This window comes from Maylandia zebra, linkage group LG22 (assembly GCF_041146795.1).
Source record: "Maylandia zebra isolate NMK-2024a linkage group LG22, Mzebra_GT3a, whole genome shotgun sequence".
Taxonomy (NCBI): Eukaryota; Metazoa; Chordata; class Actinopteri; order Cichliformes; family Cichlidae; genus Maylandia; species Maylandia zebra.
Window position 1 is genome coordinate 11,405,918 of NC_135187.1, and position 507,916 is coordinate 11,913,833.

The 507,916-nt window shown below is 40.1% G+C and overlaps 14 protein-coding genes and 5 long non-coding RNA genes across 34 annotated transcripts; 14 read left to right on the forward strand and 5 right to left on the reverse strand.

The window, feature by feature from the left end:
- The first annotated feature begins 601 nt into the window (after positions 1-601).
- Positions 602-38,963, forward strand: crybg2 (crystallin beta-gamma domain containing 2). Its single transcript, XM_076879124.1, has 24 exons — positions 602-919; positions 7,467-7,572; positions 10,511-10,666; positions 11,299-13,919; positions 20,709-21,882; positions 22,206-22,961; positions 25,907-25,954; positions 27,747-27,865; positions 31,075-31,288; positions 32,120-32,259; positions 32,407-32,533; positions 32,620-32,655; positions 32,737-32,876; positions 33,012-33,138; positions 34,591-34,748; positions 34,876-35,002; positions 35,103-35,135; positions 35,597-35,709; positions 35,835-35,964; positions 36,110-36,249; positions 36,367-36,490; positions 37,077-37,235; positions 37,332-37,491; positions 37,844-38,963. The coding sequence occupies exons 1-24, from the start codon at positions 726-728 to the stop codon at positions 37,930-37,932; spliced, it is 7,191 nt and encodes a 2,396-aa protein (XP_076735239.1). The 5' UTR covers positions 602-725; the 3' UTR covers positions 37,933-38,963.
- Positions 38,964-40,188: 1,225 nt separating this feature from the next.
- On the forward strand, positions 40,189-50,227 carry anxa14 (annexin A14). Its single transcript, XM_024798253.2, has 13 exons — positions 40,189-40,391; positions 40,642-40,681; positions 41,241-41,337; positions 41,428-41,516; positions 42,044-42,157; positions 44,445-44,535; positions 44,654-44,733; positions 44,938-44,976; positions 45,158-45,248; positions 45,362-45,457; positions 45,556-45,611; positions 49,653-49,760; positions 49,887-50,227. Exons 2-13 carry the CDS (start codon positions 40,655-40,657, stop codon positions 49,944-49,946), a joined length of 948 nt encoding a protein of 315 aa, XP_024654021.2. The 5' UTR covers positions 40,189-40,391; positions 40,642-40,654; the 3' UTR covers positions 49,947-50,227.
- Positions 50,228-58,303: 8,076 nt separating this feature from the next.
- Positions 58,304-61,334, reverse strand: LOC143414800 (uncharacterized). Its single transcript, XM_076879696.1, has 3 exons — positions 61,172-61,334; positions 60,430-60,570; positions 58,304-58,936 (listed from the first exon to the last, which is right to left on the reverse strand). The coding sequence occupies exons 1-3, from the start codon at positions 61,328-61,330 to the stop codon at positions 58,775-58,777; spliced, it is 462 nt and encodes a 153-aa protein (XP_076735811.1). The 5' UTR covers positions 61,331-61,334; the 3' UTR covers positions 58,304-58,774.
- A 3,593-nt stretch (positions 61,335-64,927) lies between these two features.
- LOC101485996 (uncharacterized) lies at positions 64,928-68,506 on the reverse strand. Its single transcript, XR_191121.5, has 2 exons — positions 68,292-68,506; positions 64,928-66,598 (listed from the first exon to the last, which is right to left on the reverse strand). It is a non-coding gene; the product is annotated as an uncharacterized LOC101485996 (long non-coding RNA).
- Positions 68,507-76,005: 7,499 nt separating this feature from the next.
- zgc:114119 (Mediator of RNA polymerase II transcription subunit 30-like) lies at positions 76,006-81,324 on the forward strand. The gene is made up of 5 exons (XM_004548936.3): positions 76,006-76,191; positions 76,458-76,703; positions 78,913-79,071; positions 79,241-79,330; positions 80,362-81,324. The coding sequence occupies exons 2-5, from the start codon at positions 76,470-76,472 to the stop codon at positions 80,455-80,457; spliced, it is 579 nt and encodes a 192-aa protein (XP_004548993.1). The 5' UTR covers positions 76,006-76,191; positions 76,458-76,469; the 3' UTR covers positions 80,458-81,324.
- Positions 81,325-83,073: 1,749 nt separating this feature from the next.
- On the reverse strand, positions 83,074-167,631 carry ext1c (exostoses (multiple) 1c). Of its 3 annotated transcripts, none has more exons than XM_004548937.3 (12): positions 167,407-167,631; positions 155,068-156,459; positions 98,825-98,918; positions 94,467-94,574; positions 92,807-92,926; positions 90,274-90,406; positions 89,731-89,849; positions 87,861-87,956; positions 87,374-87,460; positions 87,096-87,256; positions 83,908-84,079; positions 83,074-83,804 (listed from the first exon to the last, which is right to left on the reverse strand). In XM_004548937.3, the coding sequence occupies exons 2-12, from the start codon at positions 156,012-156,014 to the stop codon at positions 83,619-83,621; spliced, it is 2,223 nt and encodes a 740-aa protein (XP_004548994.1). In that variant the 5' UTR covers positions 156,015-156,459; positions 167,407-167,631; the 3' UTR covers positions 83,074-83,618. The 3 variants fall into 3 exon arrangements, with proteins under 3 accessions (XP_004548994.1, XP_023011138.1, XP_012774099.1); XM_023155370.3 differs by lacking the exon at positions 167,407-167,631 and adding an exon at positions 166,413-167,330; XM_012918645.4 differs by lacking the exon at positions 167,407-167,631 and adding an exon at positions 166,409-167,330.
- Positions 134,053-136,193, forward strand: LOC143414478 (uncharacterized). The gene is made up of 3 exons (XR_013095094.1): positions 134,053-134,493; positions 134,919-135,003; positions 135,225-136,193. It is a non-coding gene; the product is annotated as an uncharacterized LOC143414478 (long non-coding RNA).
- A 1,269-nt stretch (positions 167,632-168,900) lies between the features above and the next one.
- On the forward strand, positions 168,901-171,999 carry LOC101486771 (putative thiopurine S-methyltransferase). 4 transcript variants are annotated; one of them, XM_076879358.1, is made up of 10 exons: positions 169,078-169,244; positions 169,473-169,515; positions 169,629-169,769; positions 170,040-170,132; positions 170,225-170,357; positions 170,633-170,685; positions 170,769-170,843; positions 171,305-171,390; positions 171,513-171,557; positions 171,726-171,999. In XM_076879358.1, exons 1-10 carry the CDS (start codon positions 169,196-169,198, stop codon positions 171,842-171,844), a joined length of 837 nt encoding a protein of 278 aa, XP_076735473.1. In that variant the 5' UTR covers positions 169,078-169,195; the 3' UTR covers positions 171,845-171,999. The 4 variants fall into 4 exon arrangements, with proteins under 4 accessions (XP_024654166.1, XP_076735473.1, XP_076735472.1 ...); XM_076879357.1 differs by having other exon boundaries at positions 169,079-169,244; positions 169,352-169,515; XM_024798398.2 differs by lacking the exons at positions 169,078-169,244; positions 169,473-169,515 and adding an exon at positions 168,901-169,059.
- A 5,034-nt stretch (positions 172,000-177,033) lies between these two features.
- Positions 177,034-194,101, forward strand: LOC105940878 (uncharacterized). Of its 2 annotated transcripts, XR_013095448.1 has the most exons (5): positions 177,034-177,355; positions 178,255-178,326; positions 185,493-185,547; positions 193,750-193,795; positions 193,963-194,101. It is a non-coding gene; the product is annotated as an uncharacterized LOC105940878 (long non-coding RNA). The 2 variants fall into 2 exon arrangements; XR_001167525.3 differs by lacking the exon at positions 178,255-178,326.
- On the reverse strand, positions 186,126-194,885 carry LOC106674475 (putative thiopurine S-methyltransferase). 3 transcript variants are annotated; one of them, XM_024798312.2, is made up of 9 exons: positions 194,794-194,885; positions 194,058-194,136; positions 187,715-187,807; positions 187,490-187,622; positions 187,162-187,214; positions 187,002-187,076; positions 186,757-186,842; positions 186,568-186,612; positions 186,126-186,401 (listed from the first exon to the last, which is right to left on the reverse strand). In XM_024798312.2, exons 2-9 carry the CDS (start codon positions 194,060-194,062, stop codon positions 186,286-186,288), a joined length of 606 nt encoding a protein of 201 aa, XP_024654080.2. In that variant the 5' UTR covers positions 194,063-194,136; positions 194,794-194,885; the 3' UTR covers positions 186,126-186,285. The 3 variants fall into 3 exon arrangements, with proteins under 3 accessions (XP_024654080.2, XP_024654078.2, XP_076735702.1); XM_024798310.2 differs by lacking the exons at positions 194,058-194,136; positions 194,794-194,885 and adding exons at positions 188,078-188,218; positions 189,042-189,120; XM_076879587.1 differs by lacking the exons at positions 194,058-194,136; positions 194,794-194,885 and adding exons at positions 188,078-188,218; positions 188,332-188,538.
- Positions 194,886-196,859: 1,974 nt separating this feature from the next.
- On the forward strand, positions 196,860-206,820 carry ppp1r36 (protein phosphatase 1 regulatory subunit 36). 2 transcript variants are annotated; one of them, XM_004548940.3, is made up of 11 exons: positions 196,860-197,003; positions 197,190-197,254; positions 197,353-197,433; positions 197,562-197,698; positions 199,246-199,315; positions 199,415-199,513; positions 199,660-199,785; positions 201,659-201,701; positions 202,313-202,530; positions 204,478-204,678; positions 206,322-206,820. In XM_004548940.3, the coding sequence occupies exons 1-11, from the start codon at positions 196,974-196,976 to the stop codon at positions 206,419-206,421; spliced, it is 1,170 nt and encodes a 389-aa protein (XP_004548997.3). In that variant the 5' UTR covers positions 196,860-196,973; the 3' UTR covers positions 206,422-206,820. The 2 variants fall into 2 exon arrangements, with proteins under 2 accessions (XP_004548997.3, XP_004548996.3); XM_004548939.5 differs by lacking the exon at positions 196,860-197,003 and having other exon boundaries at positions 197,015-197,254.
- Positions 206,821-209,358: 2,538 nt separating this feature from the next.
- Positions 209,359-252,251, forward strand: sdc2 (syndecan 2). The gene is made up of 5 exons (XM_004548941.5): positions 209,359-209,797; positions 243,043-243,157; positions 243,926-244,098; positions 246,066-246,186; positions 249,781-252,251. Exons 1-5 carry the CDS (start codon positions 209,738-209,740, stop codon positions 249,942-249,944), a joined length of 633 nt encoding a protein of 210 aa, XP_004548998.3. The 5' UTR covers positions 209,359-209,737; the 3' UTR covers positions 249,945-252,251.
- Positions 252,252-254,089: 1,838 nt separating this feature from the next.
- LOC143414563 (uncharacterized) lies at positions 254,090-323,678 on the forward strand. Of its 2 annotated transcripts, XR_013095196.1 has the most exons (5): positions 254,090-254,212; positions 300,031-300,119; positions 310,574-310,897; positions 311,043-311,170; positions 322,426-323,678. It is a non-coding gene; the product is annotated as an uncharacterized LOC143414563 (long non-coding RNA). The 2 variants fall into 2 exon arrangements; XR_013095195.1 differs by having other exon boundaries at positions 310,574-311,170.
- Positions 323,679-334,911: 11,233 nt separating this feature from the next.
- LOC101487821 (uncharacterized) lies at positions 334,912-339,362 on the forward strand. Its single transcript, XM_004548942.4, has 2 exons — positions 334,912-335,254; positions 337,214-339,362. The coding sequence occupies exon 2, from the start codon at positions 337,218-337,220 to the stop codon at positions 339,012-339,014; it is 1,797 nt and encodes a 598-aa protein (XP_004548999.1). The 5' UTR covers positions 334,912-335,254; positions 337,214-337,217; the 3' UTR covers positions 339,015-339,362.
- Positions 339,363-375,847: 36,485 nt separating this feature from the next.
- LOC143414604 (uncharacterized) lies at positions 375,848-376,482 on the forward strand. The gene is made up of 2 exons (XR_013095249.1): positions 375,848-376,217; positions 376,301-376,482. It is a non-coding gene; the product is annotated as an uncharacterized LOC143414604 (long non-coding RNA).
- Positions 376,483-406,257: 29,775 nt separating this feature from the next.
- LOC106675119 (uncharacterized) lies at positions 406,258-408,720 on the forward strand. The gene is made up of 3 exons (XM_024806489.2): positions 406,258-406,545; positions 406,734-406,796; positions 407,148-408,720. Exons 1-3 carry the CDS (start codon positions 406,444-406,446, stop codon positions 408,261-408,263), a joined length of 1,281 nt encoding a protein of 426 aa, XP_024662257.2. The 5' UTR covers positions 406,258-406,443; the 3' UTR covers positions 408,264-408,720.
- Positions 408,721-408,782: 62 nt separating this feature from the next.
- Positions 408,783-415,513, reverse strand: LOC106676713 (G2/M phase-specific E3 ubiquitin-protein ligase). 6 transcript variants are annotated; one of them, XM_076879559.1, is made up of 9 exons: positions 415,171-415,513; positions 414,920-414,982; positions 411,665-411,800; positions 411,347-411,442; positions 410,828-411,121; positions 410,311-410,534; positions 409,825-410,025; positions 409,521-409,710; positions 408,783-409,268 (listed from the first exon to the last, which is right to left on the reverse strand). In XM_076879559.1, exons 5-9 carry the CDS (start codon positions 411,015-411,017, stop codon positions 408,964-408,966), a joined length of 1,110 nt encoding a protein of 369 aa, XP_076735674.1. In that variant the 5' UTR covers positions 411,018-411,121; positions 411,347-411,442; positions 411,665-411,800; positions 414,920-414,982; positions 415,171-415,513; the 3' UTR covers positions 408,783-408,963. The 6 variants fall into 6 exon arrangements, with proteins under 6 accessions (XP_076735674.1, XP_076735677.1, XP_076735673.1 ...); XM_076879562.1 differs by lacking the exons at positions 414,920-414,982; positions 415,171-415,513 and adding exons at positions 412,380-412,440; positions 412,647-412,840; XM_076879558.1 differs by having other exon boundaries at positions 411,347-411,800.
- Positions 415,514-427,636: 12,123 nt separating this feature from the next.
- Positions 427,637-490,536, forward strand: angpt1 (angiopoietin 1). The gene is made up of 9 exons (XM_004548943.4): positions 427,637-428,468; positions 449,229-449,384; positions 450,045-450,166; positions 451,386-451,618; positions 458,506-458,633; positions 460,393-460,494; positions 468,298-468,464; positions 484,247-484,377; positions 488,614-490,536. The coding sequence occupies exons 1-9, from the start codon at positions 428,073-428,075 to the stop codon at positions 488,775-488,777; spliced, it is 1,599 nt and encodes a 532-aa protein (XP_004549000.1). The 5' UTR covers positions 427,637-428,072; the 3' UTR covers positions 488,778-490,536.
- Positions 490,537-503,655: 13,119 nt separating this feature from the next.
- Positions 503,656-506,699, forward strand: abrab (actin binding Rho activating protein b). The gene is made up of 2 exons (XM_076879478.1): positions 503,656-504,559; positions 505,017-506,699. The coding sequence occupies exons 1-2, from the start codon at positions 503,805-503,807 to the stop codon at positions 505,498-505,500; spliced, it is 1,239 nt and encodes a 412-aa protein (XP_076735593.1). The 5' UTR covers positions 503,656-503,804; the 3' UTR covers positions 505,501-506,699.
- Positions 506,700-507,916: the final 1,217 nt, after the last annotated feature.

A 507,916-nucleotide genomic window follows, 5' to 3' on the forward strand; every position in this document is an offset into this window, starting at 1 on the left:
GATGATTGACTTGCAAACTGCACACAGGCCAGGCGATGTCGTCCTAGAACCGTGGAGACTGCATACAAACAACGCATTGTAACGCATCAGTGTAAAGTAATACGTTTACGCGTGGATTTATCATTAGATAGATAGATAGATAGATAGATAGATAGATAGATAGATAGATAGATAGATTTATAAAAGCAGAAAGCTTTGACCATGTTAAGGCTCCCTTCATATCTGACTAAAGCATTAATTAATTAAATCGAGATTATTATTCTTCTTATTATTACATTAGCACCTAAAACATCTTTTTTATTTAAAAAAATGTAAAAATTTGGCCTTTATGGTCTTTACATATGCATATTAAGGCCCTTGACAGTGTATTTTTAATAAACCGTTGAATTTCTGTGGGTAATAATTGCTGAACTACGTAACACCAAAGACAGTAAAGCCAATAAAAACAAATTGCACTAATTTCCCGAAGTTGTTGCCATTGCAAAAATATGTTAACAAGACCGGTGATCATCTGCAGTGAGTGTCATTGTTTGTCTGAGCTGGGTGTTCCCCGGGGGGCGTGTCCCGCACCTGAGCTCTGCGTGCTGCACACAAAATGAGGCAGCCAGAGCAACAGCTGTCAGTAAGTCTTTTCTGCCCCTCGCCTGTTTTCATCGGCTTTGAATGATCAGTGGGGAAGAAGACCCGACTCACTCGGCCCTCTGACGTTACCCAGTAGACTAGAGATGGCGAAGAGGAGTTCAACCAGAAAGTCTCTGAAAAGTTTGTTCTCCAAGAGCGAAGCCAACTTGGACGAATCGGTGGAGAAGGATGTGCAGAAAAACGAAGGGGAGAAGAAGAAGTTCAAGTTGTTCAAATTCAAGACAAAGTCCAAGAAGGACTCTGAGAAGTCAGCTAATGACAGCCAGAAGGTGCTCAGGTATGCTTACCCAGTGCCGTGATGTTGACTCAGTGACCTGTTTTCATGCCTGCATTTGCTGTATTGCTCAAGGGGTAATAAGCAGCTTCTGACGCTTTAAAGAGCAGCAAAGCTTCAGATAAACTTTAGTTTTCAGCAAGTAGCCTGCGCCTGCTGTTTCCATTGGTAGCCTAAATGAAAAGTCCAAATTAAGCAATCCTCACTGCTGTGGAAAAAAAAAAGTTGAGATGTTTCTAGACTGTGAGCTTTTGGGCAAACATCCCAATAACTTTTGAAATGGGTAGTACACTTAAATATAATTATAGAGCCACAAGGGACTTTAGAGTTGGATAAAAGTAAGAGCATACTTAGCTTAGCACTGTCCCCTTCAGCAGAAACATGCTTTTTGCATATTTGTCCATAGTCTTATGATATGGCATGCTGGAAACTGATATCGAGCTTGCATGCAAAAAAAAAATAAATTCAGCAGCAAAACGTTTGCATGTGTCCTCAGTTTGTAACCTCCAATAATTCAAATCTGGTGCTTAACTAGGCCATTTCACAAGCCCCACCCCTTTTGAGGCAAAGTTCTGTTAGAAAAATCACCTTGAAGCTCAAATTCAATCTTCAGATGGAGTGTTTCATTTTACCATTATCTGATATAATGCAGAATTCAAACCAGACGAAAATAATCAAATGGAAAGGCGTCCAGTGTAAACCTAGGTTTTTTTTCTATATTGTTAGTTTAGACTTTTCTGTCAGGGCCTCCCTCACAGGCCCATTTTATGCTGTCTATTCATAAATTATAGCTGTGCATGAGACCCCAACGGTTTCAGGAGTTCCAAGTCATAAAAAACAGGATATGTTCATTTTATTCTCCAGGGTAAACATTGACTTAGTTGATCTGGTTGGTAGATTTCAACCTTACCTTGAGGTCTTAGGTGTTTCATAGTAGGTGGCAGGTAGCAGAATAAAATCTGTGAATGGTGATTTTGGTCACAAATGTTTGCAAGGCAATAAACAAGACATGCTTTAAAGCTGTAAGGATGTATAAGTCACCATTGGGTGTGCATATAGACACAGGTGGGGTGGAGGTTAAGCTACTAATCACAGGCCAGGACAATAGAATCATATTGTTCATGTGTTTGTAGATGAGCGCCAGTGACGGTTTGTGTTTGCACAGAGAAAAATAAACAGCGAGCTGACACTGTGACTGCCTTTGCACATGGAGGTTATGCAAGGGTAAAGTTTTTAAACGATGCATAAAAAAATCATGCATCATTCAAAAATAATAATAATAATAATAATGGATTGCATTTATACAGCGCTTTTCGGGGCCCTCAAAGCGCTTTACAATTCCACTATTCATTCACACACTGGTGGAGGCAAGCTACAGCTGCCCTGGGGCAGACTGACAGAAGCGAGGCTGCCATATCGCCAGTAGGCGGTAGGGTAAAGTGTCTTGCCCAAGGACAAAACGACCGAGACTGTCCGAGCCGGGGCTCGAACCGGCAACCTTCCGATTACAAGACAAACTGCCAACTCTTTGAGCCACGATTGCCCTGATAATCAATCAAATATTGCAGTAGTGTAAACATAAAGCAGAATGAAACATATATTCAGGTCAGTCTTGGTAGTCTTTTATCCACTGATTGTCTATACGAGCCACATCTAGAAATCATTTTATAAACTATTAAGTGCAGAATTACATTACATTGTTTTGCTGTGAATGAAAGGATTATTTTTTAATTGTTGACACTGTGGATGGTCAACCAAGATAGACTTGTTTCCAGATGTAGACTGAATCTGTTTTTGTTATTAGTTTGAGGATTTTGTTTTAATCCATGTTCCAGATTTTATCTATCAAGACTTGAGGATTTCATCATCTAAGAAATAAATCTTCATTTTATTGTTTGTTTTGACTCCCATCTCTTTTCATAAAGTTCAAGGGTGAGGTCAAAGTCACACTGGATGTGTTGGAAACCTTACCACCAGTGTATTACGTTGCAGGAAACTTGAAGTTCCAAACAAACCACACACACCCACTCTTTAGGTTGTCGCGCTCTTTTGTGGCTTTATGGATTAGTGGAAGTTCTGTAGACAAACCTGCCACTCCACATGCCTGTTGCATTGTCATGAAACTACAAATCAATTGGACACACAAGCTACACTATTGTATTTGGTGATGCATGCTGGTAACATTTATGTCTCAGCACAAGGGTGTTTAATACATCCAGCTGAGTTCACAATAAGTCACTGTATTGTTGAACCTGTTATGTCTGTTCCAGAAGAGTAAGCAAGGTAAAACTCAATGTGTGTTGAGTTAAGAATGCTGTATTTTGGCAGTGGGTTTTTTTTTCTTCTTCTTCTTCTTCTTCTTCTTCTTCTTCACACCACTGCATTAAATTGTATAACAAAGTGCTGAAAAATGGATCAGTCAGAGAAGGCCTTGTACTTCAAACCAAGGATATGCTTTGAGCAGTGCATTGCTACACAATGCTGTTTAAGTCATTCATACGTGCATATTTGTTCTATTCAGTCAGTTCTTGGTGATAAAGGGGCATTGATTCCACTTGACAAGGACAGTCTAGTTGATAACTTCAAATAATATTTCAGAGGTAAGATGTCAAGAATGGGAGGTTTTCTGCAGCTCTTATTGGAAACGTGTTTTCACAATGAGATCAAATTATTGCTAATTGTTGTGCATGATGAGTTTGGGCATTGTTTATTTATTTTGTCTTTTATGGTATTTCCTGTGACGGCGAGAGCTTTGCAGTTTGTCCAGAGAAGGTAACAACACACAGGCAGTAGCATAGAATGCTTTTGATAGAACATTGATAGTAGGACAACAGCAGCTTTTGAGGGATGTTATTTTTCCTGAGGATTCACAGGAAATGAAGTCTCTGCTGAGCCTTCTTTGCCAGCTCCCCTTTGTACACACCCCAGGACAGGTCCTTGTGATGTGAACTCCCAGGAAGTGGAAGTCCAACCCCAACACCATTGATGTAAAGTGGTTTAATGTCTGTTTTCTTTTTTTCTGAAATCCACAACAATCTCCTTGGTTTTGGTTGTGTTCAGTAGCAGGTTGTTGTCCCTGCACCAACCTGTCATCCACACCACTTTGTCCCTTTAGGCAGAATCACCCCTACTAGAAATGACATCACAGTGTTGTCGTCTGCAAATTTGACAATGGTGATACTGTGATGAGTGGGGGAGCACAGTCGTAGGTGTACAGTATGAAGAGCAGGGGACTCAAATGTGTCATGCGGGAAATCGAATCAAATGTGGGAGGGATGAAGGACATATGATCCAGACCAGTCTCTCAATGCACTTCAGCACCAGGGTGAGCACTACTGGCCGGTCATACAGGCAGGTTGCAGGTTGCATTTTTTTTTTTTTTTTTCTTCTTCCCTTTTTTGGTAAGGGGACTGTGATGGGTGGGACACCTCAAAGCGAGCAAAGAAGTGTTTCAGCTCCTCTGCTGCCGTTTCTAAAGAATCAACAGCCAAATTTAAAAAAACTCTCTCGCTATATGTTGGGTTTTTTGTTGTTGTTGTTGTTGTTGTTTTTTCCTTTCCCAGATTGAAAATTGTGATGGGTCATGTTGTTGGACTTCATCAGAGTTCTCAACACCTCCCATGCCAACAATTGTGAGAGTAAATGTTATCCAAAATTTGAGAACTGGTCTTCCAAATAACTGTCAACACTACACTTCTTTGGATCTTTATCAGTACACTTGCCACACAAACATGGATTTTATTTATTTATGTTTTTAAACTGTGGGATGTTTTCCTGCAGATGACAAAGAAACCGTTGTTAACGCTTTTATTGTGTCTGTATTCTAAAAAGTGCGTGATTGTGGTGATGAGCATCAAATGGTGATAGCTGTGTATTCTAAATCAGCGGTCCCCAACCTTTGTTGCGCCACGGACCGGTTTAAGCCCGACATTATTTTCACGGACCGGCCTTTAAGGTGTCGCGGATAAATACAACAAATTAAAACTAATACCGGTACCGAAAAAAAGATTTATTCATAACACACGTGAAAAGACCCAGGAAAACAGAGTTAATGATCAAAACGATAACAAAATAACGCTGAAAACCGATTAAAAACCCTGAAAACCATACATTTCACACCTGAGCCTCAACTCTCGCGGCCCGGTACCAAACGACTCACGGACCGGTCCGAGGCCCGGGGGTTGGGGACCGCTGTTCTAAATAACACAACAGTTAAACATGAAGGTGTTATACTTTAAAAGAGGTGCGTTAAAGTGGTGATGCCAACAGCTGGCAATAAGGCTCTCTTGAAATACTAGCAACATGTTTGTTTCGGTGTGGATTAATGAATAATCAAGTATTCATTTACAGTGTTTACCCACTACTAGGTGGTTTAATAAGAGCAGGTATTACTTTCTGATTTGACACTGCATGCACACAGAGCATTAGAATAAAGTTTCACATAGACAAGACCATGAACATTAAAAAAAAAACAAAAAAATAACATGAACTTCCAGATGTAGTTTTTACATAGTAAAAGGATCAAACTTATAAAGGCTCAGTAACCCAGGCACCGAAATAATGCATTGGCATTGTACATAATAATTAGGTCATCCAGGCGAAAGACGGACGAGCTCCTACCATGTTTATTCGTCCTCCATTCTGCATGTCGACAGTTCACAACAATCATTACAGGCAGTAGGACTTGGTCAGACTTTGAAGTTTGAACACAGTGATAACCTGATGGCTCAAGATGGAATCATTTCAGGGATTAAAGATTATGTTCACAATTTAATGAGAGTAAAATTGTGAAATATTCAACACTAAGGAATACAGGAAATGTAATTTGGCCAAAAAGTGGATTGCATTTTTGTTCTACAGGCTTGAAATATGTGGTGTAATGAAAAAGTGTAGTTTTCATAACCAGCTAGTATAGAAGAAGCCCTCATTCTCTTCACTCAAAAGTGACACGGTGAAGGACTAACGAGTATCTAGTACTAGCAGTATAAAAGTTATTTTTGTTTCTGAAATGTTAAAATTATGGGTCATCTAATGGAACTGTAGAGTAGTGGGTCATTGGTGACTACAGAGTAAAAAATGATACCCGTGTTTGTGTATGGGGTTAGCTTAGAAGACTGGGTAGGCAGGTAAATAACTATGATTTAAAGACTTCATGCTGAACTAAGCTGATCACCACCCATCTAACAATTTACCATATAGATGTGTTAAAAATGTGAAACTCTTCCTTTAAAGTAGTAACTATTTTTGTGTGTTTGCTTCAGGACTTTAGTAGGTCTGATTTTTATCTCTTAACACTCTCACATTGCACAGCACAGACAGAAAGTACAGGAAGCACTTTGAACTTCATCAAAGGAAGACCTTTATTTTTTTTTTTCCCTTTTTTTTTCCACAAGTCTAAGCTGTGGCATTTTCACACAGTGAAAGGCTTTGCACATTTTTGGGTGTCTTGTGTGTTGATATGTAAACAGCATTCACCCGGGGGCGAAGATATGACTCATCTTCTTGTTCTAGGACATCTGTTCTACCAGAAACTACTCCTGTGTCTCAGATACTGCAGTGGTTAGTTACTTGACTGATTCTTGGGTTGCCAACCACAGGGGGGAGAAAACAAAACAAAACAAAAAAAAACCCTTTGTGTGACTAAGGCAGCCTGAGCATATCAGCTTTTATCAGTAAAACTACAAAAAAGACTGAGCAGTTTTCACCTAACTCTACAGTACACATAAAGGCCAAATGCATATTCATGCATACTTGTGGCAAATAAGTGTGTTTGGATTAGAAGAGTTTCAACACAGTGATCTATAAATTGTGACAGCTCCACGTGTTTGCTTGTCATTTGGCTTCTTGTCTGAGCATCCGGTCGTGTAAAGCGGAAAAATCCTGCGCATAAAGAGACCTTTGTTGTGCTTGTTTAATGAAGTGACAGCTTGTGATTATTGATGGAGCTTCTCTGTTGACTTTGAAGCCTTTGTAGCGGTACATGAATTAGAGGCCGTGCTGATGACCGAACAAAGGCAGCACCTGTCGCTCCACTTGGTTGGTTGGTCCAATTGGTTAATAATTCAATTCAATTAAAAAAACAACCTTTTTTTCTTTACAGTTTTTTTTTTTTTTTTTTTTAAGGTGTCAGCGTACGTTTTTAAGTACGTCATCTATCCTAATGGCCTGATTTACCTTTGTTCGCAACATTGATCTCAGTTCTAAGAAGCACCAGCTCACTTTCTGTGTAGCCGGTTCTGTTCAGCATTCCATTAGCAGTGATTCACTGTTTCATTTTGTTAGGCAACAAAAATTCCACCCTCTGTATTGCACACACTGGATGGCAAACAATAAATCTGTCAATATATACATACACACAATAGTACATGAGTTACATAAACCTCCTCATAGTTTTGAGCATAGCCTATAATTTACTTTGTTACACTGTAAGTAGTACAAATTCTGTAATTGGGGTCAGTCAATCATGGATATTCTTTCAGCATATTTCCGATCCATTCACTTTTTAATTATTTTTTTTATTTTTATTTTTTTAAACTTTTGTACTCCTCAGAGCTGTTGCGAACAGTGAGACCGCAGACGACGAAGAGCCCGCTTCTGACAACAATGACCCAGCCAGCAAGCTGCCTCCTGTTTATGCCACCGCACCTAGGGTTAAGGTCAGTGAAGATGTCGTAACTAGTGAGCTCTTTTTCACATGCAGTTATTGGAAATTTTGTATATTCTATTTATTTTCTGGTAACTACACTGAGAAACTGTGTATTATGTTACATAAAGATAACATTGTAGTCAGCAATTTATAAAAAAACCCCAAAAACAACAAGTAGTAAACTATACCAGCTGTAGGAGGGGGAAGAAAACAAATACTTTGGGTTCATTAATATGTGGTGCTGATACAAACATCCCTGTGTGAAAGGTTTGTCAGGTGTGTGGGTTTTTTTTTTTTTGGTTTTTTTTTTTTTTGTTTTTTTGTTTTTTTTAAGTCTTGCATATTTAATTTCAAATCTCCAGTTTCATAATTAAAAAATAAATAATGAATATATTTATTTTAAAATACAGTAATGCTCTTCTTTTGTTTTATTGCTTCTCAGCTTTTGAACCCAAATATAAGCAGGAGATTCATTTTGATATTTCTCCCTAAACCTGCAGTGTCACGGCTCTGAATAAAGTAGGATAATGTTAGACAGCCACTATAGACGACGAGTGTTTTGTCAAACTTGGCAACTGAAAGCTCATGGCTGACTGCCCAACATGCAACAAGTTTAAAGTCACCACTCTGCCCTGCCCTCAGATGATCATCATTATGAAAAGTGTTACCAGTTTCCTCATAAGATGTTATCTGCACCTCATTTGTTTCCGGCAATTCTCTATCTCCACCTCCCTTTTTTTTTCATTTTAATTTATTGCTGTAAATGAGAAACTTTCACTATTATTTTTTTTTCCACATAGGAAACTGCACAAGGCTCTACAAGGCTGTAAATTACCCAGAACTAAAGACTGAGGGTAAAAGCAGGATGTTCACATGAAATGTGATAGAGCCGACTCAAACTACAGTTTCACTTTTATGTATCACACGCAAGTAATCCTAGATGATACGTTTCCTTTTTTGACACAAGTTTGTGAATAAAATCCAGTTGTTGCTGTATCTTTAAATCTTCCCCTCTCGGATTGCAGGACAAATCTAAAGTTTTTCTCTGAGCAGTCAGAAATCGGAAACTTGTCTCAACAAGAAGTTTCTTGGGACCAGATTTTTTTTTCTTTTCTTAAACATATATAATGCTACCTCATGAGCCCTTCTTCAATGCTGGTTCTATGCCAGCTGTGTTTTACTGCATAGCTCGGGGTCTTATTTTACAGAACGATGCTTCTCATAATGATTCAAATGTGCACTGTACATGTCAGTACAGTCTTGTTGATGGATTATTAAATTCTCAACTGAGTTATCCCTATAAAAGTGAGCCCTGCTTATGATCTAATCCCTGTATATGACTACTCACAATAGGGCATCAACTCTCTAGAGGCCCTCATGTTAATATAATGAAGAAGGAAAGCAAGTGGAATTTATCACCAGAAGAGGGTGCTAGAAGTTTGCTAAGCAGCGTTGTGGTGAAGATTAAGGCCTGGCAGCAGAGTAGGTTAACATTGCTGATGGATGGGAACATTTCTTTGACTGCAGAACATAATGCGCTTCATTATCAAATAAGTCTGAAAAAAGACTCTCGTTTCCCCACCAGGCGCTACACTGTTTGCCAGAAATGTCCAAAGGTTAAGATAGACTTATTCCATAAGTGTAGAATGCATAAACAGTATTATGAGCATGTTGGGAACTCTGACATGCAGTTGCTTATTCGTTATATACATTGTCTCCCTTGGTTTTTTTCATCTAATATAGAGGACTTGAAGCTTTTTTTTTTTTTTTTTTTTCTTTTTTTTTTTTAATTGTATTCATGGAGATATTTAGCTGAAAAAGAAACTCTTATTTCCTTTTTAATTTAATTATAAGTCGAGCTGAGATTTTTGGATTCGCACTGATTTGAAATAACAAAGAAAGATTTGTCCTACCTATAAATATTTCAGCCTTTTAAATCTTAATCTCCCTATAGATTGTAGAGTTTTGTTTTCTGTGGTTGTCCACATTTTTACGTAAAGTATTATTCTGATAACATAGCTTACTTAACATATGAGACTTCACATTTAGGAGAAACCACTGACTCGACTGAAACTTTATTTAAATCTCTATTTAGATGCTTTATTAGCTTCTCATACTTTCCAAACTCTCCCTCAAAGAAAGAATGCTAACAGGCACACCCAGTTTGGTATCTCACTGTTGTCTGATAGAAAGTAATGACTTCTACTTTCCTTTCTCACTCGTGATTGACAAAACATAACCACTAGAAGAGCATCACCACTTCTGACTCAATGTTTCCCTAGACAAGCCCGCAAAAAATATTATTAAAGTATTTTGATGCTCTACTTTTGAAAGTTTGACTTTTAACATAATAAATTAATAAATGGATTTATTTTTGCTTTGTTTGGCAGTGTTTTTTTTTTTTTTTTTTTTTTTTTTTTTTTTTTAATTATAGTTCTGTGAAATTATAGGATCCGATTTTTTTTTTTTTTTTTTTTTTTTTTTTTTTTTTTGGTTTTTGTTTTTTTTTTTCTCTTGCCCTCAGTTTCATTAATCATAATAGTTGAATCAGCAGTGCTGTTGCTGGTGATTTAGCTAACCATGTTCTACTAGTTTTTCATTCCTCTCAGGGTGGAGCAGCTTTTAGGAATGAAGTTAGGGTGTCAACTCACTTTCTTGTTTACAGTATAATTGAGTAATATCCTCATTCTTACCATTGGAATACACAGTCTAGGGATGGTTTCTAATTAACATGTAGCAAGGGATTATAATAGGTTTGGTATGTGTTTTCTTTGGTGAAAGGTAGTGTTTGAGCAAGGTATGTTGCTTTTAATGGCATAAAGCCATACAAGTCTCATGCATAGAGATTTGTAGTTACACCTCGTGTATTTTGTTAACAAATTCTTTCCTTTTGCATTAAAGAGCATTTTACACTCCATCCTTACTTCCTGTACTTTTGTCTTTCTAAGGCCAAAGCGTTAAGCTACTCAGAGATGGACCTACGTAAGCCTAAGAGGTTTGCAACCATTTCATTTGGTATTAGAAAGAAGAAGAAGAAAGATGAAGAGAATATGTCAAAGAGCACTTTTGGTCTTCCTACCCAAGGCATCGAGGAGCAGGAAGAGGTAACAGTGAATCAATATTGTAGGTTTTTGAAAAATTGAGTTTGTTTAAAATCACTAAGAGCAATTTTGAAGGAACATATCTGTCCTGATAATACTTTTTGTATTGCTATGTGCTAAATTTATTGGGTTTCTTTTTTCAGCTCGGTCTCATAGCAAATTGTGAAATGATCATATAATTGCACTCATATTCATGGGCATGAATTGTTGAATATGCTGTAAAAGAAGTAGCAGCTGTTGTATTTAAAGCCAAACCATGAACTTTTTCTAAACCAAACCCGGTAATTTCTAATTCCTAACTCCAACCAAGTAATTTGTTTTAATGCTAAAGTATTAAAACATAAAAACAGAATCAATCTGCCCATCTATTTGCTTACATTTATTCAACTCGGTGGGGTACACTCTGAACAGGTCGCTAATGCACAAATGTGAAAATCTATGTCTATAACTCAATCTTGGGTTGCTGGTGAGAGTAGTGAAATGCTGCATCACCTACCCCTCCAGCTTCATAATGTGAAACTTTAATAATGATTTTTGTTTACATGGGTACAAATCATTGCGTAAAAACACAGATCTCTCAGGTTAAAACTGTATTGGGTATTTCATCAGTTAAAGTATAACTAATCTTCTTCTAGACACCTGTGGAACGGGACCCAGGGAACAGAAAGAAGTTCAGTATGTCTCAACCAGAGCTTGACAGCGACAGTAAATTTGACATCCCTTCACCTCCCCCTGTAGCTGCAAATGAAACTGACTCGTACTTCACTCTTTCGGCACAGTCCCCGTCAGTCCCAGTTATCACTGTGAACACCCAACAAGAATCAAAGGGCCCTCTTACGAATGCCTCTGATCTTTCGGATGTGCAGAGGCAAACCCTGAGAGCTCCAATTGCTTCCATTCCTGAGCTGCAACTTGATGATACCGGCTCACTGGAGGAGAAAGAGAACATTCCAGTTCACGACAGCTCAAGCAGAAATGATGTCAAATCAGCTCTTCTGATAGCTACTTCAGAAACAGCTTCTGTTGTTCAAACCCAGGCTGAACATACTCTTCTAGCCAGCCAGCCACCAACTGTGCTTGACAGTTCAGCTTACGAAGCAGCAACTGTCGCCTCGGGCAATAATTCTTATGATTATATCCCCCAAGAAAATGAATCCACCAGTGGGACTTTACCACATCATCAGTCTGATGCCCCTGACACAGTTGACAGTACAATTTCAAATAGTGAGTCCTCCCTGACAAGTGTTGACAACAGTAACTACACCACTGTTACAGGGCCAAGTCCTGATCCTCAAAATGACAAGTTAGCTAGCAGTGCAGACTCTGCTGCCAACCATCATGAAATCTTCATTTCTCACACTGAGAGGTCTTTTCCTGAAAATGCCAAGAGTGTCAGCACAACCTCAGCTGTTAGCAGCGAAAGCAGCACTGCTCCCATCCATCAAGATAAAGTTTATGGAGCTCTGTACGAGTCACTTTTCCCCCAGAATTTTAACTCTGAGGTAATCTCTTCACTCCTAAGCCCATCATCTCATATCTGCACTGATAAAAGACTTCTTGACACCAAAACAGAATTTGTCATTGTCAAAACCCACGATGAAAGTCATGCAGAAACAAATACTCAGTACTCCCAAACATTAACTTCTCGTGATCTTGACTTGGCTGCTGGCAGAATGATTGATGCTCCTGATGGGTCGGCCTCCATCGGTGAAATAAAGGGAAGCTCTTTTGGTGAGAGCTCCAGAGTTTCTGCTTCTCAGATTCAAACAGTCCCAGAAAACCAAAACAGATATGTGCCTACCTCTCTCAGTGCAGCTTCCAAGTATTCTGACAGTGCTGGCATTTCTTACTCTGAGCTGACCCGCTCCCGTTCACAGTTGAAATCGGACAATAAAAGCCTTGTTACCGACAGTGTCTGGTCAGGCCCTTTGTGTCAGAACTCTGCCCCTCCCATATCCAACTATGAAACATCCCACGGGATAGATGCTCAGGTTACTGACTCCAAACGGAGAGTGATCCTAGTCAAAGAGTTAGTCACAGACGACACAAACGTTTATCCAGGCTGTAGCTCTTCGGTGCCTGATAAAATGAATCTGGTGAAGGATCTTGAGGTAGAATTTGAAACGACAGATGAGTTTTCTGCCCTTTCTGGACCAACGGTGCGAAATGACAGGCTCTTAAGTCCAGCATATCTAAGTGTTGGATCAGATGATGAAAGTACAAAGGAGATTTACTACAGTGCTGAGGAGGACAATGCAGAGGAGAGTGGGGACGAAGAGATGTTCACAATGGATGATAGAGAAGAGTCCATTGTGAGGCTAGGTGAGGAAATCGTACAGCACTCGGAGCCAATGGATAAAGGGATCAGCCAGAGAGATGAAGGAGATTTCAGGGTCGTGATTGTGAAAATGGAACAGAAAGAAGACAAAATGGACGATGAAGAAAAGCAAGAGGATTATAATGGCCAAACTGAAGTACAGCAACAACTTGACTGTCCGATTTCTGTTCTTCAAATGCATGAAATGGGAACATCTGAGAGTTGGGTGGAAGAACAATCAACTGCTGTATGGCCACAAATGAAAGAAGAAGAGGAGGAGGGTAGAAAGGAGGATTTACTAGCCACACCGGTTCAGCAGGTGAACACAATGATGGTATGTAGTTTTGCTCCTCCTCCCAGTGAGCAGCATGGGCAGGTGGAAGAGTCTGGGGGAAACTGGACTGTAGACTTGGAAACAGAAGACCACTCTAATGGAGAGAACCTGTTTCCAACAGAGGTGGAAGAAACTCTGCCTAACAAAGATTTCACTGATTTTGGTTTCAAGCATGCTACTTCCAGCCACACAAAGGAAGAGGATGTGATTGTACATATAATAACAGAGACAGAAGAGCAAGTTCCACTGATTGTGAATGCAGACAAGACCGGTGAAGGCAACAAAGACACAGAAAATAGCATGGGCATAACAAACAGCACATTAACAGATACTGCTGGGGCAGCAGAGGCTGTCATGGGCAATCTGACACACAGCACTCACCTGCAATCAGATGCCACAGAGATTGAACACAATAGGGTTCCACGGAGCACTGAGTGGGTGGATACAATTACTCAGAGCCCTGACAGAAACATTACCGTACCAGTGCCAGAACAGGTGGCAGTTGAGCTGTCAGCATCGAACGCAGACACACACCATCTTGATAGTGACACTGCAGAAGGTCTCTGCGAGCATCCAAAGGAAGCCCAGCCTGACCTGAATGAAGGGTAAGTGGAAAGTTCTGTAATGTAGAAAAAGCTCCTTGGACTCCAAGAGTGTTTTTAACTATAAAACTTAAAATAAATGCGCTAAACTCTTTTTGCCATTTCATGGTAAGAGTATTAAGGGAAAGTTGGTGAGAGAACAAGTGAGAGTTGTTTTACCTATTTGAGTGTCAAGTTTTCATTCTTGCTGCCTCTGTAGCTACTGTGCTGGAATGCACAGTGTGTAGCTTCAGGCACACGCCAGACTGTGTTATTTAAAACCATCTTTAGTGACTCTAAACTCACAGCTTCACATTTACACATTACCATGTACAGTAGTCATTCAATGAGGCATCTTAAATGTGTAAAGATTAAACACGTCCTGTGATAATCAGGAAAGCAGTTGATGAGCTGCCTTGTTTACCAACACAGATTTCTACATACCTGTGAATCATGAACACACCCTTGAGAAAGTTCCACGTTAAGTGATTTAGACTCAGCTCTGTAAATAAATGATATAGGCTGAGCAAATCCAATGAGCATGCGATAGATGTTGCCAGTCTACTCTAATTGTTACAGGATAACAAAATGTACCTTCATACAAACGTCTTGAGATGTAAGTAACAAGGGGTTGAAAGTTCAGTTCAAAACAAAACCTTAAAAAGCCCCCTCCATCAACATCATCCCATCCAATCAACCCTAGAGGCTCAGTCTATCAGTTTATGTTTGTGTCATTTCAGTGTGGAGGAGTAGTTGTAGTTAAGTTTTTGAATTATAAGCACAAAATGGATACAAATATACATCATTTCTCCCAAGTCCAAGCTAATTTTGTCATGCTGCTTGTTTAATCCATCCAGATGTATATAAATCTTATAAAGTTTGTATCTGGTGTGAAACTTGTATGAAATGCATACAAGAGTGGAAACAGATATAAGATCCCTAGAAAAATTGTATAAATGAAACTTGTATGTTTTGGATGCTTACTAAATATATATATATATATATATATATATATATATATATATATATATATATATATATATATATATATATATATATATATATGTATGTGTGTATATATATATATATGTGTATATGTGAAAGTGGCCACTTTCATAAGTGAATCATATAAGCCTTATATGATTCACTATATGAGGTAGGCCACATCTGATGCAAGTCTTTTTCTATTTGTTATCCATATGGACAGGAACACAACAAATCCTCATATTTGTAAAGTTTGTATTTTTTTTAAAGTTTGTTTAAAAAAGAAAACAGAATAACAAGTAATAAAATAATACGATAAATAATATGATAAGTAGAATTCAACAACCTGAGTACCAGTATGGATATAGAATGTAGGTATAAATATAAGTATAAAACGTTTAGCAGCACAGGGTGTGATGACCAGCATTGATAAAGTGACAGTGTCAGTAGTGATTAAGGTGCTACAATAGCAGTTCTTGTCCATTTATGCATTGAGAAGTCTCACAGCTTCTGGAATGAAGCCGTTTCTCAGTCTGGTGATTTTGCATTTGATGCTTCTCAGCCTCCTGCCTGAGGGGAGCGGGACAAAAGTGTGTGTGCTGGGTGAGCGGGGTCCTTCATGATACAGGTGGCCCTCTTCCTGCTTCTGGAGATGTAGGATGGTTGGAATATCCACATTGCATGCTTTGTGTTTTAAAATGTATACGTTATACTTTATTGATCCCCGTGGGGAAATTTCTCTCTGCATTTAACCCATTTATTCAGTGAAGCAGTGGGCAGCCACTGTCAAGTCCTGACACGTAGAGCACTTGCCCTCATATTGTCACATTTATGTAACACAACTGTGTTTGCCATCATGAGTACATTTTTTTTGTTTTGTTTTGTTTTGTCTGAAGCTGGCATTTGACCAGATGTCTTTATTTACTCGAACAAATAAAACTTTAAGTAGTGTTAAAAGGAAAAAATGGAAAGAATTTTGAGCTTGTGACCACACCTTGACCCTGTAACACACTGAATAAGTGAAACCTGCTCCGTTTGATGCATCAAGCTTAACAATGTTTTGAGCATGTTGGCTTGTGACGATAAAAGAGATGAGCAGCACAATTTTAAGAGTATAGCACAAGAAAATAGCATTACTTACTGGCATATCACAAGACTTTATCAAATACATTTTTGCTTTGCAACCTCTACATTATGAACATCTTTAAACTATCAGCAGGAATGGTGCGAGTCTTCAGATCATTTATGATCAGTGAAGCAGATAACAGGCAGTAACTTTTTGTTGCACATCATGTGGCAGAAAATCCCCAGTTTGTGTGTCCTGCCAGTTTGGTCCTCGCGGGACACAAATCCATTTTGGGACATCTGGTGTTTTAAATAAATAAAATTAATTAATTAAAAAAAATCAAACATTGCAGTACAAACAAGATTGCAGTAGAAAGTAGCTGTTACAGATCTACTACTACACCTAGTTCAGAAAGGGTAGCAACTTGCATCTACTGTGACTTGTGAGACGATGCTCAATTCAGTTTCATTTACACAGTGCCAAATCACTACAACAGTCGCTTAATGGCACTTTATATTGTAAGGCAGACCTTACAATAACACATACAGAGAAAAACCCAACAATCGAAGGAAGACAGGATAAAAGTCATGCTGTGGAACAGAGCCAGAATGCAATGCAGAAAGGTCTATTAACATACAGTGAGTGAGAAAGGTGACTGAAGAAGAAATACTCGATGCATCATAGGAATCCCCCAGCAACATACACCTATTGCAGCATAACTAAGGGAGGATTCCCTAACTATGTGCTTTATCAAAAAGGAAACTTGTTTCATGAAACTTTATTTTTGACGTACATTTAAAACCACAAGGTGGCACCGAAGAGGTGTTTTAGCTGTGAGTGGTAGGTAATCAATGAAAGATTGCTATTACTCAAACATTAAAAACAGGCTGTAGTTTGGCCTCGCAGGAAGGGTGGTAACGTACGTTTACTGTTAGTTTTGAAATGATTATTTTAAAAAGAAGCCCTAAGATTTGTGAAACACGAATCATAGAATGAGCTCTCCAAGCAATGGTGTCATATTTAGATTTTGCGTCTGTTTTTGACTTTGGTAAAGATCAGAATGCGTCTTGCGAAACTCCGTTTATGCTTGTTGAAGGTGAAGAGCTGCATGTATTAGCTGGGTAATTTAAAAGTTTTACAGACTGAAAAAGAACAAATGAGGATTAGTAAGAAGTACAGTAGTGCTCACCTTTTTGCATGGCAAGCCGACAAACATGTTGCGGCCTCTGGCACTTAAAATAACAACAGGTTTCTGATGAAGAGGTGTGCTGATGCGCAGTGAAAGATGAGCAAGGCATTTAGCCAGCCCCACCTGTCATGCATTCTTTCTGTGTATTGAAGTCGGGTGAGACGTGCATTTCCACTTGTGATGACTCTTAGGGACCTCCTATTTATGAAATGCAGTTTATCTATTGAAAAAAAAATTTTCTCTGTAAAAATACAGTTTTGATATCTGCTGTATTATTTTCCTACCTTTGTCCAAAACTGAGGGCCCATAGGACTGTTTCTGGTGAGAGTATAACCAAAGCCAGTCGAGCTACTTATGTCTTTAAACTAAACCATGACACTGGCCTTTCCCTTTTGTTTTCCTTCCACGTGTGACCATCTGACAGCTTAGTTGAGACATCCATAGAATGTCAAACTTGTGGAGAATTCACTTTGTTGTAAATGACCAGAACATACTCGCAAAACCACACCTTGACCTGACAGAAGTGATCTTTCCTCAGTTTAAATGAACATGTTAGATAAAGAGTCTTCAGCGATTTCATCTCAGGTGTGTGTGTGCCTTCCTATAACATACTATACTTATGCTGATATGCCAATCTGAAAACAGTTTTTAAATCTGCACAAGTGGAATAAATTTAGACAGTCTAGATTAAGTCAATAGATATTATCTTAAGTTCAAAGGCTAACACAAGCGTAAGTTTATCTTTAGTATCTTGCTTATCAGTTTTATCTTGAGGAGAATTTTAGTAGTTCAATCATTTAGACAGTCCAAGAACAGAAAACCAAAAACGCCTTCAGCATATGGAAGGCGTTACACCTCTGGTCCTTTGCAGCTTCTCATGTAAGCTGGCTGTAGGTTGGGTGTGTGTTTTTTATTATGCTAGATCGAGTTCATCTGTTTGCACAAGACTTAAACTGGCAATCATTCAAGGGCACCATTTATAGGCTTTTACTGCAGATGCACTGTCTCTCAGAGTAAAGTCGAGGCCTTTTGGGTGCAGATATTTGTCAGTTTCAGACTGCGATACTTTATACTTTATACTTTTTTAATTTTTAATTTATTTTTATTACTGAAAGAAGCTACATTCCTGTCAAGAGATCATAAGGTTTCCCAAGAAATTATACAGAGGGTAGTGATGTTCTTTGATATTTGGTGTATGATGAAATGTGGCTGATTGTTGCAGGCCCGCATGAAGAAGTTTAGGATCACTGCCAGACTCTTCAGCCACCTTTCTTGACACCTTTATAATTATCATCCTCTACACTCTTGTTTCTAAAGAAACCTTTATGTCCCCTTGACAGGAATCTCCGTGTTTATGCAAAACAATAGTTAAAAAGCATTCCTTTTTTTCCCATAAATCTTCCCGCTTGAAGGATTGAGGTTTGAGACTGACAAATGCTGCACCTAAAAGGTCCACAGCTAATGTGCAGCTCTCTTAAGCCCCCACAACAACATTTCAGTTGGGTTGAAGTCGGGACTTTAATTGGACTGTAACAACACCTTGGGATCACTGTCCTGTTGCACCATCTAATTTAAGCCAAGCTTTAAGCTGTCAAGACCGCAGGTCTGGCACTCCACAGTCCCTTCTGTGCATACTACTTGCCATTTCTCATGCCTTGCGTAAAGCTGCTGCTGCTACCTCTGCATAGGCTGCATGATTTTTTTTTTTTTTTTTTTTTTGCACTGTAAAATCCATTTGTTTACTTCCTGCCGATATTTCACATGATGTGATTAAAGTATTTTAAATTTCTGTATTCTTACTAGTTTAAAAAAATATGGGAAGAAAAAGAAATACATCTATAAAGTTACACAAATGACACCCCATCTATGTAGAAGTACACATGCGGTATCAGCTTCTTGGTACATGTTGATGAGCTCGGTGTGGTGACATTTGTGAGCCTTGCTCTAATGTTTTGGCTTAATTTTTGTGACTGGACCCGCATCAAACGAAAACAATTCCCAAAGCTTTTAAACTAAAACTGGATCAGCAGTATTTCCCAGCGTTGTCTTTCAGGGTTTCTAAAATTCTAGAATGCCTAAGTAGTGGGAATTCACCAAGTAAATTATTTTGGATATGTGTGCACACATAGATGCACACTTGAAACCTGCAACAGTATTGCAACATTTTAAAATCACCATTTAGTTTGACCTTTAAGACCATCTCCACCCCACATTGTAGAAGAGCAAATTGGTTGAGTAATTCACCGTATTGCTGTGACTGTATTCTTGTGACCTTTTAAATAATCATCCCTGCTATTGCAGTCATGCACTACTTTGTCTGAAACTGTAAAAAAGCAAAAAACAACATTTGCACATGAGAGTAAACACCATTTATAAATGAGCCTCTCCTCGTGGTCAAAGGTCAAATGAGTCACTAACAGAGGATCAAGTCAGATTTACTGCTCGACTTATGAAAGCTGTTTGATATTTAGTTTTGTTTCCTTGAACAACATTGATAATTGTTGTAGTTGTGCTTTTAGTCATAACTAGTATGCCCTGTTTGGATGGGTATAGCCATGGGATACAGACAACGGTAAAAATACATTCTTATAACTTTGATTTAAAAAAAACAAACAAAAAAAAAAAAACCTCTCACATCTCAAATCTAAGAGAAACAACCCTGTAATTGGAGAAATGCACAGTAAATGCATTTAGTCATTAAGGATTTCTTTTCCCACACTAACTGAATCTTAATTCTTGAGAAATTGGTAAGATCTGTTGCTTCGTGAAAGTATAATTAAGTATAAAATCTTTTCTTAAAGGGATACTCTTCAGTATTTGACCTTTTCACATGGATAATGTTTGGGAAGCTTAAAGAGTTTTAAATTAATTATTAAAAAAAAAAAAAGAGGGAAAACTGACCAAAGTTAAAGTAGCAGAGCCTGAGCTACAGTGCTTAACAAAGTTATGAGACCACCTGTCATAAAAACAAGTTAACACAAATATTTCAAAAATCTTTCAAAAACTTGTTTAAAACAAAAAATACAGAGAAGCATTTGAAACTAAATAACAAAATACATTTTTTATTGCAAAATTTCCTTAAAGATTTTATCATGAACATTGTGCGTTTTTAATGGTATGAAAAAGTTTATATTCTTCTAAACACGTCTTTGGCGTTTGAATTGTTCTCTGAATCAACGGCCTGTCTCAGTTCCTACACAGCGCTTTGTAGTACTTACATTTGAGTGTTCTTATCTAATGTTTATATTGAAATGTGGATAACTTTGCTGGCTCTAAAGAGGTTGTTGGTGCAGGGTATATTCTGTAAAGTATTCAGGTCAATACCTCAGCTGAATGCATTTTGCTTAGGGTCATTTATATAGTACTTTTTTTAGCAGATATAAAATGGGGAACCAAAATTTGTGACATGTTTTGCAAACTTGGACGTTGCATGCTAGTCAAGATAAGCGATATTGCTTTGTATAATTTGCATTGTTGGCATTGTGTGTCCACCACACCCTGAAGACTCTGCCTTGGAGCTCTTTGTATGCTGTGAAACGCTTACCACCTTATTTTCTTTCTGCTATTTGTGTAGATCTTTGACAGCTTCAAGGACCACCGCAGCAAGTTCAGAAAGTCAACAGACGGACGACTGCCAGGAATCGGCTGACAAAATGAATTCAGGCTACCGCAGCCTGAGTACCAAACTGTTAATAAAGACCTCGTCTCTCTCCAAAGAGGATGAAGCCAAACATCGTTTTCGTAAACTATCTCTCATTAATGAGGCTGATGCTGTTGATAATAGACAGGATGAAGTGGACTTTAGCAAAACGAGCACCTCGACTGAGTCAAATGAACCGGATCTTGACTCAGAGTATAAATGGAAAAATAGATTTGAGGGTGTAAGTCAGTATAAACCAAGTAAAACAGAGAATTACACTTTTTCTGACTCCCTGACTTACAATATATCAGACACCTCGTCCAGTAACTCCTCCTCTTCCTCGGCTCTGCCTGACACTACAGCATACACACGCTTCACTGACTCCTTCTCTTCCCCCTCCCTCCCCTCTCTGGAGGAACCTATTACCCTTGGCAACAGGTGGAGTGACAGGAATGAATTTTACCTGAGCCGTGAAAGCAACCCAGTCAAAGCACCAGCAGATGACTGGAGGAGGAGCTTAGTGGAGCAGGAGGAGCCTGGAGCAGCTGCAGGTGAAACACTGGGACGGAGAGAGGGAGGGTCAGAGAGTGTAAAGTCAGCCTGGGAGCCACAACAGCTCCCTGTATCCAGCCTTTCCTCAACACAACAAACCAGCTACAACAACAGTTTGGAGGAAGAGGACGGCGACTCATACCGATTTACTGGGGTGTTCACAGCCACACTTGTGGAGGCTGTCTCTGACCCTGTAGCTACTACTCTTTCTACTCCTCCTGCCTCCCCTGACGAAGACTCCACCAGCCAGTTTGACATGGAAATTCTGGTGGATACTTTAAAGAGCATGGGGCCTTCTCTGAGGCAGAAGAGTGTGAGCATACGCACCAATAATGCAGGCCTCGCCTCCTCTCTGCCACCCATTGTGGAGGATGCTCCAAGCCCAGTCTCTTCTGACGTGCCTGACTCCGTGAGCGGTCTCCAAACAAAGATGGAAGGAACAGGCGCTCCAGCCGAGTCCCTCAATGGACTGTATACTCTGCCTGCTGACCTGGGATTGAAGAGGACTTCCCCAAGAGACAGTCGTTCTCCATTGGAACTGATTAGGCAGAATCAGGTATCGTAGACTTAAAATTAATTTCATGAGCTAGAAAATCTTCATGCTGTTTCATTATTTACCTTTATTTATATTGTTTTTATGATTATGTTTTTGCTTATTGTAGAAGTCATGAAAATTGAAATGTTCTTTAAAGCTATAAGCAATTTATAATACACTCCTTATGTGTTTGTTCAGGAATTGTAGTATTTTTGAATGCAACTCATCAAATATGTCAGCACCAAAAATGAAATTGCATTCATTGCATTGTTTTGAAGACATAGATCTCATAGGTGAATGCTTCAGAGCTTAGCATAACTATGCATGTGTCATGTCACCTGCAGGATGGACACCCTGGAACAAGAGGTCTCAACTTTCCCTTTAGAGCATCAACTCTTAACAGTACTGTAATGAGAAAATCCTCTGACTCGTCTGAGGATTTAAAATCTCCAGTGCTTAATGGCAATGAAGTACCTCCATCTCCTACCACAAGCTCTCGCCTTGATCACAGTGTCCTCTTTGGTAACTACAAGCCGTCATCCACAGTTCAGACACAAGAAAACGGAAAAGCCCATCGGTCAGTGTTCTGCACCAGCTCCCTACCCGAAACTTTATCTTTAAAAGATCACACGACTGCGGGATTAAAGGGGATGGGTGACCATGGCGCTGGCACAGAGTCAGGTGGATCGCGCTTTGAGCGCCTCTCCTTTCTTATGAATTCCTCATCCTCCTCTCTGAGCGTAGCCGAAGACCTGAACACTCATGTGAGTCGGCCTGCATCTCTGGCCATCGGCTCCCCGCCTGCCAGCAACAGCCCCACTCGCCTCCTCAGCCCAACTGGCTCGATTGACCTCCACAGGCCATTCGCCAACACAGACACTCCTTTATCAATGTTTAGCCAGACCCCTCAGATGGCGATGGGTGTGGGTAGCGGGACAATGGGCACTTCCATCCTGCAGAGGAGCCTGAGTAGTGATGCCACTGTGGGGGTCCACAGTTCATTGTTCAGCGATGTTAATGGAAAGTCTCAGTTCCAGAGCCAAACAACTGAGCCTGACAGGAACTTACTTTCAAAATACAGAGCCTTCCCCGATGCCTATGTGAGTAATATTACATTTGTGAGAATGCTTTTGTTGATTTGACATTTAAAAATGTAACAATCCAGGCTAAGAAATGATCACATTAGACATGAAAACGTACAGTGTGACCTCTTTATTAAAAAATAACATATTCGATGACACGTTCGTTGAATATTTCTAAGTCTTCGAGTGCGGCTGCTCAAAGTATGCAAACAGTTGCATCAAGTGGGGGGTTGGGTGAGGTGTGAAAGGTTAACTATCCCTTTGATAACAGAATGAGTAAGAAAATCCTATGATTGTGTTTACTTACAGGCAGCTCTCATCCATTCTTCTCCCATTGTAAGAAATGACAAAACAGGTCAGCTCACAATAGGTGAGCTTAATGACTTATTATTGTGCACACAACAAATCCAGTTATCTGTGGCTTTTGTTGGCATTTGTATGCCAAACGTGCCATTTAAATAAGCTTCAAAATGGAATTTCTATAGAAAACCAGCAGTGATTAAAGGATGGGCCTGCTGGTGGTTCCAGTGTCATGCAGTGTTAAAACAATCCTTCAAAATGAAATAAATGTTCCTATTTATTATAAAAACATTCTATTTCTCAGTGAAGATCCCAAAGGTCACAGGATAAAGTGCATGTAGGTGAAGACTTTGGTTTATGTATATATGCCTACAGAGCTCATGCCTGAATGTTGGGACACACTCTCTTGTTCATTCTGCCACATCCTGTTTCCCACCCCCATCGAAACACAAAGCGCAGGATGGTTTTAAGCAGCTGCAGTTAGGAAGCACAACAATTCTATAAGCGATGGAAGAACATGAAGAGTGAAATGTCAGTGTAGGCCTGTGGCATTTGTAGCATCTAACACAAATATCGGCACAAAGTTTGTCCAATTAGAACTCTGAAGTGATCAAAGCTCGTGTAACACAATGTTTGATACTAATATTGACTTCTGATGTGCTTCCTGAGTTGTTGATGTGAGCCAAACTGTGGGGGAAAGATTATTTGTCTAAGACACGAGCATTACTTCAAAAGAGTTTTACACCCACTGATGTATTCTAGTTATTTCTCGTTATCACGTTCTCAAAGAATTAAGGAGATTTCATCCTGCGAACCCTTTTTTGATGTATATTTATAGTCATTTCAACTGCTTAAATAGCCGTGGTATTATTATTATTTTGTTTTTAAATGATCTCAGCTGGGTTCCCCACCCATCCCAGCTATCTGTCTGTTCCTGCAGAGACATGGCCACACCCTAGTTTTTTTTGTTTTTTTTTTTCTTCAAACTTGATATTTGATTAGATGAATTATGACAGGAACACATAAGGCGACACCTGTGTGAGAAGAAAAGATGACAGCCGTTATCCCTTCTCTTCCCCAGTTTCTTGTTTGCTGCAGTCGTCAGTTATTTCATTACACGGTCAAACGTTTTTGTTTTGTTTTTAAATATGTGATTTGCTGAAACTGCACATTCCATTTGTGGTAGCTCATTTTATTGGAGAGCAGATCTTGTACCCAGGCTGCAGGGAGGGAAAGGAACAGAAGGTAAAACGTGTCTGTGTGAGTTTGTTTCTGTAGGGCATCAAGAAGGCAGTAAACTCTGCAGTCTCCATCGGCGACGTAGCTTTCTGACTTTGAATGATTTGTGGCTTAAGGTTTATAGTGATGTTAACAAAAGAAACGTGTGCAGAGGGCATGCAGAAAAAAACCCATCTGTTATTTAAGCAGGTGCTGCACTGAATGTGCAGCATTTGGCCTTGCTACTAGCCTGAGGCACAATAACAGTTGGCCAACCTAATCGTAATTTACATTTCCATCTTTTTTTTTTCTTAATCAGGATTTTAATTGGTCCACTAGTTTAATGCCACAGCTGCACATGTCGTCTTTTTTAAGTAGGTTTTTGCAAGTGAAAGTTTTTAATCAGTGATTCTCAATTACTGCTAACTTAAAACTCCAAAACTCCAAATTAATTATGATATGCAGACAATGGTCACCTTTTAACGTACGATATCAGTATGAACTACTGGGTATAATTTATTGTGAAAATGCAAAGCTATTAATTTAAGGAAAATTCTCAAGGGTTCAGAAACTTGAAGAACAGAAAAAACCCAGTCACGTTTGAGTGGGATTACTACCTTCTGTGTTTGTTTTTGTTTGTTTTACTATTTTGTCTTTACATTTTTTGTTGTTTTGTTTTTTAAGTATGAATACATTTCATCCTTTTTTTTTATTTATTCATGTTTAAAATTTGTTTTTTATTATTATTATTATTATTATTATTATTATTATTACTATTACAACAAACATGTTTCTGAATTAAATTAGGTCAGGGACTCTTGAAACCTTAGCTTCAGCTGTTGCCACTCATTGGTCAGTAACATGATCTAGTTTGTAACCGGTTTCCTGCAGAGCTTCCAGACGAGCAGTGAAGTGATACCTCACCACACACCAGTATCACCGAAAACTCTAATTTGCTGTGGCTTCAACCACATTGCAGTCTGTCCTTTTTAAACATTCTAAAACCAATTCAGCTTTAAAAATAATTTATTTAATTACTTGTTGGGTGCACAGCACATTTATTTTTGTTTCCAGTGCAATGTCTTTCTTTGTCATGTGAGCTCATGCTGTAGTTCCAAGTCAGAAGTGTCAAAGGTTCAGTAGAGGAATGTATTCCTCTTTGTTAAAGCTGTCCTTGAATTGTCGTGAAGGATCTTAAGTCTTCTCACATCATCTTTCAGACTTCCTCAGAACCTGTTGAACAAGGTGACAGTACAGTAACACTGTTTGGATTGTGTGGCATGTTTAGAACCTGGGCGTAATAGCGTGTCTAAATCTTACATGCTCGTGGCTTACCAAGGCTGTTTTCTTTTCCCCCAAAGAGTACTTTAAAAAAAAAAAAAGTAAAAGAAAATAATGTCCTGTGATGTCCGTTTAATCCTTACAATTTTGCTATTTGTCCATAGCTTACCAAAGAGAAGGAACATGGAAAGCTTAATCCTCGTCCTGGAAAGGTGAGTTGGCCACACAAACCGCACTCTTCAGTGAGAGTTTTTTTCACCCACGTGCCTTTTTAGAAACGTGTATAAGCTGACAGCCACTTTTGCCACTAACTTGAACTAGAAAGTGGCTAAAAAGTAATGTCAGCTAGCATATTAAGATAAGAGATAAGATAGAACTTTATTAATCCCTCGGGTGGGTTCCTCTGGGAAATTCGACTTCCAAAAAGCACAGCAACGACCGAAGTTACAGTTAAAGAATTGAGAGATATATATATATATATACACACACACACACACACACACACACACACACACACACACACACACACACACACACACACACACACACACACACACACACACACACAAATACAGAGACAATATAAATAAAATATACGAAGGGGATAAATAGAATAAATAGGAATAAAAAATAAAAATACAAGTGAATTGCACATTTCAAGTATTGAGTCTATTGCACTGTTGACTATTTACAAAAAGTATTGCACAAGGTATTGTACAGTGAGGTGAAGAGGCACTACAGCTTAGTTGTTCCCCCCTCCTTTGTCCTCCTGTTTCCCCTCCAGAGAGGAGTTAAACAGTTTGATGGCGTGTGGGACAAAGGAGTTTTTAAGTCTGTTAGTTCTTGTCTTGGGGAGAAGCAACCTGTCACTGAACAGACTCTTCTGATTGTTTATGGCCGTGTGCAGAGGATGCCCAGCATTGTTCATAATGTCCATCAGTTTCTTTAATGTCCTTTTCTCTGCCACTGTCACCAGAGTGTCCAGCTTCATGCCGACCACAGAGCTAGCCTTCCTGATCAGTTTCTCCAGCCTGAAGTGTACTTAACCATTAAGTACACAACACCTTGCTAGTTTACCTGAGGGGGAATAAGTTGTTGTTACAAAACTGTTTTTCTTGGTAACGTAGGAGCCTACACATCATTTCATAACCATTCTGCAGTAGACGACGCGGACTGTCTGGTTAAACGATAGGATTGTTATCAGATGCTAATAAAAACCCTCCCAAACCTCTTCTGTGGAATTTCTGCCTTTGATTGGTAACTAAAGTGCATACCTACTACACTATTGCCTGTACCATTGTGGCCTTGTGTTAATTTCAGACCTGCTTGTGCTTGTTGCTGGAGAGCTCTTCGATTTTCTCACTGAGGTTACCCACAAATGATTCTTAATAATTGGGGAGGAGCTTCCATTTAGGTTTAGGTTCTCTCCCATGCTGTAGGGCCTTAAAGCTGGATGTCCCAAACATGTCTGTGCTTTAGACTTGGGCAGGTTTTTGTTATTCAATAAATTCCATATATACACCAATATATGCACATCTGTACCTCCATTTTCTCTTGTGATGTGCAAAATTTTATTCCACTTTTTAATGTTCTTGCATAGTTGCATTTCCTGATTATCAACAGAATCTAGAAGTTTGCAATCTCAATACCATATAGTCAGCTTTCTACTCTTTTAGTATTAAACGCCTAAAGGTTAAGGTTGAATATGAAACTGGAGATGATGCCATTCAACAGTGTTGGCTTTATTTTCCTTTGACAATATAAAGGACTCTTCTGCAGCACAGGATAAAGACTGCAGTAATTCTGTCTTTTCTACAGTTTCATCCCAGGTGCTTGCGTAGTATTAAATGACATCTACTGTAATGTTAACACTGATTATATACTCAACGTAATTCATAATTATTATTATTAATATCTGATTATATGACCTGCAGCCTTAAAACATCTGATTTTACAAGTGTACAGTCATAATTTATGCTAACATTTTGTCTTCCTTCCGGCTAGATGTATATTTTTGACCGACCGGGTATGTGCGGCCAAAGGATTGAGGTACACAGTGATGTCATTGATGCTACACCCTGGGAGCTGCAGGAAACCATCTCTATCAGGGTGATCAGAGGAGGGTAAGTGCTGGAAGCATTTATTTATTTATTTATTTCCCCCTTCTCCCATAAAACAAATCCATATGGATCCTCTTGCTGTCGGTAACAGATATTACTTGTTGTCTCGTTTGTATTTTTGATTGTATTTTAGGCATGCATGTATGTATTTAACTTTGTAAAAGGACAGGACTTTGGACTTTTCTTTTTTCTTTTTTTTTACATATTTATTTATTAGGTTTTAACTAGTTTTACATAATATACAGTGAACATAAAATAAAATAATGACAAAAGGCATAATAATAGAAACACAAATAAAGCAAGCCATAGCAAAGGGGGAGGGGAGGGCAGGCATACATTTAGAGTTGGATGTCTCGAGACCGGCCTTGGTCTCAAGACCACTTTTACATGGTCTTGGTCTCGACGGACTTTTGTTTTGGTCTTGTCTTGGTCTCGATACCCTCTGGTCTTTTTTTTTTTTTTTTTTTTTTTTTTTTTTGTGTCCCGTTTGGATCTTTAGCCATCAGAATTGTTGTCTTAAGGCCAAGAAAGATGCCAAGCGGATTTATTTTACCAAGTGGATCATCATGGCCTTGCCATATTGGTCCATTTGATTGACCTTTATTATAATTATGAATTTATTTTATTTTCAGTTGCTACAAACGGGACAGACATGACTGGGGGATAGGACAGGGAGAAAGAATGAAAGAAAGAGAGGGAGAGAAAGAAAACCAAAGGGGAGACGAGACGGTGAGAAGGGGGGGAAGAAAGAAAAAAACAAAACAAACAACAACAAAAAAAAACCCACCTGGGTCACCTGTATGGAGAAAAAAAACAGAAGAGAACGCAAACAACAAAGAGCAACATAATAAAAAGAAACAGCACCATCACAATAAACTAGTTAGCAGTAGATATCAGTAGATACTAAATAATAAACGATATTGTGCAGCACGCAAGATAGACAGCGCACAATGTGCTTTGAGGCAGCAGCCAAGAAAGCTGTAGTCCGCGTCTGTGAATACCCGTGTGTACACCTGTGTGGATCAGCATGCTTGCATTCCAAAGGTTTCTCCATGTAACGATCTGCTAGGGAGTGTGGGGGAGCCACAGCCCCGTCCTCCAGGGTATGAAGCAGGTATGTAGGAGATCAAAACTCCAGACATCCAGAGGCCCCCAGAACACAAGAGACCAAGGAAGACCAACAGAGGGGCAGCCGCGCCACTGTCCCAGTAAGAGCTGAGGAGAGTCCCAGATGAGGGCTCACTCTGCAGCCGCGGAGCAGAAGCCAGGGGGAGTTGCAGTGACGCGCCCGTGAGCTCCACCGGCAGCCAGCTGTGCCTGAGTGACCGAGCCCCAGGCCGAGAGGCCGGGGGCACCCCACCTCCGAAGTGGCCCGAGCGAGCCCCAGGCTCCAGGCCCCGATAAGCGGCCGCCAAGGAGTGAGCCAGTGTGTACCTGGACGCCCACCCCCAGACACAAAGAACCACCAACGCACCGACACCTGAGGGAGTCCGCCACTGGCAGGGGAAGTGGTGGTAGGGGGAGATAGGCCTCCAAACCCTCTGGTCTTGACTACAAGTCTAGCATACATATCAAATTAGCACTTTAACTTGGCCTAACAGATTTATTACCTTTTCCCAAAAGACTTTCACCTGTGGGCACTCCCACATGCAGTGAAACAAAGAACCCCTATCCACGCCACACTTAATACAGGTGTCTGGGACTTTGGACTTTTAAATGCTTTTATTTACCAAATGCAGAAAGTAGCGCTTTCTTACTACATACTCACTGCAGAGTTATGCATAAATATCTAAAAGAGAAAAAAATGGCATTAAGTGACACAAAGCTTTTCACAAGGAAATAAGTAAAGAAGTTTTTCATGATTTACTAAATTTTTCTTTTTCTTTTCTAACCAGAAACTGTTTAATCACCAGATTTTATAGCTGCAAAACCTTTTGTCAAGTGTACTACGTATATCTCACTTTAAGGAAATTGTATTTAAAATAGCTTCTAACCTTTGCTATATATATAATTTTGGTTTTGTCTTTTAAATGTCAAGTGTTTAGCAAGTCAGCGGTTTTTCCAAATAAAACTCTCTCCGGATGTGATCAGGTAGCATTATAAAAACAAGACTGCTATTGATGTGCTGTGGGCATGCAAATTCCTTCAATCGTTAACACACCCCAAACACAAGCTTAAACACACACCTGCCTCAGACATGGAATGTTTTGTCAAACACAGCCAGCTCTGTGAACCTGCAGTAACCCTGCTGGTGCTGCGCTGGCCTGTACTAACACTAGACTAATGCTTCCTCAGCTTCTTACAATGAGATGATTATACTGTCAGTTCACACACCATTTCCTGCGCCACTACCCAAACCACAGCTAATACTCTAATGTAAGAATGCAAAGTAAGTGGCATTTGTAGGCCATCAGCCTCTGACTTTAAAAAAAATCTGTCTTTTATAAAGAGATTACCTTTATCAAGCAGCTCAAGTGTTGGGATTTTATTGGTAGCATACTGCATATGGGTCCATTTTAAAGGTACTTGTACACTGCTTGCATGTTTCTACTATGGTGTCTTCTATTTTTACTCATATTTAGAGAGGAATATTCATTTATTAGGCTATATTTATTGATCACATTTCACATAATCCTTGTAACTGTAGCAGCGCTGGAGTTGCACAACATTTACCAGACCGTGGTAGAAAAACTGCCTGACATTCTTCATTATTAGCAGTGCGTTTGATTGCTTGTTCATGCAGAATTTCATCTATAAGAAAGAGAAAGTGTGTGTTGTTCTATTTAAAGAGAGGGCTGTAAAAGAAAAGCCAATCTTAAAAAGTAACAAAGTAGTAGGATTTCATTTAGCTTCTGATTCCCATAAAGTTTTGTGCCTTGGGTTTATTAAAAGCAAAATTGTAAAGTAGTGAATGACTAGTGTCAGGTTTTTAATGTCCCTGCCTCTAAAAGTCTTTTTGTTAGTAACAAAGCCGTATAGTTGGGTAAAATCAACACTGGCATTAATGAGAGTAATAACAAATACTATCTCTACATTAATAATGAGAAATACTCGTTGCTTTGACACATCAGAATGATGTTGCAACAGTAAATGTCTATGAAAAGTGCATAAACATATTATCAGGAGAAACAACGGTCATACGCAGCAGGCTGTAACCTTACACTGCCCTTTCTTTTCTTTTTCTTTTTTTCTTCTTCTTTTTAATCCTTTAGGTGGGTGCTTTATGAGAAACCCAACTTCAAAGGGGAGAAGATTGCTCTGGATGAGGGTGACATCGAGATTACTTACCCGTTCAGCCCTCCAGAAGAGCAGCAAGAGAATGAACAGAATGAGGGAGAAGAGCACAACGGAGACACAAATGATGAGCAAAAGGAGACCAAGCCAGCCACGAGGTTCCTCATCGGATCCATACGAAGAGCAGTGAGGGTAAGAAGAATTTTCTTTCCCTCTGTTGTCGCTGGTTGTTGCCACAAAGCCTGAATTAGGATTTGAAAGCTAACTGAGTGCAGTGGAACATTTTATTGCAGAATCATTATATCAGCATGAACGGCTGATTTCTTAAATGTTTTGTTTTCAATCTTGCGAGTGGCTGTTTGCTCCTTAGCTCAATGGCACCATCTAGTGTCAAAAATAAGTGTCAACACTTGACTGGGCCGACAAGTATGACAAGTCAGATACTACTACAAATGTACTTTGTTTTAAAGGATTGAAACATTGAAGCATGAAAATAAATATTTAATTATTTTCTACTATTTTATTAATCTGAGATATGTGGACTATTCACATCAAAAAGCCTGAGACACTTATCTATTGCATATATTTATTTTTGTTTTAACATGCCATACCTATATAATGTCACCTGCGTGGGTTGTCTCCCAGTACTTGACGGTGATTGGTTGGTAGAGGTGTCTGTCTGACATCAGCTCATTCTGTATTCAGAACAATAACAGTGTTGCTCTGTTAGTAAAGAGTATAACATTCTTTATCTTCAGATGGCATTGTGCTCCCATCCTTTTTCTCGCCCATACTCTTTGAAAATGCCTACAGACTGACATATTTGATTTTCCTCAGAAAACAAATCAAGTTAAAATATCTGACAATCCAGACCCAACTGGTGCGAAAGCTCCTTTAACAGAGGTTGGACAACTTTCTTGTCCATGCTGGAGGTGTAAAAATCTACTCATTATGATGTTTATCTGTAAGTCACGTGTTTCCCATGTGACAGCAGCGTTACAGCCTCCTTCTATCCTCCCTCAGGACTACAGCGTTCCAGAAATTAGCCTTTTCCCTGAAGAGGAAGCGGAGGGAAAGAAAGTCATCTTCCGAGATACTTCCGATGATGCCAGGATTTTTGGTTTCCCCATTAAGGCCAATTCCATCATTATTAACGCAGGGCTGTGAGTGATGTTGATCTATTCAAAATGCTTTGTAAAGCCAAAATTAATATGATACTGATCATTTGTCACTAGTGTTGCATTTCATCCAATTTGACAAATCAGATTGCTTTAATGTTTTTTACTGACATCTATTTTTCTGCTCTTCAGGTGGCTTGTGTTCGCACAGCCTTTCTTCCAGGGTGTACCACGAGTCCTGGAGGTTGGGGGGTACTCAAACCCAGCAGCCTGGGGGGTGGAACAGCCCTATGTGGGGTCATTACATCCACTCAAAATAGTAAGTGTCACTTCTAGAAGCACTTACAATCTGCCTTCTTTATCACTTGCACTTAATTTGGATTTCTTTTTCTTTTTAACTCAAAGGGTGAACCACAGGTGGAAAATCTGAATGATCCAAAGGTGAAGAAGGATGAATTTTCCTGTTCACAAACTGCTACTGAAACTATTACTGAAACTTAAAAGCTGACTTTTTGTCTCCAGATGGTGATTTATGAAAAGCCCTACTTTACTGGGAAATCGAGGACAATAACCACCAACATGAGAGACTTTATGACCAGAATAGAGAGGCAGCAAACAACCTTTATGTATAACGTGGGCTCTCTTAAAGTACTAGGAGGAATGTAAGTGGTATTCTTGCCTGTTTGTATTCGGTGATCCTTGAAAAGGCATTTTGCAAGTTTTAACAGCTGCAGATCACATCATTACTTTGTTTTTGTTTTGTTTTTTAAGCCATGTGCCTTTCTCTGTTTCTGTAGCTGGGTGGGCTACGAGAAGGAGGGTTTCCGAGGCCACCAGTACCTGCTGGAGGAAGGAGAGTATCATGACTGGAGGGTGTGGGGAGGCTGTGATGCTGAACTGCGCTCTGTTAGGGTCATTCGCGCAGTAAGTTACAATGACTTCATAAGAACTAATATTTGTTCATTCTTCTCATGTTTCGAAGTCTTTAAACGAAACCGCTGTGGCTCCCAGTAAGTGAAAGCTGCACATTAAATTGCAAGAGGGCCGTTTAACTTGAAATTGTTAATACGTGTCTCCGGTCTCGAGACCACGTAAAAGTGGTCTCGGTCTTGTCTTGGTCTCGCTGTCTCAGATCGACACAGTTGTCGGGAGATTTGGAGTCAACAGTATCCATGACACACAACGTAACGTTCGATAATGTGTCATGCTCTAAGAGCCGTGCTCAGAGAGTGCTTTGTAGTGAATCAGAAGAGTCGACTCCCATTGAGCGAGAGCCGGCTCCTCACTTAATTTCCTTTCGCTGCTCAGCTCTCACACAGTGGCTCAGCTATGCTCCAGTTCCTCCATATTGTGGCCAATCACATCATGTTAAAAACAGAGAGGGTGAGAGACGCGACAGTCAAGTGGAGTGTGCATCTGTCCTCTCAGTAAGTGAGTGAGACAGTAGACAGCGGTGAGGAGGGCTGTGCAAGTGCATTGCAAAAACACATAAATATGCCTGACACCTGTAAACGAAGCAGCATGTGGCTGCAGTTTAAAGACTTTTTTTTTTTTTTTTGTCTCGTCTCGACTTTGCCTTGGTCTTGACTAGGGCTGCTCGATTATGGCAAAAATGATAATCGCGATTATTTTCACTGAAATTGAGATCTCGATTATTTGATGATATTTATTTAACAATAACAATGTATTGAATAATGACTTTAAAGATTGTCAAAATTTAATATAAAATAGTGTGCAAATACTGATAACAGTGCAAATGTTTGCAATATAAAAAATGAATGAAAAATGTAAACATCTATGTTTAGTGAACTTTGCAGTGTTGCTCTGTGGTGCAGCTACGACACTGTAGCAAAGTTTACACACTGTGTCTACTTGATCCACGTCTGACTCCGCGAACCCATAATGTTTCCACACCACTGAAGTTTTCTTTACCTCTCTTTTCAACCAACGGCAGTCACTCTCCTCTCCAAATAACTTCTGCTTAGCTTTCCGAGCTTCCCTCGGGTCCTCTTAATTGTTGTGACGCGTGTTCGAAATGCAGAGAGGTGCGCTCGATTTGCCACACGGAGCAGCGCGAGAGTAAAGCACGAGGGAGGGGCTAATAATCGGCTCAGTCATTTTTAATGATCGTTGAAAGCCCAGATCGTAATCGTGATTAAAATTCGATTAATTGAGCAGCCCTAGTCTTGACTCGGTCTGTCTTGGTATAGTCTTGATCTTGGTTTAGGTGGTCTTGACTAAAAGTCTACAACAAACTCATAACAACAGGCTCCAGAGAAATGAAGCGACTCCGATATGATTTATATTATCAGTAACGTGATAAATATTAGAATGCAGACTATTAATTAGTTTGTTTGTTTTTTTTGTCTCTTGCAGGACTTGACAGACCCTGCCATGGTGATGTTTGAGCAGCTAGAGGAAGACCAAGATGGAGTGCAAGAGGAGAAGACCTTCGAGGTGACAGAGGCCATCCCTGACGTTGAGCTGTTTGGCTACAAAACCTCCACGCGTTCAATCGAAGTAATCAGTGGGGCGTAAGTGTGTAGAAGACACCAGTATTTTTTATTTTTTTTAATATATATATTTTTCCCCTCTTCTTACATTGTACCGACGAATTGACAGGTTTTACAATAATCAGGTATTTGTTTGTCTTCCTTACAGATGGATCGCTTACTCGCATGTGGACTTTTCTGGTCACCAGTACATTCTAGAGAAAGGCTTCTACAATAACTGTGCTGACTGGGGGTCTCAAGACACTCGTGTCTGCTCAGTTCAGCCCATCTTACTGGTGAGAATCACTGGGAGTCGTATCTTCAAACTGCTAAACTAAGAACTGTGCAGACATGTAATTCTTCTGTTTGTTTTGTTTTGTTTTGTCTTGTTATTAGGCTCCAAATGACAGTTCAAGGTCCAGGGATGAGGTAAGTACAGTCATGTGGAAAGAAAGCTTTCATGGGGAATTGAATTGAAGCAGTGTTGTAAAGAAGAGACTGTCTGAATTGCTCTAAGCTTGGGTTATGCAGGGTTTTTTTTGTTTTGTTTTGTTTTTTAGTTATTTTGCTCCACTGTTCAAAGGTCGACAGGCTTAGTGTAAACTTATAAACTGCAGTAGAGTTTGTTTTTCTTCACCTTTCTCTGTCCCCTGCCTGATAGCAGTCCCAAAACAATGTGCGAAGGTTACATTGAACTGTATTACTTGAATCCAGAGTTTCTTTTTGTTTGCTTAAAACCTTTTTCAAGGATGGAGCATATCTTAAAGCTAATAACTTGGTCAAAGTTAAGCACCTTGACATTTTCCCTGTTAACTTTGCTTCTGTCACAGTACAGATATAAATGTTCTCAGCTGGCATCTCACCTTGCTTTGCCTATTTCTTCTTGTCAGATAAAATTGTACTCTGAGCCAGACTTCCAGGGAGAGTGTTACATCTTTAACTGCAAACAGGAGGAAATGCCAGAAAAATTAGTTACCAAGTCATGCAGAGTGACGGGAAGAAGGTGAGTAAGCAGGAAGTAAAGTGAGTAAAAGTTAGAGTTGACATGATTTGGTGTGTGTGTATTTTTTATTTTTTCAAGTCAATAAGCAAAGCAATAAAGACACAATTTAACACTGTGTATTTCAGCTGGGTCGTCTATGAGAATGAACAGTTCTCTGGGAACTTGTATGTCTTATCTGAAGGAGACTACCCCAATCTAACCAGCATGGGCTGCCCCCCTGACTGTTCCATTCGTTCTGTTAAGATTGTGCCCTTGGTAAGAAATGCACTCACACAGGAAAATTTTGCTCTCGATTATAAGATACCTTTATTAGTCCCACGAGTGGGAGATTTCATGTTATGGGTGCCGACCTATTGCACACAATGGCAATGGCCTTACTAAATGCTCTTTCTTTCTCCAGTTGTTCTCAGTTCCTTCCATCTCTTTGTTCGGGCTTGAGTGTCTGGAGGGCAGAGAGATCACCACAGACACAGAGATCCTGAGTATGGTAGAAGAAGGCTTCAACAACCACATCCTGTCGCTCAGAGTCAACAGCGGCTGGTAACTTACATGCAATTAAATGGCTTCATCAGCTAATAGTGAACCAAAAATATCTTGCTGAGAACCTGGATACTGTTGTCATAAGTAATTCTTTGTGTCCACTTTCCTGCTTTGTAGCTGGGTGATATGTGAACACAGCAACTACAGGGGGCGCCAGTTCCTGCTGGAGCCAATTGAAATCACCAACTGGCCAAAGTTCAGCTCCCTTCACACTATTGGCTCAATGTACCCAGTCAGACAGGTTTGTTAACAAGTATTCTTTACAATGACTTTTTAACATGAGGTACACAATAAGAGAACCTCTGAAAGTTTGAATCTTTATTAATTATTAAAAGAAAATTATACGATTATTTTCTTCCTGCTTTTAATGGCATTAAATCATGTTTATAGACTTAAGCTCCTGTCGCCAGCACCAGTTCAGAGCCTTCATTTTACACAATAAGTGAAGATTGCATCGAAAAACCCTCATTAGGAGCCTTAAAAAACAAACAAAGCCTTTATTAGGAGCCTTAAAGAAGAATAATTTGATCCTAAAGGTGTTGATTTTGGTGTTCTAGGTCACTCATTAGTGTTATTAGTAAACCAGGCTGACATTTTTATAAATCTCAGATGTTAAAAGTATCCAATAGTTCCAAAACGGAGAGAATGGTGATTCTGTTGGTCCCTATATTTAAAAAGAAAAAAAATGGAAACTAATGTCCATCATTACAAGTGCAGCCAGTTCTGTTCACTTCAGCTAGTATTTATTTACAAATAACTTTGAGTTGTCTGGCCTGCCCACAGATTCTATAACAGTAATACATTGTGCTATTTTTTTCCTTCTACAGAAGCGCCACTTTTTCCGTATCAAGAACACAGAGCGAGGTCACTTCCTGTCCGTCCAGGGTGGCGTGGAGGAGTTGAAATCAGGACGAGTGGTGGTGACGCCTGAGGTGGAGCCACTGAGTGACATCTGGTTCTACCAGGATGGACTGATTAAAAACAAGGTAACAATGCTGGTGACATCTCCGAAAACCTCAACACAGTCATACATTTCAAATCTTGACAATTCTTTCCAACATAATACTTTGTGTATTCTGTAGTTGTCCCCAACCATGAGCCTTCAGGTGGTTGGCAACATAGAGCCAGCAGCAAAGGTGGTTCTGTGGACAGAAACCCGACAGCCCGTTCAAACCTGGACTGCCCTAATGAAAGGCCTCATCACTAGCAATACTTTCCCTGGCATGGTCCTGGATGTTAAAGGTATGAGAAGAAAATGTGGTAATTTAACCTTTAAACATTTGTTGCGTGTAAAGTTGTTAGTGCCTATTGTAGTTTTTACTGGCTTTCATTTTCTAAAATTATTAAATATTAAGTTATAATTGGTCATCACAAAATCTTATCTAATCTCAAATGATATTAACTTAATTTTCAGAAGTGTCCAAGTTTATTTTCCTGCATATTCCCTTTTTAAGTGTTCACTGGCAGGGATATTTTTTTTATGTATTAATGTAATAATAACAATTCCACAATGAAAATGAGTTTATTTAGTTACATTCCACTACAGCATGAATAATTAGTCAGATTTACATTGTGAAACTACTTTTTTCATCAGGTGGCAAAACTTACGACAAGGACCACGTGGTCATTATGCCCGAGAATGATGAGAGGCCCAGCCAGCAGTGGGAGATAGAGTTGCTGTAGCCATCAGCAGCACAGGAACCGAGCTTATCTTTGCCACTTTGTGATATTGTCTTGATATTTCAGTATCCACTCTTGTATCTGTTTCATGACTTACTGCATCTCAGGACATTCAATTCCTTCTAAAACCTATGAGCTAGTTTGAAATCAGTATCCAAAAGCAAGAATGCGTAGAAGCAATAGATGCCCTGCAAAAGCTGCCCAAGTTGTTTTCAAGGTTTTTTGTTAGTTTGCATTCATAGCATGAAATGTTTTTTTTGTTTTGTTTTTTTGTTTTTAATCATTTTCAAAATGTATTTTACCAAAGAAGAGTTTAAATAAGTGGCTTGATTTGTTTAGTTTTATTTGGAGCATGAGTCGAAAAGCAATGGCAAATACATGTTATTTGTTTGAGGATGTACAGTGAAAATTCCGTATATGGTTCACACTGTTCTGCGACTTTCATTTGACCTTCCAGCTGATCATTTGTCAACAATTTGATTATCCAGCCTGGGATTTCCATGTTTATCGGAATCTGGGTTTATGGGGGCTTTTTTTTTTTTTTTTTTTTTTTTTTTTTGTCTGTAGAAGAGGAACATCATCTCGTCCTACATTTGTTTACTATAAATCTAAGTTTGAAATTCAAATTGCTTTTGGGCATTTGATTTCCTGGAATGAAAACAAAATGGCCTTCTGGGGTTTATAGTGAAGCTGGATGGGTGAAGCCAAAAGGATGTTTAGTATTCAAGAAATGCGTGTTACGCTTTTAATTTTTTGTTTTTATATATGTAATATAAAAATCCTGTATGTGTTGTGGGAAATGTTGCACTTACGTATACATGCATGGTCCAGTGCAATGAACTGTGCAGTTTCTGTCGAGTTACCGTTTCTTGACATATTTTGATGTAAATCTTAATGTGTATGTTTCTGTGTTCCCTGCTTCAGCTGTATGTTAATATTTGATACTAAAGATGTAATTTCATGTTATGTAGGAGGGAAAGGTTTTAAAATATTAAATATTGAATAAAATGATTGTAGAAAAGATTACAAAATAAGGGTGTATTTTTATTTATTTATTTTTTTAATCCATTCATCTTTTTCTTTCTTGTTTTTCATCATAGTTTTTTAAACTACTCAGGACATTATCTGCTGTGCATTTTAGACCAACATCATCAGTGCTCATACTTTAGCTCTTTGAGAACACTCGAGTGAAGTCCAGTTCTTAATCCAAAGGGTTAATATGATGTTGGTGGACCGTTTCAGCTACAACAGCTTCAACTCTTTTGGGGAGGCTTTCTGCAAGGTTTAGCAGTGTCAAATAAGCTTTGGTGACCTCTACTATTTTCACCCCAATTCAGCTAGCATTTCAGCTGCTTTCAATAGTTGTGCACATGCTTGAATAAACAGTTTTCAATCTTTAAAAGACATTTAAAATTTCAGACTTCACTCACAAATTCGCCTAATTCACATATCACATGCGTTCAGTGGTTTCACTTAAGCCACGGGAAGTATCTAGGCCACCTGCACTATTATTTAAATGCTTCTATAAAAAATAAAATTTGAATTGTTTCTAATATTTCCATAGTAATGAGATGCATACAAATTGTCCCTTTAAATAGTGCTTTGTTTAGCAGAGTTTATCAAAGGGTACACAGTCTGCTCTAGATCAGCTTTGTTTGTAATAACCACATAGATCTGTTTATTTGCCTTCTGTAGACGAGAAACTGGTAGAAGCCAACCAGCACAGAGGATGGGACAGATCAAAACCTTGTGACATTTGTTCTTCTGTAATAAGTTTTCTGAAAAAATGCACAACACCCCCGCTCTCTATCACATCTATATCCTCCTATCGCTGGTATCATCAGATGTGTCTGTTGAAAAGCCTTTTTGTTCCGTCTAGCTGCACAGGCTTTGAATCTAAAAGACCACCTGGTCATACATAGGCACACCCTGAAACCAGAGTGTGCCCTCCATTTACTTTCAGAAATGGCCAGCATGTTGCCTCATTAGTTTGCTTATTAAATCTTTTTGCTTATCTTGGTATAAAGCTTTAACATGCCAAAGCTATAACTTACAATTTCTTCTTTGAATGTCATGAACTGTGTTTGGCCCAAAGCAACAGCGTGTCAATTATTTATTTTGGGGAAAGTCAGCCGTGAAGTACAAATGATGGTCAAATTCCACAGAAAATGTTGCCTGTAACCAAACCTGACTATCAAGATTCCTGCTTGACGCTCAAGTATAACTGGGTTGCCATAGTATTTGAGCAGGGAAACTGTGAACAGAGCTGTGAACATGCTGGGCACTGATTGGTCAGTATCTTTGACTGACACGCAAGTGGGTGTACGGGAAGCAGCTGTGGCGTACTGTGGGTGGGACTGAAATACAGGGCTTGTTGGCGGAGAGGTTGTACAAAAAAAAAAAAAAAAAAAACATACACTACCTCCACTCCTTGTCACAGCTGGCCTAGTATTCTGTTACAGGTAAGAAAAATAACAATTCCTTTTAAATAATTTGTTTAAGAAATAAGTGGCTAACGCTAATCAGCTCGGACTTGGCCTCCTCCTTCATATGTTACTGTCACGAATTCCTAGATTCTCAAAAGCTATGCTGTAGACTTTAAGTTTCATTGGAGAATCTCTATTAAACCTATTAAAATGAAGTCACATTATCTGTTTGTTCCGTGATGTGGGCTGTTAATGTCTTTGCCATTTCCGTTTTTGCTCACATTAGATACAAGCAAGCCATGGATTCTGAGTACTCTGACTCTTATGTAAGTAAACATTCCAAGAAGTACACCTCTGCCCCGTCTTCACTCTTCACTAAGATTTATTACTCTGCTCACTAAGACTCCACATTTGCAAATAGCCTTATCTGCAGTCATGTTCAGTCTGGTTATCTACATACCTTTTATTGCTGTCTATAAACAAGTGCTCTGAAGGTTGCTGCGCATTGTCACGTTTAGATTTTAAATATCAAGAAAGCCGAGTAATACAATTCAACCAATTTGTTTCATTATTGAAAATTACTTGTATTAATAGTTTGTGTTGAACCATCCCCCTCCACACACACACACACACACACACACACACACACACACACACACACACACACACACACACATGCGTGCACCTCCTCCTAGAAGTCTGACATACTTAGCATTCTTTAAATTCAAGCATGGCTGATCTGTATTGTTCTACATCTCCATACCTTCGTGGTATGCTCAGTATGAGGTTAGTTGTTACACATTTCACTTGATTCTTGCCACTCAGTTGTTTTATATATTGTATAGAGAGTGGATGCCACAATTATTGTCCCTTTTTATTAAATAGGATATGTACTGGGGGACCCTTGGAACAGTACGACCCTACTCCAATTTCTACCCTGACAGAGATGTGACGGAGATCGTGACAGCACTGGAAAACAAAGGCATTCATTGGCATATGTTGAAAATAAATTCCCACGATTTCTTTCCACCCTTTTCCTGGTAATTTATTGAATATCGTGTATCTTGCTCAGACACAGTGACGCTACTGAGAATACTAACCAATAGGAACAACGCCCAGAGGCAAGTAATTGCTCAGGTCTTTCAGGAGCTAACACATAAGGTGAGAAAATAGAAACAGTAACAACCTTTTCAAAGAGTTTCGAAATTAAAACTTTAATGGTTTTGTGGAAACCATGAAGTGTAAAGTTGTCTCCTACAATAAAATATATTAAGCAATGAAACTGAAGTTTCAGTTTGAGGTTTAGTAGTTATAAAAGTTTAGCCTTGCTCATCTGTAACTTTGAAGTGTTTGCTGATCAAATAATAAAAAAACGGTGACATTAAAGGTGTGAACACACCTTTGTTTAGCAACTTCAGAACTACTGTCACATGCCCAACTGTAGTGTCTTACAGGGAAAGAGTACACCATAGTGTGATAGTCAGGCAGGTTTTGTGTGAATCCACTTCCAATCCCAAGTGTACTCTGGGGGTTTATTCCATTAGTCAGAGGTTTTTTCTAGATATTTACTGTTTCTTTACTAAAATAACTTAACAAGAATTACAAAAAGAAAACCAGGAGTGAAACTCAAGTCAAGTCAAAATAAGAATTAATTCAGTGTTATTTTATTTATGCATGTGGTGAATTAGGATATAATAACTGCTCTGAAGAAAGCTTTATCTGGAGACCTGGAGCTTCTTTTGCTGGAACTGTTGATGCCCCCCGTGGAGTATGAAGCTTACCGTCTCCAGGAGGCCATGGCGGTGAGTGGTTGCTTTCATCTTTAGGATTTTGGAATAGATGTTATAACTAAGATAAGATAAGATAAGATAGAACTTTATTAATCCCTCGGGTGGGTTCCTCTGGGAAATTCGACTTCCAAAAAAAGCACAGCAACGACCAAAGTTACAGTTACAGAACTGATATATATATATATACACACACACACACACACACACACACACACACACACACACACACACACACACACACATATATAAATACAGAGACAAATATAAATAAAATATACAAAGGGGATAAATAGAATAAATAGGAATAAAAAATAAAAATACAAGTGAATTGCACATTTCAAGTATTGAGTCTATTGCACTGTTGACTATTTACAAAAAGTATTGCACAAGGTATTGTACAGTGAGGTGAAGAGGCACTACAGCTTAGTTGTTCCCCCCTCCTTTGTCCTCCTGTTTCCCCTCCCTCTCCCCTCCAGAGAGGAGTTAAACAGTCTGATGGCGTGTGGGACAAAGGAGTTTTTAAGTCTGTTAGTTCTTGTCTTGGGGAGAAGCAACCTGTCACTGAACAGACTCTTCTGGTTGTTTATGGCCGTGTGCAGAGGATGCCCAGCATTGTCCATAATGTCCATCAGTTTCTTTAATGTCCTTTTCTCTGCCACTGTCACCAGAGTGTCCAGCTTCATGCCGACCACAGAGCTAGCCCTCCTGATCAGTTTCTCCAGCCTGGATGAGTCCTTCTTTGCTGTGCTGCTCCCCCAGCACACCACAGCATAGAAAAGTACTCCAGCAACCACCGACTGGTAAAACATCCTCAGGAGCTTCCTGCAGATGTTAAAAGACCTCAGCCTCCTGAGGAAGTACAGTCGGCTTTGGGCTTTTTTATACAGGTGCTCTGTGTTGCATGACCAGTCCAGTTTATTGTCCACCCACAGCCCGAGGTACTTGTACTTGTTGACCACCTCCACCTCCTCCCCCTCTATCTGAACTGGCAGTGGACCTTCTCTGGACCTCCCGAAGTCCACAACCAGTTCCTTAGTCTTTGAGGTGTTGAGTTGCAGGTGGTTTGTGTGACTCCATGCGACAAAGTTCCTCACCAGACTTCTGTACTCCTCTTCCTGATCATCCCAGATACACCCCATGATGGCCGTGTCATCTGCAAACTTCTGAATGTGGCATAATTCAGAGTTGTAGCAGAAGTCAGAGGTGTACAGGGTGAAGAGAAGAGGGGACAGCACAGTTCCCTGTGGTGCTCCTGTGCTGCTGACCACTGTGTCAGACGTGATGTCCTTCAGCCTGACGTACTGTGGTCTGTCGGTGAGGTAGTCGGAGATCCAAGCCACCAGGCAGGGGTCCACCTCCATCCTGTTCAGTTTTTCCTGAAGCATACAGGGCCGGATGGTATTAAAGGCACTGGAAAAGTCAAGAAACAGGATCCTGACCGTGCCTTTTCCCCCATCCAGGTGTGAGTGGGCTCTGTGTAGGAGGTACAGGATGGCATCCTCCACTCCGACACCCACCTTGTATGCAAACTGTAGTGGGTCCTGGGCATGTTGTACCTGTGGTCGGAGGAGGTTGAGGAAGAGCCGCTCTAGAGTCTTCATAAGATGTGACGTCAGTGCCACCGGTCGGAAGTCATTCAGCTCATTGGGCCGGTTCTTTTTGGGGACCGGGACGATGCAGGATGTCTTCCATAGGGCGGGCACTCTCCCCAGTCGCAGACTGAGGTTGAAGACTCGTTGTAGCGGCTCCCCAAGTTCAGCAGCACACGCCTTAAGCATCCTAGGACACACCTTGTCTGGGCCTGCTGCCTTTCTGGGGCGAAGCTTCCTCAGTTGCCTCCTGACCTGATCCACTGTGACACTGGGAGATGTTTGGGAGGAGGGGAGGGGGGGAGATGTCTTGCTGCTGAGAGAGGGATTGGAGGAGGGGGGTGTCATGGTGTCAGGAAGGGGGGGAAGCGAGGGAGGCAGGAGAGTGGGGAGAGGACTCTGTAGTGAAGGTGAGGGTGAGGGTGGGGGGGTTGTGGGCTGGTCAAACCTGTTGAAGAAGTTGTTGAGTTCGTTTGCCTTCTCCACAGTCCCCCCCACTGTGCTTTTCTTGGTGTTGTGGCCTGTGATGGTTTTCACACCATTCCAGACCTCCCTCATATTGTTCCTCTCCAACTTCTGCTCCACCTTCCTCCTGTAGGTGTCCTTTGCTTCCCTCAGGCAGCGTTTCACCTCCCGCTGTGCTGCTTTCATCTCCTCCTTCACTTTGCTCCTGTTGTATATCAAGAAATGTGCATGGTATGTGTGTGCAGGGTTTGGGCACAGATGAAGAAACGCTTGCGGAAATTCTGAGCACAAGATCTGGAAAGCAGCTGCAAAGCATCAGTGCTGCATACAAAGAAAGTAAGTCAAAGATCTTTTATGATACTTTTTTTTTTTTAAATGACCAAAAAGATTGTTTATTTGAAATTAGATGTTTAAATCCTAATCCTTCTTTTTCTTTTTGCTCTTCCTGTTTTAGTGTATAAGAAGGATCTGGAAAAGGAAATCGAATCGGAAACCAGTAATGACTTTGAGAAGCTTCTTAAAGCTTTGCTACATGTAAATATTTATGTCATTGATCATCGCCTTTGATTGAATTATAACCAAAGAATTTGATCTACAATGAATGAAATCCTATGCTTAACTTTTGCCTGTGTATAACTTTCACTGGGAACACAAACAGTACAGCACATATTTGAAATTAAGTCCAGCTTTTGAAATTATAGTTCCTCTTGTTTTTTCTTTCACCCCCTCTCATAACAGAAAGGATGTGTCGCTGGTGTGGTTCAGACAGACATTGAGGTATTATTTACTTTTATGTACAAACATAACTAAAAGGCACTGGAGTAAAAAGTGCTCTTTTAATACGTTAAACCATATACATCTACTGACTACTTGATTCTGAAATAGTTGAAACAAAACTGTATATTTTTACTCCTTTAACCCTTAATGTGTTTCATCATTATTATGTCTGATCATTTAGACTCTCTCTGCATCCCTAAAAGGGAAGAAAGCTGAGGCAGGACAATGGATTGACATATTGACTTCTAGAGATGTAGAACATCTTGACAATGGTGGCTGTCCCTTTTTTTAAAAATTCATTAATCTTTCTGTGTTAAAAAGTGTTTTGATTTAGTTTTTAAATCCCAATATCTTCATCCCCCCCGACTTTGTGCATGATTAACAGTGTTGATGGGACTGGAGCTGGAGCTTGGGCAGACGGTGGATCAGATCATAGAGAAAAGGTTTTCAGGAGACTTTCGCTTGGGTCTGAAAGTTTTGGGTAAACACAGTTTGACATACTGTTTGAACATTTATTGTGCACTTCATACCATTATTAGGTGGAGACCCAACATTATCCTAATATTTGTCTTATCACAGTACAGTGCATTCAAAACCGTGATGCCTACCTTGCCACGAGACTTAAGACCATGAAGGTGAGACGATTTTGTGGTAATTTATCTATGATAGAAGTTTTGGGAGAAGATTTCAAAACTACTCAAAGAGGGATTCGGCCAAAATTCAAATACCAGAAGGCACTGATGGAAGAACTACATAATATGTAACAGTTGGCCATAAGGACATGTGGGGGTTATATCACACAGAACAAATGACATACTGTCTGATAGGTTTATCAAATGATTGAGTCCAGCTATGGATGTGGTGATGGATATATATATATATATATATATATATATATATATATATATATATATATATATATATATATATATATAAAAAAAACACCCAGCACGCCCCTGCGGGCGGTTTATCCTTCAAGCTCGGGTCCTCTACCAGAGGCCTGGGAGCTTGAGGGTCCTGCGCAGTATCTTAGCTGTTCCCAGGACTGCGCTCTTCTGGACAGAGATCTCCGATGTTGTTCCCGGGATCTGCTGGAGCCACTCGCCTAGCTTGGGAGTCACCGCACCTAGTGCTCCGATTACCACGGGGACCACCGTTACCTTCACCCTCCACATCCTCTCGAGCTCTTCTCTGAGCCCTTGGTATTTCTCCAGCTTCTCGTGTTCCTTCTTCCTGATATTGCTGTCATTCGGAACCGCTACATCGATCACTACGGCCGTCTTCTTCTGTTTATCTACCACCACTATGTCCGGTTGGTTAGCCACCACCATTTTGTCCGTCTGTATCTGGAAGTCCCACAGGATCTTAGCTCGGTCATTCTCCACCACCCTTGGGGGCATCTCCCATTTTGACCTCGGGACTTCCAGGTTATACTCGGCACAGATGTTCCTGTACACTATGCCGGCCACTTGGTTATGGCGTTCCATGTATGCCTTGCCTGCTAGCATCTTGCACCCTGCTGTTATGTGCTGGATTGTCTCTGGGGCATCTTTACACAGCCTGCACCTGGGGTCTTGCCTGGTGTGATAGACCCCAGCCTCTATGGATCTTGTGCTCAGAGCTTGTTCTTGTGCTGCCATGATTAGTGCCTCTGTGCTGTCTTTCAGTCCAGCTTTGTCCAGCCACTGGTAGGATTTCTGGATATCAGCCACCCCCTCTATCTGCCGGTGGTACATACCGTGCAGGGGCCTGTCCTTCCATGATGGTTCCTCTTCTCCCTCCTCTTTCTTGGGAGGGAGAAGAGGAACCATCATCATATATATATATATATATATATATATATATATATATATATATATATATATATATATATATATATATATATATATATCCATCTATTTAATTTGCATATTTACTTTAGCAGTTTAATATTTATTTTTGTGTCCAATACAAGATTTGATTATAGATATGATTGAAATTGAAATAAAACACAACTTTAAAAAATCCAGACTTTATTGAATCTTTCATATTTAGACTTTATCTAAATATGAAAATATTTGCTAGCAATTCTTTTCAACTAACTTCAGCCATACTTCTTCTTAACCTCACAATAAAAAAAATTTGAAAAAAACACAGAAATAAAAGAAACTGAAGAACTACGAGAGGTTATTACCAACTTACCAACTTGTGTCTGGTTGTTAAATCTCTTCAGAGTTCCTATTAGCAGTAGAAATAAAAGAGAAAGGGGAAGGTATGTAGTTCCTAGGTATTGTCTGGGTCCAAATAGCTACTGACGAGGTCCTCACCTGTTGCGAGGTGTGACGATTTTTCTTTAAAGATGTGCTCATAATCAGTGGGGAGTAACGAAATACATGTACCGCCGTTACATATTTAAAATACAAAATATGACTAACTGTATTCCATTACAGTTACCGTTTAAAAGGGTGGTATTGAGAATACTGTCTTTGTTGAAATAAAGTGATTACACAGAGGTCTTTTCCTATTTCATATGTTAGGCTATTCCCTCACTATTTTTGGTAATTCCACGCTGGTGGAAACCCAAACAAAACACGCATTAAGAGGCTCTAATGCCCGTGTCTCAGTCTCGCGGCCCATGTCACCTCTACTTGCGGCCCACAAAATGACGTGAAGAAATATTTTTTTTTAATTATTATTCAAAAACTTATTTAATATGAAGGCAATAGGCAGAGTGTTACAGGCATAGCCCTAAAGAATGTAGCCTCATGGGCAATGTAGTCCAGTTGTAAGTAAGCCATTAAGACTTGACTGTACACTATGTTCGTGTTTTTCTCCGAAGTTCTGTTGAAGCAGCGTTTGAACGCCTCTCTCTCTCTCTCGCTAGCAAAGTTGACCCAGACAACAAAGTAAAGCTAGTTTTCGGCTACAAGCCCGACACTGAATCCGACGTATTAGCCAGAGGTCCCTTTACTATGGTTCGAGCCGCGGACCTGTTTTATATACGAGTGGAATAGTTTTCTATACGAGATTGCTGCAAATAGTGCAGCCATACCTAACTGTTACTCATTTTAAAATTTAAAAATCTAGTTGGTTTTGGTATGGCGAGTGGCCTTCAGTAATAGTAATACATCACACAGCAATAGTACATTCATGTAGTTGTAAAAAGCATGATAATATATTAAGTAATCCAAAGTATTCTGAATACATTACACTTATTGAGTAACGGAATACGTTACAAAATACAGGGAGTGCAGAATTATTAGGCAAGTTGTATTTTTGAGGAATAATTTTATCATTGAACAACAACCATGTTCTCAATGAACCCAAAAAACATTAATATCAAAGCTGAATGTTTTTGGAAGTAGTTTTTAGTTTGCTTTTAGTTTCAGCTATTTTAGGGGGATATCTGTGTGTGCAGGTGACTATTACTGTGCATAATTATTAGGCAACTTAACAAAAAACAAATATATACCCATTTCAATTATTTATTTTTACCAGTGACACCAATATAACATTTCCACATTCACAAATATACATTTCTGACATTCAAAAACAAAACAAAAACAAATCAGCGACCAATATAGCCACCTTTCTTTGCAAGGACACTCAAAAGCCTGCCATCCATGGATTCTGTCAGTGTTTTGATCTGTTCACCATCAACATTGCGTGCAAGATATCTCACTATTTTTGACTTTTCTGAGCCTGTCAAGTCCTTCTTTTGACCCATTTTGCCAAAGGAAAGGACGTTGCCTAATAATTATGCACACCTGATATAGGGTGTTGATGTCATTAGACCACACCCCTTCTCATTACAGAGATGCACATCACCTAATATGCTTAATTGGTAGTAGGCTTTCGAGCCTATACAGCTTGGAGTAAGACAACATGCATGAAGAGGATGATGTGGACAAAATACTCATTTGCCTAATAATTCTGCACTCCCTGTACATTTTGGGGCATGTAATCTGTAATCTGTAGTGGAATACATTTTAAAAGTAACCTTCCAACACTGCTCATAATAGAAAAATCAGTTGATATGATGGTCAGTATAAGGAAAGGAAAGTTTCTATTATGAATGCCATATCCTGTGATCACTATTGAATATATTTGAACTTAATATAACCAAATATTTGCAAACGCAGTCTGCCCACAGTCATATTTGCATAAATTATTTCACCCTACTGGTACTTTTAGTACTTTACTATGCCGCACTGGCACTGGCTTGGTATATAGGAAGTCCTTGTCCACAAATGCACTTTTGTGACTCTGCAAAATGTGGCCGTCGTTCACAGATATTAAACAAGTTCAAAGATAATGTCAGAGAGTGAAAACACTGTAACTTCTGTCACCGCTAGGAAATACCCAAACCAACATGGGATCCCTAAAATCGACCGCAGCCATTTTAATATGTAGGATTTTATTTATTTATTTACTGTTTTTTTATATGTATATATTTTTTAATAATTTTGGGGCTATTTCTATTATTTTCTGTTGCTTAAGAAACTCATAATCACTGTAATTTTATAAAGTTTATTAGAAGAGGCAGAGACCATGTTTATTTGTAGTGTAGTGGTTTAATTTTGATGAGTGCACATGAAAAAACAAACTTCCTCTGTACAGATGGGTCAAAATGACAGACTATACATCTGGAGAGACTGTTGATGCACTGGTTACCAATATTCATTTCACTCTTACAGAAAGAAATAGTGCAGCGGATTATGGTGTCTCACAGTGAGGAAGATCTACTCTGTATCCGAGCTGCTTTCATTAAATTAACAGGCACTTCCCTCTACACTACACTGCAGGTTTGTCACACAGATAAAATTGTTCTAAATATAAATATTTATTATATAGTAAATATATCGATATTTCTATTTCAAATATTTGCATAAATATTTGTATTTTCTTGCTATTTCCTGTTTTTCCAACAGAACCACTTTAAAGGAGACTATCTAAAGGCACTGCTTGCTATATGTCGATCTGAAGATTAAATAAAGCCTACAAGTTTTAGCTGCATCTGCTACTCACTGATTTAGTAACTTCCTTCCCGTTGCTAGTACAAAAATAAGCTCTGTTTTATGCTAATCTTCATATTGCATTGAATCACTTACTTTAGGTATACCCATTTTAAATATTACTTATTGACTTGTACTTATAGGTGCAATCAAATGTAAGGAGAACAGGTTTTTGTTCATTTTAATTACATATATATATATATATATATAACATGATCAAAATATGGTGTGTGTAATAAAGCCTTTTATCACTTTCATTTGCTCTGAATTGTGTTACCTATTATATTTTTTCTTTCTTAAATCACAATCACTTTGTTTTGTTTTTTGTTGCACCGTCAGTTTAGCTCTATTCTACTGCATGGTTCTGTTCCCCTGTATATTTAAGAAATACAATGCAGAGCACATAAGATTAGGATAAGTCTACATATATTTTGTGTACAAAACAAAAAGGGGTCAGGATTTACCTTAGATGTTGTCCTTTGTTTCCGTGATTAGAGTGCATCTACAATTAATGTATGCAAGCTTCACAGACAATTAAACACAAGGCATGTAGAGCAAGAGTGGAAAAACAAGACAAAGCACAGAAGCTTTCACCTCCGATCCTCCATTTGCAGTGGTGGTAGTCACTGTTGTTGTGATGCTTTGGGTTAGAGTTGTAATGTTGTCCTGTGTGGCAGCTGTAGTGGCGTTGGCTGGGATAGTAGCTGTACTGTTGGTGTTTGGAGTGCCAGTGGTATTGGCAGTGGCAGCCTGTATAGGAAGTGTGGTAGCTGTAGTGGTGGTGGTGGCAGCCTGTTTGGTAGTTGTAGAAGTAGTGGTGGTGGCAGCCTGTGTGGTAGCTGTAGTGGTGGTGGTGGCAGCCTGTTTGGTAGTTGTAGCAGTAATGGTGGTGGCAGCCTGCGTGGTAGCTGTAGTTGTGTTGTCCAGGGTGGCAGCTGTAGTTATGTTGTCCAGGGTGGCAGCTGTAGTTGTATTGTCCAGGGTGGCAGCTGTAGTTATGTTGTCCAGGGTGGCAGCTGTAGTTATGTTGTCCAGGGTGGCAGCTGTAGTTATGTTGTCCAGGGTGGCAGCTGTAGTTGTGTTGTCCAGGGTAGCAGCTGTAGTTATGTTGTCCAGGGTGGCAGCTGTAGTTATGTTGTCCAGGGTGGCAGCTGTAGTTATGTTGTCCAGGGTGGCAGCTGTAGTTGTGTTGTCCAGGGTAGCAGCTGTAGTTATGTTGTCCAGGGTGGCAGCTGTAGTTATGTTGTCCAGGGTGGCAGCTGTAGTTGTGCTGTCCAGGGTAGCAGCTGTAGTTGTGCTGTCCAGGGTAGCAGCTGTAGTTGTGTTGTCCAGGGTAGCAGCTGTAGTTGTGCTGTCCAGGGTAGCAGCTGTAGTTGTGCTGTCCAGGGTAGCAGCTGTAGTTGTGCTGTCCAGGGTAGCAGCTGTAGTTATGTTGTCCAGGGTGGCAGCTGTAGTTGTGCTGTCCAGGGTAGCAGCTGTAGTTATGTTGTCCAGGGTGGCAGCTGTAGTTGTGCTGTCCAGGGTAGCAGCTGTAGTTATGTTGTCCAGGGTGGCAGCTGTAGTTGTGTTGTCCAGGGTGGCAGCTGTAGTTGTGTTGTCCAGGGTAGCAGCTGTAGTTGTGTTGTCCAGGGTAGCAGCTGTAGTTGTGCTGTCCAGGGTAGCAGCTGTAGTTGTGCTGTCCAGGGTAGCAGCTGTAGTTATGTTGTCCAGGGTAGCAGCTGTAGTTGTGCTGTCCAGGGTAGCAGCTGTAGTTGTGCTGTCCAGGGTAGCAGCTGTAGTTATGTTGTCCAGGGTAGCAGCTGTAGTTATGTTGTCCAGGGTGGCAGCTGTAGTTGTGCTGTCCAGGGTAGCAGCTGTAGTTATGTTGTCCAGGGTGGCAGCTGTAGTTGTGTTGTCCAGGGTGGCAGCTGTAGTTGTGTTGTCCAGGGTAGCAGCTTTAGTTATGTTGTCCAGGGTGGCAGCTGTAGTTGTGTTGTCCAGGGTGGCAGTCTCAGTTGTATTGCCTGGATCAGCAGTAGTGATTCTTGGAGTCTCAGAAGGAATAAAATAGAATATCATTTCAACAAATGTAATGACTAAAAGCACAACAGCAAAATTTCTGTGCCTATGCTGTCATCATAACCCATTATTTAGTCTGTTAATCGTATTCTATGGTATTTGGATGACCTAAACTCTCCTTGACCTATTATTTCTTTCCAGTAAGGAATTAATACATTAGATCAGAAATTAACGGTTTCTTTCTCCGAATGAAGTTAATCATTCCTCCAAAGTGTCTGCTACAGTTACCACAAACAGAAATTTCTTGAGTATTTACTAGTGGCAGGAAAAGATGACCAATATTAATCTATAATGATTAAACAAATGTAATTCTATTTTAAAAACTTCTTCACCTTTAGATATCCTCCTAACAATGTTTGGCAAGAACTTTTACATAAAAACTCCTCTAAATACTTTAATCCTTTTAGACATGTCAGCTCGATACACTCATGTTTGTGAAACATTTTGTATTCACACATTTTCTGCAATGTTTCCCCTAAATTATTGACTTTGACTTTTATTGACTTTTTATCATTATAAAACTCAATAAAACATTTTTTAAAAAACTTTAAAAATAGGTAATTACCTGTGCCAGCAAAACCAGTGTAAAAAAACCCAGACACAATAAATCCATAATGGAAAGAACCAAGGAGGCAGAGATGCACCAGAGATGTTACAGAAATTGTTCTATTGCACAAAAATCAGAGTATAATGTACTTTTGTGCTAAGTTTCGTTGAAACTTCTCCTTGTAACCTGTTCCTGAGTTCAGGGACACTGAGCTTTTATACAATAATATCACGTTTCAGGTGGGGTAGGTGTGACGTAGTGTGTGACCTGGATGACCAGCATCCAGGAAGTTGTCAGAGTGTTACTGAATGTTTGAGAGTGCATGCATGCATGCTTGTGTTTGTTCAAGGTATTTTCTCTAGTGCAATTTTAATAGAATTTGGATTAGTTATAAGCATAAGCAATCACAAGTGCCCAGAACGGATACTTTATTCGCTGTGCTGAAAACATTAGAAGGAAAAAAGAAATCCTTCAGCATCAAAATGATCAAACAGACAAGTGTCAGAAATTTTTCAGTGTATGGAAAGTATGAGTTCTTGTTACCCCTTTCAGCTAACCTTTACCTTGAATGCTTAAATTTCACAATAACACAAACTTTTTAACACAACTATCATAAAACACATTGACTGAGCCGCTTCAGTCAATGTGTTTTACTTGTGCTTTAATTTGTAACCTGTATTTTACTACCTTCCCTGTACTATTGTTGCTCCTTGTTAAGCATTGTCCAGTGTTGCTCTGTTTATCGTCAGTCACTGAATCTTACTTCCTCCTGTTAGATGACCTAGAACCCCAATGAGTAACAAAAACACAAAAATACTTGCCCTTAAGCAACGTTAGTGTAGGATAAAGATAACTTTCAGTCATTTAAGAATAGTAAGGCATATGCGGTTTCTCACTTGAGACAATAACAAACCTTTGACCCTGAAAAGGGGTTTTGAAAACAACGAAAAGCTGCTTCTTAGTTTTCAGCTGCTATTACTGATGGCACTGATAGAGTTTTCATTGACTAACCAACGCGTTTGGCTTGTGGCCTTGATGGACCCTGATGAAGGCCACAAGCCAAACGCGTTGGTTAGTCAATAAAGTTGTTCCCCTTTCATTTTAAGTTTTGCTGGAGTCCCTGCGTTGTGAGTTTATCATCCTCTCCATGCACCTTGGAAGTAGGTGAAGTTGTGCCAGAAATTTGACATTTACGCTTGTAAGACTCTATCTACAAATGATTATTATTTTAAAGTCAAGATTAACACCTGTTTCACTCACTGGCTTTTTTACAGCCTTAACAGCCTAACAAATAACCATCTTTGTAATGAAGTTACTTGGGCAGAAGAGGGCAATAGAGACTACTAAGTTGCAGATTTAAATTTAACTTCAAACATATCACAACTGTATGTGCATCACAGTTCATGCTATTTCATAAGATTAGTTAAAAATGTGGCAGCACGGTGGTTAGCACTGTTGCCTCACAGCACCAAGGTCCTGATTTTAATTCCACCATCAGGCCGGGGTCTTTCCGTGTGGAGTTTGCATGTTCTCCCAGTGTTTGCATGGGACAAAGACATGCAGTTAGTGGGGAAAACCCTAACTGGAAACCCTAAACTGCCCGTAGGTGTGAATGTGAGTGCGAATGGTTTTCTGTGTCTGTTTTTTATCCCTGTGACAGACTGGCGACCTGTTCGGGGTGTACCCTGCCTCTTGCCTTAAAACAGCTGGGATAGGCTCCAGTGCTCCCGCAACCCTGAAAAGGATAAACGGAAGAGAATGGATGAATGGATAGTTAAAAAATGTGAAAAGAAATCCCAATATCAATCTATTTGAGTGTTATTCTATTATTTTACTCTTTAGTAACTTCTTTTGTTTATCAGATATCTACTGAAGTGTTTTTCGCTTTTTATTTGATTTCTTTTGTTTGCATGTTTTTTTCCTGCTTTCGTGGACCTGATATCACATTGCATTGTCATTCCACAAAAGCATTAACGCCACTTTTGTGATTTATTCGCAACATCCTTCCCAATACAGCTGTCGACTCGTCAAGATATAATTTATTTTTCAGAAAAACAGAGTTAAAGGATAATGCACCTTCAAAATATGTAATCACTTAGCTGTTGCTGAGACTACTCCTAAAACATTTAAGAAGCTTGAACCTTTCTCTGTATTTTTTGGGGGGGCTTTATCTTACAGTAAAAAAGCACCTTTGTTGTGGTTGGTTGTGTTTTGGTTCTATATAAGTATTTTAGTTTGCTTCCACGTAAATGTCCAATCGTGACCACACTGTTGTGCAAGTAGAGCTTGTATTGAATGTAAGCAACGTGAACCTCTGCAACTTTTCTTCAAGTCTTTTTTTTGCATCATACATACAGCATCCTGTCTGACTACTTTTTTTAGGTCAACCGTGCCAAAAATTGACGGCGTCTTCATTAATCCCATGCAAACGTACACCTATCTGGAAAAACCCTGACATATTACAAAACAATAATATGATAAACTTTCCAGATTGGAGTTGTAAAGGAATCAAATACTTGGAACATATATTAGAAAGAACAGAATTTATTCCATTTGACAGACTAGTTACACAATATGGGATCAACAAGAAAAGATTTTTAGAATATCAACAAATTAAATCCATAGTAAAAAAGAAATTTAAACCGGGTCAAGTTGAACTACAAACACCATCAAGAGTGGTACAATTTCTTACTCTTAAAACCCCTGGGGGTGCTCCGTCTCGGGGCTAGGGTCCTGGTTGAGCCACCTGGGGGGCTCTTCAACTGGTGGGGGAGGCTGTTACATCTTGCAGGAGGTCTCCCCTGAGTCATTCTAACTACCAGAAATCTCGAAGCACAGGCTGAGGGGGCGGTGTGGCAGCAATTTTTCACACCAGCCTATTAATTAACGAAAGACCAAGTGACGCTGAAAAACTAGTTCATGCACTTATTACTTCCAGGCTGGACTACTGTAATTCATTATTATCAGGATGTCCAAAAAAACTTGCTGAAAAGCCTTCAGCTAATCCAAAATGCTGCAGCAAGAGTCCTGACAGGGACTAGAAAGAGAGAGCAGATTTCTCCTGTTTGGCTTCCCTTCATTGGCTTCCTGTTAAATCCAGAATTGAATTCAAAATCCTGCTCCTCACATACAAGGTCTTAAATAATCAGGCCCCATCTTATCTTAATGACCTTGTAGTACCATATCACCCCATTAGAGCACTTCGCTCTCGCTCTGCAGGCCTAGTTGTTGTTCCTAGAGTATTTAAACGTAGAATGGGAGGCAGAGCCTTCAGTTTTCAGGCCCCTCTTCTGTGGAACCAGCTTCCAGTTTGGATTCGAGAGACAGACACTATCTCTACTTTCATGATTAGGCTTAAAACTTTCCTTTTTGCTAAAGCATATAGTTAGGGCTGGACCAGGTGACCCTGAATCCTCCCTTAGTTATGCTGCAATAGACGTAGGCTGCCGGGGATTCCCATGATGCATTGAGTTTTGCCTTTCCAGTCACCTTTCTCACTCACTATGTGTTAATAGACCTCTCTGCATTGAATCATACCTGTTATTAACCTCTGTCTCTCTTCCACAGCATGTCTTTTATCCTGTCTTCCTTCTCTCACCCCAACCAGTCGCAGCAGATGGCCGCCCCTCCCTGAGCCTGGTTCTGCCGGAGGTTTCTTCCTGTTAAAAGGGAGTTTTTCCTTCCCACTGTCGCCAAAGTGCTTGCTCATAGGGGGTCATATGATTGTTGGGTTTTTCTCTGTATCTATGAACCACCTTGAGGCGACTTTTGTTGTGATTTGGCGCTATATGAATAAAATTGAATTGAACAGAATCCTCTCTCCAGGAAATCACTCTGCAGGTGGGGGAGATATAGGGGAGGCGGAGAACTCAGCCTGGGTGTCTATTGTCTTGTGTAGTCTGGAAGATGAGTGGATGACGGGGTGGGTGCAGTTTTCTCTGTGGTGGGGTCGGGTGGGCTGTCCCGGGCTCTGTGGGGCCAGGCGGCACTACTGAACAGGCAAGGCCCTGGGGTGCAGGTGTGCCACCAGGGTTCAGGGGAGGCATCCCCCCCTTTGTCCCCTTCTGGCTGCCTGTGCCTCAATTTCATCCCACAATTTAGACATTCACATTACTCACACTCTCATAGCACATACATATAGGACCTTGGGGGTGGGCACGCTACACAGCATCCAGAAGACCATTAGAGTGTACAACCTCACCCCTGGCGCCGTTGCCCACCTCTCAATTTTAAATACACATATACATTGAGGGCTATCAGGAGGGGCGATGCACTTACCTGCTGCTCTCTGGCAGGTAGCTCCATGCTCTCCTGGGTTTTAAATGCACCTTAGAACACACATGCATCAACACTACATATGAGCAGGCGGAGGGAGGTTTGGAGTCTTCACACACCCCCGTTCTCTGTTGCCTGTTGGGGCGTGGGGGCTGGGAGGAGGAGTTGGCCGTCCGATTGGGGTCTGGAATGTGGGCCTCCCTGCTGCTGCGGAGTCGGGGCGGTCTTCTTCTCTCCACCCCAGGGAAGAGGGTAACACTATCTGGGTCTGGGTGCAGGTTCCCCCTCCAGGGGCAAGGGTACCTAGACCTAGAGTACGCTTGGGGAGTGTGATTGTGTGTACAGTGTCTATTTATGTCTGTCTCCACGTTGGGTGAGTGCTGAGAAATGTGCAGGGGTTAGGGTTAGGTAGCACAATAATATTCAATATTTAGTATTTACTGTTATATTCACATAGATCATCGCGATGATGTTGTTTATTATATTGCTCTGTTGTTGTTTTTTTGCTTGTTTTCTCTTTTTTCTTTCTCAACAGGTGATCCAGGTGATTTATATATGTATTTTTTGTCTGTTTGTTTTGTTTGTTTTTTGTTTTTTTTGTTTTTTTTCCCCTTTATCACCGTTCCTCTTCCCTGCTGTTTTTCTTTCCCTCTTTCTTTCTCCCTTTTCTTTCCCCCAGTCATGTCTGTCCCGTGTGTAGCAAGCAAAAATAAAATAAAATAAACAATGAAAGCAAAGATGAATCAAATAGACCAATACGGCAAGGCCGGGATGGTCCATTTGGTAAAGTAAATCCGTTGGGCATCTTTCTTTGCCTTTAGACAATAATTCTGATGGCAAAAGAACCAAACAGGACAGGCGAAGAAACAAAAAAAGAAAAAGATCAACCGTGCCAACAAAAACCTGATTCCAGTGAAGCATACTCAACAATCATAATAGATATCTGGACTGATTTTTTTTCTTTTTTTGCAGTGGTGATTAGCACTGTTGCCTCCTGAGTTTGACTTCACCTTGTGACCAGGGTCTTGTGTTGAGTTTGTATGATCTCCCCGTGTTTGTGTGGGTTGTCTCCACGTATTCTGGCTTCCTCCCACAGTCCAAAGACATGCTGTTAGTGGGGTTAGGTTAACTGATGATTATAAGTTGCATATAGCTGTGAATGGTTGTCTGTCTCTCTATATTAGCCCTGCGAAAAAGTGATGACCTATCCAAGGTGTACCCTGCTTCTAGCCTTATTGTAGCTGGGATTGGCTCCAGCCCCCCTGCAACTCTGAAAAGGATACGTGGAAGAGAACTGATGGATGGATGGTTTTAAAAATTTGCAGTATAAAAAAAGAGCAGAAATTAATTGAATTATTGTTATTAAAACACATAATCACGCATCCATTAAAACGATGCTCTGTTTTATTACCATTTATGTTAGATAGTGTTTTATGTTGAATCTATTTCACACATTAATGCATAAAGATCAAATAATTATTGTAAATTGTGCAAATAATTATACTAATACAGACGGAAATCTTCAACAGACATCACTATATTATAACATGTCTACAGGTAAAATTTGACTTAACTTATACATCAAGTATCACACAAGAAAATAAACAGGTAATGGGTATAATAGTGTAAAGATGTGTAAGGGCATGTCACCTTTGAAATAAAACAACTGAAATGTGCCAAAATATGCTTTGAGGTGCTTTTAAAAATACAGACAATTCTCCTTTACATATCATTAGGCATTGCACTCTTTCCACTGTGGAAAGTGCTCTATAAATCACCTTATGACTTACACACATATCTTTTGAGATGCTATAGGTTAGCTCTTTCACTACCATCATCTACAACTAAATACAATCAACTCAGATTTCCTGTTTTATAAATAGCATTGTAGTCTAGTTTTGGCTCTGAGGCTCCAGATTGCTCACTACACCATGGCTGGAAAAGCAAAAGATCCCAACAGCAGAACCACAAAGGTGACGATGTGGCTCTCTCCACTCTGGGTGCCGCTGCCAGAGCCGCTGTTGCTGGTCTGATTGCGAGTAGTTTTAGTACTCAGTCCTGTTGATGCAGTGGTTGTCCCCATGACCTAAAGAGCAAACCAACAGAATTTATGACACTGCATTGTGCTGTATGATATTGTATACTTTACATGTAATAACTTTATGTTCAGGCCGAGATTTTAAAGCAATGCATTAACACTGAAAAAATGTAAAAGCAGGATAGTTTTTCCATCAAAAATAATCTTGGTTCACTGGTAAGATTTCCTCACGTACTTTATACATTTATTTATTTTAGTGTATACGTTTTTCATTTTTCTTTGAATTCAAAGAAATATGAAAAAACAAAGATTTCCATTTTATTTATTCATTTATTCTGTACTTTTATCTTTTTTGATCATTTCTTACAGCTGGTAATGTATTTCATCTACAAGTAAATACAATAAACTCTGATTTGCTGTGTGATAAATAACATTGTAGTCTAATTCTGCCTCTGAGACTCCAGATTCCCCTCTGCACTGTGGCTTAAAAAGCAAAAGATCCAAACAGCAGAGCCACAGAGGTGGCAATGCGACTCTATCCTCTCTTTGCATTCAATTGACTATGTGCACGAGAAAATGCTAACTTCCTGGTTTGAGACCGGATGTGGGGTGGTACATTTCCGGTAGCTTTACTTTGCGGTCAATCGCTACTGCGAAGATATACTCCAAAATCAAGTCCAAAACTTGAAAACGGAAAGATCGCGTTAAGTTACAAAGAGCAGAAGGTGGGAACACTCACCACCTTTGTGTCATAAAAAAATCTAATGATCAATTTTGACGTTTAAAGAGTTTAGATCGATCAGTTGTTTATCACTCAACACAAGCAGAACTGCATTACTGCAGCAGAAGACACATCGTCCACATTCAGAAGCACATCTCTGTATAGTGACTGGTCTTGTGATTTAAACAGGCAAATGTTCAGCATTCAAACTACAGCTGAACTATAGTCAAACCAGATGTTTCCCCGTTATGTCGATATCAGCTAGTCAAGTACACACCTACACAGCATGTTAACAAACCGTGAAAAAAAACCCACACAAAAAAATGAATGATTGCTGGTAAGGGTTTCTATACATTAGTATTTACGAAGGGTATGTTGTGACTTACCTTCAAAATTACAGTGGTCCCTCACTATAACACGTTTCACATTTCACCTATCGCTGGTTATTTTTATAACATAAGACCCGCGATAAACGAGGGACAGCTGTTTACTAATACTGAGAAATATGACATTTGAATCCCTTTTCTCGTTTGCTCTGAGGCGCAGGGAAAAAATATCGACAAGTCGATGAACATCATTTACAGATATATTGGGTAAATGCCCAAGACATCTATAGAAACGTAAATCGCCGCTTCATTCATTCATTTGCTTAACTTGTTTTGGACCGTAAACAGGGCGTGAATAGGACACCGGAAACAAAGCTCCCCACAGGAGTTTCCGCACCGGAAGTAGCATATGCTAACGTGCACATAGTCAATTAGTTTTCATTTATACAGTGGCAAATCACAGCAACAGTTGCCTCCAGGTGCTTTGTAGTCACCTTGGTTGACGATACCCCTGTGGCTGTGGTCGTCATGCTGGTGGAAGCCTGGGTGCCGCTGCCAGAGCCACTGTTGCTGCTAGTCTTACTGTCAGTAGTGGTAGTACTCAGACCTGTTGATGCAGTGGTTGTCCTCATGTCCTAAAGAGCAAAGCAACAAAATTTATGACACTCTGTTGTGCTGGATTTTACAGAGTATGATATTGTATGCTTTACATGTAATAACTTTACGTTCAGGCCGAGATTTTAAAGCAATGCATTAACACTGAAAAATACAGAAGCAGGATAGATATTCCATCAAAAACAATCTTGGTTCACTGGTAAGATTTCCTCAAGTATTTTTTTTTATTAATTTAATAATTTATACATTTTTTTGTTTTATATTTATTGTAGTGTGTGTTTGATCACATTACTTTCAATTCAAAGAAATATGAAAAACAAAGATTTCCTTTTTTTTTTTTTACTTTTATCTTTTTTGATTATTTCTTGCAGCTGGTAATGTATTTCATCTACAAGTAAATACAATAAACTCTGATTTGCTGTGTGATAAATAACACTGTAGTCTAGTTCTGTCTCTGAGACTTCAGATTGCCCACTGCACTATGGTTTAAAAAGCAAAAGGTCCAAACAGCAGAGCCACAGAGGTGGCAATGCGACTCTATCCTCTCTTTGCATTCAATTAGTTTTCATTTATACAGTGGCAAATCACAGCAACAGTTGCCTCGAGGTGCTTTGTAGTCACCTTGGTTGACGATACCCCTGCGGCTGTGGTCGTCGTGCTGGTGGAAGCCTGGGTGCCGCTGCCAGAGCCACTGTTGCTGTTAGTCTCACTGTCAGTTGTGGTAGTATTAGTAGCTGGGGATAAATTGTAGGTAGGATCGGGTCCTTTTGCTGCAGACATTAGTGGCGCATGCTAAAGAGCAAACCAACAGAATTTATGACACTGAATAATAAATTAATAAAACTGACACTACAAATGATATTGTATACTTTATATGTAATAATTGCCCATTAAGGAAGTGATTTCAATGCAATGCATTAACAGTGAAAAATATGAATCAGAATAGTTTTTCCATCAAAAATCATCTTGGCTCACTGGTTAGAATTCCCTGAATATTAATTAATTTATTTATTTAAGTGTGTTTGATCAACAAAGATTGCTGTTTGTTTCTTGTTTATTTTTTGTTACATTCATTCTTTTTTACTTTTAATTTCAAGTCTTACCTTGGAAAAGGGAAATCCCAGCAGAGTCAGGAAAGGCAGCGCCAGGAAAAAGTACTTCATATTGCTTGAAATATAATTTCCTCTTGAAAGCTAACAGCTTAAAATATCTTGTTAAAATGTGATTTGTTTCCCGTACTCAAGTCTTTGTTTTGTACAATATGTGCTCTCTTCCAAAGCTGGCCTTTTTATATTGCATTCACCTTGTTCACCTGTCAGCCTCCACCCAAGTGATGGACCACAAATGCAAAACTTTACACTGTGCCAAATGAAACCTAACCTATGGATGTGATACCTTCTCTCTAATGTCTTTCTTGTGTCTCAGGCTGCTGACTCGATGCTATTTTTATTCTTTTGTAGAACTCCAACCCTAAACTTACTCAACAGTTTCAAATAACATGTTATTTTACCTCATTTTCTTTCATCTTGTTTAATTAGGCAGTGTTGTAAAGTACAATGTTTCACTGAAGTTTTTGTCTGATGTGATCCTTTTTAAAGTAGCAACAGTACATCAACAGCTCCACAACTACATTTACTTTAACCTTTCAAAGTTCAAACAGCACGCTGATTTGTCAGGCTTACAGTTAGGCCCATAAATATTTGGACAGAGACAACTTCTTTTTCTAATTTCGTTCTGTACATTACCACAATGCATTTTAAATGAAACGACTCAGATGGAGGTAAAGTGCAGACTTTCAGCTTCAATTCAGTGGGTTCAACAAAAAGACTGCATAAAAATGTGAAGAACTAAAACATCTTTAACACAATCCTTTCATTTCACTAAATATTCACATTTCAGGAAAATAAAATGTTCATTTCTAATACTTTGCTGCTAATAACCGGCTGAAGTCTTGAACTCATGGACTTCACCAGATGCTGGCTTTCCTCCTTTTTAGACCTTGACTGCAGGAGCTTTCAGTTGCTGTTTGTTTGTGGGCCTTTCAGTTCAAAGTTTAGTCTTCCACAAGTGGCATGCATGCTCAGTTGGGTTAAGATCACGTGACTGACTTGGTCATTCAGGAATATTCCAATTTTTTGCTTTAATAATCTCCTGGGCTGCTTTGGCTGTATGTTTTGGGTCATTGTCCATCTACCAAATCAATTTGACTGCATTCAGCTGGATTTGAGCATGTCTCTTTTTTTAAATCTAGCCTTTATCTTCTTGAGGCTTATGAGTAGCTTGCACCTTGCAGTGAACTCTCTTTGTTTATTTTCATGCAGTCTTCTCTTTATGGCAGACTTTGATATTGATACACCTACCTCCTGGAGAGTGTTGTTCACTTGGTTGGTAGTTGTGAAGGTGTCAGGATCCTGGGTCTCTTCACCCAGCTTTTTTAGTTCTTTGTGATTTTTGTATTTTGTCGAGTACTCATGTGATTTATTCTATGGTTTCTAGTTTTGATCCCTTGCCCCTCATGTTTCTCTGTGCCCCTCTTTTCTGTGTAAAGTCTGTGTTTCTTGGTCTGTGTCTTCGCATGTTTTGAGTTTCTTGTGTTTTCTGTCACTCTGTATTGTGAATTATGTTCTCATGGTTGGTCTTTTGTTACTCCCTCGAGTCTAGTTTCTTGTGTTCCAGGATTTCCCTCTGTGTATTATTTATCATCTCTAGTCTTTTGGTTCTTCGCCTTATGGTTATGTCTCTGTGTTTCTTAGTTGCTTTGTCTCTACTATGTCAAGTTCATGCCTCAATGTTATACTTCCTGTTTTACTTTGAAGGTCTGTGTCTGATGTGAGTGTATCCTACTTTGCTTCCTTGTCTCTTCAGTTCTGATTTCCCCCAGCTGTGCTCTCCTTCTGTGTCTCATTCCCTTGTTATTCCCCAGTGTATTTAAGCCCTGTGTTTCTCTGTGTCAGTGTTGCGTCGTCACTCTAGCTGTGTGTTTCCTCGTGTGCCTTGTAGTGTAGTTTATAGATTCCCCAGTGAGGTTTAGTTTTGTATGCTTTTCCCCTGCAAGCGAATAAAGCTGAGTGTTTTGAGTTCATCCCTCGAGTCTGAGTGCCTGCATTTTGGGTCCAACTCCTGGCTGCCACACAGCACTTCCTGACAGAAGGGATTTCTCATTACCACTGAAGTGATTCTGCGATTATCCACCCGTTTTTTTCCGTGGACGTTCGGGTCTTTAGACTTTGTCACTCCTAATATTCACCAGTGCTTTCGGTTCGGTACGCATATGTATCGAATAATACAAAATGTTTTATTTATTTTATCAACTTTTCTTCTGACGATGCTGTCTATGTTGAGCGCTCAGTGGATCTGCGTTCGACTACTCTGCCTAGGCTGCACTGTCGAGTGCAGATCCACTGAGTGCAGCGCAAGCTAGCAAGACAGAAGCTAAGCTCATTGCAACATGGCAACTGCCTCTACGCTACCCAAAATTGAACCGCGTTTGGAACTATCTTGGTTTTCATGTGAAGCATGACCCTGATGGTAAGCGCGCCATGGACAAAAGTAAAACAGTATGTCGGATGTGCCACGCAATGCTCAATTGGTGGGAACTAGTGTGTTAGCGCAGTTAGCTTGTTAAGGTGTTGACGCCGTCCAGCCCCACGCATGGGGCGATCCGTGGTAACTCATTAATGGAGATTTGCCGCGTTGTGGCGTTAATGTCATTTTAACGAGATTAACGCTGACAGCACTAGTGGGAACACAACGAAGATGACTGCACATTCACACTGACATCATCCTAGTGCAAAGACAAGTGGAAGCAGACAAAAACAACAAGCACGCATGCTACAAACTTTTAGACAGCCGTTAACACATGATTCTCCTTATGGGGACCTGGTATGTTTAATATGCTGCTGAGAATATAGCCCAGAAGAAGCGTATAGTATAGCTTTTATTTTGGAAAGAGCCATTTCTCTGTAATAAACTCTCTTTTCCAAAGTGATTTCTAAATCAGATTTATTTTTTTTTTTATTATTTTGTTGTTTCAGCAACATTAAATTTAAAAACTGTACTTTTGAGTTAAAATATATATTTATAATAATATAATATATAATGACAAATTAAAAAGGCATGAACATTTTTTTTTGTATCGAAAAAATATCGAACCGTGATATATATATATATATATATATAAAAACACCACCCAGCACGCCCCTGCGGGCGGTTTATCCTTCAAGCTCGGGTCCTCTACCAGGTACTACTATATATAGCTTTGGATACTAATAGACAAAGGTTGGAAGTGGTTACATTTACAGAAAACCCCCAAACATACTATGACACAGACGTCCCAGAGGAAAAGTCTTCCTTAGAAAATTAACTTTAAATACCATGTCAAACGCAGACTGGATTTATTCTTTATTCCAGATCAAAGAGGAATTGTCCAACGAGGCAACAGATGTCATTAACCAGTTATAAACCAAGATATTTGCTTATGTATTCTCATCTTTTAAGCTTGCAGTTATACAAACACTTCACAACTTTTTCATCAGCAGAGCAGTACAAGGCATGCATCCTGTGTTGTGAGAGACCTACTCCTAGCCAACAATCTGGGAAAGGTTATAGAAACATGGAATGCAATACAATGAAGGGTATATGGTGAAGGAGAGGTGAAGGGTGCAAGGAATGAGTCATGGAGATGGGGTTGATGAGGACAAGATGATGAAACATGACTTGAGGGGGGAGGGAGCAGGTCAGACCAAGAGGTAATAGCATGAAAACAGGAAAGGTGGATGAAAGGGTACGGGGTGAAGGACAGGTTGTTTTAAGACATAAAGAAAATGGATCTTTATTGTTAAAATGGATAAATGGCAATTGCAGATATATCAAAAGCTGAATGGGAGGTTGAGATATTGATTGGCTTACAGACATAAAAATCTATACTTTATGCAAAATTTCAATATCATATCTTATATGAGTTATATGGTGCGACTAGAACTAGTATTAGCATAATTATATATACATATATATAAAACTGTAAATGGTATTATTATTTTTAATTTGCAAATACTCCACCAGAACATTTTGTGACTTGGTCTTGTTAGATTTTGGTTTGTTTTTGCTAGATGTTGATCTGTATAGTTTCTAGTTGAAGTAGTTAAATTTTTCCCCAAATAATATAATAATATACATGCATAAATACATGTTGGCATGAGAGAAACAAAGATGCTACTGTACAAACAGCATGAATTCAAATGTGATGTTGCCTAGCTTTTTTAGTGTTAAGCCAACATGCAAATGGAGCTGTGGGTGCACCACTGCCGTTTCCTTCAGCTAAAACAAACCCGAGGTTGGCTGAAGTGTTCAGTACAATTAACTCTTCAGCCTCCGCAAAAGATCACCATTTTACTTTATTTGCCAAAACACATTGGTTTCCTTTATTCCCTTTTAGTATTTATGAATGAAACATAGCATTAACATTTGAAGCACAGTGTCATACATAACTTATGGATATTTGTGTAAAAGCAGAGAAAGACTCAGTGCAAACAGAGCACATCACAGCCTTAAAGAAGCAGCCATTTAATACGAGGCTGTAATAATAATGTAATATGTTTCCACAGCATTTAAGGATTTAAATGCAGATTCTATACTTTCATACATTCATTCCAAAGCACAGCAGATCAGAATAGTGACAGCAAACACCAGCAGCTGACTGCAGAACCCAAACAAAGGAGCAGATCCTCCTTTTGTCGTTGTAGATGAGATTGTGGTAAAATTTTTGCTGGTAGTCCCTGTGGATTTCTGTGTGGTGGATGCTGGGGTTCCAGGGTTTTGAGTAGCCCCAGGGGACACGGAGGACCCCTGTGATGAAGTGACATTATCTGTAGAGTGGGAGGTGGTGTCAGATGGTATTCTTGTGGTTTTAGGAGTTTGGGCATGGGTGGTGTTTGTCGTGTAAGAAACAGTGGCGTTCCATTGAGGTGTGGTCGCTGCAGGCTGAGTGCTATTACTCGTAGTGCTGTTATTGGTCACTGCTGGAGTTGTGACATCTGTGGTGCCTTGGCCCTGTAAGAGAAAATAAAAGTTCACGGTGTAAAAGATATATCTAAATATTCATGTAGACTGTTGCAGAGCCATATGCTCATATCTATCCAGCAACAGTGTTTTAGCTATTTTAAATAAATTACAGACGTCAATGTCAGCAATTCATGTGGAACAAATTGCTACTGTAAAGCAGATCTAATTAAAAAATGACAAAGGAGATAACATGAGGCATTCTAATTTATATCATATATGTTGATAAACTGATTTGATATTGATATCATGTACTTATTCGCCTCTGTCAGTGCGTCCCAGGGTGGCTGTGGCTACAATGTAGCTTGCCATCACCAGTGTGTGAATGTGTGTGAATGGGTGGATGACTGGATGTGTAAAGCGCTTTGGGGTCCTTAGGGATTAGTAAAGCGCTATATAAATACAGGCCATTTACCATTTATTTGTAATACTTATCACTACTCTAAATTCAATTTCCATGTTCTTCTGTCTGCATTTCCACTCTGTGTCAAACTTCGTGGAATAAATAAAGCTTACAGATGTGTCTCTGTTTCAGTGGAAAATCCTCTGTACGCACAAGCATGCAAAAGTTCGGTACACATTGCTTCAACAGTACGCGAAGCATGAAAGCATTAACTGCACTTTGCATACCGCTGTGATAGGCAGGGCTGCAGGGCCTGATTGTCATGTACTCTGATGGCCTAAACCTGAGTCCTGCTTCTTTGTTCTGTCCACTTGTAGTTCAGACCTATGCTTTATGTAACATCTGATAAGTCATACTTAGTTTACTTAAATTTGAATGCTGACACAGAAGAAGAACGTATTATTGAGAACAAAAACAGGAGGACAAAGGAGGGGGGAACAACTAAGCTGTAGTGCCTCTTCACTTCACTGTGCAATACCTTTTGTGCAATATTTTTGTTAATAGTCAATGGTGCAATAGACCGCAATACTTGAAATGTGCAAGTATTCCTTGTATTTTTATTTTTATTCCTATTTATTCTATTTATCCCCTTCGTATATTTTATTTATATATGTCTCTGTATTTATATATGTGTGTGTATATGTATATATATATATATATATATATATATATATATATATATATATATATATATATATATATATACATATATATGTATATATAAAATATTCTGTAACTCTGTAACTTCTGTCGGTGCTGTGCTTTTGGAAACCGAATTTACCAGAGGAACCCACCTGAGGGATTAATAAAGTTTTATCTTATCTTATCTTAAAATTAAGTAAGTAAAGTATGGATATATTCAGTTTCACAGAATCCTAGAAATGAAGGAGCTGTTAATACAGTTCTTGTTCACTGATGCACTGATTCACACTAATTTCAATAATAATTTTAAATCACAATCTAAGAAAATGTCACTGTTTACACTTACAGTGCCTATGTGCTGAGAATGATGAGGTGATTCAATTCTACATCCTCAAACATGTACAAAACGAAATACAGTCAAAAGGTTTTGGTTTTATATCCTTTTGTTTTCTTCTCTTTCCCTGCATTTGCATTGACTTTTGATTTAATTTACCTCTGATTTGAATCCAACTACACTTAAGCTAGAAAAACAAATGATTGTGTTGCTTGCCATTAGTAAAAGCATGGTGACCTGAACTGGCTTCTTTTTCTTTTTTAAATAAATGCAACTTTGGTAAATTAAGTGAAAATGCCTCTTACCTCTATGCCCAAAAACATAAAGGTCAAACAGACACATAGGAGAACTGTCCCGGTTATCTTCATCTTGGTCGTCTTGGTAAATTCTCTTTGTACTTTATGGCTGGCTCACCTTTTATACCTGACAACTCCCAGTAGTACTGATGCTGATAACAGAGAAAAAAAAACCATGCCCTGTTATATACTCTGGTGCACTTTCATAATGCCCTATATGACAGGAAACTAAATGTGTTTCGTGTGTAAAAAAGAGTAACAATGTGAGGGAAAACTGCTTCCACTGCACTTTGTTAAAAGTAGAATCATATGCTTCTCCTAAAGCTAAGGTTAATATTTGTTTTTGGGTTTTTTTTATAACACGGTGACTGCTTCCTGATACAACTCTGAACCTGCTGAAATTATGCTGAAGGATGCGGAAACACATTGTTCTGACCCCCACTTTCTCAGTAGTGTCATATTACAGGAGATATTATGCTACCATGTGTCCATGTATTTTGTGAAAAGTTATGCTAATAGGTTGGGTGTTTTGGGTACAGTTTTGGCTATACTCACTGTGTAAAAAAAAAATTTTCATAAAAGAATAAACCTGTATCACAAAATTTGCAGGGCTTAGTTATGGTACAAAAAAGTTTGTTTTTTTTGTAGCAGTTGTATTTGTTTTATATTACTAAGGATGGATCACATGAGGACTTGTGTGAAGTTAGAAGGAAAAGGGCATCTTGAGACTTGCTAGAGACTGCTATTTGCCACTTCTTAAAATAACAGCTGGTTTTGTTGAATTTGACCTTGCATGTTCGGAAGTATTCTAACTAACAACACAGTTCTCGGTTCTCATCTCTTTTTATTCATATTACATTTCTAGATTTACAACCTTGGTCTTACATTTTTATGAAATCTGTCTCCTCTTTATATTTAACTTTCAGGCAAGGTCAGATAAGGCAGGAATAAACCCGAGGGTAAGTCAACAGAGAAAAACTGTGAAGCAACAAGGTCATTCAAGGGAAAATGAAAGTGGAAAGCTAACCAGCCCTCTGTAGTTATTTTGATAACACAAGAATTCTACTTTACAAACCTTCACATTTTGTATTGATTTTTTTAAAATGGTAAATTACTCACATTCGATTTCACCTTGTCTTGTTGAACTCTTGGAATAACTGATGCAAACAGAAAGGAATGTGAACCTGTGATATTTAATTTCTGATATAAGGTTTTACAAATATTTGAGGAACCCTATCAACTTCCAAAAAAAATCGAATGTGACCAAACCATTGTGAAAAAAAGAGAAGTACTGTTACTTTTCTGTTGTACTTGTTTTTGTACCCGTTTTCCATTGCAAAAACAACGTTCAGCTATGGTCAAAAGTTTACATACTTTCTTCACTGGCATATATGACATGATGATTTTAATTATTTCTTCGAATAGTTCTTTTTCAAGGGTGGAATCATTGCAACAGAATACAGTTTTAATTACTTAAAAAAAAACCAAGAATTAGATGCACAAGGTTGAATGCTGAGAGGAAAGGGTGCCATAATCGTTTGCATCTTGTCACATATTAACATGTATCAGGTTCTTCTCACAGGTAGATACGTGACTCTATCTGCAGAAATACGTTGTTGTTGTTTCTTAAATAGCCAGGTCATAATTTCTGGAAAAACAGACACTGGTGCTGAGGATTTCAAGTCTATTTTAATTCTATTTCTATTTTAATGTCCCGACACATGGCTATACACACCAAAACAAGCCAAACGGATGGCACTATAGTCCAAGTGGAAAAATCTGTCATTTTTTATTTGAGGTGTATTGTCCCTTTAAATTTTAAGACTGATTGCACAAATATTTAATATGTGAGTATGTAACAGGTGCATACTGGGTGTTTTATAGTTGATTAACGAAAGCATATGTATCCTGTGGGGGAAGTCGAATACAAACCTAAAACTACAAAACATTTTAAATAACAACACACATAACTTCATTTCTCTCCTACCACCGTATTATTACAACAATAGAGAGGAAGCAAACTTGTTCCTGTAACAAATGATTCTGGTAGGTATGAGATCACAAGTAGCCTTTTGTAGCACGTTATCAGCTGGTTTATCACAGCACTGCATATTTCCTGGTACAGGAAAGTTCCGATAACCAAATGTCCCAGGACACAATATAGCACAAACATCGCAAGTGACACTCTTACATGTTTCCATGTAGAATAGAGTGGGATTTTATTAATGTAGTACACATTTTCCATATGAATTTTAGCACCAAATATTTCTTATAGAATAGTTCATCGGCACAGTGGCTACAGATACAGCGTAGCATCGGAGGTTTGCAATGGACCAGTCAAAGTGCAGAGCTCAACCCAACTGAATTGCTGTTACAGGACCTTAAGAAAGCGGTGTATATATGAATGTCTGCAAACACCAATCGACTGAGGCAATACGGTAGAGAAAAATAGGCCAAAATTCCTTCACAACAATGTGAGAAACTAATAAGGTCATACAGAAAACAATTATTTCACTCCTGCTAAAGGTGGTTCTAGAAGCTATTGGCTCATGGGGTGTAATTCGCTTTTTAGAGAACTACATTGTCATTTGAAACCTTTTTTCCCACAGGATCAGATGTTTGAGCAATAAAAGACAAATCTGTAAATAAATACTGCTTACTAAATTTAAGATAAGATAAGATAAGATAAGATAGAACTTTATTAATCCCTCGGGTGGGTTCCTCTGGGAAATTCGACTTCCAAAAAAAGCACAGCAACGACCGAAGTTACAGTTACAGAATTGTTATATATATATATATACACACACACACACACACACACACACACACACACACACACACACACACACACACACATATATATATATATATATAAATTTCATACTGTCTACAAACTAAACAACACTGAACAATGGTGCAAAATGCAGCTGCTCACATTTTAACAAGAATTGGGAAATTTGAGCACATTAGCCCTGTTCTGAGATCTCTGCATTGGCTACCTTGTCAGGTTCGAGCAGATTTTAAGGTCCTGCTGCTCATCTACAAGGCTTTAAACGGACTGGCACCTTCATACCTCTCCGACCTTTTACATCTTTACGTTCCATCCCGTGCTCTCCGATCTCAGGACTCTGGCCTTCTAAAGGTTCCTAGAGCCAGAAAAAAGACAATTGGAGAGCGTGCTTTTTCTTTTCGTGCCCCGTTTCTGTGGAACACCCTCCCTCAAGATGTTAGGCAGGCATGCTCCGTGGAGGTTTTTAAAACTAAGCTGAAGACACATTTGTTCACCTTATCTTACAAGTCTTAATTCTATGGCTTTTAGTTTTTAAATTCTTACTGTTTTTAACTTGTATTGTGTCTTTTACGTGTATTGCTATGTATCGCTTTTTATTTATTTATTTATTTTATCTCTTTAGTTTTAAACAGTTATACAGCACTTTGTTTGAAAGCGCTTTATAAATAAAGTTATTATTATTATTATTATTAATGAAGGCTGCAGAGAGATATATAGAGTTAGTTAAATGTTAAAATCACGACGTTCATATCAACTGTGCAGTATTTACATGCTAATGTTTCTTTTAGCATGTTAGCATGCTAGTATTTGCTTTCAGAGGGCACTGTTACTAAAATTAGGATCTTAAGAGATTGAGGGGGAAAAAGGGAGCAATTTTTTCCATGAGCTGTATGACTGTGAAGATACACAGCTAAAAGTTAATGTTCTATTTCCACATTTTAAGAAACATGGTCTAAAATATAATCCGTTATGAATATGAACATGTAAAATGTCTTAATCCGAATGACTGAAAACACTATAGAGCTAAACAGCTAATGTAGCTTTAAAAAACTACTTTGCGTAAACTGGATTGTGTAAATTATAGGAAATCATCCTTTCAATTGTTCAAGGGGTTAAAATGATACTCAGGCAGACATGAGTGACTCAGAGGCAAATAATCTTTGTTCATAAGGCTCTGCCAATCAAAACTTTGATTGCTTTAGTGATTGTAGAAGTGTTAAAACTCTGAGGTTATTGGGGAAAAAGGTTATTTTTACAAGCTTGAATTGTACTCTTGACTGGAAAATATGACACGTAATTCCTCATAAACAAGCACCACCCATCTTTGAGGAGCACGATTAAACGGTGCCAAGATGAAGAACTACTTTAAGACCAAGAATGTCCAAGGGTGCTGATTGTCAAGGACTACTTGGCCTTACAAAGATTACAAAATTGTCTGATTAATCCGTGATAACATGGGTTAAGCGCCTTGAGGCAACTGTTGTTGTGTTTTGGCGCTATATAAATAACACTAAACTGAATTAAATGAGTTATCAAGTTGTGCACAGTAGGGCTGCCACGATTTGTCGACTAGTCACGATTACGTCGACTATCAAAATCGTCGACGACTGATTTAATAGTCGACGCGTCGTTTGAAGCTTTGTAAGATCCCAAAAGACCCAGGAATAAGTAGCAGGATTTAAGAGTGTAATAACGGACTGAAACAGAAGATGGCAGCACTGCATGTACAAGGATGCCAGCTGCCGTTAAACCCCGAAGAAGAAGAAGAAGAAGAAGCAGCTTTGTCCCAGAATTCATAGCGCGGCCCAGCTTAGTTTCCAACAATGGCGGTAGCTAGTTAGTTTTAATATTACTCTTATTATTCTTTCTGGGTCACAAAATAAACGTTTAACATATTTTCAGGCGAGAATGTAGCTGTGTAAACCTCAAATATCTGCTCAGTTTATCAGGACACCACATATTTTCAAAAGCGCTCCGACGTTTTCGGAGACATCTGTTACCCACTAGCTCGATAGCTAGCCGGGGGCTAGGTCACTAGCGCTGTGAGAACACCGGACTCCCGGCAAATTGTTTTCAAACCCACCGCCGTCTTTCACTACTCAGGTTAAATATATATGAGTCACTTAGATAAATTAAAAATGTTGTTGTTTGGCTTTTTTTTTCCAGTATTTTAGTTGTTCCTGAGTAAATCAGTTTGTCTGAGATTAAAGTTATAGTTTTTACACAGCTGAATAAACGTCAAGCAGACAGCTGATCATCAGAAGTGTGAGATGCTGGAGAATTTACTCCGGTGTCCTGTTATATTTTAGATAGCAAGGAGTTTATTAAACTCCACCGAGACAATACTGATGGTCAAACGGCAGATGGTCAAATAATTCACATTTAAAAAAAACGCCCAAGCAAACATATTGCACATATAATTTCATTAAAATTGAATTGAATAAACTATCATCTTGTCTTTATTTTTAGTTAGCACCTTAAAAGCTTAAAGCTGTAAGCTAATGATAGTTATATAAGAGTAGATGCTGCTGGTGCAATAAGCTGTAGTTTTACGTCCAGTGGATGATGATCTGATTAGTCGACTAATCGCATAAATAATCGGTGACTAGTCGACTATCAAAATAATCGTTTGTGGCAGCCCTAGTGCACAGACTTCCCAACTCAACTATATCTGATATTCTTAAAGCAAAAGAGCCACAGACTAAACGTGTGTATAATAATATGTCTATATTATTCAAAGATTCAGTCTTTTATTTAAATGACTCAGCTGAAGCCATCACTTTGAACAATGCATGTAATAAATTCCAAAACTGATGCTAAAAAAGTAGTATTTAAACAAGTGGTCTTGCTTTTTGAGCCCACTGTGCGTTAAAATGCATTTAACATTCATTGTTATCAGTACCTTGCGTACCTTATCTCTGCCTTGCGTGTTTAAGATCTCCATGCAAATTGCATTTCCTTAAGAACAAACAAAGTTCAAGTTGAAACGGTACATCAAACACAGATGGAAATGGTGACGTGACGTCAAAACAAAGAGAAACATACAGGCAAAATAAAGTTGCAAAGTAGAAGGAATCGTTTTTTCTGTATTTGTGTTGTTAATTGGATCTATTATCAGTCAATTTTAGTATAAAATACAAATATATAAACTACGTCTTTTTTTAATCTGAGCCTATATCAGGCCATTTTACTCATGTTTGTTCAAAGGGAATAAAGTCTAAACCAAGTCCTTGAAGGAAGCTGTACTTCCTTGAACTTGCTGTTGTTGTGCTAGGTTGACTGCGACCTTTGATCCTATATAAACCATGGATAAAGTCACGCAACCAGACTCATCAAATAAAGAAAGTAGGTCCACATGTGACTGACAAATCCAGTCCTTTCCTCAGTTTTATTGGTCTGACTTGACAGCAAAGCAAACACGTGTAATTCATTTATCCTTGAGTCAAACAAAATAGGTCTACTGCTTAAAAGTCTGACTTCCATCCATCCATCCATCCATCCATCAGCATAAGCAGAGAAGCCCAAACCTCCCTCTTCCTAGCCACCTCCTCCAGCTTGTCCGGGGGAACACCAAGGCGTTCCCAGGACAGCCGAGAGATATAATCTCTCCAGCATGCCTTGGGTCTGCCCCGGGGCCTCCTCCCAGTGGGAGATGCCTGGAATACCTCACCCCTTTGGAGCCCAGGAGGCATCCTTATCAGATGCCCGGAACACCTCAACTGGGTCCTTTTGATGTGAAGGAACTTCTCACCCTATCTCTAGGGGAGAGGCCAGCCACTCTTCGGAGGAACTACCCACAGCTCATGACCATAGGTGGGGGTAGGGATGCAGATCGACTGGTAAATTGAGAGCTGGGTCCTGGGTGAAGGACCAGACAAAGAAAGATACAGAAGACGCCTATGAGTAGAACATCAAGGGAACAGTTCACCCTGCCCGGGATAGGGTTACCGGGACCCTACCTTGGAGGCCGGAGCGGGGGCCGTGGAAGACTGATCCCCAGCCACCAAGACTTATCTATTTCCTTAAGTTATAAAATCCTTGTAGATATAACTATTCAAAAATAAATAAATACTTGAAACCATCATTGACACACCTTAAGTGTGAGTGAAAATTTGTAAACCACCAATTTGATTTACTGACTTCAGTTTCCATTAAATTAAAAAAAAGACTATTTTGATTAAGACATTAATTGATTGTTTTTTTTTTTACTGTAAATATACTTTAAAAAACAAACAAACATTGCAAACAGAAGAAAAAAACTAATAGGGGAAAAATATTAATGACTATCTGTATATACCACATAATTTACATGCTTGAAAAGGAGTAGGATGAAGTTTAAACTTCTTTACTAACACGCTGACTCTTTGCGGCTATAAAACAGTAATATACATAGGACATTTAAATCAATATGACCACACGTTCAATAAGGCTTTGCATATACCCTATTATAAATAGATGATCATTTTATAGCTGTCTTTCTAATAAGTAACTAGATGGCTATCATATAATATTGAAATTACATTATTGCTGTTTTTGAATGGGCAATTGTATTTACTGCATACTTAAATTTTCCCTTTTACATACATCCAGTGTATGGTCTTGTTACATTTTACATGCAAAATATGCATGTAATGTGTGCTTTAGAATTAAATTGAATTAATTTTAATATCATGCTTGAGTAATGTCAATCCAACACTAACATTTTCTATGATGAAATTAGTGGCATTTGATGAAAAGTGATGACTTTTAATGTGTTTTTCTCTCTATGTTTTTTACAGTTTTATATTTAATAGTGCGAATGAAAAACAAATGTATATTTTTACACTATAGTATATATAGTATATAGCTAAAATTGTTTTGTTCTTTTACAGCTGATGTTTACAGTACCTTCAGGTATATCCGCGTCTACTGTCGCCATCTAGCGGTGGGAGAATTAATCCCATTTTTATGCCCGGAAGTGATGCATTAACGTGCTGTGCTTTCTGAAAGAAATCAATGGAAGGGTGCCAGTGATCATGCTTTATTTAAAATAATAAATAACTAGGCCCTTTTTCGCAAAGGCTGCATCATCTGGGAAACATCTGTACAACATTCAGCCAAAAGACGGTTTGAACTTGGGTAAGTAGCTTTTTGCACAGCCCGTTGCTAACTAGTTAGCTTAATTTGCTTGAGCTAGCATGTTTAGCCAGTAAGTTAAGTTTCCCTCCCTCGTCTCCATTGAGAGTACATTTTTAAGGAGTTTCCTGCTTTCTTAAATATGATCTCGAAACGTCTGTAGTTTCTCTAATAAGCTTAAATTTGAGCATACATCCTTGCTGTGTTGAGAAAACGTATATTTACGCTAATAGAACATCACCTTTGTCTTGTACCATCGTACCCCGCAGATTTGTGTGGATATGGCAGCTTCTTTACCTCAGAAGCCAGGGATGGCAGGGATGCCCTCACAGCAGCAGCAGCAGCCTCCTCATCTGCCCCCCGGTGCTGCCCCAAGTGCAGGTCAGCAGCCCATGCCTCCTCAGGGAGCCCTTAGGGAGATCTCCCCGGTGTTCCTCTGCAGGATCGGACAGGAGACTGTACAAGATATTGTCACACGCACTATGGAGATCTTCCAGATTACACGAGCCACACAGGTAAGGGACACGAGGCTCATGCTTAGCAGCAGGAACTGTTTTCTTGTTGTTAGTGTCTGGGACTTGATATCAAAATAACGATATTGTCGCATACCTATATGTAATATGAGTATAACACACTTACCTATATTCTTGCCCACTCACATATTCAGCTTTGTTTATGGGTGTATCATTAGCAGACTAATATTTCTTACTGTTAGTTTCTCATTCATCTTCTCAGTTCAGCTGCTCTTCTGAGGGGTCACTACAGCCTCCATCTCTCTCTCTGACATCCTCTTCTGTCACACTAACCATCTTCATGTCCCCTTCACTACATTCATGAATCTTCTCCTTTTTTCCTCATTTCCTCTGGCCTAGCAGCTCCATTTTCAGCAATCTTTGTCGAGTATATCCATTATTCCTATCTGCACATTTTCCAGCCATCTTAGTCTTCCCTCTCTAGCACTCAATCTGAGCCATCCGTCTGATTACATTCCTAATGAAACTCTTAATCTTAACCTTGCAGTCTCGTGTCTCTTTCAGGTTGCACCTTCTGGTTAAATGTAGTCCGCCTGTATGCATCTTCCTCATTTCTTATATGTCACCCTGTGTTCTTCTGTCTTCTTGAAATATGATACGTCCTTATCAAATCTATTTCCATCACCCATATGTCTATTGCCTGCTCCTATCGCCAGTCTCTTACACTCTGACTGTGCTTACGGTCTTATCCAAATTACTCTGGTTTTTTTCTTCTAACTGACATCCAACGTGTAGTGAACAAATTCAACATCACCTATTTGATTCCCAGCTTCAATCCTGTATGACACACTCTTCGCTTCCACATTTGAGTATATCTATAATTTCTCAGGCATGGCTTTCTTCCCACCTGGTCTCATTCTCTCTATCATACCAGCCAGCTGTCTCCTTTTACCAGCCTTTGTCCCAGCTCTCACCTCTGCACTCCTGCCTGTTAAGTTCTCATATTGACTTAAAGTCCAAAACTACAACTGTAACGATCGTTTTTAATATTTATTTAATCTGAACGACTTTTGAAAACTCAATCAAGTGCAGCTTCAGGTTCCTCATACCATTTATAAATAACATTCGTTTTGTTTTTTAAATTAAGGATTACGTTTATTTAAGTTTATTTATTGTCTAATAGAAGAGAAAAAACAATGTCTTAGATTAAAAAAAGAAAAAAAGAAAAACAACAACTGCTCCAACTAACTAGCTATTGGCAACAATTAAAATAAAAAGTGGGTCATTGGAGTGTGAACACAAGGCTCTGTGAATGCCAATTTGGTGACCTCAATGACACTATCAGGGCACCAATTTGACCTCCCCCTGGTGGACTTAATGTACACTATGTAAAACTATTATTAGATCAAGCTTTTGGCCATAATCTCCAGAACTGTCCGTGCCCTCGTCTGTAAGTGTGTAATCCGGGCATCAGCCAATTAAAATCCACACTTCTCAGACAACAGCGCCTCTCACATTTGGGTCCTTACAGTACTGGTGAGCCCTTCCTTGGAACCTTTGTACATTTGGCATTTTAACAGAAAATTCAAATGACTGCAGGTTTACTGACTGATTAGTTCAATAATTACCTGCTGAGTCACCAGTCTGCAGTTTTAGATGGGCAGCACGGACGGTTACTCATATTTTACTGCTACCAAAAATTGCAGTTATTGTTATATTAGCATTATTTCTTTAGCTTAAGTGCAGCAAATTGCACCAGCAGCTCTGGTGTATGTGTGGCTGTTAACTGAGTGGGCGGTATTTATGTGGCTAAAGTGGTTCCACTGTTCCCTGTCAGTCTCAATTTGGCCCGTCTTCTTTTCTGGCATATCTGCTCGGCTTGCCTGTCAGCATCCCTCGTACCCATCCTCCCATCTCCATTTGATCCGTGTTACCAAATGCGCCTCTGTGTTTTTCAGTGTAGTGCTGACTTCTAAAGCTTGTTCTTGCCTATTAAGGTGACCCCCCCCCCCCCCCCCTTTTTTTTTTTTTAAACCCGTGCAGCTCAGAGAAGAGGAACACTATGGTTTTGTGTTGCCATTGCTATTACTTGGTTTTGAAAAATGATTGTCTACATGTCCAATGTACATGCAGTCATTTACATTGCCTGACACTGTCAGCATTTTTATTTGCATTACACTGCTGTATTTAGAAATAGAAGTGTAATTATTCCAAATGATTTCATGTTATCTATTGTGTGTTTTTGATTCAGCTTCCTAATGGGGTGACTCAGAGCCAGGCAACGTATCAGGACCGCTTTGGGAAGCTCCAGGAACACCTTCGGCAGCTCACTCTGCTCTTCAAAAAACTCCGACTGCTGTATGAACGCTGTGTGGAAATGACCTCTGACCTGAAGGAGGGACCAGCTGAGGTTAGAGAAGACCTTTGCTGACCCCCCCCAAAAAAAGAAAAACAAACAAACATTTTTTCAATTACTACTATATAACTACTGTAGAACTATGTTCTTTCTTTATGTCTGATTTGATAATGAGAAAAAAAAATGCAATTTTAATCGTGATTTACCTCGGCTGTGTGTTCAGCTTGTGCCGTACGCTGGAGAGGAGCTGGTTTCTGTCAGAGTGGAGCCCTGCAGTCCTGCTGTCATCCAGGAAAGAAACGAGGTCCTAGAGGTGGGTTTCTGTAATGTTCTTGTCACCTCGGGAAACCATCAGCAGTGACGGGGCCTTTTTTTGGGGGGGTTAAGTTAAAATAAAATAAATAAAAAAGCAGTACACACAGAATTTCAAGTCCAGGATTTAGAGACTTGTTGAAAACGTACGTGTTGGTGCCAGCAAAGTCAGTGTTACCTTTTGTTTTTAAATGGTGCATTATCCCAGTTTAAACATTTGATACGTTTTTTCTGCACTATTGTGAATTGTTATGGGTTCGTGAGATTTGCAAATAATTCTGTAATAATTAATAATAATTGGTCTTGAAATTGATAACTTCCCACTGCTAAAAGGGACATCTTTTAGTGCCTTGTTTTCTCTGACCAACAGCCAGGATATCTATTACCGTCACTTTATGACACAAAACAGGAAATCCTAAACGTGCAGAAAACATCATTAGCTACTAAGAAAGAAAAAGGGTTGGCAACAAACGTTATGCCAGTTCATTGACTTATTGCTGCAGCTTTTCTTGAAATGGATTCAACATATGAATCAATTAATTTCTCATATATTGTTTGGTGTTCCACAGTTTATTATATATTTTAATAATTGGGGACAGTGTTACTTAGCTATGCTGAAATGAGCAGAATAAAGTCCCTTTCAAATTCCTCTAGGTGGCAGTACTGACACAGGCTAAAGTAGCATCTGGATTTTAACTGAAAAACTCTGCATTATTTACTCATTCTGAATTAGGGTGTTGTTTTTTGTTAGAGCTAATATTTCAGTTGGGTTACAAAAATACCTTCAGGGAGCCAGTGGCAAAACACTGGAAAATTCTGCCTGAGGCTGAGAGGACTGTTGGCTTTAGCATCAGCACCAGTAGAAAAGTATTTTTCCTCCAGGTGTGAGGCAGTGTCAGCATCACTTGTTAATATGTGATTAGCTATTTCCTTCCCGGATTGCTTATATGTATAAGGTTGTAACAGGCAATGGTTAAAGTCCACGTGTTCTGCAGAGTTTAACTAATGGCCAAATGTCTTGTTGTTATACAGAAATTGCGCCAGAAGAACCAGGAGATGAAGGTTCTGATGGACCAGATGAGGAACCTTCTGTGGGACATCAATGCTATGCTGACACTTAGAAAATGATGGCTCTGAATGAGACTTGCGCACTTGTTTCTTAGCTCTGCACTCCTCTGCGGGTGAAGGAACTTTAAGACGGCAAAGACCAGGTGAAATAAGGGAACTTCTGTAGGATTTATGGGACCTTCCGCCTACTCTGAGCTGGCACTTCATCACTGAAACTCATAATTTACTTGCACCTTTTCATCTAAGAGCCCGTGTTGTTTGTTGTATTGGAGCCGATAAGAGGGAAATCATAAACAAGGCAGGAATAAGGTATCGAGTCAAAGCCAAAAACAGGATAAGCTGACACACATTCTAACAGTCATCCTCTTCTTTTGTATGAGGCAGCTGATAACCCAATTTTCATTTGGAAAGTGCTCTGCAACTGTTTTGTAACTACTTAAATAAGTTATAGACTTTTGTTCAAACTGATGAAATAATAAGTTGGAACCTGGATGGCCTCAGGTAACAAAAAGCACAGAAGAGAAAGAAGCCTAAACTGCCTATTCATGGTGTTCTGCCTCCAGGTGCTGACTTGACACCAGACAGACTTGAATTCATTGCAGGTAATTCTTCCACAAAGCACAGAAGCTGATCTGATATGTTTGTTTACAATAAGAACAATTGCCCATATTTGTGCTCTGTCAGTTGTAAAACACTGTGGGTTCAGAATTCCAATCGGCCCTTTGGCAGCTATGTATCTCAGGTGCTTTGTACATAAGTGTGTGCATGTGCTTAATGAGATTAGCTTCCTGAGTGCTACACATCACACCTGTTTGCCCTGAGGGTGTTGAGACTTGCTTACCTGTGAATTTATTTTTGTAAACTGTACTACAAATGGTTGGTGTACTGGGTATTTGTTTTTTAATAAACTTCTTTTTTTGAAACAAACGGTCTGAATATATATTTTAAAGTCCTGCTTCTAAATCCAGGACGGGCCCACTCAGACTGAAGTATTAGCTCCATAGTGTCAGTCTCAACCCTGAGGGTGGATGTAGGAATGCATGATCTCCCTCACAATTGAGATGATGTATAAGTACATCAAAGTACATCCACCTACTTGTAATGATGCACACTCTGACCTTAACCTTCTGTATTCGTCTTTCTTTACACAGCAGCAGCTCTTTTGTGTAGTTTGCCTACATTACAACAAAGAGCCAGTCATTCTCTTTCTCAGTCATGTCGGATGCTATCGAACCACACTTTCGATTCCTGTGATTGTGCTTAGTATAATACTCTTTAGTAATTTATTTTTTAAGGAAACTCATCCTGTCCCAAATGGGTTTTCTATATTTAATTTTACTTTACCTTTGTAGTGGAATTGTACCTGCCACAATACACATTTTCAGTGTATCCATCACACAGCAAATTTTGCTCGACCCCATTTGGCCTTCAAAACTGCCCTTATTCTTCATGGCATAGATTTAATAATGGGCTGGAAACATTCCTCAGATTTTGGCCCATTCATGATCTGAATCCCCCGTTCCACCTCATCACAAAGATGCTCTGGTGACTGTAGAGGCTATTTGAGTACAGTGAGGTCACTGTCATGTAAAATAAGCCTTTTTGAGATTATTTGAGCTTTGTGGATGGACATGGACAGCAGTAATATCCAGATGGACTGCCATGTTTAATTGATGCTCAGTTGGAGTTTTACCAGCAGCATCGGCCTGAACTGTTGATACAAGGCAGGATGGATCATGCTTTTTTTCAGTCTGGTAAGCTCATGTGAACTATAATAATAATAATAATAATAATAATGGATTGCATTTATATATCGCTTTTTGAGACCCTCATAAACTTAGTTCTTAGTTGACAAGAGTAGCGCCACGTGTTGTCTTCGGCTGCTGTAGCCAATCTGATTCAAGGTTTGATGTGTTGTGCATTCAGAGAAGCTCTTCTCGATATCTTGGTTGTAGAGAACGGCTGAGTTGGCTTTCTAGCAGCTCATTCTCCTCTGACATCAACAGGGTATTTTCACACACTGACCTGGCGCTCTCCGTTCTTCTAAAGATGGTTGTATGGGAAAATCCCAGTAAACCTTCAGTTTCTGGAGTTCTCAGACCAACCCGTCTGGCGCCAACAACCATCCCACGTTCAGAGTTACTTAACTCACCTTTTTTCCCAACTCTGATTTTCAGGTTGCCTCAAACACATTTACTTGCCTAAGTTCACCGAGTTTTACTAGGTTTGGCATCACCATCCAGCAATTAGTCTGTCTTTTGCTCTGCATGACAAACATTTATCTGCATATATTCAAAATAAATGCCAACTTGGACTGCAAATGATAAATCCACTGGAACAAAGATTTTGGCTGTTTTCCTACAGATTTCGCTTATTCATTTAAAGGTAGTATTCATAATGATTAGTTGATTTCTATTTTTTGTGTGTTTTTCAAGAAACTGCTTGACAGTGTGATCTTCAGCAGTGTAACCAGAACTACATGATTCTTTTTATACGTTTGTAGCATAACTGGATGAAAGACAGACATGCCACAGCAGCCTCCCTGATTTCCTATCTTTGTTGCTTGTACCTTAAATTACAAGATGAACTTTGCCTCTGCTGGAAACGTGGCCACACACTATGTGTTTGGCAATTATGGGACAAAATATGTGAACATTCTGCAGCACGAGTCCAGAGTTTGCATTTATAAATCACTTTATTGGTCTTACAGTTAGCATTTTAATGTGAAATGATCTGTTTCCTTGGCAACAGTAACATGGAGACAGATGTTGCCAGCTGGAGTGCATGGCACCGATACCAGTCCCTTGGGTGCTCCTGGCATGAGATAGTCATTCTCTCCTTGTTGCCACTGCAGTAGCACTGACATTTGAAGTGTTCACAAATGTTCCTTTTTTGACTATTTTAATTGTCCTTTCTCAGCGACAGGGCCAATCACAAGGACTATTTTAAGGCCCCAAATTTCTCAAGATTCATGGAGGTTGGAGAAGCATTTGAAGTACTTTTTATAGACTCCTTTCTCTTAAGCTCTTTATATAGTTCAGATCTCCTTGGGTCTTTCTTGATGATTGTCCATGTCACCAATGGACCTCGGTGCCTTTTTGTCCACTTCCCATGCATGAAAGACATGTCTTGAACTTTCTGTTACTTAGTAGCCATATTTGTCTGTCCAAAATGGCTCGAAACATGACTTCAACGCTCTCTAGTCTTTTTGTCCAGAAATGTTAGGCCCTCTCCAGGTCTTTGTACTTCTTGCGTAGGACGGACACTTGATCTTTGAAGAGAACGGGGTCCAGGCGAAACTGAGAATGCACCAGGGGCATGTAGCCAAACCAGTTGGCAAAGGAGTTGACGCACTCTTGCCTCTGGTTGAAGTGTTCAGGGTTGGCCCAAGGGACGCTCTTCGTACCCTGGGAGTAGAACAGGCACATGCTATTTAGCATCCAATCTTGTTCTAACAACCAAGTCAAGAGACTCCAGAGAGTATTACTTTGAAGACAATTCGGTACCTACCTGTGGACTGGGGAGCTCCTTGTACTGCTTCCTTTGAGCCACTTTGATCGGCGGCTGGTGAGTCACAGCAGAGACCAGGAAGTTCATAAGGATGTCCTCACAGTTGGAGGTGCGATCCACCAGAGTCCGCAGAGACTGAGGCAGGTAGTGAGTGAACAGGTAGTGGTAGTACCTGTGGGGAAGTTGAGAGTGTCACATAAACATACAATATTCATTGTATTCTTAAAGCCAGCAGGCAATGGTGCTTTATATAAAAGAGATATGTTTAAAAAACCCCATCTGACAAAGATATGCTGCCACTTCTTCCGCCAATGTGCTCTACCTGTCTCGCTTTCAGTAGCTCTAATGATAGTTTTAGCCTCTCATACCTACACTCATCATACTGTAAATTTCTTTAGACAAGGGCCTCATCTAACCTAAAATAAAAATGTAACATAACATGATTAACTGGAGGTCAAGCAACCATCTGTTAGCAGGCTCGGTGACCTCTACAGAGTAGATGGTGTGATGTATGCTGATAATATGTATCTAGGACAAGTTGATTTCTCCGCCGAGTGAGATTTAAGCTTTAAGGTGCCCAGCCGACTAAACTCCACTGATGCAATGCATATGTTCTTCAATATCAGTTTTAGGTGTATAGCGCTTTCAATTTACTTATCATTATATTTTCAGACTAAGCAACTGTCACTCTATTTTTTTAAAGAAGGTTTAATTGTGCTTCACAACCAAAATTGGCCACATTTATCTCTATGTAAGTTGCTGCCGTGGAGTCTCGGCGCGCCGTCAGATCAGTTTACTAATATGATATGCAGTAAAAATGAGATGAAGACTAAATTATCCATTCCCCCACTGAGCGAGTCGTGTTTTATAGGCTCACTATTCATTGGTATTTTTCTGTTTAAGCAGTAAAACGGGTTATTAAAGTTGGCACTGATGTGTCTATAGGCTTTAGAGATTCAAATTAGCACGACAAAAACGTGTTTTTATTAAGTCTGCTGACAATAATGACCACATTGTCTCAAAATGTCACAAGGTTTCAACACCTTTTAAAGTACCCTGTCTGTGGTGTAATTACATTCTCATTGTATAAGAACTCCCATCCCTCTCCCATAGCACATAATCGACTTCGTGCTTTTCGAATTAATCAAACTGCTTGAAGTAATCCCTGAGTAATTCACTCTTGCCTTCTTTTTTTCCCCCTCCCGCTCACACAAATACATAATTATTCTTGATGCCTTTTCTTTCTGTTTGATTGTCCCTTATTGCTCATCATGTTGATATTTGTGCCATTATGTTCGGAGCTGCTAGAGTTCAAGTTCTCCCTTGCTCTCAGTTTTTAATCTTTGAAGCAGTCTGTTTTGAGAAGTTAATGTCTGTTCTGTATTAGTTTGTCAAATGTTGCAGTTATTATAGACGAATATATCAAACACATTAAAAAGTCTCAGTACACCCTGGAAAAATGAACAAACTTTTAAATTTAGCCATTTGTAGGAGCTCCTGTTTTCCTGTAGCTGCTTATGGAGCTTACACAACAGTAAGAACTTCATTTTTAACCATTGCCTCCTACAAAGCTGACTCAGTTTGTTAACATTTCTGGGATGTATGGACTGAACAGCCCTCTTCAGGTCTTGCCATAACCTCTCAGTTGAGAACTCAGCAATTCCATAACAACGATCTTCTACCTTTTCAACCATTCTTTTGCTGACTATACTATGAGCTTGCATTTTAAGGTCATGGACTCCTGCCCTGATAGTCTCATTTACAAAAAAAAATAAATTGATAATTCTTAAATTCATTGTTTGAATTCAGCAATTGCACGGCACTCAATCCCAGAGGGAGCAAAACAGCCCCAAACCATGCTCCCATGAGATTTTGTTGTTTTCCTTCCTTTAAACATATGTTGTTGTCAAAATGCTTTAAGTTTTGTCTCATCTACTCACACAACCTTCAGGTTTGGTAAACTTGGGATCTGCTGTATTATTTTGTTCTCGAAAAGCATCGTGTCCTTAAATTAAGGCCATTCTATTGAATATCTATTTTCATATAGTGGAAATATGAACAAAGATTTCGTTATGTTGCAAAGATTTCTATGATGGTTTTGCTGTTACCCTTGAGTTTTTCTCCGACCTCTCAGGATTGCATCCTGGTGTGATCTTTTCAAAGACAACTGCAGTGCTAAGAGAATCGATGAACAGCATTATGGGTTGTTATAAAAGATGCTGCAGTAGAGCTAATACTAAAGGGAATAGGAAAAGAAGCACTGAAGCGCCTTCTCTTATCATTTAGGTAATTTGATTAGCTCTAACTATGGCTGCCACCTAATTGTTTCTAAGTCATTTAACTCAGTTAGGAACCTTTGTAGGCAAACCTCCCTTGCAACATTGATATGCCTTATTTATAGAGGACACGCCAACCCACAACCCAATCTCATCTCCTTAATTGAAGCACTTGACTCCAAGTAGGAGAAACTGTCGGCACAAATATGTCTGTGAAGGTTCTCAGTCATCCAGGTCATCGTAGTCAAAGGAGCTTGCAAAGAAAAGCGTCTGGACTTCTTTAAGTTACTTGAAGACGTTTCACCTCTCATCCGAACTGAAGAAGCTTCTCGGATGAGAGGTGAAACGTCTTCAAGTAACTTAAAGAAGTCCAGACGCTTTTCTTTGCAAGCTCCTTTGACTACGATGACCTGGATGACTGAGAACCTTCATAGACATATTGCCGTACATTTTGGGAGGAACACCCTTCAGAACTGAAGAAACTTCTCGGATGAGAGGTGAAACGTCTTCAAGTAACTTAAAGAAGTCCAGATGCTTTTCTTTGCAAGCTCCTTTGACTGTCGGCACAAAGTTTCACATACTTTTTCCAGCATGGATTGGAAAGATTACTCACATCTGTATACATGAAAGTGACATGTCTATAAAGGCGACTGAAGATCAGACCAATTAATGTAGAACTTACAACTCCAATAAAATGTTTTCCTGCTGTTATGTAATAGCAAATTCAAATAATTTTTTTACCACCGGATATGTGAGACAAACCAAGATTTTGCTGGGTGATTCAACTAAAGTGTCTTTTTTCTTCCTTTGAACCTTTAATTAAAAGACTAGTAACCACAAAGAAAGTTTTCAGTTATAAAAAATATGAAACAAATTATTATTCATTATTTTTTCCCTCCTGCGTTCATGCACCTGTGGTAGAAGGCGGCTCCAGTTAGGACAATAGAGTAGTCGTTGGTCCATTTGGAGGTGTAGCCCCAGGCCCGCTTCAGGGGATCCCAGAAGTGGCTTCTGGGAGGATAGCCTACAATCCGCTCAGGGAAGCTCCGCCACACCAAGAAGGCAAAGTTCACCTGCAAGTACAGAAAAGGAAGATTCAGGGTTTTTTTTGTTTAGAAATATTAATTTATTCATGTACAGTATGTGGGCGCTTCTGCTGTATGTATTGTGTGTTGTACATGTCCACACACCTCACTTGTCAGTAGGACCGTATCCTCATCCAGACTCAGCACTGCTTCCGTCTCTATGGCAACATGAGGTAGAAACCGACTGGTGGTCTGCGAGAAAAACAAAGTCACTAGTTTTAGCTCTGGTGCTGTAGCCCGTGGGATGGCTGGCTTGTGCTCTGAGAGATTATGAAATACACTAAATCATGTTGAGTGACTGAGATGGGTGAATCACTATAGGTTTTGCCTTGGGAGGAAGAAAAACGTCTGAAAAGACACACATGGAAGAAGGGTTGAGAAAGTAAATGCTGCACGGATCGGTGGACACGTCAGATAAACACGGATGGTAAGAAAGACCAAAAAAAGAGACATCAAGGCGAAAAATAGATTAGCAGATATAGACAGCGAGTGAGAGACGCATAAACAGACTGAGCAAGCGACAGTTTGTCATTCTGTCACTCAGACGTCACAGCAGGCTACAGCTTGAGTTGTGAGTGGCACTGGCCCTCACCTTCCTCCTGCCATCTGTCACAGTGAGGGGGACAGGCATAGGAGGCCATTTGCTCCGACTGGGTGGCGGTTTCTCGCTGTTCCACAGAATAATGATCTAAAACAGAAGAGAAGTGGAGCTCATGTAAAATGTCGACATATAGATGCATTAGATTGATTAGAAAAGTAGCTGTCATAAATCAGTCAGGGATTTCAGAGGTATGATCCCTCACCCATATGATATCCCATATCTCATATCCCATATGATAGTTTGCTCAATGATAAATTTTCATAGTCTACAGTTGCCTTAGGTACTCAAGTATCCAGACCACTTTAATTTTTGTACTCTTATTCACTTCATATCGGTGAAGTTTAATTTTTGGTGCTCTATGGGGTTTAAGTTTGGCCTTTAACTCAAGAACTACTAGAAACTTGTTCTAAAACCAAGTATGTATGCTTTGGTTTATTGTAATGCTGAGCAGGATTCCTGAGGGGTTTAATACAAATGAAAGTCAACACAGCCAGGCTTTCCCAGCTGATTTGACAAAACCTAAAACTCATTTGGAGATAACCAGTATCACAACAGTGGTTAACAACTTTCTCTTATTAAGTCGGGCTTTCTAGTTCAGGCTCTGTGCAATGTTCATATAAAAAGGTCATATAACTCTTCTTCAACACAAAATGATCCCTATTAGTGCCACATACACGACTAAATATCTACATAAAAATTGTAACAGTAAAATGCAATACTGTTGCAAAAAAGCAAGAGATTAAGGCTGCAAAAAACTGTTATTCTGGTACGTTAGCGCACACAGAGCTAAAAAATAAGCATTTTAATTCAAGTTAATTATTTTAATGGCTGAGTGCACTCCCGATGCTTGTTTTTAAGGTAAGATATGGTTTAACAATGTTTATGTCAAAAAAAAAAAAGTATTCCCGCAGCAGAGAATCTGCATTACACTTAAAATATGGTGCTTTGAACATAACCTGCTCATGACTGCATTGTGTTCAGCATCAGTGATTTATCCAAGTAAAAAGAGAAACTCTTTTGAGAAATATAAAACGCCGATTTTAAGCTTGACGTAGCTTGCTAAACCACTAATCTTACTTTGTAGTTCACCCCTTTGGTCTCAAGTTGCATGTGCTCTTCAGCTGGTTTTCTTCAAGGACATCTCTGTTTTACTCAGAGCAGCTTCTCTTGCAACTTTTAGCTTAAAGACCTGATTGATGATGTGCTCCTGGGGATGGCTGCCCTTTTATTGGCAGATCATTTAATTCCTGCAGAGAACATCTACTGACTTGTTAGAGTGACTGTTGGGTTCCAGGTCACTTTCGCGACCATGGCATTTCTTGCTTGGTTGCACAGTCTGTCCAGATGCACAACTCTATGAAGTGTGGAGACTCATCTTTTTTTCCCCAGCTGCTCAATTTTATAACCTGGTGAGATCTATACTTCACTATAATTTTGCTCTGACATCACTGAATCTTATATATGCACAAACTAAATTATGCACAATCCATTCACTTTACGACAGAAGTTATTGAAGAGGAATTTGAAAAACAGTGGAGAGCACTGCAGCAGGAGTAGACATGGATGCTTTTCAAATGAGAGATTTGCAATAAAGGTATGATAGGCCCCGTGATAAACAGTTAAGAAAATAAATACCTGAAAGGCACTGTAGTACGTTCTCAACATTTCTTAAAATGTGTTTGCTTTGCCTTCAGGGGTTACTGAGTGTAGCTTTATAGAAACATTCACAATTATGCATTTCAAGTTAAACTTACGATTATAATATGTGAAAAAGTGACTACTTTCTGAAGCAACTGTACACACAATCCAACTTTTGCTTATTATTATGACAAAGTTACATAGAGAATATCTCAGTATGTACCTGTGAGCAGTACTTTGACTTAGAGACCACCTGAAGTAGCTTCATGATTGGTTGAGACTGGGAGACCAATGGAGAGACAGCATGGATGACCGCAGTGAACTCCTGTCCTGGAGTGACTCCTGAGCAAAGTCATGAAACAAAGATGTGCACATGATGAAATGTCTTATCTGTCTGAACATGCGCAAGGTGCTGCTAATCTAAGCCTAATAATACTAATATTTATTTGTACTGAACATCATCAAAATAATTTCAAGCCACCATGAAGAATCTGAACATTTAAAACACTGTGCTGTAGAGAGCAATGCTGCAGTTTAATGCTGCCGTAATTTATAAAATAATGTATTTAAACCGGATAAAAGAACAAATATTTGGCAGGAATGCAAAATTAAAATCAATACAGACAAGAACTTAAGCAAATATTTGAGAACAATTTGTGTAATGTTGAGTGTGGCGTCTTAATTTTTCATCTCCTTTCCAACATCCTTAGCATGCAATCAAGATTCGCAAGCTGTGCTGATTTGTTTAAATAAACTCTGCATTTACCTAATCCAAGGTAGTAGAAAGGGAAATGTGCAAGATGAGTGGAGTACTCTGGCAGGACCAGCAGACCTCCTGGGAGGTAGTTCCACATGTACTTGTTCCTCGATATGTGAGAAAATACACGGTCCTTAATGATCTAAGAAAGGAAAAAAATTGGATGAGGTTCGACGTGGGTTGCAATGTGAGAAATACATGTTGGCTTTATGCATTAAAGTGGCTGTTGTACTCATCGAGTATGAGCCTGCATCACACTCATTTTTCCCCTTCTAAGCCAGTGCATGAGAATTTTAGAGCTTAATATAAACTGCACTGCAGTTCAAGTCCTGACACACTTGTCTCTGCATATTTTAGGAGTCCGTAATGACAGGATCTGTGTACTTCCCATTGTACACCAATAGGAGGTGTCCATGCAGCAGCAACACTGACACCTGAAGTCCTCTGCCTCACTGACCTCAAGCTGACTGCACAGCTGTCTCTCGTGCGGAGGTCCCCTCTACATGCTGTATGCATTGTACATAACCAGCTTATCACTAACCTCCAGAACCTTCCTCTTATTATCATTTGCACAAATTCCACACACCAAATTAACTAGGAGCTCCCAGACTCCAGTTCATAAACATCTGATTATAAAGTTTACCACTCGTTCTGTGATTTCTTCAGATTTCAGCAGCATTAAATCTGTTGTTTACTCACATTGACTTTATCAGAGTGTTCAAAAACTTCTTATATAAGGAGGTTTGGCATTTCTTTTTATGCATCATCTAACTGCTGGGCCAACCTTCAAATGACATTCTCTGAGCCAGAGTAGCTATCTTTGCAATGCATTTCTTTGCAGCTTGTTCAAAGACAAAAAAGTGAAGAAAACTCCAAGCTCTTTGTAATTCCGGTTTAAGTTTTTTCTTCTACACCTGATGTGCAGCATATCAAAAGTCATAATAGTCACCAGTAAAGCAGAAACTGGCAGGTTGAGACTGATATTTAAGTAATGATATATAATTTCTATACATTTGGGGGATTTCTCTAAGACGGATCAGATGTGCTCTGCTTTGAAATGTTTCACAGACCTAATTCAACACAAAACTGAGATAGTGAAAGAGTGGAAATACAGACCATGGGCCAACCCTGTAATCATAATGATACAAGGGTGTTTGATTCAAATATGACAACTCTGCTGCAAACCAGTCTTCTGAAAGAGGACTGATGATACAGGACGCAGGCAGGAAAAAGGCACAGGAGTAGTAACTCCGCCTGTGTTTATAGCAGTTTTCACTTGAAACGTTCGAGTTCTGCACATTTCTGAATAGATCTGTATAGCAGCAGAGAAAAACTAGGTTTGCAGTATTACCCACACGCATATTTGTGGGACACGGATCTTGTGTTGACACTAGGGGGTCAAAGCTTAATGTGATACAAGCAAAGCGGATTTGTAAATTCCACTCCCACTTCAGTCAAAGAGCATTTGAGTACAGAGCAGGGCATGCTTTACCGTGAATATCCTTGTAACTGTAAAGTCTGTTAAATTCACCCCTTGCTTCTCCTGTGCAGTTTCAAAATATCAAAATGGCAAAGGCCAAAAATGTTCAGACTGAAGCTTCAGAACGGGACTTTACTAACCAATAACTGATGTCACCGTGGCTACAGTCATGTGAAAAATAAAGTTTTTACAAGAGTTTATGCAGTCCAGTGAAAGGCTAGGTATACCCCATGATTCAATGACTTTTAGTAATTCTTTTCAGACTTTATTAGTCTCTCACATGATTGTAGAGGAATCTTGGCTGACTCTTCTTCACAAAGTTCCTTCAGTTCATCAAGGTTTGTTGGCTTTTTTTTCCCCAGCACAGCCCTCTTAAGGTCCCAACACAGCATTTCAGTTAGGTTGAGTTCTGGACTTTGCATCATTGCAATAACTTAATTCTTTACTTTTTCAGTCATTCTGTTTTATATTTGCTGCTATGTTTGGGATCAAGGCTCTCTTGCACAACCCAATTGCATAGTTCTTTTAATAAACAGAGGAGTTCATGGTCAATTTAGTAAGTATAGGCCTGATGTCTTGTGGGTGCAAAATAAACCCAAATCATCAGACCTCCACCTCCATGCTTGACAGTTGGTATGAGGCGTTTGTGCAGATAAGATCTGTTCACCAAACCTCTCTGTTTTATAATCCTCAGACTAAAGTGCCAAAGTAACTGGATGTGTAGTAACCTGTCTCATCAGATAGTTCAGTAAGTATTCAAAACCTCACTGAAGTACTAGAGCCAAACTGAAAAAATCTTGCCCTGAACTCACATATTACCTGTTAAGAGAGCTATGTTAGCTTGTTAGCATGTTAGATTGGAAATGTCTGAAAATGCTACAACAAGCAAGTGGTTTTTAAGTGTCCTACATGCTATACCCAGGCAGCACTCCATCCTCTGTTTCAAATCGTGAGTTTGGGCTTTGCCTTTGAATATCTGATCCTGGATTTTACCAACAACATCTGGTTGGATTTTCTGTGGCTGGACCTTATTATCAAGAGTTTGTCCATTCTTGGCCTGACCTCCAGTGTGGTGAGAACTATCTTGTCCACCGAGGAAAAGTAAGCTTCCCACAACATCTGTGTCCTTTGTCGTAGAGCCAGCACTCTCTCGTTCCCTACTGCTCTCACTGTAGATGGCACCTAAAGACAAAAGAGAAAAAATAACATGGTAAAATTTTTAAAAAAGCAATTTAAGAAAGAGAAAAAACAAATACGATTAAGATTTTTCCTTTGATGGTTGTCAATTTAAGGCGTACCTTTTAAAATAGTCTAGAACAGGATAAAAAGAGGGGTTGTTTAATTTGGCCCTCTAAAACATTTAACACAGATCTGATTTAGCGGCTGTCAATCAGATAATCAGACCCTGATTAGTGAGGATAAATTGGGGGTTTTAATGAACCACCAAAATTCATTCATTCATTTTAACTCAAAGTGGAAGAAATGCGTGTTAAACGGTGGGACGCCACAAAAATCTCCTCTTTTTTTGAAAAATTCTCCTTCTTATTAATTACAGTGCATGTTAAAGATGGCTTCACTAATTTCATCTACTGTCTGCCTGCACTCAGCCTTGCATTAGTTGCGCTCAGATCATAGACGATGTGAACATCGGTGTCTAATATACGCCCGTTTCCAAGTGAGACTTTTGCAGGCGTGCAGAAATTCAACTGATGAGGTCAGCTCATTCAACCAATTCTACCCTAATTTGAAAATGTCTCCCTCGCCCTGAGCTCCAGGGAGCTCGTGCCTGCTCATTAGCTGAATGCCAATTCATGTCCTCTATTGGTCAGGATCAAAGCGGATCAATGCAGAGGAGACATGATGTAATTTGTGTGTGAGGGAGAGAGATAAAGGTTGTAGCAGGGAGAGAACTGGCTTTTCTCACTGGCTGTTTATTTGTACGTCCGTGTAACAAGGCGACACGGCGAGAGAGCGAGTGCTTTTGAAATAAAGCTGGATTAAGGCCTTTTGGGGTGTTTAATCTCAAAGAAGCTCGAAGCTGTAACCACCACGTTTGATACAGGTAATGCCTACCTGGATGTTCTGGATGTTTTCCAAGGTCCATGTTTGCATTTAAACTAAGCCAATCCTCTGCACAGATAGAGATAATACTGGCTATCAGTCTTTGTAAGCCTTACAAAGTAGGGTTTAGTGCTTGTGTTTTTCTTAAAAACTGTTTATTCTGTTAAAAATCGAATAATAGAACATCTGATTTAAAAATCGAAAGGTTGCGATACGCCCTAGATCCCTTAAGCTGGCTTCTTTGTTGAATATCAAATCCCTTCACATGTTTCCTCGCTACTGTTGCTGCCAAATAGTGGCATAATTCCAAAAGAAGGTGGTAAAATTTCTCAACTTCGCCTAATCCAACATGACTCCTAAACCAAGGATACATATCTCTGGATATGTCTTTAATTATAGTCATATATTCATCTGCTAGAACTGAAGACGCCTTATTTGATGACAGTGTATAACTTAAAGGCTTGTGAGCCACCCATGAACTAACACAATTGTTTGTTTTCTTCTTTAAATTATGAAAAAACGCAAGTATGTATTTTATGCAGATGTTATGCTAAGACCCAAAACATCCCGAATGAACATCTGGCCGTCAACACAATGTCTGCTTGCATGTGTTAAGGTGTTCACCTGTGTGCGGACACTTGTAAATGCTTATGTCCGTTACCTGAAGTAGTAATCTTTCGTCTCCCTCAATGACCGCTTGGTTCCACTGTATGACGTCAGAAAACGGCAGCTCCCAGCCGTTACTCAGCAGTACTGGGATACACGCCGCCTGGACACACACATGCAAATAGAAATAAGAGTTTAAAGAATCTTAAAGGAAACAGTGAAAATAAGAAACCAACTTGTGTAACGTAGGAGAAAATATAAGATTTGAGAAGCTGCAGATGAAATGGGTTCCTTCTAGTTTCTTATAGCCAGATCGCCCCTGATGGCACTAAACCCAGGATGTAGTGAGACTGCAAAATTTGGCTTTGTGGGAGAGAACATTTGCACGTGTGAGGCCGAAGCTGTAATCACGCTGCGTTACATACATAGATCTGGCTGTGCACGACTAATTCTTGAGAATACATAGAGCCACCCAAGAACCAAGCAGGCCTGCTTTGCCAGAGCCTTCCTTTTTTAAACGCGTAGGTTGCAGTGTCATAGGTTGTTGTTGTTTCCCAAAGAAAAGCGGATTTTGAAACTGGTAACGTGCAGAGAATGCCATGTGAAATTCACAGTCAAAAACAGGCTTATATCCACAGTTGACATCCAGTGAGTCAAAATAGGTTCCTTCTGATTCAGCCCTCCTTAGCTGCTGGCTTGGGCTCCCCTTTGGCAATAAATGCTATAGCTTGATATACAGCTGCATGAATACAATGTAGTCTGGAGGAGTGTAGCCCCAGCTGCTTGGCACTGTGATATCCCAAACTGGGCAGATAATATGATCAATGCTTCTGTGTGTGTGTGAGACCCTCACAGAGTGGCTGGAATGAGTAGTAACTTCATCTCTACTTTCCCTGGATACTCCGGAGGTTTGTTAAACACTGTCATTCATATAGATGCAAACACAGATGTGGCTGACTGGGCTGACTCACTCCACGCTAATTAGGTACAACCACTGAGGGGGACATGTGTGGGGTAAGAGGAACACTGAGGGAAAGAGAGCAGAGAAACTAAGAAGCAGTTGATGCATTACAGCATAATGCTTCATTGAAGTGGATTTTTGATGTTGTCTTATTTCTTCATTTACTGACAGGTTTTTGATGTTGTTCTCCTTTTTTTTGCTACCCTTGCACCCCCTTTGGTCTTCCCCTCTCTGTAAATCTATCAGATTTTCTCCTTGTTTACTTGGTTTTTTCAATTTCTGTTTGCAGCACTTTCATCTCATCCTGCTCAGTTTTTCTTTCTACTCACTGTGGTCTAGACTGTTGGTAGATCTGGGTTTGTTTCCACCTTTTTTTTTTTAAAATTAAACCACCAGAGAGAACAGCACCGGCAGCTGATATTGTAGAAATCAACCACTCTCTCCGGCCCATCGAGACTTCCACGCTCCAGCGTTCCATCGGAGAATCAACCTGCTGAAGGACACTCGAGCAGGACCTGCACGTGCATGCGTGTGTGGGAATTAGCACCTGGTTAAAACAAGGTCAAATGAAGATCCTCGAGTGATAATCCAAGGCCTTTAATTTTAATTTTGCAGCAGCTCACCGGAGCCTTCTCCCTGAGAGATAAATCACTGTGAGGGTGAGCTTCAAACGTTTTAAAGCCCCCTCTGCCTGGAGGTAGAGGAAAATGAAGGCCTCTGTGCTGTGTAGTTGTTTTTGGTTTGTTTGCATTGGGAGACGAACAAGGGGAGGCTCTGAGCGATGGTGTATGTGGAGGAGTGTGCAAATGTGTGTCTGTGTGTATACTGGAAAGCTGGCAGCAAGTTTCCTACCACAGTGGTAATTGCCAGTTCTTCTGTGGGCTTGGCTAGCACCAAAAAAATAATACAAAAAAATGAAAAATGAAAAATAAAGAGTACACAAGTGAAAAATCTTAAAAAGCGCCTTGAAAGGAAGAGAGAGAGAGAGAGAGAGAGAGGCTGATACGGAGGAAAAAACAAGAAAAAAAAAGGAAGGCAAAGAGGAGAAAGGGACCGTGACAGCTACCTGCTGCCAAGCCGAGTGGGTTGTGTGTGGATTTGTCCATTCAGCAGACATCAGCGGCGGTGGGGCAGGCTGCCACTCCCATAGATGCTTCCGGACTATTCACGCAGTTAGAAACACACACTCACACACACCACGTAGCCCCAGAGAGCAGTGCAGCCAGGGAACACTGTAGCAGCCAGAGAGTTCAGTGTTCGGCAAAGCTAAAAACAGCCACTGCTGCTTCCTGCACTGGTGTGAGACCATCAACTTGGGTGGCAGAGTGAGAACTACAGCACACTGTTAAAGCGTTTAAACTATTCTCTCACTCCACTGCCTGTGGTGTCTTTATTGTTTGTGTGCTTGCACATTTCACTGATGGACTTAAATGAAGGATCCTAGAGTTTGTATAAGTGCTCGCTCGCGTCTGTGTGTGTTAATGGATCCATTTTAGGCTAAAAGGCCTTTCAAATAGCAAATAAAGACTTTATGGCTCAATCTGCATTCAGCATAGCACAAAGGTCTGGGGCAAAACATTTGCAGATGTGACCATTAAGGTGTCAACAACCAAAAACACTGCACAAACCGCAGCTTTGGAACATAAACATTCTGCATTCTTTGCACTTCCCTGTTGATTGAACGGTAGTATGTGAGATGGAGCTTGTTCGGCATGAACGGTTTCACTGCGGTTTAGTTATTCTAACAGCGTTGTGTGAAAATCAGCAGATAATGCTTTGATAGTTACTGTGTTAGTATAGTACATGTGGGATTTTATCTGATTGTTTATGCAGGATTTAGTAAAGTCCTGAAAATAACAACAGCGTTTTGTAAAGAGAAAACTTTTGAATCATGTTTTTATTAGTATGTTACTACATATACTTGAAAGTAATTACGATTGGTAAGCACACAGAGTCATGTGAAAAAGGTTTTCAGGACTCTGTGCAGTCCAGTGAAAAACCCCATGATTCAGTAGACGTAACCTTCTAGAACAAGTAGCAATAGCTCGAATTGTTTTCTGTAGAACTTTCTCTCACATTGTTGTGAAGGAATTTTTGCCCATTCTTCTTTATAGAATTGCTTCACTTGATTGACGTTTGTGCTAACTCATTTATCCGCAGCTCTCTTAAAGTCCTGCCACTGCATTTCAATCAGGTTGTGGTCTGGACTGTGACTGGGCCATTGCAGCACCTCGACTTTTTTATTTTTTTCAGCCATTCAGGTGCGGATTTACTGCTGTGCTTGGGATCATTGCAATGTTGCATGACCCAATTTTAGCCTTGCTTTAGCTGTCAGATAGTCAGAGTTCACGGTCAACTTAATGACTGCAAGATGCTCAGGTGCTGTGCCTGCAACACGAGCTCAAATCATTGCACTTTTACCAATTTGCACACTTTTGCTATGAGGTGTATGTGCCGTGTTTGGTTTTTATTAAATGTGGTGCTGGTTTTCTCCTGGCAACCTTTGCAAACAAGCCATTCTTGTTCAGTCGTCTTCTAATTGGACTGTCGTGAGCTTCAAATTTAACATGCTAACTGAGCCCTGGGGAGTGTGAGATTTGTAGTTTGTAGTTTATCCGAACATTGCATGGAGTAACCTTGTTGTGAATTTGCTAGGGCGTTCACTCCTGGGAAGACTGGCAGCTGTCCCGAATGTTTTCCACTTGTGAACAGTCTTTCGTGCAGTAGAATGATGGACTTCAAATTATTTAGAAACGTCCTTAGAACCCTTCCCAGATTGATGGGTAGCAACAAATGCTGCTCTGAGGTCACTGTTGATGTCTTTCCTCTCTGGCATTGTGTTGAACGCACACTTAAATGTTCTAGACCGGCAAACCAAAACCTCTGCTTTTATAGAGGTGCTCACATTTGATCCTTTTATCAGCTGCATTTTATTAGTATTCCCTGGACGCTTTAACCTCTTAATACGTATAAAAGCAGTAGGGGTGGACTTTTTCACAGGACTGTAGAGACTCCTGTGAAACCTCTCATTATCACACTGTACGCCTTTTGCATAAAACATAATAATGTAAGCTTGTTTGAAACCAAGTTTAAATTGGCAACATTAACCATTCATAATCAAATAAGTAAAAATCTGGCATGATAATAAGATCATCTAATTTGCTTCATTCAGCTCCTGTTGGTATCTTAAGCAAAGAGCCCACCAACTGTTAGATCCTGACTCAAATAACACTAAAGCTCATCGGTACATGAAAGTGTGTAATATGCATGAGCAAGAACAGAAATATATCTAATCTCCAGAGAAATCAATAAAACTGTTGAATCTTTAAGCCATTATTTCGCATAGATGACTGGGCCTGAGAAATGTAGGTGTAAATCGTGAAAAATGATCTATGAGACTTTAAGGTGAATAATGGTCATAGCCAGCATTGTGCACAACAATATATATTTACCTGCAGTGACTCCAGGAAGCGGAAGGAGCCCAAGCGCCGACCTCGAGGCACCAAACAGAACGTGGAGTTGTGGAGGAGCTCCTGGTAATCAAACCTGGCAAAGTGGAATTATAACACATTGTTAGTCTTTATCAACATGCATATATGCAGAGGCAGAATTCATTCCTTATTAGCAACTGACCTTTTAATCCACAGGAGTTATTAAAAGCAGGCATAGCGAGTCATTTGTCATGATTCTGGCTACCTAACCAAGCTATGCAAAGTTTTGTAAGACAGCAGAAAGGTGGAAAAAGAAGAAATGTTATTGTGGCTGGAACCAGTTAAAGGAGAAACTAAAATCTAGAATTAGTCTCAATATTAATATGCTAACTGGTATATTAAAATTAATATTGCTACAGTCAGAATAGTTTTGTAAAAGCAGTGATGATTAAAAGCCGTCACAGTGTGAAGGCCTAATCTACTAAAATGATAGCGAACAAATCGAATACATAGTCTGCCAATGTGGCAGCACATGCTCCCTCTAATACATCAAATTTAACATCTGTCACACATTAAATAAACCAGGATTTTTGTGGCTTTTCATTTCTGATATTTAGTCATAATGGCTCAGATTATGTGCCGTCATAAATCTTCCCTCTGCAGACACGTTGGCACCAGTACAGATAGCTACTGCATGTTGGAAAAGTATCTATCACTGAGCTCATAAGTAAATATGCCCTAATCTCTCTTCTCTGTTGTAGACAAGATGACTTGAACTCATGCCAAGTAAGAAATTTTGAGTGTACCCCTCCCACTGGCTGAGGTCCACTGCCTCACACTCGTATTTCATACTTCTACGATGCACAAGATGCCAAATGGAAACCCCTGAAACAATACTCTCCTTCATACCCTGAGTGGAACGGCAACGGTCGAGTGGCGTAACGGTTTCAGGGTAAAGAACTGCGGGGAAGAGTAAACAGATGAGGAAACAAACGGCCTCTTAAGCGAAAGTTCAACTTTCCCCCTTCTTTCTTCCTCCTCCACATCTCATCACTCCACCTCCCTGTTTAAGTCACCCCGCTCTTTTTCCTCAGCCCTCCCATGTCTCGGCATCCGGCGCTCGGCTTGTTGATTTGCAGCAGGAACATCACTGCAAAATATGCCTCCTATTAATCTTCTCGCACCCTCATTCATCTAACCCTTCATGAGTGACAAGATCCAGTCTTCCTTTGCTCCCCAGATGACAAAATTGGGCTTCCATTGCTCATGTTGGCAACGGTTAACACTGGCAGTTCTGGAGTTCAAGATCTGAAAGGATGTCACTGTTATAGCTCAGCGTTGGCTGCGTATCCACTATAAATGTGTCAAAACACACCGAACAGACACACACAGACCTACACAAACACTGGCATCAGTTTACTGAAAGACAGGCCTGTCTGGCGTTAGCTCCAGCTCCGCTCTGATATTCCTCCACCTGTTGATGGAGCTGACAGAGAGATATCTCCACTGTTTTATGCACATGCATACACGCGTAGGTGTGTGATGAGGATCTGTTTGCATGTACAACAGCACCAAACTCCAGTGAGCAGCGCTGATGTACATTTGAAATTAATCTTCCAGCAAAAATAACCGTCATGACTGTTAAAGAGATTTGCACAATGTATTTCTGAGGATTTGCTGTCCAAATCTTGTTCCAAGCTTGAGATTTGGGTAAAGATATGCGTTTAGTTATGCATGAGCAAGTGAATTTGTAGATTGCATCTGTGAAAACGTACAGCTCCTCGGTGTATTCGTGTGTCTGAGCAAAGGGAATAAATAAATGTGTAAGTGAGAGTGTGTGCCGCATTCAAAAGTAAATGTCTTTTCTTCTGGAGTAAACACACTGACGTTTTTGGGCTTGCTGGTCTGAGAATACACAGATATTCTCCTAAACTGTGTATATGAGTGTGCACGTGCCTTTGCATCCATCGTATCTAATGCGAAACAGCGGGACCCCGTTGCATTTTTTAAACGTAGCGAGACCGAGCTGGTTAGCCTGACCCACTTCTGTCTCCGGGTTCTGTTGCCTCTGCGTCCCTGCATATGTTTTAATGTGTGTTTGATAATGCATAACTGCGACTCAGCTTGTCTGCATGCAACATGGTCTGTCTGCAAATCTCGCAGTCTGCTGTTCTTTAATGAGGGAATGCATCGATGCAGGGAACAAGTAAATCATTTAAAAGCACTTTGTTTTCAACGACAAACAACCAAGCCAGCTGCCTCTCCTCCAATCGCTCTCATTTTCTTTTCATCTGCCCCTTTGTTTCTGCGCCTTTCCTTTGACCACACATGTGTTTATTGATCTCCTCCGTCATACAGAGTCCACACGCAGATGTGCAAAGTGGGCAGTGTAGGTGTGTTTGTGCAATACACACAGGTGTAGATTAAGTAATAAATGCACATAAGTTAACAGGAAAATGAAGTATTTTATAATTCTGAAAGGAAAAATAAATTCCTTACTGATTCTTATATGGGATATCACAAAAACACAAAACCTAATCCCACATAAACAAAAGCGTACCGTTTGAATTTCATTCAATATGTGTGAATCGAATGTTGCTTGAATTTAAAAGAATAATAGTGCTGTCCCTTTCTTTGCATCACCCTGTGTCCCTCCGGTTTAGGTTAAAAATGCTTTCATTCTTTGCATATTTCTTCAGTACAAGTCCGTTTGTTAAATTTTTGTTTGGAAATCTAGATTTTTCTCTAAAACGATTAAAATCTGGGCACTATCTGCTTCCAAGCAGTCACAATGTACAGCAACGCACTAGCTGTCCTCGTGCCACACTTAGAATGCCCCCCTGCAAGTCCTATTCTCTAAGTGCTTCAACCACCATCTGGAACATGTGCTCGATCACTTCCACGGTGTCAAAACGATGACCCTTCACCTCATATTTTGTACTGAGGAAAAGGAAGAAGCCGCAGGGAGTCAAATCTGGTGAGCAGGGTGCTTTGACACACTGTGAGCAGGCAGACACTGACACAGTGACACGCACCACAGTTCAAGTTGTTTGCACTGAATGTTCTCCCTCACACCCGTCAGAACTTTGCAATGCAACTTGGTGCTGACAGTCTAACCCTTGGGGATGAATTCATAGCGCACAACCCTCTGAATGCTGAAGAAAAGTGTAAGCAGTGAGCTTGTCACGTACCTAAGGCCTCCATCACGTTAGTTAAAATTCAACTCAAAATGTAGCCACGTAGCGGTCCTTCACATTCCTTTTCATACACACAGATTAGTATCCCTACTTTACATTAGCAACGTATGACAAATTTCCACAACTGCACTTCAGCCTGCCTACATTAAACAGCAGCTGAGCGGCAAAATTTGTTGGTTTGTAAGTCGAGGAAGCGTCATTTTAAATGAGAACATAACCATGTGTATGAGTGAATAACTGAGTCAGTGTTTCTGTGAGTGGAGTAGGTAAACCCTGTGAAATAACAATGACTCACTTTGTATTAATGTACGAGTGTGTGACTGCATAGAGGTAATTCTATATTGTGCCAAAAAAGGAGTGCACCGCACTGGATCCCCTGCGTGATAATGTGGGAAAGTATGCATGATGCATGTAATGTGCACACAACGATCTGCATTTTCAGTATTGTGGGGTAAACTTCTGCACATCGCATGCTCGGGTCTCCTCCTCCATCTCTCAGTCCCTTCCCCCCGTTTGACTACCACAGGGTTTAGAGCCGTTAGCTTCTCTTCTCCTCACCTCTGGAACTCCATCCCAGATATTCATAACACTGACTCTTTCCCCACTTTCATATCCTGTCTCAAAATTCACCTCTTTAAACATGATCATCTTCCACATGAATCCTCTGTTTTTAAATGATTTTATATAGTGTAAACTTGTTCCACTGGCTTCGATATTCGCTTACTTTTTGTTACTGCCGGCTAACTGCACCAAATCAAAATATGATTACATGCCTGTGTTGCATGTGCTACTTGTTTCAGCTGACCTGAGACGGGTGGAACAAGTATTGATTTGGGCAATGATGCTTATTAAATGACTTAAACTATCTCTTTTCATTTATTTCAGAACCACGGTAGTTATTTTTGTACACCTGTGAAACTTGTACTTAACATTTTGACACTAGGTGTTGTCTGAATACATTTCCATCTCATTTGTATGCCCCTGATTGCATATTGAGTGTTTGTGGTTTTGTGATGAAGGGTTCTGATTATGTGTACATAATCTGTAGAAGTCAGCACTGCTCTGTGTTTGCATTTGTGCGTGCTTTTGCGTATATGTGTATAAACACACACACACACACTGCAGCCTTCCAACTTTTTTTCTAATCTCCATGCCTCCCAAGAGAAGAGCTATAGTTAAATATTAAACATCCAATATGGGGGCAATCTACGTAGATGGATAAGAGAAGTTGATTTGTAGTCAAGACACACACTCGCGCTCTCTTTTTCCTCTTTTACAAAAACACACACAGATTTATGCCTGATATCTTCATATTTCTATCTTTTTTTAATATGTATTTTTGTCTCATACAGTCACAGTCTCTCTCGCTCTCTCACTCACTAATGTGCACACACAAAGTGCACAGTGCACAGCAGTTTTTCTCTCTTTAAGTCAAGTCATTGGGCTCAGTATGATACCCATATCATCAAAGCTGTGTTTACTAAGATGGCACCAGTCTGAGTTTCTGACTGTGTGTGCATGCCTGTTTTTTTGGGGTGTCTGATAAGCAAATCTGCTTCTCTTCTGCCCTGTCATCTCCCGATTCCTTTCCTCTCCCTTGCTCAAACATCAGCTTCACCTATATATATATATATATATATATATATATATATATATATATATATATATATATATATATATATATATATATTATATATATTTATATATATTTATATATATCGGTTTTCCTTTCTGCCTCTTTCACCCACACATTCTCTCTCTCATTCTATACTAAACACTGACTAATGAATATTGACTAAGTGTAAACGGAGAGGTGAGGGATGGAGGAAAAGAGGAGGGGGAGGTGGGGTGGATGCTCCTTGAGTGACAGGAGCTTCTGGTCAGTTGATTTCCACTCTGCTTCCTGTAAAGGTCAGATGTCGATGGAGCGTGAACGTGCTCCAGTATTTGTGTGTTTGCATGCGTGAGCACGAGCGCGAGGCTCACAAAGGTTATGGATTAGCTGCCACGGTGCTAACAGGCCACTGTCTGTGCTTTTCACTCTCATGTACAGCTCAGCGAGCACAGTATGACCTGCATGACAGAGTTGGACTGTCTCTGTAATTTCAGCACACGTCTTACAAATTACGGCCAAAACTGTAGGCCCAAGCAACCCTCATTTACATGTTTCATTTAGTTTTTTGTAAAATGTTGCAAAGGACCAATTGATCAAGGCATCAAGACAAATGAGAGCTAGGAGTAATGGGAGTTTCTGTTGCTGAAAAATCCAGTGGAATAATATCCAATAATTATGGCTTATTCTCCCAAAATATTCAGCATATCCAGACCTCTGCTGCCTACCTGCTTAGTCATTCAGAAATATGTATGTAGCCAGCTGCTTCAGCCTCTGGGCCTGAAGAGGAAGGGAGGGTCGGATGCGAGTAAGCCTCAAAACTACAGCTCTGTCTGCAGGCAATAGGTCAGGCACTCGACACTATAGCTTACAATAAACCTGCCATCAGATGGAAGCAGGGGCAGACATTTTGCCTGTGTATTTTATTGTACAATAGGCATTATTTGGACAGTAAAACACTGGGAGTCAAAACTGAAATAAGACAAAGAGACAAGTGAGAAATGTGAACAGCATATTGTAAAGATTAGAGGGTGAAAAAGCCAAAAGATGAGGAAACAGTAAACAGAGAGGGCGCAAAGACAGGAAGCTAAACAGAGTTCAGGTTTCAGTGTGCGGAGGAATGAGGTCTTCTAGTATCCTCTTACAATAAACAGAAACCAAAGTGTTCATGTTCTTTGTGTGGAAGATGTCTCTGTGATGTCTCACAGTAGCAAAAGTGCCCGAAATTTTATCGCTTTTCCCTCCTCCTCCTCATATCTTCTGTCTAAATCTTTTTTTTTTTTTTTTACGTTCCGCTAATCTCTGTGTCAAGGAAAAACAAAAAGAAAAAAAACCTACAAAACTGGGCTGGTGTGTGTGTGTGTGTGTGTGTGTGACAAATCAACAAGAGACAGGGACAGAGAAGGTGTATCCCGATATTAAGTCCTCTCCTGCATCTGGTGCGGTAAGGAACCATCTTTCACGGACACACAGGCTCACTGCCTGGCAACGGCAGATGGACAGATAAGCTTCAGTCCTTCAGCCACACCTTCTTCTTACTATTCCCTCCGCTTCCTTGTACAAAAATATTCAGATTTGATTGCATTTTCAGTATTTCTCTGCAACTCAGTTCAGCAAAGAGTTAAATGTGGGGGGATCAGTGCAATTTGGGATTAAAATAACGTAGCATGAATTTAAAAAATACTGAGGAGTCAGTCATAGTGCAGATCATCTGCTGAATGACACTGATATTAAGAATGAAACATAGACTCGAATGCTCAAGATGCACAAGCGGTAGCACAAGTAACTACAGGAAGACGTCTCAACACAGTGGTATTGAAACGGTGTCAGATTTTGAATCCTATCAATCCCACTGGAACACTTTTGTGTAGTGTTGAGTGAATCCTCCATGTGAACTGATATCTGCAGCTCACTGACAAGCTACATATCAATAGTGCCACAATTTACAAGAAAGCTCTAACCTTGTCTTTACCACACTTCAAAACGGGAAAAAAATGGATATTAATAAAAAAATCACTGGAACTTGATTTGATTAAAAACTGGCTTTTAAAAATTAATGTAGGCAAGATTTTGCTCATCAGTTTTGGCACGTGTTTTTATTGGTTATGACACTTTTGTGAGCTCGCACAGTTGCCACAGTTGGAATTCTAAAAAATGAATTTGACCTTTTTTTTCCTGCCAAAATTCAGACTGAATAATTTAACTGCAACTATTCACATGAAATATCTCCTCACTTCCAAAAGCCCCGTTTTTTTCATGAGATGAAGTGCATTTAGTTTTTAAACTTAAATTCATTTCTGGCTACGAGCTGCAAAAACAACACTGGCGTATTATTTTGACATCCAGTAGAAACTCTGAACCTCCTAATGTCTCCTTTTTTGTCTGTGAGATCTAAAAACAGACAAATCACGGACCCAGATGTCAAATAATCCGATTGGTGACACAAGAAAAGCAATATCTGTATGCAGGCTGAACCATATTGGCATTTTTGTCAAAAGTCTGTTATTGTGACAGCGCTGCTGCAATCCCCAAATTTCTCTCCCTTTTGGTCTATCCTCCTCCCCCTCTCCCACAGTTCCTTGGCCTCCTTTGCCAATACACAGACACACCTCAGAGTGCTTCAAGTATTAGTCATCCACCAGGGCTCTGACATGCAGGCTAACTGCCAGCTTTCTCGAGACGCTCGCAGAAAAAGACAAGGCAGTTCCTTTTACTGTATCAAAAGCCACCATTCCTCTGTGTCTCTTTGCTATCTAGCTGCAGACTCACTAATGGATTTTCTGCCATGCAGCTTTGTCTTCCTCAGTTACCGAGAGTCATTAGGGCCGACCTCTGAAAGGGGACAAGGGGTGATTTCTTTGGATGAAACTGGTCACCGTTTCCTCTGGGCTAACAATGAAACTCTTCAGCTAGTATAATGAACTGTTTATAATTTCCCTTTACAACCACATTAAGCTTAAAAGTTCGTCATTCTAATGTGCCATACAGAGAAAACACACATTATTCATTTTTAAAAAAGCATGTAATTCACATACTGCATGTGGTCTTTAACAAAAATAGGATTACATCAAGTCAGAAACCCTCACCTGTATGTCAACATCCTTCACAGCATAAACAAAACTAGGACCACCTGCTACCAGGGGGGTAAGTTATTATACACTCCTATCATTGCTCACAATTTGCTGAGCTGTAAGTTTGACTCATAAATAGCATAACAAACTTGTTATATCATTTTTCGTAAAAACAAGAAAACAGAAATCCTTTCGAAATATTTGTGAAAACTTAACTCAACTGGAAATGACTGAATTCAAGGTTTTTTTTTACCCAGATTTGAGCCGGCACTCTGGATTTTTCTGAGATGTTGGAAAGTAATCAAGCATTAACACTGAAAATGTGACTACAACAATAATTATGTCATAGCATCAAAAATTTATTTTTTATTAAAGAGCTGCCCAAACTAGTGAATTAAAATATACAAAAACATTGGAAATTTATTTTTGGTAATAACCAGTGATGTTAATTCAGTGCAGCTCTGGCATAAACCTTACACTGGGGGGTGCTGGTCTAGTAAATCTTTCCTTTTTTTGTATATTTATTATTGAAGAAATATTAAGAAAACGTAAAAATGTGCTGTGCATCATTCTGTTTTATGTATTTGAGCTTGCACCCAATATATAATATACCCAGTGTGAACAATTTCCAGTTTCTGCGAGACCGTTCTCACGCTATAATAAGATATTTTCATGTTAGGGTGGCATATTTCTCTCATTACTGGATACTGGATAATTACAGCTTCTCTAGTTACCGCCGCTTTTTATTTAATTAAAATTGGGACCGCAGTTTTTATTCTTCTGTGTAGGCCACCTCATTCTTTTTTTTAAATTATTTTTTATCTTCTTTGCTTTTTTATGTTGCTTGATTTTTCTTTTGCCTTTTATATAAAGCACACGAATGTTTGCTGAATGATGCTACAGAAATAAACTTGGATTACCTTGGTGATTAACCTGCTTAATGAGAAATTGTTCTTACGTCACATCTCTCATTATTACACACACAAAAAAATCCAATTAAAGCTATTTTTCTTTGTTACTCAGGAATGTGTTATTATCTGTATGTAGTAAAAGTTTGCAGAAAAAAAATATGCACATTCCTAAAATGTATTCACCGATACAAGTGTTTGCACCGTTATCGCATGTTCGCCCACTTGCATACTTTTGTCTGCTTCGTTTAAACCCTCACACCGCTGTATTCCCATCATTCTCTAGTTTTTATCCCTGTTTACATTATAAAGGTCCTGAACTCTGCTAGACGAGCCACATATCCAGTCCAGCCCTTTCTGTTGTTGGTTCTGGACTCAGTACTTTGCTGCATAGTCGTCCATCATGTACACAAATATACTGACCACCAGGAACCCTATCATTACACACGATCCCTTCTCTGGTGAGCATGTGCACTAGCTTCTTTTAATATCACTCTATTCTCCTCATTGCCTCTTTGTCTTTATCGCTTCCTTGTCCTCTGTCTCTCATTAATTACACAAAGACGGGAGGACTAAGCTTTCTAATCTGATGGGCACGACCCCAGCTCAAGCTGATCCCTTCCTTAATGCTTTTACTTATACCTCAATACAGAGCTTACACACACACACAAACACATCTACAGGCATAGCTGACACACCAACAGTCACAAACAGATCCACAGGAAAAAGGGATTTGCATATTTAATCATGTATTATATCAAATAAAAGGCAGACAAAGTGGATCTGTCATTATATGATTTATAATGTGTGTTTAACTTTCAAGGCTCGTAAAAGTTGTTCCAAGGATTTTATAAATGTTGCAGAGAACTATGTAACCGTTCTCTTGAAAAGTGGACAAACCGATGAAACCAAAGAGCCGAAATGGAAAGGGATTTTTATTTTTACCTCCTGCATCCATTTAATAACAGAATTGTGGTTTTATGCAGATTACAGCTACATTAAATACTGCATTTAAAGTAGTTCCAGCAAGGCTTATCAACGTGCTTTTCGCTAAATCTGTTTAATGTACCCTTAATTTTTACAAAACCCATGTTTTCCATGTTTAGCTTAAATGATTAAATAAAAAGAGCAGCATAAAATATTCCAGTTTTTAAGCAAAAAGCCCCTGAAAGTATGAGAAAAGACAGCAGCTTAAAATTCGGATTTATTTGTACAAGCTCGGCATACATACACAGAGGGAAAGACCAACTGCAACTGGTGGTATTTTGCTCTGCATTGGCTTTTAAAATTGTTTCTATTTTCTATACCCAAAGATATTCTGACATGTTAGGGCCAGCATTTAATATTCCATCTCTGTATTTCAGAGGTGCACAAAATAAAATGTCCTGTGAGGTTACAGTGTTTCTCTGGGCATTAACTTGGGGGTCAGTTACATGAGGAAGAGCGAGGGTGTGACAAACTTCATCATGTGGGGTTTCTGGTTAAATATAGAAATGGGAGCACAGCTGTCTGTCCATTAGGCTAAAAGCACAGCAGGACAGGAACACAACCATAAAGACATTGGCCTGCTTTTTCTCTGAATGATGAGGACGAGTAAAAAAAAAGAAAAAGGAAAAAGACAGAAAAAAAGGATTCACATATCTGCGAGACTAAGTGGTGACACTGAAAAAAGGGCGGAAGGACGAACAAAAAAAGGAAACTCAGGACAACTAACACAGTTTGGGTTGATTTGAAGACTTGCAGGTGTCTGTATTAAACTAAAACAATAGAAGTCTTTTATATTACTGATAAGGCTAAATTATCGTTGAAGTGAGGAGAATTTGGACCAGTTAATTATGTCATCACTTAAGGTCAAAAGTGCAATGTCATCTAAATCTCACACCTTGTGTTTATAGAGCATCAAACATAGACTAGTTTGACATTTTAAGGAATACATTATTTGCTTTCTGGCACCTGCTATGGTATGACTGCTGTGGTAGACTTATACCAGATTTACCTTATTTTTACATACAGTAGCTGTCGCTGTCTTCGACTTTACAGGATCCCTTTATTCGTGCATCATCGTTACACATTTTATCACCCATTTCAAGTGAGAAGTTGGAAATCTTGAGTTACCTCTCAGACTTTCCAGTTGGAATATCCGACTGATGGCAGCGGGTAACTAATGGAGCAAGAAGCTGGGTACAGCCTGGACAGGTCGCCACTCAATTTAGAATCACCAATTAACCTAACTCCACCCGGAGACAGCTCATGCAGACACAGGGAGAACATGCAAACTCCATGCACACTATTCAGTTTATTTTGTATTTAACAGCTAATGTATACACTTTTATAGACTTTTGTTCTAGCATTAAATAAGATAAGATGCAACACACCCGCTGAAACTAGTAGATAAGCAGAATGTGTTACCTTTCATCCAGTTTGTATTGCTTTTTACCCCGTGCATATTGAGTCTTAAAGCTAAGATATGCTGAAATGCTAACGGATTGCTGGTAAAGGCGCTTAAATGAAAGTGGTATTGATGTAACTACTAACAAAAAAAGCAAGTGAGCATATTTCCCAAGAAACCTTTGTCCCTGGGTTTCTTAATAGGATACTCCAGTCACTCAAAAAGCATTTCGTCTGTTCTTGAACTCATAGAAGAGCAAGAAAAAGACATAGAAATTCTTCACAGAGGAAAGAAAGAAAAATCTACCATGACAGTAGAAATATTCGGGTCTATTTCGAATAAGAAGAAGAATTTTGCAGATGTAAGTTTTAGCTCACTGGAGAAAGAAAGGTGACACAAATTTAAAAAGTAAACAGGTTGCTTCATCATTTAAAAGAAAGGTTACATACATATAACTGCACTCAGCACATACAGGTATAATATTTTTGCACCGAGGAAGTGCTTTACTCTGCTTGTGAAGAGGAATACTAGACGAGCAAGATGAAACTAAGAGAAAACAACGTCCGACAGGAACAGAAAATAAAACCCAACATGTTTCAAGGTAGGGAAAAAAGAAAGAGAAAAAGTCAGTGTCTCTATGCCTGGCCGCCTCCCCCAGCGTGCAGTAGGTGTCTGCTGCAAGTCTAGCGTGACTGATCCGAAATCAGGTTTTCAGCCTATAAATATAGAGCAGAGCAAGGCGAGGATACTTCCACTTCTGCTGTTTTTCTCACCATGCAAGTGCGTAGGCCACAACCCCACTTTCATGTTCCATTATGGCTGGATACTTTACGCCGCGTGCCCATCCCAGAGTGAGCAAAGGAGGATGGTGACAGTGGGTCTCGGAAAACACTAAAAAATTTGTGTTTTTTTTCCATTACTTTGCTTCATAAGTAATGATGTTGGGAGAGATGGATACAGGAGGGAAGGAAGAGAGATAGGCGTAAGCTGGAAGCAGCAGCAGCCAACACTCGTCAAGACGGTCTTTTGGGTGAGACGAGATAGGAATTATTTATAGTGAATTTACACATCAATGACAGTTTTCTCCCCCTTATGATTCCTCTGCTGCATGCTGAAAATAAAATGTGTTAGGAACTTATATGGATGGCTGGAAATTGTACATTTGTCAGCGTGTACATGTGTATGTACGAAGGACAGGCAGATAAAATGTGTGCACGTGTTACCCTCTGCCTTTAATTGTGTACTGTAACCACAGGGAAGAGCCAACAAATGCTTTGTTTGTCTCCTGCTTGCCTGCGAATAGCCAAATTTTGGAGCTTGCGATGAGACAAGCCAACTGGCACCTCGCTGCGTTGTCTATTAACAGCGGAACACGCGCACACACAAAAACCATCAACTGCACCACTGTCATTGCTGGACCGCCTATGGACTTTTCAACTCGACAAACAACAGACATTACATCAGGGAGAGCAAAGCTGCTTTTGAGAGCACAGTGTCAAACACACTGTCATTAAAGCTATTTTAGCTCTCAGCAAATACTCCTGCATATAGACAAGCAGCTGTACTAATAGCAGTGGTTGAAACGCCCATGCACAGGTGGGGACACAATGGGTATGGCTGTCATGCAGCAGCTCCTTTTGAAGTTAAACAGGGAAAGTTTGAACTTGCAGAGACTATAGGACCATTAGTGTATATACATAAAACCCTCCTTTCATGCACTCACAAAGGTCTAAATAGCTTTTCTGTTAGCATAAAGGCCATGGCATGTATATTCTCCCTGCTGAAGTACAAACATATTGTGGAAACTCAACCGCAAGAGTTTCCAAATTCAGTTTAAACACTGGTCCCACTTGCTTTATTTTCTATATACATGAACATTAAATCACAAGAGATTAACTGCCACCCTGCAAAAATAGAGAATGAATCCCATTTTGCACTTCAAATGGCACTGACCTTATGCTTTACGACAAAACATGAAACAGTGGACGGCTGCATGTTTTATGGAGCCATCTCTAAATAGAGCCTCTATTCATAAAGTCTGCCCATTTATCGTAAACCTTCACGGTCAAATAAGTGGGATTGACTCTTCCAACTGGCTTGGCTAAACTTATGATTGAATGTCTGTGACCGTTGGGTGTTCTGCAAAGAAGTTTTTTGCACTGATTTGGCAAGTTGTGATTAATGACTGTTTCAGAGGAATAATATGTAACGGTTTCATATTTGGCTCCAAAGCCATTTTGATGGTACACTTACGCGTGATAAGGTGAATGGCATTGCTTTCTTTCTTTTGACGTAATCTAACGTGCGTGCACGGGTGTGATACCACAAGGTACATAGATAGATACAAGGCTCTGCTGGTGCAATGAGCATGGAGTCAAGAGAGAGTGGTGTAAACAGAAAGGGGAAGCCAGCTGGGCTGTTACCAGAGCTAAAGGTTAGCATAACCACAGTCGGGTGACTATTCCTTTACCTTTTCCAGCAAACTTTCACACACATAAGTAAGTAGTAAATCAGACTCTGCGTGACAGTCGATTTCCAGGTGGGCCGAAACTCCTGGACACAGAAAACCAGTGGAAATCGACGCATCATAAATACATTTTCATAGACTACTCTCTGATTAGCATCAACCATCCAACTGAAAAGAGAAACCTTACATGTCACTGGATCAAATATGCATTTGATTCCCAAGCAAAACATAACTTAGTACATGGTGGAGAAACCCTTGTTTGGAAACACAGCAGTAAGAAGTTCCTTGTAGTTGGTTTGCACCAAGTTTGCACGTCTCAGGATGCGAAAGGCAAGGTGGGAAGGAGAGTGGTGCTAAGTGAAATGACTTTTGGGAAGCAAGTGTAACTCAGAGGATGCACACCTAACACTAAATTGCCTGATATGAATTTTAAAATTGCAGGGGGGTATAGAGATGATGGATTTGTGTTTGTTAATCGAATGTTATTTTTTACAGAATCCTGTCATTACCACATGTGGCCACAGAGGCCACTGTTACCACTGTTGAGCAAATTCTACATTCACTGCATTGTGAAAATTAGATTGGAATCTACTTTTTTCATATTTCCATTCAGTGGAGTGTTACATATTTCAGATGATTTGGAGATTGTGGCATAACAAAAATGCAGAGGAACAGCTCAGGTCGAGCGGTTTGGGGAGAGGCAAGGCTGAGATGACTCGGATATGTGCAGAGGAGGGATAACGGATATTGGAAGATATGCAGAGGTTTGGTGTGACAGAGGAGGAAGCTAGAGGTAGCGTGAGATGCAGGCGGATGATATGCTGTGGTCAGCATCTGAAAGAAAAAGGTTTTTGGTCACGTAGTTTAACTATTTTCAGATCACTATTCTTCTTCTCACTAACTTTGTTTCATGTTCAGGGGTATTTCCAGTTGGTTGGAGGACTTGCAAATCTTAAACTGCACTGCTATTACATATAGAACATTAAAAAAATGGAAAACAGTATACAAAGATTTAGCATGAATGAAAACATCACTTGTAATTTTATTCCTCCATGATTTGCAAAACACCAAAGTGAAACATGCGCTATAATTGCACGATATTAACTCAGACAGACTTTTTTTCTGATGAGAGGGGGATTGTTATGCATTGTTGAGTGGGACTACTTAAGATCGTTGAGGAAAATTCTCTGCTGAGACTCCCTAGTGTGAACATAATCTGCTTCTGTGATATTTCATCCTCTATTAATAGTCACACGGTTTAGGGGTTTTTGCATATTTCATTCAGATGTGTTCTGCACCCAATGCCATCGCAAAACTGTGAGTCATGATCAAGTACAGCTTAACACTGATCTGTCCATGTAGACTGTTATTATTAAGCAATCTGTTAGACTCGAGCACAAGCATGACGTCTGGACACATAAAAGGAAAATAACAAAATCTGCAGGTGTTCCTGGATGGTGAAAATTGAAATGACATTCCTCAGATAAAATGGGAAAAATATATATTTTTAAGGAAATAAAGCTAACATCTAAAAATGTTCTGCTTGACGGTTTTCACCTATGGAACATATTTGGTAGACACACACAGGGCTTATATTTTCGAGAGGGTTTAAAGGATATGGGAGCTTGCTGTGACCCTTTCACCGGTGAAGGATATTGAATGGACAAAAGACGGTCTGAAGTGGGCTTGCTACAGACGTGTGCAGACAAGTGGAGCGGAGAAGAGAGAGGACCAACTACACTGAAACAGACAGTGTGGGATAGGCAGAGAACAGATGTGTTCCCTTTGTAGGGGCCATAAACGTGAGCCATTCAACTTTGAAGATGGCTGAAGGGCACCGAGCGCTGTAAATAAAAGTGTGAAGACAGAGGATACGATAAAAAATGGCTGCATTGCAACAGGAGGACAGAAAATGCAAAAGACAAAACGCGCTGTGATGCAGGAAGAGGGTAGAAGTGCAAGAATTAAAGCGAGCAGGGTGGAAAGAAGGAGAAGGAGCAGTGGGCAGACTAACTGGTCTCTTTTCAACAGCAAATGTGCGCTCGGTGAAATCCATCACTGAAGGTACGGATGGCAGCTCATCTACTCTGCAGCCTTTGTTTTATGGCGTTGACACCAACACCGCTGCTGTGTTTTCATCAGTCAGGGCCCTGACACCAGCCCAAGGAGTCGCACATAAACAAGCATACGCGTGGGCAAGGATTTCAGCGCATCTGCATATTTATGTACGTCTGTGTTTGTGTGCGAGCTCACACTTGTTAGTCCCTACCTGGTTGTAATGAGTGATGCAGTGTTTCCCGAGATCTAAAGATTAGTGAGCTAGACGCTACAGCAGATGAACAAAAAAAAGAAAGAAAGAACGAAGCCGCAGCACCGTCGGCCCCTGATTAAATCCTTAAAATACTCAAGTAATCTATATAAGAACCTCAGTGTGAGGCCGCCATGGATTTTTTCATTTCTAGTGTGGGGGATTATAGTTTTTCTTTGTGGCACAGGCCTTGCAGCTCCGAGGAGTTTGCATTTCAAGCACTAATTCTTCATGCTCTAAGGACAGCAGCAATATTTCCTAAAGAAACTCCCTGGGGTGTTTATTTAGGCCACAGATACAATAGGTAGTACCATGTTCAGAACTTACAGAATTGCAGAGGTACACCTTTAAAGAAAATGCCTTTCATTTTCTCCTGTAGCTGTGTGTAACAAAACGGGTAATTACTCCTGGTGCATGAAAATAACTTTTCATGTATTTTTTTTTAATACAGAGAGCAGATTAATTACTTGCATTTCAGAAACACAAGTCTTTAATTAAGCAGAAACGATGCATTCTATTTCATTCTATTCTATTTTTAAATCCAATGGTCTTCATTCAGTATATTATACCACGCACTTGTGTATGAGCTAACATGTGTCATATGTCATTAGGGCTGCCACAACGATTATTTTGATAGTCGACTAGTCACCGATTATTTTTGCGATTAGTCGACTAATCAGATCATGCATCCATTGGACGTAAAACGTACAGCTTATTGCACCAGCATGCGTCTGTGTAAAAACTTTAACTTTAATCTCAGCCAAACCGATTTACTCAGGAACAAATAAAATACAGAAAAAACCAAACAATAACATTTTTAAGTTATCTAAATGACTTATATATCATGTTTAACCTGAGTAGCGAAACACGGCGGTGGGTTTGAAGACGTTTTGCCAGGAGTCCGGTGTTCTCACCGGCTCTAGTGAGCCTTGAAGCCCGGCAAGCTATCGAGCTGGTGGGTAACAGACGTCCTCCGAAAACGTCGGAGCGCTTTTGAAAATAAGTGGGGTCTTGATAAATTCAGCAGATATTTGAGGTTTACACAGCTACATTCTCGCCTGAAAATATGATAAATGTTTATTTTGTGACCTAGAAAGAATAATAAGAGTAATATTAAAACTAACTAGCTACCGCCATTGTTGGAAATTGAGCTGGGCCGCGCTATGAATTCTGGGACACAGCTTCTTCTTCGGGGTTTAACGGCAGCTGGCATCCTTGTACATGCAGTGCTGCCATCTTCTGTTTCAGTCCGTTATTACACTCCTAAATCCTACTACTTATTCCTGCGTCTTTAAGGGATCATGCTTCAAACGACGCGTCGACTATTAAATTAATCGTCGACGATTTTGATAGTCGACGTAATCGTGACTAGTCGACTAATCGTGGCAGCCCTATATGTCATATAGTCAAAGTAATAAGAATGTTGATTCCAACAGTTATATTGTAAGGTAAAGTCCTTACAACAACACAGAGAAAACCCAATCAGACGACCCCTTTTAAGCAAAACTTGGTGACAGTGGGAAGGAAAAACTCCCTCTTACTCCCTTTTACTTTTGTCATTCAACCCCAAACTGTTGTAATGATGCAGGGGACAGCATCCGTCCCAGAGTCCTTGCTTTTCTTGATGATGATTGTGGTTCTGCAGAATGGATCTGGTGCCAGACTGTCTCTGTAATGGTACGTGTTTGTGCGCTCGTTATGTTCAAGAATTGTGAAGGTTCATGACATCATAAGATTTGCTTTATTATCACAGAGCTAACCTACTGAGAGCTAAGTGTAGATTGAAATGTCATCATTAAAATTAGTTTTGATTATGTTGAATGGTGACCTTTATCTGAAATAAATAGAGCATCCCTGTTGTGTTTGAGCTGCGCTCTGAGAAGAAACTAAACAAAAAATTCCAATGTATGTATATATATATATATATATATGTATATATATATATATATATATATATATATATATATATATATATATATATATATATAAACACCCAGCACGCCCATGCGGGCGGTTTATCCTTCAAGCTCGGGTCCTCTACCAGAGGCCTGGGAGCTTGAGGGTCCTGCGCAGTATCTTAGCTGTTCCCAGGACTGCGCTCTTCTGGACAGAGATCTCCGATGTTGTTCCCGGGATCTGCTGGAGCCACTCGCCTAGCTTGGGAGTCACCGCACCTAGTGCTCCGATTACCACGGGGACCACCGTTACCTTCACCCTCCACATCCTCTTGAGCTCTTCTCTGAGCCCTTGGTATTTCTCCAGCTTCTCGTGTTCCTTCTTCCTGATATTGCTGTCATTCGGAACCGCTACATCGATCACTACGGCCCTCTTCTTCTGTTTGTCTACCACCACTATGTCCGGTTGGTTAGCCACCACCATTTTGTCCGTCTGTATCTGGAAGTCCCACAGGATCTTAGCTCGGTCATTCTCCACCACCCTTGGGGGCATCTCCCATTTTGACCTCGGGACTTCCAGGTTATACTCGGCACAGATGTTCCTGTACACTATGCCGGCCACTTGGTTATGGCGTTCCATGTATGCCTTGCCTGCTAGCATCTTGCACCCTGCTGTTATGTGCTGGATTGTCTCTGGGGCATCTTTACACAGCCTGCACCTGGGGTCTTGCCTGGTGTGATAGACCCCAGCCTCTATGGATCTTGTACTCAGAGCTTGTTCTTGTGCTGCCATGATTAGTGCCTCTGTGCTGTCTTTCAGTCCAGCTTTGTCCAGCCACTGGTAGGATTTCTGGATATCAGCCACCTCCTCTATCTGCCGGTGGTACATACCGTGCAGGGGCCTGTCCTTCCATGATGGTTCCTCGTCTCCCTCCTCTTTCTTGGGTTTCTGCTGCCTGAGGTATTCACTGAGCACTCGGTCAGTTGGGGCCATCTTCCCAATGTATTCTTGGATGTTCTTGGATTCTTGGATTCATTCATCCAAGAATATATATATATATATATATATATATATATATATATATATATATATATATATATATATATATATATATATATGTATGTATGTATGTATGTATGTATGTGTATATATATATATATATGTATATATATATATATATATATATACACACACACACATAACATATATATAACACACACACACATAACATATATATAACTCTTATATGCCCTGTTGTTTTTATCCCCATTGTACAGATCATTTCAATGTACTCCTTGGGTCTTTCTGGCTCTGACCATATTCTCCATTCCTGATATTTTTCCAACATAGAGCATAGCACAAATGGAAAAAGGCTAAAACATTTGTGCATGCAGTGTCACGAGTCCTTCCACTAATGCATGCTGACTGATTGCATGTGTTTTCCAAACAAGACACCAGGCATGAGGTGATTACATGTGGTGCAGTGGTTAAAGGAAGACAACAGCTTGGTGTTCTGAAGGCTTTTCAGTTACTCAGATTACTACATTGAACCTGCCTATTTGTGTGTGTGAGTCGCTCGTAGAGTACAGAAGCCATCTGGCAAAGATTAGGGAAGCGATACGAAAAAAAAGAAGAAACTATTTATTGTTGCGCTACTTTTTTCTGCCTTTCTTATCCTGATTTATGTTTCATTACTTCTGATTTGTCCTGTGATTCCCATTCAGGGCACTTCAGTGATTGCCATGAATCACTGATGTACAGCGATCCTGCAAATCTGAAAAGTTATGGCTTATCTTATTGTGTCTTTGTTTATAAAATTTAGGCCTCATTGGACCAGTAAATCTAACGCTTCTCTATGTGATTGTTTCTCTGTGTGGAGTATATGAGATCCTGTATAACATTATAAGATCAGTATATAAGCTCCTGTAACACAGACTGCTCAATAAAAGGACAAAACACAAGGGCTTATATCAATAGAAACAGTCATATTTTAAATATGTTGGTTTGTGTGTGCGCGTGTGTTTGGCTGTGTGTGTGCTGCAGGGCAACAGTGATCAGTGTGTGCATGTGTCTGCAAGCATTCGTCCCTACTTGATCAGTTTTACTGCTTCCAGGCAGAAACACCATCAGCCACAGACTCTTACGAGGTCGCCCGCTTCTCTGCATCGCAACAAAACAAACAAGCACACATAAACACACTCACACACATACAGCTCGACCAGGCACACAATACACACGCACACACACATTACAAAATAAACTGCAAAGCATGTGACCCCAATTGATCTAGACACACAGTGACCTCAGGATTTACAATGACCCAAACACATCACAACCTACCCCCCCCCCCCCCCCCCCCACACACACACACACACACACACACACTTTTGTGGGAGACGTATGGAATGTCTGGAATTTGCTTAGCAGTAGATAATTTAGTGGAATTCCTATCACATCTTTCTGTGTGTGTGAGTTTGTGTGAGTCAGGCGCATTGTTATTGTTGTTGGGTATGTGGCTGTATTTGTTTATTTCGATCCATATTAAATGCACAATAGGTCAGTATGGATAGTTGCCTTTACTTTAGGATTTACACAACTATTTGGATGCTATTAGAAACAATTATGAATATGTATACTACTGTGTTTGGTTAAAGGCTAATGGACATGCAGTTCTTAAAGCTGGACACAAAATACAATTACCCCAACTTAGCATTAAGCAGCCAGGCTAGCCATTTCCTCTATTTTCTCCTCTTTATGCTAACAAACCCGATCATCTCTTGGCTTCTATATTACACTGAATGGACAAAGTTGAGAGCGTTATTGATCTTCTCATCTAATGCTTGAAAACCTATAAGTGAATTTCCCAGAATCAAATGATTCCTTCAATGCCAAGTTTCCTCCACTGATATAATGTTCTCTCCCCTTTATAGCCTGTTTCTATGGTCAAAAAAGCAGAGCATGAACCAGACTTCAGATAACAGGCATGACGACAGACTTTAAAAGCTATTGGCTTCCTGAGTCACTAAGCTTAGAGCTCCTGCCTGACACGGGTCGCAAGATAAATCTGTAGGATCATAGAAAAAGAGAAGAAAAAAGCTTTTTCAATACAAATTCATATTTAATCGTATAATAATCGTCTAATCTTTACTTTGTTCTAAATAATAAAAGTTGTTAAATTCTGCCCAGCATTCATACAGTTCCCCATCTGTCTAAAAATATAGCACATTTATTTGATTGTATATTTTCTTTCTAGTCTCATTACTTTGAAGGCAGTGTCACCCTTGTCTCTAGGGTTCAGCTATTGCTTCCTGTGTTACTACACTGCCTTTTTATAGAGAACAATTTCTCCACTAAAAATAGCTACGATGAACTACGTTAACAGGAGCAATGTGAGTAATGCAAGTTTTCTCAACCGCCTGCATCACTGGTACAACAAGGAATGACAAAGGTTACAGCTTGCAGCAGCCCCGCGGTGGCCTTTGAAGTTCACTATAAGGTTGTTGTCTCTTCAAGGACGGCGAAAGGTCAGCTCCCCCAGACAGCGGGCTGGTGATAATGCAACCATAGGTTTTCTTTTCTAACAAAAGACTTTTGAGAATAGCAACAACATTGGTTCCTGTTCCATTTACTACACTCAGAAGTGATTTGTATCCTTCACAAATTAGTACAGTTAGTTTACCTTTTCATAAAACTTTAAGCTGATAAATCTGAATTGTTCCATTTCGACATGAGATTTGATATAAGACATGGCATAGGCTAACTGGTCATTCTAAATTAGCTGTGAACTATTTTCTCTGAGATATACTGAGATATACTGGATCTCACCAGTTACCAGCTGATTATCAGATTAATTGCTTGCATTTCAGAAACACAAGTCTTTAATCAAGCAGAAATGATGCATTCTATTTCAGCTTTTAAATCCAATAGTCTTCATTCAATATATTATACCACAAACTTGTGTATGAGCTAACATGTGTCATATGTCATATGGCCAAAGTAATAAGAATGTTGATTCCTATTACTTTGGGACAGACAAACCTAGTTCTATCATTATAAAAATGTATCTACATTCATTTATCTTACTTTTCTTCTTCATATATGTCTTTGATTTTTGTAGGCTAGCCCCCAACTAGACTCAAACCTGTTCAATAACAGATTGTTATTGTGTGGCCCAGCCTCAGAAGGAGCAGACTGCAAAACATTCTGGTTGTTACAGGGAACATTTTTTGCACCATTTTCCACTCTCAAGCTAACCTTGAAGTTTTATCTCTTCGGCATTTTAAGCCTGGGCTGATAGTGATATTTATGTGTAAACAGGACACTGCTTCTGGATCAAAGTAATTTCTTACATGTTTTTTTTTCTTTTTAACTAAAACTCCTTCCTGCCAATGAGGTTTGACATGATAAATGATAGAAAAGCAACGAAGCTATAAAACAGATGGTATTTTTCAGTGGAATTCTAACACAAACGGTGGATTTTACTTTTTTTTTCTTTTCTTGTGATAGCACTGTAATTTGGGCTGCTAAACAGCATGTCATCTTTATCATCTACACTCAAAGCCTCTTTTGATACATAACACCAGCGCTCTTCAGCTGCAAGCTCAGCAAGGGTCAGCCAGTCTTAGATAAATATTGTGGCACTTAGAATTAACTATATACTCTACTGTCAATGTGAAGTCTGAGTTGATACCTAAATTAAACGGACATTACAAATGCAATGACTACTAAAATTCATGGTTTGTTTCTTTCGCTGATTTTATACAACAACAATTATAATTGTGATTCAAACACAATCTCTCTTGTGTTCTATGGAGGAGCACACCCAAAAATCCTTTAATTATCGATGCCCTTTTCATGCTGTCATTTAATTTGTGGTATAAAATACGAAGGATCACGCTGATAACTTTTATACAAACAGCAGCTCGAATGCAGAGCTTGCAGTAGTAGTGATGGGTCGTTCGCGAACGAAATGGCTCTTAGAGCCAGCTCTTTGACGTGAACGACGCGAGCCGGCTCCTTATCGCGAGCCGTCACGTGGGTTTTTTTTTTTCTTTCTTTCTCTCAGCCTCTCTCTCGCACTTTTTTTCCGCTTCACTCTGCACGCGAGCCTTGTGCTTTACGCTGGGCAGAGGGGGGAGGGGCGGTAGTTACACTCAGTAGCACAGGAACAGAGCCAGAGAGAGAGAAAGAGAGGCAGGGACAACAACATTAGAAAGGTATAGTAATCATCCACAACTATTTTCGGTTGCAGATGATAAAGGATTGAGAAAGTTTATTCATGCAGGTCCATATGACAGAGAATATGCATGTTCTTTTAGTTTTCATATTATAATTTATATTTAATTGTGTTGTGGTTTGCAGTGTTTTGTGTTCTTTTCACTTTAAATTTGTGAAAGGAAAAAGCTGAAAATTTAAATAGTTAAAACTTGAAATGTGAATAGTTGATTTTTGTATTATATGATTTATTTATTACATTTTATGTGGAGTGAATAAATAAAAGTATATTTACGGTGGCCCCTAGAGACAAAGCACATACAAACTTCAAATCACGTACGAACTCTGAAGCATGTACAAACTCCAAAACACGTAAAAACTCCAAAACACGTAAAAACACGTACAAACTCCGAAGCACGTAAAAACTCAGAAGCATATAAAAACTCAAAACACGTACAAAAGACAACAGAAGTGCTCCAGGATGCTGGGCGCAGTGTTGAGCCTTTGTTATCTTGTGGCTACACAAGCCAGCAAGTACCAACGACCGGATTTGGTGTGTGGTAATAACAGGTAAATGAACTTTTTTTTAAATTATTTGAATATATATATGAGTGCCTGTGTATAAATACACAAACAATACACACATGCTTTCAATTGTGTAATTTAAGTGATCTAGTAGCTCGGCTTTGGAAGTTCAGTTCATGCTAGAAATGTGTTTTGGAGTTTGTACGTGTTTTGTCTCTAGGGGCCACCGCATATATTTATATATAAACATATATAAATAAAACCACTTGTTTTTATGTTAGTAATTCCTTTTGTGCATAATTTTATATTATTGTTAATAATAAATTAATTAAAGCAACAAAACAACCTGAAGAGCCGGATCTCTAAAAAGAGCCGGAAATCCCATCACTATGCAGTAGTGGAACTGAAACTTAACCTGGAGGTCTAAATATCCCTTTCACCCCTGGCGAACACACGCATTGATGGAAACCAGGCCAGTGGTTTTGAAAGCGCAACGGTTTAACAAGCACTGACACTACAGGGGTCCGACTCAGTCTCGCTCACAAACGCGCACATTCATGCACACGGTCTCTGGCTTCCTTATTGGCCGTCCCATCCTCAGCTTGTGCAGCTCTCGGAGCAGTGAGATGGGAGACAGTGGGTGCTGTGTGGGGGGACTGGCCTCGCTCCAGAAACTCTCCAGAACATTCCATTGAGAGACCGCCGGCTGGCAGGCTGGATGGTTGCTGGTAAACAAGCTAAACAACAAGCAACAACGCAGGCTCTACATAATTCCTACGGAGATAAAAAAAATCCATTGTGAAAAGGGGATTAACCCATGTCATACTGTTCCTGTGATCTCTGACAATTCTGCCTCAATTTGCAAATAAAAGAAAAGGTCTGCTTTCAAAGGCTTGATTATGCTATCAGTGGAGAGCTGCTCTGCTGATTCTATTACGGTATTTGGGATAATTTTACAGGGATAAGTGCTCATTTTACGGTTCTGAACCATCGGTTTTGTAATGAATGTTATGCTTGTTTTAATGTTATAACTCGCCTATCTCAGGGTGGATATTCACTTCAGTGGCACGGTACTTGAAAATGCAGCACTTGTCCTTCAGCTGTATTCCTGTCATAAAAAGCTGTAAAGCGCTGCTACCAACAAAATAAATTAGCAAACGCAAACACCAGCTGTTGACCAGACAGCATATGATTTGTTTCCAGTTGGCTTCTTTTTTAATGGTAAGTTTTTGTAAGCAGTTATTGCAGATCTGTTTGATAGCTTGATGATGTAGCAGCAGGGGTTAAATGAGGATTTGCAATACATTGAGCTCTGACTGCAGGGTTCACACTAGTTTGCAGCCGAGACGGTAGTGGCAGTTTTTGTAACTAATGCAGGCAGCATTAAGAAACCTAATGAGCACAACAGCATAAACAACAAATTCATTTACTTTGAAAAAAAGAACTTACCTTGAGTCATTAAAGGTCTGTGTGGTCAGCAGATTCTCTCATATAACAAAACCGGCTGACCCTAACAGGGAAAGGCTCTCGCATTCATTTCTAGTTAGCCAAGCTCCACATGATTGACAGCAGCTAACTTATTGAATCTTCCCACTAATTGCTGCTGTTTCACACACATCAGACATGGCATTTTGTGCTGTAGTAGCACAGAGTGGGCGGAGAGAGCCAACAGTCATTTCAATTTAGAAAACTATGGGGCTGAGTCACAGTTTAGGAGAGTATAAATCACTTTCAACAACAGAAAACTGTAGCTGCTATATATGTGGAACACATCATAGAAATATACAGCTGAACATTATTGCTAAGAATCATGTGTTGATATAACATAAAAGAAAATGAAAATTGAATAAGTTGAAAACAAATATGAAGCTATAGCCTTGCAGAAAATGCTAATTTGGCTCTGAGCAAAGATAAAAGTAACCTCTCTGAGCTTTTAACAAAATCAAATGCCTGCCTGCGCCAATCACAGCTGTCCGGATGACCAACACCACGTTAAAAGATAAACAACAAAATTCAAAAGTGAAGAGCCTCAAAGCAGATCATCATCCGTTACTTCAAATCCAGTGTAAGTGATGTTAACCAACAACAAATTATATGCAAAGAGTCTTGTAAACTTGCACTTGTACTGCAAAGCAACCCAACTAACTTATTCAACTGCCTGAAAACACAACACGAACTGCTCTACAATGAATGCATCAAGGCCAAGAAAGACAGCGCACTGGCTCTTAGAGTGAATCATTCAACATCAAACATCCATAAAAGCAAGCCCGTGCAGCCTGTGCAGTTCACAAACTCTCATTGAAATCCCTAAGCAATCGCATTCGGCCAAAGATATATGCCCACTAAACATGGTGAGCAATGAAAGCTTCAGGAAAACTTGAATGGACAAAAGATATGTTATTCCCTCGCGCAATTATTTTCCAAAGTGGCAAAACCTGCACTGTACGCAAAACGCTGGGGAACAAGAGAAGGATCTCACTGATGTCAAGTACTTGCTACAAGTTGAACTCACATCCATCAATCAGGTACAATGAATGGAACGAAAGACTATATTTTACTTTTAGGGAAGTAGTAGGAGGTGCACGTAGGTCAGGTCAATAAACACCATATCTGTCAGCAATAGAAGGTTTAAGTAGCAGGAAAGCAGCACAGTGTACAGGTGAAAGCAGGGCCCTGAGTTTTTAATTTCCTGTCAGGTTTTTTCCAAAGAAATGCGCTGAAAAGAGGAGCAGTTTTATTTCGCTCCAAATATTTGTACATAGCAACAGTGTAACACAACATGGATGTGAAAGCGATGTTATGTTTACAAGACTGCAATAAACACATTTTCTTACTGAAAATCATTGAATAAGTGCGATAATGAATCTTAATATGGATCAAAATAATCATGATAGTCATTTTTAGCCGTAGCTGATGGTCACACACAATTGACATTATTTGGTAATATCCATTCACACCACATATTCATAGAAATCTGATAGCGATTTAAGCTTTTACGCTACACCAACAATCCATCACTGAAGTTGCTTAGCGAACACTTAGTTTGGATTATTTGGTTGTAATATAGATTATGACTAAATGATGGCACTTACATTTGGTTGTTTACAGGGTTGTTGTTTTTTACTGATTTCTATATGTTGCATTAATTGTTTGCACTCCGTTTTCTTGAGTTACCTGCCTGCTGGTTCAACACACCTGAGGTTAGAGCTGGTTTATAGGCAGAGGTCAGCTAGATGGACTGAAGCATATGCTTTGACCACATGGGTGAGAACAGGTTTTCTTAATTGAAGATATTGACCCTGTGGTTTCCCTCTTTGCAAATGGTTTACTCTGCTAGGATATAGAGTATGTTGAGCTAAAAGGCTCTTGGTTATTAAGCAATTTTTAGTAGAGGTCTGTCTATTTGATCTCGTTCATGGGCCCACTTATTTTAAAAATTGAAAATGCATTTCCTTTGACTGCTTGGTCCCTTATACCATAATTGTGCACGTGTACTTTATACACCTGGATAACTGGACGTTTATTTAGAATAAAAATTGAAAGATGACATTTTTTAATTAGTGAGCTTCCCAGGTGTCAGCGGGTTGTTTTAGACTGAGTCAGAGCAGCTGCTTCCATCTGTTTCTGGTAACTGTTCTGTTCACCACGTTACACATTTAACTCTTAGAAGGAAAGTATAAAAGCATCCAAATTCTGAAGTATTTTTCAGTGTTAAAAATTACTCTTACATTCTCATTTACCTTTAAAAATAAGAAATACTGTTGCAATTCAAAAAAATAAAAATAAAATAAAAAATTCTATATAATCAAAATAATGTGACTTGTAATATCTTTGTAAATATCTTAGTGAGTGACTATATCAGAGCAGTTGTTATTTCTTGGTTGGGTGTTTTTTTCGAGAAACAGTGACACGAGTTGCACATTGATTGTAGCACTGCTAGACAGCCACCACAGCAAAAGACATCTCAAGCAGAAAACACAGATAGATTAAGCATCGACTAGAAGTTAGAGGTGATTGAATCGCGCTTTTATCGATTTCCCAACCCCTGCGGAAAAGCTGTGTGATGCATGCAAATAACCAAATGAGTCTTTGGATGTGAGTGTTTGACCAACTGTACGATCTAAAATACTCCGTGAATATGTTATGATTACGCATTTATATCTGTTTGCATCTTTAGATCTGTACTTTATTTGCGACTTTAAAAGCACAAGCACATTGTCTATGTGTGGTTTCCATGTATGTTATTCTGGGTTCATGTGTATGCAAGTGATTCTGTCTACTTCTGTGTGTCTCTAGATAAATGCATTGGTATTCCAGTGTCTATCTATTATGTGATTCTGTGCCCGTCTCTGTGTGTACTTCAGTTGTTTTCTTGTGTGTGTATGCCCATGAGATGTCTTTGTATTCCCCAAAGTGGGTGTTGTGCTGCAGGTTTAGGTTCTTTAAGAATTCATAATGGACCCGTGATTAATGAGTAAAAACACAAGTAACAACAGGAGGTTCTACGGAATGATTGAACCCCACTGAGTCTGCTATTGTTAATATGTGCACATTTTAGTAAGTAATGCTGAGGATATAATCCGACTCTGCATGATATCTCTATCAAACAGACCTTCTACGCAGACATGCACAACAATTAAGACATCCACTTCTCATTATCGCCATCACTCCTGAAGCATCTGTCCGTGCCTGATCCTCGACAGTTTAGCTGTGAACCTAAAGTTGTATTCAGTGCAGTGTCGGTATCTGCACATGTGGACTGAACACAATCAACTATTACCGCAACATGAATTCTGCTTGTGCAATTTTGGCCACCACATCTTTTGATTATGATGGCAGTGAGCAAGTTTATTGTTACGATCTTTAACAGATGTCAGGCGGGACAAAAAGACCCAAGCAGACAGACGATAACATGGGTTGTAAAACTAATTTACAGTTTAGTCAAATGATCTAAGCATTCTGCAAATGTCTAGAATGAGTCTTCATTTTTGGGTTTCTGCTTGTGCTGCATGTTAACAGATAGCAGCTTTGAACTGTCAGAAAATATTCTAAAAATAAAGTGCAATTCAATCTCATCTTGAGCGTTAGACTGGAAGTCACATCTTACTTTACAAAGTGAAACTCGGCAATCACGGCAATCAAGTAACCAAACCATTGATTAATTTGCCTTAAAAAATAACCAGTTAAACGGGCCTGAATCACAGGGTAAAACCTGAAGAAAGCAGCATTATAACATATGTAATCTATTAGTTTGTGAACTCCTCCATCAGGTCAATCAGGTCACACATGTGCATATTAGACCCCTAAAGGTTCTCATTTACATCAGATATCATGATGTCATTGTGCTGGCTAACAAACACATAGACATCACCATCTGCCTCCATCTCACCCCATCATCAGGTTTGTTGTCCAATATATCCATTGTCCTTCATCTGCTCACATCCAAACCATCTCAGCCTTGTCTCTCTAACTTGTTTCTAAACCGCTCATCCACCTTGCAACTTCACTCCTTCTCATTCACACACATGCATTTTGTCTTGGTTTTATTGACTTTCATTCCTCTTCTCTCCAGAGCAGGGGTAGGGAACTCCAGGCCTCGAGAACCGATGTCCTGCAGGTTTTAGATATCACCCTGGGTCAACACACCTGAATCAAATGTTTAGTTCATTACCAGGTCTCTGGAGACAAGACATGTTGAGGAAGTAATTTAGCCATTTAAATCAGTTGTGTTGGATGAAGGACACCTGCAGGACACCAGCTCTTGAGGCCTAAAGTTCCCCACCCCTGTTCCAGAACTCCAGAGCATACTTCTACCTCTTCAGGCTCTTATCCACCTGCTCTGTACTCTCACCGCAGAACACAGTGTTGTCTGCAAACATCATAGTCGATGGAGACCTAACCTGCATTACTATGCATACACAAATGATGCTGGTCCTTTTTTCCATGTCTATAGCGATGACAAGTGTTTACCAGCAGGAGCACATTAAACATAACACGCTAAGAAATGCAGCAACCCAGTAGAAAAGAAACGGAAGCTAAAAAGAAAAACATATCCATTTGATTTAGTGGGTGTTAGCCAGACCTTGAAGTACCACTTTGAACAAGGTGCTTTTAAGACTTCTATAGTCCTTAAAACACGTCATCAGGTTCAAGTTTTATGAGCAGTTTAAGCTAGTTAGCAGCAAAAATCTATCAGTGACCATTTGAGCAATTCAGTCAACAAAAATCCCTGATGTCAGGTTCAAATGAGATGACTCAAAGTGCAAGCACAGAAAGCTTGACAGGAATAGTAACAGTAACTAAATGAGGCCTTGCCAGTAGCTGATCGCATGCTGATAGCAGATATAGTACAGGAGTATCCTGTGTAGTAAAGCCAAGAAAAAGTGATTCATAGGTGATTCTTCACCTTCACTTTTAGACATTCCCCAAAAATAACAACCCTACAACTCTCTCACCCACTGAGAGGATCACACACTCATGACAGCCCTCTTGCTCCTTTCCTCCTCAGTTCTCCACCTCCCACCTTCTGCTCCAATGCCAGGCCGATATTTCATTCTCCTTTTAAATATTTCACTTTCATTTTAAATAATTCGCTCTCATTTTTAGCATTGGCAAAAGCCACAATGTGCAGCCGAGCCCACACGCGTGCGCTACACAAGCACACACAAAATGAGGCGTAAAGTTAATTAGACATGGAGCTGAGAAAGAGCGTCTTCCTGCTGTGACACAATAATCTACACTGCACCTCTAGGGAAGAGAGGGCTTGGAAATATATGTGTGTGTGTGTGTGCTCTTGCATTAATATACCCACAAACACACCCCCACATAAGCTTACATACATCTAAACAAACACATAAATGCATGCAAGAGAAGCAAAATATAAATCAGAATGCACTCTGATAGAGAAACACACATACAGAACTAACACAGCATCTCAGATTCAATTCACTGCTGTGAAACTACCTAAATTACAGCAACACGCAGAGTTCAATCATTATCAGGCATCATAAACTTCTCTCAGATGCTACATAAACAGTTCAGTCAAGATATTTCATTGACTACCTCCCCTGACATTCTCTACCCCTTTCTCGCCAGCCTTTAATGTCTTTCTTTCTTTGCATCAAAGTAAAGTCAGACTGCTGTATTTTCTTTCAGTCCCTGCCTGGTAATGGTAAGGCATGGACAAACAGTTCCTCAGAAGAATTACCCTGTGATGCCCTGTTGTTTACCCTGCCACATGCATCCGCAGCTCACCCATGCTTTGAATTCACAAAAGCCTTTTTAGGTCCGCACACCTGCCAAACTCTTTGAGTGCGTGTGTGTCTCTATACTCTCACAGTATGAGTTTGACAGGAAAAAAACGAGTTTGAAATAATGCATGATGCAATATTGCTATATGATGTAATAACATTTTACATCGTTATGTAATAACAACCGCATTCTGTCAAACTCTGATGGAATTTTTAATGAAACAGCCTGAATGCAACATGTAATACACGGCTGCATATTGCTTTTCAATGGTAAAAATGTGCTTGTTATGTAATATTCATTCAAAATTAATAAATAAAATTGTTCTTGGTGTTATAAAAACACAAGTTCATATCATCAGGTTTCATGTAGTGTATGCATAGAACTGATGCAAGATGCTGGGTGTTTCCACTGGATTGGGTTGCCAAGCTTCTTTAACTCATCTGTGATGATGACGATACAGCAGTTGTGTACAGCACCCATCCCTGCAGCAAGGTTGAATTGTTGGACTGCTTTAGTAGAATTGTCAGCGGGTAGCTGCTGAAAATGTCCAGACCATCGCACTTGCCACAGAGAGGCAGGAGGTTACTGTATTCTTATTTTGAGATCTGCTGTGAAATGCACTCAGCTGTTCTGAGCACTTGAGAGTCGAATCCATCAAATCGGACTCACAGGTTCTTGTTTAGTGGACACATCTACGACTTGAACAGGAAAACGCAGAGAACTGAGGGACTATGGATGCAGAGCTTGTTTTATCTGGAGACTGAAGGACGTTTCCACAGTAGCTTCTGCAGAGCCTGCATGACTGTGCAGCTTGGGCTACTTGGTTAGCAACTTCTGGTTTAAGATCTCCAGTTTCTGAGAGCAGCAAACCCATGTGCATGTGTCCAAAATGTATATGTGAAGGATGGAAGCCGTCTTCAACTTTGCCTTTGGCTAGTTCACCTTCGAGTCAGCTTCAACTTGGAATATGAGCAGCGCCTCTCTCAGCTGGTCGATTGTCGTGCAGCGCATCGTTAAACACGCTCTACCGCAATTCAAAATGACCCACTAAACCCTTCCACCCACCCATTTACACTTAGAAACATATTATTGGAGACACAATGTTATGGTTACTAAGTTCCCATAACAATCTTTTTAGCAAACCTCTTTGCGATCCGCAAGACGTATCAATTCTGAAAACAGTCCTCACAGTGCCCTGACTCTATTATTCCATCCTGAACTATTTATTTATTCATGATCTACTTCTTAAGACCATTGTTCTGCCAAGACTGAAAAGGCTGGCTCTGGTTGGTTGGCCTAGGTCATTTCATGGGTTTCTGCAGACAAGTCCCAACATTTCACAAGATTCTGGCAAAAAAGTAACATAAATCATTTGAAGGAAAAGCTTAGGATCACTTGCAAACATGAGCTTTTAGACAGAAAGAAAGTAGGAAAAGGACATTTAAAAGCATGTAAATTATTCTAGAAAAATAATATTCACCAATCACAATCAACAGTTTTTGCTGATAGATTTGTGTAACCTTTTAACCCCACTGTCTTCCATTTGACTCCTTCTCTCCCAAATCCGTGCTTCTAAAACTGCATGTTTTCCCTTGTTAATCCTTTTTATCTTTATTCCTGTAATGTTCTTTTGCATTCAAATGGTCAGGGTCACTGAGAACAAAGATTATAATGAAACACTTGTGCTGTCCTTGTGTGAGGAGAATAACTGAAGGAAAATAACAGAACAGAACAAAACAAGGGAGGGGTTCAGGAGGGAGATGTCCAAATGTTTGTTTATGCCTAATTGGGACACAGATGGGCCAGTGGCCATGTCGGATAACATTCAGTATGAAGATGAGGGAGAGGTACGTGAGGGTATGAAACAACAGATGTCATAGCGGTACTGCAGAGATGAGGAACATGAAGGGGTAGGGGTTAAAAAGATACAAGAGGAGGAAGTAAAAGAGTGTGAGAGAATATCAAGACTAAAACTGAGGGAAAAGGGAATGAAAGATGCAGAGTGATGAATTAAAGTAGTAGCAGGACCTGAGGGGAAGTGGATATCCAGTAATTAAACAACAAGACTTGTGTGCAATGTGTGGCCGCACTACAGAAGTCCTCATGCCGCTCCCCACTGAGCAACATTCAAAACAACACATTGCATCTAATTAGAGAAACATATTAGACATAGCATTCCTACTGAACCTGCCTTGTAGGCTCATAAAAAAGCTGAAGTAATGCACAAGCATACATAAAAGGGCATATCCAACAAATATGCTAATATGTTTCATCACATTGCCCAGAGCTAGAGGGGCTGATATGAATGCAAAGATCAATGTTGGTGATGAAATGGACAAAAAAAGTTTTTTTAAAAGGAGGCAATCGCACGAAATGAGCCTACTCGCACCCGTCTGTTGCAGATAAACAGCAGGCCAACACTCACAGCTTTGCTGTGTACAGTAAATAAAAAGTGGTGGGAAAGATTCACTTTCAAGGTGACCTCAGAGCTTTCTGACTTGTGATGAGCGTCAGTCTGTGGCATTAACTGAAAGCAGCAGTAGTTTAAACACTGTAGCATCAGTTGTTTTAATCTCCACTCGGGCTAAATAGTAAAGAGGCATTAAAGCAGAAATCTGGGGAGCATAATTTAGTGTCATCAGCAGGCAGCTGGATATGGATGAGCCAGGCAAAAAGTTTCAAATTACTATTAATTTGTACATTTTAATTCACCTTATTTTGCTTAAACCAAATCAATGAAATGAAGGGATTTGGTGAAGCAGAGTGCAACAAAAATATACCAAAAAAGTGTGAAAAAACATCCAAAATATGCCATGGGCTGAAGTTGTAATTAGTGGGTAATCATTCAGATGATCCCAATTCATTAGCCGTTTAAACGCGAGAAAAACAAGTCGACTACTATCAACAAATTTTAAAAAGACAGAAAACATTTATAACAATGTAATGGACGGAGTTAAACATTAGCCAAACAAATATTTTGTGTATTCCAGGAGCTTATATGGAATTGTCAGTCACATTCCTTTACATATCTCTGTCGTCCAGTTCGGTCTCACACTGCCAACATAGATTACATCCCCTATTAAAAAACAAACAACAAAACTGCACCAATAAGCACAAATGTCATCTGTTTACTTATCATCATGCTCGTCTACAACTTCCCATCACAGAGAGAGAGAGAGCAGCAACCATCTGTAAGGCTTCAAGGTCCCTTTCAGCCAGCAACTGCTGTTGTACATAATTAAAAAAGGGAACAACAGGTTTAACCGACTAGCAATTCTGTTGCCGACTAGCAAGGGCAGCAAAATTTACACGTCCAGTCAACTAGATGTGGACGTGTACAAATCCCAAGCAATCGAATTATGGGTGTTGATGCTGTTGGACGATGATGGTAGTGGACAAAAATGTTAAAGTTGAAAATCATACAAAAAGAATGAATGCACATTTATTGTGTTGACATGCTGACAGCAAACAGAGGAGTGCAACTGAATGGACCACCGTTCTTCTCATCTGGCAGCACTTTCAGACAGAGCAGCGCCTTCATTCATCTTTAAGTTAATAAAATATCCAAAAAAAATAGAACAGCTGTGCTTGCTTTCTGTAAGAATGCTGACAGCGATACAGAAAGGAAAGCCGGCAGTTTGATAGGGTGGATGTGAGTCAGGTGGTAGAGTGAGTAGATTGTCCACCAATCAGAAGGTCTCTGACTCTCCATGCCTTGGACAAGATACTTAACCCAGAGTTGCCCCCAATGCATCAGAGAGTGTGTGTGTGTGTGTGTGTGTGTGTGTGTGTGTGTGTGTGTGTGTGTGTGTGTGTGTGTGTGTGTGTGTGTGTGTGTGTGTGTGTGTGTGTGTTAGAAAGCACTTAGCTATAGATAACAGTGCTGGGTGAATGTGTGTGATGGGATGAATGAGATTTGTAGTAGAAAGCACTTTGAGTGCTCAACTGAGTGGAAAGGTTTATATAAGTACCCCACCGGTTACCAAAGCGAGAAAAAGTTCAGAAACTCGAACTGTGGGACAATGAATATCTATATACCTGCTTATGTATCCTGTGGGAAACAGTAAAGACTGACTTGGCAATGACTGCATTAAAGAGTACAGAGACACAACCACAAACATCAATATTCCTCCTCTCCCTCCTTCATTCAATCAGAGGGAAATTCATTATCTTTTTCCCCAGCTGTCCATCAACCACTCCCACCAGACTCAGGCGACTTGTCTTGCTTTTTTTATTTCATTTTTTTTAACACATTAGCAAAAAACTTGCAGTGCCTTGTCACTCTCTCAACCCCAGCTTTCAATTTCCTGTGGGTGGCTGACGTCTGCTGGCTGTCAAAGCGGCATGATGCTGGATTTTTGATGTCACTGTTATCTGTTTTAAGCGGGGCGGGCTAGGTTGTGGTTTTTCTACTGGGGACCCTAAAGCTCTTGGGAAGAAGTACAGAGAAGAGCGGGAGATTGAAGTCACTCCAGCTCCCGCCTCAGAAGCTGACAGCTGAGAGATTAGTGGTTAATTAAGTCAGACTAGTTGACTGGCATGCAGGGAACAGCCCTCGAGCCAATCAGTTTCGTTTGGTTGGAGAACAAGAGGAGAACTATCTCAGCCTCTAGGGAGAGCTCAGTAGAAGAAATCAGACTGCAGCCAAAAGCAGCGAGAATACTTCCTGACTCCATGGCTTCTCATCCCTCCCGCACATCTGGAAAGGCTAGATAAGGAGCATGTAATGAAAACAATATGGTGATTGACACCTAGCTTGCTGTGTGCATATTTAAAGCTTTGCAAATTTCCTATTTCAGGTGCAGAAAGATGCGAAGAAGAAAAAAAGTGGATCAGAGGGGAGGAAGATACAGTATGTGACACTTGAGAACGAAAGCAACAAGGAGAGAAAAACACAAGGGAAAAGAAATTTGCATGGTGCATTTTCAAAATGTCACGCCTCAGTAGGAACATAAACACCATTCTCTGACCTCAGCACCGGGGGCGAACACACACACACCACCACCACCACACATAAACACCACAGCAATTGCCTTTGATAGCTCCATCAAAGAGAACTTTCTGATTTTCAAAGACATGGAAATAGCTCTTGAGTTACATCAAACATGAAAATCACATCAAAAGGAAGGGCGAGCTGAATTTTCACCTGGAGTAGGTCATCGTAATCTAATTTATTTCAAATTTGGACTACTTATGTTATCCTCAGTTACCGTCACATTTTGTTTTTAGTTCAAATCCTTATTGAAGTTGGTTTATGTGCTTTCTCACCATGAATAGATGAGAAGACGCATGGAAGACAGGAAATACGAGTCTCCCAAGCAACCAGGAAGCTGAACACAAAGCCCGGAAACTGCAGGCACAAGTATTTCCAGGATATATATATTTGATAGTGAACTTTGGATATTATTTTTGTTTTTCTGACCCAGCAAGATTTTTTTTCTTACTTGATAATCTGATGGAAATAAAGCCAAGACCATTTTCCCCGAGCTCATTTTTGGGTTAGAAGGGCCCCGAAACTGTTGTTTCGCTTTTGTTTTGCAACCTCCAACAGCAGGGCTTTTTGTTTTGTTTTGTTTCTTGCAGCATAAAGTTTCGACAGCTCTTCCTGAGTCTACCCTTTCAGCTTTCATATCCAGTAGCAAACAGCATGCAGACAAATCTAAAGGCCAGCGGTGTCACTGTTCAACAGCCTCTCCACTGAACCATCAACATTTACCTCTTAATGACCAATTGCCCTTTCAACTAATGTGTTGGTTTATTATTATCATACTTGTTTGTGTTGTTGTTGTTTTTATGAAATATGATTTACACTCTTTCAGCAGCAGTGGAAAAATAAATTATGCATGTTCGGGCAATGATTTATTATACTCAAATGCACAAATAATAGCCCCCATGACTTTCATTGAATAATTCTGGCAGAAAACATATCATTTCCATTGCATTTCCTCCTGCATATCTTTTTTTAAAAGCAAATATCAATGCAAGCCAAACAGACTCTACCCAAAGAATGAGGAACATCCTTTATATTTTAGTTTTATATTTGTGTCTTTATAACTGTCTAAAAACCAGCCCAGGTGTAAGTTTCACTTTCAGTACTGTGTCCTTGGTGAAGTTACCACAAACACAATTCTAATGGGTTTAGTTTAATTGTAGCCGCTGTGCTTTGGCGGCTGACCCACCTGGCAGGCGGATGATGAATGAGAGGAGGAATGAGCACTCTTATATCGCAGTGAGGGAACAAGAGACAGGAGACATCTGAGAGGATGAGGCAGCATTGTGGCCTTAGGCGTTTAGTGTGTGTGTGCTTGTGTGCGAGCGATAGAGAGAGAACACATGAATTTAAGAATAAATACAAACTAGAAAACCAATATTTGACTGCAAAATAAAGGCATTTCTCCCCTGGGTATTTGTTATAGCCCCTCTTTTATTTATATAGTATATTATTTAGTGTCTTCCTCTCACCCCTAGGTTTTGTGGAGTTGGCAGTTTTTCAGTTGTGTCAAACTAAGCTGGCAATAACAGGCTTCGCATTCGATTTTTTTGTACATATATATGATTTGCTGCACCAATCACAGCTTTGCAGCAGCTGGGGGACTCTAATCAGGAGGTACCTACGACTTAATGAGCAGCTTCATGATTGAACCCAGACCTCATTTCATATTTATACACTTATATGAATCCTTAGATGAAAGCGCCTGCGGATGAGGAGGGAATAAAGCCGAATTTTGGAGTCATTGTTAAATTTAATTTGTCTGTAGTTTATCATTTCCAAAAGTTAAACCGCTGCAGAAGTTTTCTCTGCAAACTTTTCACAGCCCGTGCGCACACACTGCTGAAAGCACTGCTCATCAACCATCGCTTTTGCCATCTCAGTTCGCTTGGCACTTGTAGTCTGGCGCTGTCATCATTAGCACCACTTGCCACAGAGATGAGTCTGCCTCACTGTTAGCTGGCAGCCGCCCTGCAGCATCAGAAGGCTGAAGGGTTAAACATGTCTGGCCGGGACACTGGTTAGAACTTAGAGAGGCAGAGAAAGCTCAGAGAGAAAAGGAAACATTAGGGATGAACTAGTGCAATCAGCCCAAGGCAGAGCAAAGGCTGAGCAGGGTTCAGTGAATTAGCACTATCTCTTCCCAGCATAGATCAATGGAGCATTACCGTAAGAAATAAGGGGCGACGGAAAGAGGGAGGGACGGTTGAACAGAGGCAGGGGGGGCAGAAGACAGTGAGAAAGAGACAGTAACGAACCAAAAATTGGTCTCTGCCCTGAGCATGCTTTCTCTCTCTATGTATCCCTCTTTCTTTTCTCCTCTCGAATCAAACAGGAAGATCACAGATTCAGGATGGCAAGTTTCCAGCCAATAATCAATGGGAAAAACTATCTGAAAACAAATGAAGGCCTGATTATGGGTTTAATGAATTAGGAGGTTACGAGGCTAATAGCACTATTGTACACTCACAGTTAAGCAGCCCACACACGTAAAATCAAATGTAATTTTCCATAATCTCAGGCTAATTTCCATTGAAATTTTTTTCTTGGACAAGAAGCCTCTTGGTGTTTTTTTTTACTGCTTTTGGCCTACCACTATAATTCCCTGCAAGAAGAAATGGCCTTCAGACACACTGGACACATTATATTCATGTGCCCATATTCATGTCTTTTTTCTGTTTTCTGTTTATTTTATGCATACAGCCAGCAAAATATAAACAACTGGGTTTTTTTTACCATTTCCGAATAAAAAGCCCTTTACTGACTATCCGACATTAAAATTGCCCAAGCTAGATTAACCACTCGGAGGATTTAACTCGGCCTTGTTAAAGCTCCTACTTTTATCATTTCATTGCACCTGGGTTTGAGTTTTTATATAAATGTGCAAATGACATTACACTGTCTGCTCACTGTCAGTTACCGTAGAGCTACGGGGGAAATGAAACTCGGGAAGCAATACCTCAAAAAAACGTCACCATACGACTTCATAACCCGAGGTGCAGTGACAAATTGAAGTAAAACTCTGAATAAATAAGTCTAGCGTGCTTTGATTAAAAATCAAGATATCAAGAGAACAAGATAATCTATAAGAGAAGCAGTCCAGATTTACACGGCGTGAGGGTGGAAACGTTTGGATGAACATGTTAGACGCTGTTCATTGTCAAAATGCTGATGACTGCTTAAGACAACTCTTATCTCCAGGTGAGCTTCAGAGATGCATTGACAATGTTCTGCAGCCTGGTGATTAAGACCAAAATCTTTAAATTAATACTATGGTAAATGGCCTGTATTTATATAGCGCTTTACTAGTCCCTAAGGACCCCAAGGCGCTTTACATATCCAGTCATCCACACACACATTCACACACTGGTGATGGCAAGCTACATTGTAGCCACAGCCACCCTGGGGCGCACTGACAGAGGCGAGGCTGCCAAACACTGGCGCCACCGGGCCCTCTGACCACCACCAGTAGGCAACGGGTGAAGTGTCTTCCCCAAGGACACAACGACCGAGACTGTCTAAGCTGGGGCTCGAACCGGCAACCTTCCGATTACAAGGCGAACTCCCAACTGTTGAGCCACGATCGCTACTACTACTACTACTACTACTACTACTACTACTACTACTACTACTACTACTACTACTACTACTACTACTACTACTACTACTACTACTACTACTACTACTACTACTACTACACTAAATGTATATAACCAGTAGGAGCCTCGAGAACCGATGTCCTGCAGGTTTTAAATATCACTCCATTTGTGATAAAGCCCCTCACCTTGGTTGGAATCCGAAAGACTTAGAAACCTTTGTAACCTTTTCCAGACTGATAGATGTCAGTGAGACAGGTTCTCTATTCTTCTACTCTTCTTGATTCAACAGGAAGTAATCAGGCACGATGTAGATATTGACACTGAATTCAGTTTTCTAAAATTAATGTTGTTTATCACATTTAGTTCATGGTTTAACACTGTAAATTAACATTTTTATTTACTTGGGTAATCTTTGTGTAATATTAAAGTTTGTTTGATGATGTGAAACATCTTCAAAAAGTAAATCAGGAAGGGGCAAATACTTTTTCACAGCACTGTACTTAATTCCCTTGATGTTTTAGAAAACCTCAAGCTGAACATATCACTTAATTATGAACCAAAAAAAAAAGTTTTTTTAAGTGCAGATTAGTGCAGAAATCAATACTGTCAATGGGCCAGCGTGCCACCGAGTAAGACACCTGCAACGATGTCACTTTTACCACCTGTTCTGCAGCTTCTTCTGACCTCGTAGCGAAGAGAATTTTGCTGCTGGGATCGATAAAGCCACACATGTTTAATCATCATTGCATTAACCTATGATGGCATTCTGGCAGTGAGGGCACTCTCATGGGAAACTGCATTTTATGGGACACTAACATTATTACTCCTTCTGGCTCATTTGCTGCAGTCGCCCTGTAGAAAACTGATCGCTGCAACGCTCAGAAAGCACACACTCATTATCTAATCCATTTTCTCTTTTTCTCTCTCTGAGTCTGTCGCTTTCTGGACCTTTTTCTGTATGAGACACACAAACAAAAAATAACCACTCATACACACTCCACCTTCACAAAGAAAAAGTCCATGCCCCAAGGAGTATTGCATTCCAGGGAGAGTGCTTCCATAGATCAGAGGGTGTTTATTGGCACCACAGAATCCCTTGAGTTCATCAGGCTCCAGAAGAAGAGAAGGAAGTGCAGAGACTGAATATAGATTCACTCTCCCACTGTCTGCTGAGCATGCCCGTCCACTCCATCAGGCCAGACCCTATTAGAGGCCATGATGGAGTGTGACAGAGTGTGTAAGTGCTTCATGTGCATAGTAAGTGGGCAGAGGTAAAGTTGTGTAATGCATTGGGGATGTACCAAACACTCTTACTGCAAACACTTAAGTGTATCTAAATTGTCTGACAGCTTTAAGCCATCTAGGGAAGGGTGGATCAGCATAACGGCTGGTTGCTTTCTTTTTGTTGTTGTTTTGGCCCATTCACTACTTATTTCAGAGTATTTCAGCCTGTACATAGATTAATAGTGTCCAGAAAATGGTTGATCCCCTGAGTGCAACCAGCAGGTTAACACTGTGAGCGATATAAAAGAAATTAAAAAAAAGGGGGCATACGAGCTACAAAGAGGACACAAGAGTAATCCTTTTGAAGTGAATATAACCAGAGCAGTGCTCACACACTGAACCTGATCAAGTTACATACTCATATAGAGAGATAGCAAGACAGCTGGACGAGCAGCGGGATGACAGACAGCAGTGCAGCAAAATAAATTCTGCAGTAAAAGCGCCAGAAATAGGGGAAAAAAACGGTTTTCCTAAAAGATACGAAACAGAAATAGACAGTAGAAAGCAAGATGACAAAGAAGGGAAAGAGAGATGTGTTATTATAGGATGAAGACTTATCCTATAATAAGCGAGGTCGCTAGATGGAGAAAGAAGCAGGGCACTCCGGTTACTGGCAGCCAGTGGACAGAGAGACAGAGACAGTGATCACCAGGGGACAGCTGGAAACACAGAAGCAGGGCCAGGAGAGCAGGGCACTGCCAGATGGGCACACGGCGAGTAACATGAGCAGCGGCCTGTGTGACCACTCGTGCTTGTGCTGAAAGAACGACCGAGTAGAAAAAAAGAAGGCACAGCAAAGACAGGGAAGAGCGGACAAGTGTGTGAGGACACGCAAGGTGCACGTATGTGTGTAATCTGCTGCTTGGCACTGGGTGAAAGGTCGGGAAAGACACCGAATGCCACTACTAGACAGCTAGAGGTCATTATAGTAGATGCCAACAGCAAGCTAATAATAGTAATGGTACACACATACACAGCAGTGAATAAATAGATCAGGACAAAACTGAATGACCCCAAGACAATTGCATGCACATTTTTTATAAGTTTGTAATATATGAAGTACAAATTCTACTGTGTTTTGTGTGTAAATGTGAGGAAGCAACATAGAGACCCACTCATACGAGTAGCCGACTCAAATCTCAGATACAGTAATACATTTTTCTATCTTTCATCACGCTCAAAAGTTATTATGTGGCAGGTGAGCTAGGTTTATAATGCAGACCAAAGATATCAGACAGTTAAAGCAAATCACAGACTCTGCTGATCCCGTGTGGATGAGGCTGTCTCATAATACTACTCCTTTGGGAATACAACTTAAGATGGCGAACACGGTAAACATGTTTCACAATAAACATTAGCGTGTTCGTTTTGAGTCAATCTCTACAAGCAGCTATCTGCTAAAGATTATTTAGAGTCTGCAGGGTACAAGAGTTTTGGGTCCTGAAAGATTTATGATTTCTGTTTGCAGTTCACTCACAGTGTGTAGAGGGCAAAAAGGGAGGAGGCCCCCCTGGGGCAGGACATGTGTCTGAGCCATTTTCATTATGCAATGAGTGACAGATGGAAGAGAAATCTTTGACCAGTGCACCATCAGTTTAAGAGGTCAAAAGAGAACCCCATCCTGGGTCTCTCTCTTCTTTGAGCTTGGGTCAAAGAACCACTGTGCTTCTTGGAGCTGCTAGCATGGCATTGACTGAAGTCTCCTTTACTATGCAATACTTTAAATGACATTAAATGTCGCTATATTGTGACTACGCAGTCTCCCCCCCCCCCCCCCCCAACCTGCCTTCGTGCACCTGCTTGCTGAGAAATGAAGATGCACACAGATGGCTTTATCATTAAGTTCATGGGACAGTGCACTGGCTGGCTTTGGGCTTAATATACTTAATGGTGTATATAATGTAAAGGAAATGAGGACTGAAATGAGCGTCAGATTGGAATGAGTCAGGGCCTGCTGTAGTGTGAAGGGGGCTCGGTGTGCCGAGGTTTTAATCTAGAGAGGAGTCTTTTGGGCCAAGCAGGCGGAGGCAACATAAAGCCCATTTTTCACACGGCAGGCAAACCTGACAGTGTTTGTATATTCGGTGCTGTGCCATTTGGAGGAAAGCTGTTTTGTAGCGTGCTGTAGGTGAGTGTTCAGTGTAGTAGGCCATCTGACAAGAAGAGCAGCAGGCCATACATCACAGACTCGGAAGTGAAACTGTGGCTTGTAGAGTTTGCGTCTATGTTGCAGTTTCTGTGAGACTGCACCGCAAAAGACATTTCTGGAGCGACTAAGGGGAAGCTTCTCCTGTTACTTGTTTTCCCATTCATCAGAGGTGATGAGGAGGGAGACGAGTGAGAGGTTCAGAACCCACCCCAGCATGGCTATCATTAAATAAGAGCTCAACAGCATAACTCATGAGAAATTCATGATCATCTACACATTCTTCATCTGCTAGGTAGCAGAATAAAAGCCCTTATCTGGGGCACACATACTGCATTGTCTGCTGTTGGGCTTGGCAACAGTAGCACGCAGATACTGATGCACACACTTTCCATCCAGCAAAGAGTGGATTGCATTGCAAAAGAAGCAAATAAAAAGGTGATTTTTTTTTTTTTTTTAAAGCATATCTTCTTTCTACCCTATCTTCATAAAAATAACAAAAATAAAATGGGAAAAAGATCTTTTGACACTTGTTATGTCTACTTTGTGCAATAAATGCAGGCTTTTCTCCTCTGGTTATAGAGGAGCTGGTTAAACAGGCCAAGAGCAGAAGTATTGTAGGTCTGATTTCAAAGCCTTTCTGATATTGTAACAGTTTAAGGGAGAGACTGTGTTCCACTGATGTTCTGGCTGCCCTTTACAAACTGCTATTTATTGATCAAAAAGTACCCAGTGTACTCTGTTAATACAAGTACCTGAGGTAACAGTACGCTATACACTCCTCAGATAAGGGCACGCGAGACAGGTCACGATCCAATAAAGTCCCTGAACTCTCTGTTATCTACTTCTAATGAAAGTTCAAACACCAAAATGATGAAGTGAAGTGGAACTGAGGGAGCCAGTTCGGAAGGAACACAAACAGAAGAGAAACACAAGCATATCACTTTATAGAAGAAAAAGAAAGTTGAAAATGACTCAGTTTTAAGCAGGATTTGCAGCACAGGTCAGACAAGCTGTGCCACCCATGTATGCCTTTTCAAAGAGCAGAACTGGCAATTAAAGAGCACATCTTGTACTGAGAGGCTACAGCAAGCGGAGAGCAAGGCTTCTTCTGAGAGAACTGTCGGAATATTTGTTTCTGGAAGAAAGGGCTTTATTGTCTGCACTGCCCACACACAGTGTTGACTTGCATGCAGCACAGGTAGCACAAAAACTAATTGGAAAAAACTTTTTTCAATCTAACAAGCGGCGGCTAGTTAAGTTTCCCTTATTCTTATGATAAGTACGGCCTCTATTCTATCCAGCCTTTGTTGTGATACTCCTGCAAACACTGTGGCCAATTCTTGTGTAAAATAAAGGATCAGTATTCGAATAAGCATAGCATATCAAAATCTTCAGCACCACCCTTGTGTACTTGCTTTGTTTTGGGGTTTTTTACACCGGCTGGTGCTATGGAATGGGTGTAATTTCCTATTCATAGTTTTCACTTTCTACCACGTCATTATTGGACCTTGAGGGCAAAGCAAGACTTTCCTGCGTTGCCAAAATGCCGTGCAGTTGTTTAATTAGTTGCACTAACAACAAACTCAGCTTTTCCTCACTGCTAGCAAAAATGTAGAGAATAGCATTGCATGCAAACGCAACACACAAAAAAATAAAAAAAAATAAAAATATTAATGCTTTGCTACCACTGTCCAAAATAGTAAAAAACATGGATGTAGCTTCCAGGATGTAAAATAAATAAATGATGAATCAACCCAATCCAGAAATGCGTTAAACCTGCATTTAAACCTGCATTCTGTTCGAAAGCTACATGGTGATAGCTGTGTTTGAACCTCTGTAAACACTTTCCTGTCGAGTTTTGGGTCAAGATAAGATAAGAAATTCTATATTTTGTAAACCTCGGTCAAAAAATCTTTCAAAATGAAGCATTATCTACGATTATTAAAACCACATGCTCATTGGCTGACAAGAGGTTACCCAATATTTGTGCAGTTTCACAGTCAGACCTGCCCCCACTCATCGCATTCAATTTTTTGCAACCAAGATGGCCTCCATGGAAACGCTTGCCTCAAGGCTTCAAAACCAGACAAACCAATGGGTGATGTCCCAGTAGCCACCTCCATGTTTTCTACTGTCTATGCTACTGTCCCAGAACGTAGTCCACAGTGAGCAAATGATAGAGTTAAATTACAATGTCCATCTGACATAGAAACACTAGATTACACCCCATGTAATGAACAAGCTGTAAGCTCTCAGTTAAGTTACACATTGTGGGACTGATTGCTTTCCCCTCTAGAAGACATGATTTTCAAAGTGACACCTCTGTCTCAGTAGAGTATGGATATATAGAGTCAAACAATAATTGAAATTGTATATATATATATATATATATATATATATATATATATATATATATATATATAAAATAATTAGGCAGTGCTACAAACACTCAAATAAAAGAATCGCGCGTAAGTGAAATATCAAGTAATTACACTGAAGGTTATCAAATAGTTTGCATAAAAACATATTAGAGGGTGCTTGGGTAGCCCTCCATCCAAATCCCTGTTTAACCCCAATACCACCACCGCGTTATTAAAAAATGAGATACACAGATCATGTTAATGTTGATAGTGCCGCATATATTAGCGAGTCCTTTGAACCCTCCAGTGGTCGGGATTATCACTGTGTATCAGTCATTCATCTGAAGACCAGCCAATCAGAGCCCTTCATTCTACATCAAAGAGGGCAAAAAAGAAGCGGTTATTAAAAAGCTTTTTCATCTTATTGCAAACTTACACTACACAATATTTTCTGACCTAATTTTACGGCAGATATCTCAGGCAATTTGGGCATCCTCTGAGAAAGTGCTTGGGAAAAAAAACTCTTCAAAATGTGTTTGGGACAGCCTAATTGCAGCGAAATCTGGTCTGAGTGCTGCGTGTCGTTTTTGTAATGATATGCCTGCTGGCTTCTTTTCACATTAATGGTTTGAACTTTGAAACCTGAACAATTTCAGCATTCTTTGTTTCTGTTGAGGTCAGGTGGTTTAAACGAGTCAGCCATACAGAAATGTGCCTTCCCTTAAAATTTTTCCCTTGACGCCTCACAATTTTGATGACCAAAAGAAAGAAAGACTGAGATGTATCAGCAATCACATACCTCCCTTCTCTTGATAATGACTAAGCTACAAATGCTCACAGATTGTGCTGCTTGGGGTCAAAGGTCAAATAGATGCTATTAAGAAAGAGTAAACATGTGAAAATCGGGCCTCTGAGCTGGAGGCTGGCTCCTTAACTGCATAAGGAATGAGAAATGTCTCCCTCCACATTTCTCTCCTTCTCTTTCTCTCTCCCAACTGCATTGTCATTGTCAAAGCTTTTACGCTCCAGTTGGCCTGGACAAAGCGAGCACAGTCGCTCCAGGCTTTTTCTGCTATGATCGCCATGGCGTTAGCCGGGGTTGATAAAGGGCTCGATTAGGGCACTGAATGGGCACCCATTAAGAGGACATCCACACCAGTGAGAGAGCCCCTGGGCCAAACGGTCTTTCTTGAGAAACCTGATATGCACCTGACAGAGTGGAACCACCCACTCGCACTTACTGGAGTTGTATAGCTTTGCTACGACTGAAGAACGAAGAGCTGAGAGCGGAAAAGCTGAATGAGTTTACTCACTGGCAGAGGTTGACAGGAAAGAACATTTTCAAGGCCAAAGCAAGCTCAAATCTTTATACACTAAATCTGCTATTAAAAAAACGACCAATGACATTATAAACCTCGACACATTCATCTCAAAGCTTTTTTTCTAGTTTTTGTGGAACCTAAAGTCATGTTTAAAAGGTTTAAAAAAAAAGTGTTTCTGCATACAATTTGACTCCCAACATAAACTGCACAATAAATTCAGATGTAATATGCCATCGGGCAAATGTTTCATCCCCAAGCTATAATCAGTTCCCCAAAGAAGAATCTTATTAAATATGACTTTGGTTAGCCTTCTGCTCTGAATTATTTCTACTGAAAAATTAGATTCACTACTCAAGTCATAACTAAAGTTATAACTTTAAGCCAAATCTCCCGTATTATCAGTGCGAAACAGAGCCATCGTTGAGACGGGCTCTGGATAAGCCCCCTCCTTATACAGTGTGTATTAAAGATCCTGAGCTCCTTTGGAATAAACTGAGATGAACTCTGTCAAGATTTGTTTAGACATAGTTTGTAACCGCGTGACCTCAGAAAAAATACTACTGCTTCCAAACTGCTGAAGGCTATCAGAAGAAAACCGAATTATTTTTAAACCGTCGCTGTTTTCACACGTGTGAACGCAGCGAGGTCAAACCGCAGACAGAGGATTTTACAGGTAAGGTGATCCAGTTCGAAGCACCTGGATAATATTTGCTACAAAATATGACAATGTGACTACACTTTATGATTTATGATCAGGTGCCTCTACTGACAGGTGAAATGTTTTAGTTTAAAATTAGATACAGAGGAGCTGGAGTGTTACAAAACTATTAATGTTATCTAAGCATTTAGTTGTATCTCATATGTCCTGGACCTTATTCTAACAATGTTACCATAAAAGACTACTCTCCACTACAACACCACTAGAATTTGTTTGACTGATGGTAAATAAAACGTTTATCAGTGCTTTATGGGCACTGACATACTTTATGAGTATTGGAGAAATGTATGCTGCTATGGTGTAAAGCTCTCCAGTTTATAAACCATGCATATTCTGCCGATGTTACAAAGTTAGATGAGAAGGAGAAATCCTCTCCTGTGCCTGTCCATTAAGTGCAGCATGTTATCTTGCAAAGAACAAGGATTCAAACAGGGGGGAAGTTAGTCTCCTTTGTGCAACAATAAAAAAAACTCTGATAATCATCTTCCTTATGCACACTAACAGTTATGTTACATTTTAAGTCAGTAGGTTTGAAAACTGGAAAAAGGAAACCTAAATGATTTATATACCACTGATAAACCATTCACGAGGGACCTTAGCTGAAATACAAAAATCAATCCATGATGGATGTAGGAGACTGAAAAAGGTGCACAGACAGATATGCAGACATTGGTCAAAACTTTGTAACTTCTTGAAGTGTGGATTGAATAAATACATTTCCCTTTGTTACTTTTTGCAGGGTGAAAAAAGAGTTTATCAAAACGTGCATGGAGTTCGGGAGAGCATGGTGTCAAAACTGGAATGCATAGATTAGCAAGTCAGAAGCAAAAGCGGGTACTGTTCGTCCGGGCTTGTATGCAGCATGTGATTAGCACAATTGCATGCAGGACAATCGTGTGCAACACTAAACACACAGCTGTGCTGTCAAAAAAGTTTGCCTTCATGGAGAAGCTGGGTCTTTTCATAAATTATGCATACCGGAGCTCAGAAAGATGGAAGGAGGCCTGCAGTCAACTGCAGGACTGTATACAGTACAGTCTGAAAAAATGAGAAAAGGAAGGAAATATAATGAGGGAAAAAAGTGAAGGGGTCGTGTAGAGGATACATGCAAAAAAAGGTGTGAGTTAGGGGGAGAAAGAATGATTACAGTAAGCTGTAAAATCCTTACATGTGTATGTGCTGTCTGTGTGAAATTAGATTTGCTGTTGTTTTTAATGTGGGGATTCAACTTAAGACCTCTTAAAAGTTAAGTAAAGCCTGTGTGGAGCAGATGTGTCTACCTTTTCTTTGGGGGGGGGGTTGCTATTGGAGTTTTCCAGACCTGATGCAGCACAAAGCTGCTGAGACCTGAGCTGACTCATGTAGGGCTGTGGCTCCAGCGTCGATGGTTTTGCTTGGGTGACAGTGCAAACAACAAGCTTTAGCTACAATGAATGCCCTCTGACAGGACGGATAAATTACAAGCTATTCTAAACAACTGAAGAAGCAGGTTTAGTAAAAATTAAAATGGAAATAATAGCATTTAGGAAGTGGGAGGTTTGAGGCTTTGAGTACAGCGGTTGAGAAAACAATGGCCGCATAAAGACTGGAACGCAAACATTTAAAGGCAAATGATAAGCAGGTTGCAACTGGCTTATCCTTTATCAGAAATACAAAATGTAATTCAATTCTATGTGGAATAAAAGTTGTTCATCAGTCCAGATGAGCAGCGATTGGAAACTTTCAAAGACCACTGCCAAAAAAAATCTTTTTCCAAGTAAGAAATACAGTCAAAGACATCATTTCCACTAGATAAAGTGAACTTGGATTGATTTGTGACCTTACAAATGTGCCTCCCTCCTGCACATTTTTGGCTAAAACCAATAATAACCATCTAAATACTAAGAATTGAGAGTCAAATCAAGCTTACAAATTACTCCTTGGCCAAGTGTTATCGGTCCACAATAATTCCTGGAAGTGAGATCACAATATATGCTACAGAAAAAAACAGAAAACTGTGTGCTGCATGACAAAATTGAAAGAAATTCACTTTTTTTTTAACCTGAAAGACACCAAGGTTAAAGAAAAAATCCAAAAGGTGTCATTATCTTCATACTTAAAACCAGTATTGAGGCTAGACCAGCCTCCTTCATACTTCTTTTAGTTCCACTTTGGTCTCCACCAACTGCAATTACGCAATTCTGTCTGTTAAGCTGCCAGGTTATGTTAACTAGATAATTAATCAGAGCTTTTGGGGCTTTTTATAATGATGAGATGACACAACACTCCTTTCAGACACAATGAGCTTGAATTGAAACCTGAAACTTGTAATCAAACCAAGAAAATAACATTAATAAAGACATTAAAACTTGGTGGAGCTTAGAGGAACTACATAGTTTCATTAGTTCGGTCTCAGTCACACAGGGCTAGAGACTGGTTGGTGACCCTATGGCAACCTCTGATAGCTAAAGAAAAACCAGCATTTTGCTAACTTTGCTAACAGATGCTAACTTGTCTGGAAGCACATTTTTAAAACCAGCACCGATATTTGGTGATATTTGCCGATAGTTTTCCTTTCTTTTAGACAGATGAAACATAAACAAATATGTTGGTGTTTATGATCCCTTACTAAGACACTATGACAATGGTATTAAAGAATTATGTGTTTTATTTGTGTTTTATTGCTCGTATATGCATCTCATTTTAGATTTCCAAACATATGTTGACAAGTTGCAGAGTGCTCGCCGGTGGACAAAGTATGCAACATCTACACTCATAACATGGTTGAAGGGTGTTTCGCCTGTCTTAATCTATCGGCCATATTAATTATTCACTTATTGCCCAGTATTGACATATTGGGATAGATTGTTCTGACTTTATTCTTCAGGTCTTTTCCACATTTCACAGCCATCTGATCCACTGTGAAAGTACTGATTATAATGGATTTAAAGCAAACTCAAAACCAGTAAGTTTGTGGGTGAGCCAGCAGGTTAATCTTAAGCCCTGGATACAACCTTTGAGGCACTGTCTAATTTAATATATATATGACAAGACTTGTTGAAAGCACTGAGGGGAGAGGACCGATGTGTGGGATTAGAAAGACATGAGCCTGAGAGGAGGAAAAGAACGGAGGATGGAGTGTAGAAGTGCCAGAGAATCAAGGCTGCGTCTCATTTCCAAGTATTTTAAACAGAGACAGCAGATATGGGCCACACAAACCACACACGCACACACAAACCACAGCATCTCCAGAGGTACAATTTCACAGGCCCTAATTGCAGTGGGCTGCAGCATTTCTTATTCAGTTTGCCAAAATCTTAAACTGCACTTTCTCATATTGCATTTACAGATCCAGGCACACACACACATAATTATGCATGTTCCCACCCACATATTAATTTAGATTGCGCTTGTGCGGAAGTAGTAACTACGCTGCTATATTTTTTTCAATGTTTACCAGCAGGTAACAACAGCACCACCTTCCTTTCCAGCCTTGATTCACTTTTCATCAACTGCACCGAAACCCTTCGTAGTTTAGGAATTCTTACCCATTTGCAAGCACATGACAGCTGAACAGATTGCACCTATCCGTTTCGAATCACACAGGCTTGGGAGCATTGCTGCAGCTTTTCCTTCTAACTTTAGGGTAGCAAATTCCTTCAGTTCTGTTTTGCCCGATTAGTATGCTACATTCATTCTGAACTCTCACCCAGGTTTTAAAGTCTGAGTGCTAGCTCTTTCGCCTTCAACAACCTCAGCCTCCTTCAAGGGAGGTCATCAATAATCACCATCGGTTTCCAACTCAAGAACTTATATAAACCAACCGCAGTTAAAACTAACAGTGATGCACAGCATTTGAGCGACTGAAATCTCATCCTCCTCCTGTGTTATCCATCTTTGGTTAAGCCACCACTTCACAAACACACTTCTTAGCTGGAAGTTTAGAACTCAGTGTTTTTGGCGGCACCTTTTGTACGTTTCTCTCCCTTTCTTTCTCCCCTCTCTCTCGATTTTTCGCACTCTTGCTCATTTACATTCACTGTACAATGCACGTTTCCCAACCCTTTCTTAGAGAATTCTATAAAGCGAGGGAAACTAGGCCATTAGGCTGCAGCGCTGCTTCTCCCTTGCTTCAACTATCGCCGCTATTCCAATTCCCTCTTCCTCTTCCCCGTCTTTCTCTCCCACTTTGCCACCCTCCCTCCTGCCCTGTTTGATACTTGCTTTTTCCTCAACTTGCCTGCGGTATCACCCAGTCTCTCTCCCCCCCTCCAACTTTTTTTTTTATAATTTTTATCACATGGCATTTTTCTTTTCTTCCTTTCTATCTTGCTACTCTTATGCCTTGGGTACCACTGTGTCCTATCTCCAACTTGTCTCTTTTCTATTTTATTCTGTATTCCCTCCCTATCATCCATAATCCATGTATGCTCTCTCTCTCTCACACACACACTCAAAGTTCCACACCAGTAAAATCGGACCAAAAAATATTTCCAGGCACCTTCTGTTCCTATTCAGATTGCCTTTTCCCTATGGCACATTTTAATGGGATTCTTTGGGTCCAATTTACCAATTGTTCTGCACTTTTAACGAGTGACTTTGTGTTAATAGAATTGGCAGCGACAAAGGTATTTAACAAACCCTTAATGAAAAAAAAGTACTTTGAGGACTTCCACGGAGATACCAATTTTCCCTTAAGCCAGAAGTGCAACACTTATACAAAACTCAACAAAAACGCAATATAACCTAACATTTTAGAGCAAACCGTCTTTAAATCTAAGCTGGACACATAGCTTTTATTAATAATGCTTTTGAACTGGCTGCTGTCTGGTACGGTGGCTGAAGGAAAGGTTGTTGCTTTGTTATATTATGTATAAAGTACAAAAGTATTTAGCATGAATGTATCGAAAGCCTTGTGTGTTTCATTTATTTTTTATTGTAAAGCAGTTTAATTTTAAATGTGCTATATAAATAAAATTTACTGACTTACTTACATTTTAGGAGCATAAAGACAGAGTAAAACAGGTAAAACTTCTATTGGTGTTACACACAGTGGATATGGCGAGGTATACTGAGGATAAACTTCAGACATTTGTATGAAAAGGTATAATTTCAACTTCTGATGCTGAAAAAACATCCTTGACGATAGTGTTGATTTTTTTCTTCTTTCTTTTTTGTTCTAAAGTGTAAACAGAAATGAAATTATTAACCTTTTAAACCTCAGCAAACAAAACTAAATCTATCCTCTAGAGATGGCAACAAGATATTTTTTATATTTTTTTGCTAAATCTATGGGCCGAGCCGAGGGTCAAAATAATTTTGAGTTGGTGATATTATGTTCAAGACAAATTTCACAGACTGTCTGTAGGCTTAATCCTCTTGGTGTAAACTACTGTGAGTCAGTGAGGAACACAATTACCTTAACACAAATTAAGCTACTTGTGTTAAGGGGTTAATTAAAAAAAGATGTAATGTATGCATGAACGTGTTTACGTGTAAAAATATTGCTTTCCAATTTGGAAACTAAGCCTATGAGCTGTGCAAGTGTATCACAGTTTAGGACCTTCAAAGTGTAGGACCTTTGATATTCGCAGCTTTTATATTATTACCTCAGTTGCGATGTTATTACCATTTACGCATGCTGTGCACCAAATTGCTAACATTCAGACTCTTCAGTAAAAAATATGTATTCTATAGACTCATAGACTAAAAAGTTTATTTTTTCCTTTATATCCACCAGCTATGACTTTATACTGAAAGCTGTTTAGCAATTAAAGGCAAGAGATACATTAGTGAATGTAATCTCATCACCCATATAGCATTTCTTCCTTATAAAACTTCATATATTTTTACTGTTAAAACAAAACGAGGAGCCAGTGTTTACCCAGAAGGAAACCTTTTTGCATTCCTATCATGTTCTAATAAAAAAAGGGGGGGAGGGGGATTTTTATTGGGGCAGAAAAATTATGTCATGACGCTCAACTGTTCGCTCCATCTGAGTCCCCCCCCCCCCCCCCCCCCCCTTTTCCTAGTTCCTCCTCCTTCCCCTCCTCCTCCCTTTTCTCCCCCATGGGTTGCTTATGTCACTGATTGTCCAGGTCTCTCAAGGCTAATCTGCTGGTGTACCAGATGCAGGCGATCATTAACCTGGTGCTACCTTCTAAGAGCCTCATTAACCAAGACGCGGTCTCAAACGCGAACACAAGCTCATGCACGCCGTGTATAGCAGTGACAGTCACAAACAAAGAAGCATGCTTTCTCAGTGACACGGCCTATTAGGAGCAGAGCAGTCGTTTTTCACTTGCATTTTTGATCAAAAATAAAGAAGCAAACTATGTAACTGCAGACAGATGGAGTAACGAGGATGTGTTGCTACGCGATCTAAATCTTGCTCCTGCAGTTTTTCTCTCCTTCTCCTGTTTCTTTGACACGTCTTAATTCAACGGCCACCACGGTTCTCATGTTCTCCCTGCAGAAATCCCCCTTTTTCTTTCCCCCAGAGGGAAATTCAAAGGATGCAACAAGAGAGATGATCCAGCACCTTCCCCTTGCTCCCATCCCCTCTCATCTCTAATTCACCACAGAGAGAGAATTCATACAAAAGGAGAAAAGGTTTCTTTTTAAATCAGCTTTTTTAAAACTTTTTTTGTACAAATGACGGCTGTCTCCATTTGCCTCCCCCGTTCGCACCCTTGCACCCTCAGAGCCGTTGCTCTACCACAGATTTACATTGGAACTGCCTCTCATCCCCCACTATCCTCTCTACCTCCTCATAACCCTCCCACCTCCCCACCCGGTGTTTAAGTAGTGGGCTGAGTGGAATAAATGAATTCATTCATAAGTCTTACAGAGCTCCATCCCCATGCCTCCAATGTAAACAAGCCTACGGTATAGTCTAAAGCATGTTCCTGGATCAGATCAACCAACAGACTATGGAATTTGAAGCAAATTATATTATATTGTATAGTGTGCCACCACAACTTTCCATATTCATTATATTAGTATACTGACATGTTAATAGGCCCTCCAAAATTTGCTTTGCAGTTTTATTCTGTTATCCCCAATACAGCCATGCTTTGACAGTCTGGTGTGACTCGAACTTCTACCTCTAATTCTTTTCCTGCTCTTTGCAGGAATCCATCATCTCCTTTCTCCAAATGTTCTGCACCATCAGAATACCATGGTATGTCTCTATGAACGGACAGGCACTGACTTTATAATGAGAAGCTCTGTCAGCACTTCAGCTGCAGAGACTTTTATTGCAAAGTGTAAGTTCAGCAAGTGGGAAGCGAAAAAGAGACGCCCGTGTTGTTCATCTCTATGTAAATGCTACTGCAAAGAATAATAAAAGATAATAGAAATTGCACAAAAAAGTAGACTATAGTCATAGAATTACATTACTGAACATATATTTGATTGCTCCATACAAAATGATTACATTTACTCCTGCTTAATGAAAAAAGCTATTAAAAGTTGATTAAAAAAAGCAAATTAAGAAGCATGGAAACAGCCACTGGGGTCTAAAGCTACTCCACATTTAATACGTCCATAACAATTACCAGGGTGTAACGTTTTCTTTACAGTAAACAGAAAAAAGAAGTGTTGATGCTGGATTTCAGGCTTTTTGTGCTCGGGAGCACTAATTATTCTTCCTGTAAACCAAAACCTGAATGTCTGGTTGATGTTGACCTGTGTGTCTGCTGTAAGGCAACTGTTGGCAGATAAACCTGTTTTGAGTCATTTGATTTTTTTTGGGTTTTTTTTATAACTGAATCAAAAGCTGAACACCCAGCAAAAATGAAAAAAAAAAAAGGTTTGCATGTGACTGAGGTGTGAACAGCTTATGCTGATGTTTCACAGTGCACAACTGTATGAAACGCACGATGAAAGGTAGTGATCAGCTCCGAGGCACATGGTTCTAATTGACTGGAAAAATGAGCAAGGGGGGAGGCACAGGGAGGAAAAGACATGTTTACCAAGCTGCTGCTGCGAAATGTACAAAGCCGATGGGTGTGTCTCCAAAAGCTTTTCATTATTAAATCGACAATGGGCGAAAAACCACTGGGTGAAGAGCTTCAAACAGCACACAGGACCTCAGTGGAAATATATAATTTGTTAGTTGTGACATTGTTCAACCTGTTTTCACATGTCACATCCCGACATTAATATTGTTTTAGCAATAAAGCCCTTTAGATGTTGCTGTAAGCTCATTTCTCAATGCGTTTTATCCTCCCCACCTCTTTGTCTTGACTTAAGTAACAGTGACAAGCATTCTCGGTGCAACACGAGCAAGAACATCTTGCCGTGAAAAACATGGACGGTCTGAACAAAAGAAAAATAGCACCCTTAAACCCAACAGCAGTTTATTATTAACAGATTTCGGAAAGCCATTCTTTGCGCTGACCTTTGCTTTGGTTCGTTTCACACAGCAGTTCCAGTTGTAATTCATTAGCTGCAGCTATGCTTTTTCCTGGACTTGTATTATTAAACACAAAACACAAAGTGGAAATAACTGCATGTGCACTTTGGCTGAATTCCCTAATTTGCCCATCTATCACACTGTAATATATTTGAAACCCTAAATAGTAAGGGTGCTCAAGGTCAGTTACCACAAGTTAGCCACATTACAATCACCCTTTAATAGGACTAATATAATTTAAGAATAAAAAGGATCGCTGGAAGTTGTGACCTGAATCTAAATTTCCAGAGACGTGAGTTAGTGTCTAAAATCTTTGATCTAGGATGCAACTGCCAAATATCATAAGCTCAGGCAGTCAAAAAGTGTGCAGCAATAAAAGAGAGACAAAAATAACCAGTGGGACACGAAAGCTACCCCTGACACAGCTTGTAGAAAATCAGCTACATCTAAAAGACCAATAAAACAGCATGTAAAGTTCAAACGGGAAGGCAAGCAGAACAACCCCATTGTGTATTTCTTAATAAAAAATATAAACCTTTCCACCATTTCTTATGAATCCTTATATAATGCCACATTGACTCATACATTCACTGTGGCCCATCTTACCTTTCGTATTCCAGGTTGTCATGGTCGCAGCGGGCGTCTTTGTGCTTCTCCCAGTCCTTCCCGTGGCGGCATGTTGTCAACGACACAATGTCCTTGCCATTGTGAATGTGATGAAGCGCATTTCTTGTGTCTGAGCCGATGCCCGTTAGATAGCGCTTCCCTTTGAACATCAGCAGGTACTTCCTTCGTGGTGGAACTGTGTTCCTCACCAGCCAGCCCCGCTCTCCACCCTTCTGCGGGTGATCCTTTGAGAAGAGAGGGATGGAGACATCAAAGCCCGGCCTGAAATGTTCTGTGTTGAGGCTGGCTTTGGCTAAGATGGCCTGGCCAATGTTGAAGCCCAGGTCCTCTGTGTAGTTAGGCCACGTGCCTGAGTACAGGTTGAAAATCAGATGGTTCCGCCCGTCATTCCACAATGGGTAACCACGGATACGTTCATCCACATTGGGCACAAACTGTCCTGATAGCTGGTCCCTGTCTAAGGTGTCTATACCAAGCACGAACAGACATGCCTCACGGGGGTCTGAGGTGTAGTACCGTGACTCGGCTATAGATGTTAGGATCTTCCTGTAGCTTTCCGACACGCGGTCGTTTTTCTCCGATGGATATATGTACACTCTGAACCCTTCCCTTCCTCTACGGCGACACCGAGAGAAGTCAAAACAGGTCTCCATGCGACAGCGGCTGTCTTTATAAATGGCAGACCATGCCTGGCGCCGCTGGCGGGGTGACTCTGCCATCCCAGGGTCTGTCTGAAGTTCATCCAAGTGGGCATAGCGGGGCAAAAAGGCTCTGTCGGTCCAGTTGGGCCAGGGGCGCATCACATCACCCCGGTGGCGTGTCAGCAGGCGGAGTAGACGCAGCTGGACTCCTCCACCCCAGTAAAAGAGGACCAGCCAGCAGCACGCACACAAGCCCAGCAGAACATACTTCTTACGCGCCTGCATGAGGGCCTGTGACAGTCTCCTTTTTCCCTGCTCTGTCTCGCTTTCGTCCTCTGTTTTTACTTTTGTTGTCCCCTCAGCTCTGTAGCCTCACAGGGGTTTGGGACTAACTTGCAACTTCTAACAAGGAGCTTCTAATGGAGGACAATGTGTTAACAAGGACATCGCTGCCTCTGAATGTGGCCCAGTCCACTTTGCCATTTAGAAAGGACACAGTCTAAGTTACTGACTCCCCTCTTTCAGTCTCTTTCTGGCCTTCCCATTTGCTTTCAACTGTACGCTCAGATGTGTGTATTAGCCCGCCTCTGCTGTAGCACGCGCTGCTGCTTTGTACATTTCTTCCGCTGTCCAGCCCGGCCGAGAGTGATGAAGGGTGATTTCTCCGCTCTCGCAGGCCAAGCTTGCTGCCTCATAGTGCCTGGCACAACTGCTGTCTGCAGGGGCCCTCCTGGGGAGAAGTAAACAAACAAGAATACACATCAGTACACAGAGCAGCATCACAGCTCTGCAACCAGCACTGAGAAACACACTGGGTTATAGTTGTTTAACTGCTGTCTCAGCAGATGCCGTAACTAACACTTTTCATAGCCCAGTGGGTATAGCTTTTCATTTCGGTTAGTCATATGTAATCTGCAACCTCCCGATCACATTTAATACACACAAACACACATATAATCAAATAGCACTCAAGTACCACAGCTGGGTAATGTTTCACGGCCAGCGGAGGGTTTTAAGCTGTCAAAATCCTTCTTCGGCTGGAGCTCATAAGGAGAAAATTGGGAAAAGTTAACTCAGCGCACTTTCAAAAAGGCATCCAACCGAGATCAGCCACACATCAAAATCATCTTTTCGTCAAGTCTACCTTCATCCCTCTCCAGCTCCCACACTCCTATAAAAAGGGATGGCTATTTACAGGCTCATTTGTACTATGATGTGCGCTCACTTCTGGAATAGTCTTTCTGTGATAGCATGAGAAACTGGGAGCAGCTGACTGGGCTTGATGCTATCGAGCTCTTCAAGCTCCAGTTGAACTGAAGCAGATACAGTTGAGGTGCAGTGAAGGAGAAAATAAGACGGCGTTTAGCATCTAAAACTGAGATGTGGAAACACAGCAGGAAAACATAACCGCTTTATGGCTCTGAGACGTCCATTCACCGCGGACGGACTGAGCGAAGGCTTTTTGTAAATTTGCAACGGTATTTTATTTTTTTTTGCCAAACATCCCCTCATAACTCCTCCAAACTTGTACAGTACCTACAGTGTGTGTCTGTGTGGAGAACACACCTCACAGTGAAGGTCAGTGTTCTTTCTGCCAGCTGCCACACAAAGGCAGCTTTCAGGCCTCACCTGGCCACCCTCTCTCTACCTCTCATTCACATTCCTCCTTTCTGCCTCTTCTCCAGCTAAGGAGAAGCTAGCCTGCCTTCTCCTCTGGCAGCAAAAACAAGCAGCACAATGACGGTGTGGGTAAACAATGCAGGTTTTCATTCCTCAAACTGAAATACAGCAGGAATGGAGTTTTGCATGTGAATTGCTGTGCATAGTTAAAATTCTAATTAGTATGTATGTTACTGGGTGAAAAGTGTGAAAGAAATCAAACATTTTGGCAGTAATTGTTCCTTTGGTTCCAGCATTTACTAAATATCTCAAGGCTTCAATAAATTCAAGGCTTCTGCAGTTTATTCAACGATAAACTGAAATTTGCGCTCTGCCAAGAGAGAAATATGTGACTGCGCGACAGATCACACAGACCTCTGTGTTAAGAAGAGCTTTGAATGTCACAGCTAAAGTTATTTGGTATATTGTTTTTGCTGAATGAGTAGTTCAGATGACAGAAAATTAATCAACTGATAGCTCGAGTCTTTCATCAAGCAAAAATGTTCAGCATTTGCTGTTTTCACTTTGCGAAAGCGAGCACTCGATGTTACTGCTTGTGTATTTTTTGCTAATGTAATAGCTTTTGGGCAAACAAAAGCATCAATTTGAAATGTCACTGCAATTTTCATCATCGACATCTTTTGTTCCCAATTATTACGAAACAATCGAGGTTAAAGCCCTCATTGCAGTCAAATAAACATGCACTAGATTCCGGTGTCACTTTCTATTAAAAAATCTATTAAAAAATGTTCAGATTTAGAGAGGAAAAGTCTTAATTTAAGCTTCATTTCTTTATAATTTGCAAGGAAACAGTCAGTATTTAGTATTACCACCTTTATTCTCCTATAATTTCTTTAAGTAGTCTTTAGGAATAGTACTACGGGCTTCTTGAAGGACATTCAAAGCATGCAAGCAGCAGCAATATTCATGTCTGGGCTCTGGACAGCAGCATTATTATTACTAACTGGGCAGTGTATTTGGGATCACTGTACTGCTGAAAAACATGTTGCTTTCCAGATGGTAGTGAATGGTGGGTTAAAATTTAATGGTACTTTTCTGTGTTCATAATAACATCAATTTTGACAAGATGCCCAACCCATGACATCGCCTCCACCGTGTTTTACAGACGGCTGTACCTCCATCCTGAAACCCTTTCAGACGAGGCGTCGGTGAAATGAATCAACCAGATGTCACGTGTCAGGTATTTGGTGGATTTTTTCTTATTTCTTAAGGACAATGCTCTCAGTTTTTCATCTGCTGTAAATACTTTGTTGTTGTTTCTGGTTTTTAGCGGTGCGGCTCCTTCTATTGTCCTCCACTTGTCCAAAAAAATTAAGAAATGGGGAGTGACTCAAGACTTTTGCACAGTGCAGTATATTAATAATGTTAACTAAGATTCTTTATATGGTCAGTTGCCCAATCAGTACACTAAGCTGTGGTTCTCTTTGCTACAACATGGTGTGGAATGCTAAACAGCGCAATACTAAAAACATCTAAGCAGTGGTCTGAGAAAACATTTTCAGTTTAGTACCACCATAAAATATGACTTTATTGTTGTGCTTGTCAAAATTAAACAGCAGAGGCAACAAATTCTTGAAAGTCTGACTTTGATTAAAGTAACTTTAAATGCTTGAAAGCGTGTATGCAGGTTAACTGTTACATCTGTACGCATAAGACTTGCATATAGGACTTGTGTGTGTGCACCACTGCCATGAGTGTGAGCCACAGCACCCCCAGGTAATTCGGGTCAGCTAATCTGCCTGTGGAGATGTTAGTGGGTGGTTTATGTCACCTCCCGTGTTTCTACTTTGGCCACAACTGAAATGCAAGCAGTCCAAGCTAAGGAGAAACAGACACTTGGGATCCCATTACATGCCCCTCATCAATAATTCACTGGCTTCTTTAGTTAAGGCATTGATTTTCCTTTCTTTATTTTTTCCACACTTTATGTCCCCTGCCACCAACGAGCGCAATTAGGCCTCAGTTTTATTCAGGATACACTTTGGTGAGAAATGAGCTCTGTCCTGGTGATTTGTGGTTCCAGGGATAATTGATAGTGATGGCGGGAAGGTGTAATAGAAAAGTGATGGAAGGTATCGTTATAATGATGGTAATGATGATGGGCATGAAAAATTTATTCCGTTGCCTTATCTAATCTAATGCCAAGCCACTTCGCATAAGGACGCCATTGCTTTTGCCCGACCTCTGCAGGAGTCTTACAAAAATAACAGTCCCATAAGGATATTGATTTTAGTGCACCAAGTCTCTCTGCATTTGTGCTGGATGAACAAAATAAATTTCACAATAAGACACCAAGACACCATCTCGAATTTGAATTGATTTCAAAATTACAATACAAGGAGAAATATCAGGCGAATATCTGAGACGGTTAGGTTTCAGGTATCAGACTGGTGGAGGATAATAAGCGAATTGAACAGTCAAAGAATTTATTGTTACAAGATATCCAAGTATGTGGGAGCCTCTTGAGCTCTGCCGTGCACTTTTGTATCCAAGGACAAACTGTACAATGTCAAAGAGCGGCTATTAACAATAAGCAATAATGATGCATGCATGCATGCCTGGGCCTGACCAGCTCTCATAGCAGCTTTCTACTGCAAATAAGCTGGAGGATGCAGACATAAAGCTGCACACATAAACACAAGTAAGTGGCTTTAAGTGGTGACAGTCCCTCTGTCATGGATTGGTGATGGATCATTGTGGTTGGGTGACTAGCACTGGAAAAAAAAAAGCCACAAGGCTCATTGAATAGAGGGACCTTAACGTGGAAAGATAGGGTTCAAGAAAAGGTGAAAGCAGAATTCTGAGCTCTACAATTCAACCCTTGGTGATTTATTTTCCATCTACACCTCCTTACCTCAGTTTATTCATCAAGTCTGTTTTTCTTTTTTACTTTCCCTGTCCTCTCTTTTTCCCACTTTACCCAAATTCACTGGAGGGTTTCACTTAAACAATACATGTTTTTTGCTCCTTTTTAAATGTGCAATTATTCATTCTCTAAAGAGGGATGACGACAGGCATGAAAAACTCGGAATCACAGAAACGAGGAATACACTCAGTAAGGCCAACGGTTCTTTGATCATCCCCTTGCCTTAAGTGCAAAGACATTTCTAGGCAGGTTCATTACAATGTCCTGAGCAAACAATGAAATTGTGTTACAGTGAGGTGAAAAAAACAGGACTGGAACAATGAAATATGAAGGTTATGGTTCATGTACGAAGAACAAGGCAAACCAGTTTGATACCAAGTAAGTTCGCCTTACTTTGCCTTTCTAAACACGCTTCTAGCATACTCTGACTGAATCTAACACTCACTGACAGCTTTCTTGGGTACATCTGTTATTAACACAAATATCTAATTAGCCAGTCACATGGCACCAACTCAATGCATTTAGGCAGATATGATCAAAACGACCTGCTGAAGTTCAAACTGAGCATCAGAATAGAGACTTTTGGAGTCAGATGGGTAGGTGCGAGTATTTCAGAAACAGCTGATCTACTGGGATTTTCCCCACACAACCATCTCCACAGTTTACAAAGAATTGTCCAAAAAATCCAGAGAAAATATCCAGTGAGCAACAGCTCTCATGGTGAAAATGCCTTGTTGATGCCAGACAAGATTGGCCAAACTGCTAGTGTGGCCATCCTCTGATGGCTGTTTCCAGCAGGATAACACACCAATGTCACAAAACTCAAATTATCTCAAACTGGTTCAACATTGAAGAAGAGTTCACTGTACTCAAATGGCCTCCACAGTCACTTGATTGCAATCTAGTAGAGTACCATTGGAATATGATGGATCAGGACAGTGGCATCATAAATGTTCAGCTAACAAATCTGCAATTGTTTGGTGTCATCATGTCAAGGTTTCTGGAACCCTGTTGAATTTATGCTACAGAGAATCAGGGGCCAATAATAGCAATTCTCCATTTAATCAAGTGTCTCGTATTTGTGCAATCCAACCCCCAATTTTGATACCAGTTAAAGTTTATTATTTTCCATTAATAGTCATTCTGTTTTATTACCCTGTACATAATTATCACATTGTAAGTGAGGGAGTCCACCACTCCTAACCCTGCCCTGAACATCCCTTTATAAGCACCAAAGATTTACGGCACAACGCACCCATGACACTCCCATGTAGGATTACTCCATATATTTTCATCCCATTGATATTAGCTTCACTGTTTACTGCTGTTTCATTTTACACCATAAAAACAAAACATAATAATCACAAAGGTTAGAAAAGACCATTTCAGGTAATCAAAGTGCCGGTACAAAATGAGAGAAGTGTCAGTTTTTTGGCAGTTTTTAAATGGAATTAATGGAATTAGAAATAGCAGCCACTGTGAAGTACTCCTAAGGATTAAAGCTTCAAACGATTTAACAATCTATTGACGGTAATTTAATTTGGAAGCAAACCTGCCTGATAAGTGCAATAATATTTGGAGGACGTGGAAATATTTAGTCGAAATCTGCAAATGAATAGTAGATAATAACAGAGGAAGGAGAAAACAACAAGATGGAGAGCTCAGCTCTGAGATCGATATTCTATGGGCGATGGCTGGACCCAGTCCCTATTCTTCCTGCCCTCAATCTCTCTCCCTGATGGCCTTATGGGTGTCCCTAAACTGCCTCTACCTGCTGCAGTTTTTCAGAGAACAACACGATTAAGTCATTCAGGAAATGGAATTGAAATTTGTCATCCCATGTCTCCTATGAATTGTGTTTGCACAGCAGCTTATTCAACTGTGGTTATACAGGCTTTGATAGAAAATGAAAACTGACTTGTTCTGAAATGGATGTTGCCGATGATGGCCTTCTGCTAGAAATTCAGCATTTGTCAATTTGCGTTTCTCTCCCACCAGAAGGGATATTTTTATAAAAGAGGTTTCTGTCATTCTGTGACAGATTGGCTTTTTCCTTATTTGTTCAATCTGATGTTTTCTGGCCACATCACCAGTGCTGAGCACAACTGACATTGTAAATGCTCGAAATGAAATCCACTACCATTACAGTCATTCTCTGTATGGCAGAGTCATTGCCACTGTCAAAGAAGCAAAAGCAGCATTATTATGTCTGAAATGATTTGAGCAGACATAGTGCAGCTTGAAAATTGACACTAGATGGGCAAAATTCTGGGTAAAATGAGATCTCCATCCCTTCCCAGATGATACAGTTAGACAGTCCACCTGAATGATGAAAGCTCACCACAGCCTGAGACGCATCCTGGGGGATTGCTCTTCACAAATACAAGTGATTTCAGCGAGTTTTTGTGGTTGTATGTAAGCATATGTCAAGACTATACTTAAATGCACATCTGGCGCGCATGTTGTTGCTGGCCTGCTGCTGGCGATATATTAGTTCAGCAAAATAAAGTGTTCTGAAGAAAACACAAATCTTGTGGTGAGGTGAAAGGCTCAGTCGAGCTAAAATTAAACGCTGGACCCTGTTATTACAGGCCTGAGAGATGTGACAGCGTGACCGAGGACTAGAGGATCATTGCACTGCGTTGTTTGTGTTATTACAGTGGTTACCGCCTGTTTTTCGTGTGTGATCCTTGAAATGAAACTAGTTTCTACTTGTGATCCCTTAATACTTGCATATTTCACAGACTACGGAGGCCAATTCAAGGAATGAGTCATATTAGCTCCTTAGGGTGCTTTGCATGTAGACTGTGTAGGGTTATAAAGCCCCCTAGGCTGGAAAGCGCTGAGTTAAGTTCACAGTGTCAGCAGAAGCAGGTTAGAGCTTTTTCTGAGGATGACCGTTTTTAAATGTAACACGCAGCAGTAGAGTAAGTGTGTATCTATACAATGTTTGTTTTGGTCAGGATGCTTTCACATCATATAAAAAAAGAGTTTTTAGAGGACTCTATACAGTTATGTAAAACTAAGTACACCCTTAACACCAAGTACTGCTTTCATAGTATTGAAGAAGGTGAGTAGCAGCCTGATAATGCTGATCATTACCTATAGTAAATGATCAGTCAGTGTGAGAACATCTATATAAGCAGTAGTTTGGGCATCTTGCTGGTCTACAGCATTCAAATGTGTATTAACAAAATGGCACAATCTTCCCAGCAGAGGTTATCCCAGGATATTCACTTCAAGGTCAGACTGTGGGATGCTCAGAGCAACATCTCACACTCTAAAGGTCCCAGTTAGAAGTTCCTGACAGTACAATTAGAAAGAGAGTGAACAAGAGTGGCTTGTGGGGAAGGGTACTCTCTATAAAGAACAGGGGAGCACAGTTTAAGGTTCCTCAAGTAAAGATGGAGGCTACAATGTTACAAGCTTGACTGCTCATTACAGCTTTTGTTAATTGTTCAATTTTCGCTCTGGCTGTTGGGTTGGGGTCTACTTGGCCTTAACGTGACTCTGGGTACCTCACTAACTTTGTAGTAGCATGCTGTCTGTGCTCATTTGTAAAGACCTGAAGTTGAGTCAGGAGTATAATGCGGATGAATCTGTTTATCTGTTTACCATTGTGCTCTCGTCCTTTTGTGCAATAAAAGTAAACACAATGCCTTTTCAGTTGCACTTTTATCAGGAAATGTGTATAGAAGGGCTATGGAGCATTGGTGAAAATGGCTTTTGTGTATGTTTCTTTGTACTTTATGTTCTTGGTATTTTTCTGTGGCATAATAAATCGGAGTACCTGGAAAACAAAAGCATTTCTATAGCTTTTTCAAAACGTAAAACCTGATTAGGAGTCACTGAGTATGAGGGGTTTGCCTGTCTGTAGTCACATCACTCAGTCTGTGAAGGGCTTCCTCCTTTGACAGACCTGCATTAAAGGCTTGGGATGTGATCCATGTTCCATTTTCTGTCCTTACGTACTAGTTGCCCTTTGAAATTGAGGTGCTCTTTACACTCCCACACACTGTATGCATATATAAGCAGGTACACACACACACTTTGGTCTTTGCTGAACAAATGGCTTTTTACTTTATAAAAAAATCATCTCTCTTGCTGTCTCCACACAGCTACTGAAGTCTTTTTCCATTAGCTCGACCACCTCAGAACCATAATGGCCATAAACTTAATCAAGCACCAGTTCTTTTATGAGGCCATTTTCATAATATGGATAACAGCACATTCGTCTCCAGCTAAATAAAACCGCATTGCTCCGCCTTGGCCAAGGTACTCCGACACGGTTAATAAGATGTTTACCTCAAGCTGAACGCCCTGCAACGGAACCAGCCTCCAAACCACGCTCACATTCCAAACCCGGCGTAATTACAAGCTCGGTTGATTAATCAACAATATGCTGCACTCCAACGCCACAAGGGCTAATTAACAAAATGAACAAGATGGGCAGGAACACTTATTAGGAAGTTCAAGCTCACTCTCTGAATTTGGCAATGCTGTTTACAGTCCTAAAACACAGGGACAGGATATGTGCGGATATCGCACAGGCGGAGACTAACAATAGCACACCAGTCCAAGCATGTAGAGTAAAAGAGCCTTCGGAGGACACTGATACAGCACAGTGGCTGGCTGTGCACCTGACAACGCACACAGCAGAAACAGCATGCAGCCGAATCCATCTGCCTTATTAACCGGTCCTGCTAACAACGCATCTTACCGACAGCGCATCTTATCTCTGCAGCTTCGGCCTAGAGGCAGTCTCACAGAACTCTAATCAGATGGGAATAAACAATCTGACCTTGACAACACCTGATTAGATATACGATCTGACCCTAGGATAAGAAAGAAGAACAACATTCCAGGCAGAGTTCAATTAGCCCTGCGTCTCCGAATTTCTTAATCTTGTGCTTAAAATACTTTTTTTTAAACAGTCTTTTTGTTCAACTGACTGCAGCTTTCACAAGAGTAACAAAAAACATTCTTTAAGACATTACACACAAGGAGAATGACCAACAATAGAATACTACAACAGACAGTCCAAAGGTTGCACAATGCAAACTCCAAACTCAGCTCACTTAAGGAACATGTGACTGGAAATTCCTGCTGTCCGTGGAATATGCATTCCGCCTAGCTTGACATGACAAGATTTGTGTCTTATTCACGAGGGAAGGTATTACAGAACCATCATGAATGAGAAATCCTATTAAGATGAGGAGGTTGCCATTAAATGTCATTTCATAAATCAAATGAAATTCATGTACAGCTTATTGTCAAGATACAGCCTCCCCTGAGAGCCTTTTGGGGTGGAACCTCAGTGATAATGACAGCATTTTGTTTGGAAGCACCATCATTTTTCATCAAAAATAAATAAAGAAAGAACAAAATAACTAGAGACTTGTAATTAAATGCTGCAATGAACTCTGCCAGCCTAGTTTGTTTCTTTGGGATTCATTAATACGTGGAGCACTTAGTGGGATGTGAAAGCAGGCAATCTTTCCAGTCTTTCCTGAGCTATTAGCTAATGCGAGATGGGCATTAGCTAAGACAACTGGGCATCAGAACAAAACAATGCCATTTAGACTGCATCAGAAGATGAGCAGGAAGAAGTCATAATACAGTCAGTGATATGCACACTCCACTGGTGCACACATGCCTTGTATAATCAGTGTGCCTGTGGTCTGTTCACAATCTCCATCAAATTAGAAAAGATGTCTGGAAAGACTTCATACTGGAGTAAAAAGATTCTTGTTTTGATATTACTGCCAACGACTTTGCAAGCGGAAACAGTAGGACAGCTGAACTACATTACTTAGCTTAATATTCTTGGATGGTGGCAGAGCAACCCGCAGCCCATCTGTCCAGGGGGAGAAGCCTGTGCTGACTTCCCCCCATATCCCAGAGATGTAGATAGAATTACAAAACACAGCTATATACGATCCTATTGTATCAAATTACACCGGAGTCAATAAATCAGAATCAGAATCAGAATACTTTATTGATCCCTGGGGGAAATTATTTATAAAGGCATCTGTCATAGTGTGACACAGCAAGGTGTGCAAATCTCACTGTCAAAACATGCCACAGAAAATCACTGAGATATGTGCCCCCCGAACCAGAACCAGAATCATACCTACAGTTGCGCTTTGAACTGTTGATCGTGTTGTCTTGCGGCTCTGCCGTAGCCCCTTTTTTCGGATGACACGAGCTCTGGAGGCTCAAGACACCAACTTCTCCTCTGGAGCCTTGCAAATCCGGAGCCTTACAATATGATTAAGTTCCCACCTTCTGGCATAGCGCACACTGTACGCACAGTCCAGGCGCTTCCAAAAATAAAAAACATAATATTCACAATGCCAAAGCGGAATGTCCCGCCGCCCCCCCGTGTCCTCCGAATTTCCCAAATCCCTCACAGCGTGTTCTCCTTTATTATTATCCAGCATGCACCTCTCTCCGTCAGAGCACCATGGACAGCCTCCCCATCACGCACTGCTACTCCGACAGCAACCTGGTTTTACATGCTGCCAAATACAGGCAGCTTGGTAGTCTCGTGTAATCCAGGGGTGGACTGAAGTGCCCCTGTTGCTCTTAGAATGACTTTAAGCATCAGTGACCTTATCGCAAGCAAGGGTCGGTCTAACAAGTCTTTGAGATTTACTGTTCAGTAGGATGGTGAGGGCTGCTACGAGCACTTGAGATTCCCGTGTCAGTGAGCAGCGAGTAACAAAGGTGCGCTGAGCGCTATGCAAACAATACATCAGTGGCTAATAGCAGTCAGGTGCCGCTTTCGAGCAGATAAACGCACTTTACCGGCTATTATCCCGGCTATCAGTGCAAGTGCCGTGATCATAAGCGGGTGGAAAGCGAATCTGAAAGCGTTTTGCTTGAATTTTTAAAGAGCGTGAGCTTGCAGCGGTGATTTACGCCTTCAGGACAGAGGGCAAGATGAAAGAAAAAATATGAAATACATATTGCTACAGAAATTATTTCTTAGATCTCAACAGATCCACCTGCTTTAATCTTACTGCTCAAATGCATTCTCAGTAATCACAGCCTCTAAACATAGCAGCAATTACCCAGTACAATCCCCACAGCGCCCCGACTTCTCCCCAACAGAGAGCTCGCCCTTACCGGGTAGCGAACCGCGCTCTTCTCCTCCCAACTGGTGATTTTCCGTTTCACACCACGGCCAGGCATTTGCCAATCAAATCAGCGTGCAACCAAAGCTTTCCCCGTTGGGATATGAATGATGAATATGCGTGATAAATTGACCATTTTTCCACATCCACAACAGTTCACGCTCGACCCGCCCCCGGGAGGCGGTGATTGGTCAGAAGCTCCTCGCCGTCTTCGTCGCCCCGTAAAGAAAAACACACACATCTGGACGCGACCCTGCACAACTGGAGCGCTTCGGAAAGCCCGAATTACGCACAGGAATTGAACCAACACAGAGGAACGTCACATTTTCTCGTGGTTCACTATGAGTGTTGAATGTAGTACGTTGTTTATTTTGGCTAAAGATAGCAATCTTGGTGGGAAGCATTGTTTCCAGTACACCAGCGTAAACAGAGCATAAGCAGGTAACAGTTCTTTATAAGGGAGACCAGTATAGAAGAATAACCTTGCTTCAGCAGTTCTATCAGCTGTTTAAAAATAGCTTTTCGTTGATGGCCAAGTTGAGAATAGGCTACAACACATTATTACTCTACATTAAATTAGAGTGCAGCAAGATGCCTCTTTTTTTAAATTTTTGGCAACAAAGACTTATATCCATATAATGGGCAGATTCTACAGATTTATAATATCCGTTTTTCCCTCTTGCAAACACCAATAATATCTGAATTCTCCTATGGACTGCCGCTGTGTTCTAGTAGCCTATGTTTGTATGAAGTAATGTCGTTCAATGTTACATGGTTAAATTTACACATCTTTGCATGTTTGACGAGCTACAACATTTTATTTTTCTTGAGGGAAGTGTGTGTATTTTTTTTAATGAAGTAGAAACTACGGAAAAAAGACCTATGCCAGAGCGCTTCAGTGTAAAACCGGGATTTCTTAAACACTTGCGCCGCTGTGCGTCCGGAAAACACCTTTCCCTTCCGTCCTTCCTTACGGATTCTTATTGTCTTGCTGACAACATCGTATCACTGGAGCCGTACCAACCCAAGCGTGGAGAGAGGCAGGCTGGGCAAGCGAGACTAATCACTGTGCAACAGTCCAGAGACTTTCTGAGGATTAGTGACAGCTGCCACAGTTTGAATCGTGATTGCAGCAAGCGTTTACAGAAAAGAGAAAGAAACAGAGGGGTCCATGATGGAAATAGTGCATTATTTATATCGCAAAGGAATACATGGGCAATTTGAAAAGCAAATTCTGGTATGCATATTGCAAATCAAGATAGAGTTTATTTAGCAAAAAACAAAACAAAACCCTGCGTACCCAGAGACATCTGCATAAAAGGTACCATCAAATTAGCCAAGAGTTCTAATCACACACACACAACATTCACATTATCTTCTTTTGTTGTATTCCTTTGCTTAATCTTGAGCAATGATTTAAGAACTCGAGATACTGTTACTCAGAATGCTGAGTAACATTTTTCTGACGTACCATGAATGCATCATCAGGCTCCTCCCAAACCAGAAATAAAACCCGCTTGATCTTTATTTTCAAAACCTCGTTTCATTCTCCCAGGCAAAGCATTCCTTCTCGCACTTTATAAACACTGAGAGACAGCCGACCGAGAGCTCAACGGAACGCCTCGCCTTGCAGACAGAACTCGGGGTAAGAATTCAGGAGAGCCTCGCTGCGTTTATTGATCGGAGAGCTTGCCCGGTCAGCTGTGTTGCTGAACAAATATTAGCAGCCTTCATTCAGGAGAGACACTCTTTGAGTTTACGGGAAAACATGTGCGGTTCTAATGTCTTTTCACGAGTACTGTGGTTGTTTTTATGCTGCGCTATTGCAAGGTAAGCGAGGATCTGACATTGTCATGAAACTATTACATAATTATTCATTTCCGCTTAAGAATGACGCTTTAACGACGCTGTTATTCAAACCATTTGTTTGGTTATAGCCATCGTGCCATAGTTTAGTTTATAACGGGACAACAAGCTCGTGCAGATCCACGATTAATGCAGATGATTTTCTACCAGAAGATTCAAATGACCCATCGGTTGGGTTTTGTAACCCTGCAGGTGACAGCTCATGGACCACACGTGCTTACATTTTGCCGTTGCTGTAGGTGTCTTTATGTGCAAGACCATAATCCTGTGCGGATTATGCATTCTCTTCCTGTCTCCAGCGACATGAAGTGGGGTTTTTTCACAAACAATTCTTTTTCTCATGTCTAGCTGCTCTCCTTTAACCGCTGATCGTCAGGCAAACATAACCAGCATGCTGGAACAGCAGGCAGATCGGGTCATGGCCCTCGGTGAATGGGAGGAACGCTGGCAACAGAACAAAATCGGCTTCCATCAGCCTGAAGTGCACAAGTAATGACCCCACTTTTTTATGTAGTTCAGTGGAGTGAGGGTGCAAAAGTAGCCCAAATGCATGTAAGACTTGTGAAGATTACATCAACTATAAAGGTGCATCACCACCTAAAGCTGTGTCCTGTTAAAAGCTTTAGAAAGTGAGCTTAGATTATCTATTTTTAAGACAAGTACCATCAATACGGCTGATCCAGACATCACCAGACATCACCTCAACATGAGATTGCAGCAGGAATGTGTATTTTGCTGTTAATACTGTTTTTCTAACAGAATGCTGAAGAAAAACATTGATAAAGTTCTCAATGGACGAACAGGAGTTCGCTTCTTCTTCCCTCTGTGTGGGAAAGCAGTAGATATGAAGTGGTATGAAAACATCTTACTAAATTAAATTAAGTTGATCAGTATTAGTGTCAGTTGTCATCTTTGCTAACCTTTTGTTTTTTCGTGATTCTCAGGCTAGCAGACATGGGCCATTCAGTGGTTGGAGTGGAGATTTCTGAAAAGGCTATTCGTCAGTTTTTTGAGGAGAACAACATGACGTACACCGAGGAGCCTGTGCCTGCTATACCTGGAGCAAAGGTTTACAAGGTTGGTGAACTTCATGTGTGCAAACACGACCACTAAATGATCTAAGCTGAGGTAGTCAGTGTTATTGCTTCTCAGCAATTAAGTGTCTTTACGCTGAATAGAGTTTTTTATGGTGATGCCTGAGTTTATTATGTGCATGTGAGCAGCTCTTTCTTCTGAAAACCGTTTTGATCTCAGTGAGATTTTGGGCAGAATGGCTGCAAGCTACAAGAAAGTTATATTGCTTACTTTAAAACAGACACAAGTTGTTCATCCGTGCTGTCTTTTGTTTTTAGAACTCAGAGAAAAACATCTCCCTGTATCAGTGTAACTTGTACAACTTCTCCAAGTGAGTAAACTACATATTGTTTTATGCTTTTTAAAATAAAATAATTAAAATTACTGTTAAATTGATACTGTTAAACTTCACAGTTCCATCGAGGGTCAGTTTGGAGCAATTTGGGACAGGGGCTCTCTCGTGGCCGTCAACCCAGGAGACAGAGAAAAGTAAGATGAGATGAAGACCCTCATTTTAAACCCTTAGAATGACATTTATTTCAAACTAAATAAACTCCAAAACATTATGTTCTACACAGTTTGATACTGTATTATATAATGCAGCGGTCCCCAACCCCCGGGCCACGGTCCGTGAAACGTTTGGTACCGGGCCGCGAGAGTTGAGGCTCGGGTGTGAAATGTATGGTTTTCAGGGTTTTTAGCATTATTTTGTTATCGTTTTTATCATTAACTCGGTTTTCCTGGGTCTTTTCGCGTGTGTTGTGAATAAATCTTTTTCGGTACCGGTACTAGTTTAATTTTGTTGGATTTATCCGCGACACTTTAAAGGCCGGTACGTGAAAATATTGTCGGACATAAACCGGTCCGTGGCGCAAAAAAGGTTGGGGACCGCTGATATAATGTACCCATACACGGATGTCCCATGCCAATGCTATTCTTTTATTTTGTAGGTATGCAGCTCTCATTATTTCTTTGATGGCGAATGACTGCAGATACCTCCTGGACACTTTACTGTACAATCCTGATTTATATCAAGGTATTCTATATCATTTCTAGTGTGTGTGTGTGTGTGTGTGTGTGTGTGTGTGTGTGTGTGTGTGTGTGTGTGTGAGAGAATAAACATAAAATACCATATTTTAAAATCTGTTGATCTCTTAGGGCCTCCCTTTTTCGTGCCTGATGAGCAGGTGCATAGTCTGTTTGGTGAGTACTATGAAAAATAATTATGGCTGAGCATTTTATATATTAACCAAAATACAAGTGATAACTGACAGATTTGTGTATAACTCTACAAAATATGGGGTCTTTTTTCCAGATAATTAGAAACTTTTTTAATTGTGTATTATTTTGTTTTACTTTCTTTAAATTCAGGGAGCAGCTGTGGTATAGAGTTGCTGCAGTCAGAGGATGCTCTCACGGACAAACAACGAAATTGGGGACTAGATAAATTTCTTGAAAATGTGCACCTCATCACACCAAAGAGCAACTAAAGGCTCAGAGTTTAGAGAAAGAAGAAGAAAATCCCGGGAAGGAAAAATAAAGTGGAAAGTGAAAGTGCCTGAAATTCAAGAGAATTTATAATTCTCCTTTTTATTTGTTGTTGTTATGGATCAAATAACATGATAATAAAAAAACACGATCATAAGACAAGATGTCTGGTGTTTTTAATGAGTTTTGTAGCTGTTTAATTTTATTTATGACTTTTGCACTCAAAACAAAACATAGAATTCAGAAAATATTAATTCTATGATAAACAATCCACTGAATTTAGAATATGTCGAAAGGCTAAACTGTGGGAGTCACCCCTGCGTAAACCTTTTATTCAGTCGTGGCTTTGAGCATTAAGCATCCAAGTTCTCTAACACATTTCAAACAGAACTCCAGAATTCATAGAAGCATATGTATTATTAAAGATAGAATTAGTAAGATGAACAAGATAAGATTGTATACCCTCATATAATGGTCATGTATTTGCACGTACACCTTCACAGATGCTATACACTCGAGTGTAAGCACAGAAATACACCAGCTTAGAGGCAACCACCCTCATCCCTGCTTTCCTGCACTGGTTTATGATTGTTGGTGTCGTTAGTTATTGTGCTGTTTACTTGTAGTTAATGTGTATATGCATAAATACACTCACCTTGCACATTAGCAGTACCAGGTTGGACCCCCTTTTTGCATTCAGAAGTGCCTCAATCGTTCATAGCATAGATTCAATAAAGTGCTGGAAACATTCCTTAAAGACTTTGGCCCATATTGACATGACAGCGTCACACAGTTACTGCAGATTTGTCAGCCACTGTCATCTCACTGTCATGCTCATGAAAATAATTTGAGATGATTGGAGCTCTGTGGCATTAAGGTGTCCACCTGGAAGCAGCCATCAGAAGATGGGTACATGGTCGTCATTATGGTTTTGACATGGTCATCAACAATACGCAGGTAGCTGTGGCATTTAAACACTGCTCAGTTGATGCTAAGAGGCCCAGAGTATCAGAATCGTTATTAGTATTTCTTAATGCCTCCAGCCAAGCAAAGAATTTCATAAAGGTCCCAACTCCTTGTACGTGCAAAATAACCCCGAGTAAAAAAAAAAGAAAGAAAAAAAAAGCACATATTCATTACTCTATCCCAAATATTTTTATTAAAACACCTCGATGAGGTATTTTGGGTTTGTGCAGCCACTCCTTCTCAGATCAAAGTAAAGAGTTTTTCTTCATTTTTTTAAGCTACTTTTACAACAGGTTTTCTCAATAGACTGAAAAACAGAAACCCTAAAAGAAAACTGCCTTGTTTTACACACATCAAGAAGGAGTCAGACGACCGTCGGTTCATCCTGGTCAATTACCTCTGAGAGCTCGGGATGCTTCCTCCGTAGGATACCATAAACGTATGAGGAAAAAAAAAAAAACCCCAGAGAATTTATTATTTTGGTAAGAGAGAGAGAGAGAATCGATCAAGCTTTTCTACAAAACGTTATACCACTCCGGGTCAGGAGGGGCGATATAGCACGGATGACTACGCTGGATGGAAGAGTAACCGGAAGCGTGGCAGGGACTTTCCCTTTGACCTTCATCCTGCTCCATGATCAGCCGTTAAATCTTTCCTCAATATTGCTGTAATGTAACAACAAAGGTAGTTTTTTAAGATCAGACAGGTCCCAAAACATTCTTACACACCCCCGCAGTCACTGAATTAGCATCTGTGGCACAAATAAGCTTCAGGGACCTACTTGTTTTTTAGAACTGACCTTTGACACTTGGATGTTGGCTTAATTTTTACCCAAAGAGAAATTTGACCCTAATAAAAAAAACACGATACTGTGGTGAATACTTACCTCAACTTTGATGGGTTTTTTCACAGCTATTTATTTAGAAAAAAGGTAAACACGTTACAAGGACACAATGCACATTGCAGAGTACATGAATGGGAAGTAGGAATTCCTCCTCTCTATACTTACACTCCTCCCTAACAAATGTCAAGGACACAGTTACACAATCGCTAAAGTAATCTGCTTTTGAATAAAAGAAAACCATATAAGCATGTGCCCTGGAATCTCGGTTGTTAAAAAAAAAAAAAAGAAGCACTACACATTACTTTTCTTATGTTTAGTATACAGGAGTTGCTGCTCACACTCTGAGTTGCACTAATGTGTCTGTCAGATGTCCCAAATTGCATGTCAGGCCGCACGCGCACTCACGCCGGACACCTCCTTGACCTTATTTCCACAAGCCCTTGACTCAGCTGCAAAGTGCTTACGGGGTCAGTTTCATCAGAATTATCTGCCGTCATTCAGACATAAGTTGAGCAATAGTTTAACCAATTTCCATCAAAGGGATGCCAGAATTAAACAGAACATAGGATGTAAGTTAAGGAAATATAAGTCTGACTATGGAGCACATCTCCTTCGGCTTTCACAATAATGGATTGCATTTCTCTCAGTCAACTGACTGTTTAGGGGGAAAAGCAGCTACTAGTTAGTGGGCTCTGTGTTTGTGGTTGTTGTTTGTTAATGACACTAGGAGTGAACAAAAGAAGCAAAAAACCCTGTAAAGATGCAGTCTGTGAAAGTCTGGTTTATACCAGAAATCTTACCAGCTGTAACTGGGGTTTTTTTAAGCACGTGTCAAGACTTCTGTCTCGCATTGCTGATGTGATCCTCCTTTTTTGTTCCCTATTAATGATCTACGGGAATTTGTGATATTGCCCCCATAAAATAATAAGGCTTTATTGAAATCATTGTGATACAGAGATTTGATTTCTTGTGCGTGCTTTGGATAAGAAAGTAATTCTGTCAAGACTGAATGTAGTTTACCAACTGCTCCTCAGTCCAAACTGACTTTATGGTTCATACGTGTCAACTCAGGGAACTCCTGCCGTGACCTCCTCTCTGTGAGCACACACACACACACACACACACACACACACACGCACACGCACACGCAGAAGGAGAGAAACAGAAAGATCATTAATGCAGAGGATTGCAGCAGCTCTTGGATTTTCACTCTGTCGGATTTCAGAAGAACCGTCACATAAATTTCATTACAATTTTTTTTTTTGCCTTTGCTTCAATGTGTCTTTAAATCCTTTCTTGTTCAAATTGTTTATTCACATAGTAAAGAAGTAGCTCGGGAACTCAGTAAGTAGGAACAGCAGTAGTTTAAAGACATTTTCTACAATACAGAGGATTTCATCATCCGCAGTTTGTGAAAACTGCAGTTAAAAAACAAATCAGTAAATTCACAAATGATGGACTCTTTTCAGAGGTACGCTTCATGTACTGATTAACATACAGTTCAAAGATGTACATTAGGGTGCACACTGGTTATGTGGATTTGCTCAAGAGTCAGTTTGAGCTAAAAACTTGAAAAATATATATGTATATTTTAAATCAGTAACATAGATGAAATGTTTTTGGATAACAAACGAGTCACATTTTAAACACTGTTTGAATAATCAAAGACATATTTATAAAGGGCAGGCTACAACAGACATGCTTACCGGGAGCTGTATTGTCTCTTTTGCATAAGCCACACCAGAAACGCTCTGTGCGGATAGCAAAGTCTGCGCTGTGGGAGTGTCTGGACCCTCCACGCCAGGATCTGCCGCACAACCTCGCACTGGTCCTCAGGGGCCTAGCAAACTTGTAAGCCCTAGTTCAGCTCCCGAAAAATATGCTCGAGTTGTTCTTGTGTCCGACAAAAATTAGTTCTAATATGTTTTATTTTTAATGTTACTGCGTTGAAGTTAGCACAACTTAAATTGAAAAAATTATTAGTCTCTTAAATGAATGGCATCTTGACGGGGGACTCGGTGAATGGCTTAAAAAACGAATGCATTGTTTTACATCTTGTGCACTTGGGCACACTTCAATGAAACTCGAAAAGTGGGAAAAACAATATGGAGATGATGACTTGACATTTGTTAGGGAGGAGTGTAAGTATAGAGAGGAGGAATTCCTACTTCCCATTCATGTACTCTGCAATGTGCATTGTGTCCTTGTAACGTGTTTACTTTTTTCCTAAATAAATAGCTGTGAAAAAACCCATCAAAGTTGAGGTAAGTATTCACCACAGTATTGTGTTTTTTTTATTAGGGTCAAATTTCTCTTTGGGTAAAAATTAAGCCAACATCCAAGTGTCAAAGGTCGGTTCTAAAAAACAAGTAGGTCCTTGAAGCTTATTTGTGCCACAGATGCTAATTCAGTGACTGCGGGGGTGTGTAAGGAATGTTTTGGGACCTGTCTGATCTTAAAAAACTACCTGTGTTGTTACATTACAGCAATATTGAGGAAAGATTTAACGGCTGATCATGGAGCAGGATGAAGGTCAAAGGGAAAGTCCCTGCCACGCTTCCGGTTACGCTTCCATCCGGCGTAGTCATCCGTGCTATATCGCCCCTCCTGACCCGGAGTGGTATAACGTTTTGTAGAAAAGTTTGATAGATTATCTCTCTCTCTCTCACTCTCTCTCACTCTCTCTCTCTCACTCTTACCAAAATAATAAATTCTCTAGGTTTTTTTTTTCTCATACGTTTATGGTATCCTACGGAGGAAGCATCCCGATCTCTCGGAGGTAATTGACTGGGATGAACCGACGGTCGTCTGACTCCTTCTTGATGTGCGTAAAACAAGGCAGTTTTCTTTTAGGGTTTCTGTTTTTCAGTCTATTGAGAAAACCTGTTGTAAAAGTAGCTTAAAAAAATGAAGAAAAACTCTTTACTTTGATCTGAGAAGGAGTGGCTGCACAAACCCAAAATACCTCATCGAGGTGTTTTAATAAAAATATTTGGGATAGAGTAATGAATATGTGCTTTTTAAATTTTTATTTTTTTACTCGGGGAATTTTGCACGTACAAGGAGTTGAGGCCTTTATGAAATTCTTTGCTTGGCTAGAGGCATTAAGAAATGATTAGAGGGGTTGTTGACTCCTCCTTGATGTGCGTAAAAAAAGACCGTTTTCTTTTAGAGTTTCTGTCTGTCGAGAGTTTTCTGCTAATGAGAAAACCTGTCGGAAAAGTGACTCTAAAAAAAAAAAAGAAAAGAAAAGTCTTTACCTCACAATACCACATCCGAGGGTGTTTTAATAAAATTATTTGGCGCCGATTTCTGAGTACGGGCGCGGTGCTTTTTTCACTAAGGGTTATTTATCAGGGTTCGTACGGGTGCTTGAAATCCTTAAATGCTTGGATTTTAATGTTGTCTTTTCAAGGTTTGAAAAGTGCTTGAATTTCAGATGTTGTGCTTATAAGTGCTTGAAAGTGTAGCTGTATTTCATTCACCACAAATAAGTATCTGATTGAATAGTTTTCTTATCAGATATAAAAAGAAAATGAGTCGCAAAATGTAAAAGCAAAATTTCCCGGCCTGGGCTGCCTTGCGCCTCTGTTTCAACGTGTGACCCCGCCCCTCCTTCGGACAGTCGGGGATGAGTGCGCTAACATACCTGTAGGTTGCTGTTTTAATGAGTGTTTGATGGAAAAAGACAGTCGCATGATAGGTGAGTTCTAGTAAATAATTTTCCAGTAGGTGTACGTTACACATGCTACTTTTTAAAAAAAAATTATGATTATTTTGCTAGCTGTCAAACTCGCTGGAGCAATGATTGAAATGCACTGAGTGTGATGCAGTATGGCAGCGCTATTATGGAATATGCTGTGAACTTAGCTAACATTACTTAGCAGTAATATGAGTTACTTTGCTCAAGTGAAAGCTTTAAACATTAGCCCGATACGTAACTAGCCAACTTAAGGCTTTCTGATTAACCCTCTGGGGTCGACGGACCCAGTCTCCATTTTAACTTGGGTCGAACATGCGGACTTCAAACTATATACCAGTTTTTAAATTGTGTTGATAGGCCACGTAAAACCGATGGGTTTTTTTTTCTGAATACAACAGTGGCGTTTACTCCGGGAAGAAACGGTAAAAACTGTGTTTTCTAAGGAGAGCGCTAGCAAACACGCTTTGCTTGTGAGTGAAAAAAGAGAAAGAAAAAACACTCCTTCTCTATTGGTGGAAAAATGTACCATGTCGACCAATCAAAAAATGATATGGCAACATGTGGCATTTGTTTTTTTGGGAAGAGGGGGACGTTTTAGGAGTGAGAGAGAGCGAGTGAGCGAAAGAGAGAGAGAGTTTTGATACGCGAGAGATTTGTGACGTGTTTGGAGTCTCAAGTTAGTGTGTTGTCTTGTGTAGTTAGTGTGTAGTGTAGTCGTTGTTTTGTTTTGTGTGTCAGCTCTGAATGTCACAGTTGCTGCAAAAAAGCCACCAAAGGCAGATTGCAGTGTAAACGCTGAGTGACACACCTGCAGGTTTATCCTTCATTTGTGTTATAGTGGACACAAACTATTTTTTGGAGTCGCATAAATAATTTGTGTGTCTTCTTCTTTGATGCAGAACACCTGATTTTCCTGTAAATGGTTTTAAATGGATATTTAAAAAACGTCTGCGCCTTGGCTGCATTTTTAGGTAAATAGTACTGTGACAAAGTGGGTGAGAAGACCATTTGTCTACATTCTTAGTTAACATTCTTGTTTTGATTTAACCATATTTCACATGTAATCTGCAATAGGCAAACATCTACTATCCCGGGTTTGTTTATGTTCTGCACTTTTACAGATTATATAATATAACATCTTGGTTTAAATCAATTCATGCAAGTTTGTTAAGTTAACATGTTATTTATTTCAACTGTTAATTTGTATTGTTTGAACTTACCTTTACCTACCTGTCTTCCAGAAGCAAAAGGAGGAAATGTAGTTCTACTTCCTGCTTTATACCTTCTGGGTTCATCTGAGGTCACAGAGACCAAGGGCAGGAGGGGAAGAATTCTTATAATTTAATAAAGTTGATTTTAAAGGGTTTATAAAGAAATAGATTTAATGTTGTGATATGTATTGATTACACCAGAGTTTATGTTGCCAGTCAAGAGGAGTAGTAGAGGATGAATATAATCATGTTCATCTCACCTACCTACTGAATGGAATAGTCCAGAGGAGAAAGTGTTTGATTAAGGGGACTATTTAAGCAGACGAACTCAGGTGTTTCAGAAGAAGGGTTCAGGTCAGTGTAGCTGTGTGCAGTTTGACCTTAATTTCTGTTGATTTAAGTTCAGTTATGTTTATTTGAATTGAGTGTATTATAGAGTTGAGTTTCTTATTTGTTTCTTTGTAAATATTCTTGGGCCACAGAATGGTGAATAAATCACTTGCTACACTGGACAGCATCAGTCTCCTGCACTTCTTTGACCGCTTAAGTCGAGTCCTACCACATTTGGTGGCAGCAGCAGTGGGATTCCAGGCCAATTAAGGAGTGGAGAAGATGTCTACCCGAGCAAAGAGAGGGGATGTTCCAGAATGTGAAGCAGATGATTTACAAGATGGCAGCGACCAACAAGGGGCAATAAGTGGCCATATTTCTGGACAAGAGAATGTGGCTGAATTGTCCAAACTTTTGCAAACTCTGATGCAACAGCAGGCTGAACGCGATGCTAAACTGGAGCAAGAGCACAAGCGCCAGGATGATAGATGGAGGCAAATCCGGCATCAGTTTGCCCAGCTTCAACAGCAGATGCAGCATGGCAATCTAGAGCATCAGTTACTTGAAGTACAAGCATCTACATCGGCTTCTTCGAGAGCACCTACTCCAGAACCATCTGCCAGCACACAAGAATCAAATAGGCTTGACTTGGAGCCGGCACATCAACGCAGTGAGGCACAGCTTTCAACACTGGTGAGACATTCAGGCTGGAAGGGGCCAAAAATGCAACCTTACAATGAAGGTGAGGACATTGAACATTATTTAATCACCTTTGAAAGAATTGCTCATGCTTGCCAGTGGCCGCGAGATGAGTGGGCTCTTCACCTAGCACCACTGCTAGCTGGTAAAGCACGTTCCGCTTATGTAGCCATGGATATTGATGACACTATGGACTATGCAAAAGTAAAGTGTGCTGTCTTGCAGAAATATGAAATAAGTGTTGACACCTATCGAATGAGGTTTCGTTCTAGTACCTTTGGAGCAGAGGAAACACCAAGGGAGCTGCAGGTCCGCCTAAAGGAGTTGTACATCAAGTGGATGAATCCTGAAACAAAGACAAGGGATCAAATCGGAGACGCCATCATCATGGAACAGTTTCTCAAGGTTTTGAATCCTGATCTTCGGACGTGGGTTAAGGAACGTAACCCAAAGACTTCCAAGGAAGCAGCAGAACTGGCTGAAGCTTTCTTAGCAGCTCGTCGACCATCAAAAGACTTCACACCAGTTAAGTCAAATTCCAACGTGCCATTCAACAAGTTAGGTGGTGGCCCTGACTTGAAAGTTAAGCACACAAGACAGAACTGGTATAACTCAGATCCTGCCAGATCTGAGACAAAAAATAAAACCAATAAAGCATGTCATTTGTGTGGTCAGATAGGTCATCTTAAAGCTCAGTGTACAAAGATGTCTGTTAGTAAAAATTACATGTGTTCTGCTAGACAAACTGAAGTCAGTGAGAATCACAAAAATGAAATTGAATGTCAGCAACGTGAGCCATCAATTGGGGTATTTGTTGAAGACAAACCCTGTGTAGCTCTGTTAGATTCAGGAAGTAATCGCTCTCTGGTTAGACAAGACAGTCTTCCCAGGGATGTGATCTTTTCAGGAGCAACAGTGGATGTGTGCTGTATTCATGGTGATAAGGTATCATACCCAGTTGCTGAAGTTGCAATTGAAGTAGAAGGCCAGTGTTACACTCTTTCAGTGGGAGTGCTGCAAACGCTGCCTTATCAAGTGGTGTTGGGCCGTGATCTCCCAATACTCACAGAGCTAATAGCCAAGCATCCCTGTCAGACTGAAACCGTTGAAAGTTTGTTAGCGGTCACAAGGTCAAAAGCTAAGGAGCTACAGGTTAATGCTTTGGGTTGGGATGAATTACCTTTTGCAAATGAGGATGCCCCATTGGACGAGTCTAGCACTCGTTCTAAACCAAAAAAGAGCAAGAGACAGAGAAGACATGAAAAGGTGAAGGGAACAAGAGTAGCTGAACACATTTTAGATCCTTTAAAGACTGAGTCTCTCCCCAGTGCTAGTCAGGTTGCTAGGCTTCAGAAAGAGGATCTAACACTTAAACCATTGTTCTCTAAATGTGTTCCAGAGTCAACTACAGTTGAGGGAAGGCAGGAAGTGTTTGTGGTTAAGGGAGATTTGTTGCATCGCCGTAGCAAGATTGGTGACCAGTTGGTGATCCCCCAGAGTTTGAGATCTACCATTTTGAAAATGAGTCATTCCATTCCCTGGGCAGGACATTTGGGACAATCTAAAACATTTTCTAGAATGATTCCCAGATTTTACTGGCCCCAACAGTTCAGTGATACGGTACAATACTGTAAAGCTTGCCCACAGTGCCAGTTAACAGCTCCAGGCAGGAAAGCAGATAGAGCTCCGCTTATCAGTATGCCCATCATTGATACACCCTTTTCACGCATTGCCATGGACATTGTTGGCCCACTAGAACAGAGTAAAGCAGGTCATAAGTACATACTTGTAGTTTGTGACTATGCCACAAAATATCCTGAAGCCTTCCCCCTGAAGAAAATAAAGGCTCGTCAGATTGTTAACTGCCTGATTCAGTTGTTTTCCAGAGTAGGTATCCCAAAAGAAATCATCACAGATCAGGGGACCAATTTCACTTCTAAGATGCTTAAAGAAGTATATAGTTTGTTAGGGATCCAGGGTGTCAAGACCAGTCCCTATCACCCACAGACTGATGGCCTTGTGGAGCGATTTAACAAGACCTTAAAATCAATGCTCAGGAAATTTGTGAATGAAACAGGGTCAGATTGGGACCAATGGCTCCCATTTTTGTTATTTGCCTACCGAGAGGTTCCACAAAGTTCTACTGGGTTTTCACCATTCCAGCTACTTTATGGGCATCCTGTCAGAGGTCCAATGGATGTTCTGAAAGAAGCTTGGGAGGGTTCGATGTCAGAGCGGAGGTTTAGTGAACTCTCACATGTCCTCAAAATGAGAGACAAGCTAGAACATTTCCAAGAACTTGCTAATAACAATCTGGCCCATGCGCAACAGCGGCAAAAACAAAGATATGATAAAGTGTCAAGAAGAAGAGTCTTCCGTGAGGGACAGAAAGTTCTTCTACTTTTGCCAACTTCTGAGAGCAGTCTTCTTGCAAAGTGGCAGGGGCCATATGAAATCACAAAGAAGACAGGCCCAGTCACATATGAGCTTCATTTACCAAACCGTCGAAAGAATCATCAAGTGTTCCACGTCAATCTTTTGAAAGAGTGGACTGACCAGCCACAGGACTCAACATCCATGTGGGCACGTACAGTTGTGGATGAGGAAGAGCCTCAGGAGCAGTACTTCCCTTCTTCAGCTGTCAAAACTGTGTTTCCAGATTTAAACCATTTGCCTTTGGAAAGACGTCAGGAGGTGCAATCACTTATGACCAAAGAACTCTTCAGTCTAAAGCCAGGTCGTACACACCTCATTGAACACAAAATCACTTTGCATTCTCCAGACCAACGGCCAATTAGAGATACCACTTGCCGTATCCCAGCTAAGCTATTGCCTGAGTTGAAAAGTGAGCTGGAGGAGATGCTGGCTGCAGGAATCATTGAGCCATCGCACAGTGAGTGGTGTAGCCCTGTTGTGCTTGTACCAAAGAAAGATGATCCTAAGCTTAGATTTTGTGTAAACTTTTCTAAGTTAAATTCTGTGTCTGCTTTTGATCCTTATCCAATGCCGAGGGTTGATGAACTAATTGATCGTTTGGGAAATGCTACATTTCTGACTACCCTTGACCTCTGTAAAGGTTATTGGCAGGTTCCCTTGACAGATTCATCTAAGGACTTAACAACATTCAGAGTGCCGAGTGGACTGTTTAGATTCACAGTGATGCCCTTTGGTTTGCATGGAGCACCAGCTACATTCCAAAGGTTGGTGGATCGAGTGTTGAAGGGTGCAGAACAATATGCAGCTGCCTACATTGATGACATTGTTGTTTATAGTGGTACATGGGAAGATCATCTGAAACATCTTGCTGATGTGTTTCGACGTATCGCAAATGCTGGACTGGTCATAAATGCCAAGAAATGTCACATCGCCAAGCCCGAGGTGCAGTACCTGGGTTATGTAATAGGGGGTGGAGGCATTCGCCCTCAGGTTGGAAAAGTGGATGCAGTTGCTGCAGAACTCTTGCCAAACACAAAGAAAAGGTTGAGATCATTTTTGGGATTAGTAGGTTGGTATCGTCGACTAATTCCAAATTTTTCCTCAAGAGCAGCTTTATTGACTGACATGACAAGAAAATCTAGTCCTACAAGGATCAGGTGGACGAAAGATGCTGAGGATGCATTTAATGATTTGAAAGACTGTTTGTGTCAGAAACCTGTTTTGCAGTGTCCAGATTTTAACCTTCCATTCACAGTACAAACAGATGCCTCTGAGGTGGGTCTGGGAGCTGTTTTACTGCAAGGAGAGGAAGGGCAGCAGTTGCCTGTCCAGTACATCAGTCGAAAACTTTTTCCAAGGGAAATGAGGTATTCGACCATTGAAAAGGAGGCATTGGCGATTAAATGGGCTCTAGACACCTTGCGATATTATCTTGTTGGGAAAGAGTTTGTTCTTGAGACTGATCATCGTGCTTTGCAATGGATTCATAATATGAAAGACACTAATGCCAGGATAACAAGATGGTATTTATCTCTCCAGCCTTTTCGTTTCCAGGTCCAGTATAGACCTGGACATAAGAATGTCATTGCTGATTTCCTGTCCCGTGACTCAGAGGAGTAACGGTCTTAAGGGGGGGGGAGTGTGACAAAGTGGGTGAGAAGACCATTTGTCTACATTCTTAGTTAACATTCTTGTTTTGATTTAACCATATTTCACATGTAATCTGCAATAGGCAAACATCTACTATCCCGGGTTTGTTTATGTTCTGCACTTTTACAGATTATATAATATAACATCTTGGTTTAAATCAATTCATGCAAGTTTGTTAAGTTAACATGTTATTTATTTCAACTGTTAATTTGTATTGTTTGAACTTACCTTTACCTACCTGTCTTCCAGAAGCAAAAGGAGGAAATGTAGTTCTACTTCCTGCTTTATACCTTCTGGGTTCATCTGAGGTCACAGAGACCAAGGGCAGGAGGGGAAGAATTCTTATAATTTAATAAAGTTGATTTTAAAGGGTTTATAAAGAAATAGATTTAATGTTGTGATATGTATTGATTACACCAGAGTTTATGTTGCCAGTCAAGAGGAGTAGTAGAGGATGAATATAATCATGTTCATCTCACCTACCTACTGAATGGAATAGTCCAGAGGAGAAAGTGTTTGATTAAGGGGACTATTTAAGCAGACGAACTCAGGTGTTTCAGAAGAAGGGTTCAGGTCAGTGTAGCTGTGTGCAGTTTGACCTTAATTTCTGTTGATTTAAGTTCAGTTATGTTTATTTGAATTGAGTGTATTATAGAGTTGAGTTTCTTATTTGTTTCTTTGTAAATATTCTTGGGCCACAGAATGGTGAATAAATCACTTGCTACACTGGACAGCATCAGTCTCCTGCACTTCTTTGACCGCTTAAGTCGAGTCCTACCACAAGTACCATATAACTTTGTTTGCAAAACTTGTGCATATTTTTTTTTAAAAATGTACAATTTCTTTTTGCATTTCAAGTTATGAAAATGATTCGTTAAACATGCTTGTGGTTTTTACAGTCAAAAATATCACTTTCTACTGTATTTAAAATTTTGTCTGAATTTAGATAAATTGTGCTGATACAGTTTGTCAAAATAAGAAAATAACACATTGGCAAGATAAACTGTTTTTAAAGGTGAAATATAGAGGCCAAATCAAAAGTAGTCAAAAACGGCCAATTATACCCTGGACCCCAGAGGGTTAAAGGCTAAAAGCAAAGTTGTCACCAAGTACTGTTTATATTTGTGTGTATTGCTGCAGCTTTTTAAAGTATTAGCTTGGTGCCTTGGTCCCTCAATGGTAATATGAGGGACTGATGCATATGGTCACAAAGAATAGCCACTTGTTTCTGTGCAACCAAAGTTCCCCGGCTTTCATTCAAAATGTGTTTCAGCACCTACACATGAAACTACTTTAACATTATAAATGTCTTCAAGCTCACACTGAGACAGTACACACATTTATGTGTATTTGTATATGAATATTTCATACTTTAAGCAATTTTGATAGGAAATTGCTTAATTTTAGAAATATTTTTGCTCTTTTTTGCTCTATAAAATAGTTGTTTTATTTTAGAATCATTCATCTTAGCAGTAGGATATACATGAAAAGAGAAACAAATTAAGTTTGAGTGAAAATGTACATTTTTTGCACTCACTGGTCAACTGACTCAGTGAATCAAATGACTCAAAAAATCCGATTCACTTTGGTGAGTGACTCATTAAAACTCGATTCAGTAAAAAGAATCAAATTTACCATCACTATCCCTCTGTGTATTTAAGCCCCGTGTTTTCCTTTGTCTGTGTCGTGATCTCCATAATCCCATGCTGTGTGTTTTGCCTGTCAGCCTGTTTGGTTTTTGTAGTTTTGAGTTTAGTTTTTTGGTTATGTTTGCAATAAATCTAAGTTTGAGTTCACATTTGCCTCCATAGGTCTGGACTTTGGGTCCTGCTATCCTGCCTGCACACAGCCTACACATGACAGAAAGTAAGTGAATACAGGAGATCTCTGGGGTGCAGTACTAATGTCATCTGCCAAAGAGTCATTCCCTGGTCAACCATAAGCCATGATTTAAGTATAAATCATTGACTTTTAAATGAATGACGACAGATGGGATGTACCACCGTGAGAGGGGTGCAGTGATTAGCGGAATTTAGGTGGGAAATAAATTTTTTTGGGGGACACTTCTTTGGGTGATTGGTGGAGAGGTTAAAGTAAATTTCTAGTTGAAGTATTCTTGCCATGTCACACACATTAGACACATATTTAAATTATTTTGTTTTCTAATAGGACGATAGATAAAATTAAGTCTTCACTTGTGCAGTTGAGACCGACAGAAGCCAGTTTTGACTGTTTGTCAGTGTTCCTTGCACTCTCTGTGGGCCACGACTGAATAAAAGGTTTACGCAGGGGTGACTCCCACAGTTTAGCCTTTCGACATATTCTAAATTCAGTGGATTGTTTATCATAGAATTAATATTTTCTGAATTCTATGTTTTGTTTTGAGTGCAAAAGTCATAAATAAAATTAAACAGCTACAAAACTCATTAAAAACACCAGACATCTTGTCTTATGATCGTGTTTTTTTATTATCATGTTATTTGATCCATAACAACAACAAATAAAAAGGAGAATTATAAATTCTCTTGAATTTCAGGCACTTTCACTTTCCACTTTATTTTTCCTTCCCGGGATTTTCTTCTTCTTTCTCTAAACTCTGAGCCTTTAGTTGCTCTTTGGCGTGATGAGGTGCACATTTTCAAGAAATTTATCTAGTCCCCAATTTCGTTTGTCCACGAGAGCATCCTCTGACTGCAGCAACTCTATACCACAGCTGCTCCCTGAATTTAAAGAAAGTAAAACAAAATAATACACAATTAAAAACGTTTCTAATTATCTGGAAAAAAGACCCCATATTTTGTAGTTATACACAAATCTGTCAGTTATCACTTGTATTTTGGTTAATATATAAAATGCTCAGCCATAATTATTTTTCATAGTACTCACCAAACAGACTATGCACCTGCTCATCAGGCACGAAAAAGGGAGGCCCTAAGAGATCAACAGATTTTAAAATATGGTATTTTATGTTTATTCTCTCTCTCTCTCTCTCTCTCTCTCTCTCTCTCTCTCTCTCTCTCTCTCTCTCTCTCTCTCTCACTCACACACACACAATATAGAAATGATATAGAATACCTTGATATAAATCATGATTGTACAGTAAAGTGTCCAGGAGGTATCTGCAGTCATTCGCCATCAAAGAAATAATGAGAGCTGCATACCTACAAAATAAAAGAATAGCATTGGCATGGGACATCCGTGTATGGGTACATTATATAATACAGTATCAAACTGTGTAGAACATAATGTTTTGGAGTTTATTTAGTTTGAAATAAATGTCATTCTAAGGGTTTAAAATGAGGGTCTTCATCTCATCTTACTTTTCTCTGTCTCCTGGGTTGACGGCCACGAGAGAGGCCCTGTCCCAAATTGCTCCAAACTGACCCTCGATGGAACTGTGAAGTTAGAAAGGAACTCAATTTAACAGTAATTTTAATTATTTTATTTTAAAAAGCATAAAACAATATGTAGTTTACTCACTTGGAGAAGTTGTACAGGTTACACTGATACAGGGAGATGTTTTTCTCTGAGTTCTAAAAACAAAAGACAGCACGGATGAACAACTTGTGTCTGTTTTAAAGTAAGCAATATAACTTTCTTGTAGCTTGCAGCCATTCTGCCCAAAATCTCACTGAGATCAAAACGGTTTTCAGAAGAAAGAGCTGCTCACATGCACATAATAAACTCAGGCATCACCATAAAAAACTCTATTCAGCGTAAAGACACTTAATTGCTGAGAAGCAATAACACTGACTACCTCAGCTTAGATCATTTAGTGGTCGTGTTTGCACACATGAAGTTCACCAACCTTGTAAACCTTTGCTCCAGGTATAGCAGGCACAGGCTCCTCGGTGTACGTCATGTTGTTCTCCTCAAAAAACTGACGAATAGCCTTTTCAGAAATCTCCACTCCAACCACTGAATGGCCCATGTCTGCTAGCCTGGGAATCACGAAAAAACAAAAGGTTAGCAAAGATGACAACTGACACTAATACTGATCAACTTAATTTAATTTAGTAAGATGTTTTCATACCACTTCATATCTACTGCTTTCCCACACAGAGGGAAGAAGAAGCGAACTCCTGTTCGTCCATTGAGAACTTTATCAATGTTTTTCTTCAGCATTCTGTTAGAAAAACAGTATTAACAGCAAAATACACATTCCTGCTGCAATCTCATGTTGAGGTGATGTCTGGTGATGTCTGGATCAGCCGTATTGATGGTACTTGTCTTAAAAATAGATAATCTAAGCTCACTTTCTAAAGCTTTTAACAGGACACAGCTTTAGGTGGTGATGCACCTTTATAGTTGATGTAATCTTCACAAGTCTTACATGCATTTGGGCTACTTTTGCACCCTCACTCCACTGAACTACATAAAAAAGTGGGGTCATTACTTGTGCACTTCAGGCTGATGGAAGCCGATTTTGTTCTGTTGCCAACGTTCCTCCCATTCACCGAGGGCCATGACCCGATCTGCCTGCTGTTCCAGCATGCTGGTTATGTTTGCCTGACGATCAGCGGTTAAAGGAGAGCAGCTAGACATGAGAAAAAGAATTGTTTGTGAAAAAACCCCACTTCATGTCGCTGGAGACAGGAAGAGAATGCATAATCCGCACAGGATTATGGTCTTGCACATAAAGACACCTACAGCAACGGCAAAATGTAAGCACGTGTGGTCCATGAGCTGTCACCTGCAGGGTTACAAAACCCAACCGATGGGTCATTTGAATCTTCTGGTAGAAAATCATCTGCATTAATCGTGGATCTGCACGAGCTTGTTGTCCCGTTATAAACTAAACTATGGCACGATGGCTATAACCAAACAAATGGTTTGAATAACAGCGTCGTTAAAGCGTCATTCTTAAGCGGAAATGAATAATTGTGTAATAGTTTATCCAATCCAATCCAATCCAATTTTATTTATAAAGCACTTTAAAATACCCAGCACAGGAACAAAGTGCTGTACAGAAAATAAGTTAAAACAATAGAATAACAAAAAACAGCAAATTAAATAAATAAAACACATAAGACATAAAATTAAAACAGCCCTATGTTAAAGCAAAAACAAGATAAAACAGCATCGAATCACCTAAAAACAACTAAAATAAAAATAAAAATATTTTTTATTATAATAGTTTATAACAATAACAATAACAATGTCAGATCCTCGCTTGCCTTGCAATAGCGCAGCATAAAAACAACCACAGTACTCGTGAAAAGACATTAGAACCGCACGTTTTCCGGTAAACTCAAAGCGTGTCTCTCCTGAATGAAGGCTGCTAATATTTGTTCAGCAACACAGCTGACCGGGCAAGCTCTCCGATCAATAAACGCAGCGAGGCTCTCCTGAATTCTTACCCCGAGTTCTGTCTGCAAGGCGAGGCGTTCCGTTGAGCTCTCGGTCAGCTGTCTCTCAGTGTTTATAAAGTGCGAGAAGCGGGTTTTATTTCTAGTTTTGGAGGAGCCTGATGATGCATTCATGGTACGTCAGAAAAATGTTACTCAGCATTCTGAGTAACAGTATCTCGAGTTCTTAAATCATTGCTCAAGATTAAGCAAAGGAATACAACAAAAGAAGATAATGTGAATGTTGTGTGTGTGTGATTAGAACTCTTGGCTAATTTGATGGTACCTTTTATGCAGATGTCTCTGGGTACGCAGGGTTTTTTCATAAAGGCTCGTCTCGTAAAATATTAGATTTTCAGACTACAGTAAACATTACTCTTTTTTCATATGAGAATATACATTTTACCTCCTTGTATTTTGAGATTTTATTATTCTCGTTTTTAATTAAATAACCTTGTGTTAAAATGCTATATAAACTCTATCTTCAGTTATGAGTTATATGCATACCAGAATTTGCTTTTCAAATTGCCCATGTATTCCTTTGCGATATAAATAATGCACTATTTCCATCATGGACCCCTCTGTTTCTTTCTCTTTTCTGTAAACGCTTGCTGCAATCACGATTCAAACTGTGGCAGCTGTCACTAATCCTCAGAAAGTCTCTGGACTGTTGCACAGTGATTAGTCTCGCTTGCCCAGCCTGCCTCTCTCCACGCTTGGGTTGGTACGGCTCCAGTGATACGATGTTGTCAGCAAGACAATAAGAATTCATAATAATAATAATGGATTGGATTTATATAGCGCTTTTCAAGGCACCCAAAGCGCTCTATTCACTCTCGCATTCACACACTTGTGGAGGCAGCTACAGTTGTAGCCACAGCTGCCCTGGGGTAGACTGACAGAAGCGAGGCTGCCATATCGCGCCATCGGCCCCTCTGGCCAACACCAGTAGGCGGTAGGGTAAAGTGTCTTGCCCAAGGACACAACGACCAGATCGAACCGGCGATCTTCCGGTTACAGATGCGCTTCCCAACCCCATGAGCCACGTTCGCCTGTCATAAGGAAGGACGGAAGGGAAAGGTGTTTTCCGGACGCACAGCGGCGCAAGTGTTTGAGAAATCCCGGTTTTACACTGAGGCGCTCTGGCATAGGTCTTTTTTCCGTAGTTTCTACTTCATTAAAAAAATTAAAAATACACACACTTCAAAAAAATAGGTACCCTGCTTGTGTCAAAATTTGATTGATGACCCTAGCCTTGACCTTTTGACCCTACCGGAAGTACTCCGGAAGTGACTAATCGAATCCTGATGTGTGTAATATGATCCATAAGCGCAACGAATTGCATCGGGTGATGGGAGGGGGGAAGTGTCTAATCGATTTCATATGTGTGACTAATCGTAAGGAGGGGTGGTTCCTGGGGGGGTCAGAGAGGGAGGGTTCAGGGGCATGGAGAGTTCAGGGGGGTGATGCAGCAGATTTCTGATGAGTCGGCGGAGATCGGAGCGCATGCTGTATAGAGAGACAGAATGATCGCGGCAGTTAGTTTTTCACAGACAAACTCATAGTTTGAATTCTGTCTTAAATATTATGACAATGTGATCTTGATAACTATTTTCTCAGTAAAGAGCTATTTCTTTTTCCAATAGCGGCTTTATTTTACTTTCTCATATTACAGGCGCAATAAAATAAAAACCTTTAAGATTATCTGACTAGTAACGGAATGCATTTATATAGTGGTGGGTGGAGGCAAGCTACACCAGCGCTTGTAATGAAAAGAAGAACTTTCTATCTGCTTGTATCCTGCAGGCTGCCCACCTCGTATGTGTAAAAAAAAAACATAAATCAGGGTTCATACGCCTTTTTCATGGTCAAATTCAAGCACTTTTAAGCACTTTCAAGGTCCCTTTTCAAGCTTTTCCTTGTTTAAAACATATCTATCTAAAATATAACAGGACACTGGCGTAAATTCTCGACCGTCTCACACTTCTGTTTAATCAGTTTTCTGTTTAACGTTTACTCAGCTGTGTAAAAATCCCGGAGGAACCCACCCGATGGATTAATAAAGTTTTATTTAATCTAATAATCTAATAACTTTGATCTCAGCCAAACCGATTTACTCCGGAACAAATAAAACACAGAAAAAAGGCAAACAATTACATTTTTATGGTATCCGAGTGACTTATATATCATGTTTAACCTGAGTAGCGAAAGAGCAGGGGTCTGAAAACGATGAAGCCGGGAGTCCGTTGCTCTCGCCGGCTGGAGTGACCATTGAACCCCCCGGCTAGCTATCGAGCGGGTGGGTAACAGACGTCTCCGAAAACGTCGGCACACTTTTGGAAATATACGATGTCTTGATAAACCAAGCAGATTTACACAGCTACTTTCTCGCCTGAAAATGTGTTAAAAGTTTATTTTGCGACCCAGAAAGATTAATAAGACTAATTTGAAAACTTAGCAGCGGCCGCCATTGTTGGCACCTGAAATTTGGCTGGGGTATGAATTCTGGGGTATGGTGGGCCACGAAGGACACACCCGACCCATCCTTCAAATTTGGGGAAATGAAGGACACATTTGTCGGCCGCATTTGAAGGAGTCGACGAATTGGGACAGCCTTCGTCGCCTGGCTGTGACGTAATCGGCCTTCAAATGCGGCCTCCGGAGGATGCAGCCGACGTTTTGGGACACAGCTGCTGATTCAGCACAGGAGGGAGGGGGTTAGTGAGTCCTGAGTGATTCATTCGCTCTATGATTCAGCACAGGAGGGAGGGGGTTAGTGAGTCCTGAGTGATTCATTCGCTCTATGATTCAGCACAGGAGGGAGGGAGTGAGCAAGGGGGTGAGTCTATATACGAAATAGGTATAACGTGTGCGTAACGTAAGTACGACATGGACGCCGGGATAGATTTTATTGTCAACCAACTGCAAGGGCCTGGGAAGGATCACGGTTATTGGTCAAGTGTTTTGTGCCCACAAATTAGCATTTCGTTCGCACGTTATTCCCATTTCATGCCCACGAAGTAGTATTTTGTGGCCACAATTTATTTATTTTTTGGACCATGTCATCAGAGGGGCTCCGTAGTTTCCCAAAAGCATGTAGGAAAATGTGTTATGGTCTGATGAAATCGAGGTTAAACTTTGTGGACATGATTCCAAAAGGCAGATTTGGCACAAAAATAACACTTTACATCACCAAAAAAACCCCCCAAACAAACACCATACCCATGGTGAATCATGGTGGTTTTCAGTATAATGCTTAGGGGTTTCTTTTCTTTAGCTGGAAGTGAGGCTTTAGTCAAGGTAAAGTGAGTAATGAACAGTTCCAAATCCCGGTCACTTTTGGCCCCAAAGGTGCCTGCTAGAAGGTTGAAGATGAAGAAGAATTTCACAACATTAACTTCAAGCATGCATCCAAATCAACAAAAGAATTGCTTCACTGGAAGGAAATTAAACTTTTGCAATTCCCCAGGCAGAGCCCAGACCTCACAATCTGACAAAATTGGAACACATTTGCAAGGAAGAGCGGGCAAATATTGCAGAGTCACAATACGCCATGCTGATAGACTTCTACCAAAGAAGTCTGAATGCTCTGAATTTGTTTAAGGGTGTACTTTTTTTTGTTTTGAAATAATTTATTGTGTCATCTTATATTTGACCTCTTGGTCAGATGTCTCTTGAAAAAGACAGTTTTACTATTAGTGGCATTTTTTTTTTTTTTTTTATAAATGAAGGATATATAAAAATTCATTTTACCAAAAACTACCTTGATATTTATTTTATTATTATTTATTATATTTATTCATCATTCATGAGCGACATGTTCGACAGATTTAGGACTAAGAACTCATTTACAGTTTTGATAGTACAATCATTTTTTATTTATTTGCTTAGTTTTTGGCAGATGACCACTTTTTGGCACAAAACTGTGTACTCTACATACAGCTTTTTGGCTAACTGTGACTGCTCTGGCTTTAGCTGATTACTTACCAGTAGGATCAAATAGTCTTTGGTCGGGCTTTTTAACCTTGCATGCATTGTAAATACTCTCTAAAGGCACATGTGTATATGTAATCCTGTGCGGATCATCCATTCTCATCTCGTTGTCTAAGTGCTCTTCTTTATCCACTTGTGGTGGGAGTAAGGCAAACAGAACCAGCATGCTTGGCAAGCAGGCAGATCGGGTCATGGCCCTCAGTGAATGGGAAGAATACTGGCAACGGAACGAAATTGTTTTCCATCAGCCCCAAGTGCACAAGTAAAGACCCCACTTTTATCTACCTCAGTGGCGTAAGAAAGTAAAAACTGTGTCCCGAAATACTTTCAGAAAACTAGTCCAAACAAGTTGGACCCCAACCCAGCAGAGATTAAGGCCTCATTTTAAACTGATGCTGATGCTCCCAACAATCAGAAAAGGAAGGCAAGCTTATTGATACAGTTTGAGGTCAGCTGGAGCTATTTGGTTCAATTTTGGTTTTTGGAAAAAGGCAGGAATAAAGGAGCAGGCTTGGAGAAAAGTGAGTGAATATTGAAGGACCTGCTGGCAGGTTATGGAAATGTGTTACTGTAGCTTGATTCCAACGATCTGCAGTCTTCCCATTGGCTGCAAATATTTGTGTTTAAACAAGTAATGTGAGGTGAAACCTTATGCTTTGCTTTGCATTTGGTGTGAAAGTTCCATTAGGGAGGTTTAAAGTTATTTTTGAATCTGTTCATCTCTTAGGTCCTCCTTTTTTTTGTACCTGATGAGCAGTTACACAGTCTGTTTGGTGAGTACTATGAAAAATAATTATGGCTGAGCAGTTTTGCACACAATCATACAACCACTGCCTAGAAATTAACCAAAATACAAAATAGATATGTGCAGAATTTGTTAAATTTATGGGTCTTTTTTCCAGAAATTTCCTGATTTTTTTTTTTTTTTTTTAAATTTCAGGAAGCAGCTGTGACATAGAGTTGCTGCAGTCAATGGATGCCATGACAGACCTACAGCGACAGTGGTGGCTGGATAAATGTACTCAAAATGCGTACCTCATCACTCCGAAGAGCAGCTAAAGACTAGGATCCCAGTTTAAAGACCTTAAGAAAGCCGATCCTGGTGAAGGAAATCCTAGGGAGAAAAGTAAAGTGCTAAATTAGTTTTTTTCAGTTCCTGAAAGCTTTTAAAAACAATACTTTTAAAATAGAACAAAATGTTTATAACGCCTCAGTTGTTATACACTTTAAATGTTAATAAATTACTTATAAAACATTTACAAAATGTGTGAGGGTTTTTTTTTACGAGTTTGATAGCTGTTTTTGTTGTATTTTTTTATTAATTGCATTCTTTTAGGACATACTAAAAATAAAACCATATATAGAATGTAGGGGCCTGTAATGTTATGACAACCAATCAAGTGGTTTTAGAATACAGTTATACAGATCTGGTGTATTGCCACAAGTCAAAAGCTTAAATCCCAAGAGTCCTGTTGGATTTATAAGTAGTGCTAATTCCGACCAGTCCACATCTACAGCATCTGACGCTTTCAAATTTAATTGTGAGCCAATGGCCAGTTTTCAGGAGTCAACAATATAAATGATACTGGACTCTTTCCTGGCTCTGTCCATGTGCATTAATCTAATAACCTGGTGCAACTGTGATTCATCCTTTTTAATATAACTGATTTGAAAAGAAAAGGTGAGTGAAGAAGAAACTCTCAGTGCATTGTGAGTGGTCCCCAGCAGCTTAAGTCTATTGCAGTGAAACGAACGGAGGGTTCAAGCTCACCTGATCCAGCTCTTCTACAAGCTGGGAAAAAAAAAAAAGGGACGTTTTTAACTCGTTAAAAGTACAGAGGGTGAGTGTCCCAAATCCAAACTGGGAGTTAGTTCCACAGAGGAGGGGCCTTCTTCTATGGAACCATAAAAAAAGAAGAAAGACATTTGCTTTTTGTTATGCACTGTATGATTAATACTTCCAGATTTGTAAGCAAAGGTGTTCTTGGAAATAATGTCCCCATCTGATAAGAAAATATTTACCCTCAAACCGCAGCTGGTTTTTGGCTACACAGCGTCACTGTTTTGGTGTTATTTGCCTCACTGGTTTGTTTTATGAATCATTGGTACACCACAACATAAAGAAGGATGTGAATGTGGGACTAATAAAGGGTAACTTACATTGTGAAACTTTTCCATATGTTTTGGGTGAATAAATTGCTTCTAGCCATGATATCAATATATTTCCAAGTTTATTTACATCACTAAAAAAGAAAAATCTGATTATTTACCTTAAAAAGCTTCTCATTTTATGCAAGTCATTTGGCAAGTTTCAGACATCACAGTTTGGTTTCTCACGTGACAAAAGAGAAATTCTTTGTTTCAAGAAGTTGGACCAGTTATCAAAGGCATGTGAGCTAGAAGCTTTGACTATCTTTTCTTGCAGTGGATTTGCACAGTAGAAGATGCAGATTACTGCATCTGCAGTAATCTAACCTAATCAGCTCTGACTAACTACTGATTCTTTTGTTTGTGATCACTCACCCTTAGATAGCTGCAGCTAGGTCTGGTTTTGTAACATCATGTGTTCTCAGCCCTGTCTCCAGATATGAATGTTAAAGTTTCTCGCTAAAGTTCTCATTATATCATTGGTCTTAGTTCAAACTGCCTTTTGTATGCAAGGAGGGGTCATAGGAATGACTGTAGCCATGTCGGTATGCTTTGCCCCACCTGGAGCCTCATTTATCAGACGGACTACCGATGAATTTTGATAGCATACACGAGAAGTAGACAACTTTGCATGAACTTTCCTAACAAAGTGATAGGAATTATCAGCTAAAGATATGAGAAAATGCTCGCCAGTCATGTCATATCATAAAGAAAAAACCACAAGTAATAACCGCTGCTGTTCGTGCTTTGCTGAAAGGCATTAAACACTTTCTCAGACCTGAAATGACCTTTTTTATTCATATACAAAAATTGTTTTTTGGGTTTTTACCCCCTCTCAGTACAATGGTTTTTCTCAGTAAACCCTTATTTAACCTGATACTATACTATATGAGGTGAAATAGCAAAACACGTGCAATCAGAATATGCATAAGCAAAATTTACTTAATGCTAAATTCTGTAAAGCAACCAGAAACAAAACATTAGGAGAGATTTTAATCTTACATTCAAGTAGCTGTGATACATACATCAGTGGATGACCCAACAAAAAGCAAGACTGGGGTTGGACTTCTTGGACACTCCAAAGAGTGATTCAAGCTTATGAGATTCGAGTGCTCAGGAAAGCAGATACTGGGTAAACACACAAGCGCTTAGCCAGAAAAAAGAATTAAAATAGAAAATGGATATTCCAGAATGATTACAAAACACTCCGCATATCCTTCTCTCTCTCTCTCTCTTTTTTTTTTAACTTTTTGCACTATATACTATAGTACACACATTAATGCTTGACTTTTGAAAGATGTCAAAAAATGTACTGACTCTTTAGACCCCTGCAGTATATCTAAACACAACAGCAACTTGTATGTTCATTTTAAATATGTTTTGACTCCTTTTTTAATTGCAATAAACTGTGACTATCGGGGATTTAATGGGTAACGGGGTTTATTTTACGGGCCAAATAACGTTGTAGTAACATAAATCCTAACAGCATCATCGGGGAGAAAAAGTGATGTGTAAAACACTATGAACACCATTAGCACAAGGATATAATCTACTGATGGCCTTATGGGGTTATGTTGTACGATTAAAATGCTTCTGCACGCGTATTAATCCAAGTTTGTTTGTTTTTGTGCTTTTACAGCACTCCGGTCAGCTAATTGAAATCCGCATCTGAAGGCTCTGACTGCCTCTGACCAGCTTTTTCGCCATTGGCTGTTGCCTGGATACCGTGGCTAACATTAGCAAACAACAAACAGGAAGGAGCATAACGGAGTGAAAGCTTTCTGGGAAATTTGTGTTATAAAAATGACAAAATATTTAAAGGATTCCAAAAATGTAAGTTACGACAAATAAATGGGAGAATTCTTAAACTTTTGGACATTTTTGTAACAAAAAAGTGTGGGGGGGATATCAAATGTTATTTTTCTGCCGGTAAATATTACCGCGCGGTGTCTGGGCTGCTCCCTTTTCGTCGTTAACCTTGAAATGCCAGACTCGAAACTCGCCGTGTGTACTTTTCAGGTGAACATTTCCCCTTTAGGCCGCTGGGTTTGGAATGATAAATCTAAAAAGCTGGAGTTTATCAGGTGAGGAAAGCAAGGCAATAAGCCACTAGTATACATCACCTGCGAGCAGGAGAAACTGTTAAATATCACAATGGTAAGCTTTTCTCTTCCGTTTCTAGTTCTTACCCAAGAGAAGAGAATGTTTTGACGGCGAGTCTAACCAATAACAACATTAAAGAGCTTCAGGAGCGAGCAGAGTGGTATGTGTGGGTCAAACAGTACCTTAAACTTGAAAATAAAAAGACTCTTCATTTGTTTATTTATTTTTAAGTAATTCGTGATGTTTAGGGAACTAACCTGCACATGTTCATCTCTGCTGTGTCCTCAGGTTGGCTGACATATTTACAATGAACCACAGAGGGCGCCAAAGGATTAGGAGCAGACTGAGCCCTGCTCATTTCAATGCGTACAGGTCCTCAGTGCTGAAGAGACAAGCGGACCGGGTCACCATTGAGGATGTTAAACGCAAGTCCCACTATGATGCTGAACTAACAACACTTATATTGTGTGATTTGAGGGTCATTATACAATTGGAGGACAATTAAGGGTTCAAAACTTACATTAAAAAAAAGACTTTTACAAATATTTTTGTGTTATGTATTTAAGAAAAACAAATAATAAACCGTTTGTGAAGCTAAGGAATCAGAGCTACCCTTTTTCTGAGATATTTTAGTTGCTGTGTGCTAATGCTTGACACAACCCTTAAGCTGCAGGAAAAAAATCCATCAGAGAAATTGCTACAATATTAGGAGTGGCAAAATTTACAGTTTGGTATATCCTGAGAAAGAACAAAAGCACTGGTGAACTGGTGCAACGCAAAAAGAGCTGGACGTCCACAGAAGACAACAGTGGTGGATGATCACAGAATTATTTCCATGGTGATGAGAAACCCCTTCACAACAGCCAACCAAGTGAACAACACTCTGTAGGAGGTAGGCGTATCAATATCCAAGTTTACCATAAAGAGAAGACTGCATGAAAGTAGATACAGAGGGTTCACTGCAAAGTGCAAACCACTCATAAGCCTCAAGAATAGAAAGGCTAGATTGCACTTTGCTAAAAACCATTTAAAACCACCAGCAAAGTTCTGGAAAAACATTCTTTAGACAGATGAAACCAAGATCAACCTCTACCAGAATGATGGCAAGAAAAAAGTATGGCGCAGGCGCGAAACAGCTCATGGTCTAAAGTCTATCACATTATCTGTAAAACATGGCGAAGGCAGTGTGATGGCTTGGGCGTGCGTGGCTACCCGTGGCACCGGGACACTAGTGTTTGTTGATGATGTGACACAGGACAGAAGCAGCTGAATGAATTTTGAGGTGTTTAGAGACATTGTCTGCTCAAATCCAAATAAATTGAGAAATTGATAGGGTGGCATTTCATAATACAGATGGACAATGGCCCAAAACATACAACCAAAGCAACCCAGGAGTTTATTAAAGCAAAGAAGTGGAATATTCTTGAATGGCCAGTTCAATCACCTGATCTTAACCCGACTGAGCATGCATTTCACTTGTTGAAGACTAATCTTTGAACTGAAAGGCCCACAAACAAACAGCAACTGAAAGCTGCTGCAGTAAAGGCCCAAAAATGAGGAAACCCAGCATCTGGTGATGTCCATGAGTTCGGATTTTCAACCAAGTATTAGAAATGAACATTTTATTTTGAGTTATTTCATTTGTCAAATTACTTTTGAGACCCTGAAATGAAGCGATTGTGTTAAAATGCTTTAGTTTCTCTAGTTTCTCACAATTCTATGTAATCTAAAAGTCTGCACTTCAACTGAATCTGAGTTGTTTCATTTAACCAGAATTGTTAACCAAAAAAAATTGTCTCTGTCCAAATATTTATTGGCCTAACTGTATGTGCACATTTTTCTACCAATTGCTTTTAAACTCAGACCAGACTTCACATAAAATGTCAAACAATGACTCATTTAGTTAGATGTTGATATTTTTACATCTACTGACATTAGATGGCTGTTTGTGATTACACTTTCTGTGTTGTAGAGGTGGCTGTCGGTTTGCTACAGGAGAATTATTTGCTTCCCGTTCCTCTCCGCTTTCTGGAGTTATTGAAGTAATGAATTACATAATATGACCTTATCCATTCATAACTTTTTTTTCTAGGTATCATATAAAAAAGATCTCATACTTCTGTGCCCTTGTCTTGATGCAGGAGTGACGAGCTCGATGAAGTCCTCATTACACTTCTTCTTTACCTGTCTTGCTTTTTCATACATAAGACCCTGAAGAATAAATCTGTGCATACAGCAGTGTAAGTAGAGTACAAGCTGGTAAATTCTACCTTTGTTTGAATCCTGTTGTATTTTACTTACATGCATCTGTGTTTAATTCCATTTCGTGTCTCTTACCGCTCTCTTTTTTTCCTCTTCGGCTCCTTAATGCCATTAATGGTGATAGCCTGTCAGAGCACCAGATGATGGTGGAGGCTTGGGCTAAAAAGGAGATGGCTCAAAAGAAGTTGGCTGTCTGCTACTTCCGCCTGATGATGGATCTGAAAAGAGAACATCATTGCCCATATCACAAGTGAGCAAACTCACTGAACAGCTGGTAGGCAGAGAATGTCCCCTTTTCTCTGTAATATTTTCACTCCGATGTTGTATACTTGTTATGTATACAGATGTATTACTTATGATACTTGAACAAAAATACTTACTGAGTAGCAATAGTGAGACTTTCTTAAAGAGGTCTAAGGAAGCCACTGAATATTATTTAGCTGAGATTATATTTACATCACTAAGTGCAGCATTTAAAAATGTTTTTATTTTTTGCTTTCCATTTTTCTTGTCGTTTGTTATCAGCAGTGTGGCTGATCAAGATTCCTGAAGCCTCAGTAATGAAAAAGAAATTGTAGCCTCTTTTAATTCTAAGGGCTTAGATGTCAGATTATATACGTTATTATGTAAATTCAATCTCAGGTTTATAACAACATGTGTCATTATTTATTTTACATAAACTAAACCCAAAATGCAGAAGCAATGTGTAAAAAATGAAGTACAACATTAGTGCTTCCAAAGGAATTAAGAGGGTAAGTAGCAGTCAAGTGCTGCTAATCGCTTGATTACTTGATCATCAGCAAGTGTGACCACCTTGTTAAAAGCCCACATTTTGGCAGTTTGCTAATCTGTAGTAACACAATGCCAGTGATGAAAGACATCAGTCATGATCTTAGAGGAAAAGAGTTAAGCCATTTCCAAACCATTTAATGTACATCATTCTACAATGAGAAAGATTATTCACAAGGAGATAACATCCAAGACAGCTGCCAATCTTTCCATTTTTGGATGTTTCAGAAAATTCACCTCAAGCGCAGACTGTGCAATTCTCAGAGGAACTGTCAGAAACCCAAGAGCTACATATTAGACCAGGGGTGGTCAACTCCAGGGCTCGAGGGCTGTTGTCCTGCAGGTTTTAGATGTTACCCTGGGTCAACACAGGTCAATCACATGATTAGTTCGTTACCAAGCCTCAGGAGAACTTCAGGACATGTTGAGGAAGTCATTTAGCCATTTGAATTTTCCATTGTACATATATTGTGCTTGGAAGACACAGGAGTAAAGAGTCTTTAAACCCTCGTGCTACCCTAGGGAAAAACGGGACCATTTATGGTACTTTTGGATTTTCGATTTTAAATATATCAGTCATTTTAAAGACCAGTTGCATGATACTTGCCCAGGATGTGAATTTTAGGATTATTTTTAAAATTCAATGATCCCCTCTATGGTGTGGTGTATAGTAAAGGAGATTCACATATTTACCCCCTCCCTTTGCCCTTGTACCATTTTGGGTCCCATTGACAACCATTATAATCACATATTTTCGATATACTGTAATCCTGACATGTGATACAATACAGAAAAAGTGAGACACTTTATAAAACATAAAATCAGAATGTAATGAATCTCGTCAATTTTTATTTACATTTTACACACCGTCTCGCTTTTTGGAATTGGGTTTGGGAGGAAGGAGTTGAAAAATATGAACTCTGGTTTTACTTTGCTCAGAGAGCCCATATCCACATGCTTTCTTCCTTTAATTGGATTCAGGTAATAGGTATATTTTAAAGAACGCTAACACCTTGATGCTAGATTTTTTTTATGTATTCTTTCTGAAGATTTTAAAGGTTTCTTTGGATTTCTTTTCCAGTTTTTATGCTTACATTTTATCACAGATTGGCATGGTGTTGAATACTGTTCTTTGTGGTCATGTCTTTAAAAGGGTTTAATCAGCAAAATGGTACCTGCTGTTTAAGTACAGCAAATAATAGTTTTTTAAATGTGGCCAGACAGCTCACAAATCCTAAACCAAAAAGTTAGGCTCTATGCTGAAATCATTATGTCATTCATAGTCAGTCAATACCAGTGTGTTGTTAATACAAATATCCTGTGTTTATTTCTAGGAGGCAGATATCGTCAAATAGAAGAGAGTGGCTTCTTCATGCGGTAAGGTGCAATCATGACAATGTGCTGCACATGTTTCTCACATTCAAAGCTTACGGATCACCCAGATTGATATATTTTTAATGAGTGTTAGGAACTTCCCTATGTCAGTTGTCTAACTTGTTGAAATCTGATGAATTTGGCTGGATGTTCTTGAAAGATTCAAAACTGTATTGTCACACCTGTAGACAAAAATGGGTCCTTCAGCTGGTCAGGGTCGAGGCCAGTTCACCATCTGTGATTGCAGGCAGCGGGGAGCAGAGCAGAACCACACTGAGTGGTGTTTTAGCTGGTGTCCTTAATGAATTAGTTACTGGTAGGGGATGTTGATTCAACACAGGTGCTTTGCTTTGACAGGTCCTCACTGGTATTTAGCCAGGTGGCTTGACAAGGAGAGCAATGCCACGCTAACAGCAGCAGCCTATTGACTGCTCAGTGTGTGACCTTTTGAACAGAAATAGCTATTGTGACCTTTTCAAAAACACAGATGACTAAGGTGCCACCTGGGGCTTTGCTCTGCGAGTAGGGATACTAAATGTTTGTTCTGTGAATACATGGACAAAATGTACGAATGTCCGCTTGATAAAGAACTGATTCGGTCTCCCTTTTTCTAGTGCTTGTACAGCTTCTTCTGCTACGTGGCCTGGGTGACGTTTGGCAGGAGGGACCTGAAGGACATCCAAGAGGAGGTTGGACGTCTTTTGTACTCTGACTCGTTCAACATGGCAGTGAAGAATATGACTGACGGCGACTCGGGAACTACCAGTAATGGTTCAGTGGAGACAGGAGCAGCTCACTCCAAGATGAGACATAATAGTCCACTAAAACAAAGGTATATAAATGTGAAGTAAAGGTTGTTTTGAGGTGTTACTACAGACTCCTCTGCATATTTTTATTTAACAGGTATTTAAAATGCCTTTGAGTAGACAAAAGTGTGGTAAAGTTATGCTCCTGATCACAGTCCTACTACTGTGACGTTACCATTCCATATTTATTGTTTTCACCCACATGCCAGTCAGAAAAGGTTATAAAGCAGCACATGCAATGGCCTTGGTGGATAATTACAGCATTGCTGAGGTTTTCCCATTGATGCCGGCATTTTTACAAGCAATTCTTTAAATATTTACAAATGGTGAAAAGCAATCATGACTAGAGGGTAAGGTGGAAAGAAATTGTAGGTAAAAGGAGATCGTTATTCTGCTTTAGCTTGTTCCTAAATTCACTCTTTTAAAGTTTATTCCAGTGGATGCTTAGAAACAGACCAAACATCCAGGTTACCATTTCTGTTCATCTACATTGCAGAAAAGAAATTGGTGTATTCACTCAGACCACCTGAGTGAACAGGGATGAATTAGAAATGGAAGGATGTCAAAAATTCCCAGACACACTCCTAAACCTTGTGGAAAGCATTCCCAGAGATTTGAAGCTGTCATAGCTGCAAAGGGTCGACCTCATATTAAACCCTATGAGTTAAGAATGAGACGTCACTCAAGTTCATGTGTGTGAAGCAGATGAGAGAATACTTTTGGCAATATAGTGCATCCCATGAAATCAGTTTCCAGATTTGCTATTTGGAAATTAGCGCCTAAACACTTATTGATTTTTAGTTTAACCATTAGTATGTGTAACCAGTCTTAACCTGGATCACCACATTACACTGCAAACAAGCTAATAGCTCGGACAATAAATTTGAGTTTGATGGATGCCATGTATGACGTCTAACTGAAAAATGATTGATGTAGACAGATTCACGGCTTTGTCCAATAGGAGGGGACCATCTGACAGCCTGCTTTGTGTAGCTCAGTTCTGTTGGACATGAAATGGGTAGTTTTGTAAGCTGTCAGAGGGCTGGAGCTCTTTCCTGCTGTCAGGTTGAAAGCAAACAATCAAAAGCCAGGCTTGAAGCTTGCTCTCCTCCTGAGGGTGGATGTACACAATTTGAAATGCCTTCATCACCCACAGAAAATGCTCTAAAACATCTGTTAGGCCAGCGGTCTCCAACCTTTTTTGCGCCACGGACCGGTTTATGCCCGACAATATTTTCACGGACCGGCCTTTAAGGTGTTGCGGATAAATACAACAAAATAAAACTAGTACCGGTACCAAAAAAAAGAAAATTTATTCATAACACACGTGAAAAGACCCAGGAAAACCGAGTAAACGATAAAAACGATAACAAAATAACGCTGAAAACCGATAAAAACCCTGAAAACCATACATTTCACACCTGAGCCTCAACTCTCGCGGCCCGGTACCAAACGACTCACGGACCGGTACCGGTCCGAGGCCCGGGGGTTGGAGACCGCTGTGTTAGGCTATGTATTTGTTGTATTTTTTTTTCTTTAGTATCAGCATCTGGATCTGGAAAGTCTTACTACCATAACAGCTTTTCTGATTAACCACGTCAGGATATGTATTTAAGTTTCCACCATAAAGATCATAGGTATGACAAATTAGTACGAAATGTGTCTTTTTCCATAATTTACACAGCTGTTGTGTAAATTATGTTGCTTGGATGAGCTTTCATTTAGACAAATATTCATTATGGCTTTAGTGTTGTAAAATATGTAAACAGCTCCAGAGTTTGCCTTTCTGCTGTAAGCTGTGTAAAATGTATTTGAGAGAAATGTGTCCACACTGCTGTATGACACACACAATCCTTCTCCTTAAATATACCCTTTTTACACTTGCATATTTCCCTTGGGGGTTTAAATATAGAATGTTTATTTATTCATTTATTTAAAATGCTCACCTGTTCTGTGATTTGGCTTTTTATCAGCACATCCCAAAGGCACCCACTCCTCAGCAGCATAGTAAATCAGCGATCCCCTCTGATGGTGTCTCTGCTGCCCTCGCCCAAAGAACAGTCACCCCATCTGTTCCTGGGCAGCCGAGCCAGGAATCAGATCCCTCTGAAGGCCGAGTACTGTGACACCAAAGCCCTCATGGAGCAGCTCGACCAGCAGCTGGCCTCTGTCAGGTGATACAGAACTTCATGTCCTTTGTGTTTTACTATGATGAGGGGCAAGATGGGTTGGTTTGACTACAGGCGTATCACAAACAATGGTCAAGGCTGTGTGACAGAACATGAATGAGGCTTATGGCAAGCTTGTTAAAAGTCACCCAGAAGACAAAGAGACGAGTGCTTCTGTCAGTGTTTCTTAAGTTTAACCTCTGTTTTGATCCAGCTTATCTGATACCTACTTCTCCTCCTTACCTATTAGCAGGAGCTTACCTACTGCAAAAAAAAACTGCCTTTGGTTGTATAAATAGTAGGGAGATGATGACTGTGTTCTGCATTTTGAGTCTGATCTGGTTAAATTAAGTGTACTTAGTTAAAAATTAAGTACACTCCATGACTCAGTAACTTTTAACAGTAACAAAAAGCAATAACTTATAATTTAAATTTTACCATTCTTTCACATCACTGTTGAGGAATTCTGGCCCATTCTTCTTCTTTCTTGTTTATGCACTGCTCTCTAATGGCCCTGGCACAGCAGGTTCAGGTCTTGACTTTTAATAGGCCATTGCAACGCCTTCATTATTGTCTTTTTCAGCCGTCTTGTTGTAGATTATTGCTTGAGATTATTGTCCTGTTGCATGACCCAGTTTCAGTCAGACAGCTGTCGGCCTCACATTTGACTCCAGAATACTTTGGCATACAGAGGGGTTCACGGTTGACTCAATGACTGGATGGTGTCCAGGTCCTGGCCACCCTCCAGGATGGGTGCAAAACAAGTCCAGATCAACAACCCTCCACCACTGTGCTTGACAGTTGGTGTGAAGTGCTTGTGCTGATATGCTTTCATCAAATGTGGTGCAACTGACTATGGCCACACATCTCCACTTTGGTCTTGTCTGTCCAAAGGATATTGTTCCAGAACTCCAATGGTTTGAGCAGGACAACCTAAGCTTTGCTGCTGTTCCTTTTAGAGAAAATTGTTGTTTTTTTCCTAGCAACCTTTCCAAACAAGCAAACAATTGCACAGTTATGATCTTTAACATTTAACATGCCAACAGAGGTATGTAGAGTCTGAGATGTAGCTCTTGTTTCTCTGAGCGTTACAGTCTGACCTTGGCGTAAAGTTGCTGGGATGTAGTGAGTAATCTTTCTCACTGTATAATGATGGACTCCAGATTGTTTGGACAATGAGCTTAGAAAAAAAGTGGTTTATCTAAGATTATTGCTGATGCCTTCCTCCTAAGGATTGTCTTAAACTAACAAAACGTCTGCTTTTACAGAGGGTCGCACTTGATCAGTTAATCAAGTCTATTAGATTAGCACCACCTGGCTGCTTCTGACCCTCGTAATTCTAATGTAAGCAGTGAGGATGTTCTTAGTTTTTCATAGGGCTGCTTACAGTCCTGTGAAGACTCTTTTTTCGACTGTAACTGACTGACTGAAATGCAGGATGAAAATATTTTTTAAAAATGTAAAAAGGAAACCTGTAATCTTTAGGGCCATCTAATTACGTTTTGTATTTGATCTAAAATGTGGAATAATTCATAGATTTTAATTATACAAATGATGTTCCTTTTTTGTTATAAGTTATAGATAATATTTCCTCCAAGATATCACTACTGTTTTTATTTTTTTTTTTAATCTTTCTTTCATTTAATCAGGTTTGGGATTCTTGGGAAGCCCTTGGATCGATTCAGCCACAGTACGCTGATACCCTATGGACAACAGAAACATTTCATGAGGATAAGGACAAGGAAGTAGACAGTGATGGTAATAACAGTGCAGATCATTCTGGAATCTGTGCTCAAGGTACCGAGTTGTCCTTCGTAGGACACAAGTGGCGGCCTTTTCAGACATGGAAGCGCCATCCACATAAAGATTAAAAACTGCACACTGTAAACGTTGCATATTGAATGACTTGCATGTGAATGTGTGTACTCTCAGTGGCCTAATATCTATTTGCACATCACACAGGTAAAGAAAAGGCAAAGAATGAGGTAGAAGCTGAGATTTCAGTCTTTCATGTGTGGCTCATTTTCAAAAATCATATTCCTGGACTGTTATCATACATGCTATTTGTTGGGATATGCCTCTGAATATAAATCTGTTTAGTGCTTCCAGCTGGTGGTGCTGTTGAATAAAATATAATGAAATCCATAACACTTTTGAAGGTCTCCTTTCTATAGAATATGAAATATATTCAGTTCACATAGAAAAATAAAGCAAGTCGACCTCAGCGTGTTCATAATTCAAACTGGGCGATATGTAAAATTATGCATGCTCCACACCAAGATTTTTTTATTTATTTTAGGTCTTTGAAGGCTTTCCTTCAGTTGACTTTGTCATTTATGGGTCCTTGTGCTGTTGGAAACAAGACTCACAATCATGTGAACTAGTGCCACACACACACACTCACACACCACCCTAGCCAGGCTTGGAAGCAGAAGGGGCTTTGCCTTTGCCCTAATTGGCTGTGTAATCTGGGACACCAGGAGTAGACTTAAGCCCTGTGAGGATAGGAAAGAGAGCCTGGGAAGCATTAGGACGGGGGATGGGTCGCAGGATATAGTTTTAATTTCAAAAATTTTGAAGTGTATTTGATTTCTGCCCAAGTGCCTTTTTCTTGCTTGTTTTTATTCAGGTCACAGAGGATGAATGATCTGAAGACAGGCACAGGGAAAACTGTAAAGGTCACATGCTACTCTTGTTCTTCTTTGGCTACCGTCTTTCCCCCCTGATGATTAATATCACTTTCCCTCTCTGTCTCCTCCCTTGTTCCTTTTGCCTTCCTCCTCCTCTAGATCGGTGTGGCTAATAACAGGCAAACTGACAGATACTTGACAGGGTGAAACCTGTCTTGTCTGTTAATGCTTCTTGCTCACTGGCCTGGATTAATAATCAGAGGTGTTAAACTGGCTCGGGAGTACTGACAACAACTTAAGTTAAACTAAAAAGGCTGTTCATCAAAATGTAATCTGAGGAATATTTTTACTTTGTGTGTAAAATTTGCTGTTTAATGACAGTCAAACTATTTGGAGATAAAACAAGTAAAGGTTTTTCATTAACATTTCTGATATAAAGAATTAAATCCCAGTATGCTTCATGATGCTTTTCTCTTTAGAAAAGCATAATAAAGCCTAATTTAGTTCATGTAAACCATCACATGACCATTCCTAGAATTTAATTGTGCCCCTGAAACCTAAAGCCAATTTTCCAAAACACAAGGAAAAAAAGAATAATTAATCTACTGACTGTACACTCTCAACTCAGCACAGGGTAGTGAAATTAATTTTAATTCCATGCAAACAGCTGGAAATAGTTTGGTTTTAAATGACACTTCCTTCCACAAAATATTCTGGTGAATTATTTATGTTAGTGAGCAATATGGAGGAAATGGTGCTTATGTTACTGCAAAAGTACAAAACCATCTTCTTTCTACCTTGATTTTCCTTCAGCAACTTCTCCCAACCCCTCAAAAAAAGAAGGGGTGATTGCTTGCAACTTTCTTTCATGCACCAACAAGCAGAGTGCCACTTGTGTCAGGTGGAAAGTGGAACAGCGTGTTGAAGCTCTCCATCTCAAAGGCTTCTTTTTGATATGCTCCAGCTCTGATTTTTACCACCCTTTGTACAAAAGTGTCTGCCACTGATTGAAATGTAATTAAAACATACCACATTTGTCTAATAGCCTTTCAATAACGCTCAGGGAATCTTTCAAAGAAAGGTTTCCTTGGAATTTAGTTTTGTGCCCGTGCTTTGTGCCTCAAATGGCATTTTATTTCAGTATTTTATTTTGTTTTAATAAGATTAGATGAGGGAGGAAAAAGCACTTAGTCTTGTGAATCTGAAGATGTCAGGATGTGTGTGTGTTGCCTCAGAGGCATGAGCTGATGATTTGCAAACATGAAGAATTCACTAGAAAAAACACAACCAGTGATGGTGCAATACTCTACCAAGAACTACCTAACACTTAAAGACTTACCAGAACCAGGAACCACTCGACATACTTAATAAATCTGCGAACAAAGAAGAAAAAAGGTGCAATGAAGGTGAAAGCAAACGTAGTTTTTCTGAATCAGAAGTTAAATGTTCAGCCTTGGTTTTCATCACAAACTGCAGAACTGCAGATTTAAGCCTCTAGAGAAAGTTGTCAACTTATACCAACAGGGGGAGACTTTGCCCATAGCATTATTTCCACCCATATTGTGAGCGTGTTTCTAACGGGGTGCTTTGCGCTTTATTCACATAAAGCCTGTTTACTGATACAAAAATACAGCTGCAGAAGCTAATCAAACGCGTTGGTAGAAATGCTGCACGACAAACTCGAGGTTTGATTGTAAATTGGCGCAGTTGCTGAATTAAACTGTGTAATCCTCATTACGGTGCAATTAAGGATTGTTACGCAGACAAGGAGATAAATGGCTCATTTAGCCGAGCCTTTTTATCCTCGTGCAGAATTGTTATCCGACCTCCCGGGTTGAAATAATAGACAATAGTAAACTAATTAAAATAAAGACTTACTGTACACCAATAAAACTACACGAGCGATTTGTTGTGAGTGTCGTTACTGCCTTGTTTTTGGTCGCTCGCTCGCAAGTTCTCTCTGCGTCTCGCGGTGACTCGGTCGAAAGGAGCGCACGCACTCACCGGAGCGCCGGTAGCGACGTGCTCGCGCTTCTACACTTTGCCCCTTTCTTATTTTGAGCGAGCGCTCGCGCGGAGGGAGAGAGAGCGAGCGAGGTGTCTCGTGCAGATTCCATTGACACACACCGGAGCGCGGAGGACCTCGCTGTTAAACCGTGCGCATTTGTACGGTTACATACATTTAGTCAGATTTTACACAGCAGAAAAAAGAGAGAAAGAAAAAAAAGAAGTGCCCGGGGTGAGGGGAGGAGGAATAATCAAAACGCAACACGTATCCGGTGGGATCCCACTCCTGAGAGAGAGAGAGAGAGAGAGAGAGAGAGAGAAGCGGCAGGAGTTGGGTGCAAGAAAAACGAGAGGGAGAAAGAAGAAGAGTGGGGAAACATTTGACATTTCGTTTGCCACAACGCGTTTTTAACTCTCACAGAGGAATTATGAGGAACGTTTGGATAATTTTCACCCTCGGGCTGGTTGTTTTCCTCGCCGGGGAAACGGTAAGTTTTTTGGGGGGGGGGGGTTGGAAAGCAAACTTAAACTACTGAGCATTGAGTTGGGCTGTGAAGGGGGGCGAGGAAGGCGACTTGGGTCCACGTAGAGACAACTCGCTGCTGTTTGTAGCTGTTAGAGGAATCCCGTCAAAGCATTATTTTTTTTTCCAAGCAAAATAAAAAAAGTCTTTAATTTCACGGCAAATAACGAGAAGGGTTCTCTAGAATGATAAATCGTTGTCAGCTAATCTATCCAGCTACAATAAAGGTACTGCTGCCCCTGTGCTCAAGTATTCACTTCTTTTAGATTTAAACCTGCCTTCGTTCTTATTTACCCAGAGGTGCTCGGCTTTAGTCTTCCATACTTTAAATGCCGTTATACGAGCAAAGTTAGGCTGGAACGAGGGGTCACTAAACTGGCTACGAGGTGCTCTGTGCAGCTGTATTGCAGTGATTTCACGAGAATCTCTTAATCCCCATGGAGACAACTGTGCAGATTCATGCCCACATTAGTAGTAGTGCAAATGTCATCATGACTGGAGAATTCTGTTACCCCCCCTCTCCCTTCATTTTGATGACAAGAATCATCTTAATGATGCTTAAAAAAATCTCTGAAGTTTCCCTTATCTCTTCCCAGTTTCAGGCTAGAGTAAGTCTCCTAACTGAGTGGGCATCGCCCTGTAAATTGGCTGGGTTGTTGGAATGACAGATTTTGGCACTTTTATGTGCAGCCTCTGTCATTATTGTCCCCTCCTGTTGTTTCTCTGTGGGTTGTGACTTGTCGCCTGGCACAGTGCCTCCTCCACTGTTAGAACCACTTGTCTAATTAGCTGATTCAGTCACTGTTGTTTTAATGACTCATTGTTTTACATGATGTCACCTCCAGAGTACTTTTTTTTCACATTTTTTTTATTTTAATGTTTTCTGTGTCTGCAAGAAACCGTATGAGTCTTCACTGTACTTTGACTATAGGATGCTAAGTTTTGTAAAGGTCCTCAAAATTTCAGTACAAGAGACAATTATACTCAGAGGTTTCTATTATAGACCTATAATGAAATTTTTGCTACATTTTAGATTCATATGAATAAAATATAATATCTGGCAAAACTTTTAAATCTTCATCAACTATTCATACACGCAGGCACACGCAGACTTTAACCTGATCATTACTGGCCTCCCTTTATCAGTGTCCCCTAAAATTGACACGTGACATTGATTCTCAGTATTGGCACCGATGTTGACAAGTGGTTGATAACCTGCTTCAGGCACATCTGTCTGTGTGTTAATTACCCCACTACATCACAGAGGTATGTTGTAACACTTAGAGGCTTTTGAAATTTTAATGATAAAACTAACTGCTCCTGGCTTCAGAGAAGGAATTATATCACCACAGAGCAAGAGACAGGACTCTTTGTTACCCTGCAGTTCTAGGCGCCACTAGTGCCTCTTTTACTTATCGTGTTTTGGTTTGCTTTCCTGCTCACCAGCTTGCTTGCTGAGTAATTCTTTTACAGCAATCTCACATGTGAGGTCCTTGCACATGCTAATGAAAAGACGGGTTTTGCCAAACCGTGCTTGCGTGCGGTCGTCATATCTCTCAAAGATGATGTACTTAGTGTGGAGCTGCAGCGGTCTGATTGTTTCCCCTCTCATTTTTCAAGGTCTGGAATCTTTGAGTTGTCATGTCGATCGGTTGGTCAATACGCTCTCATCCGAACAAATTGGTCAGACAATCCCTGGGGTTACTTTGATAAGGAGAAAAGCTCTACATCAATAGCCTTCCAGGATTAACCCATTATCTTTAGAGCAGGCTACCTGTGGAAACAGGGTGTTTGTACCTTTTAACATGACCTAAACATTTACTTCAAGTCAATCAAAGTGTAGGCGGCATGATCGTAACAGAGCTGATTAGTGGCGAGTTTGCATGTTAACTTGTTTGCTTTCAGGTGTTCTGTGTTACATGCTTGAGTAACCTTTGAGTGTGAGCATGCCAGAATTGGCGTATTTCAATAAGTTTGGTCTAAAAATAGTCTCGTAACAGCGGGCACATCCTGCAACAGCTTCAGGGCACTACCATATGCCAGTAGAAGGTGGATGTAAACCCTCTGTCTCTCTTTTAGATTTAGCTCATCTAGAGTTAACATGCAATTGTTTTTTCGTTTAGGTTTTTTGGTTCCCTTACAACTAGAGAAAGCTCAATTTCAGTCAGCCAGGATTGTCTTTATCAGCTGACGACCACTACAACCTTACCCTTTGTCACGCCTCTGCTTCCAAGTACTTCTGTGAACAAGGAGGATGAGTTTGAGTGAAGCTAGGCTATATATCCTCAGCCCACCCTGCTGTGTTTTGGTGCACACCACTCACCAGATGTTGTGGTGTGTAATTTGTGTCATGTTTTGGTGGGAAGCGGGGGTGTTGTTCACCTCCCTTTACATCTGTGATTTATGGGTGGTGGGGTGGGGGGGCTTCTGAGTACTGTCTCGTTCTCAGAAGGAATGACTTCAGAGGAAGGCTGGATATTGTGTGAGCCTCTCTTCCAAGGACAGTAGAGGAAAAACTAGAGTGTGATGGGAAAGAAAATTGAAGGATTAAGGAGACAGAGCTACAGTGAATGGTCCGGTTCAAATTCACAGTATTTTGTAGCCATTGAATGGAAGATTTGACAGTTTTTATTTTTTTTCCTGGACATTTGTTGTAGACTTGCCCCATTCATGAAGATGATCTGGGGTGAAAGCTGTATCGTCTCAAAAGGGCAAGTGAGGCTGGATCCTATCCTCAAACAGACAAAAAGACACACCAAGCCTGAGCCTTAAGAATATTTCAAGGTTGAGAAGGGCAATGCAACAAATACAAAACTAAAGATGAAGCCTTTGATGGCTTTTTCAGGGAGGGGAGAAGGTGCTGACTCTCTACTGAAAAGGATATGTCATCTAGGTCCCGCAGCTGTATTCAAGATTCATTAAATGACTAAAATGACTGTTTTGTATCTGCTGCTTTGGTGGTAATTAAAGCAAAAACACAAATGTTAACTGACCTTCCTCTCAACTTAAGTTTTTTTTTCCAGACAACCTCAAACTACCAGAAAGATACAAATACACTCACACACATTATTCTTTCCTCGACCAAGAGCAAATAACTGACACTGTTATTACCTTGTGATTAGATTGATATGAAGCTTATGTTAATCTTGAAAACGCATTTCTTTCATATTTCATTCTCTTCGCTCTTAATGTTTTCTTTTTTTTTTCGTTCTATCCAATGCAACTGAACTGAATGTGTTGCTTTTCTTTTCTTTTTCTTTTTTTTTTGCACAGCACAAGGCTTTCAGGGCCTGAATGAGGTGTGTACACTCGAAATTTCTCTCCATTCACCATTGTTAACAGCAACAAGCTTTTTTTTTTTAAGCACTTCATTTCCAGTAGTCTTCATGATGAATAAGTAAAATGCCTGTCTGCAATGCATGGGCAAAATATTTCTCTTATTCAATCGCTACTCAATCCAGAAGAGAATACTATTAAAGGAGAGGACCAGCAGGGAAATGCGAGAACAGAAATGTCCAAATAAGGAGGGCATTAAAAGGTAGATAAAGCCAGTATTGAGAATAAAAATGAACACGTACAAGCAGGAGCCAGATGCTGTGCTGCTGCTGCAGCTTATCCTGCTGTATATTTAATGATGCTCTTTTATTTTGCATCAGTGTAGAATTCCTCAGTCTTAAATAATAACCAGCTCACAGGGAACTGCTTGCGTTTTGTCCGGCAGGTTTTTTTTTTAAAAGCAGGGTGGGGGGCATGGACTTCTTATTTTTCTCATTAATCTGCCATTGACACACATGGGAGCGCAGAGTTTCTGAGCGCTGCAGAACATCCTACGTCCTCGCTAGTGTCTGACCCTTCAGGGGGCGCATTCACTCAGTCCCTGTCTGCCAAGCATTATGCAATCGCTAATGGACTCCACAGGAGGCAGGGGCTGCAAGACCACTGAAAGCACAACGCCACCCCCACCCCCCACCACCCTTTTCCCTGAATCCATCTGTGTCCATGCATGAACTGTTGTTTTGTCACCATGCTGGCGCACAAGCACGAGTAGATAAACACACATGGTCTCTTGCCTCCCCCTTGTTGTTTCTTTGGGTCCCTCTTCCACATTGCTCCCCTCTTGCCACATCTCTGCCTGCGCGGTCAAGATGCTGTATGTCATTACCACTGTGTCTCAGAGTGGGCTGAGAACACTGTCAGCATATTCCCTCTCAGGCAGATGGAGAGAAATGAAGGAAAATAATATATATTCTTTTTTTGTCATCGAAGATGGACTCATTCCCCCCCCCCTTCTTTCCCTTTCCTTAAGGTGTGAGAGCTTGTATTGAATTTGCTAACATCTGCAGAACGTATGTGTTTGAAGCAAGCTGCCTCCCTCCCTCCTCTCTCCTCCCCTCCTCTCCCTTGTTGATGAGTTGGAAGAGGCCTTTGCTTTGGCAGCGCCTTGTGCATACTAGTAGAGACTCACAAATAGTCAAACTGTGTTTAATGGGCATGTTTGTATGACCCTGTTTTTGCCTTTTTACATCCATGTGTGTGCGTGTATATGCAAGTTTATAACCACATGTTTAAAATACACAGTCATCCCAGCCACCAGAGCATGGGGAAAACACATTAAGGTGACATGGCTACTGCAGAAATCAGTGACAGTAGTGCTAGTTTGTGTTGGGACACAGCCTATCTGGAGCCACGGCACTGAACAAAACCTTTTGCACGCACATGTCGCGATCTTTTTTGAAAATATTTAGACACAGCAAATCAGGAACATAACCCCCCTCTCCTCACCACCACCCGTGTTCCCACCCTTTTTCTTCCCATTTTTCTTCGGTTTAATTAGCTTAGCAAATGGAAACTTCCTTGGCAGGACCGTGGTTGAGGGGATTGTGGCTCTGACGAAGAGAAATGGGGGGGAAAACCCTGTCAGGACGTCTGTTTTCTTCCTTTCTTTTTTTTTTTTAACTGCCTGTTGCTTTACAGTTTAAGTCAGTAGAAGGAAAAACAAAGAGAGATCAAAGAAAAGGAGTTTAACCCCATCTCTCTCTGTCGTTTTCCGCCAAGATAGCCAGCCTTGTGAGGTGTGCAAAGTGTCTTGTGCGGGGCTTGAACCATGTGGTGCAACAGTGTGCATGCATATATATATATATATATATATATATATATATATATATATATATATATATATATATATATATATATATATATATATATATATATATGTGTGTGTGTGTGTGTGTGTGTGTGTGTATATATATATATATATATATATATGTGTGTGTATATATATATATATATATATATTAGTATTGGCAACTGCTTAGGGAATATGTGTCTTTCCCTTCCCACTGTTGCCAAAGTGCTTGCTCATAGGGGGTCATATGATTGTTGGGTTTTTCTCTGTATCTATTATTGTACGATCTACTGTGCTAAAGCGACTGTTATTGCGATTTGGTGCTATATAAACAGAATAGAACTGAATTGAATACATGCTTTTATAGGTTGCAAGAAGTTTTGTACCAAAAGTAATTGTTTTGATAGTAAGCAGATTGCCCCAGTTACCCATAGTTTGCATGGATGATGCCATCTTATCTGCAGAAACTCATCATTTACTGTCTGAGCTGTAGTGCTGCATGAAAAATTGTGACATAAACTGGGAAATGAAAATTTGGTGAGTAGTTTGCAAAGTCAGGGTCTTCCATGTAAACTGCAATTGACTGCAGGAAATTACTAGTGAGCAAGACAATTGTAAGTAGGTTTTTGTTGCAGTACCATATGCTTTTTGCAACCAGTTTCATATTAGCAACTGTCACTGACCTCCAGCAACCACTTGCCAACTGGTTAGGTTAGGGGTTAGTCTTTTCCCTACAGCTGGTGGTTGCCAGATGGTCGCAGACGGGTGTCTGTGTTTGTGTAATTGAGGCCTTAGGTGATATTTTGAGATTGCAATGATATTCAGGTGGTTGTTAAACATAAGTATCTGTTGAAATCAAGAGTGTTCATAGAGGACAAAGCATAGAAAAATGAACAGGATTTATACATTATGCTGTTCCTGTTACTATAATTTGGGAATTCGGACATTCGACGGCCTACCCTTTGACTTTATTTAAAATAAAGGCTTTGCCTTTTAAGTTGTATTAAATATCATTAGTTTAGATTGTGGTCAGTTCAGGTTTTGGTGGCTGGCTCGTTAAATGATGAAATGAAATCAAATGCAGCTTGTGACGCTGTCTTGCCTCACTTTGTTCTGGTATATGGACAAATATGTTCCATGTGTACACTATCCAAATATGGTGGATATATGAAGCCATGACGTCAGCTAGATTTTTTCCATCTAACTCCGAAGATTGCTATGGAAAACAGCACGGCACATTTAACACATCTGTGCTCACTCATATTTACGAGCACGCTTTATCGTTTCAAAAAGACTCCAAATTGATATCTGCACTGGCATTTTTCCAAACAGAAACATTTCTGCTTTAATGTCTGGTGTTTCCATTATTTCCCTCCTCTTGAGTCAAAAGAGCTCTGAATGAGCTAAAGCATGTAAATTATGCTTTCTATGCAGGGTGTATTACCCACCACAAATTAAACTCCATGCAATCACTTAATTTAGAGCTGTTTTCATACGAAAACGGTGAGATTCCAAAGAGTATTTGGGGAAGTTGATGAGCTGGGGAAGGGAATTCATTAGTGAACTCCCCACACAGCACACAACACTTCCTTCCTTTAAATGCAGGCCAGTGTGTTATCCAAGCTCAATTTAGTGAAAAGCAGTGACTTTAAAGGCTCCAATTAAGTGCTCATGAATATTCATAATTGAGATGAGTTTGCCATTATAACATGTCAACAACAAAAAAAGGAAATCTTCCTTCTTGTCTCTGTGTGGGTAGTCTAAGTAAACTGCTGAATGCTTCCAGCTTTCAATAATTTCCTTATGAGCACATAACCTGTAATTTAATGTTAGGGCTTTTTTCCATAGGGCTATGGCTTAAAAATGTCTCCAGTATTCCATATTTTTGGCAACAGAAAAACATTTTAGTTTTCAGTAGTGGTTTTCAAATAATTCCAGCTTAATTTCAAAGGTAATAGTTACTGATGATTTTGCTGAAGTTTCATTATTTTGATTTGAAGGAATTCTGATGTCAACACCCCAGATCTGTATCCTGAGTTGCTCTTGGAACCGTGGCAGACATCCGATGAAAGTCTAAACTCTGACCACATTAGCCATCCAGTTGAGACAGTGACTCATATTGTAAGACTGCATGAGCTAACAGTGGTTCAAAAGAGGGAAAATATGTAAAGGGACATTGCTATCTACTAATAAAATATATAAGTAGTAGTTTTTAGACACAGTCGCACACAAACACGTATACAGTGTACACTTACTAGTCACTTTATTAGGAACACCTTACTTAATTTTGTTCTTAATTTCTTTTTTTTTTTGTTGTTTTTTTTGTTAGTGTACTGCAATAAAAAGCAGCATCTCTTAGGGTGGTAGTTACTGAGAAGTATATTTACACCAATTCAGAAGCAAAATGTTTCAGAAGAATTAGGGTAAATTTAAAAGTCAGGGGAGTTCTGCAATGAGTTCTAAACTCACTGTCCTACTTCTCATGCAAAATCCTGCAGTAAAACAGTTAAATATTTAGCTTCTCTGACAATGCTTGAGTTTCAGAAGCATAATATGAATAGCAGCTAGATATATATACCAAGCAAGATTGCTTTTTCCTTTCTGCAACTCTCGGACTACAAATGGCCATAACAGGATGGTAGCTGATTTTAAAATGTGTTGTCAGAATTGCAGAAATGAGAAAGAAAGAATAGATGTGGTTTTATCACACGTGAGTGTAAATGAGAAGTGGTGTATGAAGAGACAGTCACAAAACTTGACTGGTGTGAAATGGTAATTGAAGTGGAGGAGCCACTTAAGCTTTTAATGCGTTTGTAGCTTCCCTTACAAAAGCATCTCTGTCTGATGTATAAGCATGTGTGAGATCTCATTGTCGTTGTGCCTGGTGTGATTCCAGTCCCGCAAGATGGTCTCTAGTTTTTCAACAGAAATGGAAAATGAATAACTTATAGCAGGCATGACTTAATGAGGCAAAACATGTGCAAACTATTACAGTTGCATAGAAGAAATTGACTTGCCTGCACAGTTGGCATCTTGATCAACATCTTGCCTGCTGTTTTGAACTCCACATTGGAATTTTCCACATTGTTTTGCATTTTGATACTGTCAGTGTTATTTAAATAAAAGTAAGATTTGCCCACACAATAACTGTGCAGCCCGAGCCTTATCACGCCACAGACCATCTCTCTGCCATGTTTGTTAACATGATCAAAGGGAACTAATGTGGCAAATCTACCAGGCGAGTTAATCTTTTCTAATTCATTCTGTTAACAGCCATCTGTGTTCTCGGCACCAACTGTAAACCCTATCAGCAGCGTTCAGCTCCCCGGCAGTCAGTGCTGAGGGATTGGGTTCATTATTCAGGCCAGAGAGGTTTCAGACCTGGGAAGCCATGTCATATGGAAACCATTTTTGATTTTGAAATGCAAGTATCACTGACTGCTGGCGTGTGTGGGGTTTTTTGTTAGGTTTTTTTGCAGGGTGACCCTTTTGATGGGTGGAAATTTTCAGGAAGAGGTATCTAGATAAACAGAGCCTGGCAGTCAGAATGTGTCATGTCGGCAGTTGGGTACACAGCTGACTCTTTGACCCGTTTACTGGAAATCTACTTGTGCACTGCTGACTACGTTTAGATCGGAGACATTGCCATACTTTTGAAAAACAAAAGTGAATGCTCCGCAAATTAATATTAATCTCAAAACAAATGATGTCTGTTTGTTTTTTGTCTTGTTTTCAATGTCCTCATTCTGTCTTCTTCTTTCACCCATCCTCTTTGCCTATTTGGCTTTCTATTTTCAAACGCCACCCCCCAAAAAACTAAAACCGTTTTTGACAGTGACACCAGCCAAGGTCACAGCTTCACTTGTAATCCATATGATTTTCATGCTATGGTTAAACCCATTTTCATGGTGTAATGAAGGCCGGCAGGGTGCAAAGCTTGATTACTTTGATGATGATAATTTGTTTAATCAAGTGATTGGGTGGCTGAGTGGAATGGCTGCATGACCGCTACCCTCCACTCTCAGCAGGAAATGCTGGAGCCTCCCAGTTTTACTATGCTTTCACTGTAGGGGGTTTCAGATTCACCACAATAAATGAAATAGTGGATCTGAGGAGACAGTTTTTTACTGGCAAACCATGCAGCTCCAAAACTCATAACTCTTTGGCTAGCTTGTGCGATTTTGGACCAGTACTTATGCTATTGAGAAAATTAGCTTGTTAGTCAAGAAGATGATTACAGAGGCTGTGAAAATAAGTACAGTATAATGTCAGCTTTGGCTCCATAGGGATTTTTCTCGGGTTTAAGAATCTCTCAGCTTGAGCTCGGCAAGCCTGTGTTACAAGCTACAGGAGTGGAGAGGAAGGTCTAACAAAACATCTCTGTTGAATTGCACCGTGAGAAGAAAACTCTGATTATTAGGCTCAGCATCAGTAGGGTTGACTTTAAACTTTCTAAGTTGAGGCAAAATCTGTGTCTTATTAGTATTACTAGAATAATACCATACCTCAAAACAGTTTCATTGTTAGTGAGATGAAAAGTCTCTTTTACACTTGTGGCCAATGCTTAATAAGGAATAATTATCACCTCTATCATAAAAAGAGCAAATGACAAGTTGCTGTAATTTTATGTGACTAATCGTGGCTGCATCAGCTCTTTCCTTCATCTTTTATAGCATTAACTGTGGAGCATCATGCTCTTTTTGATGAACTCGAGTGGTCTTGCCACATGTGTATATGGCAGACAGAGCTGCCTCCACATTTACTGCATCAGCTCTGAAGAAGCTATTGAAGATAGCCGTTTGAAGATGATTAGCAGCTTCTGCTTTTGTTTAGTGTGGTTGCACTTCATGTGTGACTCGGTAACCACAAAACGCCTTATGACTTTTTTCTTTTTTAGAGCTACAGTGCTAAAACTGTGCAACACATCTGTTGCCTTGTGGTGGGGTTTTTTGATAATGGAAGCTTTTTAGTGTGCCACCACAACCTCTCCCAGCTTTCATGGCATATCTTTGTTTTTATTTGATCAATCTTTAAAGTTTCTCATGCCGTACGATTTATTCGAGCTTATGGCTTCATCTTATTGCATTGTTTTTCCTGACTCCCCTAAGACTTGGGAGAAAAGCTGTCTTTAAACTCATCTTTTGACTTTTCTTAACCACATAATGATTCTTTTGAGACCCTAGTAGCCAGCCATCAATAAGGAAGTTGAACCTGGAGCACCGGGTGGAGAGCCAGTTGGCCAGTCATCTCGGGACCTTCCAGGATCATTTCCCGAACCGTAGTTTTAAGAAACCACTCATTCTTGAAGAATTACAGCACGGAGAATGAATTGGGGCGAAAAGCACAAGAGCAAAGGTTTGGCAGACACATTGAAAGCCATTTTTAGCTACAGGAATTTTGGTTGTGATTTCTGTCCTGCATCCAAAAGAAGGAGAACAAAAATCTCTGTCTTCTGTTATTTGGCTTTGTAATTGTGTGTTCTTTCAGACAAAAGTGTGTTTCCCATCTTGATAAATTGGCACTCTTTCAAAGTCTCAACTTATTCTTTCACATACTCATTAAATATTGAAAATGCAGCTTAGCTGCGTTGGCGGCAGAACTGGGACTATTTTGGGTGCCAGAATTCAATTATTTACATAGGACAGGAACATGAATAAGAATTTCATTTCCAATGACAAGCAAGGCCAGAAACTTTTAAAAAAATGTCACAAAAATATACCAAAGAAAAACAGCATTTGATATAGACAGCCCACCCGTGAGTAGGAACTTCTTTTTATTCAACATAATATAAAAATCGCACAGTCCTCACCTAAAAGACTTTCCAGTGAGAGGCTAATCAAAACTGAAGTGTAACCCACCTCGCAGGATGCAGAATGACTCGAGTCACTCTTTCATATTTCTAAGCTCTCTCTTTGTTGTTTGGCTGATAAGAGAAAAATGCATCGCACATACAGCAGCTGGCCGACATATGTAAAACATGGAAGCATTTTTCCTTTTGTTGTGGATCGGTTTGTTTCAACTTGCACAGGAACTGAGCGGATGGTGATGTGCCGTCTCTGTCAAACTTCACTTGAATGCACACAGACGTACATTATAAATGACTTCCTCTTTGAGAGATTAGCATGATTTTGTTTTTTTCGTAACACAGCATATGCCATAATATTTAACTGGAGGCTTACCTCTTCCTGTAAAGCTTTAAGCAACTAGCATTTGTTTGTTATCTATTTACAGCATTTTGAATGAATGGATTAGTCCACAAAAGTAAAAAGAAAAGGGAAATTTTGAGGACTTCTTATTTTTTCTATCATAATGTAGTATGAGATGTATAGAGGAAAGAAAACATGAAATCTAAATCCTGAGGAAGTTGGAACCACTTAAAGTTTAAGGTTTTTTGCTTATTAGTGAGTCCAATAAACCAATTTTTCAAAGTGATAGGATAATTAAACATTTCGAAGAACTAATTAAATATAAACTAATTGTTTTAGCTTTACATGAGAGCTGTTTGGCTTTACTCTGACTTGAGAGCAAAGTAAACTGGTGTTAACGCCAGTTTAATGTGACTCTAAGTAGTTGTGAGTGTGGTGGTGCTTGCATGCCAAGTGCAAGTGTTCAACACAGTTAAAAGGTCCCTAATCTTTAGCCTGTGCTTCTTGAACCTTGGGTGACTTTCTAACACTGCTTATCCATACAGGTAACTGTGTGATGGCGGTGAAGTAAACAGTGTTTTTTACCAACACGGGACACCTGAGTATAGATATACATGCACCACCTAATTAAGTCACCTATAGTATTGCTAAACAATTGTACCGAGGTTTGCTAAAAATATTGAATATGGCATATTTGGAAATATTTAAAGGTTTTATATTGATGGAGAGTAGAAAAAGAAGATTGTGGTATCGGACCATAAGCTGAGCCTGGAAAGCTGTTCAGCTCACCCACCCATAATTAGACAGTGTCATTAATGTGCAATTACATGAGTCATGCGTAGTCCACGCTGGAGCTAGTCTCTGTTGTGCTGGAGCCCACTTTGTGCCACCTTCTTTTTTGGTTCCATCTGTGATTGCCATCTTGCCCGTCTTTGTTGAGAGATGTCCTGCCAAGAAAACACTTTTCAGATGTCTTCTTCTGTTGACCTACTTTCAGGATGTCTTTTAATGAAGGCTTAAATGTGCTATTATATCCCCCGCAACTCTTGACTTCAGAACTCTTATCAGAGCCTACATTTCTTCAAACTGACATGGCTCAGAATCCCTTCCAGTACATTAATTGAAGCCTGTGTCTTCAGATCTGGATGTGTCTTCCTTTTTTTTTCTTTTTTTTTTTCTTTTTTTTTTTTCATCAAGTGAATTAAAGGGAAGAATTTTGTGGCCATTATTTATCATTTATTCTAGCCCGTGACAACACATTACAACCCAACTTGGCTTTAGTGTAACCGTATCGCTCGACTAGAAGAAAGCTCAACACGTCAAATAACATATGGAGAAACCATAAAGGTTTTGATAATATGTGCTGCTAATTTGCTGAATCACACTTTTCTTTTATCCGGAACATAAGAGGAGGATTTCCGTTTCTGAACAGACAGTTTTATAAAGCTTACATTAACCTGCTTGAGTACATTTGCATCATCATATGACCTGGTGACCCAGACTTGATTAGGACCAAAAGATAAAACCCTTTTGGCATTATGTGTGTGTTTGTGTATGTAGGTTAAATCCTGAGTATCCTGAAAACATAAAATGCAATTTAATCGATGATGACTCACGTCCAGACAAACTGGCCGAATGACTGCACTGTAGGCGATGGCACTTTGAACTCTGAGACATGAGAGCTGCCTGGTTGCATGCACTGAGCATCAGTCATCACGCCGTACCTGCTGTTTCTCAGGCTCTGAAAAGTTTACACCTGAGTTTTATTATTTTTGCGGAAGCTGGCAGAGATCTGACAGGCATCGAGCTGTCAGATGTTTGTTGCTTTTTTAGCGAGGGCAAGATGGAGAGCAGGCAGACACAAGAGAAAATGAATTGGGAAGCGACAGAGAAATGTCTTGTTAAAACTTTAGAGAAGTGATTCTGTGCAACATTGAGAACCAGACTTCAGTCGAGATTCACCATAGTAGTGGAACAAAATAGCTTATTTCTCATGAAATGTATACTTTAGCAAAGATTTAAAGTGTTAAGTGAAAGTTTACAATTATATACAATTTTTCTTTTTCACACCTTTAATAACATTTTCTTAATTAACCTTTCCACTAGCGTTGCAGTGAAATTTTCATACATTTCGCTCTATTTTTTTCTTAATACCCGTCTACAACTTGACCGACAGACTCAAAACTTGTGTTCCTGCATGCCAACAGTAACAATGTGTGCACACACCATTACACATCCAAACACACTCACTGCTGCTCAGGATTAGCCCTGTATAATGGGATCAGAGATCACCACCTGCCACTCCTCTCCCGTCATTTCATCCTGCCTCTGCTCGTCCACTGTTTATCCATCACTTTAATCGTTACTGTCCCCTTTCTCTTTCACATTTGCTTTCTGATGGTTTTAATGTGGTGACATCTTTCATTAACCTTCCTAACCATCTGTGCTTCCTACCAGTCTTTAAATAGCTGCCACATTATTCCTGCTAGAAGTGATAGTGTGAAGGATTTATCGTTATCAATTCTTTTTTACCTCTACGCAATTTTCCAATCTATTCTCCTCGCACCCATGCACCCATGCCTCTCCTTTATCACTCCAATCATTTGATCAGGGGTTTCCTCCCCCTTGCCCTGTAGTCCTGTGGCTTGTTGACTCCCTTGAGTCCAAATCCTCTTAAGGAAAAGGCTTGGATGGGAATTCAATTGCTGCACCACAAGGATTGAACCAGATCAGCCAACAAAGCGACAAAACCATTCTCCTTTCTCTTCCCCTTCCTTGCATGCCTCTGCCTCATCTCTCGCTCTTTTTTTTTTTTCTTCCTCTGGCTATAATCTTAGGTGATAAAGGCCTATTTGTCGGTGCTGACAGCAGTTACAGGATTGTCTTTCTGACAGGAGTGTGGAGGCTCATTTTTTCCGCTGCCTGCAAAAATAGCCATACGTATCAAAAGGAATGGGAAATATGTTATTTTATTCTAAACTTTGGTTGTCTGAACTGTCAGTCTGATTTAGTTTGTGTGGTCTGGAAGAAATGGGTCAAACTTTGACCCCCGTAGTTCTCGAGAGAGTTTTCACATTGTGGTGTTAATGATCTGGTAGTGAAGAGCTCAGGATTCAAACTGGTTTTGTTACCGCAAAGACACAACTTCAAAAAACTAACTGAAATAGTAGTGAACTTATGCATATGCATGCACGCAGTTTCTTTTGCATGTACTCTTATGTTAGACCAGAAGGTGCAGCCACATCGTGGGGGCTAAATATACAACAACTCCAAAGACACACCAGCCTTTAAAAGGGTGTGTTAATGGAAACCATGCCATTCTGTTGAAAAAGTGACAGAGAAAAGCAGACCGTGTGAGGTGTGACAGATGTGTTCACTGACATGAAGCCCTATAGGACTGTTGATGGCTTTGACCGCTAACAGCAGAAACCTCTCACAGTCGATCTATTCCCCCAAAAAGAGACTTTTTTCCCCCCTGCAGGTTTTGAACTGGAATGGTTTTTTTGGGTTTTTTTTAAATATCCAGTTTCCTAAAAATGATTGATTAAATAGCCTCTCTTGCAAGGAAAAAACTGCTTGAATGTGCAATGCCATTACTGAGCTGAAAGTGAATCGCTTCTGCAACTTGATTGGAGTAAGACAAGTTGATTAGCTTAGCTGCAAGTCTGCAGCACATGGTCAGTGATTAATTACACTGACCCCCTCTCAAGCCTGGAAGCATGTACATGCCATTGTTTTAAAGATTAAGGACATTGAGTTTAAAACCCTTAGCTGTGTGCCTTTATGTTAGGCATAATGTGCATGCCAGAGGTATAGCAGCTAATAGGAGAGTGAAGATAAGATGTCAAAGTGCAAAAAATATATTTTTTTTCCCCCCATCAGATTGAGCTCTTTTCAGCATGTAATTCACACAAAAAGCATTTGGCAATACTTGAACAACTGCCCAGCTCAAGAACAAAGAGTCCATGTACAAAGAATGCTAAAGCATCATGGAACAAGTGCACACACATACACAAAGCCTAATTATAGTGATAGGGTTCAAACAAAACGCATTCCAGTAGTCTGTGAGTCAGTGGTGCAGAACACAGAGCTCTGGCTGCCCCAGTGTGTCTCTCAGGTGATTATGATTCTCGTTGTGTATGTATTCTGTTTAGAGAGTATCACACACTTGACTACTATTTGACTCATCTAGCAGAAGCAGCACCTGTGTTAGCACTGGAATGGCTGATATTGTAGGCTTGCTGCAGCTTGAAAGACCGCATTCATCCCTTTCCAGTGAGCTGACTGACAGACCGACTACCTGCTGGAAGAAATGAGTGTATGTACAGTATACGCGTTGGTTGAAAGAAAGATTGAAGGCCATGCATGTGCACACTGCATGAGGTCGTTGAAAGGGTCAAAGCAACTCTGATTATGGCATGGACTTTGAATGTGCTGAATCCACATATGACAAAATGAAATAGCTGCCTGGCTCAGTTTCAACATTTATTTCCTTTTACATTTTGCACCTGTGTAGAAGGTTTGGATAGTTGCATTTTAATCATACAAACTCGTGTTTTCTCATCTGTATATGCTCATTTGATTTCATAATACTTCACCTTTCATCAGGGAAGAATTGGTATGAAAGCGTAGCAGGGTTTTTCCACCTCAATTCACTAAGCTGTACTGAATTTATTTAGATGCTACACTGCCAGGTCAAGACGTTGCGTCTAGGTGGCTAAGTTTGTTTAATCTAGTCTGTCTGTGGATGTCTGCACAACCAAATGTATTTAATTATTTAACAGTGTAATGTTCCTAAAGAAGAGAGCCGAGGGTTAAATGCATTGCAGTCGGACACAATGAAAGAAAAGAAATAAGTGATTACTTTCAGGGTATATTAAGATCCTTAAAAAAAAATCTGACTTAGCTTCGAATGCTAGAGACATTCAGTACAGCTGCAGCTCATACAGGAGTTCATTTTCATTGAAACTGGATGAATAGTTTAGTGGCCAGCTGAAAATTACTCACCTACCCCAATTTAAGCAACTTTTGCTAAAATTCAGCGGTAATTATGTATTTTTGGTTGAGTCTATTTTATGAAAACTAGACTCAACCAACAATTGTGTTGTTTGAGTTTTCAGTGTACTGTGTTCATCTAAAATTGGAAAAATGTATGTATTTTGGCTGTAGACCAACTTGTCCAACAATGGATATGCGACACTTCAAAAGTATATATATGCCTGTGTGTTCTTGTGTATATCAAAGGCATTGTACTGACGGTGTGTTTTTTCCTGTGGCACAGGTGTGTGTGTGTGTGTGTGTGTCTGCGTGTATGTACATGCACAGCCGAGATTTATAGCAAACAGCCTGATATATCTCAGCTTGGGAACAATTGAGAAGCTTTTGAAGTTCTTATTGTTGTTGGCAAATGCAACTCCATTTACCTATGACTATAAGTAAAATATAATTCGATTCATCTGTCACTTTGTGTGATACTCACTCACTTTAAATGTTGTGGTAGTCAGCCCACTTTGAGAATTAACTTTATTTTGTTTCATTAAACAGTTAAAGTTCAGTTTGTTGAGCTTGAGATCAGTGTCTCCAGTTTAGTCAACAAGTCGTAAATCTGGTGAGATCATAAAAGGATCGTTCTGGCAGCATGTTACACCAGCAATAATTAATTTTTCTTGCGTAGACTGCTGATCATTTGTCAGAATGGAGATGGAGTGGTACGATATCAAATAGCAGAAGTGCAAAATTGTGCATCAGTGAAACATTGCTGACGGCAAAGAGGTGGGGTTTCTACAGAATTTTCTTCATAGCTATAGCTACACTTTTATTTATCCACCCGATCATTTAGTACAGGGTGATAACGAAATCAGCAATGATGCTTAAACATCTTAGTCTCTAATACTACTCTCAATATGAAAAGGGATGCTGCAATCAGCTACGTTTAGTATTGATTTAAATGTCTGTTATTTGTGTAATTGTGTAGTCAGTGACTATCACACTGCTTGAGTTTCAGCGAAAGATTGCAGTTATTGTGTATAATTTAAGCAACTTGTGTAAATCTAGCTGTGATAATGCACACTTGAAGGCATGCAAACATGGACTTCTATCAGAAGCGATATGTTAACATCACCTTCTGTATATATTTCTGTTATCCAGATCGTAAAACATCACTAAGATGAAGCAGAACGGTGTGTTAAAGTGTTGAGATATTTACTCATGCTTACCCTGCATGGGGGCAAAAAAATTTTTTAATTTGGTGTAATTTGTCTAGATGAGGCAGTCTGAAGATGAGGCTATCTTGTTTTTTGTTCTCCACCATAAAGTCTAAATTTCCTCTCAGTAATAGATCATCACATAGACTGTGACAGCACTGAGCAGCTCCTTCAGTGGGAGACTGCGGCACCCACGGTGTGGGACGGAGAGATTTCGCAGGTCTTTCCTCCCCACTGCTGTCAGACTCCATAATAAAGACTTTAACTGATCAAGCACACACATCCATACATATGCAATAATACTAAGTGCAATAATCCTTTCTGTCATCGTTGTATTTTTACTCAGTTGTATATAGTATTTGTATTTGTATTCTATTTTTATCTTATTGTATATTTATTTTATTTTATTCTACTGTATATAGTATTTTATTTTATTCTATTCTGTACAGTTGTGTACTGTATTTATTCTTATTGTATTCTAATTTTTGCCTCATAACTTTTGCACTGTCCACTTCCTGCTGTGACAAAACAAATTTCCCACGTGTGGGACTAATAAAGGTTATCTTATCTTATCTTATCACTGAGGTGGAAAAAAACCCCAACAACGATTGTTTCTGATGGCTGGAGGGGCCTGACTAATTCAGTTATATGTGTGTGATGTTTTGTACTTTTACTGTAGGACTCGATTGAATGAGAAACCTAACGTTAAAAAAAACATTTTTTTTCCTCTAGATCATATCTAAATAAAAGCATCTATCCAGAGGCTGAGGCATTTATAGCTTTTAGTGGATGTTAATATTTAACTGTTGATTTTTATTCCCTCTCGCTTTTACAACTGTAAGGGACATTGATTGATAGCAGTGTTAAGTATTTTGACATACACAGTGAGAACCTGCCTCTGTGTGTATGTGCTGCATGTATTTATGTATTAACTAGGTGGTCCCAAATTTCCCACCTATTATTTCTAGCTACCCACCCTGACGTAGCAGGCTAGGACCGGTCTTGACCCGCCTTCTCCAAGGTGTATAAATCCCTGCTCTGAGAAGGGGAAATTCCCCACCAATTTCAAAATATTAATTTCAGGCCATGTTCATAGAAATTTATGTTTACAACAGTGCAGTGAACTGTCTTTAATTGTCATGTTTTCCTAATCAAAATTCCAGTATCCAGCCATATTTAATTTGGAGTGATAGAAACCAGACAGTAAGCAGCAAGTTCTCACATTTGAGAGATTGATGCACTTTTTTTTCTTCTGAAATTATTAGTCAGTTGATGAAACATTTCGTGTCAAGCAGCTAATCAAATAATGAACTACTTGTTCATGCACTAATAAGAATTCGGTGTGTTCTCGCTGATAAAGGAAGATAATACAATTTATTATTCTGACAGTGTATGCAACACATCACATGAAGCACATGAAGTCCAAAAATAATTGTGAAAATATTTTCCACCGTCCAGCCTGTCCTCTGAACAGGCTAATCCAAAGACATGTGATAAAGAGAGACCTGTTTTCAGTCTTGCTTTCCTTTACAGATGGTGTTGGCACAGTCTGTAAGTATTCCTCTTTCCCAGCTTTCCCACCGTGTTGTCTCTTGGCTGCTGACAGCATCCGAACACAGAACTGCTTCAGTTCAGGACCGCATGGTACTCAACCACAGCACGTATGCCTGCATCAAGAGAGCAGGAAATCTTTTGACATAGAGAGGTAGTTAAAAACTGCGTGTGCTTAAGTAGGGGTGAATGTATGCACATGTTCTTGCCCACTGAGGTGAGCATTACATACCACAGCTGAAAGATGGGAGCTTTTACAGGAAATGAGGAGGGGGGGAAGAGTTATGCATGTTCTATATTGTACTTCCTCTAATATGCACTGCAGCTCCAGGGAGAACACACGCCAAGTTAGCAACATAACTATTAATTTCCTGCTCATGCATAGACAAAAGGCTTATGTCTCATATAGTGTGCACCTGTGCCCTAAAAGTTAAGCTAAGTGAGAATTAATGCGGTGCAGGTGAAAGACTGCACCGATACAGGGCCCTGGTGCCGGATAGGTTTCATGTTGTTTTGGGAGCGAGTGAATAGAAGAGAGTTACTGAGACCTTTCAGAGACAATAGGGTTTTGTCATAATGCTTATGCTTCTCCCCAGGATATACTGCAGGCTTAGGTTATTTTGAAAGGTTGACCCAAAAGCCAAAGGTGTCCATTAAGTGAATGTAGAAACTACTTCAGTAAAATGATTCCTCTCGCTTAGTGGATCTGTGTGTTTCTGTTAATGACTGACGCTATTGCTTTTACCTGGGGATTTTTTTTCTTCTTCTCCAGTCCTGCAGTCTGCTCTGAGGGACAGTCATACAAGCCTACAGTTTTGGTCCTTTAAAGTCCTTGGATTACAGCTGAAAAAAGCAACTGACTACCACAAAATGAAGGAAGAGAACTAAAAAAATATCATGGTATTAAAGCCAAAACAGCCATTGTGGGCGCATCTCGATCAATTAGAAGATTTAGTTATGTGACGTAAGGATGCTTTAAAACTTAACAGAGGAAGCTAATCTGCCCCATTTAGTTTATAAGTGAGTAGTTTTGGAATATGAACAGCTTAAAAATCAGACTGACCAAGTAATCGTCTTCCCTTTCAGTAGACGATTGAAGTGTTGGTAAAACTTTATTTTCTACTCTTGTTAAACACGTCGAGTCTCACTTACAGCAGTTCACCGTTGTGTACACATGGCTCAGCTCCATTTTAAGAGCCTTTAAGTGGCTTGAGCCTCTGATATGTGGTGTTCATGTTATGGGCTGTGCAATCACTTCCAGCTAAATGGAGAAACTCCGGATTGTTCACATGGTGCTGATTAGTGGTTTTTGGGTTACTATCTTTCAGATAGAGAATATGAAACCTGTTTTATATAATGCACTTAAAATACCCTCGCTTACTCCATTTGCTCTTTTCGCTGCTGAACGCAAGATTATTTCTGAAGCTTCATATTTCTCTCCAGTCTGAAGGGAGCAGGGCTGTTCTGCCGAAGCAAATCTTACAGTTTCACCGTTTCTCTGCACAAGAGATGACTAGAAGGTAAAACTCATTTTCCAGTGCGTAGAGTTTCATAGTTGACAAAGAATCTAGACTTTCCCGTGCATATCAGAGGCCATTTACCGGAGTGGAGCATTTTCCCCAATTCCCACCCGGTGGCCATATAAGCACGGGAGTTATAGTAGAGAAGGAGTGATTCAGTCAAGGGAGAGCAGCAGTGCTCACTCGGCCTGGGAATCTGCAAAGCTCCTTCTTGTCCAAAAGGCAGTGAAGAAGGAAAAAAAAAGCCAGTTACGGTCCATGAGCGTGGATACCACAGCACTGAGGTATTTCTAAATAGAGCCATGTTGAAGCCACATGAGCTCCACATTGTTCCCCTCATTATAAGTTGTGGAAAGCACAGAGGGGCAAATTTCACAGTGAGAAGGTTTACATTAACTTTACATTAAATGTGATCACTGCTCCAAGAGAAGCCAGTTGACAGGATCAGACAGCCTTTAATTACAGTGCTGAAATATTTAGCGGTCTGAGATGAAGTAACTCGGCTGTAATGTGTGCACAGCACGTGAGAGAATCAATATTCTTACACTGATGCAGCCACAGAGACCCATAATTGCAACACTTCAGTGAGCAGTCACTTTTTAAAATACGCTGATTTCTCACAATTTTAGGGGATTGGACTGTGTTTCATATTAGTGGTGGGGTTCTTTCATCTTTTTTTTGGGGGGGGGGGGACTATGAAATTGACTTTCTTCCTGTTGGGAATACTGGGTAGGAAATCAGACTCACTCCAAACAGAGGTGCATGTGGCTTTGGTTCAAAAGCAGCATGTTATTGTAGGTAGGAGCCCACGTGTGCAGTTTGCATGGTACGAGCTAGAGTAATAAACTCTGGCAGCTGTGTTTGAAAGTAGCAATTAAATCCCTGCTGCCAGAAGGTGTTCATTGTTAGTGGGAGTTGTCGGAATGAACTTTGACTCGCTTTTGTTTGTTCTCGAAGAAACATGGCAGCCCTTCAAGGCTTCAGTTAGGCAAGATGGTGGCTCTAGCTAAAATAAATGGCATACAAAAGGCAACAGGCATACAACTGACATGATGCTAATGAGTAGCTGGTGTCATCAGTTTAGTTTAGCATATTAAGAGGCCTCAAACTAAAGTGAAAAAAGTAATTTTTGAGCTGATGATGATGCTTTCTGGGGACATGATCACTGATGTTTTTCACCTACAAATTCTAATGATATTCCAGTCAATAGATTTTAAGTTTTACGCTAAAAATACCACACAGTGTATGTTGCCATCATCACTAGGTTTCATTTTCTTGGTAACAGTAATGTCCGTATATAATTCTACAGTAAGGTATAAGCTCTTTCACTGGACTTTGACATACACGTCACTAGCATGTCCATAAAAATCACCTAATTCAACATTTCACATCCTGTTCGTCAAGAAAAATCCCTCCAAAAGCAGGCAGTTTTAATCTGAGATACCCTCTCTGTAGGCAGAAAATGTTCTCACTGTGCAGCGAAGAGTTACAGTAGCTGATCTGTCGTATTTCAGAAATCAGTGTGTTTGCTGAGCAGCAGAGGCTGAGGAAGTCAGGCGACACCTGCATGGAGCAGCAGCACTCGCAGAATGACTGCCTCGCTCGATTGTTCCGCAGTTCAGAGCCATTTCCTTAATCTTTTATAGGGACATAAAGTTGTAGAAGGCTGCGCTCATCCTTTTTAATGGTAGTATGCAAGAAAGGGTACAGTATGAAGAGTGGAAGGGCAGCTCATATTTTTTGCACCAAAGTAAAAACCCTTTGAGCCTCTCATCCTGAACTTCACAGAATAGCTTTTGAAGATATTCAAGCCCACTTAGTAAGGATACCTCTTGAGTTCTTACACACAGGTCTGTACTCACTTGAAAAAATAAGCAAGTAAAAAATCTTTTCAAACATTACAAACTTGTATTGTGATGAATGATTATTTCATGCATTGCAAATGTGTGATTCATTAATGAGATGTCAAATGTTTTTGAGTCTCTGGTGCAAAGAAATGAGCAATTCTTTGGGCAAAGAAGTCTGTGTTAGTAAGTTATTCTTTGGTGTTTGTCGTTATGCTATGATTTGGTCAGCAGTAGAATAAAATAAAATAAAAATCTTTTAATTGCATTTAGCAGTGGGTTTTAGTTGTTGGAAGGCCGTGATCTTTCCCACAGTGCATCATAGAGCGAACATCCCTGGTAGCTTGACTTGGAAACCATTCTCGCTCCAGCCACCCATCTTATGGGGGCGGGGGGAAGGCGGGGCTTGAGCCCCATGGAATGTACTGTATGCCTTTCTGTGTCAGACAGTTGTTTGTTTTGGAATGGGAGACGATGTGAATCTGAGCCCGATGCACCCACATGCTGTCCTTGTGCTCAGGTTGTTGAGGGTGGGGGCCTTTCACCTACAAGGGCAATGTGATCTCATCCTTCAGGGGCAGTGAGACATTTAAATGCAGGGGAGGGAGGGAGGGAGGGGGTTGGGAACAGCAGCAAGTATTTTTTCCGAGATGTCAAATTCATCAAATTTATTTTCTGCTTACCAAAAAAATCTCTTAAATATTCTACGCACATTGGAAGGAATAATTTTGAGCAATTTAAAGGTCAAAATGGCAATATAGGCAGCATTTTGATGTCTCTCATACATACAACTGTAATCTTCAGTTACTAGATCAAAAGTGGATGCTTATGTCATTACGTGATGAGGCAACTCATAGAGAAGTTGATGCGAAAACTCCATAAATGTCAACTCCAGACTGTTGCTCTCTTTCTTATTTCCTCTCTGTCGGCCTCACTCCCACCCACACATGCTCTCACACACATGCTCACAGCGACTGTAACCCACCGCAACTCAGCTGGAATAGCTCCAGACCTTTAGGGCTCAGAGAGAGTTTGATTTGTGTTGACTTCCTGCAGGAACTCCCCCTCTCCTCAGCCCACAGCTCAAAGACTATCAATTAGTTCCTTATTATGATCCCTGGGAGGGCAATAAAAGTTAGTGGGTTCAAAAGAGCACAAAGGCAGGCAGGCAGACAGACACATGCCACCCCCCCCCCCCCCCCCCCCCCCCCCGCCACGCACATGTGCGCGCGCACACACACACTCTTAACCTTTTTTGACCAGTCAGTGTTAGAGGTACAGTTGGACATCCTCACTGGCAGTCCTGTGGGTGGCTGTTACTGCCTCTCCTTCCTATTTACATTTTCCAAACAATGTTCACCGCCCACATACATGACTCACAGAGACCTGTTTTCTGTCCATCTTTGCTGTCAGCTTGTTAAACCTTCAGCAGGTGTTTGTGGGACCAGTGTGATGTTTGGATGTGTTGTGCTATTGGGGGAACATATATCATTTGCTTTGAGTATTTGAAACAGTAGCTCAAGGTAACTGGTGGTAGAGGTGAGAGGTGTATTTGAGGTTAAAAAAGAATAAATAAGCATAATAATTTATTGCTAGTTATCACACTAAAGCTGCATTTTGTGTGTTGTTTTTTTTTTCTGATTTCCTCTACACTAAAAGTTCTGCCAGTGTGTAATAATTTATCTCACTGCTTCAAGGTATTATAAAATGTCCCTCGCTGTAGTTAGATAAATTATCATAGCAACGAGCAGCCTGGTTATTAATTGTAACTAGGCTGCCTGTTGCTATAAATTGGTGGTTACTTTAATGATTAGAGAGGTCACAGCAGCTATTTTAGAAACACATATGCACACAGGTAGTGATTTAAGCAGTACAGCAAATAATTATTTTTCTATTTAAGGAAGAAAAAGGGAAAAAACAAAAACTAATCTAGACCAGAAAAATATGCTCGGCTTTAGTAAAGGGTTCAGATTTCTGCTAACACTATGACACAAAACATGATCTAACAGCTGTGGCAAAGTTCAGGACTCAATCTGAGACCGGCTGCTGTGTAAAAATTGATTTTACTGTAAGACTGAGTCTGTGTGCAACAGCCCACCTGCCCGAGGTAGAACAGTACAGATTGTTCTTTACTCTTCTAAGTATTGTTACGGTAACTGTTGTTACCACTATAAACAGGCTCAGCTTTCTTATTTCCAGGATGCACATCCTATAGGAAACCCTATGGGGTTGCAAGTATTTAATAAACTCAGAGGAAATACTCCTGCAGTTAGCTGAAAACGGCAAACACAATTTCAGCCTCTGCTGCGGAAATTCACAAAGCAGATATAAATCATGCCTCATAAATGATTGTCCTGAAGGAAAAGTTGATGTTATTGCCCCCCCCCCCCCCCCCCCCCCCCCCTGCCTTCAGAACTGCCTTCATTCTTCATGGCAATGATTCAACAAGGTGCTGGACACATTCCAGAGATTTTATTCCTTATTGACGTGATGGCACTGTGCAGTCGCTGCATATTTGTCAGCGCTATTGGAATGAGATCTGGTGACTGTGGAGTCCATTTCAGTACAGCGAATGAACAGTTGTGTTGAAGAAACCAGTTTGAGATCATTTGTGCTTAATGACATGGTGCATTATCCTACTGGAAGAACTGCCAAGAAATTGTCCCCCACACCATCATACCCCCTCCACCAATAGCCTGAACTATTGATACAAGGCAGGTTGGTGTTTTGCTGCTGTAGCTCATCTGCTCCAAGGTTTTGATGTGTTGTGCATTCAGATCTTCTGCATAGCTTGGTTGCAATGAGTGGCTACTTAACTTCCTGTTTCCTTCCTATCAGCTTGAAGCAGTCTGGCCATTTTCCTCTGACCTCTGATGCCAAAAACATCAAAACTGCTTTTCTTTGTGTAAACCCTAGAGATGTTTAAGTGAGGAAAACAACACTTAGATCACATTTCTTTCTCATTTTGATGCTCGGTTTGAACTCTATCAGGTCATCTTGCATTAAGTTGGTGCATGATTGGCTGCTTAGATATTTGTGTTAACAACCAGATGATTGGGTGTGCCTAATCAAATGGCTAGTTGAGTTTTGCTGTGAATCGTGCTGCTTTTTAATTGTAGCAAAATCTTGCGGCTGTTTCTGAAAGGACTGACGATTATTATTTGTGAAGGATTAATTAAGTGTGATTCAGATATCATGACCTTACTAAACAGAATTGAGATGGTAACCAACTGTTGGATTTTTAATTACAGAATTTTTAGATACTAGTTTCCTTTATTGCGTTATTCTAATAATTCTCGCTATAATACTTTGCTCTATGCAGATAAAATCATCCCTTTCTGCAACAGTCTTTTGATTACGGGTGATTTATTTGTTATTGTGAAACTAACTACTTAACTGCCCTCAATTAAAGTGGATTTATCCTTAATTTTAAGGATTTAAACTGATGCAACAGGTCCCAGGACTATTACTTAGACTTCTTGACATTGGAAATAATGCCTCCACTAAGTGAATCTTTGCCTCTTCCTCTTCTTCTGCCTAAGGGTGTAGGAGGACCGCCTCGTGTGCTCCTCTCAACTTGCATTCCCTCCTTATTTCTGCTGTTTTTGTCCTGTCTGCTGTGATGAAGTCCACGATATGAAGGAGGCAGTGGGAGAAAAAGAGAGTGGGCTTGGTTTGTCGACAGGAGGGTGAAACAGGGCAGAGCACGGGTGCTGCTCAGCAGACTGTCTTGCTATATTGACCTCCTCTATTGAACTACAGCAGGCCAAGTAGAACAGATAAAGTAAAGTCCAGCAGGCCAATCTGCCATCTTTACTTTGTTAATTAGGGATTAACACACTATTTATTTCACTGTGTCTTTCTTACACACACCTGCCCTATTATTGACTTCCAGGACAGAACCAAGCCGACAGCGCGCTCCATAGAGTAAAGCTAATACAGGATACACATGAAGAATGTTGATGTTACAACATATTTCAGTAATCATGTAGTAAATTAGGACTTAAGGCTACATAGAACAATAGTTTTCATGAGTGCAGCCTATACATCCTTAAAGTTACTGATAGATGTTGTTTTTCCTATTTTAAACCCTTTTTTTCTTTAAATCACATATTTTTTTTCATCCCCTGCTTTCACTGCAGAATAAATAAGAATGGCATTACTCTTCTCATGTAGCTGTCCACAAGAAAGCAAAGAAGTGTGTTTTAAGATTTCAGTCTAGCATGTCTAAGTGCTTCAAGTGCTGTGGAAAGCAACATCTTGAATGCTCACATCTTTTCTTTCCTTTTTCCTCTTTTTTTAAAATTTCTGTGACATGTGCATTACCTCACAAACACCCTATGAACTAAAGAACGGTAATACAACTTATAAATATAATAAATAATATAGATACACAAGTTATTCTCAGGCAAAGATGATGAATCTTATTACGTCTCAGCTCTGTGGCACAAGACGGCACATGGCAGGTTTCTAATTTGCAGCTATTTTGCTAGAAAGATGTCAAAAAGTGAAGCATCTCCATGCAGCCTAGATGACATCTAAGTACCATAATGTCTTCCAACTGTATGCTAACAAAGTACGGCATTAGGATTGCCAGTCTCAGATAATTATCAAGTTATTGTCGGTGCATTTCCCCACATCCTCCAACTCTGAAACACAGCAAACCTTTAAGAGCCACTTAACATTTAAATTTGTCCAATAATAAATCATTAATATGATGTAGCGCGCTTCACCAGTGTAAATTTGCTCCCTGAAACAATGTCTAATAAAAGAAAGGAAATGTATTAAGCTGAAGGAATATCTGAAAGTGGCTAGTGTAAGTGCATATACTCTAGACATTCTGATTAAATATTGAGAAGGTACTCCTGTAAAGCACAAAGACGTGAAGTACAACGACAGTGCTTGAAAAGCAGAGTTTTTTTCCCCTCTCTTTGGTAGTTCTTTTGCAGGCACCTTGCAGTTCTGTGGTATACTTAAAAAATTGTTAAGAACCAGAGAAAGCGTCAGACCAGCGAGGAAAGATCTGAGACGTTGTCTGTCTGCTGGCCCCTGTGCACTTGTTTTCCACATTTTCCTTCTCTCTGAAGTTGGTGTTATGATGTGTGTGTCTGTGTATTCGTCTCGCGCCTTCAAGATGTGAGGGCTGGATGAGTGTGTGTGTGTGTTCCTGTGTTGGCACATGCGTGTGTCCCATGGGCTCTTTCATGGACACGCATATGCTTGTGTGAGTGTCTGCATTCCGTTGAGGAACAATATTTCCCCTGGCCTGAATTGAAGTTGAGCTAATATTTGTTGTGTTTGGGGAGAGAGCAGTGTGTCAACAGTAGAAAGTGAGGACCCAGGCACAGATGAGATGGCTCCATTTCACCCATGTATCCTCTAATTCTTACTGTCCCGTCTCTTATAGAAAAAGAGAGGTGCAAATATGCCTTAAAAACCCTGCTAGACATGGACTTAGCAATTTTTGACAAGCTTTTAGCAGGGCATCCTGAGGCTACAAACTTCTCTTCAGCAGTGGCTTATTGCCCCCTTGCCTCCCTCTCTCTTTTCTCATCCTCTCCCTCATTTGTTCACCACTACCCTCCCTTTTATCATCACTCTCCTCTGTCATTGCCCTCCTTCTCTGTCATCTGTTTTGCACAATCCTAGTCTCAAGATCTTCATGCAGTCGTTGGATGTATAGGTTAACCAGACAGAGTGACAGGAAAATGCAGCCGGACAGACCTCCTGCTGGCCTATTAGTTCATTATCAGGCAGAGGTGCCAGATACAGCAGCTCTTAACAACTAATAGAGCATACATTGCAAGCCACTACCTCATTACAGCAGCTCGCCCTCCTTTTTGCTTGCCTTCATTTGCTCTGTTTTTGTCGATCCCTTTATCTCTTTGCCTTTCACTGTCTGTGAGCTTGGTCAGACTGTGTAGGATCTGCTTGTTAAGGTGTCCAAATGAGATTCTGTGTGTGTGTGTGTGTGTGTGTGTGTCTACAGACAGTGCCCTTGTGTGTCTCCGTTTATGGGAAGACTCTAGTTATTCACCGTGATGATAAAAAGGTTTGGATAGTTCTATCAAGGCCGTGACAGAGCCGATTTTCTCTCAAATGAATAAGACAAAAAGCCAGCAGCTCTATGGTTTGGTATTGAACCTACATTTGGTTGGTGTAAAGGGTCAAGTATTTTATAACTCTTGATGAACAGCAACCTCTGAAGCCACAACTGTTTACTTTAGTGGCAGTGCCAACCTTCACAGGGTACTGGTTATACTACACGATGCAACAAGGAATGTATAACTGAATACTTCTTTCTTAGAAGGCCAACTTTTTATTTGTAACGGAAAGATTATGGTTCTCAGAAAAGTAAATATTCTCGTTGTAAAGTTCAAAAGATTAGTAATGTCAGTGTGGGCATGGTCTGGATTAAAGTACAAGGCATCACCTCCACTAACACCAATTTGACTTGCTGCTGCAGTGAGACTCAGACAGACCTTTTGCGCTATACTATCACACGACGTTGCATGGCCATTAGGGCTGCCACGATTAGTCGACTAGTCACGATTACGTCGACTATCAAAATCGTCGACGACTGATTTAATAGTCGACGCGTCGTTTGAAGCTTTGTAAGATCCCAAAAGACGCAGGAATAAGTAGCAGGATTTAAGAGTGTAATAACGGACTGAAACAGAAGATGGCAGCACTGCATGTACAAGGATGCCAGCTGCCGTTAAACCCCGAAGAAGAAGACTGTGTCCCAGAATTCATAGCGCAGCCCATCGCGGCCCTGCTCAGTTTCCGACAATGGCGGCAGCTAGTTAGTTTTAATATTACTCTTATTATTCTTTCTGGGCCACAAAATAAACGTTTAACATATTTTCAGGCGAGAATGTAGCTGTGTAAACCTCAAATATCTGCTCAGTTTATCAAGACACCGCATATTTTCAAAAGCGCTCCGACGTTTTCGGAGACGTCTGTTACCCACTAGCTCCATAGCGAGCCGGGGGCTAGGTCACTAGAGCCGTGAGAACACCGGACTCTGGGCAAATCGTTTTCAAACCCACCCCTGTCTTTCGCTACTCAGGTTAAACATGATATATGAGTCACTTAGATAACTTACAAATGTTATTGTTTGGCTTTTTTCAGTATTTTATTTGTTCCTGAGTAAATCGGTTTGTCTGAGATTAAAGTTATAGTTTTTACACAGCTGAATAAATGTCAAGCAGACAGCTGATTATCAGAAGTGTGAGATGCTCAAGAATTTACTCCGGTGTCCTGTTATATTTTAGATAGCAAGGAGTTTATTAAACTTCACCGAGACAATCTGCAAATTTCATTAAAATTTAATAAACTATCATCTTGTCTTTATTTTTAGTTAGCACAGACCTTAAACACTTAAAGCTGTAAGCTAATGATAGTTATATAAGAGCAGATGCTGCTGGTGCAATAAGCTGTAGTTTTACGTCCAATGGATGATGATCCGATTAGTCGACTAATCGCAAAAATAATCGGTGACTAGTCGACTATCAAAACAATCGTTTGTGGCAGCCCTAATGGCCATACATCAAAAATTGAACCAGGCTCATATCAGGGCATAGGTGCACGCGACTGTACCCGAAGAAGGCAGGTATTCAGTACTTCTATTAACACCAAGCAGAGTAAATAGCACCCTGTGAAAAGAGTATACTGATATTGCTTTGGATTATAGACTGAATTACTACTGGTCTAATTTTTTCTTTTCACTGAAATTTTACATTAGTCTTCGGATTTCTTATTTCTTATTCTTACTTATTTCCAATTTTTCTGATTTAATCGGTACTTTTTGAGCAAAAGGACAGTATATTGGTTTCTGGGTTTATAAGAAGTAATCTTTAAATTGATCTTTTGCTGTGTAATAGATGGCTTTATGAAATTGTTGCTAAAAGTTGCTAAGTTGGATAGTTCCTATTAGATCCTTATCACTACCCCTTCCTGCACTCAATCCTTTTTACAGCACTATGGGACTTTTTAGGTAACTGTTGCTTAGACTAGAGCAGCAACACAACAGTGAAGCAATGTAATAAAAAAAAAGTGGGCTTCTGCAAATCTGTTTGGTAGCTAGTTTTTGGTGTTTGTCCTGCTTTAGCTGGTAGCAGATTGATGTCTGGGTCAGCGTAAAGCCTGTGATAAGGGCTAAAAGCAGAAAACAAACTGTAAATGTCACTGGATTGATAAAGAGAAAGAGAGCAACGTTTATCAGGCCTGTTGTGTCTGTGCACACTTTTCTGTGTTAGTGATAAAGTCAGCTTTATCAAGTTTATATTGTGTAGACTCACAAGAACGCATGCTTTTTAGTTTCTTTGTCTCCCTGAGTGTCAGAGTCGCTGAAGTTTATCGAGGTCAGACCTTTTCGTCCTCTCCGATCTGCACTGATTTTGTGTTGCAGTGAAGCTTGCACAGTTGATCCACTCTAATCCAAAAGCTTTGTTTACACAGTTTTGTACCTACATGTCTGAAATATAAAAGGGAAAAAAAGTCTCTACATGTCTGAAAATCTCGAGAGATTTTCCTGTCTGCTTTCGAGAGATGTGAGTGTCACTACAGTTTGATGTAGCCTTGTTGCAACCACCGTAAGCTGAAATTCTTCACAAAAAATTATTTTACCGTGTATATAGTATACTATCACAAAATATATAACAACAATTATACCCCAAGATTTAAAAAAAAAACTATAATTAGCTACTAAAATGTATATCACTTTTTGTTTTATTCATTCAAGTGTTTAACAATGTGCTCAATTGCTCACTCTAATATGTGTCTTATGTGTATTTAATTAATATTTATGAATGCTTGCATACATTTGTAAAACATGTATACTTATGCATGTGTGTGTGGCCTCAATCTCGTTAGTGGTCTTTGTCACTATTTAATCTGTGGCCTACCTCCTTTCGGTCTATTGTGCCTATATCTCCAGTGCATAAAGGCCTATGGACCCGTGGGGGAGGGGGCTGCTTGGAGGAGAAGAAAGGTTAAGATAAAGTTGCTTTGAACAAATTCGCTCTTTGATCAGGTGGTTCACTGGTGAAAGGCCTTTTTTCCACAAGTCAGTTGTGAGAGGAGAGATGGATAAACGTATTGTTCTGTTTCATCTCCCTTCTGTCTTCCTTTATCCTCTTTCACACTGCTGTGTAGTCCCTGCCTCTTTTGTTATGGAGAGTGACTGTGTGGAGTCGTGAAAGAAAGGCCAAACACATATGTGCACACAATGACTTAAAAGTAATGTGTTAGAATGCTTAGTGTAATTGGAAATGCCGAGAAACATCAGGAATGCAACTGAAAGGAAAACTTTTCCTGTCTCCTCTGCTTCCTTTAATTCATAGAAGTAAGAGCGTTTAATAAGCCAAAATGCTTGAATGTTTGTTGCTTTTAAAGTGTTTTTTGTCACTACAAGATAAATACTTTGCATTTTTGACTTCTGAGCAGCCAAAACAAGCAACTCAAACAAGCTGTGTTCAAACACGGAACATGTAAAACTGGTATAAATGAGAGGTTTTGGCCAATTTTCCTAAAAAGAAATAAAATAACAGACTTCGAGACAAGCCAATTGATTTCCTGCAGTCTAACCTGTTTTCCCCCCCTTTTATCATCATGAAAATATCTTCAGGGCAGACGTGGAGCTGTAGCAACCAGCTAAATGGTACAAAACACACAGATGCACAGCAACTATGTATAGGGGGGTCTTTTGAAAGCAGGGCTATTGTTATAAGAAGGGGCAGGACAGCCAAACACAGATTGGCGAATGGGACTTTAATACATGTTGCCATGGACACATTTATAGCTAGTCCAGTCACACACACTCAACACAACATGTACATAGCAGCGTCTAACATACTCACTTACTGATATTTTTCCCAATGTCCACCTGGTGCTGGAAAATCTCTTTTCTTATCTTATTTCCTGTTAGAATTTCAACTTACACAGCACGTCAGGAGGTGCTTTCTAAACACACATTCACTGTCAGACCGTGTTCTTTTTAGCCAATCACTCCATTAAGCCAGAACACAAACATTCCCACTACACTGGGCTGTTGTCTAGGCGATGATGCTGAGAGAGAAGCTACATGTTCTGACTGGTTAGTCATCTGTGCTTCATTGAAGTAAAAAAAAAAGAACAGGTGTCATCTACTCCAGCAGTTTAGTTCTAGTGATGCCGATGCCAGTCTGTACAGTTATGATTGATCTGTATCAGCGCTTATGATGAGCAGATTGGTAACAAGTAAATTAATAACTACATATAAGATTTGTATAACTACAGATGTTGGGGAAATCTTTTTGTTTCGCATGTCGGAAAGAAATAAAACAAAAATAAAAAGGTATCAATCTTAAAAATTGTTTACTGGCTGGGCTCTAATTTTGTGACAATGTTATCACGTTAAAGGTAGTGTAATTCTTGGCTGCTTAAGCTTAAACAAAGGGTGATATGTTAATGTATTTTATGCATATGCTGTGTTTAATATGTTGAGAATTCCTAATTCGCAGTGAAGACTGCAACCTATTATTTTAGTCTTTGTATTTCCTTCTTCAGAAATTTCACTGATAGCAGTTTTGAGTACAAAGGAGGTGTTTATTTCTGGCATTTAAAACAGTAAACAGCCAAAGTGTGCTAAAAGCAGAGTTACTAATGATTTAAACGGTACAAAAATAAAAAAAGCTGGACACTAGGTTTTGATTTAAGCTCGTGAATGGGTGAAAACAGGATACGTGATTATGTGAAACTCCTGCATGTCAGCAGTAAATCGGATGTATAAAAAAGTCGCATGAGTCTTCAACTCCTTGTTATCTTGTTATTTTACAGATAGCACAAGCACCCAAGATTCCCTCACAGGCCGATGACTTATACCTGGATGACACAGGCTCAGGAGGTTACTACCCTGAAGATGATGATGACTTTAACTCAGGGTCTGGCTCAGGTAAGACATTTTCGCACATGCTGACGGAGTTGGGTGAAGACGCTCACTTACAGTCTTAGCAAGTAATCTCTCAGAGGCATGATGACATCCATTCTCCCGTCCACTGCTTGTAACTTTTCTGAGCTCTGAGTTGTTTTGTTAGTTTTTTTTATTAACCAGCAGACTTGAGCTGTGTCATAATTTCTTCCCCCCTCTTCTCTTTCTTTAATCACCTTCCTTTCTCGCCTTTGTCTATTCTTTGTTCGCTGCCTCTCTCTCACTCGATTTTAAATTAAGATTGCCTTGTCACTGAGACTGCTGTGGGCAAGTGTGCAAATTTTACGTGTCTTTTTTATTAGTTCTTTGCTCTGCTCGCCTTAAGCACCTTTATAACACTCATTCCTTGGTCAAAAGTAACTCTATTTTTGAAGAGAGTTGTATAAATCCACAGAGAAAAGGTCAGAGTAGGTAAAAGGAGCGCAGACTGTGATCAATAACCCATTCAATACTGTACAGAGTGTATATCCTATTATTCTGCTCTGCCACTCTATGTTCTATTGGAGATTAAAACTGCAAATACATTAAAATGAATTCCACCAGTGTGAAATTAAGCAAGACAAAGTGTGTAATTCCAGACATACTGATATAATGTAAATCCATATTTTACCTCTTTGCACCCACATATCATAATCTTTACATTTTATTCTGTATTATAACATCCAGTGAAACTAACTTCCCATTAAGGATGCAGCAGGAATTACACTGACCAGATATGCGTGTTTCTTCTAGGTGGTGGTGAAGAAGCGATAGAGGAATCAGTGACTGTCACTATGGTTTATATCGAGCCCAGTGTAGGACAACCTACCCAGGATTCCACAAAAGATTTCACCCCGAGAATGGACACAGACCCGGTTAGAGAAAAATCCGGGAAGAGCATACCAAGGAAACCATTCACAACAAAGGTAAGATGTCACTTATGTCTGTGCCATAGAACTTTTATAGCACCAGACAAGAGTTTAGACGATAATGTTGCAGTTGGCCTCAAAGTGGGTGGGATTGGCAGCTGTGGTATAGGTGGGAAGGTGGGCCGTATACCAATCAGAGGCTCAGTGGATCGCTTCCCAGCTCCAACTGTCCATGTTTTGAAGTATCCTTGGGCAACTGAATCCCGAGTTGTCCCCAATGCAACATTAGAGTGTGAGTATGTGTTTGAGTGTTAGATAGAAGTGCTTAGGTGTAGATAAGAGCATTCTATGAAAGTGTGTATGGTGGGGTGAATGAGACTTTGAGTGATCAAAGTTGAGTGGAAAGGTGTGTCATTTACTACTCCCATTGTTTTAACTCACTTTGCTAAGCTAAATGCCGTTTGGGTGTTTAATTATAGCTTCAAGACATGCTCCTCAAGTACTTGCAAGGAAGCAGAAAAGATTATAGCCCTAAAAATGAGCTATTCCTTCAAGGAGACATTAAATGATTAAATGTCTTAAGTGTTTGTATCTGTTGGGATACATAGAAACACCACCAGGGATGCTGCTGGTGGAAAATTCTTGCTATGAGCTCAATTTTTTTTTTCTAAGCAGCTATATTTTATAATGCCACTTTGTGACTCAGTCATTTGTAATCACGGTGGCTCATCTGTAACTGTCATGACTCAACAGAGAGTAACACAGTACCTCAGTATGTCTTTAGCTGACCCAGTATGCCATGAAATCCTCTATAATACCAGGAGCTGCGAGGTTGCTTTCAGGATAAAGATCAAGTGCTCATGTCAGATCTCACTGTTTTTGCCCCATTGCAAATTATGGAGGATTACATCTCTCTTGGACATAAGCACATATTCTGGAAGCATCCTAGATTTCATTTCTGTGTTGCACTCTTACTGTAACATGCTGGATACTACATCTGTTTGGGATTAGTCGTCAAGGTCTCAACTCCCTAAGCCTACCTGGACATGTTCCATTTTTTCCCTCTTGCCACTGTCCTGTCTTAGGCCAAACGTGCTGGCTCACTTCCATTTTGGCACCTTGCACACTTCTTACTGTTGTTTGAAAAAATACATGGGCCCAAATAGTTTGCCTAGTTTTCTAGATGTTTAAAAAAAACCTTGGGGTACCTGGCTCAGTTTTTGTTGCCTACTTTACCAGGGGATTCCACTAATCTCTTTGGAATATCTGGATTTGTTACATTTTCATCTTTATTCAGCATTTTTAGATTTCACTGGCCAGATTACATTTTAGCCTCGCCTGAATTTTTGAGTAGACAGCTGTACTAAAAATTTGTTTTTCCTCTAAAAGGTAACTATTTGGGAAAATGCACACATTAGTTAGATGACCTCTCATGTGTCTGAGCTAATACTAAAGCAACAGCTAGTTAGTGAAGCTTAATATACAGCATAGACTGATTACCAGACGCTACAATAACATGTGCTTACCTCTGAAATCGTATATTTTCCTAGAAGCTTTGCCAACACTGTAAGGTTTCAAGGAATCAGAAATTGTACACACAAACCCTTAACTATCAGTTTTTCTCTTAAGCAAGATAAAATAATTTGCTTGGTCCTCCAGCTGTTTCCATTCTTTATGTGAAGCTAAGCTAAATGGGTGCTGGCTTTAATTTCATAATAAAAAATATTGGACATGTTTGAGCTTTTTATCAGTCTTTTTCATTTATCAAAAGTTCAAAGCAGGAAACAAAAAAGTTCCAAAAATATTAAACACATTCTTTACATCTGGGAATGAAACCTCAAATGGATTTGGCCATCATGCCAAGAAAAACATATGTACCCACATCCTCTAAAAGCAAAAAAGGACTATAGGTGGATGGAATGTGAAAGTTAGCAGTAAATAAGCTTGCCCTTAATTTTTCAGCTTCTTTTTTTTAAAAATCAACAACTTTCTTTTGGCTCTTCCCCCACCTTGTCTTCGCCCAGGCACCAGTGCCAGATACAGAGGACACGCAGAGGACTAGCACGACTAGCACCCCCGGCTCACCTCCAAATCCCGTTGAGGTCCACACTGAAAACCTCTTCCAGAGGACGGAGGTGTTGGCAGGTATGTGTCGTAGTATGCCAGAGCAGACACCAAACCAAATATACAGTGCTGTGCAAAAGTCTTGAGTCTTTCTTTTTATTTTGCTTCCAAGGAGACAGACTTTTTTGGTTTTTTGAGGGGGTGGGGGGAGTTTCTCAAGTGGTCTTGAGAAATAGTTCTTAAGGTTTTCTGATGGTCTTTCAAAGCTTGTATTTGAACATTGGCTGCTTTGTGTGTCACTTTAAGCCCAGTGCTTGTATGTGACCATTTTCAGAGGAATGTTTTTTGTTGTTAAGCCACTTAACACTGACCTATGAGTCCTTCAAGTATAGAAAGGGGACCTAACTTGAGGGATGAAGCAGTGTTGTTTCCACACAACAGACAACTTAGTAAAGAATCACTTTTAAATTGTATCTTGAGGCAGAGCATCGTTTGTTCCTATTTTGTTACTTGAATCTACAAAAACTGTCAAAGATAATACATTTTGACATGCATAAAATAGTATTTTTGCGCAATCAAAGTGATTCCCAAAGAGCTTTTATGTTAGTTCAAAACCATACCTACATAGGAAGACACAATGGGACACAATTAGTCGTGGATTGGCCTCCACAGAGTTCAACCTTAACATTATTGAAGTAGTATGGGATCATGATGACAAAGAATGGAACAAAGGGCAGCTAACATCCAAAGAAGAGCTTTGAATGTCCTACAAGAAGCCTGGAGAACTATTCCTGAGGACTGCTCAAAGAAATTAATGCAACGCTTACCTAAGAGAGTTCAGGCTGTGTCAAAGAGTAAAAGTTGCTGGAACAAATACTGATTTTTGTTTATTCAAGCTCATTAGAATTGTAAAACCTTGACTTAAATTTCAGAGAGTAGGATTATATAGTATTCATATTTGTTTCAGTGTTTTTGATGTGCCAATTTGTTAAGTCTAGGAAAACAAGATACCTATTTTCCCAAAGTGTTTGTTCAAACGTTCCTCAACATCATTATGTTCTTTCATGTGTTTAAGTAGTCATTTATCTTTCCATCCCCTCAGCCTTCCTTCATAATATGTTACGTGAGCATATTTTCAACAAACAATCTCTGAAATCTCAGTAATATTATCCCTGAAGTCTCTCACCTGAACCAGAATAGCTGCTTCATAAATGTTCCTCTGTGGGACCTTGCAGAGTTCAGACCATCGTGGATGTTTCAAGTGTGTGTTACTCGGTTTGAATACATAGAAATATTCCTTTCCATCCTCTTTTGACTCAAAACCGCCGAGCTCTCTGATGCTGTATCTATCTCCATGTGTGTCTGAGGGAAACCTTGATTGGCACCTACTTTGCTGCGATATCCATCTGGTGTTGGCAAAATGCAGAAACAACATCAACAAGGACAAATCAGGACAGCCTCAAAGACTTTTCCTTTCATTTCCCTCCCACTGATCAACTCACTTCATCTTTTGGCATATTGCTCTTGGATCGTGATAGGAAAAAATATTATTGCATGCAGTCTTTGGATAAAGTCTGAGAAAATTGAAATATACCTGGTCCTCTCCCCACTTCCCACCCCTGCAAAAACCCACCATCTTTTGCTCTCTTCTCCACCTCTTCTCTTCCTCTGGATTATATTCATTACTTTTCGTTCCCCTTGTGACTTCTATAAAAAAATAATTGCCCATAATGTAATTTTCACAATTCTCTCTGTATTGCATTACTGCTTCTTGGAGCTCGGCAGTTGGGTGTGTAGCAGGGTCTTTACCCCTGAGAGAGCAGGGCTAGTCAACAAGTGGAAACCTAAGGTGCAGCAGAGGGCAGATTGTAGCACCAGGAGAGACCCTAAATAGATTTAGGAGCTATAAAGGAACCTCATGCAGGCATAATTGAAAGGGAGGGATTTCAGGGTGGGTGGATTTCATTCAGAGTCCCCTTATGGTAGCCTGCTATTAGCCCACTGGTGCACTGCACAGTGTGTCCTCCACAGAAAGTCTAACTTCTAGTATCTCTAAACTACATTTCACTATCCTGAATGGATATTTCTGAGACATCTTCCAGATCAGCATGTATTTAATGTATAATACAGGATGGCTGCTGAAAATGTGAATTCATCAGATGGTGGAAAAATTTGTTTCAAGCTTAAAAAATGAAAAGCAGTCACAAAAAACATGATGTAGTATAACAGCGAAACATCCTGTACCTAGTTCAAAACCAGAAAACACCAATGGCAAAGGAGTCTGAGAAAACAGGTCAAAGCCCGACCAGCACATTTTGTCTTTATCAGTCACAGTCATGGTGGCGACTCAGAGGAACGCTTCCTTATGCTACATACATCAATAAATTTGCTCAAGAAATTCCTACTCATGGAAGGCACTGTCTTATACTCACTTTAAGAAAGAGACTGCTTTCTTTGTTGGGATACATAATCACATCCTGCAATTTTTCAGTATCGTAGCTGCTAAGAAATACCTCTCCCAAATAGTCTAGACAAATTTCTAAGCTATCTCTGCTATCTTTATATATCTTTCAATATTAATACAATACAGTAATACAAGTAATGCAATTAGTACAAGACGGTAGTAATACAAAACAATGCAATTTCTAGTGAAGTTGCAGTGCAATTTTTGGTTCTTTTGGATTTGGTCTGAGGCTTGCTGCTAAAAAGAGGTAAAAGGATTAGCAGTGGCTAACAAAGTTGAAGGCAATGGAACCAAAAAAAAAGTGGCTGGCAATATTATAATAGAATAGAGGTATACTTAATAAAATACAACTAATAAGTTTGCCACTGATATACTTAATAAAGTGGTTGCTGGTGTGCCTAAAAGTACCTAGGTAGGTAAACTGACCGGCCGTTTTAAATTTCACAACATTAACATTGTACCAAAAGAATACTGGATTAGGGGGAGGGTTTGTATGTAAACTGCATTCTGGCTCGGTGTCTGAGTTGCTCAGTTCAGACGCAGGATCGAGTTAAAGCCTTACCGTCCCGTTTGGTGTTAATGACCTGTTTTTGTTTGCTTTCCCTCGCTGTATTTATTTGCCTGACTTTTGATGATCTAGCCAATGCCACAGGCTTTTTCCTGTAAAACCTCAATCGGCAGTCACTGAACGGAATATAAACCTTGCTGAACCAACAGCAGTCGGGGCCAACAGGACTGTGCACTAATCAAGGATTGGCGCTCGAATATCCTGCTAACGTAACGCTAAATTTTAAGCTCAGCAACATATTGAAAGAGGTGAAATTAAACGTTAAGAAACTCTTCGACTCTGTATCTCCTGAGACAAGTTGCAGTTTTTTTTCCATTGACGTGAAGTAACCGCATTAGTCTGAGCAATCATTCGTGAGGGTTGTTGCCTGGTTTCAACACATTTAAGCCATCAATTTTCATCATTGCTGTTGAGTTGCATTCATGCTGAAATTTGCTGCAGCAGTTCCAGAAACAGCTGTTAAAGCAAACAGTTGTGTAACTGACTGCATATGATCGAGACACAATTAATCTTAAAACGTATTATTTTGGACATAGTTAAGGTGTTATTACACACACACACACACACACACACACACACACGACATTGATTTGAACTTCCAGCATTGATATTCACTCTCCATTCCTGTCTTTGCCTCTCTCAGCTGTTATTGCAGGTGGTGTTATTGGCTTCCTGTTTGCCATCTTCCTCATCCTCCTCCTGGTGTACCGCATGAGGAAGAAGGATGAGGGCAGCTATGACTTGGGAGAGAGAAAACCCTCCGGCGCAGCCTATCAGAAGGCTCCAACCAAGGAGTTTTATGCATAAAACCCGCTCTCCCCTCACCAGTTAAACAAAATCACGAAGGACTGTCAACAGCACAGTCCAATAACAGAAAACCTGCTTAAACATGAGAAACAACAAAATGTTTTAAAGTTGATTAAGGTAAAATAGGAAAGCTTTTGCGTAGAGTAATGTAATTACGACCTTTTCTTTCTTCTTCTTTTTTTTTTTTGAAATGAAAACCAAGCATTTCTCATTTAAGGCATCTGACTATATTTAAACATTTTGTGTATTATTTGAAAAGGCTGAAAAAAAATTAAAACAGGATGTGTAAAGATGAGGCAACTGACCGCTTCTGTTTTCTGTCAGAGGAGCTGTTTTTCGTCACTGACTACTTTTAACTGTAGCAGTATGTTATTTGTAAAGGAAAAAAAAATTAAAAGTGGAAATAATTGAATATAATTATTCTGTATCAAACCTACTTTCTTTTTTTTTTCTGTTTTTGTCCTAGCATGTCTGATGTTGATCTCTAAAAGGTGTATTACGTTAATTTATCTTTTTCTCTGATGTTTAAAAAAAAATGCCTTTGTAGTTTTAATGAAGCTCTTTGGTCTTCATATTAACGCTGTTAATGGTCAATGTAAATGTTCTCCCTTCAGGTTACAATGTTTATTATTTGCTCTCACATCAGTTTTTTGGTCAGTGTGAGCGTTTCATCATGTCCTGTTTATTTGTATGTTCTGTTCTCGCTGTAGTCTCTTTTCTCTTTTTTTTCCAAACGCAGGAATTCGTCTTTAAAAGAAGAAAAACATGTCAGGGCTCAAGGAAATCCACAAACCTCTCTTCTTCTTCTTCTCTATTTAATTCATTCTCTTTCCATTTTGTACATTCACTGCTTTTGCTTTCCACTGTTGTTGTCCAGCTGTGCGTGCGTGCGGGGGGGAGTATTACCTCTCCGTGGCTTCTTGTGTTTTTGGCCCATAGTCCCCCCCCCTTTTCTCCTCCTCCTCCTTGATGGGTCCCTCAAGTTTACTGACTGCACCCAAATTCTGCTAGCAGACTTTAACCTTTGCATTTCCTCTCTGTCTTTCTGTTTTCCCCCAAATCACCTCACTCGTACCTTCTTTATAAACAGAGTACAGCCAGTTGAGCTGTCAGTCCTCCCCCTCCCTGGTTGCCTGGTGTCATTGTCTGTGTCCCATTGTAGGTACTTTAGGCCCAAAGATTTACTCAGTGAAGGCGAGCTACTTCTTGGACACGAGGCTGGGGCCCAATCCTCACATGCAGTGCACATACTTAAGCAGAAGACCTTTGAGAAACCCAGTTTCTGATTCATAGATACATAAGGCTGCACAGAATATGTAAAACAGTGTTATATCGGAATAGTCTTTGACAAGACACCCATGTTGAGGGCTATTTTTTTTTTTCCTTTGGTCAGTCCTTACATTTCTAAAGAGCTTTCTCTGAGAGGTGAGGTTGTTTAGCAGGTTTAAAAACTAAAGAAGTTGTTTTGATGCCATTTTACATCTCAAAATCAAGTCTTTTAAAATGCCACATGTTGGCTGCTGTAGGATGGCCATGTAGCTACATCAAATAAAAACTGAGGTTATGGTCACATGACGGCAAGTCATAGTTGTCTTTTCCTTTTAATGATACATCTGCATTAACTTGCTCTTAAGAGACATTTATTTGTCAGGCAGGTTTGTGAAGTTGCCTTTTTTTTTCTTTTTCTTTTAGATGTACAGTAATGTGAAGTAGATGTAGTATTGTCTAAACTTCTAACACCACCCCCACATGCAGCTGTTCATCCCTCTACCTCTCCATTCCTTGTGTTTCTCTCTTCTTCTTTCAGTCTCTCTGTGATCCTTTTTGTTGTCTGCTTCCTTTGTCTTTTGTTGTAATAGGACCTAAGTTACTGAACTATACTGAAAAACCCAAAGACTCAAAGTATTTTACTTCCCATACCTACTCCCCTACATCGTGGCCACATCGTGTCATTTCCTCATCTTCTTTGTCTTCTTTCTTTTTCTTTTACCTCCCCTTTTTATTAGAGACCTGACCTTTGAGTCCAATTACTTATTAGTATAAGAAAATAAATATAAATATATATATATAAATGTATATTCACAAATGTTTTAAACCTTCAAAGTGCCTACCATTTGGAAATGTACTTGCTCAACGGGAGCACGTGTCGGGTGTGTACACAGAGGAGGGGTGTAAGCGACTTGACTGGCGTTCTGTGAGCATGGATGACTGTAATGGTAACTTTTTTTTAGTCTTACAAAAGCTGACAGTATTGTACCTATAAGTTGAAACAACACTACTGAATAAACATTGTGGCCTAATATCCAACTGCTTTTGCCGTCGTCTTTTAAAATTCCATTTCCTCTTGAATCTGTTGGTTGTAAGAATTTTCAAATCGATAGTAGCAACTCCTCACAGGCAATTAGGCGTTTTTGCTGTTTGTTACCGAGTGATTTTTGGTTTCAGGCAATTTACTCGGCTTTTCAAATATGACAGTTTAGTGGGTTTTTCTGTCTCAAATGATAGTAGATTCAATATCTTATTAGACAAACAAATTTTAAGGGCGTCACGTCACGTGACCTCTGAAAATTATCAGCTTTTTTCTTGACTATATTTTTTATTGAGTAAGATTCACTCTATGGACAAAAGTACAAGGTCTCCTAAACATTAGACCTCTAGAAGCTGCTTGGCCATGGAAACTCATGCAACGAAGTTCCCGGCACAAAACTATCATGCTGATGATGACAGAGATGATTCTGATCTGCTCAGGGCTGAGTTGCTGTCCTTCCTAAATGCTTCCACTTTGGAAAAAATTACAGTTAATCATGGAATATCTAAGAGCAAAGAAATTTCACAAATTCACCAAGGATTACCAAAAGTTGAATTCAGTGAATGGTTTAGAACAACCAAACATAACAAAATTTCATAATAAAAGAAATAATTAACTTCATGCAGATTGAGGGAAATGGTGTTTATCTTCTCTCACTGAAACGGCTAAAAAAATAAAGGGCTTTGGTAACAGGTAAAAACAATTAACTGAAAATGACTTATGAAAACAAAAGCATGTGCAACAGATATATTTAACAAAGTAAATGTACTTCTGTCATTTTCCAGTATCTTTATAACTTCACCAGAAAGCAAGAATTTTCTGTTTTCCCCGCTGTCTCCGTAATTTTGCTTGTAACTGCTTTGATCTTCTCATTGCTCATACCGAGGCTGCTGGCTCGTGCTGGCTCTGAGCTCTGCATAGCTTTAGCCACATTGCCTTTGTTAGCATTGGCTCGTTTAGCTGGGTGACAGTAATCTAAGTGTGACATCTGCTGCAATTGCAAACATTTTCATGATGGTGCCTCTAAGACTTACTGTGTTTCCACTCAAACAAAGGCTGTGTAAAAACTTAATAGCAATACATAATATCATGTTGGAGTAATAAGAAAAATTAATTCCCAATAGTGAAAACTTTGGTAAAGTTTGTGATGTTATTCAAGCAATGTTTTTAGTTTTTCCCATTTCAATCCTCAGAATTCCAGCAACTTCACCAACTTCAAGAAGCATGCGTGCAACAAAAAAGGATGTAGCCACTGAGGCATGACCTGCTGATTTGTTAACAATTTTTTAAGCCTTAAAGGCCAGAGAATTATGACTTAATCCAACTGCTGGAAAACTAGCCTGTGGTAATGCTACATCGACTCCAAGCGTGGATGTGAAAGCGTGTGGGTGGTTGTCTGTCACTGGTGTGAGCCATGTGATGGACCGGTGACCTGTCCAGGGATTAACCTGTCGTTTGCCCTGTGATATCCAGGATAGGTTACAGCCGATGACCTTTGAGCATCAACGTCTCAATACTTCCTGATAACAGTCCCTGATAGCAGGTCACGAAAGCTGAGTACTATCTCTCCTCTGGTTGAGAGTCGATTTGTGAAGGGAGGCAGCTGACACATAAACGGAAAACAAAGAAAGCACAATATGTTATACAGTCAACCATATCAATCACACCTTTCCATTTTCAGAGGGCTCTTTGTTATTTTAGCCCATATTTTAACATTTATGTAAACATCTTTGAGCAAAAGTTTCTCTCGGGACCTTTTGGCAAATGATACAGAAAACAAATGCCTCGCTTCAGGTTCAATAACATTCTGCTGTTTGTGTACCAGTTAGACAAACAATTTAAAACACGTGTTTATTTTTTGTTACTCTAAGCTGCCTAATTGCTGCCTGGCTCAGGTCCATATTTAACATTATGGATATAAGAGGACAAGCAATCTTCTCATCTAACTCTCCACTTACTGGTAGGCCAAATTATTCCTTTGAAATACAGAAAAACTGAAGTTTAACTTGCTGGTGCATCTGGCGTGCTTATAATGGCAAAAAGTGTGTGGCTTTTAGTTTATCTGCTTTCAGTTTTTCATAAATATCTTTAAGCGAGAACTTCTCCTGGGATCTATTACTGAATGTTTTGTCTGAAAAGCAGACGCCTTTAATTAACTACCTTAAAAAGTGCTCATTTGGCTAATTATTCAAAGGTAAGCTTTTCTTTCTGGCTTACTCTGAAGCACAAGATACCCCACAGCAGAGCTGCCCTCAATTTAAAAAAAAAAATTGCCAGTGCATTTATAAAAAGAGCACTGCACATTTAAAATGCGAGTCTGGCTTTAATACTCTATAGCACATTCACTCTCTTAACATTACTTAAAGTCTAAGGGGATTATCAGTGTGCAGATGAGTAATCTTTATGTGGGTATGAGCTGCACCATATCATTTTGGTGCCCTAATCTCACCCTGTTACAGAGGGAGATTAGAGTAACAGAGGGGATTAATCTCCACAGGATTGCACATCTTGAGTGGTTCCGTGAGTGGAATGGGGGGAAAAAAGAAAAAAGTGGGATTGAATCATCCTCTGACAAAACTCTCAGGAGGGAATGCTTTAGTTTCATTAACTGATTTAAAGAAAACACAAGGGACCCTCGTGCTGTTCAAGTAAATGTAATTCTCCTCTCTAAAGATCATTAAAAATGAACAATTTTTCATCTCTTATTTACGAGAGAGGTAAATGTAGTCATCTTGATGATTAAGTAAGAGGTGAAAAGCACTGCATTTATTCCAAATCAAATTAAGGAAATGGAAATATTTGGTGTCTAAACATTAAGGACGAACAAAAATGTATATTAAAAGAAATCATCAAACAATGAATAATAGAAATGTTGCTAAGCTAACAGTCATTTGTTGATATGAAACTATCAAAATGATTTGGTTTAAGGGAACTAGTGCTCTGGAAATGACACTGTGACTACAGTGTTTCTGAAACAAACTGTGCCTGCCTCCGCCTAAACATGCTAGGTTTTTTTTTTAAATTTTAATTATTGACCAAATACGATATGTGTGTGTGTGTGTGTGTGTGTGTGTGTGTTATTGTGGTAAAATGTCTGGGTCCATGTGCATGTATCTTGCTTCCTGGGGATGAGGTGGGAGTAGGGGGTGGTCCACTGGGTACAATGTATAGCTACTTTTGGCTCTTGATTTGTTCTGAGCGAATGCTCATCTTCACGCTCCTTTCTATGGAATCGGGTCAGTATGTTCTAATAAAGTATGTGATATTTGCCCAGAGGGAGTTTATACACGATATTTCAATAGGATAGGAGCCATTTAGGGTGTAGTGGAGCAGAGAGCCAATGGGAGAAGCCATTTAATGCTGATGCAGTAGCAAATATTTCCCAACCCGTCTGCTGCTGAAGATATTTTGCAAGTGTTTGGCTTGTTGGTCTCAAGTTTGTGTCAAAGTGCAACCAGAATTCATGCACTGTTTGTGTTTGCTTTAGGTTAATGTAAGAGATCACTATGTGTTTATGTCAGGAAGAACACACTGAGTGAAATATATACAGAAGGCATAACCATCTGTGTGCCACTCTTTTCCCCATGTTCTTTCTTTGCTTGCCCTTTTTCTTTCTGTCCTTCCTCGTATCTTTTTGTTCATTCCTTTCTTGCTGTCCTTCCCTCTCTTTCCACCCCTTTGTCCTATATTCACCCCTCCCCCATTCTTTGCTTCTTCACCTTTTTCTTTCTCATCTCCTTTCCCCCCCTTTTCTTCCTGTATAGCTGCAGAGCTAATTCAATAAAGCTGCTGGCCATCAACTGGTAGTCAGCGCCAAACCATGCAGAAACGTCAAGGAAATGGCGTCCAAGGTAAACAACCTGTCAGGCCTCATAAGAGCTTATGGCTGAATGCTAAGCCCGGGCCCGACCGGGGTCGACACAAAGCATCTCACTGACCCAAACACAGAGTACAGCAGCATAGCAAGCAGACACAACACTGGATTGCATCGGGACAATGCACCAATTCAAGCATGGGTCCTGCAAATTAAACTGTGGTAATTATAGTATTATGAAGCAGAAGTCTTGGTTTCAGCTCTAGAAATGTCTATATTCTTGTCTGGGTTTGGTCATAGCTGTTGTTGCCACAAGCCTCAGTCTCAACAGTCTCAGTTCTTGCAGCTGCAGCCTCGGCGACGTGGTGCTGTACACCTTCAAAAAAAAAAAAAAAAGGAAAAAAAGGCAAATACTCTAATGTTTATAGAAGTGTAGCCTAAAATTAAAGCTGAGTACCAAATAAAAAGAAAAAAAAAAGAATTCTGTTGATATATGTTATTGTCCACAGGGAAATATGACACAGAATTATGAGCAAAGGCCAGCATAAAAACTCTTTTGGACACTGAAATAATAATATATATTCATTTAGCCTTAAAGCTCATTTCTTAGCACGACGGGGGAAAAGAAAAGAATAAAGTTGCTCTGAGAACAGAGCAACACATCAAACACTCGAATTTAATAGCAATCAGAAGAACAAGAGAAGGGTCTAGAGTTGCGGTACAGTCTTTCTGAGGCTGAACAATGGTGCTTTGATGAAAATACTACTCTAGCATGATAACAGGCTCACTGTGTTAATGCTAGTATGCTTATGTTTAGCAGTCTGGACAATAGTGGTGGATTTCTTTGGTCCTCCACTATTATCAGCAAGATACTTTTATGACCAGTCCCTCCGGTCCCGTGTTCCAACTACAGGGGGATCACACTCCTCAGCCTCCCTGGGAAAGTCTATGCCAGGGTTCTGGAAAGGAGAGTTCGTCCGCTAGTCGAACCTCAGATACAGGAGGAACAATGCGGTTTTCGTCCTGGTCGCGGAACACTGGACCAGCTCTTTATCCTCTCAAGGATACTTGAGGGTGCATGGGAGTTTGCCCAACCAGTCTACATGTGTTTTGTGGACTTGGAGAAGGCATTCGACCGTGTCCCTCGGGGTGTCCTGTGGGAGGTGCTGCAGGAGAATGGGGTGTCTGGCCCATTTCTACGGGCCATTCGATCCCTATACAACCGTTGCAAGAGCTTGGTTCGCATTGCCGGCAATAAGTCGGACTCGTTCCCTGAGGGTGATGGGCTCCGCCAGGGCTGCCCTTTGTCACTGATTCTGTTCATAATTTTTATGGACAGGATTTCTAGGCGCAGCCAAGTGGCGGAGGGCTTTCACTTCGGTGGCCTCAGAATCTCATCTCTGCTTTTTGCGGATGATGTGGTTCTGTTGGCTTCATCGGGTGAAGGCCTCCAGCTCGCACTGGAACGGTTCGCAGCCAAATGTGAAGCAGCGGGAATGAGGATCAGCACCTCCAAATCTGAGGCCATGGTTCTCAGCCAGAAAAGGGTGGAGTGCCCACTCCGGGTTGGGGATGAGTTCCTGCCCCAAGTGGAGGAGTTCAAGTATCTCGGGGTCTTGTTCGCGAGTGATGGGAGAAGGGAGCCGGAGATTGACAGACGGATTGGTACGGCGGCTGCAGTGATGCGGACGCTGCACCGGTCCGTCGTGGTGAAGAGGGAGCTGAGTGTAAAAGCGAAGCTCTCAATTTATCGAGCTACGTCCCTACCCTCACCTATGGCCACGAGCTGTGGGTAGTGACCGAAAGAACGAGATCGCGGATACAAGCGGCGGAAATGAGCTTCCTCCGAAGGGTGGCTGGCCTCTCCCTTAGAGATAGGGTGAGAAGTTCGGCCATCTGGGAGGGGCTCAGAGTAGAGCCGCTGCTCCTCCACATCGAAAGGAGCCAGCTGAGGTGGTTCGGGCATCTGACAAGGATGCCTCCTGGGTGAGATGTGCCGGGAGGAGGCCCCGGGGCAGACCCAGGACACGCTGGAGAGATTATATCTCTCAAGAGAATTAATGTGGACATCAGGAGATCATCCAAAAAGCCCCATGGTGGATTCAACCCGAGGACCTTCGTGCTGTGAGGTGACAGTCATAGTCATTGTATGACCAGTTCTGCTCTATTGTATAGATTTATTTGCTCAGCATCACCAAATTGGAAATATCTAACTGCTACATTACAAAACTGTGGCTTTAAAGCAGTGAAGGTCTAGAGGGACATGTGGGACAGGATTTGGCTGGAATGAGAGGGGCAGAAATAAGTCTCCATCACGATGGAAAAGGAAAGTTTAATGTTTGTCTGTCATATAACCACTATATTTAGTCATCGCTGCTATGAGGAAACTTGGCAGTGAGGATCCTAATCTCTGTCCTAAGTCAAACTAAGTATTCTTTTGGTAAATACACTTTACTGGATTTAAAGTCTGACTGGTCCAAAGGGGCTCAAGCAGCACGCCTTTCCTAAAAGCCAAGCATTCTCAGAGCCTGGGTAATGCACCACTGTGAGGGAGGTGAGCTCAGCTCAGTACTTCTCAGGATCAAAGGTTTAGTGCTCAGAGATGTTTAGGAGGTAAATCATGTCTAAATGTCGTGACGAAAACTGCTACAATGAGTGTCTTAATCTCCATCTCCATTATTATTGTTCCACTTTTTACAGCTCTGAGTCACAAATTAAAAAAAAAAAGTAGTTTGGATCTTGAGGGTTTGAAGCTCAATGGTGCTTTTTATAACAGGGAGGTTGAATGATCCAGTGGGGAATTTAGACTATTTTAATTCCTCGGTTAAAAGGGTAAACAGAGCTGGTGCATTGTTAGAGTGGAGTCCAACACTCGGGTGCCTTTGTAAGTTGGCTGTTGAGTCTGGCTCAGACATTTAGCAACTAAGCCATTATTGCTACATAAAGAACAACACATTTGGGATGGAAAAAAAATGGAATGACAGTCTGGTAAGAAGAAAACAGGATTTTAGCTGCTTGCTTGCATTTCAGGAGTAACAGGAATCTAAAGTAGGAAGATAAACGTGTTAAACATGTTTGTTACTGTTGTTTATGAGAGATTTAACATGTTGCAAAGTGTTTTTTTAATCTTATTTGCACATAGATATATATAATGAATAGATTTTTCTACACTTTTTGAGCTTCTTCCATAACACTAAGAGTTCACCCAGACTTAACTTCTGTCACGCTCAATTAAATTTCCTGATCGCACCGATTTATTGGAATAACCTCATGTTCCGATGACTCAAGCCATAGAGACGGCTTTGTGATATAAAGTAATGAGATTATTAGGACTCATTTATTATGTTAAGCTTTAAGACTTTTGTGAGCAAACAAAACATCTTGTACTATGTTTCACTCCGAGGGACGACCGCTCCCTGAAAATACTATTCTCTCCTCGCTTAGTCAAACAAAGCAGATGGATCATTTTCAACAACTGGGAGCCAATAAAACCAAAACATTCAGCTCCAAAAGCTGCAGCTGTCCCAGTTTTTTCTGCCATGAATTTGACTTATATAGGCTGTGCTATTGAAATCTGGGAAGCTCTCAACAAACACTCAGCTCTCATCCCATTTACCACCAACCTGCAGAGCAAACAATGAAAATGAGTATTAACTCTCACACTGCAAATCAAAGTGAGCAAAACCAAGTCTGCAGCCATGAGAACAGCTTTGAGAGGGATGGCGGTTCTTTATGCAGTTAGAAAGCTGACATGCTCATGTTTAGGAGGTATAATTTCATAGTCCTATATAGCACTGACGATTGAGAATGGCAGGACTGTATTGGTATTAGGAGGAAAGGGTGTGGTGGTAGTTGTATTAACACGTACGTTTCTCGGCTAATGAAATGGTAACGGTATAAGCTGAGAGTGAGACCTGTATCGCTGTTGTTATAACTTTGTACATCATGAGCCAGCACCAAAGAAATCTCCCACATATCTCCGAGACTCCAGTGGCTTTAACACAATGGAAGTATTTGATGACTCAGGAATGAGAATGGGCTTTCTGCTGGTTAAAGGAGAGTAAATCTGTGATGAAGTTGAGAACTGTTGTGTGAACAAATGCTTTTAAATCTGTGATAGCTGGATTAGTAATTTTGTCACGTTTGTGTTATACTACCCTAACCTGGCGTTTCCCCTAAGCTAGCTGCAAAATTATTTGCTCTGATGATATACTTAACCACATTGAGAAAAGTAATAAAAATAGTGATGGTAGATGTTTGTATGCAGTATTGTCATGAAATACAAATAATCCAATGCTTTTATAGGTTTATAAATGCTAAAAACAGGCCATTTTAAATGGTAAATGGCCTGTATTTGTATAGCGCTTTTACTAGTCCCAGCTAGGGACCCCAAAGCGCTTTACACACCCAGTCATCCACCCATTCACACACACATTCACACACTGGTGGAGGCAGCTACAGTTGTAGGCACAGCTGCCCTGGGGCAGACTGACAGAAGCGAGGCTGCCATCTCGTGCCATCGGCCCTTCTGGCCAACACCAGTAGGCGGTAGGTGAAGTGTTTTGCCCAAGGACACAACGACCGAGACCGGCAACCTTCCGATTATAAGGCGAACTCCCAACTCTTGAGCCACGATCGCCCCTATTGTTAGATGGTTGCTAGGCAACGTTAAGACGTCATGAGATCTGACTAGGATAAAAAACTACAGGGACCTAAGATGTAACTGTGTGCCAAGTTTGGTTGCTCAGCTCTTGATGTTCTAGGAGGAGTTTGCAGACAAACAAACAAACACACAGACGGACCAAGATTCTGTGTATTATAGTTAAATATAGAATCTCAACCCTCTATATGGGTTAAGCATAGAGTTAATAAAAATATTTCCACGGTCATTAAGACTCATCTGGGCACCAAAAATATTTGTTTACAATTTTTATAGAAACCATTCAATAAATGTTAGGATATTTCAGTCTGCATCCCAAACATACCCTTGGCTTAAATTCACTTCAAAACAGCAGGATTGCTTGTGGGATATTGCTTATTAGAAAACACTGACTGATGCAATTTCGAAATGACTAATAAAACCTTCTACACACACACGACAAACTTCATTTGGAGAAACAACAAGCCGCTCACTTTGTCACTTAATCACAGAGTTTCTTGATTAAACACCAGCTGATAATGAATGCCAATGTGACACCTTGCTAACTCTTGATAGGATTGGAAAATTATTTCAGTGAACTGAGCACCCTCACAGGGAATGACACACACTTCTCATCTTCCTCGACGATAGCCTGCAACGTGATATTACCGTCATTTCATTAAAATGCAGCTTGCTCATTGGAGGTCCACTGGGGGAAAATGGAAGTTTTGTTTTAGATTAGGGTCTCTGTGATGGGGACGTTTATAGCTATTATATCCTAATTAAATTTGAGGCTACGGGGGAGGAAAAGTCATATGAATTTCTGCTCAGAACTCTTGGGAACGCTCTCTTTTCTGGAAGTGTAATATTTGCTCCAGTGATGGTTTAATTATGGTTTTCAGAGGTGTTAAGGCCATGTGATAGAGTGATTTAAATTATTCTGTGGAGAAGCATAAATGAAGTGAAAACTGAAGCGCCGCAAGATCACGGAGGGAGAGGAAAGTTTACTTTAGGAGGAAGCTGTTGAAATCAGCTTTACAATAAAATACGCAATGAAAAGGTTCAGTAAAGTCACAACGTGCTGACCTGTCTTTCTTTTATCTTTCATATTGTTTGATTATATATTCATCACAGACTTTTCAACCACTGAACTCAGGAAAACCTGGTGGACAGCCGCCTTTGTTCTTATAATCATTGCAGCGCTGTATGAAGCCTCATATTTCAAAATAAATCTGCTTAAAAAAGAGAGAAATGAAAGGACGTATCTTTGAAGTCAAATCTGGATGCACGAAGCAAAGGCTGATGGAGTTTTGTAGGCAGATTATCATAAATATTTTTGTTTGTGTGCATGTAAGTTACTTACTTACCTGGACTAAGAGGAAAGTCTGTTTGCATTTAATTTGGAAATTGTGGTCTAAGAGTCCGGTGGGTGACTGGATAAGCACAGAATTCAAGGAGAAATTTCTACAGTGAAGTTGGAAAGTAGCAAAGACACAAAAACACTGAATTCTACCTTTACACTAGCATAAAGCTAGTGTGTAGGGGTTGGAAAGAGCTGTGATAGCTCATGAAACATCTGCTTACACCTTGTCGAATTCAGCTGTGTAAATCTACAGAGAGCAGCAGCAGCATGAGTCAGCTGATGATAGCCTGTGTGTTAACCTACTGGAGCTTACAAGAGAAATTATTGTGACTCATTTCTAAGTGATTCTATTTCCCCATGCTCCATCACTACAACTAATCATTGATTTCCCACATATACTAATTTTCCTGTTCAGGTGTGTAGTCACCCATCTACAATGTATACAACAGCAAATACAGCTATTCTTTATAATTTGCTCTGTTTTCTACATAACAGAGTGCATTCACTTTAATTATAACTTTATTTTATTGATATTGTAGTACATTATATAGTTAATAAATTAAAATATAGTTAATGTGTGTAAGAACGTGTGTACTTTCCAGCATGTGATGATTTTGGGCACCATGTCATGTGCTGCTGTTGGTGTTTCACTTTGCTTTATCAAACTGGGCTTCATGGAGATGCTGAATATGGAATTATTTATCATGTGTTTCTTTTACAACTTTTAGTTGTCCAAAGAGAGAGCATATTTCTCCTATATTGGCTTCCCTTCACTGGCTACCTTTTAAATCCAGAATCAGGCCTCATGTTATCTTAAAAACCTTATAGTATCATATCACCCCATTAGAGCACTTTGCTCTTGCACTGCAGGCTTACTTGTTGTTCCTAGAGTAGAATGGAGAGCCTTCAGTTTTCAGGCCCCTCTTTTATGGAACCAGCTTCCAGTTTGGATTTGGGAGACAGACACTGTCTCTACTTTTTAGATTGGGCTTAAAACTTTCCTTTTTGCCAAAGCATATAGTTAGGGCTGGACCAGGTGACCCTGAATCCTCCCTTAGTTTTGCTGCAATAGTTCTAGGCTGCTGGGGGATTCCCATGATGCACTGAATATTTCTTCTTCAGTCACTTTTCTCACTTAATTTGTGTTAACAGACTGGATTGAATTGAAAATCAAATTCAGACATACCTCTTGTTATTGTGACCAAACAGTTCTATTTTTGTCTTGCCTGACTAGTAAACTTTTCTGCAGATTTTGTTCATTTATGTGGACAACTGCAAATTTCAGTAAAGCTGAAATCTGGATTCTGGATTTGCGACTTCTTGGTTAGACTTTCTCATTCTTGTGAGCGTCAGTTTAATGAGGGCTGTCAAACAAAGCGGATTCTTCAGCACCACATATTAAAAGCTTTAGTTGAGTGTATAATTTTGACCATGTGTGGCTTAGAGAAAACATGCTAAATAAAGTGGAACTTGTGCAACCCAATACATGTTTTTTGAAACGATTAAAATATACGCTATGCAATCGTTCCAACCTGAAAATAGAACAGTTTAAAAAAAATTACGATGGCATTCATGTCCATGATAATTGTGTGTAAACCAACTTTATACAAATATATTTTTCACAGAACACAAACCAGATTTTTACATAAAATTATTATAATCTATTATATGAATGACATTTATGTACTGATGCTACTGTTAGTATACTGATAATAAGAGGAACTGACAGTCAGATCCTGAATTATAACAAAAATTCAGGTACATGACAGCCTGAACGAACATCCAACTAGTGATGCAAAAAGCACACTGCTGGCAATTCAGCTTTATCATTCTGTCCTTAAATTACATCTCAGTGTCACTGCTTTCACAAAGTCAGGGATGCATTTTCATCATTTGTGACAGACACCCCTCTACCTTCAAAGGGAACTTGTTGTTTTTGCTATTCCACCTGACAGATGTCCACATCTGCATATCCGCATATCCAATTAAAGCAACATGCCACTTTTGTCTTTCTATCTGCAGATGCGATTGCGTGTTTTCCCTGTCTGTGTAGTCTTCATCCTGCTAATGATCAGCTGTGCTGCTTTTTCCTCACCATGGTGTATATTTCATCATGACATTGATTAGACCTGATGTGTTCACTGCATGACTGAAGCATTAGGAGGATCACATGCACATTTCATCATTTCTCGCTTGTGCTTGGATAAGTCAAATCAAAATATGTGATGCTAAATCGATTGATTTTGAGATCGTTTTAATGATCGTATCAACATTGAACATAACACTTGAAAGATTCCCTCTTCCTAAGCGCTGAGATTGACTTTTCGAGAACGCTGTGTTTTCATGTGACAGCTGATAAGTATTGTGACACATCGCCCTGCCACGGTGGGCTTCAAACACTCCGAAGCATTCGTTTCTGCTTCTATTCTGCTTCTTCACTCAAGCCTGTGCACACCTTTTCATCTGTCTCTGACTCAACCGCTCGAGCTGAAAACGCGACGAGCAAGACAACTTTGCTGATTGAGCTTGAGCAACAACAAAAGAAGAGAGATTCTAAGAAAAGACATTGCCCGTTTGGCTCGGCAGACGCGGTATTCTGCTGCCACGTCTGGATGATCCTTGTGTCCTTTTGTCTCTTCCTCGCTCTTCTTCTCTTTCACTCGCTTCTCTACCTGCTGTTTTTAATGGCTGACTGGAGGAAGAGGGGGAAAAAGGAGAAAGTGAGTGAGACAGACAGTGAAGAAAAGATGGATGAGGAGGATGGATGGGGGCTGGAGGGAAGGGGAGGGGCTACCTGTCTCCAGGCAAGGCTTTAATGAAGAGCCTTTGAAGTTTACTATGACTGAGCAGCACCCGTGTCCTCTTCAAAAGCCACCAACATCTCTCCGAAGACACGCCGTCGTTTCCTCTCACTTCACATCTTCAACCTCTTCCTCTTGATTTCCTTCCTTTTGTCTCTCTCTCTCCTACAACTGCCTCCTTTCACTGCTGCTACCCCCTTCTCCCATTTCACCTCTTGTCCTCCTCTGTGATCAGGCCATGGATCATGTCTCTACTTAACTAACCGTGGTGGTCCCATCCCGTTAGCTCCACGACATTTAAAGCTCGTGATGTGATGGGATGTATGGAAAGCAGTATGCACGTGTGTGGTGTCAAAGGGGCATGTGTGTATATCTGCATTTTTTAAAAGACATTCAGAAACACTCATGCAGCATTCAGGAACAGATAGTGATTCTCTTTCCATCATCCCCAGGCACTGATACTACTCTGTTATCTCAGCAAAGTGGCTCCGTGGGCAACTTTACTGCTGTCCTCCCATTAATCCAACCCTCCTATGCGCCTCTTCTTCTCCTTTCTTCAGGTCATCCTCTCCTTTTGCTTTCTCGAGCAGCAGCTCTCTATTTACCCAACCCAAGCTAAACGATCTAGTATTCTCCACTGTGGTGGGCTGCTATCATACAGTATGACATCTTGCCTAGAGCGATCTATTAAGGCCATGTGTTATCAAATGGAATGTATACTCTTCTGCATATGGTTTGCATTTGAGCTGGGGGGAAGTGAACTTCAGCGTGCAGTACTGTGGATGTGATATAAACAATCATAATACGGTAGTATCAAACGAGACTTCTGGAATGTTTCAGCCCAATTTCTACAAAGTACCATAAGTATCAGTAACATAAACTACATAGCCAGTAGCATATGGAAGCACACTCAGTCACATACTTTTAGTCTGGGGATGTTTTATATTGTTTGGACTTGGCCTCTTGCTTGCAATTATGGAAAAATCTTAATGAGTCAGCTAACAATTATATGGAAACATTATAATAGTGCTTGTGTAAGTTTATGGGTTTTTTTTCTTTTTACTGTTTAATATGCCTGCTGGAAAACCAAGACCTGTAAGGAAATGTTGCCAAACATCAGTCCCCTCATTTCAGCTTCTGTGAGTAAAATTAAAAAATATGGAGAAGCTTTCCAAGAAAAAAAAAGCAGGATTTCATACCATCCAATTATTCACAGCATCCTGTTCTACGTCTACATTTGGTGATGATGAATATTACAGTAGCATTTGATGTACATTCGAAACCAGATTTATGCAAGTTCAAGAATCTGCAAAGGCAGGTACACCCCTAACCATTTGAACCGCATTTACAAATGATCAGCAAAAATCAACTGCTGAAATATACCAGCCAAAGATGTTGGTTCCATTTTCTTTGCGGCCGGAGCTGATTGCTCTCACTCCAGGGATTCTTTTTAACCCTTTTACCCCATTGTGTAAATATGTAGATATATTTTATTTCGATTAAATAGAAAAAAATTATGTTGTACTCATAAATATGCAATGATTAGAGTACAATTACATCTTCCAACAAATTGACACCATAAACTTTAAATACTTTAATTTAAATAATCCATTAAAAATTAATAGGAACGGGCACTGGTTTGTGGAAGCATGTAGCCCTGCCATCTTGAAAACAGTGGGCAAGATGGACATTGCCTAATCACATTTTTTGCATGTAGCTACAGTTGAGCCAGCTAATGTTAGGCTTGAGTGTCCAAAAAAACAAACAAACCCAATGCGCCCCCCCCCCCCCCCCACTTCCCTTCTGATCAACAATTTGATTGTATTCTTTCATCATATGAAAGTCTTTGAGTCGAACAATGCTATATCCACATCAAAGAATGTTACTAATGGCAGCTAACAGAGGCTAATAGCAGCTAACAGAGGCTAATAGCAGCTAACAGAGGCTAATAGTAGCTAACAGAGGCTAATAGCAGCTAAAAGAGGCTAATAGCAGCTAACAGAGGCTAATAGTAGCTAACAGAGGCTAATAGTGGCAAAAACAGCATCACTTACCAGCAGAAAAGTTTAGGATATCCTCAACAACTCACCTCGGTATAGCTGTCATCAGACACAAGTGAGCTTGCCTGACTCATCAACTCTTATTGGAATCTATTCACAAAGATTTACAGCCTCCGCAAGAGTAAATCAGCATGGACACTGAGGCAAACAGCAGACTGACAGCCTACACTTAGTATAGATAAATGCGGGGCCAGAGTTGTTTGTCCTACACCGTGCACGGTGATGTGATATGCACTTCAAGTGCGAGAGGAAAGAAAACATAATTCACTTGCATCTATTCTGTAATATTTTACATATTGTTTCTTTTGAAATGTCTCTGCCATTTTTTTATTCAGAAGCTTCATCAACCTGCACATAGCAGGTAAAGAAGGCAGGAATTCAGACACAGGAATGACAAAAAGAATCGAAATTAATACCAGAGTATGCTCTGCTTCTACAGGGCTCTCAATGTGTTTTGAAGGATATGGTTGTTAACTTACTGAAACAGAACTCTACACTCTGAAAAATGACAATAACTGCTTTGCCTGTGCGTTTAAAACGATTTTTAGGCCTTGAAGATTAATTTGGGTAAATAAAGACAAAAGAAAGAAACGTTTCTTAAAAGACCAACCACTCTGTTATATGCTACTAGCTTAAGAAATCACTTGACAGTGATATTATGCTTGTTACACGTGTTTACCAGCAGGATAGCAAGACAAATCAAAGACTGAAATGGTTTGTTCTTCACCTGGCTATGTTATTTCTGTCTTCATTCTCTGCGTCCACGCAGTCATGCGTTGTTGTGTTTGTTGGGGCTGAGGCTGGCATGCGTGAATTAAACTGTGGATTTCATGGAGAATACATGAGGCCAGGGACGGTCAGTCAGCCACTGGCAAGCTCAGTCTGTGTGATTACAGCCTCCTTCTCATCCAGGCTCTGTTTTTGCGACGTGGCCAGCTAGAGATTAATGAGTTGAAAGACAACATTAGCACAGCGCTATGGTTCATTCTCACCTCTCTGCTTCTGCTTGGTTGGGCATGCTGCCCTCATCCATTTCTCTCCCCTGTCCTAAGCCATCTTCCTTTTACAATAAAGTCAAAAACCCCTGAGTACTTTGAGTCTTTTTTCTATGAAAAGAATATCTTTAAAGGACGCATTAATGTAAATGTTCCAGATCTTCCGTCGCAATATGGAGATAATCTTGCTCGTTGACATTTATTTTTTCTTTTATGGAAAAAATAAATGCGCCACATAAAATCTCTTTCCACTTGAGAATATTGTGCCTAATAAAATGTCAGTGTGGGATGTCATTAGGAAGGGCCATCATGTTCGAAAAGCTGTAACTTAAATGTCTTGTATCATGAGACACCACATCAGTAATGATCCAAATTATAAAAGCCCTGCATGGGGAGTAAAAACCTGATTTTCTTTTTTAAGTCTTTCCTTTTCGGTTCTTTTTCGTCTCTAACAGCTGCTCGCTGAGGCAGCTCTCTGAGGCTTTGACTCCTGCTGTGCTTCCTCATGTCTGGAGAACAACTTTGATTGTTAACCCATAAATGATTCAATGAGTCATATTTTTAGGCTGGGGCCATTTTGAATGATGTATTTATCAAATGAGCTGTACAGTGCGTGTCCGTATCTGAGTTGGCGTGAAAATGTCTACCAGTGGTAGTTTAACTTTAGTGCTTTTTAATGTTTATTTTACTGCCTTTGATTTGTGGATTTCTATTTCTTTCAAAGGTGAGGAGGTTTTAAAAAAATAAAAAAGGATTTAAATTTGAGGAAAAATTATACTGTCTATTAAAATATGGGTGCCCCAAGTTGGGATTTGCTGGAACTGTAGATACAGTTGAACTAAATAATTTATTTATGCAATTTAGTCAGTATACTGTACATGTAGAATATGCATATAGCTACATGTAAAATATAGAACTTGTACTTAATTCAAAACAATTACTGTGATGTGCATTATTGTATTTTATGAGTATGGGGACAGTTTATCACTCACTCCATGTCTGAGTGCACTTTGGCTGCATGCAGACTACTGCTAGAGTCACTCTCAGAAAGGTGGTAGTTGGTGACTGGAACGATCAAACATATTCTGACCGGGAGCAATGAACTTGTGATCACGTTGCCTTTGAAATGGCTGCTTTGAAGGCCAGGATCAGTTCTGTGACCATTTGGAGTCAGTCGATGTCTTTAGAACGACTTTGGACGAGAAGCAGATTAAATAGCAATAAGATGGATTCACTCTGTCAGTGAATGGGGGCAAATTGGCAGTTGCATGCGATCTGTTTGTAATAACACAAAGATTACCTTTGAGAAATTGGCAAAAATCCTAACTTTGACGCCATCTACATATAATTAAGTTATAATGAAGTTCTTGACAGAACCTTGTAGATTTAAAACAGAAGTTCAGAAATAACCAGAATACAGTGAGCTGGAAACCGGTGGAGAAGAGTGCCCACATACAGTATGTGTCAGATGAGTGGCTCATTGGCAGAATCTGACTCAGATTAATTTCAACATGTTGGCAATCTGTCTGCATTTATGAAGTAGGAGGCATTTATTTGTTAACACCAATCTGTCTGAGAGTAATTACAGTCTGTCCGAGTCAGGTTGGAGGCATATTGATTCCCAACAGATGATCTGTGCAATCAACTGCTGATCAATTGGTTGCTGCAACTACTTGCAAATTGGTCTTGAACTGCAAAAAAAATCCTCACAATCACTAGGCAACCACCAGCTAGTGTGACTGAGCCATAGCTGCCCAGTTTTTGTTGAAGGAAAGAAAAGAGAAAGTTGAAAAGGCTTGAATATTGAAAGCTTGAAACTTAGCTAAGATGAACTCTTGACAGTTTATCTTAGCTTAGTTTTAAAAATAAAAATCTGCATTAACCGTGAGCAGTGTGGTGTTGCAGTGATTAGCATTCACCTCACAGAAAAAACGTCATGGTTCTGAACATCCAAGTCAGCTGAGACCTTTCTTTATAGAGCCACTGTGCCTCTGTGGGTTTTATCCAGGTGCTCTGGTTCCAGCCCTCATTTTAAAGAAATGCTTGTTAGGTCAGTTATGGATTCTGAAGATAAATCGATAGCTGTGGATTACAGAGCGTGATTGGTGGCTTGTCTCTCAGGGTTACGCCTGCGTTACTTGATATAGATTTAACCCTTAAATCTGTGTCTGCTGGTGCCACTGGAAGCACAAAAACAATGGCCCTCATCCTATAATAGCTGATGGGTTCCTGAACAGGTTAAGGTGGATATTTAGGTTAAAAAAAGACTCCTTTTTCCTTACCTTGAAGTGTTTCTGTGCCTAAAAGTTACTATTAGAGATGAAAAATATGCCAAATACATTTTCAGAAGTTATTACAGGGAGCTAATTCAAGAAATACCACCAAATGGATTATGTTAGAGAGATAAGAAGTCGTCATTAATTTTTGTTGCTCCAGGGCAACTCTAACTTGATGGCATACTTTAAGAAAGGAAAGCAACATGTAAAAGTAATGAAAAAAAGAAGCCAACAGTGAAAGGAGAAAATATATTCTCTCAGTTACGACATAATCTAAGCAGTAGCACAAAAGAATTTGACACTTTCAGTGCAAATCATGTTTCTCAGAATTTTTTCTTTTTTTTAATCAAACTTTGACAGGAAGTTTTTCTTGTTCTACAAGACAGATGTCCAAGCCTGGAGAACACAATTTCTCCAAAGTTCCACACAAAAGAGCAAATGATTGAACTGTTCTTTGTTTATTTTCCCCACACAGCCAGTATGTGAGCACTAATGTACCTGTCACCAGAACTATGGACCACACTGAAGCGTGATGACGAAGAGAGGACCTACAGTGCAAATAACACAGTAACCTGCCTCATTCATGTGCACATTCCTCTGACATGTGTAGACCTGTAACACATCTGGTTGTTGAAGCGCGTTTTAAGGGAGAGAAAAAGAATAATATATAAATATATATTAATAATATAGTCTATAGATTTTCATAATGCAGATAGAAAAGGCAAGTGTTACATTTCACACCTAGACAGGGAAATGCTGTCAAAGGCAAATGTTGCAACAAGAGACTGATGATAGTGCAAAGGGAAAAGTCAATGAAGTCTACGAAAAGGAAGCCATGGCTTTTAGAATTTCTGTGCCCTGATTTGTCAAATTTTACAGGTCATTGCCTCATTTTCTAATATAAATTGTTCTTGTTTCCTAACTTTGTACATGTCTCTCCCAAAGTATTAAAGCTAGAGACAAATGCTGATCGTGAGTGTCGGCCTCATAGTCATAGTTGCCTGTAGACATTCTAGGCTCTGGTTGCCCAGGTAACTGATGTATTTACTACCAGATCACATGCCAATCAACGGGATTCTACACTCTCAATGCTAGTTGCTTCAGTTGCTTCAGTTGCTTAGCTGGAAGTTGAGAAAAGCTAATTTAGGGCTTGACCCGCTTCCGGTAACCCAGGTGGTTATTACGCCTGTAGCTGCTTGAAGTTGCAGACTGTACAGTGTAGCGAGGAATGCCCAGACCTCTACAGTGGAGAGACCAAACAGCCACTTCACAAGCACTGCACAATATAGAAGAGCCACCTCCACAGGACAAGACTCGGCTCTCCATCTGCATCTAAAGGACAAAGGTCACTCTTTCGAGGATGCCAATGTTCACATTTTGGACAGAGAAGACAGATGGTTTGAAAGAGGAGTGAAAGAAGCCATCTATGTCCACTGTGAGCGACCATCTTTGAACAGAGGCGGTGGCTTACGACACCAACTGTCTGCCATCTATAATCCAGTTTTGAGGTCCCTTCCCAGACGCCTTAACGGCCACTCACACCCTGGGCCATCTGACCTCAGGAAATCACATGATAGGGTGGGGCTAGGTTTCACAATGAGCTCACCCGAAACCCTGGCTGATTGTGACCCACACCCGTTTTCACACCTTGGCTCATGTGATTAGGTAGAGGATCATCAGGGGGTCCTTTTGTCCCTCTTTGGGGGGATACTCTAAAACTGAAGAAGCTTCTCGGATGAGAGGTGAAACGTCTTCAAGCAACTTAAAGAAGTCCAGACACTTTTCTTTCCAAGCTCCTTGGATTACGATGACCTGGATGACTGAGAACCTTCACAGACAGACTGCCATTCACTTTCTATGGTCTCTGGTCACCACATCACTTTCAATCCAGTGTGTATGTAGCTTAAGTCTAAAAGATTCATGAACAGACAAAGATATTTGAGCACAAAGTGAAACTCAAATCATTTTCAGATTCGTTGCTGCAGAGCCACGTTGCAAATCTCTCGTTCCATCACACCCCGAAGGTCATCTATTAGAGTGAGATGTGGTGGCTGCATAGGGCATTTAGGCACAGTGAACTCATTGTCATGTTAAGGAAACCATCTTGCTGTGAGATTTGTGACATAGAGGGTTATCCAGTTGGAAACAGACAGTAAAAGGGCTGGACATGGTCAGCAGCTACTCAGGTAGGCTGTGTGATTAAACAATGCTCAGTGCCCAAGAAGAGCAGTGCATTGAGATGCTCTTCTACAAGTAGACAGGAAGCACTTAAGATTTGGCAGGAGATTTTTTTTAAAGGGGTATTAAGTTAAAAGTTGTGATTTGGAAAATAATCTTAAGTGATATGGAGCCCGGGTCCAAAACCACGTAGAGTAATCAACTGAGCGAAAGATGACACACTAAAGTGAAAGAACACACAGACCCCCTTAAAACACACATCCCCACGCAAACTCACAGGAGCGGCTGTTTTCTTGTTTTTACTTTGAGGTCCACTTTTCACATCCCAAACATCATGAAAAATAAATACGTCCGAGTCCTTTAGCGCAAGGCTTAGAGACTGATAATCGACGAAGCTGAAGACGGACTCTGCACGTTTCTCTTCTCATCGGAGTCTATTACTCCCTTTTCCCCAACAATTACTTTGACGAGCAGCAGTTGTTGTACGCAATGACACGTTTCATAAAGAAGAGGAATGGGAGTGGAATGTGCTCCTGGCTTCTCTATTGCTAGTTATTCAGATATGTCATAGAGTTCACACACTCTTTAATGGCACTTTCTGTGTTTTCAGGTACCAAGCGCTTCTCTATTTATGATAATGTATTTCGTAGCTCCCCAATTCTCATATTACCCGAAGCAAGTGGTAACGACTGACTATAAATCACATTTGTAGTGCGAGAAAGAGTGGGTGTTAGGAAGTGAATACTCTTTTTATTCCTATACTTCGGCGAAAATATATTTTTTCTTTCATTTCGCAGGAACATCAGATAATCTCCTAATGCTCTGCCTCCCTTGTTGCCTCTTCCTTTGGTTTTCTCCATTCCTCCCCCTTCTCTTTCTTTTGTGAAATCAAGGCAGAACACACCAGTCTAGTACTTAGATGCATCTATATTGGGATGCAGACTTGTGTGTTTCTGTCAGAAAGGTTAAAAAAATCGGGATTTTTCACTCCTGTGCTGTCAGCTTCTTATTGGTTGGTCTTTTCTAAAGTAAGCTGTGCTGCACAAACACATCTGGAGATCTGAGATGAAGGTACATTTTTGGAGAACAGCCACATGAATTTATTTTTTTCCACTCAAATGTTTTTACAATGCCACCAGAGATTTAACAAAAAAAACTAATTACACTATACTGTTTATTTGTGCCCCTGCTGAAATCATTTCGCTGTATGATATCATGTTCAATATAAATACAGAACCCAGAGTGACTGGTTTATCATAATCCTTCCAGCAGGAGTCTGAGCCGAGAGGAACTGCTGGTATGATATAACAGTGCGATTAATAATTTTGTGATGGCACTACAGCTGTGGCAACATCCTCAACAGCAATGCTCACAATATTCCTTTAAGGTCTGCTAAAAAGGGCAAGAGACAGTATAAGTACATACAGTGTTTCAGCAATAGTGTGAACACCTTAAATTTCAACATGACTGGTACTTAATTTTTTTTTTAGCTCATTCCTTAGCCATCTAGCCCCCAAGTTTTGCAACGTCTGGGGCCGAAAGTGCCAAAGAGTTCAAGTCTTTAAATGGTCAGTTCAAGCAAGTCAGTGGCTGTAGACCTCCAAACTAAAATAACCAACTTCACAACATTCTCATTTTCCCAATGAACAGTTCATTGGCAAAAAAGTAATATGTCTCACCTGTTTATATTTTTAACAAGGCTGAACGTTTAATTTGAGCATCAGGTGGATTAACAGTTAGGTGCCAAAATGGACGTCTGAACTGTTTGTGTGGTGCTGTGGCCTTTTGAAACAAATAATATGGCTTGCTGTGCATTTAGTTTACCATCCAAGAATTCTGTGCTCTGGTTTCGTTGACAGAAACGTTCTAGTGTTTTATTTGTCTGTAGCTAAGCACTAATTATCAGGTATCTGTGTCTATGCAAAGAACAGATACAGTCTATGGACACACCTTGTTAGCAAAGCCGGTGTTAGATTAGCACAAGTTCAGGCTCCAAAATGAGGCTTCATGAACTAGTATGTGATGTTATGATTTATATTGCATCTATTATTGCATTTTAAAAAAGGATACCTTATATACATCTAGAAGCTGACTGTACATTACCCAGGGAGCATTCGCGATTGTTAACTGGCACTCTTAAAACAAAGCTACAAGGTGAATTGAATTAGATGTGCTGAATTTCTGAAACTAAAGAAAATTTGAATCAATTCTTATGTAACTCTGTAGGTTCTTTACACTGTTCCTAAAGTCCACCAACCACCAAGCTCAGAAAAAAAATCAGTAGTTGCAGCCCTTGTGTAATTCTTTGCTTAGTTGACCTATTTATGCCCAGACACAGGTAGTTTGTCTCTGTTGAAAACTGCTGAAAAGATTATGTTTGGACTTTGACACCACCCTAACCTGTATCGCCAAATCACCCACTTCTAGCCACTCTCCCCACCCTCACACCCATTAGCTACACTCTTCTTAGGGAAAAATACATCTCTAGCTATGGAAGAAAAGCACTCTTGTAAAATTCTAGTGGCTGTTTGCAAGGGCTTATAAAAACAGACAGTGGCCTATTAGCACTAAATTAAGCGTTTACATAGCATTGTGAAACTGGAGCCCATACGCCCATTTACTTACAACACATCCCGCTGAAGTTTAAGGACAGGTAAAAAAATGATCAGTGAAGATCATAGTGTTTGTAGTGAAACAGTATTGCTCAAAAGTTTTGAGCCCCCCCCTCATTCCTTTATATTTTACTTCCAAAGACTCAAAAGTTCTTGTAATTTAAGTGTTCGTGAGCAACAGTTACTAGTTAGATGTTCTTGTGGTTGTACAAAGTTTTTTATAGTTTAAACAAGCATGGAATAGTATTTTTGCACAACCAAGGCAATTCCCAAAGAGCTATTAGACAAAAACTTGGGATCTGTCAGCATGGTGTGCAGTGTGCCCTTAAAAACCTGAGGAAACTGGACTGAACTGAAGTACAGTGGCAGACCTGAGAAATATCTAAAGTAGATGAAAGTTATGTCTGTGGAAAATAAAGAAATCAAGCTGTGTAGGCCTAAAAAGGACTTGAGAGCTCCTTCAGTACATTCATGTACTGTTTGCTGAAACCTCAGTAAAAATCAGTGAGAAGAGGCTAAAGTACACTAAATGACACAAGTGCCACGCTGCAAATCAGGTCTTAGTGAGTGTTTACAGCCAATCTGTAAAAGTACAGTGGAGGCTCTGTCATGGTTTGTCACTGGGAATCTTGTCAAAATTGATGAATTTACAAATTTAGAAAAATAATGTCAGTTTTTGCACTAAAAGCGTGTCTGGATAGAAAAACACACTATAGCACACAATTAGGCATGAACTGGCCACCCTGGGAGCCTGGACCTCAACATTACTGAAGCAGTGCGAGATCATCTTGACATGGAACAGAACAAAAGGTAGAAGAAGAGCTTTGAATGTCCCTCAAGAAGAACAACTATCCCTGAAGTCTACTTTTGGAAATGAAAAGAAACCTTGTCTATAAGAGAGTTCAGGCTGTGTCGAAGAATAAAGGTGGTCACACCAAATATTCACTTTAAATCTTGTTTGAATTCAGAATTCAGATTTTTTTCTCATAGCTTGTACTTCCATGTATGTTTGCATATGTTTCAATAAATCACTATTTATTCAATAAATCCAATTTTCCTAACATTTTTGCTCAGAGCATAATTACTGCAGGCTCATGTACTAGGTTGTTACTTTTTTTTGAAAAGAATAAGCCTATCAAAGCTTTCTAAAAAGAACATTACTTGATATGAATCAAGTAATGTTTGCAGTATCATCCTTAGATGTAAGCACAATCAAAAAACATCAGCACATTTCCTGCCCTCATGACTCCTGGAATAATCTTGTAAAAGCACTTTGATCTCTCAAACAAAACACAACCTTCACTCTGTTTACTTTCAAAGATACCTCTGGTGTCAGAAATCTAAGAGCGATGTACTTTAACCTTCAATCCAAAATTAGAGCACAAACAAATCAGGATCATAGTTCTAAACAAATGCACACAAAACCCCCGACATAATGTGACGTCTTTTAAATTTGATGCTTCTCTAGATGTATTGGCTCTGTGTTGTATTTTGTTCCTCAACTAGATTACCTCATGCATTTCCATCAATTATCCGAGGCTCACTGCTGTGAGAGGACCTCAGATATACAAACACAGATGAGGGACGTGGTTCTATTGTTACCAGGGTAGGTAAACTGCCCGAGGAGCAGAAAGGCTCCTTTGTTTCTCCTCTAGACAAGAGATGTGGGTGAGCCATCACTTGAAACACTCCTTGTCTAGCCTGCACACCCAACAGTCTCTAATAAAGCTCTCAGGTTTTGTATTACGCCCAATCATCATGCCACGAGGGTGTGCTTCAGACACACTTGTGTGGAGCAGAGGATTGAGCCTTGGATTGTGTCTCTAGTTTTAAAAGGGAGATTCCACTCAAATTAATCCTCTTTCATCAGTGTTTTATGTCAGCACCTTGTGCGTAAAGGGTGAGATTACGATCTTAGGAGAATGTGCCGTTGGCTATAAACGCACAACGCAGGTCCTAAGGTAAATTCTATAGCTGCATTTACTGGAAGAGAAGCAAGAAAATGGTTTTGTGGTAGAGGAGGTGTCAGATAGTACAGTTTACGTGATCTATCTGTGTTGTTACGCAGAGTACAGCTGTGTTTCACATTGAGTAATACGGAAAACTTCAAGTGCGTAATTGAGAATCACTGGTATTCATGACTGTTTGCAAGGAAGGAATACACATTAATCAAGATAAGCACGGCACACAAACACACATTAAGGCCAATTTACAAACACACACAGGGATCTGGGTGCATTTTTTATTCATTCCTCTGTGACAGGCTGGGCTAAGGCGGCAGATGTGTGACAAACAGGCACGCTTTCTAATGAGGATGGATGGGAAAGCATGTTGGATCAAGCAAAAATACAGAAGACTAATGAAGGCTGACATCAGCAAAATCAAACCTGTGTGGTTGTTTTCTTTTTTTTTCTATTTCTAACCTACATTGCAGGTTATTAAACAGGATGTCCTTAAAACCCTCCTCCTCTGCATTTATCCTAATACCATTGTAGACTAACCGCAAATTCTCTGCCTGTCCTTCAGTCCTCCCTACAAAAAGGAACAGGACATTTTTTTTGCCACTTTTTTGTGATTTTCTGTGTTTCTTCTAGCTGCTAAGTTAAAATACTAAAATACTTGAAAGTATTAATTTCAGCTAAGACCAAAGGCTCTGCTGAAAGGAGCGAAAACAGGCAGCAATGCATACTTTTTTCCAGAGAGAGCAATAAAGTTTACCTTTCCCCATGAAGAGATGCTCATTTGGGTAACCAGAATTAGCATGAGTCAAGCTGTGAGTTAACTGAAACCAAACAGTGATCTTTGTTTAAACCTAACCAAGTAGTTGTGGTACCCAAACCTGAACAAATGGCAACTGAACACAAACAGCAAACCAAAATGGAACATGTAAAAATAAAACCAGAGAAAGTGTAAAAACATTGGTACCAAGAGACTTGAACTGGGGTTGTCTGAGCGACATGCAACCGCCACCACCACATCCTGCTTGTTCTTTTTTGTGGACTGTTGACTGGAAGCACCACAGTTCCCCTCTGAGAACACAAATGTATAAACATTGGGACTATTTCACAAACTGCCTGGATAAACTTTAGTCAAGGCTTCACTAACTGCCATCAGATAATTATATGTGTGTCCATGAAAACAAATCAATGGACAAAAAAATCTAAATAGTCCAAAAGTCTTGTGCCACCCTTCATTTCGTCATATTTTGCTTCCAGGGAGCCAGGCTTTCTTGTAATTTTTAAAAAGTGGTCTTGAGCAACACTTTTCCAGGCTTTCTGAAGGTCTTTTAGAGTTTTCCACAGTTTACACGAGCATACTAATAGATTTTTGCAACAGCAAGGTGATTCCCAAACAGCTATTAGCCAAAAACTTAGCATATGTCCGCATGGTATGCAGTCTGTACTTAAAAATCTGAAGAAATTTGACTGGACTGAAGTAGAGGACAAAAGAAGAAGTGGCAGATTTAAAGCACATTTATCTAAATCAGATGAATAGTATTTAAAAGTCATGTCTTTAAGAGATCTAACTGATCTAACTACTGTTTGCTGAAGGCTTATCAGAGTAGGTCTCAGTGGAAGAGTGGCTGTCAGGAAGAAAAGCAGAGAAAGGTGTGCCAAATTACAAAAGATCTGGATTGAAACTCAAATCTGTGGCAACACCAGGTGTTATGGAGAAATTAATCAATAAATGAATAAATTTGACACTTTTGGTTCCAATCATTGGCAACATGTACAATGTACAGTGTGTGATAATCTCCAGAAAGGAACAAAAACAGCCAGAATCCAAAAAAAGAGTGTTTAATGTTCTTCGAGAAGACTGGAGAACTAATCCTAAAGGCCACTTAAAAAATCGCAAATAATTACAAAAAATGATTGCTGAAGAATTCAGGCTGTGTTGAAGAAAAAAGGTGTTGAATTAAAGCTGGCCAGAACGTGTACTCTATACTGCCTTATATGCTGTATTTCTATTTATGGTTGCATGTGTTTCAAAAAATCACTGCATCTATTTCCCTTTTTGCTAGCAAAATCAAATGAAATCAACTGATGGTGGGTTGAGACTTTTGGACAGTGCCGTATTTCCAAATACAAATACAGCTGTTGGAGGAAAATTCAAGTGTAGCTCAGAGTCTGGGAAATTCAACTTTTCATTTGTAAGAGGATGGCTATGTCATTTCCTCTTTTAAAAGTTACTACTGGAGTTGCTGCCAAGCGAAAGATTAACCTTGCCCTCCTGTTTCCAAGAAGACAGTAGTAGCACAAAGCAGCTAGTGTTAAATAATAAAGCAGGCACTTCTACTTAGGAGCATGTGGACGCATTTTAACTTAGTTAATCTAGGTTAGAAAAATGTGGGGCGTTTTCTTGTCAGCCTATCCATTAAACCTTTTCCCTCCTTTCTTTCTCAAGTCATATTTTCATGTTTGGGCATCTTTGACTTCTTTGTTTTTAATGTATCATCAATGCATAACACATGTATACATTTTCTGCTGTATAACAGATCATTACAAATGCCATGGATTTGGGGCCTGTCCAATTCAAATACAAAGGGAAATAAACCAGTGGTGTTGAGACAGACACGAGACTTTGCTCTGCTGATTTATTTCTGCTGCTGTTTGCTTCGGAAACGACAGCACTGACAGCACTTTGCCGAGCAAGTTCTGTAAGAGACGGGGGGAAAAAAGAGCTCCTCAGCAGAGATGGGTTTTAAGTAGTTTCATAAAAGCAGCTGGAGAAATGCATCATGGGTGCTCAGTGGGTTAAGAAGCAAATCGTGTATCTGCAATGTTAAATTCATGAAAAAATAATGGAGCTGGATTCAGGAATAAATCAGATCTCTAGAGTGCAACTTTTACCCAGGCTGCTGCTGAAACACAAGGAAGGATGACAGTCTGACCTGTCCTAATTAAAGCATAAATAATGAAAGACTTGCATCTTTCGTGCATTGTTTGAAATTAATAAATGTTTTAATTCAGAGGTAGATGCTTTGAGAACTTGAATTCCTTATTAAAGCAGCGAGTCGGTGACGCACAAATATTCAGAGGAAAATGTGGCAGCCCTTACAAGAGGACGCACTTGATCTTGGAGAAGTGAGCAGCCTGCATGTACTCGGCGCAGATGAACCAGACTTGAGCAAAAACTCACCCGCATAACCTCTCATAACCTCTTGCCTAACTCCATTTCACCCATGCACAGTTTTACAGCAGCAGCAGGCGTGATTAGACCAGGATGCATTTGGCTGAGCCCAGCTGTGGAGAGCCAGCCAGTGGATGAAGAATATCAGTCTCTCATCCCGCTAAATGAAAACTAAATGAAAGGCTCTCAGATGGTGTGAGAGTTGCATAAGGAGGCACCGAGCGAGGTCCCGGGATAAGCTGATTACGTGGCAGACTCATATTCATTTCCACAACCAATCCGAGTTGAGCGACAAGGCTTAGAGAGCCCCGCTCCCCGTTACTATTGCACCCACTCCACTCCTCTCCTCTCTTAATACATATCTTTTTCTATTTTGTTGTTGTTGTTGTATGTGGCGAGTGTTTATCTGTGTGTTTGTGTGTGTGTGCTGCAAATGATCCCACATGCTTCTCTGACCGCAGGCGTCAAAGGCAACTGCTAAATCTGCTTCAGATAGTTGTGGTTACAATGCCACTAACAAAATGTACACACACGGTTGCTCATACATGTTCATGCACTTACACACACACAACCAAAGCACTATACTTGAAACGGCTTAGCCGAATGTAAAGTAGACACTGAGGCTTAGCAGCTGTGAAGGTGAAAGTGACAGGACAGCTGGGGATGTTATCCAATTGTAAGCATTTGTCCTGTTTGTTATTTTGTGTGCGTTTGTGTGGTTAGTTCAACAGTAGCGGTGCTGTCAGGAGGTCAGAGCTGGCTTCAGAGGAGAAAAGGTGGCAGTTTAATAAAGTGTCGAAGCTCAGCGTGACTTAGCAATAGTTGTTTTTCACCACGTGATGAGTGAGGGGTTGATGAGAGAGGCGGCGAGCAGAAACGATCTTCAACAGGTGGCAACGCTTGGTCTGCCTTTTTCTCTCAGTATATGTCTAAGCCCACGTGCCTCGCTATGTGTGTATGTGTAACACAGCGTCTGTTATTGTACAGCTAATCCTCCACAGAGGCCACAGCATATAAACAGAACAACTGTGCTCACCATGTGACATGCTCAGAGGACCAAGGAAACACCAGCGCTTCCTGGTTTACTTTTAAACGTTTGGGAAACAATGCCTCCATTTTGAACAGAAGAAGCAATTTGTCCTCTTCAGCAGCTGCTCTCATAACATTTTGCACGTGTACTGATCAGTATATAAAAGTGACTTTAATTCAATTCAGTTTTATTGTGTAATGCCAAATCACAACAGCTATCGCCTCAGGGCAGTTTACATTGTCATGCAAAGACCCTACAATAACACAGATAAAAGGCCAACAATCAAATGATCCCATTTGAGCAAGCACTTGGCGATAGTGGGAAGGAAAAACTCCTTTTTAACAGGAAGAAACATCTGACTGAATCAGGCTCAGGGAGGGGCGGGTATCTGTGGCGACCAGTAGCCAGATCTCTGGCTCTCTGTGGAAGAGAGCCAGAGATTAAATTCCGTAGAATCCGTACATGCCTTACTTTTGTTAATTCCCTTAAATTAAAGCTAAAAATCTCCGCTTAGCTCACAGTTAACAAAAGTAGGGTCATTGACCACATACAGTATTTACAGACATTTGACCAGGTACACCTTGCTAGAACTGGACTGGATTCCTTTTTGCCTTCAGAATTACTTTAATTTTTCATTGCATTGATTCAACAATAAGCTGGAAATATTTTGTAATTTCTCAAATATTTATTTAGAAATTCTGGACCATATTGAGATGACAGCTGCAGTTTCTTCACCTGCACATCCATAATGACAATCTCCTGTTCCAGTATAATGGACTGAGATCAGCTGACTGTAGAGATTGTTTGTGTACAGTGAACTCACCATCATGTTCAAGAAAGAAGAAGTCGTACTTATACAGCACCTTTCTACACAGCACTCAAAGCACTTTCTACTACAAGTCTCAGTTGTCCAATCAAACACACACAGTCATATAGTGCTTTTATCTACACCTAAGCACTTTTTAAAAATGTATCATTTACAGACAAACTCCAATGACTGCATTACAGGCAACTCATGTTCACTATCTCGCCAAAGTATTTTGGCACAAGAAGTGGAGGAGCTGAGAATGGATCTACCAACCTTTTGATTGATAAATGATCCCATCTGCCACCTCAGCAACAATAATCTAGGTAGGTTTTAGCATTTAGAAGCAACTGAACTGGTACTACAGGGCCCAAAGTGGGCCAAGAAAATATCCTCCATGCACTATACCACCACTAGCATCCCAAATTTGACCAATATCTTCAGGTCTCTTGGTGAGCCTACGTGGAGTGTAGATTCAGTTTCCTGTGCTTAGCTGACAGGAGGGGGACCCGGTGTGGTCTTCTGCCGTTGCAGCCCATCTGCTTCAAGGTTCGATATGTTATGCTCTTCTGCATACTGTTACTGTTGCTTTCCCATCAGCTCAAAGCAGCCTGGCCATTCACCTTTGACCTTAGCCATCAACAGGCATTTTTGCACGTAGATACTCTAGTAAGGAGCAGTGCTATCATCCCTCAAATCGTCTCCAACACATGGTTGGTTTCATTTTAGTAGATGCATTTCCTCTTGCTCACAAGAACGTAGTTACGCTACAGCAGTAACCACAGTATATCCTGTTTAGTGAACGAACAAAGAAAACAGAGTAGATCAGAAAAGAAAAAGGGAAAGTTAATTAGGAAATGTCTGTCGCACAGATTAAGATTGTAAAAAAACAGAGTATTAAAAACATTTTATCAGAGGGCAATAATAAACTTCTGGTTTATTGTAAAGGAAAATTTAGATGCATTCAAACTTGGGTCTTATTCAGCCTTTAGTTTGACATTAATGATATTAATGGCTGAGATCAGAGCATGTGTGATTACTACATAGCCAATATTTTGGCAGTTGTTTTGCATGATGGGCTTGGACTTTTTTCAGAATTGCATTTCATGTCATCTGCATACATTTTGCAAAGAAACCCCAAAAACCAAAACCAAAACAAAATAAAGCACAAATCAAAAAAGCACAGATCAAAAATGCTGAAGAACTGGTTGTTGTGACTATATTCTCAGTATGAAAAACAGGTTGTGTAAAACTGTATTTTCCTCATCATATAGTGGTTGAATTATTCAGTCCGCCTTATTGTTATGATAATTGAAGCTCTCGCTGTCACTTTTCTGATGCCCTAAATTCAAATTCCTCCGCATCATCTCTACTTGTTGAATAAATATTTAGGCCCACTCTGATTACGGTGCAGAGAAAATACTTTTTCCTTCCCTTTTTCAAGGTGTTTTCACAGCAGCTGACATAGTGTATGTGTTTTCTATTTGTAACCTGCCATGGAGCTAGCTTATTATCAGAGGAGTGACCACAGTGTCACAGTAACTGCCCTTATCCCCACATTCACGTTCACCTTTCCGTCTATTACCATTGCCCTGGTCTTGTTCCATGCCATCTGTGTCCATAGCAACTGGACAGAATAGGTTACTTATTATAGGACAGGGGCTCAGCTGCCAGGTAGTTTACAATGAGATTTGTCATATCCTCTTCCAAACAGGTCAACAGCACATGAGGTACAGAAGGTCGGAGGTAAGAGCTGTCTGTTTCAGAGTGTGAAACCTTTTCCACTGTTCGAATTTAGGAATATATGAATTCCAATAAGAATTTTTTTATTGATTTTATTGATCTCATGATCTCAGTTTAATCAGAGCCTATTATTTCCAACTATTACTCTATTGTTCCAAAATAAAGAACAATATTAACTAAGGTACTGACTAAGCATCATAACTGTTATTCTACAGAGAGGTCTATAAATCAATAGCGATATGATATTTAACATAAACTATTTTGTCACACAAACAAACGGAGAGTAAAGAATCATGGATATAGGCAAATCTGCCCAGTGTAGTAGTTTTTTTAAACAACAAGCAATGCAGTGTATGGAGTATGCAGTAAATACTTACCTGAGATAAAGTACCTCATAGTTAACAAGAGAGCTGAATGCTAATGATATAATGTTAATTATTTTTGTACCAAGTGTTTTAATAGCTTGTAGTGCTGAATATCAATGTGTTACTCACTACATATGCCTAAAATAATTTAGTGCTGAGAACAGCTAGTATCAAGTTAAAAAAGGCACACCAGTTCACCATAACAACAAGTTATGGATTTAAAGGGAAATATATCTTAATGATTTCCAGCTCTTCTCGACATTTAGTCAATATCTTCATAAGCCACTTTATTAGGTGCAAGTAGTTAGTATTTGTCCCTTTTTTGCCTTCAGAGTTGCAGTAATTCTACACGGCATAGCAAGTTAACAAAGTCCGACATCGGGTGGGCTGTCCCGGGCTCTGTGGGGCCAGGTGGCGCTGCTGTACTGGGCCCCGGTCCGGATGGGCCTGGGCCCCCTTTCCCTGGTGGGTTGCAGAGTATGGGGGTGCCCACTGGGGTCAGCGTGGGAGCTGGTCCCAGGGAGGGGTCACTTGCCCCTCCCTCCCTTCCCTCCCCATCTCCAGCTGCCTCCCTCTTCCAATCACTCACACATGCAGGGCCTTGGGGTAAAGGTGTGTCACCAGGGTGCTGGGTGCAGTTTCCCCCTCCAGGGGCAAGGGTACCTAGACCCGGGGCTTAGAATACGCGTGGGGAGTGTGATTGTGTGTACAGTGTCTCTTTATGTCTGTCTCCACGTTGGGTGAGTGCTGAGTAATTGCATATGAGAGCATGAGGGTGGGAATGGATGTTTGTATCTGTGTGTGGCTGTATGTCTGTGTCCATATGTCAGGTCGGGTATCAGACGTCACCTCTCTGGGGACATCTCAGGCCCTCCAAGGTATGGAGGCCTATCTCCCCCCACCACTTCCCCTGCCGGTGGCAGACGCCCTCAGACATCGGTGCGTTGGTGGTTCTTTGTGTCCGGGGATGGGCGTCCAGGTACACACCGGCTCACTCCTTGGTGGCTGCTTATCGGGGCCTGGAACCTGGGGCTCGCTCGGGCCACTCCGGGGGTGGGGTGCCCTCGGCCTCTCGGCCTGGGGCTCGGTCACTCTGGCACTCTTGGGGGTAACGAGTGCCACTCATGGGGTATTTTCTCTTTTTCATTCCAGTTTCTGAAATACTCAGACTAGCTAATCTGGCAACAACAACCATGCAAAATTCATAGTCACTTTAATCACCTATTCTGATGCATGCTTTGAACTTCAGCTGGTCTTCTTGGCCATCGCTACAAACCTAAATCTGTTGAGTTGCTCATTATTAGATGTTTGTGTTAACAAGCAATTGAACAGCTGTTTATAACAAAGTGGCTGGTAAGTGTAAAAAATCAAATTGTTCTTTTAATTTGTATCTGACTTTCAATTCTCTTTCAATCAAAGACAACTGTGTTTTTAATTTCATGAAACCCAACATGGTTTTGTACATATATAATACTTCTCTACTGTTGCTCAGCATTCAGTGCTTTTCCCCCCACCCCAATATATATATTCATAAAGTATTACTTTATCATTTATTCTATTAACAAAACAGCCATTATTTAGATGATATAAATCATTTGCCAAACACTACTCATATTCTCATGTGTCCAAAATATAGATAAAACTACAAACGTGTGTTTTGTTCGAAACACGTCAGTTGGGTGTCTCTTTGGAAAATTCACAGACTCACAGAGAGCGAGTGAGAGAAGTGAAGGAAGAAGGGAAGTCTTTTGGTAGCAGCTGCGGGTGCAGATTGAGAGATAGCGTTGCAGATTGTCAAATTCCTCGTCTCTGCCCCTCTGTCCTCTGAAGCACATCCTTGTGGAAGCAAGCAGACTGGGACCTCAACAATGGAGGACATTCAGTCAGCTCAGATAAACTCTTCTCCTGTTCCCATTCCGTACCACCATCACTGCTCTTATCTCACTCCCTTGCCTCTCACTCCTCCTTCACTCTCCAACAGTACAATAACTTTTCTTCACTTCCCTGAACCTCCAAATCTCACCACCAGCTTGTTAGTGTCCCCGCAGTTCCTCCTCTTCCCCTGATAAACTACGGGCTGCTCTCCCCTTCACCGCAGCCCACCCTGTCATCACCCCAGTTGTTAACCTGGACCGTGACGATATTAACAGATGTGACATGTTGCAGCAGTGCTCATTGTGCGGTGCTCAGCATTTTCATTTCTTACACTGCTGTCTCCAAAAGTTGGTTCTGTTCTGGACGTAGCGTTTTGTGGGAGAAACGTTTCGTCACTCATCCAAGTGACTTCTTCAGTCTCCTGGATAATTGAGAATGCATCAAGACGTTACACTGCTGTCATCTTTCTGAGTTAGAATTTTATTTTAGCCACTTTAACTTTGCCTTGTTTCCTTGCACTGAAAGCACAAATATGGAGTATTATATTGGCTATAGTCATTTTACAAATGGGTTTACTCAGTGCTAGAGTTTTCTGAGGCGAAAGCTCTTCTTGTTTAAAGATGCACAACCCCTCTGTAGACATTTTGCTTTCAAAAATTAAAAGATTGAAAATTAGTCCTAAAAGGGGAAAGAATAAATAGTCAGTGTGTGACCAGAAAATACAAATTTTAATCATGTCTGCTTAGAACAACATAATATATCAACTTGTTACTGCAAAATTAAAATTGTATTGCTAAAGGCAAACAAATGAAAAGAGGTATCCCATCCTGCCAAACTCATGGATACAAATATACTACGGCCAGTTTGCACAGAAAGAAACAGAAATAAAATAGTCAAAACTAATTATTTTCAATGTCATCTATCCACCCACCCATCTATCAGTCCACCCATTTCTAAAGCAATTTATCCCCCCGCATGGTAACTGAATCTGCTGTCTCTTATATCAATTGAGAGATAATAGGTTGGAGAGCAGGACAAGCATACTCTTCATTTTAAAATGAACCACGGTTACCAAATAAACTAAACAGTCCAAATATTGTATTCAGTTGTAACAATGTGTCTAACTTTTCATACAAATAGATAAAAAGCTTGGTCATGACTCTCTATGTGAAACTGAAAGTCTGAGGATAAATCGATCTCTTCTCACGACTGACCACAATCGCCCCTCTTTTATTCATTTGAAAACATACTGTATTTCATTTTTAAATATGTATACATATTGAATATTGACTGTCACACAGCAGCAAGCTTTAGGACACGGACGATGTCTTGGCCCTGTTCTGTCAGAGCAATTAAAAGCAACCAATGAGGAAGCTTGTAGCTCCATTACCAAAATGCTGGATTACATGTATCAGCGTCAAAACTGCAATGAGCCGAATCCTCCCCATAATGAACGCATTAATCCACCCCTCCACTCTCACGTCCTCTGTCTCTGTGTTAGCAGTGATAAACCTGCAGAAACAGATAGAACAGAACCCCCTGCCTACTCTGAATTTATTCAGAGGATGTTTTGTATAGATCACAACTGATTTTTCCCTCAGGTTTGACTTATTTAACATTTGAATTTGTGCAGCACGGAAACAAAATCCTCCTGATAGTCATGCCTATAGGTTAACAGTCATGTTATCATGAAGGGTGACTTGGTTTTGTAGCTGCAGGTTGTGGAAGTTGAACTGCGACAAAAAGAGGAACAGATTTATGGAGAGTTTTTTCCCCAATGGAATATCTATAAAATTCCATTTTGATAACATACTTTTCGACTTATTACATATATGTATATATGTATATATATACATATATACATATATACCAAGCTTTAGTTCATGGTGCCCTGCTAGGCTCAGCTACATGGTCTTGCCCTCCTTTCAGCCAGCTACACGCAGGAGAGGCCATAGGGGTTTGGACTGGGTAGAAGTCAGGTGTGGAGAGCCTGGCAGGCCCATAAAAAAACAAACACCCAGCACGCCCCTGCGGGCGGTTTATCCTTCAAGCTCGGGTCCTATATATAGGAATATATTCCTGGACTATATAGACTGTGGAAGCAATTAAACTACTCCTTTAGGCTCATCTGGCATGCAAAGGCCGTTCTCTACCTGACGTTGATGACCAAACCTGTTTCTTATTAGTTGTGTTCTTTGTCTCAAACAATATCAATAACATTCACCCAAAATAACAGTCATCAGTGAAAAGTGCATTTAAAACACAACTGTAATGTAATTCTTTCACAAGACATTCCTTCTATGACATTTGATGATGGCAGAGACAAAAAGCCCCTATAGATGTCCAGCTGGATTAAGATCATATGACTTAGATCGTTTTCATCCTCATCACATCGTTCCTGTGCTCTGTGGACGGAGACGTCGTCATCTAGGAAGACTCCAATCTATTCAGCATGGAAACTTTATTGAATGTGATCACTCAGAACATCAGATGGCATGGTGAACCCAAACCATGCCAGAAAAACAGCAGACCACCCTATCCCCTCGCTGAAGGGGCCATAGGTTCATGCTTTAATTCTTAACTCATTTGTATTTAAAATGTTAGTGACAATATTTACCAAATTCATCATCTAGGTTTAGCATGTTAGCATGCTAATTAGCATTAAAGTACAGCTAGGGCTGTAAAGAACATAAAGTATTGGTAACATTTAGCTTCGCTGTTAGAAGGAGCTCTCAAGATATCTGTTCATCAGTCCCTAGAGTGTTAATAAACTTAATAAACACATACATGACCATCAAGCTAAATTAACAATGCAGGCTATGGCATATGGATCTGGTTGGGGATAGCAAATTGTCGGGAAACCAGAAGTGTCAGGTTGTTCTGTGACTAGGTTGCTGGAAAGCGTATTTCAAATGATTGATGTTATGCTTAATTTTGTAGCTACAATGACCCAATCAAAACTGTGCTGTGATGGTGGTGATGAAAAGAAGAAAGTCAGGAAATTATTCTATTAAATCCAAATTGGTCCTTGACTGTCTGAATCAAAGTGTATTACATGGCAATTCAACTGGCAGTTTTAAGTCACATAAACTAACGGGTCTCAAACATACTGTCAAGTGCTTGTTAAAGTGTTCGATCTCATGCCTGTAAATCATAGGAAAAGCCTGTATGGCCGTGCTGCTTCACCCTGAATACTTCTATAGGGATCATCATGTAATGACAGCACCTCTCTTAACCAGTGCATAGATCTAACACTCCCCCTCCTTTTCCTCCTTTTAATCCTTTCATCTTTTCTTCTCCTCTGCTCATCTGACTCTGATCTGCCTTGTTTATCTTTTTCAGGGACTCGTTGAGCGATGTGGTCCTTTTGTGGAATGGATAGATCTAAAGATAAAAGACAAGTTTAAAATGCCGGTGACTCAGCCGGGGTGTTGTCAAATAAATTGGGACGACACCTCTTTGGTCCCAGCAGATGCTACGTGCTTCGTTATGGCGAGCTCCGGTGAAGGTGTGGTGTTTCTTTCCTTACAAATCTCACAGTGATTTATGTAGCTTCTTCTTTACTCTCAGTCATCTGTCTTTTTTTTTTTTTCAAATCTCAGCCGCTCTTCCTTTAATCAGCCTTTGGTGTGCTTATTTGGAGTAAGTGATTGCTGGTAATGTGGTCTGGCAGTGAGAGGCCAGGGCCCGGGCCCTCATTGAAATCCATAGATTTTCTCACACTGCTATTGCTAGCTCTCTAGGTGTGAGTGATGATCTCCATATGCCCAGGCTAACCCAAATTCTCACCAATAAGGCTGTGTGTATTAGTCATGCCTGTGTACCATTATCACCATGTGTCAAGTGCACACCTGGTATGTGGTGGGTGTGCGTCTCCAAATACTTGCATGCTTAGGTATGTGTGACTGAGATGGTTAGTGTTCCAGTATACATGTGTGTATGTGCCCTGTAAGGCTACAAGACCTGGAGCCTCATACATCACCACCTCACCTTCTTAGTTATGTTAGCTTTTTGCCACAGCTGCTCACCGCTGGCTGTTTACACTGACCCTGCTGCACGTCAAGACAGCAATTCTTGCCACACACAACAGCTGTAAATGTCACAAACTGCTCAGACAGAGGCGGCTTACAGGAAAAGCAAACAACACAGGCTTTAAAGATAAACACAGAAACTCAGCTTCTAGTTTAGTAGGTACACCTAGTGTAGGTAAACAATCCTGCAAAAAATGGTGCCTTCATGAATGGGTCTAATGTGTTAGTTCTTCTATCTTGTGGGGTTCCCCAGGGATCTATTTTGGGTCCCTGTTTTATTTATTAACTACATGCTTGTCATGATTCGGCTGTGTGGCAGGCAGGATGAGGACCCAAAATGCAAACTCACGGACTCAGGGGATAAACTCAAAATCACAGCTTTAATGCTGGAAGGCAGATCACAAGAAATACAAAACTTAAACCGGGAACAATAACTAACACTTGCAGAGAGACACAGGGAAATCCACGCAGCTATGAGGGACGACGCGACACTGACTCAGAGAAACACAGGGTTTAAATACACTGGGAAGTAACGAGGGGAATGAGACACAGAAGGAGGGCACAGCTGGGAGAAATCAGGACTGACGAGACAAGCAAAGCAGGACGCATTCACATGAGACACGGACCATCAAAGTAAAACAGGAAGTATCACACAGAGACGCGAACTTGACACAGTGGAGACAGCAACTAAGAAATACAGAGACATAAACCATAAGGCAGAGGTCTAAGAACCAAAATACACAGGGAAATACTCAGCTGGGAACACAAGAGACTAGACTAGAGAGAGTAACAAAAAACCAACCATGAGAACATAATGCACAATGCAGAGTGACAGAAAACAAGAAACTCAAACATGCAAAGACACAATTACACAGAACAGAGGGGACACAGAGAGACATGAAGGGCAAGGGATCAAAACTAGAAGCCATAGAATAAATCACACACAAGTACAATAATACAAAAAAATCACAAAGAACTAAAAACGCTGGGTCAGGAGACCCAGGACCGTGACAGTACCCCCCCCTCAAGGGCTGGCTCCAGACAGCCCAAACACAGAAAGACAAAACCAAACAGAAAACAACCCAGGGCGGGCGGCGGGGGCCCAGGACGGAGGGCTCGGAACAGAAAACAAAAGAAGAGCACGGCAAACACCGGAGCCCAAGAAAACAACCCAAACACAGAGCAGTTCAGGGGGCCGACCATGCGGAAGGCAACGGCGGAGACGTGGAACCAGTTCAGGGGGCCGACCGTGCGGAAGGCAACGGCGGCGATGCGGAAACAGTTCAGGAGGCCGGCCGTGCGCAAGGCAACGGCGGCGACGTGGAAACAGTTCAGGAGGCCGGCCGTGCGCAAGGCAGCGGCGGCGGCGAAGGAGACGACGGAGCAGTTCAGGAGGCCGACCGCGCGGAAGGCAGCGGCGGCGGCGAAGGAGACGACGGAGCAGTTCGGGGGCCGACCGCGCGGAAGGCAGCGGCGGTGGCGAAGGAGACGACGGAGCAGTTCAGGGGGCCGACCGCGCGGAAGGCAGCGGCGGCCCCCCAGTCTCAGGCGTGCTGGCCATGGCCTGGTGGGCACAGGACCAGTCGAGGCAGGACCAGACGGTGGCGATGCGGGGGCCGGACCAGGCGAAGCACAGGCTGAGGCTGGACCAGACGAGGACGAAGACTCGGAGGCCGGACCAGACGAGGACGAAGACTCGGAGGCCGGACCAGGCGGAGCTGCAGAGGCTGAGGCCGGACCAGGCGGAGCTGCAGAGGCTGAGGCTGGACCAGGGGGAGCACAGGCTGAAGCCGAAGCTGGGCCAGGCGGAGCAGAAGCAGAAGCCAAAGCTGGACCAGAAGCAGAGGCTGAGACCGGACCAGGCGTAGCAGAAGCAGAGGCTGAGACCGGACCAGGCGTAGCAGAAGCAGAGGCAGGACCAGGCGACGCTGAAGCAGCGGCAGAGGCTGGCCCAGGCGTAGCAGAAGCACAGGCTGAGACCGGACCAGGCGTAGCAGAAGCACAGGCTGGCCCAGGCGTAGCAGAAGCACAGGCAGAGGCTGGCCCAGGCGTAGCAGAAGCACAGGCAGAGGCTGGACCAGGCGATGACGAGGCGGTCGCAGGTGGCGGCTGGACAGGCTCCTCGGGCCCTCCAGCTGATGCGGCGTGAGGCTGAACGGGCCCCTCGGACCCTCCAGCTGACGAGGCGTGAGGCTGGACAGGCCCCTCGGACCCTCCAGCGGAGACAGGTGGCTGAACGGGCCCCTCGGACCCTCCAGCGGAGACAGGTGGCTGAACGGGCCCCTCGGACCCTCCAGCGGGGACGGGCGGCTGAACGGGCCCCTCGGACCCTCCAGCGGAGACAGGAGGCTGAACGGGCCCCTCGGACCCTCCAGCGGAGACGAGGAGGTGCTGGCTGGGCTCACTGGAACCCCCAGCGGACGAGGTAGATGGCGGCACGGGAGCCGCGGAGTGCTGGATGAGCTCATCCGAGCTTCCAGCAGGAGCCGATGTAGAGCCAGAGAGAATTGGGACCCCGGGCTCAACGTTAAGCTGGCTAGAAAACTGCACTGCTACGGGGAACTGGGCCAAAGGTTCAGGTGCGAACTGAGCTGTGCTTTCCTTTTTGTTTTCTGTTCCGAGCCCTCCGTCCTAGGCCCCCGCCGCCCGCCCTGGGTCGTTTTCTGTTTGGCTTTTGTTTTCCTGTGTTTGGGCTGTCTGGTGCCAGCCCTTAAGGGGGGGGTGATGTCATGGTCCTGGGCCGTGTTGGCCCAGTATTCTTCTCTTGTATTTTTTGTATTCAGTTCCCTGTTTAGGTTCTGTTTCCTGAGTTGCCCTGTTATGTTGTTCCCTGTGTGCTTTCCCTTTGTGACTCTCACCCCCTGTGTGCCCCTCTATGTATTCATGAGCCCTTGTCCCCTTTCGTGTTTTATTCCATGTTTTCCCCAGCCTGTTATGTCTGTGTTCTCCCCGTGCTCTCTCCTCCTGTCTGAACCTCTGTACTTTCTGTTTTACTTTGACAGTCTCTCGTCAGTATGCGTCATGTTGTGTTCACTCCTGCCCTGTCTCGTTATGATTATCTGTGTCAGCTGTGTTCCCCGTGTGCTCCCACTTCTCTCGTTAACCCTCTGTGTATTTATGTCTGCGTCTCCCTCAGTTCTGTGTCGTAGTCTTCTGTCATGATTCGGCTGTGTGGCAGGCAGGATGAGGACCCAAAATGCAAACTCACGGACTCAGGGGATAAACTCAAAATCACAGCTTTAATGCTGGAAGGCAGATCACAAGAAATACAAAACTTAAACCGGGAACAATAACTAACACTTGCAGAGAGACACAGGGAAATCCACGCAGCTATGAGGGACGACGCGACACTGACTCAGAGAAACACAGGGTTTAAATACACTGGGAAGTAACGAGGGGAATGAGACACAGAAGGAGGGCACAGCTGGGAGAAATCAGGACTGACGAGACAAGCAAAACAGGACGCATTCACATGAGACACGGACCATCAAAGTAAAACAGGAAGTATCACACAGAGACGCGAACTTGACACAGTGGAGACAGCAACTAAGAAATACAGAGACATAAACCATAAGGCAGAGGTCTAAGAACCAAAATACACAGGGAAATACTCAGCTGGGAACACAAGAGACTAGACTAGAGAGAGTAACAAAAAACCAACCATGAGAACATAATGCACAATGCAGAGTGACAGAAAACAAGAAACTCAAACATGCAAAGACACAATTACACAGAACAGAGGGGACACAGAGAGACATGAAGGGCAAGGGATCAAAACTAGAAGCCATAGAATAAATCACACACAAGTACAATAATACAAAAAAAATCACAAAGAACTAAAAACGCTGGGTCAGGAGACCCAGGACCGTGACAATGCTACCCCTCAGGAAAATCCTGCTGAGACATGGCCTAGATTTTCACTGCTACATAGATGATACAGAACTCTATGAACCATTAAAGCCTGGCACTACCGATGTCTCAAATACTAGACGTTTTTCGTCTGAAGTTTTGGTAAATCCATTTCCTGTCTAAGATTCAATGACTCTAAACAGTCTATAGTTATGCAGTTGTGTTTCGTTCAGCTTAGAGACATATCCAAAATCTGCTCATTCCTGTCTCATTCCCAGAAAAGGTTATCAGTGTTTTTATTTCTTCCAGACTTGACTACTGTAATGCACTTTTCTCTGGCATCAGTCGCTGTAATTTACACAGACTACAGTTATCTCAAAATGCTGCTCCAGGCTTCCATAACACATTGAAAAAAATACCACAGTACACCAGTCCTTCCAGTCTATCATTGGCTGCCTGGTTTTAGAATGGATGTAAGATTTTATTGCTTGTTTTTAAATCTCTACAGGGTCAGGCTCCTGTTTTAATTCTAAGTGCTGTCTAATGTGAGCTTTCTGATATGGCTTCATAGTGGTTCCAAAGACTCGTCTGCTCATTAAAGGTGTCCAAGCCTTTACACCTCGCACCCCACGACTGTGCAAAAGGCCAATTAATGCCTTGTCGATGCTTTTATCTATTTTTCTTTTGTTGAATGTGTGGAATTGATTTTGTCGTTTTTTCTCCTTTGTTTTCACTAATTTGAAATTGCTTTTAATTCTGCAGACCTTTTTTATTTTTCAAATTTCCTTTTCAATTTTGAACTTGCTTTGAAAAGTGCTGTAAAAATAGGAAAAATACAAGTGAAGTAAAACATGTAAAAATCAGCTAAAACATTCACGTAAATACATTCAGGTTTCAGGGTCAAAACTGGCAAAGACGAGGGCTACAAAGGTGAATTCCTCAACCGCTATTGTTCCTTGGTCCTAGTCTCTCTGTACTGTCTATTATCTTTGTAATTGATGCTTTTTGGCCCCACTGCTTCTGAAAAATTAAAAATAAAGAAACATCTTCTTAAGTTACTGTAACTAGAAGGCTAACTAGCTATCAAATCAAATCAGTTTTATTTATATAGCCCTTTTAAAAACAACAAGAACTGTACAATAGAATAAAATTCTATAAAATTTTAAAAAGACAGTAAAAGTAAGAGAAAAATAAGAATAAAAGGATGACAGACTCATACAGAATTAAAAGCCAAGGAGTAAAAATGGGTCTTTAGACGAGTTTTAAAAGTATCCGGTGTTGAAGAGGTCCTGATATGTAAAGGCAGTTTATTCCAAAGTTTCGGAGCAGTCTCAGCAAAAGCCCAATCTCCTCTGTGTTTTAATCTAGACCTAGGGACAAGCAGCATTTGGTCCACAGACCTCAGATCTCCCCGGATTATACCAATTTAAAAGATCAGAAAGATTAATAGGAGCTAGTCCATGCAATGATTTAAAAACAAGTGTCAAAATCTTAAAATCCATTCGAAAACTAACTGGCAACCAGTGTAGCGAGGCAAGTATAGTATAGTCGGCCAATAGATCACAAGGTAACACCAGAGTAGAGGCTGTTGCAAAGCTAATAGTAGCATCTCAAAACACCCAAAATCTGAAGAAGTAGGATGCTCAAGCTACTTCTAAGGTTCATGTACCTCGATCTCACCCTTTACCTAGCATCCTCTTGTGACACAACAACCCTTTGCACATCCTCCTTCACTATATTCATCTCTTTTTATTGCACATGTTCAAACCACCATAAGCTTGCTTACTTTGTATCCAAACCATTCATCCAAACCTCAGCTGTTGCTCTGATACACTCACATCAAATCTAATCTATCCTGGTCACTCTCAGTAAAAATCTTAGCATCTTCAGATCTGCTTCCTCCAGCTCTGCCTTATGTCTTTTTCATAGTGCCATCATCTCCAAACCATACATCATAAAAGGGGCTCACTGAGATCTTGTAAACATTTCTTTTCACCCTTGCTGCTTTCCTTTTGTTGCAAATCACCAAATCAGGCACTCTGCCTGTATGATCTTCTCTTCTACTGTGCACTCTGCTGCTTTGGATTTTCCACCTCCAAACACAACAGTATAGAAATCGTCAAACTACCAAAGTGAAAAAGGCTTTTCTGAAGAATCTACTCCATTTCCCAGCGATTCCTGACACTGGTGGTTTGTGGAATAAACAAAATGGGCAGTGTATCAGGAAGTGGAGGGCTAGACTAAACAGTGGTAGGTTAAACAAATCCCTAGCTGGGCAGCTTTCCAGTCCTTCTTTATTGACACTCATGTGGTCATCAATTGCAATTTTTCCTAATAACATTCAGCATTTCACCTTTTTAAAATATTATATAATCGGTCCCATGATGCTTCACAGATGTTCACATGATGTGCCATGGCTGGGCAGCTTTCCAGTCCTTTATTGAGACTCATGTGGTGATCAATTACGATGCCTTCCTAATTACATTTAGCATTTCTCCTCTTTAAATTGTTATGTAATTGGTCACATGATCTTCCACGGGCGCAGCAAGGTTCATAACTTTGCAACAAAAACCTGCTTTCTCTATTTTGATATCAGGTATCATATAAAAGTCTGCTTTTATATGATATCATTGTTAAGTGATGTGCCTGACCAAGAAACACTCAGATCACACTGACTCATTTAAGACTTGTTTATAACCTAGAGTAGTTGCAGATTTCAACTGTAAGAGAAAGAGCAGTGGCACTCTGTCCCATCTTGTGTGTGTGTGTGTGTGTGTGCATGTGACTGTTACAGGCCATACTATTTCTTGCTTTCTGAGAGCTTTATTCTCTTGCTGCTCCAGACATCACAGGCCTCTGACACCCACGGCTGAGGTTGTGTTTTGTCAGATGCTCCCACCAAGTAGCGCCAGAGTGGCAGTCTCCACACCAACACACGAAAATCACAAACCTCTACTGAGATGAAGCAGCCGCGGAGGTTACGAGAGAAGCAGCACAGAAAAATGGAAGGCAAAGCAACAGAGACAAGGGCAAGGCTTTTTAATTAGCATGAGCTGGAAAAAATAACACAAGAGCTATTGAGACAGATGCTCACAAGAAGGATAAAAATGTATAAAATAATTTCCTCTCTTCCAGCAATTCACAAGGCTTCCAGACCAAAACGGCCTTTGCTGTTTTTTCCATTTCTTTGTGGCAGCATTGGTTTATGCTGTGGTTCAGAGACCTTTTCAGTGAGCTGTACGTTTTATTTAAAGACCTGTGAGTGTTTCTGTTCCACATATAAATGCGCGCGCACACACACACACACACACACACACACACACACACACACACACACACACACACACACACACACACACACACACACACACACACACACACTGCAGCAAATGCACTCATATGGAGTCTGTCCAAAGCAAAACAAAAGAAACTTACTTGCGTATGTTCAACTTATAAAAACCAAGCCATGTGTTCGGTGGAGGGGCAATCAGTGGATGTTTATGGGATCAATCAGAATGGCAACTACAGCCAATAAGCCAAACACACTCTCTACACACTTGGAGTCAAACAAACATGTTCACATGTACACGCATTCATAGAAAAGTGAAATTTAAGCCAGCTCTCACCACCACACCCTGAGAATGTGCAGCACTACACTCCCTGCCAGAGACCGCATTTAATGAGACTGCAAGGGACCACTAGCTGAAAAGAGTCTACCTTGAGACAACGCATGCACACACATGCGAAAACAAACATTAATTAAGGGCGTACATAATTTCTCCAATGGAAAACTATTCCAGACGGGATGCATATCACTACAGAAACGCTTGCCCACAGAGATGCCGCAAAGTATTCCACTATAGAATCCATTCAGCAGGTGGGTACACATCCTACCAACTAAACTATATAAATAAGAAGCTGCACTCACACATGTGCCTTTAGTTCTTTTTAATGCAATTTCTTTTCCTGCATAAATATATATCTATTTAAACAACAGGCTTCGGTTCCACTTGCACGTCTGTTTATATCTTTGTACTGCAATGCATGCACTTGGTGCATCCCAAAAGGTTGATTCAGCGGGAGAAACGTTTCATCACTCATCCAGGTGACTTCTTCAGTCTCAGCTGACTGCAGGTTTTCCCCAATCTTATAAACAGTACATTTGCACAATGACTGAAACTAGCACCACTGAAGGAACAGCTCCTTGATCATTAAGATGCAAATTCTCATGATCATTAATCAACACCCACTGATCAATGGCCATGAGCACCATTGGTAGAGAGTTGGGAAATGGCTGCAATCACAGCATTTTAAGATGCTGTGAAGATGCTGAAAGATGTACCCTTGGGCTCCCTCCTCGATTCAGAGATGGTTTTTCCCTTTTCACATAAATGGCCTCCTTGACTCCCTGCTCGAACCAGCGTTCCTCCCTGCCCTGGATGTCACTGCCTGTAGGTGCAAATAGTCACTTAGATAGTGACGAAATGTTTCTCCCACTGAAAACGCTACATCCAGATGAATAGAACCAACCCTTTGGGATTTAATTACCTGGATGATTGAGCTTGCATCAAGACATACTTGGCATTTGGCGGTAGCTACAGTATGCGAAAGTGGAGAAGTCTATGCGACAGCAAAAAGGTCGGTTAGTTTGCCCAAACTACCTGCAGTTACTTTCTACAAAAGACAACTTTCCTTTGAAAACAGATCAGAGACGTGAGTTTTGTGGCTCATCCAGAATGTGACAGTATATCCCTGCCACCAGTGTCACACTCTGAATGAGCCGCATACAGTTCTTTGCAGTTTTTAAGTCTTTAGTGTTGCCTCCTAACGTGACATCAATTCCCCCTCCTCCGCTCTCTTTTTCTTCGTCTTTATCCTGTTTTAAATTCCTGTCCCTGAAGTCATCAGAGGTTTGGGCAGACAGCCAGGACAACGAGCAGTGTTTAAATCTGTCTAGTCTCTTCCTGAAGAAGAGATCTGGACCTGCCCTAAAGTCAGACAGACACCAATAAAAATGAAAAAAAAAAAAAAAAAAAGAGTCGAGAAGTTTCCGGAGTTGACAAATGACGACAACTCAAGAAATGACTCTGAATACAACCAGTATTATTTATGAAGTACATAGAGTTTTTGGATCATTAATATTCATATACCTGCAACTATAGAGCCTCTGATTGTAAAGGAGAGGAAGCATTAAAGATGCCCAAGAATACGCAAAGCAGTACTGCAAAACTACTGTGATGTGTATGCATTTTAATGAGATCATTATGGATCCACTGACACTTGTTAAAAGGTGCATTTTGGCGCATTCTCACTTAACAAACACTCCGGCTGTGAGTGAATGCTTAAAAAAGGGAGTGTTACTACACTTCCGGCAGAAAAAGACGGGTTACTATGTTTCCAGTCACAGCTTCTCCTTTCCCAAAAGACTTGACAATACAGTGAAAGGTTCCAGGCAGACAAAGAAAACTTAAACTGAGCTGTAAATTAGCTTGCAGGACTTATGGTCAGCTTAGCCACGGGGACTGATTTGTGCCAATAAGTCGAAGGCCCGACAGGCTCTCTGCGGGATACTCGTGTCATTTTCTTACCGCACTGCTCTCTCATTTCCTTCTACTTTTATCATATTTTTTTCCTCCCCGTGTGTTTTAATACTGTGGCTTTTGGATCTTCACTCTTATTGCGGTTTATATTTGGCTCCCGCTGATATTTATCATGCCCCAAACACCATCTCTCTCGCTCTCTCTCCTCATTTCCTTGATGAATTGGCAGTCCACTGTAACCTGATCCCTGCCTCCTCCCTGCATACCTGAATAATAACATGAAATGTAGACAGGTCAGTGGGGCTGTGACCTGCTGTGTTCCCTGGGGCGCGACCTCTGTATGACTTCAAGTTATGATCTAAACATAACTCGTGGTGGCACCTTGGAATAAAAGGAGGTCACTGGATTTGCCAGAACACATTGTCAGAAAGCGAAGAAAAGCGTCTGTACCGTGTGGTATTTTTAGCCGTAATGTCCCCAAAAATAACCATCTGTTTTCGGCATCATCCTGCAGCTTTCATTTGATCATTTATGCTTCTTAACACAAAGCACAAGAATGACATCACCATGTGCCTGGCTGACCATTTATCTCATTACGTCACTGTTTTGATAATGATGCTTTTAACTGATTTCTTCTCCCAGACTGACAAATGACTCCTTTGTGTCTTTTAGCTCTTCCTGTGCTGTGACTAATTATGACCCAGACTCAGAGTGTCTCCTCAGCTCCGGCCAGGATAAACTCTAACCTCTGTGACATCACGGTTAGTGCTATGTTCTCATCAGCTGTTATAAAGATATTATATGAAGATATACTAAGATCAAGGTTTTTTGGTGTGGCCTATATTTGACCTCATGTTAAAGAAAACTCATTAGTGGCAAAAACAAGCTGCTGAAATGCTGCACAGCCGTGTTTCTGTTATCCTGGTGAATATAAGTCCAATACTCACTCTCCTTTAACTCTGTATTGGACTTATAGGGGGAAATCTAGGTCTTAAGGTGCTAAAAGCTTGACTAAGTTAGTCTAGGTAGACAATTGGTACATTGATGGGCAAGCAAAACAAAACATAAAAAACCCCCAAACCCAGCAATTCAGTCCAAACCTTACTGATTACAGAAGCATTAAGCTGAAAACACATAACACACTCATGTAAGTCCACTGGGGGCCACCTTGCACTGTCGTATTGCACTTACAATATCCCCCATTTTGTTGTTTATGTCTGAGGACGTGCTATAAATATACAAACAGGTGAAGAAAAAGATTTCTTCTTAATCTACACTTTTAAGCCTATAATCTTAGCTCTGTTCTCCTCATCGCATAGCAACAAAGCTGCAAAGCTGCACTCCTACTCCGACATTTTTTTCCCATTTAAAGTAAAAGGCTGTTGTCATCAACTCTTCGTGAACCACAGATTTAACTCCTCGCAGTTTTTTCCCCCTCCGCCTGTATCTTTCCATCAGCATTTTTAGCCGAACACTTACTGAAGTAATTGTCCACAACTGTCAGATTCAATTGATTTCATTTACAAGGACTTATTGGAACACACAATAAAAACAATGAAAACCATCATCATTACTGGCTTTTATTCAACATTTATTCTTTTTTACCCCAGCTATTTAATAACCATGACGGTTTTATTGCCCTCCCTGCAATCTAATAGTCCTCTCATTGTTCAGAAGCCATGTGGCCTTGGGCTAGAGCGGTGGGCAGATTTAAAGATGGATCTGGTTGATGAGCGCTGGTAATATAATCTTCTGACGTGCGTCTGTGAAAATGTCACTATGGCCTGGAGCGGCACTGTGTGTACTCAACCTCACAGGTAGTAACTGACAACTCTGGGCGTAATTCAAAAGCACATTTTTAGATATACATGTTTATTTTTCCAACTTAGGGCTGCGGTGTAAAATTTAACAGCATCATCAAAAAAAATGCTATGTGATTTATTAGCAAATGTATGAAATCTTTTACGATACTGTATTTTTCTCCGCGTGTCAAATTCTCATAGAGCATTGTGCTTGGAGCAGTTCTCCATCCTTCAAAAACACTCTGCAGACAAAAAACAACAAAAACTAGGGTACATGCCGGCTAAATGTGTTGCTGCCCTTGACAAATGGCGAGACATTTGGGTTAGCCTCAGAGAATATAAGCATGACAACCTTTAATCGATCTGCGCTTTCTCCTGCAAACATGTGCAGTGAAGCGAATGCTCAGAATAGATAAGCTGACTTGTCCTGAATAAAACACATTCGCCACCTTGTTCTGACCGAAACTTTCACCTCTCTTTCCAGAGTTTTGTCAGGGTTTACTTTAACGGGGCGCTTACATCAACTTTTGACTTCAGCCATAATATAACCTTTGTTAGGCACACCTGTTTAATTACACCTGCTCATTAACGCAAAAATCTAATCAGCCAATCAGAAGGCAGGAACTCGGTGCATTTAGACAACCTGGTGAAGTACAAACTGATTTAAGCGACTTTGAACGTGTCATAGTTGTTGGTGCTGGTCTGAGTATTTTAGAAACATCTGATCTGATTTTCTCTCAGCCTTCATCCATAGAGCAGCAGTTCTCTGACTGAACATGTCTTGCTGATGTCAGGTCAGAGGAGGAGGAGAATGATCAAGACTGCTTTGAGGAAGGCAAATCAGTACCTCAACCACAACCAAGATATGTAGGAGAGTGCCTCTGAACATACAACAAATTTAACTTTGAAGCACAAGACCACACCGGGTGCTGCACCTACAGCTAAGAACAGTAAAATGTCAAAACAATCCCCAAGGGATCCTGCAATTCGCCTAGTAGGATGGGAAACTGGTCCCGGGCCCAGTCTGGTGTGAACAGATGGTTTGGATCCATCCTGCCTTGTATCAATTGCTCAAGCTGCTTTTGATTGGTGGTGATGTTGGTGTAATGGTATGACCATCAGGGTGCCCATCTTCTGATGGCTGCTTTCATAAGGATCTGTCACAAAGCTCCAAACAAACTGGTTTCTTGAACATGTCAGTGAGTTCAGTCTACTTAGATCTTATCCCAGTAGAGCACCTTTGGGATGTGGTGGAACGGGAGATTCACATCGTGGATGTACAGCTGACAAATATGCAGCAGCTGTGTGATGCTATCATATCAACATGTAATGGACCAAAATCTGAGGCATGTTTCCACCACCTTGTTGAATCAATGCCACAAAGAATTAAGGCAGATTAGAAGTAATGTATGAGTAAAGAAGTATCTGGTGAGTGTTTCCATTTTGCTGTCTCTCAGTTCGATTACTGTGTCGTTTGTCATATGGCAAGCTGAACTTTGAAAATAATGCCCAGTTTTAATCCAACAGACAAAGGAAAGTGCAGAGTTTGAAACTATATAGTCCTGAAACTGGGGTCTCTGGGTATAAAAGAAACACTAGACGCAGTCAAGTGTGCACTCAGTGGCTCACGCAATGTCAAGTGTTGTGATGTACTGCTATCGTCCCATGAGACACAGGACAGTCAGCTCAGTTTGAAGGAACAGGTCAGAGTACATTGTGTGTGGGTGTTAGTAAGTGGATGGTTTGTGTGTCTTTGTGTGTGCTGCTTGAAAAAAGAAATCTAAAACAAAATTGTACAAAAGCAAGACAGTTTTTCTCTTATGCTGCCTTGACTGAATCTTATATGTTATTTTGAGGAAATTATAGGGCATACTGACCTCATATGAAAAATGATTTAGGAGAGTGGCTTGATGCAAATGTTTTGAAATAGACATGACAGATTTCAATATCTGAAATACAACATTATGAAAAAAATCAGATTTAGATGACAAGATTTGCATTTTGTTTTAGGGGTAAAAAACTTTAAAAGAAGGCAAAGACGTTTAAAAACAGTAAAAGGATAAGTATGTTTGAGCATTTACATCAATATGTTCAGTTTCATGGGAACTCCAAGTGATCTGTATGAGAATCATGATTTTATTAAAAGCGTGAGAACATCGCTGCTGTTCTTTTCTATACGGGAAAACAGGAGATCTTATGAAAAAAAACGAACATCTTGAGCTTAAGAAATTTGTGTGATCACAGCTTTTGAATATGGCGTACTGAATATGTGCTACAACACATTCAGTACTGCCATGAAAAAGGTACTTGCTGAAAAGAGTGATAGTGGTTTACTTCAAAATAGATATCAATACGTTTGTTTGCCTAACAATCACCATATGCATTATTAAAGCAATCGCATAGTTTATCAAAGGTATTACGTGTGATGTTCGTTAACCAGGCAGAGTCGAGTAAAATATGTGGGTGGTTATTCCCGCTCTGATCATTATTATTTCAAGGCTGTCCTGATGTCAGACTGAATCACTGAACCCTCTTTGATCTAGGCTCTCTGAAGCAGCCCATATGGCTTAACATTCAGGCCGTGTATTTACCTTTCTAACTGAGTTGAAAAATGTCCTCATTAATAACAGTGGATTGTTTTGTCTCTGAGCTGTCTGCCTGGGCTTGGCTGGCTGCTGGTTGCCGAGAAGAGTGTAGTGCATCCACCCAGAGTAGGCCGCAACAGTACACTGGTAGCACATTTAGCAGCGCCGTTAATCTGAATATCAGACGCAAACATTCAGCTTGCATAAGTAGCAGCATGAAAGCAGCTTATATTTTGAAAGAGAAGGAGTGAGTGGGATTGAAACGGTGATCGTGCATTCGCATGCAACTTCTCGTGTGCGTGCATGAATGCGTCCATATGTGTGCGTTTGGATTTGCCTCAAACATGTGTATCGGTATCCGCGCACAGCTGAGGGAAGGGGAGATTTGTCGGCTTGAATTTCACCGGTTGAACTTTGGAGTCTGATACGTTTGGGTGAGTGAGGTAAATCACATAGAGGGGTGACTGCTGTCGGGAAGGTGACACTTTGAACAGCACCAAGGTTCATGAAGGGAATTCAAAAGGCATGCGGACTGCTCTTTCTCAGTTGTACATAATCAAATCATTTGTATCTTTTTGGTATATCATCGTCCTCTAATGTATGCTCTGTAATCTCTTCTGAATCAGTGTGAAACCTCCTGTCTAATCTCCTGGACCTATGATTCATTGACTTACTGCTCACTGCAAGGCAGCTTTTTATTATCAGATTTTTTTTCTTCACTGCATGTTGCAATGGGAGGCTTAATGTGTCTTACTTTGATTAAAGTGTATTTATATCAGCGTGGAATTGAGAGAGACTGAATATGAATTTCAATACAGAGAACCGGCATCTGATCTGTGATCTGCAGCTGCATGCCACAGTGGGATGTAGGCTTAATGCAGCGGGAGGTGCTGGCTTATGAGTTTGCCACGTGGATGTGTTGTCCTCAAGACACACCATTCACTTTTTTGTATTCATTAAGCTAATATGCGGTGGCCTTCAACTCTCACACACACCCAACCTCTGAAGTTAAGTGTCATTGAGTGTCAATAGACACTGGCATTATTGTCTTTTTCAGGCATGAAAAATTCTGAGCATGTTTCATAAACTTCAGTGTCATTAGTCCCGCTGTGTTTAGATATAATTAATTTGAAATCTGATAGCATGTGACAGCTATTCACCATTTGCATTTACTAAACAGCTTCTATAAATCAGACACATTATAAAGAATAGCGATAGATTTTGTTTTTTGCATGCTAAAATCAGCAACATAAAAGATGGATGGCGCCAGGGTGCCATCACCCATCAATTTTCGACTCTACTTTTTGAAGATCCAACATTAGTATTAGTTTTATTAAGCAACAATTTATCTTGGATGCTAATTTATCAGCTAACGCTCATTAGCTAGCCAAGCTAATAAGGGTTAGCTGATAAATTAGCATTAGTTTATTAAGCAAGAATTTATCTTGGATGCTAATTTATCAGCTAACGCTTATTAGCTAGCCAAGCTAATAAGGGTTAGCTGATAAATTAGCATTAGTTTATTAAGCAAGAATTTACCTTGGACACAAAGGTGGAGTGTTAATTTATCAACTAATGCTTGTTAGCTTGGTTAGCTACCTACATTTATAAATTGTATGGGTGCACATACACATATCAGATAATTAGTGCCTATAGCACCAGCTAATTTCTCTATAAGACACTTGCCAAGCACAAACAGGTTTGCTTCAGGTCAAACAAACCAATGTCAGTATACATTTTGTATTTAAAACAACATGTAATAAGGCAGGAGTTTAACAATGATCTCAGCTCCGTTAGAACTTTTGGATCTCTTTGCTTGTGGTCTTGGCCTTTGGTAATGATTTCCAACTGTTATCCATCACTCGGTCACTCATAGATATTTCCACTCAGTGTGATGTTATAAAGTAATTGCCAGTGTGGCTGATCTTCTGACTTGTTTTCTTCAAAACTAGTAGGTGCTATTTGGATTCAAACTGAACGCCTTTTCCAGAATCTGCACTGATTGTTTGACTATAAATGCTATTATACACTGGCTTCAACAGTACTGCTGATGGCTGCATTGTCTGCCAATAGCACTTGCCAGCTGTACCCCTGCCCAGTGCATTACGTGCAGTGAACATTTAGTTCACTGCTGACAGAAAACAATAAATGCAAATCTTTTCAGCACAATCGTGCACAAGGCGGCTATTTAGTTCAAGAAAAATGCTGTTTCTCTATAAAGGAACGCAAAACTGAGTGTGAAATAAAACGATGATCTTGTACATCAAAGTCATGTTTTGCATCCACTCCAAACTTCTGAAAACTGCAGACACTATGGCTCTGTGTCCTTATGTGCTCTTGATTAACTTTAAGCAGCATTTACATTTTAAACAGACACACATCATAACTGGGCATTTGCTGAAATGACTGATAGTGGTTTTCTTGGACAAGCTCATTTCAAGGAGGATGGCAACTTTACTGCAGTCAGCTTGGATTAACAGCAGCTACAATGAATCACAGCAAAAATGTCAAAGCATATCTAAACCACTCTCAAAACTGCTTAAACCACTCCTGCAGCACACTATCCATCAGCAGCTCCTTCCGATGGTACAGCATGGAAGTAATGCATTTAGATGTGCTACACACAAATTATGATCAATGGGAGGAACCAATAGCTGAGAATTAGTTAAATAAAATATCAGTTTAAGAAGTTGCTGTGAAAAGTTTAGATAAGTTTTGAATTTCTGGTTTGTGTAATTTATTATACCTGATATTAATCCCTCCCTTTAAGAAAAAAACTAATGAGTGAAAAGGAAAAGAGGGCCTGTAGATAATGCTGGCATTCATTTGTTGCACACGTTATACAATCTGTTTACTGCCTCTTTGTGAATGTTAATATAAATGAACTGATGGCAGGAACAGCTGTAGTTACTTAGCAATGAGAAGCGAGCTCCTGCAGTCACTTACAGGCCTGTTTTCATTCTTGTTGGACATTCAGTAGATACTGTGTCGGTAGCCATTATAGACAGCTGAATGGAAACGCATTCCACCAGAAGGATTTAGTGCTGCGAAATATCCCAGTGTTGATATGAGTGAATAAAAAGATTAACTGTTCTAAATAAATAGATGGATAATCAGTTAAACTTGATGCAGTGCTGCATGTGGGGCACGCTTTATTTAACCCAGCGGTCTCCAACCTTTTTTGCGCCACGGACCGGTTTATGCCCAACAATATTTTCACAGACCGGCCTTTAAGGTGTCGTGGATAAATACAACAAAATAAAACTAGTACCGGTACCGAAAAAAGAAGATTTATTTATAACACACGTGAAAAGACTCAGGAAAACCGAGTTAACGATAAAAACGATAACAAAATAACGCTGAAAACCGATAAAAACCCTGAAAACCATACATTTCACACCTGAGCCTCAACTCTTGCGGCCCGGTACCAAATGACTCATGGACCGGTTGGGGACCGCTGATTTAACCCATTCCAAATTAGCATCCTTCTGTACGATCACCCACAGAGCTGGATGGTTTGCAGGCGACTGCATCAATATGTAAACCAACACTTCATACACTTTCTTTTGTTTTGTACTTTAAGCACTCAGATAGCAGTTTAAGACGCTGCTCATGTTAGTATTTCATCTGTACGACCATGTGTGTTTATTCCCACGGTACAGTGGAAGTGAAAAGGAGGACGTCTGTTGCAGTGAAACTGCCATAAAAAAAGCAGAGCTCCAGACACAACATGTCTATGTCGAGCACCCTTGAATGACCCGGTACACAATGAGCCACAAGTGTGTGTGCGTGGAGCTTGCCCGAGTCTGTACAGTCACTTTATGTGTGGGTGTTCCTGAAATGGGACTTTATTGGTGTCCCTTGGGTACCCATTGGTTTCCTTTGTCTGATCCTTAAGACCCCATGGGACCTCAGAAGCTTTAGAGTTTACGGTCTCCTATACTTGCACACATACACAGACTCGCCTGTATAGCGCTGCCATCCACCTCTCGCCCGCCTAATAGACACTACATAAAAGGAATCCCAGTGGGGCCTAAGTGGGCCTCACTATTCATTCACTCCGCGTCTGACATCAATAAAATGACCTGCAACCACTCAAACACACCTTTCTGTCACTTCCAATTTCCTGCTTCCTTACCGATGGAACACAGATGACTATATCAAGACCGCTGCTCTCTGTAGCTTACAAAATATGAGTGAAAGTGCCTGAATTTCAGTTATTTCTTTGTCCATTTTACCTGCAAAATACAGCAAAGGATATTGTGATATTAGGACAACAAGTAGTATAAAAGTGAGATCTTAAACCCAAGAGTTATAGGTATAGATAAACCATGGCGTCCCACATCAGATGGTACAAACAGTATTGCCACAGGAAATAATACATTTGCTTGTTAAACGAGTGAAACCAAAATGCAAATAAGGGAATGCACTTTTGTAAGGGGGAAATAAATCCGTTTAAGCTATTAGGTAGGGCTGTTCAATATAACGATATATATCGGATGATGATATAAAAACGTCTATCATTTCATTTTACACTATCGTTTGGTGTCGTAAAACAAACTGTTTACGGCAATATTTTTTCATCGTTTTGATGGTCACTGTAGTGGCACCTGTTTTTATGCGTTGTCGTTAGCAACAACGACGGTAAAACCGTCACATGTCCGCTTATTTATTTTCCACATAAACCTTTCACAATAAAGCTCAAGATCCTGTTGAGACTTTTCAAAATAAACTGAATCACGTAAAAGAGAATGCAGAGTGTTTACGGCCGTCAGGTGCTAAAAAAATAAACCTTAGACTCAAATGTTACAACAGGCTTTTCCCCGCAGCACGCCATGTAATAAATACTCACAACTTTACAACTTATGTCTAAAAATGTATAGTTTCATGCATCGGTTTAAACCAGGGGTGTCAAACTCCAGGCCTCGAGGGCCGGTGTCCTGCAGGTTTTAGATCTCACCCAGGGTCAACACACCTGAATCAAAGGATTAGTTCATTAACAGGCTTCTGGAGAAGTTCAAGACATGTTGAGGAGGTAATTTAGCCATTTAAATCAGCTGTGTTGGATCAAGGACACATCTAAAACCTGCAGGACACCGGCCCTCGAGGCCTGGAGTTCGACACCTGTGGTTTAAACACTCGAGTCCAGGTACATGAGGCCCAGCTGGAAACACTTCATGCAAGTCGAGCTGCCCGAGATTCACAGAATTTTCAGAAAATGTAAAATTTTTGTGATTTATATCGTTATCGGACGATAGATGTCTTATACTGGGATATGAGATTTTGGTCATATCGCACAGCCCTACTATTGGGTAAAGGTGAAGGGCCAAAAGATGCCAAGTGAAATGCCTGAAAAAAGTTCAACTGGTCCTTTTTGATCAGTCTGTGCTTTTTATTTAGCTTTTTATTTTATTTTTTAAAGGCTGGTTAATTTCAGTTACCTCCTTTTTATGAACTATAAACTTACATGAGAGCATATGTGAGGCTGATTTCGCATTAGTCGCTTGAAACCCGATCACTTGAGAGCCAATATGACGGCATCTGGCATTTTCCACACTGGCCTGACAGAGCAGGTAGATTCGATTTAGCAGCTTTTCCTTCTGGATGATCAAAAGTTACTAGTGAGAACAGATGGGAACAGGAAGAGGAGACTCCAATAAATCCGTTTAAATAGACTGCGTTTTTGGGGGGATTCATGCAAGTAGGCAGCGAGCGCCTCAGCTGCCACCTGCCCTGATGGGGCTTCTTATTAAGGACTTGGCTCAGTTTGGCAGGTGCACTGAAGAAACAGACAGAGGGCTAAATAATAGTGAAAGGTGTTTGTCTTCTCTCCCACCCACCCCCCTTTTGGAGCATAGCTAAAATTCATAACAGGAATCCCATTATGTTATCAGTGTTGTATAACGTCGACAACGCCATTCCTGTGACAGGTGTGTAATCTCACCAAAAGTGTTTTGACAGTCCATCAAACCACAAACGCCAGCTAGAGCCTGATCCTTTCGGCTTCATTTTGAATGTCATTCTGTTTTGATTTTAATCTGGTATATGAAAGCCCCGCCTGCACCGCCGCCACACACCAACGTGCAAACACCCAACATTCAAAAGCACACAAACACTCATATCCCTCCTACCCCGCTGTCACAGAGGCTCCGTCTCCCTCCCACCAAGCATTCTCCTCCTGGAGATTTTATTGCTATCCTCACCTGGCAGGGCGACATCATGATCTATTTTCAGTATTTGTCCATCTCCTAGAGAAGTAATCACCTTAGCTCTGCCGTAGCAAACACTGCTGTCAGATGAATGACATTGAAGCTGTAACAAGAATCTGCAATGGCTATTCAACAGCTGAAGCAGGAGCCTCCGCTGCTTTAGCTTTGGAGATTGCATTCAGAAATGGTCACATACATCTCATTAAAGAGTTCTCAAACGGAACAACAACCCTGTATTTACAATGTCGAATGCACCGGGCTGCAGCTTCTCTTTGGAAAATATTCTTTAATGAACAAAAATGAGGCAAGACTGCAAAACAAACCCGACCTCTGCTCTCTTCGAGGCCGACATCAATACGGATTTGTCCCTGAATACTGGCTCACATACTCAAACTCACTGTATTTTCTAATAGGAGGTTGATAAATTAAACGTTACATCAAAATCCAAATATAAAACATTTCAATTTAGGAAACATGTTTGTTCATTACTTCTGCATTAGCTGAAAAATCAGCTAACAAATAAACTGTGTTAGCTTCACTTCAATGTGAAAATTTCCATTGCTCCGTGGGCCTACTTGGACATGTACCACCCAATTAAAAATTGTTTCTCCCCGAGCAGGCCAAATCCCTTCAGCGCACTGCAAAAACTACCTGCAAAGAGCCCAAAGCAATTACTTGGATTCCAACCTCCCCAGATTCCAATCTGCAGAATGTGCCGAAACAAGCCTGATCCATGGAGCATCCACCCAGAAACCTACAGGACCCAAAGGATCTGCTGAAAGGAACATTCCAGAGCCACATATCAAAGGACACCTCACCTCAAAGGGCCCTGTGTCGACACCACAAGGCCTCAGAGACGTTTTCAGAACCTGAATCTGATTTTGTTTCGCCAAGCATGTTGCACAAACAAGGAATTCTGTTCCAGCTGTTGGTGTGCACAAAGGTTATGACAACAACGTGCATAAGACAATTTTCCATAGACAAAATAGCATATATTATATATAACAAGCACATACATTTTGCCTGGACAATGGGAACAACAGGGACGTATAAGGCAGTGATTTAACTGCTGTGTCTTTTTGGTGTAGATCTGGTGACAGAAGTGAAGCCTGGGAGATATTCAACCCACCTAAAAAGGTTGATTTGTGGTCCACTACTCTCAGGCTTGAAATGGGATGTTCTTCTGTAATAACCTGCCCACCACAAGATGACGCAGGTAATGATTCACATCTGAGATGAGTTATATAATAAAGGCTAAAATGGCAAAACCTCCACAGAAGCCAATAAGAAAAGTTTGGACCTGGTATAATTAGTTGGAATTATTCCAACTAAATATACTTCAGGGCTGGATATATGCAGTATGTGTATGTTTGTGCATGTATGTCTGTTTTACAAGTCTAATTACATGCCTAACCTCACTTAGTATTGGTTCTGTATACAGTGGCCATGTTTAATTACATCTATAAACTTAAATAACTGTGGTTGCAGTTGCATTATGCAATATTTTCCTTTTTTCAATCCTAGCGTATAAGAAGCTTTTTAAAAAGGACTGTCTTATTTAACATCTCAGTCATTAGAGATAGTTTAGTGTTAACACCTCAGTCCAGTGAAATTAGAAAAAAAAATACAACTAAATAATGAAAAAGATTGTTTTTCTTTTGCAATGTTTGCTCCCACAAGGCTGTTTCTTTTTTTTCTTGCACACAAAGACACATATACACACACAAAACATATCCATCACCCACTATGTTATTTTAATGGTGGGCTCTGCAAGGCCCTAAATAGCCTTCTCTTTCACTGGTCCATCACTAAAGGATACAATGTGCACTAGGTCCAGTGAGCACGTTGAATGATGGCATATTTGCTTGCGATTCTCATTCTATGCCGGAGTTTGAAGTTTCTCTCCTCCCGGGCTGCGTTTGCATCTTCTGTGTTGTGGCCAAGGTAGATTAATCATTAATCAGTCCCCCTCCCCGTCTGCCCCAACCTATCTGTTTTTGGGCTCATCCTCAGCTGAAAACACCCTAATCATCCCTCCGTCCTTCCGCTCTTTATTTGGTCGCTTATGCAGCAGTTTTTGCTTCCCGGTGTTATACAAGCAACGTTTTTAATCCTCTTTGGATTGCAGACATTTTGAACCAAATGATGAAAATAATATTAAATGTGTTTTAAATGTAATGGGATTCACGATGCAAACCAGTCTCATAGTTATCTCGCTTTAGAGAGTCAATGTTTGCATAAGTGTTTACTTTTTAAAAATGTGGTTAATGAAACTCTTAAGCTTGGATTTATTGCTACAAAGTCAAATAATCCAATTATCCCAGCCAGCAATGCATGTCTATTTTTTTTTTAACACTCTTGTATTTTATTTCGACTCTTGTAAACCTCTGCCTTAAAATCTGCCCCACGGTAAGCTGGCATCGACTAAATTTAAGCCCCGGTGAAACTTTGACATTGGTATTGTTTATTTGCCAAGGTTAGGCCACTTGGAGCATATAGGAAGATGGAATCGCAGTGTAATCAGCACTTAGTGATAGTCTGACACTATAATTTTATGGATTCAGCCATTAACTGTGAAGTGGTGTCAGACTGAGAAGAGTTGGTCTTTGGAGACCTTGGAGCAAGCAGCCCCACAGCTGCTTTTCGCATTCTTCTCTCTCCAAGACTGTTGACTTCATTTCCTGCGAGCCTCACCCCAGGACGCATGTGTCTGCTTTCTCATTCCTCTGTTTTTCTCTTTCTGTACTTTTCCTTCCCATGTTCTCTCTGCATGCCTCTTGTTGCCGTGTCCATTTTTCTGACTTGCTTCTATTTTGTTTCCCTCTCTCTCACGGTGACCCACCTTCCAAATCTCTTGTGCTGTCAGAACAAAATGCATTAATGATACACTGATGATGTAGTTCCTAAATCAAGCATAGCAAATGGCTTTTTGAATCAAATATGAACCACATGACTTTTGGCAAATCTGCAGCCAGCTCACATACAAGCCCTGTTTCAAATTCTGTCTTAACCTACTTCACTGTTGTCGAGCCACTGCTGGTGCCAGAGTTTTATTGGCTTCTCCAAGTAGCTGCCTGGTTACAGTCGTAAGGTATTATTAAATATTAAACTTCTGACCTCAGAGAAGCATATGCATGTGTGTGGCCGCTGCTTTAAATGCCATTTAAATGACTTTTTTTTTTTTAAGTGAGTAGTTCATCGGCAGGTCAACCTCGAAGAGAGAGAGCAGATATAGAGTGATTTATAGTATTTGGAGGAAAGTGGGGGACACAGGAAGGAGGAAGAGGGTGAGAGAAGTGGGTGCGAGGGGTGGGTGCATATAACACCCCATCCAAAATGGGATGTTTTGCAAGCCTGCATACTTGTAATCTGTGTCAACTGTGTTGACGGCCAAGGTGCTTTCAGGAACAGGAAACTAGGGACAAAAAAACCAACACACACACATTTACACACCAAACCACCTCCACCCATTTTTTTCTATATGTGACATTTATTTTTTAAATAAATCTCCTTTCCAAGCAGCTAATTTCAGAATTGTTAAGAGACATTGCACACCTACAGCTTAAAAAGCTTTAATAGGATTTTATTATTATTATTTTTTTATTAGATGGCATTAGAATGACAGCTTTGACCAACTAGACAGGTCGTTTGCTCCCTACTGTTCTCCTTTCACCCTGGGCTTGACTCCAATCACAATCACCCCGATTTCCTCTGTTTCCTGCTTTCTCTTCCTGTAGAACTAGCCCTCATACTATAGCGACACTCTGATTAAAACCACTCATGTCATGCAAAGACCTATTAATTGTGACAGTTCAGCTCATAAATTAGAACTTTTGTATATTTTGTTCAGTAAATACTAAAGAGGTGCCATGCAACTTGCACAGTAAGTAAGCAGAGAGTTTATTCAGGCGACACTGGAGTTCTTTAAAGAGGTCATTTGCAATGTGGCAACCGACAGTGGGGACCACCTGACAACAGGGTGCACTATGGGAAGAGGGTAAGCCTGCAGAGGCAGTGTGATGTTTTGGGTGGTGTTCTGCTGGGAAACCTTGGGTTCAGCCACCCATGAGGATGTTACTTTGACACGTACCACCTACCCAACCATTGCTGCAGACCCTGTACACCCTGGGCTAGAGTCTATCCCAGTTGCGAGAGGCAGGGTACACCCTGGGTAGGTCACCAGACCTACACAGAAGCAGACAGACAATTATTCAAGTTCAGAATATTCAATAAACTTAGACGCATGTCTTTGGACTGTGGGAGAAAGCTGGAGTACCAGGGACCTGCACACAGCCACCATCGAATATGTGGATTTGAACCCAGGATCTTCTTGCTGTGAGGCGACGGCGCACAGAAACTATACTTTTTAAATCTTGTATTTCACAGCAAATGAACAGTTCATACAGGTTTATTTTCCAATTGTCACTTGGGAAGTTATTCGCTATTTAATCAAGTATATTTTCTAAATCATTGCTTTGGACTATTTAACAGAGAAAAACACAGCTGCTCTGTAAAATGACACAGTAGTTCTAAGCGCTTCTGCATATTTTGCCAAATTCAAATCCTGTTGATTTACTTTCGGTCCAAATCATTTCCCTAAAAACACAATGAATATATCAGTGTATATTTAGCGCATAAATATTTAGATTAATTTTGGTTTTCACCCGTGGTCCAGTTTACCCTTTATTTTTGTTTTCATCTCTGGATGCATCAGCTCAGTGCTTTTCCTATGGGTCTACTGTTTGATGTGGAGTAAAAGGCTCCAGGAGTTTATGAATGAATATTTTAAAGGGATTCAGTGAGGCGGCAGGGCACAAAATGGCTCCTCTGTCCTCCCTACAAGTCGGTCAGTCATTCTGCCGCAAGCCCAAGTTTGGTATCTCATAAAAGCAAAGCTGCATCACTCTGCTGGGAAGGGGAGTTGAGTACAGGAAACGGCTTGTGTGTATACATACATATATAGAAAAAATGTTAGAGGAAGCAAGTTTAGAAAAGGAGTGAGACAGAAAAACAGAGGTGCAGGGTGTGGGAAAAGAGGCGAAGGAAAATGTGCGGGCAAGAGTTGCTAAAATGGGAACTTGTGCTGTTGGAGCCTGCAGGCTGTCAGACGATGTGTTGATCAGTGCAGAGCACGAATCAAACGGCTAGTGGGGAAGATGAAGTCTCCTCTTCATTTTCTAACAACTCACTACATAATTTTTTGTTTGTTTTTATTTGACCTCCTGAATCTTTGAAAGTTGCAGCAGAAATAGAAAGCAGGCATTTTTGCTTTTGAGCGAAGTACAACGCTTAGGAAATTACAGAGGAGACTACTAGTGCTGCACGATACTGCAAATTATGCTATCAATTATCAATAGGGCCAGTATTGCAGATAACAATACAAATAATTTTAAAATATAAAGGCAGTTTATGAAGGGAAACCAGTGTATAATGATTTAAATGTGTCTGTTCTAAAGCACTTTGGGTCACTTTCTGATGTTTAAATGTGCTACAGAGCATAAATGAAATACATGAGACAGTCAACGAAAGAAGGTTCTGATATTATTAAAAATGCACGTATGAGGTGTATTTTTTTATTTAAAAAAAAAACTCTGAAAAACCAACTCAATTCAGCGGGCTGTATACTGAAAATGGAGCATATCAAACCTAGGATCGATACAATAACAATGTAATTGCTGGCATTGTATCAATATTTGGATCAATCTACGCACCTCTAGACACTACAGGGGGGTGATTTGACCCCTTTTGAATGAACAAGAATAAAAGCAAAATGGAAAGGATTCAGAGAATAACACTTCGGTGGAAACTCACAAAAACCATCCTAGAAATATCCCAGCTAAGTGTTAAAAGATTACAGTACCACACCCATCTACACCAGAATTCCCTGTTAAGGTGTGATCTGCAGCTTCCTTTCTTAACTTGTTGAACTGCAACTTATACACCAGGGCTGCTATGTGTGATATCCTGCAGTTAGAAGACACTGAAGAAATCTTACATGCACGGTTTGTTGGCTTTGCAACAAATTGCGCGCTGATAGATCTCAGTAAACGTAACGGGATAGCCTCATTCCCTGTACGGGAGATTTACAGTCGTGTGCAAAAGAGGGCAATGCGTTATGGATGGTGCTCTGCAGGAAAGAAGCAAAAGTCTGTCATCGAAGCATTTTTCTTGCAGCAGAGTAGTTCCCTTTTTTATTGACAGTATATTTTGCCATGAAGCAGTTAGATGTCCAATTTCTGATTTCTGATTTTTATTACTGCTTTAATTTTCTATACAAGCAGTAATAAATAACTACTCCGACATAGTTCGGAGTATGCACACATCATGTTGGTGGCTGATTTTCTGATTGGGTGCAAAGCAAGAGTCTACTAGAAAAAAAAAGACATGATGTAAGCCTCTTTTGTCCTTTTAGCAACATGAGTGACTGATGCACTGACTCCAGGAGACCTCAGCTATATATGTGTTCCTCTTGCAGAAGCAGTGGATATTACCCAATCCTGTGAAAACCTGTTGTCAGTGTGAGCCTGGTATCATTGTGAGCTCAAAAACTGCATCGACATGCAGTGTGTTCTCTGCTCTAGTCTCAGAGTTTTGGCCACCTAGCTGTGTGTGTGTGTGTTTTTTTTTGACTGATTCTAACCACTCAGTCTCTGTTAGTATGAAAAAAGAAGAGACAGGGAGGTTATGGTGGATGGGAGCTGGGATAGTGGCATAGGGGTTTGTCTGTCTTCTAATCTTTCGCATGCATCTTCAGTTAAAATTTCTCTTGTGAAAACAATTATATTAAAATAAAGAGAGCCACAGTTTATAATGTCATCTTCAGCAAGTCAGCTTGAGCCTCGTTAGTATGAGCCGCTTCGACAGAATGTGTATTTTTGATTCTTGTGTAGATCACCAAACACAAGCGCTTATGCTCTGCCTTCCTCTGCTGCCTCTGATTATCTTGGGGAAATCCCATCCCTTAGGTCATTTTGTGCCAAATGTTTTGAGACCGAGTCGAGTCTGGGAATGCTAACATCTCGGTATGCGTCCGCTCAGACATCTCAGGAGAGGCCATGGCCGCCGAGCAGGCAGGTGTGATAAACACATATAATACAGGAACGCTACTTCGTCAGATGCAGTTCACTGGCTCTGTGTCATGGTTTTGAAGTGATGTAATGCATTATTCTTTGCACTTGCTGAGACATACACAATATTCATATATCTGTTGACCCTTACTCCTACACATTTAGTACAGATGAACACTTTTACACACGTTTGCAAAACTAAAACATTTCCGAAACATTTTTCTTCATATCTGTATTTCATGAAAAAAATCCAACATTAAAAAAACTATGAGAATCAAAACATGTGCACTTTTTCCCCCACAATGACACATTTTAATTGAGCAGAGTATATAAATGTCTTTGCCTGAGTTTCTTGGCAATACCCTGTGGCACCGTTTTGAGGCAAAATCAATAAGCAGCATGACCTTCAACATGGACAGAGTTTGGCAAAAAGGACAAAATCGATACCAGCTAGATGCCTCTGAGCAAATCTGTAATGAAAAAGTGCCATTGCTCAAAATGTGTCACATAATTTGCTACAAAAATTGCAACCTGCCTCTAAAATGGTAAACAATATTCATGTGCTTGTGAAACCAACGCACTACAGAAAACCTATTACCCGTGAGTCCGGTGTAATCAAGGAGAACTGATGGATTTTTGTGGATTCAAGAGGTACAAAATGGTGCCCACCATGTGTGACAAAAGCAGAAAAGTAGATATACCTGCAGAACCATTTAGTATCAATTTGAGCTGCTCAGTGGAGAATGCCTGCAGCTGTGATTTGTGGATGTGTGTATTAATTAATGAAAAGACCATGACAGAGAAAAGCTGTGATTGTGTGAGCTCTCCAAATGTGGAAGATTTCTTCCAGCAATCTGTTGCCTGGCACACAAACAAGAGCGTGCAAGAAAAGAGAATTCTCTGAAAAGCTTTACTGGATGACTATTTTCTTCTACATTGTTATAAATAATCACCTCAGGGATGTAACCAGCAGAATAATGGATTCAAAAATCGAACTGAATTGAATTAAAATGTTAAATCAGAGCTATCAACCGCTGACAGGTCTAAGAGAGCCAGCTCTTAGTCACTAGAGTTCTTTTGAAATGACTGTATATTTATCATTTGTACCTCTGTTCCTTTTCAATTTGATAAATTATATTTTGTCATTTTTTCATAAAACCTGAGAAAGACAGAAATGTGATAGTTCCACAGACTGTATATAAATGATGTAAATGGGCTCCTTAAACAACCATTGGTTTGTGAGCACTAGGGTTGAAACTTTGACTAATGCTAGCTAGCACAGTTAGCAAGTCCAAAGACTTGCATCTATAGGCAGCTTGTAAAGACACAGATATTGGCTAGTAAGTGCCAAAGAACATAGAATACTATAACTTTACTGAGTAAAAGTGGAGCATTGTTTTGTTTGGGCTCTTTAACTGTACACCAAGCTAATTATTTTCAAAGGATATTATGTTAGGTTTGCTTAATGGCCAGCCTCAAGTGACCGTTGAAGGAACTTCAGTGTTAGGCACTGTGCTGGCTTTATTTTACAACTCTCCGGGTTGCCACCTGGATAATCCCTGCCTCTGTGAATTGAACCGACTTTTCTTCTGATTTTTATCTAAGAGTACTTGAGGTACTGTTTTTCTCTTAATTTATCTAATGAAGCCTTGCAAAGAGTCACTGAATTCTTTCAAATGTCTGTTGATTGCGAAAACAGGAAAGCAGGCCTTAGTTCATTAGCAAATAAAGCTTTGGGTAAAGCTTCCCAGGGGTAATTTCACTCAAGGCACACACTGCATTTCAGTAACATGAACATATTCGTACACACATGTTGAATCAAGTAAAGAAGCAGGGAAATGCATATAGTACATATGCATGTTTATGTCCATGCACTTAAATATGCACAAAATGTGGATGAATTCACAGTCTTTGAGAGGATTCCCAAACACATGCGCAAACAGCCAAACACACAGAGGTGTGATCTTCCGGGCAAGGCTGCGAAATGCTGCTATGTGAGAAAACACCTCGCAATGCAAACAGAACTTCACAAGGCAAGCGCTTGTTCCAAGGCTAGAATCCAGGGCAGCGCTCCTAACGTGTCCTTGAGAAGAGGAAAGAAGGCGAGGGAGTAAAAGAGAGCGAGCGGTGAGATGAGACCAGACCGGACGTGATGAGAGGAATCGAAAACTAGATGAGAGCAAGAATCAAGCTCGAGCAAGAAGAAAGGAAAATATTAGAAGAGCACTGCAGGGATGATTGAAGATAAGAGTTTTTAGAGAGGTTGTATAGAGGGTGGGAGAAAAGATGAAGGTGAAAAACTAAAAGACAGCTTGAGATTGAAAATGGTGAGCAGCAGGGAAATGTAATTTCAACGTGTTGTCGCCTCTTGGCCAGGACTCCCTTGCAAAAGAGGTTTTTAATCTCAATGGGACTTTTCCTGGTTAAATAAAGGTTAATAATAATAAGGCACAAGAAAAACTAAGATTTCTTCCCTTTGTACTCTTTGTAATCTTATTTCAACTGTTCAAAGATAAAAATAAACCAAAGAGCTCACACCTCACAGTAGTAACGCAGCATTACTTCCAAAGCAAAGCGTTAACATTTGAGTACCAAACTATATTTACCTGTAGAGTGTTGGCACAGGTTCGAGTTTACATAAACCACATCCATTGTGTAGTACCTCCGTATCCTGTGCACAGTGTGTAGTTTCTAGCCTTTAAGACTATTGGGTCTGTAGGACTAAAAGCTCAAAAAAAGTTGCTAGGGGGAAATGTGTATTCCCAAACTGGTTGGTGAGTGAGTTGCTGGCTGTTGCCAGGTGAAATCGGTTGCAAAGAGGGTGCTACACCAAAAACCTCCTTGTGCTTTATTTGGTTGCTATCTGTTCGCTGTTGTCAAACACGGAAAAGACGCCGACTGTCCAAGCAGTAGTGGAACACAAACTAGAAATGCAGGCTGTTTGCCTTCAAAGTAAAAGTTGCAACTTTTACTCTGAATGCAAATATTCTTCATTTCCAGCTTATGTTCTGCTTGTAGCCACTTTTTTATGTTCTATTACTGCTTGGCATGTGGTTTGCAGACAAGTTAGCATTGAAACTAGCTGACCGTGGCAACCTGGTAGTAACCAAAGCAATCACCTAAAGAGCTTCCACACATCCAGCCTGTGTGGAAGCTGGAGTACCCAGAGAGAACATGTGGAGAACAGGCAAGGTCCACCATAAACCTCTTTGCAAGCAAACTCGCGATAGCGTGTCCAGCAATCCTCCAGTAACCACTTGCCAATCCGCTTGCAATATTCACATTCAACTAGCAACTGGCGTTTACAAGGTCACCATTTACCATTCTCTACTGCTTTAGTAGCTGATTTCAAAGCAGTCTCATCAGCGTCTCTTTTGTTTTGTTTCATACAAGAGACTGAATAGTGCCGGAAATCTTGCTACACTTTCAGCAAAAATAATATTCAGTTACATTGTCTGGAGTCCAACATCTATCAGAATATTTTCACTTCCTCTTTTCTCTCACATGAACTTCCTTTTCCCCCTCAAGCTTAAAAAGACTGTCTGGAGAAATGTGAGCTAGTTATGCTTTATGATCTGCAGTCTGCTATCTTATTGACATTTTGCCTGCCCTTCAACAAAAAAATTCCTTCAATAATATAACTCAATGTCGCGTGCAGCCTCAAACATAAAAGGCTGGTCGAAGCTGGACATGTGTTTTCAGCTGGTTCTGTCTGTTTAAAAGAGGATAATCCCAGCTTACATCATTGGGAATGAATTAATGGGTAAATTTGCTAATTTGATCTGGAAAAGTCACTCAAATTAAGCCAATCTTTCGACAGCCAGCAAAATACTAAACTTTACAGTAATAACAATAATCCTCTAGTTCTGCAAGGTTGTATTTTCCTTAATTTCTTGTTTAGTCTGTTGCTAAATGCCTTTACCCCACAAACTAGTATAATTATCCCAGACAGTTTTTCCAGTCTGGAAACCTTTATTCTGATTGGACAATGAGTGACCCAGCTACCTGTGTTGTGTTCTATTCTACGCCCATATACATTTTGGAGTTCTGTGCTGCACCCAGTTTGCAGCACTGGTTATTTCATCTATCAGTTCTGGAGGCCAGTGGTACAATATAAACAGCATTTATTAAAAATAAATCTAGAAAGTCTACCTCTGTGTTACCATGCAGTCAGATGCTTGCATCACTAGCAACCAGAAGTAGCAAACAAATTGCTCAAAGAGCGCTTATTGTGATGACGCACATTAAATAGACAGGGTTGTTTCGTTTTGACAGGCATCCAGTTTTCGGAGCTTCCTGTGTTCTCTATCTGTATCCTCTATTTCAAAGCATCTGTTAACTATCAGCAAAACACCACTTCAAAAGCAACTGTCTAAAACAAACCTTTAGGTAAAGTGGGATGAATAAATAGTAATCAAAGACCAAAACAGAAAAAAAAACCATAAATACTGACCATCTACACAGTGTTTGGAAAATGTGACTTCTTCCTAGTAAAAAGAACTCTCTTAAACACAAGGAAGTTATTCCTCTTGTTAACAAAAGCCATGTTTGTTATGTGTCCTAAAACACGAAACAGAAGAATACCAAGAAATTGGGTTTGAAGGAGTGTATGAGTGTGCCAATTGTTTTCAGTCAGTGTGCTTTTTTCTCAGAGTATCAGTGGGTGTACTACAGAGCCAGTTCTGAAGCCGCCACATTGTCTCTGAACTCTGCCTTTGCCTTTAAATAACAATGTACACGTATTTATTGGTTAAGTATAATACATCTTAAAGTACTCAGCTTTTGTCTATTTTTCAGATTTAAACCATGCCTGTTTTGAGACGTTGTCCTAAGTATTAGTGTGTGTGTGTGTGTGTGTGTGTGTGTGTGTGTGTGTGTGTGTGTGTGTGTGTGTGTGTGTGTGTGTGTGTGTGTGCAATGCCCAGGTGTGCGCTTCTACTTAGCATTCACACATGCAGGGTGGTTACAATCTGGAAGTGGGAGCTGACTCTTCAGCGTCTGCAAGACACCCCCTTTCATTGACATCCAGTAGGACAGATTATCTCTGGCATTCCACATGTGGAAGCAGTTGAAGCCAGAGGAGCTGCTTCTGAGAAATGTACAGTAAAAATATGTAGGACAAAGTGCACACAAATGGAGGGGATACGGCTCCTTTGGCCACTGTATATTAGCTGCATCATTATGGGCTTCAGGATTTGGACAATAATATTCTCTTGTTTTAGAAAATATCTCCAAATATAAATGTAGAATATTTAGAACTGTAGTTTAATACAATAAACACTAGATTACCTAAACTCTTTATTTACTCGCCTTAGTAAGTCATCAGAACGGATGTTTACAGCTATGGTCTGCAAGTTTACATATGCTTTGGGTTTTAAAATATTTCTTTACATTTTTTTTCCAGGATGAAAAAAAAAGAACTGGGTCTGCACAAATGAGATTTTCTCTGATCCACTGAGTCAAAATGATACATTTGCACTGTAACCATTAAGTTAAGACATGGCTGATAATAAAATGATATTGTTGTTGGCACTAGGCAGAAAATGTTAACCATCTTGACCACCATTAATCGTGTTAATTTGTGTCTAAAAAGTAAATAAAAGTCCCAGACTGAAGCAATGTTAGACTTCTTAATTTGCCATTTCTCACTGCGGTATTCAAATGATAGTGAGGATCAAGCATTTTGCTAATTATCACATCAAGTTTGAAATGCTTGTATAGGGACAATCACATTCAGTTATATGTAAAGAATATAGGTTCTACTTCTTTTTAAATAAAAATCATGAGAGGGAGGGCATCACCTCTGTCACACCAAACTTCTCACAAGAAAGTGAAAAAATTGTTTTAACAAAAGTCTACAATTGTAGCATCTTATGTTGTGGCGCATTAACCTATGCAAAGGAGGTTGTGTGCTTAGTAGCATTTGCATGCATGCATGTCCTGCTGTCTGTAAACCTAATATCTTGACATTTTGAATAAATTCTCATATCATTTTGTAGGGGTGCATAGTGGGATCATGTTAACAATCCATATAAACTTGGTTTACATCCATTAAGGACTTCAAGGCCAACTTAATGATTTACTTAAACTATATTTCAAGGATATCAACAGGACCTGGAAAAACTAGTCCATGCATTCATTTTTAGTAGGCTTGATTATTGTAACAGCATCTTTACAGGTCTAGCTAAAAAAATCAGTCAGCTCATTCAGAACTCTGCTGCTCGAGTCCTCACTAAGACCAAAGAAGTGGACCACATCGGTCCAGCTCTGAGGTCTTTACACTGGCTGCCTGTCCGTCAGAGGATAGACTTTAAAGTTCTGATGCTGGCCTATAAAGCTCTGAATGGTTTAGGACCAAATTACATCAGTGACCTCCTGACCCAGTATGAACCTTCCAGATCCCTCAGGCCATCTGGATCCGTTTTTTTATTAGTTCCCAGAGTCAGAACCAGACAGCTGCATTCAGCTTTTATGCTCCTTATATCTAGAACAAACTCCCAGAAAGCCTCAGATCAGCTGAAAAATTCAGTTTATTTAAATCCAGGTTGAAGACTCACCTGTTCTCAGCTGCATTGTGCTTTATTCAAATGCAAATCCGCACTGTTTTACTTTTAAGCTTAAATTTCAAAACTTACATTTTAACTACTGATTTTATCTACTGTTCCTTTCTTTTTTTTTTTCATTTTAAATGCTTTTTATTTGCGTTTATTTTTTAATGTCTCTGTAAAGCTTGTTGTTGAATTGTGCTATATAAATAAAAAATAAATAAATAAACTTGCCTTGCCTTGCCATATGATTATTACAAGTGTGGTGTGTAATGTCAATTTTACTAAAAAGTGAAATTACTTCTGCAACTAATTATACTCAAAATGATACCAAGTATATCAAAATGGGTTTAAACAGGGCAAATAACAAAAGCATGCATTTTGCACTTTTCTAACTGCACTAGAAACTACTTAAAAAATTAAATATATATACAAAATAATAAAATTAATTGCCCACACAGTGAACTGGCTCAGTGGAGTTTTGCTTCTTGTAGACTATGTGACCTTGAAGGACTCTTGGTAACTAGGCCACAGGACTGGTTTATTGGTTTAAAAAGGAAAATGAATGAAACAACACAGTCTGTACTTAAAAAGTAAGAGGAAAACCTTCTATGATCGTCTCAGTTTCACTACTGTCCGACCTGTTTCATGAATGCAATTATCAACTTTACAAAGCCTTGTGAGCTTTTGTGATCATTCACTCTGAGTTCGCTTGTTCATCAGTCTTGGGAGAAACCATTCCTCGGAGACAAAGTCTATTTAGGGACAAGAAAGAAAATTGCAGTTTTTTATAAAAACAGTCAGAGTGTGAAGTCAAGCGAAGAGACAAAATGTTCTGACAGGAAACTCTGCGGTTATTACACATAATGGACCAGCATATTCACAAAGACACACCTGCGTGAATGCACACACACACACACGCTAACACACCATCATGATGTTAATATTCTAACATCTGTGGATTCATTAACGCCCTCCCTTACATGTAAATTTTTAATCCATGTTCGTCTGCTCTCTGGAGTGTGAGGTATGGCTGAAATCCTTTTTTTTAAATGTGAGATGATTCATATGAGCACACAGCATCGTAATCACCAGCTAGTTGCTGTGCATCAATCAATTAAGAGAAGCTGTCAAAGCCCCATAATGGTTTTAATGTGCTGCTTCTTTCACTCACCCACTGAATCGCCTGAGTAATTGCTACATAATTACCCAGAATCATCTTAGGTAGCTCTCTACCTGGTTAAGTCCATGCCTGAATATAAATGTGTAGAAAGTTAGTTTCGGGTGACTTGTTTGAAAGCAAAGCACTTCTCGTGGGAGCCATCAGAGGAATACATAATACAACTGAATTGATAAAGTGATGATTAGCAGTGCACCTGCAACAAGATGAGATGAAATCAGAGAAGAGCTTCATAAGGCACATTTGATTTGTGAGGGAGGGAAAAATGGAAACAACATTGCTGGTGGAAACACTGAGATCATTTACTTAGTAAAAGTACTGAATGTGTAAAGAAATTTCATTGCAAGTAAAATATGGTAATAATTATGATTATTGTCCTAATTAATTAATTTAATGATTGATATAAATGAAAAATAGATATATATAAAAATGTGAATAATGCCAGAACTCATCCAAATATCTTATCTACCCAACTAAAAGTATTAATCTCAAAATGAATGTGAGATTTGATCAGCTACATTACTTGTAATAAATTATTCAGCTGGCAGAACTACACTATTAAAATATTCAAATAATTTCCTGTTTTAAATTTCTGAAAGAATGTATCATGTTTTAAAAGTCTTGTAAGACTCTGGAACACTATTTAAAATTAATACTACAGATGGCAAATAGTCCCAGTGAAATGTAAATTGCAATGGTGGCAAAAGTACATTTATAAAACATACTTGAAATTTAGCCAAGAAAGTGTGCATTATGGTATTTTATTGGATTATGGTTTCATTAACCGTCGTATATTTTACTCCTGTTGCTGACAGATGTTCAGATAAATGTAACCATTAGTATCATCTATAGCCGTACATGGAACAAAAACTCCCCCCTGTAATATAGTGAAGATGATGTACAAAGAGTGCATTAAAAAGAAACACTCTGGAAGAGAATAAAAAAAGACCGTAATTGCAAATAAAAACCCAGTAGACGTAGCTTTAGCTGCTCTTCACCACTGACAGGCCTTGACAGCAAAAAGCCGTAAATGGCATTCATTCTAAATAACTACAGTTAAAAGGAATGACTGTAGCAACAGATTATATGACTCATTTAAAGCACTACAAACTATTAGCCAGGTTGCTGAAATAAGAAGAGGCTTGCTATGTAATTACTGATATTAAACACAAAAACGTGGGGGAGATGGGGGTTAAGAGAAAAAGAAACAAAGCTGGTATTTCTGACATCTTTCAGCATCTTTTAACTTATTTTAGATGAAGGCGCTGGGTGCAATCAGCTCATGAAAGCCAGGAAAGATCCAAAGTTAGCAGCAAATGAAGCACGAGATTGTGGTCAAAAATCTTCTGCTGGTGTTGTCACTTTTGCATATCAGAATTAACAATGCAAGGTATATTCCCATTTTTCCCATATTACTCCCATATTTTGAGTCCCCTCCCCGAGGCCTTCTGTTTTTAACAATGTTTCCTGGGAAACTCCCAGAATTTACAAGACCCTCAAATTTTATTTAGAGAAACGGCACTACACAAACGAGTGCATTTTCTGCTTTGTCCAAGTTATCAGATTTATGCACTAAAAACAGTTTCAGCTCATTTGTCAGAGCAGCCTCAGGCTACTCGCAGCTTGATTTAAGAGGTGTGGGCAGCTAATCATATGGTTTTCGACTGAATTAGCTGTCTTCTCAGGCATGTGACCGTTTTAGCTATCTTACTGCAAAGACACAGAAACAGCGAGACTTTAAAAACACATACTGGCATGTTATATGAGACTCTTTTGGTATTTGTAAATGGGAATTGATGACTTCAGTTTTTTGTCCTAACTGGACAAAAGATTGTAATAGGTTAAACAAAGTAAAAGTGAGGGCATATTCAGAGTCACAGAGAGAGAAAGAGCATAATGGAGACTGACTGATGTAGTAAGGAGGAGATGCAGAGGGCTGGTGTGAGAATTATGATCTGCTGTGGTGATCCCTAAGTGAAGCAGTCAAAAGAAGAAGAAGAGATCAGTAAGTCGGAACTGAAATGCTGCAAAAACACAAATGTTGCTTTAGCTGTGGCACAGGAAAAATATTTTAGTACACCGGTTATGTGGTACGCTTCATATTTTAGCATTCCTTCTGGTAGGCTAACAGCCAAAAAAGCTAAAGGATCCTGACCAAGCATCAGTATTTTACGAGAAAATATTATTTAAGTTGATAAATCACGACGACTTTTTTGAACTGACAAACCAACAGAGGAAAATTTTCCCGGGAATGAGATCCTCTTTGAGCATCACTATAATCTTCATCTAAATAGACTTAAGCCTGTTGAAATACGTCAATGAAGCATTTCACACACACACACACAGAACAAACTGATTGAAGAAACGGAGCAGCTTAGGTTGATGAAAACAATCAAAAACAGTGCCTAATTTACCGTACATCAAGAAACAACACCACATTTGGAAGTGCTCGAAATATGAATCACAGCTTTTGCAATCTAATAAAAAGGCTTTGCATGAAGCAATATAGTGACATTCAATTTAGTCCTATTTGCCTTTCAAATGAGCCTATTGATGATTTGAACGTCTCAGCGGTCGCAATCCAGCTGTGTCAGTGGGAAACGACAATGCCGTGGTTTCTACTGAGGAGTAAAACACAACAAGCAGGGCTGAATCTTTATTCCTCACGCACAGTAAACACCTCTTCCACCTACTATACTTTCATCTTTCCTTTTCAACATGCTTTCAATAGATATGACTTGCCAGGACAATAGCGATAAACAAATATCATTGCTCATTGTCTTATTTGGAGAGTTCAACCGCCAGTGAGCCCCTGTTGGTGCTGCTGATTAATGCTGTGTAGTGTTTGGTGCTGACAGCGGTGCCCACATTCAGGGCCCCTTGGTCTCTAGGCTAATTAAAGTCATTCTTCAGTAATATTCCTAAATCAACTGTTTCCTCTTGCCTATTTAAGACCTAATTGGAAGCATGTGCACTCAACCCAATGGGTTCCTTTTAACTCTTGACACTTCAAGAATGTGTCTGATGTGGTTACTGATTTTCTTTTGCTGCTTTCTCTTTCTTTATTCTTCCCAGATGAAAAGGTGTGACGATGAAACTTTCACATACTTTCCCCCCCCTAACGTCTGAGAATCAGACTGTAGATGTGGCGATGCTTTCGGGACCTCGGTGCTATCAGCATGTGTTTAATGTCTTAGAGAGCGATAACACTGACAACAAACAACTGTCTGGCTCCACATCAGATCCCGTGCTTCTGCACTGTGGCAGGAAGAGCAAATACTTACGAACACGGGATTTATCCAAAATCTGCAGATCTGCTCCAATTCTACATCATTTCATTATCATAATCCAGCCACGTACACACTGTCCGTCAAATTTAACACTCCTTGTTTACAATGTTACCTTCCATATTACATCCATTATTATTATTAGCACTCTTTGGAAGGTTAATTTATCCAAAAATGAAATAATGGCATGCGTGTGTGCACACGTTAATTATGCCCTCACCCATGCTGGCGTTATGGCTCTAAAAAGTAAGCATTCTGGCTTTACTGGAAGAACAATGTGGGAAAATTATTCTGTTCAATTATTTCACATTTCTTGGCAGTTCAACTCACTTTGTTATTTCAATATTGTTCTTCATTTCATACAGAATGATTCCCGCCTGAATTTACAATAGAACAAAGCAGGCTGCTGCTTCAAACCCATTACCAACAGAGACAATGCGGACTTCTCTTGTAGACTCTACTCTCTTTTTTCTTCCTTCTCTTTTTAGAGTCCAGGGCATGACGAAGACATCGCCTCTCTGCCTGCTGCAGCAAACAATCTGCTGTTTATCTGCACAGACGGTTCAACTGTGAATTTGCTTTAATCATTCATGTTGCTCCATTTCAGCGAGATCTCCAGGTTGTTATGAGATTTCGTAGCCGGTCGGGTGCACACATAAAACTCCATTTGGATACGAGATCATTTCCAAAAGAAACGGCTATGATGTTTTCCACCATGTAGATTGAATGAAGTGATGAGTAATTGAGGCGCCCAAGCTTGTCATTCTCATGCAGAAAGCAAAAATACAGATGGAGGATCCATTACACTTTACTTTTCAGTCCTGAACTGCCTAGCTTAACAAACCTGCTTTCTTATGGAACGCTAGGTGTGCTACCTCTCAGCCTCGGTTTGTCAATGCCTCAAACTCATGTTTACAGCTGCTCTGTGAACAGAGAGCTATGGTACCTGTGCCAATTGTTGTTTGAAGAAAGACTGACATTATTGCTTTTGTTCACTGGAATATATTCCAAAATGTGGCTGACCCAAAATAACCCAGAGAGAGAGAGAAAACATAGACAGCAGCACAAAGCAGAATCAGCTTAATGGCTATTGCAAACGGGAGGAATTATTATAGCCATAAATGGTTGGCTAATGCTTTAAATTGTGAACCATTATTTTAAACAGGCATTAATGGTTGGAAAATGTAATAAAAGTCAAAGCATTTTTGTTGAACTTCGAGCTGTAGGTCACCAACTTCATTTTGAATATTGATACACAGTACATGGAGCTAAGGATGAGATCCTATTTGGGCCCATCTAGCCTAAATATTTGTTAAAGGATCCGGTGTTCTGACAAACCATCCTACTTTGGCAAAATGTCCTACTGTAGTAGTTTATGCACATTTCTGCTGTCACAGAGTAATTCCAGCACAAATTTAAGTAGGTATGACATTTTGGCACTTAACTTTGCCCATCAGAGTATGCTTGTAGCTAATATTCATAAAGCCAGGATGGTTTGCTATTTCATTTTACCCATTAAAGTATGCCTGTAGGTCACATTCACAAAGGTAGCATGGTTTGACACTTAATTTTACCCGTCAGAGTATGTTTTTTAGCTTTTATTAACAAAGGTAGGATGATTTGCCACTTAATTTTAGCTGCTAAAGTATGCCTGTAGGTCACATTCACAAAGGTAGCATGGTTTGGCACTTAATTTCGAGTTGTGTGCATGCGTAGAAACAAATGGTAGGATGGTTTGTCAGGTAGGATGGATTCCCAGAACACCTGGCTAAATGCTAAGACTCAAAGATCCAAATTTTCAGAGCATAGGTCTCCAAAAGTCATGACGATATACACAGATCAAAGACGTGACAAAGGCACTGCAATCTACTGCCTCAAACATGGTGAAGTCTTGCTCTGAGATAAATAAAAACATTATGTGCTTCACCAAATTGGCATCTAATTCAGGAGAAGTGCATTGAGTTATTATGTGTTAAAGTCATTTTCAGGTCCCTGAATTTCTGCCAGTGGGTATCAAGCTGAGGTCACTATTGAGACTGAAAACAGAGACGGCAAATTTCCTGTAGAGGTGCTTGCCCACAGTGGCCTCTGCTGATGGGTAAAGGTACTGCGAGCAGAGGCAGGTTGAGAGTTTTAAGTGTGAAGCAGCGCAGCCATTTATTTGAAAATGGGTTGATGATCACTAATTGGTTTAATCCTTTATTAAACTATGCGCTCATGATTACCTTAAGATAATGAATCACGCTCAGCCAACTGTTGTGGCGGAATATAATTGACATGGATGGATCCCAACTGCTTACTGGGAGAAGCTGTGGGATGCATCTGTCCTGCCTTTGCACAGCTGCTGGAGAGTGATGACAGCAGTGTTTGGCTTTTTTAATTGAAGCGGAATGCAGTGGCGTTTGCACTACTGAATCAGAAGACAGTTGTGAATGCGGCTCATCAAATTATATCTAAACTGTTGTCAAATATGGGAATCAAGCATATATTCTCACAGGATCTTATCACGGTGAAAAATATGAAATGCTAATATCTGGCATGACACAAGAAAAGCAGCAAGAGTACATCCAGATGTTCCAGCAATCTATTTAGCAGTGTGTTTGAAGCCAAACTTTATGACAACATGGAAATACTTTTATGAGAATAAATGTCAACCACAGACAGAGGGAACAAATGAAATTGCTGTTAAAAGCAAAACTCCCACGGCAACAAATGCTATTGTCTGAAAACACGGCCTACACATACAGTAAAAGATGCTTTCCCATAAAGTGCTCTGAAAGACCTCACTAAAGCTATTTTCAGCCTGTTTAGTAGTAGCCAAGCACTGATATAAATCAAGTAATTGCTAACAGAGTCCCATGATGTTATTTTAGCTTCGAGCTCAAAGAACGCAAAGATTGGCCATTAAAGAGAAATGAAATGATACGATTTAATTGGCTTTTCGCTGACCTAATGCTTTCTTAAGTCAAGAGCGTGTGGCGCTGTTTCATGTTTAAAGACGTGCATTTTACAGCAGTAATTGAGAGGCTTTTATGTCACAAAATGTTTTGAGTCCAAAGCTCGCACTGATGGATTAAGCCAGACTCTGAGCATTACAAAGAGGGGGGCATTTCACAGAGAAGACATGAAAGCATTTCTCGGATCTTCGGCGATAACTTTAATCTCGAAGCCAAATTTCCCCCAACAACCTACAGATAAATGGAGCTTATGTGTCAACGTCGCAGTTTTGGCAGATTTGATTGTATTCCAACAAAAAAGAAAACAAGCTACTTGTGTGTGAGAGCGACACTTAAATCAAAATGGCAACAAGAACCAGCTTTCACTGTGCTGTCTTTCCATCATCTTTAGCGTTTAATGTGAGTGGAAATCAAGATTTTGCTCAAGGAAAACATAATCTGGAACCAAAGAGACAAAAAGCGAGAAAAGAAACATTTATTATAGTTCAACATTTGCTTTGAATTAAATCCTGTTACTGTGAGATCTCTTTCTGCGCCTCTTTTCTTTCCCAAGTGGATTTTTTTCTCCTATATCAAGAAATTTAAACACAAGCAGAGTAAATGATAATTCCTATGAGACTGGAGGATGTTTGGGAAAAGCCAAATCCACCAGCTAACCAGAAAACCAACATCACCCTCCATCACTGCCATGCCATGACATCATCCTGCTTCCTCTGTGCTGGTGTCCCTGTGGTCTGGACTCCTAAATCTCTGGCTTAAACACTGAAATTCTCAAACGGGCTTGGCGAATTAATCCAACGACGAGAGACAAGAAAATAATAGTGCTCAGCTTTAGTGAGGTCCTCTTGCCTTTTCTGTCTCTGTGCTATGTGTCAGCATGAATATTCCTCCTCTGAAGAGTGCTGCGATACAACCTGACATTACCAACTTGGAGTGCCCCCAAATTAGATAGAGTTAGTTTGCTTTGGCAGCACTCGCTGCTCCACAAAAACCTGGATACTGCATAAACTCCAGAAATGTCTCTAATGACAGACATATGGTACAGAAATGTACCCCTGAGCTAGAGGTAATCACTGTCATTTAATGTTACAGCAAATGAGTCGACCATTAACACCCAGACCAGTACAGGCCTACACCAGCAGTAAAAGATCAGTTTGGTTAATTTGATTATGGTGCTTAAAATTGTCTAAAATATACCTAGTTTTATTGCCGTCATCCATGACAAATAGTTAAATTAGTGCAACTCACGACATACTTCATACTTATACCTCCAACATTGGGGCTGTAATGTTTTGCACAAAAATACAGATTTTTTTTAAAACCTTTTTGTCTCTGTACACAAACACAGTGGATTTTAAAATAAACAGTCAATATGTGATTGAAGTGCAGACTTTAGGCTTTAATTCAGGGGGTTCAACAAAGAAGGACTGATTAGATTTTGCCTGAAAACATCTAAAAAGCATGCAGCTTCTCTACAGCTGAAACCAAGATTTGCTGGTACGAGAACGACTGAAGGAGAAAGTAGGAAGGTACGGCTCATTATCCAAAGGATGTCAAACATGGCTGAGACAGTATGATGTTATGGGCATGTACGGCTGCCAGTGGAACCAGGTCCTTAATGTTTTTTGATGATGTGATGGCTGATATAAGCAGCAGGGTGAAATCTGCATGTGAAGCACTGATTCACAGTGCAAATGGATAATAACCCAAAGCACGCTGCAAAAACAACCCAACAGTTTCTCAAGACACAACATTAAAAAAAAGGTACTCTTCAATGGCCAAATCAGTCACCTGATCTAAACCCAACAGAGCATGCTTTTCAAAGAACGAAGAAAAGACAATGCAGAGAGGGCCACAAACAAGCAGCAACTGAAGGTGGCTGCAGTAAAGGTCTGGCAGGGCACCAGACAGCCATTAACTGCCAAGGACTTTCAGCCAAGTAAGCCTTATATTTAAAAATATGATTGTGAAATTCATTTTTAGCCTCTAAAATTTGGGGACTGTGCAAAAATGAGTGCAATTTCTAAGCATTTACTGAAATCCTTTTTTTCTTTTTAAAAAATTGATTGTTAGAGACAGGAAAGGCACAAACATGAAACTGACTTTCTACTAAGACTGATCGATTTACATATTTGGCAGTGTAGATCATGTATTGAGTGAATGGGTGTGGGTCTAAAGGCATTGTTGCTAAAGATGTGATTTGAGATGGACTTTATTGGAGGGCTCTTTTTTATGTTTTTGACCTTTAATAGGGCTAATATTAATGGGTTAATTGAGAAAAGAGTTTCAGATTAACCAAGTATGAATACAACCATTCAGTTACAGTGCTAGTGGATCTATTACTGCTTGTCATCAATATAAACGCTGATAGTTGCAGAATAGCATTCAATTTACCAGCTACTTATCAATAAAACTAGCTACAGTATGAACTCGCTAGCTAAAAACAAGCAACAATTTAGACCAGGGGTGTCAAACATAAGGCCTCTGGGCCAGAATCGGCCTAGCGAAGATTCCAATCCAGCCCATTGGTTGGTTTTGGAAAATGTGAAAGAAAAGATACATTTGAGACATTAACTGTACTTTTACAAGTTTTACAGCTTTTCCTACTGATAAAGTCCCCCATGGCCCTTTACAATACACAAAAGTATTTATATAATTCTTAATATAATAAATATATATATATATATAATAAAATAATAGAATGATAGATTTCTTTAATTTTACACATTTTCTTTTTACAGTTTAACCCCAAAAAGTCATGCTGACACATATCTTTCATTTACCGCACATCTTTTCTTTATCATATAGAAATCCTGTGACAGACCGGTAAAATTGCTCTTGCTTGTCTTCTGCTAAGATATTTTATTGTTTAAATGTGTAATTACACTGAAAGAATTTGGAGTTTCACTGATTTGGCCCACCTAAGATGTAAAGTGGGTGTTTTATAAAGTAAAATGCATAAGCAAATATTTAGTTGTTGTTGTGCAAAACAAATAAATACCTATGCTCTTTAACTAAATTTTAAAAATATTTGATGATGTCAACCTGTAGCTGCTAATATGAATTTCTCTTTAACCCCATCCATCATCAAAGAAGCAATACAGAAGCAATCCACAGCCATCAGTTCAAACATAACATACGTGCGTTTGGAAGCAATGTGTAAGCATAGCTGTTCATTAATTTTTACATCATGTTTATAATCAAAAAAACGTTGTTTTGTTTTGTTTTTTACATCAAGTTGTAAAAAAAATTGTCATAGCTGATGTCTACAAAATATAGTGTTTAATTAATACAAGAATTACTTTGTCTGAGTAGACACCTTTAAGAAGTTAAACCTGCTGCCATGCCAAAGTAAAGAAAACCTGGGCATAATTTATCTTATCAGTTACACCTGTTCTTCCCAACATGTCATGATGTGGGAAACCTTGTTAAGGATAAAGACATTCAAATGACAAGTCAGCGTTTCCTTTCATATCAGAAACATAATGAGAGTGGCAGGCGTTTCCCACTTAATCCATTTAAGACCTTTATCATCTTATTAACCTTGAATCAAAAAGGTGTGGCAGAAGCAAAGATAGTAGAGAAAGAGGTTATATTCAATGCACGCAAAGACCAGAGCTGGTCAAATGAGAATAAAACGGTTAATTATAACGTTTAACCTCGCTGTGAGAGTAAATGTATTTGTAAGATAACACTGCACAAAAACTACAGGAGCAACTGTGCATTTTTCTTTTCTACAAACTAGCAGGTCTGTTGATATTTTTATTCATGTTGTTTCATGTTATGCTGAACAATTTTATTGCTGTATTTTGCATTTAACAGTATTGAGTTCAAACAATTTGTTTCTCGTCAACTTTCCCTGTGAGTCAAATCCAACTTTTTGAGCCATTTGAGCTCCCTTACTTGCTGCATTGGGGATTCAGGAAGCAGCTTCACTATCATAACAAAAGCGTTAAGAAACGCGTTTGTTGACAAATTATGTTACATTTCCTGGTCTTTTATCGTCAGTCAGTCTGTAACGTGAAGTACTTTCAGTATGCAGACGGTCTGTTATCTTGTCAAAGTTTACCGTCTGAACAATGTGCTGTTATTTCGTTTATTTAGACCACTTTGCTAACATCACTGGCAGGCTACAGAGTTAGCCGAAACGGCTAACTTAAATCCTCCAGGAACTTAAGTTGGAGGAACATTTTCCATCAAGTCTGGGCATCCGATGAAACTGTAGCACCTTCCAATAAAAGTGGAGTAGTGTGTGTTCATAGAGGTGGGTAAAATAAGCTACTGTTTCTTTGATATTCTGGTTTGTTTGTTTTTTACATTAACTTGTGTTATATTTTGATTTCATTCCAGGGAAGTGAAAGTGCTTACTGTAGAAATAAAAAATGTACTATTGCAAGAACTGGACAGTAAGAGGAAAGATTGTTAACCTGCAGGTTGAGATGTGCAAGAGTCCCATAACTGAGATGTTTTTTCCATGTGTAATCTTTTATTTTATTTAGTTAGGAATCAGAAGATAGGTTATGCCTTAGTGTTTGAAAAAGCTAAAAATAAATCTAAAACCTTTGGGACTCCATCCTTTGGAATTCTCAAAACCCAAACAGAAAGCAACCAACGTAATGACAAGTTTGAACACCAAAGCTATCATTCTACACTTCACTGCACTTCACTTTGTTAAGTACACTTTAAGTATCACGTTGGACCCATTTTTTCCTTTAGAACTGCTTTAATTCGTTGTGGCACAGATTCAAGGTGCTGGAAACATTCCTCAGATACTTTGGTACTTACTTTGATGTGATAGCATCGCAGTTGCTGCAGGAGTGTCGGCTGGAAATCTATGTTGCAAATTTCCTGTTTCACCACATCCCAAAGTCACTAGATTGAGATCAGTGAACTCATTGTTTTGTCCATGAAACTAGTTTGAGGTAATTTGTTCTTTTTGACTTGGCACGTTATCTTGCTGGAAGCAGTTATCAGAAGATGAGTACACTGTGATCGTAAAGAGATTGAAATGGTTAGCTACAATACTGGGGTAGGCTGTGCTGTTTAAATCATGGTCTGCTGGTACTAAGTGGTGCAAATTGTGCCAAGACAATATCCCCTACACCATCACCAGCAGCCTGAACTTTTGAGAGAAGGTAAGCTGGATTCATGCTTTCATGTTGTTTACACAGAATTCTGACTCTACATTCTGAATGTCACGGCAAAAATAAAGACTCGTCAGACCAGGAAACTTTTTTTTTCAGTCTTCTATTGTTCGATGTTGGTGATCTCTTGTGAACTGTACCATCAGTTTCCTGTTTTCAACTGAAAGGAGTGTCGCTCTTTATGCCCTTCTTGTTTGAGGTGTTGTCTGTTCACATATGCTCTTCTGCATACCATGGTTGTAACGAGTGTACACCTGAGTTACTGTTGCCTTCCCATCAGCTCAAAGTAGAAGTCACTTTGAGTCACAATCACAGTAGTCTTTTCACCCACAGAACTGCCACTCACTTGATATTTTCTGTTTTTTGGTCCATTTTCTGTAAACCATAGAGCTGTGTGGGAAAGCCCCAGTCCATCATTAGTTTTGGAAATAGTCAGGCCAGCTCATGTGGTACTATGCGGCATTCAAAGTCGATTAAATGACCCGTCTTCCTCAGTTTGAGCATCAGAATGCTGGCAGCAGGTCTCATGTTTATGTAATTGAGTTGCTGCCTTGTGTCTGGCTCATTAGATATCTCTGGTAACAAGCAGTGGAAGAGGTGTACCTAATGAAGTGGCCAATTAAAAGTATTTTCAGCCTAATAGTCCAACAGAAAATACTTAGACTCACTGACGTTTGACTTTGACCTTTGGCTTTTATGACTAGCAAATATATTGTAAAATATATGTTTCCGTGTTTGCTTTAATTTAATTTATTTCCTAATGGGTCTGTTTAATCATGCATTATAAACAGAGGTAAATGTTTTGCTCAAATTTAACAGAAACAACGTCTGTGACTAAAATTACAGCTGTTTAATCACGGAGATTATTATATTCTGTGAGGATGGTGCTTAATTTATCTTCATGTCCGAGGAGTCTGGACCTATCAATCTGCGCTGTATTATATTAAAAGGTTTTTCTTATCCACACTGAGGTATGTGCTTAAGGAGGAAATTATTTCGGGGCACAGTCATTGTGATTAGGCGTGCCTGTACAGCAGCAAGATTTGTGATTAATGATTTTCTTTATTGTGCTAATACAGAACGATGCCACGCTTGCAGTCCGGTGTGTGGAAGCATTTTACCCCAGCCATCAAAGATGGAAGAGAGACCTTCATGTGCAACTACTGCTCAAAGACATACACAAAGAACGCGACTAAGATGCAGATGCATTTAGACAAATGCAAGGAGTACTCTGTGGTTTCGCAGCAGTCGCCCGGCCCAGATGGGAGCTCCTCTGCCTCCATCCCTGTTCCCTCCTTATCGTTCTTGCCATCTGCCACTCCTGGGGGACAGTTTCTCATTGATTCTGTGGATCAGCGCAGCCAGGCGTATGCCGACGAGTGCCTGGCGAGAGCTGTGTACGCCACATCTTCACCCCTCACTCTCACAGACAATATTTACTGGAAACGATTTTTCAGTGTTCTTCGGCCGGCTTATTGTCCGCCCCCTAGAGAGGCTCTTTCCTCACATCTGTTGGACTGTGAGTTTGACAGAGTACAAAGCCAGGTTCATGAGAGCATAGGGAAAGCAGACTGCGTCGCCATCATCAGCAGTGGCTGGTCTAACGTGAAAGAAACTGGGACTATTATCTATGCTGTTGCTACTCCCGTACCGCTGTTTTACAAATGCACAATGACAAAGGAGCAGACACGCACAAGCACATTTATTGCTGACGAACTTAAAGGCGTCATAAATGAAGTCGGTTCACAAAAGGTTTTCGCTGTCGTCACTGACGATGCCCCGGAAATGATGGCAGCGTGGGCTCAAGTGGAGGAAGCTTTCCCGCACATATCAGCTATTGGCTGCACAGCGTCCGGTGTCGAGCGTCTCTTTGACGACATAGTGGCTCAGCCGTCTATGAAGTCACTGTGTAGGAGAGCTGAGCAGGTGGTGAGGTGTGTTCAAGAGCGGCAAATGTTAAGTGACACTTTTAGGTGCTGGCAGACTACAAAAATAAGAGACCACACTTCTAAAGGGACAGCACTGGAACTGCCCTCTGGCACAAACTGGACTAGTGTGGTTAACATGTTCAGCAGCCTCCTCGAGGGTCAGAACTCTCTACGAGAGATGGCAGTCTCTCCCACACTGGATATTGAAGTGACTGTCAGGGCTACTTTGCAGGATGCCGAGTTTTGGAAAGGGCTGAGCAGCAGTCGGAACTTACTGTACTTGATTGGGAATTATATTGATTTCTTGAAAAGAGAAGATGCCGCGCTCTCTGGTGTTGTCGACATGTTCAGTCAGCTAAGATACGTCATCGGGACTTCTCTGTCAGCATCTGTGCTGCACAGCGGCGAGCAGAAAGCTGTCATGGAATCATTAGACAGGTGTCAGGAGTTCTGCGTGAAACCTATCCACGCAGCAGCGTACATGCTCGATCCAAAGCACGTCGGACAGCAGACGCTCACCGGGGAGCAGATAAACAGCGCTTACTATGCGATATCCAACCTGTCGCACCATTTGAATCTCGACGAGGGTAAAGTGCTCGGCAGCTTTGCCAGGTTCTCGGCCAAGCAGGGACTGTGGAAGGGGGCTGGAATATGGAGCTCGTGTCAGCACGTGTCCGCATCCACATGGTGGAAAGGCCTGTGCTCTTCTGAGCCGCTCTCTGCCGTAGCCTTCGCTATACTCCAGATCCCACCGACAACAGGTGCGTGCGAGCGCCTGTGGCAGCACCTCCGTAGTATGAAGATGAAAGGCTTTGTCTCAGCGGAGAGGGTGCAGAAACTTGTCGCAGTGCAGGCAAATCTCAATCTTTTAGAGCCAAGCGACTTCGACTATGCTCCACTGGAGAGTGACGAAGAGAAAAAGGCTTCATTTCAATCAGAGTCTCACCAGTAAGAAAAATGCCTTACAGTGTAATAAAATACAACTATTAGACTAGATGTACATTTCCTTTCAGTGTAAAGGATTCGAACTACTCCGCAAAACTAAGTAAACTGCACCATGCTCATGTTTCTTTATTCAATCCAAGGCTTTTAGAGAAAACACCTTCATAAGGAGACACTGAATCAGATGCCTTCATGTGTTTTAATAATCTACAGTGAATTCAAGTTTTTTTGTATTACATAATCACAGTATGTATCAACCTTTTAATCACAACTTAAAATATTAACACAACAACAAGGTCATATATTTCTTACAGCAACTAAACGATGTGAATAAAACCACTGTATTTATTGAAGATAACACTTTTGTCTCTTTTGCGTTTATACCTGCAACTTCACCTTCACACACATTAAAAAGTGTTTCTGCACAAATGTTCTTCAGAAATACACCACAATAATTTTAACAAGTTAGATCTAATCTTTATAGTGAAGTTGCCAGGTTACCAGCAATTATTTTAACATCTTTTTTTCCCCAGTGGAATGAGCGTAGAAGTAATACGCTTTAGAGATGTTGGTAGTTATGTTTTCTTACTTTGAGGTTTCCACTCTTTGCCCTAAGCCAAGTGGCCGTTGGTCTTACATTTAATAGAGTGCTAAATTTGTGAGTTTAAAAGGTTTAGCACCTTAAACCGAACGTTATACAATGAAATAAAATTAAGTTTTGCATTGGTTTTTAAATTAAACGCATCATAAAATAAGCTCTGATGTATCTATGCAATGAGGCACTTACTGTTTCCTCACTCCATTTCTCCCACACCCTACACGGGTCTTTACCTCATCTCTGTCACCACCTCCGCTGTCTTGTGCCAGCGGTTTTGCACCGGGGGGGCCTTGGGACTCCGAGGGCTGATCTGGGCCTTATAAACACTAGCATTATTAATCTTTATAGAAATGAGCCGGCTCGTCTCTAGAGGTGTCTCTGCTTCAGTGGCAGCAGATCTGAGGCAATGCTCTCCACTGGCACACTCAGTAATTCCACCGCTGCCTCTTCCTTGAACTTCATAGATTTCTTCTTGCTGCCTGTTGTCTGTTCTTCACGGTGGATCTTGTAGGCTGTAATAATTAGAGAGACTGTTTATATCAGGTTACAGAAGAACAGGGCCGCATTCAAGATGTGTGCTGTTTATGCCAGATGGTGCGTTGGTTGGTTTTTAAAGTTGCCCTTTTAGTGATTTAGTCATTCAAGCTGAGTGCATGCAATTACTAATATGGTAATTTTTTTCTTTTTGGTCATGGTTTTATTTGTTACAGGCCAACATGATCAGTGGCTTTTTGTGTTGTCGGCTCACGAAGCGCTACTGTTACTTTCTAACTTTCTGCCTGGAGGTAAAATTCAAATATGACACATAATTCAAAACAGTAAAATGTTGTAACTCTGTACACAGAATATTGTTTTACTATAGTACTGTACAACAGACTTTAGCCATCCATAATTTCGTTAGATTTTCCAAGGAAAATAGATCAAGCTTTCTTGTAATTTAAAAAAAAAAAAAATTTGAATTATTAAATTTTGTTCAGGAGTCGTTCTCCAGGCATCTTGAAGGACATTCAAAGCTTTTCTTTAAATGTCTGCGTTTTGTTCTGTTCTCTGTCGAGATGATCCCACACTGCTTCAATACTGTTTAGGTCTGAGCTCTGAGGAGGCCCATGAATACCAAATACTGTTCTATTGTGTGTTTTTCTGTCCAGGTATGCTCTTAGTCCATTGGCACTGTATTTGGGATCATTGTCATACTAAAAAAAGAAGCTGTTCTCAATCAGATGATTTCCAGATGAATCAAAATCTCACGCTGCTTTTCTGCGTTCATAATTCCATCAATTTTAACAAGATCTCCAACACCACTGCCTAAAATTCAGCCACAAACCATGACAGAGCTTCCACTGTGTTTTACAGATGGCTGCAGACACACTGCTGGAGCTTTCCCCCTAATCTTGTCACTACACTGACAACAGTTTTGAACTGTTTGAAATCTGGATTGATAGCTTTATAAGGCCTGTTCTTCTTCTTCTTCTTCCACTTCTTCCAGTTTCTCCAAATTATTTTAAAGACGTATAGCATGTCATAACAAGGAGTGTGTAAGGTTTTTGGCTAATGGCTTTTTTGGGAATTACCTTGTTGGTATAAAAATTTTTATTTGGTGCCTTCAAACTGAGTTACCTTTGACATTTTTCATCTTTTAAATAAAGAAACTGGAACAAATTGTGTTTTTGACGCAGAGTCCAAGTTAAAAGGACGTAAACATCCGATTTAAATTCACTCGTGTGAGCAAAAGGCAGCTAATGCCCAAGAATATCTAGTTCTTTGTAAGCAAAATATAAAGAAATAAGGGTTGGGCCTGACCCCTTGTTTCTTATTATATTTTGAAATGAAAAGAGAGATGATTAATCTGATGAAAGAAACATGAATAAAACGAATGTATAATGGGATCCAAATGCCCACTTAATTACCTTTAATAGCCACTTTAGGTCACCTCTTTCTCTCTAATATATAACCTATACACCTTTCATATATATCACTTTACCTGTTTTCAGCTTCGTGTGACATCTACAATGCCCTATAATTAAATGACTCCGTTGCTGCCTAGAAACATCATTTATCCCTCTTCAGTGTTTTTGGTGTGTAGCGCCATGAATCTGCCATCTGGCTAGATCATAACACAATAGTCCTGCGACAAGGCTTTAACCACTGTAGATAAACACGCGTTTAAACACACACTGATGTAGTTATATCACTATGCAAACAAGAGGAAATTGTTGAATTTCAGCTCAGCTTAACTGGCACGGTCCACTAGTGAAGAAACACAAGCTCTCAGCAGCAGTTGGAGAAGGTGGCCTGGAAACAACAATGAAAAGCATTCTGCTTTTCTTGGGAATTTGTGATTGGGGAGGGGGCATACCGATTAAGCTGTCTGAATTCCCCCATTAAACCCTCCACAGTACATTAGCCACCAAATCTCTGGACAATATGACAACAGATTAACATGTCTCTCTTAATTTAACTGTGGACATGATGAACTGCACCGCGCAATTTGTTTGCAGTTCTGGGTTGTAAAGCACTGTGCGGGGAAACTTATGAAGTGTGGTCTGATAATTAAAGCCAGACGAGATTGTGTGTAATTTTGTAATCTAATCTGTTTGATAAAGTATGACTGCTTTAACAGCTGGTGCCAATCCAAGTATAACTCTCTCATCAAGGACTGATACTATTATCTTAGCCTGGAACAATGGCTGGCTTTAATAGGGACTGTGTGTGAGACAAAGAGAGCAAGCAAGGAACCAGTGGTGTGCTTACATTGCAAACAAAAGCAAGTTTGTCCAGAAGGAGAAGGTTATAGTTTTGTAGGAGTATCACTAGCTCAAGGAACCAAATTTAAAACCCTGAGGGGAAAGGTACAGTATGGGATTTCATCCAGGAGTCTTTCAGTTGTAACTCCCCGTCTCTGCTGCTGTAGCCTGTTCACTATCTTAGTATCTCTGTAGTCATACATAAAAAGTCAGTATCTCGAAATACAAAATGAAAAGGCACAATGAAAACTGCATGTGGAGTCCTCAGAGTAAAAGGCAGACCTTTTTCTGGAAAGAGATTGCCTATAAGATTTTAAAGTAAACACCGCACTGGAAGCAGGGAGAAACATGTGCCCAGGCTCAGTGTGTTTGTGTAAGTCCACTGCTTTCGGATGCCACATCCATGCATGCAGACAAAATAAGGTTTGCTGGTTTTCTTAACACAGACTCAAGATTATAGAGAAGATACCAGAAGATGGGTGATTACACAAGAAGAACTGGACAGGGATGTAGAAGGGCACTGACCAGGCAGCGGGATCTGTATCTGCTCCTTTGTGCAACGAGGAACACAATGTTACTGACCCACTGCAAAACCAGTTGTGCTAGTTGATGTTTCAGCCTCCATAATGTTTGCCCCACCCTGTTTAGTAGCCAGTAGTGGACTCTAGTGTACGCCAGTGGAGTTGCACAGTGCCTACCTGTGAGCACACGCCCCACTTAAGTAGATCCAGACAATTTATATATACAGACTTTTGAATTATGCACTAATATCAAGCATTTGTGGACACAGTGAAGAACGATGTTTGCTGAGATGGTTCTGAATCAAGGGTGGGTAATTAATTTCCCCAAGGAGCCCAAAGAAAACAGATGTTCAGTTTTGGTTTTCAGCCATGTACCTGTACCATGTACCAGCACATAGATACAGATTCTCTGCAATTTAATGCAGAGAAACATTATTCTTAAATCATTAAACTTTTTGAGATGCCTTCTCCACTTTTCTACCTAAAGGCTCTCTAAGATGTTCTTTTTTATGTGCAATCATGTAACTAGAGTGCCTAATTGTTTCATTGGTACTGTGTTTTGAATAAATTTGTGTTTAACTGAATTGCAAGACATTGTGTTTATTGTGCATTTGCATTTCATACAACATCCCAAACTTTTTTGGACAGTTTCGACGTTTGTTTCGGTGGAAATCTTAAACACAGTCAGGCTACATTTCTTCCTCCCTTTTATCCTTGTCACTGAGTCTAAAGTGGCCGAGCAACTGCGTCAGAAGGCTAAACCTTTATTTAGAGATGACCATTGTGTCAGACTGTTAGGGTATGCAACCATTGCTAACGTCCAACCTACTGTAATAACAAGCCAGCAACAGTTTGCGGTTAGAGGCACCCATCATTTTCTCATTCCTCACCCTGGCCAACACCAACCCACTCATCAACCCACTCCCCTCTAACCTCTCCATCTGAAAAACAAAAACAACAGATGGGCTCTGCCAAGGAGACTCCTACCCATTACCACAGTAAGGAGCCAGAGGGGTGGTGGGAGTGCTAACCTGCTTGCTTTGCAGATATGTAAAGGAACCTGGTGGCACGGAGAGACTAGGCTGTTCTCCCTCGCATGCCTTGTTCTTGCTGCTCTCAGCACCTCATAATGCTTTTATAATTACATTTCAACACAGCTGAATTATGATTGGGTGATCCTAGCATTTTTTTTCCTGGCTATCACCCACTTCACTTGACGGTAGGTCATGCTGGTCTCTGAAATTAGAGGCCTGCATAAGCTGCAAATTACATATAGAAACACATTTTAAAAACCTAATGATAACCTGCACACTTGTGTAACATCTGAAGATGGAGCTACAAATAATTATCAGCTCAATCTCCAGCTCTAAGCTTTAAAAAGCTTCCTAATGGTTTATAGCTCATTGTTTACCTGCTGTTATGCAACTTTACCATTTAGCTTCACGCTGCATGCTGTTTTTGGTCACAGCAGAAAGCTTTTTTTCAGCAAAAAAGCCAAAGCACCCACAGTACACTACCTGCTCAGCAAAAGCTAGGTACAGCATAAACTACTATTCAAAATCCTTGTTATTGTGGCCATATTTGAAGTGTTTGTGGTAAAACCAGCAACCATCATGAAAATGTGTTACATAGTGACGGAGACAGGTCACTGAGGAAAACACTGGACTCCAGTGCAGCATCTCAGGCAGTTCAGGAAAAAGGTTTTTATTTGAGAGACTGACTGTGGGATGGATTTGGGCTTGAAATCTTTGCAGACCTTTTGAATACACCGTGGGATGGGCACTTTAGGTAAACGGATAAACTATATCACTGAATCAAAAGTGAAATTGTTAGTCTGCAGAAAATGATGCTTACATCTAAGTTCACTAAGGAAGATCTATAGTCTATTCTTTACAGCACTTCTGCTTCCTCATGCTGTCAAACTCAGCTCTGACATCATTACTGTAGTCCAATGATTTCCTTACATCATATCTGTGAGCCAATCAGCCTCTGTTCTGTGTGCTTTGAGTGCTCCTCTGCCATTCTGACTTTCAGATTGGCGTTCATGCCATCCACCTTCTTCCTATCACCGCCTCACCCTGGTCATATCCACCAACACCAGCTGATTGTTGATTTCCCAGAACAGATCTTGTGAAAACTGTATACTTTGCTTATTTTGGTATGAAATTGGGAGACCAGGACAAGCTATGGGCATGTCATTAAGTTATCCCAGTATGTTTTGAAAACCTCTCTGAGCAAAGACTAGAGGAAAGAGAAAGACCTTAGGTTTTGGTGATCCAGTGGTGTAGAGGGAACCACAGAATCACTTTGATGACAGATACTTCTGTTTAGTGAATATTTCTGGATACAGTTGTCAAACTAAATCAGTTAGCCAGTCAGTTAGTCTAACATTCGGATGAAAGACACACTACCCATTTTTACTGGCTTATTCGATAAGAGAGAAGAGTTGCACTACATTCTAGAGATGGGAACTGTGGAGAACCAGCTTCTATTAGCTTATCTGTCCCCCAGTTATTCACTCAGCCAGACTTAAATGACTTGGCACAAGATGTTGATTTGTCAAAGGAAGCAACTGAATTGATTGGGTCTAGGCTCAGTGGGAAAAACCTGCTGGCTCCAGGAACCATGTTTTCTTTTTACAGGCGTAATGTGAAGGACGTTATTCCTTTCTTTCAAACGGATGGTGACTTTGTCTATTGAGCTGATGCTGAAGGTCTTTTGGGTGCAGTGGGTTTTCAGTACGAGGCAGACGAGTGGAGTCTGTTCACTGACAGCTCAAAGCAAGCATATAATATGCCCTGTAATGGTAGTCACTTTGCATCTGTGCCAGTTCTGTCCAGCTAAAAGAAACCTAAGGTAATTGTGTTTGAGAATAATATACAATATAATATACTATAATATACAATGAACACACATCGATCATTTGTGAAAAAAAATGTACATTTCTACTGTAATCTAGAAAACAGTAGAAATGTTATTTTGTTCAATTCTTCCCAGTTCTTCTCTCCATATTAAAATGCTAACATATCATGTTGTAATTGGAAATTTAGTGTTGCAGTTCAGTTACAACCTTTATCTAAGTACCATATACAATTAAATTGTTACATCTTAATGTAGAATTAGAGGAAGATCACGAGCTTAAGCCTTGTAAAATGGCCACTAAAAATGGAAATACAGCACATCCTGGGCCTTCTGACCTCAGGAAATCACACGATAGGGTGGGGCTAGGTTTCACAGCCGACTCATCTGAAACCTTGGCTGATTGTGACTTAAAACCTGTTTTCACACCTTGGCTCATGTGATTAGGTAGAGGATCAATGGGGGTCCATGACCCTCTTGGGGACACTCCCATAGGGCATAAAATCTGGGACTCTTCACCATTTGACCTCAGAACTGAAGAAGCTTCTGGGATGAGAGGTGAAACATCTTCGAGCAACTTAAAGAAGTCCAGACGCTTTTCTTTCCAAACTCCTTAGACTACAGTACACGATTAAACTGTAACTTCCACCACAAGGGATAAGCTTATTATTAGGTAACCCAGAGCTATGAAGTGATCCCTGAATATTTATTTTTATTACACATGATAGTGATTAGGTCGGCTGTAGGTATATTATATATTCTTTTGATTCAAACACTTGAATCAAGCAACATCTGGATTCTTAAAAGTTCTTATTGTCTGTAATTGGTTTGTTGCTATGTACTGGTGTGTGATTTATGTTTACATGGTGTTGTGCCTCATGGCTGGCATTGCACACAGACTTGTTTTATTCCAGCAAACATTGGCTTTAGCTAAAAGCCAGGGGACTCATCTGCGATGAGAAATGGCACAAAATAACCCAAATAGTAATGACACTATTGGGGATGATGCCATTTGCACTGCGTACGAGGTCTATCTATTTCATCTTTGGAAAGGCATTTTGTTTGGATGCAATAGCTAACTGCTCTTATCAGACAAGGTTGTTAAAACTGGTGGAAGAAGAGCACAAACAAAGCCTGTTAAAGTCAGAGTCAGCTGCATATAGAAAAACACAGCCCCTTCCCACCATTAGGAGACATTGCCATTCCTTTTCTCGGAAGGAATATCAGGCACTCCAAGTGTAATGTCAAATTAAGTATTTCAGAGTTGAACAATACAATGTACAATGGAATTGTGATGTTAATATAGAAAATAACCCAGGTGTCATAAGGAGGAATGGTCCAATACTGACTGCAACTTGGACATTGTCACAAAGTCAAGTTCCAAACCCACAATGTTACCGATACTGCAGACCAATTTACTGAGTCTGTTGGTGTCCACTACTCTCAGGTTCCTTCCAAGCACACCACAGCATAGATAGCACTGATAGCACTGACCACAACTGACTGATATAACATCCTGAGCATCGTCCTGTAGATGTTAAAGGACCTCAGTCATCTCAGAAAATAGCAATGGTGATAGTAGAGATGACCCTTCTTGTAGAAGGCTTCTGTGATTTAAATGAAGTCCAGTTCATTGCCATTGTAAACACTGAGGTATTGTAATTGTCTACTGTCCCCACAAAGACACCCATAGATGGAAACAGAGGCTTCCAGTCTTCTATTCCTCCTCATGTCCACAACCAGTTCCTTAGTTTTTGCCACGTTAAGTTGAGGATGGTTTTGCTTGCACCATGTAACAAAGTTGTAGCCCTGTACTCTTCCCTGTCATCCTCTCTGATACATCCCATGACTGCAGACTCATCAGAAAACTTCTCAAGGCGTCAGCTCTCTGTCCAGTAGCTACACTCAGTGGTGTATAGGGTGAAGATGAATGGTGAAAAGATTTACCTCTGTGGGGTCCTCTGTTGTTGACTACGCTGTCCAATGCAGGTGAACATACTGTGGTCCACCACTGGGCACGTAGTCAAGTTGGGTGGGATCACCCAGAGAAGGCCTGACGGTGTTGAAGGCACTGAAAAAGTAAAAATAACATGATTCTCAACGTGCTGGATGGCTTGTCCAGGTGGGTGTAGATATGGTTGAGCAGGTAAAGGATGGTGTTCTCAACTCCAAGTTGGGACTAGTAGGCAAACTGGAGTGGGCAGCCTATTTGCCGGAGCTGGTGCAGGATGAGTGACGACTCCCCATGGTCTTCATGGTCTTCATAATGTGTCATGTAAGTTCCATGGGTTTGTTGTCCTTACGGCCAATGGGATGTCCCGTTTTTAACACAGGGATGAGGTTCTCAGTCATCCGGGTCATTGCAGTTTAAGGAGCTTGGAAGGAAAAGTATCTGGACTTCCTTTAGTTTCTTGAAGATATTTCACCTCTTATCCGAGACGCTTATTCAGTTCTAAGGTCAAATGGTGGGAAGCCCCAGAGTTTTTTTAGGTATGAGGCATGTCACTTGCCCCTCCCTTCCTTCCCTCCCCATCTCCAGCTGCCTCCCTCTTCCCGCTCCACCACAACCACCCACACATGCAGGGCCTTGGAGTAGGGGTGTGTCACCAGGGTGCAGAGGAGGCTACCCCCCCCCCCCCCTCTGTCCCCTTCTGGCTGCCTCTGCCTCAATTTTATCCCACAACTTAGACATTCACATTACTCACACTCTCATTACACATACATATAGGATCTTGGGGGTGGGCACGATACACGGAATCCAAATTACCATCAGGGTGTACACCTCACCCCTGGCGTCGTTGCCCACCTCTCAAGGAGGAGGAGTTGGCCGACTGCGGTCTGGAGTGTGGGGCCTCCCCGCTGCTGCGGAGTCGGGGCGGTCTGCCTCTCCCCACCGCAGGGGAAAAGGGTAACACCACCTGGGTCTGGGTGCAGTTCCCCCCTCCAGGGGCAAGGGTACCTAGACCCGGTTCGTAGAGTACGCTTGGGGAGTGTGATCGTGTGCACAGCGTCTCTTTATGTCTGTCTCCACGTTGGTTGAGTGTGGAGTAAGTGCATATGAGAGCATGAGGGTGGGAATGGATGTTTGTATCTGTGTGTGCCTGTATGTCTGTGTCTATATGTCAGGTTGGGTGTCAGGCGCCACCTCTCTGGGGACATCTTAGGCCCTCCAAGGTTTGGAGGCCTATCTCCCCCTACCACCACTTCCCCTGCCAGTGGCGGACTCCCTCAGACATCGGTGCATTGGTGGTTCTTTGTGTCCGGGGATGGGCGTCCAGGTACACACCGGCTCACTCCTTGGCGGCCGCTTATCGGGGCCTGAAGCCTGGGGCTCGCTCGGGCCACTTCGGAGGTGGGGTGCCCCCGGCCTCTCGGCCTGGGGCTCGGTCACTCAGGCACGGCTGGCTGCCGGCAGAGCTCACGGGCGCGTCACTGCAACCCCCCCTGGCTTCTGCTCCGCGGCTGCTGAGTGAGCCCTCATCTGGGACTCTCCTCAGCTCTTTCTGGGACAGTGGCGCGGCTGCCCCTCTGTTGGTCTTCCTTGGTCTCTTGTGTTCTGGGGGCCTCTGGATGTCTGGAGTTTTGATCTCCTCCATACCTGCTTCATGCCCTGGAGGACGGGGCTGTGGCCCCCCCACACCCTCTAGCAGATCATTACATGAAGGAACCTTTTAAAAAAACAAGCGCGTCCATGCTCACAGGTGTACACACGGGTGATCACACCCACAAACTACACCCTTTTTGGCTCCTACCTCAAAGCACACTGTGTTCTGTTGATCTTATGGAGACAAAAATTCATCGCTTAGAAGTAAACGTGGAGGTAAATGGACTGTGTGGAAATGAAACAACCTTGCCTTTGATTCAAAACAATGGCGATGAGCAAGCTAGTACACAGCTAAGGAGCACAGATAACATGACCAAGAAAGTAGACTCTGTGCATTATTATAAATCCTCAAGTGATAATCCCCCCTTAGACTGTCTTGGTGCAAAACAAAGACATAAATCATGTCTCCTGGAAGGGGGAGGACGTATCACAGGCAGGGCACAGCGAGCTGAAATCTCTGAAACCGACTGGCCTTCACTTCCTACGAGACAGAGAAGCTCTTCTACCCCTGTATATGGGAGGAAACAGGACTGGACAACCGTGAATAACAACAAACCTCCAAAACAACTGAATGTGAAACTGCAGAACAGATTTGCTCCACTATCAAAGGACCCTGGATCTATATCGGACAACCATCCATCTAAAAGCAGCGAAATAAGGTCTGAAAATCTGTTGAAAAGTGAAAGGCCACAGGGAAAGCTAAAGGCTAGGCCTGAAACTCTGATTGTGGGTGACTCTGCCGTAAAGGATGTACAAAGGATGTGCGGTAAGAACACTAAAGTCCTCTGCTTTCCTAACGATATGGTCAACAACCTGAAGGAGAGAATTCTTCAAATTGCAGATGAATATCCAACTGTGACAAACATTGTTCTGCATACAGGGTCAAACGATGTGTCCAAACAACAGTCGGAGGTTCTGAAACGGGACTTTACTGGATTATTAAATACTGTAAACTCTCTGAATGCAGCTGTATTCATCAGTGGACCTGTACCGCCGGTCAGAGGAGGAGACGAGAGATTCAGCAGGTTGTTTACACTGAATAAATGGCTTATATCAGCATGTGCTGACCACTCAGTGCACTTTATCGACAACTTTAATATTTTTTGGGAACGCAGGCATCTGTTCAAAGCAAATGGATTTAATTTTAACAAGTCAGGGGTGAAACTGTTCACCTCCAACTTGTTTTATTCCATATGTCATCCATCCGTGCTTGGTGCCAAGGCTGAGATAAACGAGGAGTTATCTCATAAAGAGGAACAAACAGTACTCCAAGAACAGACAAAGCCCAGCAGAAACCTTGAGGAGGAGCTCCATTTGCCCCCACCCGGGAAGAGCCTCAGAAAGGAGAGACATCCATGGCATCTGAGGAAGAGCCTCAGAAAGGAGAGACATCTAAGGCAAGAAGAGGGGTCCCTATTTGCCTCCAACTCTCTCAACAACACCAACGACCAGGACAAGGGACCACGACCTTCCCCAGTCCCCCAAACCCCTGACAGGCCATCACCCTCCTCCCCCTCCCTTTCTCCCTCCTCCCCACACCTGAAATTCACTGAGGAGATGATGGAGCGGGTCAATGCTGGGCTCAGATCTACCCCCCGTCCCAATCCCTTTTTGTCCCCCATAAACCCCCCACCAGAGCGGCCAAAGGTTCGCCATCGAGCCCCACCCTCAACAGAGCAATCGAAGTCACATTGCCCAGCCTCGCCCCCCTTAGTTCCTCTTCATGCCCTGTCTCCGCAGTCTGATGTGTGATGTGTGAAGGGTCCGGGCTGTGAGGATTATGGCAGTGATGACTTTTCCCAGGAGAAGCTGGGACCCTGTTTACTAGAAGGTTTTAAAATTTCTGTACTTTTAGGTGACAGGAGACATGTGGCCTGGTCAAAACACAGAGAGCTGCACTCTAAAAGATCTTTAAACATAGTAAACATACCTTGTGTGCCACAGACTGCTCCCAAACACGAGGGGACAAGTAATACCTCTAAAACACTTAAGTTGGCTTTATTAAACATTAGATCTCTAGCTGGGAAAACATTTTTAATTAATGATTTAATCACTGAGCACAGCCTTGATTTTATGTTTTTAACTGAAACTTGGTTGGACCAAAGTAACAGTGGAGCTGTTCTCATCGAGACGACCCCTCCTAACTACAGTTTTATCAGTGAGGTCAGGGCGAGCAGGAGAGGAGGAGGGGTTGCTGTCTTATTTAATGAATCATTTCAATGTAAGCAGCTATCTCCTGGAAGTTTGCAGTCTTTTGAATATGTGGCTTTACAGCTGAAGGCCCCATCCAAAGTTGTGTTTCTTAATGTTTACAGGCCTCCCAAATACTGCACAGACTTTTTTAATGACCTCAGTGAACTGCTGTCTGTGATCTGTGTTGATTTTGACTGTGTAATTATTGCTGGGGATTTTAACATTCATGTGGACAACCCTCAGGACAAAGGGACTAAAGACCTGAGTAACACTCTGGGCAACTTTGGGCTGACTCAGCATGTAACAGAGGCCACACATAATAGAGGACACACTCTTGACCTACTGATCTCCAAAGGCCTGAGCATTTCAAAGGTTACTGTGTCTGATGTGGGCCTGTCTGATCATTACTGTGTTTTCTTTGAAAGTAAAATCTCAGCCCACACAAATATATCAACAACAGTGATCACAAAACGGTGTATAACTGAACACAGTAGTGCAATTTTTAACCAGGTCTTCCCATTAACACCTGACCTGCCCAGAGGGTCAGTCAATGAGCTCGTCAATAGCTTCAATGCTAACATGTTAAATGTAATGGACACTATTGCTCCCATTAAGGTGAAGGTTATCTCTGGAAGGAAAAAGTCTCCATGGAGAAACTCCACCCTGGTGAAAAATGAAAAAAAAAAGAGTGTTGGAAAGCTGAGCGCAGATGGAGAAAAACAAACCTCCAGGTTCATTATGACATCTATAAAGAGAAACTTCACAATTATAATTTACAACTGAGGAGTGCAAGGAGGTCCTACTTCTCTGACATCATCACCAAAAACAGTCATAATGCTCGGGTCTTATTTTCTACAGTTGACAGGCTAACAAACCCTCCTGTGTCAGTGGCAGCTGAACTTCATTCGACCATGGCCTGCAATGACTTTGCCAAATTCTTCACTGAAAAAATCCAAAAAATTAGACAAGCAATTGGTACATCAACAGCAGATCCAGGATATGTACTGTGTCCACCAAAAAACTGTTTAAACACCATGAAACAGTTTCAACCTATTAACAGCAAAGACCTGGAGGACATCTTAGGTCAACTGAACTCCTCCTCCTGCTGTTTAGATGTCCTGCCAACAAGTTTTTTCAAAAAGGTCTCAAAGACTTTAGAGTCAGACCTGTTACAGATCGTCAACTTTTCTTTATTATCAGGTGTGTTTCCAGAATCACTAAAAACTGCTGTAATCAAACCTATACTGAAAAAGGACAATCTTGACAAGACACAAATGAACAACTACAGGCCGATCTCAAATCTCCCGTTTTTAAGTAAGATCATTGAAAAAGCAGTTTCTCAACAGCTCAGTTACTTCTTAAAACAGAATAATTGCTACGATGCCTTCCAGTCAGGTTTTAGACAGAACCACAGCACTGAAACCGCTCTGACCAAAGTGTTTAATGACATATGTCTGAATACAGACAGTGGAAAAATGTCAGTCCTAGTTTTACTGGATCTCAGTGCAGCATTTGATACAGTTGACCACAACATATTACTCAAACGACTGGAGAACTGGACAGGTCTTTCAGGAACTGTACTAAACTGGTTCAAAACATACGTAGAAAACAGGAAATACTTTGTATCAATAGGTAACTTCACATCTGAGCAGACAAGTATCACATGTGGAGTTCCCCAAGGTTCCATCTTGGGACCCCTTCTGTTTAACATCTACATGCTCCCACTGGCACAGATTATAAACAACAACAAAATAAACTATCACAGCTATGCAGATGACACACAAATATATATCACAATGTCACCAGGAGACCGAGGCCCTGTACAGGCTCTTGGTAAATGCATTGAGGAAATCAATGACTGGTTGTGCCACAATTTTCTCCAGCTAAACAAAAACAAAACTGAGGTAATAGTCTTTGGCGCCAAAGAAAAACGATTACAGGTCACCAGAGAACTTCAATCTATACATCTAAAAACCACAAACCAGGCGAGAAATTTGGGTGTAGTGATGGATGCAGACCTAAACTTAGAAAAACACATTAAGACAATAACAAAGTCAGCTTACTATCACCTCAAGAATATATCAAGGATAAAAGATCTGATGTCTCAACAGGACCTGGAAAAACTAGTCCATGCATTCATCTTTAGTAGGCTTGATTACTGTAACAGCATCTTTACAGGTCTACCTAAAAAATCAGTCAGACAACTACAGCTCATTCAGAACTCTGCTGCTCGAGTCCTCACTAAGACCAAAAAAGTGGACCACATCAGTCCAGCTCTGAGGTCCTTACACTGGCTGCCTGTCCGTCAGAGGATAGACTTTAAAGTTCTGATGCTGGCCTATAAAGCTCTGAATGGTTTAGGACCAAAATACATCAATGACCTCCTGACCCAGTATGAACCATCCAGATCCCTCAGGTCATCTGGATCCGGTCTTTTATCAGTTCCCAGAGTCAGAACCAGACACGGAAAAGCTGCATTCAGCTTTTATGCTCCTTATATCTGGAACAAACTCCCAGAAAGCCTCAGATCAGCTGAAACACTCAGTTTATTTAAATCCAGGTTGAAGACTCACCTGTTCTCAGCTGCATTTGAATAAAGCACCAAATCCACACTTTAAGCTTAAATTTCAAAACTTACATTTAACTACTGATTTTATCTACTGTTCTGATTTTATCTGTTTTGATTTTATATACTGTTGTTTGTTTGTTTGTTAACTAGTTAGTTTATTTGCTTGTTTTATTCAATTTTAAATCATGCTTTTTATTTGTTCTTGTTTCTAATGTCTCTGTAAAGCACTTTGAATCACCTTGTTGTTGAATTGTGCTATACAAATAAACTTGCCTTGCCTTGCCTTGCCTTATGTGCTGCACAATAATGTTTAATATTTAGTATTTACTGTCATATTCCCATATATCATTGTGATGTTGTTTATTCTATTACTCTTGTTTTCTTCTGCTTGTTTTCTTTTTTCTTTCTCAGCAGGTGATCCAGGTGATCGATATATGCATTTCTTTTTTTCTTTTTTCTGCCCATTCTGTTGGTTTTTGTTTTTTGCCCTTCTCCCCCGTCCCTCTTCTCAACTGTTTCTCTTTCCCTCTTTCTTTCTCCCCTTCTTTCCCCCAGTCAAGTCTGTCCCGTATTCAGTAAGTGAAAATAAAATAAACAATAAAAGGTGAATCAAATGGACCATTACGGCAAGGCTGGGATGGTCAATTTGGTAAAGTAAATCCGTTGGGCATCTTTCTTTGCCTTTAGACAACAATTCTGATGGCAAAAGAGCCAAACGGGACAGGCAAAGAAGTAAAAAAAAAAAGAAAAAAGAAAAAAAAAAGGTATGAGGCATGACCTCTTCCACAGCATGGGCCAGGCCTTGAATATGCTTTTCTATTGCCATCATTTATCTCCACTGTTGTCTTCGTCCCTTGTCTTACTATCTCATGTTTACATTTGAACTTCCTGTTCTCAGTCTTTGTCCACTTTATCTCCATTTTTTATCCTGTGTGTTCACTCAGTATCACCTGAGGATTCACAAAAGAAATCAAAGATATGAAGGGAAGCTGATGACTTCTTTCTTCCACATTTCCCTCCCATGAACAGTCATTTGAATCAAACAGCTCTTTAGCTTCTATCCAGGACATGAAGTGAGAGAAAAGGGCTGGCCCAAGTTTCTCTTGGAATGCGTGCCGCTCTCCTAGAGCGACAGAAACCTCGGTGGTGCCAAGTACGCAGCTCTAACTGCTACCAGATGTACAATTATAACCACTTACAACCACCAGGGCCTGTTTGGTGGGCAAAAAAGGGAGATAAAGTACTTGGCAAAATAATGAACAATCTGCAGAAATATTTATCTGTTTCAGCTTTAAACTATTTCTTTATTATGGGCATTTTATTGCCTCTGAGATGCAGATTGTGTGTTCTGAACCACACAAAACCACTGCAGAACTTACCATGTTTTATAAGCTAATTATAGACCAAACACACACACTGAACAAGTGAGGGTGTATTGATTTTCCTCCAGCTCATTATTGAGGGAAATGGAATGAGTCAGATTTTTTTACAAAAAGGGGGGGGGGGGGGGGGGGGGGAATCTAAATACATTACTAACTTGTTCTGTTTGTTGCCTTTTGAGGGTATAATGTTCATTCAAGTTGACATATGGTTTGCTGAGCATGACAGGGAGTATAAAACATCATCTTTCTTGATTTTGCCCTGCCTGAACTGTACTTCATGGGAACTGGAAGAGATATGGGAAAAAAAGCATTTGTTTGAGGAGCCTTTTTTTGGAAAGTCAATTTTATTTCTTAATTTGTGAATTTCTAAGCACTAATGTGATGTCCCAGGTATGATAAAATCAGAAAAGTCAGTCAAGATTAATTTTTATTTTTTCTTTGGACAAGTTTTGCAGCAACACACTTGAGCTAAAGGTGCTTGTTCTAGAAACAAAGCCAAGTTGTTGTATTGGCTGCATAAGGAAAACCAAATGTAGTATCACATACTGGCCATTTTATTAGGCACAGTTGTTCAAGTAGTCGTTAACACGAATATCTAATCACATGGCAGTAACTTAGTGCCTGTAAGGATGTAGACATGGTTAAGATGACCTGCTGAAGTTCAAAATGAAGAATGGTGCTTTCAGGTAATTTGAACTTGCAACGGCTGTTGGAGCCAGATGGGCTGGTCTGAGTATTTTAGAAACTTTTAATCTGCTTGGATTTTCCGACACAACCATATCATTATAGACAGTGGTCCAAAAAAGAGAAAACATTCAGTGAGTGTCGATTCTCTGGGTGTAAATGCACAACTGATAACAGAGGTCAGAGGAGAATGGTCATACTGCTTTGAGGTGCAAGATAATTTAAATTCTCACTTCTCACAACCAAGGTATGCAGAAGAGCATCTCAAATAGTATCCACAGTATACTAACACCCAATGGCTGCTTCCAGCAGGCTAGTGCATCATGTCACAAAACTCAGATTATCTCAGTCAATGAATTCACTGTACCCAAATGGCCTTCACTGTCACCAGATCTCAATCCAGTAAATCACCTTTGGGATGAGGTGGAATGGGAGATTTGCATCATATTTCAAGGACATATTGTAATAGAGTGCTACGCCATTACTATATGTCCTTGAGCAAGATCCTGAATCCTCATGCCGCATTGCTCATGATGCATCCATAGGTGTGTAAGTCTGCATTTGATGCGAGCACACCACAACAAGTCTGCATTAGATTAGATGTGCTTATATCTAATCATGCACCTATAGCATAAAGCATGTGTGAATGCATGAATGTGCCTTTTTCACATGTCTTTCCATTTACTACTTATGTTTTCTTCATTTTAATTGGTCAGTCAACTTTTTAGTGTCTCACAGTCTCTTTCCTGTCATCAATAACACACAAAGACACCACTAAGAGCTGTATGTATGCACCTCAGGCTTTTCATTTATTCTACACAGGATGAGTTATACCAGGTTAATAGAACTAAATTAACAAAAGGCTCTAATACACACAGTCAGCTTTGCTGTTTCCGGCTATTATTTTTCTGGCACCAAATATAACAGTGAGTGCCCTCCGTCCGTATACTCTTTCTGGAGGAAATGATGACACATCATTGGGCTAAATGGAGATGATGATGAGTAATATGACAAATAAACTATTTTGGTAGCTCATTTTATCATCACAACCAAATCCAAAATACTATAAGACCAGGTCAGATACATTTTCCTGTTTTACTAGACTTGCAACATTGTCTGAATTACTCACATTCATCTGCTTCACAACAACTGCCTGTTTCACCAACAGGCTTCCCGCTGGTGGTGCGTGCTGTGCAGTTTATAGCAACAAATCACTTCAATACAGCATCTCAGTATAAGTTTAAAATGGTAAATGAACTGATTCTCATATACCAGTTTTCTACTCTAGTCAAGCATTCAAAGTACTTTATACAGCATGTCTTATTCGCACATTCACACACATTCATATAAGCCCTTTTTTTCTATGCCTAAGTGCTTTCTGTCTAACATTCACACACATTCACACTCTGTCGAATGCATCGGAGAGCAACTTGTGGTTCAGTATCTTGCCCGAGGATTCTTTGGCACGCAGACTGGAGCAGTCGGGGGATTAGACAACCAACCTTCCCATTAGTAGCTAACCTCTCTACCTCCAGAGCTACAGTAACCCCAGAAAAAAGAATGAGGATAATGTATTTTTCATGGTATTTTGGTAAAATGCCATACCGCCTGAGGTTAGCTTCTAAGGTTATCATTCAGAAATGGCAAAATAAACACCATGCCTGTATCTTTTTTCTTTTTTTGCATAAATCCTTACTGCATCCTCATGTGAACAGCTTCAGTATCTTCAGAAATCCATCACCTGAGAGGTTAGCCATAAGGATTGCTAAGCTGTGATTGGAAAATTGCTATTCAAGGGATGGCTTTAGCAAACTCTCAATTCACAATGATCATCAGACCGTCCTGGCCACAATTTGATAACACAGTGTAATAGTATTAGTCTAAGATCTCCCATCTTCACACATGTAATTATACTCTGCCTGTGTGGTCCACTTGCTGATTTTCCTACCTGCAGAAACATTGGTTTGGGTGAGTCATTGTTACTAGTGAAAGGACATTAATCATGCATGTACACAGACTTGTGTTTTTTGTAATAATAAAGAATCCCCCACAGCGCTCTATGCGGCAAGATATAATGTTCTTCTTCTCTGGGAGCACAGTCGATACGCTCATCTTGCCAGATCATTTTGAGCCCATTTAGAGTTTAGAAAATGGAGATCAGTATGCCTATATTTCTTATGTTAATTACAGTTTTCCACGATTTAGGCTTTTCCAAATTCTGCTTTAACCATGTAACAATACCCTGTCTGTAGAATGATGGAAAATTCTCCAAGCACCACTACATTCCCGTTCATTCAGTTCAGGGAGTTAGCCCTCAATCAAATACAGTTTTGACAGAATAAATGTGCTGTCTGTCGGCCACAGGGTAAAATACATACAGACGACTACCTCAGCTACAAAAAGCAGGGCTATGCAAGCAAATAAAAAGCTGACTGAGCCAGACTGTGGCTCACAGGTGTGCGACAGTGTATATAAAACGTGGACAGCGTGTTATTACAGGTGTGTAACCACATGTTGACATACCCTCCCTCCTCTGCTGACAGCTTGTTATATGGTTCAGTCTCCTCTGACCCTCAAGGCTTGGTGAACACTTTAACTAGTCACTGTAACCTCATCGTTGCAGAGCATGACACCGTGATATAGTCTCTGTTTTGTGGTTACGAGTGTAATGACTGAAAGAGGCTCACGGGACATGGCAGTTGATCCTAAATCACCAGAGTGAGAGGTGTGATAAATATGAATAAAGGCTCAGTTTTTTAAGGCCTCCACAGAAAAAGAAAAACATTCTTTTGACTTTACAAATTCTTATTTTGTCTTAGAAGAAGCTATGCAAAATGCAACATTCTCTCTTTAAAAGTGGACCGCTTTTTTTGTCGTTGTTTCTTGATGCAGATTTAAAACAGTAATTGAGGTCAGAAACTCCAGCAGTCGGATGGAGTATAAACCTCCAGCAAGTGATGACAAAATTACTTTTTTCCAAATTGCTGACCATGGTTTGAAAGGGTATCAGTGATCCTCTCAGAAGCACAAGTGCTGCTACCTACACTTTATAGCTTATGTGAGCAAAATGAGTAATTATTTGATGCTAAACAGGAAACTGCGTAGAAAAAGATATGAGTGGGGAAAACCCCCCCTAGCCCTCAAACTGCAAAGAATAGCAGAAGCATCTTTTCTGGCCATACAACTTGCAGGCTGCCATAGTTTTGAGTTATCTTCTGGCTAATGGATAATGCATTGCTTTAGATGGAGAGGCTCTTGAGGGATGACTGTTATCAGGAAAGGCAGCCCAGAAACTTTACCAGCAGCACAAATCGTTGTGTGCCTCAACTTTCGGTCTTTTACCCAGGCTAATCTGCCATTTTTTGGTTAGGTTTAGGGATTAGAGATATACTAATACTTGTAATTACATGTTGTAACTGTATTTTTTACACTGTTGTCAGTTTTACTTCCTGTTTTTAGAAGTTTTCCCCCTCTTCTGGTTCTTTTTTGTTGTCTACCCTGTCCTTGTTAGTTTATGTTTAATCTGCAAGACTTGTTCCCCACTGTGTACAATATACAAGGTGTTATTTGTGGCAAAAAAACCCCCAAATAAATATATAATAAATAAAAAGAAATTCTCTTAAGGAACCAGACTGGCCCTTTATATTCTGAATCATATTTACAAGAATATTTTGACATAAAAACAATATTATGCACAATATTCTCAGTCTTTAATCCAGGTAAATGCAATAAAACAAACAGTCTAACGCTGCAGAATTAAATCTCCCTGCTCAACTTCCACTTCCACTTTGGATGACTATTTTGCCCAGCGGTAACACTGAACTTCAGCATTTACTGTAATATGAAATAACATCAGAATGTAAATGCACAGAATAAAACCAGTTTGAGTTCATAAAATAATAAATAAAAAGTCTGTTACAGTAAATTCAAAAGAAAACAGTTTTTGCTTAGATGCTTTTCCTGCTTTGCTGTGGAGCATCATCTCCAGCGTGTCACCCCTCTGTCAACCACATCTGAAAATCTCCAGACAGGGAATGAGGCACCCTGTTCATTTACTGACATCAACGGTGCCTTTGTGAGTTTGAGAATTCATAAATATGTGATTTGGCTTTTTTGTGCATTTTCAACCTTTCCACACGATGGTCAGATTGGGATTAATTTTTCACAGGAGTGTTCATCACAGAAGCTGCTCCATGCCCAGTGAACCTTTACAGCAAGCTATGTCTTTCCAACAGCTAGAAGTGAGACGGCAGACCTTGTGCATAAGTGACACTCAAAAGTGTTAATGGTTGCTTTCATTGGTCTCCTCGAAATGTGATGATTTGCATTTCTCTTTTATTTAATTAGTGGTAGTTTTCATTCTAAAATTGCACCATGATTACATTCATTCACGTTGTGTCTCTCACGTGACGTCTTTTCACCTGACGAGGTTGTGCTCCTGGTAGTCAAGTAGTGCAGTAATTTCCAGTGGTCCGTTTGATTTGATGTTTCAACTCCTTGTGTATTACTTTTTGACTGTTTTTAGATTTTTCCTGATTTTGTTGAATACCGATATCAGAGGTCCAGCCAGACTGTCTAATACTTTCTAAACCACTCAGGCCTGGCAGGTAAAGTTAACAAAACGCATTGTGTGGCCTAATGTCAGCATACCACAGTGGATGACTGGAAAAAAAAGTTTTATGTTCTGACATTTTTGTAACACAAGGAGTAAATGCAAGAAGGGAGAAACAGAAGAGAGCGATGTGAAATAATTCAAAACGAAACACTAAAAATACTGGTGGGAATATTAAAGCATAAAGGTGTTTTGACTGTTTTGGATTTGGACACCTGCGCTGACTCAATTCCACCCTGACCAATGAGGCCTAGCCCTCTGTTGATCTGAGACATCCAGCAGTGTGGAGACGGGTTAATTCTGCATATTGCTAGTACCACCGATATCCCAGCATCCATTCATCCATTTTCTTAAGCAGTAGTCTGTAAAGGCAGGGTTTACCCTGGACAGGCTGCCAGATATTACACAGAGTCAGCCAATAATTCACACTCACGTGCACATCTTTGGCCATATTAGAATTGACAGAAGACTGTGGGAGGAAACAATATAATAGCAGTGACAGGCAAATTATTTTACCAATTTGTTCAGTCTGTTCAGGCAAGAGTCTGTAATACCCATAGGAAAAAAATAAATTTTTTATCCTAATACTCATTTATGTTGGAAATATGAAATGAAAACCTGACATTAGATTAAAAAAAAGTACCTTGGAATGAATAATTGAAGGGAAAAAGATAAACAGCTTTAAACAGAGAGAGAAATGCCACCATATTAGTAGATATTGTGTGTAAATTTTGGCATGATTAGGTCATATAAAACTAGCTCCAACTGTAGCTTCCAAAAAATTGTGGCACAGATTAAAAGTTTCTGTGACCCATTTGAAACTGTATTTGCACATTTTGAGTGGACTTCTTCACACAACAGTGTAATCCAGTACTTAAATCTGTTGTCAGATGCTGCATGAGCTGGTTGTACGAATGCTAACTCGAGAGGGCTACCATGAGAACCCAAGTCCATCTGTCTCTGAGTAAATTTGGCCTGTGAAGGTATTTGTGGCATTTGCTGCTATCTGCTTGAGTTGACGCTATCTAAATTTTCCTTTTCTGCTTCCAGCCTGGAGGGAAAATAATGCTACAAACTGACACTTCTGTCTCACCAGGGTGGTCTAAGAACAAGTATTTGACACCAAAAACTAAAAACCTTGAAATGCTGAGTGTTTTCTTCTACCATGCTTCAGTCACAGTGTGAATATGATCTACACTGTGTCAGTAGAAGTGACATTAAATATTGGTATTTTTGAAGCTTGATCCAAGCAGCACTAACATACTAAAATTAATTAATAAGTATTCATAATATAAAATGTCCCTTTGGGAATACCGTTGATGCTTGGTTATAATATCTACTAAAACTCATTAACTCACAAAACACCATCTTTGTGGTATTTGTAACACTTTCAGTGTCAATTAACTCTCCCTTGCAAAAATGTAAGAATAAATCATGGTGATTTTTATTATCATTAATTGCCCATATTTGTCTTGTAATTTATTTCATGACACATTTCCCTGAGACAGAAGATACAGCAGATTATTTTTACATTAGAAGAGAGCTGATTTAAAAGACTCTGCAGCTCTGGCCTGAAAAGTTAAGTCTTAAAAACACATATAAAGTCCTTTCAGAGGGTTCTCTTTAAAAAAAGAGAGAGAAAGAAAAGGAAAAGCATGAATGTTAGCTACTGGGAAAGAAACTTTTGCTTTTTTGTTTTTTGATTATTTTTGGTAATTAATGGCACTGAAGACCTCTGTCACACAGACCTTCAGACTGGTTGGGACCCCCTAGGAACCTCTGGTCATGTATTCAATGACCAGTTGATGAGTGGTTGATGGAGGCCGCTGCCAGGTGAAATTAGTCACGACCAAGGTGCTTTACCAATGACCTCTCTTCGATTGCTTTGGTTCCTAGCAGACTGCCTATAGTTTGCTTGCAAGTCATCGATTTGTCTGTGTTGTTAGTGAAACTTAAAAAAAATGAAACTGGAAATGGAAAAGATTTACTTTCAGACTAAAAGCATGCCTTACAGCAACAACCAACTCATTTCCAAGAGGCCCATTTTTTATCTTTGAAGTTGAACATTCTCCGCTTCTGGTTTGTGTCACAATTTTCACAGATACACAAATGTTAGGCAAGAGGTTTGCAAGCGTTTTCAAACACGTTGGTGTCTTCAATGCAAACTACTGAAAACCAAGGCAACCTACTGGTGACCAAAACAACTGCCATGAGTGCAGCACTGTACATCTCTTTGCAAACAGTTTCACTCTAACAACTGCCGGCAACCACTTGCTAGTCTTTTGAAGAATAAATACTTTTCCCTAGCAACTGGTGGTTGCCATTGTGGTCACTGTGAATGATACTTTCAGTTTCACAGTGACTGCCAGCAACCTCCACCAACCACTTCCCACCTGATTCAGCAACCTCGATGGTCGCTGGCTCGCCTCTATGACTGTGTGACTGGGATCTTAATTACCAAACTAGGGACAGGTGTAAAACTCCCATGGTTCAAAAATTCACAATTAATAGCCTAAAGCAAAAATCAAACTTGTTTGCAGGTGGCAGAGCCATGGTGGTCTGCAAGAAAAATGCTTTTTGGTTCACAGGGGATCTTTCCCTTGTGTTCACTGGAGAAACCAGTGAGAAGACCACACCATGTCAAACTGTATTTAATTTAGTGAGAAATCAAGGTCTCACTATGAAAAATGATGGTCAAGTGGGATATTTGATGCTGTTGACAGCATAGGACTAACATTCACATTTATGTACCTTATACAACATAAATCCTTCCATCAAACACTGCAGTCAGTTCTTACAGTATTGTACGTTTGTAACCTAAGATGATAAATGGAAACAAAAGCTCCTAAACTCCATCATATAATTTGTTACACCTAAATATTGATGTGTTATTTTGACACTCAGCAATATGCCATATGTTATGCTGAAAAGCATATGACAAAAAGGCAGCAACCTGTGAATTGAACTGTCAGCATTTTCATTCATTTGTAGTCGAGTATGAATAGAAAGCTTAGAGCTGAAAAACTGTTTCCACCTTCAGCTTTTTTAATAGAATATATTTACAGGTTACATACATATCTTCTGCCACAAAATCGAAAGAGTTTTGGATGCGGAGAAATGATGAGTAAAAATTTCAGGTTACAACGCTTTAATTCATGTTGTTTCCCCTCCTTCGAAAGAAAGCTCGTCTAGCAGTTTCTGGCAGGAATTGAATTTCCACTGATTGTGCACCTCCTGTGACATGCTGGTGGTAACTAGAATTTTAGGAAAAACCACAACGCAAGGTATGGGGTCAAGAATGATCATATAAGCAACTCCCTCTCGGTATAAATACTGGTGGTTATTTTTGGCAGATTGCTGCAGAAAACAACAGAATATTCAGCCATATCTAGAGATACTGACCAATAACCCACACAAAAATAAAACATATGACATGTAGAATTCATGTCTGCACAGAATGATTTCTACACATTTTACTTTACAAAGTCTATTCAGATGACTTGCATGTAGAATCGTCTGCTTTTCATGGAGGGAAGGATGTTATTTCAGTGAAAACGTTCTCAAAACCTGGGACCTGGCAGTTTGTTCTCCCATTTTAGCCTGCTTCAGCGTGTGTGGTTTTTCATGTTAAGAAAGACCACATTCACTGGTCTACAGGTGCACCATGAAGAGTTTAAACTTTGTCAGTTTATGAGAATGTGTTTTATAGAACTGGAAAGAGGACAATAAAAACCACTGCAGGGCTGGACTGGAAATAAACAGTGCCACATACCAGTGTGATCAACACACTTACTAGACCAAAATCATAGTCCGTTTAGCCTGGTCTGCTCTTTCTCGCTGTCAGTTTTTCTCCCTTTTTCTTTCTCTCAGCAGTGTCGACAGTAAGTGGGATGTTTTCCTTCCAGCCCTGGGGTTACCTTGGCAACTCAAAGAAAAGAAACGTGCTCAGAGGCTGTGCAAATTGAGGCGTAGGCCGAATTCTTTCCTTTACAAGTCGCAGGGTCCATGTCAAAGCCAGCAACCTAGCCAGCCACATGTCAAGAGACACCATCCAAGGCTTGTCTCCGGTGAGGGATCTCAAAAAGAAGAGCCGTGGCTGCTCAGATCCTCAGGCAGACTGTCAGTGGGTGCAGCTACAGGAAAAGTAAATGTGAAGTATCAAATCTCAGGCGGAACCAGCTGGCAAAACACCATGACAAATCTTTAAGCCTACATCACTCTCCTCTTTGACTTCCATTTACCAGACAGCAATATCAGTCATCACTTTTCCACCACAAACAGCTTTTAAAGAAACTTCTACTACAAAAACACGCAAGCACCCGTAGCAAGAGAGCTATTGTGTGATGACATGACTCCAGAAGTTTAGCTTTTATCACACTTTGCATTTAATACTTTTGAAATGGTCAAAGTGCAGAATGAATGACGAGACTAGATTTATTTTCTTTGGAGTCTCAAGTTTCCCTACCTTGCCTGGAACACACAGTCATAACCCGTTCATACACCCTGAAGACCAGAATCCTTTTTTTTTTAGAGTTAGATTTTTAACCAAGAATGTGATCTTAACCAAATGTTTCTAAAACAGAAACTATTGTAAATAGCACATTTTATTGGGGAGTGTACTCAGCTGCAGATGAAAGTGTTTAGTGTTTAGCATAGAGTTTAGAAAAGTGACTCAGTGCAACAACTGCTTTTAGTAAAGCTGTATTAAAGCTGCTGTTAGCGTTTTTCAGAGTGACTGAGCTCTTGACCATGACACACAGGAACACTGGTAATTTTAGCCTGACTGACAATTACGTGATGGTTTGCCTGCAAAAATAAACTGGAACATTCAAATGTATGACAGCAAAAATACTTTACCCTGTCTCCAAGAAACCTTCTTTGCCTGGCCTTAATTGCATTTATCTATGCATTTAGCTGGTTAAATATAAAGACAGTGGGCAGCAACTTTAGGGGACAACATGGTGCATTTCCCATTAAAATAAGCTATTACAATCTGATAATGCTGCTTTTAACTTTTACTAACCACTTTTGCAGATATTTGGAGAGCTCTGTGATTTATAGCTGAGTAACACTGGAGTAAAAATAGAATGGCAACCCCCTTGCAACTTGGAAAAACTGGTAGTTGTTTGGTGATTTCGTTGAATCTTTTAGCATTCGGCAACCTAGTGGTTTAGCATGCAACACCCTCAACTTCTGGGTGACCACTTTTGATTGAAAGGTATTTAAACAGGTTGCTGGATGGGAGGCAATCTGTCTTCAAACAATTGCAGACTCTCTAATAACTGCTGTGCAATTTATAGACACAGACAGATTGCACGTTGCAAAGACTCTGAGTGAGTCTGGATCAATAAGTGCAGCTCATCTGGGAAGGGTCTCTTTGCAGCAAGCGACTCGACACGTCTGGTTGCCAACTGCTTGCTTTCTGTTTTCTATTGTAAGTGAGGTTGCCGAGTGCCTATTCAGTTTGCAGTCAAATTTGCATCATGTAGCAACCGCCTCACTGTTTGTGGAGGAACGTCTGAATTTATGTCTCAAATCTATAAGGTTCTGACTGGACTCTGAATGTAAGTAGTTAATGTAAAGTTGCGAACAACAGATTAGGAACTTTCCCCAATTTATCACTGTTAATCAGAATATTAACACAACTATTGGATCTAATTGGCAACTTGACCTCATTCAGTTGGAAGCAGATGGCAGACTGACTACATGTTATTGCTGTTTTATCACTGTGTCGATGGTGTAAAGACAGCAACCACTGCAAGTGGTCACAGACCTGATTCTTGTCTTTGAAGAATTCATTTCGATAGCAACGAAATTGCAACTTCATTGCACATAGTTGCAATAATTGCCATGGTTTCACAAACTCTGACCACTGCTTTCCCAGGTGTGACTATAGCATAAAACCTCTACAGCTACTTTATTGAGAAATACATCTGGTTGGAATTGAATAGAACTAATTGAATAAAGATAAGCTTTTAGCTCATTGCTACAAGCATTTAGGGTTTTTTTCACTGTTTTTGCTGCTGAAGAATATCTTCTTTGTTCAATATTTCCTGCCACTAAGCATCATGTAGCATGACAAATATATAAATATACAAACATGCTGTGTAATAGTATTTAGTGCTTCTGAAATATTCAGCTGAGGTGTTTCACATACAGAATGTCACTTTTTGCCCCACAACATCTGAACTAACCAAAGGCCTGAAAAAGTGGGCAAAAATCTTAAATCATTGATAATCACTCAACATTAAACACAAATTGCCTTTCCGTTTCATAACAGCTCTCCGCCGGCTTTAATTTATAATTCCTTGATCCGTCTCTGTCCCAGAAATCAACTTCCCATCCTGATTGGCTGCCTCTCTTTAGCGCTCCCTAAACGCACATATTCACCGTGACGGAGGCTGATGAGGGTGTTCTCCACCTGTCGCACTATTTAACGATAATTGCCTCTATTTTTCTTTTCTCCTCTTTTAAATAAGCCACTAAGGTATTATTTTAGCCATCATCCTAATTTAATTTCATCCCCCTCAGAGCAATTTAGAAAGATGACTGAGACTGACTTTTTTTTTCTACAATTTCACTCACCCCTTTCCACTCTTCACTGCCTTGCCGTTCTATTTCCACTATCCAAATGGAATACCAGCGCCACATGCATTTTTAAAAAGAGCAGAGGGATGTTGGAAGCTCTGCTTTTGTGTGTACTGCATATGCATGTACTTGTGTAAGAGTACTGCTCGTGGTTTTTGTCTGTAAAGGAAAAACACTGACAAAATAGGCCAAAGGACCGTATCATCTAGGCTTTTTATACTCAGTTTTTGTATATCAGTGTTACCTCTGTCAGTGCACGTGTCAGAATGAGTGTGTAATGTAAGCTGGCACAGAAATGTTGAGTGTGGAATGATGACATTCACACAACCCGACATCCTGTATGTCAGATCATCCTGACCTCACCACTGTGAATAAACATACGGGTTTATTGTGCGTTCTTGCAAAGTCATCTTGCCATATGTCATCATCTTTCAAATCATCATGGAATAAATTGCTTCATACTGAAAACAGGAAGAAAAGGACATGCTTTCAGTGCAAAAAACCTGCCACCGATATGCCTTAAAAAACATCTTTATTTTGCTTTCAGTGTCATCTTCCCCCACAAAAGGCTGTGGGGGGATGAGCTGGGAACAGACATTCAAAGCAGTTGTGGGAAATTTTAAGATGACTGTTGAATACAGGAAATTTAAAGTTTCAATAGCACTTTGTAATATTGCCCTTAAACTAAGGGTGAAATTCCCCCGCATTTAGAATGAAATGCCGATGTGATTTTTGTTAAATTAGGGTCTCATCAAATCCCTTGAAAATTCTTGCCATAGGTTTTTTTTATTTACAGGAGAGAAACATGTAAGCTAAATACTGATCAGTTAAATGAGTTAAATACTGATTACTGTATAGTTACAGTATAGTAAAGTATTACAGTAAAATACAGTATAGTTAATTCTGACTTACAGTAGAAGTTCTTTGTTTTTCCTGTAAAAGTGTGAATTGAAGTGTTCTTACATAAGTCACTTTAGAACCTTTAAATCACATCCAAGTTTTACAAAAATGTTACAGTACATCTGAAGAAATGACACACTTAGTCACTGGCTGTATGAAATTGTAAAGTGTTATTACACTTGGGGTGGGACTAAAGTCTAAAGATGAGTTACACTGAATAAAGTTTTTAAATGAATGATAAAGCTGTTTTGTGTTTTACTGTTTTGTCATAAACCCATCAGGTATACATTGTGAGTACTTAACACACACCTGAATGATCCAACCTGTCACAACTTCTGTTTGTTGAGTGGTCAGGGTAGTCACTCATGCTGATGATCAGTTAATCATGTCTATTTCATGAGCAGTCTCTGGCTCCTACTTACTTATGGAAGCAGTAAGGATGTACTCATATTTTAACAGGAAGACACAACAGCCAGTGAAAATGTTCTTTTTCAAAGGACTTTATTTTGTCCTGTTTCATTTTCTCTGTCTCTCTTTATATGATGTGTACTTGGAATGTTTATATAAATTTGGCTTGACTGAAAGTTTCATAGAAATATTGCATTTATATAACTTCGCATACATAGTGATAACAGTGTGTATTGTGTGTTACATTTACTTCCTGTTTTATTTTGTGAATAAATCATGTTTGCTGCTGCTCCTGCTGCTCCGAACTTTTCTCTGCCTTTGTGAGTGCCACTGCTATCTCAATAATTTTCCCCCTGCAACTTGTTTCAATAACAAGTTTTCTGCAGTTGTTAAAATTCTGGAACATTTTTTTCTTATTAAAAAAAAATATTCACAATCTCACAAAAATAACAACCACAAAAATTACTGTCCACTTAATCATTGCGCTTCATTGCTCAAAATGTCACTACTAGATGCAATAAATAAGACAGCTGGATCGAACGATTAGTGTTATATCTCTTCCTCTCTGTGCCCCACATGGTGTTGAGGATATGCATGGATTTGTTCCTGTTTTTCCACTTAATCATTTTAAAGTCCCTCATATTTAGATTTATTATTAGACACCACGCAGTGTAAGGTTTATGCCACAGTTGCCCTAAAGTAACAGCAAAGGTATTTACCAAAATTATGGCTTTTTGTTTCTATAATCAAATCCATCAAGAATGATATTTTAATACTGAAATGTACTATTTTACAAAAATTAAAAGAATAGCAAAGTACATCATTATTATCATTTTTATTAAAATGTTAAATTGCAGTTATTTACTTTGATTATTGGACATAAAAAACAGTTTAGCGGTTGAATTATATGCTTGATCAATTAAGTATTTGTGGTTTCTCTTTGATTCAGTTTTAATATTGTCACATATAATAATAATAACTAACTGAGAGGAGACAATCAAATAGTTTTAATTGTTTAATCACACGTGGCTGGCAACACTCGAATACTTTTACTTTAAGTAGGATTTTTCTGGCAGGACTTCTGCCAGAAATCAAACATAAGTGCTGCTAATTATTCTCAAGTGATTTCTCTGTTAAATATCAATAAAAGAGATTTCTCTCGTGGAGGGAAGTAAACCTTAACTTTTATAGCTGGTGGTCAGCTGGGTTCATCGGGTCCCACGTCCATTAGATCGAAGCCATTTATCCTGGTAGACAATTTATTAAATACCAGAAAGCAATCAGAGTGTGTATCTGTAATTAACAGTCATCTCTCAGATTGCCTCTACACCATTAAATACCAGACCAATATCTGAGCCTTGTATCCCTATTATCCTCTTCTTGATTAAAAATGCAAATGAAGCTCCCTCTAATTACACATTAACTGACATGGAACTGGACAAAGCAGTGTGTGCCACGTGCATGTGTGTGCAGAGGCTGTATTATTGGAAGGTGGGTAATCAAACTAATGGTTTGAGTGGCGACTTGTGAGGTTTTATGATTAAATTTCAAGGAAGGACAATTAATGAAACTTTGTTAACGTCACTCAAACTTTAAAGGCTGAAATTAATCTCTGCATGTCTGCAGCTGGCATTCACGTGTCAGGTTCTTACAATTCTTTGAAAGCATTTCATCCACAGTAAGGTCTTGACAGAAATCGCCTTAACTGGATCTAATTAATCAGTCAACATATCCTTAAGAGCACCCTGCAGCTTCAGCTACATTTGATTTTTGCACATGCCATAACCCTTGTGTGATGTTAGTTTGGGTCAACTTATCAGATGCAGGTAGTGCAGTAGAACCTGTTTCTGTATAAAAGAGGCCTACTTTTACTTGTCATTTTAATTGTGTACTCCAAGAATTACCTTAATTAGAACTTTTTGCTTTCAGTAGTCAAGAAGTAAAAATTAAACAGTGTCTCGTAAGCTGTGAAACAGACAGCGTGGCATTTATTTTTTAATTGTGGAGATCATTTTGACAAAATCAAGATAAATATAGGGTAGTGTCAACAGCCGTGCTATGCTATCAGCTAAATGAGCGGAAAGAACAGAAAGTTTTGCTGCCGCACATTCTCTGGAGACTTCGAAGGTTGCAGACATAGTCGGTTACTCCGCTGAGTGACAATCCGTAACATTTCCATTCTGCATCCTTGTGCTCCCTCTCTGATCACTTTATTCAGTAAAAACTGATTTACATATTCTACTTTTTTTTTCTTATCTAAAAAAGTGAATTAAATGCATACTAGATGAAGCAGCAGTCATTAGCAGGCTGTTGTACTATACAGCATTGTCCTTTATTAAGATCCTTATTTTACAATTGTGACACCGTATGATAAAATCGACTTAAATGAAGGAAAAGGAAAACAGATCTGTTATATTTTGAGCTGTTTCGATGTTTAAAAGGTGAGATTTCAGGAGACAGTTTTGTCTTAACTGCAAGTCTCAAACGACATGTTACTAAACCCAGATAGATGTCTATATCAGATCAGGTGCAAACAAACGGGGTCCAGACAAGGTTGCCAGGTTAGCCACTGCAGGAAGCGCCAAGACAAAAGCTAAGTAAACTAGTCTTTACAAAAACAGATTTCAAACAAAGGCAGCTTAAATGTCACCAGGTAGATTGGGACGGTCTGGCGAGAAACCATGGCAACACCTACCTTTGATATACTCCCTGCCCGATGACTTCATTACAAACAGTTACAGGAAGTTTGAATCACACCAAGAGGCTCCGCCCCAGGGCGGAAACCACCAACAGAGCCAGCCTGGCATCTCCACCATAGAGGAGGAATGGAAGGAGGTGGAAATAAAAGAAAACTCAAACTAGTCCTGCTAAACTATAACAATATCTTTATGTTTAGTGCTGTGCAAAGGTCTGACTGCCTAGCAATTCTTTTGTTTTGCTAGAAAAATTAGAAGTATATCCAGTGATTGATTGACACATGCAAACATACATGGCAAGACAAAAATTCTAAAGTCAGTATTTGGGATGACCGCCTTTATTCTTCCACATAGCCTGAATGCTTTTAGGCAGGCTTTCTTGTAATTTCTTTAAGTTGTCCTCAAGACTAGCTCTCCAAGACACTTGAAAAAGACTCCACAGTGTTACATAGATGACTGTAGGCACTCACTACTGTATATCTCCTGACCTTCTTTTCTCCCTGTTGTCCTTCCTGGAGAATGGCTTCGGGACAGCCGTCCTTCCACTGAGATAATTCCAGATGAAGCATCAGTGAAAAGTGGATGAATCAACTGAAGTGGCTTAGAAAATGGTTGCATAGTATGACTAGACTGAAAATGAGTGAAAAAGCACCCAATGGCCAAATAAAAAAATCTGAAAGACTCTCATAAGGAATGGAGAACTATTGCTCAAGCTCAGTTTAAAAAAAAAAAAAAAAGACCAGAAAGTCTGGCTCCTTGGAAGCAAAATATGAAAAAACATAAGGAGCGGCTCAAGTCTGATGTCATCCATTGAACTTTCCAAATCAGATAATAAAGCTCTTTGAACATTTCTGGGCTGGGCTGTGTTTAGTGTAGTGGCCCAAACACTTCACCACACCTTTCACACTCATCATGCAGTGGACACTGAGAAGTTCTCCCACACAATCACTTGAGAAGAAGCAGCTGTAAATTTACGAACCACATGAAAAGACTGTTCCAATAGCATTTGGAAAGTGCGAGCCACATATTATATTATTTAAAGTCACTCATGTGTGTTGGGGGGAAGTTAACAAGTGCGCATTTTTTTTGCTTACTCTCTGCTGGCTTTGCTAAGAGGGAGGCAGTGCAGATGCAGGAATATGTGGCTCATCAAGGTACCTCACAGGAAAGCTGGAAAACATTTTTGCTACAGGAAGCTCAATTTTAACAGCAGGGGAAGACTAACAGTGGTTGGAACAAACTTCCTGTGGGCGACTCGCATTTCATCTCAGATACACAGAATGGTGGAACACGCTGTAACAGATTATCTGTAGTGTGGATGTCTCCTACTCAGTGTAATGCACTACAGTGATTTACAGCGATTTTCAAAAAGTGATTGAAATTTGAAAGTCAGCATTTCAGCACAATAATTAGTCCCAGAAATGCTGATTTTGTCCACATGGAGATGATCTATTTAGCGTTATACAGATGTTCAGATTAGATTTGTCTCTGAATCACCGGTGGGTCAGTTTGGTTCGGGGATATAGTTTAGGGAATCAGCAACAATGGCTAAAGATGCATTCATAGTGTTTTAATAATTTAAAATGATTATTATTCTGCTGCCATTACAGTTTATATGAATATTTTCCCCATTTTTGCTATTTCTGATTTAATCAGCTCTTGGTTATTTTGAACAAAGTTGCCTTGTTCGTAGAATTATTGTGCAAAGATCTCAAAGACAGGCCTAATGTCTTTTTTTGTCGAATAGCCATATAAGTGTTTTCCACTTCTAATGAATTTCATATGCACTTTCGATCTGAGTATGTACAAAGTATTTTGCTTGTTACCAATAACACATTAATGGTTGTCCAAAAAAAGCTGATCCCTAGTCTTCATGCGGACTCCAAAGCCAATCAAAGAGTGACATCATTGCCTGCTGCACCCACTCACCAGATATTTTATTAGGCACAACTGTTAATGCAAATGTCTAGCAGGCCAATTGGATGGAAGTATATTAATCTATTTGCACATGCTCATGATAGCCTGCTGAGGTTCAAACTGAGCATCAACGAGGGAAAGAATGGTAATTTAAGTTGCTTTGAATATGGAATAGTTGTTGGTGCCAGATGGGATGGTTGATCCTACTGGTCCACTGAGATTTTCAAACACAATTATCTCTAGAGAACAGGAGAGCTTAAAACTGAGCAACAATCCACATCGGCTCACTAACACTGGACAGTATAAGATTGGAAAAACATCGACTGGTCTGGTGAGTCTTGATTTCTGCTGCCATGTTCAGATGGTAGGGTCAGAATTTGTTGCAAATAACGGAAAAACATGAACCCACCTTATAGTACGCTTTGTTGCCGACCGTGTCTATCCATTTATGACAACAGTGTAACAGTCTTGTGATGACTGTTTACACCATGCCACAAAGCTCCGACCATCCTAAACTGGTTTCTTGAAGATTCCGATGAGTTCAGTCTGCTCAAAAACCTCCACAATCACCAGAATTATTCAAAATGCCTTTCGGGATGTAGTGAAACAGGAGATTAGTATCAGGAGCTGTCAAATCTGCAGCAACTTTGTGATGCTACTATGTGGCTATAGACCGGAATACCTGAGGAATGTTTCCAGCCCCTTGTTGAAGCTATGCCACAAAGAATTAAGGCAGTTCTGACAGCAAAAGAGGGTCCAAAGCCGTACCAGCAAGGTGTATCTAATAAAGTATGTTGAGTGTATATAAAGCAGAAGGTGTATCTGGGTCTGTAAAAGGAAAGAGAAATGTGACTCCCATTGAAATCAGTGGCTTTTAGTTTTTATAATCTTAGCTAGCTGTAATGCTAATGTTAGCCTAACATAGAGCTTTAAGTTTTGTCATAACTCCAAAATTGTATAAAACTGCATATAAAGGCTTAAAAAATAGAAGATGTGATAGAATTTGACATGCAGCAAAGAAAAGATAAACAAGATGGTGATACACAGAGAGAAGGAAATTAAGGAAATGAAAGCATGCAATTTCTTTACCACTTATTTATCTTTAAATGAGTCAGGAGTAAATCAAGGTTTCTGAGCACTCGTCAGCCCGCTGTAGTAGCTGTAGTGACTCATAGAGCCAAATTGACTTCATTGTGTTCTTTCGCTAAATGTTACTAGATTAAAGGACGAAACTGTTTGAGGAGATATGCATCAAATATTTATCTGAGGAGAGAAGATTAGAGCAGTGAAACTCTAGGGCAAAGGTTTCTGTAAAAAACATAAGAATAGGAGCAAATATGGGTTCATATTGAGGTCACATGAACTCATATTGATTCAGAGATGGACAGGTGGGACCTTCATTTCTCTCTGCAGCCAGACTTCACTACCTTTCCCTTAAAATCGGACATGACACGTTAAACAGCCGTAACTGGAAAACTAAGTCACGCAAGAAAAGACAAATGGAGAATTTATCCAAGCTGCAGCTAGCCGTGTGTCTCTGCACTGGAAAGAAAAGAAATGAATAAGTGAGCGATAAAGACAGACACTTTGTTATCTGTCTTTATAATTGAAACAAAAAAAGAAAAAAGGCTTTTCTGTCACCATACATGGTTTGACACATATGTGCTGATCATCTGGCAGGACTCATCTGGATGAACTCCAGCTCGCTCACTGTGGGCTGCAGCGCTCTGCTGTATCTGCGTAGGCCTGGTTTCCTCTTTCTCGTGAAAACAACAGGATTGTAGTCTGCCGAGGGAATTTCCTCGGACTACAAACATCTTCTGTTTAACCTAGTCTGTGAGCAAGATGGATTTGGCTTTCTGAGAAAATCAAACCCTTTCATAGGTATTGAGGGCATTTCATTCTCTCAGCTATGTCTACTTAGCCTCTCCGTCTTATTGTTGTAGAGATTTTGCTGGTGGGAATACGAATCTATTATCATTCTATTCTTCTCTGCCTCCACGCAAGCTTTAAATTCCACTGTCACTCTGTCAAATATGTTTGACTGATTGTCACTTTTTCCCCACTGCTTTCTGGAAACCGGGTGGGAGAAAACATCATTGTATTTCAAATACTTAATCATTTAACTGTGATTTGTCTCTTCTCTTGATATTAAAATTGTTCATGAAAGTTTTAAAGCACAAAGGAGACCTGTCAATTCAGCACATAACACACCATAACATTAAATCTTAGACCGTACGGGAAGAAAAACAACAAGAGGATCCACTTTAGAGGTTTAACAAACTCAGAAATGTGCCTCAACAATTTTCTGACACGAAAATAATTACCACTGGGAGGTAGAATCTGCCTATCTGCCTGAGGCAAAGCTTTCACTGTGGCCTTACATATTGAATAAGTACTCCATATCCCCCCTTCAGGATGTCAAAGGAGTGTTTTTAGTCTGTGCAACTGATTTGAACTCATTGAGTAATTGCTGTTAAGGGAATCACACTGATGGATTTTTAAACTACTAGACGCTGAGCAGTATTGAGGGGAACTCAATTTGAGTCTGTCGTGGTCTGGGTGGTTTTCCACAGCATCAGCTCCTCCCCACTGGGTGGAGTCTTTGTTGTTCCTCACCTGATGGCAATCGGACCAGCAGTATTTATGACCGGCGCACTCAACTGGTCTTCGCCAGATTATCTGCCAACTTTAGTCAGTTCTCGGCCTCACGTCCGTTCCTTGGTGACTAATCGTGTGTATTAACCGTATCTCTGTTTTTTTCGTCAGCCTCTGAAAACCACCTACCAAGCTCTCCTGGATACCAGTTTGCTGCCACCGGTAATCCCTCTCCGTTTTGGAGCTGCCATTTTCTCCTGCCTGCCTCCCTGCCTTGCATGCAGCACCCACCTGGACCTCTCCTGCCTCCCCCCTCCACGCAACCCCCACCTGCAAGCTTGTAAGACAGCTCAGTGTACTATTTTTTAGATTCACTCGCAACCCTCTGTGGGATTCCCCTGACTGCTCTGTCCTCTGTTTCAGTGCCCGGGCCCGCCACAGTTTTCCCTGCCCAGTACCTGCACCCAGTTATCCCTGCCATCTAGTTTTCACCACAGTATTTTTCTCTCGCCTCAGACATCTAGTTTATGTTCATTGATTCTAGTCTGCACTTTCTGTTAGCCTCTGAGCATTGTAAAAATAAAGTCTCTTTTCGTTACACCTCACCCCTGGCCTCCGGTTTTGAATCTGCGCTTGAGTCCATCCCATGTCCACGGGCCACTGCGCCTGACAGAGTCAGCTCAAATTTATGTCAGATGTCTTTCAGAATAACCTCGAAGTCTTCAAAATCCATTCAGCAAAAGGGAAGTGCACTGCAGTACTGCTATTTAGTTTATATCCTGCAAAAAATAAATGTAAAGAAACTGTTCAAAGGTGTCTTCGCGAAATGTGCGAATCTAAGCGATCATCAGAGCTGGTAATTGTAAAAAGGCTTGGAAAGGTCATTAGTTTGGAAAGTAGAATTACAGCCTTGTGGCTGAATACATCTGCCAACCAGCGATGTTGCAGTTTTAAGTTTCCATTTTGCCCAATAATTGCAGGGCTGCTGTGGACGGATGATGTCATTTTCTGTTCAGATTGCAACATTTGCAATGTAGGAATTGGTATAAAATAAACCTAGCTGTGAGAATAAAAACAGTAATGTTTCTTAGATGTGTTCTCATGCTTGGCAAAGAGAGAAAGAGAAAATCCTTATGCAAAGAAATGAAAAAAGGAAATTGTAATCATATATACAAACACCAGTATTTCATGTTGAGGTGAAGGGTGAAATATGATCTGGGGTTAATAAATCTGATTGGCAGGTTTATGCATATTACTTCTGAATTAGTTGATTTTTGATGTGCTGCAGCTTGGCATTACTTCCACTTGATACTTTCTCAATAATAACCAAATAATAACATGATCCACTTACAGCCTCAGCACCCTCTGATGTGTTCATGGTGCAGACATAAAGTTGCAGTCGCTGTACTTAAGCTAAGCTAGCAAGCTGCAGAAGATGAGTAAGCTTAGGCGAGTAATTGTAAGTCTTGGCAGGCTTTTTCTCTCTCTTCTTTTTGGCCACTCTCCCTCTTTCACTCTCTTGGGTGTAGAGTCAAGCTTACCTGTGCCTTTTCATACTGCACTGATGCATTTGCAGTGCATTGCCATCTCAAGGCTGAGAATTTAAGGATGGGCTTTTATTCTCTACCAGATTGTTGCTTCCACCATTTCTGTTTTTTAGTTTCCTGCCTGGAGTTAAGTGTTGGTTCTCTGGAGAACTCACCTGTGTTCCTATGACGTATCGGAAGATCATGGCCAGCCATTTTTCTCTTTCGCTCGTCACTTACCTGCTACTCACCTGTCTGCCTGCTCTCCACTGAACTTCTGTCCTCTCTGGACCCCAACCTATGCACTGGTTACCCCTCCTGTGCATCAAGGAGTACTAACAAACCCTTCTTGAGTAATCCTAATGGAAATAGTTCCAGCCCAGTTGCTCACCTGCCGGTCATTAATTCCATTCATTCTGTAAATAAATCTTTAAAACCTTTATTTGGCTGTCTGAGTCTGCTCCTCGGGTCAGGAAATTGCAAAGTCATGACAGTAATATTGTTGAAGTTCCAGGTAATGAAACTTGTTAACAAAGCTTAACAAACTGTCTCTGGAGAGTTTGTCCCAATCGGTGTCTCTATATTAAATGTACAGTGGCTGCATTTCTGCTGGACTTCATAAAACAAATTATTACATGGTATATTTCAAACCAATTCTTTTCCCCATGCTACACAAGATCTCAAGATTTCCCCTTCTGTTAAATCCCACTTTAACCCCTGATCACAATCTCTCCAAGTGTTCCGGTATTATGGCGTTAAAGAACGGCCAGACGAATGCAGGATAAACACACAATATAAAAAAAATTTCCCCAGCCACGTGGAGGCTTAAGAACTAGACCGCTGTATTGGGATGTAATTTACCACATCAGTTCTTGAAAATAGAGACTTTGAAGCAACCTACCTTCTCTAACATCCTCTGAAAATGTGAACTCAAAACTTTGATCTTTACCAGCTAACAACACTGCATCTGAAGTCCTGTGTCTGCATCTGTGTCTGATGGTGGGGAAACCTCAGTCCTCTCTCATGTGGCTGTCTGCCCCTCAGCCCCAGCCTGTCTGTTTTGAAACCCACCAGACGCAAGGTAGAGTGAGGCAACTGAGGTGAGCAGTGCAGCCTGCCTAAAAGCCCATGCTCGGGACGAGGCGTCTCATCAAAGCTCTGGGAACGCCGAGCTCCAAGCTAAGTTTACTTGGCTGCATTTGAGCTCAAATATTTGAGCAGTGCTCTGTGGATGCCACTGGCAGAGCAACACAGGATCCCGTGTCCAAAACAACATTTTTGGGACAGTGTAGAAGGCTTGGAAGGTGGTTGTAGAAGTGCTCTGAATGTTCGGTATGTGCATCACGGATGTTTATGCACAGGCATCTTCAGTAGCCTTCCTTCCCTAATTCAAACTTGATAAAGTTTAATATTAAGGAAGATTTTGGACTGTATGCAGTCCACCAGAGTTACTGCACTTGAGTACATAATTGCAATTCTGTTGGGTTTTCATGTTTTTAAAACACTTCGTTTTACAAAAGCAAAATCTTGTAGCGATACCAGGAGTACATTTCTTGGAGGAGTTGTCCACCATATTCGAAATGATACAACAACCAGTCATGACGGTAAAAGTGTACCGTGGTGCCGAGAGGTTGCTTGGTGAAACTAGTCATAGAGAGGGTGTTAAACCAACAGCCTCATTGTAAGGTTGTTGCTTTGGTTGTTAGCAAATTGCCATTATCATCCATGGTTTGCAAGGCAGAAACAGACTTGTCCATCAAGTTGTAGTGAAACTGTGAAAACTGTAACATAAGCTGGAAATGGAGGTTATTTGGCTTCAAAATAAAAGTTGTGCCAGCTTGTTTCAAAAGGTGCAACTTTTACTTTGAAGCCAAATGGTCTGTGGAAAGCTGGCAAGCGTTTGACAGCTCAGCATGTTGCATTCAAACTACCGGCAACTGCAAGAATCTTTTCCCTGTTGCTGGTGATGGTCGAAGACTGGAGTTTTATCCACATGTCACCATGCTTGTCACGCATCCGAAATGATGAACGATGTCACATGATTAACAGGCATGTGACTGCAAAATAATAAGTAAAGGAAGTTTAGCAGAAAAGCAGAAACCAGTAGCTTCCATATCAGCTTTTAACTTGAAGTAAATGCATATGTCTTCATTTGGTTAAGTTTCCTTCTAATAATTTTTTTAATCTAATAAATGATTACAAGTATATTATCTACATATGCTCATTTTTAGCAACAATTACCTGCACTCCAGTGTTCTCTACTGCACGTTTATGTTATTAAAATAAAAAACAACAGCTACAGTTGTAATCAGATTGTTTTTTTCTGTAGATTTTTAGTAAACATCCTCTAATATAGAAATAGATAGAGTCAATCAAGTTTAATGTAAATCATTGTTAGTGGAATGCCAGACAGTTGCAAAGACAAATGAGATACATATTATGCCATTCATTTCTTGACCTGAATCAAGGAATTTTCTCCAAAGCTAAGATTTTCAGAACTTTCCATACTAACAAATGCTTATATGATTAAAAAAAAACATTAAGCAGGTTTAGAGGTAAAGCTTTTCAGTGTATCGGCTTGTGTAGTTTCTGTAACTAAAGGCAATTAAAACAACTTAAATGGTGCCCTGACTCAATAAGAATTCTTTTTTCATCTTTTTTTAATATATAGTTGCTCTTTTATTTCTCAAAGCTCACACAATAATGCATAAAACATACATTCACCACGGTCACCTAACTGAACAGTCCGTGAGTGCTTTACATCCACTACCGAGCTAATAGGCCCTCAGGATGGTGTTTACGTTCACTTTCACTCAACTATTAAGATATCATGTTTCAGGATTGGCATTTATAACGCAGCAGGCCAGTGCCTCTGTACAGCAGACTTACAGGGACGAAACATTAGACTATTGTGTTCCTTCTCCTCCAAAACAGTAAAACAGCTCGTTTTATTCAGTCAAATTGCTGAAGGGTGGATTTACTCTCTCGCCTGTTGTACCATAGAAAGAGGTAAAAAAAAAAAAAAAAACTTCTCCAAGCATCGCAACAGCATTTTCACCCACTCACTTCCCACCCTTAACAACATCAAACACGCAAGAACGCTTTTATATGCAAATACTTTTGCTACGTTCTGCATTTTAATGCCATGTATATTTGCTTCCCTAAAAACTGAATGCAAATTCCAATCCATCTGATCGACAGCATATTTTATGAAACAATATAAATAAGCAGCAGACTTTACATATGCCATAAGCATCTTGAGCTTACTGTGCTGTATGTATGTGTGACTATGTATGAGAGTACGTCTTGTTTTGCAACTCAGTGCTGTAGTGCCATCTAGTGGTTGTGAGCTGTAGCTGTTAAAATCGCTTCTGGAGACACAAACGAACACTGGCACACAAAAACCTTTCTGTCCTCTCCGGTTTTTACTAGTCACGCAGTCTGGTTTCTGTCCAGCAATCCACGAAGGGATACTTTGGGATCGTTTGGGCCCGAGCTGCCCTCTTATGGAAGGTTAGACAGGACACAGGCAAACTAAACACCACCACCTCTTGCTCCCTTGGGGTGAAATGAAAAACCGTTTCCTTCAATCCTACTGGGACATGAAATGAAATAGGTACGTGTGTGTGTATCTGAGTGTGTGCAAAAGTGGAAGGTTGCACTACTACTGCCCAGAAGATAACTCATTATTGTACTTAACAGTGACAATCTATTCCTCTGCCTCCACTGTGACCCTGACCCAGCAGAATCTCTTTAGATCCACAAACACTGCATTTAATAGTCTGTTAGCGTTGACCTTGGATCATGTGCTACACTTAAAAATTTGAAACCACGTGAGCCATAATGGAAGTGTAGCATTGCTCGGTCAGTTTAATCTCCAGAACGCTTCACTGGCGATGAAGCATTTTGCAGCTTAAAAGCCAAATATTTCATACTGTGGGTGGAAATATCTCACAGTTTATCATAATGCTTCCTCTCGTGATACAACTATTTATACAGTGGTGTCAGGTATCGGTGGTTTGATTAAAATACGCAGGCAAGTTTGCCTTGTGTGTTTGACTTACCAAAGCTGCTTTATGACTCTTTGTGCTGGTGTTCATCAAATAAAATGAGGGAAAAGTGAGCCAAAGTTAACCAGCTTCAGTAAAGAAGAAGAAACTCACAGGGGAAAGTAATGAACAATAAACGAGCAATGAATAATGGAAAAGCTAATCAGAAAACTTTAAACTAAACTGACATGTTAGAACTGATTACACACACACACACACACAAATCACAACAGTATCGATGTAGTAAATCTATATTTTCTGCTTTTACCCTTTTAAAAGATATCCCCGATCTCCTAGTTGAATTAAGAGAAAAAGTCAGACTTTAAATACTCAAAAAATAGTTCTCACTTTAAAACATGAAGCATTTTTTTCCCTTTTTTTTTAGAGAAGACAGTCCATTTTGGACTGACATTCAAACCAGAAGCATATTTCCAGCTGGATGAGTAAATGTGCATATATATATATATATATTTGTACCTGTTTGCAGTTGTTAATTCTATTTTTCTGTATCGTTTAAATTCCTACTGGGTGGACAATAATGAAATTTCCCTTAATGGATGTTTAAACATGACTGCAGTCAACACAGTTTACTGAGTGTGGATGTAATCACCCTGCGATGGAACCCGAGAGCAAGTACAAGTCATTTTGTTCATTTCCAATATAATATGCTGAGGTGCAGAGCCAGAACAAACTGTAGTAATACTTATGGGATACGAGAAAGTAAGTAAGGATGTTTGGGAAGTAGTGGTAAATCCCTCAGTAATGCAGCCACTTCCTCAAACAAATAACATAAGCAGAAATTTCCTGGCCTGCAGGCATGCTGATTATTACCATACACACGCAAGAATAGATAGTATTTCATATATGCTATAAGCTTGTTTGTCATGCATTCGTTCACATGAATAGAAAGAAATTTTTTTATTCGCCCCTAAGTCCCTGAACAATGCAGCAAAGTTCAAACAGCGGCTAACATATTAAGGCTGAGAATTTTTTATACATATATTCACATTAATTCTGCACACACACACACACACACACACACACACACACACACACACACACACACACACACACACACACACACGGACAAAAGGTTAAAACCCCTAATAGCCCCGTATTTACAACACACGCCTAGCAGCAGAGCCCCCGAGGCTGCTGAGTGATGAGCCCTCTTCTAGACAGCATGTCTGGGACTTAACTCCCTAAGCAGTGACATAGTTCACAGCTGTGTGTGTGCGTGTGTGTGAAGTCGTCATGAACCCACTTCATCTCACAAGCATGCAGAGTCCACTTCAGCCATTATGCTGCCATTCAAAATATTTTGTATTTTTGTAATATTTTACTGAACTTGCCCAGATGAAACAATTATTATGTTTTCAGTTTACTTATGTCAGTTTGACAGGGTTTGTGGAGGAGAGTCGAGTGTATTTACTGAGATAGCAAACGAAACTGCATCGCTGTGCATAGAAAAGTATTTTTAAAGCAACTTGAGCTTTGTTTGGCATTACCTTTTCTGGCCAGCAGGTGGTGGCAATGCTTCACTGTGCTTCTCTGTTTCTTTTCCTCCATGAAACACTTGACCCACATTTGAAGCTTTGTGAATAAACCAGTTAAAGGAAAACTCAAACTAGAGATTTTAATTCTTAATACTATTCAGCATTTCTCTTGGCATTTGACCACATGTTCTTCTATGCTTACAAACTCCCTTTAATGTCACGTAGAACCTAAGCGTATAATGTAAAACAACAACGTTTCAGATACATAAAGGATTCACAACAAATGACAGCTGCGGTGACTGATGCGAAATATTCCCCTGCGCTACTCCATATCCTATCTGTAATCTCTTCCACAGCTCAGATAAATCAATAAATCAGAACCTTGTCTCTGTTGTTGCCTTTTACTGACTCTATTCCCACAGCAAGGATTTACAATACAGCCCTTCAATCCCTTTTCTTTTGTTAGATACAGAATTTCCAAATAGAGATAGAGACAGATGGAGAATAGGAGGCGGGGGAAAGATATGTTCTGCAGATGATTTATTGGTTTAAGTTCTTTTACGGGCTCATGTAGTGTAGGTGGGCCAGCTGCAGAATGACCATCGTAACCCAGTTCAGTTTTCTCTCTCTTTTCTCCATCTCCTTGTTATTAGCGGTACTTTTTGTCTATCTGAGTAGATAACGCAGGCCTAATAAATACTTTCAACTCTCCTCTTTTTTCCCCCACTCCTGGACCAGTGGTTATCAGAGGTCTTTATGACCCATCTGCCCCAAGGACATGTCGGACCGAAGCTGCAAGACACACACTCCTTTGATCTCTGCTGCTGAGCACTCGGAGGCTGTTACCTCCAGATTAGATTCAGTCATTTACAGAACAGGCTGTGACTCAACGGGAAACCAGAAATGTGCCTGCAGAATAACTGCAGAAATCGAGCTATTGTTCAGAACCCTGGTTCCTATGTCTAATAGCTTTTTTGTTTGATAATTTGTTTTGTTTTTACTCTAACTTGGGAGAGTCATGGTAATTTCCCTGACTGATTTCTATTTCATTCCACGATACTTATGTACATAAATTCACATCGTGCTCAAAGCAAGGCCAGATAAGATTGTTAAAGAGACTAATCGCATTATCTTCATCCAAAACATGAAGCTAGGTTTTACGATAGACAAAAGTGAGCAAATTATGGATTTTGGTTTAAATGGCATCAAACAGAACTCCAGAAAGGGAAGATGCACGTTTCTGAAATGTCAGCTCATTTAACCCCATTAAAATCTAGCAAGAAAAAAAATCACTGAGGGAAAACAGGGAAAAGAGATTCTCACCAGCAAAGTAAAGTTAAACCTGGACAACAAGAGCACAGCAAAGTGTTCAAGCTAACGATCAAACATCCTCAATGGGTTTGACTCAAGGATGACAATTAGGCAGTTTATCTCAGGTGGCCCTGTGTCTCTCCAGTAAACCGTGGTTTGCTGCACAGCACTATCAGTTGTCTGGTCATCATCCCAGACAATCTCATCTGACACACACACACACACACACACACACACACATACCTCTGACCCCGATTCAGCTACGTGCCTCCAAGCAATACATTTGAGGCCCTGGATACTGCAGGCTTAAGCTCACTCTGTTCTGACGTCTACATTGAGTGGCACTAATGCGTACTCACCCCCACCAACCAACTGCATCCAAAGTGACACAAACACACACAAAAACATAGCACTGAAGAAAATAAAGGTGATGGTTTGGCCCTGCAACCATTACATCATTTGAAATAGAATTCGCCAATCAGTCATCTCTGTAGGGAGCGTTCCTAATCAGACTTTGCTTCATGGTTGTACAACATATAGCTTTGACCCAGTGTAACTGGCTTACTATGGTTCAGCTACTACCGCTATAAAGCACTGCTCTCCTCAAGTCACACACATCTTTTTTTCTGAAAAGTGTCTTTTTTAAAGCACTCATTTAAATGAATGTTGTCCCCACTTGGCTGTGAAGAGGTGCTTTAATTATTTCTTTTGAAGTTAAGACTTTTGAACCCTTAGACATCTTTCATGTTCAAACTTGTAGTTTCGGACTCGTGTTGCCTGACCACTCGAGGCTCCCAAGTCTCATTTAGTTTGGAAATGTTTCCCACTGAGGATGTTCAAAAGGAAATATGCAAACTAATGAAGAGATTTCTACTTAAGCAAGCCTGAGACTGGTTAAAAATTTGGGAAATACATTTTCTTACTTTGCTCTGAGTAAGATTTGAAAGCCAAAATATAAGAAGCTCATAAAATATGTTTGTGTTAAATATAAAATGTGATAAACGGAGAAATGAATTCAGGTAAGAACTGAGGTACATTCAAGGAGAAGACAGTAATCACATTATTAGGACCGTGGTGAACGACAAGTGTAAAATATGACTGTCCTTCTGTCTTTCTTACACAATATTTTAAACTTTATGTATTTATTATAGCTTTTTATTTATAGTGTATTATGGTTTTATTTAATTGACTGTTGCAAATTTTGTTTGTGCATTGTGAATGTAAAAGCCCGACAAAGGTTTTATTAGCAATAGCTACAGGATACACTCTCTGTGTGTAGCGCATTGTGCTCCATATTGGAATGATGTTAACCTGTACTGCTGCACTGTTACTACACCTGCACCTTGACACAAAATGAAAAATTGAAATTTTGTAAAATGAAAAAAAAGGGAAAAACATATGGTAAATTTACAGTAAATATACATTCACTGCACTGCAATGCATTTCTCCCAGTTATATTTAACATTTGCATTCGACCTCCCAAATTTAGGCGGTGGTGATGGTCTTTTTGAATGTTGTGTTTTATAGCTGCTATTTTTGTTTCAGTGATGACAGATGTGGAGTCAGTGATTAAACAAGCATGAAAACTCGGTTTCACCTCTCTCTCTCACTCGTGCACAAAAGCACAAATAAATTGTCAATGTTAATTCAACACAAGTGTTAAAACTCAGCAACGTGCCAGAGTTTCTTAGCTCAGAGCCTTTAGAGTTCATTTAGCATGGCTGCTAGTTCTGAACAGCTGCCTTAAATCCATCGTAGCTCTGCAATCAACAGCTGTTAGTGCAAAGAAGTCTGCTGTGTGCCGACCACCTCACACGTTACTGAAACTATCATTATCAGCTTGTTGCTGTTGAAATTATTCAGCCATATAAACCAAGGTATTTATCCGCAGCTTAACTTTGTCTCTGTGAAGTTTTCATGTTAACTACATTTAAAGTGTAGTAGGCAACATTGTGCTGCTGAGTAGAAGATTTTTGAGATTTGATCATGTAAAGTGGGTGCAGAACTCCTTTGAAGCCCATCATTCATCCCATTATCTGTATCAGCACTTTGGTAACTTTAAAGTGAAGTTTAGCGTTGTCAGTGGTGGGACTTCAATGCAGTGTGTGAGTTCTTCTATTTGTAACGATTTGTAAGTTATTTTATGAAACTCAAGATGTCCTAAAGGCAGATTTTAGTAATGACTGCCTGTATCGCCAGTGGAAAGACAGGAGTAGGTGAATGTGAAGGAAACTAAAACTGTGTGGATTTAAAAAAAAAATCATTCTATTATTTCACACAACCGCACATCCAAAGGGTGCCCACGGCCAGGGGACTGATGCCTTAATGAAACTTTTTATAATAATTATAAAACCTTGATTATTAATTCATATGACTTTATTAAATTATCCAATTATGTATAATATATAAATTAAAAATGTTACAGGTCGACTGGTATAACACAAAAATGTAATTGTTTTAATTTTATTTAAATTCCCTGTGACATTTTCTCCCCTGATACAGCTTCTAGGGCACACTTTTGGCCTTCTGAGCTAACCGTGATAACTATCTTTCTTAGTCGCTTTTATTAATAATGACTACATTTACTCCCTACAAGGTCAAATGGCTCATGGTCATGAATGACAGTATAGGGTAACATATCAAGCAGAGTTTTTGCATTTCATATTTGTCTGGCTTTTTGATTTTGTGAAGCACAAATGAACCTGGAACATCTGATTCCAGTTGAACAGAGTGAAAATGCCATGTTAAAGCATTTGTTCCATTTGGGATCATTGTTACATAGAAGAGAGATTCTGCATTCATGAAGCAAATCATTTTTATACCTAAAATAACTATGGTTGGTTATTGCTAATAGAAAATGAAATTAACAGAAATATTATTAAATAAATAAAATGGACCACTGCAAGACAACAGTTGACACATAAATTTACTGGCCACTTTATTAGGTATGCCTGCTCAACTGTTTGTTAATGTAATTCAGCCTGTCACAAGTAAACAGTGTATTTAGCAAAGGTGACCTCCCCAAGTTCAAACTTTAAGTGACTTTGAATGTAGCATGGTAGCTAGTATTGGGCCAAAAAAAGGAGAAAATATATCCAGTGAGCTCCAGTTGTCAGCAAAAAAGATGCCCTGTTGATACTAAAGATCAGAGGAGAATGGCCAGACTGCTTGGAGCTGCATGCAGCCATGGTATGCAGGAGAGCATCTCTGAATGTACAACACCTCAAGCCCTAAAGCAGACAGAGTATAGCAGACTGCACCTTGTGTTTTTACACCACTATACATTTAATCATTAGTTATTTTTAATCTCTGGTCTCCACATTCTGTCTTTTGTTCTGTCTCCTTCCCTCCATCCTCAACTGGTGGCGGCTGCCCCTCCCTGAGCCTGTCGGAGGTTTCTTCTTGTTAAAAGGGAGTGTTTCCTTCCCACTGTCACCAAGTGCTTGCTGATTATTGGGGTTTTCTCTATTACCGTAGGGCAGGAGTGTCCAACTCCAGACCTCGAGAGCCACTGTCCTGCAGCTTTTAGATGCATCCTTGTTCCAACACACCTGAATCAAATGAATGGCGCGTTATCAGGCCTTTCCAAACTTGATGGCATGCTGATGAGGTAATCCAACCATTTCATTCAGCTGTGATGGAGTAGGGATGCACCTTACAATCTAAAGTACCTTAATGCAACTGTTGTTTTGCTTTGGTGCTGTATAAATAAAATTCAACTGAATTGAAGAAGCGATTGAAGGAAAAGTAACTAATTAGGTAATAATTCCCATATATGGTTGACAATTTTCCTAGCGGATATGCAGCAACACTCAAGAGTTTTGTGTAAGCAACTCTGCAGATTGAAGCACTTTGAAGGTTTGATTTTATTTATCTTAAGTACCTTGCACTCTAACACTCTAAAATTAGTTCTTAAGCATTTTTCAGTACCAATATGTGCTCATTATTTAGGAGCTTTAATGAAAGTTCTGATGTGCAATTGGAGGTAAAACTGTTTCAAATTGGCTGCCAAAAGATAGGATTATAAAGGTTTATGCCTTGATGAAAGCGCAAATTCCAAATGCAAAATAACCCAAAGTTGAATGCTATGTGTACTCGAGAGGCCCTTAAAGTGACCCGCTCCACCAGCTTTGAATTACGGAAAAATTACTTTTGCCTCTATCATTGCAAGTCATCTGATTTCCAACAAATCCAACCCAAATGAAAATGTAATTTGCAACTCTCCTCAGCACTTACAGTGTGACTCACAATGACAATATTTTAAAACATGATGCCAGAATTTAAAAACAGCCTTCAAAGGGGGAATGACAAATCACCTAGAAGATCTAAGATAGCACGCTTTTTCCTCTTTTACCTCCAAATGTCCCGCAGAAGTCTGGAACTCATTTCTGTCAGTTTTCAGATAAGGTCGTGAGTCGAAGCTTTCATAACACTCTGCAGAGCGCAGGTCTGAGCTGGTCGCACAAAGAGCCCATTCAGCTGCCACGGCAGAAGTATCCTTTCAACGCAGATGCCACCCCTCCAAGTCACATACAGGACACGCGAAAGAGCCCGTGGCTGTAACAAGCGTGGAAACCTTTTGGCAGCTCGCAGACATACACAACTCAGGTATGTGTGGTCGAGAGAAAAAGGGAGCAAAACACAACACTGAGATGAAATGAAGCAACTCTCTGGACTAAACCGCTAAATTGAGATCAGATTTATTAAGGGCCACTTAAGGGAACGTGTCGGTTTGCAGATTAATCACATTTACTCATGGTTACATGTGCAGACACACACCACACATGCTGGCAGAGTCAAGGGACCGGTGTGCAGTTACAGGATAAATCTCCTGAACCTCTCTTCATCGATCGCGCCGACCCCGACGGAGCCCGTGGAGCACGTTCAGCGATTCTTGTCACATTAGAGATATCAAGCAGACAGTTGTGTGCATCCTAATGCCAAATGAAATACATCATTACGTAGGTGGAGTGTGCCACAGTGCAGCGGGCTCATATCAAGGTTTGCGCCGCAAATTGAGCATAATCTCGAGCAGCTGTGAAAGTGATTGCATAATTGCAGATAAACTAAGACATCTCACACTCTGGTTCTCCCAAAGCAGCGCGCTCTGAAGGGCAGTTTGCTAACACAGCACGACTTCCTAGATAGATTAGGACAAATTGGCCATTGAAGTGAATTGTTTGGGAAATAAAATGCAAGCCTCTATAATGAAACGTGATGGCCAGTGTTGTGTTATATATTTACTTTACTTTGACTGTAACCACTGAGAAATGAGTTCTTACATCCCAAAGGTGCAATTCAAACCGATGAGGATGTTGCAGAGGTGGTCCGCTGGTTTCGGTTTTGCACGAGGCATAAAACCAGGACTGCATCAATATTTGAGAATCATTTAATCTGCACCAGTGGGATCAGAGCGCACAGGCGTCAGGCATCCGGTTGGTCTCGAACTGTCGGAATGGATACCATGTGGTGCCTCTACCCAAATCAGCTGCGCGGTACGGCTGTCAGTGGTCGGTAAAAATAGAGGGTGTAAGAGAAGAAAAAGGTGTTTGCGCTGCTGATATCCTGAGACCTTTCAGCAGATATGAAACACAATTAATTGAGCACTTCGTCCCTACACTTAGAAGGAAGTCAAAGTGTGTGCACATTATCTCCAAACACGTCAACAACACCAGGCACTAGGGAGTGGAATAAACCAAAGCCCCTCCAGATACTTTGAATTATTTTATCATATCGAACACGCACACAAGCACCAGCGCCTGACATACATGCACACGACTGAGAACCTGCACATAAATGGCATCTGGTTGTCCAAGTGAAGAGTATCAAGTCATACTCTAAAATATACATGCCTCTAAAAAAGCTGAACTATGTTAAAAGATCTGAAGGGTACATTTTGATGTAAAGTTGATGCAATTCAAATCACAACTAAAGAGGAGAACTGTTTCTCTGAAGTTATCTGATTTACATGTTTCCCCTTTACTTCTGATGTTGCTTAGCGAGATGGCTGTATTCATTAAATAGCCCCCATAGCATATTGGCTAATGCTAAACTCCACCTGTGAGCTTATTAATGTCTTATTTTCTTTTTCTACCTGTGTTAAACAGGGAAGGTGTTGGTGTTAGGACTAAGAAGGCATCAGGACTGAGTGGTTGATGTAAAAGGAGCATTTTGAAAGTGTTATGTAAGATAATGGCTTTAACCTCCTAAGACCCGAACTCTTCCACAGCATGCATTTTTAATTTTTCTTTGATATTTGGGCTGATTGGGGCCCAGTGAATGTAAAAACAAAGAATTACCAGATTTTTTTTTTTTACCCAATTTTTGTTTCTAAGAAAAATAAGAGCCACAAATGAGGATATTTGTTTAAAATTTCGATAGAGCAGTAGCAGTATAATGTCCTCGTAAGTGGATATCAGGCCCTTGTAGAGCAAAATTTAGTATTTGGGTCTAAATAACCAAAAATGCGATGTCCACATATGTGGACGTCAGGTCCTAGGAGGTTAAAATGGGTGTTCCATGAATACTCAAAGCATGTATTTACATACAAAGTGCACCGTGATATGTGACTATGAAATGCGACATTTTAATTTCATTAAGTCCACTTTGTAAAATGGTGATTTATATAGTTACAAGGAGCTTCGCTTTAGCTGGCAACACCATTAAAGTGCTGCATACATGTTTATGTGGGACATTTTCGAGTCATGGAATATTTTGTTTTTAACAGCTTAGTGTTGCTTTTGCCAGAGCAAAGGATATGAATCCTTGTAACTAGGATATATCAGAACACATCTGAAACTGTTAGTCACGCTGAAAGGTCCATATCTGAGACATTTATTATGTTTTTGAGATAGCTTTCTGTATAATCACAAAGTTCACCCACAGCGCCACTGAGACTGCCTATTATCAACAGACTAAAGACCAAATAGCTTGGCAGCGAGTGCTAGCATTGGCGTATGGTTCTTAGTTTCCAAGCAGAAGTTGGATTTTATTCATTAAACAGCTTTAAGGTGACAAAAAGGCGGCAGTGATGACACAAGAGGGTGCTAGTAAGCATACACAGCATCAAGGAGCAAGCAAAGGCAGAGAAACACACAGAAACCAATTTAAACCCACTTCTTTTAATAGCAGTCAAAAACTAGTTTCCATTTTTATTATTATTTTCTATGCATTAAAGAATTAGCATTCAGCTGTTTGAATATAAAAATGAAGGAAACACTTGAGCAATCTTAGCCTTACCCAGCCGTCAATGGGTTGTTGATTTTGTTGTTGATTTACAGCTGGTAAATCATTTTCTCCTCAACAAATGACATAATGTAGATCAGTAAAGACCGTGTGATGTGCTCCGTAGTGGTATAATCACACACAATGCTGCAGTCACAAATGCTGTGTCACAATCAACTTGCAATTATTTCACTTTCAAAACAGTTGCTTTGAAGACAGGGACGACGTCTGTGACAACTTGCAGTCAGTTGGTGTCTTCAAAGTGACTTTGGTGTGTCAATAAAATGGCAATAAGATAGAATCAGTCTGCAATCTGCACTCAGTTTGCAATTTAATTGTGTCAACTTGTAATGTATGTGCTACATGTAATCTGTTAGTAATAAACCAGCAACTAACTGTGATTAAAGTAATGAAAATTGCAAATCTGTCTATGTAAACACCGAAATTCAAAATAAACTATGTATTTTCAGACTCAAGCCGGAACCTCATAGATCTGAAACATGAATTCAGATGTCTGTTCAGAAATTGTGATGTAGCTGCTGCCGTATCATGATTTAACTGCTAAACATACAACCTTGCTTTTATATAGAAATATAAACAGAATACAACCAGTTGAGTTATCTCTGCTATTGCAAAGAGATTTGTTGCAGTCGAGTTGCACTCATTAGCATTAGACTGACTACGACTGATTGCAGCATGTTGACAATCTGCCTGAGAGTGGAATCTGAAATCACGTTACGCGCTTTGCTGTGATACTGGGTCAGAGAGTGATTGCAGTTAGTGGGCAGCAGTCGTTTGGAGACAGGTTGCCAGGAGGTTGAGATGAGGCAATCAGTTGGTCACTGCAACTACTTGTAATTGGTGAAAAAAAAAAAGTCTGTGCAGTCATCAGGCAATAACCAATTTTCCCAGTCGCAATGAAGTTGCTGTTCCACTTATATAGTTGTGTAACTGAGCCATAAGCAATTAATAAATTAGAAAAATGGTGCATAGTGGAAGCTTCAAATAGTTATGTCATTCAGACTTAAAATGCCTGCAACTATGTGAAAAAGAACAAAGTTTACAAACAGGCTTTTGTACCTAAAAATAAATGATTTGCATTTTTATAATGACCAGCAGGGGCCAGCAAGTCTGGCTGTTAAAAATAAGTCAGTTTGTGTAGAAGTCTACAGGAAAACAGCCGTTGACACCCTTGATTTATTTCCTCTAAACACTTTCCTGGTTAGTTTATGGTCTCGGTGACTAGTTTTAAAGTCTTTAATGTAAAACAGCATGATGTTTATTTTGTCCTCATTATTATATGGAAGGACAATTAAGCAGAGTAGGGTTTAGGGCGAGCTGAACTCAGAATAAAAGCACTTCCTGTCAGCACTGTCTAGAGTAAAGCTGTAAATGGCTGCAACTCCTCATGCAGATTTTATTAATGTGAATGCTGTGGTTGTTAATGCTTAGTCTTAAAAGCATTATTGTTCTCTCATTGTAGAGCAGATTTCCCTGCACTTCCTACAGTGGGACTCAAATTAAAACCTTTTACAGAGCCCAACATACCAGCTGAATGGCTAGAATTGTCTGACTACCACGGATATTGAAGTAAAGCAATATAATTCATACCAAAATAAAAACAAATAATGGAACCTTGCCCATTGTGTTCAGTAAACTATGTTTTATCACAGTCTCATGCCATATTATTTTCTGGCCACAGTCAAATTATCTAATTTCCATACATTAATAACTTGCGGGCTACCAATTGCATTTTCCTCACCAATGTCAACAGGCTGCCTCTGTAATTTTCTTAAGCTTGTCTTAAACACAATCTCGGTTGACCACAGAGTTGGCTGCACGAGTCCATTTTTAAATACTAAAACCCAGTGGCCAATCTCTTTGTATATTCTTTAACCCCGTTACCCAGAAAACTTAGCTGTGAACTTAATTCCAATTAATTGCTTGTTGGAGCCAGATGTGCCAGTTTGTGGCTCATTCATCACAAAACAGAAAGTATAAAACTATCAAAACGGAAACTATCTAAGCTCCTTTCACTATCCAACTTTGTGAATGACTCCTTCGGTGATGACCCAAGATTTAACTGTCCTCGACTTGATGAATAACTGTTACCTTGCAATTATTAATCAGCGGCTTTTAACTATTTTGTCCTGAAATCCAAACCATTGGGTTTAAGTGGAGCGAGGATAAAGATCTACTCCTACTTCTAGACCTTGTCTTTGGCAGGAACCTTGTCAGTTTAACATCTGGAAGCAGCTTGATGCCAGCTTCTTCGGGGCCATTTGAGGTCTGTTTTAACTACATGCATTACTGAGAATTTGTTACACTTTCCTAGTAGAGGTGTTATTTGGGTTGAAATAATATTATTTGGCTGTTGCATTAGATTGGAATTTAAATTTGCATAGGAACTCTGCACTGGAGTGAACTGAACTTCCCATCTTCTTTTTAACACTTATTTCCTGTATTGAATGTTGTTACATTCGGAAATCTTGCATGATGCACCAGCACAATCTCTCTCTCTTTCTCTTGTCACCAGTTCCCTGCTGCAGTGCCATGTGTGCTTATTTATTTATGTTTGTGTGGTAAGTCGGAGATGGGTGGGTTGATATAAAAATGCAACCCGAACATTAATATAATCCCATTTTCTGCTCTGTCCTGCCAATGTCTTGCCCAGGGACAATTGGTGTCCAAGATTTTTCTCGTTTTAGTCTTTATGTCGCTGCCATTTTTGTGGGCTTAAAAAAGTTCATGGAAAGTCTTGTTTGCAAGGGTTGCTATAAGTGTAACAGATTCCTTGCTAGCGCTTTTTTAGGATGACGCTTGTCACCAGCAGTAGTTATAATAACAGGATGCCCCAAAATTAATCAAAGGCGGGATGTTTTCCTGTTAAACATCCTCTCACATGTGAGATTCGCTTTCAATACACCTTTATCATAGCTGCAAAAGAAACAATGTTTTTACATGGAACAATTCAAGCACGGTATATGATTAATTAAGCATCAGTCGGAGGTCTAGGAGGAAAACATTGTGGGCTCTCATTCCTTTTTCATAGTGTGTATTCAAGGCACAATTAAAGAAGCCCATTTTGTAATCCCAAGGACTTGAACCGAATGAATAAAATGCTTTATTCAAACATAACAGGGAGTAATGACGATAGCCATGTAAATATAACCGTAAATTATTTTAGATACAAAGACTAAAGATTTTCAGTAGAATCAAATAGGGCTGAAAGTTGGACTCTATGAGAAGTCACAGGGAAAGGTGAGCAGTCAGTATTGGTTATGACTGCTGTTATAAAATATAACAACCTCAGAATAAAGATGAGGAACACTTCATTTGCACACAAACCCTCTGAGGAGAATTTCCTTGGAAGTCAAGTTTTACACAATGTCCTTAGCTTTTCACCCCTTTCTGTGAAATAAATGTTTAGCCTTTAGTCATTGTAGTCGGGGATTTTTTTTAAAGTTGCACAATAATAACTGAAGGAAGCCAATTTCCCACAAAATAACTTGACAGAAAAGCTGCATTCTGTGCTTGAGAAGCCAAAAATGGAGAGAACTAGGATTTGTTAGGATTTTGTCTTTTTGCTTTCCACCAATTTATGGTTTTGCTCCTTTTAAATCACACTGATGACCACATAATTTATCAGAGGTCAAGACCTCTATTGTAACCATATCTTCTCTCTTTTTCTTTGAGCTGTTCAACATCCATCAAAAGGGCACAGTGACAAGACAGTGATTCATTGTTTACAATCCTTTCTTAAAACTGTGTCATTTCATTTTGAAATCTCCAGATGTAAATTTTATTCCTGGAATCAAAAACATATTCCGTATCAAAGGTAGGAACCACGACAGATTTATGATCTTAAGATAAGTTCCTGTGACGCCTTTGCCAAGTGGCTGGTCATCACCTTCTCAAGTTGGCCAGCCCTGCTAAGGCATGCATAGACGACTGTAGTTACGTCACTAGTAACTCTGGGATTTATACCTATCTCCTTCCTCCTCTTCTGTTGGAGATCCAGCATGGAATGGTCTTTGTCGAACCACTGACAGGCCAAATCTGACTATTTAATAGCCCCTAAAGAGACCAATCTCCAAACATGAAGAGCTTTTTTGGCAAGCAGAACACAGCATATGAAGGTATTTAGTACAAAATGTCTTCCTCACCGTGGCAGGAGAATTAATAGGACTAGCATGTTATGTGTAGCAACCACTTGATGTAGTGTTGAAAGGCTGGCTCGTTTCCAGTGTCCCGTGTGGTGTTGTGTGATAGGCGAGATACGGATGACATAAAATGTTCCACCCCACACATTTGTAGTTGATTATCTGCTTGGTGGGTCCTGATTGATGCATATGTATTCTGTATTGTCAGATATAGAAATCATAAAATCTGGCATCATTAAGAAGACGTATGGCGAATGCTGTGTGCCCAAATGTGATTACAATTTAAGTGTGAAAGGTCAGGAATTGAAAATGCACTCTTGTGTTGAAAAAGTCCAACAATCCAAAAGCTTTTCACAAGCCTTTGTTAGCGGCAGGCAAACTAACTTTTACTTTTGCCTCAAATAAATACAACTCTGCTTCTAAATGTAGACTTCAAATGGGTTAAGACGAAAGCTGGCTAGAAAAGACCTTTAGAGATGTTTTATCTATTTGAGTTTTGGAGGGAAACACACAAAAAAGAAATAAATTACAATGATTGATTGGTGCTCACTTTTTCCAAAAAATGTTACTTTATACTAGACGACTCTTAGTACGTTAGTATGGCAGTGAAAGAAAACACTGTTCCCATCCACACCCAAGACCTGGGTGTGGTTCATTGGTTTTCAATAAAACATCATCAAAACAACATTTTGATGGTTACGTCTTCAATTCCTCGTGAGCTGAACTGTGATCTTTCTACAGACAACAATATGCTTCGCATCAATCTGTCATTGCCGAGCATATGCATTTCACAGAAATGATCAAAAGTAAGAGCTGGGACAGACCACGCCATCACAAATCCATCGAATAAAAATAAGCTAAAATAGCAGTTAAACATTTTTGGTAATACACTTTACCTGTTTACTTACCAAGAGTTTCTTGCACCCAGTCATGGAATAGCTCAACATATAAGCCTCCAAGTGAGGCCAGTCAAGATGTCTGATTGTTAAAGAAAGAATTTTCCCCAAAATAACATTTCTGTACTTTGCCTTTGGGCTGTGGGGCTGTTTATCCACCCAGATTAATCTGGTTTGGTGATATCTGGTATTTCATGACTATAATGGAACTAAACGGTTCTTGACTAGTATTGCCCAGAGCACAAAAAAAAAAAAAAAACCAAACACCTGAGCATTTTAAAGTAGGGAGCATTTTCTCTTTTGGTGAACTTCACCCACCAGCTGGATCACTCTACAGGACAAAGTGTTTGAGTCAAGAGGCTCACAGCAGTGTAACAGAATGTAAACATTTACAATATCTCCCCTCAAGTGAGCCGTAATGTTAGCTTTATTCTTGCTTTACATGATTGATGGATATAGTTAGTAGAAAAAAATGGACCACTCACACCAATTTTTGAACACTGGAACAAACCTAAACTGACTGTTTAACCATCTTCCTTGTGTATTTGTGCTAAGCTTACTGTCTAAGCCAGTGTTTCCCAACCACTGTGCCGTGGCCATAGGTGTGTCGTGAGAAATTATCAGGTGTGCTGTGGAAAATTATCTGGTTCCACCGTAACAGGCAGAACAATTACATTCTCTTCCACTAGAGGGCAGTACAACTACCTGCTCTAATTAAATGAGTTGCCAACTGCCAGTAAAACAGAAGAAGACAAAGAAGAAATTACATAATAGTCATGCTGTGAGATGACTCCAATTCTGCTATATCTAGTATGCTGGGACAAATTATTAATATGCTTTTTGTGATATATTTGTTTGGTGGTGTGCCGTGTGATTTTTCACATTTGAAAGATCAGCGAATACTAACAGCGATCTAAGCTAAGCTGTCTGGCCCCCACTACATTTGGTCAGTGTACATATGTGAGCATGGGGCCCAGTCACACAGGCAAGAGACCAGTTGCCAACTGCCTTGCAACCACCGACCACCAGGGAAATATGAGTAATTGCTGACCTTTGGGGAATGGTTGCTTTAGGCTGCTTGCTGTTGCTGTGAAATCAATTGCTAATCCCCTAGTGTTGCAAGCCTCGAGACTGCTTAGTAATAGTCTGCCAACCACTGGTCACTGCAACAGGTTGGCAAGTGGTTGCAGGAGTTTGGTGGTTGCTGCTACAAGAAATTAGGTGCATATACACAAACTGCAAGAATGTCTGCCTTGAGAGTAAAAGTTGGCCTTTTTAAAAGTGTTGATTTCAGTGGTAACGCAAAACTTTTACTTGAATGTGAATGTACTGAGTTTCAGTACAATTTTCACAGTTTTGCTACCACTTTGTGGTTAGTTAATGAGTGCTTGCAGGAGAGTTGGCGTCCTCCGTGCAAACTACAGCTGACCGCAGCAATCCCCTAGTGACCCAAAGAAATCACATGGAGTCTTTTGGCAAACTCTCTTTGCAGCAGATTTCACCCAGACACCCACCAACTTTCCTGCAGCAGAGGCTATGCACTATGGGATAACTGCATTTACACAGCATTCTGTGTAAACGTATCACTGAATTATACAGTCATAAAGCAGTAAAATAATTAAATCCAATCTTCTTTAAGAATATAAAAAATAGTTCAGTACTAGTGCTAAAATGCAGAGGATCTGGCTCAGTCAGCTGTCTGTACAACTGAACTTGTACTGCACGGCGGTGGGTGGCTCTCACTGGGACATGGTAGGCATGGCAGGCAATGTGCCGGAGCTGCCTAGCCATCTGTGAGAAGTGGAAAGTGCTGTGTACCTCCAAGCCCCAGCTCTGTCAACTGTTAAAACACTAGAAGCAACAAACAGAACCAGAAGGATCGGTAAGCTGGTCAAACCAGTGTGTCGCGGAGGTCAAGTACCATGTGGTAGAGCTTTTGCTTCCCATTTGCTAAATTAGTTTCCATTTATTTTCACTTGGTAATAGCGGCTTTAGTGCGTGACAAGTTCATAGACAAATACTCAAATAACCACTAAGGACCTCTGTCGTGTGTCCTGGAGGCGAGGCAGTCATTGATTGTGTTTAGTGCTGGCCCTTTGACCCATACAACAATGTGACATGATGTAAACCTTTGTTGCACTTCTGGCTTTATTTAATGTGACATATCTCTTGTAAACATATACACAGCAAGAGCAAGTTTATGCCACTCCCCACCTTCCAACTGACTTCGTGACATCAAACTGATAAAGTTAAGTTATCACTTACGTGAGCACGAATCATTCGGGTTTGAGGAAATCAATTCATCAATTCTGACAGTTTAATGAGACATTTGTTTCTGATCAGCAGCCATAAAAATCACCACTGAGAAGCACCTCAAGTGTTTCAGCACGTAAAGTGTGACGAGGGGCGTGAAGATCTGGCTTTTGTAGCACACTCAGTGTTTCTGACAGATCACCAGGTGAATGACTGCCCGTTCACTGCTAGACATGTTAGACACGCTCTGCTGCTATTTGAGTTTTAATAGGCAACTAATAGGACTGCTTTCTGGGAGGTATTGAGAGTCCATGCTACGCCGTGTCACTCACTCCCCTGACCTCATTGTGTTTCTAGAGGTTGATGCAAGCGTCACCAGACACTGACGCCTCATAGGTTGTTTCCATATGCAGAAAAGCTGTTGAAAACCATATCTATGTCGCAAGGTGGAAATACTGATTTAACTTTGGCATTATATTGCATCTTTTCTTTTCAGTTTTCTCCCTGATTTTGTAGTAAAAAATGTGGTGCTTCCACTTATGAGGGGCAAGAGATACTGTCAGCAATAGTTTAATGTGTTATTTGACTCTTTCTAAACTCATTCTAGTGCACATGATTGACTTTGGCAACAGGCATTTGAACTTTGGCTCAACAGCATTTGACTTTATGAGTGTGCATAGTGTTGTGGTCACACAATACTTTTTTTGTTTGTTTTGTTTTTGTTAAGCCCTTTAACACTTACTTGAATTATGAATCATTTAAGCATAAAAACGGCGTCTAACTCAAGGAACCAGTGTCCTCACAACAGACAACTTCGGAAAAACTTTAAGAAGATGTATGAACTTTAAGCAAAGGGGGAAAAAATCCTCTGAAGACCCGATACAGAACCCCGAGAGATGAATCTGGCCCTTGATTTGAATGATTTTCTGGTCAAAGGTAAACAGGCTGAAGTGTGATAAATTGCACACAAACTGGATGGAAAATCAGTAGCGTGATTAATCCAAATTTGAAATTCCTGATTCAAATCATTGGCAATATGTTCTGAGAATGTCAGGAGAGAGATACAACAGCGAGAACGCGGCGGACGCTGGTTTGGGGCTGTAGAAAAAGTACCATCAGATTTTGATCCACTAAAGTGGGAGCTTAAGTTTTTTGAAAATGATCCCAAACACAGCATCTTTAGATAGAAGAAAAACACACAATGGAATATCATCAGTCATGGATTAGCCTCCACAGAGCTCGGACCTCAGCATTATTGAAGCAGTGTGGGATCATCCTGACAGCGAACAGAGTAAGTGGCAGCCAGCATCCAAAGATGAGCTTTAGGTAGCTTGAAGAACTACTTGAAAAAATTACAAGAAAGCTTGGTTAAAAAAGTTCAGGCTTTGTTGTGGAATGAAGGTATTTAGAATTTATTTGCTTTTGCCTTATAAACTATATTTACATATATATGTTGCACATCTTTCAATCAATGCCTTCACCTATTTACAATTTTCCTATCAAAACATAAAGATAAGACTTTTGAACAGTACAGGGAGTGCAGAATTATTAGGCAAATGAGTATTTTGTCCACATCATCCTCTCCATGCATGTTGTCTTTCTCCAAGCTGTATAGGCTCGAAAGCCTACTACCAATTAAGCATATTAGGTGATGTGCATCTCTGTAATGAGAAGGGGTGTGGTCTAATGACATCAACACCCTATATCAGGTGTGCATAATTATTAGGCAACGTCCTTTCCTTTGGCAAAATGGGTCAAAAGAAGGACTTGACAGGCTCAGAAAAGTCAAAAATAGTGAGATATCTTGCAGGGGGATGCAGCAGTCTCAAAATTGCAAAGCTTCTGAAGCGTGATCATCGAACAATCAAGTGTTTCATTCAAAATAGTCAACAGGGTCGCAAGAAGCGTGTGGAAAAACCAAGGCGCAAAATAACTGCCCATGAACTGAGAAAATTCAAGCGTGCAGCTGCCAAGATGCCACTTGCCACCAGTTTGGCCATATTTCAGAGCTGCAACATCACTGGAGTGCCCAAAAGCACAAGGTGTGCAATACTCAGAGACATGGCCAAGGTAAGAAAGGCTGAAAGACGACCACCACTGAACAAGACACACAAGCTGAAACATCAAGACTGGGCCAAGAAATATCTCAAGACTGGTTTTTCTAAGGTTTTATGGACTGATGAAATGAGAGTGAGTCTTGATGGGCCAGATGGATGGGCCCGTGGCTGGATTGGTAAAGGGCAGAGAGCTCCAGTCCGACTCAGACGCCAGCAAGGTGGAGGTGGAGTACTGGTTTGGGCTGGTATCATCAAAGATGAGCTTGTGGGGCCTTTTCGGGTTGAGGATGGAGTCAAGCTCAACTCCCAGTCCTACTGCCAGTTTCTGGAAGACACCTTCTTCAAGCAGTGGTACAGGAAGAAGTCTGCATCCTTCAAGAAAAACATGATTTCCATGCAGGACAATGCTCCATCACACGCATCCAAGTACTCCACAGCGTGGCTGGCAAGAAAGGGTATAAAAGAAGAAAAACTAATGACATGGCCTCCTTGTTCACCTGATCTGAACCCCATTGAGAACCTGTGGTCCATCATCAATGTGAGATTTACAAGGAGGGAAAACAGTACACCTCTCTGAACAGTGCCTGGGAGGCTGTGGTTGCTGCTGCACGCAATGTTGATAGTGAACAGATCAAAACACTGACAGAATCCATGGATGGCAGGCTTTTGAGTGTCCTTGCAAAGAAAGGTGGCTATATTGGTCGCTGATTTGTTTTTGTTTTGTTTTTGAATGTCAGAAATGTATATTTGTGAATGTGGAGATGTTATATTGGTTTCACTGGTAAAAATAAATAATTGAAATGGGTATATATTTGTTTTTTGTTAAGTTGCCTAATAATTATGCACAGTAATAGTCACCTGCACACACAGATATCCCCCTAAAATAGCTAAAACTAAAAACAAACTAAAAACTACTTCCAAAAACATTCAGCTTTGATATTAATGAGTTTTTTGGGTTCATTGAGAACATGATTGTTGTTCAATAATAAAATTATTCCTCAAAAATACAACTTGCCTAATAATTCTGCACTCCCTGTACTGTTGAGCCCTGTTTTCCAAATGGCTGTTATTAAAATATAATATTAAAAGCATATCCTTTACAAAATATATCCTTTCAGAGTGCTATAAATCAAATCTTGGCACAGTAGCGAGTTTGGCAGCACACAGCAGAAAATCAATGCTGTGTTATTGCCACTTATACTGTATGTGTGATTACCAAGTAATATCTCTGCAAAAATTACACAGTCACCCTACATGGTAAAAACAAATAATGTTCCAGTGTTTCTGCGCTCGTGTTTTGGTTGACTTTAATCAAGAGCTTGTAAAAGCATCATTTTACAGGCACATTAGCAAGTCATTGTGTGACTTGTGCTTTTCAAACTACATTGAATTTGACTGTAGACATAAAAATGTTGCCCTTTTTAATCCCAGTTGCTGTAATGACCTAAGATTTAGTTGAGATATGTCAAAAGATGTGAATCACATATTGGATTTTTTTGTTCAGTTTATCTGCAGTACGGTTGTGTCATCGTCACAACACAGACTGGAAAGAAAAAAGGAAAACTCTGGAAAACTTTATGTTATATGGAGCGGTTATCGATGTGGTGAAAGGCAACGAGAAAACAAAAGCAGAACACCCTAATTCCTTTCGATTCCTGCGGGAGCACATGTGATGTGAAAATGAGGAAAAGGGCAAACCAGCTGACAACAGTGTTTTTTTAACCCAGTCCATGTTTGGTCCAGCCGCCTTATATGTGGTGACATTTCTTCATTATGTGAACCAGTGCAAACACAGAAACATGATGAGGCTGCCACATATGAAATATAGAAATGCACTTTTCATACAAAAATATTTTCATATTGCATTGCTGTCATCGAACATACTGGAACACAGGCTAAGCCAATGACTCTGAGGTGGCGACAGCACATTGTGCAGCAGTCACCTGGGCAGGTGATGACAAATATTCTTCATATTAACAAAAACAAACCCTTCATATTCTATATTCTATATATTGTTGGCAACAAAGCTCAAAATGAATTACTGGGTAGACACAAGACCAATAAAGTGACTATGTATTCAATCAAGTTAAATGATGAACCAGTTGGAAGATAAACTAAGCTTGCAACATGGAGCTATATCATCACCATCATAAAGGAGCAAGTGGCTGATTAATGTCAGAGTTACAAAGACAGAAAAATAAAGAGTCATCGTGTGCTGTCAACAGGTGATTAAAAACTGGAATAAGACCATACACGGAGCGAAAAAGAGTTTGGGAGAATCTGAGAAACACAGAAATTCATCAGTTTAAAGGAATGCGTTTTCATATTAAGTTCCATTATATCCAGACAATTCTTTAAACATTCAATCAAATCCTATTCATAATTCTAAACACATTTTTTGAGCATTTGTTGTGCATCTTTCTAACTCACGGTTGAAAAGTACTTTATTTCAAACAAATGAATGGAAAATGAATGAAAACATTTGCAAAAATGATGTCCAACAAGCAGCAGCACAACACAAGTATAAACCATAATGCAATATTACATATGAAAATGCAAAACAGAAAATAGAGCAAAATTAAGATACTGAGCACGCCTGGTCATTCCTTAGCAGTTCCCCTCTAATTGTAAACCTAGCAGTAGAAAAAGTGTAGCATGGACCTTCTGTACTAATAGAATAACCGCGTGTCGGGTCTTTCCCTTATTTAAATCTGACCATTAGCAGTTGTCTATAATCTTGGACTTTCATCGTGCTTGATGATCTGTAGGAGTTTAAATAATGATTTAATTTTTCTGTAAACCTGTTTCAATTGCATTAAAAAAATAAAGAATCAATGCATCATTTTGCAGCTTCCAGTTTGGATTAAGGAGACAGACACTATCTCTACTTTTAAGATTAGGCTTAAAACGTTCCTTTTTGCTAAAGCATATAGTTAGAGCTGGATCAGGTGACCCTGAATCCTCCCTTAGTTATGCTGTAATAGGTGTATGTTGCTGGGCAATTCATTCCCATGATGCATGGAGTATTTCTTCTTCAGTCACCTTTCTCACTCACTGTGTATTAATAGAGCAGAAAGCTTTGAATCCATCCATCCATTCGCTTCCACTTATCCTTTTTCAGGGTCACGGGGGGCGCTGGAGCCTATCCCAGCTGTCATAGGGCGGGAGGCGGGGTACACCCTGGACAGGTCGCCAGTCTGTCGCAGGGCCAACACATAGGGTCAGACAACCATTTACACTCACATTCACACCTAGTGGCAATTTGGATTATCCAATTAACCTATCCGCACAAACTGCATGTCTTTGGATGGTGGGGGGAAACCGGAGTACCCGGAGGGAACCCACGCAGACACAGGGAGAACATGCAAACTCCACACAGAAAGACCCCGGCCTGATGGTGGAATTGAACTCAGGACCTTCTCGCTGTGCGGCAACAGTGCTAACCACCGTGCTGCCCCCTTTGAATCATATTTGCTAATAATCTGTCTCTCTTCCACAGCATGTCTTTATCCTGCCTTCCTTCTCTCACCCCAACCGGTCACAGCAGATGGCCGCCCCTCCCTGACCCTGGTTCTGCCAGAGCTTTCTTCCTGTTAAAAGTGCTTGCTCATAGGGGGTCATATGATGGGTTTTTCTCTGTATGTATTATTGTAGGGTCTACCTTACTATATAAAGCGCCTTGAGGTGTTGTGATTTGGCTTTGTATAAATAAAATTGAATTGAATTGAATAATAAGGCAGCATGGTGGCACGGTGGTTAGCACTGTTGCCGCACAGCAAGAAGGTCCTGAGTTCAATTCCAACATCAGGCCGCGGTCTTTCTGTGTGGAGTTTGCATGTTCTCCCCGTGTTTGCGTGGGTTCCCTCCGGGTACTCCGGCTTCCTCCCACCGTCCAAAGACATGCAGCTTGTGGGGATAGGTTAATTGGATAATCCAAATTGTCACTAGGTATGAATGTGAGTGTGAATGGTTGTCTGTCCCTGTGTGTTGGCCCTGCGACAGACTGGCGACCTGTCCAGGGTGTACCCTGCCTCTCACCCTATGACAGCTGGGATAGGCTCCAGCGCCCCCCGCGACCCTGAAAAGGATAAGCGGAAGCGAATGGATGGATGGATGAATTGAATAATAATAATCTATTACTAAAAGTGACTGAATGTTACAAATATGTGTTCAAAGCTCTCAGATAAACTCTTCAACTTATTGCTACTCTGTGCAATGTGACCAGGCCACTATCTTCTTTGTTAAGCTAACATGCCATGTCATTCCTCTAAAAATACTAAAGATGCATAAATGATGCTCTGATCTGATGATCTCTTTATAAACTATAAGAACTGTTCATAAAATTCACCTTTGTGTCACTATTCACAGGATTTTTTTTTAAACTTTGTGTTCTTTATCTTATCTTTTACATGTTTTTAAACAGTTGGTGACTGATTTAGCAGCCCACTAGTACCGTTTATTAACACATTTTAAAAGAGCCAGTATTCTCCTTTCCATTTTCACTGTTTCATCACTCGTAGATAACGCACGTTTTTAAAATAGATGTTCTCTCAAGAGTCTCTATAGTATACAGCACCTGACATGGTAAAGTCTTTGTGTACATTCTCGAGCTCTCGGGAGACTAACCTTCTGTCCATTAAAGGATTACCACTATGACAGAGCTGACAAAAACCTGCTCTGTCTCCTGTTAGCTATATCATACTTCATAATTTTCACAAACAGAGCTGTGAGAAGGTGTACGTAGGGTGGACAGAGGAACATAAACTCTTGTTCACAAGACTTATCAGATTCCTTCCTCGCCATTTTTTAAGGTATGCTAGGGGTAAATGTATGATGCTAAAGATTTAGGCTTATTCTCCACCTGTCCACCTGTTAGATTGTCCTACATCAGCCAAAAAATAAAGAGACACGAAGCTATGGGGCGCCGTTTGTAAACTGAAACATGCCGAAATTAACAGCAACATTTTTCCACATTTAGCTCTAAATCTTACAAAAACATGTTTTTTCGAGTCATTTTTTACAACATTTAGTATAATATTTGTAACTTTTCATATTTAAAACAGGATTTTAAATGTTAAATCTAAATGCTAAATCTAAATGTTAAATGTTAAATCTAAATGCTAAATGTTAAATGTAAATATTATATTTAAATGTAAATGTTAAATGTTAAATGTAAATATTATATTTAAATGTAAATGTTAAATGTTAAATGTAAATATTATATATAAATCTAAATGTTAAATGTTAAATCTAAATGTTATATATAAATCTAAATGTTAAATGTTAAATCTAAATATTATATATAAATCTAAATGTTAAATGTTAAATCTAAATGTTATATATAAATCTAAATGTTAAATCTAAATGTTATATATAAATCTAAATGTTAAATGTTAAATCTAAATGTTACGGGAAACTAAATATTTAGCTAATATGCAAATTTATTGTACGGGTCAACGGAAATACCAAAATAAAAGCTTCAAGAAAACCTCCCGCGCTAAAGTGTGCCGGTCGCGGTCAGGTTCTGTGTTTGCGCTCCTCTTACGGTCACTTTTGACTGCCATGAGCTGCTTCGACTATTCCCTACCAGCATGTCCAGCGATTTAGCTGAAAACATTGGAAGAGCCGTTTTGTCGGCCATCCAACGATTCAGCGGTAATGCACCCTCGACCTCACAAACGCCGCAGCACTTGGTAAGTTTATTGTATAGCATTTTGGACGGGTTGATAGCAGTGTTAGCAAAACTAGCAAAGCTAAATTACTTAGCTAGTCCTCAATTATTTCATTTGGTAGGCAGCAGACAGAGATCGAACATCATACAACTCTATTTATTTATTTGGTAGGTAGGTAACAGTCGTTCTTGATGTAAATGTTTCCTTAGGAATCCAGCAATGCACCTGGACCAAGTAGACCTGCCGTCTCCACTGGGATACCATACTGCTCGGTAGGCCTTCTTACACATATCATTTAGCTGACTAATTTTTGTTTTTTCTTTGGTGTAATATGTCACCTTAAATTAAATCCTGTCAAAGTAATGATTCTGATTCTACATACATTTCATCTTCTTAGGGGTCCATCACTAGCAGTGTCACATCACCACCAACAACATTCACAAGTTTTACGTCATATTTTATTACTGTTTTTGCTGTGAAGTGTCTTTTGATTGCTCACTTTCATATTTTAAAACTATTGATAAAATATTACTCTAGCTAATCTGTCACAGTACAATTGCCTCAAATTACCCATCTTTTGTTATAGAATTGTGCTCATTGAGATTTTCTGTGCCGTGTTCTAGGATGGTTACCAAGGAAGGCTTCAGATTTCCAAAGAGGAATTGGAAAATGTTCTTTCCCTGAAAACATCTTTTACTGAAGCTGCATCTATCCTTTCCATCTCCAGGCCCACTCTGTATAAGTTACTGCAAGACTATAATATCTCAGAGTCAAAATTCAATGTAATCAGTGACCATGAGTTAGATCAGATAGTGTCCCAAATAAAAACTGAACATCCAAATGTTGGAGAAGTGATGCTGATGGGTCATCTGCGTTCCAAAAACATAGTGGTTCAAAGATGGCGCGTAAGAAAGTCACTGCGGAGGGTGGACTCGGCTGGTGTTCTATCCAGGAGAAGAACTGCAGTTGCTTGGCGAGTATATTCTGTGCCTCATCCAAATTTCATATGGCACATAGATGGAAATCACAAACTGATTCGTTGGAAGTTTGTTGTTCATGGTGCAATAGATGGATACAGCAGGATGTTGATGTTTCTTCAGTGCTCCAGCAATAATCGAGCTGAGACTGTGAAAGCCCTCTTTACTGCAGCTGTTGGACAATTTGGCAGACCCCTGCATATCAGGACTGATCACGGAGGAGAGAATGCTCAGATTTGGGAGGACATGCGAGCAAGCAGGGGTGAAAGCTCTGTCTTAATGGGAAGTTCTGTGCACAACCAGAGGATTGAGCGTTTCAACCACAACAACAACAACAACAACTGTAGCCGCATTTATGCACCTATATTTTATGAATTGGAATCACTTGGTATCCTAGACTTAGAAAATGCAACAGACCTATTTTGCCTTCATTATGTGTTTCTACCACGAATCAACCGCACTTTGAAGGAATTCAAAGCTGGATATAACAATCACTCTGTTTCCACTGAAGGTAATAGAACTCCCATCCAGCTTTTTGCCTGCGGAACTCATGTGTCTCATCGTCACAACCCAGAACTTTCTACAGCAGAGGTCTCCATACCCTCCTTGTCAAACTCTGAAAGTAGGTTTGTCCCATTAAATGACAGCGATTTACAAGAGCTATATACAAGCATTCACCCTTTTGAAGAAGACAACAATAATGGTAAAACATTGTTTCAACGAACACAGCAGTATATTTTTAACAAACTTGTAAATGTGTGACCTCAACCACAGGATACCAGTGATGTTCTAAAGAGTGATGACACTTAATATTCTTAAATGCTGTACAGCAAATGCAGTTTTTGTACTACTGCAGAAGCCCCTCCCCTCTAGCAGTGATGCCTCCTGCCACATAAGGACTCAGAGTTAATGACTGACAGTGACTCATAGGCTATTCAGAAGGCTACAACCACTTTTAGTTTATGGGTAAAACCAGTTATTCAGATTGAAGTAAAGATCAAATTCACACTGTAATACAGTATAACAGTGAAAATTATCAACACGGAACAGTCAGTCTTTAAATCAATTCACAAGATTATCTACAGTATTGTTTTAATCATTGTAAAGTTGCAATAGTCTTAATAAATGTTGCTGTTAGATGTCTAAGTAATCCTGGCTTGTTCTACAAAGCATGTTTAGTATACTCTGTGCATAAACTGTTTTGAAGTGTCCTTGTTTAAAAAAGAAGAGCTTAATAAAATTATTGTATTACACCAGTGACTTTATTGATTTGTCGTTGAAAATACAGAGTTAGCATTTTTATAAATCTATTGAAGCTTTGAAAATTACATTTCAACATTAAATGCAGTCAGAATTTATTTCAACTATCTTGTATGAAGCAAAGTTACTTGAAACTACAATTAATGAACAGGATTAGAGTTAACAAACCCACCATTTTAATTTCACTTTTTTTGGAACATGTTTAGATGGTGCTGAATAAAGCTCCATTCATGAGTGCTACTAAGAAGCAGTAATGAAAAGCATCATCATCAGCCATTGTTTCATTCACAAAAAGCTGAAGCTCATTTGCACATGTGTGTGCAATCGGGAGATGTTTGCTTTCATCGTGAATGAATGTTATTTTAGGAGCTGGTTGAAAACCTATGGCTGGAACCTTGCTGCTCCCGGTGGCAAAAGCCAAGCTGTGACCAGGCCTCAAAGCCTTCACAAATGCCTCTTCATCCTTGGTAAGAGTCCTTTCTCCAAGTGAGTCTCTCAGCTCTTCATCTAAAAACAAAGAAAAACCACCGTTAACCTGGGGACACTAAAATAGTTTAAGCTTGAGCTAACAACTAAATGATGGCTAATGTTTTTATAAAAAATACAGAGGTTCTGTCTTTGCCTTGCTTGTCAGTTGTAAGCTATCATACATCTTTATTCCTGTTTTGTGTGCGCGCATGTGACATAAAAAGACAAAGTTTTACTTTAGTGTCCCGAATTGTTTCATGGCCAGACTACATTATGTGAATTTCTGCTTACTTTCGACACACTGGAGAAATTCCCGAAATTTGACCACCATCAGCTCCTCTCTAACTCTTCTGTTGCTCCCAAGGACAGAATAGCTTGGCCTGAGAACCCCAGCAATTAAACTGGCTGTCAGATCTTTGTCCTCCCCCGATAGGTCAAGCAGAACACGCAAACTGGGGTTCTCTCTCAGGAGTGATAAAATCTAGACAGAAAAGTTTAAATAATGGTTAAATTCCAGTTTTAAATATAAAAAGTAGCTCACTCTAAATGATTATAAAATAATGACCAATTGATACAGAAAAAATATAACTCTCACTCCATAGTAGGACAAGCCATCAGTTAGTTGATCGAAACAGCTTTGCCGTTGCAGAACTGCAAGGTATAGAGCTGCATTTTTCACAAACAGATCTTTATTGGCCATGGTGACTGTGAGTGGAAGACCTTCAACTTGATATCGCCATGAGTCGCAGCAGCTGACTGCTTCCTCCAAATCATGTTGAGTTGTTGCATTTACAACCTAAATATTTAAGAAAAACACTTTAAATGTTTGTTTTTTACCAGTGTACACAAATACTGCAGATGGTTCATTTTAATTGGACTCGAAACGTTTTTGTTTTGGTTTATTTGGCTGTATTTCACCAATATTTTTTTTTTTTAACAAAAAGGAAACAAATTGAAAATATAATACATGGAATTGCCTCTAATAACCAAAAGTGTATTTATTATATATTATAAAAGAAGACCAGAAGACTTGTGAATATAGGAAATATTACAATATTCTTGTTATAATATTGCAATTCACCTTTTTCAGATTCTCTCTTAACTCAGGGTCACCTATATCATCCGGTGTTAGGTGTACTTGAAGAATGTCTCCTGACACAATGTAGTCTACTACATGTGGAGAGAGAAAGGCAGGTGCTTCTCCACCTTGCACTATTATCGTGGACAACATCCTGCCAATGGTTCGATATACTCCATTTTGCAAGTGTAGGATGTTAAATTTCAGTGTGCATCCATTTGGTGTAGCTGAAAAATAACACACAAAAAAGTATATTCTGTACAGACCCCAAACTGATATCTTGAGATTGACAGACAAAAATGTATTACTTTTTTTTTTTTTTTTTTTACTGTTTCAGACACACAGAACATAACAGATTTATTATCTGTAGTCATTTATTAACTTGTTAATGTTCTGTCAAACAATGTTCAGATCAGGTGGTTGTTGCGTTTGTAACATTATAAAAACGAGTGTCGTCAACAAGCCTTTAGGCCTTGAGTAAGTAAGTAAGTTAGTTAGTTTGACTGTGAAATCCTATTACCTTCAAAAGCACCACTGTCCTGAAAGATGGCCTTCACCAGTAAACGGAAAAACTCCCGCCTTGGCCCCCCCAAGGTCAGCAGCATCTTCCTCTGTATCATGTTCATCGCTTGCAAATGTGACATAAAGCATCTCACAGCTTTCTGCAAACTTGGGTCTCTTGAACTGACGCAAAGCAGTCGACCACACATTGGCTCGACTGATATGGAGTTGTCTTGTTCCTGGTGTAATGACTTTCTCACTATGAGCTCTAAGAAGACCTTCAATTTCTTCTTTGCTGAGCTTCTTAAAAGACCTATATAAAAAAGGGACAATGACAAACAGATCTTGGGGAAAAATGGAAATTTGCTGTACATTTGACTCAAGTGCACAGTTACAACATATAATTATGTTGTGATAGTCCATATTAAATTAGTCAGAAATGAGCAATTACCTTTGTAATTGTGTAACTGCAAAAAAATGATGCAAGTAAAGATGCAAATAAAATATTCAATTATCAAAGGTTACTTTCAAATCTTACCTTGAAATATGAACTTCACTCTGTCTATCAGACTCTTCTAGGAGGCTACGCTGAATTGCCTTTTCAAGAGCTTCATCTTCCTCCAGAAAAATAGGGCTAAGTAGATAAGAGATATTAGAAATCATAAAACATGTCAGCCTTGAAGAATTTCTCACACTACATCATTAAAAAAAAAAAAAAAAAATTAAATGTAAATCCTAAAGTTGCAGTCATTCAGCAAAAAAACCCCAAACATGCAAATTGGAAACTTGCATCAAAACAATATCCTAAACAACATCTAAAATGAAGGATTTCTTTAACCCCTAGACAACAGCTTACACAAATTCTGCCACATTATATGGAAACATCTGCTGTCCCTCTGCCTGTCCCTCATTTTCACTCTCTTGAATGCAGCTCTCTGTTTCCTGATGCTTGGCCTCACTTTCACCTGGTGTTGTAGACAACGCATGATGCACTGAACAAAGGAAAGAAGGTCAGCATGACTTGCTTCATAATGTTAACAGCCTTTATATATCCTTATATTAGTTTAAGTGAAAGTTGGGCACATATTCCTCCTTGGCTGTAATCACCTGTGATAATTCGTAAACATTAAAATGGTAAATGGCCTGTATTTGTATAGCACTTTTACTAGTCCCCCCTAAGGACCCCAAAGCGCTTTACACACCCAGTCATCCACCCATTCACACACTGGTGAAGGCAAGCTACAGTTGTAGCCACAGCTGCCCTGGGGCAGACTGACAGAGGCGAGGCTGCCATATCGCGCCATCGGCCCTTCTGGCCAACACCAGTAGGCGGTAGGTGAAGTGTCTTGCCCAAGGACACAACGACCGAGACTGTCCGAGCCGGGGCTCGAACCGGCAACCTTCCGATTACAAGGCAAACTCCCAACTCTTGAGCCACGATCGCCCCAATCGGACAAATTAACGATGCTCTCATCAAACAAACCCCCCAGGAATTATTACGCACTGCAGTAACAAAATCTAACTGGTCATCGAGCTTAGAACCTCACTAGGTTTTCATTCACATCACATACCTCGTCTTCTCCGGCAGACTGGACTTTCAAAGTCACTATCAGACAGCTCTTCTGGTTCCTCCTGAGGGAAAAGAAAGCATGTTCTACATAAAATCAAATACAGTTGCACCAAATCACTGGTAACACAGAGGCACATGGCTGCACTAAAAACTGTTTACACCTGCTGAAACTGCAATATTAATTAATACAATTAATAAAATTATGTTAAGGGAACACACTCACTTTTTAGACAATAAATATTTCTGCACTGCAATATAAAATGTTTACCTGTGCAGGTTTTTGTATCCCTGCCATTATATAGAGGCAGGTGGTGGAACAAATCGAGCCAACTTCTTGGCCACCCCAAAGAAAACTGCTAGAAACATTTGGTTTCATTAGTCGTTTACATCCTCTAATTGTACTCAAATACTCAAAAGGGAATGTCTGGCCAGTTGACAGTGCAAATGTTCTTCTGAAGATTGCTGCTATTTCTTCTCCAAGTTGTGCTTCAGACCAGTCAGATGTAAAGGAGATCTTCCCAATAAGGCCTTCTTGTGCTAGTTTTGCTCGTGAATCTCCTCTCGGTATGAGAAACGTTGATGCTGAAGACAAGGGCAAGCACACAACATCTTTTGTATAGTGTTTGCAGGTCTTGTTTTTTCTCACAAAATGTGAGCGCGTAGCATGAGCTTGAGGAACTGATGGAAGAGGAACCTGAAATGAATTCAAACACAGATACAGATAGACACCTATGCATTACAATACATCCGTAAGGTTTCTGTTATCTGTTCATTAAAAACAAACAAACAAACTGTAGACTCAGACCATCTTACTATTGTCTACCCATTACACAGAAAACTGAACCTTTTGTATCTTGTAGATTAGCATTTGGTGATTGTTGGTCAAGTTGGTGATTCAGTTCCCAGGTGCTCTAATCTAGAGCTCCCAATGAGTTTATCCGACTATGACTGTGTGCGAATGTTGGACAGAAAAAGTGCTTGTATTAATCTGTGCATGTGAATGGGTAAATGAGATCTGTTGTATAAAGTGCTTTGAGCACTCAATTAGAGTAGCAAAGGCCTGCAATTAGGTCAGTGTGTATTTGGACCCTAACAAGTTTTATTTTGTTGCCCGTTTACTGAAACATATTCCAATCAAAATTATATCATGGACATGATGTGCAGACTAAGCTTTAATTTAGGGTATCCATATTAAAATGATGATGTCATTACCAATTAAGCAGATAAAAGGCCTGGAATTGATTTGAGACGTAGTGTTTGCATTTTGAAAATTTTACTGTGAACAGACAACATGCGGTCAAAGAGAACATAACAGAAAAAAGAAAATTAAGAAATTAATACAGCCACTACAGTGACCATCAAAACGATGAAAAATATTGACGTAAAATTTATTTTGCGACACCACAGAACAAATGATAGCGTATAATATGAAATGATAGATGTTTTCATATTGTCATATCAAACAGCCCTAATACAGAGGGTTCACTGCAAGGTGCAAGCCACTCATAAGCCTCAAGAATAGAAAGGCTAGAATGGACTTAAAAAAAAAAAAAAAAAAAAAAAAAAAAACATCTAGTAAAAGCCAGCTAAATTTTGGAAAAACATTCTTTGGACAGATAAAACCAAGATCAACCTCTACCAGAATGATGGCAAGAAAAAAGTATGGAGAAGGGTGGAACGACTCATGATCCAAAGCATACCACATCATCTGTAAAACATGGCAGAGGCAGTGTGATGGTTTGGGCGTGCATGGCTGCCAGTGGCACTGGTAGTGTTTACTGAATATGTGACACGGGACTGAAGCAGCTGAATGTGTTCAGATACATACTTGTCTGCTTAAGTCCAGCTAAAAGTAGTCACATTGATTGGGAAGCATTTAATAATAAAGATGGAAGATGACCCAAAACATACAGTCCAAGCACCCCATGACTTTAATAAAGTAAAGAAATAGAATATTCTTGAATGGCCAAGTCAGTCACTGGATTTTAACCCAATTGAGCATACATTTCAGTTGTTGAAGACTAAATTTAGGACAGAAAGGCCCACAAACAAACAGCAACTGAAAGGCAATGCAGTAAAGGCCTGGCAGAGCCTTAGTAAGGAGGAATGCCAGCATCTGGTGGTGTCCATGACTTCAAGACTTCAGGCTGTCATTGCCAACAAAGGGTTTTGAATAAAGTAATAGAAATTATCATTTTATTTTCAGTTATTTAATTTGTCTAATTACTTTAGAGCCTCTGAAATGATAGGATTGTGTTTACAAATTAATTTTTCCCTCTCACATTTTTATGCATTCATTTAGTCCAACCCACTGAATTAAAACTTAAAGTCTGCACTTCAACTGCATTGGAGTAGTTTCATTTTTAATTCATTCTGGTAATGTACAGAAGCAACATTAGAAAATGTGTCTGTATCCAACTACTTATGAACCTGACTGTATATCAAAACCAGTCAGCTAAGATGAGATAACATACCTTTATTAGTCCCACAAGGGGAAATTTCATGATAAATGAATTAAATGATATGTGTAAGAAGGCCTACCGAGCAGTATGGTATCCCAGTGGAGACGGCAGGTCTACTTGGTCCAGGTGCATTGCTGGATTCCTAAGGAAACATTTACATCAAGAACGACTGTTACCTACCTACCAAATAAATAAATAGAGTTGTATGATGTTCGATCTCTGTCTGCTGCCTACCAAATGAAATAATTGAGGACTAGCTAAGTAATTTAGCTTTGCTAGTTTTGCTAACACTGCTATCAACCCGTCCAAAATGCTATACAATAAACTTACCAAGTGCTGCGGCGTTTGTGAGGTCGAGGGTGCATTACCGCTGAATCGTTGGATGGCCGACAAAACGGCTCTTCCAATGTTTTCAGCTAAATCGCTGGACATGCTGGTAGGGAATAGTCGAAGCAGCTCATGGCAGTCAAAAGTGACCGTAAGAGGAGCGCAAACACAGAACCTGACCGCGACCGGCACACTTTAGCGCGGGAGGTTTTCTTGAAGCTTTTATTTTGGTATTTCCGTTGACCCGTACAATAAATTTGCATATTAGCTAAATATTTAGTTTCCCGTAACATTTAGATTTAACATTTAACATTTAGATTTATATATAACATTTAGATTTAACATTTAACATTTAGATTTATATATAACATTTAGATTTAACATTTAACATTTAGATTTATATATAACATTTAGATTTAACATTTAACATTTAGATTTAACATTTAACATTTAGATTTATATATAATATTTAGATTTAACATTTAACATTTAGATTTATATATAACATTTAGATTTAACATTTAACATTTAGATTTATATATAACATTTAGATTTAACATTTAACATTTAGATTTATATATAATATTTACATTTAACATTTAACATTTACATTTAAATATAATATTTACATTTAACATTTAACATTTACATTTAAATATAATATTTACATTTAACATTTAGCATTTAGATTTAACATTTAAAATCCTGTTTTAAATATGAAAAGTTACAAATATTATACTAAATGTTGTAAAAAATGACTCGAAAAAACATGTTTTTGTAAGATTTAGAGCTAAATGTGGAAAAATGTTGCTGTTAATTTCGGCATGTTTCAGTTTACAAACAGCGCCCCATACGAAGCAGCATGCAATCCAAGATGTGAATGTATGTCAGATTGTGTGTGACATTCAACTTTAAAAGTGCTTTGTTGCCAACCAGCATGCAGCTGAACAGACCCAAAGCATAGTATTAGCTGGACTTATTTATTGCTCTCTCACATATGATCTCATGTTGCACACACCTACACACTGACTCACTGTGTTTTTGATTCCACCAGCAGGTTAAGTCCAGAAAATAACCATCTGCTGATGTCATGCTCTTTTCCAAAGTTAGGAGGACCAACTGGCCCCATTACTGAAGAAGAAAATACTACGAGACAAATGGCAGCGAGCTGGAATCACATTAAGATGGAGCGAGCAAACAGCACTTGCCAGCAGTGAAATTAACAAAGTAAGTAAGAAGATAGAGCTCGGCTTACTTTGTCTTTTCTGATGTATGTCCGCTGAACAATGCACCCTATCTGAGGCCAACAATAAAAGAACTCTATAGTAATTGATGTCAAACGGTGGTCCAAGTAGTCAAGCTAAATTAGTTATTGCTAATTAAAGTTGCTTTGCTGTCTGATATCAGTTTCCAAAGCCTAATATCGTTATGGAGTGCTGACAAGCATGCTGCGCTTTAACCAGCCTGAGTGGTTTGCTCAGACTGACACAAAGGCATGTTTCTGTTTATGTCCAAAATCTGATTGTGTGAGTTAATGTGAAGAAAACATGGCGATATCAGCATTCATCGGCTTGTATCAGGTGTCAGCTTGCTGTTGCACAGGACTTAATTTTATCTGATATGGCAGGACAGAATGGGAAATGTACGTGAAGAATATTATCTAAAGACTAAGGAATGCGATGAGTGAAGGTCTTAAAGTTTGGAATCGATTTTGAATGCAAGCTGTCGAACCAGCCACTGGATTCAAAAAAATGTACTTGGACGGTGACTGTTTTTTCTTAGCCTTGACAATTAGAAGGCAACATACTGACAACTAGGCAACTGATCAGGACAACTCAAAAACTATGATGGCAGCTGTGTTGCAAGGCAGTGAAATTAGCAACAGCAATTTTTCCTTTCATTTTTTTCTTTTTCATTATCATCTGTAAAGCTGTTTTATGGTAATAACGTTTAGCTTGCGTGTCACTACAGTACATTTCACTTTTACTCAAATGGAGTTTGTTTAGTCTTCATGGAGACAGCAGAGCTTTATGGAAAAAATAATGAGGCGCTTCTAAGAGATGCTAAAAGATTAAAATAAGCATTAAATTGTCACTGCATATAGCAATTAACAATTAAACAAGAGTGAATTATTCCATCTATGGCACACTGCCACATAACTATACAACAGCCTCAGTAGTTGTGGTGTGCCTGATGTACCAGACTTTGTTTTATATTTACATGGTGAATGACCAATGACTCTAATACACAGTCCCTATTTTATTTAAGTACACCTTGCTATTACCATAGATTCAACAAGGTGCTAGAAACATTCCTCAAAGATTTTGGTCCATGATTTCAGCTTCGTGACATCCCGTTATCATGTTGGAAGCAGTGATCAGACAATTAGTACATTGTGATAATAAAGGGTTGGAAATGTGATGTCAAGTGTGCCCCCAAACCATTACACTACCACTACTAACCTGTTTTACTGATACTGACCAGGATGGATCCATTCATGTTGTTTATATCAAATGTGACCCTTCCATCTGAATATTGCAGCAGAAATCAAGATTCATCATATCAGGAAACCTTTTCCCAATTGTCCAATTTTGATCAGATATTTTGATGGAATTCGTAGTTACTTTTTCTTAGCTGACAGAAATGGTACCCAGCGTGATCTTCTGTTACCGCAGCCCATCTGTTCCAAGGTTTGATGTGTTGTTCAGCATAGTGTGGCGATACAGAAATTCTTTTATTGCTGCCATATAATCTGCATCATTATAATTGCATTAATAATATTCTTTACAGCATTATTTCATCTAATAATATTTCTCACAGTTTTGATACTGCATTACAGTTGTTTATTGAAGATGTCCATTTGAGGATCCTTCCATTATGTTAACTTTTATTACAAGTACAGTTAGAAGTATTTTATACACATTGCATATCTGTGCTTATTTTGAGTTGATGTTCGGTTCATTAAGGGTCTTAAGCTTCACTGGCGTGACTGTCCAGGTGATACATGCTGAGGGAAACTAGAACATAGAAGGATAACTGCAATGCATGCTTACAGTACATATAATACATATAATCTAGGAATAGGCCTGAGCAGAGGCCCAAATGTTTCCAGCTTCTTGTTGCAAACCTGTTGCATTTTATTCTACTTGGTAACAGATGAGCAGAGTCAATAATTAGCCTCAGAGACCCTGAGGGCTTGAAGTTTACTACCTTGTATGGAAGGTGTTATAGAAAAGAGAAGTTCTATGTCTGCTTATAGCCATTAAAAATGTATGATTACCTGTGACTAATGTCTGGAACCTATTTTAATCTGTCATTGGGGGGGCGTGTACCCCACTGCTTTATAAGTGTCCACAACATGTATTTTGGTCAGAAGACATATGTTGATGTTTTCTCCGGGCTGTTAATAAACTCAACGTTTGATTGCACTTTTCTGGGGCCTCCGTGGTTTGTGACACTGCTCTACATTGATCGATTTCGCGACAATAGCATGCTTGTACAATAACAGAAATGGCACCCAATGTGGTTTTCTGCAGCTTTAGGACTTTGCTTATTACTGCCTCATTATTATTTTATTGATGTGTTGTGTGTTCAGATATGGTCTTCTTGGTTGTAACGTTTGGTCAACAAGTAGATATTTCATTTTTCTCTTACCATGATAGAGATGTTAAATTCTACCTTAAAATTTAAGGTATTTATTTTCCCTAGGTTGTGCTGGAAAACCTCCTCCCCTCATCTGGCTCCAGCAAATATTTAAAGTCACTTACAGTAAATCACCTGTCTTCCCTACTCTTACGCTGGGTTTGCACTTGAACATGCCGTCTTAATCATGTTGACATAATTCAATGTATTGAGTAGCTGCCACAGATATTTGGATTAATGAGCAGTCCAGCAGGTGTACCTGAAGTGGATGGTGAGTGTATATACTCAGTGCCCATCACTTTGGAGCTGACACTTTATATTGCATAATATATGTCAGCCACAAGTACTTGTCATTGCCATTAGTAGCCACTTGTGTCACTTTCCTTAAAGTTGAGAGTAGCTCAGCTCTGTAGCCAACCACGTCACAGGACTTATTTCATTTGAATTCCAATGACTCTACTCAGTAATTGTTGGTATGTTTCGATGTTTGCAGCTTTTTGTGGTTTACAATTGTCCACGACTAGTACAGGCATAGATAGTACAACAAAAGGACAAAGGGTTGTGCACAGTGGAAAAGTAAGAAAGAAAGAAAATAAGAAAAACTTTTGAATTATGAGATTTAGTAAACAATTCCTTTTTTTTAGGTTTTTTAAATATATTGTGTGTCAGTCTATAAATGTAACTTGTATGTTGTTTTCAGTTGTGCTTTCTTTGTCTGTATCTGTGTTTGTGTGTTCCAGTCTTCTGCTTTGCAGAGTTACTGCTCTCTAAAATAGACAGAACAGAGGGTAACATATCTAGAGCCACATAGCACATTCCCGGGGTCTAGCCAAACACTCTTCTGACCTTTGCACCAACCAAATATTGCAGCAGCAAAGGTCATATTTTGTTTGTGCATTTGCTTCCATGTGGCGTTGGTTAACCTTATGATTGCAAATTGAACGCATAGTGATATCATGTAAACTTGACTGTGACAAATCTGATCTCTGTGATTTGATGAAAATTTTATAATACACGCGAGAGACACAAAGTAAACTAAAGCATGCAAATTTGTGGCAGTCTGTAGTGAGGCAGGAATGAGGGTGAGGAGTTGGAAAAGGAAACATCAGATGGGACTGGTGACATGAAGTACACAAAAATAAACAGAACGTCTTAAGGAATACACATATCAACTTGAATTTGAAATTGACTTTGCTATAATGATAAATTGCTGAAGCATAGAGGAAAAACAAACACGAGGTCCGAACCACAAAAGCTTTTGCAAGTGGGCACAAAGCACCCATATTTCTTTTTCATTTATTTATGTTTTTTTGTCTGTTTCTATTGTTTACTGATGCTTTGTCATTCATTTTAGAGTTTTATCATGGTACCAGACCCAACTGCAGGACCACCAACAGTGCAGTTAACTTGACCGTGGGTGCCCCCTTTTTCCTAACTTTCCTATTTCTGTTTCTGTTGAGATAAGAAAAAAGAAAAAACGAGTTAAAGAAAACAGCTCTTCTTCTGAGGAGCAACATAAGATTTAATACCATACTGACAGACAGAAACCTTTTTACTTTTCCATTCACCTCGGCCTGAACTTTGTCTCATGTATCAAGGATGGGTGGAATTGAGGTTGGATAGGGATATGGCATGCTTTGACAGGAGATGGAGGCCATGCCTGTGGAGTACATATCGACCTGTGGATCCCAAGGGGAAAAGGAAGACTGACAGCCACCTTGTGCTAATGGCTTCCCACTGTCACTTTTCCAGTGGTCTCGCCCTGATGACATCATTGCTCCAGCAGGCACATGTCAGAACTGGTTGTTTACAAAATCCATCAAATCCAATGCTGGTTCAGCAAAAAGTAATACGCTTGGCTATTGTCGATCTTAATCAGGATCTTTCTGACAAAAGAGCAGATATCAAGACTGTTGTTATGTATAGTCACATACTGTTCTAGTCAACACAATGCTACAAACTGAACATTGTGCAAGTATGTTATCATAGCCACTGCCAAAATGCTCGAGTTTAGAACATTTAGAATTAAACTATATTACAAATAGCTCCAAATGCAAGTGCAGCTGAGGCTGACAGGAAATCTGCCAGTCAACCAACCACAATGACAGCACAAGTGACCCTAGGCGAGATTTATGCTAGCGTCCACTTCAGTCCAAGTGTCATTGGCTGTTAAATGTGTAGGTCCATGTGGATGTGCCTGCTCATTTTTGGTTTACTTGTGCACAAACTGTGCATGCGTACTAGGCGGTGAACTTCAAAGAAGTAACAGGAGTGACTCCTCAGCCATTGTTTCTTCACTTGTCTGTGTCCATGTCTGCAACCTAGCCTAGCATAATTACGGCTTGAGAGAGCAAACAATACATGCCCTAATAACACCGATAATAGGTGGACAGCAGGATTACAACAGCAGAGATGTTAACAGAAACTATTCTCCCATGTGAACCTGAAATCTCACATCACTCTTGTATTTTTGCAAGTAGCTCAATTTATTTATACAAATCACAACAGTCGCCTCAAGGTAGTAGTGTGATCTTTATGTATTTATCAAAGTCAGTATTGCATATTGCAAAATTCAAACTTTAAAACAGTAACACAGTCCCATTTATTTCTGCATTGTGACAGATATGTCAAGCCATGAACCACATGCAATTCTGGCAGCATCTCCTGCTCTCGTTTCAAATAAATGTTCTCTCCTAGCGGCTTTGATTACAGCCACATCAGACCCAGAAATTGGCAATAAATTTTTCACAATGTTGGGTAAAGTGCATGTCGCTCACCTAATAAATCGTGTTTGTCTAATTCATTTAAATATTCTCCTTTTGCACTCTGTAATAAGGCCAACAACTAAAATACCTGCGTCCATGCTTTCAGTTGTGAAATTAACATGCCAACTCTTTAGTAAATCCCAGCAGTAGCTTTTTTAGCATCAAAAGAGGAGTCTTGTGCTGGCACAGACCCATTAACGTGATTCCAAGTCAGCCTGAGGAAATACTGAAAGCAATGTTTTATGAATCTATCCAACATGATGGTGGACTAGTAAATGATCAAAGAAAACAAGCAAAGGAAGAAAATAAAATAAAAAAAAAATCACAGGATTTCAACCTTTGAGGATTTACTGTCTGACTGTCATACACATCTGTATCATATTTAATGGCAGTCAAGCTAGTGTGTTGAAAAAGCCGCATTTTATGGCATCTGCAAAGCAGATGTATATTTAACAGGAAAGTCAAAACTTTGAGCTCAACAGTGAGGTTCCTGAAGTAAAAGTATCATTCATATTCTCCGTAGGGATTTTGACTATGTGCCACAATGTTTTAACCATCCAAAGCCGATTCATTATGAGTGACATTGTGAAACAATGGCATGTGCTCCTGTGGAAACCACAAGTCTGTATGATATAAACCTTATTTTAGCAAAAATGTGTTTTATTGGTAATGTTGTGGAAAAGCACTACACTCACCACAATCCCAAATTGAAACAGCAATGTCTCTGATTGGTGGAGTTCACTGCTACCATGGAAAATTTTAAACCCACGAACCTTACGATTGTTTAGAGAGCATGAAATTTGAAAACTGTCAGAATGAACCTCTGTGCCACAACAATAACTAGGCTATACTTTGTTACACACACACACAAAACACAACACAAACTTTAGAATTATTATTAACTAAATAAACACTACAATAATAAATATAATTAAATTCAAGAAAATTGGACGTTTGCTGTGGAATCTGGGATTTGCAATGGATTATGGGACAAGTAGTTCCTGAGCCGTCACACGGTCTATGTTGGATTTTATTTAGTTTTCCTTCATTTTCCCTCTCAAATCATTTTATGGTCATTAGTCACCAAGAATTTGGTTGGTATGTTTCAAGGATTAAAACTCTGTATATGAGGATTTTCTGAAATTTCAATGGAGACAATGAACGGAAAATTAAATTTTGGAATCAGAGCCCTTTAAGTGCGCAACCATTGTTGCACTCTGTTCTAGCATGCTGCTTGTTGAACCAAGGAATAGTGTTTCAGGTGGGTCTGCTACATTTGCATATGAGGTTGGTCTGCAAGGAATTTAAGAATTACGTTTTAATTCGACTCTCAACAGGAAATTGCAAAGCAAAATGCGTGTTCGTTTTAGGCCTCGATTTATTTCTACTCAGCTGAATGTCTGCTTTTTTTTCTTAATCCTTTATGTTTGTCTCTCTACGGGAAAAAACCCCCCACTGGACGTTAAGCCCCATTATTATTATCCCACAGGATTTAAGTAAGCAGACTTGAAAACACGAGCCTATTACTCTATAGACTTACTGCAAAGTAGATGAAGTGCCTGCAGAGCCACTGGTGTAACTCTTTACTCCCTGCACATGCACTTCAGTACATCCATTCAGTCTTTCACAAAAACCACAACCACTCAAAGCACCCACAAATGCATAACTCTTTAACTATCACCTCTCAGCCATCTAGCATGAAGTGATGTCATCAATGGTCAAATGCTAACGAGGCTATTGTGTGTGAGATTAACGCTCCTTTGAGGCCCCAGCAGACCAGACCGTGGATCTTTCAGAAAGGATCTCAGGATATCACACATCAGAACTGAACTCAGAACAGGAGAATAATATGAAAATGACCCACATTTGCACTTGCAAGCAGATCCTGCCACTGATATGTCAGTAGCATGGAGGCTGGCACTAGTTCACCACTGCCTTGACATTCGTGTTTAAGCGCGTATTTGTGTCCCCTTCAGTCACCGTCACCATGACAAACTGTTAAGCTCAGGACCAAAAGAAATGGTTCCATCAGTGTTAGGCTGGGTTATACAACCATTTCATCAAATTCAAATCGAGCTGAAGCTATTCAAGCATTTCTGAATGAGTTGCTTAGGTTTGTCACTGGAGTCAAACGGAACGCTTGTGCCTTTTATATCCAGTGACAACACCCTTTATGCCCCACATTGGGGGGGGCGGGGTTCTAGCCAACCATAGAAGATCAAAGACCCTCACATCTTAATAGTGGACCAATATGCCACTGAGTAAAAATATTTTTTACCATGAATTTTGAGTTGATAATGAGTTTCCAATAAATAAACACAAACTTTATTGTTAGTTGTCATTGGTGATCGACTTGGATGCAGAATAACTTTATCTAACAGTTGTTATCTCAAGTGGTTAATATCAAATAAAAGTTAAATAAAAATAAACGTGTCACAAATTCTTTTTGGTATCATACCTCCATCCAATACAGAAAATATAGTTAATAGTTAACATGTTGCTTTTTCTGTTTACCTGGGATTTGTGTCTGTAAAAAGTGGCATTTTACAAGTCATGTGACCACAAAATGATCCCTATGAGTGACCTCGGCATCAATCACACATGATCATATGATGATCAAATGGGAATTATGTTGTTGTTTATTTCTAAAGTGGGGGCTGCTGATTAGAGCTGTGATTTTTTTTTCCTGTATGCATTTAAATATCAAAGATTTCTGCCCTGTTGCCTAATAAAGGAAAATTGCTTTAGTTTGTTGGCAGATCAAAGTGAAAATAATTCTTTTGACTGAAGAGGTATTTTTATTCTGTGTTCTAATAGTTACAGTTCCAGCAGTGTAAAAGAGACTTAGCATTAGGCATTAGCATTAGGTTAGAATCAAGTATAGAAACATGTATACATGTCCTGCAGCACTACATTTACAGGGTAACATATAGAGACAGATAACTATTCTGTCATGGTCCTGGGTCATTTGACCCAGCGTTTTGAATTTTCTGTGTTTTTGTCATTTTGTACTACGTTCACTTTAGAAGCACAAATTAATCTGTCCTGACTCAGACAACCCAGGAAGAGCATTCAACCTCCACAAAGAAAAGCCCCTTCCTGGATCTGTTGAACCTAGCTAACCGTCCTGCCAGCTAGCTAGCCTGAGCAAGCTATATGTTACCTTACTTCCATTATATATATATATATATATATATATATATATATATATATATATATATATATATATATATATATATATATATATATATACACACACACACACATATATCTATGTATACATGTAGATTTTTGTATTTTACTAAACTGGGTATGTATTGGATGTACATGTGGAGCAGGCAGAATGGGATGCCAAGAGTTAGTGAATCATTTTTCTCTCGTTGCTCTGTAAACTGTTTGTTTTCTCAATAAGTTTACATTCCAGTAAGATTTCAGATCTGAGACTATAGCACTCAGTTACTAACTCATAAATATAAACAGCTTGTGTGTTTTCCTTTGCAAAACAAGCCACTGCTGGATGTGAGATGGCTGAAAATTAAGCGTTTTGTGTTCCAAAAATGTTTTATGGACTTTCTTCAACGAAAAGCACGTGGACACACGCATTAATCTCAATAAGATGCTTCCTCACAGGATAAAAGTGATTACTAAGAGCAACTTTGAACTGATTTGCAGTGACCATATAAGGCTACAGAAAGCTAAATGCCCTCTAACCGTAGCAGCTTCAAACAGAAAAAACACATTTATTTAATGTTCTATTTTAATACCTCTGGTTTTCTGTGTTTGTCTGTTTTATTAAAGGCTAAAAAATAAATAAAAAATAAATAACATTGTTCTTCCTACATTATGCATGTGAAAATATCTATACTGTAGCTTTAAAGGAATACTAAGTCATAATTCCTAAATTTGTTTAGATATTTTCATGTATAGCTGTGCATCAAAGTCATGTGCTGTTTAGATTTACAAGCCCCAGTTCTTACAATTATCTCCTCCTTAGTTTCCTTTGGACACAGGAAAAGGCGCCTCACTTTTAGGACACCAGCAAAGTACGTCAACCTAAGAAAAGCATTCCAAGAGCAAACATGCTTTGTGTCTTGGCCAGTCTGGGTTATTCAGAGGGTTTGTTATCTTGGGTCTCCTTCATGCATTCATTCACACCACCCCTCTGCTCCCACACACAAGACCCAACTTTTTTCAGCCTTCTGATATCACTGGATACACAAGATGTCAAACCCACACAGGATTACGCAGAATTCTGTGACATGTACTGTGAGTATGCATAAGCAGAAGGATATACATAAACATACGCTGGATACAGTATTTGCACATACATCACACACACAAACAGAAAAACAGACACACTCAAGCATGTACACAAATTTGAATGTCTTGAACTGACGAGGAATGTTGAAATTCAGCCAGAAATCAGACAGCTGTGTCTCCCGGAATCAGAGATTTTAATAGGCTGGCCGTAACAAGGACTTGACCTTTAACCCAGGGTCTTTCAGCGCTGTATTTCCTCACTCTGCCCCTTGTTCTGGCTTAATGATAAAAAGGCATTCCATCTATCCCCTGCTCATTCTTGGATTTCACTTTTGTTTTCATGAAAACGTGACACTGGAAGGCATGTGATATACTTGTGATTATGTAAACTCTTGTAGTTAAGATACCAAGCAAAACGACACCTAAAAAGCGGTATGATTTTAAGTCTAAAACAAGCCATAATAGTTACAGTTTAATAATTTGTTACTCTACAAATTCAGTGGACAAGACCTTCCATAGATCAGGCTCCATACAACCATTTTTCAACCAGATGTGCCAGGTCTTCTACTGCATAAAGAAGTATTGGAGACAAATTGCGCTCACTGGCGCAGACTGACTCAGACTGCTTGCAGTGCGTTGGCAATCTGTCTGCATTTATAAACTAGACAGTGAGTATTTGCAAACTTTTTCTGAGTGATTGTAGTCTGTCTGAGTCAGACTGCAGTTGTTTGGAGACAGGTTACCCAGGAGGTGACCTGTGCAATCAAAAGTGGTCACCCAGAGGTTGAGGATGTTGCACAGCCAGTCTCTGAGCAACCAGTTGGTCACAGCAACTGCTTGCAATTGGTTGTTAAATGCAATGCAATACAATGAAATCACTGGGAAAAACATGGCTTTTATTAGTCATAAGGAGGTTGCTGACTTAGGTTTGCCAATAGAAAACTTAGCCCATGACAGTAGGCTTTGGCCAACCGAGAACGTGTTGACCACAGATGCTTTGTGACTGTTTGCTGAATTTTTACTTTACTCTATAGTACATATTAAATATTTGCATGTACATATATGTATATACTACTTACAGTATATATAGTGTCAAACAGACTTAGCAAACATTACCAAATGATAGAATGGTGGGCATTTTTGGTGTTCGAGTGCTCTCTAATAGTATTTTAAATTTACTGCAACAAATTCTATGGAATGAAAGATACTTAATATCTTGTGGTAAATGTAGCTCAGGCGTATGGTTTGCTGTCCATTAGCCACTACGTAGGTTTGCAGTTTGATCCTATGGCTACTTCCATGTAGGTGCTGCAGTTTATAAAACAATGCTTGTCCTGACTATGGATTTGTACTTTCAAGAGATAAGCAGAAGAACATATAAAGCTACCCCGAGCACAGGTGACAAGTTCGTAGCACCTGTTATTAGCTGAGCAGGGAGAAAAGAAGAGATAAATTAAATGCGTGCGTTCAAATTATTATTATTATTATTATTATTTTACACAGGCAAGGGAGCAGGTCAACCACATAAACCGGTCTGAAAGCTGATCCCCACAGTCTAAGCATGTCCTCTGTGCTGAGGTCTCTTTCTGCCAGGATCACTGGCGCACACACACACACACACACACACACACACACACACACACACACACACACACACACACACACACACACACACACAAATACGTCCATGCACAGAGTCACATTCCTCTGCAGGCTCTGCGAGGGGCAGGCGCAGAGTGTGCTGGAAGCTTGGAACTGCTCTTCAGAGTGCGCGTCTCCCTCCCTCCCTCTCCCTCTCTCACTCTCTACCCCCAGTCGTTAAGTTTGCGAGCAGAGGAGGAAAGAACGGCAGAGAGACCAGGGGAGGTCTGACGACACTATCCCAGCATACCCAGCACCTACTTTAAATGCACACTCTGATAAACGCAGGCAGGCTCTGATTTACTGGAGGAACACCAAGAAATATAGCCAAGCTGTCACACTCCAAGACATGTGTGCAACTTTCCCTGCCAGGACAAAAGCTTAAGAGGAGGTTTGGAAACATACATGTGTGTCCCGTCCATGGCAAAAAAGTCTGCATGAACTCTGACTGCTGGAGGTCCAACTTAAGGATGGAGGATACATGTTTCAGGCTAACGTTTTCTGATTCAGCACTTAAGAGAACATCTAGTAAAGCATAGAAGGAGAAACAAGAGACACAAGAAATTTAATCACCCTCAACAGCGCTTCCAGGCTGATATGATGCTGTGGTACCACTACAGTCGTCACCTGCTGTCGCTGGCGGCGCTTCTGGTGATTGTGAGCTGCGGAGGAGGTGAGCAGCGGAGAGGGACGGACGGCAGCAGCAGTAGCAGTAATGGAGGGAGTACTACTAGTAGTAGCAGCAGCAGCAGTAGTAATTCCAATAACAGACGTTTTCATAAGATCCAGCATGGCCAGTGCACCTACACCTTCATCCTACCTGAGGGAGAGGGAGCTGGAGGAGGCTCCTGCAAGGAAGCGAAGGCCAGTAGCTCGCAGTACAACGCCAACTCTCTCCAGAGGGACGCTCCACCACCTGAGCCAGACTTTCCCAGCCAGAAGATCCAGCAGCTGGAGAACGTTATGGAGAATTACACCCAGTGGCTACAGAAGGTAAGGAGGAACTTTATGTGGAGCATCAGGTGCTAGATCTCTCTTTTCATTTAAACATGATCTTGGCTTAATGATAAGCTGAAATAAGAACGCAGTGGAATTTTCCTGTTTTAATCAGAACCACGCTGAAAATCTTAGAATTGCATCTGCATGAGTTTTTTCTTTTGAAGTGGCTGCTGTGTGCTATTTGTTGAGATATTTGTGTCTGCTTGGGTGTGTGGTCTCCCCAGAGCGTCTGTTTGTAGCTTCACTAGATACCTTGTTTTGGTTTGTGGACGAGGCTGTCAGACTAAAACCATGCAGTGTTTGCTGTTTTCATGTAGTCGACACGTAGTTTGTCAAAGTGCTTGTCTGTAGGAGAGTTTATGTGCCTTGGAAAAGTGCAGCTTTCTTTTACCCATACCCCCCCCAAAGGGTGATGCTGTGTGGCCACTTTCAAAATAAAATTCCAGAGATTACCACACAAAACACTGACAACATCAAAAATGTTAAAATGCACGGCTGTCAACTGGTTGACTTACGCCTCATAACTCCTTCAGTTGTTGAGAAAGCAGCCTGGTCTCATAGTGGCATTAATCTTCTTTGCTTCTGAGTTGACAAACAGACTTTTATTAGTTAACAAAATATGTGTTTTTGATAACACACAAAAGAGGACAGACTGGAGTATTTGGTTACGTAACTGTGTACTGCGTCTCTGTCTAATACATCTCTGTTTTCCTGACGTCTTCCTACTTTTCTCTGTGTTAACCGCAAAATTCCACAGATGCTCATACAGCAAAGGTAGCTATATGTCAGTCACCCTCTGCTCTCCAGTGGGCTGTCTCTTTAATGGCAGGAAGTCAGAGGGAGCCCCAAGAGACTCAAAGAGGAGGAAAAGACATGGAAGGAGAATGCTCTCTTTATTTTTGTTCAAGTGTGAGTTTAGCCTGAAAATCCAGATTCATATAAAAGAAGTTTTATGTGAATATTTTTATTGGAAGAATTTATTGGTTAAATAACTCCTAAATTAAATCCTTTTAATGGGAATTTGAAGATCTGTGAGGTGTTTTGTTCAAATATGTTAATAAGATGCGAATTCATATCTGATACTGCTTGGCAGGCACTCTGCTTTTTCAGGCTTTGAGACTTTGTGTCTCCGAAAAGCCCAAGACCGTCTCTCTGAAATGAATACACGATTCAAACAAACAAACTTTCAGTTTTGGCATCACAGGATCTCGTGCTCCTGCTCTTTCTACAGTGTTCTTGCTCCCAAATAAGATTAGCATGTCCAGTCTGCCATCAACACCTAAAAGCTGATGGCTTATTTTATTTTCCGCAGTTTGTAAGTCAAACACGCGCACAGCTAACAACTGATGGATTTCATGGATCACAGTGTAACGGGGAATTTATCAAGCTGAATTTCACCGATTAATCTGTTTGTATGCAATGAACATGTCCTTCGAAAGCTCTCAGAGCTACGCTGCGTCTGCTTTTCGTTTTCTCAGAGAAAGTAATTTTCACTCCACGAGTTGGAGGAAATAGTCATTTCTCATCAATTAACCAGGTAGTGGCAGCGGTCTGCTAGAGCGAGATGTTGACTGAGTTCGTAATTAAGGGAGGTAGTGTTGGGGGCTACTCCACCCTCCAGCAAATTCAGAATATCTTACGAAACTACAGAACTTAGAAATGCGTCTCAAACCAACTTGGGTATAGCACAAGAGGATTTTGTCGCTACTACTGACTTTATCTACATTTAGCATTCTGTGTGTCACAGTTGTTTATGTAGAGTCACCATTAAAGGGAGGAAAAATGAGAAAAGACTTTTAGTAGTCAAACGTCTGAAAACTTGTGTATGTGTTTCTGTCTGTGTCTTAAGTGCAGAGAAAGGCCATGGTTTATAATAATACCAGCTCTATCTTTGCTCAGTGAACCTCATCCGTCTATGACAGTACAAGGGACCCTGTGAAAACACAACGGCAGCATTCGTGCACTGAAGGTTTGACTAATGGGACCTCTAGAATAACTTTCTCCTCAGATGTAAGGAAGAGAGCACCACTACTGCCATTGTGCTTCTCTCCTGACACCTAGGAGTTTATCGTGCAGGACCAAAGACAATCTTATCATGAATTTTCTGATGTATCTTCTAAATACTGTAAATTTAAATACAAAAGCAGAAAAAACAAGTATCAGAAATAAAGAGGAATTAGCTCTTGGTCATTTCATAAGGGAAGTTTAAACACACAGTGGTAATTCACGCTAATTGCACTACATGGGGGGGAGAACATCAGGATGCAGTTAACATTTTTCATTGGACAGAAGATTAAGCGTCTCAGTCGGTCTATCTATCTTAATCACGCCGGTCTTTTTACTGCTTGTCTAAAAGAAAGCTCGCCCTGATGTTGCTCCAACCAGCCCTGATGAAAGAGACGGACAGAGAAGATTATTATAGATAGCAACCCTGTGCCTGTGCTTTCAGTCCAGTGTGGGGGGTAGACAGTTAAGAGTGATGTAGCAAACAGCTGTTGGGGAAGTGTTTTAAGCCTGAGATCTTACCTTTGTCAACCCAGGGTAAAGTATATGGACCCGGATAACATTCCTAACCAGTCAAAGGTGGCTCGTGTTTGCTCAAGGATTACTTCTTTTTCCTGTCTGCAAGGTGAAGAGCCATGGATAAGCTTTCTTACCAGAATTTCACAGAATTATAAAAGGAACACACGGGCAGAAAACCCCCACAAAAAACAAGAAATGGAGAGAAAATAAAAGACAACAGGTAGGTGACTGTGTTTGGTATGCAAATGTGTTTTTATTTTTGACACTTATCTATAATACTTTTATTTTCTGTTCTTACCAAATATATTGTCCACAGTGATATTAATTATTCACTGATTTGTACTTTAATGGGGTTTATATTGGGCAATAGCTGAAAATGAAAAAAAAAAATAGAGAAGAAACACCCTTCAGTGATGTTACAAGTGTTGATGTTGCATAGTCTGTCCACCTGAGGGCGCTCTGCAACTTGTTGGCAACAGGTGTTTGCCAACAAGGAAGAACCAAACAAGTATAGATCAAAATCCTTTATCAGACAGGCTGTAAAACTGGGACAGTACATCAGACATTTCACAGGATTCAATTCCCACAATGCACCTGCTGCAGCAACTCACCTATCTGTTACAAACCAGCCAATCTTAGTACAACACAGAGTGATACAGAATACTGAAGCTAACAAAATGCTAAAATACATACTCAATATGCAGCAGGAAGGTAAAGTACGAGTTTTTTTCGAATTTTCTCCATATCTCATAAACAGGTGTTTTTGCTATTAGTTAGTTCCTTGCTAGAATGCAATACGGTTACAGCTTAGAAGAGATTTTGTTATCTTATGCTGGCAAGTCAGCTTTATTTATTATTATTATTTATTTATTTATTTATTTATTTATTTCAAACATATGTCACCATATGTCACGTCAAAGTGCATAAAAAAATCGTCCATTTTCAATCCAAATCCAGTGTATGCCTGTAAAATTCCACAATGAAACTTTGAATATATATAAATCTCAACCACAGTGTCTCACAAACATCAAACATAATCATTTAGCATCAAACAGCAGCAAGCTAACGTTTCCATTTCTGAAGCTTTTATAACATAAACTGTCTGGTCAATGCAGCAAACCTTATTTTTGAAATACCTAAGTATGAGTTGATCTTCTTGGGATTTAAAATATCTCGTGCTTATAACTTTGTGCAATTTAGGGCACAAAAAGGATTCCCAGTGTCATCTCGCCATAAGGTCTCCTACCGTTTATGTACATATACAGGCCATAATGTTCTAAAAACCTCCTATTAAAATGTTTTCTTCAAGCAGGCTGTCCCAAAATCTTAATGCTATCGGAACAACAGGACAATTTCACCTCGACTAAATGTTAGCAGCCGTCATGGAATAAAGAAGCCAGAAGATTGCAAATGTAACCAGGAGCCAGATTTAAATATGCACTCATTGCATAAAATGAGTTTTGTTGGTGGTGGAAACATTTTTAAAAGCTACATTTTATCAGCATCTACTTTTAAATTGTGTTTGGAGTCCCCCCCCCCCCCCCCCCCCCTTTTTTTTGGGTTGTTCGATAGAGTGTGGATACAGGCAAGTTTTCATAAATGATATACAAACTGAAATGACCAAAAATATTGACTGAGCTAATAAGATTTTGATGTTCGACAATTTCCAATATTTAGTGTTGCGACATACTTAGATCAATACCAAAACTCAGCTTTATTGACATGTTAAAAGATGAAACTGGTGTTTTTTAGTGCACTTTAACAACAGATGGTGTTCTTTGGTGCACTGAAGTGTAATAAGATCTTCTCATTTCCCCCTCTTGTGGAAACTGCAGAAAGTTTCTGGAGAAGCCTTTGCCAAACTAAGCTGTTGAACATGGAGGGGAAATGACCATCCTGGGTGTCTTATCCCTGTGAAATTCCCATCTTTCTGCCTCTTGACGAACTTGACTGCGTTGCATAAACAGTGCTTTAGAGGATATACCAACATGTGGGCAGCAGCTTGTTTCCCTTCCATATTGGGAGTTCATTTGAGAAAGAGTGAATATGTTTCTCTACTTAATGCTGTCAGAAGGCCACACAGTGTGCCTGGGGATCCAAGGGGAAACCTATCTATTTTAGTAGTGACTTCCTCTATAAGAGTTTATTTTTCACTCGTAATGTTGTCCAAAGCTAACAATCGGATGATACATAAAGACGGGCAAATGCTCCAAGGAATAAAAAGTCTTGTCCTTCTGGACCTCTAAACTTGCAAAAAGGAAACCATAGAAATTACAGAAGGGCGCTCCAATAACAGCTTCCAGAAGGGTTTTCTTGGTTGCACTTGTGCTTTGACTGTAAGTGAAAAGGAAAGAGAACTTTCTGCTTCTGCGTGTCGTGGGAGCAGGGAAAAACATTACAACAATGCCGCAGTATTTCCACACGGACATGAAAATGGGGTTCAACACTGTTAATGTTTCTGATTTTCAGGGAAAGGGGGCATTTAGCGGTTTTGTCATGCTCAATAAGCCGTACCGCTTTGTTTTCAGACTCACCCGTTTTTTCCAGAGGTCGTATTTCAATTAACCGGTGGCTGCGAACATGATGGCAGCTTTGATACTGGCCAGGCAGGTATTGTACACCTATGTCTCTTTAAAGTCACATGAATGAAGCAGTACATTTCTAGGTAATGTGACAGTCCATTTTGAATTTGTCTAGTTTCCTTTAGTGCAGCGATACAAAGTTACCATTTGGTTTCTTTTTCCATCATTCATTTTAGTGAATTACTCTCAGGTGGGTACTTTATTGAGGATTTATTTTGCTTTAATTACAAGGTTATACATTTGGCTAAATGCTTGCAGGATTTATGACATCCCCACTGAAAACACTGTAGCTATAGCTTGTAGCTTGGCACCCATTCGTGCATCTGTAAAATAAATTGAGAGTTTCCTCTTATAGGCTCATGTTTCCGTGCACTCTCACTCTTCTAATGGTGCTAATTTTTCTTCATTTGGTCGTTAGAGGTATTACGAATGTAGGTACTCTTGTGATTTGGCCACTTGGACACAGTGAAAAAAGTCACGCACATATGCTATACCGTATTATTACTTTTAATCATCATTAAAAAAAATTTGGAGGTAGTCTGAAGTCTAGCCCCAGGCCATCTGATTGATGAGAGGTTGTATTCAGATTCCTTTTAGCTCTAATCTGGTCACCACCAACTTCAGAGGGACATATCTGACTTTTCAGCTGCTAAACGCTCCATTATGTTCACCTTTGCTAACTTTGCAAGTCTGCTTTTTAGTTGACATTAAGAACAAAGCGGTTTAACTAGAGCTTTTTTTTTTTTACTTAAACAGCAGTTTGCCCGGACCAGAAGAGTCATAAGAGAAACAAACCAAACAATGAAGTCAGAAGGAATTCCAGCACTGAGACTTTGAAATAGCCTCCAACTCCAACTTTGTTTAGCTGACTCTCTGGACGCCTTTTAGTCAAGGAGGCCTTTTGTTGAGATTCTTATGGATAGTACCTGTTTTTAGTTAGCTGTTTTCCTTAATTCCTATATTTTATTTTTTGGATTGCTTTGTGAAGATATATCTGTAAAAAGCACTTTAGAAATAAACTTTACTTCCTTACTTATTTATATCTCAATATTTGTAAAAGCTCTGGGAAATTATTTAGAGTTAATAACACCAAGTCATCCATTCATCCACCCGTTCAACTTAGGGTGAAAGGTGCTGGAGCCTATCCCAGCTGTCATGGGGCAAGATATGGGGTAGGTTGACAGACCATCACAGAGCCATTGTTTATACAGCAATACAGATTATATCAGCTTTAAGGTAAGTGTATGTGTATAGGTTTTATTCTAGTGTGGTATTTAAATATTTTCTTATAAAATTGTTGAAATAAGAGGTTTTTTGTTTTTTTGCCTCCCAACAGAACAACCATACATAATATTATTCTGGGCAGACAAGTGAAAGCCATTAGTACTAGAGTGGAAGTTGTTGTCAGAAGAGTTGCCAAAAGCAAAAAGGTTCTTGTCTGCATCTTTGCCACTGCTAAGGTTGAGTGATTATGAGCCAAATATGAGATAATAACAACTTAGATAGAGTGGAACATTAGACATTATGGTCGATGTAAGTGCACGGTTAGTAATGTAATGTGCTGTTATTTTAGCCTGCAGCAAATCACGAGTGTGTTTAAGCTTACTTCAGTCGCAGAGCTGCCTGTTATCTTTTTTGTATTTTTGTTTTATAATGACTCTTGATAAACAGAGCAGATGATAGATAATATTACTCACCCATATCTGCTATTTGTTTTCCTCCAGACTTCGGTTCATGCAGGTCGTACGCTGTAAATCAAAGTTTGATTAAGGTCAAAGGAACTGATATGGCATTAAAAACAAAGCTCTGTTTGGATATTTGATATTTGAGCTGTTTGCAGAGAATACCCCAAGACGTCTAACTCGGTTTGAATTTGCAGTAATCTGTCAGATGTTCTCTTTTTTTTTCCCAACTGGTTTGTTTCCAGGAAAAGATAACTGATAAAATATCAATTTCTTGTATTGCTGATTCTGGCAATGTGCCGCAGAATGAAAAATAAGGATACGCTGTGAATTTGAATGCTCTCGCTACATGCTTCAGTTTGTGTTCATCCAATTTGGAAGTTCACTCTAAGTTGTGTTGTTTGATCTTCGTTTATGATAATTTTCAATCCCGTAGATATTTCTGTGAAGTGGAGGAAAAATTCCTGAAGCCGCCTTAGATGCTGCCTTTGAGGCCGGCTCTCCCTCCAGTGTCTCTTTGACTCTCCCTGACAGATGTTGCATTCTGAGTGGATGTCTTTGTTTGTCAACGCTGGGGAGCCTTCCAGAGGTTCCAGAGGGCAGCGCCGTTTCACCCTGCTTGGAGTTAGCCTTGCAGATTGTGTGTTTCTCGGATTCTAAAGCAAAGAAACACAAGAATCAAGGTCAGATGCTCCAAAATGAGGAGAAAAGGCCGTAGCGTGAGGCCAAGTTGTAGAAAACTGTTGACAGGAAGCGCATAACGGTGAAAAGAAGACAGAAGAAGATTGGGACAGACTCGGAATAGTAGGAAAGAAAACATAAACAGCTTCATTCCCTCGCACTGTGGCCTACATAGATCTTCAAATGAGTAATGGTTGTCTCCATTGTTTTTGTTGCGTTCTTATGGTGGTAGGATGTGAGCCACTTGTTCTTAAGCCCTTCGTGTCACATCTGAGCATTACTTCACGTATTTATTTAATCGTTTATTGTCTTGTGGTGCGAGTGAGGGAGGCGAGCTGCTCTGTGAGTATTGTGCAACGTATTGAATTACATCTTCAGACCCACACATCTTGATGGAATTCAGTCTGGAGCAATTCAGAAGGGCAGGCTGTTTATAACCTGCCTCTGTTTTCTTTGGGCGCTTTGGGCACATGAAGTGAGTCGGGTCTCGGTTTATCGCTTTAAGTGCTGTGATTGGTGTGACACTTCGTTCAGCCTGCTAGTGGCAATACGCACATGCACGAAAAGATATAGACGCACATGCAGACACATTTGCACCCACATTTGCACCCACAAATCTTAATATTTGCTTTGAAAGCAAAGACACTCGTAACCCTGTACAGAGTTGTGTTTGCGTTAGCGGGGACCTGAGCCAGACTTCTCATATTTCACAGAATACCACAGCTGGAGCTGGCACACTCACTGCAGACATGTAGAGGAAAGTCAGTAAAGTGGGTTACCCTGTGACATTTCTTATGTTCCCTGCTGTTAAACAATAACACCCTCAAAACATCGTACAGTGCAACTCAAGAGTCCTCATAAAATCAATGACTCCGTCGACTGTTTCAGTATGTTTCTTTTCTTTGGTCGTTTTAGCTGTTTGTACTTTCGGTCACGCTGCTATCAGAGCTGTCGATTAGCTGATAAGGAACACCTGCTGCACGACAGAATTTGGTGATGAATTGCACCAAGTATGCAATTCACACGCCTAAAACGCATAATTCGTTTGTTTTTAAAACACAATCTAAGTATTCAATCAAGTACGGTAACAAGAGGCTCTAACAAATAATCTTTTAGGCAAGCAAGCTGTGTATTGGATTTTTTCTTTCTAGTAAAGGCTCTAAAAAGTTCAACATTACATATAAGCAGATACTGATTTAGATTTTCATTAGAACTTGCTTTGTTGCATTACACCAAACTATAGCTAATCACTCTCCCACCAAAAAAACCCACCCAAATTGACATGGAAATAGCTCTTTTATATAATTCATAAATTCACTTTAAATGATAAATGTTGTAAAAATCAGTCTATACTTAATTTATCTAGTCCTACATATTTTTTTCTCTGTGCTCACAATGCAAAACCCATACAAACATGTTGATACATATACTCACTGGCCACTTCTTCAGTTACACCTTTGCGAGTTGGACCCTTTTTTGTCTGCAGATTTGTGGGCTGCTGCTGCAAATCTCATTTTCCACAACAACCCAAAGATCTGGTTGCCGTGGAAGCTATTTGAGAGCTGTGAACTCATTGTTATGTTCCAGAAAGCAGTTTGAGATCATTTCAGCTTTTGTGACATGGAGATTTATACTGGTGGATGGAGCCATCAGAAGATGAGAACGCTGTGGTCATAAAGGGATGGACAAGGTCAGCGACAGTACTCAGATAGGCTGTGGCATTTAAAAGATGCTCAGCTGGTACTAAGAACCTCAAAGTGTATCCCCCACAACATTACACAACCAGCAGCACGCCTGTATCACTGATATAATACAGGATGAATCCATGCTTTCATGTTGTTTACACCAAATTCTGACCTTTATAGAAATCTGGACCTTCATTTAGGACTGTTTATTATTGCTACATTGTTATTCGAGTGCGTGTTACAGGGGAAAACCTTGTAAAAACACTGCTGTATTTGGTGTCAGCCTGAAGCATCAAGCTGTTTTTGGTTTAGGCAAACAGTTGGCTGTAATGATTAGTACAGGTGGATTTTAGCAGTCAGTGTTGTGATTACTGGTAGAGAAAGCACTTTGCACACATTTAGGGATGGAAAAAATGTAGCGTAACATTTTTCTTCATGTACTTCCCCTCTGCAGCAACGGTGCAGTGACAGACTACCTCTAAATTGCGCTGCTGCACGGTGACCTAACAGGAACTAACTTAGAAATCTGTTGTTGATTGAAAAGATGGATGTGCTTGTTGGTCTGAGTTTACAACGAAAATACAAATGGTTACAAATAGTTCCAGAAGTTTATTTAAGTTGACATGTTTGCTGTGATTCTGAGGTGGAAAGGTTAATCCTCCAGAGGCCTGGACATGGACGTTAGTAAATCTGCACGCGTGAGTGTGTCACGTTCGTGTCCGTTTCTGCATGCGGTTTGTGCACGACACTGTTTTATCTGCACAAGCCTGTTTTTTCGCCTGTGTTTGGATGAGATGACCTTGAGCTTAGCCGATAGTCTGAGAAGGATCATATGAGATGTTACTTCTCTGGGCATGTGCAATCACAAGGTGCAGAAACTGGAACAGAAGCTGACACATGCTGTCAAACAGCACTCACATTATCCATGTAAATGTATACACGTCAGTGATACATGATGTCTATGATGTCTCGTCTAAGGGAAGGATGAAGATATAACTTTTAACAGTTACAGATTGCAAAAAAGAATGGGTGATGTCACTGTTTTCCTAAAATCTACCTTGTATGGAGTAATTATCATTGTTTGCCATGATACAACTAAGATTCGTGGCTTTCTCATGGTTTTCAGTCCTACAACAGCACCAGACGGAGTTCGGTTCCAAGATTAGATGTTCATATTTCAGTTTTTCTGAGCGTTGTGGTACTCATCATGTTGGCTTAACAGTTAAGGTTTAAAGTTCATTCACGTCCTCAGAGATGGCAGCTTTCAAAAAGAAAACAAAGCCTCTTCTCTTTTTTTTTTTCCACAGTGTTATTGCTTTACAGTCCATTTAGTACCTGGAACCTTTAAGCCCTCAAACTAATCACAAAAAATGGATAAGATGTTTTGTTGTTTGAGCATGACGATTTATGTTTGGTTGCACTGGTTGAAATCATTTGATCCATCCTTTGCTTTTGCTTTTGTTTATAGACATGTCTTGAGTGCCGCTGCCTATGAAATTCAAAAACAAACAGAAACTGAACACAGAAACCCAGGAATTAGACAGGTAATGCACACAGTGTGCACTTCTCTAAATGATCCTTTTCTCTACTTCTGTTTTCTTTAGCAACCTTGCACAACAGAAAAAGATGTGATGTAATTCCAATGACATGCTATGTCAAGAACCTTTCAATGTGTGTACAAATGTACTCGTACTGCAGTTTTTCTATGAAAAACATCAAACACGTGAGCAGCTAATGATCAAGATGCACAAACATGCAACATGTCAACCGAAGCCAAAGATCAAACTGCTCATTAGCTGCACATCGTCGATAAGAGCAGCGTCCACGTCCTTTTAAACATATGTGGTAAACTTCGGGTCAAAGCTGTTTCATGTGTGCATGTTAGCTGGTCTACTTCGGCCTCACTTACTTAGAAGTGCCTCGTGCAGCCACTGACAGTGCGTGTTAGCAACAGTGGAAGCGTGCAAAATGACTGAACAGTAACATAATCTGGACCTGGTGCGATAGTGTCTCTGTGTCTTCGGTATTAAAATCAAAGCGAAGCAAAGATTGTAAGAAAGACTCGGAAATGCAAGTACGTGTAGATGTGCAGATATGGGATGGAGGGAGGCAGAAAGAGAAAGTGAAGGAGGCCGTGCTCAGCTCACACTGTGGTGATTAACTATAGGAACAGTTTATAAACTCCGGAGTCTATGCTTAATGGGATGTTAGGATGAAAGATAAACACGAACGTGACATTGAAGGAAACAACCCTTGTCATTAAAGGCTCATTCGTTTTGATTTAAAAAGACGCCCAGCTTGGTAGGTAGTGGGGCTGGCACACAAACTACTGGAACCATTTTTCCCTGAGGTTTTGCCTGACTAGGAGGTTTAACATGCAACGCTGTATGTAGTAAGGTTTCTGTCATGGCTGAAATTAAAACAAAACATGCCCCCTTTCATATATTTCTACAACTGTCTGGCAGAGGAATCTCCTGCTGGGATGTTTTGAGGGTATACTGGAATGCTATCTCAAATATTTGGACGTAATAGACTCCTCCATGGGATGGTGGGTTTGCGATCCCTGTGTGCTTAAGTAAAGGGGCAGACTGACATGGCCAGCAGCATAGACACACAAAAAAAGACTTTTAAAAAAGGGTGCATTCCTGTCCAGATGTGTCCCTGAGGAAAGCTTCTCATGTTGGATGACTAAGTGAGCCACAATATCTCAGGACTGTCCCTCTGCTGGTGCTCCCAGTTTAAGACATCTGGATGAATGGTAGCAGGTCCAGCTTTGTTTGCTTATTTGTTTTTCGTTATGCATTCCCATGTCTTGAATGACTGCAAGAACTTCCTCTCCCATAAGGCTAGATAAGCAAAATTAATTGGAGTAATTTTTGGACCATTTTGACATTAGATAGCACCAATGTAACTGGAGTATTTATGAAAATATACATTCATATGCACACTTTCCTTCACTGTATTTGTTTACATTTGTCATTGAAAGAAACCATGCTTTGTCTCTAATAGCGACTGTTACATCTGCTTGACTTAGGAATCATACATTAAATGCTGTCTTGAACCACCCCTCATTTCTTTAGGTACAGTGATTTATTGAATCATGTCCATCATGCAGTAAATAAAGGCTCTTTGGCATAAAAGAATTCCCATGTTAGAACTGTCTCACGCATGTAATTTCTTTAAGTACTCTGCAGGAGTAGCTCCCCAGTTGTCTATCAAGGTGATCCCATACTGCTTCAATCATGGTGAGTTTTGGGCTCTGAGAAAGTCAGTACATGACTGATGGTGTTCTTTTGTCTTTCTTCTTGTCTTTTTTCTCTACTCTGGGATGCTTTTACTGAATTAGCATCAGATGCTTTCCAGATGGTATTGCATCATGAATCAAAATCTGCTGATACTTGTCTGTGTGCATAATTCCATTCTCTTTGACAATATCCTCACACCACTGGCTGAAATGCAGCTCTAAACCATTTCAGACCCATTCTACAGAAGGCTGTAGATACTCACTGTTGTACCTCTCTCCTGATCTTTGCAAGACTGCTTGCCATTGATTTTCAGTGGGGACTGGTTTTTGTGTAATTTCAGTTTTTACTTAATTTGGCATACCTCAGCATTTTCTTCCTTAAGAATGGCTTCTTGATAGCCACCCTTCCACTGATGCCATTTCTGATTAGGCTTCGAACAATAAATGGATCAACTGATCTGAACTTGTCAAGTGTCCTCAACTTTTTTAAGGACACACTACACACCATGCTCAGATACGCCAAGTTTTTGGCTAATAGCTTTTTGGGAATTGCCTTGTTGGTGCAAAAATACTATTATATTGCTGTCAAGCAGTGCTATCTTGGCATTGTTCATAGATTCAGCTAAAGAAATGAGAATAAAGTGTGTTTTTGCGACAGACTGCCAGTAACCTAAAGTAAGGACCTAAAGATACAATTTTAAATTTATAATAATAACAATAATAAAAGCTTGTTCCTACCGTAGATTTTATGAGATGGGCTTGTTCTCTCGGTTTTATAGGAGTTGTAGCCTGTAGATATTATGATATTTTTATGTTTCTTGTCTAACACTTTGCAGTGATTTGAGTTATGTGTAGTTTCACTGGAATTTAGTCCTAAAGAAGCACTGAGCAGAGCAACTCTGAAAATTCATTTCCAGAATAAATTTTCCTCATGAAAACAAGCAGTGTCTGTATAATCGTATCAAAATCAGTAAATGAAAACCAAACATTGCTCTTGGATGTTCTCACACAAGTGCTACAAAACTCAAGTTCAAGGCTTTAAAATGTCCGTCTCTCTATTTTATGTCAAAAGACCGTGTTTGTCCATCTGTGCTTTTCATAACACAATGCCAACATTGCAACTTTTATATCTCAATCTGTCATTCTGACAAATAAAAGACTTTCTTTGTCGTATATTCTAGTAGTTTATCACTGAATGTATGTGTTATAGACATAACACTGTCAGACTTTGATTTTAAAGGTCCTTCCAAGTTTGACCATTCACGTAAGAGAAAGCATAACACAGATTACACAAAATTTATGTCTCAAAGAAACTAACAAAAAAAAAAACAGACTAAAAGCAACAAGAGCAACACAAGCGGGTTTTCTTCTTTCTTGGGTTTTAATGTTTTTTGCAGATTTAACATAATCAAAAGAAGTATTAAATCTAAATTTGACTCGGGTTTGTGTTTCGAAATCGTGATTAAGAGCATCAGAATTTTACCCAGACCTTGTTGAAAATCAAGCCTCATTTCAATTGAAGCATTTAAATTATCTACACAGAGATCTCATCAGTTGTTTGGGAAAAAAAATCCCCACATCAAAAGGTATTATGTATATTCCCCCTTCTGTGTTTGTGATTTATTTGAATGGTTAACACTGAGTAATGATATGCAAAGTCATATAGTTTAAGAATATCTGACAAAATGTGGAAAATATGAACTTCAATTTGGCTTAAAACTTTTGCACTCTGGTTAGAAGTTCTGATTTGTTTTTCCTAAGAAATATCACCCAGCCTTGAATATACCAGCCAGAAAATCTCACTTTCTTTTATTGGCTGCCCTGTTGACAAACCATCATGACAGTAAACCTTTGAAGGTTGAAAAATGGTGTGCGTCTGAACCTGCCAAGCAATTTTGGGTACTTCAAACTACGCACTATAATTGACCTAATCATTTATAAAGAGCTTGGTTTACTTAAAGTTGTGTACACATGTTTCATTATGTCCTTGGAAATACAAAACCACAACAAGATTAGCATCAATACTGTCTTGACAGGTTGACAAACGGGAAGAAAACAAGCAAGAAAGATATAAAGGGGGAAGAAAAGGCAGTGTTGGATCAAGCAGGTGCTGGCAGGCACTTGGTTGTTTTTCAGATGGCCAAATTCACACAGATCAAGAGAGCTGAGAGAGGGTTTGGACAACCCAATTCATTGCGCACTCCTATTCCTATTCTAAATTATCCACCATCAGCATGTTTACTTGCTTTCTTGTATTGCTTACAGACCTTCTCCAATGTAGTGGCATGACTTTCACAAATAATACATTCTGTGGGAACTACCTCCTTGCAGGAAGTCTATACTGACCTATAAAATCCTTCTGCACCAAGGGCACTTCCACAGTTTTTGAAATGGGAAGTCCCCCTGCCTCTCTTTTTAAGCTTTCTACTTTATACTCTGTGGAGTAGAAAATATAATGCCTTGATTGATGCTCAATATTTCAGGTGAGGGAATTCCAGAAAGTTGATTCTGTAGTCTGGATGGAGCATTTTCAGTCGAAGAAGCATTTCATCCCTAATCCAAGTGATTTCTTCAGTCTCGACTCAATGCAAGTTTCCCCAGCCTTACTTGTGCTTCGTTTAGGTACTTGAGTGAATGCACTCAAGGTGCCAACCAATGCAGCAATCCTCTAGAGGTTCTGCTGTTAATATCAATGTTCTCAGTCTTCTGCTTTTTGTGTAAGACATATGCCTTGAAAGGTGCTTTATTCATCAACTATAGAGGTTCACACACAGTGCTCAAGAGCTGTCTACCATATTGAGCATGATAGAATCACCAGTCTTGAAGGAAAAATGCATATTCCCAGATGGATTATCGAGAGGTTTCTGGTGGTTGCTGGCTGTCATTGAGCGAAATCAGTCACAAAGAATATGTGGTGCAAAAAAATCTCCTTTTGGTTATTTTGGTTGTTAACAGATTGTTAACAGATTGCTTAGTTGCCAGTAGTTTGCATGTAAGATGATACCTTGTCTGCAAACACTCTAACTGTGCTAACTAACGGTACACTGAGAAAAAGTGAAACATGAAAAATTGCAACACAAACCCGAAGTGGTGAATGCTTGCCTGTAAAGTGAAAGTTGTGCGTCAGCACTGCAATTTGCATGATTCAAATGACGCGGTGTTTACTTTCAAGGCAAATGGTCTCCATTTCTTGCACAGTTTCACAAATGTTCAACTAGTGGTCAGCAAGTATTCGTAGTCAGCATATTTAGTTTGAAATACCGGTGTCTGTAGCAACCTGCTAGTGACTATATCAAGGAGGTTTCATTGGGATATTAACGGGAAGTATTTTCTCTCAAGACCCAAAATTCCTACCGGGGTCACTGACCAATCTATAGGGCTGTGTGACTGTTGCTTCTGGAATGAATATCAGAATGACTGCAACAACCTCCAGCAATCACCAACTGGTCAGAATACCCATTGAATTGACTGGTTGCTGCAATATGATATTGGGCCGTTCTCTCATCCTGTCTGACTGAAGCCTTATTCACTTGATCCAATGTTGCAACACGTTCAAAATGGCAGACAAGTTGACATCACATAGTTAGCGGGTACGTGACTGCAAGACCTAAATAGTCTGTGTGAGCCAGAGCGGAGGGAGTGACACAGTTAACGACTCAGTTAGTGACTAGCTACACCAACGCAAGTACGAACCACACAAGCAACACGTAGAAACTTCCAGCTCTCTGCAAGCAAAAAACTTTGATTCAAAAAGTTAATAAGATTTACCATATACCCCAAGCATTTGTTCAGTAAACATGACAACTCATCTTATGCAATGGATGGGTTTGTGTGGTTGCAGCTAGCTGATATGTCTGTCAGGAAGTAGATGAGTGAGCACTCTGGAAGTTGTTAACTTTCATTATATTGTTAGAGCGCTTATCTACAAGGTGAACTAAATAGGATCAAACTACAGTGTTGTTGAGTTTCCAGTTGTAGTTTTTTGTTGTAGTTGTAGATTCTTCATGCAAGTTTACAACAGTCCACGGAAAGGATAACTTTGTTAAAATAAAGTTTGCTGCAGCAGAAAATTATGTCACAGAACACTGCATATAAGCCTGGATATTATTCAGTAATTTACAGGTGTGGTGTAGCAAACAGCTCTTTTAAAACTGCCTGATGAAACTGTCTACTTTGACATGCCGGGCCTATGTTTGTTTCTTATTTATTTTATGTCAGTCTTTCTCACATGACATCCTGTTAGAGGACAAAAAATGTGGCAGCAATTGAGTAAATCTCTGGATGCTGGCCACTGGAGCAAAGGTCACAGAGATCTGCTACAAGTTCAGTCTGAGTTGTTACTCATCTAATCTTGACAGACTTTAAGACAGCGGTCCTAAAACCATTTAAAGGTGGCTTTTAAAACAAACAATCGAGTGACCGAGTTAGACAGTTTTTAAGATACGGCAGAAGTTTCTCCTATTTTATACAGCTGCAGAAAGTGGCCTGCAGTAAGTCAGGGTAGCACCTTCTAAAGCCCTACTAGAGTGAATTATAGACCCGGATTTTAAAGAGTGGTGTCAAATTCACCTTCCGCTGTCAGTGAACGATAAGAATGCATAAGTGGAGCCTATTTGCTGGCTTTGGGTCTAAGCCAGCAAATAGGCCTGTGATACATTGGGAAGGGCTGATGCGGGGGGTAGATCATGGTAAGTAATAACTCCCATCCTCTCTGTTAAAGTGGCCTGCAATGCATCCAGGCATGAGTGAAAGGGATGTATCCCAGAAGCCAGGCTGCCCCAGTAACACCATTACCATCACCTCCCTGCATGCACAAAGAGCTGGAGATAAGTAGAGATGTGACAAAGCTCCACTGGAAAGTATTTTAAAAAGTCCAGGCCTGCAGTTTCTTACTTTCACAGTGTCTCTTTGCACTGCTACTGCAATTGTTTAGAAGAAGATCAGAAGTTATTTTAAATAGTAATCATAACAGAGAGTATCATTTAAAGGGATTATCCTGTGCCTGGCTCTCAAGCATTGGTATTTCAGTAGATCTGCCATAATTATTTGCAGGATCCGTATGTTGGATGTCTGACATGATGCCATTCCAACCTTTTTGCGTGTTATGCTTGGTATGAAAATGTGCTTGCTCAGAACGTTTCTATCAGCAACAGTTGCTTTTAAAGTCTCTATCCTGTCATTTACATTCTAAAGGGCTCAAAACAGCCTGTTTGGTGATTAACATCCAGTTGTGCCTCATAAACTGTTTACTCTGACCAGTCTGTGCATGCAAAGGGTACAGAGTGCACTTAAGGCACTGAAGGATGAATGTCATGGAGCGGAGCATAATTAGTAAAGTCACAGGCAGGCCACATGAAGTCAGCTTGTGCCAAACACACCACCATAAAACCTTAATACTTCTGTAAAGTAGCACTTAGGGAAACATAAACTTGTGTTTATGAGACTCTCACTTAGCAAACAATGATTATCTGAAAAGAGATGATAGATTTAGCCATTTCTAGAAGAAATTAAGAAGGCTCTAATAGTATTAAACTATTAGAAATTAGAAGTTACTTAAGGTCATAGTTATGAAAGTGGACTAATTAGTTTTGGTGAGAGACAAATATGTTCTACTAACCTTTTTGACCTGAGATGACCTGCACCTTAATGTGGCTAACAAGTTTGTCTATAGTCTGCCTATGTTACTGTTATAAGGGGTACATAGCTCTAAGTAATATTTTTCACTTGAAAGTATATAAAACTTTAAAAGCCCCTGCTAATATAATCACTTTAATGTTAATATGGTTTCTTTAGATCGCTCTGTATATCAGATCTTAGGCCCCACTCATAAAGGCACAGAGACCAGTTGATGACCATCTTGCAACCACTGGTTGTGAGGGTAAAATGAGTATCAGCTAAATGGTTGGTGGCAGTTCCTTTGAAACCAGTTGCTAAGCCTCATTCACACAGGCTGAGAGACCAATCAGTGACCCCTCTGCCAATCACCAGCTACTAGGTAGAAGTGCAGGAAGATGCTGAGTGGTTGATGGAGGAAGTTGATAAAAAGGTATAGGATGCTGCACCAAAAAAACGTCCTGGCTTGCTGGGTTGCTGGCTGGTTTCCATGTTCGCCAGTAGTTTGCTTGGAAGACGCCAACTTGTCTGCAAATACTCACAAAGTACTCGTCAAGCAGTAGTGAGAGAAGTGCAAACAAACTGAAAAAAGTGACCGTTACCTTCAAAGTAAAAGTTGGACCTTTTGGAATGTGTTGGTTACAGTGGTAAGGCACAGCTTTGACTTTGAAGGCAAACGGTCACCAGTTTTACTTAGACTTTTTCAAATTTCACTGTCATTTGGAGAGTAAATGCTAAGCACCTTCTTCGTGATTGATTTCATCCAGTGAAGGCCAGCAACTTCGAGCAACTACTTACCAACTCATCAGGGAATACATATTTTTCCCTAGTAAACGGTAGTTGCATGGAATCACTTTCTAGGCCTCTGTGACTACTCATTACTACTGAATGAACATTTAAAACAGCAATAAGCACTGAGTGAAGGCTTAAACCAAATTATTTGTGCTGAATATTCATTTTTTTTAATTCCCTGTTTTTTTTTCTATCTTAGCAGAATAAAACCTTTGCATTTTCGTTATACACCCATTTTTCACTATCCCAATCTTGCTGCTGAGTGACACAAATTCAGCTCGGCAGTGGAAAGAACTATTTGCTTTTACTGCCGACAATAGTTTCTGCTGGTAGTCAGTAAAAGAAAAAACACTGCATTTAACTGGAGTCGAGGTTAGAAACCATCTAAATAACCCAACACCCACATAGACCTATTTTACAGCTTCCAAAGTGCTGATTTTACATGAATGGGCGTGTTTGTATAATCTCTTTTCTCCTTGGTACTTTCCACTTATGACCCTCGCAAGGTCCAGCCATGATTCAGCCACACTGAGACAAACCGTGAAGTGATAGCTGTTCTTAGGTTTCTGTCATTTGTCTCTTCAATACCGTTTTTTTTTCCTGAGATGACTTAAGCTGTGCCAAACCTCTCACTGCCCTGAGACTCGGGGCCTATGATTGTATGAAATCATCACACGAACCATAGAGTTCCAGATTTACCGATCACCTTTTCTCAGTCATAGTCTGTGGTTCATTATCAGCCAGAATAATCCATCATTATTAGAACTTTGCAAATTCCAGACTCCTTGTTTTCTTTCTATGTCTTGACGCCAGACCATTGGAGGTTATATGAAAAGTGACACTTATATCAGTCTTGTGTAGTTCACAGCTAGATGAAGCCATATTATGTCTGAAATCCAGCCTGCAAAAATGTTTAATTTTACTTCTATATTGTCGCCAACAGAGGATATTGCATTGTACGCTTAATTCAACTTGGCAGAGCCACACCAATAGCTGAGAACTGGCAATGTCTGCTGAAGAGCAACAGGGATCCGCCTCGGTTCTCTTTTATTATCCATCAGTCTTGGATTGATTAAAATATTGCAGTTCATTTATTTGCTATGAAAGCAAAAAAGTCTATTTTTTTTTTATCTGCATACAAATCATTTACTGGAAATAGTTGCAGGATAAATGTTTTCTATTGAATTATACAAACAGATAAAAAAGATATTTCTGTCACTTCTGAAAATGTTATTCCCACCAATATAAACTGTATGTGAAGTATATGCATTGTAGCATGTAGCATAATTTCTCCTTGTTTGTATCTGACAGATTTTTAGCCAAGTGCGTAGATTTTAGCCAGTTGTGCGTGGCCGCAGTTGGACACAAGTTTCTTGGTGGATTTCTGGCTACCTGCTATTATTCCTATACCCTGTATCCATACCTTTATATTCTTCACTGTTTAAAAAACCAAAAGAAAAACATGAAATGTCCTAATTATAACAGAATACAGAGTTTATTCTTAATCCAGGTGATCTATGTAATTAATCTATAGGAGAACCTAAACCTTTACCGCCGTATTGTCATTTGTTTGGCTATGGAGCACAGACTAGTTTGGAGATAAGGAGGAAAAACTTCTATCCAGACAAGCTTCGGCTAATATCTATTCATCTGTTCAGGCATCAGCTAACCACCAGCATGTTTGTGCACCTGTATGAACTAAGGTCATTCTTCAATCGAGTTCCTTTCAAGTAATATGAAATAAAAAGTATGTGTGTATTTTTCTAGATAAACTTAAGAAACCTGGATGGTGAAGATGTTGGGATTTTTTTTCATTTATATGAGTGTATCCTCACATACACAGTGGATGGTATATTCTGGATGTCCGTCAGTAATCACCAGTGTCAGTATGCCACTGTCTTCTTTTTTGGGTGTAAATCTGTTGCTTCTTTCTCCTTGTTTTTTTTCTGTAGATTGAGAACTACATCAAAGAGAGTATGAAAACAGAGATGGCTCAGCTGCAGCAGAGTGCTGTCCACAACCACACTGCAGCCATGTTGGAAATGGGAACCAACCTCCTCTCTCAGACTGCTGAACAAACACGCAAGCTCACTGATGTTGAGACTCAGGTAACGCTTAAAAAATGCTTTCGAATGTTTTCAGATGCCTACATATTTGAGTGAATTGTTATAATAACACTGTGTAGGTATATCCTGTGCTTCACTAACTATTTTACACATTTTTTCTTAAAAAGAAAAAGCAAACTGGCCAAAGACAATAACGATGGTGTATGAATGCCTATCGATTACTTTCAGTACTTTGGGTACTGAAAATTGAGTAAAGTTGACCTTTGAGTAAAAGGTGATGAAAAGTAAGTGCACGGGTCATTTTTAGCTCATTTATTCAACGTACTGAATCACCTAATGGGTTTTCACCCAAGCTGTGCTCATTTTTATTGTTTTATGGGCAATAATCTGCAAATTGCAATAGATTGTGTACGTCATTGGTTACAAAAGCACTAAAACGATAACTGCTCACAATTTTTTTTTAAGTATAAACATAGTAGAGATAAATATGTTCTACATATTCCCATGTTCTAGGTGTAGGCTTGACAAAATGAAAACAAAGCTGGGGATTTATGTGTGGCTTGAATGTACAGTGCTTTGTTTTTTTTCTCAAGTGCTTTTGGTTTATCTTACATTTTGTTACATTGTTGCTGATTTATGATTACTGGGACTAACAAAGTATAATATTGATTTTTTGTATTCCGTATTTTTTTGCCGTGGCAGGTTCTGAATCAAACATCAAGGCTTGAGATCCAGCTGCTGGAAAATTCTCTTTCAACCAACAAGTTGGAGAAGCAATTAATGGTCCAGACCAATGAGATCAGCAAGCTGCATGACAAGAACAGGTAAACACACAATACACAATACAGACTGGCAACCGAAGATAAACCGGAGGTAATAAAGATGATGTATCGATGGGCGAAAGGCCAGCAAATTTACTAAACATTTTTCACTCGCTGCTGCTGTTTGCTGCATGATTGCATAAACAAAATCAAAAGCTTACTACCAGCGCTCTCTGACATTGTTAGCAGATTTTCCAAAATAATATTTAGTTATGTAAACAGCAGCAATGATAAGAAGCTCATACTCTCTTCGTGCTCAGTAGATCCAACTAAACCCCACGAAGCCTCGCTTTCCGTTTTGGACCACTTTGTATTTGTTGCAAAATCAAGCAATTAAAATATTGCTGTGGGATATGTTTTCATAACTCTAAACCATGTTCTTTACAGTGATTAGTCCTGCGGGATTGTGTTACATGATGTAGTTTTTCAGTCCATAGGTCTCACTGCGATATCTGCAGAGACTGAGACAATCACTTAAAAAAAAAAAAAAGATCGCCATTTGAAAGCATAGTTTCTGGTGAATCAGACTTCAGTTATGCTTGAAGCTTATGGACATAGATTTCCGAGAGCAATTTTCCTAAGCTTAAGCAATTATGACATTATTCAATCTCATATGTATTTCCTTTACCGATCTTATAACTGCAGGGAGGATATGATTATGAATTTGATGTCAACTTCTATCATCTTTGAGGTATTAGATTGTAAAGCTCAGATTCCGTAATAGCGTATTCACTTACCTCAAATGGGCCTGCAAAGTGAACAATGAAGCACATGTTTATACTGTGTGAGGAAAACATGGCAACTAACCCTACAGACATCATTGTTTGTATTTTAGTCAGGGAAAGTTCCTGAATTGGAGTTCTCTAATCACCTCATGGGAGATAGTGAGGGGAGTATTGCCACATGTTGATTATAATTACTTTGGGTGTCTGTCATAGGTGGCGCAGTGGGAACCAAAAGTCAAATATGAAGAAATTTAAATAAATATGTTTTAATCACCTGATCCCTGCTCATAATTGCAAATAAATGAAACTGATATGTATTGCATAACTAGTAAATCAGAGGCAGGATTAAAGCATAAACTGCCAAACAACTGTGGATCAGTTTAAATCCTGTGAAAACAAATGCAATTCCAGAGACGTTGGATGACCTGGAAGGAAATAATAATTAACAACTTCACCATGTTCCATAATAAACTCTTTCGTTTTGCTTTTCCCCTCAGCTTCCTAGAGGAGAAGATGTTAGAGATGGAGATGAGACACCGTGAGGAGTTAGAGACACTGAAGCAGGAAAAGGGAAGTCTCCAAAACCTCGTGGGAAGGCAGAGCGGCGTTATCAGAGAGCTGGAAGCCCAGCTGAGCCGGACCACAGGAAACAGCACGGCACTGCAGAGACAGCAGCAGGAGATGATGGACACTGTCCACAACCTGCTCAACCTCTGCTCTAAAGATGGAGGTAAGCAAACTGGAGTCATAAATGTGTAAAAGTTTGGAATGTTTCAAAGCATAAATATTGTTTTACACTGTAGCCATCTTGGAAAAGCATATCCTTTGATGTCTAGTGAAGTCAAGCGGGTTTATTGTCATTTCAAGCATGTGCAATGGTACCGTACACAATGAAGCGAGACAGCGTTCCTCCATAACCATGGTGCTATATATATAAGATACAACAGACAACACAGGAGAGGTCTGTGGTGCCAAAGAAGTAGATGAAGACAAGTCAAGAATTCTGAGAGCAAAAACCTTTGAGAAATACTTTTTATTCATCCCTAAGCAAATTATGTGGTTACAGTTGCTCCAACTTCTTAAACCTAATAGCAATAAAACAGAATTCATTTTAACAGGCACCAAATCAAAACTGACTAAAGTCCCAACAAGAAGTGTTTCATTATCCATTGATAATTCTGTTGTCACACCCTCCCCTCAGGTCAAGAGTCTTGGTGTCATCCTCGATAGCACTTTTTCCTTCACAGCACATATAAATAATATCACTCGGTCTTCCTATTCTCCTTAATATTAACCGCCTTCGACTTCACTCACTCCAAACAGAACTACCATACTTGTCAATGCTGTTGTCACATCTCGTTTAGATTACTGTAATTCTCTTCTTTATGGTCTACCTCATAAATCTCTCCATAAATTGCAGTTAGTTCAAAGTACAGCTGCTCATATTGTATCCAGAATTAGATCCACTGAACATATAACGTTCTTAAACAGCTCCATTGGCTTCCAGTTCACCTCCATGTCAATTTCAAGATCCTGCTTCTTACTTTTAAAGCACTTCATAACCTCGCTCCTCCATATTCATCTGATCTTCTCCATACATACTCACTTCGCTCTTCTTCAGCTCTGACTACCATGACACTCAGAGCCTTTAGTAGTCTCACCACTTTTAAATCACATCTCAAAACCCATCTATTCAGAATTGCATACACCTGATCTGTCTTAGTCCATTTTTACAGTGCTCCGCTTTTATACTTGATTTTATATCTTCATGCTTGTTTTTTTTTATTTACCTTATGTTTAAATTTTATTTTGCTTTGTTTTATTATATTTTATTGTTGCTTCTGTTCTGTGGTATTGTAAGGTGACCTTGAGGGTCTTAAAGGTGCCTATAAATAAAATGTATTATTATTATTATTATTATTATTATAAGACAATAAGGACAGTAACAAACTGAATTAAATCAAATAATACAATATATTATAAAGTTACAAAATGTAAGAAATAGCTCTAACATATATACAAACAGCTCAACTATAAATATGCAGAATATTACAGAGATTAAATATATATGATTGACATTTTACCCTAAACTGTAAACTTTGTTATTTGTTTTCACAGTAGAGAATGTGCAAAAGGGTGTAAGTATTGCACTGTGTACAGTGACTAGGATGGAGGAGTTGTACAGGGAGATCCTGTGACTGGCAACCCACTGCTGTGTGTAAATACAGCCTCAAATAGACACTTGCTTAACTTTAAATTCTTACTCTTGTTTCACCCTAAAGCAAAAATCAAGACTGTCCAGAATTCACCGGCTTGGACTATAATGGGGAAGAAAAGTTTATATTTATGTTTCTTTAAGACTTGTCAATCATCCATTGGTCGGACATGCACTGCTCTAAATGTTTTCTACCCCCATCACCGATGACCCCAACGCAAGAAGATGCTTACTGACCTTTGCCAAACCACAATGTGAAAAGCAAAGTTTGTGGATTGGCTATGTTAAGTTTGACCCGTGAGGCAGCAAGCTGTTTTGGATTACTTAGTTCCTCTGGTCAGATCTTTCTGTTACAATAGCTTTGATTTGACAATCCATGCGATATTATGATGAAACCAGTTCTACAAACCTTACCCCATGCAGAGTAACACAGGGATGCACTAGCTATAATGCCGAGCACCATTGAAAGCAGCATGAAGAAAGAAACATGCTTCTTATTGTAACCCGATGTGCTCCCATTAGAGCAATTTAGTGGCTCTCGTAAACCAGCGTGGTGCACTTTTCACAACAATCGCTTTTGACGCTTTAATTTTATAAAGTCCGTGTACACGGCTTCAGCGAGATGTTAGACACGACTCTGTCCATGAAGTAATTGGCTTATTTCATTCCTCTGGGTCCCTCACTGTTAATACGAGACTAGGGATTTCCCTTTTGGCCTAATGTTTGACCCGACAGCAATGCAACCTTTCTTGTTCGGTCAAACGCAGTGAACTCATTTACCCCCTTCTCAGGCATTTAAACATTAAAACCTACTTGATCCTAACATTTGCCCAAAATCCCTTTGGTCACAGGAGATTTGACATGCAAGTCCGTGTCAGGGGGGATGGTTGTAACCTCATTTCCATTTGTGGATTTCCTGCAGAGACGCCTCGAGACCCCACAGTGCTTCTCGACGTTTCCCATCAGACAGGAAACAACAAGGGCTTGAAAGGATGAAGGAGTCATGAGCGGATAGCTGCTGCACATGATTAACACATGCTTTGTATTTATCATGCTGCTGACTTTTGTAATTTTAATGTTCCATGCAGAAAAAGGTCACGGACTGCCTCTATGCTTAGTCTGGATTTGTATATATTACATTTAATTACCGGAGGTCTTTTGGGACCCTTTTGGGCTGCCTGGGCCATATGGATCATCTGCACATTCCTTATATTAAGATGCGTGTCTTGATGTGAGACTTGTAGATCTCTGTTTTGCTGTTGTTGTTGTAATTTAACAACATTGATTAAATTCTCTGGTAATCATTATTTTATAGCATATAACTCAGTGCCATGTGTGGCATTTTTAGAGTTGGTTAGGTGAGCAGGGTATCCCAGCCCATCCCCCAGCCCATGATTGGTGGCTACCCTAATAAGAGGGGATAGAAATGGAACATGGCCACTGCTGCTCTGTGGTTGGTCCTTTCCTCTTCCAAGGGGGTGTTGAAGGTTGGGGCGGGCATGCAGGTCAGAGGTCTGCCCTTTCCTCACCCCAGCCCAGATAAGTCAAACTGTAATAGCTCCTGGGGGAAGCCCTGTCTGAAGAAGGTGAAGGAGTTGGTAGAGCTCACTGGTCATCTGATGCACCGCGCCTGCTTTTCAGCAGCATTTAAAGCACAGAAGAAGCAGAGCTTGTTTTTCTATGTTCAGGGGGGGGGCTTTAGTTTGTTTGAGAAACAAATGAGTGTTTTCATTCGAGGGAAGATTTAGCATTTTATGCCATCGGGGGGCATCTGCTTGCGTTAATAACTTCTTGTTTGGAAATGGAGCCTGAGCACTTCCTTTAAAACGTGGCCTCAAATCATCTTTGAGTGCAGGGAAACTGACAGATGCTTACAAAAAGCCCTAAATTTAAAAAAAGACTCTTTCCCACCAGCTGTCCATCGCTTGCTTTTCCTAAAATTGAAGTTTCCAGTGTGTGTTTCAGCTGTTGCTATGCAAAGTGAGGCCAGGGAGATATTTTCAGAATGACCAGATGCTGCAGTGGATTTCTTATATAGGTTGCAATCATTACTCGAACCTCATTAGAGAGCACTGAGCCACACATTGTTATGAACAATACCTGACCTCAGCTTTGGAACACTGTGCTAAAAAAAAAATCTGGCTGCTAAATGTGATTTTGTTTTACAGTGTTCTATTATCCAACTAAATGAATGACATTCATCATTTTTACAGCTGCTTAGTCAGAATATAATTATTTTAAGGTTCCATGCAATGCCTAAAAAACATGGCCTTTTCTCTGTGTAATGTCCTAAAAAAAAGAGCATGGTAAACCACTTCGTTAGACGCTCCAGACCAAATTTGCTGCACGCGATTGTTTTCATGCTTCACTGGCTGGTTGTAAAGTGTGTGCAGTTATTTCCATCCACCTGAATAACCTATCCAAAAGTAGGGATAACTCTGCTGCATTTTCTAAGGGTGCAACCGAAATATTTAATTTCTTTGTAGCGATCAAACACGCTGTTGTTGTACGTATAAGGGTAAAACTGCATATTTTATTCTGATATTTATTAAGCTAAAGTTTGCAATTTTATACATTTAAGCTACAAATTACAATTAGCGAGCATTCTAAATTGTTCTACATAATAAAACTAAAAAGATTACATAGACGGCACATGTCCCCACTAGAGGCCTTGCATAAAGAATTGTGTCATGAAAAGAAAAGTATTTGGTACGGTAAATATTTCAAAACAAAGCCGCTTTCCAGTCCATGAACTTTGTTTGGCACCAGAGACTTGGGTTTGTGTCGTTTTCCTCCAATGATTTAGGTTGCGGTAACACTTGGTTCAGGTTAGAGAAGGGAGAATGGCTTTAGTTTAGAAGTCAGACTTTTTTTCTCTCGTTAACTAGAACACAATAACCTCTAACCCTTTTACAAGCATCAACCAAATGGCGTTTGAAGCCCAAACATAAAAAACATCAAAGTAAAAGAATGATTTAGCTATTGGTGGCGAAAATTTGGCAAATCATGTAAATGTTGATAGGAATGTTGAGTATAAAGAGTTGAGTATCGCTAAAACATGGTTTGCATGTAGTATACCTTCTATGGAAGGAATATCCAAAAGCAAATCACGTGTACGTGTTATGTGTACTTTTTCAAGAGATATAGTTGATATAAAAGTGAGAGAACCCAAAACATTTTCACGATACCAGTGACCCTCCTTATATATTACCCTCAATTCCCTGTTTGACATTCTGTAGACCGTTTTACCCCGTTACATTGTCAGTTCTTTTTTTTATATTTAATGATTTATTTTAAATGATTTTTCTACACTGTCCTGGGCACACATGCTCTAGTATTTTTATACAGTACCTTGCTTCCAATTTCTCTTTGAAGTCTGTTAAGATTTCTGTTACTTGCATTCGTTCATTAGAGACCCAGCTTGGGTCTAGTTGACCTTGAATATAAATAGCATCGTGTTCATCAACTTGACAAGTATCTGGCAAAGGGAAGGGATAGGATTTTAATACTTTGCTATGCGATTTCTGAGATCCAAAAATAGGACAAAAGTAAATCATGTTGTAATAAATCACAAGGGCAATTATTAATCATCACTGCATTACGGTAAATGTGTTGTGGGAAGGACTTGGCATCGTTTTTTGTGTGTTTCATGCTTGATCTGCAAGTACGCAAAATAAAGAAATTCGCTTGCAATCACTTTAACTCTCAATGGCACTGAGGACTGATTATAGTCGCATGGGAGCAGGGATTTCTGTGGTAGTCCATTTAGCTCCTTTATTCAACCTTCCTAGTTCAAGTATTTGGGCTCATTTGGCAAGGATCCTGATTTATGCAAACACCCAAGCCCTGCTGGTCTTTTCACATGAACCCCCTGCTGAATACGAGTCCCAGCTGAACCACAAAATATTTTTTGGTAAATAAATATTGGGACATAAATAATATTTGTAAAGCTGGGCAGCAAGCTGTTCAAGGGAGCCACTATGAAGCTGGAGGGTCCGGTCCCCTCAGCAGACAGTCTTCTTCCACCAGGGTAGATGTCAAAGGCAATTGTGAAATAATTGTCCACGCTGTTACAGATTGAATACCAGAAAGCTCCCCTCTGACAGTGATCTTTCAGGCCTCTAAAATGTGTCCCGCTGTCTGCCAGCTTGGGGTCAATTACCACCCGACAGGGCCGTTCTTTGTTGTATTAGAGTCTGCAGAGCAAGGGTCCACTCCGTCAACCTGTCACAGCGGGGGATTCTTGTTGCCGACACTCAATACCTTGTCAAAATGTTCCAATACTACGCCCAACTAAGCAGCCTGCTTCTGCTGAGAAGTTCTGCATCCAGGAGAGGGGGTGGGGCGGATCAAAGGATCACTGACACATTTCACTTTTGCCTGACATTTTCTTTGACTCAACCGTTTCAACAATAAAAAACAGTGGTGTGAAAACTGAGACCAACCCCCTTCTATGAGAGGCGAAAGGCAGGGACAGCGAGGAGAGAGAATCGGAAGGTATTTCCACCAATATAGTATGGCTTGGAAAGTAAATAAAAACCACTTGTTATAACAGGAACTTGAAATTTATAGCTTGTAGTATTTTGTCCTTACCCCCTTGCTTGGTTTCAAAATAACGCTGCCATAATTATCAGCAGATGGAAATGGATGCAGCTGGTCTGTCACAGTCTAAAGCCTTCTCTCAGAGTGTGAAAATATCCAGCAATGATCACCTCTGTGCTGCAAATGAATTGGTTGCTCTAAAAGTTGATCTGGTGGTTACGCTCGCAGTGAGAATTTTATTATCTTTTTTCTTCCCCCTGTGAAATATGTAGATCTGAAATATTGCAGATTGTATCAGCTACGGGTTTGGTGCCAATTTGTGATTCTTATTAAACTCTACTTTTAAGATACAAGAGGTTGCACATTTTGTGGCGTTCAAGTGATAAAAAAAATGTGCTTTAATTGTTTGAGACTTCAAGAAGGATTAGTTAATATTTTTTTACTGCATGGAGTGAGATTAGAAGATAAGTAAACTCACGTTTGTACATTTTTATGGAGCTGGAGTGAGCTCAGTGTAAAAATGGGAAGCATGTGGAAACAACTGTCCAAGCTCACTCCACAGCTCATATAAGACTTCCTTAACCTGTCACACAACCAGGCAGGAAGTCGTTCATTTTTCACATCCAGCAGTCCTGTCATTTCCAAATTTCTTTGTTTTCCTCATTAAGCAAGTAAGAGAATTGTCGAGTTTTGGAGGTTTTGAGATTTTATTTTTCAACTTTTGAACACCACATATGTTAAACAAATGGCTTTAATTGTAAACTTCAGTCAAATATGACGTAACCTAGTGTTTTCCAGAGAATTTTCACTCATTGAGGTTATGCAGACAAAAACATGACGAATTTCTTGTGTATCTGCAGTTGTTCCTAACAGTACAAAGGTCATGGAAGAAGAGAAGAGGTTTCGGGACTGTGCCGACCTGTACCAGGCTGGTTTCCATAAGAATGGCGTCTACACCATCCACGTTAATGCACAGGAGACCAAAAAGGTGGGAAGCCGTGATATCATGCAGCCAGCATTTCTCTGTAATGTGAAAATATCTCAGCTTTCGTCACCTCTGAGGAGCATTTTTATAGTGAATTTACAGGGTTTGACTTGGTTTTTTATAAATATTGGACTCCGCTTTCTCTGCATGAGCTAAAACCAACCCGTGGGATATTAGCCAATGATGAGTGTCAATGATGAGTGCTAGCTGCTGCGGAAATATTGAAAGCTAAAAATACATTTGGCAGCTCTGAGAGTTCAGGAGTTTACTAGGGAGGTTAGGTGCGAAACAGGACACCACACTGCTGAGCATGGTGACAAAGGTATGTGTGTGTATGTATTTCACATCTACGCTATTGAATTTAACTGAAGTGTATTTATCTGTTATGGCACCAAATATAACTAATCTAAGAGAGAAACCCAGCTTTTCCCTTTGAGTGAGCCCTTGGCCAACTTGGCTACGTTCTCTGATTGATGAGAGCGATGATTTCATGACTTAGGGAGTTTGTGTGCGAATTTCTGTTCATAGCTGTTTGGCTAATCTCCTTTTGAAATTTAAATTCACACAGCATTTTAATGTATAATGTTACTTGAGCTGTTGTTTATTATTCCAGTCTCCACGAAAGATGAGGAAACTATGGAGGATATTTGTTAAACAGTAGGCTATCTAAGCTTCAAGCCTCTGGGTGGATAGCTCCCATAGAAGCGTCTGACGTCTTTTTGGCTGGAAGATGTCCTGTCGACTTCCATGGTGTATTACTGAGAGATCTGCTAATTTTGTTCAAACAAACCAAGTTTGAAAAGTCTGTTTTTTTACATCTATCAATCCATTTCCTTCCGCTTATCCAGTTCAGGGTCGCAGCGGGGCTGGATCTTATCCCAGCTGCCACAGGGCGAGACAGTTGTCTTTTTAGAATGAGCTATATAGGAAAACTAGCTGCTGAGGAAATATAGCTAGCCTACCTGTCTTTAGCCTGGGTTCTTCATGTCAGCACTGAAAATTATTTTGTGTGTGTTACTTGCTATGCATAAAAGATCGAAAAAATTTAAGTTAATTTAAAAAAAACATTATTTTATACTATTCTATACTTTTAGCGATGGTTGTAAAGTGGATGGTCATAGCATGTGTGTGTGTGTTTGGCATGCATGAAGAGCTAGTCTTAAAAAGAAGGGTTCTGTCTGGGCTACCGCTTTAATTATACCCAGGCTTTGTTCATGTGTGTTCAGCTGTGTGGTCTGGCTGAGGTGAGAGACCTTCTCCGCTAAACCCCGGGGTATCCGCCTCAAAACAAAGAGTAACACTGCAGATAGAGTGCCAATACTGCATTATCAGCTTACACACACTGAGGTTAAGGGTTAAGGGCCACATTACACCCAGGTGTCTGCTGGTATGTGTCCATCCTGGACCTCCACTTTGATTTTGCAGAAACAAGGACCACTGATGAGGAACATCTCGAGGGAGCTGTTGAGGGATAAGGAGACGCTGATTGAGTTTGAAGAGGACCTAGATACATTGCATTCCCAAAGATGATTCATCGAGAAAGCAAGAGAAAGGAGTGTCTAGAACCAAATAATTGTCCAAGTGACCCTGCTCTGTTTGTAAATGCCGCTGAGAGTTGAAATGTTGAATGTTGAATTCATTAGTTTGGTAGTTACGTTACATCTTCAGGCTATGCAAAGACCTATGGGTGTTATCAGTGTTCTATCACCTTCATACACAGTACTTTCCAACCCTCCCTTTCTGTCCTTTTAACATTGCATAGGTCTACTGCAGAATGGAAACAGCCGGTGGCGGATGGACAGTCATCCAGCGCAGAGAAGATGGCAGCGTGGACTTCCAGAGAACATGGAAGGAGTACAAGATGGTGAGACAAGACAAATACGTGCACGCACTTCTCCATCCATGCACTCATTCATATCCATTAAAAACGAGAGGATAATGTTTGTTCTTTAAACACGAGACAGTAAGTGAATACACACCCAGAAACTGAGTGAGCGCGCTCATCTGTATCCATTAAGCATAAATTACGAAACCGTACGATGAGCGAGACCTCCTGTTTCAAAAAAATACGCTTCCACTGTGTGATGATGAAAAATATCGTGCACACTTTGGCCTTTACTGAACATGATGAAAACATGAGAGTCGGGATGCACTGATCCAAGACCATTTGGAACGCTTCGGCCAGATGTCATTCCTCTTCGGCAATATCTCCCCTGTCGTTTTTGTATTAGCAAAATTGTCTAGGGTGTCTGAGACTTGCACTGCTCCTTAGCCGAGGCTTCACTGCTGTTATTCTTCCTCTTCTCCAACAGGAAATTACTACCTAAATCTGAAAACAAAGCATTTGTTTAGTCTCAGTCGAGCTGGGCCAGGTGTTTGTCATCAAGGATAAAGCTGTGCATATTTGCATTGAGGGTGTTAACATTTCCTACCTAGGCTGTGTTTAGATGGTAACTTGGATTTATTTTTTCTGCCTGTTGAATTGCTAGTGTTTGCTATAGTAGCTGCCTGTGTATACCTTGCACTTGCTTTCAGTTAATGTTTCCTCTTTCCCCGTATAATCTGTTTCTACTTGAGTTTTTACCTCATCTCTCAGCTGCTCTTGTTGTACAATTTATCAGTAAGTGGGAAAAGATAAAGCCATTTGGGGAATTACAAAGCAGAGAATTTGCACACTGGACCAGATATAAACCCACAGCAGTTTTTCAATGAGAAATCTTCATGTTGGCGTTTTTATTGAAAGAGCCTGAACAAAAATCAACAAAAGCAATATTGGAATAAGGCAGAAATCTCTCATTCAAAGCGACCTCAATCTCACTCTTTTGAGGTAAAATAAAAAGGTGAAAGGTCAGCAGCGTAAACGGTAACAGAAAGATATAAAATGATAAAAAAGAAAAGAAAAAAAACCCCAGTGGAAACCTTCCTGCCTTGAACAGGTGCACAGAGGGAGTGCACGGAGTGCATTCGCAGGACTTGGCTGACATTTACGCGGCTAATTAACAGCTTAGAGTCTCCTTGAAAAGTTTAGAAGTCATCAACAAGTGTTTTATTGTGTTATCAATTTTCACATTCTTGGTCTCCCAAGTCTTGTACTTACACATTTATTGTATTTAGAAGATCTGTTAATATTTCAGCAAAACCTCAGACTCAGTTTCTTTGTGAGACCACAGAGGAATGTGGCGTGTGCATTAAAATATGATCTGAAGATCATGCATGTAAGTGCATTATCAGGTAACACCTTTATTTACAGTAACTGCTCAGCTGCCCATCAGTCTGAGTCACTTCTAATGTATTAATATCATGCCATGTGTTTAAGGGGGATCAATGTCAGCAAGAAAGCAAGCATTTAAAATGTGTTTGTTGTAGTACTAGATAGTACTTGAAAACTGGCTCCTTGGACCTTCAGCTAATGCAAAAACAGTTGAATTATTGAGCTTAAGTAGTTTAAGAAAAAAAAATACATATATATATATATATATATATGCAGCTGGATAGCGTAGATGCAGCTGGATAGCGTAGTGGTTAGACTACACGCCTTTGGAGCAGAGGGTCGCAAGTTCGATTCCTGCCTGGGGCGTCTGTATCCAGTAAGGGTCCTAAGGCTAGACCCCCTATGCTAAGCAAGCCTACCGCAGACATGAGCGAGACAGATAAATATGAAGGCATGCCGGCTCGGACGTCGCCCGGATCAACAAGGTCCGCGTCAGGTGTTGAGGAACCAGGGCACCCTGACGAAAAGTGGGCTACTGGAACAAGAAGGCATCGGTGGGCAAGGGACGAAAACAGGGCGTTGTTGGAATTCTACTACGCAAGTAACCCCGGCGGAAGGGGCTACATGAATAGGATGAGGGACCTATGGATTCTTCGATACCCAACATCCACAATGACGGCGAAACAACTAGTAGCTCAGTGTTCCAACATTCGAAAGAAGGGACTGCTCTCACAGCTAGAGATTGACGAGGTACAACACAAATGCTACGGCAAGGAGGAGTCAGGACGCCAGGTCAGGGGGGAGATATCATCACCCCCACCCGAGATTGGGTACATAGCCCCAAGTGTGATAGGAGAAGGATCGTTGAGTGCGAGAGGAACTGACCTGAAAAATAGGATCATGGCCAAGCTTGAAACCTGGATCCCCCGTAGCTGGTTACCAAGATTACGTGAAGTACCCTCAGAAGGTCTGCTAGATGATGTTAATGCAGCACTACGGGCAATACCTACAACCACGATTACCGACACTAACAAGCTGATCTACAATACGGCAGCAGTGATCAGTGAGATGCTTGGCTACAAGTTGAACAGCCACAAGGGGCAGTACCCTCCATGGAGAAGGAGGCTAGAGGGCAAGATCAAAGTAGCACGGAGAGAGGTTAGCCAACTAACGGAGTTGCAGAAAGATGCGACGAATAAGGTGCCTAAGAAATACAGCAAGCTGTCCATACCTGAGGCCTTGGAAACTGCCAAGCAAAGACTCACAGCCTTGGCCAGCCGCTTGAGGAGGTACACCAGAGAGATAGAAGGCAGGAGAATAAACCAGCTGTTCTCCACAGAACCAGCAAAGGTGTACTCTCAGTGGCAAGGGAACAATAAGAGAACAGCACCACCAAGGCTGGAGACGGAGCAATACTGGAAGAGCATATGGGAGAAGGATGCAACCCATAACGGCAATGCTCAGTGGCTAGAGGATCTGAGGGCAGACCACAGCGACCTCCCTGAACAGGGTCCAGTAACCATCACAGGGGCAGATATCCAAGAAAGGGTCTCCAGTATGAAGAGTTGGACAGCACCAGGGCCCGACATGGTTCACGCCTACTGGCTGAAGAAGCTAACTGCACTCCACGAGCGTCTGGCAGCACAAATGAACCAGCTGCTAGTTAACGAGAGACACCCGGAATGGCTAACTGAAGGCCGGACGGTCCTGATCCCCAAGGACCCCAAGAAGGGACCGGTCCCCTCCAACTACCGACCAATAACCTGCCTCAGTACTACATGGAAGCTCCTGTCAGGCATCATATCGGCTAAGATGAACAGGCACATGGGTCAATACATGAGCGGGACACAGAAAGGAATTGGCAAGAATACCAGAGGCGCAAAACACCAGCTACTGGTAGACAGAACAATCAGCCGAGACTGCAAGACCAGACTGACCAACCTGTGCACTGCCTGGATTGATTACAAGAAGGCCTATGACTCAATGCCCCACAGCTGGATACTGGAATGCCTAGAATTGTACAAGATCAATGGGACCCTAAGAGCCTTCATCAGGAACTCAATGGGGATGTGGCGTACAACACTAGAGGCCAACTCCAAGCCCATAGCACAAGTCACCATCAAGTGCGGGATCTACCAAGGAGATGCTCTGTCCCCACTGCTGTTCTGCATAGGCCTGAACCCCCTCAGTGAGATCATTAACAAGACTGGCTACGGATACCGACTACGGAACGGAGCAGTTGTCAGCCACCTCCTGTACATGGATGACATCAAGCTGTATGCCAAGAGTGAACGAGACATCGAATCACTGATCCACACTACCAGGCTATACAGCAATGACATTGGAATGTCATTCGGACTGGAGAAGTGTAGTCGGATGGTAACAAAGAGAGGGAAGGTAGTCAGAACTGAGGGGATTGAACTACCAGAAGGCAACATTGCAGACATAGAGGACAGTTACAAGTACTTGGGGATCCCGCAGGCGAATGGGAACCATGAAGAGGCCGCTAGAAAAGCTGCAACCACCAAGTACCTGCAGAGGGTCAGGCAAGTCCTGAGGAGTCAGCTGAATGGTAAGAACAAGATCCGGGCCATCAACACGTACGCCCTGCCCGTGATCAGGTACCCTGCTGGGGTAATAGGCTGGCCAAAGGAGGAGATAGAAGCCACTGACATAAAGACAAGAAAGCTCCTTACCATGCATGGAGGGTTTCACCCCAAGTCCAGCACCCTGAGGCTGTACGCTAAGCGGAAGGAAGGGGGCCGGGGAGTGGTGAGTGTCAGCACCACAGTCCAGGATGAGACAACGAACATCCAAGAATACATTGGGAAGATGGCCCCAACTGACCGAGTGCTCAGTGAATACCTCAGGCAGCAGAAACCCAAGAAAGAGGAGGGAGACGAGGAACCATCATGGAAGGACAGGCCCCTGCACGGTATGTACCACCGGCAGATAGAGGAGGTGGCTGATATCCAGAAATCCTACCAGTGGCTGGACAAAGCTGGACTGAAAGACAGCACAGAGGCACTAATCATGGCAGCACAAGAACAAGCTCTGAGCACAAGATCCATAGAGGCTGGGGTCTATCACACCAGGCAAGACCCCAGGTGCAGGCTGTGTAAAGATGCCCCAGAGACAATCCAGCACATAACAGCAGGGTGCAAGATGCTAGCAGGCAAGGCATACATGGAACGCCATAACCAAGTGGCCGGCATAGTGTACAGGAACATCTGTGCGGAGTATAACCTGGAAGTCCCGAGGTCAAAATGGGAGATGCCCCCAAGGGTGGTGGAGAATGACCGAGCTAAGATCCTGTGGGACTTCCAGATACAGACGGACAAAATGGTGGTGGCTAACCAACCGGACATAGTGGTGGTAGACAAACAGAAGAAGACGGCCGTAGTGATCGATGTAGCGGTTCCGAATGACAGCAATATCAGGAAGAAGGAACACGAGAAGCTGGAGAAATACCAAGGGCTCAGAGAAGAGCTCGAGAGGATGTGGAGGGTGAAGGTAACGGTGGTCCCCGTGGTAATCGGAGCACTAGGTGCGGTGACTCCCAAGCTAGGCGAGTGGCTCCAGCAGATCCCGGGAACAACATCGGAGATCTCTGTCCAGAAGAGCGCAGTCCTGGGAACAGCTAAGATACTGCGCAGGACCCTCAAGCTCCCAGGCCTCTGGTAGAGGACCCGAGCTTGAAGGATAAACCGCCCGCAGGGGCGTGCTGGGTGTTTTTTTATATATATATATATATATATATATATATATATAGCTAAAAGCTGTAGATAAACATTTGAAACAAAAAAAACCTTTAAAAATACCCATCAATGTGCATACACTACATGACTTTAAAAAACCCTGGATTTAACTAAGCAAATAGTTAAGAGCCTTCCTATTGCACAATAACTTCAGATATTAATTGTTTTGGCTGGCAACAGATTATTTAATCCTAACTGATGCGAAAGGCCATTTCAGAAGGATCAAGTTATTGGCCTGCTTCAATCAACGAAAACAACTGAGGAGATTATTGAAGCGAATCGGGTTTGGAACTGCCCAACATGTTATTCAAATCTGGAATGAGAAAGAAATGTAGTTGGAAAAAAAGTCTTGTATGATTGGAGTGGTGAAATCAAATAGTAAAATAATCAACAGTATGTTTAGCAGTGAAACTGGGAGCATTTCCACACAGACGATGTGAAGAGAAGTCAAGGAATTGGAACAAAAAAACTATGTAACCTTAGGAATATCACTTATCTGTGAGGCTAATAAAAAAAGGCTTTAAGTTGCTACAAGGCATAAAGATTTGACTCTGGAGCAATGGAAAAAGATCATATGGTCTGAGTCTAGATTTACATCTTGATGCATGCTCAATCATCCAGGTAAGTTCTTCAGTCTTAGATGACTGCAGGTTTCCCCAAAGTTATAATCTTATAATCTTATACAAATGTACGGTTTATAAGATTAGGGAAACCTGCAGTCAGCTGAGACTGAAGAAGTCACTTGGAGGAGTGATGAAACGTGTCTTCCACAGAAAACGCTGAGTCCAGATGAATAGAATCAACTTTCGGAGAGTCTAGATTTACTCATTCCAAAGTGATGGCTGGAACATGTTAAGAAGAGCAGCAGATAAATGTTGGTGCCTACAAACGAGCCTGCAGAGGCAGTGTTGTGATCTGCGGTTTCTTTATTTGGCCGGGTCTAGGTTCATCAATGTTATGTTCCCAGATAATACAGTCAGCTGTCTACTTGAATATATTGAATGACCAGGTTTTCCCATCAGCTGATTTTTTTTTCTTTCGTTGATGGCACCGGCTTATTCCGACATGACAACGCCACGCTTCATCAGGATCAAACGGTGAAAGTATGGCTCAAGGAGCATGAGACATCATTTTCACACATGGATTGGCCTCCACAGTCCAGATTTTAACCCCACTGAGAAGCTTTGGGATGTGCTGGAGAAGACTTCATTTGGATGTTCAACCCTCCCATCATCGGGACAAGATCTGGGCAAAAAAAAGAATTTGTATAAGTTTATTGAAGGATCGCCATGGTGCCGTCATCAAAGCTAAAGGCGGTCCAATAAAATATTAGTGTGTGATTTTTTTTTTTTTTTTTTTTTGGCTGTGTGGTGTATAAGTGATAGGATGGGTGGTGCTAATAAATGACTAAAGCTCCCCTGACAACCAAAAAAAAAAAACAAAGGTTGGGAACAAGTAAGTCAGTAAGAGATATGAGATCTACATATGAGATATGAGTGCTCAACATACACATTTCCTTTTTATCAGGACATTTTGAAAGTGTAACTGACATGCAAACCGAGCGCTCAGTCCAACAATATGACTAACCATCTCCTCATCTTTTTGTGGGCTGAGTGATGTAGATCAGGTTTGCGTGTGAAGAATCACAGAGCTTCAGAATTATATGAGGGAAAACTGTCAAAAGATCCCCACATGCAGCCTCTTCCAAGCAAGAATTTTTGAGATAAACTGTGGTCACAGTAGGAGGCATTGGATCAAACTTAAAGCCTTTTAGATGGGAACATCTCATCAGGAGCAAGATCAATTGTAGCGACAGAGAGAAAAAGAGAGAAAGTGGTAATGGGCCCCAGCCTTTTTCTCTTCCACCCACTCAGCAGGACATGGCTAAGGCCATAGGAATGCCCCGTATTTGTGTTCCCTCGTTGCTATTCTTTGTCACTACACACTCAGAGCACAAACACAACTTCTTTCTGACTTTACCGCTTTGACAATTTCAGCCCCTCTGTTTTACAATCTTTAACGGAGCAGCCTTGACTGTCCTGTCAGACCTGTAATGTCATCTTGCTTAGTGATATTCCCCCCTCTGTAATCCACTGCTCTCGCTGCTGTCAGAAGCACTTTGCCTGTGACCGGGAGCCACTGTGATCAAATACAAACTTTGGAGTTTGTTTGAAGGAGTGTCCATGCATGCGGTGTATGTTTTGGGAACGAATTCTTTAAGTAATAATGACTTAAACATGTGTGACTTTAGTGGAAGACAGAAATGGAAAAAAGGTGTGCTTCTAATTCAGCTGGTATCGATTTTTGTAATTTTATAGATAGGTAAGTCCATCCAAGTTAAAGACTGGGCCAAAAGCATGCTCAAGAAACATGTAAATATGTCTAATATGTAATGGAAGTCTTATCTATTTGGGGTAGGACGCTACCGCAGTACAAGAACATTTCTGCTGGTGGATAAACAACCACAGCATTTATTATCAGAGACGGTTTGTTCTGATCTAATTGCTGATTGATAAAAAGGAAAAAGTAAATTAGAAAATTCCTTCCCATTCATGCCATAATCCTCTAGTGTGAAGATGTTATCATCCAAGGGAAAAGTGATGAGATGAGCAATGAATAATCTCAAGTTTATGCTCTACAAAAAGTATTGTCAGTGGTATTTACATGCTGATTATTGAATTTTTCTTTTCCATTGCAGGGTTTTGGGACCCTGTCTGCAGAGCATTGGTTGGGAAATGAGTACGTTTACCAGCTGACAAACCAGAGGCAGTATGCCCTCCGTGTAGAGCTGACCGACTGGGACGGGCTCCAAGCCTTTTCACTGTACGATCGCTTCCAAATAGGCAGTGAGAAGCAAAACTACAGGTAATAGCAGACAAAGTGGGGGATTGTTGTGTTTTCAGGCCAGTATTTGCTTATTATTGCCATGTTACCAGTGTTGGATGTAGCCAGCTACAAAGTAACACATTATTGTAGTCATATTTTATTGCACAAAAGGACATAGCATGATGGTAAAGTGCAAATTGCATCCAAAACAGAAACAACTGTATTATACTGCAACACAACACTCAGTCTGTGCTAACATCTGCACCATAAGCTCTTTAAAAGATGGTCGAAGCTTCTGTGAGGTTACCTACTGGTTTCTGAAGTCCCATATTGAAGACTCAAGTGGAAAGTTTCTGCAATGGTTGCAAACAAACGCATGAGACAAGGAGGGTTGTTTGACTTTGAATCGCATGGTATGACTACAATTTGCAAAATAGACTTCATGTTTTACTGAATATGACACAAAACGAGTGATCAAAGGCATAAACTGATCACTAAAGTGTTTATAGACATCAAGACAAAAAGAAACATCTTGTCTTGATGTCTTGTTGCCTTGACATCAAATGTAGCTTATTTAAAGGGAGAATGCTAACACAAAGCTAATGAATGAAGCCCGAGTGATGTTAGAACTGCGCATGATTAGCGGCCCGGCCTTATTAGCGTGACTGTCAGCTAAAAGGCAGTTTAACATTAAAATCTCTCTTCACACACACTTCACCTTCAGTGTGGCAACACTTTCAGGCCAACTCTTTAGCTTAGAACAAATACCACCAGAACCAATGCTATTCCAAACACTCGTACTTCGTGTTTAGTAGCAATTAGCAAATATTAGTATGCCAGCATGGTGAAGATTAGCCTGTTAGCTTTGTCACTGTTCACGTGTTAGCATGATGCCACTAGCACTTTGCCCAATGCACTGCTGTGTCTCATTACAGCTTCAAAGCCTGCCATAGTTCTAGGCTTTTGCACAATGTTGACACAGTTCAGTCAAAACACAGCGAGTGTCAGTCAAGTTTTGGCAGTGTTCAAAGCCCAACAAACAATCAAAATTATTCACGTAATATGGAAGCAAACAGTCTTAAAGCATAAAAATATGTTTTGAGTCACGGTTACATACACAGAGTGAGTCAAATGAAAGCTATTACACAGCCTGTGTGGACAGAATTGATTAAGAGCGAAGTATATTTGTTCCATCAGACAGCCGTGAAATGAATGATTGAAACGGCTGTTGTGTAAACAGTAAAGTGCTTTCAGAACTCAACTATCACACAACACAATGGGGTGTTTAATGTGCGTTCGGGATTTTGCCCAAGGGTACTTAGACTTGCAGGCTGAAGAAGTCTGGGATCAACCTGCCTCCTGAGCCACGGACTTCTCAGGGTGTGGACAAAGATTTGGTGTTCTCTTCACCTTTTCGTGCCTACATCATTGCACGTCTGGACATTCTAAGACTGTATCTATAGCATATATCTGAAACGAAGCAAGGAAAAAAAAAGTAGACCGGAAAATAATACTTTAGCGGTAAGAAAAAATGTTCAAAAGTGTTAAGATTATAACCATGAATTGTAACCGAGCTTTCCAGACACCTCAATCATGTCTTTCCTGTTATATAAGTCTGTGGTCAGGTTTGTCTCTTAGCAAATTCCTTCCAGCCCAAATGTATTGCTTGTCATCGTCTCTTCATTGCAAACTGTACTTTGATTTGATGGATGCTTTGTCCTTGCGTGTTGCAGGGCAAAGGTTTCTGTTTTCTTTTGAGGGGGTTAATGATAACAGGCTTCAAACTATGGCAGATGCTTGGCCCACTTAGATGTGGAAAACTGATGCAAATTCCAGAGCTCCAAGCAATTGCTGGCTTCATAGGCGAAGGTCTGACATCTCCAATTCACTGGATGGCTGGTTCTCTGTGATAAGAAGTCCTTTTAGTTTCAAAGTGACTTTTGTTCATCTTTGAATGATGAACTAAGGAACAAGATTCTGTGGTTGAAAGCCTTTACCACAATCGGTCCAGAGCTCCATCAAAGAATACAAGCTTCAAGCGTTTCCCTGCAGCAGCAAGGCCGGTAGGCCTTTTGCCATATCTAATTTTCAGAATAGTCCTGCGACGACAGGGGTTTCACTTTACAAATTTTCTGTGTTGAGAAGCTTGTACCTGGAGTGGGCTGTGTGTTTTCTCTAAGGGTCTGGAGAATGGATTTCATTTAGGCGGAAGAGATCAAGTTGTCTTTTTTTTGTTATGAGTTGAAGTTTTGAGCACTCAAAATGTGAGGGCCGAATGAAACTCCATCCCTTGTTGCTTTCGGTCTTTATTTCTTGGCTGTGGTTCACAGATATGTGAAGTGCAGGCCAAACGTATTGATCAATATGTACTTTATTGTAAAAGTAAGAACTTTATGAAAGTGTTCAAAAGCTAAACACCATCCTACACATTTACATGCATTTCATTCACACTCATTTTTACAGAAACAAATGCATTTATTTCTTAACACCCTAATTCCGTTTGCTTTTTTTCACACATGATTTAACAGTGATTTCTTACATTTTTATGTAAAAACTGTTGTTTTTGTCACACAGCAGCAGGCAAAGGGCATCCCCAGCCAATCCAGGCTGTTTTCAACTCAGTTTCATACTGCTAAGGAGACATGCAGATCTCTATAAATAGATATGTTCTCGAAAAATAGTTGTGGTATGATAATCACTCATTGCTGCTCTGAAACATGGGCCAAAACAAACCAGATGGCCAGTCCCAAACAAACCGGTATTGCCACATTCTGTTTTGGGCTTTTTTTCTTCTGCTTTGGCACCTACTTCCTCTTAAATGTAAAAGAATCTGCAAGTTTGCCAGAAAGTTCGCCAGACTGCATTTATGTTGCTTTAAAACTTTAAAAGCGATAGCAAGTGATAGGGCCTGTGTTCTAGCTGGTTTTAAAATATTTTCTTTCATCTGAGGCAATTTACTGGAATACTGACTGCGCCAGCACTAGTCAGACAAACATTTATAAAGACCTTATACTGTACAGTCAGTCAGCGTGTTTCTTGCTTTCTTTCTTTCACGAGCATGCACTCTCTAAGCACTAAAGAAAGCAAGGCTGTGAACACAAGCACCACTTGGAAAGAAGGCAGAATTATAATCTAGGTCCACCATTGCGCACGACTCACCATTTATCATAAACAATACTGAGAATTGCTCGCCAGGAAATGCTTGTCCTGCTGCCAGCGTCTTGTTTCATCTACGTATACTGTGAAGCACAAACCACTCAACTTGTTGAGAGGGAGGGAGGTGTGCAATTATTTCTTTGTGAAATATTGGGTCCTAATCCTTTGCAGATGAAATCATGTACACAGCATAAATGTCACATTTATTACAAGTGCTGTAAAAATTTGGACCTGCTATTTATCTTTCCTCGGTCATCGGATTCTTGTGGGGTTTGCCCACTACAATAAAACTGTTAAAACAGCGCATTAGTAATAGTCAGATGATTCAGATAATTTGGGTAATTGATTTGTCAAATGTCAAATGCTGGTACTGGACGTTAAAACACAGACTCAAAGTATTTACCTTTAAACTGACCTGATTTGTTTGGGGGGGGTTTTTTTCAAATCAGCCAATCACATGACAGCTGCTCAAAATATTTATGCATGCGGGCATAGTCAAGACAACCTACTGAAGTTCAAACCGAGTATCACAACAGAGAAGAAAGGTGATTAAAATGACTTTGAACGTGGTATGGTTATTGGTGCCAGACAGGCTGGTTTATTCACTCATCCTTACTCATCTACTGGAATTTTCCCACACAACCATCTCTAGGGTTTACAGAGAATGGTTTGAAAATGACAAAATATTCCATGTTGATGTCAGAGGTCAGAGGAGAATGGCCAGACTGCATCAAGCTGGTAGGAAGGCAGCAGAAACTCAACAAGCCATTTGTTACAGCCAAAGTATGCAAAAAGACATCCCTGGAACCACAACACATTGAGCCTTGAAGCAGATGGGCTACAGCAGCAGAACATCACACCGGATGCCAATTCTGTCTGCTAAGAACAGTAAACTGAGGCTACAGTTCACCTTAGACCAAAATTGGTCTAAGGTTTCAGATGTTCAGATTGACTGGTTAAACAACCTGAAAGCATCGATCCACTCTGCCTTGTACCAGCGGTTCAGGCTGATGGTGTACATTGTTTAAACACCATAGCCTATCTAAGTCTTGTTGCTGACCATGTTCATCCTTTTATGGCTACAGTGTACTGCTTCCAGAAGAATATCATCCCATGTCACAAAGTTGATTATCTCAAACTGGTTTCTTGAACTTGACAATAAATGTACTTAGTTCATTAGGTTTCAGTCCAGTAGTGCAAACTGGAATGTGTTGGAACAGACGATTCATATTATAGATGCTTAGCTGAGAAATCTGCAGCAACTGTGTGATGCTATCATGTGGAAATCACTGAGTGTTCCCAGCACCTTGTTGAAGCTACGCAATGAAGAATTGAAGCACTTCTGAGGAAGAAAGGAGGTCCAATCCAGTACTAGCAAGGTGTACCTAATAAGATTGTAGATGAGTGCACTGTTTGCATGTATTCTTGAGTGCACTGAAGGCCATATTAAGCAGTCATGCCCTCAAAACGTTGTTTCTCCCATAAATCACAAGCGATAATATGGCGAGAGCAGGAGAACTGCATCAATGCAGAAACAGCTCATGAAAAAAGACAGAAATCTACACAGTATCTGCAGGGAGAACGCCGACATCAGCAAGGTTGTCTTAATCATGAATGTGCACATCTTAACACTTTGACAGGTATTTCATTTCACTGGACCTATGGAGTTTGCTTCTGAACCACAAAGTTACATGATTGTAAAGTGAGCTCATTTCACAATCGTATAAGCTTGAATTGTGGTTCAGTGGAAAACTCTATAGGTCTATTTTGGTTTTTTGCTTCATTGTGACTCAAGCCACCATAATTGCAGAGGTTACTTTCCTTATAAACAGCTGAAAAAAGTTCCCTATCATCATATCTAATCTGCTTGGTGTGCCACAGCATGGGTTGCAGAAAAGAAAATGGTCAAATCATTTCATGACCTCCAAATATTGTTCTAACTATAGCCGTCAGATGAACACAATCAGTTAATTACTGTCATTTGTCAAAGTTTTGTTGTTTCATTGAATGGCTCTGCATTGTCAATATTAATAGAAGAGACCAGAAAACATGGTTGTTCAGTATGAAAATGAAAGTTAAATAGCAAAGTAATGCAAAAAAGAATTAAAAATGACTAACTGTGAAACGTAAATGGAATAAACAAAAACAACAAAGATTTAAAGGGGGAGGGGGGATCTACAGAATGACATTTGCTGTTGTTTTATGATGCTTTTATAAAAGGTTTTCTTTGTAAATTAATAAATCACCATTATTATCATGAATCCTAGCCAGCAAAAGAATAAATAAGAAGGTAGAAAAAGTTGCAGGAGAGCTGTGAACACAATTAGCAGGAACAAAGGAATAACACAGAAAACTGACAAATACAGGATATACACAGAAAGTAAACTGCACTGGACACTCACAAGAATAGCCCACAATCATATTTTCACAATGGGTATAAGTATATGGTTTTTTTTGTCAGTCTGATTCTTGGAGGGTTATAGTTTCACTGAACTAAATTGTTACGGCTGTGGCCATAAGAACACTGTGTGGGCTGTTTGTTCTGTGTCTCTTTACTGTGCTTAAGACTCTCTACAGGTACCTCCCCTAATGAAGAGTAGTGAGCTGATTGGACCATGGAACAGGTGACCACATTCAAAAAGCCGCTCTGACAGCTCCAGAGAGAGAGAGAGAGAGTGTGGAACGAGCGAGTAGCCTGACAGCCGTCGCAGTCCTGACCCTGGTTTTCCCAGCCTGCGTTTATCTTGTGTATTTGTGGGAGTGTGAATTGTAAGCTTAGGCACTCGTGGGCTGAAGCGGAAGGGGTGAGCTGCCTTTTCTTTTGGAATCGTTTTCTCCTGTTTTCTTGGTCAGGGAGCGAGGGATAGCTCTGTCATTTGTTTGTTCTTTTTTCTTTCTTAGGGTTTAGTTAGTCTTTTCTGGTGGGACTTAGTTGGTTTTGTTTATTATTTTGGCCTGGGCTCACCCCGGAGCTATGCTTCTTGTCCTTAAATAAAATCACTTCTTTTACTTACAACTGGTTTGGATGTTTGGCTTGGGAACCAGGGCGGGGATTTGGTCTCTCTCTCCTCCAACCTTATGTGCGTCCCTACCCGCCTAGACTAGGGGCGTAACATAAATGGGGGCTCGTCCCTTTTCGTTCGTGTGATTGGTTCGTTTCCTTTTTGCGTTTGTGGTGGGGGGGAAACGTCGTGCGCGAGTTTTGCGGCTCTGGAGTGCGCGGATGCGGTTGGGGGTCTGCGGTGTTGTGTTTTCCTTTTTCGCTTTGCTCGTGATGTCGTTTGACATGGATGATTTTGCGCAACGTCCCTCCATTGAAAAGTTGGTTCATTTTGTTTTAGGGAGCGGACCAACGCAGTCGATGAGGATGTGTTCAAAAGGTTCCCCTACAACTGGAATAGGGTGTAATGGAGCGGGTGGAATGACTTGGTTAGGCTTACCACTAATCTGACAGGTGTGACAAGAACGACAATACTGAGCAACGTCATTCTTCAATCCTGGCCAAAAGAAATGACGCAGAATGCGGTGATAGGTTTTCCTAATACCTAAATGTCCAGAAAAACTGTCATGGGCAAGACCAAGAACTTTGGGTCGGTACTGTTGAGGCACCAGAACCTGTTTAAACACATTCCAACCCAAATCACCAGCTGTAGGCGGATACCAAGTACGCATCAACACGTCATCCTCGACACTATAAACACGAGGGTACTGGTCGCTAGAGTTGGCCGCGGAAAAACAACTCACAAGAGTTGGGTCACTCTGCTGTGCCGAAACCAACTCCTTTTTGTTGATTTCCAAAGACAGTTGAGGTGTCACTGATGGGCTAATAGGCAGCATCGCCTCAGAGTCGCCCGTCAGTGGAACACGGGTTTCAGATTCAGACTCCGGACCACCACCAGCACAGAGAAAAGAATCAGATAAATCCACGTCACCGTACTTGCGCCTATGCGCACGAGTTACCGCGCAAGCAGGAAAAACAGAGGAGGAATGCTCCTCAGCGACAGGGTTAGGTAATGAAATATCAGGCACCGGTATCTCAACCACTCTCGGGGTAGAAAACACTTTTCCGTTAGCCAAATCATTCCCCAGAATCATCGCAACTCCGGGCACTGGCAACTGGTCGCGCACGCCAACCGGTACCGAACCCGAAACGAGCGGCGATTGAAGAAACACATTGTGCAATGGCACACGTAGTACATCCATTTTTACACCCCAGACAAGAGCATCCGAACCACAAAAAGAGTCATCAGAAAAAGGTAGAATACCCTTCAAAATAAGAGTCTGCGCGGCCCCAGTGTCACGCAGAATCATGATCGGCACCCGATCCTCCTCTTTTTCATTCAACGAAACAAACCCCTCCGACACAAAAGGGCGGTAGCTCTCATCAAAGCTTTCACTTCCCACTCCATTGCTAGGTGAAGTGGAAGCTGACATAGAACGAACGAAACCCACACTTTTCGGCTTCCTCGCCGTGTTGGCCTGCTCCCTGCGCTGTAGTGATGGGCAAGCAGCAACGAGGTGCCCGATTTCATGACAATAAAAACATTTGCGATCTGACATAGGAATAGCAGCAGAACGTGTCTGGCGCTTAGGGGAAACCCTATAACTTCTGACAGGACGAGGTGAGGAAGTGTACTCACGGCGCTCTGTCGAAAGTGCAGCACGATGAGTTAACACAAACTCGTCGGCAAGGACCGCGGCTTTAGACAGTAACCCCACCTTCTGCTCGTTAAGATACACGACAATGTTTTCAGGGAGACATGTCTTGAACTCTTCCAGCAGGATCAACTCCTTTAGCTGAGTAAAGTCCTCCGCGTGACTGGCAGCCACCCACTTGTCAAATAAGACAGTTTTCTCACGTGCAAATTCCACAAACGTTTGACCATCAAGCTTACGACAGGCACGAAACTTAATTTCCTTAAATGAGAGCTTTTAAACAGCCATTCTTAAGGCAAGAGGAAATAAAGAGAAAAGCCTGATGTATGCCAAATAAATAAAAAAAAACTACACTGAAAATCAGTGGCAACATTTCTTATGGAGTGATGATATTTTGAAACCTTTGGCTCAAATCATTGTCAGTAAGTACAGAGGAAGTCAGGAGAATACACCAGTGAGGTCTTCTGTAAAACATGGTGGCAGCTCTGTCATGGTTTGGGGTTGCATTTGCATCTGTGCTGTTGGGAATCTTGCCAAAACTGATGGAATTATGAATGCAAAGAAGTACCATCAGATTTTGATCCAGAATTCAATAATATCTGGGAAGCGTCTGATTGGCAACAGCTTTATTTTTACCCTGGTCCCAAAAACACTGCCAGTATAAAAGCATACCTTGATAGAAAAACATATGAAGGAACGCCATCATTCCTGCACTGGCCTCCCCAAAGCCTGGGCCTAACATTAATGTAGCAGTGTGGGATGTTGAAAGAGTGAAGGCAGCCAACATCCAAAAAAGAGCTTTGAATGTCCTTCAAGAAACCTGGAGAGCTATTCCCGAAGACTACTTGAAGAAATTTTAATAAAGCTTACATAAGAGAGTTCAGGCTGTGTAAGACATTAACTGACTTTCAACCTTTTTGAGAATTATACAAACTTTGATTCTTTCTTCTACTTAGATTATATTTATATTGAGGTTTGGATATGTTTCAGTAACGACACCAATTTCCCATTTTGCTAGAAGATAAAAAGCAATGAGACGTGGTTCAAAATGTTTGTGCAGTACTTTAGTACTTTTTTCATAGCCTGAGTGAGCCTCTGTAATCTTTAGTTTCATGTAATTATTTCATTAAGCACAGGGAAAGCAATGTGGGTCACTGAATTTAATGCATCCTAAAATAATAATGCACATCTGAAGATCCAGATATGTAAAGCAATCGTTTCCAAAATTGTCTGAGATAGAAAGATTTACATCAGTTCAGTATATGCACATACAGAAATTAAAGTTTACATGAAAAAATCTTTAGTATGCGTGTTCAAAATCTCCCAGCTAGAAGACTTATGCAGTATGTTTATTTTTTAACGAGCCATTACATCTTTATTCAGATTCCCCATTGAGAAAGCCAAGTTCCTAAAATTCAGTGATTTCTCCATATGGTAATGACTAAGGTCCCTGTAGAATCAGATCTCGTTTAGATGTTTTTCATTTGGAGATTTACAAAAGAAATTGGCAGAGATTTGAGTTGCAAAATATGATTACCTTCTTCTTTATCCAAGACTCACTCTGAGATTATCAGGGATACCTTAAATTGGAGCTAATTGAATCCCGTCCCTGCAAATTTCAAGTTAGATAGATTCTGATTCTCGAGGGTTCACAGCTTTCAGATATGCAACATAAAACTGATTGTACTTTCGTCCATCAATGCTAAGAATTTTCTGGGTCAGATGGAGAAAATCCAGGGTCAGTATGTGTGACAGTAAGCATAATAGGTCTGCATATTTTAACAGGCATGAATAAGATGGATATGGCAGTGGTCTTACTCAATGCAACAATGTAAATTATAAAGTGTATTGCCAGATTATAAGCACTATGACAAATGCCTGCCTGAATGATTTTCTCAGTGGAGCTATATGACACCCATTGGCAAGAGAGTAGCCAGCCAGATACCTCTGTGGCTCTGTGGTAGGAAGCTAGCCCTCAGTCAGAGTGATTAACCTCTGCAGTGGCTTAAGGCGCAGAGGCTAATGCAGGACTCTCAGCTGACAGGGTAGTCGCCTATAAGTAGATGGGAAAAAAACAAGCATGCTTAGCCACCATCCGTACTTTATCTCTGGCATTTTCTTCAAAGAGCACCCTGAACTTTAGTGTGCCATACATTCCATTAGAAGTATTGCTTCAGGACTTGACCCAAACCTTCCCAGAATAATTCTTCTATGAAGTTACAATATGACAGAAATGTTCTCCCAGTTCAGAGTAACACAGAGTGTTGAGAAATAGAACATGTCAGCTAAAAAAAAAAGAGTTCAAAGAGGCAACGTGTTCGCAGATCTAGGACCCCACATGAATCCCACGTACTCAGCTGTAATCCGCTAAGTCTGGGAAAAAACAGCTTTAAGGGGTCATTCATGAACACTTTACTACTTTAAATGAAACAGATTTCTACACATATAAAGTTGAGTTTGTGTTAATTAATGCAGCCTTTGTGCTAAATTTTAGCCTAAACTTGAAAAAAAAAAAACTAAAACATGCACGGCCTTAATTGTTCTTCTTAATAATGTTAATGACTGTGTTTTAGGTTACAGTCTGATAAAATGTCAATCACTGTAACCTAGTTTCACTTGGAAGTAGTCTCAGATAAACATATTAGTGTCATCGGATAGCTCACCTTACAGCGCTACAAATGATTTCCCACGTACACAGTTTGCAGCTGTAATACTCTAGAGCGTCGACTCATTATGACTGAAACCGAATCTGTATCTAAGGGTTTAAGGGTTCAGCTCAGCCAAATAACACTTATAAAAACTCAGTTTACTTAAGTTGTGTTTCCATATTCAGGTTTATTTGCTCCTTGATGTGTCTTTCCTAATATAATACGACTTTCTTGTGACACCGAACTTGGATATTTCTGTCTTTTTCAGAAACTCTTATTACAGTTTCTGTTTTCACATCTCTTTCAGTTTTTCTTTGTTCTTTTTTAAGATTAAAAAAGTCGATTTGACCTGGAGTAATCACATTACGAGCATATTTATAGTAGGCCTAGCTTTTCCTCATTTTACAGCATCTCAAACTAAGCTTAGGCCTTAGCTTGGTTAATGTTATCGATGAGCAGTTATTTAGCAGAACTTCATGTTGGCACCTTCAGACTCAAGATATGAAAGTTCATTTATGATCTGAGAAGGGGTCTCCTTCACCAAAGGAGTGAGAGCACATAGGAAACATGACCAGTATTTGGAAAAAAATGTCATCCTCTTCCACTCTTTCAACTTCAGTCTCTTCTTCTAAAGTCAGGGCTCTAAAACATGAAAATATGCACAAAACATGTTTACTTATTCCTGATATTGTCAGGATGTTGAATTACTTATTGTCAGCAGATAACACAGGATTTTGTGTGCGACCCTCCCGTCTCCAACAACAGTTGGTTAAAAGCAAACATTATGCCAGCTAATATTACGCTTAAGTGTCCTAAAAGTCACATTTCCCCCCAGATAAACAGTTTGATTACATTCTCACATTATGTAAGGCTTTATTTGCCAAGTTACCAAGTCGAACTATGTTTGATACACTTCAAAGAAAGTTTTATTACGCTGGCTAACAGAGGCTAACAGAGGCTAACAGCAGCGCTTACTGACAGGATTCCTCAACAGCTCAGTATTCACCTCAGTGTTGCTGTCATTGGTTACAAGTGAGAAGATTTTACAGCCACACGCTGTAGAGTAAATAGACAGGACACACAACACATTGCTGAGGTAAGTAGTGAACTAACAGCCTACACTCACTACAGATGAATGGCAGCCAAAGTTGTTACCATAGCTACGATTATGCACTTCAATTAGGAGGAGTAATAAAGCAAAACTCAGTTGACTGCAATCTGCAATCTATTGACATCTAGCAGCATTTTACACACTGTAACTTTAGAGCATCAGAAGCACCCAGCATTTCCAGTGGATGTTAGAGACCTGAGATGACACGTAACTCCTTTCCTGTCACTAAGACAACCAAATAATTCCAAAATTATTTTTTCACTAATGTACCTTGACGAATTGCATTACTAAGTTTCTTTAACGCCAGATCAGATTAGCGTCTATTGCCTTTTTAGTTTCCAGTCTGACTGAGCAGATGTCTGTCCTTTGATACATTTCATTAACAGGAAGATGCCATATCTGCCAAGGTCTTTTTCTTTGTCTAATTCTAAACAGGCTTCGGGAAAGGCATCTGTTCCTCTTGTATTCATAACTTGGCCCCTCTTTGGATTATCCCACTTACCATTTACGTGCTTAATGGAATCTGACAGGAAAAACTGCAGATGTCAGTCTTATTAGGGGATTTTGGTCTTTTAAATGTGCAGCATAGCTGGTAAGCACAGCCACAGAATACTCCGAGCAGTTTGTCAAAGCATCATTTCGAAAAGACTTCTTGAAGATCTGCTTTGGCGATTCATCAGGCAAACGCAGATCGTAAAGAGCTAAAGAAAACAGAGAGAGTAAATGTGAAGCACAGTCTGTTCTTTATCAGAGCGTTAGCAGACCACATCCTCGACATTGAATGCTGTATTTGTCGGGATCAGGAATTAGCTGATGGAAGTCATTCTACATGTAAGTGAGGCAGCACTTTGGGATGAGTTTACTTTGACCTGGAAAATATCTCCAAAAACATCTATTGCCTTTTAGACACCAGATAATACTCCAATGTGTCACTGATTAAGTTTTGGACACCCATACAGGAACTTGCACATTTAGACACTTTACCGCTTGCATAATTGTAACTGGTCCTTATTAAAACTTGCCATGTCCAGCGGTCATTGCTGCCACTGATTAGAAACATGACTCACCCTTATGTCGTAGGATTGTGCCTTCTGGTTTAGTGGCTTAGCGAATTCCCCTCTGTGACTAGCAGACATACTTTTTACCCTGGTGCACAAATCGGCCGTTTACACAGCTGTCCAAATACAGGAGTCTTTCACGTTGAGTGATTTTCTTTCCTGGGAAGCCTATCAGTCTGGTTCTTTGAGATGCACAACCTGATGCCTCAGAGCTACAAGCCTCAAAAAGGTTTTGGGTGAGTTTACTTAAAACATAAATTACCGCATTTTGCATTTATTACTTTCTCATCAGAAAACTCAAAGTGTGAACTCAAAGTTCACAACACGCCCAAGCTCCCCTGTTGTCGATAAAATAATCTCAAGCAATTACTTTGTTTGGGAGTGAACCGTACTTAATAACAACAATAATAATAATGGAGACCTCACTGGCTTGGTGATGCAATCCTGATCTTTGGATGTGCAATTCCTTCTGCTGGGAGAAAGTGAAACTGAGAGCGTGAGAAAAACAAAGGTATCCATGGAGAAAAAAGTAAATCTGCGATATGGCAGGATAAGAGAAGGCGTGTTCTGTCCAATGGGTGCAGGAATTGTCATATCCCCATGCAGCACATATCACTCACACCAGGATTGAATTCACAGTGGGCCACACCCAGGAGAAATCTGCTTCCAACCTTCATATTAGTTTTCAGCTTGTGCTCTGTGCATTGAGTGTGTGAAGGAATTCATCTTAGTGATGGCTCATCAGTCCCCTAAACATGCTGGATCCAACATGCTATTTCAATAGCATCTCTTAAATTAAAAGGATATTTACCAAGCTCTGCTCTAGAGGCCTCAAGAAAGTATCCCTAAAATACACTTAGATAAGTATAAATCAGAATCAGAATACTTTATTGATCCCTGGGAGAAATTATTTTTGTTACAGTGCTCCATTATAAACCAACATAAACCAACATTAAGACAAGACAGGCAATACGCTAACTAAGAATAGTACAATATATACATATATATACATACATACATACATAAGTCACTCATAAATAAATAGCTGGAAAAGAAACATGTGTAGTTGTAGCAGCAAACAGTGTGTTAAGTGGATGCGTTGTACAGGGAGATGGCCACAGGCAGGAAAGATTTCCTGTGTCGTTCAGTGGTGCTTTTCGGTAATCTCAGTCTCTCACTGAACGTGCTCCTGTGACTGACCAGCATGTCATGGAGTGGGTGGGAGGTGTTATCCAACATTGTCTTTATCTTGGACAGCATCCGCCTCTCCGACACCAGCTTGAGGGAGTCCAGCTCCATCCCCACAACATGACTGGCCTTACGGATTAGTTTATTAAGTCTGTTGGCATCTGCGACCCTCAGCCTGCTCCCCCAGCATGCAACAGCATAGAGGATCGCACTGGCCACAACAGACTCATAGAAAATCCTGAGCATTTTCTGGCAGATGTTGAAGGACCTCAGTCGCCTCAAAAAATAGAGACGACTCTGGCCCTTCCTGTAAAGTGCTGTGGTGTTTTTAGCCCAGTCCAGTTTATTGTCAATGTGTACTCCAAGGTATTTATAGTCCTCCACAATGTCAACACTGACCCCCTGGATTGAAACAGGGGTCAAGTGTTTCCTGGTCTTCCTGAAGTCCACGATCAGTTCCTTGGTCTTTGCCACGTTGAGCTGCAGAAGCTTTTAAGGTTAAGTAAGCTTATGATTGCAGACGCTTTAAACGCCAGTGAAAATAATGCACTTTGGATTTAATGCACTGCAAGGGAAGATGAAAGTTAGTGAAAAAGTAAATAGATGCACCTAAATGAACTCAGGCTGTTTTGAAAAAGCTCTGTTGATTTTTTTTCTCTTAACTAGAAGTTTAGTAAACTTGCACATCTATTACTTTGCTAAAATTAGACTTAATTAGGTAATTAAGAGAGAAAAAAGCTAATTAAGAAACATTTATGGCTGTGTTTACAGGGATAAAGCAAGAAAGGTAGAATCATACCTTCTTTATGTGCCATTTGCAGTTAATTCAGAATAAACTAGAAAAAGTAGTCATCATATGAGTAGATGGATGTTTACGAATCGTACTACTGAAAGTAAATCACTAAATTGGTTCAGAAGCACACTGATAATTATCAGTTACTAGTTTTATGTAGCTATTGTTAAAAATTCTGTGCAAGAATTCCACAACTAAAATGTTGTTTTCAGGTAAGTGTTATCTGCACATCCATTTATTTCTACTTATCCAAATCAGGATCATGTAGGGGTGCTACATGATCGCCATTCGATGTAACCCCATGCATATCTTTGGATTGTGGGAAGAAGCCAGAGTACTCAGATAGAACCCACACAGGCACAGAGAGAACATGCAAACTGCACACAGAAAGGCCTTATTGCTGTGGCAAAGAGGTGCTAACCACCACTCCACAATGCCACCCAATCTAGTGTACTTATAGGCGAAATACTTCGTTCTTATTTCATTCTGGTAGTACTGAACCATCTTCTCATTTTCAGTCTTGAAAAAATAAACTTTACCTGCAGAAAGAATATTACTAATAGTAGCATGTGCACAGTATCCAAACAATCCAAGAGAACTTACACGATAAATCACAGATAACATGAGAAAACTGCACTCCTGCTGCAAAATCTTCCTGGACTTGGTAGGAAAATTGACAGGCATGTTTGGTTTCATGACAAAAAAGTATCGTCCTACATCGTGAACAGAAGAAGTCCAAGGACTATGTACCTGACACAAGAAGCCAGGGAAGAAATATTGTATTGAGATTGTTCCCTGTGTGTCCAGCTATGGATAAATGATTTGTTAAGCAGGTTATTTATTCCTCTTTTACTGCAGGTAGCTGTTACAGGTCTGCATTTAATGATTTAGCCTGTTGTTGCGGTGTAAATCAGCGTTCACTGGCTCTGCAGGCTGACATGCGATTCCCAGACATTCTGTCTCACTCACACTTTCGTCTGTAATTCTTTCATACACTCCGTCTTTCATTCTTTATTTTAGATTCTCTCTACCCTGTTCTTAATGTTGTTCCAGGTGTTCCACATGTACTCTCTCACAACTGAAAAATAAATATCTCTCAGGAGATGTTTCCTGCACCACGTTATGTCTTCTCTGTGCTTCTCTCCCCCACTTCCTCCCACATACATGTTTTCGAGTCCTGACTCACTCCTTTTCCTCCTGATGTCTTTCAGGCTGTTCCTGAAAAGCCACAGTGGGACTGCAGGCAGACAGAGCAGTCTAGTAATCCACGGAGCAGACTTCAGTACCAAGGACATGGACAATGACAACTGCATGTGCAAATGCGCCCTCATGCTAACTGGTGGTAAGTGCATTCACGCAGTGGTTGTAACATTGTAGTTACACATGTAGTCAAGCGCAGGAAGAAGAGCGATCAGATAATCAAATCGCTAATGTCTCAAAAATGCTGCTAGTTTAAACATATTCATTTGAAGTCACCTGGAAAATATGAGTCCGGTCTTTGCTCCGCGTGTGTCTCGGCTCATTTTTGGGCCCTCCTGGGAGAAATGACTGACTCTTTAATTGCTGAATGGGTCTGCGATGTTTGTGTACAGCTCGGTCCTGGTCAGTTTGGGCACACACTATCAAAGCTGTTTGTTTTTTCATAACCAAAATTGTTTGGCTTCCCTAAGGGTTTGTTTAAAACTCTTGTGTTATCATTTTGGGTTTCTTGCTCCGTCGGACTTTGTTCTTCGTAATGTTGTCACATTCCCCATCTCACCAGATTGCTTTGTAAATGTCAACGTTACCACGACCGCAATTTCAACAATTACAAAAAGACCCCAAAGGATAACGTAGAAGAGGTAGAAGTATCGCTTTTCTTACGCAGTGCTCAGGACACAATGCACTTTTACGAGGGCGTGATGCAGAACTATAACTATTCCATAACCACAACCTTCACTGCACAGTCATAAGCTCGGGTCACTGTGATCACAAACCTCCTCGTTCTGCAAATGTGGCCAATTAAAGATCTATCTGTACCTATTAGTCTATATTCTGCATCCACTCCCACATGTGTAACACTGAGGTTGGAAACAAGCACAATATAAAAATCCCTGGGCGCGGCACCAAGTGTCAGAGAGATTTAAAACGTCTCTGCTTCTCATGCTGTGTAAGTGGAGCCCGCTGACCCTTGATGTCACCTCGTAGAAGCTCTGTTGCTGTGGATTCCTGACCTGGTACCAATCAAGGATTTTCTAAATGCAAATTTAAGATCAGAATTACCTCTTAGGTCATTCTAAATGCAGTGGATTACAGGGAACTTGGAATTGATCAATGATCAACACCCTACTCTGCTTGATTCATGGCCCGCCTGTGGCCAGCCGCAAATGAGAAGCATGACAACATGTAGCCTGATTCGAGGCTGAGCTGAACCCAGCGCTGAGTTAGTGGTACTGTATGCGGTATATCATTTGATTTACTCCCTGCATTTATAAGAACAAGTCTGACATTAAATGACGTCAGTACCTTGAATATACAAGGGGAAAATATGTCTCTGTTACCTTTATGAGGACAACCACAGCGTGCCGTGCTAAGAATACAGAGGAGGATACAGTACGGACACACATAATATATATATTTACCCAGCTCCAGAGCGTACAGTAGGGATGACGCTCAGACATCGGGAGTAAGGAGGACATCTTTCATCATGAGAACAAACTGCAGTGCTTGAGAGTTTTTCAAAGGAAAACATCCTCAAATATTTTACAAGTTCGTAAAAAGCTGTGGGCTGGAAACCGGGAGGCCACTAATCATTAATCCCAAAGGATCGAGATGTGCACACTAAATGTTTATGTGTATGGCAGCGGTTGTGTGGTCTGCAGTATATCAGCAAGTACTGTAAAAGATGGCAAGTGGTCCACATTTGCTTTATGGGAGGAAAGAATGCAATTTCAATAAAATAAAGCAGACTCAACAGAACGCGTTGCAAAAAAACAGGTTTTTCAGTTTAAAGACTAATTTTGTCTCAGTTGTTATTTTTATAGTACGTTTAGTCCTGATATATTAGGTGTAAAAAAATTAAAAACACTGGCTTTTTCATTTCGATCTGTGTCTCTGTGTGTGTGTGTGTGTGTGTGTGTGTGTGTGTGTGTGTGTGTGTGTGTGTGTGTGTGTGTGTGTGTGTGTGTGTGTGTGGGAGGGGGTATGTTTAAGTCTTTCTTGGTCTTCACAGCTCTGTTTTGTTCTCCACCAAGTGCTGGGTTGAAAATATCTCTCTCCTACTTGCTAAATGCTCACATTCATTGCTGAAGGACAAGCTGTTTTCTAGCTCTTGTTTGGTGCAGTGCAGGTTCTCTACATGGGGATTTTGGACATGCATTGTTAGAATTACTGAGATGCTTGATGAGTTTCCTGCCACTTTAAGCAACCCCTTTCCTTAATTATACTTTTTATTCTCGAGCTCAGAAAATAGCCGGCTTTAACCTTCTCTTCACTGAATTTCTTGTGGGAAGTGAAATTGCACCACCACAAGTGCAATTTCACTTCCCCACTGGCACTTGCACCTGAAATGATACGCAGCAGTGGAAATATAAAGAGGCGTGCACTGGTTTCCATGCCAGGTTAGCCATTTGTCCTAGGATGAAGCAGCAATCAATGTGAAACTTATATCTGTGTGATGTGTGCCAGCAACAAGGGCAAAACTCTGCTCCTGATTACTGACAGGTCTCAGTGAAATGTCATGCTGTTGTGCGCTGTGGTATTCAGGACCGCCAGAAGGGAGAAGTGCCATTTGTCACCATGTGACTGACACATTCCGTTCCTCCATCTATATCTGACTGTGTTCCCGTGTGTGTTCAGTGATTCAGATATAAGAACTGATCAGTGGCAGATAGGATGACATAAACCAGAAATTCATGAATTCCTGTTTTTCAAAATCGCAAAATTAAATAGATGTGAAACACACAGAAACAAGCAAGAAGTGAATTATTAAGAGCGCAGACTCTGTGGATGAAAGTATAACATAAACAGCATTTTATATCATCATCAAATAAGATAGAAAGGTACAGCTTTTCCCTTAATTCACAAAGGATCACAGGGGCAGGTAGCTCCTGTAGCATGTTTGATTTGTGCCCTTCGTGACATAAGCCCGAAGGAATTTGTGTCTTCTCCCAGGATCAAACCAGGAGATATTATACTTGTGAAACAAATGTCTAAAAGTAAGAGCAGAAACTGTCTGAATAACAATATTGCAAGCTTCACTGATAGGCTTTAAATAAATAAAAAAGACCTCTTACCCAGATTTGTTTTAAAGATAAAGTTTTTAAGATGCTTTTAATGTTATTTCCAATTTGTTTTTGAAAAAGTAGAAGGAGTTTAAAGATGTGCTTGTAGTAACTCTCCGCCCACTGCACAGGTGACACGGAGAATTAATAATCAATTAATATTGAGTTCTGTATTCACTCCTTGGTGAAGAGAGGCCAGGGCTATAAGGGTCTAACTGTGTTATTCCTGCATAGAAAATAAGTTAGAGCCGTGGAAGTGAGAGGAAAGTAAAGCATGATTTGCAGTTTCCAAATCTTTAACAGGCAAAATTTGATTTTCATTTCCCACCAGCAGGATGCTCGTGCTAGTGCATTTTCACAAAACAGCTCACGTTCTGGCAGATTTGAGAACGTTACATATCATTAGTTTTGAAAGTGATTCCATTGTCATTTTTATTGGCAGAAAATCACGGGATTCAAAATCCGTGGGCTGTGTCAACAAATCATTGTTTTGTTTTTTATTTCTTTGTGTTTTTGCTGTAGCTGTCCCAGCAACCACTGACACCGGCTGTTCCAACATTAGGCACATCCATTTTGCAGTGTTCTGCTGGTACTAACTTCTTGGCACAGACACCAGTCTCTTTCGGGTGGAAATCACCAGCGCTGTCACAGTGGAAAATATCACGTATCATTCAAATAAATGAGTTAAAAGGTGGACATTAAATATATGATTAAAGATTAAAAGTACTTCTGAAAGATTACTAATAGGATTCAGGCTACCAAAGATGTAGAAGTTCCTCGGCAGACATTTGCCAGTTGGTCCACAGTTTTAGCCTTTAAGAAGAAATGGAAAGCTATTCCCATGTACTTGAGAAACTGGATAAAACTATAAAAGAGGCCCTCTTAAAAACTCAACATGCCTGAGTTTAGTGCCTGAGTTTTGGCCCCTTCTTCATCTAACCGATATAGTTCAGAGAAATTATAAAATGTGTCACCTTGTGGGTGGAATAAAAGTTTCCCATGCCTCTCACTGCTCTGATGTCCCACTGAAGCACATACATGCACTGCTTTAAATAGAAGAAGGTCCCAAAAGTGTTCAGCAACAGGTACTGGCATGCTGATGAACCCACTGACAGCAACACATTCAGCAGATAGCAGGAAACGGTGTCTGAACTTATGCCAAGCCTTTGCGGGTGAGGCCATGGGAACCTTTCAACCTTCACAAAGCACAAAGCCTGCGGTTGAAGTAACTTTATAACTACAGCAACAATACAGGAATAATTCTCTGGTCTGTATTATATGTTAATAATACGTATATGTTTTTGTCTTTTTCCCAGGTTGGTGGTTTGATGCCTGTGGCCCTTCAAACCTTAATGGTATGTACTTTAACCAAGGACAACACATAGGGAAGCTGAACGGTATCAAGTGGCACTACTTTAAGGGCCCCAGTTACTCACTTCGAGCAACAACCATGATGATCCGCCCACTGGACTTCTCCTAGTCTTTTGAACTTGTGAACTCAACTTCCACACATTAGAGGGACATTTCCTATTTCCTACTCTCGTCTCACCTCATTTTCGCTGGACAGGGGAGTCACCCAGTGAATCTTTTCTTCAGCCTGCGCCGCTGTTGCTTCGTAACCTTTCCCGACACTGAGCTGAAAAAGCCGGCGCGAGGAGGAGGAGGAGCGCAGATCAAGGCGCGACGCACCAGAACTGATTTTCTGTTCCCAAGCGATTTCACAAGTTTGATGTTACAAATGAGGAAGACGTTGTAAATGTGTGAGCTTGTAGGGAATATTCACACAAAATGTCGCACTTCAATTTATTTTCCTGGACCTGTGTTGCAATAATGTCAAGGACTTGAACGTTTTTTGTTTGTTTGAATAGAAAGCAGCTACCACAGAGCTGCACAGACTCTAAAACTGCAGGACAGCATTGTGACTTTTTTTGTAACTTGTAATTAAAATGTTGCTAACAGAACACAGGCCATCAGTATCACGGTTGTGTTACATATTGTGTTTTTAGTATTATTTTTTGTTATCCTAACTGTACTCATGAAACTATCTTTCGTACAGTGTATACTGAATTCCTGTCTGCATTATGGATACTGTAAGAACTTTTAAGATGACCTTGAAATTCCAGTGGTGATATACAGTTGGTAAGAATTAGGAAGGTCGCTTGCAGTTATTCGCTGGCAATTATGCACTTGTTTTTGACAGAGTGTGATTATTTTTAGAGTTCACCGTGTGAGGTTATTATTGGATTAGATTCTGGACTGAGATGTATTTGCCTTGTGTTTTTGGCCGAGAAGCAACTAACACATGCCAAAGTTCACGATATGAGTGATCACCTTACCTTTGCTGACTGTAAAAAAACAAGACAAATATCATTCAAGGACATTAATCCCAATGCATATGCGACTCTGAGGGAAAAACATTCACATTTGCACACTTGCTACAAGTTATTCTTACAGATTTACACTATATATACTGTACATAGCATTCAGTATATAATACCACAAAGCAATTCGTTCATATTCACAAAGGTGTAAATGCTTATATTAAGCTAGCGTCTCGAGCGAGTTGAGGTGAAAGGGGTTGTTTTTTTTTGTCCAATAGCTTTCATCGAATTCCGACCTCTAAACTTTCGACAAAGAGCAGATCATTAGGGCGAGTTACATCCAAAATATTTTCCACAGACATCAACATGACACAGCCACAGAATCCAGCCAGTTTCTGTTTCTCATCAATTCGGCTTAAGAGAAAAAGAAGGAGTCTGGGTTGGATATGAAGCATGAAATTAATGATTCCACCAACTGATCCGTGTGAACATGTATTTCATAACTTCCAGCTTATAAAAACAGAATCTACTGTGGTGTATTTACTAAAGGTACACACGGCGAGAAGATGAAGTGTATCTGGAACTTGTAAAATGACAATTGACATGTTTATTAGCATACTAAAATTGTAGAATTTAATGGGTGTGCATATAAAGCAGCATTCCTGCTTTTTTCTTTTCTTTCTTTTTTTTGCAGTTTTCACTCTGCCAGAGGTACAGTGGTGTTTTTTTTTTTTGAAGCTGAGCATAAAACATAGAAGTTAAAATAATAACCCTGGAAAAAATGTGCCTTTGATAACTTTGCTTTTACCTCGTTAACTTCTAGATTTGCTGATTTATTTAAACATCTTTTGTAACATGTGGTCAGTGTTGTGTTGCTAAGATTAAATAAAAGCGCATGTGATGCACTAATGTTTTCAATGTGCGTTTAGGCTGGACTTTGTCATCCAAAAATGATGTGATGATAGACAAAGGTTTAAACAAGGGGCTTCAGAATTTAGCCCTCATTACATCTCCCTTTTATTTCTCCTTTGCTTCAACAAGCCTCCTTTTACGATAAGATCTTTTACAGGAGTGTAAATCTTCATATACAAATGCTGTACTGTAAGCCGGGCAAAGTGAATGTGTTGGTGCAGAAAGACACGAGATAAATCACGTAGATAAACAGACGTGCTTTCATCTTCCTTTTTTTTTTGAAGAACCCAACCAGATGCTGCAGAGATTAAAACTCTCTCCCTGTCCACACAGTGGAGTGGCATTGTGCTGAGTGGTGGCTCGCTTTGCTTGCTCACTAGTATTAATGACAGATTGCCAAAAGTGTCAAACGAAGCTGTCATGACTTGTAGTGTCTCTTCATAGTTGACATTCCTGGGCCTACTCAGAATAAACAAATTACTGCAGCCTGTGGACCACAGACTGTCCTTCAGCGCCTTCGCTGACCCAACACCCTCACTGGAATGTGTTCTTTAGAGGCAGTGGAGTGTGAAGAGGGTCCACAAAAACCTGGCAAACACCTTTGTGGTCCTAAGCGTTGTCCTTTGTTGGTGTGAAGACAGGAGGTACTAAAGACTGGGAAGTTTTGTCTCCAGTGATGGCTTAGGGATGTTGAGCAAAGTGGTGTTCCTCTTGTAATCTCCATATACGCACGTACACACACGCCACCAGCTTCTTACACTGACAGACAGATTACCGCGCTGAAAATGGATCCTTTCCTGTTAAGTCAGAAAAAGCTAAGGGTCAACGAGGACTCCCAGAAGGAGGTGAGGACAGACGGCACTGGAGCACAACCAAATCAGATATAACACAATACAGTGCCTGCAGTATGAACAGTCATACCGCAGGCCTTTGAAACCCCCTGAAGAGACCACCTGCTCAACTAAAACAAATACAAGTAATGAGGATTCAGAGAGAAGAAAAGTGAATCTGAAAACATAAGTGTAGCTGCCATCTGTTAATTCAATTATATCGGATTTCATTTTCATATTTCTTAAGAAAGATTATTGTAAGTGGATGGGCTGGAGCATATCTGAGCTAACATAGGGCGAAAGGCAGGGTCGACAGTCGATCAAAGGGCTAACACCGAGACACACACAACCGCTCACACTCACATTTACATCTGTGGCTAGAATATCACTACCAATTGCAGCAGCATGCCATCTTTCCAACATGACAGCCAACTGTTGCAGCATGGGTAGCAAAGCCAGCTCCAGAGGTGGCGGAAAACACTCAGGCCTGTCATGATGCACCTGGAACCACACAGTAAGGCTTTGAAATGGACACGATTTAAAAAGTACAAAATATTAGTATCATAATTCCTAAAGTGTTGACAAGCAGTAAAGTAAAGCATTTAATAGTGGCCCAGGCTAAAGAGGAAACAAAGGATGAATAGGCTGAATGCCAGGTATTAGCAAAAAAGTGTGACCTTTAACCTCCTAGGACCTGGCGTCCACATGTGTGGACATCACATTTTGAGTTGTTGTCACAGCCCTAGCGGGGCCACCTCCTGAGTTTGCCCTTGGGTGGGTGTGTCCTGCTGTCTCTCCTGTCTTACGTGTCACCTTTTTTCTGTACAGCTGACTCTCATCAGCAATTAGAAGTATTTAAGGCCAGAGAAAGGTGAGCTCTAGTGCCAGAGAGCCATGTTAGTGGTTGCAGCTAGTGAGCTGTGTTTTGTGACTGTTGGCTCCTACTCGTTGGAGAGGAGTGTGTTTGGTAACTAATCCTTTTTTACTTGCTTTTCAGTTCACTGACCAACGCTTGAGTTTTGTTTCTTTAAATGGTGATAGGGGCTTGTCTGTCTCTTTGAGTTTGGTTATTAATAGAAGCAGTAATAAAACTCTTTAATTTAACCATTTTGCCTCCCTGTCTCCTTTTTTCAACCTCATCCCTGGACCTTTTTAGGGGAACATAACAGTTGTCTAGACCAAAATACTAAATTTTGCTCTACAAGGGCCTGCTACCCTTCTATCGAAATTTAAAACAAACGTCCTGATATGTGGATCTCATTTTTCTCAGAAACAAAAATCAGGTAATTCTTTGTTTTATTATTATTATTATTATTGTTATATTATTATTATTGAAGAATGTGCTGAAGAAGAAGCAGTTGTATTTTTGTAGCTATGTCCATTATTGCAACTGTAAACTAAATGAATGGTGTCAGCGAAATAAATTTGTTGTATCAAAAGCAGATGTTTATCACTGGAATTGTTTTTGTGCAAAATGTAGCTGTCTGTGGAACAAGCAACAAAACACACTCGTCTCCAGACTGAAGAGGCCGTAATGAGACTTGGTTGAATCCAAAATTTAACAAAGTTTGTCACATGAATGTATGTTGAGTCTGCCCTTGGACTAAGAGCAGAAAAAAGCATACGTCTTTGTAGATTTGCATTTAGTGGAGACCACAAATCAGCCTGCTATAAAGCATATAGAACTGTAAGTACTCAGTGGAGTCTTAACCCTAAATTGGTAACTACATCCTAAAGTTCTGCTAAAAAAAATCACTGCTCATGGCAGGACCTCCTGTCCACTGGAATCTCAGTTGCTCTTCTAAAAAGGCAGTGACTATAATAAAGCCATGACAGCTACCAGAAGTACATTCGTGACTCTTTGAGAATCTGTGTGTGCATGTGTAGTGTTGCAGCTCTAAAGCCATCTGTTTGTTCATCAGTGGCATTTGGTGCGTTGAATGTGTTTATCTTGGAACCAGTGGTCAGTGGGCCTTTGTGTTGCAGTTGCTGCCCCTGAAAAGGAAAAAATTCCTACATTTCCACAAACAAACGTCTGGTTCATTTGTGGGGAATCTGAAATACCTTGAATTGATGTAGGAAAAAGCAACAACATCATTAGTGGGCATATCTTGTTTATATGTTGCACTGTTGCATGATCATTTTTAATTTTATATATATAGCATTGTATAATACATGTATTGTAATGACAATAAAAATACATTCTATTCAATGTCCTTTTGTTCTACATGTGAAAAAATAATACAAAAGGTCTCCAAACATCACTTATTTAGCATTTACTATTTATCTTGCTCATAGTGGTCATCTATGGTTGTAACCAGTGTTGGTCAAGTTACTTGAAATCAGCAATTACTAATTACTGATTACTTATCCATGAAAGTAATCCCGTTATTTTAGTGATTACTTTTTTTCAAAAGTAATTAGTTGCTTTATTAGTTAGTTACTTTTTAAAAAGGTAAAACACAACCTGAATACGTATTAAAGCAATGGACCTTTCATTCCAGTTCTATTTTTTCTGCATAACCTATCATATAAAATTGGATCATATGAAATAGTCTCTTTTTAAAACTTGTTTTACTAATTTTAATCTTTTAACTTTATGCACATGGCATCAAGCAAAAATTTAATATGCTACAGTCTTTGGCTGGAAGAAATTGGTTTAACATTTAAACCTATTTTTTTGCATCCAGCATATAAAATAAAATCATTTTTTGTGTTTACACTCGCTCTTTCAGATAGATGCAAGTAAAACACAAAGACTCAGTGGCACAGAGTTGCTCTTACGCCTATTTTAAAATAACTTCCCATCGCTGGTTGTAACTCTGCAAAGTAAATATTTGCATCAAGATGCCAAAAACATGCAACTGGAGGTGTTGCATATACTAGTATTGTTACTATAACAACTGTAATACTTCACTATTGAAAAAATAATTGAAGATTATTTCTGCAAAGACGAGTGAGACAAAGTACTTTTAGTTATTGCAAACACTTGATTGCAGTTCTTGCCGTCGAATGTGGTGCAAAAAAAGAAAAAAATGGCCAGGTAGGTTTGGATAGCTTTTTTCCCTTAACTAATGAAATCATCATTTTTAAGATCTGCATTTAATATCAACTCGGGTTATCTTCGTCGAATATAAAAATGTGTTTGATCTGAAACATTTAAGTAAGACAAATATGCATTTGCAGGAAAACAGAATGCAAGCTATAAGCTGAGCAGCAGGTTAATACAGCAGCAGCGGCTACACTTCTTGGCTTGTACCTACACATGACAGACGACGCTCTAAAAACAGATTGTTTATATACTGTCGATGATTCTCACACAGTCATATTTTAGAGTTTAGATTCAGTACATAACCAGCCTTGTTGCACATATTAGACCCGAGGCGTAAATATCCATTTAGGGTCTGGTTTGGAAGCTCGTGATGCAAGCAAAGCCACATCAGGTTGTTAAGCCACGTGTGTAGATTAAATTTGAGTACGTCTTCATCTGGCAGACAAAGCATTGTGAACTCAAAAACCTCGCTGAAAGGTTTAGAGAAAAACACCCACCTTTATCAAGCGCTTATCTCAGCAGGAATAATGCAGTGTTTGATTTACATTCCATAAAAAGTGTTGTGACAACCAAACTAAAGTTTCAAATTACAAACCCAGTATTTTTGGATGCAGGCTAAAACTAAAATCCATGTGTTAGATTTGCGACCAAGAAAAGGCTCCTTCCATCATTTTTAGGGTAGAAGTGTATTTAGTGTTTAGCCACATGTTATTTTATCTTTTTATTCCTATGACAACTTTTTTCTGAGGTTTAAATGGATCTCATACACCTTCAGTCATGAGGAGGAAGCTCCAAGACTAGCAACAATAGACAGAATCAACTGCCAGTAAAGCAAGCCATTTAAAAAGATGCAACAGCACAAAGCATGATATTGAAACAGCCTTGGTGTAGTCACCTCTCGAATTCATCAGATTGAATGAGGTCTGATATTCCTCATATTTGAGGTATGTAACTCAAATCATTCCCTTTCTCACTCTGGTACTCTGTAGCTTATCAAACGGAATGATACTTTATTCAGTTTTTTTTCAGTTAAAATGTTACATGTCGGAGTTTGTCCAAATGTACATTAACAATTCTCTGATGTCTCAAGACCACAAAAGACCAATTTTTATCTGGTATCGTCATGATTTACTTTTTCAGATTGTCGATTATAAAGCAGTTTGAATTGTATATGCTGGTCTTGAGCGAAAAGTCCTGCAGTTTAACAAAATAAATGGAGACGAATAGAAAAGTAAACGTATGTTGAGGTGCGGGACTCTCTCATGCAGAAAAACTCAAAAAGAGCCTGACGTGATTGATGGTCTGTGGGAGTAAGAATGACAGTTATTGTACACAGAGGGTGTGAAGCAAAGAAAGGCTGCAGGCAACGGAAGGGACCATTCAAACTGATAATAACACCAAGGCTTTGTACTTGCGTGGTTACTGAAGGGCTTGAAAGCTTTCAGCTGTAAATGTTGATTTGTTCACCAATTTAAGCAAAGGACAAATTATCCAAATGGATTTAGATGATTGTTAAACATCCTGAAGTTATGGGAACATAGTATATACTTTTTGCTTAATTACGCTGGAAAATCTGCAAAAAAGCACGGGTAGTTGGTTTGCATGTCAGGAAGTAGTGGCTAAAGAATATGAGGGCCGTATTTTAGTCGTTTTAATTTGGAACTCACTTTCCATAAAAGATGATGTAACAAGTGAGAAGTGTGTGGTCAATTATTGCTCCAGAGGCTGCTGCGGTTAGAAGTAATGAAGTGTGAGAGCTGAGTGACGCTATGCCAGCCAAAAGCAACATGTTTTTGTAAGATATCTGGTAACGAGAGCATGACACAAAACAAACAGCATGTGTTTTACTAACATATTCAATGCGTCTAAAATGCAGAGGCGCAGGCGTGCAAATGATCAAGAATACTTTGAAAAGCAGCCTGATTTGTCCTAATCTTCAATAAACCTTTTATCACAATCTGCACTTGGCAAGTCTGCGTCTTTATGTCAGAACACTTTGATATGTTCCTTGTTTGCGAGCCACAAATTTAACACAGAATTGCTGTTAGCAGCTGTGACAAAAGCCAGCATGTGCATCAAAGTGGCGTACGTGCAAGAGACAAAACGGGAATGTAAAAGAATAAAATGCCAAAAACAGATAGTTGAGAATAATACAAGTTACATTAATTAGTGTAAATACTTTAATAAAAAATTAGATTAAGATATTAAAAGGTGTCATTTTTAAAACACAGGGATATACTTTTCAGAAAACTACTTTCAATCTTTCAAGTAGAGAAGGCCAGGGCACCCAGAGGGAAAAAAATAAACCACTGGTGGATTTGAACCCAGCTCCATCTTGCTGTGAAGCAATGACACAATGGTGCAGCAATGCCAATTACCACTAAAGTACCTGTCTTTTATCATTTTTCTTATTCATTATGATATTTAATGAGAGAAAGTTCTTTATCTGGGTAAAATAAATCTTTGTTTTTGTGAAGTGCATTATATAAAGTGGTCTGATTTTTTTATAGCAACGGAAAATCATCATTTTTCTGCAGGGAACATGTAGATTATGCATATAAATCTTTGCTGGTTTTATACTATAAATGCCCAACTCTGCAAACACAAGACAAAAGAGAAGCTGCACACTGTGGTCACCAAAATAACTGCGACTGTGTGTAATACACTTGTAACTTGGGTTCTTTGAAAATGGCAACAGCATCTGTGACTACTTGCAGTCGAATGCTGTCTTCAAAGCATCAACATGTCAATAAAATAGCTAAAACAAAGTTAATCTCCAAGAAATCTGCTATTAGTTTGTGACTGAGTAAGATCAATTTGGCAATTTCGTGCAATCTGTTGATAACACAGCGATCAGCCATAAATCATTTTGCAAACCTTTGCCAATCTTTCTGAGAGTGACTGCAGTCAGAGGAAAATAGGTTGCCTTTCACTAGGCAACCTGTGTGATCGCCCAGAGGTTGAAGGTGTTGCACGCACAAACTGTGGGTAACCATTTGGTTGCAGCACCAACTGCTTGTGATTGTTCTCCAACAGCAAAGACATTCAGTGCAATCACTGGGCAGCCAGTGTTTTTCCTAGAGGTTCACTGTTGTGTAACTGAACTATAACTGAGAAATGCCACCCACAAGCATCTGAGAACTTCCAAAACACTGTGCAGACTTTGTTTTACGGCACAAAGTCGAAAATCTAAGCTCGATAACACATTATAAATATTCAAAGTTATAAATGTTATCATGTTAGCATTGTAACTGTGAGCGTTAGCGTCATTCGTCTAGATTTGTCAGAAGTCAGTGCTGTGTGTGCATAAGGAGAGCCTCAAAGCCCCTCAAGGAGACCATTTAATCCTTTATAAAGCCTTAGCAGTTATCAGTTACACATAAAAAAAATCTGTAACATTAAACAGCACTACTAATACATCATATAAATGTAAACACTGCCACTATGCTCCTGTTTTGTCTGTTATTTTTCTTCCTCGTCTTCTTCCAGGCTCTTCGCTGTGTAAAACACTGTCATCAAACCCAGCGCATAAATCCAAACCAGGGACCTTTAAACTCTCCCTCGGCCTTCAGCTAATCAACTTGTCTGGTTCCAACAGTGCACTCTGTCATCCCGTCCATCCCTCCGCAGGGGACGAGGTCTCTTCTTTGCCTCACTGCTTTGAGCTAGCGCTAATTTACTGTCTTTCCCATCTTTATTTATAAAAGACAAATCACACAGTCAAACAATAACATCTATCCTCTTCGGAAGGAAGTATTAGTGGATTTTATAGTGGTTTACTTTTCCTGTGCCAAGACAGATTTGTACGGCTGACTTCTTTGTCAGGGTCAGCATTGCAGCATTTCAAGAGCTCAATACAGCTGCGTTAAAACTGCAGTTTTGTGTAGGTAATTCCAATTATTTGTCAAGAGCAGTTAGACAGTTATAGATATTGTTTATTGGCCTGAAAATGAAGAGGCAACAAATCAGTGAAGGTCTACAGACAGGAAAAAAGAAACATCCCAGTTACAGCTGTTCCATCTTGTCATTTCACACTGGCCCTGCAAACAAACCCTGACCAAAGTTACTTTTTCAATCACATCTGTTTCATCTGCATGTTGGGAAGTTGATTTGATCATTTTAGCAACACTCTAAGTATGATCAAAAGGATAACAGCGAGCACAACACAAATCTAGGAACACAGGCAAAGGTCAGAGTAACAGCTTGAGAGCCCCTAACAAATGCATTCCTGTACAACTGAGGCGCATTAATATCTGCAGCCAAATGAAACAAATTCAGTACAAGCAGTGCAGGGTAAACAAAACAGCAGTAACACTGCACATGTTCATAAGCACCAAGAAGCACAGGTGCAGTGTCTCTCCTTTCAGACTTCCTCTGCACTCATTGAGTCTAGAGGAACGTTCTTTCTCCTCACCTGAAGCATCTTTGTCACTTTTAGCTCCATGGATTCTGTGTCATTAATTTTTCATTATACAGTGAAAGATCAGGTTTAGTTGTGCAGCGTTGAGAAATAAGATACATAATAACTTCACTGCTCTTTGTGGATTTAGCTATCTGAATAATAACAGCAACATATAAGTAGATGTTTCATGAGCTGCATGGCTGATTTTCCAACCTCTGGACGTGATAAAGGGGTAGAATTCGATGAGTGAATCTAATCAGCATCATCATCAAACTGATATCTACCACTCTTGAGGTGTATGGTAAGCAGACTGGTCTTTATACAATGCCTTTCTACTCAAGCTCTTTCTACTACATGTTTTATTCACTCGAATCCACACATGCGACGCACACACACTCTTGTGGATACATTGGGGCAACTTGGGGTTGAGTATCTTGCCCAAAGAAATGTCAAAATGCATTAACCTGCCTATCAGATGTAATTGTTCATTTACAGAGGGTCCCAGAACACTGAGTCGTTCTGGATCATTCTACCCAGCTGTAACCTCTGATTACATCTGATGGGCAGGTTAATGGTTATTACTGTCAAATGAGTTCATTTTTGCTTGCTGCAGCCTGTTGCTTCCAGAGATAGCACAGAGATACTTGCTCAGTAATAGATGTGATGCTGTACATGCAGAAGACTGGGATGTCTTGCTCAGAATGCAGACTGGTCTGTGCTCTGTGCTCTGTCTGTGCTTGTCTTTATCCTCTTCATCAGACTTGAAGTGTTGCTGCAATGATCAAATCAACATCCCAACATATAAATGTTGGGATGTTGATCCAGAGCTACATCCAGCAATCTGGATGTAGCTCTGGAGAAACAGCAGATCATCTGCAAATCAAAGGTTTGGCGGTTTGAGCCCCTGCTGCTGCAGTCTGTATGCCAAAGTTTACTTGGGCAAGATCCTTGGACCTGAGTTGCTCTTTGGAGTGTGAATATTAAATAGAAAGCACTTAGGTAGAAAAAAATAGAAAAAAGTGTGTGTGTGTTATATAAAGCACTTTGAGCCCACGAGTAGAAAAGTGCTATATAAGCATCATTCCATTTACAAAGTATGGTTATGACTGAAGTGTAACTTTGGTCAGGATTTGTTCACGGAGACATTTTCCCTTCATTTTTATTTATGGAGCACCAACACATGACAACGACATTCGGCTCAATGCAAAAAAAATGTATTATATGGTAAAGACCCTAAAATAATTACCCCCATGTATCCAGGATGTTTTTTGTTTTATTTAATTTCCTGTCTTAGCCCTTTTTTTTTTTTCAACTCTGTGACGTGTTCATGGTGCACATGTAAAGTTGTAGTCGATCCAAGTGGTAAAAAAGTAAGTACAGTGAGAGGATAACACTCGGTTTCTTTGTTATCACTTTGATCTGCTCCATTTCTGGCTGACTGGCCAACAACATCACAGTCATGCGTATCCCACAGACTGGATGTACCATATATTTTGGCACTGCCCCCAACAGAGGCTGTCTGCGAACACGCCACCACGGGTCAAGGATAATTTCCCAATTAGTCCAGAGGATGTGATATCCATGTTTTCCAAAGAGAATTTTTTTTTAATTAATTTGACCACAGAGCAATTTTCCACCTCACCTCAGTCCAGAGAAGATGGCAGCATTTCTGGAGCATTTGTCAATATTCTTGATATTTATAATCACCTCTGTAATATTTTTAATGTGTATAATTGAGCGATTTGTATATATTAGCGCTATTTCTTAAATCTGTAAACTCTGTAACATATTGTACTATTTAAATAGTTTAGTCTGTTACTGTTACTGTCTCGGAGCAACTGTAATTGCAAACTGCATTTGTGGATGACATAGCAAACTGCATTCACAGTGATTTCTAGACGTGGTCCTGAGCCCATGCAGGGATTTCTATGTTTTTAATGCAGGGCTACCTGAGGGCCCCCGAAGATCACACTGATTTTCCTTGGTTCTCTGAAACTTTTGACGATATTTCGAACTGCAGATAATGATATTCTCAGCGTCTTCACACATTTATGTCGAGGACCATTATTCTGAAATTGTTCCAGAATTTGCAAACAGTTTTCTGCAGATTGGTGAAGCTCTGCCCATGTTTACTCTGACTCTGCCTGTCTGTGATACCCTTTGATACCCAGTCATGTTGCTGAGTTGTTGCCAGTTAACCTAATTAATTTAAAAAAACAGTTACTTTTTTTTTGTCTTTTGTTGCCCAACTTTTCGAGAAGCGCTATTATCGTCAAATTCAAAATGAGCTAATATTTGTCATAGAAGTAAAATGTTTTATTGTGAATAAAATGTGGATTCAAGAGATTTACAAATCGTTTATTTGCGTTTTACAGAGCATCTCAACTTTTTTGGAATTGGAGTTTTATTTGGATATTTGGATATTTTATTTATAATGCAAATTATAGGGATTAAATTCAATATGCAGTGGAACTTCCTGTCTTCTTAATAGTAGAAAGGCCCTTTTGCTCTGTGTGAAAATACTAAACACATAGGTAAACTATTTGTAGCCTGATGCTTCGTGTACTGCTCCAACAATGAAGTCATAGTGACCTCCAGTGGTAGACAACCAAACTAAAAACTCCTTCTCCAAAATTAAACTTTAAACTCTTAAAAAACAAATTGAGCATTGCCTTGATTGTGACCAACTTTAATGTTTTAGCATATTGGACTCCCTACAAGAAAATACAATTAACACAAAATAGAATGCAGTTATATGTATAATAAAATAAAATAAAATAAAATAAAAGTATCAGTCAAAAAAGGCAAGACCATGTTGAATAGTACTGCAGTACTTTATATTTTGCAGAATGGCTATGTTCTGGGAACTGTTCACCTTTGTATGTAAATACATGAAGCCAAACAGAGGCAGGGAAAGCAGCACTGACACAATGCAGGGTACAGAACATGCAGACATCAGCTGATGCGTGCTGGCATGGAGAGCTTGAATTTCCTGTCTGCCTGCAAGACCAAACCACTTACTGAGTAAGCAGGGCATTCTCATCTTGTGCAAGTATCACATTCTTTACTGGGCAGAAGTGCCCTGTTTCTTATTTTCGCTTCATATTTCTCCTAAATTTAAACCCAAATTTAGTTTCAGCCAGACATTCATAGCTTTTATCTGAGGTCAGTTCTTTTTTAAATCTCGAGTTGTGGCTGTGTGTCATATAAAAACAAAGAAGCCCTGTGAGGTAAATTGTCTCAGGGTGATTTTTTGTACCTAAAAACAACATTTATTGTTTGAAAAAAACTCTTTGGCAGTTTCTAGATAAGGAAGTGCTGCATGTTTTGTCAATGAAATACAGTCTGTTCATTAAAAGCATTAAAAATAATGCACTTTTTTTGTTACTTTGGATTAAAATTAATATTTTGTTTGGATTTTCAAAGCATTTGCAAGCACAGATTTTATTTTATCCCCAGACTTGAAAGCATAGTGAGCCCGTTTGTCCTTGTGGAGGAGCACTAGCCTTCCTCTCTGCACAGTTTGAAACTGTATATATTAACATGCTGAGTTGGTTTGAGAACATGTCCTCTGCTGATGCTCTCTGAGTCACTTCCACCCTCCATGACAGACTGCCAACAGATGCAACTTAATGCCTGTGTGCGTGTGTATGTTCCAAGTCCTATTTATAAACAGGCCCCTTCCTCATCAGACATGCATATGTAAAAACAACACACATAAAACCATCTTCAAATAAAACAGCTCTTAAAACAGGACTAAACACCCCCTAAGGCTTGCAGTATGTTTTGATGATATTGCTAACGTCAGAATACATGCCACTCTCCACTGAGTGAGATGAGATTTCCTTACCTCTGCATTGGAAGACTAAACCACTGCATGCGTAAGCAAGACATCCCAGTCTTCTGCGGGTATCATATTCTTTCCTGGTTGAAACTCCCCAGAGTTTCCTTTTGTTATACTTGTTCTTTTTCTTTATAACCAGTTTCTTAACTACCTACCGTTAAAAGCTAGTCGAGTACACAGTTAAGGTGCTGAATTTGTACTTTAAATTGAATATTTCTGTTTTCATGGTCATGTGAATTTGCATAATTATGACGAAGGAACTGACCTCCCAGCCCATTGTTCCTTCAGTGGTGCTAGTTTCAGTCATTATACTAATGTACTGTTGCATTTCTTTCCTTCTTACTTCATGCATCACTGTTGTCTTCAGAGAGTTAATCTGAAACGTTCCCTTAAAGCCCCACTATATGCAGTGAATACTGCAGCCCCTTGACCACAAAATATATTCAGACAGTTAAAGGGTAAAACGGAAAGCTTTATAGTAGCAAGGAAATCAGCAAATGGGCTCAGCAACTCTAAAGTTTCATAACACTGGCTAACATTAGCCACCATAACCTTGTGTTACACCAAAAATGTCAGCTTGTGGCAGTAAAGATGATACCATTAAAAGTGGGTTTAACTGCTTATGAGTTCAACGTATTCTTTGTAAGACTTTGTAAAACAGGTTTATACTTTTTATCAAGAGTCACAAGTACTTTAACCAAAAGGTTAGCAAAAGCTAGCAAAGCGAAGTAGAATATTGTGTAATTGTTGCAGATATCTCCCAGTATACATCATCATCATTAATATCTATGAAGCTGAACATGTTGAATGCATATAAAATGGTAAGTTTTTTGTCATTCTGTTTTGCACTTGTTTTACTGCCCTGTCCACCTCTAGTTACAAGCGCTTTAATCTGTGATGAAACATGAGTGCATGGGGGTGACCAGTGTCAGAGAAAGACGATCACGTTGGTAGCCTGGGATGACTCGAATACTTTCCACCATTAGGGTTTACGCTCCCCAGTTTGGAGCTGTGTGTGGGAGCAGGGAAACAGAGGCAACAAAGGTACAGCGAGTCAGGCAGAGGATATGAGTTCATTTTAGCAAATCTTACAGCTTACTTGTGAGGATTAATTGTGCCTGTATTTACAGACTAATAGAGACAATTATGTCAGACAAACACAATGGCCAAGTTTCCCAAAGGAAACCATTCAGCAACAAGAACATCAAGAAGCTCCGCACTATTAGCATGGTGTGCAACCTGGCAAGCAGCTGGCAGCAATGGGTGACAGAGAATGAGAACAAGCAGGCCAGCGAGCCAAGCGGCTGGGCTCCGTCTTCACTGGGTGGACCAGAGGAACCCAAAAAGAAGTGGGTTTCAAAGAAGCCTCCATCCATTCAAACGCAGCAAACAGAAGCTTCTAAAGGTCTCGCAGCTACACAAACAACGACATCAAAGACTGGTGAGGTTAAGACATCGGATGAGCCACCAGCGGCGTCTTTTATCAAGACAAAGCAAGTGGTGAAGACAGTGACCAGCAGCGCTCAGGAGAAGAGTGCAGGTATTGGGCTCCTGACAGAAAAAATCAAGAGGGAGCATCTCCCATCAGATGAGGAGATTGACAGACTGCTAAAGAAGAAAAGCTCGCCCACCCGTCGGAGGAAGTGCTCCAACATGGTGTCATCGCTGACCAAAAGCTGGAAGCAGGTGGAGAATGAGCAGAAGCTTGTTAAAGAAGGAGGAGATCCAAGAGAGGGATTCACCTGTGGGCGTAAAGAGGACAGTGGGCCCCTCGAGGCAGATGTAGAGGGACTGGAAGTAGATAAAACACACAGAACAAGCTTTTCAGAAGAAGCAGAGGAAAACAACTGTGAAGAAGACTCTGAGACAGCAGTGGGAATAAAAAGATCCTCAGTTCCAATGTAAGTAGTGTCACTGGGCTTCATTTTGTATTCAGAATTAAGTTTTCAAAAAAGAAAATGTTAAGAGGGAGTATAAAATGTTCACCAAATCAACTTTCATCCAACAAATTCTAAAAACTCAAACACTCTTTACTTCTTTTCAATATTTAAGAAATAGAGAATTGAGCTGACAGACTGGATGTTTTCATTAGACCACACAAAAACTTGCACACATTTATCATTTTTGTCTCCAACAATTACATTTAAAAGCAAGTAAAACCACAAGTTCTTTCTGTTGATTACTGAAACCCTGTTTAGTTATACAGGTAACTTTCTCATTAAGATTACACCTTTCTTTTTCAAATCAGATCTGGCCAAGAGAGAAGCAGAAATGATAACCAATATAACAATAAAAACCAGTACTGAGTGTCTTGTTCATTTTGTATTGACTTGTTGTGTCACTTGACATGCTTCACAGCTACAAAAAAGAAGCTGAGGATGCCAACAAGATCAACACGTTGTCCAAGAAATACAGCAGCGTGGGAAATCTCAAGAGCCGCTGGCAGAATTGGGCCTCTGAGCACACAGTTAATCAGAAACTCAACCCCTTCAGTGAATACTTTGATTATGACTATTCCATGTCCCTCCGCCTCCAGAAAGGTCAAGAGGGTTACGGACGTCCAAAGGAGGGTAGTAAGACGGCAGAAAGGGCCAAACGTGCGGAGAAACATATCCACCGTGAAATAGATGACATGTGCTATGTGATCAGAACTATGGCCGATCCGGACCCAGATGGAAAGACCCGGGTAACATTTGGAGAACTGTTTGACAGATACGTTCGGATCTCTGACAAGGTGGTGGGGATTCTGATGAGAGCCAGGAAACATGGGAAAGTGGAGTTTGAGGGCGAGATGCTGTGGCAAGGCCAGGATGATGGAGTTATTATTACTCTTCTGGTGTGATATTAACACCTGGGTCAAAGTTGTTCTTGAAATCCTCTTACAGCTTCTTTGCTTGCACACTGGAATTTGAACCTGAAATAACCCCCGTCATTGTCAGACAGCACTAAGAGGAGGATTTAAGATGCAGTTTGACCCAGGACTACTCGGTGGACACTTGCAGAACAATATCAAAAGGATACAAGCTGAGCTCGGCGGATGTGTCTCTCTACGGATTATCCAAAGAATACTTTTGCTGCTATTTTGGTAGATACTTGACGACTCTTTCTGTCAGTGTTTGAGCTGTAGCTGTCTTGCTCAGTGTTTTGCGAAATCTGCAGAGACTTAAAAGCTTTAAATCACAAGCGCTGAAGAGATAAAGTGTTGGGGTTTTGGTTCCTTAAAATCCATTCAGAGTAGCTTGCAGATTATCACGAGTGTCTCTTTTTCACTTCATGGTTTATGTTAATGAGATACTTGAGCATGTGTTAACGTACCAAATAATCAGCAGCTTTGCAGTATTCTGTACACTAATTCAAACATGGGTTGGGTTTCGCTGCCTGAATACATGCAGCTCAGCTTTCATTGCGCTACACCAGACACAATGCAGTGGAACGCCACAGTACTTTAAAACACCGTGGCCTTTTAGACCACAGCTCTTTGAAATGGTATCGAAGGTTGACCAAGACTGCAAGGGAAAATGGGAAAACTCATTAAATTGGAGAAATCCACTTCATGAAAACCACCTGGCCAATACTGTGTAGGTCCTCAGTGACGGCTAATAGTCTTTAAGTCATTTCCACAAGACAGCTGTGGCTGCCCTGTGGGTTTTTTGCACTAAGACATGGCAGAAAACCTCCTGTGGGTTGCAGCAAAGGGTCTACTTTGATCAGGCTGTTGCTTGGGATCATTCTACAATCTGGGAAGTACTGAGGCCTGGTGAGCACTTTGTCCTCTTTTAGTGTGTTGCTCGAGGTGCTTTTGCTTACTATTAGAGGACGTGCTGGTACAAGATCACATTAGAACAGGATAATCAGTGTTAATCGCTTCAACTGTCAGTGGCTTTACAGGAGTGCACAGCAGTAAAGTGTGAATAAGTCAAAATTAAAGTGCTGAAATGAACGAAATTATAGTTATAAGCTGGATTCCTAATCATACAGTAGCCTATGATGACTTGCTGTATTCTGTGTTTTGTGATGCTTTTTGTCTTGGGATTAAAAATAAAAAAGAAATGATAAAAATAAATGCTTGGATATGTTTACCAGTTAATCACTTACTAAGCTGAGGGCTGGACTGGCCTCCGGGAGCACCTGGACATTGTCTGATTGCCTGAGGGTCGTTTTGGGCTGCAGTGAACATTCAGCTTCATCAGCAAGCAATTTACAGACTGAGCAGGGTCTGAGGATTACAAGCGACTCTCTCAGAGACAGACTGTGCACTTTCCTTTTGCAGTCTCCCTCCATCACACAGGTGATGCACACAAAAGACACACACATAAGAAGCCCCATCACCCTCCCTCTCGCTTAGGAAGGTAATGTTACCAGGTAAACCATCTCTTGTTGAGATGACATCATACAATCTAGTAAGAGTGGTTAGTTGCCTGGATCCAGCCACTCTTACTGGATTGTATCATGTCATCTCAACAAGAACAAATTAAGTTGCTGAATTTCATGTAGATGCTACATGATTTAATTACGTTCGCCATAGAAACATCAAATCAAATTAATTGAATGTTAATGTTAATATTATGTTAAACCTACACACATATATCGTGTTGACACAACACAACCAAGATGGATTAATATAACATGATTTGTTTAGATGGAATATAAGTGGCAAGATAAAATTACGTTCATCCAATTAATTTTTTTTTTTTTTTGAGTGTAGTAGCACCTCTTAGTTGCCTGCTATAAACGAGACTAATATCGTGGTGAGTGGTGAGTGTGAAATGGGTTAAGCTGCATGTGGTTAAATAATGAACTGAAACATCAGCCAGGTCCAATTTTTTGTAGATCTTTTTGATCAGTTTTATCACAAAAGTGTCCAAACAAAGTATTTTTACTACACAGTTGCTCATCAGAAAAAGTCCATTACACCTTTCTATTCTGTTGTAAAAGTTGCATTTAAATATGTTCATAAATAGCAAATGAACCAAAAACCACAAGAAACAATGATGGAGGACAAAGTAGCAGAAAAAATGAACAAATAAAATGTGCAATAGTGATCGACGGCTGCTAAGGTGATATAGTCCTCTTTCAGGTTTTATTTTAGTCTTTGCTCGGGCTCCATGTCTTCCTCTTCCTTGTATGATTAAAAAAAAATGTGCAGATTGGCTTTCCTTTCTATCAAATAGAACATTGTATTCTGACTGGAACTGATATGAACACCCTGACATGTCTGTCAAGAACACAGGATCACCATGAGACACCATGTAAGAGCT

Coding starts and splice junctions, on each gene's coding strand:
- crybg2 (XM_076879124.1), top strand. CDS start 726: ATGGCGAAGAGGAGTTCAACCAGAAAGTCTCTGAAAAGTTTGTTCTCC. Junction 35,136..35,596: donor GTTCAAGGTCCAGGGATGAG/GTAAGTACAGTC, acceptor TCTTCTTGTCAG/ATAAAATTGTACTCTGAGCC. Junction 36,250..36,366: donor CTCAGAGTCAACAGCGGCTG/GTAACTTACATG, acceptor CCTGCTTTGTAG/CTGGGTGATATGTGAACACA.
- anxa14 (XM_024798253.2), top strand. CDS start 40,655: ATGGATTCTGAGTACTCTGACTCTTAT. Junction 45,249..45,361: donor TGTAGAACATCTTGACAATG/GTGGCTGTCCCT, acceptor CATGATTAACAG/TGTTGATGGGACTGGAGCTG. Junction 49,761..49,886: donor CCCTCTACACTACACTGCAG/GTTTGTCACACA, acceptor TTTTTCCAACAG/AACCACTTTAAAGGAGACTA.
- LOC143414800 (XM_076879696.1), bottom strand. CDS start 61,330: ATGTCTGCAGCAAAAGGACCCGATCCTACCTACAATTTATCCCCAGCT. Junction 60,571..61,171: donor CAGGGGTATCGTCAACCAAG/GTGACTACAAAG, acceptor TTTGCTCTTTAG/GACATGAGGACAACCACTGC. Junction 58,937..60,429: donor CAGGGGTATCGTCAACCAAG/GTGACTACAAAG, acceptor TTTGCTCTTTAG/GTCATGGGGACAACCACTGC.
- zgc:114119 (XM_004548936.3), top strand. CDS start 76,470: ATGGCAGCTTCTTTACCTCAGAAGCCAGGGATGGCAGGGATGCCCTCA. Junction 76,704..78,912: donor AGATTACACGAGCCACACAG/GTAAGGGACACG, acceptor TTTTTGATTCAG/CTTCCTAATGGGGTGACTCA. Junction 79,331..80,361: donor AAAGAAACGAGGTCCTAGAG/GTGGGTTTCTGT, acceptor GTTGTTATACAG/AAATTGCGCCAGAAGAACCA.
- ext1c (XM_004548937.3), bottom strand. CDS start 156,014: ATGCAGGCGCGTAAGAAGTATGTTCTGCTGGGCTTGTGTGCGTGCTGC. Junction 94,575..98,824: donor GCTTCCTGGAGTCACTGCAG/GTAAATATATAT, acceptor GTGTGTGTCCAG/GCGGCGTGTATCCCAGTACT. Junction 83,805..83,907: donor AGGAGCTCCCCAGTCCACAG/GTAGGTACCGAA, acceptor TTCTACTCCCAG/GGTACGAAGAGCGTCCCTTG.
- LOC101486771 (XM_076879357.1), top strand. Junction 169,770..170,039: donor CATCAGCCTGAAGTGCACAA/GTAATGACCCCA, acceptor TTTTTCTAACAG/AATGCTGAAGAAAAACATTG. Junction 170,686..170,768: donor AACTTGTACAACTTCTCCAA/GTGAGTAAACTA, acceptor TAAACTTCACAG/TTCCATCGAGGGTCAGTTTG.
- LOC106674475 (XM_024798310.2), bottom strand. CDS start 188,175: ATGCTGGAACAGCAGGCAGATCGGGTCATGGCCCTCGGTGAATGGGAG. Junction 187,808..188,077: donor CATCAGCCTGAAGTGCACAA/GTAATGACCCCA, acceptor TTTTTCTAACAG/AATGCTGAAGAAAAACATTG. Junction 187,623..187,714: donor AAAGCAGTAGATATGAAGTG/GTATGAAAACAT, acceptor CGTGATTCCCAG/GCTAGCAGACATGGGCCATT.
- ppp1r36 (XM_004548939.5), top strand. CDS start 197,154: ATGCCAGACTCGAAACTCGCCGTGTGTACTTTTCAGGTGAACATTTCC. Junction 197,699..199,245: donor CACCATTGAGGATGTTAAAC/GCAAGTCCCACT, acceptor TCTGTGTTGTAG/AGGTGGCTGTCGGTTTGCTA. Junction 199,514..199,659: donor AAATCTGTGCATACAGCAGT/GTAAGTAGAGTA, acceptor TAATGGTGATAG/CCTGTCAGAGCACCAGATGA.
- sdc2 (XM_004548941.5), top strand. CDS start 209,738: ATGAGGAACGTTTGGATAATTTTCACCCTCGGGCTGGTTGTTTTCCTC. Junction 243,158..243,925: donor TAACTCAGGGTCTGGCTCAG/GTAAGACATTTT, acceptor TGTTTCTTCTAG/GTGGTGGTGAAGAAGCGATA. Junction 244,099..246,065: donor GGAAACCATTCACAACAAAG/GTAAGATGTCAC, acceptor GTCTTCGCCCAG/GCACCAGTGCCAGATACAGA.
- LOC101487821 (XM_004548942.4), top strand. CDS start 337,218: ATGCCACGCTTGCAGTCCGGTGTGTGGAAGCATTTTACCCCAGCCATC.
- LOC106675119 (XM_024806489.2), top strand. CDS start 406,444: ATGTCCAGCGATTTAGCTGAAAACATTGGAAGAGCCGTTTTGTCGGCC. Junction 406,546..406,733: donor CACAAACGCCGCAGCACTTG/GTAAGTTTATTG, acceptor ATGTTTCCTTAG/GAATCCAGCAATGCACCTGG. Junction 406,797..407,147: donor CTGGGATACCATACTGCTCG/GTAGGCCTTCTT, acceptor GCCGTGTTCTAG/GATGGTTACCAAGGAAGGCT.
- LOC106676713 (XM_076879557.1), bottom strand. CDS start 411,182: ATGTACAGCAAATTTCCATTTTTCCCCAAGATCTGTTTGTCATTGTCC. Junction 409,711..409,824: donor ATGGCTTGTCCTACTATGGA/GTGAGAGTTATA, acceptor TTTTCTGTCTAG/ATTTTATCACTCCTGAGAGA. Junction 409,269..409,520: donor ATTTCTCCAGTGTGTCGAAA/GTAAGCAGAAAT, acceptor CTTTGTTTTTAG/ATGAAGAGCTGAGAGACTCA.
- angpt1 (XM_004548943.4), top strand. CDS start 428,073: ATGATGCTGTGGTACCACTACAGTCGTCACCTGCTGTCGCTGGCGGCG. Junction 458,634..460,392: donor ATGCACAGGAGACCAAAAAG/GTGGGAAGCCGT, acceptor AACATTGCATAG/GTCTACTGCAGAATGGAAAC. Junction 468,465..484,246: donor AGTGAGAAGCAAAACTACAG/GTAATAGCAGAC, acceptor GATGTCTTTCAG/GCTGTTCCTGAAAAGCCACA.
- abrab (XM_076879478.1), top strand. CDS start 503,805: ATGTCAGACAAACACAATGGCCAAGTTTCCCAAAGGAAACCATTCAGC. Junction 504,560..505,016: donor AAAAGATCCTCAGTTCCAAT/GTAAGTAGTGTC, acceptor CATGCTTCACAG/CTACAAAAAAGAAGCTGAGG.